The sequence below is a fragment of the Pararge aegeria genome, chromosome 15, assembly GCF_905163445.1.
Source record: "Pararge aegeria chromosome 15, ilParAegt1.1, whole genome shotgun sequence".
Taxonomy (NCBI): domain Eukaryota; kingdom Metazoa; phylum Arthropoda; class Insecta; order Lepidoptera; family Nymphalidae; genus Pararge; species Pararge aegeria.
Genome location: NC_053194.1, coordinates 5,694,098 through 6,116,370, shown reverse-complemented (window position 1 = coordinate 6,116,370; position 422,273 = coordinate 5,694,098). Strand labels below are relative to the sequence as shown.

Genomic DNA, 422,273 nt, shown 5'->3' with positions numbered 1-422,273 from the left:
AAGCAACGATGGTTCATTGTAGCTAATGGACAAACTAACGTAAATAATAATTCAAAATGTGCAACTATGAAAGCGTATCTGCCGTCGGTGTTGGTAACCTAGTTCGCAACAAACAAGGATCTGTAGTAAGCTACAGGATGTGCCTGCATTCGCAACTCGCAGGAACTGCTAACAATGTTTGTCGCAATGTTGTTTGTCGGACAGTTATTGACTTGCTAGAATATACACAGATCTTCATTTACTAGCTATATTTTGATATTTTCTTTAAGAATGAATTTCGGTTGCGTTGATACGGATTCTGTTAATTTTATCAGATTCTTATTAGGTGTTCGATTTGGTATTGCTTAAGTTTTTATTCTAAACTATACTTGGAGGAAATGGAGTTAGTAATATAATGGAAACAATTATTTAACTAAGTTATTTATTTTCCACTCCACTTGTATATCATCTCCTCTTTGTTTAGTATTGCAGGTAATAGTTTTGTCGCTGAATTAGCTTTTATTTTATTTATGCCTGTCTGTAGCATCGCATTTCCCAAACGGATGACGGTTTGGAATATGAATTTGTGTTCGTTGCTATGTTTGGTGAAAATAAGATGGCCGCCGCCACAAAATGGCGGATTGAATATTTTTCAGAAGTTCCACAATATGAATATATATAAAAGCACTTGGCTAGATAAATATGAATAATGTGCTCTAGTGTCGGGTTTTTTTTAATGTTTTAATTACGAATGACTTGCCCGTTTCTATAAGGCTCAATCTCCTGTATTTATTCTTTGCTAAGACAATGAATAATAAAATTCTCTTTTATTTTGTTATCTGTTCAATGATCTAATACAAAAAGTATAAGTTCATCTAGGTACGTTTATACGATACAGATTTATTCTCCAAATAAAAATGTAAATCAAACAAACACGCAACTAATATCAAAACGCCCGCTGAAATTTCGTAAATGCGGACATGTTAATAAACGTTCAATATAGATACATTATATCAAATGTTTACGATTATTAACTTTACGTTCGACGTCGACTATGCTCTCTCTGATATGTGGCTATGCCGGCACATATATCGGTTCTGATGATAATTATGATAAATAAAAGTAATTCAGATGCGTGTCTCGCATATTTGGTTACGTGGTATTATATTAATTTTGATAATAATTTATATTATTATACGCATCTTCATCAATTTCGGAATTAGCCTAATTTTTTTTTTAAGTGTACTTCAAGTTAACTCTGTACTGTTATCTCATCTACTGGAAAGTGATGATGCAGTCTAAAATGGTAACGGGCTAACCTCTTAGGTATAAGGATGTTATATTAAACCCATGACTCTTATCGGTTTCTAAGCGACATCGTACCGAAACACTAAATCGCTAGCGGCACGTCTTTATCGGTAGGGTTGTAACTAGCTACGCCCGAAGCCGTCCCAGAGTACCATAGTATATTCAAAAATTGGAAATTATAAATTCCCAAGTTGCCCCTGCCTGGGATCGAACCAGCGAGCTCCCAATTATAACCACAGCGCTCATCGCTGCGCCAAGGAGATCGTCAAAACATTGTTAGATGTTCGAAGGTATTTAGGTGACCTGCAGATGTTTTATTCATGCTTGTATTAAAATGCCAAGGCCTGAAGTTCTCAGAGACACGAGTAATCTCAGAATAATTAAGTATAGACGACGTTTCAGACAATTTGCAAAAAACTCCTTAGTATTTTTATCGAACCTAGAAAGTACTTTTTTCTTTCATAAAACATACCTACAGAGATGTGTCTATGATTCTCGAAAATACGTTTCAAAAAGCTATATACACAATCACTACCTCGTTGATCTACCTCGTTGAGTTGTCATGTCCACTAACGGATCCCTAGGCCCTAGGTTTCATTCAATTCAATCAAGTTTTTCTGTGTAGAAATCTCAACATTGATGCTCATCCAGGTTGACCCTAAGTTGGAGGGTTCCACAGGTTGGAGGTTGGAGTGTCAACCATGATTTGTAGAGCTGGTTAAGACGTCAGTTCGAATCCCAGCACACACCACTAACTTTCCTAAGCTATGTGCGTTTTAAGCAATTAAAACAAGTAACTTCTTCATCTTCGCATGTGCAGCCAGGAGATTCTATTACAACTGACATTTATACAATTGAATTCATTCCCCAAGTTATAGAAAAAGCCCTAAAATCTTTAAAACCTAATAAATCAGCTGGCCCAGATGAAATTCCTGCCATTTTTCTGATTAGTTGTGCGCATAGTTTATCAGTTCCCCTTTCTATTCTTTTTCGGAGGTCTATATCTGAAGGATATATGCCTTCTCTTTGGAAATCTGCTTATATTACCCCTATTCATAAGAATGGCCCAAGAAATATGGTAGAGAATTATCGCCCAATCTCTAAACTTTGCCTTGTGGCCAAAGTTTTGGAACGTATTGTATATAATCAATGCTATAATGTCCTAAAGTCGCAATTTAGTCAGAACCAACATGGTTTCTTAAAGGGTAGATCTACGGTCACAAACTTGGCACTATTCTTAGATTTTCTTACTGATAAGTTAGATAGTCGTGACCAAGTTGATGCTGTATATACTGACTATAGCAAAGCTTTTGACAGGATTGACCACATCTTGCTTCTAAAAAAACTGGCCTCCCTTGGGATCAGAGGAGATTTGTTTCGCTGGTTTTCTTCTTATATTAATAACAGACTTCAAACAGTTGTGTTAAATGGTTTTAAATCAAATTGGATGGCAGTACCGTCGGGTGTGCCCCAAGGGTCCTTGTTGGGACCCTTTTTATTCACTATTTTTATTCATGATATCGATCTCTGCTTTATACATTCAAAATTTTTACTTTTTGCTGATGACTTGAAGGTATTTCGTACAGTCAATAATGTTAAAGATGCGGAACTTTTACAAGCTGACTTGTTTAGATTAGATGATTACTGCATTCAAAATAAACTTGATCTTAATGTCTTAAAGTGTAACTCTATATCTTTTACTAGGAAAAGGGAACCTTTTCTCTATGACTACATTTTAAAACATCAAAACCTTAACAGAACTGATATTATAAGAGATCTCGGGGTACTCCTCGACACTAAACTAATTTTTGATTATCATATAGATGCTATTGTGACCAAAGCATTTAAAGCTTTAGGTTTTATTATACGTGTTAGTAAACCATTCAAAAAAATGAAAACCATCAAAATCCTCTACTGTTCACTGGTCCGTAGTCAACTAGAGTATGCTTGCCAAATATGGAATCCTGCGTATCACATTTATATCAATAAATTAGAAAGTATTCAAAAGAAATTCATTAGATTCCTTAAGCACAAATTTCACCTTCCTAAAACTTCCTACGAAATATCATGTTCGGATTTACACCTTGTACCCCTTCATACACGTAGAAACATTGCCGACGTTTGTCTCTTACTTAACATTGTTAGAGGGTCAATAGATAGTCCGGAATTACTTACTAAGTTAGATTTATTTGTACCCTCGCGATTACCTAGGCATAAAAAGATTCTGCACGTACCCTTAACTAAAACTAAGAATAGATTTAATTACTTTTTAATCCGTGTCTCTCGCCTTCTTAATTCTGTTTACAATGACCCCGAAATTGACCTATTTTATGGTAATATGAATAGTGTACGTCGCAAATTAGTAGATAAACTGTTGCATGCTAGGTAAACTTAACACTTTGTTTTAGTTTGCTGCGTTTCTGCTGGGTTCTATCAGGTACCCTTGTTTATATAAGACTTATCTGTGGAAACCTGTTATTAGTTTTAAGTCAATCAATCTGTTAACTAGTTAGTATCTACAACTGTTGGTTTTCCAATTAAAGAAAAAATAAAATAAAATAAAATAAAATATCACTGGATTCAATTGTGAATGCCTCAGAGTAGTGGAGTCCACTAATCCGCACTGGGCCAGGATGGTGGACAACGGCCTAAATCCTTCTCATTGTGGGGATACTCGTGATCTTTAGTGGGCCGGTATTGGTTTTATATGATGTACGAATTGTAACATTGAGCTCTAACTAGTATGAGAACTGTGTATGCACTACGACCGCGATAGAGAGATGCGGATTCCAAACCCATCGGTAACACGATTTTAGGCTTATCAATAAAAATATCACTTGATTCAAAGGTAAAGGAAAACATCGTAAGGAAACCTGCATGCCTCCAAGTCCTCCATAATGTTCTCAAAGGTGTTTGGAATCCGCCAATCCGCACTGTGCTGGTACTGAGCTAGCGTGGTGGACTAACCTTAACCTCTTCTCGTTGTAGAAGAAGACCCGTGCCCTGTTATAGTGGGCCTTTAATGAGCAAATATGGTGATGATGATTATGATGAATTTCAACACAAATTTAGCAAAATACCAAACTATAAATTATCGCTGTAATACAAATAAACAGTTTTGTAATACAGTTCACAAGAGAAAAATTTCTTAAGACCCAAGTAACTGTATTTTTACGATATCCTAGATACCCACAAGTGTGCAGTTGTAGCGCGAATCATCACAAAAACCGCCTTCGTACGTTCGCAAACACGTTACGTACGTAGACACGCGTGTGTTCAATGGATAAATGATTATCTTGCTATCGGAGATCTTGCGAACATCTCACTCGTTGGGCAGCTTAGCTACCGTCTAAAGTAATAAACAGAAATCCGATACCGGCCTGCGACAGCCATTTAAACTCAGATCTCCGATAAGGGGATCGTTCGCTATATTATTTACAGCCTTACCGGCTTGCGCCAAAATCAAATGCATTTTTGGGGTTCCGTATGCAAATACCGAAGCTAAACATTTTTATTATAGCAAGTTTCATTATTACCTCGTTCGTCTAGTGGTTAGATAGTCTACTACGTATCTCGAAGTCGAATCGAGAATCGAGCGAAAAAAGCTCAGTGTTAACGCGGAGTTGGAGGATGATGTATTTTCCAGTTGTTGAATCCAGAGGGCGATTGGTAGCTATTTTGTCTAGAATAAAGTCTATTTGACTTTATTCTACTGTAGTAACCTATGTTAATAGCTTAGTAATATCGTAGGTCTAATTTTATTGCATACTAGTATATATTTTCCGCGTGTTCTTTATCCGTGCTTCACTACTAGTGCTACAAGTATAGCGTGAGAAAATGAAAATTCAATCAAACACACTTTCGCATATATATCTATTCTTTAAACAATCTATTCTTTAATGGCACATATTATATAAGAAAACAGTTGATAGATTTATAATTTAGGCAAAGAACAAGAACATGGATATTAATTATTACGTTCAAGCCCCAAGAATAACAAGCAATTTAGTTGTCAACCAAACTGCATTTTTATAACAAGTGTTTTTGTTTATATTTCGTTGATAAAATTTAAAATGCACTGAAATAAAATCTCCAAAATACTGCCCTGGGACTTAGTAATTGATTACTACGGGACCCTTAACGAAGCACCCTAACTTTACCATTTTTTTTTTATTAATAGTTTCTGATTGCGGGTTCGCTTTTGATGTCAACATAAATTCCTGATAAATTGTTACACTTGTTTCTTGACTTCAGATTAAATCGAAGTTTTTTAACTATATTTTTATGTCATTTTTTGCTTCTTATCCTTTAAGCTCACTGCTCCTACATTCTCATAGTTTGGTAGGCATAAGTAGAATTACAATTTAAGTTGTAGTAGGTGTTTGTTTCCCGTTGACAATATTTATATTCAACCTTGAAACAAAATTACTACCAAATATTGACCAGTTTCTTTGTCTGTCTGTCTGTCTGTCTGTTTGTCAACTTGAAGGTCTAATGAATACGTAAAATACAAATGAAGTTTTTGTGTTAAATACATAGATTTGACATTAAAGTATATTTCAAAGAAATATTTTCTTTAATTAGACAACAAGACCCGGACTGTTGTAGTCATGTTATTAATTTGGTTTAACATGTTACGTTTTCTTGAAAAACCAGTAAGTCGATTTTAACGTTGTTTTCGAGTTACATTGATGTAACTCAGAGCAGGTTTTTATTACACTTATTTTAACCAAATGGGGCATCATAAGATTTTGATAACACCATGGCTTAAATACTGCACGAAAAAGGGAACAAAGAGATAAGCACGCTTTCACATGTGTAATATTAGCAACTAATAAAGATGTAAATATTATATTCCCCTAGTCAGTATTAATTACTGACAAAAGAAAGATACTCGCTGGCGACAAATATTTGAACAAACATCCTCCAATCACCAATACCAAATGCCAATATGCCAGATGAAAGCACACAGCTGCAGATTTGCGAGTCCTTTATTAATTTATTCATTTACCCTTCACGCCCCAAATCCTCCGATAGTGAAGGGTAGAGCCGCGTGCGCTCGATCCATCATATCGCTGACGCAAAACAAATTGATTTGCGAACGCGCGTGATTTGTTGCTCCTGTGTAAAAACACCATTCGAAACGAATATAATAATTAATAAGCAAGATAATCAATTTTGACGACTTTCCGACCGCCCAGCGGTGCGCTTCTACCATAGGTCACTATTATTATTACCCAAAGTTCCTTTTGTGGTTTAGATTATGTAATAGTTAATTTCAGTATTGGTAATGTCAAAATATATGTTAAATGAAATGGTGGTATCGTAGTGGGTAAGATTTCCGCCTGTCTAGGTCTAAGGACAGGTCACTTCACTAGTGATGGGTATATAATTGATCATATTCCATTTTTTGTAACGTTATATACCTACAGTTCAATATCACTGGGGAAGGAAGACCTCACCAGCCAGAATAAAGGGAGCGTGGAAGGTCTTAGGTCTGTCTTACAGAAGCTTCGCCATATATTTAAAATATTTTTTTTTATTTAACTTTTTATACACAACTATGAAATTAGGAAAATAAAAAAAACAATAGAAATACAAAGACAGAAGTAGAATACAAAAGGCGGCCTTATCGCTAAGTAGCGATCTCTGCCAGGCAACCTTTGGATTAGGAAAAGATGAGCGAGAGCAGAAAGTTGGTTAAAATTTTATAAACCTACATTCAAATAGCCATATGCCAAATGCCATACAAATACATAAACAAAATTGCACAAATAACAAAAATATAATAAATAAATATAAAATTACAAACTAATATAAATAAAATAATTTTTAAATTACTCTTTATAAACAAAAAGCTGATATTAAAAATTGATTCACCAGAAACGGCCATAAATTAGTGCTTATAAAATAGGCTACTTGATATAGGTACCTGAATTTTGTTTTTTTTTAATTCTATCGTTATGTCCTATGAGAGAGGGGTATGTGTCCAGTGCAAAACATTGATGATGAATGGAAATCTTAGAATAATCACTAAGTTTCGGATTTAGGGTTTTTTTTAACTGGACTATTATTGTACTTACTGACAGTAACTAATATCAACTAAGCTAACAAATACTTAATATTGATTGAAATATATAGACGAAATACGCATTCCAATACAAACTTGATACTTCTAAATATACAATTGACGACATTAAATAGACAGATGCGTGATATTTTTTTTTTAAAGTTATAATAGAATGATAAATGTAGATGCGTAACATTATTTCAATGCCTATATTCAACCGTTTCACAAATTGGCATCACTATCGCCGCTAGGGTTGACGAGACACGCTTTTTATGTTTGGGTGTAAAGTTTTAACACAATATCATGTCAATCTTCAAAATATTTTAATCAACTTTTTGACCTTCTCGATGCCATTGGAATTGCTTAAAATATGTCATAAGTCAGTTCTTTTAATAAATAGTAATTTTACACCAAATATTTAACTTATTTGCAAATTACGCGTAAAATGTGGTGAATGCGGGATGTGCTCTCAAACAAAAAAAATCTTATTTATTTATCTTATTATTATTGGTAGGAGTCGTTCTGTAATGAAACCGAGTTAAAATTGTTAAATTATATTTATGGGTATTGTAACGTAGTTTCCAGAGATATTACGGTGTGGTTTTTCCTCTAACTAACCTTGTCATTGTAAACATACTCGTAGATAACTTGCCAAAGTATTCTTTCGTATAAACTGTCAACCCTAGGCGCGGCGCATCCGTACATTTTCATAGCATTTAATTTAGCATTATCAAGCTTCACCCGGGACCGAGGGTAAAATCGGAAGCGATACCAGGTTTTATATCGGTTTATTTCCTCCCTACATTGTTGTATCGATTCCCCACCGTCCGCGTCACCACAAAAGGGTGTTGCTTTATACTGATGTTTGATTGATGTTCTTTATCGTTTGTTAAAAGATTTATATCGTTAGATATGCCATCTCATTGATGTTACATTGGCGAAATATGTTCAACGTGGTATCAGTGAGCTCACTTATTTGAAATGTTTAAAGCTATATTTTTTTAAGGCTCAGCTTTTCTAAGAACGTAATCTAGTAGGGATCTTCAACGCATAAAAAACCGAGGACCACCTTAATATGCATAGACAAATTTTGTTCGTATAAGTCTTTGAAGTCTGATGAGTATTATAAAGACAGAATTAATAATCGCCTAACTATTAAAAAACGTGTACAAACCAAATTTATATAATTATTTTGAAATAATTAGCTTTTTGTCGATACATCAGGCAGACTTTTTATACTTTTATATTTTCGTATTAGTAGGTCTGTCACGAAAGTATACCTATACAGGTACAGATCGTCTGATGATGAGATGATGAGGTGACAAATAAGTTGATATTACTTTAGTAATTTTCTTAATTAATAAAGACAATTCCTCATCAGAACAAAACTGAACCTCAAAATCATATTTTTTAATGTCAGGGAATAGAGAGACAAATCTAACAATTCTCATGTTTTCGTTTGTTAACAAAACTGTCGTTTTGTTGAAATTAAATTTATAGACGCGCCTCTTACTGATTGCTAAAGCCCAACAGCTAAAATACTTTTATTATTACTACCTACCATAAACATTTAAGAGTTTTTGAATGTAGGAAATATTGTGTAACCTATTAATGTGATGTGGACATTAAAAAAATAATATCCCTTCACTATCTACGATATTATGTAAGCTTGGCTAGTTAATCCCAGAACCCTATTTTTTTTTAAGTATTTAAAATTTTAGATACACCTTAAATGCGCATTTAGCTCCTTATTACAGAAACTACTTTTTTTATGAATAGATGAACATGAACAAACCAGAGTTATTTAAAATAAACTTTGTGTAACATTTTTTAAATTTGGCATAAACACATCTAAGTAATAAAAACTATCATAACATCAACCCATTATCGGCCCACTACAGAACACGGGTCTCCTCCCACAATGAAAGAGGGGTTAAGGCCGCAGTCCACCACGCTGACCTAGTGCGGATTGGTGGACCCCACACACCTTTGACATTATGTAGAACTCTTAGGCATGCAGGTTTCCTCAAGTTTTTTTCCTTCACCATCGAAGCAAGTGTTAATTAATTAAAACGCACATAACTTAGAAAAACTAGAAGTGTGTGCTGGGATTCGAACTGGGTCCCCGGAAAGGGAAGTAGAGTTCCTGCCTAATGCCCTATCACAGCTTCTAAAACTATGCCTATTAAATATTATAAAAGCGAAAGTGTGTTTATTTGTTTGTCCTTGCAACCGATCGACTTGATTTATGGCATAGAAGTTAGTTGCAAGGACGTAGAGTAAAAAAGGCTACTCTTTATTCCAGAAAAGCTAACGTTTTCAAAACCCGTAATAACCGCGGACGAAGAATGCAGGCAATAGCTAGTATCATTATTCTGCTTCATCTAATTACACTAAGCAGATGAATCGGGACAAACAACTGTTATTTTAATTGAACGATAAGTAGTATAACCACCAAAACCCTTTACCGCCGCCCTAAGCCGGCGGCTCATAATCATTATACCAATGTTCCTATCTCGTGCACTGGTTTAGGTGTGCAGAAGCCCCCTCCATACACAAAGGTATACAATAGCTTTTATTTCAAATAGATTGAAAGATCCCATTCCTTGATCAAACTTCCCTACATAATTACTTTATTCGACAATAGAATCACAGATCTGAAACTGTTTGTTTAGATCTAATGCATATTTAAATCTTTATTGTAACGTACCCCAGCATACGAAATCCTTTAAAGCCAAAAATGCGCAAACAATTCCAGTCCCTACTCCGTTCTCATTAGGCTTTGAATGTTAAACACAATTAAGATATTTCAGCGCAATATCGTAGCACCCCATACCATTTGATAAAGACGTGAATGCAATGAGCTTGTGCCAAACCGGTCCGCTTCAATGTATCCGCGGCTTTACTACGCCATTGTTAACAATTTAATTGGCATCAGTAAAATTAACATAAGGCAGGGGTCACAACCATTTGAATAAACAGCTCCCTGAATTAAAAACTTGGATCGCAAGTAAGATAGCGCTTTTATATTTTTTAAAACTAGCATGAATTGCATGTGAACTATTATGGTCTCGTTGTGAAACAATTCACAATGTATACATGCGCCAAGGAATAATTGACACATAACTTTTTGATCAATTAATGATATATTATAAAATAATGTTAACTTTTACATATTTGAGTGTGATGTTATTTTCATTGCTATGAAGAAACCATTTATCGATTTAAGATTTAAGAATGTATGATTGCAAACCACTAAACCACCAACCGAGTATATCAAAAACCTCTTTCGTAAATTAGGTTGTTCTTACAATATATTGGTCAGTTCCACCGCATTCCAGTATCAGATTGTAGATAAAAAATTGTCAGAAAATCGTGCCAAAGAAAAGAAAAAGCCCAGTTTGTTTCGCTCTACAAAACACTTAAGATGCAGCTTGACACTCAATTGACCGGAATTCCAAAGCTTCTGGTTCCGAGATCTTTCGTATATCTGTATAATACAGTATACAGCACTAATAAATAAAATCGACCGTAAATCACGAATACGGTATTCACACATTCTTTTCAATTTTCCTCATTACCCATCTATACATTATGCAAAACACAATAAAAATGTAATAATTCTTTAATTTCATATTCAACCAAATCAAATTACGGATGGCCCAAAGAAATAAATTTCAACTTCAAAATCATAAAATGAATGAAATGGTGTATTAGTGAGCGAGCAATAAATTAAACATTTATAGTAATATTAAAGATCAGTAAAAACTCAATAAACGGGTGAGAATGTCGTGCTATAAAACCTTCAAACTTTCGGAGTATAAAACGCATTGTGCAATCGTACAAGAGTTCAAATTTGACAATGGTTACAATAGATAACAAAGCCTTTATTTGTTTAAAATTACCCGTGTGTATAATAAACAATTATTGTTTATTTCCGTTAAGTACTCGTATCTATGGGTACACATATAGATGGTAATAAGAAGATATTAGTTTGAGTAAAATTGGGACTAAATGCATATCTTATGCACTGTCTATAACATTTACATGCAAAACTTGTATTTAATTACCTTATGTTTTTTATGTTGATCGTTGACTCGCTAGATATAATTTATACGCCCTTTTCTCCCTCTAAAAAGGCCTAAAAGTTGCAGATGACTTTAGCTCAGCCTATGCGATTAATTTTTTCTGCTGACGGCTCTCCCATTATATCATTGGGTGAAAATTGCAGTTTTTGCGAGCATGCCGACTATGTGTAGTCAACTTAAACCAAATTTTTTCCTCTTGAACACTTTATAAAGTATCTCCGTGACTCTACCAAAAATTTGTAGAGTTCACGACACACTAAATGCCATTTTAATTTATGGAATTAAATTTTTTACTATAGTTTTGAAATTTATGAATGTATCGTTTTACAAACAAGTCCAAATTTTCTAAAACATTTACTGCGGATTGTTAAATATAGATACTAGCTGTTTCATGACATAATATATTAATATTTAATATCAATAAACGTTTCGGTATCAAATGTCTATGATACATTAATGTCATTAAAATATCAACATATGAAATATAACTAATACAAATTCACTTAATGAAATTAACGACTCAAGGGCAAGTAAAATTTTCTATTTAAAACAGTTTAGTTATAAAACTATTCTTTAGTAGTTTTCAAGGATAGTCTGTATTCTGTACCTACCCTTACTATAAGAGTTGTACGCTCGTAATCGTAAAGTCGCTATCGAGTATCGAAACACTAGCGTCATAGTAAAATGGACTTAATACATCTAGTTTTAAAGACATAAGCTCTAAACTACGGGTTTTGTTTACCAACTGTTCCGCTAGGTGCGCTGGTTACATTATCACAGACTTTACTACTTCAGTGAGCGTTCTCAGGAACTTCTCGACCTTCCGCCGATTCTTATTCAACATTATACCATAGAAAAGCGAAACGCCTTAAGCTGGCGGTATCCTTATGCTTGGTTAACATTCAATCAAGTTACACGGAACGTTTGTTTAACCACGTACAAACCACTAAGATTTGAAACAGCCTTCAGGCATGCATTTCCTATCAGGTACAACTTGAATTCCTTTCAGGCAAGAGAATTTCTAGGCTTGCACGCCCAATGTAAACCTCGTAACTGCTTTTTAGGAGGCACCATATTCGTAGAGCACAAACCTATCTCAGACTAAAAAGGGCTCCGTTGTTAGGATTTCTAATATGTACTTTCAAACATAAAACACCATGTTGCACCATAACACGCTCTCCCATATAATGGTAATATCAGAGCCTCTCGAACTTTCATACCAATAAAACAGTATAAAAACGTATTGACAATAATTTATTCAGTACAAGCTAGGGGCCGGTGTAACGCGGAGTCGGGACCGAGTGAACAAGGAGTTAACGCATTTATAAGATCATATTAAAATAATGTTAAGCTATTTAAATGGCGTCAGTTTGTTTATAAAATAAATTGATTTGACAAAGAACCAGTGTGGTAAATTTAACCTCTATAAACGGTGCCTTTATGTTGTACAAACTAGTTAATCTGTGTGTCTAAAAATAATTAAATAATTAGTCTGGTGTTTAAAAAGCCTCCTGTATCGAGTGTCAGCGGCACTGTGCGGCGGAGGTATAAATTAAATCAATTGAGATCGTACCATACAGCAGAAAAATTGCCACTTCAACTTCGCGACTCCTTGAGCTATTTTTGAGTTTGTAACTCTGGTTATTTTACTATTTAGCTAGTTATACAAACGAAAACGATACTTTAAAACATATAAATATCAACGTATCTAACAATTTCCACCCATACCAGATTGTGATAATTAGACAAAGTATCATGTCTGGCCAACACTGATTCGGATGCACAGTAACTTCATATAAAGATGCTACTTATGTCAATGAACATAAAGTATTATTGAAACTTTGAAAGTTGTTCGATTGCAGAAATGTTATTTTTGACCATATTTCTGACTCCATGGTTATACTACTGTTAAGTAAAATTTTGTAGGCTGCAACGAAAATATTGTTTTCTTAAGCTCAAATTTTGAGTATGATTATCTTAACTATGTTTTTATTATGTTTAACTATATGGAGAACTAAGCCTTTGAGAACTAGGTTTTCTCTCGATGTTCTCCTTCTCCGTTGAAGCAAGTAATATTACAATCGGTTATAACGCAAACATACCTAAGAAAAGTTAAAACTTGGCCCCCCGAAATAAAAACCTAAACTTTTACCACTAGGCTATTACCAGACATACAGAGTAACTAATCCTTATTTGTGAATATAGTTGACGATCCCTAGAAGGGTCGTAAAGAAAGTCTATATGTGACTTGGCTCTTTTAGACGATAACAATAAACGGAATAATAGAACTAGTCTTATTTTTTTATTAATATTATATAGCTGAGTAGGCTTTATGTTTGAACGCACGAATCACAGGAATTAATAGTGAGATTTAATCAATATTATTTGTGTTCGATAGCCCGTTTATTTACTCAAGCAAAGGCAAATGAACAGCTCATTAAAAATAAAAGATTGAAAAAATAAAACATATTACTAGCTCTACAAAAAGGTATTCATAAACATAACATGGAAGCTCATAATGAACGTAAACCATAATGATAGAAAGAAATCAACTTAAGAATAAACATGAAATTGAGAAAACAAACAAATAAAAATTTTATTTTAAATTGTCAATCTTAAAAAATACGTTGTTTGTACTTACACCGTTTTTTCTGCAATTTCTTTGCCAATTTGAGTGACGATTTATATGGTAACGCTCATAAATAGGTGCAACATTAAAATTTCGCTAATTATGATATTGAGTAGTTTTTTAACCCATCCGATCCATTAAATACCAAAACATTATTAACATAATTGTTAAAAAAAATGTAATAAGCACTAAGTCCAAGAATAATAATAACAATAATAACATTTTTTGTAACTAAAAATCTATGCACGTGCAAAGTCGCGGGTATAACCATCGAAGTTAAAACAAATTTAAAATTAATATATTCCATATTAGTAAGGGATCAATCAATGATCTCGCACCTTTTAATTTTAGTCGATATCTGGTCGATATCAAATGTAATCGACGCATTAGAAAGCATGCCACTTTCTAATCACACGCATTCCTTTATCATAATTTGGTGCTTTCCAAATAATAATAAAATTTTAATGTTACATTATTTCATACGTCTACGACAACTATGTACGCTGCATAGTATTGCCAGCTAGTGCTTCAGGAAATGAGACTTATTATCTATTTTCTAAACATTTGCTTGAAGGGAAAACTAGTAGTAGTAGAACTTTTGTGACATAGCTCGTCAGGGGAAGTACAAGCCAACAGCCATGCTTATATCTGACTGGCGTTTATTCCGTCGTAATTAAGGGGCACATGATGCTTAACACCTTCGTCTGAAGATGATGGACACTTGAAGGCACTTTGTAGGACATGTTGCCTACACGCCTTGCGAACCGTCGCTCTGTTTATATACGATGGTTTTCAACTTACAAACACATGCTTCGTCCTTGGTTGTTACTATAAAAAGTAACGAAAACTAGTACGTATAGAATCGGTCAAATTTCAACTGCTGAGTCACAATTACACAATCGTCAATAAGCGTTTTTAAAGTTATTATGTGCTTCATCGTAACCATTTTATCCAATATTTCTTATTTTATTTATTGAAAATTAGGTACTAAGATATCAACTTGTGTACAATGTCACCTACACGACATTTGCTTCTTTCTGGATGGAGCCCTAAAACTAAAACTCAAAGAAAAGGACGGTCCTACAAAAGTTAAATATTTGGATACAGTAACGTTTACAATCGAAAGCAATGGGATGTCGCGCGGGCGGAGATAATCTAGCGATTACAAGAGATTATCTCAGGAACCAAAAGAAGCGGGCATAATTTTTTATATAAATACCTAATTTACTCGAAACTTTATTCATACGTTTGTTTGTTCAACGCTTATCGCGTGAAATATTTGTATGTATCCGGAGAATAATCTCGCTTTATGCGCGGTTTTGTTAAGTGAGCTCGGATCTTGGGACTTATCTACAGATATCAATTACTTACATGCGTGTCGATGTCAACATTCATAAGACTTATTTTATGGTTACTTTTTTTTATTATTTATTGCATAAATATCGTAAATAATAAACATTATAATAAGTATACAGTTTTAAAAATTCCACGTCACTCGAGGTACCCTTCCTCACGGAAGCAAAATAGTACTAAATAATATATCAGGCGGATATTTCTAGAAGATTTTTACAATGCATGTGACACAAAACAAACTAATTAAACCAATATCCAACGCTCCTTTTTTATAGTTATCATTGATAGTAAGAGGAAGACAATAGTCTATAAACAAAGCAATTCTTCGCAGGGCATGCAAGGAATATGTCCTACAAAGTGCCGTATTTACATCTACGTGACGCGTATTTTTTACGTTGGATTAATTGATAGGTGGTTTTCAGTTAGTGCAATCATTTTTTTTTTGTGGCTATAATGAAAACGCGTGAAGGGTGAATGCTCTGAATCCCTCTCTCCTATGAGAGAGTAGTACAGTGCCCAAATGTGGGACCTTAGGAACGGGAATATTATGATGAAAAGAGCCTTAAATCCCTTGAAAAAGTAGGTATGTGACATTAAGTGTTTGCAATAATAAAAATACAGCCACGGCCACAATCGTATTTAAAGTGACATATGAGTACAATTTAAAATGACAAATAAACAAAACCAGCATTTCCACGTCCAGTTCAAGCCGGAGTGCGGCACCGAGTCATCGCTCCTTCAAGTGTTGACACTCGATTGTGTGCTCGCCTCGACAAACACGCACAACAGTTGCACAGACTAATTACATACAAATATAGGAACCCCAAAAAAACGATGATAGCCTAGTAGTCAGAGCTTCGGGGTGACCGAGTTCAATCCCCGACCAGCACCTATAATTTTTTTTAAGTTATGCTAGTTTAGAGATTTAAAATATCACTTATATAACGCTGAAAGAAAACATGCTTGCCTGAGAGTTCACAAAGGCGTGTGGAGTCTACCAGTATGGTGGCCAGTATGGTGGACTACAGCCCAAATCCTACTCTTTCTGCGAGGAAACTCTTGCCGTGCAGTGGACCGGTAATGGGTTGATAGGTATCCTATTTACATATTGCCAGCTAGAGTACGAAAAAGTATACAATCTAATGACTACTCGGCATTAAATCTCCTTAGATATTAACAATTGGTGTTTTTCCTTGTAGAAGGGCGTCTTCCGAATAATGGAAATCAAAGCTATTTAATATTTGCTTGACATTATTAAAAAACGAAGAATGCTCTAAAAATATTGTCGAACATTTCAGAACACAGAACAATAAAAGTTACTTAAAGTTACTGGGCCGTGGGGACTTCTAACATCTTAGAAATATTATTTGCAGACGAAACTAAACAGTATCAAAATATCTGGTCTATGGTTTTTAAGTCGGAATAGAGCTAATTAAATGATTTGATATAGTTTCTTGGTAATAATCAAAATCCATTTCAGCGCTTATACTCTTAATGAAGGAAAAAGCTTCTCGTCGGCAGCTACGACGCTTAAAAAAAGTACTTACCTAATTCACATTAACGTCTGGACTTTTTGACATCCTAAAAACGGGACTGTCCCGCTCAAAGCGTGACATATGGTTACGTTAGACATACTTGTAATCGTAGTAAATATCATTCGCAGTTGGTTCTTATTGGTGTTATTCGCACTATTTGTGTCAGTATCTATTTACCTAGAGTAAAATCTCTCAACTTTACGTCTGCCATTGATGGATTCCAGAAGCCATAACCCCTTCAGCCTTTAAAGGGTGTTGTTTCTTCCCTTGTGTCCAGCGCAGTCTGCCCACCTAATGAGGAAAATACCAACGCTACCTGTGCGGAAATTCAGCCCCTAGGAACTATGATATGTGGACTACCAAATGTCTCTCCAGTCGCCATGTCTGAATTTAGCAGTGTTTAAGCAAAATAGTATGAAATTGTAGAACAGGGCATGAGTCTCTGTACGGATTTTCTAAAGCGAGTTATAATTGACGGATTGAGAAGATTGTCCACGTGATGGTAAGTTGAAATCATTGAATCGCTTTCTGAGTCCAAGGCCGTGGGTTCGATTCCCACAACTGGAAAATGTTAGTGTGATGAACATAAATGTTTTTCAGTGTCTGGGTGTTTATATGTATATTCTAAGTATTTATGTATATTGTTCATAAAAATGTTCATCAGTCATCTTAGTACTCATAACACGAGTTACGCTTACTTTGGGGCTAGATGGTGATGTGTGTATTGTCGTAGTTTATTTATTTATTGCCTATAAATAAAGCAACAGTTCATAGGGCGTGCAACGGATAAGTCCTACAAAGTGCCGCCATGAGTCCATCAACTTGAAGCGTAGGTTTTAAGCCTCATGGGCCTGAAATACACACAAGCAACCACGCCCTTTAGACCAGAACACAGCAATGCTGCTTGGTGACAGAAATAAACTTGGCGTTAGTACTTGCGTTTGGGTTTCGGTGCCCTTGAAATCTACCAAGTTATTACCGCTTAGACGGAGGATGATATCTTCTAATTCTTATACTAGGTCTACTGCCAATGTAAATACGTCCAACTGAATGGCAATTAAGTCAACCTTTGTGATACAATAAACGGGGCTCGTTGTCAAATATGTTCAGTGCTGGCCCTAATTGTTAATGCAAACTTCCTTATTCTGCAATCGCAGTTGTTTGGTGATTAAAGGAGAGGACACACGAGGTTTACGTCAAACGTAACAAACATTTGCTTTAGCTTTTATACTTACTTGGTACAGTTTTTGGGACATACTAATTTATTTATTTATTTATTTAGGAAAACCAACCGCTAATACATTTTTTCTTGTCCAAGTTTTTACGTTGTGAGCTAAGTGAATGTTCAGCTTATTACAGGTTTTCACAACGTTTGAAAATAATTTCAAAATTAATTACATTTTATATATAACTGCATTACAAAATAAATGTCTAAAAATATTTTACTTATTAATAAGGTTATAATTAAATTTAAAATAAAATTTAAAAAAAAAAAATTTAACATCAATGTCCAAGTTTAAGCTTATTAATATTTATACATATTTTTGAATATTTGATAACATAAGAAGTCAAGTATTTATTTTATTTTTATTTTGAAATGTCAGATAGTACAATTAAAAGTGTCAATAATTTTACGCCTAAAGTCTGTGTATTTATTATGAAATAAGTCTATTTCTTTTTGTTTTTTTACGCAATCGTTAGAAATGTCGGATATTCTTGGTAAGGGAGAATACCCAACGTTCAATCGACTTTAATCGTAATACGCGTCAAAAACAAGTTCAAACTTAAAAGTAACAAAAACACCCGGTGGCTGTTGCCCTAAAACATAACATATTAAATCCTGGTCTAACTTAACCTAGCAGTTGCAGCCCAATTTTCTACTATACGCGATCACCAGAAGAAAATGCACGCTTCAAATTATAATTTCCTCAATCTTTATACGCTGCACCACTCTTAGGAATTGTTTATGATAAACTCAAAATTTCCTGAGGGATGCTACGACGTCGGAGCGAAACTTGCATAGAAAGTGCGTTTTGGTGCTGTTTGGTCTGGAGTATAAAAATTGAAGTTATTGTAAATTTCATCGTACAGATTTTCCTTCATTTTGCGTAATGTTCGTTGTATATCAGTTCTACAAAGTAGGCCTAACTTTGCGGAATTCTTCTATTTAATTTAATATTATTAGTTCCTCTTCCCTAAATGATGGCACACACCTTCAAAACTGTTGGTAAACACCAATAAGCACTATTTGCAGATCCGTTACAATTTTAAGTTCTATGTCAATATTACGAAGACCTGTTATCTTAATGTACGTTAATATAATACTCATACACGAGTGTGTCTTACGCTCAACACAGAGGCCATGGCCGACACGTAAAACAAGCAAACACGATATAAACATGTGCAGTCGTATGCGTTTAAGAAGGTAACGGCAACTCTGACTTTACTCGTATTGTGGAGACTCGTTTTTAAATAGGGTTTGGTAGCAATATGTCGTAACGTAAATTTCTTTCTTTCTAACGTTAGAAACACAATATAGAGTATACAATCTAGGTTATGGGTTAATTAAACTATGATACACAAAGGTAAGCGCGCTTAATTTGACTGCAACAAGTTACTTCTCATAAAATGAAAAAAATTACAAACACATTTTAGAAAATCTTGCAAACAAAGGCAGTTCAATCATTTTAACCCAAACAATAAATAAAAAGTCTTAGAATCATTTAATCAATAAAAACCGACTTCGGAAATAAATGTATAGAATTTAAAAAGTAAATAGATTTTCCTATAAAACTATAATAGACTACGTACTACGAGCTTCTAATCGCGAAAACAGGTGCAACTTCAACTTACTTTGAAAGAAAATGGGGGGGTCTACTGGCGTGATATGTTGTGTGATTGCGTATGTGTAAGTTTTTGAAGATTTCCGTTGTCTGTCTTCGAAACTCATCATCTTATCTTTATGAAATTTAGACAAAACTGTTTCGTAATAATACCCTTCCGAACCAAAAGATCATATTTCAAATCCATTTACAGACGATGACAAAGTCATACCAGCTAATACACAAAAAATTCATAATCTCCTCCTTTTTTAAATGGGTTAAAATTAACAATTTGCAAACAAACGTAGTTCCATCATTTTAAGAATAGAAATAAAAAAGTCTTGTAATCATACAAAGCGTAAGAGAAAAACAGTTTAATACGTATGTAACAGGCTCTACATACGAATAGATCAACAGGGAACAAATTTCCTCACAATCACTATCGGAAATGGCACACTGAAGTAGTTTCTCTGGAAAACCCTTATCTCTCGACAGAAGGAATGTCGAGTGTAGGTACAATCGCCGACATAGATGATTCTGCTAAAACTACATAACTACTTCCATCAGCTATTATATTAAGTGTTTTGACAGTAGATAAACGGTGAGTTATATGCTTGGTTTATTTTTAAGACAAATAACACAGATGTCTCTACCAAACTTTGTGTCAATTAAAACCGAAATATTACTTCACAGACTGTAGTGTGTTAACTGTTTCTGTGACGTCTGTAAAACCGAAACGCTAATAGTTTTTGAGAAAGCCACTATAGTTTTTATTGGATACAATCAGATATAGCCATCACATGCAAAATTCAAATCAAGTTGCTCCTGTCACTCTATCTATTATAAAGGTACACGTCGTAGCGTAGGTATTTGCGTGTTGATTTTTTACCTTCAATACTATTGTCATAATTAAACACTTAAAGTGATTTGAATTAGTTTGTATGGAAAAATAAATATTCTTCTTTTGATTTTATATGTGCGATACCTTATGAAACATACTTGTGCATCCTTCAACAGTATTTTATAAATCGGTTACACATTGTATACCTTCGTAGAAATAAAAATAATTAAAAATAAATTGTTGTGAAAAGTAATACGAAAGTGATATACGGGGAGTAATTTTTCCTAACGATATGGGTAAAGTTAGAAAGGGTAAAGTTATTTTGAAAAGGTATTAAACTAAAGTCTTCTGCGTAAAGAAATCGCCCAGGTTAAATTTATTAAAAATAAATAAATTAAAGATACCCCAGACTTTCAATAAAGTGTAAGTACTCTACTCGTTAAACCCTTTTATATTAAGTGTGGTGGTGGTGAATCAATTTTCATCAAACATAGCTAACAATATTCCCGCCTTATTCAACTTTCAAACAAAAAAACAAAATCAATATCTGACTGACACATACACAGACTCGTCAAACTCATGAACTTGACTTATTAAAAACGAGTTACCGGAATACAAAAGTACTTCTTATTTACTAGTCACTTCAGGCCGCTTCCAAGCTTGAAACAGAAACCTGTAATTTAATGGAAACTAAAATCTTCATCCATTTTAAGCTCCGATTTGCATGTTGGATAGGCTTACGACAGATTATAATCATGCCCTTTTAGAAGCAAAAATGAGGTCTAGGTTGGGGCACTCTTGCAGAAGATGCCTATTCAATTTTGCTTTGAAGGTACATAAATCGTACGAGGCAGGAAGGTTGTACGAGTTTCGTGCACGTTGATTGAACGTCAACTACATAAGGATGCCACAGTTCTTGGTATCTCACTTGTTTGCGGTAGAACGGTAAAGAAGAACATAAGTGAGCTCATTAACTTAAATGAGGTCTAGGTTAGGGCACCTTTGCCTAGAAGATCCTTATTCACTTTTGCTTTGAAGGTACACCAATCGTACGAGGCGGGATGGTAGTACGTGCGAGTTGATTTAACGTCAACCATATAAGGATGCCACAGTTAGTGATATCTCACTGTTTTGCTGTAGAATAGTGGAATAAACCAGACTAAGAACATTCACCGTAAAAGTTTATATTACGATATGTCTACACTCGGACTAAAATAAAAAAAACAGCGATATTATCAGCGATAGAAAATTTGGCTTAACACCTTGCTCATTTTTTAAGATTAATACAAAATTTCGCATGATTACGGTATGCATTACAATCATAGATATTTTGATAAAAATATACTCCACAAAATTTTTAATAATAGTATAGTAATATTATTGGAATGCGTCCAAGTAAAAATGGTTCACCTTTGTGTCAGGAACGCCAACTGTTCATCGCAGCGTAGTTAAAATTTATATTTTATATATTATATTAGGCATTTTTTATCATCGGATCTATCACGTACAAGTATTAAAAAAAAAGCTACTGACGTCAAAAGCTAAATACCTATAATTTAACAAAAATACTTTATTAGAACCATGAGTTCTTAAGTGTTCTCCGGATGTGATTCAACGTCACGTTGTTGAATAGAACCAAAGAGTAGAACAATCGGCAGCAAAGGCAAATAGTGTTGTATCTAAAAACAAGTTACGTCCATACAAGTGTGCTTCTGATTCGCAAGTCACGCCACTCGTAGAGCGCAGGACACGCTAAAGAGGTAAACTTACATTCGTACGACTTCGTCTGCGTAGTCATAAGCATGATTATCAACTGCATAAAAATAATATTCTTAATCAAAAGTCCATACAGCAAACTAAGTAGGTTTTAAAAAGTTGTAGAGCTTTTTGTGACAAAGCTCGTACAGGGAAGTACTACTGACGTGTTTTTTATTATCGTCAAGCATCATTGCTGTGTTTCGGTCTGAAAGGCTTGGTTTCCATATAAGGCTTAACACAGACACACACACAGGTTGACAGAAGGATGGCAATTTGTTGGACGTATTTTTCGCATGCCCTCCAGTGTTACACTGTTTATATAATTTTAATTATAATTGTTACTATAATAAATAAATAAATAAATAAATATACTACGACAATACAAACATCGCCACCTAGCCCCAAAGTAAGCGTAGCTTGTGTTATGGGTACTAAGATGACTGATGAATATTTTTCTGAATTATATATACATAAATACTTAGAAAATACATATAAACACCCAGACACTGAAAAACACTTAATGCTCATCACACAAATATTTTCCAGTTGTGGGAATCGAACCCACGGCCTTGGACTCAGAAAGCAGAGTCGCTGCCCACTGCGCCAGTCGGCCGTCTAAACTATAGAGTAAAGAAGGTTCAATTTGGCGGTCTTATTGAACAGCGGTTGTCTGCATGTGATCCCTTTATCGATACATGAAATTCGATAGCCTATAGCAGTCCACTGCCAACGGGAAGGTACCCTTATTCACCACGCTGGGTAGACGGGTTGGTGATCGCAGTAGATGATAGTAGTGGGTCAGATGACCCGTACTCCGCTATGTTCCCTCATACGTTTAGTCACCTCATACGTTTCCCGTGAGAAGAGATGGGGTTGTTAAAACTGTATTCTGATCCGCCGTCAACACAGAGCAAACGCGTAAATACATAAAAATACTAATACGATACGTAAGACTAGCTTAACTTCGTTTAAAAAAATAGGTTAGTATATTTGCTTTTATTCTTTAAATCATATTATCGGCCACTCGCTAGTATCAAATATTTTGTATGTAAAATAACATCTAATTAGATATAGATAAGTGCAATTCATTGACCCAAATATAATCTCTTTATATGGGTATTTCCCAGCGAAATTATTAAGTAATCTCCATATTATTATAATATTTTATCGTGATAAGATGTTATCAGTAATTGTATTAATATGACTGAAAGATGCATTGTTAAAAAAACCGACTTTAAAGCAAGAAATAAATATTTTCTACAACAATTTTAAGAAATTTCTGATTTTTTTTTTATATATATCTACCAGCGCTTGACTGCAATCACACCTGATGTGAACAGCTGAAGATGAGAACAGCTTAGTTATCAATGGCTGCAGAACTCCATGCATGACCTTTAGCTTGGTAAAGGGTTAGGAGCTGTTCCGGCGCGAAGTAGCGCTTAACTTTGTTGAGGATGCCAAGTTTTTTGCCAGCAGTTTTAGCCTTGGACTCGATGCACTGCCCGACGCTGAGATTGGACGAAATGCTTATATTACCAATTGCAGGGTGAAAAGTTTATATTACCTAACAAGCAAAGTACCAAGTTTCTATACAATTTACTTGGCACTGCACAGGATTAAAAACATATAAAATAGGTATATTAATTTTTTTGCCACAACTTTTTTTTTACAACTTTTTGTGAGTAGTTTCGCAACTATCCAAATAATAACAGCCAAATGTCAACTTCTTATAACCCTTTACATGATATTGCTTTTCCTGAGGCCGAGGCACTTCACCATCTTTTTTATAAGTCGACGTAAGAGTTAGCACACTTATTCAGAGTACATACATATAAATATATTATGCGTTTGTTAGGAAATAGGGAATTATAGCACTTAATCTATCACAAACCCGAGAATAAAGGCCATTATTCCACTTTCCAAGCACTATGAATATAAAAACTATGGTTTGTTGATATATTCAATATAATCAACGGGTTTATGACTATTTCCTTATTTCCAAATACGTTCATATTATTGCTCCAATACAGCAGCATGGCTGATTTATTAGTTAAGACACTTTTGAACGCAGTTTAACGTAACTAGATGCGTTTGTACACCTTCAGCAACTTTCACAGAACTTTTTTTTACTAAACAAAATTAAACGGAATCCATTAGTTAACAGCAATTAAGTTTACAAATATAATTTGCTTTGAAATACCGCCATGTTTGATTATATTTATGGAATTTTCTTACTTATCATAGAGTACCAATGAGGCCTGACTGTGGTATGAGGGGGCCTTTACATATTTGCGATTAACAAACACAATGAGATCGATATCTTTCAGCTATTCTCAACCACGCAAATTATCCTTATTTATCTAAGAACCTCAAGTGTATGTAACATATTATCTAGGCTATGCTGATTATGTAACATATTGTCTAGGCTATGCTGATTATCTTTGCATATCTGCACATATAATATATCCCAAAAATAATTGATAAATTGAATAACAATGTTCTTCGTTGATCGATTCGTGTTTATTAACGAATAATGATTAATTAAAAGGGTTCATATTGAATCGTTAACTATCAAACCAGCAGCGTCTTGGCAAAAGGCGTGATTAAGGCATTTTCTTTCTTGAGCAGTTTCCGAATCTCTCGTCTTCTTAACTAAAACTGACAATTAAGGTTCTACGCGTAAAGGCTGATTCGACGTTGAAAACGAATGCAAAAAAGAAACGTGGGATCGTGGGGTCCGGACCCCAAGAGCAAGAGCTTTTTTTAAAGAATTATCGAAAAGGGTTATCGAGTCTACCGGTGATCCTAGAGCGGGCAGTTACCTTGGCCAACGAATTAGTTTGGCCATCCAAAGGGACCATGCTGCCAGCATCTTAGGAACTGTGCCTCGCTGCGGTGGTTTCGAGGACGTTTTAGATTTTATTGAGTTTTAAATAGTTTATTAAAAAAAAGAAACTGTATTTGTATTGGGAATAATATCTGCTTCTAACTCCTATTCCACGCTAAGTTGAGTATGAAAAACCCGTCTTCTTCTCCCCATAATTTCTCTTAAAACCTACACCTCAGGTAGATGAACCCAGGGCGGCACTTTGTAGACCTGTGTTCTTTACATGCCCAGCGAAGAGTTGCTTTCGAGTACGTCAATAAGGAACACAAAAAAAAAACGATTTGCACAGCATAACTTTCAACAATGAAGGTAAATAAATCTCTTTCGTCAAATAGAATAAAATTACATTTATAATATGGCTGTTTTTTTACAAGAAATTGATTATTTATTTTGGCATGACACCTCAATAATTGCTTTTATCAATAGACGCAATGGTTTTCCTGTTTTTCATTATTCAATGCAATGTTTTCAGTTTATCCTTCTGAAAGACGTCACAAGAATAACAAGATTTGGGATTTTTGAGGGTTTTCATTCTGAGAAAATAATATTTATCTACGAAACATAAGTCTATTACTCATACAATGTGAAAAGTTATTTATAAAACAATCGAATTTATGTTGAACCCTTACGTTTAACGTAACGCTAAATCAGTATCGGCCGGTACGTCTTTGTCAGCAGATTGGTAATAAGCTACGGCCGAAGCCTCCTACTAAACCAGTAGGTATAGCATGCGCGCCATGAGAGAGTTACACATTATCTCGTCAATATTCACAGAAAATTACGAGTAACGAGTAGAGATAATTATCACGTGGTACGCATGCTATCCCTCTACAGACCATTGCAAATTTAGAAATTATAAATTCCAAATTTTCCATAGGAAATTTATAATTTGAAACCGTGCCTCCCACTGATGTATAAGGGAATTAACCACTATACCAGGCAGGTCCAATAAAATTAAATTAGCAAACCCACACAAAATACCTAAAAAAGAATGCTATAAACACATCGTATAGGTAACTGTACCTTCTCTAAATCTTAGAAACTCGTGTCGATAACTCATTTTAACTTACGTTTAAGCAAATACTTAAACGTGCTAAGTATTAAATGCTTATATTTCTATTAATAATACATAAGGCAGTATTTACACAATCAATAAATTGCTGCAGCGAAATAGAATCACAAATTCACTACAGAACTAGGAAGCTTTGTTAGTATAGACCGTACGCTTGAATTGTGGAAAATATAACACAAACCAACAGACCAATAAAAACCATAAGCGGACACGGTGTTTATCTGTTATGGCAAATATAATAGGCCAGGAGACAGTGGTCAAAAAATTAACAAACTATTCTAAGCGCTGTGGCGTGCACTTCGTACATGCACAAAAGCATTTCCTACCCTAAAATTTATGTATAACTCAAATAGGAGGAGGATTCATGGCATTTTATACAATCTTTCCACTGTATACATACCCTGGTAAGCAAACTCAGTGCATGCCACTGAATCGTTTTTTCTTATAAAGTAGCCCAAATATCTTTGAGAAAGATACCAAATAGTTGGATATGTTAATACCATGTATTTTATTTCATAATTATACTGAGTAGGTTCTTGTTAGGAGTCTTACTATTAATAAAATGTACCCGGCTAAGCATTACTATGGCTTAGTCAGAGAAAAACAAACTTAGCGATAACTAAGCGAACGAACTTTCGGACTGTTAAGATTTTGAACAAAAGAAAAGTAATAATATACATTTCATAAAATATCTGATTTAAATAAAACTTTTGATTACTGTAACTTGATATGTGATCAATTTTCAGTAATACAAGTACAAAATTAGTGTAACAAAATATTTGTCTTACATACATTATTCTACCTCCATATAATAAAACAAAACATTTTAATTCAGTAGAAAAAGTTACCGTAGTCCGTAGATATTATTTGGATGTAAAATATTTATGACTGTTCAATTTCATTTACTTTTCTTTTCTTCTTTAAGTTATCCCAGATATTATTACAAAATATTTATTTTACCTTGTGTACTTGAGTTATTTGTATTTAAAACCATAAAGACGATAAAAAAATAAACGAATAAGACACCTTTTTACTAGGTTAATTTTGAGACCGCTAGCTCTTGTAGTAAGTAATAAAGTGGTCTACATTTATAGGCGCCGGCCGATACAAATAAGTTTAAACTATATTATGCACTTATGATGTCGTATGAATTTACTACGAACGTCTGGCACAATAAGTTTAGCGCCTATTTGTACGCTGGAAATCTTGATAAGATGCTTTCAAGAAAATAATATTAACAACATTTTTCTCCTAATTGGTTGAAAGAACACGATCTACTATGATTTTACCTGTGGAATAATGATTTTTTATTTAATAAAATTTAATATAAACAATTAACGACATAACATTCTAACGAGTGGATTAGTAACGTTGGAATGAAATTAAATGAAAAGAAGCCATCATCGTTTTCTATTAAAATTATCAACCATCATCATATAGGGGTAGGATAGCACAGCAGTCTTTATCCAGCAATGGTATACTAAAAGCTTGTCATGACCCGATTTGATTTTAGAACGTTGCCAATTAAAACGGGACACAAAATGCCACGTAAAAGTCGCTCCGTGCACTTTTCTATTATCATTTTTTTTCAATTTTAAAAGTTGCATAACAACAGTTGAACACAAACAAAAATATCACTACAACAGTAATGTCTACAAATCTTGTCACATATTTTAATATTTATTTTATCCCAATTTTTTTTAAATAACTTAGAAATGTTTACTGCAAAACGTTAGAACAAATTTTGAATTTTTAAGTGTGCAGGAAAATGTGATTTAGTCAGAACTATGATCAAAAATATTTATTTTTCACTGCGTAAACTCCTATCGACTTACGACTATAGTAGTTATAATTTTTTTTTAAATACTCAGGATTTTAATAGGCTGAGAATACTAATGTATAGCAAATCCTATTATTCTTACTCGTAAACCACCAACAACCATATCTTATCAATAGTATATAGGGTGCAAATGAATACGTCTATACACAAATCAATAGCAAATCGATTTACCTACCCGATCGCTATTCATCACCCCCCTAACTGTGAACGGCGAAGTGACCATTACATCCTGAATAAAACGGAAGCGGATAAATTCACGTCCAAATTGCTCGATTTCCGAAAATAAACGACTCAATTCGCCACGGAATGAACGAATTGTCAGTCAATTGCACATAAATAATTTCCCGAAATTGCATTAAACTACATCCCCAAATTTATACTCATATTGAGTCAAAATAAATTCGGATTCAAAAGCGCAAAGGCGAGGTAAGATCACCCAAGTAATCTGACAGTTACAGACATTTATAACGGAGCTAAATACCAAAATATGAAGGGAGAGTGCGGTATTGTGAATGGACAATCTTATTATAACAAAAATCGGAATTCATAATAGCGAATAATTCGTAAACGCCGGCTCTCGCCATCTGCCATTCCTGTCCGTTCGGTCAAAGGAATATTTTTGCCACGTGTCCATCACCACAATGGCTATAAATTGTATCAGTTAATTATAGACACAAAAGGTGTCAAATGGACTATAACTCATACATTATTGAGGTGGTTTTATTTAAAAGTTTAATTGGTTTCAAACTAGTATATTATCAAATACAAAGATTTTTAAAATAGACACTGTTACGCTATACGTAATATTATTGACATCTGCAGGCTTACTGCCATCGCTTAATGCAATATTATTTGAATACTCCTGTTACAGAATAATTATAGCCCTCAATAGTGGCCCCTAAGTATACTATTTTAATATTGTTTTTCTAAAATCCCACAGTAACCGTTTAGTTTACGTTTAGTTTACTTGGGATATAGAGTACCTTACCTCAGTGTCCAGGATCTCTTCTCCATAAAAACTTTCGCCAACATCAGTTTATCTTTGAAGTCTTGCAAACGTAAAAAGGTTATATTGTGAAGAGCCCGAAAACCCCCTGGATATTTTCCGAGATAAAAGGTCCTCATCCTATAAAATACTAAACCCAAACACGAACACAGCAAAAGAAACAAACAAACTTTTGCACTTTCGCATTCACAATATTGGTATGGATTTAAGAGATGAAAAGGTATGTTTATTATTATCGTATAGAACTGTAATTTTAAATGATACTACTTTAAGCGACGATAGTAAGCCCCCAGTATATCTTTTAATTCATATTCCATAGAGCTAAACATTGCTAATGGTGACATGACTATTTACCGAAATTGTAAACGCTCTGTTTTATAACTTGGCGAGATGGAACGCCTGGTCTCGTCACATGCGAGAATCTATTATACACAATTTGGATCCTAGTGTCTATAGTTTCAGCACTATTTATTTATTATTTACTTTTAAATACATTTTTTAACAATTAACTAGCGTTTGTAATATTGTCTCTTCTTCATAGTAACGTAAACATTGTTTTTGCTGACGGGCGCAAATATAATATGTGGTCATTACAATCTTTAATAAAACAAACATTTAATTTTAAACCTGCTCAAGATTTACTCACAACATGCTACTGTTTGTGGTATTTATTGAAGGAATCGACTCGACGCCTACGCTAATAAAACACAATTATAAAATTAGCAATGCCATTAATAACATCATTGCCTGAAGAGCGAGCACCTAATGCTGACCTTCTACATTGTCCAATTTGATTCCTAGTTTCAGAGCATGTCGTAATTTTTTCTATACCTAATTTTAAAACACAAATTTAAGAAAGGATAAAAGTGCGTGTGCTTTTACACACGCACTTTGATCGTTTATTTCATTAAACGCTATTAATTTATTTCAATATAATATATAAATTAAAAAAGACTCAAAGATGTCTTTAAAAGCTTCAGAAATATCGGAGCTAAAAATTTGTTCAGACCGGGTTTATTTTATTAAAGTTTAGCCCTATTTATTTTAAACAAGACTGGATCTGGAATCCGGATTACATTTTTTTACACTGGTATATTCAGTTGTAAGTTGTAAGGACAACTATACTCGTATCTAACAAATTGTTAAAAAAAAAAAATACTATTTTATAGAAGTAGTTCGATCCCTTTACCAGTTTTACTTTCCGGAATTTTGTGGATCCGGATATTATCACTAAGAGGTGGTAATTACTAAGGCCCGCAAATTGGAGAACCGTGGGAAGCTGAAACTCTAGAATCCATTTCACTTATAAGAGGCGTCCCGTGGTCAGCAGTAGGATATTTAAATGGCTGATAATTACAATGAACGACATCTCTGGCACGCCGGTGAACGCTGTGATTTCACGTTGGAGATCCCGGGTTCAATTCCTGGCAAGGCAAAAGCAATTTGAGAATTTATAATTCCTGAATTTTCTTCTATCTGATCTGGTGGAAAGCTTCGGCCGCAACTTGTCACCACCCTACATAGACGTGCCGCTAAGCCATTCCGGTACGATGTATCGTATGGGTTATATATAACTGCGACACTCCCTTACATGTTAGCCCGGTACCATCTTCAGATCAGATCATCACTTTCTACTACGTGAGATTGCAGTCAAAGTCTAACTTGTAGTGGAATTAAAAAAAAATACGCATTACTATCAATGGTTTAGAAAACAACATGCAATGTTAGTAAATAAACTACTGTTAGTAAATAAATTAGTCTCAAAACCATTAAAAATAATAATAACTATCTCTTAGCGTATCTTATTGATATTGCTAATCACACGCTAGTGTCGTGACTTTGACTTTGATTTGTATTTTAACCGACTTACAAAAATTGGCGGAAGATATGTGCAGTGCGTCCTTTTCTTAAAAATTCGATATATTCTTAAAATGTTTTTTCCAGCCCAAAATCGACATTTCTTTTAAGTTTCTATAATTTTGTGAGAATAATCTCCACTACTAAACGCTTTTTTAGATAAAGTTCAAAATCTTTATTTCTAATTGGTTCAGCAATTCGGCGTTATTAAAGCTTTTACTAGACTTATCATCAACATGGCATTTACAGTCACACGTGATATTTATATATGAGGAAGACTTGTAATAGGTATATCTATTTGACGGTCGACTGGCGCAGTGGGCAGCGACACTCTTTTCTGAGTCCAAGGCCGTGGGTTCGTTTGAAATTGTTTGTGTGATGAACATGAATGTTTTTCAGTGTCTGGGTGTTTATCTGTATATTATAAGTATTTGTGTATATTATTCATCAGTCATCTAAGTACCCACCCCACACAAGCTACGCTTACTTTGGGGCTAGATGGTTATGTGTATATTGTCGTAGTATATTTATTTATTTATTTATCTTTACTTTTATTTATTAATGTTTTGTACTGCGGTGTAGGCCTAGTGGTTGGGGCTTCGGGTCCCTTTCGGGGGAACAAAGTTCGATCCTCGGCACGCACCTCTTACTTTTATAATTTAGACAATAAAAAATAACTTCCTTTAACGGCAGTGGCGTGCATAGAGGGTATGCAGATGATATAAAATGTAGAGTTATAAATACTTAAGGGTAGGCTTTTTATAACTCTTACAATGCCCATCCTTAAGTTTATTATAACTCGTACTGGAGATTTTCTTCATTTTAAATCATCTGCATATCCGGTGTATACCCTCTATGCACGCCACTGTTTAACGGTTAAGGGAAAACATCGTGAGGATAACTGTATTCTATTTTCTTCTTTGTGCTTCTACTCTCCTTATACTCTCCTTTTTATTTCCTTAACTTCAAGTGGTGTGCTAATAAATAGTATAAATAAATGAAGACGTAAATATAATATCTACTTATGACTTCGTCCATTTAGAATTTTAAATTATGATATTAAATGATAATTGCCGCGGTAGCTTCATCCGTTCTCCAGGAAGCGAGCTATGTCTAATGTTGGAGAACGTGTAGTTGCGATTCGAATAATATTCGTTTTCTCTTATTACATTTGATCAAAAATCAGGCAGAGTTTCCTCTTACAAATATTTGTTATAAATGAATATTCTACAATGCAATATTTCTATCTGTATACGTCTCATAGAACATTTACAATGTTGACAACGAAATAAACCAAAAATACTATTTTACGATATTATTTTCCGGTAAGTTATATCATAAACTAGATAGTAGATTATAGATAAATCTATTTCGAAAAACAACTGCTAACACTAATCACAAAATAAAAACATATAGACGAAAAGAATTTCATTCGCATAGTATTTTATCCCCTATTTTCGATCGATAAAAGTGATTGACGAATGAGTTAAGTAGATATTTCATATTTAAAGTTGTTGTTGATGTTAATGTCGATTTTAATACATCTTATTTTAAGACATAGGATTATCATACAGCCCCATTACATATTCTTAAGAGCATATTTTTGAAAACATTTTTAGCAAAATCGGGGGTATCGATTTATATTTGGACCTATTTTGAGTTTGAGTTTTCATTTAATTTCTTTAATCAGTATTTCGTACTTACATGATATATAGATGTGTTTAACCACGACTATAAAGAATACTCAAACTATTAAAATGTCATAATATGACGTTACGCAATTAGACTGTTTCAACGGTATATCATGCTTTGTTTGTATGACTGATAGCCCAATAAAAACTAAAGCTCATTGTGCTTCATGTATACCTAACAATAAACTATCCAGAAGACTGCTTGCCGCGTTCACATTTATATTATTAATACGTATATATATGCCGCCATATAAAAACAGACTATGTACTGTAGCAATTATATAAAACGAGCACTTCCATAACGTAAATTTTGTAAAATACAAACTTTTATACCTTACTAGCTGTTGCCCGCGTTCTTCGTTCGCATTTAGGTATTACGGTTTTTATGGCGTGCAGGCAGGTGGGTAGACAGGCGGCTAGACAGGCGGCCAGGCACGCGGATAGACAGGCTGGCAGGCAGGCGGGCAGGCGAGCAAACAGGCGTGCAGGCAGGTGGGTAGATAGGCGGGTAAACAGGCGGGTAGACAGGTGAGCAGGCAGGCGGGTAGACAGGCGGGCAGGCAGACGAGCAGGCAGGCGGTAGGGATTTGATTTTAACAACAAATTTAAAAGGCGTTCTTATCATTTAAGATACCTGAATTTCAACCTAGACAGGAACAATCATAGAGGGAACTCTGCTTATTTTGTAATAGATATCTTGTGCTTAAAATCTGACTTCAACCCGTTTGGTACGAAATGAGAGGCCATTGCATTCTGCGCTGGTTTTATTTCAATTTAAATTACTCTGACATCCAAACAAATTATAGTATTTAACTTAGTTGTAATTGCGACTTCACGTTATGAACATCTGGACAAATCAAGGTCTGGGAATTGAGGAAGTGTAATAAGACTACAAAAAACGAATAGACCAATATTTCGACATCATTAAAGATAGTCGTGTACAATTCAATTCTGGTAACGCAAAGCAAAAACAAACTCGCAAAAAATAACGAACCGCAAAACTAGATCATTGCCTTCTCAACTTTACAGTTATTTGTTATGACTGTTAGGTTCTGTAGGGACTGGACTCAGTATACTGTTAGGGAGTATGGTATTTATACCCCTAATCGGTTTCTATGCGACATTGCTCCGGAACACTAAATCGCTTCGCAATCTTCTAGATAAGAATATTTTGGTTCCGAGACAATCTCTCCTGGGTTGTCGGGTCGGGCAATTCCTCTTCCAATTGTAGTATACTGGTCCACCACGGTGGAGGTCGGTCGTCCTCTACCTCTCTTATTAGACCCCTTAGAGGCCCGACACTCTGGGCACAGTAGCCCAGCGTTTGACGGGTTAACGGCGGCACGGGCAGGAGATACAAATTATATCCCCCGATTTTATCCCCTTACAAGGGATATAATTAATGTGTCCACCTGCTAAAGCACGGAAACATGGAATAGGAGAAGTTTATCCCCTTTTATTATATATATATTTATTATTTGGATATTATTTCCACTTTGGCGCCAGTGCTCTGAGAGTTGGTAAAGCTGTGCGAGACGATACTTTTTATCCTTTCCCCGGGGAGATAATTGTCTCCTGCCCATGCTAGCCGTGCAGGAGGGTTACAACCTTGGCGTCAGGCCGCATTTGTTATATTGTTGTGCCTTTGTAGTTTTATGGCAGCTAGCCATAAAACTACATAGGCACAACAATATATTTTTTTTTTTAATTTGGTTTACCAACAGCTTTACATTTCAAAAAAACAATTTAAAGTAGCTTATACTGTATGAAGACAAAATGTAAATCTACTGACAGGTAAACACCGCATGCAATAAATAGCGTTAAACTAGCTTACAACTACACAAACAAGATGAAAGTGTATACAGTGTAGGAAGGAAAAAAAAAAGATTAAATTATTATACTTTGCTTAAAGCTAATTCCATTGATCTCCAGAATTCGGCCAGAGAACCACAATGTATATCTACAATATTAAACTTGTTATAAAGTTGACATAACATTCCTAACTCTAGTCTACTAAATCCAACTAAGGTTCAGATCTATAAAGTGTGCTTAGCCTTTAGCTCGTTGTTGTTATTTTTTTTCATAGACAGTAGCTGACCACCTTAAGCATTGTAACAGCGTCACCTTGGTAAGATGTCAAACCCTAAGGACGCCGATGTGAGGCTCGGACCTCAACTTAGAGTGGCGTTCGGATAGTTTGGGTTTTGACTAGGGTTCGTACACCCCGTTACTTTGTATAAGACTCACCTTCGAATGACTTTGGAAATCAAAACTAGCCTTAGCATAACTGCCTAGACTTTACTTTTAATATTGATGACGTCAGTGTTCAAGGTCAGCGTGTGCAAGGCACAACCTTAATTCACAAAAACAAAAACTTAGAATAATAACAACTTGCATGTAAAAAAATCGTACTGACCAGAACAAAATTAGATCACCCAGTCTTCATGCTAGCTGGCTTCTCTTCAGCTTGAGTGTATAGTCAAGAAAGAGCGCTATCAGAAAGATCGACTTCCATGGATACCCGCCATCAGACTTGGTGGTAGTCAGACTATGTCGCGAATACACATTATCATATCAACCCATTACAGAGCACGGGTCTCCCTTCAACAATGAGATGGCGTTAAAGCCGTAGTCCACCACGCTGGCCCAGTGCGGATTGGTGGACACCACATACCTTTGAGAAATGAAATATTTATTTTGCTAAATATTAGTTAGTTATTGGTGTTTAGGATATAAAGTTCCAACATATTCTGCTGATACATCAACATGCAAAATTTTAACATTATATTATATTATTAACAATCTTATTATTTTGAACTCTCAGGCATTCAGGTTTCCTCACAAACACATGTCCTTCACCATTGAGGCAAGTGATATTTTAATTATTTCAAACACAAATAACTTAAAAAAGTTAGAGGTGCGTGCTGCGATTCGAACTCGGCCCCTCGAAAGTGAAGTTGAGCCCCTACCCACTGCGCTATCACTGCTTCTCGAGAATACGTTTCCAAAAAAAAACAATTCAAAATTGTTCGAGTATCGACGGAGAAATTCGGTGAACAAACATAAAAAATATATATGAAGAACATACAACCGTTTTCATTTTTTTAAGTCGAGTTAATCAATAAGATGCTTCGGAAGATTTAAACCCAGAATTACTAAGAAAACATATATTTAATAAGTAGGTATGACATATAATGTTAATACTTAACCTATTAAAGTGACATCATTTCTACGTCCGGGCTCATAAAAAATATATATGAAAAACATACAATCATTTAATTTTTTTTAAGTCGGATAAAAAAATTAAATGCTTCGAGACGATTTATACTAAGAATAATTACAGTAAATATTATATACATACCTACGTATGTCATATTGTGTAAATACAATACTGTGTGTAGTATATATTAAAATGACAGCATTTCTATGTCCGGGACCATAAATACGTTGTAAATATTGTACTCATTATAAAGCCGGAGGTTATATTAATAAAGATAATTAGAGTTCAGCATATTTTTTTTAAACTAACAACGATATGTAAAAAACTGGTATTTTTGAGAAGGCGCTGGGGTATTTATTCGGTTAACTCAGTTAAGTAAATACAACTTAAATACTTAGTATATGTTTTTGGTTGTATATGGTGTTTTTTCTTCGTTTGCAAAGAAATAGATGAAGTAAGGGACATTTTTTTTACATTCCATTTTAAATATAATATTGCTAAATAATGTTTAATATCATTTTGCTCGTAACTTGCGACCAGGACTATGGATTTTGGTGCTACTACTTACAAAGAACCTATGTCCAGCAGTGGACGTCAATTGTTTAAGTGATGATGATAATAATTATGATTGCGAAAAAGAAGTACAGTGAGCTCCGCTTCCTTTATAACAATGCTTTTAGAGTATTGTTGGGGTTGCCACGATTCTGCAGCGCCTCAGGTATGTTCGTGGACACAGACGATTTTAACGCTACTGTGCGAAAGAGACGCGCGTCTTTGGTGCCAGGAGTAAGGTAAGAAGGTGATGGGCATTGTAATTAAAATTTAAAATTTAATTTTGACTTCGTTTTGTTTTTGTTTCATTTTATATTTTAAATGTATTTTTTAAATAATTGCTAATTAAATTTAAACAGCAAGTATAAGAAATAAAATAATGAAATAAAATAAGAAGAATGAAATATAACGTATGTTGCGATACAATATGTATTCCCTCAATGGCGAACCTAGTATTGTGTATGTAACCTTGTATAAGTGTGTCTAAACTGATTTTGACGAAAAATTGCATAATTAAAACTTATCTCCTGGAGATGGATACAGTATGCATCTTACCCCGGATTATGACCCAGGGACCGTTTGCGCGGGATTTCACAAATTTATGCTTTGGTACATGTTTTGATGTTACAAAACCAATCTTGTCAAAATGTTGCATACTTAGTTGCTTCCACCCTTAAGACTAGGAATATTCGAATTCAAATTCAAATCGTTTATTTGCAAAATGGTTTTAAATTGTTGGTAGATAAAGTATAGGGAAAAACAATCCGCCTTAGATGGCATGCAAATAATATATATGATCTTACACTAATTCCTACTTACTATAATAACACTATCTTAAATTAATCGAAATTATTAAAATAAGAATCAAATTTGATATCAAAATTACAAATATCTAATCTATTATTATTCATGTCAAATTACAATATGAACGGTTGCCATAGTAATTTTAGAAAATCGGACGAAATAGTGGTATCAATCAATAATTTTTATTCTTCTTATTGGTTCGAGATGTAAATTAATTTGCAAGTATATTTAAATACGAGCTCTGTGTGGTGATACGATTCTAACTTGACCAGTTTTATGTCATCCATTGGATTAGGTTCAATAATAGGCTATTGTGTACAAAAGATTACATACGTAATGTATTATTTATTGATAGTTGTATTAAAATTTATTAATATTATATACGTATAATGCGGTATATATATATATAAAATAACACTATCTTAGAATCGTTCAACCCCCTTTTATTTTTTAATAGATCTATAGATTGCTACGATTGACCTTAGGAAAGGAAGAACTATCGCCTGCTTTTCGAAGTTTACTCGGTTATTATTATAATATAGGACTTAATTCACGGCATTAATTATTAATCATATCCCATTAAATTAGTGATTCATCAGTAATCGTAAATGTGAGAAGCCAATAAAATGAAACGCGTCGAAACGTAACTAACCGCAGCGACTGCATGAGCTTCTACTGGCGCCATATCACGTTACCAGTAGGTACCTACTTCCCATTTTTATCATTATCATATCATTACATATACTCTTTTTTGTGTAACACTTTCTTTAACGTCGATATTTCACAACGTCGTCGCGCCGCGGATAAACATTGCTTTGTTAAAAAAAAAAAGTTAAAATACATCATTAACTGATTTCTACTAGATACAATTCGTCACTTATTTCCAAAATTTATAGACAAAACCCTCACAAGAAAAAGCCATTTATTTCAAGTAAGCTTACTCTAAAATCAATTTCAAAAATTCAAGTCTTTGACTCTACATGTCATGACTCTACCAACGGTTTTAAACATTCATTTTACTATCTCATGAGGGATGAAAGCAGAATCGGATGCTTTCAAGCAACTTTGTCATCAGGAAAACATTTTATAGTACCCCCTAACTTGAAACTTCTCGTAAAGTTACAGATTTGCAGATCTTACACATTGTTGATAGTAGTATGACCAATGTTACGATAGTTCGATCTGAAAATACGTTTTTTATAGAAAAAGTGGGCCGGTAATGGATTTAATGATGATGATGATGATTGTGGAATTGTTCTACAATATCGCCATTAGTATTTTGTTAAAAAGTATTCTCAGACAAAATAAAGCAAAAAATCAATCTTTGTAAACGTTTCGTTCTCAGCGTATTAATGTCCTACAGCATACTCACTAATAGGAGAAAAAGATTTATTAAAGTTATACCCTCCACGCCACGTGATGTTTGACGGGCTGTAGCCCTTAACGCTTCTTAAGCATATGTAGCGGAGAGTACCTGTTATTCAAAACAAGAGCACAGACTCTAATCTTATAATATGTTAGGACTTCATTTAGAATTTCTGAAAAACGCATCCAAAACCTAACGATTTTTGGACCGGCCCGGAATTTGGTACCAGGACAACATAATCTGCAGTCGATTATACTAACCACTATATCAACGACCAAAGATGTTAGGTTAGCGCATACCAGAACCAAACTTGCCATTGCTTTAAGAAATAAAATTGATTGATTGGTGACATCAAAATTTTAACGCGGCGACAGAAATGAACTGGTTCAACGGGTATTAAAAGCTGATCGTCTGATAATGTGACGGCACCACGGCCGGCACCTTTAGTATCACCTCTTACTAACATACATGATGGCTAATTTTTATGTGAAAGTCGATAAGAGACATGTCACCAGTATCTATCTATTTCGTAAGTTGTTTTAGGAGGTTTCTCTGCAATTATACGCCACATTATAAGTATCTTTCGATAGTGAAACATTTTGTTTCATTACTGCAATGGACTACTGTATGATCAAAACTATATATATGTGAATATTATTTCGACAGATAATATTGAAATTATCATGCCATGACAATAGTGGCGCAAACAAAACCATAGCAATGTTGGTGGTTTGTATAGTGAATTTGGCCTTTGTCAGATTAAAATTGTTAAAAATATTTTTTCTTTGGCCAAAGTTTCCAGAAGACTTTTGAAAATAATTATCATTTTTACTATTCTGTCTAGCAACGATTTAAGCAATAAGATTTAATAATATTAACAATAATATAATATGACAATACACGCATCGCCATCTAGCTCCAAAGTAAGCGTATTTTTATGTATAATATACATAAATCATAATAATATGCAGATAAGCACGTATAAACACATCAGGCACTGAAAACCAGTGAAAGAATACTGTAAGATCGATTGATTTAATACGTTACTATCGGTAAGAATAAAATCTTATCAACTTCAACTTATTCAAGTTTAGAAATTTTGCACCAAATGAAATTTTAATTCGACAAAGTACAAATAAATTTATCCAAATATGCCAAGCTACGACGTATAAATATGGTGTAAATATAAGGTAGTAAACATACAAATTAAATCACAAACATTTTAAAAATATTACTTTATTTCGCTTAACACGCGTGGCGTCGCATCCACTTGGGTGACATGTTGCATAATTCTTGTTAACGTTTTACTACGGCTTACCCAAAACAGTTTTATTATTTTGCCGCAACAAAAAAAAAAGAAATCCTAACTAATGATATGCATAATAATATGTATTTTTATCTAAACTATAAATAAATCCTTCAGAGAAGTAAAATATTCCATAAAACGTATAAAAAAAAAAAAAAAAACCTTAATAAAATGATCATTAATCTAATAATTATTTAAATAACAATGAATAATAATGAGACCCGATAAAAATGTAATAGATAATGCATTAATCTCATAGCTGACGGGAAAACTTTTCGATGAATATTTAAAAGGTATATTTACGCATTCCAGTTCATAGTTTGCCTTTGTTTTTTTCTTTCTTTACTCGTTATTTGTACACCACTCAAGCAAAGAAACAAGACAAAAAAAGAACAAACACATGAAGAATGAAGCAGGATACAAAAGGCGGCCTTATCGCTAAGTAGCGATCTCTGCCAGGCAACCTTAGGATTAGGAAAACTAAAAAGAAAACAAATAGGTGGGGTACACTATTTAGTACATACATACAAATATCTACATACTAATACATAAACCAGACTACACAAATAAAAAAAAAAATTAAAAATACTATTGATAAATATAAAAAAAAAAAAAAAAAAAATATACTAATACATATCCTAATATACCATAAATACTTAAATATGAGTTTGAGTAGATAAATAAATAATAATAAATAATAATAGTCGTCTTTACTGAGCGAGATAATGAGCCTTAACAGCATTTTTAAATATGCCCAATGACTATATTTCTATATTTCTATATTTTCTATCGACAAAGGCCAATTCTTATCGTGGTTCTCATCACTTAAGCCATAACTAGATGCATATAGAAACTGATAATGGTTAAACTAGATTCAATCCAATCGTTAACTAAAATTCTTTTTACCAGTTTTGTCTTTGACATAAGAAAAAAATTGCAAAACTTACGTTTAGAATATCCGACACTTCTCAGAAGGTGGTGAAATAGGCCCTAAAATTTATTATACATTTATACTTGATATTTCAGACGATGTAAACATCTACCGAGACATGGTGCCAATTCTGTTGCACCTACACATTTTTTTTATTTATACCAAAAACATACAAACACTCTTTATCAAATAATCTTATTATACCATGTACTGTATGTTTGTCCATTACAGGTGTTAATACATGAGACCAATACAAATATTCATTATACTGACTATGTAATAAATACAGGCAGAAAAAAAATGAGGAGTATAATCTGACATGTATACCTACATAAATAAAATACCTACTAAAATATCTAAACTAAAATAAATTAAAATATCTAAAATTCTTACAACCCTATATATTTATGCGTTTGCAATCGATTTTGTTTTCTAAAATATGATACGCCGTAAAGACAAACTCAAATCAGCGCGTGCACAGTCCTGCTTTCAACCAATCACAACAGTCGTTTTTTAAAACAGACGATGTTATTGGTCGTAAATTCAAACACTATCGCGACCGTTAACGATTTGGCGTGGCCTTAGCTTTAATAGTTACCCTTTCCTAGTTTCCGACGGGCCAATTAATAGCGCGTGTAATTTGATTTTGGAAATTTTTATCACTTTGTTTGTACCCGAACAACATTCTGTCTGAAATGTTTACTGCGCTCAGGAAGTGGAACGCGACGTAAACAGCCAAAGTGCGTCTACGGTATGCTACGGTATCAGTTTACGTAAATATATTTGCCGTCTCGCGTAGAACTTTGGCCATATTTTTATTTAATCACAACTAAAAATAAGTTCAGACATACTTACGTGGTTGTGAGTTTGTGTGTCAGGATTAAGTTTTAAATTCGCTATTTCGGTTACAAAACTTCCTTGAACGCATGACTAAGAACAAAATATATCTTCCTTTGTTATACGATTCTCAAAAATTAAAGTAAGTAATCAGACAAAGCCACTTAGTATGCCCAAAGCATCACTTTTTAGAGTACAATTTCATGAAGATGTTTTTTTGTAGTAATAAGTGGCGGACCGATATTAAGTAATATTGAAATGCTTGAAACGCACATAGCTCCGAAAAGTAAGCGGTATGTGTCGTTGATCTTACTCTGTCCCCCCGATGAGGCCTGAGTCTAGGAGGTTACGGGGCTAAATAATACAAATACGAGTAACAAAAAAAAAGTTTGTAAAAAAATTTAAGGCTACATATACATGCTGTGCAAAACATCTTTTAAGTTCAATATAATTAAGCATAAAAACTTTACAGGCAACAAAACGTTTTATTGAATTCAGCTTCATTCCGACGGCACAAATTGAATTCGCCGATGAGGCTGTACTGACCGCCTCATTTAGCAACTGGGTCTGCGCCTATCTGGATTGTACTGCACTTCATTAAATTTAAACAGCTTTTCGGAATTGGAAAATGTTTCAATGATTTTTACTTTCAAGTTCTATTTGGGTCATATGAAAAGCTCTTTGCTCTCGAAGATTAATTACAAACATAGATTTTTTACATTTTACAACAAACTAATAACTTATAAAATATAAGTGTTTCTATCTACACTGGGAGGAAATATCAATTTTGTAAATTATAAAATGCATATTAGAATTTCGAACCTGCGACCTGGCAAGCGCGGCTCGAGCCCTTTTTCCAACTTACAACTTTGTACAAGGCAATTTACATCACAAAGAGTATATTATAAATAGTATGTTCTTTGTAATCTTCTTAGAAGAATACACATGTATCATGATATGATTGGTCATGGAAGCAAAGATCCGAATGAAGTGGCGGTTGCTGAGAGAAAGATTACCACAGTATAAAAATAGCCAAAATGCCAACTTACTTATCGTAATATTCCGTATCGATCTTTTGGGCTATAGATATACACTGAACAAGAATTTATGAATGGATGACTGAGAATCTTGTGAGAGAGTAGGTACGACTGTCGTTTGGCTGCTTGCCATATCCAAAAACGTGGGTTGTGGGTACGATCTGTATAAATGCCAAGTAAAATCGATGATATAATAGACCGATCAACCTAGACCATGAAAAATTAAGGTAGGTATTCGCGGTTTGAAAATAGAATTTTGAGAACACAATATGAGGAATATATTCTTTTGATATACATTTTGCTATTAATGGAAGCAATCACACGCTATCAAGTAGGTAAATTACACACCTGGACATTATTTACCATAGTAATAATATAGTTTATATTTTTCGTTTTAGGTACTGTTACTCACCTACTGCAAGAAACAAATGAAATGAGAGCCATGTTACTCGCTATCTCGATTGATGAGATTCTAGCGGTGGTAGATTCATTACTAGCAGATAAACTTTTGACGACTCAAATGAACATGTAAGTTTTACTGCGCCCACGCCCTAACACGAGATAGGAGTTTGAAATTCTAAATTAATGACAAATAATAAACTCCATCTAGTTATGGTTCAGAACCCCTGCTCGAAATTGTGTACAAGTATGTTTATAATAAACTAGCGTACCCAGCCCGCTTCGCCGGGCTAGATTTTGCTTTATTTTATTTAAACAATAAGCTTACATCATTGAATTTTTAATTTAAGTCTCATAATAAATTAAATCATTTATTTCTCTACGTATTCATTCTCTTCTATTCTCTTCTCGATCGGGTGAAGATCATTATCTACACCCACGTACACCCAACAATAGAATATCATCATAGTAAATAAAAGCTGTATTTGACAGTTCAAAAATAGGAGTGCTCCGATCGTCACCAAACTTTACAGGATTACTCGCCAGGTAAATCCGGAGATTCCCTGAAAGTTTCATTGAAATCGGTCCAGCCGTTTCGGAGCCTATACCGAATATACCCACACACTTTCTCTTTTATATATATATATATATATATAGATAGATTATACACAAAGTTGCCCCAGATTAGAAAGTAATGCGTTTGATTCTCAAGTCGATCCAAAAATTTGTTTTTCTGACATAATATATAAATATGTATTACGTCAGAAAAATTATAAATTTCAGCATCAGCCCGGATTTAGTAGATAGCCGTTGTTTACCTCGTGCCAGAAAGAGCAGGTGTTCATGCATAGGTTAATAATCGTAAAAGCCCGCCCACCAACACTGGATTGGCTTGGACGATCATTGTAATCATCGCTCTCAAAATCCCTTGTTCTATGTGCCTAGTGAGACTGCAATGGAAACGAATTGGCAACCACGTGTCTAGAAATGCAGCATTGTACTGCCCCAAAAGTGGAGAGTCAATACGAGTCGTATTGCTAAAAAGACAGAGCAAACAATCATTCAGTGAAACTTATAAAAGTACTAGATCCAGCTGTGGACGTCCATCTTTGAAAACATGGACAAGAGCATATGATCGCTTAGGAAAACGTATGATGGATTAGAGAGATGGACATGAGGGTTTTAAAGGTGCGTGAGTTGAAAGGAAGCTGCTTCTGACCGCCTCCGGTGGAGTAATGTCTTGAGTATACCAAGGCCCACAAAGGGCTATAGAGCTTTGTGAATGATAAATCGATGGCCTAGGAAGCAGACAATACAATATAAATATTGCTGTAGTAGAAAACATGAATGAAGATCTGGGAGCTGGCGTTGATCCAAATGGCGGGACGGATCGTGGGCTTGTCTGTCTTGCAAAGGTTAGGGGTGATGAAAATAATGTAAGAAATCATACTATTGTGAAATATTATGCACAATCATGGTTACGTAATAAAACATGACCTTCATTTATTTTTCCGAATTGTGAAAGATGTGCGTGGGAAGAACAATTGTGTTTTTGAACGATATAAGTAATGATCATGAAGTTCACAAATTAATATCTATCTAGATACATTCGTAGCGTGTCAATTTATATAATTATGCTTATAATAAAAATTAAAACTATACACATTGTATCTTCCTTCTTTCTTAAGTAAAGAAATTAGTTTAGCGAGATGCGTCCTTGAAATATCTCACTCTCTTGGTGATCCGCTTATAGTCTCTCACTATTCCCATCATCTCATCATATTAATCAAATCGTTGCCCAATAATTTTTACTTCAATAAGTTTTTTGGATCAAAGGAAGGATCAGTGAAAAATCAGATCAAAGGATTTAGTGAATCAAAGGAAAAAAACCATAATTGCCACGCATGTCAATATTTTAACTTGACTTAAAACTATACATTAGGTATATGATGATTGTAATAAAATACGAATAAAGCTGACTGATGAGTTTCCAAACATTATTTCTGTGAAAATTTACACGTAATAAAAGATCCAAGACTACTTGCCGACCAAAATAAACTATCCCCTATCATCCACATTAAAATTTTAAAGTTATAATGATTGAAAATGCAAATACACTCTAATGACTTCATTAACAAGCGACGGCCTCCAAACATGCAAATCTTCGGAAATCTGTTAGTAATCAGCGTGCATACGTGTATTTTAATATTTTTAGTACTTTGACTTTTCGATTGTAAGTGATAAACGAGTAGGATCTTGTGTTTTTCCACAACTCAATGTGCGAAAATAGCATTTATTTTTATGTGACGTTTTAGCTTAAAAATTGCCATTTTGATTAATACCTACTGAATTCATTTAGAATTTTCTAAAGAAATCTCGCTACCTTCTTCATAGCATTCGGTGTTAAAAGTGACGGAAAGTTTTATATTTCAATGTAAAACTTTAATTAAACAAGACATGACACATTGTATTCTACTATCTAAAAAAAATATTGAAATTTCGCTTTTCGAATAGTTTTAGTAGTTTGCTAAATAGGGAAAAAAATTTTGGCTGTGCGGATATGGGCATTAAAATCCAGTTGATTCTGCTATTTTTAAATGCATTTAAAACCGTAAAGAGATTTCCTTTACATTTACGTTGTAAATTAAAAATAAATTAAGTTATTTCATGTAAATATACATTTAATATTGAGTCATTAATATCTTCAGATAAAGCAATGGATTCGTTTTGTCTGCATATCTTAGCTCATCTCTATTGCAAAAGGGTAAACTAGGAAAATTTATGGGCAAATAATACCTACGGCAGCAGGCTGCATCAATCTATGATTTCCAAAACATGAAATTATTAAAATACACAAAGGATTTTAAACGCATATTTTTTATTCGTTTTGTACCTTTAATTCCGATGATACATGAAGGTCAATTATCTGCATATTAGTAATTACTAAAGACACAAACTGTGATGGAAAAGCCATGTTTTAACCCACTCTGCTAAAATGAATATTATGATAAATCCAAATATTTTGAGGCAAAACAATAAATAAATTATATGAAACAATAAAACATGAATGCGTACATTTCATAAATAACAATGACGAATTTTATGATTCAGCGCAATAAAAATTTAATGAAAGATATTATGATATTACTTGGATACTATGAAAATAATTCTTATGTTTAGCTACAGAGCATTTTGATTGGTAGTAAATAAAATATATATCACTAGTAATAAAGTAAGTATCTAAACAAAACGAATCAAAATATGGCAATATAGGTCGAATAAACAATTTAAAAGAGTTTAGTCGCAGTTTACCTACAGTGAAATCCGCAAAGACCATTTTCTTTATACTGATAAATTCAACCAATGATTGAAAGTATTATTCAAGTATTTTTGCACCTGAGTCGAGGTGTCGAGGCTTTCTGAAAAGAAAGAGAAAGAACAATTCTCATAAAAAATAAACCAAGTGCGAATCTTGGATAGTTGCACGGATACTTTGCGGAAATCCATGATATATTAGGAAAATGAAGCTTAATTTGCTATAGTCCGCGAAAAGCAGGAGAATCTGTATGGTGTAATTTATAATTTCTTCAATCCTCATACTCTACCCCAAACAAATCTTCGGCAATGTACCCTCTACGCACGTTTCGCTCCGAATCGCATCCTCAGGAAATGTTGACTTTACAATGAATAATTGTTAAGTCAAATAATTATTAACTTAACCTCGCGTACCGAACAAGCATTTTTATTTTGTTTATAAATTTTTGTTAATTACTCAATGAATGTATTGACTTATAAAACAATTTGCAACGGAAACTTATACATACATACAACTACAGTTGAACTAGTTTAAAGTTAAGTAAAATAAAAAAAAAAAAAAATAGAAAACGAAAGCGTCTTATTGTGCATGTACAAAGAGTCACAATGAATGTTTATGATACTGTATTGGATTGGAATCATCACTCAATCCATTACCGGCCCACTACACCACAGAGGGTCTTCTCCCCAATGAGCGATGTTAAGGCCGTAGTTCACCAAGCTGGACCAGTGCGGATTGGTGGACTACACATCTTTGAGAATATTATGTAGAACTCTCATGCAGGTTTCCTCACGATGTTTTCCTTCGCCGTTGAAGCAAGTGAAATTTTAATTACTTAAAACGCACATAACTTGAAATATTGGAGGTGCGTGCTGGGATATGAATGCGCCCCCCTGAAAGTGGAGTCGAGCTCCTACCCAAAGCGGTGATAGCCCAATGGCTATCAGCGCTTTATTGGATTTGAATACTGTTTGAATTTTTATTGTACAAATAACTTTAAAAATTCTTATGAAATAAAGCTGTGTCTGATGGAAAATTTCGCACTTTAGTGATTCGTTTTAACCATGTTAGTACCCCTAATGAGGAGCAAGAATTTAGTTGGTAAAATATGACAAAATAATACTTAAGTGTTTCAAGGTCGCTCTCTGACGCCTTACCCGCCCTCGCAGTCTGTCCGAAACTATTAGAGTATTAGGTATAATAGCGCAAAAATACCCCAAACGCCTACGCATAGTACGTGGGCGTTTTATGGAAGAAAATATAGCTCAGCGTGTTTTGAATGTCAAAAGTTAATATCTTTTATTTGTGAAATGACTTGCTTACGTAAACAGGTCTTTAGTTTAATGGACTGCCAAATAGGCCAAATAATAGCGTTAGAACTAAAACTAAAGAGTGCGTGCAACTATTTATGTCATGAATTTTCTTTCCGTAGGGTTTGTTTATTTCTGCTATTAGTGGGTTGGTATCAGGTAGGAAGGGAAGGCAAATAAGAACCTAAGTATGTAGTTACTTAGGTCCTTTTTCGATAAAAGGTGACCCCCAGCGACTCGTTTGATATCGTCCGGCCACCTCGTAGGGGACCGCGTTTACCAGTGCCGAGTTGCCATATCAGCACCTTGGGACCCCAAAGTGAATCGGCTCTCCGAGCTATATGCCCCTCTTATTGCCACTTCAGCTTGGCACTCGCTGAGCTATGTCAGTAGCTATCGTTCTTCGACGGATGCTCTCATTTCTGGTTTGATACTTCTAGTATAGCTCTCTACATGTCCCGCTCAGTGAATAAGCCTTCTTATGAGGCCCATAGAAAGCGACTCCGTTTCAGAACCATTGAAGCCATTATATTATATATTAATAAATAAATCAAAACGTAAGGGACCGGTTGGATTTGATTGCAAGTCCACAATGCAAGTTCCACGATCCAAATTTTCCCCCAAACGCTCAAAGTATTTCCTACTTAATTTTCACATTAACAATTGTTCCATACATTGTGCCAACATGTATAAAAGAAACGTTTCGAATACCCTTCTCTCAGCCCAAAAATAGAATAAATAATCTTTATGAGTATCAATAAAGAAATATTAGGCAATTCTGTCCGCACCCACGTGGATGAATGAATGACGCACTCTTGACTTATTTTCATGACCTATTTTTCTGTATTACAACAGAATAACAAGTTTTTTTGTTTCTTAGAAAAAAAGAGAGCCATTAGTAAAATTGGGTATCTTTACGATACTCACGTACCTTTCTCTTTCCATACACGAATATAGATTGATACTGTTTGAATTTGTCGGTCTCCTAATTCTAGACTGTTTTTCTAGGGAACGCTATTTTCTTTTAAATATCTGCCTATATTGCCTATTGGCCGATTGGCGCAGGGGGCAGCGACCCTGTTGACTGACTCCAAGGCTGTGTGTTCGATTTCCACAACTGGAGAATGTTTGTGTGATGAACATGAATATTTTTCAGTGGCTGGTTATTAATCTGTATTTATGTAAATAATTTACAAAATATTTATCAGTCATCTTAGTACCCATAAAAAAAACTACGCTTACTTTGGAGCTTTATGGCTATGTGTGTATTTTCGTAGTTTATTATTTATTTGTATATCTTCATATTGGAGTATCATCTCCACACATACCTATGTGTTACTACAACAGAAGAAGCGAAAAGTTTTTTTTAATTTTGTGGGGAATTTACTCCCGCTTTACTTTTTTCTACTGCAAATCAGCATTGTTGCAATGATGTGTAATTACTGGCATATTGGGCCCTGACACATACGCCTCGGGCTAATGGATACAGGGTAACTCGTTGCAAGACATATTATTTTTATGCCCTGCAAAGTGTTGCTCTATTATTAGGGGCCCAATGCTTTGTCCGTCCATAATTACAATAAAAAAATTGGTTTCTTTAAAATATAATGTTTTGTTTTCATTTTTAATGAACATAAAGATACTCTATGCCAATGATTTAACATGTTACTATATTTGTAAGCTGATGACGATTTTACACGCTTTTTATTAGCTTCACTACTTCACTAAAAAATAGAAAATAAATTTAAATGAATAATGTTAAAAATTTCAATAAATGTAAATTAATAATAGTGTGAATAAAAAAATATATTTTATTTTAAAAAAAGCGTTGGGTGCTTTTTAAGATATTATCAAAATAATAATCACTCTACTCATATCTGTCAATAAAATATTTATAACTATTGACACCATGCACCCCACGCTTTTTTTACAATAAAATATATTTTTTTATTCACACTATTATTAATTTATATTTATTGAAATTTTTAACACTATTCATTTAAATTTATTAAAATTTATTTTCTATTTTTTAGTTCGGTTTTCTATAAAAAGTGTGTTTTTTTAACTATTATTTATTTTATACAGACAGATGTTTGAATTCGCGTTAGTTAATATTTTACTAAATTAATTTACACACACGCACACACTCGGAGTTTTGTTATTGGGAATAGAGAAGGCGAAGTGGCAAAACACATTTATCCTAGCTTTTTCGCTGTCTTCGTGACCAAATAATTTTATTTGTCCATGCCATCGCCAGTGTGGTCTGCATAAGAAATAGTAGTAATTTATTAAAAGGGTGGCTTATATCTGTAAACAGAGTCCTACTTATTTATGTACTTATTCTCGGTTCTCTTTTACGAGATTTATTGCTTATGATGATTGTATCTTATTTGAAAAATATTTCTTGCCATGAGTGGAATTTTGTATTTAGTGTTTTAGAGCTAACCCTTATGACCAAACTCCTGCGTATTCCCGTGTATTATTTTGAGTTGAACTATTATATGTGCTAGATATTATGAAATAGCTTTATGCTGCCTATTTATGGGTATTCTAATAGTTATAAGAGTGAGTGTGCTTTTGAACTACTTGTAATAGTCCTATCCTCACTTTTAATACAAGAGTGAAAAGTTTTTTCAATAACCAACGATACCTCTATGAACCGTTACTATTTGACGGCCGATTGGCGCAGTGGGCAGCTTTCTAAGTCCAAGGCCGTGGGTTCGATTCCCACAACTGGACAATGTTTGTTTAATGAACATGAATGTTTTTCAGCGTCTGGGTGTTTATCTATATATTATAATTATTTATGTATGCATAATAAGTATGAATGAATGAATGAATGAATGAATACACTTTTATTGTACACCAAAGAAAAAAAATAGTTACAGAGATATAAATATAATATAATATGAAAAGTAGTTATGTATATTCATGTATATCCATAAAATTATTCATCAGTTATCTTAGTACCCAAACGCTTACTTTGGGACTAGATGGCGATGTGTTTATTGTCGTAGTATATTTATTTTATTATATTCTATCATTAATTGTATTTAATTTTTTTTTAATTCTTAACAATGCTTACAAAAACAAAAAACACTATTAATAATTTATAAGAAAAAAATAAAAATACCCTCCGCTTGCGGGCTTTTGAATGCCCAAGCAACCGGCGGTCAGGGCTCCAGAGTGAGGAACCTCCTCACAATACGCGCCGTTTCAAGGACTACTGCCTTCTGCATACGACCCTTGATCCAACAACAAGCGAAAGCTTCTTAAGATGTTGGTCGAAGCTTAGTTTTATTATTATTATTATTTTTAACATCCCATGGACAAGTCCTACTGGTAGTCTGGATCCATCAACTGCGATCACCAACCCGTCTGCCCGTGTGATTATGGGCAAACGCTCCCGTTGGTAGATCCCATTAGCCCAGCAGTGGACTGTTATAGGTTATTGATGATTGACAAGATTGATTATTATAAGTGTGTAAATTTTATAGTTTTAGTGTATCTATGGGTACAGGAAGAGCAGCCAGGCCGATGTATGAAATCGAAGAAGCAGGGCTGTACTTTTTCAAAAATTGTACCTTACGAAACTGTTAAATATAATCATATAAAATAAGATAATGTAAGACAACTAAATTTATAAAATAAAACCGTGAACAGGAGTTATGTGCTACAATCAAGAGTGAATAGCCATCTCCTAAACAATCGGGCATTACTTACTGTGTTCGCAATGCAATTACCTAAGTACTTGCGTAAATTTTTTTGCTAACTGGCGTTGTATATTAAAAATATATGAAAGGATAAGATGAATGACTAACTTACTAGTCAATCAACGAACAGCTCAAACCTGGAGGACGGCTTAGGCTAAAATTTGGCATACAGCAGCTATCTGTATGTCTTTAACTTTTAACCGGTGTCATTAAATATAGGCTTGGACCAAAAATAAACTTCATGTAAAGCCGCAGGTAAAAGCCGAGTAAAATTTTCTCGTCCATTCATAGTTTCCGTTTAATTTAGTATAAAATGCTTTATTTTTTTCTTCTTACATTATCTCTCTGTAACATCGTTATCATGATTAACCAATTGCTGGCCCACTACATGGCACAAACTTCCTCTGAGAATGAGAAGAGTAGGCCATTGTCCACCACGGTAGCAAAGTGCGGATTGGTTAACTTGAGAACATTATGGAGAACAGGTAGGCAGATTTCCTCACGATTTTCTTTAACCGTTTAAGCAAGCGATATTTATAACAACATAGTATTTGTAAGACTACATATATACATATTTAAAATAATTGTTTTATAAATATAACCTAAAATAAACTTTTTAAAACTAAATAAGCGATATTTTAAATTTCTTAAATATAAACTTAACTCCGAAAATTTATAGGTGCGTGCCGGAACTCGTTTCGATCGACCCAAATGGGACGCCGAAGCTCTAGCCACTAGGCTATCATCGCTTTTAATCAAGGGTAAAGCTTCCGAAAGTTTCAGATACTAAGCCATAAATAACATTTCATACAAAAGTTACTCATACTGCAAAGGGCAGTTTAGTTACGACACTGTGTTCGCTGTCCCTCTAATTTATCGTTGAATATCTTTGTTAAACGTGAATACCGGAACTTGCGACAAAAAATGAATAATAACTGTTGTATTGTCACATAACTGTCACCGTTAGTACTTCGCAAACTGCCGCTTAGTGACGCTAAAGAGATTTGCACGTCGCGTTCCTTACCCCGGAGCTCCCTCGGCTTGCTTTGTTGTCAAGACGTGCTCTCCAGAGGATTAACGTCGGTGACAACGTCATTATCGCACGTTTAAACTGCATCGTAAAGACATGATTTTGCTCAGACCATAAATAGCTAAGTGACATTTTCAGTGCAATATGATGATATAGAACTACAAAATACCTTAATGTTTCATATGAAACATATTGAAGCACCTTGGTAGCAAGCCCAATTCCTATCCCACAATGGCAAATACTATGACAAGAAACATATAAGAAACTGATATATTCATTAATTTAGTAACAAAAATGTAATTTACTTTCTTTCTATTTTCAATTATAAGTTCTATAAAGTTCCAAGTTCCAAGTTCTGAAGCATCCATATATGCCAAAACACGCGTGAGTAAAGGTCAGTATTTTATTTATTTTGAACACCACTCACGATGGCTATTTAAAATTAAAAAAAAAAACCTAAAAAATTTAGATAATTGTAAAGTTACTCTATACTCTATTATCATTTATTTTACATAAAATGTTAGTTATTATTACGTTTAAAATGTAGTGATATGTCATCCTTTTTAATCGGGTTGTTAACCATGAAAAGCAAAGCATCCGTGCGACAAACTATAAACCGGCTACAGTTTTATGTGTCACAAAGCGCGAAAATTCGCACTGCTCAAAAGGTAAAAAAATATTATAGAAAAAGGGTTTAAGGTTTATGTTTTGCATGCCAAATTAAAAGCAGGGTGGTCAGTTGTAAGTCTTCAAGTTCTTTAGATGAGTCACGTGCGATATCGGAGGCTCAACTTTAGCTAATATCTTACAGTATTTTAATTCGGAATCGAATTCGGATTTAGATAATGGCATGTGCGATGATGTTTTTTATTCCGACGCTTTTGTTAATATCTCCTTCTTATAAAACGACACAGTGCATAATTTGAGTTACCCTAGCTTTCGAAAATGTTTTTGCTTGACTTAAAGCTCCAAGTTTCACGTGTGTGTTGCCAGCGTTCATCAGTTAATTAAGCTATGCCTAGTTATCGATGGTTATTATTTTGAGGTAATTTATATCTATTATAGGTATGTATCTCCAGAAGTAATCCATCTCAGTGCCTCATAGCAGAGCTAGATCAGTTTCAACAGATAGGCCAAACACAAGTAGATATACCTGGGAAGCGGTGATAGCCCAGTGGGTAGGACTTCGACTTCACTTTCGGGGGGTCGAGTTCGAACCACTGCACACACTAACTTCTCCAAGTTATGTGCATTTTGAGCAATTAAAATATCACTTGCTTCAACGTTGAAGGAAAACATCGTAAAAGAGTTCTCCGTAAAGTTCTCAAAGGTGTGTGGAGTTCACCAATCCGCACTGGGCCAGCGTGATGGACTACGGCCTTAACCTTTTTTATGGTGGGAGAAGACCCGTGCCCTGTCATGGGTTGATAAGATGAAATAGATATACCTAACTAACAAACAGACAAAAGTTTATGACACGTTCTGCAGCTTCTTTACAAACTAAATGAACTGAGCACCGAACCCTAGTTCATTGCTTATCTGATAATGCAGCATTCTCAATGAGAAGTTGTTATTTTGCTACTTATACAATAAATATTAACTCTTATTAAAGTAGCAACATAGTTCAGCGTCGAAAGATACAGATAATTCGTTTCCTCTACTCATTTCCTGGTTTCTGTAAACAGACTCATATTTCAACTTAACAACGTTTAGTACCATCCAAAAAGCAACACAGTCGACCTCTTTATAGGAATAATTTATAAAAAATGTATTTCTCCGTAAAAGTATCGGACCTGTAGGTCCCAAAATACACATATCAAAAATTGATACAACAGAAACATTTTGGGTGACCCTAGTTTGACCCAATTGGGTTTTATATATAATTATATTAAATACATAGCAGCCCCATTATGATACGAATTTTATATCTATTTATATATTATTTTTTTTATTTTGTGTGAAACCTGGATTAGGCATAAGGTTTTTCTTTAATAAAATGTTAGTTGTACTTTAGTCATGAATTACTTTGCATTTTAGTAACGTATAAAAGCGCTATAAGTAGCTTCTCTTAGGCTTTTTTTATGAGCTTCATCCCAAACTACCAATAATGATACCTGAAAGAAAGGTTTTAGTCTTTATAACATTCTCCATAAGGTTTCAAATATAATAACAATCCTAAAAGCCCACCATATGAGCGTCCGAGCGATCAGTAGAACAAACTATTGCCTTGTTTGTCTTTACAATTTCACATTCCCAGAAGACATTATTCGGCAGGTAGTACTTTTTTATCCAATGCCGCCTCGACCAGACCCGAGCCAAGGTGAGAAGTAACGATAAATAGGTAATGGAGCTTAAAAAAATCTTTAATAGTCTATTCTTAGGATCAGTGGCGTGCATAGAGGGTATGCACAGGGTATGCAGATGATTTAAAGTGAAGAAAATCTTGCGAGTTATAAAATTTTTAAGGATAGGCATTGTAAGAGTTATAGAAAGCCTACTCTTGAGTATTTATAACTCGTACTGGCGATTTTCTTCATTTCATATAATCTGCATACCCTGTGCACACCCTCTATGTACGCCATTGCTTAGGATACCGTACCTCAATATAGAGAAGACTTACCGAGAAGTTTACTCGCGCTTCTGTTTTACATATACTTTTTTTAATATTTCTTACAAAATGCTATATAAAGTTTCATGACTCAATATTTGTTAACGTATAGCGTAAATAATATTATTCTAATTTTGATTTATAATTAAACTAATAACGTTAAAAAACGTAATGTTTTTTACACATTTCGGGGAATGTTTTCCTGGAATAAAAAGTAGTCTATATTACTCTCCATACTTTCAACTGACTCTATGCCAAAAATCAAGTTGATTGGTTGCATAGTTAGGGCGTGAAGGAAGGACAAACAAACAATTTTATAATATTAGTAAGGATAATATAAAAAATTTAGTAAAATCATCGGGATTGCTTGCATTTTGAGATATACGAGTATAGTAGGTAATGTGCAATTTTACTTTTATCCTCCACAGCATCCTTCTTTTATGTTCTAGTTTAGATAAATAAAGACGCATTTTTCTTAACTTGGGATAAAGTGTAGATTAGAGTTGAATCCATTTTGATATAGGGGTGCAGAATATATTCTCATCACAGAAGATGTATAACGTTCTGATTCACTTTTATAGACAATATTAAAAATAATATGAAAAATGACTCTACACATACTCGATGTCTATATTATGGTCAATGCATATTATTATTTCTGATAATAACAGTAAGGGGCGCATGCACAGAGGCACCTCATTAATATAAATCCAGTTGGATGCATTCTTTTTGCATGTCTTTGAAACACGCAATACGACCAAAACTGACCCTTATTGCTTTAAGTTACGAGATACACACATACGTACAAGTTAGAATACTTAAAGTGATTGATTTAAACTGACAGTTATTGACTGACAGCTGACAGTGCGAAGGCCGACGGCCGACTGGCTGACAAGGCTTTAGGGCTGGACGTGTCAATCTCGTAAATATGGAGAGATATGGAGTTTTAGGGTGAAATCACACTTATCCGCATTGAATAACATCTGTTGAAAATAGCTATTTTTGACGTAAAAGATTCAGCTTTAAATTTTTTGTATAGGCATAAACCGCGCATAAATATAGCATTCGATTTATCAAAACAATTGCAAAGATTTCCGGGTGCGAATACATCAGAACTGTGTTAACTCTAAAAAGCAGTTTATGCAGTAAATGATCAATATTTTATTACTTCCTGTATTTAAAGATTACTTTTCTAATTTGAAACACTTTTGTAAAATGTACTTTTCAGGGGTACATTAGATTAAAAATTGCTCATCTTTAATTATCGCCATCGCACCGAACACTACATAGACGGTACGGACTTATCTAGCCACGGTCGTAGCCTCCAACCAGTCAAAGCCTTCCAGACAAGCGGACAAGCGAAATCTTTTAGCTGCCCTCATAGCCAAGTATGGCATCCTTTAATTCGTAACATAAAATTGTGTCCCAAACCACAAAGCGAATGGACGCTGACAAATATGGTTTTACACAAAAAATTTCAGCGTTATTCGGAATTTTTTTATCAACGATTAATAGGCATTAATTTCCCTTTATTGAAATTGTGGATCTTTTATAAAAGGAAAAATCTTTTTTTGGTCAGATGAAGATGTAATTATGTCTGACTGGACGTCTATAATGGCTGCGTTTTTGTTGTACAGTCGCCACTCTAGCACATTGCCTTAGATTTTTAACTCGTTAAGCTATTGCGATTATTCATCTCATACGTAATAGTGACATACAGTGTGGACGATAAGAAATCCACGTCATACTAGTTCGCTCACCAAGCTTCGTGTTGAAATGGCTCTGCCAAGTATCAGCTTGGATTCAGTGGATTGCCGTTCTAGAAGGGTCATCGGTGACCTAGCCAATAAAAAACTTCAGCCTTTGCCTGCCTATTGGTATTCTATAGGATATATTTGTGTGCTCAAGAACTGTTTGAACCGCCTTTTTCCGAACCGCAAGGCACCGTAAGGATCTGCATCCCTACGTGGTCGATATACAGCGGATGCGTACGAAGGGCTTCGAATCTTCGTTTCCGATCCGCACCGCTAAGATCTGGAATGCCCTTCCAGCTTTTTCCCCAGTACCTACAATATGAGTACCTTCAAATCAAGAGTGAATAGGCATCTTCTTGGCAAGCGCGCTCCACCTTAGGCTACATCATCGCTTACCGTCAGGTGTGATTGCAGTCAAGCGCTCGTCTATAAAAAAAAAATGAAATCTCCCATCACACTGTAGTGGGTTTTCGAGGCATGAATCATGTATGGCTAAATGTCCTCATACAAAACCTCGTCTTGGTGTGTCGAGGTCGGCGCGTATACCTGTATAAACTACAACAAATACCGTTTGGTAATTCTGAGTACTGCTTGCTACCCTGCTTGACACACTTTCGACTTTTACAATGCTGTTGATGAGAGACTTGTGGACTATGAATCCGACACTAACCTGATACTCATGTTCGCCCTCCCTGTGAACAAATTGTCAGATTCTAGGATTATCAAGTCCTCTCGCCGGAATTCAGACAATCGTATAACAATCCCAGCGCAACATGCTCCGCGCAATATGGAACAAAAAGCTGAATTGTTTATTGACATTAATCAATTTAAACTCATACAAAATGGCGCCATCTGATCCGGCACCCGTACTAATTGAGTAATCAATTACTTGCGCGCAAATGTGAAACGGTAGTTCCATATTGAAACTAGTTTTTGCCCGCGTCTTCGTTAGCTAAAAGCAACTTTTTCAAAAGCTGTAATAGATAAGTAATAACAAAAACCGTAGCTCTATCCCAGCCACACGACTGTTTTTAATGTAATTTATGTATTCGGTCATAAGTGCATGACACTTCATAATTACATTTATTTACTAATATGAATTTTTATTTTTGTCCGTCGCTCCGTATGACTGTTGGTTTACGCTCAGGTAAATAGCTATGTTCAGATAGGCTCAACCAATTTCAACGTCAGTATCACAGGTTCTACATTACTTTTACAAAATATAAGAGCATAAAAAGGAGTTTTAGAACAGGTCCTTTCTCTATTACATTTCCTTAGTAGCCTTGTACGAAACCCTCTGAATGAAAGTGGTGAAACCACTGTATTCTGATCCGCCGTCACCACACGGCGTAAAAATTCAAGAGTCGATGAAAATTCAGGAATTGTAAACTCCCAAATCCACACAACACTCACAACTGCGCCAGGGACGTCGCTTAAATCAGGATAATCGATTGACCGAATTTACATTGTTGTGTATATATATTAATATATACACAACAATGTAAATGCTAACTTAAGTTAGCAAATAAGCAATTCCGCTGGTTCATTCCGGCAGTATCACCGAACATTTTACTGTCCGAAATGCGCACACAAATTTTTTGCAGCGATAGCGTATCTTCGTTCTCCACATTAAATTTCCTGCGGACGGGAACTGAGAGAAAACACATAAAATTGCGGCGACATGGTTTACGGTCACAGTAGATCATAAGTTCGTGTCACATCAGAATTCGACTTAGCTCTAAAGCTGGATTCTATTTGTAGTTGCCCCATTTCTTCGATTGTTTATTGGTAAACTTAAACTGCCTCGTTGGTCTAGGGGTTGGCATGTTCAACTATGGATCACGTGGTTATGGGTTCGAATCCTGGGTCGGGCCGAAAATAGTTTTTTTTTGTATTTTCTGTTACAGAATTTTCAGTAAAAGACCGGAGTTGCGTAATTCTGTGTCGCCAACTCCCGTGCCTCACACAGTTCGCTAAGCTGTCAGTCCCGGTTAGTATCACTTACTGAAGTAATAGTCGTTAAAACCTATTAAGCCGCATTGGGTTGGATTGGAGATGGATATAACCTCGAATAACACGTAGGCTTTTATAAATGAGCATTTTATGAAAAACCAAAAAAAACGCGGATGAAGTGACCAATAGCTCGAACGAAATCGAGGGTAACTGCAGGTTAGATATTACGACGTTGGTATGATATAAGTCCTTACTAATATTATAAATGCGAAAGTATGTTTGTTTGTTTGTTTATCTTTACTTAAAGCCCCAACTTAGTAATCAATCGACTTGGTTTTTGGCATTGAGTTAGTTAAAAGGACGGAGTAACACAAGCTTTTCAAACTTACGGTTCCCACGGGATTTGTAACAACCCGCAATAAACGCGAACTACAAACGCGGGCATCAACCGATTGTCGTCCACAAAGTCTTTCGTAGGGACGCTCCTGGGCCGCTTGTTTCCAGCGACTCTCTTAAAATCGTCTGTCCACCTCGTTGGTCGGTCCTGCGCTGCGTTTACCGGTGCGGGGTCGCTATTTCTCCTTACGACCCCAACGTCCATCGGTACTCCGAGCTAAGTGCCCCGCGGGATAGTAATAAAAATATTCATAAATTTTGTGCTCGACTATACAGCCGGAGCGTTTTCGCTTTAAATTTGAAAACAATGCGGCGTTACATTCTTGAAGATGTATAATTTTAAACACTTGCTAATCGCGGTTTGTATGCGCCATCACGGAGTCAAAACTTGTGGCATTAACACCGCGCTTATATGCCCTAGCGATAATTATAACTGTAAATGGAGGACAAGCATATATTCCGTTAGCATCTATTATCAAAGTATTGACGTTAAAAGGGGGATTCCGATAATGGTCTTCGGAAGCCCGTGACTAATTCGTTGAAAATTCAAATTCAAAATGCATTTACTTTGTAGGTCTATTATAAGCACTTTTGAAATGTGAAGTCTGTCAGTTTGTAGTGACTCTACCACCGGTTCGGAAAGCAGATTCTACCATGAAGAAGCCGGTAAGAAACTGAGCAGTTGTTCTTTTTCAACATCATTATTTATACAAAAATGTATAATTGTCTTGCGAGAGATGGAAGCAATGTGCGAACAAGCAACCTTGTCATTAGGAAATTCATCAATTGTATTGTAACCTCGCTGAAATAACTATGTTTTGACACATTTAAACTATTTTTAACAACATACCAGTAACATTGATTAAGCCAATTTAAAGCGCACTTGGTGGTAAGTGATGATGCAGTCTAAGATGGTAGCGGGCTAACCTGTTAGGAAGTATGGTAACCTATATCGCTTAGCGGCACGTTTTTGTCGGTAGGGCGGTAACTAGCCGAGGCCAAAACCTCTCACCAGACCAGACCAGAGAAAATTCAGATATTATAAATTTCCAAATTTCTGCCCTGCCAGGAGTCAAATCTGGAACCTCCTATTTCATAGCGCTCACCTTTGCACCAGGGAGTTCGTCAGCTCCGCCACGGAGGTCGTCAGCTCCACCAAGGAGGTCGCCCGAATTTTTGAAAAGTCACATAAGATGAATCCGAAGAAAATCGCACACCGCGTCATTTGCATACATACGATTTCACAGTGCAGTAAATAACAAGCATAATAATTTAACGGCCATAATGCATTGTTGTTGCAAAATAAATATGACCTGTGCCATCGTGACTTAATGATCGAGTTTTATTTGTTCCTATGGCAAGCGGACTTGTATAGTTACCTACTAAACTAATACCTAATTGTCTTCAGCTTGACAAACATAGCTTTGGCCGTGGCTAGTTACCACCCCACAGACAAAGACGTGCCGCTAAGCGATTTAGTGTTCCGGTGCGATGTCGCGTAGAAACCGATCAGGGGTATGAGTATCATTCTCCCTAACAGCTTAGCCCGCTACCATCTTAGACTGCATCATCACTTACCACCAGGTGAGATTGCATCAAGGTCTAACTTGTAGAGGATTGAAAAAAAAAAAGGTCGGCCCCCAATGTGGTAGGCAAACTTTATCAAATGAGTCGCTGGGAGCCGCTGGAAACTAGCAGCCCAGGACTGTGGATCTTTGATCTCCAAAAGACCTATGTACAGCAGACCACATAGTTCCTGTCCTGTCATATACACTGTAAGATAAGAATATACGGGCGTGCCATTGGTAACGAGCGTACTACCAGAGCTGACTACCGCTGCACGTGATCTGAATAGACAGCATCATTAAATTAATTACTATACCACAACTCAATATTATAATTCTACCCTCAGCTTTTAACCGCGAATCATCATAAGGACCTGCACCAATACGTAGTTGATATATAGTTCTACACATACGTAGCACTTTTTTCCAATCTACAAATTTAAATCTTATCTTGCTTCCGTTTTCCCACCTAGTGACCTTTAAGGTTGTGGGATAAACGGATATATAATAGGTCCTTAACATTTTAAGTTTTTGGGTCTCTTTAGAAGGCCGGTGACGGGTTATAATATATTAAAAGATGGGAGATTTCAGCACAAACAGAGGTTTTAATAAAGCCTCTTTTTGTAGTTCTTTTAACTTATGCAAACATTTTGAATCAATTTTTATTGGATTGTTAGAAAATGTTCATTCAAATTCGTTTTCAAAATCTTGTTGAGCAACAAAATGTTGGTCTACTAAAATCGAACCTTGTTAATATCACATAATGCAAGATTAGCTGTCCGAGTAGGTAAACAGTGGAGCCTGAGCCAAACCGTCTCATTTCGTCAGCGAGCGCTAGCGGAAGATGGCAATTTTGGCACGGGATCGAACTGCAAACACATTGCACACACAGTCTGTATGTGCCGACGGAACCTCAAATTGCTTACCGAGACGGCGTTCATATTTCATGAGCCTTTCGTACTTTTCGGTAACTGTCATGTGTGTTGCAGTTGCTTTGCGATTGTAGGATTTTTTAATGATTACCCGAAACATAAACTTTTTTAATCACAGACTACATCAGGCATCTTTCTTCCGTCAAATATATGTCAACGACTAACGTAGGGATGACAACTGTAGGTACTACATGATAACGTTGGTTAATAGTATCATTAACATAGGGGCTTTACAAGTTACAATATGTCCATAATATTATTATGAAACACTAGCCTGAAAGATCTGTAAAAATATGCAGCTCTGGGGTTAAAATGTGGTTGCACGTACGAAGTCAAGTTTAAAACCTCTTTATCTCCAGACAGAAGTATAACACTTGCACGACTGTCTTATTAGACAGAAGTATAGCACGTGACGATGTGACTGACATGCTTACATACTCGCAATATTATAAAAGATTGGATGGATGTTAGTAACTTATTCACGCCAGAACAGCTTTCCGGATTCGTATGAAATTTGCCACAGAGATAGATTATAAGCACATAGATTACTTTATATCCCAGTAAAATCTACTTTTGAATAATTTTTTTCTTCCATACAGAGCACTGAGCACTGTTGTATTTTTGCATGTTTTTTACAGGGATCAAAGGACAACATACGCAAAGACATCAACAATTGCGTTTGTAGCCGCGAGCACCAAATACTTCTATAAAAAACCAACCGCATGAGGTTAGACAATAATTACAAAAGTGGAATGTTTGCATGAACTGCAACAATTTCACGCTCATTGTACTTGAGATGTAATTGCGACGTCTCTTGCATCCGCGGGCTTTATTGCCCATATCAACTTTGGTTTTGTGCGGATGCAGTTATAAAATTATTATTTGCCGCCGTATTAACTGTCAACTCGCATTTTTATTAGCCGTTGACTCATTGTTGTGTGTTTTAAGTAGGTGATTTAAAATTTTAGGATTGCTTTACATATTTTAATGGTACTGCGCGAGTAATTTTAAACAGATTGATGAAATGAGCCATTTATAATTTAATAACACGTAACCCGTATTGATAATTTAGCTTTTAAAATTTGATTTAAGAACTGGCACGAATATTTGTGCGTGCGATTTGCATCGAACTGCTTGCGTTTTCTAATTAATTTTATTAAGACTGCTTAAATATCACGTCACACTTCTGGTATAGCTGTCAAAATTGACGATTAAGATTTAAATTCAAATTCAAAATTTATTATTATTCATTGCTTATTTGGTTTGATACAGATGATTAAAAGAGAAACACTACCAATTCCGCCTAGCAGCATGCAACATTGTACCAATCTCTACAAAAATATTCAAAATGTTTAGTATTACTATTAAGTAATTAATCAATAAATTTCATTTATAATATTTGTTGTACTTAAAATTATAGTCGGTATAATAATTCATATAATTATTACAGATTGATGGTGATAAAGTTTTTTTTTATGTGTGACTGAAGCAGTCACTTACGGAGTAAAGCCTTTATCACGGCGTATAACAGTATGTAGATACGTATTCTCATTAATTCTATGGCTTTTCTATGGCTGTGATCCAAATGTGATGTAACAAGAGCACACGGCTAAACAGTCATTTGCTACACCATTGTGGCGAATATATCCGAATGCTCCGTTAAATTTGGACGGCTGGCTTGCACTGGAAATGTAGATAGACTTCATAGAAAGCTATCCACCCACTTTTTAGAATAGTAATTCTGAACAAATGCAGAATTTTTAAATTTAGATGATAGTTCGAATACACTAACAACAACATAAGTATGTTACAGAAATTTTATAAAGTGGGTAAATAATTGCACTTTTGATAACTATAAATTCATATTGGCCAGATATTTTATTAAATTGATAAGGATTTTGTGTGCCGGTCTAAAGGGTTTGGTTGCCTGTTTTATAGCACCCACGTTTTAGGTGGTAGAAAAGTAAATCTCAAAGAATCTTTACAGTTTTTTTTTTTAAACTTTAGGTACAAAAGGAATTGGACACTTCGCATACTTGAACATAAAGCACTCGCAGATGCCAGCGACTTCATCCAAGTAGATTAAGGTTATTGGCCAAACATTTTAGAGAAACTTATTGGTTTTCCACTATAATGTTTTTATAACGGTAAATCAAAAAGCTTCTCATAGATTTTTGTTTTATTTTTACTATGTCTGCGTTAAATTTGGTCAGGACCGAGGTAAGCGGTTGAGACCGGTATAAACAACGAAATTTAGTTGGCTGGACAAGCCATAAGCCAACGTCGGTAGGTTTAATGTCGTCTGCATCCGGATCGTTTAAGCCTGTGTTGGATATGGGCCGGACACTGGCTTGAGTTGAATATACAACATCATGTGAGTTAGGTGGTAAGATGGCAAAGTTTGAACCACATGAGTTGTCATCAACATCATCATAAATAGCCTATAACAGTCTACTGCTGGATTAAAGTAACCCGTAAGGCACGGGTGGGTTTTCAAATTATCAATTTTTTATTTCATTTTAGGGTTGGTTATCGCAGTAGATGGTACAGATGACGCCCTTTCTTCTTAATATTTCCTTAGTCACCTCGTACGACACCCGCGGGATGAGTGGTGACAACTTCTGATCTGACGTTACCGCATTGCACACTTGACTTGGAGTGCATATTCTCACATCTGTGCTTGTAGTGCAGCGTAACAGACTTTAAGTAATTTAATTTTAAAATACCACTCTTTTATTGGTACTAGACGAAGACCTTTTAACGGATTGACAATATAATGCTGTATTTGGAAGTAATCCAAACTTGAAAGAAAACGTTTAGAGAAATAGAAATAGAATAGAGAAGTTTCAATTTCTATTTTAAGGAATAAAATGGAAGTTTTAAAAATGTACTACTATGTATTTATACTGAGCTTCTGTCAGACTCTACAAAGTTGCTTCTATCAATAACTCACCTTAACAACTTGAGGATACGAAAAAACAACGTGAGCCTAAAACCCAGAATCTAACACCTCGAGCACCCACATAAATAGAAGGCCCCTATTCCTTATAATACAAACCAAGGTAAAATATTGTGCTAACCGGAGTCAGATTTAGACTAAAGTACTAGCAGTATACAGTATAAGCAGTCAGTCAGTCGATGGGAAAATTATTTCACACTTGGCGCGGCGGGCATTTGCGCTGTACGCCTGTTTGTATGTTCCGCCGGCCAATTCGCACTTAGATCGTAAACCTGCGGTTACCCAGTACCGTCGCGAGCAAAAGCTAATACAGATTTTTATAATTTTATAGTTACACACAGAGGAACACAATTATTACAAGTAACTCACCTCGTCTCAAACCACACAGGGTTTATGTGATGAAGTATAATGAATATTTGTCTTACTGACAAGGTTGCTTGGAAGCATCCCGCTCCGCTTCAATCTCTCAAAAGATAGCAAAATTAATACTAAAATGAAAAATTTAAATAGTTGAAAATTTGGAAAAGAGCAACTGCTGAGTTTCTTGCTGGCTTCTTCTCGTTAAATCTAACTTCCGAACCAGTGGTAGAGTCACTACAAACAGGCAGATTTGACGTTTCGCACTAGGTTTCCGAACCAGTGGCAGAGTCACTACAAACAGACAGATTTGACGTTTCGCACTAGGTTGTCGAAGATCTTATATTAGGCCTGCTTGAAATAAATGAATTTTGAATTTATTTATTATTGAATATTATTTTGAAATTATAACCAAAACCTTTTTTTTTTAATTTCTTTTTGTGATATTTTACAACAAGGCGACTGCAATCTCACCTGGTGGTAACCTAGCAGATTATTTGTACAATTTTCATAGATGGATAGAAGTATAACTATGCAACTATACATGGAAAGAAAATCCTTACCCCACGTATCAGACATGTATGTTTAAGTTATAGGCATAAGTAATGTACAAGCATTTTTAGTTCAGTTTATAACTTTTTCGTGCGACCGTATTGTCGTCGATCACTCTCTTCGATTCGAAAACACCGCAAGCTCTTTACAGCACGGGGCAATATCGCACCCACTAAAATGGAATTGATCACAAAATACACTCTATACTTCATATTGAGAGGCTGTAAAACTTCTAAATAAGATGCCGTCAAATATTGCAACTAACGGAGAGAGAAAGCGTGGGAGATTCGTTGACAAAAAACAATATTTTGCTTTCTAAAAACTGTTTTCCGCTAAGGAGCAAATAATAAGAAAATTCATTTCGGTAGATATACAACTGTGATTTCTTAGAAAGAAGAGACAAAATTATTATATATTAATAATGGTTAGACCTGTGGACCAGTGGGACCCGGGGGTCAACTCCCAGAATGAGAAAGGTTCAGGCTGTAGTCCACCACGCTAGTAGGCGATTGGTGGTCTTCACACGCCGTTGAGAACAATATGAGAATTCTCAGGAACGCTCACGGTGTCGTCTCGATGTTTTCTTTTACCATCAAAGCAAAAAATTTGTGGTCAGTGCCGGGGTTTGAACTCGGTCCCCTGAAAGTCGAAGCCTTAATTTAACCACAAGGCTATCAACGCTTTTTAATATATAAAGCCTCATGACAGCAAATCATAGCATACATACTTAGGTACATATTATGTTCTAGATTTCATACTGGTATTCTCTCCCCTTTTATGGTCGGGACGCTAACCGGCTCGTTGGTCTAGTGGTATGATTCTCGCTTCGGGTGTGAGAGGTCCCGGGTTCAAATCCCGGACGAGCCCTAGCTTTTGTTTAACTAACATTTTACTAAAAAATTAAGATCAAAAATTAAAGCGTGTATTAGGTATTAATGCAATTTTTAGGACGTTATCCGTAACTTTAAAACTACATGAAATTTTTTTTTGATAATAAATACATTAGGTTAGGTTAGTATGTATGTGCACACTAATTGTATATTCTTATTTTAGTATACTTGTTAAATAAATCAGGGACACGGCGATTTTGTTTAATCTCACTTCTGTAGTTAAAAAAAATAAAGCCATCTTTCACTGAAATTTTCTAATACCCATAAAGCGTTTTAGTTTTATCACAGTAAAAAAGGCCTTTTGCATCAATAACATGCTTCAAGTATATCTTGTGGTACCTTTATCAAGTCTGTCTGTTTTTAGTGACTCTATATGTAAGCAGTTATGACGGCTTTGAAGATAACCAAAAGGTGGACACCGTTAATTTCCTAATTTCGAGCTGGCACTTTTCGATTTTCATTTACAGAAAACATTACTAGCTTACAGTTTAAGGCCCAACTCCAGAATCCAATCGAGTCACTTGTGATCCGTAGTTAAACATGATAATATTTTTTTAACGGCTGATTGGCGCAATTTGTACCGATCCTGCTTTCTGAGTCCAAGACCGTGGGTTCGAATGCCACAACTGGAAAATGTTTGTGTGATGAACATGTTTTTCAGTGTCATAACACAAGCTACGCTTACTTTAGGGCTAGATGGCGATGTGTGTATTATATATCTTTATATATATAATTCTTGTGTGCGTGTGTATGTCACTGAACTCCTCCTAAACGGCTGGACCGATTTAAATGAATTTTTTGGTATGCCTTTGGGTGGCACCCTGGATGGTTTAGATTCACAAATCTACCCGACAGATGGCGCTGGGGTCCGCTTGTTTATTTATATTTTTATAGAGTGGTCTGGTACAATTCACTGGCAAAAACAGGATCCCATGATGGACGTCAAAACATTTGTCACAACCGAGTTATGAATTAAATTAGCAATTAACTAGATTGAATGGATCTAATATGTTTAATTCAGTCAAAATAATGCCACAATTTATAATAACTGCCATCGCGTCTCATTCATAACGAAATACGAGGCGCATGTTGCTGTAAATAAGAACGGTTGGGCCTAAGAACCGTAAGAAAGAGTAATGATCCATTAATGAGCCAAAGAAAACATGTATGCTCAATATATTACAGCTTAATTACCAATAGATTATACTTATCACGGACACTACGAGAAAGAAAAATGCTTTATTTGACCTGATGAAATGTATCCAACATTTACAAGTCTATTAATAAGATAATAGGATAAATGAAAAGCTTCCGTCACATATTAACGTTGGTCGAATAATGCTTTTCCTTTATAACAACCAACATTTTAATCATTCACCTGTTTAAACAAATTATTACCTTTCTATGTAATTGAGTATTATGTATGTTTATAATAGCATAAATATATATCATAAATATCTATTACAGTATATATAAATTTATATCGGTATTTTTGAAGTTAATATGTAAATGTAGTATGTATGTTCATGTAAGTTTATTTTATTTTTTTGTAACATACTTTTCATACTTTTGACGGCCGACTGGCGCAGTGGGCAGGGCCCTGCTTTCTGAGTCCAAGGCCGTGGGTTCGATTCCCACAACTGGAAAATGTTTGTTTGATGAGCATTAAGTGTTTTTCAGTATCTGGGTGTTTATATGTATTTTCTAAGTATTTATGTATATATCATTCATAAAAGTATTCATCAGTCATCTAAGTACCCATAACACAAGCTACGCTTACTTTGGGCCTAGATGGCGATGTGTGTATTGTCGTAATATATTTATTATTTATTTATTTATGTTTATATCCTACGCTGAGCAGTAGTGTTGCCCAAATTCAGTCTTGGTCTTGCAGTCTTGGTCTTGTTCTTGCGTTTTTGCAAGACCAAGACCAAGAACAAGACCGCGTATTTTTAGCAAGACCAAGACCAAGACTGACCGTGCAAGACTTGAGCAAGAACAAGACATAGCCTGCAAGACTCTTGCGTCTTGCAGCTAGGACTTAGCGCTATTTCACGGAGTAGTTAGGTGTAACAGTTCGGTGTATAGGTAGGTAGGTACGCTTAGGAATTCTATGAGACGCAAAAAACTATATCAAAGAATATGAAAAACTGGACCTATGCGCATTACGACTAATACCATAAACATAGCGAATAAAAAAATATCTATTAAAATCAAACTGAGTGCATGCATAGTTATGTTTTAACCATCGGCACTTTGATAATGCGGCAACAAAGGTTTTGTACTTACTTCTCAAAGAAATTTGCCGCTTTTCGGAAGTACATGGTTATGATACACGCGCCGGCGGCTTCTTTTGAAATCTAAAACAATCGTTGCCGCCGCGCCGAAATCATAACATTTGACACTATTCATGCAAAATAATTTCGAATTTTAAGAGTACCTACAGGTGTTCCAAAGAATAAATAAGTTTCAGATTGGTGATTTTAGATTGGTGGAGGACGCATGAGACAGAGTATCCGATTTTATCGAAAATGGCCCGTGATTTTCTCTCAATACCTGCAACTTCAGTACCTGCTGAGAGGTTATTTTCTAAAGCATCATTAGTAATTAGAAAACATAGAAATAGGTTAAGTGATGAGTCAGCCAGATGGTTACTTTGTATTAATTCTTGGTCAAAAGAATTGATATAAAGTATCATAACCTAATGATAAAGCTGTTGATTTGTGTTGTATTTTATTTTTTATTCAAATAAATGATAAATCGTAAAACTCTTTTATTAAATTTCTTATAAGTTGAGGGTTCAATCTCTTTCTAGACAGATAAGTATTGTTCTTTAAAATACAGTCAAGTTATTGTAATTAATTTGTTTTTTTACATGTTTTAGCAAATGTAAGCTTATAAATCATAAATGTTTATTAAGTAACTGTTACTTCCATGGAAAACGACATATAGGTCAGTTGATTTTTCGAATTTCTTATCAAATCTTCAGTTATTTATTAATCTGCTTGATCTTTACTATGGCTATGTTAATTCAAGCTCACAATGTTCCAATTCTAATACGTTTTTCTAAGATTTAAAGTAAACTTTAATAAATAGTAATAGACTAATAGGTAATTGCAAGACTTGCAAGACTCTTGCTGCATGACCAAGACCAAGACCAAGACTGGGAGCGCAAGACCAAGACCAAGACCAAGACCAGGTGTATTGGCGCAAGACCAAGACCAAGACTGGCTAAGTCTCGTCTTGTTCTTGCATTTGGGCAACACTACTGAGCAGTTGGTTCCTGAAGGGCGAAGTAATCGAGAAAGTATAGGTCTTAATTCTTATGTGCCTGTAACTACATACAGGCATCTGTGTTCAGGAACTTCACAATCTTGTTCCTCCTTCCCCGTTCTTCCACAGAACAGCGAGACACCGTGAGCGGTGGCATCCTTATGTGGTTGATATTCCATCAACACGCACGAAACGTTTTTTATCCACGTTTCTGATACGTGCCGCTAAGATGTGGAACGCCCTCCCGGCAACTGTGTTTCCTGCCACGTATAATTTGAGTACCTTCAAGGCTAGAGTGAATAGGCTATTTCTAGGTAAGCGTGCTCCAACCTAGACCTCATAATTGCTTTCTAACGGGCATGATTGTCGTCAAGCGTTGGCCTATCGTTAATAAAAATACAAGACCTATTTTAGGTATAACTGACAGTCCTCTCTGCAGAGCATGCATGGAGACGGAAGAAACACCGACACACGTAGTGCTCCAATGCAATGGAGTAGCAGAACAACGCACAGCACACCTTGGCTCCTCAGCAACACTCCATGAAGCACTGGCGACCTGGGCGGCCTGCTAAGCTTCTGGATTGAGCTCGGCTGGCTGGAGTGATCCAGCGGGGAGCCGCATCAGTGGCCATACGTACACCGGACGGTTCCAGCCCAACCAAGTGCGGAAAAGCCCAGGAACAGAAGAAGAAGAAGGCTCTAGACCGATCCCTCAAGTTGAGGGACACAGGGCGGCACGCTAAAGGACGTGTTCCTAACAAGCCCTGCGAAGTTTTGATTTATTTACAAGCGATGTTTTTCCACTTCAGGCGGGCCAGTAGCTTGGTCCGTCAATTATTACTATAAAACAACTGATCAGTTATGTCAGATGTTCGGATTTGGATGCAGTGAAATCAAAATGTACCAATATAAATTTCTTGCTTTTTAGTTGTTTTACAAAATCGATTCTTTTTTGTAAAAAACATTTTTCTTTAATATCAATAATAATTTTAGATTACGTATAAATTTATGTTTTGTTTAATTAATTAATTAATTACTAAACTTCTCGTCCAAGGCATTTTAATTGCTGTCGCAGATTATATCATATCAAGTTTTTTATTACCTTAATGTTTAAAAAATCGCTTGTCTTGGAGATCACATTGAGTGGCCTATGCTGGAAAGCAAGACAATGAAAAAGCGGTGTCTAATATAAAACTTAATTTGTTATCAAAACGGTATTTACTTTCGTAGTAGGTACCTACTAAGTAGAAATAAGATCAAATGTAGTTTATAAAATTGTTAATAAAGGTTATTATTATAAAAGTAATTATAATAAATACCCTATTAAACCCGGAACCTGGCACTCTTAAGACTTACCACCGCACCAGGTAGGCCAACAAAGTAACCAGTTTATAAGTTTCGTAATAACTAAAGGCTGACTTATTTTCCACATGACGCTAAATTTCAACACCATTATCAAGCGGCTCGTTGGTCTAGGGGTATGATTCTCGCTTTGGGTGCGAGAGGTCCCGGGTTCAAATCCCGGACGAGCCCACATTTTAAACGGTTTTTTTTTTATTTTATAACTATATTAGAAATACAACTTATATAAACGTGTTTAATTTTTTTTTAACCCTTTAAAAACAACACTTAAAGTATTATATATTATGCAGACTTGATTTATTGTGCACAATGATTGCACTTGTTTCTAACTATTCGGTGATGTCCATTGACAATTTCCACCCTTCATAAGGTTCTCAACCGACTTAAGAAAAAGGAGGTTCAGAAATAGACTGTGTTTTTTTTTGTATTGCAACGCAATACACGCTTGTTACGCAATTACTCCGCTTATAGTTAATAATACACCGATTTTGATTTTTTTTTTGGGTATATACCCTTAAACCCTTAGAGGTGGTCCCATTTTAATATGGTGAAGATCAATTGACAAAAAAGAACCGACTTTGTATAACAATATTAATTTCTTGCTTTTTAGTTGTTTTACAAAGTCGCAAATTCTTTTTTGTTAAAAACATTTTTCTTATATATAAATAATAATTTTATAATGTGTATAATTTTCTTATATATAATATATAAATTGGAGCACCTAGATCATATACTTAAAACACCAGAAATCTATTTCGATCTTAGCAAAATATTAAAATATTCTTTTTGTAATGTTACTTTACATGAACACATCGAACTGACAACCATTTCCTTTAAAAACTCGATTAGATATATTTATAAGCAAACTTGAAAAAGAATGCGTTATATATGGAAGGATTCAACGTACCTACCGCCTGCAAGGCTGACGCGATCACAATTGTAAAAATTACTGGCTCGTAGGACCGTCTTTGTACTCTAAATACAGTATGATCGTGTTACATTTTAGGAATATTACCTGAATTACTACACTACAAAAAGCACTCATACACATACAATAAATTTTCAACCGCCTGCGAAACCAAACCCGAAATTAATAGCTCTACTTGAAGTTTGAACTAAACACCAATACTTTGAAAAGATTTATAAGGTGACTTATCCACAGATGCGGTTCGACCGGTCCTTTATATATGTCAATGAGGAAAACAAACAGTATAAATAAATAAATAAAACATCAACGAGGATAACTACGATAAAAGTCAACAAAGCCTGTTATTTTTTAGACGCACCCCTATGATCAGGCGGTCAAATTTTAATAAATCACTTCCTGCTCCGGTATATCGATATTATTTCAAATCCAGATAAAGTTCCCCGTATTCAACGAAAAAATAGAACAAGTAATAGCCAAACCCTATTTATTTCTCATACAATCTTATCGAGTTATCGCCTCAAATTACGGTGGAGGTACCGTATTATGGAAATTCCTTCGATATGGGTAATATTTTGGAAATGCCAATTTACATATAAGTACGAACCCACGCCTTGTAATCAAATACAATTTTTTTTAGGTCAATAAATTAGGAAAGAAAATCTATCATTGAATATCGAAAGTCAGAAGACGGGGAATTTAGGAAATGTTAACAAGCAAACCGGTTTAAGTAACATTAATAATTCAGTTTAGACATTACAATAAATTGCTATAATAACGGATATATTTGTCAATTTTTTTGACTGCGCTTATTCAAACTCTTCTAATATGACATGTATAGAGGAAATGATTATGATGCATATCTTTATTATAATAGAAGTCAGTTAGCACCATTTCATTAGTGTTCCGTAGTCAAATAACAAAAACCTTATAATTCCATCTCAGCCAGCTGTGTTTCTTGTCGGTTTCTTCCTTGTAGAATTTATTATGCAAACCGGTGATAGAGTAAATTTAAACAGCCAAACTTGACATAACAAATTCGCTTAGATATTATGCATATTATGGCTTTGCGCACATTTCAGAGTACCTGTAAGACGTTTATTTTGTGAAGTATTATTGTTGATTTTTAGTATAAGAAACTATAAGCTATAGTTACAGACCTGAATTTATTTTTCCTATGAATATTTACTTAAACTGATGATGTTAAACTTAATATTCATAGAAAAAATAAAACCCTATTCATTGCGAATTATCACTAATACAGAGATTACGGGATATTTGCGGGTAATATTTGGCAAGCGGCATGTGGAAACCTTAAATGTGGAAACGTGGATTGTATACGACCATCAGTAAAGCTGATGCAGAAGTTTAATATGTGTAATTATTGTCTTAAAAAATGTGCACCTGTAGGTAAAAAGGTTTTTTTTTAACTTATAGGTGCACATTTACTTATAATTGACGGACCGAGAAGGTGGTCCACCTGATGAAGAGTGTGAACCTACTATACATTTTATCAGTATCACCACAATCAGTGGCGTGCATTGGGTTCCTTACCAGGGTATGCATACTGCAGGAAAATTGAATGTAACAGCTAAAATTCTCCTCGTATACAGGTTATATATCAATATTAGGGTATGCAGTGCTTTTGTGCATATATGAAGTGCACGCCACTGACCACAATGCCCAAATACCTAACCAAGCGTTAATTGGATTGCTTAATCCGCCAAAACTGTTTGATGTTTGCGAGAACAAAAAAAATGCTCCTAAGCAAAGTTTGACTTACGAAACACGTTAGTTACAGTACATTAAGTCATAAAACCTTTTTTACTGCACGCTAACAAGCTACGCAATTAATAATTACTATTTGCCATATTTACCGTAACAAGGTAGAACTAATTGATAAACATAATACTAATGAAGATACATCCGCATTCTTTCATTTCAGTATCCTTGGTAGGTATAGATTTGCACAATTGTATTCGAATCGTTACGGAATCGTTTTAAAATATCGAAACAATAACATCAGTTTCTAAAAACCTGTCAAGTGCGTGTGGAATCATGTGAAGTGTTGGGTTCCGTAGTTTATACTTTATAGTCACAATATAACATACTTACAAACTAACGATTAACTACATTTTTAAGTTTGTCTTAGTTAGCACTCTACTGTGACAGTTATCCTTTTAACTTCATTGTACATGCTATTATATCCAAAAACAACTCTTTAGATTCACAACATATAAAAAATAACTTATTTATTTATTTGTTCATCATCATAATCATTAATCATCAACCCATTACCAGGTAAAGGCCGTAGTCCACCACGCTGGCCCAGTGCGGATTGGTGGACTCCACCCACCTTTGAGAACATTATGTAGATCTCTCAGGCATAGATTTCCTCACGATGTTTTCCTTCACCATTGAAGCAAGTGATATTTTAATAACTTATAACCCACATAACTATGAAAAGTTAAGAGGGGCTGGGATTCGAACTCGGCCCCCCGAAAGCGAAGTCGAGCTCCTACCCAATGCGCTATCACCCCTTATTAGTAATAGTCTTTTATTTATGTAATCTAGTTTATTTATTTGTTTGTTTGTTTGAAGTCTTTATTGCACACACACATTTCATACAAATTAAACACAAATACAGAAGAAACTTGAAAATAAAGGTGGTCTTACCACTAAAGCGATTTCTTCCAGACAACCTTTGACTTTAGGAAAAACGAAGGAATTGTATGTAGTTATTCCTATGTAGTTTTTTAATTATACACTACCTGCAGTGTGTTTTCCTGATTGTAAAGTTGCATGGCAGATCGCTACTGAGCGATTAGGCCGCCTTCGTCGTCTTTATATTTTTGCATATCTTTCATTTACTCAACTTGTACTGGTGTGTAAATAAAGAGTACTAATACATAAACAATATATTGCACATACGTATTCGGAAACTCGGTTAGAAATGTACCATATAAGCTTCTTTTTTACACGTGCATGTTTTAGGTTGCTCGCAAAGTGCTTTCACTTCTAATTATATTCCAGCTCACAACGTCGCTAGTAGAAACATTGTAGAAGGCTACATGTCCGTCCGATTGTCACTTAGTTGCTTTGGGAAAGAAAAAAACCTTTTTGAATTCGTACGCGTGTTAGCTTATATTTTAGGCTAGCAGTTATCTAAGACAGGTTTTCTGCTATCCTGTTTTCCTTGGTGCAAAAAAACTCCCTGCATAGATCTTACCAAAACTGACAAAGTAGTCATGACATCTGTTCTGTCGGCTTAAAGTATTTCCTTGATCACTCCTTGCTAACTTTCCGAATATTTATTGCATTCCGAATACTTAACGGTCAAGCTGATAAACAAAAATGAAATAAAATATATGTATTAGGACTATTTTATGATTATATATATTATTTACTAGCTGTTATGCGCGACTTTGTCCGCGTTTGTTTTTGTTTTTAAAGCATCCTATAAAAGCAGTTCATTTGAGAGATGTCTGGCAGTAACAGCAGCAAGAAATTGTAGAATGTTCTGGGTAAGCTATAATAACTGGAGTCAGTAAATAGATAGTACCTACGTTGGAGTTTTGAAGGAGAATTCAATGTACTTCGGTTTTAGCTTTTATCACATAAAAAAGAGGTGAAGAAAAAGAAAAGGTGAAGTGCGTGCAGGAATTCGAACTCTCCCCCGAAAGTAAAGTTGAAGTTAACCCACAGGGCTCTCACCACATTCATGTAGTACATCATTTGTATCTATAGACAATTGTTTTCTTATGACATTTCGTTAATTCTTAAGTGTGGAGTTCGCTGCTGTCGCTGAGGAGTTATTTCCCGTACCAAAAGCAATATTGACCAGATCTTCACAAAATTAAACTTATAATACAGTAGGTATATCTGATAAAAGAGCTAGGTACCTATTGTGAAAATCGGTTAAGGTACGGCGGAGTTATGAAGTAAAATCTACAAAAACTTTAATCGCATTTCCCGAACGAGTCCTGTTTTTTTCCGTGATGTAAAGTTATTGTAGATGAACCAAATTGCATTAAAATCCGTTCAGTAGACAAACAGACAAAAATTCCAATAATTGATTTTTAAGTTCTATTGCTTATTTTCAGCGTCTCCCAGGTATCTATCTATCGGCAAAAATTTTTAATGTACAGACCCAGCTAGTCTACGATTTTATTATATGTATAGATATAGATATGAGCTGAATTATTGTCACAAGAAATATTGCGAATGATTTACAATTAAGTAATCCACCTTTAAGTAGATTTAAAATAAAGGGTAACCTTTATTTTAAAACTACTTAAAGTTGGCAAGGGCATACTAGCTGACCATATTTACGGGAATTAAAAAAAGTTGTTGTCCGATTCTCAGACATACCGAATATGCACACAAAATTTCATGAGAATCGATCAAGCTGTTTCGGAGGAGTTTAACTACAAACACCGCGACACGAGAATTTTATATATAAGATATAAACATAACGTGTAAATGAAAACCGGAATATTACTTCACGTGCTTTAGAGGTATAGTTATTATTTACTGTCTCTGAGACTTTTCTGTGAAAACGAAACGCTAATAGTTTTGGAGAAAGCCACTGCCAAAGTTTTTACTAGAAGAAATCGTATTCAACCCTAACATCACATGCAAAATTAAAATCAACTGACTCCTGTCAATTGAATAGGTACGCGTCGCGTAGCGTTAAGCGTAGGCACTATGGTCGTTTCGAAATTTTATCTTCAATAGGGTTGTCATAAGTAAACACTTAGAATGCTTTGAATAAATTTGTATGGAAAAATAGATATACTCCTTTTGATTTAATATTTTTACAGGGTGATTCCTTATGAAGTATACTCGTGCACCGTTCAACAGTCTTTCGTAATTTGGTTACATATAGTATATAGAAGAGAATTCTGTATACATGGTATATAATAGAGAGTTCTGTATGCTTATATATGCTTTCTATATGGAGAAATAAAAATTATTAAGAAAACTCGGAAAAACTAGGAACCGATGAATTCTAAGGTTACCACCCAACTCAAAGTTACTTAATTTATACCTTAGGTGGCTCAATCTTTCAACCGGTTCTATGTTTATTGCTAACAAAACGCTATCGCAAAGCGGCCAACTACGAAAAATCTTTTTTTAAGTGAAGATAAAAGTCGTAAAACTGTCTTAATTAATTGGTTAAATAATCAATACGACTGAACGACTACTTTATTAAATGACTAATGGTCGAAAACAACTTTATTGAGTAGTAAACTTTATGACGGGCTTTGATAACAATTCGTCTTGTTAGTATAAATATCTACAATGGAGTATATTTCGCTCGATGTTCCTTAAACATTACGTAGTTATGGCGAGGCCACCAAAAAGGAACAAGTCGTGTTAAATCTAATCTTACATGCAATTATAATAATTACCTGATAATAATAATGTCTAGATATCTTTTTCTCATTCTATACCTATGAAATACAACGAGATATGCATTGTAAAGAGGCTCACTAGGTAGGTACTATCGCCTAAAGCAGTAGGTATTATTTTAAAATTGTTGATATTTAGGGATCGGCATGTCATATTGTACTTTCATATTAAAAATAAGCCACTGATTTAATATGGTAGCCCTCAGACGTGTTGCGTTTGTCGATTCATAAAAACTACAAATTTCTCTTCGGTAGGCTTTACTTAATGTCACCATTGAGTCGACTGTAGAAATAAAAGGTGACGGTGACACCTACTTTTTTAAGTTCTGACTTACTGACTGACTGACAGACAAAATGAAACAGTCTCTTTATAACTAGAAAATAAATTACGATTTGCACAAGTCTATCCCTTAGGGCTGAAGTCTGTTGCATAACATTTAAACTACCGGAACGCAAAAAAGGAAGGCTATAAGTTTGTCTATGCTTTGTCATACTAGCCCTCAATCGGTGGAACCGATTTGAATGCGATTTTCCGTAATGCAATCGTATTAGTTCTGGGCAGTTGCTTCTATACTTTTTAAAACTTTAAAACTTCAAGGGGGCGCTACAATCATGTTTTTAATTTATTTATTTTTAATTTACATAAGAATAGCCAGAGGAAAAGGGGCATACCGATGGGGTAAAAGGTCAGTAGGTGCATGATAATGAAAACTATAAGCTACTGTTTTTGTTTGTTTCGCGATGTTTTTGCCCACTGCGATCGGCCGGCATAACAGTCCTACGACAGTGACATAAATACTTCAAAACCATTGAGTTTTTTTATATCTGATCTGCGGTTCCAGCATAAGATGGCGGGTATAAGTTTATCACGGGGCCTTCGGAAGTAGGTTTTCGCAATGCATTCAAAATTTTAGATAGATACAATGAAAACTGCAATTACTTACGACTTATAACTCCACTGCAGGATTCCTATCAATTAAAGTACCTACTAATATTACAGAGTTCAGAATTAATATAACTATCCGTATCCGATGCGGATAGAGTTTCTACTTTCATCCGAAACGGCCGATTTGCGCCTGGAACGACCCTGCTTTTTGAGTCTAAGGCCGAGGATTCGATTTCCGCAACTGGAAAATGTTTGGGTGGCGAACATGTTTATATTTCAGTGGCTGGTATATATATGGCTGGTATATATGGTTCTTATATGTTCTCTATGTGCTATTGGTGTTAAAGATCATGACACTGCAACTTCTGTAGGTAGTGCTACTACCGACTTTTTGCAAGATATAACTTTCGCTAAAACACAAAGAAAGAGCACTATAGAAGGTATAGGTAAGACATTCTTACCGTAATAACTAAATACAAACGGTAGTACAATTAAAAAAAGAAAAAAATCGAATGTATGTAACATATTCATGTTTATAATATAACCGGTTTAATTTCTATAGAGATGAATTTGTGAAGCAACATTTACACCGACTGATAGCTTTTTATTTTCTTAATATACTTATTTATTATCTTAACTTCTCATTTTTTCCAACCAGCCAAGCATCTTCATTCTTAAGGCAAACAACCTCAATATTATTAATCTTTGGGTTACCTGCCTCAACAGCGGCAGCGTTGCCTTCAGGCGATGAGAGCACTCCTTGAATTAAATTATTTATCGATTTGTTAATACGGATGTAAGAATTATAACCCTTAACATATCGCCCATGTTGCGTGGATTATATTCTTTATTGCCTTCTACAACCATAAAAAGTAAGTGAATTCAAGGTAGGTACCTGAAACTGATATTATATCAGTTCGAGATATTATGGTTTGTCTCTATCAATGCGTCATCTCTATTTTTAACTGTGCAATTTAAACAGTTACTTATATAAAATTAACTTTTTTTAAATTTAAACCTACTTATTATAAATAAATAAAACATTATTGTTTAAATCTCGATTACATTACGCTAACTTAATTATGGAACATTTTTGCGCTCGAGAGGGTCGCACTAGCTTATTAATTAATATTTAAAGTAAGGAAAAAAACAAAAGAAATATTTCTATAACGTTAATTAATGGAATTTGTAGGAATGGTCTCGAGGTTTTTGCACGTACCCTGAATGTAATAACGTTATAATAATGTTATATATTTACGATCCTTCGAGCCGGTATCGTGTAACTATTGAAACTTTACAAATCTATTTAAAAAAAAAACAGGACAGTTAACTTAATCTTCATCATCATCATATCAACCCATTACCGACCCACTACAGGGCACGAATCTCTCCCACATTGAGAAGAGGTTAAGGCCGTAGTCCAACACACTGGCCCAATCTGGATTGATGGCCTTCAGTTTACTGAATTAAAAAATAACTAATAACTATTCAGTCGGTTTGGTTGTGGTTTTTTCTTTACGCATGTATCAACTCAGAGCAAGTCCTTAATTAAGTTTCAAGGTTATGAGCTACGTAACAAGCTTTAAAGGTAGAAAACACTACAATTACGAATGGTATTGTGGTATTGAGTTAAAAAACAAAAACTGACCAAAATTCCGAAATGCTGCCCTTACCTACACATTGTTTTCCAATAAATCGATAACAATCGAAATGGCGCCCGAAGCGTCACCAACTGTCACCGGTGTAAACGAGCGCATTAAAACGGAACGACTTCAAAGTAATGGACATAAATTATACGGTCATCTATGTCACTCAAACCGAAGGACCTGAGGAAATATGCTTTGACGGAAGCCAGGTAGTTAAGATTTGTAACAAAAATATGAGATAACACCAGTTAAGATGTTAAATTTTATTAGGAACTAACAAAGTGGAAATAATTTACGCTCTTTCGAATATCGACCAGTAGATAACGACTTTAACGATGAATTTGTCTAGGAGGGCTCGTATAACATGAAAAACGACGTTTAAATTAAACATACTATATTGATAAAGGTACAGTACCACTTTATCTTTATTTGTTATTGTTATAATGTATTTCAGACCAACTTAAGATCTGTCGATTTCTCTTAATTTGCCCTTTTCAATGAACCCTTTTCATATGAATAAGCAGTGTCGAAGCATAGCAGTTTATGAAGATATAGTACCTAACTCCTACAGAGAATATAAACAAGCTAAATAGCAACAAGTACTTCACAAAAAGGCATTTATTTTTTGTTTCAAGCCAATTTCAAGCGACAAATATTAAATTGAAGGTTTGTAATTTCAAATTATAGCCCTCCTAGAACAAGAATATGGCAGTCCGTTACGACAGTGATGCCGTAACTTATACAAGTATACAATGCACGGTGGTTACAAGTAAATTACTCAAATCACTTGTAATCAGCGCCTAGGAAGCAAACAATAGAGCAATAAATGCGACTGGAGTCGACGACTCGTGAAAGCTACCAGTATCGACAACAAATAAATCAGGAACAACCTAGAGCGTTACCTTTGCACCAGAGAAAATATTGAACAAACAAACAGTTCATAAGTCAGTTTTCTGTAACATAAAACACGCTACGAGTCGTAGAAGTGGGACAGCGTTACGGACAATAACGATCGTATCTTCACAAGTTTTGAATGATTTGTTTGTAGAAACCAAGTTGTAACTTGTTACTAATTTGCGTAGGAAAATTCTGTAGTTTCTACAAGAAATCAGTTTTCTCATTGTTGTGTGGTAACACAAGCTTAAGGCTTTTTTCCACCAGAATATTTCGTTGGTGAGATGCGTGGCAAGGGATGTGTGAAACCCGCCAATAGAATCTCTTTTTGTTCTAACTTTGAGCCTATCTAAGCCCTGATTATCATACTGATCCTCAGCGTATTTATGCCTCTCTCATAAGAGAGAGACATTTAAAGTTTGCTACGTTGCTCCAATACAATATGAATAAAGTCTATCATCAATACCCTCTATAGGCTATTGAGGCTATAGGAGTCCGCTGCTGGACTAAAGACCTCTCCCAACGGGTTTGCACTTAATACCCACGTTGAGCAGACGGGTTGGTGATCGCGGTAGATAGTGATAAAAGCGCATAGGACGCTCAGTCGCCTGCCGCCCGTTAGACATCTGCGGGAAGAAGAGGGGTAGTGACAATTGTATTCTGATTTGCCGTCACCACACGGCATACTTAGAAGCTATAGATCTATCACCGGTAGGCTATAAATCAATACACGCCATGCGCGTGTGCAAGTGTTGTATCGTATGAAACTACTTCTGCCATCGCTATGCACGGAGCGGAGTTGGTGAAACAAGTTTCGCTATTATTATGTGTAAAAAACGATTTTTTTGATCAAATTAAGAAATTTAAATAATCAATTACTATTACAGTTTAAGAAGAAAAAGCTAATTTTAGATACACGTTTTCTTCTTTAATTAACTTTATTAAATAAAAAAAAACTTCAGTAGGTAACTGATTGCACAATAAGTTTTAAAGAAGGAAATTGAAGAACGCAGAAGCTCAATGCAAATACTCTTTCGAGCAGATTCCACTTTGAACGTTTCGCAGATTGCGCCCGTAGCCGTACGTCATAAAACCAATTATAAAAGGTTACAAGCTCAAAACTAAAAGTCAATTATCCTAAATATGTGCACCCGAATTCTTTCACGAGGCATTGCGTAAACGCAATCTAAAAGGCATCAGTGCAGGTAGAGAGAAAATCGCCCTCATTGCGCGCACCATTAACCGTCTGTTGTTTAATAAATAGCGTCGAGATGTTATCGATTTCTTCGTATTTTGAAACATTTTTAGCTTAATTATTTTATATGGTAGCTCTTCTACATTAACCTTTTATTTAACTACATCTTAGGTGCATTCAAAATATTCTTCTTGTCTATAATAATATCTAGTTTTAGATAATCATAAACTGCTAGCAGAGAAATGCTATGTTTATGATATATATGTCTTCTTGCAGTAGCAGCAGAGAGTAGACTTTAACGGTCCCAGGTGCTACCAAACACTAGCCAGTGACGAGCACAAATTATACATGCACAAAAGCTATGCCTACCCTAGTTTTTTTAGGAGAGCTGCTTAGGAGAAAGATTTTGCACTTAATACAATCTTCTTGTTTTACGCCGTCCTGGTCAAAAACCCTGTGCAGGCCACTGTTTCTAGCGATAAAATTGTGTCCTCCGAAAAAAGGGATTGAACAATGACAGTTTCTGCAATCCAAGCATCAACATAATATAATCTAAGTAAATGAGTTTAAGGTTTTTTTATCATCTTAATTATTAACACTATGCCGGCCCGCTACAAGGCACGGGCCTCATCTCAGAATGAGAAGGGTTTGGTAGTCCATCACGCTGGCCAAGTGCGGATTGGTAGACTTCACACATCTTTGAAAACGTTATGGAGAACTCTCAGGCATGCAGGTTTCCTCGCGACGTTTTGGGATTTTTAATAGCTTAAATACCTACTAATACTTATTTTAATATTCACCATGTCAGCAGTGTTATTCCTGTGTCTTCATCGCACCCAAGTCGCAGCATCTCGCAGCATCATGTATCCTAATCTACAAAACATCTTGATGCTATCAAGCACGTGCGGACTATCCACGTCACTATACGTGATCCCACAAATTTCACCATAATTAGACTTGTTCTCATGACTTACATTTTTTGTTTCTATCGTAATTTTTACTAAAAGTTTCCTATACAAAACTATTAGGTTGCAAATCTTCGTTCTTTTCTAAATCAAAATTTTAAAAAATTAACACTGCACACAGAAGTGCAAACAATGCAGGATTTATAGTTAGTGTATCCTTAAATGCCTCTTGCCTATATGTTCCTGCTGCACGTCGCACATCTAGCGCAAAACGTCTCATTAGAATTTCGCAAGTCGGTGAAGAGAACCCATAAAATTTGGAACTACCAAAAAACGCTCAGCACTTACAGAAGCACTTACACCAGCTTCTGTCTTGACTTTGAGCAATACATAACTTATCTCTTAGATATAGCCTGCATCCTTAACGCTTGCATTTATATTGATAAATAAAAGCTTTTACTGTAGGAGTATGCGTGCCAAATAATCAGTATTGTGGAAACCAGCTATGGAGAACAACTATTTCATTCTCATTAGAGAACGCTTAATGCCTTCAGGAGTTTATACATTTTTAAAAGTGCCGTTATATTTCGCTTATGTAAGATTAGTGTCGCAAAATAAACGACAGGAAAAAATTTTTTGTAAATATAAAAAAGCATCCCGCTTGCAAGAGCCTGTAGAACTTATAATTCTAACATTGATAATGTGTTGTACGTGGGAACGTTTGCGAATCTACAGTTTTGCTTAAGGACTGTATATCCACGCCTGTGATATAATTTATCTAATTTTAATTCAAGTCAAGTAAGGTTTCAATAATTAATTATATTGGATTATCTTTTTTGTTTAATAATAGATATTATTTGGTGTTTTTGTAGTGGGAGGAGTTAATTATTCTTACCCAATACTTGTTACCCGCGACTTCATTGGTTAAGGTTTCTTTACAAATCCCAAGTTTGCTGTTTATTTGTCTGATAAAAACGATATATTTGCAATTTATTTTTAGTTATGCATAATATATTTCAGCATCAGCATCAGTTTTGCAGCAAAACCTCACATAGATAACAAAGGCTGTTTATTACACACGTTCAGCCGTTCATAAAGAATTTGAATTTAGAACATTTATTCTATTCAAAATTGCTTTACTACTTGCGAGAATTTGGTTTCAAAAATCGTGTCATCGCTTGACGTGTCGCAATGGTCGTGGATCGCGGTAAAGACTTTTTGAGATAAAAAAAAAAAATAGTAACGATTGTATATTTTATTTTATTTTTAAAATTACTTCAAACAACAAATTAGTATTCTGGCAGTGATGCAGATTACTATATCTAAAATCTTGACTTCAAAACAATTGACAGTCAAACAAAATGCGGTAAGATGGTTTTCAATGAGAAAAAGAAACAATTTATAAAAAGAAATGAGTTCAATTACAAATATCAGCATACAATGTATCTTTCGTAAAAAAAACCCTACAAATAACAGTTATATAGTACCTTCTGAACGCTATTGTCACATATACGCATTGATTTAATATGTTACTATCATATATGTGACAAGCCAACATCGTGACCAGAACGCCAACGACTAAAATCTATGACAAAAAAATTAAATGAAATAAACACCATTTTTGTACATGTATATATATGTTGAAAATTGCTATCTTGTTCATATTTAATAGAATGAAACAAAAAAAGAATTAATCGGCTTAGTTTTAGAGATCCTAAGTTATTAGTATGTATTTGCGCTGAATCTGTGGCTTGACTTAGAGGGCATACAATGTATATTTCATCGCATCTGTGTTACTGCTCAAGATTTTAAAAGGTTATTAATGTTGTTATTTTTTTATATTATTATGTCACTGTAATAAAGCTCATAGATATTTACACAAAATGGTGCTACGGATAAAACAACTAAAATTTCACTATTATTAGTATACGGACAAAAGTGGAATAATTAAGTCACCAGTTTAATCAGTTAACAGTTCATCGCTAGTAATCATATTTATAATCATATTGATAGGACGACTTTTCGGGGGCTGAATCTCTTCGCTTTTTGTGTTTAGAGCTTTTGATACTTTTTTCATTCCTTTTATTAGTATTATCTCTACGTCTTTTAGGCGTCGATTGATTCCCGAATCTTCTTTTTTTAGATTCGTCGTTATTGCTATCTTCATCATTGTAATCATTTAAGGGTGAACAATATTCAACGGTTCTTTTATTAACTATTGGTTTTACAATAGTATCATTACCAACATCGGGCGGCGGTACTGTCTTGCCTAGAAGATCGGCGATGTAGTTGTCCCTTTCCATTTTATAGCCACGTGCTTCTTCAAATCCTTTAAATACAAAATTAATAAAAATAAAAAGCCCAATTAAAATATTTAAAATTACGTGAAGAGTTTCAATAAATAACATACTTTTGACAGCTTCGTTTGCAGGTATTCCAAGTCGATCCCGCATGTACCGGCAGACCATGTAGCCAGTTCGATTTAGCCCGTGAGTGCAGTGAACACCAACCAAAGAATCTGAAAATGAATTTTATGAGTATAGCTAAAAACAACACAAAAAAGAGAATACTAAAGATTATTATGGTCATACGACCAGAAATGGTTAATCATTCAATATAGATCCAGAGATATACAGCACCGAACGCTACAACGTAAATACTTTTAATATCAAAAGTAGTGTCTATTCCTAACTGTTGCGAAAAGTATCTCTATCCCACAAAACAACAATAAATATGACATTTCAAAGATACTATACGGATTTAACAAAGTTTTGCCAAGCGATTTAATAAACTTACAACAAACAACGAACAAACCACATTTTGAAACACTATCTTGAATTGAATTATAAAGACAACGCCCGATCAATAGCTAAAACGGTACGCGGGCAAATAATGGTGAGCTCATGTTTGTGTCTTCGAAATCGCACCGCAAACATTGGACCGAGGTCGTTGACTTTCACCCCTTACACCCCTTTAGAGGGGGTCGAATAAAGGGGTGGACCGGGTGAGCGGAAGCCGAGGCCGTGGTTTGACGCTTCCTCAGGAAGACCTTTGAAGTAGTAAGAAAGATTCACACTTAAATGTATAGTACTGGGAAATCGAGTTTATCGTATTCATATTGTATTTCTGCAGAACACCGTTTCACAACCTGTATGGCAAAACTCGGTTCGAATAAAAATTCAATTAAAGCACAATACAAAATCTATCCTTTAATCTCATTGAGAACATCACGCAAATAAACAGTTATCCTCGTAAACCGCTTCTTAGCACGAGACATAATCGAGATCCAAAAGCCTGCGTTGTAAATGCAGAATTCCCACGGCGAGCCAAGAGGTAATGCATTTGAGACATTACATATTCATGCCAAGTCGGTTCACAAGCAAAAATAAAACATTTCCATTTGCAACAATCCATCAAGAGAGGCTTTCGCCACAACTTAATTAAGACCGACTCTACTTTCAATTAAAGAAACAAACAGTTTAATTTCGAAGCGAACTTGATTGCCACTCAATATTGTCTGTACGATTAAAAGATATAATTTATATTATTTGGACATCCAAATATACGTTGTATTATAAAATTGTACGTAGCTACACAAAAAGGATATAACCTAGGTAGTTTTAATGCATTTAGGACCTTAAAAATAAATGTCAATGAGAAAAGGTGATAGCCCAGTGGCTAGGACTTCGACTTCACTTTCGGAGGGCCGAGTTCGAATCCCAGCACGCACCTCTAGCCTTTCTAAGTTATGTGCGTTTTAGGCAATTAAAATGTCACTTTCTTCAACGGTGACGGAAAACATCGTGAGGAAACTTCAAAGGTGTGTGGAGTCTACCAATTCGTACTGGGCCGGCGTTGTGGACTGCGGCCTAAACCCTTCTAATTGTGGGACGAGACCCATTTCCTGTAGTGAGCTGGTAATGGGTTGATATGATGATGATGATGATGATGATGAAAATGATGATGAGAGGGATAAGTGGATCAAAGTCAGCAGTTATCGTCACAATTTGTCGCTGTCGTTTTGTAAAACAATAAATCTATATCTATGTGTCATATGTAATTCCGACATCCGTGTTTCCTGCCACGTACAACTTGAGTACCTTTAGTGGAGGGAAATTTCCCGAACTTAATTTCGCAGTTGCTTTTCATTAGACAAGATAACCATCAAAGGCAAGCTTCGAATCTCGCATTAATATAAAACGTATTTAAGCAGATTTCATATCAGTGATGATCACAGACGGGTATGCGCTTCCTTCGGATCAATTGTCGACAATCAGTATCGGCATTGTGTGACAGCTCGCTATCGATACGGATAATGCAATGCGCCCACGCTACGACCCCCTTACATCGTAATCAGCTTATTAGGATTTTACCGCACGCATTCGTGATTATGAAGTCTCGCTTTACGAACAAATCCATATAAGAGACTCTTTATGAATCGATTGCGAAAACATGCGGTTTAAAGTTTAGCTTCACATATAATATGCAATTTTTTTATTTTTTTATTTTGCTTCAGTCCCTATGGTTACCGAAAATTATCAAACCGTGTCCTTGTAACAAAAAAGTGTCCTTGTAAACAAAAAATATAATATTTAATCAAACCGTAAAAAACAGATCGAATCGAAACACTAGTATTTTCGATCCACACATGGAGAATTTTGGTTATGCGTTAACGTTAAGTTACAAACTTTATCAGCCTTTTTTAAGGTGGTTTAGGATTTCTTTAAACACATTCAAGTCTTAAGATGCCGGTATGAAACTCCGATAAAAATAAGCATCCTATAGTTAGAAATAAGTTCCCAGATAAATTGCAAATGATAATATTCACAATCAGGGAACGCTGCAGATTTTTTTTTTTTTTTTTGACGATCTCCCTGGCGCAACGGTGAGTGCTGTGAACTTTAGAAGGAGGCCCGGGTTCGATTACCGGCAGGGGCAATTTGGAATTTATAATTTCTGAATTTGGTCTGGTCTGGTCTGGTGGGTGGGCTTTGGCCGTGGCTAGTTACCACCCTACCGACAAAGACGTGCCGCTAAGCGATTTAGCGTTCCGGTGCGATGTCACGTATCAACCGATTAGGGGTATGACCACCATACTCCCTAACAGGTTATCCCACTACCATCTTAGACTGCATCATCACTGACTGTCAAGGGCTAACTTGTAGTTGAATAAAAAAAAATGAAAATAATTTCGTAATGCGTTACACAGTAATCTAAAGTTGATGTAATAATAACAAAGTTCAAATAATTATAAGGTGTACCTACTCTATGCCGCGTTGCCCCATTCTCTTTGGCGCCACGCGTGGGCAGAGATGAGATGTTGACTGATTAGGTATTTAAAAGATAACCGTTTCACTACACGTTCGGTCACTCGGTATTTTTATGGTGCACCGGCGAGAAAATATTCGTATTACATAACCTTTATTTCAAAAATACTTCTCCGAATATAAAAATGCCTTAACAAATTATTACTGTGTTATCTATTTTTATTTTTATTGCCATATGTCAGAAATTTATATCTTTTAACGTACGTAATCACGTTCCCAATAACACTATCTCACCAACATTTGTCACTGGTGTCCCCCTTAGCAGGGAGTGCAACTTTGTCCACAACTATTTTATGTTTTTTACAAAATGCACTGCTTCCAATGCAACGATATTTTTAGATTTCGTAGTAACAAACTTAGAAACTTAGTTTCCAACAAACTAATCTATTAATGTATTGTTAAGAAGCAAAAGCTTTTTCGCCAGACATATGTTCAAATATAAAAACCTCGACCAGAATTTATGACCAAAATTTAAAGATGCTCATTTATCACTCATTGGTTTGATATCCTGTTTTAAGATTGACATGTATGTCATTAAATATTTAAATTTTTTACACCCGGATTAGTTTGTTGTGGGCTTCTTCTTAGACCAGGGCGCGTTTGGAACCCTCGCAGCTTTAGCTCTAAGTTTATGAATGTAGTTATCGCCATCATCTCACTACGGTGTACATATTTTTATTGACCGCCGATTGGCGCAGTCGGCAACGACCCTGCTTTCTTAGTCCAAGCTGTGGGTTCGATTACTACAACTGGAAAATATTTGTGTGATGAACATTAATGTTTTTCAGTGCTCGGGTGTTTATTTGTATGTTATAAGTATATTATTCATAAAAATATTCTATCAGCTATATCAGGACCCATAACACAAGCTACACTAACTTTGGGGCTAGATGGCGAAGTGTGCATTGTAATAGTATATTTATTTATTTTTACTTACGCAAAAGTCCACTCGATTTCCTTATTGGACTAAAGAAATATTTGACTATTTAGACCTTGTATCATTGGAGGCAGGAAAGGCTTAACAAATTTAAGTTGAGGTTTATTTGAAAATAAAAATGGTTGGTAAGTTTAAGAAATTCCCACCTGGGCAAGTATTGTTTAGACCACCCTTTGCGAACCGACGGTAGTCCGTGTAGGACATTCCGCGCACCGCTATATCGTGTAAATCAGAACGCGAATGTGATTCGCGTGTGATAGCGCATGAAATATGAATATCGTCGCATTTACCCGCCGGAGCGCCACCTCTTTCTCAATGCAAAATATATGACACCTTCTGCGAAACTCGTATGTATGAGAAAATACGAACATATTTAAGTGATTCAATGTAATATTTTGTCGAGCATCTATGTAACTTATTCGCTTGATTAAAAAATATTCATTTACCCATGCGGCTCGGACTAAAACTCGATACAAGTTAAAACGAGACCTAATAATGCATTTTTTTTTAAATGCCGATGGTCATTTATAAACCTTAATGAATCAAAACACCTAATCATTAAAGAGGTCATTCGGAATGCACATTCACCCAACTTTAAGGAAACTCTTATAGAGAATTTTTAATTTAAAATAATCATTTATTAATCAAAAATGCAATTTTAATATTTCAAAGTTATAATGCTTAGTGACGTTATAAAAAAAGGAATGGTTGCAGGCGCTTAAATACGAGGATAAATAAAAAAGGGAAAAGTAAAACTAGTACGCTAAATCCAACTTATCGTAAAAAATACCACCTTTTGAGCAACGGAATTTAAATATCGTTACATAAAAACAGAAAAACGTTAAGGAAACATTCATATAAGAAATTAACAATGCGTACAGGCGGCCTTATCGCTTAAAGCGATTTATCTCGACTGTTATAAAATTTAGGTATGCTTTTACCAACGCGATTTTTATATAGGAAATAAAGCATCCTTCTACTAAACTATAATATAATACTATTACTAACATAGAAAATAAGTAGAGATAATTTTATAGATAGATACTATACTCAGAAAACTCTCATTGATAAAATAAATTTAAACAACGTGCTACGTTACCCATATCTTAACACAAAATTTAATTACCTACAATAACAACAGTGGTATCTTTTTAATGAGACGAATGGATAAAGGCGCTCCAGTTAACCTAAACAATAAAAGGAAGTGTCGCTTACCTCTGGAAACCAGTCGAATACAATACAAATCTAACTAAATCTACTTAGCGACACCGATAACCAGCCATTACCAATGAAAACGCCGACAGATAATAGAATGCCCACAATTAATTGAAACTACCCACGTAATCTAATAAAAGCTAGTTTTAGTGATCAAGACAAACAAGGGCGCCCATTCGTAATTAGAACTTAATGAACATTCTGAATATTGAGTTCGGCACCGTGAGAAGTTCGACGATAACCACGATTTGTGTCAATGTAATTAAAAGTGTAGCTGCCGATTATCTCGGACGTGTGGACCGAACCTACTAGTTTTGATTGCTATGACTTATTGACAAACCAATCGAACGAGAGCCCTGTCGCAGCTTTCGTCACCCGTTGATCGAGGTGTCACCGAAGCTCTTCATTTAATAAACACGTTATACATTCCAAGTCGAAATCGAACCGATCTTTAATTGAAATCGTATGTTGTGTCTAGTATTACTGATAAGCTTTTAAATAACTTTGACGATCTCGTTACGTAAGATATTAACGCTACAAATGGAGAATATGATCAAATCAATCATTGTTTTCGCGTATATTTGATGATGAGACCAAAGATAAAATAAGTAGACATTGATATTTGGAGAAGTGATTTGACTATGTAAAGAAAATCAAATGATATGAAATTTATAGCGGAGATCATGATGTAAGACTTATTTACTTGAGAAGAGTTACTACAAAGAAAAACAATTAGTGACAATAAAGGTAGAGCTCAGCGACACTCTTTATGGTTGTCTCGTAAAGCAATACAATTAGGCAATGGGCATGCATTAACACCTCACCAAAACGTCTCTTCCCACGCAACACATTTCCCCTTGTGAATCGTACCTACATCAAAGTTTACAAAACCTACTTGCACGTTGCCATTCAGGAGATCGCCATCTTAGTATAAAACGATAAACATGATAAAAGGAAACAAATATGCACAATAATTCACAATCAAATCACGAAGCTCCTAAAAATTCCGACGATTTCAGGTCACATTACGTGTTAGTGCCTATAGCGCCACTTGGTTATACAAAAAATATATATGTCAGCTTAATAATTAGAATGATAACTTTTTGTACAGGTGGCATATAAGAATCACCAAATCAGACAATCAAATACATGGGCATAATTTTATGTGTGCGTTTTCTTAGAAATATCGCGTACCTGAATCTTCTCCTAGTAATACGTCAACCGTATTAAAAAATCTGAAAAAAAAGAAAATTTGTTTGTAAACATCGTCTTTCAAAACTCTAAATTCCATATTCAGCGCATAATTTAATGTAATGCTATTAAATTTATATTAAAGCTGTAAAAACATGACAAACTATAGACATGAACAAGCACCAATTATTGTTATTGGATAATGAAAAACAAAAGCTGTTTGCCGTGTAACTTTATTACATTCCGACACTCTATAACGCCTTGTTCCGAATAGTGAATCAATAAAACTTGGCGACGATGTAAAATGATATGTAACAAAGGCAAAAGCGTCGCATAACATTTAATTGAATTTCAAAAAAATGTTAAAACCTGCGCAGCTGTCAGAAATGAAACATTGTCATGTATCGATCACAGCGTGTCGCCATACTTTAATCGATTTTTTTACACCTAAAACCGCATGATCAGTGGGCGTCCGGGAATTACAAGGCGTTTCTGCCGACCGGCGGCCGATTGCATTTCTGCCTATTTGGTGAATTATGTTTGTTTTCACCATAACAAATGTGTTTTAATATAGAAAGAGGTGGCACCCAGAATTCTTGGGAATGTTTTCTGAAATACCTTGCAGGGGTGGTCTAAAACAGGTGACTGGTACAATGTCTAAAAAATATTTCGATGTGCACCATAAGTTTTAAATTTATTGTCTTAATATAAAGTTACGTCATTAAGTAGAAGAGCAGTCTTAAGGATATGCTTTTCGGTCAGTTATTAAACCCATAACCCCAAAAATTCTGCGCGGCATCGTATCGATATATCAAATAACTCGATAGCATGTCTTTACCCGAAAGATAGCCGCAGCAGCAACGTCCTACCATACTAGACATGAGCCAACTAAGATTATATAAATTAATAAGTTTATAAGAACCGGGAATCAAACTAAAAAGATCGGTGCATCATCATTATCATCCCATTCCCGGTCCTACATGGCAAGGGTCTCCGCTCAGAATTAGGCCATACTCCACCAAGCTTGCCAGTCGCGGAATGGTAGACTTCATGCGCATTTGAGAAAATTATCGAGAACTCTTCAGAATGCGAGTTTCCTTAACATGTCTTCCTTTACTGTTAAAGCAAATGAAGCTTTAATTATAACTCAGAAAAGTTAAGAGTTGCGTTTCGCGGATCGAACTCGTTCTCCCCGAGCGGGAAGAAGGTCCAAGCTCTAACCACTAGGATGTCTCCGCTTACTGATACCCTAATTAATAATCGATGCACATTAAATGAAGGTAACCAGCCAGAGTTCCAGCAAAAGATCATTAACAAACAATTCTCAAGAACAGTACTCCAATAAGATATACAAAACGAAACTATACTCGAAGTGTGGCGCCAAAGAGTAAACAATTTAATTATGCATAAAGTCACGATTCAAGAAATTCATAGGAAACAAGTTTGCGTCTTGCGTGAATTTTATGTTCAAAGTTAATATGATCCGATCTTCCGCTCAATTATATTATTTGAAGACGAATCAATATTGAACAAGTTATTAAGAAATTCTAGTTACAAACAATTTGAAACTTGTTCGTTTAATTTCTACGTAAATGTGCGTCCTTATTATATTAATCATGGATCAATTTTTGGGTGCCACATTAAAATTACACTTTGTCACGCACTTTGGTCAATATAATTACTTATTGATCCTTTATCGGTGTAAACCCAAATAAAATAGCATCGAAAGTGAAAATTTTTATTTTCATTATAGAGATCTAAATCGAGATAAGACGGTTTTGAAGCCAAAGTTTGTATTAACTTTCTAAGCATTTCCTGGCCCAGCTATACGGACGTCATTATTTAAAAACTGTCAGAATTGTGTATTTTATTGCTCGGCCGGGCAGATCGAACCAACGTGAATTACATGCTTTCTTATTTAATATTAGTTGCGTCTTACGTTTGTGAGATAATTTATATCTAGCGGCGTTATCTGTTCGGTAGATCGCTCCCGAGTTATAATCCCGGCATTTTTCATGCGGCAAGGACCGGCGTGCCTCTGCGCGGCGTTACTGGAAAATTTATGTAAGTGCGAGGACTGTGGCTGCAATTATTATAACTACATTCTTCTACCCGGAGCCCGAAGCCCTGAGTTAGGAAGTTGTTTACGTCTACTACCGTACCTCGCTATAGACCATGGCCTAATAATCACACAATATAATTATCGTTACAGTTCTCCAAACCCCATTGGAGTTGAGCGCAAAGATCTAGCTCTCTCTCATGAGAGAGGCCTCAGCAGTGCTGCCCTGCTAATGAAAGTGCACAGCTACTTTTTGACATTATGTTACAAGCCAGTTTTAGTCTTGTCCTGTATCGGCAAGAGCCACCGTGGTACCAAGCTCTTTTCGAAGGTGCAGGACCAGCCTGGAACTTAGTTTTAGCAAAAACACAAAAAGTCGCCTTTTATTAGCACGTAGAATAATATAAGTACATTTTACTTCTTTATGTGCTTCTTCTAGCGCAAGTTAGCGATTAATCAACCAATCTCAACTTTGGCCACAATACATTTTAATAATGACTGGACTTTTTTATTCTACCACTTCCGCAGGTTTTGCGCCCTTATTGCATTTTATATCGTATGCCGGATAAACATTCACATAAGGTCATGCTTTAAAGCACGATGAATATGACCCGGATACTCTTTAACTTTTAACTTCTGTATTCTTATCTCCAGCAGATCCATCCGGATTATAACCCTTAACAATCCTACGTACTCATGGCCACCTCTACGATCAAGTTTGCGTGTCAAAAGGTTTACATGAGATATCACATTGCGATATTTAATGTGATCAGGCTATCTGCGTGCGATCTCCAATCGGTAATCCAAGATGTACAATCAGTCAATACTGTGTGCGGGCTTTTTATAAAAAAGGCACCGACTTCGGATCAACTAAGTAAATTCTTGTATTTTCTTTTTCAATATTCCGTAACAAAAAGTGTTAATTTTATAAATATTCTAGTTCAGATAGTTACGTCGAAGGATGTTTTCATTTTCAATGCCTTGTGGGCAAAAATAATAATACTTACCTACACAAAATGATACTACTTGCTAAGAAATTTATGCTTAGTACTTTTTGAATTATGTTTAATCGACTAGCCGGCTAAATTTATTTTAAAAAGTCCTTTTTTTATTTTACTACTTATCCCTTGACTGCAATCTCACCTGATGGTAAATGGTGATGCTGTTTACGATGGTAGCGGGTTAACCTGTTGGTAGGGTAATGGCAGTTATATGCTACACCCCTAATCGGTTTCTACGCGACTAAGCTTTTGTGGCATATTTATTTACTCTAAAACTTTTTTATTTCAGTTACTTTCTTTATTTATGCGATAAGGGCAAGAAGAAGAAAATTTATTTTGCTGAGTGCTTTTTTTTCCACTAGTTATCCCTGGACTGCAATCTCTCCTGGGTAGTGATGATGCAGTCTAAAATGGAAGCGGCTAACCTGTTACGGTTATAGCAGTTACATTAAACCCATATCCCTGTACGATTTCTACGCAGCGTCATACCGGAACGCTTACTCGCTTGGCGGTACGTCTTTGTCAGTAAATGGCCATGGCCGAAGCATCCCACCAGACCAGAGAACATTCTGAAATTACAAATGACCAACATGCCCCCACCGGATCGCCATCGACTCCGGGACTTCCCGGTTCTCACCAATTCATCAGGTAGCTTAATCGACTAACCTTAAGTTTTACAAAGACTGAACTTATTGAGTAGTCATGCATCACGTACACTATAATAATATGTAGGAAATAACTTCCCTAAGAAAGATATCAGATTATTGTAGATAGAAGCATTCTCCCACAGATAACAAAGTATGCGACCTCACATACGTGATACTACCGCATCCATCATGGTAGGAGCGTACAGCGTACACGATGATGCCGTACAAGCAACGAAAGTGGTCGAAACTGAGATAATAGGCGACATCTCGATACAACGCCAGATAAGGACGCACGTGGTTCCCATGCAATCCAGAACGTCCTTAATAGCGGAAACTTGTATCGTTGCTGTCCATAACCCCCTTGGGCCATAGGTTAACGAAAGTTTTAAGGAACTGGCGACAATAAAAACAATCTCCGATTTGTTATTGTAATGCTATTTAACCACTCACAATATTTTATACTAGCTCTGGCTGTTCCCTCTACCCGCGTAAACTACGAGTCGTATCGATGGAACATACCTTCCTACCTGCTTTACTTATAGACGTAATCTCCCCTCTCGAACCGGCGGTTTTAGGATAATTTAACATTTGCTAAACTATGCGGTGCCCAAATAACATGCTATACAGGGCAAAGTTTATCTTAATAAGATTGTCTTGATAATAAAAAATTATATTTGTTTTGCAACGAAGACGAATAAAAGTAGCCTATTAATTTTTAAATTAATTTTTAGTAAATCTTTTCTATCTCAGTTCTGAAACCGTCTCTCTTATGTAAAATAGACCAAGGTCTGTGTATTTGTGCGTGTATGTGATAGTTATTATTATTATTATTATTATTATAACTCTTTTTTTGTACACCACATGAAGAATTATTCAAGAAAAAAGAAACATAAAAATAGAAGAAGAATACAAAAGGCGGCCATATAGCTTAGTAGCTATCTCTGCCAGGCAACCTTAGAATTAGGAAAAAAAAGAGGAGAACTAACTGCAGGTGATACAAAATATAAAATAAATACATACGAATAACTAAATACTTATACATAAACTAATATACGCAAATGCATATAACATATAATAAATATTTAAAAACAAACTAATAATAAACTATATACCATATAATAAATACTTAGATGAAAGTAAATAAATACTATTTAACATCGCCTTCAGTTGGACAAATAATAACACTTAACGGCTTTTAATAATTTTTGCACAGTAAGACTAGGATAAAGGATACGGGACGAACGAGTTAGTTCGGTCTTTCCTTAATATAACTAAGAGGCCTCAATTAAACAGCTTCATTCAGACCACCCAGTAATAAGTTACACAATTCACAACTTAAAATATTCCCACAAATTATGATTCATAAGACGGCATAAACGTTACGCGTTCGCCACCATAACCCCGTAAGCTCATCTCAGTTACACGACATGAATCACTGACTAGTGGCTGCGGATGACAATTGGTGTTCCGAGAATAAGTTGCATTTGCGGTTTACTTGATTTCCATATATGGACCTAAAACATGCCGCTAGAGTAAAAACATAACAAATACCGATTAGACATTAACCACAACCTAAAAGTATTAACTCGTTCGTTGGTCTAGTGGGCAGCATGGTCGCCTACGGTACCCGAGGCAGGTTCGTTTTCCAGCTAGAGTAAAAAAAAGTTGGCCAACGCCGAACGCCCGGCAGTTGTGAAACATCAATGTTTATAGTAGAATTTTTTTCTAAACTTATACTCCTCGTACTGTAATATTAATAAAGAAATGTTTATTTGTATATTTTTATGTTATGGATAAACTCAAAAACAACTAAATTATGCACAATTTTTGCGAGTAGATAGGTAGTTAGGTAGGTATAAGAATAGTGCACGTATGCTTTTATCTATACTCATATTTGAAATGAAATGAAAAATATGTTTATTTTATTTTTATCTATCAAGTCTTGCACAAACTCGACGATTGCAGAGACGTTAATGAATTTTGCTACTTAATAAAGCCTGCACCCCGGACTATTATCCCGGAAAACATCCTGTGATGTCTCGGAGGTTTAAAGAATAGCCTTCGTAGATTCTTTATATTTCTTTCTTCTAAATTATGTATTATATATATTATATATATGATGTATATTTATATATTACGTATATTTATTTAAATTATATATAGTATTTGTATCTTTATATTTTGGTATTTAGGAATGTCTATCAACACTCTTGACACTATCCCGTTCTTTTGCTGTAAGTCCTATCTACAAAGGTTGCCTGTAAGAGATTGCTTGCAGCAATAAGGCCGCCTTTGCATGTCTACATTGTGTACGATTTCTCCTTACTGTATCTTTTCCTGTATGTTATAGTGCAATAAAGTGTTTCTTCTTCTTCTTCGTTACCTATTTCCCACACTGAAGCAGATAATGGCGAAATTTAGCACAAGCTTGCACCCTGGAGACTTATAAATAAAAACGCAGTCTGAGTAGCGGGCAACAGTCAGCTTTTAAAAAAATCCTAATATTACTAATAAATTAATATTATAAAAGCGAAAGTGTGTTTGTTTGTTTTATCTTCCTTCACGCCGTAACCAAGCAATCCTATATACCGAAAATCAAGTTGATTATATATTTTTGGTATATAGTTGTAAGGAAGTAGAGGAACATAGGCTATTTTTTATCCTACGAAAACATACAGTCCATGCATGATTTGAAAAACACCGTAATGATCGCTGACGAAGAACGTGGGCATAAATATAAAACCTAAGTAGTGTTATATATTTTAGTTATTATTTCTGTTTTGTTTAGAAGTAGTTATTATTTTGTCTTGTTAAAATTCGATGGGCTCTAAGGCTTATTCTAATAGTAATAGGCCGTTAAATGGTCGTTCTTGCTTCAAAGAGCCGTCATTCTCAATAATTATTATATCAAATGCATTTGATAATCATTTGAACTTGAATAGACAATCATTGATGTCTTATGTGCTACTTGGTTACACTTAACGGGTTCCAGAGTTACGATCGCAGCCGCTCTGAATAGAAACTAGTGGTCCGTCAAATCCGGATTAGAATAATAATCAGTTTATGAAAGGTTACATACAGAGAAATTCCTAAAAGTGGCGTCGGCTTGCACGATGTTTTACATCCACGTTGATGCGAATTGCTATGGCGTCCTTTCAAAGTCAAGGTCTAATATTTCTTTATTACTCTCCTGCAGGAGCCCTTTAGTTTTCCGGCCTATAATAATATAATCCTATGGCCATCCGCAGGATGCAAAAAAAACTTTCCTTCTTTTACAAACTTCACCAAGATAAGTTATGCGGTCAATCCTTGCATCGGTATCAATTACTATTCGTTTAAATGGATAACTTTTATAAGCATTTCTTCGGGATGAATATTATGAAATTACATGATCACACTATATGTCTGCCCAATTTAATCAATAGTGATCCAAAGGTAGAGCCGAACATAGATAACAAACCAAAAAAGTATGGGTTTTTAACTGCCTTACCCCTAACATATTAGCACGTTATCATCGCACGTTAGCATAGACTGTATCATCACTTACCCTGGGAAAAGGACGAAATCATGGGTGCACGGGTGTAATTAATATACTTATAAACGGGGGTTAAGGTATCCTTTTCCCGTCTGCTGTCTTTTGGCAGGTGAACAAGTAATTTTTATCCCTCGTCAGTATGTAGGGTATTTAAAAAAATTTCTATTATCCATGCTAACCGTGCAGATGAGATTGCAGTAAAGGGCTAACTCGAAGTGGTATAAAAAATATGTTGCGCAAAAAAACACTGCATCATAAGCAAAAGTTACTAAATCTGGCTTCAAGAAGGAACAGATAAAAGGCTATGTTAATAATGACAAGACGAAGAAATACATCAGGAAACTTTGGGCAAAAATAAAGCATTACACACAACGGACCTTCGCCAGCTAATAAACATGTAGGACGTGCTAATTAATTAGCAGCAATCGCTGGCGCCATTGGCGGTGATACATAAACCACGGCATTTCGATGTATTGAGATGAAAAACTTTTATGAGCTGTGAATCATTATTATAATTTATTCCATATATTTGTGTCACAGATCGTACCACTTTATGTTATTATTTAATAAATAATTTATATATTAATATTCAGTACCGTGACCACAAAATGTTTAAAGTGGGTATATATATACTCTCGCAGACCTTTCTGGCGTAGGGGTCGCTAGGGGGCGCTGCCACATATATGGGCGAGGGTCCGCATTCGAATCCCGGCAGAAGCAATTTGGGAATTTATTCATTTCAAAATTTTCTGTTTTGGTCTGGTTGGAGGCTTCAGTCTCCTACCCTACTGGCAAATATGTGCTGCCAATCGATTGAGCGTTCCGGTACGATGCCGCGCAGAAATTGATTAGTGGTATGCATCATACATAACTAGCATCACATAACTTTAAGTCCGCTACCATCATTTATTGCAGCATCACTTAGCATCCTGGAATCTCACATTGCATTCAAGGGCTAACTTGAAGTCGAAAAAAAAACTCAAGCGTGAATTCTTGAATGGTGGTAACTTTATAGAACTGTAGTTATAGCGCTAATATTTTTGTACGCACTCGAGAGTTGTTACCGGAACAAGTCTTCTAGTTGATAGGTCAGTATATAACTTTGTTTTTTAGGGAAATATCCTAGAGAAGTCCGTCACATCTATTGGCTACATGGTTTTTTTTGTTTTATTGGTTTGTTGTTTTTTGTTTATTTTATGTCATGATCTGTTTTTAGTGTTAAATAAATAAGTAAAATGAAAAAAAATCATCCAGTCTCAATGAAGGCGAAATCTAAACACGGCCTAAATATATTTCATTCTTGCCTATATTTCAAACTAAACAGTTATACGCTGATTTTTTTTTAGTTTAGTTTAGGACATAGGTCCGTTAACGAAAATTGGCACGAGGGTTTACTATTACTATTTATTAAAATTTTAAGATATTATAAAAAAAAAATAATATGCAGGGTTTACTGATCATTTTATTTACGTTTAATTTTATTTTAAAAAGTGGAATCGGTTCTTTACAACGTTCTGCTATCGGATTCGGTCATGTCAACGGAGTCAGTCATGTCAACGGTGTCGGGAGTCAGGACGTACAGTAATTGACAAGATACACGTTGGTCCGTTTCCGTTTTCTAGTAGCAAAAGTCGTAACGTTGCAACCCATTTTTATTATAAACGCGAAAATCGAACGGCAAAAGTTACTTATCACAAACTGGCAGGCTAACGGTCGATGTTTTGATTTAGTTTGCCCTTTCACAGATTAAGTACAACCTTTCAAATAATAAAGTTAATTTATTTGCTCTACAAGCGTAAGTATGTTAATTCGATTATATTAAATTTTGAAACACAACCAGAATAATAATGAACTGCATTAAAACAAGATTATGCCCTAATCAATACATGAACACGTTTCATAACCTCAATTTAATTAATTCCCAGGTATCAGAAATTTCGTAAGTTTCTGTCAAGTTGAACTATGCAGCTACAATTTTAAGACATGCTACTTTAATAATACCTATTTGTCTTACGACTCCAATGTCTCAATTATTGCCTGTGTGGTCTACAAATGATTATATGGCAGCAATGTAATGGTTGGAAACTATAACATTGTCGATATTTAGATCGGTTATTACTTGAAACGAAACGTGGTATCCGCTGATAATAGGCACGTTAGCATTAATAATATAATGTGGAGCCATGATAGGGAAGGAACAATTTGTTTGTTTGATGGGGCTGCTATTTTTTTAATTTAACAGAACATGTATTTCTATTTAACAATTTTTTTCGAAATTTAACAAAAATTTATCAAACTCGTTTTGGAAGGTTGTCTGCACATAACATAATTTCATTATTGATATGATAATTTTATGATTAGAAAAAAAGTCTCAGAATCTTTCCATTAGTAATAAGCCCTAGAAGTCAGAAATAGTAAAGCGAAATACCTCCTTTATTCCCCTAGGGAATAAGCTTAACTCATATGATTTGTATAGCACGTTTATAAAGTCATAGAATGCATTTAAACGAAGACACCTAGTGCACAGATACTTTGCTGATGTTTCTAAAGCAACAAAAGTAAAAAAACAATTCAAGCTGAAACCTTCTTTAAAATTTGAATTCTGATGATGCGACGAAAACAGATGACAATAATAGTTAAACGTCATTTATCTATACTTATAATAAAACTATAACTGGTCAAATTCTGTACATTGAAGATATTTAAAAAATGGTTTTAGGAGGGCACTCTCTAACCGGTACTGAACTCAAGACGTATTTTTTTTGTGTCTGTGTGTCTTTCTGTCTGTCTAACGCCGTCAAATGTTAATCGATTTAAATAATTATTTTTGTATTGGATAGGTTGTAGTTTAATTTTGCCCAAATTTCGTGCAGATATGAGGAATATGATTGAAGATGGAGGAAATAACTCCTCAGCAGCAAACCCCTCACTTAAGGCCTAACGATACTGAATACATGAAGTGTTGCCACATCTATGAGGACTTTCTTGGACTAAATAAAAAATGTTGGAAATTTTCTCGGTTAACCTTTAGCAGACAAAGTAACTAACGATGCGATTTCGTATCTTCCTTTAACGATTACTTTCTCTGTTAGTGATAGGAGCTAAGACTCATTGATATCAAATTAAATTTAAAATTTCCAAAGATGGGCACACATCCGTTTACTAACTTGGGTAACGTAGCATACCCAGTGCTATCGACATACATGTAGTGCTGCTGTTATGCCACACATTATTTGAAGTCATTTTTTATAAAGAACTAAAGGTAGTCATATTAAAAAGGTAAAACAGGAATAGGTTCGCGTTCAGGTTTACCTTTCATTTGCGTCTGTAATTGAATGTTGAAATAGCTGGTGAACACATACATCTCCAAGGGCAAGAAAAAGTATATTATTCCCCCCAAAATCGCTTCTTCAAATACGTTGAAATACTATATGTACTTAATGTCCTAGGTTTGTACAGTATTTGATTTATTTAGGCATAAGTATAAGTAGATACTTATACCCAAATTATGATTAGGCCAATAAAAACAAAGGTGTATGAGACAACTGTTAAGTTTGACGTCAATAGCAGTTTCTAGTAGCAATTAGGCCGTAACTCTCGCACAAAACAACTTTTTCGGTTTTCCCATCGCAAAATTGACTGAACCACCCAAAAATAGTGAATGACTTAATAGGTGTCTACTATGTGAAACCATCGTGAGATAACTTAAACTTCTGCTAATCGAATCGCAAATAATACCATTTGATAAAAACAGTTTAAATGCGGATTTGGCGTGTGGCTGGTGACACGGCATCTAATATACTAATATTAAATGAATCGATAACTTTAACTCTTAGATTTATCGTCACGTTCGAAAATATCAATGATCCTTATATCCGGCATCACATTTAAGTGTGAATGGATATGCATAAAATGTTCAATATTAATAAGCGTTCATTAGCGGCACGACAATAAATCCTCGGAAATCCCTTTCGTCTTGAACCATAAAAATCTATTAATCTGACAATCGTACTTCAACGGTGGTCACAATTTATAGTCGGCATGATTGTTGGTACACAGGCTGGTTTGTAATGACGACATGATTGTGAACAGTCAACATGGAAAACAAGTAAAAATATAGCCGTGATAAATGAACAAACGGTTGAGGCACGCGAGCGTCATTACGATCAGGCGCCTGATCTTCGTCTTATACAGTGAAAGGTCAGAACGAAGGCTTGACCGCGATACTTGCATTCAGCACATAATGAAGGACTATATTACAAATATTGATCCTATTTCAACATTTTAAAACGTGGATTTATACGATCCTTACAAATATGTATTATAAATGCGAGTGGGTGTTAGTTTCTTTTATTGTTTGTCTTTGATTTACGGCCTAACTAGAAGCCAATCGACTTGATATTCAGTTGATAGGACAGAGAATAGCATGGGCTACTTTCGATCTTGGAAAAACAGCAAATTCCTAAGGGTTTACAGGAACATTCGCACTTTTACTCCAAATATCGTCATTCGTTCGCGTCCTAACAAAGCAACCAAACGGTCGCTGGGAGCAGCTAGTATTATATATTTACAAAAGACATAAGCCTTTCATTTGTTTTGAATGTGTGCATATTTTTTAAATACCTATCACTCAACTAGAAGTCGCTTTACGGGTGGCGCATTTGTCTATCCGTAACTGACAAACGGATGCGAGGCTCACAGGCGCGATAACAGGGACGAAGTATCTGAGAAATGCCGATGGTTATTTATGGCGAAGCCGATCGACGATGTCGCGCAGCATCTAACAAAAGACTAAACAAATGACCGAGATAATCTTTAAGTTAAAGCTCTTAGTTTGGACAGATGATAATAAATCTGATTAATATGATAACCGTTTGTGGACTACCCTTGTTTATTCATAATTAAGTGGAAGCTTTGAGATCTAATAACGTCAGAGTAAAAGTGTTAATAATATATTATTTGTTCTTTAATTCATTGGGACATCTGTTGCACGTAAGGCGAGACGCACTGGGGCAGCGACAAATGCCTTTCAAATTCCTAAAGCCCTCGGATCACGCGTGGGAGGCAGACGCCGCCGATGAACACAAGCGCTAGATGCGACCGGCTTCAATTGAATCCGAAGAGGTACCAGTGGTACTTCACTAGCTCAGAGTCTGCGGCCCTCAGTCGCGCCGTCAACACCTACGCACGCGTGGAGATTTATAACATTACCCATATTCGGCCTACGAGTGGCGCCAATTCGACGCTTCAAATTAAAATCCGCGGCAAATGCAAAAACATAGAGCACGTCGTTGTTTTGATCGATAAATGTGCCATTTCTGATTTAATTTAAAAAACTTAAAGTTTAGTTTACGTTTCAATATCAACAGATAAAATTGAATTCAGTGACTACCTGGTGGGATCTTATTTGTTTGAAGTCGATATTACTTCATGATAGTTATGTTTTCATAACTATCATGAAGTAATAACATAAAACAAAAACAATGCTTCAAAAATTTACAGAGCGGACCTAAATTCAGCGTTTTTCTGACATACACATATTAGTTAGGGTGTAATGTAATTAGATAAAAATAAAAATCCTTACTGTGTCACTTTGCTCTCCGGTGGTATCACTCGCCCTGGCATTAAAAGTTTTCTATGCACAATGCCTGCTGATTTAAACTCCTGCAATAGAACAATTAAAAATAATATCGTACTAACAAATAAAATAATTCATAGTTCTTTTTTTTTATATTAATAGCAGGCAAACGAGCGAGTGGGTAACCTGATTTTAAGTGATCACCGCCGCCCGTAAATATCTGCAGCACCAGAGGAGCCACCGATGCGTTGCCGGCTTTTCAGATGGGAGATTGTTCCATAATGTGCAAGTGCGCGGTAGAAATGATCTGGTATTTCGAACAGTAGAAGAATACCAGGCATCCAGATGATGAGGGTGGAATTTTTCTCTACGGCGTGAGGTGCGGTTAGAGAACAGGGTAGGAAATATCAACGCAAACAACTCTTCAGAACACTCTCCATTATGGAGTCGATAGAACACACAAAGGGAGCTAACATCTCTTCGTTGCCCCAGGGACTCCAAACTTCAAGTCAATTTGGGATTGTCTACAAGTCGAACTGCCCGCATCTCAAATACTGCACTGAATATTGCTACAGAAAAGTAAGGGAAGGAATATTTTCTTTCGATTAGTGCATTTTATTGTCTTCACTTATTATCAAAAGACATCGTCATCATGCTCAAACCTGTTACCAAAATGTAATAAATAATGACTAATACTCTCAAGGCCCTAATTAAAATTTTGTAGTAGAAATTTGACAAAGCATAAGAAATCTTTATTCGACATTGACTCGACGACAACGTTTAGATCGATATCCACACATATGGATTCGTAAACGACAGTAATTAGATTAACTCCACCATTTGTACAGACAGATGTCAATGTAACAAGAGTTGACAGCAAGCGTGGCGCCTCCATCGGTACAAGGGACGGGCAAGTTTCAAACACTTTCAAAATCTGAAGCGATGAAATGTCGGCTTGTTAATCCAACCTACATTGACAGGTAGACGTAACAGAGTACTCGTTAAAGGTCATGATGACCTAATAGTAAAGGCATTTTTTAAAAATAACAAGAATACTAAACCATAAAATGATTGATGTAACCTAGGCCGATATTTCGATGCCTATAAAGATGAACTTATTTAAAATCGAAGTATGTGACAATATGCAAGCGCTGGAAATAATGCGGTAGTCAAACTTATAAAGTAACAACCCTGACGTAACAGCGACTTTTAAAAAATGATTCCGCCAGCGATCTCTACGTCGTGAACTAACAGAAACTACGCAGAAACTACTTATTAGGATATAGTATTTATTATGAAATTTGCATTGTACAAACCTTTGGATCGTAGTACCGCGCCGTATTAGTTAAATCTATGACTGCGCGTAACTTAGGAATAGCTTTTAGAAGTGCTTTGATATCCCATCTGAAAAAAGGATTATTTCGGTCAGTATTCAATGTCCATGAACTAATAATAAGAAGACTATGCTTAGTATTTAACACTACTCCTTTGAGCTTCGCATGATGATATTGTAAATTACGAAATTCTTTCCGGTTAGGAGCTATACATTCCCTTACTTAACTTCTCCCTTCTTATTTCTATCAGACCATTCGAAGCCTGTGTGTTCATTTTTTTAATTTGATCGTCTTTAAACACTTTAATATTGCTTTAAGGTTTACTATTAGCGTGGATATTGTATGGAATAAGTAGCAAGTACTTTTTCTATATTTATGATGAATACTTACATATCCTTGGAAGCAACGACTTTCGCTTGAACTATCTGAAACAAACAAACGTAAGGTTAATCCTAGTGGTAATCAAGGTTTATCTTAAAACGATAACAACTAATTACTACATGCATATTACACTCTTTATACATTTTGGTGCCATTAGAACATACCATTGTGGCTATAGACAATAGTACTTTGAAAATGCCGCACGTAGGCGACACTGCACTGATAAGAGACCTGATCAATCATCGGCTGGCCCTACCTCACCGGTGTCGTTGACCTGTCTGAGGCCCACCTGATGGGATCAAGTTTTATGAAATATCCAAATTTATAAATTAGTTGACTCGTACAGTATAAAACTTCAACCTGTAAATACATATTATACAAACCAAATATCCTTCAAAGAATCACTTAAGTTTTCGTTTAAATGAGCATAAAGTAAAATAAACGTTAGAATTTTTATAAACCATAACAATTTTCCGAAAACGGTGAACATAAATCCCATAACCCATCACTGCTTCACCGCAGGCAAAAATATTCAGTTAAAAATTTCAATTTTGCCCAAAATCACCTTAAATAAAATGTCAGGTGCCTAATAATAGGTTGTTATGGTAGCAATAATTTATCGACAGTGTTGACAAGATTGAAAAAAATTATGGCCAAAAGAATTGACCGCCAGGAGGCGTGTGTAAAAGGGGGTAAATTTTCAATTTGAATTTGGTGTAGCCGTTGTTTAAAAATCATTTATATTACGTATACATGAATAAATATTGTGTATTGATGTTACATTTGGATGAACACTGTAAGTTTTTTAAATTTTAGATTTGTTTATATGAATATCCGTCCGTTGTTTATATGATTACGTACAAATCAGTCAATCATGTCGCCAAATAGAGGAAAAATTATGCAAAGAATAATTTGACATATCCCGTTAACGAAAATCGTTGTGAAATCAACAATGATCGTTAATAAATTTTTAATTACACGCTAACAAAAAGATACGATGAGTCCGCATTACATTCGTGTGTAGCATGCGGCGATACAAGTAAATTTGTCATTTTTACGACACACCAAGTTACAATTGCAAGTACGAAAGATAAGTACCACCTACAGGGATAATTACAGATATATTCAGATAAATTAATTAGGAACTGACAGAAATTTAATGTAAATTGTCGTTACTTTTAGCACATGCGAGAAACTGCAGAAAGCGATGATGTATTTTTTTATTCAAAATACACCATGATGTACTAAAATACTCTACATTTGAATGATGCTCAACTTTTGCTATAGCAAAATAGATAAAAAATAATTTATCGAGCATACAAAAGTAAAGTAATCTCATAGCAGACAGGCGACGCAAAGCAAGGAAGGCAAAAGTATATTGGACGGAAGTGTCCCAATGAAATTACGACGAGAAACTTATATCTTTGGCAAAGACAGTTTAAAGAATCGCAACTGTTTCTAAAATGGAGAAATATTTTAGGCGCCAAAATACAGGACTCATAAAATCCACAGACAAACGCAAAATCTGGTGAGTCAATTCAAACGACACTTAGCGAGTAGTATTATATTTCAATTGAACTGTTTCCAACATTTCAATTTCAATACAAATACAATTTGCATCACAAAAGGACTTGTAACTCAAGTATTTTACTTCAAGCACTACATTACCTACTTTCTCTATAAGCTATTGTTACTATTTATTCTTTCTTAATAAAATGGACGCAATGCTACGATTAGGTATATGCACTAAAATATTCGTACTCGAAATTCCGATTTTAATTGTCCCCCGTTACACCAATCATCCATTTCAATGGAAATTCGTCGACGTGGTTGTCTATAAATAATTTATAGCTTCCACGTTCAGTCAAGATGCAGTATCATTGATCAGGATATTAAGGAAGCTAAAATTTTATTCCTATGTCTACAAGATTCATTTTACGACCGAATTATTCAACGTATAGCATACACTGCAATACGTTCTCGTATTATTTTTAAGAATCATCAGATCCGTTACGTCGTTTATTCGAATGCTAATGATAGCATAATTGACAGAGGGCAACTATTGTTCCCATTGTGTTCTATTGATATTAAGGTTTTGTCGCCTTGTAACGGAGGAACTTTTGTTATTGTTTTGAAGATTGTTACTCACTCGTTCCCCTTTTGACACCAGTACAGTCGGTAAATTGAAAAAAGGTGGAGTAGTGTCATTCAAATATTAAACCTTTCACCGTCACGATTAACAATTTTGTTACATTATTGTAGACATGACATTTGGAATTGTACATAATATAGTTTTTGATATGACAAAAATATAAATACTCTATAATGAAATGCTCTAACAACTACGACGTTAATCCCCTCGTCATGGCCGTATATTACAAGTAAGTCATTAAGCTGAACACGTTGTATTGTATAATGACTTTCGTAATCCCTGGTGTCAGAGTAATTGATATGTGGCGAGCATTTCATGTATGCGGGCTTGTCAACAGCCCAAACTCTTAAATCATATATAACTCATTTTAAATCAATTACTAATTTGAGCAACATACGGGTCTCACCTAATGGAAATAAAGATAACTGGATAATACAAAAGTTCTTCGATAAAGGCCTACTAATAAGAACATAACTCGATATGAGTGCCAGTGAAGTTCTACATATACAAGTAAAAGAAATGGCCCGTTAAATGGGATTCCGTTTTCGTTTCGAGCGATTAATCGAATAAAAACCTAGTGGATCGGATGTCGGGGGCATTTATCGCGCCTAATTGCGACCACCGCGCCGAAAATCGGCTTCGAAACGAGTTGGGTGGTGTGATGGACTTCGATAATACCCTTTTTATAGGATCCATGCTTCTATTATTTTCGAGGAATATGTGGGACAGCCATTAAATCTAAAAGGAATTAAACAATTCCTAAGAATAACTTTCTTTCTTAGGCTATATTAAATTTAAAATTAATTTTACTAAGATAGTGCTGCAGCTTCTTGAGTCATAGCAGTAAATATACACCTTGGAATAACTAACACCACAAGATAATGTTGAAACCTCAGAAGTTAAATAAAATATAAAAACAAGTGTGCAAATCACTCTGTAACAGTATCGCAGTAAGCTTTTTTGACTGCTACTGAAGAGTCGCAACTCGTAACGTCATCTGGAAACAAATCAATCCTGTGTAACTTTACAAGATGTCGCTTTTCGGGGTTTAGTAAGTCTGAATTTTTATTTGAATATCTGTATTTTTATTATAAAACTAGCTGTAATGGTTTTTGAAACAGCTTAGGCTGCCCGCACACTGGCTTTATAATGGACAATATTCAGATCCCGCGCACCCGTTAATAATATTGACGTGTGCGCGAACGGCACGCGGGTAGCCTAAACCTACTCGGATTCTTTAGGTAAACGTGAACAACCTTGAGATATCTTTTTCTTGAAATATGATCGAAAATACTACTCAATGTTCACAAAACGTTCACATCATCATCATCATCATTATCATTATCATCATCACCATCAAATCAATTACTGATGGACGTCCACTGCTAGGCACAGGTGTTTTGTAGAGTACACCAAATTTAATGGTCTTATGCCACATTCAACCAACGACGTCCAGCGGCGCAGCCAGATCCCTGGCTCTTGCGACTCCTTTAATACCTACTAACGTTCACCGTTGCAGAGTCAGAGTTACTATTCTAGCACCTTCGGACCCCACCGTCCATCGGGTTTCCAAGAGAGATAACCTATCCATTGCCAATTCAGCTTTTTGTTTATTCTTACACGGATCTCCTCATTTGATCACCTAGAGTTACTCAGACCAAAGTTCTCTCCATCACGGGGCATATTGTTACATTTAGGTATATTTACCTAAATGTTATCTTCTAATGGTTCTCGGTCTTATTTAAACCACACTCATCTAATCCGATATATATTCGACAACTGTATAGTAATGCCTAGACGGCGCAACATGTTGTCGTTAGTGTTCATGTAAAATAGAATAAATAAATACTGAACAATCTTTCTATATGATACTGAGGTAAGATATCGTAACAAATAGTTATAGCCTGTATCGTAAGCGATGATATCCCACGCGCAAGTTATAAAGGATACCCCAAAAACATGTAAATGTAATCACGATTGGACACACTGGGCTTTTGACAGCACTCAGTTAATAACCTCCAAATATTGCACATGATAACTGGAAGACGTTTAAAAGAAATCACGTGGAACACCCACCTTTCATCGTTCTCATTACTTAAGCGGAAAAGAAATCCGAAACATAAAAATATATTCTTAAAATTTGGAAGTGTTATGCACGAATTTTTATCTTAACAGCAACGAAAATAAATAATGAAAACATATATAATTAATTATAAACAACACTGCAATCTAATTTCAGCCGGGTAAGTATTTCAAATTCCACACGAACTCTGTCTACTATGTAGATAGGTAATCGCTCTGTTCAGTTGTAGTAAACTATTAGACTTAAATACCTGATATAATTATATTAGGTATATGGTCATGTAAATTTTGTCCTTCGAATTGAGTTATATGACAAAAGATATTCTTATAATACTCTGCTTTCAAATTCGTAGAAATATTTTGGATCGTTTTAAAATTAGGGAACGAATTTTCGCATGTGCTTATTCATTCGGAGCATAATTCCATGGTTTGGTATCAAAACAAGACAGTCAAGAAAGCTGATTACACGGTGCTCCCACGATCTCATGCCCTGGCGGCTTGTAGTACGAAACTTAGCGCGTACGTGTCAAAAGATGTAATTATGAAGAAATCCAATCAGCGGCAGCGCGATCCGGCGCGAGCGTCGACGTTGATTGAGCGATAAATTTATTGAAGATAAATCGCCTTATCGCGACAAATCAGTAGCTGATATATCTGATATACCCTTTTTAATACCAGAGCGGAAAGAACAAGGGACGACATTTATGCTCATGACGCGTTTTCAGAATAATGTTATTTAAAAGGCTTTTACGTCTAATAAAAAATTCTTCTCAGGTACAAATTAGATGAATCCCTCAGTGAAAAATTTAAAGAAATAAATATACTTACGGTAGCCTCACAATATATTTATAACAATATAGTATTTGTTAGACAACATATTAGTCTTTATAAACAAAAAGTGGATATAAACAGTCGACTTACAAGAAATGGTCATAAATTAGTGACATCTGCATATCGTCTGCGAAAGGTGCAGAACTCATTTGTGGGACTGAGTATACGCTTTTATAATATGATTCCTAAGGTAATTTTGGACCTACCAATGCAAGTTTAAAGAATGTGTTAAAACACATTTATTACAGCGAGGTTATTATACAATTGATGAATTTCTTAATGACAAGGTTGCATCCGGCTCCGCTTTCATCTCTAACAAAAATGAATTTTGAAATGTAAAATGTAAATTGTTAATGTTGGAAAGAGCAACTGCTGAGTTTCTTGACGGCTACTTCTCGGTAGAATCTGCCTTCCGAACCGGTGGTAGAGTCACTACACACAGACAGACTTGACGTTTCAAAAGTGCTTATATTAGGCCTACTTGAAATAAATGAATTTTGAATTTGATTTTTTTTTAATTTTGATGAAACTTATGATTTACTTCGTTGTTAAATCAATGGCTTACATGAACAAATGTGCATTTATAAGACGTCTTTGGAATATCGAATTATAAAAGTCATATTTTAAAAAGAACTCTCTCTCGGAATTTGACATGTCTGACTGGAGATGCACAAAGGCCTGACTTCAAAATATTTAAGTAAAAGTTAAATTAAAGATACGATCATACAATTCAATAAAGAAAACGTCATAAGAGACATTATGGAAGAGAAAAGCCAACAGTTAAAACGAAAAAGCAACATTGAAATTTAAGATATCGCAAGCGTGAGCGATAAATTTAATAAAACTGTTTGATATGTCTCGTTGTCAGTAAAGACTACCTACTCAAAACAATCAGACAAAGAAATTTAATAGCAATGCAAAATATGAAAATAATCAGAATATGAATATTTCCAGACCGATGAATCTCAACACGACTTTTGAAATACAATGCCTCCATCGAACGGTCGTTTAATAATGTGAAAATATCATGTCCTTGTAGGCGTATTGATGGCGCCCTGAAAGCGCGATATAAATTCTTATACATCACATGAAAAATAAATACTTAATGCGATGTCTCGAGGCGGTACATGTGGGACATATATTATGGAAACGATAAAAACAAAAAATTCAAATGGTATCTAAAAAAACATATTTATCCTCAGTGCCTCGTACACCTCAACAAATCACATCGTTTTATATCGTACACCGTGATAAATGTGAGCCTGCGGCGAGTATAGCACTAAACAGGCTGACTAATTAGACGCACTAGGCAACAAAGGGCGGTCATATGATCTAAAGAATAACGCTGTTCATTTAATATTCGCGAATATAGACTTAATTCTTATCAGCATAAGGAAAACAACATTGGTATGAGGAGAGTGGCAAATGCATTCAGTGCGACGTGTGATGGCGCTGTATGATAGGCCGCCCACATCAGGCGCCGCGCGGCGAAATTCGTGAGAAGAAATGCTTCGGCGCCGCAACGGACCGAACGCCTGGAACTTGATATTAAACTACATAGACACTTGCTGAAATTCCTATTACTGAGGCATGTTAAACTTAACTTACTTCAACTTAGTGTACTGGCTATTGCCCGTGTTCATCGCCCGCGTTTATTACAATTGTTTTACAAATTACTTATATTCCTGGGATGAAAACTAGGCTTGGTTACTTTGTTACTCTCCGTCCTTTCAACTAAATCTATACCAATAATCAAGTTTATCGGTTGCTTACTTAGGGCCTAACAAAACAAACTTTTGCATTTATAATATTAGTAAGGATAAGTATAAATACGATATATGTGTCACTAGTCTTACGCAATACGTAACGGGCATGTCGAGGTTATCGCTGACGCAAACCCTTTTTTTCCCAGTTTTTCCCTACCAAAAATCCCTCAAAGCATATAAGAAGTTTTAACATCAGAAACCTCCAACAAATACCATAAATTATACTTAATATATCACTCCATCACTTTATCCGCTGGAATCATCTTAATTCATACAAATATTATTTTTATTTATTTGCTACCTATTTTCGGAATTCATAAAAAAGGAAGAGCTAATTGCATGTCCGAAATTATCACACTTATATCTTTGGAAGCTTTACGAAATACCACAAGTCAAATTAGATATCATAAAAAATATATAAGGTGAACAGCAAAAAACATAACTATTTAGCATCTTAACACATTGTAAAATAAAATAAAATTGGCACCGGGTATTACGACTATGACCAAAAAAATTTTCACAAAACAACGCAAATAACTATGATTAATTGAAATTATATAAAGCTTTAACGCTAGGCAAAGAACAATAAAGTTCATTTCAAAATCGGATTATCCACGCCTTCTAACATAAGGATGAGCTAAATTAAATCTAAGTTCTTAAGGTACGGACTCTCTGGATACCTTCATATTTTAATCTTCTTTACTCTTTTTTTCTTATTTATTTTGTCTTGTATTCCTGTGCATTAACCAAAGGTTCATTCTTGTTTTCGTACCAACCGCCGGGCCTTGTACACGGTTCGCGCCGGGAAATTTCAATAATATTATGATGGGGATCATTTGTATAGAAGGGGCTCCAGCAAGGCAAATACCTATTAATGATCGTATTTGTACTCAGTTAATCTTATTCAAAAAACTACCCCGTGACTTTGTCTTCGTTTTTTAGGGTTATTGAAAATTCCGCAGCAACAGAATGCTAACTATTTCTATGAATAGTTTCATCAGGATCAGTTAAGCGATGAAGCCATGCACAAGTGGCCATGTTAAATTTCGCGGACACCTTTGACGGGATAAATGTTATCATATGTCCATTTCAAGGAGGCAATCTACATCTGTGCCATTTATCAAAATAAGTTCAACGATCGAGCCGAAAATCAGTAACAAACAGATACACTTTCGAATTTATAATATTAATTTTGCGTTTTTAATTTAATCTGCTTTAGGTACTAATAAGAAACCCCACGCTGCAACTAGGCTCAGATAAGTAAAACAAGACTTTGTCAGCATGGTAATATTTATCCTTTACGAGAACTGAACTTAAATATCCGGAGTTCCGGACCTTAATTCTCTATTAAAAGGCAATTTCTCTGCAATGGGTCCCGCGCAGCATAAAATCAACATGAAACTGGTCGCAGAACATGCAGTCGACATTCGGGGCGTGGCGACACACCTCTCTATTAATGCTCAGCCTCTTGCAGGTGTTAGTCTTATAGTAACAGATAAATAGGCCTCCATTCGTATGTTATGCAAACCTAATAGACAAAAAATCTAATTTTTATTTTATAAATAAGCGCGCGTTATTTATTCTACAGTTTTCCAAGAACACTACATTTCATGAATATTCCATCATCTGCTACTATACTCGCAAATACTAATGTTAACTCTTTTTTCTCCAAATTTTTTTGGTCAAAGTAATCTGTTGGAAATATTGCTTCCCTGTCAGTATGATTTATTATTATAAAATTAGATTGTTTTTGTAGTTAACTCGAGCAAATAAGAAAACAGGTCACTTTTGATGATCGCCGTCCAATATCCCTTACAAAAAAAATCTTAACGGGCTTCTTAATACCTTGTTTGTTCAACTTTTAAACAACCTTTTTAAAGTGCTTTTGCTACACAAAAGTTCATACCAACGAAGAAAGATTGGGATACATTTTTGAAATCAAAATTGCTAAAGCGAGAGTGGGCGAAACTTAAATACACATATACTGTTATTGTCGGATATATCAACGGTGATGAGTAGGCCGATAACTAATAATTCAATGTTTCTAACTCAACACTGACATTATACACAGACGATTAGCCGTACAACAGTTTCTACGCCAAACAACCAATTATCAAATTTTCATTTCAAAACTAATGCTGGGGGAACATACATAATAAAGAAATTAAGATTGTTAAGAGATAAACTCTGAATTATCGGCGATAAATTAACTAATCAACAAGCGGTATACGCGTGTAAATTAAATTACAAGATAAGAATTAAAGCAAAAGCCTTCGCAGGAACGTTTAATATGGCTGTTTGACCCTAACTTTTATTCCGGGCGAAGCCCTTAGTAATAAAGATAACATTACAAGCCAAACTACAGCGTTAAATGCAAGTAAAACATATTACTGAACATAATAATATACAAAAGGGTATGCTAATGTGACATGAATAGTTTCCGGTGAAAACTTTTTTATATCTAAACTAATATTGTATGATATGGAGATAACTCATCCGTTGGAGAATGTGCAACAGTTCATTAGCCTTAACCACAATTCTTATAACTTAAGCGAAGTATTGATATAAATTAAATATCCATTTATTTCAGAACTTATTATAGTTAGTTTTCCTTACGTATATAATATCTATGTTAGGGTTGCTAGTTAAATCTCAAACTGCCATCCTTTAGATATAAAACCACAAGGTTATGACCACACATTATTCTATCGAGGTATCTCCCCAATAGCATTTAGAATGCAATGCGAAGCAGATTTTTTTGCACCTAATGGCATAACAATCATCTGTCCTCGCCTCCATAACCATACCACTTGCACTGCAGTTGGGTTTTAGCCCTAAAAACCTACTAAATGTACTGTTATAACGATCATCTTATTATAAACCTTTTGTCAATGTTTCACCCACAGACCACACCAGCGCAAGATATACAATGCGGTAGAGTACCTACAACCATTTCTTATATTTGTTAAATAAGCATACTCAAATGAAGTCATAAAAGATATTTTATATTCCATAATTAATTAATTGCGACGACTATGTGTTCCTCAATCAACACGAATATTAGGAAAAATATTTGACAAAGTAATCATGAATATGTATTATTAATAAATCACGTCGTAGCTGTATTGTCGAATACATAAGATTTTTACGACTCTACTTTTGATAAAACTTATGTAGTCAATAAATTATGGAGATAATAATATATTAAAGGAGCTATCCATTTTGATTACCCGCAAAACTTCACCTTGTTTGGATCGTAAACTGGGATTATAGCATCCGTATACACAGATAAACGACACGATTCTCATGGCATAACACAATAATTAAAAGTTTGAAATAATAAAAGGAATGTTGGTTTATATTTAAACTCACAGAATGCTTTACATTTACTAGCAATGGCCTGATTCAGTCCGCACTTTTGGTAAGAAATCATACATCAGAAGCAGCGGAACCCGATGTTGATATAATAAGTAGGTAGTCTTAAAGCTTTGTATTTATTTGTTGTACTCCCCTGTCTTTCGTAGTTAAATGGTTTAACCTCAGAACACATATATTGTAACTGGGTGTTATGGATAGTTAGACTGTATTTTTCCGCAATTGCGTAATGTACATTCATACGGTTTTAACACAGCCGAGTTGCGAGAAAGTTTTAACTTATATTGCTGATTCAATGACTATTGAACTGTTAGTACTATTGACCATTTTGTGGACTCAACAAACATACTAAAAAATTCAAACTTGATTTTGTTACTTATAGAGTACTACGTGGCTTACTCTATAAGCACTTTGAAACGTTAAGCAGTTCGTTTGTAGTGAGTCTACCACCGATTCGGAAGGCAGATTCTGCCGAGAAGAAACCGGCAAGAAACGCAGCGGCTGCTCTTATATCAACAAATAACATATATGTATTTCACATTTTAACATCCATTCATCTATTTCGAGATGGAAGTTGAGCCGGATGCTTTCAAGCAACCTTATCATTAAGAAATTCATCAATTGTATAGTAACCTCATATAGTAACCTTTTGACATTCGAGTCAGTCTATTTGTAGTGACTCTACCACCGGTTCGGAATGCAGATTCAACAAAGAAGAAGCCTGCAAGAAACTCAGCAGATTGCTCTTTTTCAATATCATTTTACAGTTCACAATCTTTAAAATCTTCTATCTTGTGAGGGAAGAGAGCGGAGCCTGCTTCCAAGCAGCCGTGTCTTTAATAAATGTGTTTTAACATATTCTTTAAACTTACAATGGTGTTAAATCCTAAATTTAATATAATAAATGCGAAAGTCTTTGTTTGTTTATTTGTTTGTCCTCCATAAACTTCACTTTTGGCATAAGAGTTTGTTAAAAGGACGAGGCGTAACATAGGCTACTTTTTGTTTTAAGTAAACAAACGGTTCCCACGGGATTTGTAAAAAACCGTAATATACGCGGACGAAGAACGGCTAGTAAATTAATATACGACAACCAAAAAGTTATAAGCAGTTATATGGTTATATAACGTAATATGGACAGCCTCGGAGATAAAATCTCATTCGTTAACTTCCTTGCCACTTTAAACCGTTGTAAATCAAAAGCGAATTCTCCCTGGATGTCTTCATTTGCATTGCCCGAAGCCAGCGAGTGACACTAACGACGCGCAAATGAAAACAACAAAATTAAACTATCAATTTCGGTGTCCCCAAAAGCGCCATTTAAAAATGATATCCCAAAGTTATTAATGGCATTTATTACGATTCTCAAACATTAATATTCAATCATATATAAATGTTTTCATTTTAATTTATTGGGTGAAGTACCGCTAAAGCCACTAAATATAGTCTTTCATACCTTTAATTAATTTTAAGTCTTTTGATTACTACTGGTGTCAAGTATAAATTTACTTTTACTCGCGTTTGAGAGATTTGACAAAGATCTTGCATACTTAAATTTTAAAAGTTACTTAAACTTCGATCTATGTCTCATATATAGAATTTCATTTGCTGAATCATTAATAATTACAATATTGCGCGCAATCTATACAAATAAATAAAAGTGCCCGTCTGTTCATGGCAGTTTTCATGGCAAATCACTGGTACGGCTGAATCGATTTTGACGTAACTTTTACAGGTTGATAGAGCCTTTGGAATAAATAATCTAGGCTACTTTTTAGTGCCGGAAAACCTGGACCGATTTAGACGGACCTTTTTAATTAGGTAGGAAAAGAGTTTGCATGGAGTGATCTAGGATGCAACAAACCGACACTTTCCGTGATCATATAGCTGCTAATGTATTATTAGACAAGTACTTACAATAAACAAAGTTAAATAACTGTAGCACAACTAATATTAGCAAAGATATCAACCGAACACCCAAAATAAAATATATGTAGGTAGTTACAAAGAAAACAAAGTGAGGCAGTATATTATTTTGTTGACAGGTTTTATAAAATCCGAGGCCATTCCACAAAGTTTGCTTAATCCACTCTGTTCATTTCGAAGTATGAAACTAAAGCCCCATTATAAACTATAAATGCCAGTGTTTATTGAATTGTTCTTATTTTTTCGTAGAAGCGTTATTTTTGATTGAAAGTAATTTATGGGTTAAATTTTTTTAAATGTAATGTAAATTTTATTCGCCTAAAATATACACGGTTTCCTTCGGAATAGATCTTCATAGCAATTCTTATTTTATTTTCTTTGTTTGACTTTCTGTATTTTTTACACATAAGAAAAATATATTGTAAGTTGCGAAACTTCATGCGTAAGAGGAATTTCTAGCGTATAAAGACTTTTCATATGTTATTTTAATATCATAAGTATCAGAATATTTTTTTATATTTTCAAAACGAATTCGAGTTGATTGTTTTTTACACACAATTATTTTCGCATTTATAACATAACTGCAGACAAAGCTGCGAGTGGAGCTAGTTTTTGGGTAAGTTTGGGATATTCAATTTGACCGGTGAAAAGAGAACATTAACCGGTTAAATGTTTCAATAAAGGCTGGAATGTTATAAAATAATCACGCCGTGCCGGTACTTAATCACCGGATGATATCTTATTTAAGGGGAGCTAATGAGAAGCGTAGATCACATTCGGTAATGGTGACACACGGTCATTTATCAACACTTTCGATCCACGACTTATGTACCACTATTAAGGTATTCGTGTTGACATAATGGCCGGGCAAACAGAGTTAAACGTTACTATTATTCATTTCCAGTTTAATTCTACGTAATAGAACCGACTGCATAGCGCACAAGATTCAGTATCGTGTATTGTAATTAATGTCCGATGTTCTGCTCGAACATATTGTTCGCTACATATCAGGTAAGTGGAGTGATTATATATCACTGTCATATTAAATAAAAACCGTTTTATACATACCTACAGAAACGCAAAAAGATAACTTTAAGAACAACTTATACATCATATTATCATCTATACTAATATACTAAATAGGAAAGATCTTTTTGTTTGTTTGATTGTACCCAACATGCCTTAAAAGTACTAGAACGATTCGCCGAAAGATAGCTAGACGATCACGGAGTAACATAGGCTATAATTTATTTTCAAAGAAATGAGAGATCCTTTTAAAATTTACAATAATGTAACCCGAAGTAACAAAATTTTGCTTATGAAATTTATTACTTGGCGTGTGCCGAGAAATGTAATGATAATACATAATGTATTCTATTTATTATATAAATTAAAAAAATAAATTATTTTTACAAGAATACACAACTTAAATATATCAGAACTACACCTAAATTGAATGCCCCGAACACGTCTCTCAAATAAACTATTCCTACGGGATTCTTTCAAAACAAAAACTAACGCGGTAAAAGCCGTTAAAAAAATAAAAGATATCTTCACATGTATCTTTTATTTTTTTAACGGCTGTATATTATTATTTTTAATTATAATGGATGACGAACGAGTCTTAATAACCAAATTATTTAAACAAAAGACTTTTTGTGTCAAAGATAAGTTCGCATTGCTGAGAAGACAAATTCAAATACAACGACCTGAAAATAGTTACAAAGATTAATATACCAAAGAGACTGAGATGTAATCGTATCCACTTTGGATTTCCATGCAAAAGACCACTGCACATTGTATGTTAAATGGTGTGCAATTAAAGAGAACGGCGCTTAATAAACACATTACAGCGCGATATTAGGCGCGCGCGCAGAACTGACGTGATTAAGCGGCTACAACGTGGGAACATAGTGAAAGGGAAGGAAACGCCGATACTAAACAATTATATTACACATATAGAATACTAATTGAATCTAATTAGTTACAAATACCAAGTGGCTAAAGCTAGTGTTCTAATCCATGATATGATTTTTCATAATAGAATACTTCCATTCCCACTTAGTGTCAATAATAACGCTTTAACGAAGTTGATGCGAAAATAAGACATGAAAATAGACCTAGAATTAAGAAATACTTGTAAAAGAAAAGAAAACTTCGCTCAAACAAAACGCCATTGATGAAGCTCAACTTAGTTTACTGCGCTATTAAGCGACGACGCGCTTGCAGACAAATTCAATTGGCAGGTGCCTCTTTCGCAGCCCGAAAGTGTTCACTCTTCTAGGCATCAATTCATTTACGCCGCCATTGAAGCAAAAATTTTATGTTGAGATTGCACAGGAACCTAAGGAGACAACAATTTAAATTTAGTTGGACAAATTTAAAACAAAATGAAATGATATCGCCTAAGTGCTTCTTCATAAAACACAATAAGAAATAATCGCCCAACGATAGAACATGCAAGTGTCCGCCTTACAAAATGATTCTTTAGTGTTGCGCTGAATGTTGTCACATAGGTGAGTTCCAAACTCGAACGAGCCAATACGTTTATGAGATGCGTCCTAGTGGCGTTATCACAAAATATGATAGATCGTCGCTTGGTGCACGACGCTCTCCCACGCGGGATCGTGATTAATTATAATTCGAATTTTATTCAAAGTGAACACCGGACAAACTATGATACTAATCAATAAACGGTTCCATACCGACGACGGTACAGACATGATACCACAATTTACTGTTGTCGATAGCGCAGATGAAGACGTCAAAGCTAAGAGAATAACACGCTTTGATAGAAAGCTCCAGAACAATAGTAGCAACATTTTCATTGTGATACGAATCCCTTATAACAATAGCATAATGCAGACAGACCTATCTCCATCTACTAACATGTTACACATTCGCGGCCCTTAAGACATTAAGCTTTCGAAACCGGCAGTGAATTATAGATATTACACCGATATATAGTGAACATTTAGACAATCGTTACCAAATACCAATCCTTAATAAGTATTTTCATGGTTAGGAAAGGCCAGCAATTATCTGTGTTAGCAAATAGATACAAATTATTATCTGAATACAAAAACAAAAAAATAACATTAAATTGAGGAAGCTGACCTTAGTTTTCTTGCTTAGCTAACAGTCTCATTATTCTATGAGGTTCACGATGTTGAGCCGTGTGACAGTAATCATGTCCTTATAACAGCATAAATCATAGAGACGGGCACACAAGCGCCACAAAGATAGAAACGACACGCATCCTCGTCTCACAGCATAATAAATAACATACAGTTCCTTTCAAAGAGCGACCGAGGAGCAATAAGTCGCAGACGGGTCAAAGGTGAAGTGAATAAAAAACGGCCGACAATTAAATGGCGTTCTTGAAGGTTAATGAGCACAATAAATATGTTGTCGGCACCGCAGCTGCGGACAAACAAATGCATAGCCGTCACACGTGAGGAGGGTTTAGTTAGACGTTCACGCCAGGGCTGACTAGCGACTTTATTGTGAACCAAAGACAATCTTGTCGTAATAATATGATACAAAATGTGAAAGGTATATTTGATAATTGCATAGATGATATTTTTATTATAATTACGATAAAGCATATTTATTATAAAGTATATTTAAACTACTCCTAAAACTTTAAAAGCTCTAAATCAAGGAAAGAGTCTAATTCCCAAAATAAAGAAAAGAAAAAGGAGAAGAGGAAAGATCACAAAATATTATCGTGGTATGTAGCCGTTGAAATCAAGGAAAGAGATTGTGATGTAAGTTTAAATTTTAAAATATTACACTTTTCTTTCTGTGTTTCTCAGGGTAATGTTTTTTAACCAGAGGATTTAACTAAAGATCGAAATAAAGCTAACCTCCATACAAAAATAAAAACAATATCATGACAGCCTTACTTTAGTTTATGCGTTCAAACATGCCTTCAGGTAATGTTAGACGCTGACATACTCAGACCCTAATTGAGCATCAATGACATAAAGAATCATCACGTCAAGGACGTTCTCGCCACTAGTATTAAATTGATGTTTAATATGATAGTACACTCCAATACCAACAAAAGTTTAATTTAATGGATACAAGGTATTATGAATATGAATATATGTTTATGGTGCGTTGTAAAAAAACGTTTCATTGTCACTTTGGTATTCGTTAAGTAGGTAATTTATTACAACCTGGACAAAGGTATAAACGGATATAAACCACCAATTTGTATGACAGCAAATGTCAAATAAAAAAAATCAATGTCGTCTTCTTCAGAGGTCGTTACTAGGTTTTACTTATTCGATGATTGTCATCGTTTCGATCATGATACACGTGGGAACTTCATACAAAGTTTGCACTAAACAAATCAAATAACTAACGATGAATGTAAATGTTTTCAGATCGCCTTGTGCTGGGCAATTCATTCGAATCTTCAACACTATTTTTATGTTTTTTATAGAGGATTCTTCTTCTTGATTCACACGCTTAGGTTTCAAGTTGCTTCCATTTGACACACCGATCACACGCAACTTTAAGTGAAAGATACAAGCAACATCTCTACGAACGCTACGTATTCCTTATTCCACCTTCCACACCCCTGTCATTGACACTAGCTTTTAACTGGCTCAAAGCTTATAGAATATGCATGTATACTGCAAACCTTCCTTTTGAATCATATTATCTATTGCTGAAAACTGCATTAAAATTCATCTTGCAGGTTAAAAGATATATAAATGTACAAACAGCGGGAGCTACTTTGTTTAATCCTATGTAAACACATGTAAAGGTCATACTAACAATATATCAAAAAATAACAAGTTAAATGGTTTTGTGGTTTGTACAACAAGTGTTCATGATCTTGATATTACGATGTCTTCCCATAAAAACTGTAACCGCCCCCAGCAAGCGTTCACCGAGTTTACACGTGACTGCGCTAGACGGAGTCCTGCATTTGATTTATAATGAGAAGGGGACAGAAACACTGCGGGTGTAAACTCATTTGGCAAATAATGTCTTAGGGCAATCTTAACCAATTTAAAAGACCTCTGACTTGCATTTGGGTAGATCAGCTCGAGATTCAACAAAATCATTCTAAAGGTCAGGTGATTCAAGCAATATTGGTCGAAGTAAGAATCACAGCGGGTAGCATTCACCACTGGCGCCTGTGTTGGCTACGGCGAACCTGCGTGAGCAAGGCCTATTATCACCAGACACTTTTACACATTTTTTTGCTGTAACCACTATAGAAAGAACGTGAATACACTTGTTAAGTATACCGCAGACAACTTAATACGTAATTCTGAATATTAAAACGTTTCTTTTATGTATTTGATAAAGAGCTCACAATTTAAAAAATTACCTAAAATACATCATGCGCATTGTGAACGAAAATATCCATAAGGCAATCTTAAAGAATAATGGGAAGCCGGCATTGATAATTTAATTAGCATGTGCGTTGCATCGAGTGTCTTTAAATAGAGGAAAAATGCTTTACCATGACCATCATTACATCTTTGTGGTGTTTCACAATGTTAAGCTAAATACGTACCTAGTGTGAAATAGGCATGGCTTACGAGCGTGCAAAGTTCAATGGTCTGAACATCACTAGTAACACTTTGATTTTAAAGGTTATTGTCGCTTTTCTCAACAGCAACATGAGTTGTTGGGAACACACAAAATCAATAGGGACGTATTAACTCGAACCGGAAGGTAGAGAGACGTGGGTGTTCCTAACCAGTACTTTTTCTGTGCACTAACAATTGGCGGCGTATTTGGTAATTGACAGAATGTTGATAGATCCACGCGTAAACGACTGGTTATGGCCCTTGCACAAAACGATCTTTTGTTTTAATGTATTACTATAAGTAGATATAGATGTAAAAATCTGGTGTCACGGTGTTCCTTTGAAACGAAATGATCCATTTTTATGATTTTTTTATTTAAATTTTGTATGTAGGTATGCCAATATATTATTTCAAATCAAAATTTGCAAATAAAATATTTGCAAATCGTTAACACAGGCGAAACTACATAGTCTCCAGCACCGACGCAATGTTCGGTGAGTGTGCTCAGGAACTTCACAATATATTTCCTCCTTCCCCGTTCTACCACAGAACAGCGAGGCACCGTGAGCAGTGGCATCCTTATGTGGTTGATATTCCATCAACACGCACGAAACGTTTTTTATCTACGTTTCTGATACGTGCCGCTAATGTGGAACGCCCTCCCGGCAACTGTGTTTCCTGCCACGTATAATTTGAGTACCTTCAAGGCTAGAGTGAATAGGCTTTTTCTAGGCAAGCGTGCTCCAACCTAGACCTCATCATTGCTTTATAACGGGCATGACTGTCGTCAAGCGTTGGCCTATCGTTAATAAAAATACAAGACCTATTTTAGGTATAACTGACAGTCCTCTCTGCAGAGCATGCATGGAGACGGAAGAAACACCGACACACGTAGTGCTCCAATGCAAGGGAGTAGCAGAACAACGCACAGCACACCTTGGCTCCTCAGCAACACTCCATGAAGCACTGGCGACCTGGGCGGCCTGCTAAGCTTCTGGAGTGAGCTCGGCTGGCTGGAGTGATCCAGTGTCGGATCAGGAAACGGGCATGATTGTCGTCAAGGGCTGGCCTATCGTTAATAAAAAAAAAATTACCGCTATGTTACTAAGGTATCCGAATCCAAAATTCATTTTTCGACTTTTTTTTCACAAAGAAATTTTGTCTGTTTATATTTTAGTCTGGAATTAAAAAAATAATCCACTGGTAAGTGCAGCTGTCCCTATGTTACCAAATTAAAATATCGGATTTAATATGACGCTGCTTTTCCACGGGCCCCACGCGCCTGCAATTACGCCTGCAGCCCTATAGACCAGATCACAGCATGGCAGTAGTGAATCCGGGCTCTGGCACAAAAAGCTCTATTTCTACTAAATGGTTATTCAACAGTTTTTATAAAGGTTTGGCAGAATCTTACTGTGCTGGCACATGTGAACATAGGTAAAGTAAAATATTCGCGCTATGTAACAAACCGGACACGTGAGAAAATAAAGAAACTTTTCCACTGCTTCCTTTTGAATGTAGCGAAACCCGTCTGTCGAGCTTATTTTTCGCGCCTACATGATGAGTGACTGTTTGTTTTAAGTGTTTATTCATCCCACGAAAAGCTCGCGCCTGGATTATACTTCTGTGCAATTATCACAACGGATGAAAATCTTTGTTACACAGCTACGCATTTAAAAGCACTTTATACGAGTATATCAGAAACAAACTAATATTACTTTTATTTAATAAGATACCGTTTGTTTTCCCGTGATAAAAGTCTTTCTCATCACAGTTAGGATGTGTATCGATGAAAAATCCTTTTTTTTACGCGGGACCTTGTGCTTTTTTTGGGGGGTAATCCTTTATCCATTTCCATAATTCGTGGAATACATGTTACAAATTTCGTCGATATCGGTGCAGTGGCCATGCCAATCATACTAACAAAAATAAACTTATAAACAAACACACTTTGCATTTAAAATATTAGTATGGATTAGTATCAACCGTTTACAAAAATTAAAGATTTGTAGCGGACCTCTCCCCAGTAATGCCGCTAAACTCGTTATACGTTATACAAAGTGGTTCAATGGTAGGCGATAAAAAGAACAAACTTGAATCCCCGGCACGTGGTCCCAATTGAGGAGTCCTTGTTTATAGAGACGCCCAGGACCACACAGTAGGATCATCTGGCTATCACCCCGCCTCACCTGTAATCACGCCATCATTACCTCTAATGACGTGTTAACGTTTCTTTATGGGAATGCCAAACATGACGTTCACATTTCGGTCATTTACATTTGTTTATCCACTATCTTCGGATTGTTTGCTTTCGTCTTCTAAAACAGAGGGCGGCGTTTCGGCTAGCCACCGGCGCTGGCTCTTAAGTGCAACTTCGTATTGTTTGGACTATGTTTTTGGGTTTCTGGTTACTTGAATTTTAACATTGATATGCATTTTTTAAATATCTAAACGATCACAATACTATATAATCCATGTGTTTTGTTCCTCTGCTGGGTTACTTGGTAGAGAACGATTTTTAGCTATAAGGCGGTCTTAATTGTACCTGTGTGTTATATATGTTATAATTTCGTTGTATTTAGTGAACAAGGAAGTTTTTTTCACGAAACGTTAAAAAAGTAAATTCACATATATTTATTATGTATCATCGCGAGCAAAAAAACCATCAATTTAAAAACCACAAATAACCTGCTAGCAGTACAAAAGCGTAACGAATTTCAATCAACTTAGTCGCCAGACAATTGATAAAATTGATTCCGCTCAAAGAATTTGCTCTTCAACAGTATGTCATTGTAGGGACTGTTTAAAACAATCAAGAAATTACCACATTGATTGAAGAGCAAAAAAGGGAGTAACTCATGTATAAATACTAATAAAGCTCTCGCGTCCCATATTTTAATTCTTGGTGGTCCCACAAAAGTAACAGACGTGACGATACAATAGAAAGAGGACGCCATTCGGTCTATTGTTACAAATAGTGCCAATAATATTTCGTAGAGTAATTGGTTAGCGCGTGCAACCAACGAGCATAACTGATTGAACGCCGCATAAACCACCCACGCGATGCGCCTGTCATTTGCACTGTTAGGGATATCTCTTATAAAAGAGGATGATATCTTTGATGCTGGCCCTTGATTACAATCTTGGGTTACGATATTACATTACATTGTTATTTATATGCAAATTTTACAATTCAACTTAGAAACCTAATAATACAGATCAGCCATTTTTAAACCCTGACATTATCAGAAATATTTGACCTCCATCATGAAGTTAATAAATCAATTTATAAAACTATGTCAATAATAATGGAGAACATGTATTCAACTCGGTCCGTAATTCAATAGTAAGACTCAATAAATTTTAATAAGAGTAATTGGACGATGACAGAAAGTTCTAACAATCCCAATAACAATAATGTAAATCATTTAATTATTATTGGTGGTTAATTTCCAAGTAACATAGGATTTGCTGAATAGACAAATAAATATATATAGTTACAATAATGTTAATTAATAAGAATAGTATGAAATAACGGTTCTTATACTTTGACAAAATATGAAACAAGCTGCAATATATAAATATTCTTTCTGTCACTACTTTTAATTTCCCAATCGACTATATATCACGGTGCAAATTGGCAATCAACTGGGATTGATTAGGCAGACTCGATCCAACGAGCAGTTGTCACGGCTGGAGTCCTTTAGATGCAATCTGAGCCTGGGTGACCATCGAGGTAGGCGCCAAATGGTTGGAATTATTAATTGTGGAGCCTTATAATCATATATTCATTTGCCACTGGCGGTTAAAGTCATCCCTACTTAAGACTGACTAATAATTATTATTAAAACCGCCAAACTAAATTGGCTCATATCCCTTAAATCAACGATGATATCATTGCAGTATGTCTAAAGGAGTAGAATATTTTCGTATTTATCACATCAACAATACTCGATGATCACTATCAAATTGAAAGTTGACGCAATCAATGATTCCGGTCTTCAACACGTCCGATTGTTGTTTAAGTAACAAATTATCACACCAAAAATGCATAAGCCATAAAAACAATGATTTTTCACAAAAGCTATTAAGATCAAAGTGCTCGCTAAATGGACATACAGTTAACACTGGCCACCTTTTTAGACGACAATAAATACGATGCTAATATTTAAATAGTGAACTTGATTGCAGCACATAACTACTAACCAGCAATCATCACGTTCGAAAATTACTTATTTTCAAATAATAGAATTCGAGATATATAAACTACAAATGAAAAATATAACTTTTTTTTTATTTCACTTCTTTACTCATTTCAACTCCATATCTGTAACATTTATTAAAGAAACGATTTTTTTATTATATTCCAATACTATCACACAATATTTTTATAAAAATCAAAATATTATTTTAGGTCAAACAAAAAAAAGCCATAGAGATTGCTAGTTTGATTGACCGTATAAGAAATCAAACCCTGCAAAAATGTAACAATGCAGGAGATCGAGTGAGGCGCAAAGCTACCGTGCTACATCCTGAGGTTCTAACAAAGACCTCAGTATTGAAGTATTAGAAAGTTTCTTTGCCAAGGATACTTTTTGTCAGTCTTTATTTACTTCAGACAGCGGGACATCTGGCGAACAAATGAAATGATTTACTACGACGCCTCGAATAATATAAATGTTTTTACGCTACTGTTGCGAACTAAACTATACCTAATATATTAAAGAATTCATTAAACAGTTCAAAACACAAAAATATATCGAGGGACCTGGACCGAACAATGATCAATCTGTCGTTGGAAAGACAGTGAGTTCGGTGTCTACGTCATTACTAACGCTTGATGAGTTTGTTTATTAATCACGGGTCCCTTTACACCCTGTTGAATATTCATATTGACTCAAAAGAGTACTAATGCGACCCTTAAAACCTATAAGATGGAATGAATGAAGTACTTTTTACTTTCGGGTTTTTATGATCATGTAACGTTATAATATAGCGATAAAAGATAAGTACGTACTTATAGGACTATCGTTGTTGGATACGGAGCCTTCGCTGTTGACCTAATAGTCAGAGCACATGATACTGGACGAACATTACTTGCTAGCCAGTGTTCCCAGGCTTGTCATGCAGTTTAATGACTTTTTTATTTGGTTTAACGGTCGGAGAAAGGGAACACCGATATCTTAGTCAGATTTCCACCGCCGATAGAACAAAAGTGGTCTATAATCCATTTAATAAAATAGAGTAACTGTTTTGGCTCATATAAACACCAAAAAAGTAGAGTAATTTTGAGATATAATCTACCTAGCTAGGAGGCACGTATCTCAGCTTTAGAATCTTAAGCATTTAGAATTGGAGGCACTATATGGCGTTTTTCCAAAATTTTATTATTCAGAATAATAACGAGTATCATAAATTAGCGATTAAGGAGAACGAAGCATAAGTTTGACGCTTTTAAAATTCTCAAATTATTCCTCTTTCATATTTTTGTAAAAAAAAAAGACATAATCTACAATTAAACCTTGTGTATTATTTTATATCACGTTCGAAGGACCACACCGTTTATGAAGAGGATATTGTTGCTGGATATTGATTTCAGCTGTGTCTATAGCAATCGATGGTGTAAAATTCCAAATTATAACTTACGATTTTTACTACTTAACTGACATGCATCGACAGTTTGACACTACGAGTTTAACGATTAAGAATCTAAGATCTTTTCACTCTGAATTATTGACGCGGTCAATATTAATAGACAATGCATTTTTTCTCATTTCTCATAGAATTATTTAAAATTGCTGGCTTAACGCTAGAGTTATTTCTGCCAGTCAACCTACGTTATATATATCTTTATAGCTAATAATCAATATAATTTTAATGTCTGTAATAATAGTAATATAATCCCTTCAGATATAACTTAGGAAGTTAAAAAACCTAAAAGACAAATAGGCCTAAAGAAAAATCGGCCTGTTGTGTCCCCAACTTACTCTTGAACGGGTTAAAAGTTAAAACAAATAAAAACTGAGAGGACAATAAGAAATAAGCGAGCTTTATAACTTTATAAGGCGTCTTCGTGTGCGTGCATAATGAGACCAGCAGATCAATGTCGTTGTACCAATTGCGGCCGGCGTTAGAGTGTCGTATCGTAAAGTACAATGCAAAAGAAAATATTATTATTGTCGTATATCAAAGGCATATTTAGCTGATTGACGCAAAGTGTCTGGCCTGGCTTGGTGTCTGCGCGATCGCTTTAGCTGATGAAAGTCAAAACACTCGTAAAAAATATTTATCGAGTGTGGTGCTTTGGCAGCGTAAATTAATTTTTTATCTCGCTCATAAAGCGCGCCTGTTACCACCTTAAAGTTATTGAACATTATATCAGCTGTATTAAGGAGGGTCGCCCACTTAACGTTGTGATAACAAATTGTTTTTTTTGTACGTGGCGACGAAGGGATAGAACGGAGATCGAGTAGCATTGTCCTGTGCTACTACTACCAACGACTGCGATTACCAATCCGTCGGTCAAGCGTGGTGATTATAAGCAACGCCTTCCTTTGGGAGAGGCCCTTAGTCCAAAAGTAAACTGTTATAGGGTATCGATGATAATAATTATATTTTATTTATTGTTAACGTTATAGATATGCTGAGTGCGAGATTTTTCATCTATTCGGTAGCTTGGGTGTAAAATTTTGGGTATTCTTTAATTTTTTAACTTTCCGAAAAGCCGACAGTCCCGGCCATTATTACTAGAGTACAAGGTAGACTAGCAAAAGAAAAATTTCTTCACGGCCTAATTAAGTAACCAATCGACTTGATTCTTGCTTAGTTGAGTTAGTCGAAAGGACGCAGAGTAACATCGGATGCTTTTATCCCTGCAGGAAAATAAACTGTTCCCACGGGATTTGTAATAAAAACCGTATTAAACGCGAACGAAGAACCCACGCAGAAGCTAGCAGTGATAACAATTAAATGCATTGTAATGTAAAAAAAATTAAACATTAAATTACAAAGGTTGGAGACTATATAATCAACATAATAAGCCTATTTATCTTCTACTGCTGGGCAAAGACCTCCTCTGTCATGTATTATGAAGCTTTCAGAGCATTGACCCACCAAGCTGCAACAATACGGGTATGCGGGTTTTTTTAACTATGAAAACCTAAATCGACGGCTAAACGCACCGCAAATTTTCTAACTCTTAGCGGGTACTGAAATATTTTTTAGAAAAAACTCAATATAAATCCGTGACCCCGCCCGGGAATCAATCGCAGGACCTTGTGATCCATATTTGAACGTGCTAACCACGAGACCAATGAGCCAGTTCGAGAAAGGCGACTATAATTTTTGACGAAATAAACTTATTGCTTTATACATTTTCTCAGGCAAATCGAAACCATTCATATCTATTTCAAATAATCCAAAAATAAAGAAATTCATTTCGAAATTACAAGAAACCTAATCTGGTAATAAATAACAATAAAAAAAACACATGCATAGCTGAGTTATATCAAATTACACCTACCGATTGCCATTACGGTAATATCCCTTTATAATTCAAACTAAACAAAACATCAAAATTTATGATCGGATCCCGTTGAATAAAGGAGCGGAATCAAAGCGCCACGGATACCAAATAAAGGTCTATTTCATTCGAAAAAAAATTCTAAAGATGTAGCGATAAAGAAACCAGTATTCATAGAGCACAGTATGAGGCACCCGCTTTATCAAACACTAGATTAGCCCTTTTTGAGTCGGTATCGTAGCTTTATGAGGCCCAAATATTTTGACACGCATCTGAGCAAATAGAGAATAGATTTGGTAACGGGATTAAGCTCAAACTTGAATCTTCTTTAATCTACTAGTCTCTAGGCGCGCACCCATGTGAAGTTTATCTGCTTATCTTACGGGATAAAACCCAGATTACCGATCTTATCAATATCTCAATTTGACGGAGGCATTTCAATCATCATAATCATCAACCCACCAATCTGAAATGTCCCAGCGTGGTGGACTACGGTCTTAACCCCGTTCTCATTGTGGGAGGAGACCCGTGCTCGGTATTGGGCCGGTAATGGGTCGATGAATCATCAACCCATTATCGGCATACTTTAAGCCACGGATCTCCTTTCAGTATGAGAAGGGCTTTAGGCGAGTACACCATAGTGCCAAGTGCGAGTTAGTAAACTTCACACTGCTTTTGAGAACATAATGGAGTACTCTGAGGCGTGCAGGATTCCTTACGATATATCACCGTTAAAGCAAGTGATATTTAATTGTATTAATTATAAACGCATGTAACTCTAAAAAGCTAGAGGTGCGTGCTGGGGATCGAACTGGGTTCCCCCGAAAGAGAACCGGAGCCCTAACCACTATGCTATCACCGCTTCAAACTGCTATCTTACGAAATAAAAAGGAACTAAAATCTCAAATATTTGCCCAGATTACCAGCCTTATCAACAATTCAATTTGACGGTGGCATTTGAATACTGAAATCTAAGCCTTTTAATCTGTATTATAATTGTCCCACATGCTCCGTTGTGTTGCTGGGGTGACATCAAAGGGTAAACCGCATTCTCGCATTCCACATATTATCTCTATAGTGAATATGAAACCCGCTTTTGGCAAGTTTTTTTTTCTTGTCGACGTGAATAGAACGCCTCGTCTCTAGTGGTTAGCATACGGCTACGGATTATGAGGTCCCGGATCCTATTCCAGTGCTGGGGCAAAAATTATAAGGTCTCGCTGAGCGCAGTGAAGTCACAGGTTCGCGACGAAAAGTTGCCATACCGGGAAGGAAGAAGTACCGTCCTATTGGAAAGGAGTCAATTTGGCAAGTGGTCGTATTGGGCGATGGTCATTACGAATATCCCTACTAATATAATAAATGTGAATGTAAGTTTGTTTGTTACGCTTTCATGCAAAAACTACTAAACCGATCATCAGGAAACTTTGTACACATATTCCTGAAGGTATTAGAATTAATATAGGATGCTTTTTATCCCGAAATTAAGCTCAGTTCTCTTGGGAGAGGGGACGAAAGTGTTTGAAGATTTTACACCAGGCTTAGATATCCTAAATACATAGAGTGCTGCCACATTTATGAAGCACATGTCTTTCGAAAAACAAAAAACAAAAGCGGATGAAGTTATTTTGTTAAGTTCTGAAATTATACATTGGTTTTTGTCAATCAATCAAATCATGCACCTCTAACATTTAATAATAGGGCCAATATTAAATAAATATATAAATAAAATATACTACGACAATACACATACCTGGCGGTAGCCCCAAAGTAAGCGTAGCTTGTGTTATGGGTACTAAGATGACTGATGAATATTTTTATGAATAATATACATATAAACACCCAGACACTGACAAACATTCATGCTCATCACACAAGCATTTTCCAGTTGTGGGAATCGAACCCACGGCCCTGGACTCAGAAAGCAGGGTTGCTGCAAACTGCGCCAATCGGCCGTCAATATTAAAAGTAGTATGACCCACACAACAACTTAGGTATCGCTATTCAATAACTAACGTAACTAAATAACCAATTGAACTAAATTGTGAAGGTAGATAATATTCTTACTTCCTTTTTTTTATTTTCTCCTAATCTTAACTACTCGTTGGTGGTTTAGCCTGTTCGATTACATAACACAAGGTCTTGGGTTTGATTCCCATGATTGAATCAAAAATTTTAGTTGCCTATGCTCTAGAATCCACACTCACAAGCCACGACCGAAGCCTCTCCAGACATCAATAGGCTGAGTATCAATATGAAAGTTGTCCGTGGAAAACTAATAGTATGGTGAGCTTTTGTGGAAAAGCTATGATATGCATGCGATGTATCGCCAGCGAGACGGAACCACAATCCGACCCAGAAATGTAGGGGCTTGACGACCGGCATTCACCAGCCGACGTGTCTGCTGTTATGAGGCACTAGATTGCGCAAGGAATGTGAAGCGATACGGAAAGGCTTGAACAGACTCTATGGGCATATTTTTAGATTATTAGTTGATCGAACATTGAAAACAATGTGTCATGTAGCATGAGTATATTACCTAAGCAGATTCTGAGGACCAACGCAGACCACACGTAATTCACACGTAAAAACATCCACAGGTAAAAATTCAGACGCAATGGCAGCTACACTGCCGCTACAGCGCCGTAAAGTTGACAAAATACTTATAGTGCTAGGAGAGCAAACGCCAAAAATTAACGCGGTGCGGCTTCGCAACACGTGAATAAAAACCCACTACGTCCCGAAGGATACAAGTGCGCCCTGCGTACGCGACTACTGCGTCGCAGGAGTGGCATACGAGCTTTACCTCATTAGTGCGTTAGGACGTCGCAACTTCAAAGCTTTTTCATATATTATTATAAATGGCGTTTGGCGGTTGGCTTTGCTACAATAAAACTAAGCGCAATAATGAGACATAGATGTATATTTCTATATACGAGTAGAACGCCGCAGCGGCCCCAACAAGTCATGTGGAACTGCCGTAAGTTCGATATTACAACCTGGCTAGTGACACCTAAGGATGCAATTGCTCTGCAAAAACAATTATCACCTCTTAGCGAAGACACGAAACTGTGATATGGTCAAGTGAACGCACAAGCTTTACAGTTAAGCAAACAAGTAAGTAGGTAGGAACATGTTATGGTGCGTACTCGGCGTGCCAATAATGCGTTTCATTGTCGGCTTGCCTTTGCTAATACAGGTGCAAATGCTTCTAATTCAGGCAACGACTCATCCCATTAACTAGATGATGATAAATTCTTGTTTTCACACAAAGTTTTCACTTGGCGTTATTTCGCAATTTCAATTTTCGACGAAATCAATAAATGAAAAAAATTAACTGATCAAAATGATCATATCGATATTATTAACGCAAAAGTATATTTGTAGGTTTATCCTGTTTGACAACAATGGACGGACGGAGCCGCTTCTTTACTGATAAAACACTGCCACGCGCACAAAGCTAGTTATTTATAAATCAGCTGCTATAAATGAAAGATATCGTTAGACCAAATAATTTAGATGTGAAACTAAACCAAACTAATTTACTTAAATTGTAACGAGTAGCGCCATCTAGTTTCGTGCGGAGAAACAACGTTTAGTAAATAAACATCTGAAATAATGCGACGCATTGACTACAGATGGTGTTTTTACCAAAAGATTTTAATAAACTCCAGTCTAATTCTTTTGTATAGTGGTTAGCATGTTCCAAGGATCACATGTTTCTGAATCTTTTAGATGATGGTTAGAAAAACTATCAAACATTTTTTTAACCAGCCCAGTTATTTAAGTATCAGTTAATCTATGCTTAACATTGAAACTTGAGAACCTCATAGCTGAATGTTGATTTACTTTATTCATAAGTAATTTAACAGTATTCACTTCAAAGTAAAATGGACTTTCAACATTAGATAGATTTTAATTATGAAAGACAGAGTAATGGAATTAAGAGACATGTTATGGAAAAACTATTTTTTTCTAAGATATGAGGGTTTTTGGAATCAAAATTTCACTTGTTGCAACAGTGAAGGAAAACGTCATGAGGAAAACTGCATGCCTGAGAGTTCTTCATAAATTCTTAAAGGAGTGTTAAGTCCACCAATCCACACTGCCTTCTCATTGTTTCCGAGTCCAAGGCAGTGGGTTTGATTCCCACATCTGGAAAATGTTTGTGTGATAAACATTAATGTTCTTCAATGTATGGGTGTTTATATGTATAAAGTATTTAGGTATATTTTTCAGTCATCTTAGTACCCATAACACAAGCAACGCTAACTCTAGGGCTAGATGGTGATGTGTGTATTGTTTGGGATGTGATTGTGATGTGTGGGAGGAGACCTGTGCCCTGTCGTGGGCAGGTAATGGGTTGATATTTTGTTAACGAAACACAGTGCTTCTATGATGTAACTATGTTGCAAATGCTGCAGACAAGTATAACTAACTATGCTCCTTGGACACAAGGGTGTCATTGGAGTTTAAACTTCACAAATTTGTATTCCGGTAGGTATAGATTTTAAAAGGGAACTTACCCTTCTTAGAGGAACCTTAAAACAAATTATCCTTGTCCCTTCTATAACATTGCCGCATGCTTTATATGGAATCCACCTAGAAATATAAGACAAATGTAGAAAACTTATTGGTAAACAAAAGGTAGGTACCATGTAGGTTAGAAATTAGGATACATAAGTATTTCTTACCTATCTGGAATTTTAGGTGCCATTTTGAGGGAGAGAACTCATTTATTTAAAATACATCAATATTTATTTGTCTTCTTTATTTGTTAGTTTTTGGCTAAACCGAAAAAATATGTTTATTCCTCTTCTTTTGATTGTTTCCAAACTTTAAAAGGGAATGTCAATTGTCAACGTCATTAAATTACTTGCTTTTTTTATTGATTGGCTCTGAGTTCTAGTCGTTTAAATACGCCAGCCATACACTAATACGCGGTAGTTACCTCTTTGAGCCTTAGCTCTTCTGATGTCACATCCACACGCTCGCCGAATGCAGGCAACCGGTGTGGAGTACGAGCGTGAAAACTACTTTTGATGATTTGTAATGAAATTAATTACTCATTCAACAATATAATAAGGTGGAGCTCAATGTAATGTAAGGGGATTATTGTGTTTTGAATGTAAAAGTAAACTAAACGTCTACTGCGAGCGTCCTGCCTATATAATAAAAATAACATATTTTTTTTTTCATGTTAAGAACATAGATTTTAATTGTTCGAGTTCCTTCAACCTAACCTAATTAATCAGCCAATCACCACTAACGTGTTACATGCATCATGTTTGATGGTTTATCCACACAACTACCTCTGGCTTCAGCGTTACTCGCTGAGTGGCTCGCACGAGTCGAGACCTAAACGTGAGCCTCGTGCGAGCGTGAAATGTTTGTATCGGAGAGCACGGCAGTGCCCCCACCAAGTCGAGCATTAGATATTTGACAGCTCTTATAACTAATCATTAGTCTGTGTTTTAGGTGCAATGGGTTTTCCAGAAAAAAGTTAGGTAGGGTAACTACACTCCAAGACTGCAACTGTAAACAAACATTGGGTTACAGATTCATTGTTACATTGAATTAATTGTTACCATAGTAACAAAATGAAAAGAAAAATAGATCCGATCGATACTAACGACCTTAGTGATAGTACCCTGTGTAAATTGTTCACACTGGCTAGTACATTAAAAGGAAATAATATTGACCCTCGTCTCTTCCAAAATATAATAGGACCTTCTACTGATTGTGCTAATGAACAAGCAACGATGTATAAAAACAGTATTTGGTACAAATCGCTACTTAACGCTGAGAAAACATGTTTGAAGGAAGATCAAATAAAAAAGATTCATTATAAATTTGACGATGGTAATGAAATGGTCGAAGAGTATAATGTAGACACAAGGGTATTGTTGAGGCGAGCATGGAATATGAAAGGGAAGCTTGGAGGTGAAGGTAAATGGTCAGTGGAGATAGGAGATCCAATTCCTGATGCTACTACAAATGCTGATACTTTGGACCTCATGGAGAGCAAAGATCAGGTATGATTACATTATATGTATCCTGTACATTACTGAATATATTGTATTGTAAGTAGTATGCAGTACATCAATAGCATGCTTCATTCTCCTTAGTTTAAGCATTGTATCACAGTGTAGGGCACAGAATTTTTCATGGGCGAGGGGAATTTTGGGGAAGCCCAAAAAACCCACACCAAGTTGTGTTTGTGTTAGGATTCCCAGGAGAGAGAAAGAAGAAAGAAAAATAAGTCATCAGGGAATTTTGAATTTACTTGCATCTGATTTGTTGGGACAGTTATTGTGATAAATTAATATAATGTATTCATTGTTCACAGCCTATTTTACTAAAAAGGAACACAAGAATAAATATTGAGTGGAGGATACGAAATCTCCCGTATCCAATAGAAACGTATTCTATTAAAGCTTACGATGAAGAGAAGCTTATTATTATTAGAACTTCTAATAAGAAGTACTTCAAAAAGTTAGCAGTACCTGAATTAACAAGGCTTTGTTTGCCTATAGAGCAGGCAAACCTACAGGCCACACACAAATTCAGTACTCTTATTATAACAGTAAGTATTTAAGACAACATATTAGTCTTTATAAACAAAAAGTGGATATAAACAGTTGACTTACAAGAAATGGTCGTAAATTAGTGACATCTGCATATTGTCTGCAAAAGGTGCAGAAGTCATTTGTGGAATTGAGTATACACTTTTATAATATGATTCCTAAGGTAATTTTGGACCTACCAATGCATAAGTTTAAAGAATGTGTTAAAACACATTTATTACAGCGAGGTTATTATACAATTGATGAGTTTCTTAATGACAAGGTTGCTTGGAAGGTTGCATCCGGCCCCGCTTTCGTCATTCAAAATGAATGTTAAAATGTAAAATGTAAATTTTTGATGTTGGAAAAGAGCAACTGCTGAGTTTCTTGCCGACTTCTTCTCGGTAGAATCTGCCTTCCGAACCGGTGGTAGAGTCACTACACACGGACAGACTTGACTTTCAAAAGTGCTTGTGGCCTACTTGAATTAAATGAATTTTGAATATTTAGAATATTTTTTTCCAACCAATACATATGATATAACCAAATTAACAATCTCAGTTTACTTTCTGCAACATTACACCCCTACCTACTGTGGGTGCTGATTTCGAAATAAATATTAAGATAATTATTTTACTGATATGCTTTTTTAATCCAGAAATTATGTTTATATTGTCATACTCCTGACTGTTGGTATAGCCCAACTGTCTAGCCCTAAAAGATAGATTACAACTATATTATAATTACTAGCTGTGCCTTGCGGCTTCGCCCGCGCTAATTACGGAACTCAACATGTTGCTAGTCTACAACCTTTCTCAATAAATCACATACCTAATGTAGTTTTGTTTAATTTTGGAGGTATACAAACCTACAATTTTAAGTAAAGTATATATAAAAGATAGCAATGCAACTTCTGTTTATTTAAACGCACAACTAAGGTCTGGGCGAATAATATATCTGTTCTTGTTCTTGATGCTTTAATCACCCATTTCTGAACCCTTCAATCAAGTTAAATTTACCAATTGCAAATGACCAAAATACTATTAATTCCCTGTAATAAGTACTGATAATAGGGACATTTCCCGAATTGTTTAGTTCTTGATTTTGGCAATAATATTCACTGTTTCAGCCTCTCAACAAAGCTGCATTACCCTTTACTATTTTCTTAGGCTTGCAATTGATGCAAATGTAAGTTGGCCGGCTTTAACATATTAGTGGTAATAACTGGGTTGAAGCTCCAATTTCCATTAGCAGGTTTTTCAAAAGGGTTACCATATTTTTGGATGGAGCTTGGCTCCTATTTAGAAAAGACAAGAAAATTGATGATGCTTGCAATGAGTAGGCAAGCCAATAAACTTGATGCTCTTTAATTTTCGAAATCCCGAATACTTACAATTTTTGACCTAATGTGGGATTCAAACTCAAACAATTTTAAAATAATTTGTTGTATTATATTAATCTTCTATATATAAAATTGTTTATTTCAGTATAGAAAACCACAAGCAATTCTTGACATGGAAAAGGAATGGTATGAAGAGGTCAATAAAATAAAACCAATGAAGGATATGCCAAATGACTGTAAAACTCAGTAGTTATTTAAACATTTATGTTAAATGTTTCTGTTTAATTTAATTCAACTGGTAACAAATAAAGTCTTATGTAATGCAGTTTTCTTATTTTAATCATACTAATAATTCATCATTATTATATTGAATACAAACTGTATTTACTTTACAACCCTTCTGGTTTGAACAAAATAAGTTTAATTATTACAATTAACAGGTCAGATGAGTTCCAATTTTCTGCAAGAAAAACATGAACAACCCAAAAGTTTTCTCCATAGAAAACACTGGTATTAGCCAAATTTGGTTCATAGAAATAGATGTTCTTCAAACAAACACTATTGTCTGCTTTATAATTTTTTTCTATTGTTATATTAATCACTATCGTCCATAGCTAAGGCTTTTGCTTGTTTTTTTAGTTCTTCCTCATCTTCTTCCTTATCTAATAAACCTCTAGCTTTAAGATACTCACCATACTGCTTAGGTATGCCCATAAACTTTTTTATTTTAGCCCTTAACTGCTTCCATGTTTCTTGATAGTAATTTTTTTTATCTTTTACCATAGCTTTATAGTCATGTCCATATTTATCTAATAAGTATGTTATAAACTCAACTTGTCCTTTTGGTAGCCTGAAACATTGATTTAATATGTTACTATCAATGCAATAAAACATATTTTTTTTTTATTTGCTACCATTTATTCCCATTTATTTTTGGGAACCATTTATTTTTCTTACTATACTAAATCAAGTGAATTTTCTGGTCTTACATCACACGGCCCTTTTGATTAAGGATACATTAAACTGGATTGACATAGGACGGTGCAAATAAGGTATTATAACAAGAGTTCTGAATTTAAACGGAGAGAGTGGTTAATTTTATTTTTATTGTATGTTGTTCTAATGTTTGTGTCATGTCATCATCTGTTTTGTATTAAATAAATAAATTTAAAAAAAACCAGCATAATTTGTTAACTTACATAAACCTCCGTTCTCTAGGTGCTTTGGCATCTTTTTCCAATTGCTCTGCTACTCTTCTCTTTGGGGCAGGTTTTTGAACTACCTTTTCTTCCTCAGAATCTGACTCTACATTATTTACAATTTGCAATGCCTTGTGCAACTTCTCTTGTTTGAAGTTGGGAATACTTATAACTTTATTTGGATCGTTTGCCAGTCCCATTTCACGAAGATTTCGACATGTGGTCTTTTTGGGGTTCCATGCCTCCTTTATAACTTTACTGTAAAAAGCATGGCGAATTATTTATCATCCTACAACTTTCTATCCTATAACCAAACAGCAGAAAACAGTTTTTTATAATTACATACCAACTGACTTCGCCGGTGTTTTTTAACTTTAAGTGCATTCTTTTCCTATTTAGCTTATGGAGGTACTTTTTCTTACGATGTTGCTTTTTAATTTTCATTTTGTTGATATATTTATTGTAAAACTATATAAATAATGAGTTTGTTTTTTCAAAAACGTGCAAACCACCTATAAAGAAAATGTGAGTTAAACAAGTTATCAAAATTGACAAATTGTAATTTTTTTGTCTTTGTTGTTTTTTTTTTTAATTTTTCCTCTTCAGGACAGGCAAAGATCATTGACCATACAGCCTATTCATTTCTTTTTTTTCTTTATTCTTTCGTAAGGTATGTCAAGCAAGTACAACCATATCTTATTTAATAATTAAAAATACTTTGTTGAGGTTTATCCTATTTATTGACATGTTACGTCGTAAATCGGTGTACACCGACGCGGCGTCAGGCTACGTGTACGAAAACGATTAACTCATTATCAGCGTGTATGCAAGAGAGTGAAACAAGTGACGGAGGTATTATCGTCCTTAAACAGTGTTTATACTTTACAGACCAATTTTTTACTGCACAGTTACAGTAAGTGGGAAATGGAAATTGTTGCGTTTTGTATTTGTTGCGTTATCAATATATATTATCTTATATCGATGTTTTGAAATAATAAGTATCGCTCAAAGATATCGATATATGAAACGCAAAATATCGATGTATCGATGATTTATAAGTAAATAAAAATAATGCTCTCGCAATCATGACCATTCCCCATACCATATTTCGGGGTTATGTTTTTGTAATACACAATAGTTAACTTCAGAATTATTAATTTAGTGAATAACTACTAATAAAATAAAGATGCATAAGACCGGCGCTACTAGGCACCAAAAATTCCAGAAAGCTGAAAAAGCAAAAACTAAACTAAAGGGTAAAAAAGATAAGGAATTACCTAAAGGAACTAATATTACGAAGACAAATTTTAAGGTCAAGAAAATAGTAATTAAAGAACAGCTAAAGAAACATGGTCAATCCGAAGCTTTGTCTACCAGGAAACTTAATATTAAGGAACTTTTATCGCGACTTAATCATTTTAATACAAATTCACGTACAGACGCTCTTGATGGTCTAAAAGAGCTCATAAATGCGCACCCTGATGTATTGGAGCAGAATTTAGGACAACTTATTAATGCCGTTACCACACTGATTCTAAATATAGAAAAAAAAGTAAGTTTATTTTTTAAATTATGATGGAGGTAACTTTCAACATCATCATCATTATCAAACCATTACTGGCCCACTACAGAGCTCAGGTCCCTCAGAATGACGAGGGTTTAGGAAGTAGTCCCACCATGGTGACCAAGTGCAGTTTGGTAAACTTCAGACAGCTTTGAGAATATTTATCATGGAGAACTCTTAGGCAAGTAGATTACCTCGTTATGTTCCTCTCCACTGTTATAGCAAGTTATATAATTAGCTCTGAAAAAGCAAACGTGAGATGCCTCTAAAGATCTCTAATTCTTTGAAGGCATCTCAGTTTTTAAGGATTTTGTGTGCTGTTAGTCACCCTGAAATGTAGGCTGAATCTCTAACTACGGGCAGCAGGGTCATGGGCTCAATTCTTTGGGTTGGGTGAGAAAATGATACGTGAGTATGGGCTTCTGTAATAAACAAAAATCATTATTTCTGGCCCTTAGCTCACAAATAAGTGATGCCAATCTCTGTGCCTCTTAAGAGCATGTTAAGCCTCATCACAGGTCATCAAAGGATTTAAAGCACAGGATCCACTATGCTAGTCCTATACTAAATGGCAGGCTGTACTGCTTTTCAATAACTTTATTTCATAGTTGTAAACCAGTTGCTTTTTGTTTACAGGTTAGGCAAGAAGCTCTTAAAGTACTTCATTTAATACTTTCAAATGTACCTCCAGAAAAAGTTGAGCCATTTTTTGATATTATGTCAACCTATTTGAGGAGTTCTATGACACACATTGATTCAAGAATTCAAGAAGATTCACTATTATTTCTTGATATCCTGCTATTGTGTGCTCCGTTAAGAGTTGCCCAAGATTTTCACAGAATTATACCAAATTTTTTGGATATGATATCAAAGTTAAGAGTTGATTCTAAGCCAGGTAGAACCTTAACTATCAATTTAAATAATCAAAATACAAGTGCTAAATGGAGAGTAAAAGTATTTCAAAGGTTACAAGAGTTTTTACAAAAATATGCTGCTTACAAAAATGTTGAGAATCTGGGTAAAATAAAAACTAGTGGTGTTACTGTGTTTGATGTGATTAAACCTAATTATTATTCTTTATTTGATCCAATTAACACATCAAACTGTACAGTCTCATGTTTTAGTGGCAAAAGTTCCGAAAATGAGCTTCAAATTGATGAAATAGAGAAGTTTCATGAGTACACTCACACTCTTGTGCCATTGCTCTTTGAAACATGGTTCGAGGCATGCCCCAGTAGTAAATCCGATAAAAATTTTGAAACAGTTATAAGTGAAGAGACAGGCCAGTTACTAAAACACATCATTCAAACTCTCACATTACTTAAGAATCTTTTAAAGTACTTTAATACAAAGTGCCCAAGCTCTCACGTAGAAAAGTTGCTGTTGCAAAAATATAAGTCAAAATTTAGCCAACATTTCATGACATCTTTTCCCTATGTTACAAAATATATGAGATCAAGGCAAGTGTCCAGAATGGATACCACTGGTGTTGACACCACAGATCCTAAGTTAATAGCAGTAAACTTAGAATTATGCCAACTTTACATTGCCTTCAATCCCTATGTAAATTTAAAGAACCAGAGTAATGAGATTAGTTTAGTTCTTGGGTATATAGAAAAGATTTTTAATCAAAGTAGTGACAGTACAATAAGTGCTATGGTTATTAACTTGTTAAACTCACTATTTTGTAATGAAATAACAGGATGGACAAGAACAATATCAGTCTTGGATGCTTTGTTTCGTAAAATTATCTGGATCTACTTTAACAAAAGTATGTGTGATACATTGAAACAAGATATTTTTGGATTATTGTGTAAAATAACACTGAATGAAAATCTATCACACTTCCACTCTAATGATGCTTTTGAAATGTGGCTTAAAAGTTTACCTGATATATTATTAAGTGAAAAATTAACAGTGCAAACAGTAAATATCATACACAAGTTTGCAGTAACTCGAAATGATGTTTTTAATTCAATCTTAAAGCCTAAATTGCTAGCAATTATTAAAAACTTTCCTAAACTTGCAATAATCAATTCAGATGTTGAGCCAGGCTGTTATCATAAACTGTTATCTATATTTTATTGGATAAAAGTTTGGGATAATGAGTCTTTGAATTTATTAGAGAAACAATTAATAGATAATGTCTATAAACCAGATCATATTAAGTATATATTTGATACTTTAAGGTTGAGAAGTGGAGGTATATTGTGAAGGGTAAAAAATAAAATGAATTTTAAAATACATTCTTTTAATTATTTCCATTAACCAAACACAAAACAGCATATTTGGGCACTGCATACATTCTTAATTAAACTCGTACCACATACACTATGAAATTTAAGGGACCGCGCTTTTTTTTCTTTTTGCGCGCTTAAATTTTATATTTCTGCAAATAAAAGCTAAATTAACATAAAATCGCTGTCATGTCTGCAAATATTCAAATTATAAATAGGCATGCAAATTAAAATAAAATCTTAGTCCTAATTAAAAAGGAACTGTTTGGTTAGACAAAACAAAAATAATATAGTTAAACTATGCGTATATTTACAATACTGTTTGAGATTTAGAGAGTACCCGGGCAATCTTCTACATATAATAACCAACTTGGCTTGGGCTACACCACCCTGACAGAGATAACATACGCATGAAGAGCTAAATATATTCATCATCATCATCATCATCACATCAACTCATTACCGGCCCATTACAGAGCACAGGTCTCATCTTACAATGAGAAGGGTTTAAGACTGCAGTCTACCATGCTGGCCCAGTGCAGATTGGTGGACTCCACACACCTCTGAGCACATTTTGTAGAACTCTCAGGCATGCTGGTTTCCTCACGATGTTTTCCTTCACAGCTGATACAGTGATATTTTCATGACTTAAAACGTTCATAACTTAGAAAAGTTAGAGGTACAAGCTGGGTACGAACTTTGTCCCTCGAAAGTGAAGTCGAGCTCCCACCCAATGCGCTATCACCGTTTTTACTTAATATATTTTCATAAATTAAATAAAAAAGAGGTCCACCACTTAAAATTTTATGTGGAAATCGCTTTTTGACACCAGCTTTATATTTATGGTACAAGATTAATAACAATAGTAACCACTTACTGGTTAACCAATAGGAAATAATAATCAGATATTCTATTCAAATAAACAACAATAAATAATGGATCGATCGATTATATAGCGTCTTTTTAATTTCTCATTTCTCGTCAGTTTTTATATTATATATGATATTAATATTATCCACAGGTTAAATAACGAATGAGGTCAATTCTGTTACAATACAAACGACAAATCTGTTTTATACAACTTTTACACAATGCAATGAGAATTCTATTCTGATTAAATCTCTGAACTAAATTGACATGTTTCAAAATAATGCCATTGTTTTCCAGAAGATAAACAATGTATGGGATACTATGAATTTTATACCAGGCCATTTAGTTTTAGTCAAGAGATTTGGTATCCACAACTGAATCGGCACCTTTAATATATTGACAAAGGATATTACTAATAGTAGAGCTTAGCTTGCACTATGTTAGTCGTTTAGTGTACTTAGTAGCTAAAATACCCGCTGCTGGCCAAAAATCGTTCGCACAGTATACGAGTGCAGTTTACAAGTAAGCAAGATGAACAGTCTATAATGCAATAGTCATTTCATAGCAACTAATGGACTATGTCGGCTGGTTTGGATGCATTTCTAGCGAACCGGAAGGCAAGGACGAGTGTTGGTGGATGCTACTCGCCCGAACAAAATATAATGAAATGGATTGACTCGAAACATCTTACTAAGCTATTCGACTAAATTTTTGGGGTTCAGACACGTTCAGCTACCAAATTACTCGCTACTAGACTAAACTACTAACATAGTGCGAAATAGCAATAGATCTGTCAGTTAGTTTAGCTGCACAGCAATTTCTATAATACAACTATTACAACTAACTCCAATATATATAACACAGTATATAACGTCTGTACTTTGTTACATATATTCAATTTGATTTTATCATAAAGTAACTTGATAAATGGTTTGCCGTACATGTTGAAATTATTACAAATATAACTATTATTATTCTACCACGAATCTTAATACATGATTCACGAACACTCAATAATTAGATTGCTATAACTAAGACTAGCCGTCTTTTTATTAATTACTAATAATATACTACATTTACAAAACAAACACTAATTTTTGAGTCATCCATAATTTGGCATTTTTGGCTAAAATGATATATTACCAATTATATAATATAATTTGAGAAATTACATAATTGTTATCAAAATACTGATGAATCGTGGCATACGATGGTATAAATTAAAATGGCATTCACTAGAACTTAACTAAGAGCGAAATTAAAACAAAGTAACAGTTTTTCTATTGTTTCTATCTTCTATTGCTGACTTTGTTATGATATTTGATACTTTTACAAAAGATATTGACTGAAGATAAACCATCTAATTGCGCCCTAATTAGTTTGATTTTTATATCCATAAATGTTTTTTTGTTTCTTCAATCTATAATATAGTATAACTTATCAAGAAAATTAAAATGTTTCACATTTTAACGCTAATCATAATTTTACATCAAGCCGTTTTTATGAGGATACAAATAATAAGGCATTTATGCATTATATGCTGTATTCATAATGTCACATAATATAACTGGTAACTTTTTATCAATGCTAATTATAGCGATATTGCACGTAAATTCATCTATTAGACTTTTTTAACCGCCTTATAAAAAATACAATATTTTTGTTGCTTTTTAATTAAGGTTTTTTATATATTAAAATAACATATAATGTATAATAACATAATACACAACCAAAATCTAATAATGAAGATTGGTAAAGTTATAATTTATAAGACAGGTTAAAAAAATGGAATATAAGTATTTGATGAATTATCAAGAACAAACATTATGACAGATATTATATTATTAACTAAACTTATCAATACGTTATAAAGCTTGTTCAAGGAGTATCAAGTCTAAAATATGTAATGGATAAGTGAAATCATGTGATTTATGTTGCGGCCTTTTTATAACTAGCAAAGTATAATAATTGTATGTCTGTGTGAGTATCTATTTAAAAGCTTCTCAATAAATATACATGATAAATGATATGTCATTAAACAAATAATTATTCATGCATTTATAAAATATTGTAAATTCTTGAAATCCATACAGACGATTATAGCATTGAAATTAATTATATTTATTAAGAATTGTGAAAATTTAAACTTTTTTTAATATACTGTAATAAATACAGGAGGTTTTTAATTCGATACGTTTTTTTTTAATAATTTATTGTATCGCTAAGTTGAATCGGTAATATGTTACAAGATAATATCTACACGATATTGACATGCAATATTTTATTGTGTTTTCCTTTTATTAGATTTTTTTGCGCGAGGTATTGTAGCAGAGGCCGACAGCATTGCCTGAAAATAAAAATAAATAAATTGAAAAATAATACAAAAAAGCGCTACTAGCTTTAAATTTAACAGTGACACGTAATTTGTTATTTAAATCTTTTATGTGTAGTTAACAATAAATTATGAGTCACTTGAAAACGGTTAGAAATGATATTACATAAATAAGATTATATACTTAGTTATACTGTGTAATAAAATTGTTAAATTTACTGATTTATCTATAAGTAATTAAAAAAAACATACGAAGTTATAAATAGGTTAATTTATATATAATGTTAATATAGGTACTACGTTATAACAAGTCTTTGTTAATTATTAAAAATAAATTTAAACAAACATACATTAACAACACAAAAAAGTGCCCAATTTAAAAAAATAACTTACAGATTAATTAAGCCAAGCTTATTTTTATTAATCGTAGTTAGAATTAAAAATAAACTAATTCAAATCATGCATATATAACACAAAAACCAACTTAAAATAAACATACTGTTTGATGCTGGACCTCTAAATAAATGGAGATGGGAATTTAGGATCAATTTAATTCAAACATCTGTACTTTTTGATGTTGTAGGTATTTCATCGTGTAAAGAAACGAATTTAAATTCAGGATGCATCTCTTCTAACTTTGCATCAATAACATTCTGCAATGCGTCACTTTTCAAGAAAATATCATTAGGTAAACTGTCCCCATTAAATTTAGTGTCTGTATCGAATACTTCAGTTGATTGGCTTAGACCTTCGTTAGTAGAAGTTGAAAGATTTAAATTAGAACAACTTTGAAAACTGTCTGCAATGTTTTCTCGTGATGATCTTCTACTGGAATCTAACAGATTTTCAGCTATTGATTTATCGTCAGTCTTATTCCAAAAAGCTAATTTACTTGGTAGTTGTAGTAGTTTTCCAAAAGTAGAAGAACCTTTAAAATTTCTCTCGGGAGATTTCGATTGCCGTGATATTTCCTTTACAGACAGTGGTATTAAACTATCTTGTTCTAAAGTAATTTCGGGCGTATCGTTAGCAACATTAACGAACTTTTCTTGTCCAAGGAAGTTATCAGTCTCGATATTAGTTTTCTGTGTGTCATTTTTACTAACATTTTGTATCCGATCCTCATTATTATTAGCTAAATTATGCGAAGGATCATTTATTTGTGTTTTACCTATATTTGGTTCTTGAATCACGGTTTCAATTACCTTCGGTGGTGGAGGAGCTTTATCTTTACCATACTTGCCCCTTATTTCTTTTCGCCAAATCTTAGGGGTAGACACAGGAGTTCCAAAAGAAAATTCATCATCGCTTACTGCAGAATCGTAGTCATTTGACTCTGACATATCATGTGTACAATCTGAGGTAGCATCAATTAATTTTTCCATTACATTATTATCACTAGATTTTCTTTTGAGATTATCGCTTACAATATTATAAGTACCGCTAGCTTCTGTATTAAAATCCCCAAGAGTAGTTTCGTGATTTAATTCTTCTGGAACACTCTTGTCAATGAACTGCTTGCTTTTTTGGTTGTTTATGTCTATGATTTCATATTTGTGATTTTCTTCTAAGCTTGAACCTATTTGGTTTGAGATTTCAGTTGTCTTAGATTCATAGACATGATTGTCATTCTTGCCTTCGCTCTGAATTTTATCAGGAATGTGAGTTATAATGTCTTCATCAGTTAAAGTTTCGTCAGATTTAGAATTATTAATATATATGTTTGTTATCGACGAGAGTTCCTCAGAGGCTTTATTTTGGTCCAGTTTATCTGAATTATCATTTTTACTATTGAATTCGTTGCTCAAGGGATTGTTACTTAATAATTTGATAATTTTAATCTGATCTCCTACGTACTGATAAATAAATGGTGGATCAGTGTTGGATAAGAGGAGAGGGGATGTAAAATTAACGAGAGGGGGCATGTTTGTATAATCAAAGCTATCGTCGTCGTGAGGCTCCTCGATGATAACGTGATCATCCTTTAAATAAAAATTACTTAAGTCTGAATCAAACATATAATAAACTAAACTTAACACAAAGATAAATGTACGAATAAATGCATCGACAGACTTTTCTTTTACTTAAGTGTATCCTAATAGGATCTAATGTTTAATATTAAGTATTATCAAATTCTAAATATGGTCTTAAAAACATCGAATTTATATATGAGGTATGTGTTTCATAAGGTTCATTATTGTTTGTATATATTGTGTGAAACCTTAAGCGAATTCTAAGAATACGATTAAAATTACACGATATATAAAATACTACAATTAAGTTTAATAATATTTGATATTTATGCAGTCATAAACTATGAATTAGGAACTAGCCAATTTTATTTTTATTAAATAACTTACCAATACAACCATAATACCAGCACCATGTCTACCCTGACTTAACAAACGATTTTATCTCCAATAAAAGTCAGTCAATTATTAATACATAATTTTCCTTCCAGACCATATCCAAAACCTCTCCCTAGTTTAATATAATAGCTAATGTTATGCTTTTTACAAGCGTGTACTTAAATAAAATAAAGGTAGGTTTAGACGCACTTAAAAAGTAAATAAATTACATAAAAGAACATTTCAGACGAAACAATGCCGAAAAATTACAGCTAGAAATAAATTGTTTACAAATTATGACCAAGAGTCTAACATACTAGCAGAGTATGTAATTTTATGCAAGTGAACCCTAGTAATTTGTATGACGGTAATAGGTTGACCGTATGGTTGCTATATTGAAGGCCATTTTTGTTAGTTCATTTATAACGATTGTAGATACTAATATTAAAGCTGCCTTGTTCAGGTATATTAAACTACGAATCACGGGATCTTAGGTTGGATTAATGCCTGCCTGAGAGAACACGTTTAGTCGAGTCGACTAAGATAGCATAGAGGGTTAAACCTCTCTATCACTCGTCTATACTAGAGAAGCTGTGGGACATCCGAAAGCGGCTGATGAGGATGGTTATAAGTACAAGTAAAGGCTTAGCCAAAATATTGTACACTGGAAACCACATACCATGTGTATCGTCCTCCAATACAGTGACGACCGACAATATAGGTATTATTTTTATTTATTTATTTAGGGGACGCCTGCCATTGCCACACAGGTGATTTGTCCTATATAAGGACCCTTCCACCCTATTTACCAACAATATAGGCACTAATACCTGCTATCGGTCAAAAGTATAGACGATGAAGGCTGAGTACTAAATGTATTGGAGCTCACAGGTGTATCCACCCTAACGAAATACTATGAAAGTGTAAAAAAAAAAAAATAATTCAAAGGTTATATGAGATTATCAAAACGATGATTAAATTAGTGTTTGTCATATCGCTAAAAGTGATGTATGGTACAGCCTTTAAGCAGTTTTTATTCGCACTATAACTTTATCGGAGTAAAAGTAAAAGATCATCAACCCACTACAGCACGGGTCTCCTGCCACAATGAGAAGAGTTTAGGGCGTAGTCCACCATGCTGGCCAGTGCGGATTGGTTGACTCCACAAGCCTTTGAGAATATTATAGAGAACTCTCAGGCATGCAGGTTTTCCCACGATGTTTTCCTTCACCGTTGAAGCAAGTGATATTTGAATTGCTTAAAACGCACATAACTTTGAAAAGTTAGATGCGTGGGGATACGAACGGCTCTCTATATAGCTAACAGTGTCACGAACAATGTAAAATCTCACAGAACTATTTAAGTGCGTCTACCCTACTTAACAAGTATGACAAGTTTTATGACAGTGACGAAATGTGTCGCCTTTTTTGTTCTTTACGTCGAAGCGATGATGGGATGGCAGTTTTCGTAATATCGCAAGGTTACCAGACCTCAGCGGCTTGCGGTCGCTTGATGGTGGTGACGGTGGTGCGCGTAGTGCGTGCGCGCGATCTCGAAGCGCCAACGGACGCCGTGCGTGTTAGCGAAGCTGAGTTCTCCGCGCTGGAGTAACCGGAGCTTATGTCTTCGGTTGACTTTATATGACTGAAAAAATTAAAGAATTTAATTATTACGATTGATGATAATGAGTGTTCGGTATTAAAGTGAATCAACTAAAAATGTGTCAATTTCCGTACCCGAATTATCCCCAGTGGCCGGAATTGGTAGAGTATATTTGCCTTGACTAACAGAAGACAGAACGGAGGCAGAAAGTGGAGACATCGTTACGACTAAAATTTTTTGGGACGTGCGGGACTGTGCAATATTTTTGAATACACGAAAATGTTAAATAAACAGAAAAAACATGGAATTTTATATCTATTTTTGGTTACGAGCATTGTTAAAAATTTATATAAAATACACGTTTTTTGTACTTTTCGTAAATCAAAGACATGGTCGTTATTTAAATGCAACTCAACATAGTTTTTAAATATTATGTAAGAAAACATAATTTGCATAGAAATTACATAGAACTTTTGGTCATTCTAGTGAACTAAAAGCGAATCCGATTACTGTATTAAGTCCATTTTTAATGTATGTAAAGCTTGTCCCCAAAATGGCCCGAACAAAAAAATGTGGTTCTAATGATGCTCTACTATTTATCTCCGTTCCTCGAAGTTTAAGTATAATCGATAGTTAAAACCGATCTTCGTTTAGAAGTGTACAAATATTATACTAAAGATAAAGTTTACAAAACAATCGACCAACGTTATCTACCTCACTTTCTTTCTAACGAAAAAACTACAGAAAACTCCCAATTTTCAATATTCTTGCGGAGATTTATTCCTCGTAGAGGAGAGAGGTATTCCTATTACTATTCTGTGATACAGCGTAACCCGAATTATATTTGGGTGGATTCAAATACAACATTCAAAAATATTCACCTGAAATCAGGTTCGTCCATGCGACTGCGCGTGTTACGTACGTCCACGTCCACTTCGGGAAAGTATATGGGCGAGCGGTTGTTTGACTCCGACGCACTCCTCCGAGTCGCATATCCGCTGTGCAACAACAAACATGTTATTAGCCTATACTTTTTTATTTATTTTCTAAATTTCAATAATTAATAACGTTTATTACGTTTATGTACATGAAATAAAGTTGAAGAAAACTACAGAGATAGTACCTTCTTTCCCGGACGAGCTCTCACACAATAAGCTTTACTACAACTAATAAATTAACTAAGTACAATTAAGAAGAAATGAAGTTGTGTATTATATTTGAGCTATACTCGAATGCTGCTATCCACAAAAGTCTTGTATGCAGGTTGCGTGTAGTTCTCACATCTCAAACTATTCCGAGTAATTGTGCATATTCGTACGAACTTTATAAAGGACGTTGCAAATCTTAACAGAATCCGCGAGCGTGTAATTCGGGTCAAGCTGTATATCGATTTGTACTCCTACGAAAGATTTGTAAAACGCATGACTATTATAATATAGAATAAGCTACGAGTATGTGAAATGGCCAACTGACTTCACTAATCAATATCCCGCTGGCTGGATCCTACTCGTTTAGTTACTTACCATAGGAAAGACGAAGAATTTTTCACAATTATTTCCTATCAATTGTTCACCTTCCACAATACAATACTCTTTTATTTGTTTCTTGTGTGCAATAAAGTATTTTTGATTTGATTTGTTTTTTTAATGACTGATAAATAATTTATAAATAATATATATAAATACTACAGCTGTGGGAATCGAACCTACAGCCTTGGACTCAGTAAATAGAATCGCTGCCCACTGCGCTAATCGGCGGTCCAATTCACTCTTTCAATTGCTGAAAATGGTTCTAAGCGTACAAAACAGCGGGAGCGACTTAGTTTTAAACAATGTAAATTATTAAAATAATAAGAAAAATACTATATTCTAAGGGAAACTCCATTTTTCTGTTTAGTTTAATTCAATGTTCCTTTTAATAATTGTAAATTCTACTTTAATCTTGATTTGCGGGAACTGGGGGTATGTAACACAGTTTTGGCGCATCCATTATCCAAGGAAGCCGGAAAACTTTATGACGTATATAAAGTGTCCATTAAGCGTAAGTAGCTCCGATGAAATGGCATGTTCAGAATTGAAGAAACCCTCCATAAAAATTAAGAAAAAAAAAAAAGAGTTTGATTTATCACATTTGTCGCAGTGGCTTTTTTACTGTGTTAGGCACAAAGTAGGATATATACGAACTTTGAAAATATTTTTGGGTAGGCAGTGATTACGTGCACGCCACTGATCTGTAGACGGTTATAGCTGATACCTTTTAACAACTCGTCGAATGAGTCTCGGTTCGGCGAGTACGTCGTCTGCTTCATCTGCGCCGCGCTCTTCTCTCGGTTCGCACTCGCTCAGGTCGGAGAGGCTGTAGCTCTTACGTAGCTGCTGGACCAAGCCGCCGCCACCCTGCAAACGTACCTTTAGTTTTGCGTCTTGCAATATAAAACTGGCATTTGTAAACACATCTCATAGTTTAATACCTGTAGCTAAGAACGTGGGTTCGATTCCCACAACTGGATAATGTGTGTGTGATGAGCATGAATGTTTTTCAGTGTCTGGGTGTTTATATGTATATTCTAAGTATTTATGTACATTATTCATAAAAATGTTCATCAGTCATCTTAGTGCCCATAACACAAGCTACGCTTACTTTGGGGCTAGATGGCGATGTGTGTATCGTAGTATATTTATTATTTTTATCTAATGCCCGTTTTCACTAGGAATGTCTAATGATGAAAAAAAGTGATAAATATTGGTGAAGAGTCTCCTTAGATTAAGCGTCCTTACTAAGGTATTGCATTGTTCGGCGTTAGTGAAAACGGTCATAAGTGACTTTGATGGTTCTTATCTATGTATAAGTACAAAACAAAAAATCATCAAAATCAGTCTATGGCTAAGATTTCCCGTTTTGCCCGTTTTCACTAGGAATCGCCTTAATCGAATCCCTAATGATTTAGCCGATAGCTATAGATAAAAAAGTTATAAATAAAAACAGCTGTTGTTATGGGTGTCACTGCGTATTCTTTAAAGAAAACTTTGTACATTTATTTCTCCAAATGCATTGATCGGAGAAAAAACTTGTAAGGAGTTTTTCTATAAAAATGAATCCCCTAAATACCTCACGAGACTTATCTCGTGAGGTATTTAGGGGATTCATTTTTACACCGGATTATCATGTACATGAGGGTATAAGTACCCTCATGTACATGATAATCCGGTGTGTGTGTGCTTGTGTGATGGCAATTCATCTGCATCTGCCTAAACAGCTAGACATATTTTGATAACATGTTTTTTGTACTAAGATTTTGAAATCATTTTATTTAGTTTCCACTAAAATCCAATTAAAAAGTTAATAATAGGTGAATTCAAACATTATACACGGAGACTTCTTTATCGTCTTACATCGGCAGTTTCTTTAACCTATCCCTTGCTAAATATCAAAATACGTTCATTTTGCTGGTGGAAATAAATAACTACCATTTGACGTATAAACAGATGACCCTCCTGATGGTGAGTGTGGACCACTCGCCTTCACAGAGCTTGCAAGAAACCCAACCTACATAGTGCCGCCCATTGTGATATCAATCTGACGCGTAGGTGTCAAACCTCATCTGCTTATATAGAAGCGGCAACAACACTGTGTATGCATTAATGCTGCTTGGCGGCAGAAATAAGCATTGCGGTTGTTATATCGTAGCATCCTGTGCATAATAATATTAGGTAATACCTTCAATGCGTAGGGCTAATCGGGTAAAATCAGAACAATGGTTTTAAAGATAAGAAAGTGAACGATAAAAGGATTGGCACAAAAAGTGCAGCTTGACAGCCTAAAAAGCCTAAAATATTTTCCCCTTTTTTTTTAAATCACCGTATAGTAGATATATTTAATACATCGCCGTCGTAAGACGCAAAAAAGTCACCAGTGCATTTAAAATAGCGTGTGAGTAGCAAGCCAGTCTAATCATACGCATTAAAAGACGAATTAGCAAAAAAAAAAAAAAACATATACTTACTCGCAAGTGATGTTATGCACGCAGTTCATGCTTATGATTGTGATTTGTTTAACTTAATTACACATTAATTAAAGTCTCATTTACATAACTATACTTTATTTAGACGATACAAAAAATCAATTACACTAAATCAGTCATACGTAACAATAAAACTATGAACAAAACATACAAAAGCCGGTGTTGTCGTAAAAATAAACGTGCACAGTAATAAATCTAATTCGAATATATAGTAATTTCGCAACTTTGCTTCAACAGCCGTAGAAATAACCGTTGCAAATAAATAAAGCTAATATTTTTGGTAGATTTTTACATATTACATTTTACTAAAAGAATATTTTGGAAGAAAGAAACAGAATGAGACGTGTTTTGAAACTGTATAAGTAGTAAAGAAAAATTAAAGATTAAAAAGAAGATAAAAGAAAAGAACACATCCCAAATATAAAAGTTCGTTATGTTCAAAAATTAATAGTCCCGTTAAAAAGTGAAAATATTTTAAATAAGAATGCATTTACGTTTGTAAGTTACCTACTTGACGCCAAATAAACACATAATTCATCCAAAAATGCAGATGATGTCGCGTCGTCCACGCACATAAGATCCATTAAAGAGAAGGCACATTTTGTTAAAAATCGGTAAATACAGACTACTGCTAATTTGGTAGACATTGAAGTGGCATCATTAGAATTGCAAGTCAATGCAAAATTAGTTTGAAACAAAATTTAATTATAGTTGACACAAATGCATTAAAATTAGATCAGCGTACAGGCAGAGGGCGCGAACACGACTGAATTTCAAGTACAAAATTTGCGAGCGAGCAATCGAGGTATTTTTCGCATAACAAACTCTGTATCATCAAAGTAAAATAGACCTAATATCATTAGTTTTAGTCGCAAATGCCGTTCTTTGGATTTTTGTTTTACAAACGTTTTGTCAAAGTAGGAGTTTGAGGTTTAGAACAATGTAAATAAGATCCATTTTACTCCGATGTAGCTCAACGTCAACTACAATAAAACTGCATCCAAACTGCAATTTTTAATACACTTTGTTTCAACTGTGTATATACACCTTAAAGCCCATCCGCCCCACCAGTGGTTGCGTTAGAGTTTCGTCGTCTTTCGTTCGACCAATCCCAAGTCTGTTGCTCAAACAGGCGTGCAATGCCGCACGCACGACGCTAACATGCACGCTACTGGTAAGCTAAGTATAACCAACACGTCCGAAAATTTTGTGCAAGTTGCTTGACCAAAATTTTTTTTTTTTAATTATTATATACATACAAATAGTCGTAGAACATACTTTAATATATTATATTATATTGCATTTGTGACATCCGCAAATACAGTCCATAAAAAACAATTCCTCTAAGAAATAACCTGAACCGGCAGGAACTATGCGTGTGCGCAATTCATGACGCTTTTATTGAGATATGTACTTTATAATGTTACGTTATCTAACCATCGACTAAAATCACAGTTGATCAGCTTGATCGCATATTACGGACGCGCCGAATTCAACGCATTGTACAGTACCTACTGAAAACGCACGCAAATTATGAGCCTGTGCAACCCCATTTATCATGTCTCTTATTAGTATAAGACTTGCACGCTTTTAAACGCAGTCATTTTTCAGTTCAAGTATCGAAACACTATCCGTCAAAGTAAAATTTACCTCATGCAACAAGTTCTAAAGACGTAAATCCTGTGCTACGGAGTTTTATTTTTAACAGCACTCCGCCTCGAGCGTCAGCTTTAAAGTGAGTATGAATTTTGGCTCTATAACAATTATCATAATTAATTAATTATGTCAGTTTTACTATAACGTTTATGTTTCGATGCTAAAAAACGATCCGAATCTACCTAACTCGTCCGTACTGGGGAGATTATTTAAAATGCGTTGTTTGGTTTATTTGTAACATGCGATCTCTTATACGTTTCGCTCAAAGGTAGATCTATCAGTCAACCATCACTGCTGGTTTGTCTTTGTCCACAGCAGTTTGGCTCCTGGTGCGACGTCCCCTAGATCGGCTCCTGGGTCGTTTCTCCTTCACGGGTTTCCGTTTACGTACGACGTTACCGCGACTGCGGGCTGACGTGTTGTCTGGATCGTAATCGGGATCGTTGACATCTCCTTCGGCCATGCGCAAGTCTTGATTGTCATCGTGATCGAGTTCCACTATTTCCACGATACCAGGCAAATTGTCCGTGTTCTGGTATTCAATATCTTCATAGTCGGGATAATCGGTGACGTCACGACTCTGTATCGCCCGTCTACCCTCATCTTGCACGGGACTCGGTAGATTGAAGTTCTGAGTGGAGCAACGGATAGGAAAACGTGATAGAATGGGTGGGAGAGGGGGAAATTAAAAAAGCGTGTTAATAAAATAAAATAAAATATACAAAAATGGAATTAAAACAAGCCGCTATGTTGTAGCAGTGAAATTAATGCTCGTGGCGTGGACATGGTTGATGACGATAAGTTTCTTATACAGTGGCAAGGATTTTCACATTATCAATCATAATCATTCACCACCAATTCACACTGGGCCAGCGTGGTGTATTACGGCATTAACCCCTACTCATTGTGGGAGGAGACTCATTCCCTGTAGAGGGCCGGTAATAATTTCCGGGTTGATATTATGATGATGATGGTAAATCATAATAAAACGTAATGACATAAAAATTAAAGTTAGATTTCCACTAACAGTGATTTCCAAGTCACTTTTGTACAGCTTTGGGCACGATGGCTTCAATTATATGTCATCTTTATTTATTTAATTCTATAGTGATAATTGAGAGACCAAGCCCATATGGCCGTATTAAGTGGAAACCGATGCCTATAACTAAAAAAAAATGTTGCTCTTAAAAGCAACACTTCGTGGGGCATACACGGAAGCTGTGTCCATGAATCTAAGGCGTTGGGATTAATCCTTATGTGTACACAGCAATGCTGTCACAAGAACTTGTAAAACTTTTACTCTATTTGTTTTGATATATCGAAAGTATTTTTACTTTCTCTATTTTTAAAACCAACTTAACCCTAATAAAAACTGTAATGATTGTTCATATAATACGACAAATAAAGACAAAAAAAGGAGTTATGATGTATTGATTAATAATTTAAAAAATCCTTTCCAGTCAACAGGCGTCGATCAGAGTGAAATGTGTACTTTTAGCTGTGCTTAACTCCAAGTAAGTGCATTTAGGAGAGCTTCGTGATCAAGCATGCCACATAATGTCTAGTTTAAACACTTTACGTTACAAAAAAGGTTGTGAATATAAAAAAAAAACTGTCGAATTGATAGCACTAGTGAATTGGTTACGGGTTATAACACCGCACTCCATACAAAACAAATTGTGAACTCAAATAGGACCCATTACCAAAATATAATACCTACACTGTTAAAAATACTTTTGCGTGACATTACTAAGCAAATTTAGATTATAGCTACAATAAATTTGATAGTGAATCTTATTTGAGCTTATTTGAAGCATGCCATTATTAAAACTGTAATGAATAATAATTCTATAATTTCATACTCACTTTGATAGCAGTTTGCATAATAACAGTGGTGGCATAGTTGACGCCTTTGGTGCCCAAATTGAGCACCGTGTGGTAACCCTGGTCTTTGGCTTTCGCTATGTACTCATCGATCTCCTGTAAAATAAAGAGTAATGATAATGTTTAAAAACAAGTACGCAATTAAAATCAAGTTTGGACGTGACGGGAAAACCGGCAGATGTGAATACTTAAGTTAATATTGGAAATTACTTAATAAAAACTAATAAAAAAAAATTGAGTTTTATAATAAAAAAAATATTGTTTCTTTAATAAGATTAATATATTTGTAAAGAACTCTTTTCTCGAGTTCATATATCGAACCTAATCTTAAAGTCACTAATGTTTTTTACATTGATAAGTGACATTTAAAAAGGATATTTAAAAGTTTATTTTAAGAAGGAAAAAATTTGATTTTAAAAGACCTGGCTTTAAATGTTGTTCCTTGTATTTTACAGAAACGCAATGTCGTCTTTATTTCAACTACCCATTGAAGGGAGTATTTTAGAGCTTAGACCCTCAAAGCTTCTCTAATGAGGTTGGTGGGCTTGACCGATTATTATTAGAAAATTATTGGTTCCCGTGCCCTTTATATTGCTTGTGTATAATTTAAGTAAAACTTCTGATGAGTAATCCCTTACAAACTTTCATTCTACCTCGAACTACCTGACAGAGACAGAGTGCTAAACAAACACTGTGTTCGGCCATTCTGACTGTAAATTTATTTTTACTTCCTGGCAATCAGACATTGTAGAAAGTTCTAGTCGGCCACAAATGTCCTTGTAACACCATTACAATAGTTTAGCGATAAAAACTTGTTCGACAACGGTTATAAATGATTTCACTGACAACAGCGGCTTCAACAAATCGTTTAGTTGAAATAACTGTACAATTTTCACACCATTCATACAATAAATCAGTGTTACTAGGTTGCAACTAAGAAAGAATCGCGGCTGGAATATTTACCTGGGCTACTCTGATAAAAAAAGAACATATTAAACGTGGTGTTGCGTGCGATTTTATCCGCATTAATGTCTGATAAAAAAAATCCTTCGGGAATATTGTCCTATACTAAAATAGTTATTTATGCAACTGTTATATATATTAACACTCATGTTGGCAATAAGCGAATTGTTTCAGAATCTTTTATAGAGGATTTGAAGTATGGGAGTAGATAAAGTAAATATATATTTTGTCAGAAAGGCCAAACAGAGTGTTTGTTTAGCACTCTGTCTCTGTCAGGGAGTTCGAGGTAGAATGAAAGTTTGTAAGGGATTACTTCTCAGCTGTTTTACTTAAATTATACACAAACATAATAATATAAAGGGCACGGCAACCAATACTTTTCTAATAATAATCAGTCAAGCCCACCAACCCGCATTAGAGAAGAATTGAGGGTCTAAGCTCTAAACCTCTCTCTAATGAGAAAGGAGGAATGTGGGAAATTAATAGGCTAAAGAATTTAAAATAAAAGCGTAGATCGACCAGTGTTAATCGACATATTAACACGCTTTCCGGAATGAAGGAAATGCGATGGATAAATTTAGTTCTACAGGTCACCCATCCGGTTATATTAAACTAGCGAACTCCCGCGATTTCGTCCGCGTATGAGTCACCCTTAAAAGATATACATATTATGTTGCGAAATTAATGTTAAAACTTTTAAACGTGATAATAATTTGTTGTACGTTTAACCGTTTACGAATTGCACACATCAGAAGCAAAAGGGATTATTTTTTGCATTTTTTGCAACTTTTTTCATTAATATAGCGAATAACTCCTATTTAATCGTAGTTAAATATTATATAGCCAGCCTTTCTCGATAAATGGGCTGTCCCAACACAAAATGATTTTTCCAATTCTAACTAGTAATTCCTGCGATTAGCAAGTTGAACCAAAAAACCTCTTCAGCTTTAAAATGTTAAGTATAGAAGTATAAATTTGGTGGAAGTCAGTCACCGTGCATATTTGCTTATTACAAATTTATCAACAGAAGTCTGTAGAAATATAATATTATTTTTGAAGACTCCAAACACAATGAGAAATGAAATATAATCAACTTTTAACTATTTAGGGCACTGTTGATTCTAGCAAACCGTGATCCAACGAAACGAGTATTTTTTTCGTTTCTATTACTACAAGTTAGCCTGTGACTGCATTCTCAACTGATGGTATGATGCAGTCTAAGAAGGCAGCGGGGTAACATGTAAGAGTATGGCACCCAACTAGAGACCATTTGAAATTATGAATTCTAAATTTCCCACCACTGCGCCAGGAAGTTTATTAAAACCTCTCTTCAGCACTGTTGATTCTAGGAAGCCGCGATCGAATAAAATGTTATAAGAGTACCGTAGAATATGACATAAAACCTGTCAAGCGACCTTTACCTTTAAAATTAGAAAAGAAACCAAAGTTCTGAACAAGAGTAATAAAAGTTTTATCCATGCGACATATTAAGTATAGAGCACGATGCTCCATTTGGATATTGTATATACAATTTTATGGATCTTGTTTTTTCTACATAAAATTGGAAATCAATTTATCAATGAGAAATTTGCAAATAAACTGGTCTAATCAAGGTCAATTTGTTTTTTTATACTTATAATTGACGGATCAAGCAGACTAGTAGAGCTCGATCTACTAGTCTGCTTGATACCCAATAGTTAGCTCTTGACTGTAATCCTGGTTATAAGTGACAATCTAAGATGGTAGCGGGCTAACCATTTGGGGCCACGGAATTTATATTTAACCCTAACCTACAATCGGTTACTACGCGGCACGTCTTTGTCGGTAGTGTTGTAACTAGCTTCATCCGATGTTTCCCACAAGACAAGAGAAATTAAAGAATTATAAATTACCAAATCCTCCTTATTATTCAAGATAAAAGAAACTGCAGGTTCGATTAACTTCGACGGCGGATTAGCGCAGCGACACTGCTTTCTGAGTCCTAAGGTTTGAATTCGATTCCCACTACTAGAAAATGGTTGTGCTATGAACATGAATGTCGTTCAGTGTCTGGGTGTATATTATAAGTATTTATGTACATTATATTCATTAAAATAGTCATCAGCTATCTTAGTATCCAAAACACAAGCTACGCTAACTGTGAGGCTAGATGGCGATGTGTGTATCGTTTTAGTTTATTTATGTATATAAATAGCAGTAAACAAAAGTCATGATATCAACAGCAACAGGTAAAGAGAAAGGAGCAATCACCCCAACGCACGCGTGGACACAGGAAGCCGTCCGCTACAGTGGATTGTTACTAAAGTACCGCAACAGGTTCGAGATTAGAAACCTGTCCTTGAGAATTAATATTGTATGCTTTATTATTTAACAAGCGACGTTGTCTGCATATAACTTCTTTACTTTCGGTACACAGACAATTTTACTTATAAGCACAAAATGTTTTTCGCTACTGGACACATTACATCCCGACCTTCCGCGTCGGTTGTTTTATAAAGTTATACAATACTGATGGTTAAGTGTAAACGGTTTACACTAGTCTGACGAACTAACTGTGATCTTGAGTGGGAGGTCCCGGGTTCAATCCCCGGCAATGGCAAGTTGGGAATTTATAATTTCAGAAATTTCTCTCGTAACGCCTTTTAAAAGTTTAACGGTTCACTGATAAGCACGTAGAAACTGATTAGGGGTAAATAAGGGTTTGTTATAACAGGTATTTTAACTAGGGTAGGCAAAAGACAAGAGAATCCCTCTTCGTATTTAATAAAATAATTAGGGTATGCAGTGCTTTTGCGCATGTATGGAGTGCACGCCACGGCCACCTAGGTTAGCCCGTTACCATCTAAGACTTACGACCAAGTGAAATTGCAGTCAGGGGCTCTTAGCGGAATGAATAATTAAAAATCAGAACTACAGGATACTTTATTCCTCAAAGATCTTTATCACAGTATCACAAAGTAAGTTTTTCAAGTCAAGTGCAAGTTAGCCAAGGGCTAACTTGCACTTGCACTTGACTGTTATCTCCCCTGCTGGTAAGTTTTGATGCACTATATGATGGTAATTGGCTAGCCTGTTAGGGGTATAGCAGTTATATTAAAACCAAACCCCTAATCGGTTTATACGCGACATCGTACCGGAACGCTAAATCGCTTAGCTGCACACCTTTCTCGGTAGAGTGAAAACTAGCTACGACCGAAACCTCCCACCAGATGCGGAAAAGCCTTTAAAATGAATTAACAAATCAACGAAATCGGTTCAGATTTCACGGAGACTACCTTCTACTTTTTTCTTTTAATTCATGAGTTTCTTAATGGTTATCGCCTATAATGATGATTATTAGGTTAACGCTGTTAAGACAAACTGTCCATTTGTTGGCAAAAACAAATCGTATCATGTTTCCCTAACGACTACTACTTTGAATAACGATTTTTTAATGACGTAATTTTCATTCAATGGAAAACTCATTAGCATGTACTCACAGGAAATTCTACAAATAATACTTAACAATGAAAAAGTAATAAAAGAAGGCAATCGCTCTAGAAGAAAAAGACAAAAATGGCTACAACCCATTTGTTTTTTTTTTGTTTTGTTAGCCTCAATTCTGAGGTGGTTTAGATAAAATAAATTTCGGAAAACTCAAAGTAACGCACGTAAACTCAGCAACGCACTGAACAATAATTCAAATATAGTTTTATAATTGCTATACATATAAAACAAATAATAAATTCGAATGCGGTAAAGAATGAATCACAGTCGGTACCCATATATAAATATTCCCAATGGGTTCAGACTCTGAGTTATTCTTAACTAAAAGAGGATACTTTACCTGTTCTCGCCTGCATAGCGCGGGATGAACAAACTTTCTGTAGAGAATCGAGGAACCCTTCGTAGCTGGAGACAGCAGCCATAGCACGAGCACTATCTTCACCTCGTAGTAGAATGGGAACCACGAGAGGAAAACATCGGTGAAAGTCTCGGTGCATGTGAACAATGCGAAAACGATCCAGTACATCATCCATTTTACCTGAAAACATTTCGATGACCGATTTCAGTATATAGGAAGTTATACATATTAAGATAAACTTTAAAAAAAACGACTCTTATAACTCTCAAACTCAATTATCAGTTTTTAATTGACAATTATACTCCCTATTAATCTAAGTCGGTCCACAATTGTAGGAGAAATCGGTTAACAAATAAATTAGAAAAACATATGCGAAAGTTGCTTTTTTTATGAAGTGTTTTAAAAGTACCCGTAAAGTTCGAGACAACTTGTGCTCGGAGAGTTCGTGCACAAGCCCAACTAGGACGGTGAACCCTGTATCATAAATATAATACCTATATGTAAAAAATATATGCTATTTGGTTAGGAACATCGTTTTATTTCTTCTTTTAATATTAACTTCAATATTTATTTCGCTTCGCAAACTTCGGAGATAAGGGCGAGGAAATTGTTATGTTGAGATTTATAACACGGTTACTGTAAAACTGTCCGGCTTTTAAACAAAGGAAAAACGTACTTTACAACATGTAAATTAAGCCTATTCATATGTGACTCTATTTGACCTTGTAACCTTCCTTTAAAAATTCTACACTCCCTATTTCATGCAATATAATTAAAATGAACATAAGAGTACTGCCAAAAGCCCTAATTTCGTGCCCTGATTCATCATTGCAGGTCAAAAACTTAGAATAACACTATTTTTATTTAAAAAGTGATATTTTAAACAGAGATGCGATAAAATATCGGTGTAAATGTGCGGCATTGGTTCCAATTTAGGATCACAAAAGTATCATTACACCAATGATGCGGAATAATATCTCTAACAAGAAAGCCGAACTCACTGGAAGCCTAAGTCGTTTAGAGGAAATAACTTGCCAGTAATACATTAACTAGAAATGGTTGAAGCTACTAAATACCACCGTAGTTTAACCAACATAGTTTTTTTAAAATATAATGAACCAATCCGTCCAATTAAATTCAATGAACATATTATTAAGTTCACAAAACTATTCACTATGTACGATTGTATTATCGCTTATCTTAGATGACTAATAAAGGACGTGTGCTTGTGACCTAATTCAATCAACCTCAATAGTACGCAATATTAATAAACGATATGTATAAAACATGGAACAACAAAAGATTATAGATCAAGCACGCTACACTAATTGCACGTAAAGCAATAGGTAAAGGACACAGTAAGAACTGAAGCGAAACAGTTGCGCTCACGTCTGTGGCAAGGCCACCGGCTAATGTTTTGTAAGCAATTCACACTAGATCAACAAGTTATCATAGTATTTACGTTTATCTACTGATATAATCATCAGCCATCTGTTTATATTCCATTAATTTTTATTTAAATAATTCTGATTGTAAGATTCCAACATAATTTTACACTTTTTAGAAAAGAAAAAGATAAAATCTCTACTCACGTATTCTTTTAGGTTCTTCGTCCGCACAGCTTTATATGAAGCATACGCCGGGTAGAGAGTTCCAAATACCAATCTGCAAAACGGATACAGTACCAAATAAGATATCATCCTCGGGGCAAACAAGCCCGTAGTCACGGCGATGAAACCGAAATTCGCGAATGTAACACTAGGTATGCATTTGCTGAATGCCACTAAACAGTTGACAACGAATCTATTGAACACGTGCACTTTCGAATCGAAAGGGTAGTTATAGTAATCGTTGTCTTCATTGGCTTTGTATTTGACAATTTCGTTGCCAGTAGCGTTGGTTGCCACGGCACGAGCGTATTCAGCTTCGAGTTTGGTGACAATGTGCCGAACGCTGGTCAGTCCGGGGCTCAGAGTCGGTAAACTGGGGTTGTCGTCACGGTTACGCGCGCGACCTGCCTCCATGGATACGGGCTGCGCATCTAGTAAGGGTTTATTTACAGTGAGCTTATAATATGTCCGTGCGAGTGCGCTCGTATGATCAATATGGACGTTTTATTGAGACTGGAAACTGAAGATTGCTCTCGGCAAAACTGCGTGCAACAGCTTCAAATCAATATTTAGGTTGAGAATGGAACGCAGTGAGATGCAAAGATTACGGGTAAATGTAAACTATAAATAAAAATTTATGAATAGCTTTGTGAATTAAATTTTCTGTTTATGTTATTAGTTTTATGTGAGAGGAGAGTGTGATGATACAGAGAAACTTTAGTTATGTTAACCCAAGTTGAAAATGTGTGTTAGTATGAAGTAGTTGTTATAAATGCAGATAGAAGACTGAATAAGTTGTAGGAGAAACACCGATGATTAACCAGTTAAAGAATTTTACAATAAATATACAAGTACGTTAATACAATTTGCAAGTTAAGCATGAATTACTGATGAGTTGAAAGGCACTTGTAAATACTATTATTAGATGTACATACAAATTCACATTGAGTGAAGCAGGTACATTTTTAAAAGAGTTGTCATTGTCACAACATCATTACATCATCCGGTTGTTCTATTTCCGTTAAATCCCACATGTTAACGGTAAAAGCGAGAATTCATGGCTTTACCTTCACAAGTAAATATGAATGAACAGCTTTAAACAACGGCGATTTCAAATTGAAGTATGAAGTGACGAGATCTATATAAGGTATCTTTAATTGCAAACAGCGCTAAAAGTAGTTTATTAAAAATGTTTCTTGAGAAAAGGATAGTACAATTTAATTTGAATAGTTAGTTTTATACGTAGAAGAGTTATTTCAATTCAGTATTGTTTGCACGACAAGAGTATAAAGATGTATGATAGTGATAAGTTTTGACACTTAAAAACTACATTCTGAACCAAAAATACTCGTAGATAGAAAATCGATACGATATCCATCGCCAACCATCGCCGGTTAAAACAATTTTAAGCAATATCTATGACAAATCTAGTAGGTGCTAAGTCATGTATCGGATATTCTGTCAAGATGTAATGTTTTGTTTGCTTGTTTTTTTGTTGTTAATCAATCTTTAGCTGTTTTCAATCTTCAGATCGAGGTGAAATAGTTTTGATCACAATTGACAATAGATCATTGAGCTGATCTAATAATGAAGGTGATCACTCAATAGTTCAAGCTTATAGTAGGACAGTCGAGTTTGGGCTCATTTGTTTTTGACACGATCCCTTATCAATGAACAAGACGATGGAAGTCAAAAATAGCATGATTTTAAATTAAAATATAATAGCAATAGGTAAATATAGCAGGTATACTATAAATTGATACAACAATAAAATCTATCAAGCATACGACAGCTACACAAAAAGGAGGATACAAGTAATACGAGCGTACAATTCACCGAACATGATGTATAATAAACGACCGGACAGCAAAGCGTTTATGTCTTCTTCAATTTAAATTGCACTAACTGCTCAGAGCAAACCTACACTTGTCATTTGGCAAGATAAAGGTAGATACCAATACAAGCATATGAAATTATTTATTCCAAGTAGATTAACTTTACACTCTTGATGCATCGGGGATCACCTGACGCTACAAGAGTATGTTAAGACCAGACCAGAGACTTTTAGAAAGAGTCTTATAGCTTTTCTGTAGCCATACATCAGCCAACTATTTCGTTTAGAGTTTTCGATACATAAAGTGAAGGAAAAGTTTCACAAACTACAATGTATTCGAAATACATCAGAATCATAATATCTAAGCATATGACAATATTAAATTAACACACGAATAGTAAAGACGAAAGAACGAGTTTTAACTGTAATTTATGAATTGTTCACGTAATCTTTTATTCTTTCTTTCCCTCTAATGTTATAAATGCGTTATTACGATAAATTACAAAATCGATATCTCATTTTATAGTCTGGATTCAAAAGGTTATTTATTCGGTATATAGTGACCTGTATTATTATATATTAGCTTAGGTTAATATTTAACACCAAACTCCATCAAGATCACTTCAGCCAATTTAGAACGATTACATCTGTCCCACTTAAACAGTATATTTTTTTCAGTGTATAATATCCAGAAGCTATAACACTCACAAACAATCTACATCTATCTAGTGCTTCTTGCTAAAAAGACACACTAAATATATAAATAAATAAATATACTACGACAATACACACATCGCCACCTAGGCCCAAAGTAAGCTTAGCTTGTGTTATGGGTACTAAAGATAGCTGTTGAATATTTTTATAAATATAATACATATAAATACTTATAATATACAGATAAACACCTAGACACTGAAAACAATCATGTTCATCACACAAACATTTTCCAGTTGTGGGAATGGAACCCACGGCCTAGGACAAAGAAAGCAGGGTTGCTGCCCACTGCACCAGTCGGCCGTCTAAAAAACTAACAAACTCACAGTCACCTTTATAATATTAAAAGGGATCGCATTACAACTTGCAGAATAATTAGAACATAACATCCGGTAGGCTCTACATAATACGAATAGGACCAACGTCACAGTCAACAAAAGCAGCCTCTTCTTATGTGTGTTTTCAATCTGATAAAGATTGAAAAGTCACAGGTTTTCTCGTTAAAATGAGTAAGCGGCGTGTTTTTTCTAACATTCAAGACGTTCTCAGAAAAAGAAAAGTTCCGTCCTCCAACGAAAAAAAACCTATGAAATAAAAATGGTCTTTCTTATTTTTGAACCAATACAAATTCATGCGTGAACATCGACGAAATATACCACAGCTTCATAAATTAAACTTTAAGAGGCAAAGTATGTATATACGAGTCAAATTGAGAACCTTCACCTCTGGAGATGTGAGTTACAAAATATCAAAGCACTTTATGTAGCTTTTAACCTTGTCCTTAAGTTCTTAAGTATGCCTGAAGATGTTCTTAACTTAATCGACGGCTAACAATGTCTTCATCTTTTTCGTATATACATTTATATCGATGTCGTTAACAGCTTTTTCTATACTTTATTAATAGAGTGGTCTTCTTGCAGCTGACACGAGACATTTGCTACGTTGAAGGCCATGTGTGTTTTTATTAGTATGAACCAATATATTTTTTACACAACTCTCGTAAGACGGCAATGAGTGCATGCCCTAATAAACCAACTGCCCATGCCTTATACGTCTGGAGAGTTTTAAAAATAAACAAGACAATTGCACAGATGCACTAACAAGTTGTTATTCCTATAGATAGATATAACTACTGACAATCAGGTATTGTTCTGGGCGCAGCTCAGCGGACAATGCTGCGTTTATTTTCGTAACTAACTCTGCTCTTTGTGAAGGGGAATTAATGCAGCTGTTAATATCGTTCGTTTAGATTGCTAATTTGCATTAATGCGTGTAAGCAAGTGTTAAATGAAAACTAACACGCCCTATTCTGTATTTATAAACAATATTTATGTCCCTTGGCTAGACTACCTTGTGATTAGCAAGTTACGGGTAATCAAGTTGTCTTAGTTCTATTCCCAGACAGGGGCAAATCGCTTTGTTTCTTGAGTTTTTCAGACCGGAAATTATCAGTGCCAGACCGGAGTTAGTTAGAAATTGGCGGTGCCTATACTATAATCTTTATTGTTGGATTGGATGCTTGGTACTCAATCACTCCGGAATATATTTTTCTTTTTTGTGAAAAAATTTTGTAACAGTTATGAATACACAATACACAAAGGTACAATACATTAAGTCTATTCGATAAGTAGAATTAATATAAATCTCAATTATTTTGTGACTGAGAACCGAACACCAGTTGAGATATGAGCTGATAATAATCCTGAAAGGGCTATATAAAATATATTAATTAAACATGTTCTATAAACCGGGACATTGTATATCAGTGCGAGTTTTTATTATGTTTATTCTTATTGGTGGTAGAGACCTACTATCTACCATCCTATTCTGAGTTACATATAGAATAATCAATATTGCATTAGATTCGTAAACCGTGATGGTTAAGGATTGATTAAAGGGCAACAATCGACAAACATTAATATATTTTTTATCAAAACAATATGCCTTTATCTATCTACATATAAAACAGTTCCTTGACTCACTGATAAGAGACCGATAACGCAATTTTAATCACTAATGACATTAAACAGCATCTTCGGAGAACGAACAAAAAGACACCAATGGTATTGGACAAGCAAGGTAAAAGGTTGGCGTATCATATCGTAACAGTGAAGAGATCTTTACAATATTATTTTCCGGCGTTAATTTAGAAATACCACCCAGAACATAGTCAAATGGCAATAGTTACACATAAAACAGGATAGAATACTCCATTTTGCCCGTAAAAATTCACGCTTATAAAGTTGACGGAAATTTGTAAGCTTCATTAGTTGTAACGTCGAAAATAGAACACCTTAAAATATTAGATACAATCTTGTGGCGCATAGCATGTAGGTCAAGAACCTCTTCTGGTTATTCGGGAACCAAAAATGTAACTCTTGTTTTTTATTAGCCTTTGAACATCTATAACGAGAGTCTTCAACCCGAACAACCGGATCAGATAAGGTAAGTAGATAATTTTTTGTCTAAATTGATTTATACATAATATTTACTATTTTAAAAAATACTTTGGTATCAAATCCGTTTTAATATTAAAAATGCGAAAGTGTTTGAAAATTATTTGTTTTCATTTATGTTTAAACATAATAAAATTTAAATAACAATAAAAATATAAAGGCTAGCTTCAAGATCTAGTAGCATAAGCTTTTGCAGAGAAAAATACTTTAAATGATAACGAAGATAAGATATAGTATTTTTTTTAAATCTATCATCGCTAAGGTAACAGAGTTAAGAGTTTTCACGCACGATTTGATGATATCAGTATTTTTTTTTAATCCTTATTAAATTAAATGAGACATAGCTACATGTTAAAAAATTAGAAGAAAATATCTATTAATATTGACGCAGTTACAGAAATACAAAGGAACTGAGTAATAACATTGGTAAACGTTGAACTGCCGACCTCCATTTGCGCGTTTTACTGACTCATAATTCTGATATTAAAGCTGTAATGCTTTTGAAAACATTCTCTGAATCTTTAAATACCTAATGTTATTCTATACATTCTGATTAAACGCAAATGGAAAAGGATTTTGATTTAGGATTCCTCAGCATTTCATTTTCTACAGTAAGTTACTTTTTTATATTTTTCATTCCAGTACAAGTTAGCCCTTGACTGCAATCTCACCTGCTGGTATGTGATGATGCAATCTAAGGTAGTAAAGGGCTAACCTGTTAGTTATTAGGAGTATAGCTGTGGTAGCTAGCCACGTTTCTCAGCAGACCTGAGAATATGAAGAAATTTTAAATTCATCAATACTAGAGCTTCGCTCGCGATGTTTTTGACAGTTTTTTTTTTATATCCCATTTGTAAAATTAGTATGAATACATTTTATTACTGGGTCAATTTAGTTTTTTTTTAATACTTTTCTTTGGAGTTCTAAATTAGCACCAATGTCGTCAAAAATAAATCCTCCCGAATAGGAAAGATAGCTAGCGTATGGGTCAAACTCGTTCACCTTTATTTGTAAAATTCACGAAAACTGATCAATGATGGTAGACAACGGTAGAGTCTACTACAAAAGACTGTCTAGACGTTTCATAAGTGCTTATAATAAATTAGTACATACTCCTAAAATTGGTTAATTTCGGTTAATTATTAATGTAATTTATGATTACATTAGTTTCCATTAGTTGACACTGAATTGGATATAAAATTAAACGTACACACATAGTCAATCTTTGCCAAATTCAGAACAACGAAAACTGATCTATGATGTACTAAATAATTTGTACAAATTATCAGCAAGAAGATGTAAAGAAAAATAAAATGGATGTCCCTTTTATTAAATATACTATCACATACTATATGCCGGGACCACCAGTATTAAGTGCTGCGACATTCAAATTTGAACCTGCCTCGTCAACCCATCCAGGGCCAGACTTTGGAACTGGAAACGGCACTTAGACCATTGCTTATCCAATGCGATTGAAAAATGTCAGACAGGTCAGAAAGGTTAAAACTGTTTAATCTTGTATTAAATCTTTTTCTTTTAAAATAAATTTTGAATTTATATAATAAATATATGCTAACATAAACAGATTGATATAGCCGACTATTTAGTAAGACATCTTCCACCCTTCAGTGTCGGATAGTAAAGCGAAGTTTTATGATTTCGGATAGATTTTACTCGCAATTTCTATTATTATTGTAGACTTTTACTGACAGAGCTATAACAATAATTGCTTTTGGGCTCTTAATTTACACCTCGACTCTGATTACCGGTTTTACGAACCTGTATTCTGGTTTCTTTTAGCCGTGTTGCTTCACAACCGGGTAAAGGCCAACCTTTAATCTTTTCACAGATTTGAATGTATCATCATCATCGTGTCAACCAATGGATGTCCACTGATGGACTTAGGTCTTCAGCAGGGTGTTCTCAATACCACGGTCTTCTGCCGCTCGTGAACAGTGGCTCCCTGAGACTCGTTAGATGTCGTCTGTCAACTTAGTTGGGGGTCTACCAATGCCATGTTTTCCAGTGCGAGGTCGCCATTCCAACAACTTTAACCCCTACATACATTAGTTCTCTGAACTAAGTGCCCCGCCCAGTGCCACCTCAGCTTCGGGACTCGTTGAGCTATTTAAGTAAATGTGATTGTTCTATGAATCTCCTAACTCTAGATTAGATCTCCAAGCATAGCTCAAACATAGCTCAGCACCCCTTGAGTAAATTTATCATGAAAAAAACAACTGAACTATTACAGTCGTCTGTGACGAAGGCGGAATTACGGGCATAGTTCATAATAAACGGCATCTCTGCCTTATTGGCTAGCTTCACTAATAAGGCGTGCATGCCCGCTGGTTTCCTATCCATATCCTCACGGGTGCGTACGCAACAACCAGCGATGCGTGCCTGAATACAAAATGCATCCGTTTCATTTATACACTTTGTTCCTATATTGCCTATTGTTAACGTCATACATTTTGTATATTATTAGTTATATTTCATTTGTACGACCATTTGTCTGCGAATTTGTTTTATGAGTACATTCGATGGTATTAGGTAGGTGCTCCTAAGAATGGACTTTTTTTAATTTCTTAATCTTACGGCATATCAGCAATTCGACGCAGGCAAAGTTGCGGGTATATCCAATAGCCAGCCAATAAATGTGCTGTCCTGCTGGGGACAGGCCTACCTCTCTCTAGTAGGTCCTCTCTAGTTCTCTGCTTTTTATTTCGCATGAAATTGGATTAACTAGGTATTTCATAAGCATTACACATATACAAATAGATGTTAGACATGTTAATCCAGTTAGAATTACTGCAAGTTTTAGGTCAGCTCAGATAAGAAGACCTAAAATTATTAAGTTAAAACTAACATTTTAAATCGCTATGCAATAATCTTCAAAAACCTTATATTTATTTTACCGAAGGGACGATTCCATCGCAGACCGTTGTTTCCATTGCTCTATTTTTATATAAATTAGGTAGTTCAAATAGTTTCTAAGGTCAAATACTCCGTAACTTTGAATCGTGTAAACAGTTTTTTAATTAAGTATTCGAGAATCAATAATAAATGATTATATCTACATTAATAAATGCACCAAGTGAATGGTTATATCCGGTGGTAAACTAAAATTGGTTACATAGTTACCAATTTGTTGTAGAGTCTACTACTTTGAAAATATTGATATTTACTGTTTATGTATGACTAATGCAATTTATATACAGAAATGACTATAGGAAATATTTTATTCGTATCAAAAGTAATAAATAATATTGGCATTTGGTGTTAGTCAAAATAAAATATGTAACATCGTAAATCTGGTATTGACGGTTTAACGTTCGTTGTACATTTTTAACGATATTTTCATGACCAATAGGTAACAACGTAGTGTTCTAGTTAGCGAACTATAAATAGCTGTACAACATAATGCTTACTGGCGGTTAAAGAAAACAACTAATTCAACAAAAGGGTGTAATACAAAAAGTGGTTACATTCTACTTATATATAAATCACAACCACATGGTCGTCGTAATAGATCGTTATTCGGATATCGAGTTTCGTTCGCGATGACATTATCAACAATGTTACGGGGTACGTCAGCGCAAAAGTGGGTAAAGGAGTCGACGAGGCTAAGCCTAAAAAGGCAAGACAAGAACATATAATATGTCGAAGTCAAGGTGTACGACCGGCGGACGGGGCAAATAAATTGAGCGCACTCGGATCAGACACTAATAATTACGGAAAGCACTAAGCAACCATTTGTCAATATGATTCACACAACAGTTAAGTGTCAACGCACTTCACTTCACTCGTATTGTGGAGGCACGGCGCGAGCGCAACCGATCGTCACGGACTAAAGCTTCGGCTGCACCCCAGAGACGAACGCCCAGAGTCAGCCTCACCCAAAATAGCACCCGGTAGTGCACTGGGGCACCCTAATGACGATATCTGGAACGGCAACTCACTCCTTTGTCTTTAGCTAGCACTGTTGATCCTTTGATATAGCCATGGCAGCAGTGAAGACGTAAAAAATGTACAAATATTACAGAAAATGCAGTAAAAGAAATACTGGATTTCAGCTTTAAATGTTTTGAAACGTAGACATGTTTTACAAAATAAACACTGTTTTATGAAGAAAGAGCAAAACGACTGAAGGTGAAAATAAGATTTAAAAGGTTTAAGCATGCTACTGTGCTGCCAAATTTCAGGATGGCTAGTTGTTTCGTCAAACATACTTGGCATTGTGCCAATATTAGTTTAAACTGCGGCTACTTGGGAACATGTGTGGCTGTGTAAATTATTGCTATTTTATCAAATGATTTTGATTAAATGAGAATGACAGAGATGTTGATAGATTCATAGCAGTTGCTTTATAGCCATGCTTTGAACCATGACATTTTTTGTAATGATAGTTCTAGGAAAAATTTAATTGTTTGTAAGAGTTAAATAAAAAAAACCCCAATAAGAAACCAGTCATTGAACAATAATTACAAATAATTTTTGAGACTTTAAATACTATGAGAACACTTAGTTAAAATAACTCATACATCATAGGCAGATTATTTTTCAAAAACAATCAAAGCGGACCTTGGTCTACCTTAAACTTAGTCTAGTGGTCAGCAAGTTTTACTATAGATCACAAGATTTTCAGTTTGTTTCTGTAAAAAAAAACAATATGAGCATGCAGTTAAAAAGTTCTCAGTTTCAGTTATTATCACAAATATATGATAATATTCAGTAAAGCACCTCCAACCCACATTGGACCAGCATGGTGGTTCTATGCTCTAAAACCCTCACATTAGCTAAGAAAGTTTTAGAGCCACATACACTGTAATGCTATTAATGTTCCAAACAACATAATAAACTGAGTAGGAGTTAAGCCAAATATTGCGTATCGGCCATAAAATGACACTATGGCACAGGGTTCATGTTATTCAGAACAGGCATAGTATGGTAAATGGGAGTAGGTGTGGTAAGTAGCCACAGCCTAATTGCTGGGCAGCATGTTTCGTGGACTAATTTCAATAAGATCAAACAAGTAAAAGGAAAATAATTATTCAGTCTTAAATCTCTTTACACCAAGTCACTAAAACAACACAAGGAAAAGAGCTCATTTAGTTTCCAACAACCATTGCTACTAATAATTACTAAAGAGTATGAGACATACATGCATGAAATTTATAGAAGAACTCTTTCTTTTTTTTAATATTATTATGTTTAATATTATGTAAAATTGCAAGAAAGGATTACAATTGTTAGAGCTATTTCTGGAATGTTCTTAGCAAAAATGTTTTACCAAAGTGAATGAGAGCTACATCAACCATTATCTTTGGTTCACTCTGAATATGTTACTCATATAAGTTAATAATAGAATAGAATACTGTTTATTGACTAAAATAACACAAAGATATACATACAGATTTAACCAAAATGTACTTAACAAGTGTTTTAAGTGCTTATGTGCAAGTTAAGTCATGTTCTTAAAAATTACATAAGTAATTAAAATCAAAAAGAAAGAAAATAAATGTTGTTAGAAAACATAACATAACTGAATTTAATACTGAAATCAATTGGGTTAGAATCTTTATTTTTAAACTGCTTAGGTGTAGGTTTAGGTGTATTTTGAAGTACATATTTTTAGGTGAAATTTTAAATGAAAATATTACTTCAACTCTTCATGAAGTGGCAAATCTAATAAACGTAACCTAAGGTTGTCAGCTGTATTCACTGAGTGGAGATACATATTTAAAGGGTCAAGTAGCTAACTTTATTAGCTTCTTTAAACTAACTCATTTTGTCTTGGATTTAATATTAAACTTGGTTATTTCATGCGCAATTCCGTCCATTTATTATGCAATTAATTAATAACAACAAAACTGTATACTACCCACATTTATGGCATACCACATGTTGTGAATAACATGAGTAGCTACATAAAATTATTAGAATTAATTTGTAATATATTACTGCACTCTCTAGTAGAAAATTGGTATATATGTAAACGATGCATAATTTTTTTTACCCAAATAATAAACATTATTTTACAGGAAAAAGAAACTAAGTATTATGGCATGGCTTAAAATTCAGATGTTTCTAGTTTTGATGTGTAAATAAAAATTGATGTGTATTAAACCAGTCTAAAATGAATGAATAAATAATAAACCCAATTGCTGCACATAAAGAACTATTCAAACAAAGAACGATTAGATGCTAAAAATACTGTTTAGCTTGGGGTAATCGAAAAAATATAAAACATCAGTATTACTTACATTACGAGGCGGGAAATGATCGAAGATATCATATTAATATTTACATAAGAAAATTCCACTAAAAATTATCACTGTTATAAACATGACAAAACACAGCCGTTCAGCAAGAAGACCAAACCGCCATATTGAAAAGTTTTGTGTTTTGATCACGTGATCCCAACAATCAATATGACATTACGTTCAAAAACGGCATCTTTTAAAAGAAGTTGCCTTTAATTCTTTTTAATGAAGTTGCTTGTATATTCTATTTAATATCATTATATTTTGAAATACAATTGTCCGATAGTCTTTATTTGGTTCTCAAGATTTACTTTTTCAATTACAGCGCCATCTGTTGACTACTTTATACCGTTAATAGACTGCCATCTGTTATAGAGTAGCTGCACTACGTTGTAACGATAAAGTTTGGCATTGTAAGCCAGAAAAATTCAAACGTAGTTATGTCAATACATTTATCACAGAAGAGACGTACAACCTATTTTAATCGGCATATACTTTAACCAGTAAATTTCTGTAGGCTATACCACTGGTAAAAGATGTATGCTTTTGAGGTACACTATTCAAATAAGTCGCGTAAAATTTTGTATGATTGCTGCGGCTAAAAAGATTTCTATAGACGGAACGTAGTTTCTCCTCGCTCAACGTACAGTGTAGTGTGTTATGTGTTTGAGCGTTTTATTTCTTGACGTTCGTGTAGTTTTTACTGTGAATAATGTGATTGTGTACCTAGTTCGTTATGGCATTTAGATACCGTGAAGATTTAGTCGGCAAACGATTTCTCTCTGTGAGTGGTGTTTCAAAGATAAACGTGAATAAAGTTTCTGAATGGGGATGGAAAGCTGGTGTTATCAGAGCAGCTTCTCTTAAAGATAACAAGAATAAGGAACTGCAGGTAAAGTTTTTGTTATTGGACAGAGTCATTCTAACAATTATAATAGTAGTTTAAGTCATAGTTTGTAAATTATCTACAGTAAAAGTTAGAATTCTAACATTCCTATTTACGCGTGTTCTACGGATTCTGCTCTATTCCATACAATATTTAAATACTTTTAAAAGTATGCTGTTAATAATTGTATTTCTCATCACATCCTCGAAAATGGTGACTTAGAAACTCAGAATTATATGCAATGCAAAAGACAAAAGACAATTTAATTGAACAATAAGAAAGTTACGAGCTTTTAAAGTTTTTGGAGGGACAAATTCTGTCTCTTTCTCGCGAAAGGGAAATGTTTATGGAGAATTATATTGTAGGTACCAGATTATGTACTATAGCGTTACTGGCATCTAATTATTACATCACAAGCATAGTATAGTAATGCTATCTCTGTCTAATCAGCAATAACTATACTGCTGTATCACTTTATACACAGTTTTCACTGTTCTTAAGAAAATTGTTTATGTACATAATTATTATTATGAAGACAAATGCATTTTTTAACAGAACTCGTCCTACTACTTCGCCTACTAAAATGATTTATCCGCCTTTCCTTTCTTTTTAAAATCTGCGAAGAATGCCAACCTACTAGCTAGGATGCCAAATGCCTCTGTATATGCGTCGTCAAGCACTTTTTTATCGAGACGGTAATTAATTAGGAAACCTAATTAAAATACCTAATTAGTAAATTGTAGTCGTCTCACTTAAAGAAGTAGGTACCCCTAGTCAGGTTCAGTTGACTAATTGGAATAAGATAACACTTCTCGTATAAATCGATCGCATTCACTGGAAATGCGAATGTCGTCAGCAGCATAATTCGACCGCATCGGACGCACTAAAAATTGTGGATGACCTTGCGATCAACAACAAAACCTACACTCGGGAACAAATAAATCAAGTCAATTCAAAGTTTTAAAAGTTTGATAGCTGTCTTCATCTGTGTTTGAGTAGGTATTTAACTAATGTGATAGAATGGACGACTGAAATGGACACTGGTCAACGCTGGCCAATTTATAGCGGTACCTATAGGGATAGCATGCGCACCAAAAGAAAATAATTTCTACCCATAATCCCTATATAATAAGATAATCCCTATAGATATAAGTCAAGATACGGGTATCGTTAATTTTCTCGTGGCGAGCATGCTAGCTCTATTGGAGGCAGGGCAAAACTAATGTGAAATCACTCGCAGATTTGCGGCACAAACAGTAATTTAAAGTTACTGGGAACCATTCACTGGATTAATCGGGAACAGGTAGGCCTAAGGCCGAAGGCAACTTCAGAACTAGACAACAGGTTCATTGGACCCACCACTAATTCGTTACTTATATGTGGTCTCAGTGATATCCTACATACATATAGGAGCATCGCAGTCATGTAGACAATAAGTCGAAGACTGGAGAATGAAATAAGACGTCACACAAACCTGCAACTTGCCAAAAATTAACAGGAGCCCATCCCCTAATTCTGGCTTTGAAGAAAACTTTAAAGTTTATGCTTGACAATGCGAAACCTTGAGTACCTACATGTGGATGGTTGAAATACAGTAAAATACAAATAGGCTGCAGGTACCTGGACTAAATCCTTTGTTTCATCACCTATGGGCTGAGCTTAAAAGGAGCTTATGAGCAAGAATTTTCGCTGTTTCGTCTAATGCTTATATTAGCTCAGTCACTGCAGATAAAGTTGCGGAATATACAGAACAGCTATCACAACGCTGATCCGACAGCACATCATGGCAATGATGATCAATGTCCATATCATCTGAAAGACCGTCGGCAATCGACGATTTATTTTACACCTTAAGGAGTGGCTTGATTTACTTGATCAAAAGTGTATTATTAAGCCTATATATGCTACTTCAAGGGTTATTTGAATTCCAAGTCTGAGGGGACATTGAAACGAACAAAAATCCAACGACATTTATGATTTAGACCGATAGCTAATCTTTAGAATAATAGAAGAATAGAAACCGGAACGCGGCTAATTGGATACGCGAAACAATACTTAATTCGTTCCAATTTAAAGTTTTAAATTCACAATTATAGAGTTCCTAAAAAATGAAGACCGTGCAAAAATCTCTAAACAAAACTAAAAAATAAAGTAAACTGGTTATCTATTTTCACAAAGATACTACAGAAGAAATAACATTACTTGCCAATTTAGTTTCTAAACAGAATTAACGGAATTATTGACAACTTTGCCGGAAGGTTTGCACCATGAAAATCCAACAATCCTTAATTAAACTTTTAAAAGAAGTAATACAAATCTACCTACCTAATAAGAAATTGAATTAAACATCATATATGATTAACTAACCCATTTTAAAGATAAGATTTTAATAGTAGCAATATCTCGATTTTGTTCTAATCTTGTTTAAAATATCGTTGATATAATAATTTCCCGATCTTCTAGGAATTCACTATTAAAATGTCGTGAAGATTGTGTAACAGAGTTACGACACAAATTGGCACCTGTCTTGTACCAGTACCAAGTTATCTGTTACCTACGTATATCGGGATTAGATAGGTATAAGCGTACAAAACCGAATGCACATGACTGCCCGGTTCAATGACCCAACTCTCACCGCGTTCGATGCACCGGCCGCCTGTGTACGCACCGTTTGATCCGACTTGCCGGACCTGATCAAAGTCCCACACAAAAAAACAACGAACCCCCGACGGTACTAAATAAATCGGCTAATACTAAAGTTCATTTGGTTTTGAAACTTCGAAATGGATTTCTTATTTTTAAGTGAAGAACAGTGTTCTTACTCCTTTTAAAATTTATTACACTGCAGGAAACGCGATAACTGCTCGCCGATGTGATTTCACACTTTCATTTATCAGGAACCTTTACGTATTTTCTTAGTGTGAATACTTCTTTAAGATTTTTCTTAATTGGAAGAAATCCAGCTTTACTGTCTCGTAAATAGTATGATTTTCGTAAATTCACATACTCAAGGATACGACTTTGTAGTAAACCCAGAAAGGAAAATAATTAAAAAACGGTCATTTTTATGATTTTACAAGGCAAGTTCGTTTTCAAAAATAACCCACTTCCAAGCAAATCTGTACAGGATAATACAATTAAATGTGCTAATGATTACCACAATGAACATTCCTTACGTTATTGTAGGCGCAAGAAAGTCAATCTACATGTCCCATCGCCATCCAAGAATAACGAATTCCAAATCGAGAGTTGCGACAACGGCTCTACAGCGATGCGCTCGCTGCTATGTTCCATTTATAAATAGACGACATCTTTGTACCATAGCATCGCTCTCCCGCTGCGGGAAACGCGAGTAACTCCAAACCAACGCACAAATACACCAATGCAAGTACTCGAATATTTGTTTAATTTACCTATTGCATGAAATACCGGTTCTGGGACTGTAGCGTCTATAACTGGCTATTTGGCCAATTCTCGCTCAACATACATAGTTATTTGAGATCATCTATAGAGAATATAACGTTATTGTATTCCGAAAATAGTCAATACACCATTTCATCGTTTTTCAGTAATGGAACTTTATACAATCGGAGGGACACAAGCAAGGCCTCCGTATCAAGGGATTATAATATTGCGACAAGTAGACAATTTGAATGGACTGCCAAAGATCGCCGTCATCAAATTTTCGCTGCACTACCGTGCATCTGAACGCATGTGTTTTTATAGTTTAGTAGTTTTCTGGATTTCACCTGCCCGACCATTAACTTTTAACTGCCCGTTTTTTTAATCGCGGTTGTTTCTGTTATCAAAAAACCTCGTAGCAATAGTGCGTTTTCCTGGGCTAAAATAAAAGATACACTATGTCCATCTACCTTCATGCACTGTCAGACTCTTTTCACTGACAGAAAGATAAGTAAACCATTGTCATCATCAGTTAAATATTATTATGAGGTTATAATCGGGATGGATGGCTGCAGATGAGGCACATTCAAACCTCCAAAGTAGAATCCAAGTAGGTCATAGCACCCGTACCACGGACCACATTTTTTTTGTAAATACGTTTGGAATAAAATTAATTAAAGAGACCTACATAAGTTATTTTTAAACGTATGCTAATGTGTAGTCCACATATCTTCTTGTATTAATTAGGTATATGGATACTGGGTAGTAACTTGGTCGGTGAGTTTTATATTTTAATTACGTAACAAAAGTAGCAATGAATGAATACAAAGGTCAAGCAATAAAATATCCATTAGAAGAAGGCCTTCAAGACTTGATAATTGTGAGAATAAAGGACAGCAGGTAGGTAGGTATAACAAGAGAACAATGCTAAGAGAAACTCTATTTCGTCACAAAGAAAATTTCAATATTAGTCCAGTCCGTCTAGCTTTACGGATGAGATGTTCGAACGAGATCTGAGGAAATATCGTTTAAAATTAAATCTGAAGGAAGGTCGCAATTGTGGCCATGCGCGAACTTTCTACAGACTTTTTTTTAATTGATTAGAATGAAACGACGGTAAAGAAGGTGAATAAGGTATTAAACAATTTACGACCCGAAATTACAAAACATCAAACATCTGACACTGTTCCAGTATTGAAAGAACCAAAAGCCCCCCAAAACGTTGCTTACCTGACTGATGTCACAAGTCACAACCGCCTACGGTCTGTTATGCTACATTTTTATTATTTGTATACTATTATTTAGTCTTTGCTCGCTAATTACAATATCTTTTCAACTTTGTAGCCAAAGTTTGCATATGCAATCATATTACATAAAGATGCAATCGGAGGACATCTCTTTTATCTTAATTAGTACAATAGGCTTTGCTACTGCCGCACGGCTATCACTATTATGCCTGAGTACCTAATTCTATATAAAAACGAAGAAATAAACATTGTCTAATTTGCAGAGGAATAAATATTTATTTAGAAAAATCCAGTACGATCAAATCTATATGATGAGTCTATGTAATAAAGCCAAATCGACATAATCATCCAGCTGATAGGTACGAAGCAAGTTGTGCAAGTAGCGATGGCGAGTGAGCACAAAGATCGGTAGGGCGCGGGCGGGAACTAGGTCGGAGGGGTCCGGGGTGTGAGGTAGCCCTTTAGGCCACTTATCAAGCGGGGCCGTGGCTAGGGAAAGCGTGTCTTTGAAGTTTTGGTGGATACTGACTGTTTGTTTGACTTCGGAGCAATTGGAATATCACAATTTATGGCAGTAAACTTGGCAAAGTTTTGCGACTGTCCAACCGTTTCGTCTACTGATTAAATATTTTTGGTTTTATTAAAAATATATTTTATATTTTTGGTTTTGTAGTTAGTAGAGTAAATAAGCCTTCTTTCATGTTGAGAATATCCTTACCTTTACAGTAAGATTTTTGGTTCACAGCAGAACACTTCGAATTTATTTTTAGTTCGCGACTCAAGACGTACATTAGTTTAGCCTGAAAGTTTGATTTTCGGAAGATCACGAATTTTACTATTGTTAACAATTTTTTTTTTATTAACGTGGATCTTATAACGTTATAGATTACGGCCTATGGTCCAATTGAGACATCATAAATGCAATCTTGCAACCACTGCTTCTTACATAAACATTCAAAATATTATGTTACTGCAAAAATAAACACTCAAGGACATTTTTGCTGTGCATGTATGTATTGCAGACATTGATTACAAAGAACCTTCGTGACAAAATATAACAAATTAAATGAACGAACGAGTGTTTATACAATTACAGTTAACATGCTCAATTGCAAAACACAAGACTTTTTTCCGGTGACACTTATATTACATTAGACATTTTAATTTTTTGAAGGCACTAAAACAACGCACTTTCTACATTGCATTATCACTTTCTATAGGGTGCAAGATTGTGCGCAAGGGTTGAGAGTTATGTGATTTTAAAATCCGCTTGTAATAAGTTTCTGCTTAAAATATTCCTGGATTAGCTTCAGAACTTGTTATTTATTTTTGGGCATTTTCACATTTATGATTGACTATAGAGAAAAAGAGACAGGTACATAGATCACCTTAAAACGTAGCACGGGCATATCAGGAATTATTTATTTTCGGCTTTTGGCAATTTTGACAACTTTTTTGGTAATTCTTGTACATTACCGAAAAGTTTTGAACCCAATCAAGTTTTATTTATATGTTATAAATATCTAAACTGATGTTTAGTTTACTATTAACTATTTCGGGTTCATGTAACTTTGAATCATGCAATATTTTAAAGAGTGAATTGTTGAATCGAATCTAAATAAGGTCAGATTGGTCATTATACGAGTAGCAAAAATCAAAGTTCATAATGATTATACCATTTGTTTTGCAATCCATTTGAACTAAATTATCGATGGCAGGTACTTACATTGTTCCAATCATTGTGAGTTGTGACAATATTGACGACTGACAGTGTGCGACAAAGTAGCGACCTCGATCGAGCCCTTTGCAACCTGTGCGGCCTCATCGGCTAAAATAATTCGTGAAACACGTTTTTGTTACTCGATAATATTTCTTATTGAAAAAAGAAGAATGAATACAATTAATTATCTAGACGTGAATCTACATCATTTTTGCACTACTACGGGCTTTGATTTTGACGATTTTTGTAAGCTGTCGGGTGACCACATCATGACTTTGGTATTTTCTTCTAAAGACCTACGTGATAATTTGTATTTTTTATTTGGAATATCCGAATATTTTCAATAATAATATTTGCTAAAAAACATGAAATAACCGTTACATTTATCTTGTGTTGATTTCTCTGAAACCCTTAACTTTGGTGTTCTTAGTCATTTGAATATTGATTTGCATTACTAAATAGTCAACTTAGTTGAAATGGTTTTCTCAAAACTATATAGGCTGATTTTATGATTTGATTTTAGCGAATATCTGAAACAAGAAAATTATTTATCAATGCTAATAAAAGTTACTTAGCTTCTATAAAAACAATTAGTTACAAAATAACGTTATTAAATAAGGTGTTTATAACACGTATAGGAACTTACTTAAATTCTTTGAATTTTCTATTGCATAAGTACAACACGAGATTTTTTATCCAGTACTCACCAAGCTCGGCTGGTTGGACTGGACAAGTTTCTTGTTTGTGTGTATTCGCCGCAACTTGTCTTGATGAACAAAGCATTCACTGTATTTGTCGTGTTTCTTTGTTAAAAATAATACGCGTATAGATTATACAGGTACGTGTAATACCTTATTTTATACATGGTCATAAAAGGTTATTTTTAACCGTTTCTAATGTTTTTCCGCTGATAATGCTACGATGTTTATATATTCGAATATGTAAATATATCAATTATATTGAAAGTAAAATATCCCCTGAGACCACACTAGACCTTGATAACGACTTTACTTAAAGTTTGTGTATGAACGCAAACTGTAAAAGTTGGTCGATATGCTTTTCTTGTCGCAAAAACTAACGAAAATTCCTAGCGTTAACACATTTCTAAAGAGTCGCCAACTGAATAACATGAGGCTTCAGTTACAAACTAGGTAATAGCACGTTTTACTTTCATGGATGAAATAAATGACACATTATATAGGGATTTATTAACGTATTTAATTTTGAGAAGCCAATTCCCTTTCGAAATCAGTTGCACGGGGAACATTGGAAATAGCTCGAACCAACACGAAGGCGACGCGACCTAAATTCTTCAGTCCGCACATTTCAGTATCTCCACAAGCGATATACATTGTATAACTATGTATGAAAATATTTTATATGGACGTCATGATTATTAATGGTCCACGTTTCAATTATTTATTAAGAGTTCTAAGCATGATTCAATTTCATTCCTCTGATGACCTTGAGATTAAGACTATTGCTTTGTAGATTAAATTTTAAACATTAAATACCTTAAACAGTTTTCTTCGACCTTGTACTAAGTATTTATAGGAACTAACTGCCTGCTACATAGTATGTCTAAGTGTTTACTTTAATTCATTAACAAAACTGTATTACATATTCAAGCTAATCCATAAGGATTACTTAAGGATTACTTAAGAATTATTATTTAAGAATAATAGTAGTCATCAAATATTGTTAGCGTATGGTCTTAGAATCGAATATCGATTCTCTTGAAAAGGTGTAGAGCAAGGAAAGAGATAACAATGTTGGTCACGCACCGCTATTTTTTCCGGTCGTAACTCTCTTGCTCCGCGTTCTCAGTTCCTACTATAAATTCTTGGCACAACTCTTCCGATTCCTCTAGCCATTTTATAAAGCTGTGTAGATCATAAATGATATAATTTTCGTTGGATAGTGAATTCGTTTTATACTCTAGAGCCCTAACATTTGTTGATTCTGTCGATTCCTTTTAACTGTCGTGTCCTATTAAGTCATGTATTTTGATTAGGTAGATGTAGGTAGGAACATAACGTTCATGTTCATTAAAATATGTTTTTCCACCTTAATACACGGACGGCCGACCTCACAACTGTTTTGTTATATGAATTCTATTCTATTCCAGTGGTGGTTTTAATTATATGAATTCTAGTTTTAAGATGTTACCTTCAATTTCAGGGTTAGTTTTTTATGCATGAGCATTGAAAAGACTATCGTTGCTGGTCGCGTGCTTCGTTTTCTCCCGTTTATGTCTCACTTGTTCTGGTAGATGCCATTTCTATGAAAGCTTTTCTGAATTATATTTTTAAATGCTGTTCACTACAGTAATAAAATACAATAGGTACTCAATCTACTACTTTATATGACTCTTTTTGAAAGTTAAAGGTCTATAGGTTCCCATAAGATCTTATTCCTACGACATTGTTAAAGAACCTAACACAAAATTTGGTTCCAGCTTTTAGGTTTCGCTCTACCCGTTTTGATATTCCTTTTCCACAATCTCAGTTCAAATCTTACAGTGGGGCTATTTTGCAGCGTATTAGTATTTTGGTACGATTGTGTGTTACTAAAATATATTAGAGACTACAGTAAAAGCAAGCCCGAGTGCCTTAAACATATTTAAAGGACGTTGAACTAGTACTTATAAATCTGGTTTTCTCGTCAGCTCTATTAATTGTTTACTATTTGGAACACTTGAATGCACATGTTATTTTTGTAGAAGTGTATTTATTAACGTTATTTCCGTTATTAATTATTTACTATTTGCCGTGAAAATTAGACTTTGCTATTTGAAATCCCTGTAGTTATGCAGCAGTACCAAAAATTTTCTAAATAAATAAAATTTTGTTATGGGCCATCAGCAATAAGAGTTGATTTCATACAAGTACGTAGATGACTTCTCCTCATTGCATGCCGGTGTGAAATAAGGACTAAGACAATTCAATAGACAGAGATAAATCACAAAATAATCCAGTAAAATTCATACTGAAATCACAGCAGACCTTCACAGAACATATATTCTGTTGCAACGAAGCAGGAAGCGTCGGGCACGCGACGCGAGCTAACGGAGCGTGCCACGAGAAATTAACTGTTAACTATTTATACGCACTGCGATGTCTCGTTTGAGTAACCTGTTACAACATAATGAATACCCACGAAATGTAATACAAATAATATAATTATCTGAAGGCACTTCATAGAAAAATCCGCTGTTTATATTTTATGCACTATAATATAAAAACAAACGGGGTGGTTCGCTTCCAAGATTCTTCGATATTTGAAAATAGAGGTCGTCTGAAATGCCAACGGTTGGACGATAATAGTGGGTAGATTCAGTTTAAACCTATAAAATTGATTAAATTATATATTCTCAGGTAATTCTAAATAATACGATTATTTGGAGTCACCTCATTCAATTCGCACACACGATTGCTAACTTTTATAGAAGAATTCGACTATAACTCTGCGTAATAATAGCGTAATAACTATAATGAACCTTATTGGCTACTCATGATATTTAATCAAAAGTAATTAAAATGATATAATACAATAAAAATCTAACTTCTGACGTACTAATATATTTGTTAGTGTATACTGTATACAAACATCAATTCAAAAAAACAACCGGCTAAGTTTGTTGTGGGCTTCTTCATAGACCAGGGCGCGTTTAGAATTATGTACGTAGCTTTAGTTTTAAGTTGAAGAATTGAGTTACTCACTTCTATGTCGTATTTTACATGCAATTTACGCATCAAAAGTGCCATCGATGTGCATATTAGAATAAATAAATATTTGACTTTGACTGTGACTGAGTTATTATCATTATAAAAAAAAAATTCAGTACATAAATATGTCTATTCAAATAAGACTTAAGCAGACTATGTAAGTATTTAATCTAATGGTTTTCATGAAATAGTAATGTCGACGTCTAAGAGATGTTAACTTATTTAAAATGTAGTTTTGTTTAATTTCACATAATTACAATAATAATACATTGGAGTTTTCGAAAATTATTTGTATGAACCACTAGTGACTTCGTCCATCCGTTTGATTCGTTTCTCATAGAATCGCGTTGGAACAGTTTATTTATCCAGGCTTAAATTATGTAATGTCTATCTCCAGGATGCAAGAATTAGGTAGCTTAGAGATTTTTTTTAAAGATCGGTCTTGCTAGTAAGCCGTTTAAAAATAACACTTTTTTATCATCGGGAAACCGGAAATTTGGGATACAAAGTGTTCTATGTCCTTCTTCTATCTTTGTACCAAATTTCATCAAGATCGGCGAAGGTTAAACCAAACAGACATACAAAAAAATTTGGAGGCTTGAAAGAGAACGTCGGTTTCATCTTCTATCACTGAAGACAAATAGTTCGGTTGAGCTTCTTTTTTACTTTTGATTGTTAAATTAAGATTCTAAATCATATTCTTAGTTGACTTGTACGCAGAAGGATAAAAATGTATCTTCCTTCACAGCTTTATCAACTCAGAGCATCGGCGCACAAGTCGAAATCATATCCAAATAATAAACGGGTGTACACTTCTCCTATTCCATGTTCCAGGCTGTTCGGTGATTATCAGTCAGTCAGGACTTTGAATTTTATTTATATAGATGAACATTGACCATCCGTGACCATCGACCTGCACGCAGCAGGTTTTATTTCGATATCAGCGTTCGTGGCTTATGAATTTGATGTTCCTCTTTTAATTACAGTCATTTCAAACAATAAATATGCTGTCTAACTTGTGTTTTACCTAATTAAACGCAAGCTAGACAAGCATAGTTTTCTAATTTGTTAAAACAGATATGTAAGTGTAACAATATAGAGGCACCATAAAAACGGCTGAACGGATTTAGATGAAATTTGTCATGCATGTAGCCTTTGAAACGGAAAAGAACAAAGGCTTCTTTTTATCCAGATTCCTTAAGTAGATCCCAAGGGAAAATCGAAAATGGTAAGCCGCGGGCAGACAGCTATAAAATTTGGTATGCATGTCACCTATGCTATGAAAAAAGGGCATGTACTTTCTATTCCGATCTCTTATAGTTCCCGTGGTGAGATAAAAAATTGTTAACGAGCTCGCGGGAATTAAAACCTCAATCCACGCGAACGATGTCGCTGGTATTAGGCTAGTCTATAATAATATTATAAAATTATAAAATAGGAAAGGTTTTTTATTTGTTTGTACCTAATAGGCTCTGAAAGTACTAGACCGATTTTAACCATTTATTCACCAAAAGAAAGCTAAACTATCACGGAGTAACATAGGCTATTATGTAATTTAAAAAAATTAGAGATCCTTAAGATAATTGCAATAATGTAAGCCAACGTAGCAAAATTTTTCCTAAAAAAAATAAATTTAGAGGCGTGAATTTGTATCCGGATCTGCAGACTTCCTCGTGGAAACCGGGAAAACCAACCGCCTTATCTGAAGAAAAGAGATATCTGCAATTGCATACCAAAATGTACGAATCAAAAATAAACCCGTCTTGAGTGGATACATTAATATTCAAGCGTAGTGCGAAGTGTTTTGAATTTATAATTAAAACCTTATACTTTTTAAGGTGGGTGCTAATTTATTGAGCTAATTCCTTTGTTAGTTTTTTGTTACCAATTCATTACAATAAATATAACCACATGGCCATTTTCATTAACTTCTCCATCGTAATTTTTTTTTTCTAAAGTACGCTAAAATGTTATTTTAATATATTATACTCTCTTTATACACTGTATTATGTAAGAGAGAAACCTTAATAACAAGGGCCGACGCCGTAGTATGGCACCGCGTGTCGCTGACGATTATAATAATTACGTCACGGACCGACCTGTGCCAGTAATATAACAACCTGCTAATTCAAATTTTTTATATTAACTTTCGTTATTTAAGTGTTGGTTTTTCTGAAATCAGCTACTTTCGTGATGCATGTGCATACAGTGTTAACTGTAGAAGTAAAAATAGGTACTGGCAGACACTAACTTTATAAGTCCTATTATAAAGGACTATTTAATCGATAAAAAACCCTTGGGTGTAGATAATTGCTCCAACCAGGTTGCTCTACTGATAATTGAAAACATTTTAAATGAAAATTTGAGATGGAGATAACAAAAAAGAACACCCGGCTAAGTTTGTTGCGGGCTTCTTCTTAAGCCCGGAAGCGTTTGGAACCCTCGTAGCCATCATCTTACTACCGTGTAAACATTTCTCATGTAGTCCATCCAGTAAGGCCATCTATGGGCCTACCTAAATAAAGATATTTTTGACTTTGAGTAACTGTCTTAAGTAGAGTCTAGAGAGTTGAGAAACTAAATTTAACTTTGTTATGATCTGGTATGATCTGGTATCATAATTTAATTAAGGAGTGAAATATAATTGAATACTTTGAACCACGTTAATCTTGAAATTAATATCTTTAAAATAAATAAACATTTATTTCGAGCGTAACTTTATCACTACCCCTAAACTTCAGGTTGCCTAGCTACAAAATAAATATCTTTAATTCTGTGCATCAGGAGTCAATAACTCAATAGATTATTGGGTACAATCACTTTGTTTGAACAGCATAATCAACAAAACTGAAGACCGCTGTTGAGATAATTCGCCACGATGTCTGAAGTTCTCTTGTTTATGTCTTATTGTTGTCAGTGATAACGACCGCCTACTGTGTTATCACGCAACTATTTATAGTTATCACGAGGACGACTACAGAGGTGATGCCACAACTCTATGTAGTTAATGATCATTCCTCGTATTTGAAAATTTTCCATTGCATTTGTTAATTGATACAAAACAGAAAACACGATATTCAGTGCCCGTGTCCTTTGGTTATTAATCCATTTCTTCTGCCATTATTGAATTCTATTATTTCATTAATTCAATAGGTACTTTTCATCATTCACTCAGAAAAATAGTAAAGTAACTTTAAAAAAATGATTGTTATTATTCATTATAAATTTTTGACCCGGTCTTTATTACCTTGTTTGTTACCAACTTTACAAAAGGTTCTAGGAGGTATGTATTCTCATGCGGACGTAATCTGTATACCAATTTTGATAAGATTCATTATAAATTTTTGACCCGGTCTAGATTACTTAGTTTGTAACCGACTTTATACAAGGTTTTAGGAGCTATGTGTTCACATGCGGACGTAAACTGTGTACCGATTTTGATAATTCTTAAATTGTTTGACCTGGTATATTCGGGAGAACATCTCAAGATCCCAATTAAATCTATAAACATTGTTTGAGTTTTTAAGCTTGTTTACATATAATAACGGAATGAATTACCTGTTTGCATGGTAGATATACTTTCGTATTTCAAGCAATTTACTTTGTACCTATCACTATCTATATAAGTGTCTCAGATCTCGTTATTCAGGTTATACAATTAATTTGTTTATGATAATGAAGTAGACTTGATTTTTGAGACAGATCAAGTTGTTTCATTTATTATATCTCATCTGCTTTCCAGTGTTGTTAAATAAAAATATTTCATACGTTCTATTTAATGATAATTATAATTTGTACGATCTTTACAGTTCCAAATAAATAAATAATAATAAATATATATACTACGACAGTGCACACCTCGCCATCTAGTCCCAAAGTAAGCGTAGCTTGTGTTATGGGTACTAAGGTGTCTGTTGAATATTTTTATGAATAATATACATAAATAATTGTAATTATTATATACAGATAAACACCCAGACACTGAAAAGCATTTATGTTCATCACACAAACATTTTCCTAATGTGGGAATCGAACCCACGGACTTGGACTCAGAAAGCAGGGTCGCTGCCGACTGCGCCGATCGGCCGTCATAATGATAATAAATGACCAATTTGTTTAAAATTAAATGCGATTTCTTTTTGTCTGGCTTTGATTGCAATATTCCTTGGAAGAAATATTAAGGATAAGGACCAAAGTTTTCAGTGGTACTATTACTGTTCTACGTATATCTCTGCACCTTACTAAATAGGTACAGGTTGAAAGGAAGTGCTATTCTTATTACAATGTTATTTGTTAACCTGTTTATTTATTAAGTATGAAAGTTAAGACAGTTTTTCCTACGGCATAGTTTTTCACACATAAAATCAAGAACAGATGTGTATATATTTCCGTCTGTTACGAAATTCCCACTATAAACTTACGTAAGCGCGTGAGCGTAAAAGGTACCTGCGCTATAAGCTACAACTACTCGTTCTTGTTTAGATAGGAGGAAAGTCGCTCTATTTTATTGTAACACTTAATCTGTCTAACTGCCACTGGCTTATCTCGTTAGTTTATCATAGGTATATAATTTAAGAGTCTTGCTAAATGTATACTCTGGAGGATACATTTGTTTATATTTATGGTATAGGTTCTTAAACAGTGTTAGGTATTAATTATAATATATCAAATTTAAGAAAAAACATTTAGTTCTAGTACGTCTATGTTTTTTAGTTCTCGAGTGTCTGACTAAAACATCTCCTTAAAGCTTTTCTAGGGTGTTAACCCTATATTTCTTAAGCGCAATCTACAGTCTAGATTTTAATAAATAAGATTGTAATACATCAGATGGCATTGGGTTGGTGATGCCACAAAAAACGCAATATGGCGGGCATTAGCCACCAACCAAGAACAACTTTACCTTTAGCCCGTTCATAGTCTTAAACAGGTTGATAGATATTAATAAAGGAGGCGTAGTTAGATTTTTGTATAGTTGTGGTAGTCGAGATCCTTGATTTTAAAACAAGGTCATGAGAAGCATGTTTGACATTCCACCATACGTGACTAACAAAGATATGCAAAAAGTTGCAAAGACCAAAACATTCAAGGTGCAATAAACACATTCAAAGTGCAAAGTGTGAGATTTTCAACCTACGTTTACTTGTTCAATCGCCTTTTAATTAACAACGATTTCTATGGTATTGCAGAAGTGCCATCTAGTTGCAATATTGGGAAACCGTACTGTCACTAGATAGCGCTCTTTCGATACCATATAATCGTAGTTTCACTTTCACACGATCAAATAGGTAAATGTAGGTAGAAAATCTCAAAATTGGCACATAGTATGACAGGCCTGAGAAGGTGGTGTGCCGTGTAGTGCTCTCTGGATGATTTGGCAGCAATCAGGCCATTGACGATGGGATCCGCCATGCATTGGGAGGTCAAAACCTTGGCGAGAGTGCGGTGAATACGCAAGTGAATCCCGTGCTCTCACTTATAGGTCTATCGAGGGACACACAGAGTTTTTAGTGGGTGTAAGTCCTACATAACTAATCCCTTTTCCCTCAACGGACTGGTACACGTCAGGCATTTTCTATGTATAAAAAAAAGAAGCGACTGGCGGCACATGCCAACGACCTGGCAAACTAAAAAACAGGAGACCGCAGTCCTGCTCTCTAGATTGATAGAAACAGAACTCCGAATTCAATTAATACATTTAACAGCAACTAGTATAATTCGTCAATGGATGATACCATGGGACAAATAAATAAAAACCTGAGCCCCACTGGTGATGGTAAGTTGTTTAAAAAGGAAAAGTGCAAATCAAAAGTGAAGTGACAAAAATAACTTGATAAAAATTAATGAAAACTTTTAATAGAATAAAAATACTTATCCAATAACAACGAAACGACTAAATTATACCTAAGCCTTTAAATCAAATAGAGGTATACTTTACTTAAGTGAACACTTGTTTCATTTCATAGTAATACCGATGTACCATTCAAAAGATTTAGTAGTTATAAGTATTGCAGACTTCTGCTCAGACTTATTTCTATATCCTTGTTTTTTAACTTGCGCGAGTGGTTTTATTGTTTCATAGCTACGAGTATAAGAAGAAATAACCTTGTTATATTTCTTTATTTTTAATAGAAGGAAAAGAAAATGGACTAGTATATTATAGTAGACTAAAAGTGCTCATAGCCTCGCACGCGATTATTACGGATTTTTAAAAATCTTGCGCAAACTGATATTTTGTCTTGGAAAAAAAGGATCCTGTCTCAATCTAGAACGCAAACTATAACAGTAAAAGGGTCGATAAGATCGGTTCAGTTTCTAGCTTCAGGTTTAGTTCTTTATCAGCATTTACACAGGAGATAAAAAACTATAACAACAACTTTAACAGGATTTACGGATTTTCAAAAACAGTTAACAAATAAATGAATAAAAAGGCAGTTTTGTATTTTACAACAATAAATGTATGGAAAGGTACTCCTTCGTAAACGATACTGTATTTTTCTTTATGATGAAATCTGTAGTCAAAATAGCGACGGCCTTGCTAACTCTTATTACAACATCTAAATTCAACACTGACAGACTCGGATGCGGTCGTTGACCTCCGGTTTGACTAGCTGTCTTTGTGTCTGCGACTTTCTTGTGCTGAATAGTAAATAGCTTTTTTTTAATAGAGTTGCGCAGGAGCCCGCATATTTTTCTTTAGTCAATTTGTTTTCTTCTGCTACAGTAGCTCTTACATCTCAGGTTATCTTAATAGGTGGCTTTTAGGAAATCTCGTTGGAACTCTTAGATTTTCCGGGATAAAGAGTATCCCATTCCCGTCTCCAGTATGCAAGCGAGCACTGGTAAATTATCATATTGTATAATGAATAAATCTAATAATAATTGTCATATTATATTTTCGAGAAGAAGAAATTGACGGCAGAGTCGTGTCGTCTTCACACTTCCCTATTTATGATACTAGTTTAGATTTTAGGACACTTCCTAACCTTGTCACCTTTTATGAATAATACTGATGATTTTGAACTAATTGTATGGGAAGCGTACGAAAAGCTTCGTGACATCTTTACCTCCTTAATTCCTTAGTACTCCGAAAGATGGGCGTAAACTAAGAGCCTATAAAGAAGGCTCAGAGTCAGCCAACAGGTGATGGAGAGACCTATGTTTTTAGTATGTCAACGTGTTAGCAGAAAGTACATTATATAGCTTTAGCGACAATTTTTTGTTCAGTATTTTAATACAATATGTAACAGTGCCAATAATAACCTGAAATAATAACCTAATAATAACTCAAGAGGTTGTTTTTTTGGTTTTTTATCCACTAAAATAGAATTTGAAAAATTTGCATTTGATAGCCCGATTCTTATTGAAGACTTACCCCTAAGGGATAAAACAGGGACAGAAAGTTTGTATGAATGTCAAAGTACAAATATATAAAATTGTATGAGGGGATTATTTAACATCACACAACCGCTGTAGTAATAGCGTAAGCGAGCGATGAGACGTAGTGGTGGGGAACCGCAAGTCAATAATTAAATAGATTTTGCCATCCGAACGAGGCGACTTCATTATACTCCAGTGACACTAATGATCCTACGTAGCCAACGACAGCTCATCCATAAAAATCTGTCAAGACTCGAACATTCCAGGCTGTGGAATAATTGTTAATGTTCAGCCCATAGACATTATATATTAAGAACTGATCAGTCACGTTTAAATCTTGTTTATCTTCACATAGTATAATACATAGTCGCCCCCACCTGTTTGAACTCTTGTATTTTTTAAATTTAGCAACAGATTTTATTGCAGTTTTTAGAAATAGACAGTGATTCAAAAGGAAAGTTGATATGTAGTAGACATGCATACTATACAAGTAAAAATCAAAGAAATTTTATTTTTATGCGCTTGCATTGCACACGCTGCTTTAACCTTACGAGATAGGTAGCTGAAAATAATGTACTGCGGAATTGTATTATAAATCACTAAAAATTGCCACCAATAAGTATCGACACTGCCCCCGTTCGAAGCTGGGGTGAGTCGCTATTGCTTATAAAATAATAATTGTCACATCGAGTGTCGTCGGAGCTGTCGTGATTATTCATTATTCAAAAACGCATTTTATTTGTTTGGCATTATTCGATATGTAATGCCAAACGAATACAAATTAGAGTAATTCGAATAAATGTCGCTAGCTTGTTTATACGGTGGCGAATGCGTCGGCCAAACGTTTGGAGTGCCATATCTTGACATAAATATGAGGAGACAGAATAAAACTACATGAATGCGAAAAATATTACCGCTGCACTTAATTTCTTGAGAGTGACCTAAATAGATATTGTATATACCTACACTTCATAGCCGTGATGCTTTCGGCTGGTATTTTGGCGCGTATTGTGAGTTGAGATTCACGAGGCATAATCTTCAAATAAATATGGCTACATACATTGCATCGTATCACCAGATACCAGGCACAGCAGATTATTTAGGGAGCAATGTTATAGATAGACGGGTTCTACCTATTTTTATTCGATATGCCATGCTTTCTTTTTTATTTTAAGTAAGTATTTATGAAATAATAAAACTGAACGTGAATAAATCATTAATAATCACATTAGTAGTCTATTTATGCCCAATACTGGGCATACTCTCTTGGCTTGCATTTGACAGGCGGTTTTAGAACTATAATCTTCCACGATAGCTTTAACAAAGAAAGTCTAAGGAGGCAACCAGCCCAAGACCTGGAACTTTTGAACTCCCTACAAAAGACTATAGTCCAGCAGTGGACTTCAATAAGTTGATATCATGATGATGATACATTTAATGATTGTTATCACTAACATGTGATAATGATTGTTAAAGCTCACCACGAACTAGGTTCAGCGTAGTGGGTATACACTCTTAAACCCTCTTTCTTCTCTATGAGAGTGGTCTGAGACCTGCATTGGGACAGTAAATTGCTAGTGATGAACTCTTAACTGAGCCTAGCTCAAACATCCCAAAAGTTTATTACTTTCTGAATGGTTTTACTTAAACTGTTTGTATATCTTATACCTACCTATAAACATCGAGCGCACTGAAATCCCGAGAATTTGAGGGCAAGGCATGTTGATATGCAACCCCAATTCCAGCCCCACTGTACTAAATGAGCGGTTCTTAAAAGTAGGTCAGAACGCTGAGGGCTAAAATTGGGTCGTTCTTGTACCCAAGGGGAGAACGAATAGGTACCGGATACAGGGTTCACCTAAAACATTTTCTAAACTTTGATTATGTTCGGTTTAAACACGTATCATTCGATTTGATAAAAAATTGATTTTAACCTAATGCAATACTGTCGCTAGTAAAAACCAAAATATAGTTCACGAGATATCTGTATAATCACGAGATTCTGGGTTTCATTCCCTAGTTAATGTCAGTGGACTCTTATTACTATAAGAATTTCGAAATTTTAGGCGAGCTCAATAAAAAATATATCCTATCTATAACTTTCGTATTTTCACACTGAAAGTCCCACTCGCTGACTGCCTTGATCAAAACCTAGAGAGAATATCCGATAACCAATCTTGAAATTTGACACGAAGCGAGAAAATGTTGAATTATTGTCAGGAATGGAGGTCGATATTTTTAAGTAAGTTTACTAGGTCAAGTGGGATCTCATAATATATTATAGGAGCACTACCTCCTGCAATACGTTTTTCGCATGCTTTTCACATTTATAATTTAAAAGGCCAATAGCATATATTTTTCGAATTAAGCCTTATAAATTTAATTAAATAAGTTATTAAAATGTACGTTTCCTTGTAATTAATGGGACCTTTTTTTTAATCATGTGGGATTAGCTGTTATTTTTAATCTACTATATATAACTAACTTATAGGTAATAAGTTAGTTATGACTACAATCTCACCTGGCGGAAAATGATGATGCTGTCTAAGATGGTAGCGGGGTAACCTGTTACATATTAAACCCATATCCCTAATCCTTTCCTACGCGGCATCGTACTGGAACGCTTAATAGCTTAGTGGCACGACTTTACCGGAATCTACCCACGGCCGAAGCCCTCCAAAATTTTTCCGCGCCCGAGCATCGAGCCCGGGATCTCCGACTTATAAGAGACAACAGCGCTACCCACTGCGCCAGGAGACCGTCAAATTGTTAGTATTAATATCATGATATGGTATGTATGTTTGTGAAATCAGGTTTGCGTGTCTACACAGCAAGTGCACATTGTTTGAGCACTTTTAATCGATTCGACATGAAAATGAATTCTCGAACTCGCCTTGGTGTACTGATATTGACACCAATAAAGTCATTATACCAATTGCGAACCTCGGCGTATATTAAAACATACAATAGCGTTACGAATGTTTCGTTTGAAAAAAAAATTACAACCGGTTTCGGCGGTTGCTCAAATATTGATGATAAAAACATAACAATGTTTTTAGTCTAGTTATTTCGCATTACCAAATTATTATTTGCTGTTTCAAAAAAAGTGTATTAATTTGTATAGCGATCATTCGTTCATGAAATTTCGATATCCATTCAATTTCCAATTCAATGGCTTCAGCACGGTTCAAAGGTTCCTTTATCCTTAATCCTATTTCGAAAAGACATCATTATTATCAACCGTTACCGGCCCACTACAGGGCACGGGACTCCTCTCACAATGAGAAAGGGTAAAGGTCGTTGTCCACCATGCTGGCCCAATGCGGATTGGTGGACTCCACACACCTTTGAGTACATTATTGAGAACTCTCAGGCATGCATGTTTCCTCACGATATTTTCCTTTACCGTTGATGGAAGTGATATTTTAATTGCTTAAAACGCACACATGCTGGGATTCGAACTCGGGCTCCGGAACATGAAGTCACCTCGACTTTTTTTTTTTCGAAATGTGCTACTAGGAAATTGTTTCCTTTATCTTCTGAGCAATCACGAACGGAAAATAAAAGCGTTTATCACTAGCAATATATTGTTATTGACTACTGGAATCTAAAATATCTAACTAGTTGGTGCATTTTGATCCACATTTGTGTATGTTATTCTCTATGTCTGACCCTTGAACTACCAACGTGCAACAAACATGACGATGTGTTGGTGTTTGGGAAACGATTATATATCGGTAATAAACAGTATATATATTCAAGCAGGAAACTACGACCAAACATTCGCAACCGCACACTAAGCAAACTCGTTTTTTTTATTGTAATAATTGACGGACCAAGCTGATAGCCCACCTGATTGTATGTAGAAAGCCATCGCCTATACACAGAGCAATAGGGCGTACAAGGAGCATCTCCTGCAACATGCCGCCCTGTGTCCATCAATTTAAGGCGTAGGTTCCCACGGCATTGCAACAATGCTGCTTAGCGGCAGAAATAAGCATGGCGATAGTACTTCCCCGGACGAGCTCTGTCATTAAAAGCTGTTCTTCGACTAAATTAACACGTACTTCTTTATTTTCTAACGCAAGCCAATTTTCGTGGGTATAACTTGAAAAATGTCTTGAAAAATGACGGAATTCCATCCTACAACTTAATTCCATATTTCACTTTAGTTGTGAAATTTAAGAAAAACCTATGATAACACTAGATCTATCTTAGATGTCTAAAGCATATAAAACTACATTCAGCCGTTTCGGCTGTTCTCCTGGTTCTCCGTTAGACAGTAAGAACAAAGCAGAAGGCCTTAAGAAGGCCAGAAGGTTAATTAATATAAAGGAGAATCTATTCAAATGAAATTAACATAAAATCTCGCCCATTTATATACCTCAGCCAATACAGTATAATTTTATTGTATCAACGTCTGCAACCGATAAGACCCGGTTGCAGATAACAGGACGTTAGTACATGCACATACTCTCTTAGAGTATGTACTAACGAATCACGCACCAACAACCAATTAAAATTGCTACGCAATTATTATTGTAACCTCTACCATACAGTTAAGGAATTAATGCGAACGTAATTAAAAACCAAGGGCTTTAGTGTTAAGGCCAGCGTGTATCAAAAGAATGCGGTTTTACGATAAATTACCATGTAGGGCATTTCGTTTAATAAATCTTGACGAAATACAAAGTTAAGAGTGAACTGTAATGTTATGTGATGCATTCTTCCTACTTTATATTTCAAAGAAACATGAAGCTTGGGCTGGGTGGATCAATATCATCGTCACCATCGTCACCATCCTCAGCATATAAATGTACTATTGCTGGGCACAGGTCTCTCTCATATGAGAGAATATGAAGTGCCGAGATCCTCAATTCTTTATTTAATACTGGTTAGCGGGTTTTACTACTAATATCATTTATAACATACTAGCGTACCCAGCCCACTTCGCCAGGCTAGATTTTGCTTTATTTTATTAAAACATTAAATTTTTTATTTAAGTCTCATAATATATTGAATTATTTATTTCTCTCCGTATTCATTCTCTTCTATTCTCTTCTCGAGCGGGTGAAGATCAATATCTACACCCATATACACCCAACAATAGAATATCATCATTACTATAAAAGCTGTATTTGACCGTCACCAAACATTACAGAATTACTCCCCAGGTCAATCCGAATTCCCTGAAAGTTTCATTGAAATCAGTTCAGCCGTTTCGGAGCCCATACAGAATATACCCACACACTTTCTCTTTTATATATATATATATATATATATATAGATAGATTATTGGTGACAAAACTAGGTACGTTCCCTTAACTTCCTCGGCTAGGTACGGGGACTCCATGCTGATACAGAGATGTTTTTGAGTAAAAACAGATACATATATTCTGCCTCGTAATTCAGCCCACTGACAGACAGACTGACGGACAGACAGATAGACAGACGGAAAGCTTAGAAAGATAAGGTCCCGTAGGTTCGGTTAGGGGTACCTAAAAAAAGAGATAAATGGATAAGGTTAAGATGAATGAACATCTTATTCTTTTGCATTCTTGATTTGTTCCTGAGGATGGTGCAGCCCGCTCGATTGCGCTCAATAAGCAACGATAACCCAAGATAGGTTATCGACTATGACCCAAGTCGTTAACTTGATAGGTAACCGACCTCTAAGATTTAAACTTGGCCTTAAATTCGCAGGGCACATTAAGATGTTGGTTCCGGTCACTTACACTTTTGCAATACCAGACTTGAAGCTCGAGCTCATGGCTCGGAACTATTTTTCAATTTAATGGTACTTAATATTTTGTTAATAACCGTTTAGAAAATTTAACCTACGAGTAGTCCATTATTAAACCGGTTAACCGAAACCTTTACAATGATGATTCACAAACCATAGTCAAAGACCGAAAGAATTTTATTCATTTTTCGTCCCAAGCCCTGGATAGTAGGTATAAGTTACCATCTAGGATGTTACTTAAGAATGATAACTCTTATTTTAGGGGAGGCAAATGCTCTTCTCTAGGAAAGTCATATATGATTTAACTGCGATCTTAAAAATTGATCGATTAGGTATATCCTGAAGTCTTCACTTCTGATGTCGTTTTATGTTTTTTTTGTTGAATTTAACTTCTCTTCCGTCCCGCGTCGTTGTCTCTAACGATGGACTCTCTCTTAGGAGTTTTTAGACTTCCTGTAACTCTCTTTATGTAGACTGTCTGTGTAGTGAAGGGTCAATGACTCAACTCTAAGTTTGTGGTCCCGGTATTCCGGCACCTTGGGACCTTACCGTCAATCAGTCTGGCTATGCCCTGCTCATTGAATATTTAGTTTCTCAACGCGATGATGTACGTCTAGTTCTATTATAGATCTCCTCATTTCTGATACCGTGATATCCCATGATCGTTATCGGCGTCCTTTTCAGGTTCATCATATATTAAACGATCATGTGCCGAAGACTTGGATTTTCAGTCAGTAGTACTGAATAAAAATATTTTTGACAGAATTTGATACTCTATTCTAATAGCCAAGTTAAGTTTTTTTTTAGGTAAATTTTAGATTCGTGTTTATTCATTTCATACGTTGTTCAAACCATATACTTAGCACACGCGTAGATCAGAAAAATATGACAGTACTTTCGTATTCTGTTTGTTTTTCAATTCGAGCATGCGAGTTGAATTATTCATTAATACTGAGCCACTTGACGTAATACTTGTTTTAGGTTTGTAGGTATTTCACATGGTCAAAGGCTATAAATTCTAGTGAAATTCTCATAGTAAAGTCTATTGTGTGTGAGTAGGGTTAAATAATTAAATGACATTCTGAAATAATATTGTAGGTTTATGGTATTTTGCTACAATAGCAGTTACGTCATATATACTCGTAGTATCCACTTCAAATTTCGTTTGCAAGAGATTGGGCTTAATAAAATAAAATAAAAAGTATCCTTTGCATTTCTGGAATAATTAGAAACTGCATATCATTAAAATCCATTCGTTTGCTGGTTTATTACCCTGACATCCAAACAAAACGCCTTTACTGTCGTTTAGAAGGAATATTTTAAAAATATTTCCAAGCTAAGTAAAAATAATAGACCGCCTGATCGGACCGAATGATCGAAGGATGACAATTCGGGAGTCCCAATACAGGCGATGTACTAATCTTTCTTCTTAGTTAGCATGTCTTACTTTCATCGTTTAACATCTAGAGCGTAGGTAGGTAACTTCATTATACTTACTTAAGTAGAATTGTTTTTATAATAAGCTTCATATTTGCAAAATCGATTTTGTTAAATAGGTAGATTAACTAAGTGTCGCTGTCAAAAAACAATTGGCGATTAAAATTCAAGACATGCTATTGTCCGTTGCTTTATTACGGACGCAGTTCGAATCCAAAGTCTACTAAATATCAACGCCAATGGAATGGCATTATATTTATAATCTTACAAAACAATGTGAGGGTTGCCAATTTTAAAGGAATGACCAAAATTATTTTAAATACATATATTTTGAGTGGGATGATGATATTTATTATTATTTATTATTATTTGTTATAAAGGTCATTGCTATTTATGCTCTTACCGTTTGCAAGGTTTTCTTTATATGAGTCACGGAAAAGTAAAAAAAATTACTCTGTGGACTTCGCTTCAACCTAGTTAGTAAAAACCAATGCATTTTCGTTATTGGCTGAAAGTAAATGTACCTGTAGCATTACATTTTTAGTGTCGTTTTCAAATAAAAAACGTTGTAATACCCGAGTAAAATGAAACCTATTTATCTTATTAAAATGTTTAAATTGGCACACACTACTACAGCTGACGCTGTTAACGAATCTTTTTTTAAGTCAATAAACATTAGGGTAGGTATAGCAACATTTTAAAACATAGACTTACGCAATGTATCGTCAATACTTATCCGATAAAAGGAATGACAACCCTGTGTATAGGTACCACAGGGAAATATGTATAATATACGTATAAATATAATGGAGCCAAGAGCGGAACCGGGCCGGGTGGCGGGTGCTCGCTGCGTTGCGTGCGTTGACCGCAAAGAATGCAGCGCGCGCGCATCCCCACAGGCCACAGCTGTTTCTGTACACCGGCGTTGACGTTCGTCGACCGAATGATTCGAGATGGAAGGATTCCTTATTTATATTCTTTACTCTCATTTTTTTCAAGTTTTAAAATCAGGAATAGATTTTATTTTTTTTGTAATTCATAATATTCATAACGTTATTTACTACCAATATATTCAGTCAATTAAAATTTGAATGCACTAAATATAATTAATTGGTTACTTTTAGGAATTTTAGTATACCTTCGTACCTACGTACCCGCCCTTTTATTTTAATTTTTTTACATTTTAATTACTAACCATGATTATGCCATGTTTATTGTTTGCATGCATTGTTTCCTATTTATTTATTTATTAGTAATCCAACAGCGTTACAAACAATTTTTGTTAAGGGTTTATCTTATTAGTAAAATAAGGCCAAATCTAGATTACATATATAAAGCAATAGGTACAAGTACAAAATATACAAAATAATCAGTTACGATATTCACAACAGCATGAATGAGTGTGAGTGGGTGTGAGTGATTTTATATAGATAATAATTTGTTATCAACTAATTTAGAGTCTTCATCTTAGCTATTTAAATGAAACTGTACAGTAAAAAACATAGTTGAAATCTTATATAAAGGCTTTAAAATAACATATACTATCGTTATACGTCGTCAAACATACTAACCACTACTAGTTAGACTAGTTTTATTAAACATCAATTAACGTTGTAGGTATTATCACTCAACAATAGACGAAGAGAATACAATGCCTTTCACTTCGCCGGCATCAACACCTCTGGCACTCACACATGTATGTTATGTGCTATCATATATAAATACTTACACATAATACTTATATGGTAATTTATTGCGAACTTTACTTGACAATACCTGTCAAATACCTTTTTTTTTGTAATACACGTGCGACTTTTTAACGTCTAATATCGCAGCTCCTTTCAATTTACCGAATCTACAGTATCTGTAGGTAATATTCAAAATGTATTTAATTTTCATTAACATTCACAGGCTATAATAATATCACAGTTGCACGACTAGCATAGCCAGGAGATAAAAATTATATTAAAAGATAAGGAACTAAATTTACGTGTCCACCTGCCAAAGCACTGTAACAGGGAATTGGAGAAGTTTATGTCCGTTATTATTATTTAGATATTATTTCCACACGTGCGCCAATGCTCGAAGAGTTGATAAAGTGCGAATGAAGTGTGTGAGTGAAGATAAAATGTTGCCCTTTTAAGGGGGAAAAATTTCTTCTGGCCATGCTACTCGCGTTGGGTAAAGGTATCATTGGTGAACAAAGAAAACTCTTTAAATAAATTCACTAATTTATTCCTTGTCCTAGTCTGTATTACAGACAGATTTCTCAGAATACTACCACACATTAATAAGAGAGGGATAAAACACAGTACGTACTACATAAGTAAACACCTTAAAATTATATAATATTTGTAACATTTGAACCTTTGGTGCTCTTAAAACTGTAACGCGAGCTGTCCCCTCACATTTGACTCAAAAACCCCTTATTATTTAAGCACCTTTTTTCTACTTAATAGACGTTTCAAGAACCGTACCTATGTGTAATTTTTTACCAAATTATAACTTACTCTCTCTTTATGTCTGTAATCTTGCGAGTTTAATTTTATAACCCACTTTTCGGTTTTTCAATCGGATGGCAAAGCAACTGTACAACTATGATCTGGAACACATCTGACGATGGAGCCGGTGGTAAAAGTATAGATATCCGGTACTTGCGTACGAGGGTGGGAGTGGGAGGGGGAGGGGGGAGGTAGGGGAAGCCCCCCCCACCTTTCCCCTTTGTCGGAAAAGTATAGTTTTCGAGTAATGATTTTTTTTATAAATCATAACCTCACTTCTTTTACATAGGAATATTGACCTATATATTAAATACCCTATGTTAAATATACCTTTTTAGTGTCAGATTCTAGGGGACGTCTCGCTCCGCTCTGCTTCGCTCGGCTCTCAATGGTCTTTTATGTTCTAACCTAACCTAACCTAGCTTCTTAAAATGGATTTTGACCTATGTATTAAATATCCAATGTTAAATATACCTTTTTAGTGTCAGATTCTAGGGGACGCCTCGCTCCGCTCCGCTTCGCTCGGCTCTCAATGGACTTTTATGTTCTAACCTAACCTAACCTAGCTTCTTAAAATAGATTTTGACCTATGTATTAAATATCCTTTTGTTGTAACTATTCATAAACTATACCAAATACATATCTAGCTGCATTTCGTTATACGCAATTTTTAGTGAAATTTATTTTTATCGCAATTAATTCAAAATGCATTTCCGAAATCCAAAAACAGTGTATATGGACCAAGTTTAACCCAGACAAAGCTCCTAAGCAAAAAACATATGTAAAATCAAGTACCGGATATCTATACCCAACCCGAAGGTGGGAACTCAGTGATAAACCCACACAAGCCCATCGAGTTTGGATTCGTTTCATTCGTTTTGTCAACATCTCCGGCCTTAGGGCCTGATGAGTTAGTTGGTTGGTAAATATACATATCTTTAATATACATAAAAAAAAACTGTTTAACATTTTCCGTTTTATTAGGTTAAAGAAAAACCGAAATAAGTTTTTAGTGTTCTTGCTTTTCTCGTTTTTACTTGCTGCATATTTTTATCTCGTTATTGTCGGCCATTTTATCTTCGTATCCGATGCCTGTCATTTGAGTGTATCTGCAATATACATATCTTTAATATACATAAAAAAAAACTGTTTAACATTTTCCGTTTTATTAGGTTAAAGAAAAACCGAAATAAGTTTTTAGTGTTCTTGCTTTTCTCGTTTTTACTTGCTGCATATTTTTATCTCGTTATTGTCGGCCATTTTATCTTCGTATCCGATGCCTGTCATTTGAGTGTATCTGCAACGAACCGTGAAAGCGTTGGTAGGTAGGCACATTTTTTTACCGACCTTGCTTGAGTAACCATTATGTCAACCATTCAGGCGGCTCTGATGATCAAAGGATCAAAGCAGTAATAATATATTTATACTTAACTATTATTATAGAGGTGAGTAATATATCAATGTAGAAATTGATAATTGATAACATTTACATGATTATAATAGTTATAACACTTGGAATAGGTAAGCATAAAACATATAGAGACAAGACAACTAACTGACCCTCTATTCCTATTTTACAGAAAATGTATACAAACGATCTAATATAATATCTTGTTGATGTATTGAAACTCAACGCTGATATTGAACAAATTGCTCGCTGGCCGGTTCGGGCAAAACAAACCAAAATAGTTCTTATTGATATACACCCCTCATTCATTAGTTCATCAATAGCCTATAGCAGTCCATTACTGGACTTAAAGCCTCCCAACGGATCTATAATCACCTAGCTGGACAGACCCGTTCTCCGTTACATTCCCTTAGTCGCCTCGTACGAAAAGGAAGGATCGTGACCACTGTATCCTGATCTGCCGTCACCACGCGGCATTCTTACAGTCAGTTAATTAATAAGGATGCTGTCTGTCGACAGAAATTCGTAAGTTTCGAACTGCTGGGCATAGGTATTTTTTAAGGATTTATACGTTCCACAGTCTTGTGCTGCCTGACTAGCACCGAAGAAGGGTCCACCAACACTGCGCTTTCCAGTGCGGGGTCGCTACTCCAGCACCTCAGTATCCCAGAGTCCAACAGTCTTCCGTCCTAAGTGTCGTCTCCGCACCCATGGCACTTCAGCTTCACAACGCGTTCAGATATTTTTGTAAATGTCAATCTATTACGGATGCATTCTTTTCTGATTAATCATGGAGAAATAGGAGCTAAGCTCTCTCAATTGCCCGCTATGTGACTGAGCCGTTATATGAGGCGTTAGTGACTAAATATCGGAGCCATAGGTACTTCAGCCAACACTCACTGCTCATAGATTTTAGTCTTTGCGAACACAGCTGATAGCTATTGTGTTGACGTCAATTACGGTTATAGGATTCTTAAATTAACCGATCCAACATTAGCAGATCTACTAAGATAATGGATACGCGACGAAATCTGAGTACATCCGGTTATATTATGAAAATACCCAGCAAACGAAAGTCTGAATTCTTTGCATAATAACTTAAAAGTGATAGTAACGTAACTAAAACATCGACTCAATTTGATTCGGTAACTGGTATTCTATCGCGATACCAACGACTAAAATCATTATACAAAATCGATAATTCATTTTACTGTCATAAGGAAACAATTAAAGGTTATGTTTAATGAGTTTCTAAACGATTGTCTATTCTTAGTATCATACGTAGTTACCATCTTTATAATTGGTATCGTGTTACGAAGTCTGCGTACATCCGTAGCAATTGATGCGTTGATGCTTGTCTGACCCTGACCTCGTAACAAGTTACATCTAATCAATGGCTTTAGATATTAGTTACAGGGTTTCATTCGTTACTATGGTGATTTATCCACGACTATTTATTTTTATTGCTCTATAATTTAATATATGATTGCTGTCTCACGTATTTGATTATACAGCCTAAGATGGTAACGGGCTAAGCATGTAAAGCAGTTTTTTATCTATACCCTTACCCCTAATAATAGCACCGGAACACTTAATCGCTTGGCGACTCGTCTAAAATTCTCCATAGTTCTTAATTTTGGCGACCTAATTTACTTTTTCATCGTTGTTCTCATATGCACCTAGTTTGCATAATCAACGGTATAAGTCTCCAGAGTGCAAATTGTTGTCTCCGTGCCAATTTGGTCGACATCGGTCTCGTGATTCAGCCTTTTATAAGTGATCGCAGGATTCAGCTTATATACCCTATAAACAAATAATTTGTAAAACTAGGAGTTTTGAAAAGCCCCAAGGGGTTTTTTTTGTAAAACATGCAAAGAGGCTCGCTGCGTATTTATCCAGTACGTTATTTGTTCACAGGGGTATTTTTTTAAATACTGTTTTCAAACGTACGAAACTTTGTCATTCCTAAAACTTGCCTGTAGTATAGTACATGTCGATCGTTAAGATAATCGACGTAATTAGATCTTAAAGCAAGGTTTGTTTTAACTTCAAGGCTCCACCTCGACACACATAATAATGGAATGTGTACATCATACACTCAATGTAATCAATTTATGATATATTATGAAAATCAAGCTTAATTTGCTATATTTCGCGAAAAGCAGGAGAATCTGTACGGTGTAATTTATAATTTCTTCAATCCTTATTCTCCACACCATACAGATCTTCGGCAATGTATCCTCTTAGCAAGTTTCGCTCCGAAACCGGAGCATCCACAGGAGATGTTGACTTTACAATGAATAATTTTGGTGAAGTGAAGAATCGGTTTGTGGAGTATATAGCAAATTATGCTTAATTTTCATAATGTATCATGGATTTCCGCAAAGTCACGCCTGCTTCTATCCAATATTAATTTATGAATTTAGTTAAAAATAAATCCTCATAAAGCCCACTGCTGGTAAAAGATCTCCTCTCTCATAGGAGCAACGAACGTCCTCGTCGTTCAAGTAGTTTGTATTGGGTTTTTTTGTCATAAAACCCTTAGTAGGTAAAAGAGAAATTGATGTTATTCACCCTCTTGTCTAGGAAAGCAAGTTAAGCCATCGTTAGCTCGGCTGGACGGTTGCAGTTCTCTATTTGATATTAATTTAATAGTTTTCTTTTATTCCACTACAAGTTAGCCCTTGACTGCAATCTCAACTGGTGGTGGTAAGTTACGATGCAGGATAAGATGATAGCGGTCTTAAGCGTTAAGCTTCCATTAAAAAGTTATCTTAGATGTTCATAACTCGGGAGACACTGATTGACTTTAGTAGTTCTTCTAATCTTATAATTGTGTAGTGTTTACAGCTAGTTGCCGTAAATATGTTTCTTATTATAAAAGTTCTAGAGCTCTGACTTCTGTCATACACACAGACAGTGGCGTCAATTCAGTTTCAGTCATGAGTTACAAATAGTTAAAGGTAGGCTTTTTATAACTCTTACAATGCCTATCCTTTAGTTTTTATAACTCGTACATTCTCGATTTTCTTCATTCTATATCATCTGCATACCCTCTATGCATGCCACCTCACACAGATGGTCAAAGTGCAATTTCACCCAAGTAAACTCTGAGACCTCTGTTCGCCGGGTCAATAAGATAATGAAGCCTTTGTCATGTATAGTAATCCAGTACCTATTCGGCATTGTTATTCCTAAGGGTCATTACAATTTATTTAAATAAGTTTCAACGCAATAACAATTATTTATTAAAATTGCTAATTTAAAGAGTGTGTATTGAAACGTCTTTACGTTTATTCAAACTGAATGACAATTTAGATAAAAACTTTCCTGTTTTTCGGCTTGCATCTTAGTGTCGCCACATTAGTGTTTTCGAACTGCATACCGTCTGAAATTTTGCAGTTTTGAAGCAGTTTTTGAATGGTTGGCATAACTGCATCGAAACTACTAAACCACTGTCACTAACAGCACTCAACTGCATTCTTAGTTACTGCACTCTTCGATAACCACAAATGTTCAGCAACTGTGTAGTTTCGACTGCACAAGTCGGCCTTTCTAATTAACTTTTTAGATACATATATTTGTTGATTATTTAATTAAACAATGACTTATCACTTTTGTCATTTGGCATTCAAAAAAGAAGCCATAACATTTCGTAACGTAGGAGGTTAGAGTGCCGCTATCAATCAAGCGTAGTAAATTATCGTGGAAAGGATAGAATAGAATAAGGAAAACAGTAATAGTACTTAGTGCTAGGGTACAAAGGCGGCCTTATCACTAAAAGTGATTTTATTTTAAAGGCAATCTGAGCGTGAAGAAAAGTTTGTACTTGTTGACTTAATAGTTTTTCTTTAAATTATTCATTAAACCCTTACGTTTTGTATGGAATGTGCGGAAGTAAATTACTTGGTAAATATTAGACATTATGTTGCTTGATTACTTGTTATCATCTAGGTATTTTATGGAATATTTTACACGATGCTTGTTTATCTACTTGAGTAAGTAAATAAGTAGGTAATTAAAGGTAATACTTTGTAGAGCTATAATTTAAATACTATTTAGGTTCATATAAAAAATATCCATTAGGTGCTGAGAAGTTTTAGAAAGGGTAGAAATGCTACGTAATCCGATCGCTCCCCCAAGAAGTCTTGAATTTCAATAGGAGTTTCCTAGGAGATTTAATTGTATAGAGATTCCAACATAATTGATAAAGTGCTTTGAATATTTAGGCGTACCAAACTGTACGCAATTTTCTTCTAAAGAACTGCCACACAAACTATAGTTCTGTATCAATACAACAAGGTTAAAAACAATTTTGTTATAGAAAATAGAAAAAGCTAATACATACCTACTATTTGTAAGTCCTACCCAGGGATCGGAATCCACTATACCTATATCAAACACACAATAAACTGACCAAGTTAGTACATAGTGTGTATCATATTATTCATTCAATGATACCTAGATACAGATAAAATTTACCTACTACATGCGGTCTCATAGTACATAGTAAATACCTACCTAATACCTATATATACCTACTCTGTAGTGTGCTTATAACTTAGTAAGAAATAACAACGCAGAAGCTTATACTGACTAGATGCCAAGACACTAAGGTAATAAAGTCTCACGATGTAAAATACTCGGTTCCTATATTTACAATTGTGAGATGAGGGTTTCTTATATGTAACATGCATTAGATAATGTTCCAGGACAAATCAGAAAAAGTTTGCTAGAGATTTCCTATGTATAAGCTTGCATTCTCTTCCCTTCTTCGTCGTTTACTTCATTACTGAAGGTCGTGTCCGGATTCGAGCTCCTTCGTAGCGATTTTTACTACAGCCTTCCATCCTGTTGTCCAAGCTTGCATTAGTTTATAGCAAAAGGCTTTTACGACTCTACCATCTCACCGAACCTTAGCGCCACTCTCAACAGGAGAAGGCCCAAACATGATCCTTCACTATCCTGACGATCAGATTACTACTGATTTTGGGACACACAACCTCTTCGCTGGCGAATATGAGGTCCCAGACTTCTGTTTCTTCTGTTTGACCTCTGTTTTGTGAACCGTTTTTTGGTTGTGCAATAGAATAAATAAATAAAAACATAATTATATTAGCTTGGTATTGACAAAATAACCTGTATGCCGCTTATAGTAAAATGATATCCGATTTATGTAAAAAAATTCTAAATTACGTTTTTTTACCAGTTAGGTAAGGAGGTACCAAAATCTATGCCAACTATATAAACGTAGGAGTATTAAAGCAAAGCAAATTTTAAATTAATTTAAATAGTTTCATAGTCATACAATTAAGTAAAAGTCTGTGTTAGGTATACCTACCAAGCAAGGCGCAAGGTTGGTCGGCATTCGACATGTTTTGCAACAAATCGGGCGACAGGTCTGAGTCTCTCGCGTTCATTGACCCACTGAACCCGACGGGAAATGTGTGGGGTGCGCTTATTTGGAGTTGTCATTCGGAAATATAGCGACTCTGCGCGGGAAAAATGTCTACTTTTTAGGGATTAGGGAAATCGTCGTCGATAATCCAATCATCAACATCATTTTCCTCAGCTTTTTTTATCTATTTTTGTATAAAATGAGGAGGTTGTCGATTCGTTTGTTACCTCAGAACTGTTTTATTTTTAAATCGATTTAGTTTTTCTTATTCCAAAAAGCTTAGCTATACTTTCATATTGGTCCCATAGAAACTTCATCAAATTCGGTTCATTAGTTAGTTTCGGTTCAGTAGGTAATATCGGTTTAGTAGGTTTCTTTATCGAAATAACGAGGATAAATATTTTTTTATGTTTTTATGTGTAGATAAAAAAGATTGCATTACTTGAAATAAGTCGGTTTTACATTTTTTCGAAATCCTATTTTTTATTGAAAAGAAACGATTTACGAAGGTTTATACCTACTTAAGATATAATAATCCTTTTATTAAAATCAAAATTGGTAGCTTGCCAACCTACCTTATGGGCTTAGAATAATAAACAGATTATTCTAGGTAAAACACCAAGGCTAAGCTGGGAAGACTTGAAGGTTAGCCTAGCTTTAAAGATGTAAAATGTCATTCTTACATATAAATGTATCTTACATAGGTAAGAGTCTTACAGTCTAGACTGAAAATAAAAATGAGGTCGGCTACCAATTTAATCTTGCATTAGCAGAAAATGTCAGTAAGTGCTAAATAAGTAGGTGTAGATATAATTTAATTATTTTCAGTCAATTTATATCGCTCGACTGCCTCGATGGTCTAGTGGTCAGCGTCTTTAGTTAGGGATCATCATTTAGGTCCTGGATTCCAATCCCAGTTCGGGCCAAAAATTGAGGTGTTGTGTTTTATCTATTAAAGAATTTTCATTACCAGCCCGGAGTTACGAAATTCGAGGGGGGTTCGAAGGGGTGTCAACCCCTGTTACTCAGAGAGCACGTTGCCGTTGGTCCCAGTTATTAACACTAAATTGTGACAATAGTCGTTAAAGCTCACCAACACGCATTGGAGCAGCGTGGTGAGTCTATGCTCTAAAATCGTGTTCTTTGAGACAGGAGGCATGTGCCCAGCAAGTGGGACTTTTATGGGCTGCGGATGGTGACGATGATGAATTCCTATCCCACTGCTCACGCTCCAATGTACTATGGCGAACTTGTTACTGAAACCGACTGCGTTCACGGATCAGTAATAATATTTTTACATAAAACGGGGCCAGCGAGCCAAGATAAAGAATTAAATGAATTGTTTTATGATTTTGAGAGTAAATGTGCCACCATCATTTGTTTTTTCATTTTTTATCTCGTGTTGTTGGTCTTACCTTACAGCCTATATTTTATTGTTTATACAGTATCGAATAGTAGAGGAAGACGAAGAAAAGTAGAGTGAAAGAGGGGAGATGATGACGACTGAGACTCGCTCTTGTGGGACAAATATAACGAAAGGTTGGGGTGGTAACTTATAAAGAGGTGATAAGAGAGGTCCTTAGAAAAGGTTGGAAAAGGCTACACCAGCAAGACCTTAGCTCTTAAGCTACACCATACAATTTTAAAATAAGCTTTCTCTTATTTGACAACTTACTCAACTTCTAAAGCATTTAATTTAATATCATGGTGATTTTTACACCTTACATGTTCAAAATTAATACTTGGTTAATAATTTACTATTTTACCAGTGATATTGTTATGGTACTAGCACAGGCGGGATACAAAAATTAATATCCACCGATTATATTCCCTGACAAGATATAATTAACGTGCTGAATCACGGGAACATGGAATGGGAGAAGTTTACCTCTGTTTATTATATACACATATATTATTATAGATTTATTTATTAAATTAAAAAAATACATAACTATAACCTAAAATAAACTATTTAAAAACTAAATAAAATCTAAAACGTCCTCGAAACCACCGCAGCGAGGCACAGTTCCTAAGATGCTGGCAGCATTTCCCCTCTGGATGGCCAAACTAATTCGTTGGCCAAGGTAACTGCCCGCTCTAGGATCACCGGTAGACTCGATAACCCTTTTCGATAATTCTTTGAAAAGGGCTCTTGCCTCCGGACCCCACGGTCCCAAAGTCTCTACACCAAAAGGCACAAAAATGAAGCTGCTATCCAGGTTTTCATATTTACGCCTCTTGGCCTGCTCGGCACTGGAAGCAGCCGCACCTACCATTGACGAAGTGGCCTTCATATATTATTTGAATATTATTTCATGTGCGCCAGTGCTCTGAGAGTTGATAAAGCTGTTGGAGAAGATACATTTTTGTCCTTTCCTCGGGGATATTATTGTCACCTGCCCATCCTAGCTAGGAGACGCCATTCGTCAAGTGTTAAAAAATCGATCCCACCAATTGATTACAAAGTCGTTGAACCCGACTGAAGTCTGCGGTCGTTAGTGAAAGTGCAAGAAGTCCCTGCAGGCAGGCAGAACTGTGGTGATTTTTTCAAACGTGTGACTGGGTGACAAATATGAATATAAGCTTAAATAACAATGCAGTGATTTTATAATTACAAAAGCCTCTCCGTTTCTATTATTATTTGTATCATGAATATTTTCGCAATTAAACGAATTAATGACGTTTCTTTTAACTGCAAATTAAGTCAACCAAAAATTATTCTCAATAGATTTAGTTTATTAAAACTTTCCAGACAGTTTTAACGATTGCTGTGGGAAATTGCGGACGCTAAGAGATGATAACTTTTCACTAAAATTTACAGATTCTTAATTCTTACTACCAAAAGCAAAACCAGCGGGACAAGATAGAGAATTACACGAAATGTTTTGATAATTACGCACGGATTTGTTTAGACATGTTAAGTTTGTTTACATTCTCTACCGCGTGTTGTTGACCTTACTTTACAGTCTAACCTTTTTTGTTCGGTTGAAGACAGCTACAAATCTGTAGTTCAGCTTTCTCTCATTTGACACAGTTGGTTATACTATCACTATCTATAACTATTCCACTTTCCACTTTCTCTATATAATTACATTGTGTGTCAGACATTATTGCATAACACAACATCAATTATTCTTTGTTGATTAATTGTAAATGTTTTAAAGTACTGAATTCCGTCCCTCAAAAGCAAAGTGCTTCTGCAATCACTAGATACAAATAAAAACTAGGCAGACTACATCGCCTTTTCTATCTATACTAATATTATAAAAATGCAGGATTTGTTACTTTGTTTTATATCGCAAACTTTTGAACTTCTAAAACCGGTTCAGTGGTTTTAGGAATTCTTTTGCCATTAGAAAGCTATTTTGTCCGGAAGAACATAGTCTATATGTATTTAATTTCAGTAAGAATATCACGATTTGATTTATACGGGTGCGCTGTCTAAATGGCCAGTCATACAAAAATACTGGTCTTTCCATATACATACCTGTCTTTTACAAAAAAGCCACAATAACGATTTGTACGTCGAAAAATAAATATTTGATTTTCAATCGTGATTTTAAGGATTTAAATATTTATCCTTACAATAAAGTCATTTTATAAGCAAGAAAATCTTATATAGATACCTAAGTAAGAAAATGAAATATGAACCTTGTCCTTTGCAGCATGTTATTTGTTTGCAAAGTTCAGAAGATAATGAAAAATTAATATTTCGGGACGTACGAGAGGAGATTACGTCTTACAAATACAGAGAACAACAATTGGTTATGCTTTAAAGCTTTTTTATTAGGTACATAGATTATGAGATCAAGCCCGCTACGTTGCGTCAATGCGAGACATGAATCTTTCTATAGCTAAATTGTTACTAAAAAGTCAAACTCTACAATGCCTTTTATAAAAGAAGACAACAATTGTTATATAAGTATACCTTCGCACGTTAAAGGTACAGTAAGATAGAATGATGTCTAGCGAAGTTGTCTTACAATTTTCTTGGTGGCCTAGTTTCGCAACCTTGACTAAGTACTTACTGTTTCTATTCTTAGAACGAGTTTCCCGCGCACCGGCAAAGAAGTTGCCAGTGGCAGTGGCTGAACAAATAAATAACGGTATACGGACTCTATACATTGTGTAATGTTATTGAGAATTTGCATCTGGTTCGGATTTTAGGTGTTATTAGGTGCTCTCGATATAGCGATAGAGCGTAAATTTCAAGCAGATCAATTTTAGTCGACCTTATTAGCGCAATGGTGAGTATTGTGGTCTTATATATGGCGGAGGTCCCGGGTTCAACCCACGTTAGGGCAATTTTTAATTTATTATTTCTGCATTTTCTCTGGTCTAGCTAGTTATCATCCTGCTGACAAAGGGGTATCGCCAAGCGATTTAGCGTTCCATAGCCTTCGTAGAAACCGATGGGTTTAATATAAAAGGTTAGCCCGCTACCATATTAGGACTGCATTGTCACTTACGTTGTGCCCGGCGAGATTGCAGCCAATTGCTAACTCATTAGTCGTATTTATTCATATTTGCTCTTTAAAATAATTGTTTTATAAATATAACCTAAAATAAACTATTTATACTAAATAAAATCTAAATTAATTCTAATTCGTTGGCCAAGGTAACTGCCCGTTCTAGGATCACTGGTAGACTCGATAACACTGAAAACATTGCTAACTCTTAGTAGAATGAACTTGAAAGCTGCCGATGTAATAATTCGTATCCTAATTCTGTCTTCTTTTTACTTCTAAACTATGTTGCATAGAAAGGAAAACAAAATTAACTTTGATTTTCTGATCATATATTTAGTTTGCGTCAATCAAGTACTGAGTTTCTTGCCGGCTTCATCTGGGTAGAATCTGTCTTCTGAAAAAAGAAGAAAGTTTTTTTTTTGTGCGGATGACTATTCACTCGTCTTTATGACTTCCCTCCAGCGTCTCCCGTTGCGAGGTAAATGGAGGGATAGAATTTTATTTGATGTTGATTTATATAAAACTAACTATTTTTATCAAAATTTCGAAATTGGCGAGAATTGAACCTACCGTTACTCTCTGGGTCTGGGGCTTAGAGCGATTAGTCCTATAGATAAATTGGTAATATGCATTTTTTTTACCACTCAACGAACTAAGACCAGGGTTTGATCGGTTCTGCAATGTAGATATGTGTTTAAAAATATATTCAAGTCAGTACGTGTTACAAAAAGGTCAACGTGCAATGCCACGAGGTTTAATATGCATACTCTGAATATGGGCTCTGGAGACCTTCATGCGAGAGTAGGTAATAGCAGGTCGTATCTTTAAAATTGTCTCATTGGCGGTATTTATTTTTATGCTAATTGTTGAACATGTTGTGAACCGGTCCATTAGGACCAGTCTTGTCCTTACTGGTATTATGTATTGGAAAATGTGTTTGTTTGTGCTTCAGGCTCATGAGGCTCCACGCCTCAGGTTGGTCGACTTTTTATGACGTGCTCCTTGCATGCCCTGATTATAGGCTGTGGTTTTCCTCTTATTATCAGGCCATCTGCTTTGTCCGCCAAATTCCGATTGTGTTTATATATCGTTATGAATAAAGCAAACTAAAAATCTGTGATGGTTGTCTATGCATTTTTTTTAAGTTCCACTAGAAGTTGGCACTCAACTGCAATCTTATCTGGTGGTAATAAAAAGATATCAATTTCATTTATTTGTATATTATATATATGTTTACATATATAATATACAAATAAATGATCCGAACTGAAAATTACCCCGGGAAGACGGTCGGGGGGCGAAAGGTAGGCCAATATCATTATATCCTTAAAGTACCAGATATAATATGGAATTTTTTTAGGGCATACATAAGCGTGGAACGAAAATAGAAATGAATTCAGAGGTGTTCAGAAGGCGAGATATACATTCAAGTGCACCGGTGCGGTGCCCACGCGGCGTTGGCGCTGTTGCCAAACCCTTGACTAGCCAAACAACGTTTATAAACAGACTGAATGCAATCCGCACGCTTTCAAACTTTATATAAGAAGCTAGCGTTTTCATCGGCTTTAAATTAGAAAAAGTATTAAAAATAATGCGTAGAACCTGTCCTACGTAGAACATACAATATATTAAGACGACCAGTCAGCCAGCCCAGTCGCTATATAGTCAGCCAGCCCAGTCGCTACATAATAGTAATTTTTTAAAACTCTATGTATTGTCCTACGTAGAACATAAAATATATAAAGAGTCGCTTCTTTGTGCCGGTTTTAAGATAGCCCTACTAATACCTACTTACTACGCACACTTTTATAATTCAACTAATGTTAGTTACAAATGTTGTTATCAGCTGTGTATTTAATTAATGGTGTAGGATATCCTTAAAATCCCATAAGGACAGGTTTGTCATGAAGCCCTTGACTATAAAAACCATGTTTATCATAAATAGGAAGGTACTGGATGCAATACGAATGCTTTAAGCTTTTACTTTTATTTTTACGTTCTAATTTAATTTATAATAACACTGGAAACCAATTTGGACAAGTTTGATAAGTCCCTTGACCATCAAAATTATAGACACGAAAAATTAAATCCACATGCTTTCAAAATATAAACAATATTTACAACATTCTTAAAATTTTTAAATATCACCTGTTTTACCGAAAAAAGAAACTTATTCGCAATCTCATAAATATGTAACTAACCGACAGAACCTCATTAATATGTATGCTTATCTCGAGCCAAGTCGCGTGTGCGATTCTCATTTTGTTTTGATTTACCGATATCACTTGTAGATAAAAGATAATGTAAAAGTTACATTGAAAATATGAAACACTGATGAACGCAATTTAATTCGACGATTTTATGAATAGGTTTCATGATGGTTGCAGAGTATACAATTTTTAATAAACTTTTAAGCACTGATTACGTGTCAAAATAATATATGTACGTAATTCTTGCTTCAAAATAAATAGAATTCAATTTAAAAAAAAAATTCTACTGCGATCAATATTTTACATAAAACATTCAATTCGGTAGGTAGACTTCCGGAACAAATACGTCTAGAACAGATGAAAATACCGGACAGACTGAATAATATATCAACCGATGGATATCCACTGCAAGACATGGATCTTCTGTAGGGAGTTTTAAGTTCTACGGTTTGGTACCGCTCTCGTCCAGCGACCTCCTGCGAAACGCTTTAACTATCAGGTACTTTGAAAGCCCCCAAATCTTCAAGTAGGGTTAGCTAGAAGCAGAAAAAGTTAGAGGCGTCTGGAAGTAAAGAAGAACGTGACATCGAAGAAACGCGTGAAAATGTGTGATATTACTAAACCAGGATGTGAAAATAAATTTCCAAATCATTTCAATCATTCACAATCACCAAAATCGTTCAAGTGAAATAATTTAAAATCATCTTGGTTGTTGGACGCTTGAGTCTTTTTGCGAGACTCAAAGGCTTACGATCAAGCCAGATCCGACCTTACACAATGAAAAGCTTAACATCAGTGGAGTAAACTACCTTTTTAGACACATAGTCACGTATTGGCTGCGGGGGTAGCTACCGCCGTATCAATGATACGGGGCCCTCGGGCTACATAGGCCCCTAACGTGTGTAAGCAAAAATTGGTAAAATTTTATCGTTACAAAAATGAGTAAGTGACTTTATTCCCTTAATCTAGTGATTCCCACGAACAAAAAATAAAAAACTACTTTGTTAATTTCATACCACTAAAAAGCAAGAAATAAATATTTTCTGCGAAAGCATCAAATTATAAGATGCATTGATAAATTACTAGCTTTACATAGTAAAACTCAATGTAAATTCGTTATGTGTGCCTTTCCTTACTGTGGCACATTTAGTTCAAAGCAGAATGAACATATTTATAATTTAAATTTATTAATTTATAACCTGACATGCCGTCATAGTGACGCAGTTTTTTATTTTGACATCAATAAATCCATGTCATCCCTATTGTCTAGAGATAGTTTAATTTTATCTAAGAAAAGTAAGCATCACTTGGCATCTTTACTAGCTTACAACTTAAATGATACTGTTACAAGTATTGTAACTAAGTCTATTGACACCTCTACATATTGTACTTCAAGTACCACCAATATTTCTAATATTGACCCTAGTACTTGTTCTAGTACTATAATAAATAGATATTTAAACTAGACAGTGAGACAACGGGGAAGCTCTGTAATATGAACATTGTACATCAAAACATACAGAGCTTCACCGGCAAAGAATTAGAAATAGAACTGTTTGTTGAAAAATTCAATATACACATATTGTGTATAACTGAGCATTGGCTCACTGGAGCACAAATAGCAGTTAACATCAATAACTTCAAAATGTCAAGTGTGTTCTTTAGAAAGACTGCTATTCATGGTGGATCCTTAATTTTTGTACGCAATAATATAACATGTAAGGAGCGAAAAGATATAGTTAGTCTTTCTGTGGAGCGCATAATTGAACTGTCTTGTGTGGAGCTGGAGCGTTTTATAATAGTGTGTGTGTACCATCCCCCCTCAGGTGATTTCAACCAATTCGAGGATGTAATGGAAGATGTCCTTAAGCGATTGTGTATGTCTACTAAAAATGTAATAGTATGCGGGGATTTCAATGTTGATATCTTATTACATAATACTACTACGACTAGGTTGTTAAACTTATTTAAATGCTTTAATTTGAATAATGCTTTCGATGAACCTACTAGAATCACAGCAACTTCAGCATCTTGTTTAGATAATATTTTTTTTAACTGTGATATCTTAGGTAAATCGATATTAAACAATTTAAGGTCAGATCATTGTGGCCAACAAATTACTGTTGTTGGTACAAATAGAAATAAACATATTGTTAAGTACAGGCCGATAACTCAGAGTAAACTGACGCGATTTGAAGGTGAAATATCAGCCAAAATTCCTGCTCTCTTTTTTGAAAACTGTCATCCCGACAATCTTTATCGTACGCTTTTCAATGAAATAGAAAGTGCATTTAATAAAGTATTTACTTTTAAATACATAGATTCTAATAAAAAAATGAGGTTTAGTGATTGGGCGACAATAGGCATTTACAAAAGCAGGGATAAGTTGTATGAGCTATATGATGAAAAACAATACAATCAGACTCCAACTTTCCTTGAATATGTAAAAAGTTACTCCAAAACATTTAAAAATGTTTGTAGACAAGCTAAGTCGCTATACATTAAAGATCGGATAGTAAAATCTGAAAACAAAATACAAACAACCTGGAAAATTGTTAATAATGAATCTGGGAAAACTAAATCTCGAGACGGAAATTTTGAATTAATTATTAATAATAATATTATGGTAACTACTGATACAGAAGTTGCTAGTACTTTTGAAAACTTTTTTCAGAATGTTCCTATTTTGTTAACAGATTCACTAAATTCCTCACCTACTGCAGCTCAGAATTTATTAAGAGGCAACATTAATGAGTGCAAAGTTTTATTTCATTTCAAACATATAGATGCATCGGATATCAGTAAAAACTTCAAGTTGTTAAAATTAAAGAAAACAGGTGATATATGGGGAATGTCGGTAAAGGTAATATCTCAAATTATTGACGTCATTGCTCCTCTTTTAGCCATAATTTTCAATGAATGTGTTGATTTAGGTACTTTCCCGAACCTAATGAAACATAGTAAACTCATTCCTCTATTTAAATCTGGTAATAAAAATGATATAAACAATTACAGACCTATCTCAATCTTACCAGCTCTTAGTAAGATATTTGAAAAAATTATATTAAATCAACTCTTATATCATTTTAATGTAAATAACTTACTACACCCTGAGCAGTATGGCTTCACTAAAGGTCGTAGCACAACGGACGCAGGCGCTAAACTTATAAAACATGTTTATGATGCCTGGGAATGTTCACAGAACGCCATGGGTGTTTTTTGTGATCTATCTAAAGCTTTCGATTGTGTTGATCATAAAACCTTGCTTCTTAAGCTAAGCCACTATGGTATCCAAAACGTTGCACTAAATTTGGTTGCCTCTTATCTCAGCAATAGAACCCAAAGAGTTTGCATAAATGATGCAAAGTCTCAGGGTTCAAATACCTCAATGGGTGTCCCACAAGGCTCGATTTTGGGTCCTTTTCTATTTTTAGTGTATATAAATGATCTACCGTACCATGTCAGTGGAACATGCGACATTGTATTGTTTGCAGATGATACATCTCTAATTTTTAAGACTGATAGGAGTAAAGATAACTCTGACGAAGTAAACCGTGTTATGTCGCATGTGTCGCACTGGTTTACAGTTAACAACTTATTTTTAAATGCAAAAAAATCAAAGTGTGTCGAATTTATCTTACCAAATGTAAAGAAAATTGATAAAAATATAATGATAAATGGTGAATCACTAAAAATAGAGACTTCCACAGTTTTTCTGGGCGTGACCTTGGATAATAAGCTACAGTGGGGTGCCCATATAGATTCACTAGCGGGTAAACTAAGCTCGGCTGCCTACGTAGTCAGAAAAATTAGACAGATTACTGACGTTGAAATAGCTAGGCTAGTTTATTTTGCGTACTTTCATAGTGTTATGTCCTATGGAATCTTGTTATGGGGTAAAGCAGCTGATATCGAAACTATATTTATATTGCAGAAAAGAGCTGTACGGTCAATATATAAACTTAAATCACGCGAATCCCTCCGTGAGAAGTTTAAAGAAATAGGCATACTTACTGTAGCTTCACAATATATTTATAACAATATAGTATTTGTAAGACAACATATTAGTCTTTATAAACAAAAAGTGGACATAAACAGTCGACTTACAAGAAATGGTCATAAATTAGTGTCATCTGCATATCGTCTGCGTAAGGTACAGGGATCATTTGTGGGATTGAGTATACGCTTTTATAATATGATTCCTAAGGTGATTTTGGACCTGCCAATGCACAAGTTTAAAGAATTTGTTAAAACACATTTATTAGAGCGAGGTTACTATACAATTGATGAATTTTTTAATGATAAGGTTGCTTGGAAGCATCCGGCTCCGCTTTCAGCTCTCACAAGATAGAAAAATGAATGTTAAAATACAAAATGTAAATTGTTGATGTTGGAAAAGAGCAACTGCTGAGTTTCTTGCCGGCTTCTTCTCGGTAGAATCTGCTTTCCGAACCGGTGGTAGAATCACTACAAACAGACAGACTTGACGTTTCAAAAGTGCTTATATTAGGCCTACTTGAAATAAATGAATTTTGAATTTGAATTTGAATTTGACATTTTTAACGTCAATGCCAAGTAAAATTTTAAAATTACTATTATAAAGATATTTAAGGTATTTTCAACGATAAATAATTATTTTAATTCAATACAAGCATTTTTGTATCTTTTGTGAGAAATCCTTACGCCTTACTTAATTTAGGGCCCCCCAAGGCACGCTACGCCCGTATCTCTTCGTATTGGTAATTTCATACAAATATTATTAATACGAAAATATAGAGAAAGTATATTTGTGTGTTTGTTATAAAATAGTTTATTGGTTGTCTACCGCACAGGACAAGGGATAGTTTTTGTGGGAACGCACCCGGTGGCTGTAATTCTACGGGGTTAAGATAAAACTGTGTAACGTATGTACAACACCGATCTTGACACAATTTTAAATTTAATTAGCTATCATATCATTTACTTAGAATATTTAAATAGCCCGGGAAAATATTCTTGAACTAGCGGATAATATACTAAAATGCAGTTGATGTCAAATTAAATACAGTTTACATTCTTATAAATTAACAGAACAAATTTCTCTCTTTTCATAAAAAGTAAAGGAAAAGTAATCAAATCAGACACAATATGTTCAGTTTCAGTACGAACCATATTATTTACGGTATTTATGGTACCTACTCTCATCTTGTAGGTTTAGAATATTTTGTTGGCAAGATTTTATGTAACCTTCATGAATAGCGACAAAAGTGAATTCACTTGATCTTTTTAAAGCAATTTATGAGAACGGCCTTGATTGTCTATAAACAAAAGAACTATGAACATGAAGGTAACTATTTATACGTAACGTGTTATATTTTCCTTTATTTACCTTCGCCTTGTTTATATGGTCATTCTTATATGTAAAACACGACAAGATTACCTTCCTTATTAGGAGGTATAACCGTAATCTCGACGAACGTCAGTCCTTCGACCAAATGGCTAGTTTATATTGTTCAGCACGCGAGAGATACATTATATAAAATTTGCTATGCACTCGCTTTATCCCGTGTCGTGTACCAACTACAGTTGTTACCCGCTTACTTAGACTTTTAAAACACAGTCTTAAATGTGTATAATAACTATGTTCATCTCCAGAAGGGCTAGCATTCGCGCCGCGAGATAATTATCTTCACTCGTTTATCTTATGTATATATAGTTTTTCTATAGCGGTAAACGGAAAAGTGGGTAGACATGGGTACAGGATGTAAGCTATCTCTATTTAAAATTTCGCCAAGATCGGTGTAGTTATGAAGTCGTGTATAGGCGTATTTTTACATCCCCCAGAATAGTCCAGAACTTGGTGAATTTCTAGGATGAATAATGTTCATTGTCCATCTCCAGGATGTAAACTTTTTATGTTCCAACTTTTGGAATATAGGTACAATGGTAGATACGAACATAGCTAGCAAACAAATAAACAGTCACGTCCGTTCGTATTTATAAAATAGTAGGATTTTTGAGATGAAAAGCATTGTGCATTGCGCTAAGATGTAATTATGCTTCTACTATATTAGTAGAAGCATAATTTTACATACATTAAGCATTGATCTATGGAAAAGGAAAATAAGGTTATATATCTGTGCTACTACTACAATTTACTGAGATCACTAACCCGTCTGCCCAGCGCGGCGTAGTGGCTATGGACAAATCTTCCCCATAGAGGAGGCCTATATATGCTTTTTTTTTATGACGTCAACTGACCGGCCGCCCTGTATGCTATTGCTTGTTATATATGCTATTGAAGATTGTATACGTTTATAAGGTATCATTCATTATGTCATTATATTTTGTACCTTTGTTTATAAAACCCCGCTTTATAAAAAAAATCTCATATCTTAGGGTGGCTGAGAGATCTGTTATAGCGATGATAATATTTCGTGATGTTTTTTATACAAATTATAAACAAATAAAAAGGTACCTCACGCTATACATGTCTGAGGACATGAGTAAATAATCGGTTAGATACGAGTAGATAAGTATTATTATTAGATAACATATACAGTGACAAGGTCGCCAAGTAGGTAGGGCTTCGTGTGACGTGATGTCATTTAAATATCCAATGATCTATATAAATATTGGTTATTCTTGAAATCGGGATCGCCCGATATATTTTTTTAAATTATTTCAGATTTTTAAATTTATTAGCAATAATAATTTATATTATTAATATACATAAAAACAATAGACTCTGAAATTTTTCTTGAGTTCTTTTAATCCAAAAAATATATAGCTGGCCTGCGGTTGGATAAAGTTTTCTAGTTCTCCAAGAAAAGTATGTTTGGAATCAGACTGTAATGAATTGAAAATAATTTTATTTCATAGCAAAGGGGGTAAAAATTAGGACTTCGAAATATTAAAGTGGGTTGACTAGGTCAATTAGGATATCATGAAAGGTCTTGCGGTCTTGCACACATAATTTAGTTTTTTATACGTTTAAAATAAAGGGAATAATAAAACCATTTCTCTAGCTGCCGTTGTGCAAAATATATAGAGACAAGAAAACAACGGGGTGTTATAAATTTTACGTGTCTCTTTTTGTGTGTGTGTATGCGTGCGTGTGTGTGATAGTGTGCGCGCGCGCGTTTGCGTTTGTATATGATTTTGTTTTTTTTTTGGTTAAAAGGTGATAAGTCGTTTGTGTTCTTACCATTCGCCATTTAATGCTACTGACGATTTATATTTTTATCCCCAACCCCTTCAAAATGGATATTAAAGGAAGGGCTCCGCAAGTGACAACGGTTTTTACATTTTTAATTTAATTTCAATTTACGATTATGATTTTTTCTTACATACTTTGGTAGGTATAAGCCTATTTTTCTCACTCATTTGCTTTAGTTAATATTTAAAAGCGTTAGGTTGAAAAAAATCTGTACAGTGGGTTTGAGCATGTGGCATTGACTCCACATATTAGGTATCAAGGATTTTGCTCGAAATACATATAAGAATGTCATCGCTCTTAAGGGCATGTATTAAAATTGGGACATAACGAATTGCCGCATAATGTTTATAAATAAACAAATTACTGCGACGACTGGCTGATGAGTCAACATACCTACCTACACTTGATACGTGTTACAATAATTGGATAACTAAGTATACGTAATATTTATCTCATGTTCTATTTACTCTAAATAACTCTTATAATGAGTACCTACTTACTTAGTCGGTACCTACATATTGTATTGATGTCAATTGGTACTGTGTAGTATCAAGGTCAGAAGGCTTGACAAGGTTTTATAGTTTGAAACTAGTGCTAAAGGTTTGATCCACGGAATCTTTACGACATTAGAACTTCACAGTACCGATTTTTTTTAAAATTAAATTTCTACTTTTATTATTAAGTGATAATGCAGTCTTGGATGGTAATGGGCGAACCTGTCAGGGAGTATGGCATCCATACCCCTCTAACCAATCGGTTTCTACGCGACATCGTACCGGAACGCTAAATCGCTTAGCGACATAACTTTGTCGGTAGCCACGGCCGAAGCTTCCCACCAGATGAGACCAGAGTACTTTCAAAGACAAAACATGAACATCAACCTATCCAAACGAGCTATTCTTGCATTAATTATGTAAATACGATTCGTGTATCTCGGAAGCAGCTCAAATGGTTATTTTACAGGATCCTGAAAAAACGTGATTTAACTTGAACTTTATTAAAAACAACATTTTTAATAAAGTTATCTCGGAAAATTCTGAGGTTCTAGCATACTAACGAGGTTTATTAGATAGACTTACCGAATTTATCATAATTTAATGGGATGGAAAAATTATCAGGTTAATTATTATTTATTAGCACTACAGCTTAAACACTTCACTTTTATTATTCTTAGAACTACAGACTAAGCTTAGTATTCATTCTTAACATGGACTACGGAAAAGTTCTGCTAAAACTTACGCTTGCTTCTATCCAACATTTGCTGTAATTGCAATGTAGGCAGATTTGCTTCGATCAATAACATAATTATTAAATAGTAAAAAACCGGCCAAGTGCGAGTCGGACTCGCGTACGAAGGGAGCGTATCATGCAAAGTGTAAACGAATTACGAAATAATATTAACGATGCAGAAGTGTATTTCGTAAGGAACACTCTGTCAAAATATTAAGTCGAAACAAAGTATATTTATTTTTCCATAAAAACGTATTCAAAACATTCTAATTGTTTACTTATGACAACCCTATTGAAGTTAAATACCGACACGTGCATAGTACGGACGCTTCGCGACGTGTAACTAATAAAGTAAATCGAGTCACTTGATTTTAATTTTGCATGTGATGATAGGGCTGTATATGATTTCTTTCAGTAAAAACTATGAAAGTGGTTTACTAAAGAACTATTAGCGTGTAGGTTTTACCGATAAGTCTCAGAGATAGAACATAACGTACCTATAAAGCATGTTAAGTAATATTTTGGTTTTCATTTTTACGTCGTACCTATATGTATATAAAGCGGCAAAAGAAAAGCATGTCTGTTGTAACATGGGAGCCCCCATAAATAATATTATTTTTTTATATTTTTTTTTTAGTATTTGCTGCTACATAAATACATCAAGTGTCACGGTTTATGAGATACAGCCTGGTGATAGACGGACAGAGGAGTCTTAGTAATATTCTATTTTCCCTCGTGTCTTCTGGCTTTTACCTGAACCTTAAAATGATAGTAAAAGCCAGAAGACACGAGGGAAAATAGAATTACATTACTAAACAAATTATGTGCGTTTGGAATGTTACCAAGAATGCGTTTCCGCGTTAAATTGCCAAGCAACAACAATCCAGCCTGGAATCACTGAGGAAACAATCAAGGGTGATTTTAAGTCACTTATTTTTTTAGTTCTAAGCATTCTATGGTGCATTCCATAGAATGCTTAGAACTAAAAACAAGTCTTTACTTCAATGTCCAGTATATCCCTGTTTTGGCCCCATACAAATATAAAATCACTTTGCAGTAAACAGTTTCATTTATACATCAAGGTTTTTATCATCATCATCATGCACGTATTGCCGGCCCACTACAGAACAAGGGTCTCCTATCAGAATGGGAAGGGCTTGGCCGTAGTACACAACGCTGGTCCAGTGTGGATCGGTATACTTCACCCGCCCTTGGAAATATGATGGAGAACTCTCGATGTTTCACGATGTTTTCCTACACCGTTAGAGCATGTGATATTTCATTGCTTAAATTAATATAAAGCTCTCTCCTTTTATTTAAGGTTTTTACTATTGATAATGAAAGCTGACGGTAACGCTTTGATCTCTCAAAATATATTTAGAATAATGATTGTAATAATATTGTAAAATGTTTGGAAAAGATCAAGTGCTGCAGAATTTTTAGACACTACAAACAATCATTCTTGAACTTTCAAAATTTGTTATAGTAGTTAGTCCCTAGGTAGGAAATATTCAATTTTGAATTTTAATTTAGTATTGTAAATTTGAAAATGCCGTGTGGTGGTGGCAGATCAGAATACAGTCGTACGAGCCTACGTGGCGACTTACGGAATATAACAGAACTGGCAGTAGAGTCCTCAGTGATACTAGTACCACCTTACAGCTGCAATCACCTACTGGTGGTGATTATGGACAAATCCTCTAGGTGAGAGAGGCCTTTAGTTCAGCAGTGGACTGCTATAGGCTGTTGATAATGATGGTGAAGATGATTGTAAATGCATAGCTATTTCTTGGTAAGTCCTTCTTTCACGCAGTAACGTAGGCACGAATTAACCTGCTAATATTTGGAAAAAATTGCCGAAATAGATTTTGAATGTACGTGGATAAAGTTGCGGACAAAGTTACGCTTGTCGTACATAAGTACGTACGCCTATCACACGAAACATACGAAATCGTGATGAGCATTTAAACGCAGTGTTTATCGTTTACATTTCATAATATTTACAACGTTATTTTAGCACCAATAAATAGGTACTAGCATTGATTTACGTGTATCATCAGTACATAATATACCTCGTCGGTCTAGTGGTAAGCATGCTCAACTAGACAAGGCGATTGTTAATGTACAAACCTCGCAATTTCGAAACAGCTGACCAGTTCTCTGTATTGTCTATCTTTATTTATCTTGTTTATCTAATTTTATTCTAATAATCAAACCTCTGGTACTGAATCTAAAAACCTCTTTTGCATTTGATAGTTATGTTTTTGAGAACGTTTATATATAGAGTAGACCTATAGAACTATAGACCTATAACATTTACTTTTAAACTTTCACCGCTACTGGAGTTAAATTAAGGGATGAAAGTTTATTGGTCGAAACACGTTTGACTCATAAGATACTAAGTCCGACAAAAAAATTTTTGCATTTGGTAGCCCAATGCTTGAAGAAGGCATTGGGGTATAGCGGATACAGAACTACTGATTTCGCTATCCTACATAATATATATACGCGGGCAAAATCGCCGACGATCGCCAGTGTATAAATAACTATATAGTTATTATGTATACTCTATGGTTGCGACGCATCGTCTGTATAAGGCTCTTTAATTCAGTTACAAAGCATTTACAGATAAGCCGCAGTAGTTTTACTTACCTACTCAGTTACAATGTTGAAATTAAGATATACAAACTACCTATGTGATTATTTTCCATCCACGTACTTATACCTACCTGCTTGTACTATTTATTTATGTGTTTACTTCGTTCTGGCATTGAGACCGTTAGCTTCATCCGCGTTGAGGTCACCGAAGTGATCATTAAACGTTACCTGTGTGGTTCAAATGACTTCTATTGTCTTGGTAGCTGAATAGATACCTAGCTAACTGAGCTTTCGTGGTTTAAAATAGAGGAAATGGATCTAATAAAATATATGAAAGCTTTATATAAAGGTAATAAAATAAAGGTAAATTCTTTTCCCAATAAACTTTGTGCTCTCAATGTCAATAAATATATATCGCTTGTTTGCTTTGATAGTGTCCTATTTTATCGCTATAGACTAAAACAACTTCCTTAACACAATCTACTCTGTGGACTTTCGAAAACCTCTGATGAAGACAGCCAGAGGGCGAATTCCCTAAAAACCTCTAATGCCATTGTTTAGAAAATATTGGGTGCGTGTTTACACTCTGAGCTCAGTCTCTGGGGCTATTAAGACTATATAGTTTTATCATAAAGACTACTACTAGTCTTATATAATATATGCTGTATATATATATATTATGGATACCCTTTTCATTTCTTTGCAGTGTAAAGTATTTTTTTTTAATAATAAAAAATCTCTTTTTAATCTTATTTGTTTTTTTAAATTTTAACTTGTTTTATCTAAAACTAAAGAAAAGATTGTTTACATAATAAGATAAGTAAGAAAAAATAGCGTATGTTAAAATAATAATATATTACTCCCTTTGTTTCATTTCTGTCTAAAACATTTTTTTTATTATTTTATCAAATACCTAAGTAGTAAATAAACGTTTCCGTACTCGCACTTGCCTGTTTTTTTTTAATGATTAGTCCAATGGTCGTAAACCTGTTTGTCGTGGTCGAGAAGCGGCTTATTTAGTCTATTATCTTAATTATATTTTTGATATCAAATTGAAAACTCTATAGTGATTTATATTAGGTACCTACCCCCTGCCATACGAATGGGCTCGAGATTATAATTTTATTTTTATTTGGAAGTTATTTACATATTTGGTATTCACGTATTAGTTCTTTCGATTTATATAACTTCGCATTAAAGTTTTTTCCTTTTTTGAGAGCGGCGCTCATTTCTGACAATCATTTATTGCAAGGTTAAAGTTTTAAAATTGGGCGGGGTTTTGAGATGTGTTCATTTTGTGACTTATAGCGCGACCTAGTGGCGAATGGCAAAATCATTTGCAAAACTGACGGCTCTAAGAGATATTGCTACTTAGCGACAGATGGCGCTGTACTAAAGATTTTGTAATTGAAGTTGTTGGGAATTTGTATAAATTTTTTCGTTAATTTTTAAATGTTTTTGTATTATTTGTTGTCAATTTTACTACAACATAATTTACATTATATCGTTCATCAATTTTAATATTTATTTTGTTTGTTTCAGGTGTTGGTGGAATATGATGGTGTTGATTGGCAACGCCGTGAATGGGTGCCAGTGTATTCGCGTAGAACGTTTCGTGTGTTTTTAGTTGAAAGAACATTAGTTTGGGCACCTAGAAAGTTAGAAAAAGAAGAAGTCAAATGGCCCGCTTTGGTAAGCACCTTAAATAATATTTTAGTTATTAAATTTCCCAAGTTGACGCTAGATGGCGCTGTTGTAAAAATAATAATTACCAACGCGCTTTATAGATGGCACTGCAATCCGCATTTGATTTTTTGATGTTGTCATTCATAGAGGGCAAGAGTTTGTTGTATTTGGTTTGTACCCAGGGACTCAAATAAATAATTGTTTTTTTTTTTAATGTGGCTGTGTGTGACTTAGCGCAGAAGCCTTAGAAACGTATTCAATTAAGTAGTGTTGGATAGATTAAATATGTTACAGGTTGGTGTTATAATATTATTATTTTGCAAGGTGTTTTATATTTGAAACTTGTTTGAACTTTGAAGCAAATGCTTTTTAATTCAGTTAATTAGCTTTACGATTTACCTACTTAAAACTCAGCCAAAACTAAACAGTGGTACCATTACTGACTTCCTTTTTTCACTACAGTGGTTCCTATTACCCCACTTGTTTTAAATTTCCAGAACTGAATCCGACAAAAGAAAAAAATTTAGAATTTTAAAGTAATGTAGGTAGGTAGGTTGTACTGAATGAAAGATTAAATTTAGCACTGGCAGGTAAATAGGTAAAAATGGACTTAAATTTAAAATAAGAATGCCTGCTTTAGTGGAAAACCCGCCTTTGCACGCTCTATTTTATTGTCTAAGTTTTGTTTAATCTGTGTAATGTGTGTGTGCAATAAAGATTTCAAACAAACATGTAGTAACGTACACATGTTATGTATTCAAATATATTATAGACGTTGATGGTAACAAACACCTCAGTGTTGCATAACTACATACCTACCTACTTAAGAATAAGATTCATAAGAATTGAGAACTTGAACTCTTGAAGTCTATTATTAGTAATATTTAAAGACAGGTAAGAAATAAAAATAGTGTAAAGTATTTTTAAAAATTAATTACATAAAACATACGCTCATAAATCAAAAAAAACTTCTTTGAAATTATTAATTTTCTCATTACATTTAAGTACCAATATATAACAATTTCTTTTTATTTATTTCTATGCATTTGTTTCATTTTCTATTTTCAAAACATGCGCAAAGTTTGCTCGCAATTTATTTAATCCCTATTGTTTGGAAGCCCGCATATTGTAATCAAATTGCTATTGACTTAACAATCGTCACTAATGTGTGCAAATATTTTGTAATGGGAGCGATCGCAAATGGTGCTAATGTAATTCAGTTCTCACGTGTCCGGGCGACCTCCCTGTGTAGTATAGCCTTATAGATACGAGTAGGTAGGTACTACATTTTCTATGGGTTCAATAAAAGTCCTTTTACGTTTGCACGTGTGTACATTTTATTACATATAGGTACGACCGTTCATAAACGATCGTCGATGTCTTGCATCGCATAATTAACATTACTGAATACGCGATAGTACGACTTTGCTAATTAACGCCTCGTATATTTTCCTTTGGACTTGCAAATACCAAGCCAATCGTCTTGCAAGGATACTATTTAAAACATCGATGTAGGTATTACTAGTAGTGTAGTATTATGATGTGTATGTGATATTATGTGTGTCCACCAAACCACATTGAGGCGGCACGGCGTAGTGAGTACGCCTTCCCTGAAAATCAAGCCTGTACTGAACAGTGGGACAATTTAATTTAATTTCATACGAGACATTAACAATGTGATATAAAATATAAATTCCAGCTCTTACGAATCGTTTGTTGAAACTAAGTTCAACAGTTAGTTCTAAAATCATCAGCTTTGTTACGTAGACTAGCGGTACCCCGTGACATCGTCCAAGTACAACTTCCGATTAGAAAAGTCGCATTCATTCTGCAACCTAACGTCTGTTGCTCGAATTATTAAGTTCGTAACGTAATGATAAATAGCCTCCAACCTACCTCAAATATTAAGCTATCAATAGCAATAGTTCCAAAGGTAAATAAATATACCCTTCGGTTTAATTATTAGTAGGTATAGATAGAAAGATTATTATTTTCTTCTAATATGTACCTACAAGAGTACTTTTAGTAGCAGTAGTACTTTTTCTGTTTCATAGCTCGTCCGGGTACGTACTATCGCCATGCTTATATTTGCCGTGTTCCGATCTGGGCGTGGTTGACGGTGTCATTACCGGCACGTTAGGCTTAATTAATACCTACGCCTCAATGAGAGCAAAGCACGGCATGTTGCAGGACGTGCTCCTTGCATGCCCTTTAAAGTGTAGTCCTGTTTATATACGATGGTCTTCAACCGAACATTATAATAATAAATAATAAAAGCCCCGCAAGCGGAGGGTGGAAGTTTTTTTTTTTTTTTATAAATTTTTAATAGTGTTTTTTAATTTATTCTTAAGCATTGTTAATAATTAAAAAAAAAAAAAAAGAAAAATAATAAATGATAGATAAATAATAAATATTCATACTACGACAATACACACATCGCCATTTAGCGCCAAAGTAAGCGTAGCTTGTGTTATGGGTGCTGAGATAGCTGATGAATATTTTTTTATGAATATAATACACATAAATACTTATAATATACAGATAAACACCCAGACACTGAAAAACATTCATGTTCATCACACAAACATTTTCCAGTTGTGGGAATCGAACCCACGACCTTGGACTCAGAAAGCAGGGTCGCTGCCCACTGCGCCACTCGGCCGTCAAAACATTAGGTAGGCCAAGTGCTTGGTCCGTCAATGATAAATATAAAAAAAAACTTATTTCTGGGCAAACATAAGATACATAATCAGTTGTACTCTCGGACACTATTTCAAAACTCAAAGAGATTTTAATTGGTGTCACCTTTCTTGTAAAACTTGTTTTCAAAGAACAAGCAATAACTCCGTGATGTTTTCCAAGTTCCAACCACTTTAATCTCGTCTAACGTACATAGCGGAGTGTGTTGAATATTGAAGGTGATTTTATAGTTGTTATTCAAGTCGAACCGCGCAGAATACTGATTTCATTGATCGGTTACGTGCTACCATCGAGAACTTTTCGTTTCGCATTTTAAATTTTTTTTGTGAATGCTTTTGGAATAACACATTGTCACGGAAAGTTTTCGCTTATATATTTACTATCATCCTCAGTTATGCTGGGCACATACCTGCCCTGCATATGCTTTTGTATAGCAGAGAAGGATAAGAGCCTTAAAAGTGCCTTCACGCTGCCCTAACGATCTCCCTACCACAAGAAACAAACATCCTGTCTCACCAAACCACAATAAATTAGTTTGACCTGCACGTATCTTAGTATGGGGTCATCGTGTTCGAATAATTATGCTTTACTTCGAATAAGAACTTTGTAATTAAGTAATATGTAAGTTCTATCTATATTGTACTTATATTAAAAATGCGTACGTTTGGATGTATGCTTTTTACTCAAACACACCACAATTGCAAAGTGGATTTGGTAGAGCTCAAACATAGATTTTAGTCTGGAAAAGCAGATACCTAGTATATTTCCTAGTACTATTTAAAGCGCTAGTGGTAAGGAATTCGGCTTCCCTTTCGGGGAGACCGAGTTCTGAAAAGTTACTCTATCTTTTCGGTGTTATATCAACGGTAAAGGAAAACCTCGTGAGGAAACCTGTACGCCTAGGAGAAGTTCCCCATAATGTTCTCAAAGTCATGTGAAATCTACCTATTAGCAATTGGCCAACGTGGTGGACGATGGCCTAACCTCTTCTCACACTGAGAAGAGACCCGTGCCCTGTAGTGGGCCGGTAATAGGTTGAAATGATGATGATACCTACGTTTATCTCAAAACGAACGATTCCCGTGATACACATAATATACACACATACCTACACTAACACTTATCCCGAACCAGGAATCGAACGTAGGACCTCGTAAAACATGCTTACTTCTAGTTATAAGTTGTCAACAACGCCTATCTATCTATCTATCTATCTATATATATAAAAGAGAAAGTGTGTGGGTATGTTCCGTATAGGCTCCGAAACGGTTGGACCGATTTCAATAATCCTGTAAAGTTTGGTGACGATCGGAGAACTCCTATTTTTGAACTGTCAAACTGTCAAATACAGCTTTTATTTACTATGACGATATTCTATTGTTGGGTGTACATGGGTGTAGATAATGACCGCTCGAGAAGAGAATAGAAGAGAATGAATACGGAGAGAAATAAATGATTTAATATACTTATAATGAGACTTAAATTAAAAATTTAATGATGTAAGTTTATTGTTTAAATAAAATAAAGCAAAATCTAGCCCGGCGAAGCAGGCTGGGTACGCTAGCTAGTTAAATTAAAGATTAGAACTTCGATGTGATATGTAGTTGTTACACGATGTATGTCATCACAAACTTTGAATCTAAATGGCTCATGCTCGGTACATAGGAAACCCATTAACCTGAATATCATATTAATTATTGATAGCGTAGATATACATATGTATCTATATTGTCTTTTAATGACTTAAAACATTTGGGATTTACTATAATGCCTCATCGGCATGGTGATTATTTTGTTATCGCGTCTGGATCACGAAGTTCTCGGTTCGATTCCCGGTTTCGACCAAAAATTGTTTGATCCTGGGTGGGTAGTATGCGGTCGGAGTTAGGCATAGGAATTGTTCAACCTCTTCTAAGCAGGAGCCTAGAAGAGCCTTCGGTCTCATGACTCTTCTTCTTCGTTCTCGGTACCGTGCAATGTTTGCACTATTCTTGCAACCAATCACAAGACTTGCTTAAAGCGAGGGAACCCTGTGATTGGACGAAAATTTGCACACAACGGCGGTCGCGAGTTTGACGCGTTTGTTTAGCCTTAACTTAAACTGTTACCAACCCTGAACACGTAATTTTGATAGTGATTCTAAAGCGGATAATAGCATGCACAACCTATTACGTTTAATAATGGTTCCAACTGACTAAACTAAATTGACAGGTCGCAAAGTAGTTGGTTTTACATAATGTTGCCTGTAGTCATGGATATTTTTTATTTTTTTTTTATTTGGTTTACCAACAGCTTTACATTTCAAAAAAACTATATTTTTTAATATTTAGAGTTTTCAGTCTGATTTAGAGGTTTATGTATAACAGAATGTCTTGTTTGTCGTTCCTCAGACGTTCACGCCGCTGTCAGCTGACGTGACGCTGCAGGCGGACGCACAACCCGTCGAGTTCCTCCACGATAGGCTACTGCAGTTTATGGACTACGCCAGCCTTCAGCCTTACCAGGTATTAAGATATATTACACATACAAGTTCATTTTTTAGTTCCCTTTGTGCCAGGGAGGTCGTCAAACATAAGTCTCATTCAGATGAGACTTATGTTTGACGACCTCCCTCCTCCCCCCTCCCATGATTAGGTACTTTATTTTAAATGCGTTTACACGATATTATCAAATGTACGTGAAAAAGTACTTCTGCTTTCGGTCTTGATTATAAGTTCTCACCCACGAATTGGTAACGTTAGGCCGGTTAAGAGAAAGCTAATGCTCAGAATTCTCACTATACTGCACTGTGTTTTAATAGTTTAAAACGGGCAGTCTTACATAAATTAAGTTTATTTTTGCTGGGCAAATCCTCAATCCTAAATCCATGGATGGCATCGCGCCTCGGGGAGAGGGTGCATTGGTTACTTTGGACTGTTATCAACGAAACCCTAAGATGTTCCAGCTTTTAAGACCTGTGACTGGAAGCCTTGGCTGCGTCAGGTAGAGGGCTTGCCCCATTGTAGCTTGTGGCTCAGCCCATTTGGGGCAATCTGCCAGTGTATGTTGCGCCATATTCGAGGCAATGCCACACGTGTAGCTCTCCTCATTGAGCTATCTACCAAACACCCTGCACATGTACCTACTTTCCGAAGGGTTTTAAGATGCCCTGTTCTAAGATAAACCAACTGAGACATCTATACAACGTGTAACCAGTGGCGTGCGCTTGGTTTCTTACCAGGATATGCATACAACAGGAAAATTGCATAAAACGGCAAAGATTCTCCCCCTATACCAGTTATATATAAATTTTAGGGTATGCAGTGCTTTCGCGCATGTATGAACTGCACGCCACTGCGTGTAACCGAATAACGAAATTACGAAATACTGTTGAAGGGTGCATGAGTATATTTCATTAGGAATCACTCTGTAAAAATATTAAATCCAAAGCATTTTCCATACAAACGAATTTAAAACATTTTAAGTGATTACTTATGAAAACCCTATTTAAGATAAAAGGCCGACACACGCACTGTACCTACAATACGCGACGCGTACCTAATTGAGTGACAGGAGACATTCAATTTTAAACTTGCATAAATTGTTAGTGCTGAATCTAATTTCTTTTTCTATCTGTTTTCTTATCTATTTAGTAAATAAAATAAAACTAAAAATATTAGGTTTTTGGTTTCACAGATATGTCTCAGAGACAGTACATAATGTACTTGGCCTGTGAAGTACTATTTCGGTTTTCATTTACACGTATATACATTCTTAAATAAATATGTAGGCATTTAACAGTAAGTAGAATTTCTCTTCAAAAACAACCACTATACAATGATACAAGGTTTAAAATAGGCTTGAATTGAATAATCTAATGTAAACTTGCTTAATCTACTTTAAAAGCAATTTAATGCAGCAGATGAACAAAGTCCTTCAGTCCATGATGGAAAAAAACCATGACCCTGTTTTCTCAATAAGAATAGCTGGCCTTTTAGCTTTATATTGAAATTTATTCATATTTGTGTTAACTTTTAGAATAATTCAGAGGCTATTACAGTTTATTAGAAACTTAACTGTAGACGAAGCGTGCCTACGGTAAATGGATCTTGATATTTGTTTTTTGTTGTTAACTATCAATTACAGTAAATTAATAAACATAATGCTCTGAAAACCGACAAATCTTTACGTAATAATGTACTCGTATTATGTACTTAATTTTTTATTCGCAATTGCAAAATACTTTTCGCGTTGTTGAAAAATTAAAAACATCAGTCATACAAAAATTTAACCTCATTTTCTGCATTATTTAATTATGAAGCAGCTGATTAAATAAAGCGAAGGTATTAATTTAATTTACCATTTGTTTATTTCAAAGAATAGTAGACGTTGCAGGACAGTATAAACCATTAATACACATAAATTAAATATGCTACTGTTCTCATATGTCGCTTTGAAAGTAGCCCTCGAGGCTTTCCTACTTACATCGTATTATTTTATAATGTAAGAATTTCTTATTTTTGTCCTTAAAAATAATTTATTTAATTCTGAAACAGTGATGGTTGTTTGGGGGCTGTGTTATAAACGTATCTTTTAAACGCAAAAAACCTTTCCAATGCTTTTAATGATTTCCATATCCAAATCTATATAGTAAGTATTAAACTAATTCACAAATAAATTACATTATTTAATTACGACAGTAAATGCAACTCGCAACACAATAGTTTAAAGCATCACTGACCCCAAAACTTGAATCTGAGTCATAGTTATGAATGCCTGTTTTCTATTCCATTATACAGGGGTTCTCAAAGTGAAGTCTATGTATGCGCAGCAAAGGGTCGCAGGGTAATTCTTGTCAGTTGGGTAACTGACAAAAAAAACAAAAACAATAGAGATACAAATATCAGAATAATGTGAAAATAAAAACTTGATAGGTACCTACTAAGTTAGAATTAAGATGGAAACTGACGAAATCGTAATTTGTGTTAATAATTATTATGCAACGATTTTGGATATACCAGTTATATTCTTTGTGTTTTGTTATTCATCATGTCTCGGAGGAGGGATATAGAGCTTTGTCTTGCTAATATTTTATTTATTAATAGTTAAATCAGGAGTTAGTTATATTGACTGAGACCGATGTTTCAGTTGATTAGCTGCCTCATATTTTATATAAAGGCCGAACAAAAGAGTACAGCTAACCTACATGGTGGTACGACGATTACGAGAACGACCAATCATGGCATGTTCAAAAGGGCGCGTCATGCAATTGGTTGCAAGTTATTTGTATATTCCCCGCCATTGTGGACGCAGGTAATTATTAGTTTGTACACTTTGTTTGGGCCTTATCTATACATCATCATCATCAACTAGTGAACTATCGTCCCACAGCTGGGCAAAGGCCTCCACTTATAGGAGAGACGGTTTCAGCGTATACCAACCACGCTGCATCCAATACGGGTTGGCAATTATTTTTATATTAGTGATAATGACCTAAAGTGCTTTCGGAGGCACAAGGGGTGTACATATAACTAACTTCAGGTTGGTTGGTAGATACTGAGTTTTTTAAACCATTATAAATTTTTGCCTAACTCGGAAATCGAATACAATACTCCGTGAACCGCAGTTGAACATATTAGACCAAAGAGGCAGTTCTTGTTAGCTCAACATTGCTTGGCCGGCGCAATCAAATTATTCACTCGAAACAACACTTCCCTCTATTTTCCTGTCATAAAGGGGTTGCGCATTGGTCTGGAAGACGTGAGCCTATACGTTTGAGAAACACTGCCATAAGTATTGAGTCATTGCTAAGCTTAGTATTATTGGGTCGAAACCGTCCAAGGGAAGTAAATCCAAATAAACTATGACTGCTTGGCGCTGGCTTCATTTTTATTCTTTGCATATTTAATCCGTTGAACGTTAAGTCTGCATACCATGAATACATTATACGGTATCTATCTGCGAAAAATTATAACACTTTCATTTCGTAAGGCTATTTCTTACGTAGGTATCTATCGAATATTTTATTGAGTTTGCGATTATTTGAGAACTTTATACAATACATACCTGTAAGTGTTATATAATACTCATCTTTAATATATAACTAAAAATAATAAATGCAGAACTGTGAAAGTTTGTCCTTCTTATACGCTGAGGGAAAGTCTAGAATCAAATGGTTTTTTTTGCAACAGATAATCAAAGAGTCCAAGCGTGGTTGAGGCTACTTCTATTATATATCTTATAAAGTGAATCCTGGAACCATATCAAATCACGGGCTATTACACATACAAAACAGTTATTAAAACAAAAGTACGTTTCCGTCCATAGGTAGGTACGACATAATAGTATCCAAATCTATCTATAGTCTATTCTTTAACACAAACAAAAATATATACATTTTTTAATACGCTTATGGCTCATATTTATCTTGCCTTTAACTAGTAATAATTATATAATATACAAATATACAATATACAAACAAATATTTAAAGTTTTTTTTATTAAGTATGTTTGTATTATTTTTTATACTTTGTTTTTTCTCTATTTAAGAAATAGTTTCCACTTAAAGTTGTGAAAATTTCATAGAAAAACCAGTCCTAAAAACAGTTGCTGTGAATACGCAAATGTATCCCGTACTCTCACTTATAGGTCTGTTGAGGGACCTACAGAGTTTGTAGTGGGTGCAAGTCCCACATATCTACTCCGTTTCCCCCAAAGGACTGGTATGCGTCAGGCACCTCTCTGTATGTAAAGACAGTCATAAAGTACAGAGCATTCATGATGCACCTACCCATAAAGAAGGCCATGTAGTATGAATCAACCATAAAGCCTCAATAGATTATCGGATAAGGGTTCGGACCTAAATCCGAGCGGTGGCTCGTTAGTCCTATAGTATTTATTGTACTGATTCCTAGTAAAAATTACACAATTGGAACATTCATCGTAAGCCTTATTAGAGTCAGAATAAAGATTGAGAGTGACAAAATCGACCAATAAACATGCTCATTGTCTCTTTATAAATAACCAACGTAATAATCCATATCTACACTGTGTTTATTTAGTTGGCGATAGCCGACTAGATACTATGTTAGACTCGGGAACCGGATAGAACCGGGAATCGAATACATGACCTCGTGATCTATACAGGCAGCATAGATATTTTTTTTATAGTTATTCTCCGATCAAGCCGAGCTGCCCGATGGTAATTGCAAAACCAATGCCTATACGTTTGAGAACGAAATACAGCATTTCTCGCCGGACGAGCTCTGTCACATAAAGCTCTACTAATGCCAGTGGCGTGTACTGGGTTTCTTACCAGGGTATGCATAAGGCAGTAAAATGACATAGAATGGCAAAAATCCTCCTCCTATACGAGTTATATATCAATTTTAGGGTAAGCAGTGCTTTTGCGGTGTATGAAGTGCACGCCACTGACTACTGCTAATACTAGATTATTTACTACTCTTATTAAAAAGGCATCAGTTTACAAAAAACAATAGAAGATCCGATTTCCAATAACACGCAATATTGGAAATCCGACAGGTAGGAAATGTTAAATAAATTAAGTCAATATTAATTCGTTTAACACGTTTCGTTTGCCAATTTCTGAGCATTTTACTTTCTTCCTTCCCTTCCCACGTTATCCAGTCGGAACAATATATTTTCTTCAAACTAAAGACTTGTTGTTTTTACAAGTATTACTCTGAAGAATATTCTAAGAAATCTAAAATGTTAAAAATGCCACACCAATTTCAGTTTTAAAGAAAGCTGAAATGTTCGTTATAAGTGTATTATGGAAATTCGCGAATTACCTAATGCTTCTATCAAATATTTAACAGTAATATGTATGGCTCTTTAGAAAAAGTTATTTGTGTTACGTGTCATATATAGACGTTGTTTCAATAGTTAATTATTGCTCGCCATGCAAAAAGATAAAATTGAAAACAAATTTGAAATAACTAGGTAGATTATAAACATTAAGTGAGTAATGGGTGGTACTCGTAAATGCGAAACGCATAACCGACCCAATTTTCTAGTGAGAGAATACGAGTGTTTATCCAAATTTGAACGCCCGGACGAAGTGGGTAGATCAAGGACGGTGTCTGCCAAACAAGTGGGGGTGTTCCCCGGGCGACGGGAGGCTTTGTGGGAGAAACGGGAGAAACGGTGGAAAGGGTATGTTTTGATGCTCGCCGCCCGCTTTATTGATTTTCCGCGCCCGTTTCACCCACGCCTCCCCTTTATTATATACATATTCGAGCCAGGTGGTGGTTATGCCAGTGCCGCTATTTTCGGTTAGCCCGGCCGCCTCCCGGTAAAGCTGTGATTGATTGGCTGTCTCCCGCAAAATCTACTTTTGTCAGCAAATGCAACTTTCAGCGCTTTTTCTCTATTCTCATTAAGTATATCTCCTAATTTTTATTGCGTGAATTACCAACTTCTAAGTTCTGCTTTGAAATAAATTGAGGTTTTAATATGAATAATAAGTAGGTAAAATATAAAAGGTTACTTGCTGGTCAAGTAGTTAACGTGCTTGACTTTCACGAAAAATAATTTTAACACTATCCACTTAACCTAATATAACGTCACACGTTTCACTCAAATTAAAGTGCATTCTAGAAAAAGACATGAATCATTCAACCATTGATTTAATATGTCATTTGAACCTTTAGTTTAATACCCTTGTTATCTATGCTCGGTTTGACCGCTAAAGCTTCTGACTAAACATGGCACACATACTAAAAAATTAACATTCGTAGTCCGGGGAAAAATCGGTTCCAGCGGGATTTATAAAAACAAAACTTCGCAACGTAGCACTAAGTAGGTACTGTTTGTGTTTTAGTGTTTTGTTTCTTTGTGTTATGTTCCAATAAACTTTTTCTATTTATGTATTAATCTATCTAAATATTTTGGGCAGTGACGATGTTGTTTTGCGAGTTCTTTTTAATAGGAATAGTCTGGTGATTCCTACATAATTTATTGGGATCGACATAAATAATTTAACAGTTGTATAACCAGTTTTCTACCACGTCTCGCCTAGTCTGTGGATTCGGTCGATCTTGTTGAGAGCAATAATCTAATAAGAATTCTATAAATATGTAAATATTTAAATCATTTTTGCGAAGAGTATTGTTTTGTATGAATAATGAAACAAGCGTGTTTGACGCCTGTGAAAGTTTTGGAATATTCTAGAGAATATTTCACTATTTTAAACGAATACCTACTACACTATTACCGCCGTAATCAACCAAGTCGATTCCGATAAATCTTCTATTTTTAAGGGTTCAAATGTGTACCAGATACATTTTATAAAATTTGGAAATAGAGTATTAAACGGTGAAAACTAGAATAATCACGAATAAGTTAGTATAGTACCTAGTAACAGATGACTTCCTGAGTTGGAGTTCAGGGTCGAGTTCGACACAAAATTATCTGAGACGAAATTTCCATCACAGTCCGGGGTTAGGGAATCGAAATTAGGAATACCACAATCTTATATATTATATATAACAATGCATACTTTGCTGAATTCCATGATATATAATGAACATTAGCGGCATCATCATCATATGAACCTATTACAGGTCCACTACAGGGCACGGGTCTCCTACTACAAGTAGAATAAATAAATAAATAAATATACTACGACAAGACACACATCGCTATATAGCCCCAAAGTAAGAGTAGCTTGTGTTATGGGCACTAAGATAGCTGATGAATATTTTTATGAATATAATACACATTAATACTTATAATATACATATAAACACCCAGACACTGAAAAACATTCATGTTCATCACACAAACATTTTTTCCAGTTGTGGTAATCGAACCCACGGCCTTGGACGCGGAAAGCAGGGTCACTGCCCACTGCGCCACTCGGCTGCCTATAGTATAAGGGTTTAGGCCGTAGTTCGATAAGCTGGCCCAATGCGAATCAGTGGACTTCACACTTCTTTGAAACGAGCTTGTGTGTCGGGATTTGAACTCGGACCCCTAAAAGTGAAGCCGAAATTTTAATCACTAGGCTATAACCGCTTCTTTAAACAATAGTTTAATTTTCTCTAATCCCTGAAAACCAGGAAAATCTTTACTAAGTTATTGGGACATATTCATTGTCAAGTTAACATCTTAGGATTCTCCGGTGCTGGAGCAAAACGTGCGTAGGGAGAACATTTTGGAAGATGTGTTTGGTGTGAAGTATAAAGCTTGAAGAAATTATAAATTGCACGGTACAGATTTCCGCGGATTATAGCAAATTAAGCTTTATGTTCACTGTATGCCTACTTGTTCAAAGTAATAACACCCCCATCATATATTACATTGTCGGATATTAAAAGCGTTGCACCCTTTCATACAAAAGATTAAAGGAAACGACGAAGACAATCTCTCACACCCTCGCGCTGCGTCGCAAGAATTTTTATAAGATTAAAACGCTTCGTTCCAAACTCTAACAATCTAAGTTAAAAACTCAGTTATCATTAAAAAACTCAATCAAGCTATACTGAAAGTTTGCAAGTTGAGGCCGTCATGCACGCAAGCAAGAGAAATTGTTGCCGCAAATTTTAAACGAGTAAAGTTTGCCTACGTCAGCAATTACAGACTAACCGACTTAAGACGATAGCCTATTTTTTTGTGCGTTTCATGCTATTGATTAAGTGACTGACGTTAGTATTATGAAGAAGCTATAGGTCTTTTAATAAGTTACTTGACATCTACTGATAATGATGTTTTTGAAATAAAACGTTTAACATTTCACAAACACATATATCATTGAGTTACATCGATGAAATATGTGCTTTGCTTACTCGTAGCTTTAATGAGAGACATTATAAAATGAATTATTTTCCAACTAGTGGTGGCCCGCGTTAATTACGGTTTTTAAAAATCGTGCTGTGTAACTCTGCGTTCTTTCAACTCTATGCCAAATATAAAGTTGATTGGTTGCTCTGTTAGCGTGGAGAAAGGACAAACAAACAAACTTTTGCATTTATATTATTAGTGGGGATGCAGCAGTTTTGTTTGCAGTGTAATGCTTTTTGATTTGATTTGAACTTAAGTGACATCATAGTTCCTTTCTTTGCCTCACGTTTCCTTTGTTTTCTGGCTTTTTACATATTGTACATGCAAAAAACACGGAGATCCGTTACTCTGTTACTTAAGAAGGACAAGCTCATTATTAACTAGGTTGAAACAACTTGTTGGCACGTGTAGATGTTTTTAAACGAGTAATGTTTGCTTCAGTTAGCTTACTCTACTGCCCGCCCCCCCCCCTTGGGGAGGTGGTCCGCGATGGGGGGAGGATTTCCCTGACATTGATGTAGGCATGTAAGATGAAACGAAACTCGTCTGGTTTATGTATTATAGCATCCATCCTTTGGTCTCTTTGTTATTATAACGTGCTTTTGTTCTATTAAATACTGTTATAATGAGGCTTTAGTCTAGTGGTTAGTATGCTTGACTACTGATAACGAGATGCTGGATTATATTATATATTTGTAAGATATTTTTAGGAAATTCTGCAAGGAAATTCCGTTGCCCAACCCTTCTCGTGGGTTTACACTCCAAATCTCTGTCCTATTCAGGTATATGCTCTGAATTAGAAGTGCTACTGAACTGAAATCTGACTGGCCAACGGGTACGAGTATATCAACATCCTTACTATTAATTTTTCAATGGGTACAGACTTCCTGCCCTAGTGGGTTGATGGATATTTACGATTGTTAATAACATGTTAGTGACGGGTTAAAGTGCTTCCCGAACTGGAAATATCGTGACAGAGTACCCAATTTTTACCAGAATCTGAAATCAAAAATTGAACCTCGTGATCCGTAGGTGACAATACAGTGCATGAAAATTTGTTAAAGTAAGCCTCAATTTATCGTGAAGTGTATCGCAGTTTGTGAAATAAGGCTGCAATTAACGTCAAATTCATTAAAGTTTGTCAATTCATTTTAGCGACCAGAAATTTAGAATTTGTGAAGTCTCATTTCAGCTTCCAGTGAATTCGCCAAGGGCAGCCTGATCTTAGCTTCAAGTGCAAACAGATTTGTAAAGTACGCCTCATTTTAGCATTATTAATAGCCTCTATCGAATTCCATGCAGATTCCGTAGTCGATAAAGCGTAACATTCACGGTTAATCATGCACGGTTGAAAGGCAGGCGGGCGAGCGTAACATCGCATTTACATTTCCATTGTAACTTGTAACACCAATACGAACCGGTTTGGTCTATTATTGCGGTCTGATAACGAGAAATCACGACCAGGTAACAAAAAATAATGTAGGTATACAAATAAATACAATTTAATTGACTGTCTGCGATTTAGAAATAACTGTCTCATTAGGCTTTTGCAAGTATTTGAACTAAAAACGTTTTTAAATTATTTGTATGTCTCGGTTCCTCTGTATTTCTTTTTGGGATAGGTGAACCGATGATTGGAGGACTTTCATTAACAGTAAAAGACTTTGCAAGGTGAAATTTAGAGAAAGACTAAACCAATTTTGATGGAAAGTTTTCTGCAAGAGAGAATGCGGACTTTGCAAGAGTACTATAGAATACGTACTGAGGACATGGGTAAATAAAAAATCTGGGCGGAGGCAATCGTTTACTTCTAACCTACTTTTATTATGAACATTACTCAGCAAACCAGTTTAAGTCAGTATCTCTTTTGAAAATCCACCTTGAAATATATAATTACAAAATGTGATATGCTGTGTTCCAGACAAAAGACGATACAATTAAAGTTAAGACCTTTTATTATTGCTGTAAGCGTTTGCTTTTGGTAAACAAAGTAAGTTTTCATTCAATTTCTGTAGTCATAACAAAGCCCCTCGAATGGCAAAGTCAAAAGCATACTTAACAGATTGTTTTAATTTCGGAATTAACACTTTCAAAAAAGTATGTAAGTACGTGTTATTTGTACGACCACTTATTTTCGGTATTTTTGAAGTGGAGCGGAATTTAATAAGCTTAATAACAATGAGTCAATCATTAAAATATTTATGTAACAAATCGATAAAAAAACAATGAAATTCTCGATAGCATTGTGTATAGATTAATCACGATAATAAAAATATTTTTAATGGGTAAAGTAATTATAGTATGTTTTCTTTGTGGCTCAATACAAAAATAATACGTATTGTAGTTTGATTGAACGACTATCTCTTTACGAAATGTTGTCTTTCTAAAATTCTATTGAGGTCTAGAGGATGCAAAATCTCTGTGCCAATTTTCGTCAATATTGGTGTAGTGATTTGGCCTAACATAAATAACGAACAAACAGAACGGGTTAATACACACTACTACACTATAGGGAACGAGTCCGCTCTCAGAATGTGAAGAAATTACAGGTGGACTTCACAAGTTTTGAGAACATCAAACTCACGATGTTTTAAATAATAAATAGCTTAAAACGCAATAACTTCTAAGTTAAAGGTGCGTGCCACGTGCGGCTTTGTACTTGGCCCCTTCGAAAGTGAAACCGAAGTCCAATCCACCAGGTTACCAACGCTTCGCATTTATAATATTACTATAGATAATTAATTATTATTATTATAATGGTTCTATTGATGAATTGCAGTATTCGAATTCTCTAAGATAAAACGTACGTGTTTTTCCTGCTTCGATATCATATCTGCAATTTTAAATTGTAACTAGGTTTAATCTTATGTAGACTGTTAACTTTATCAAGTAATAACCTATCTTATCTTATCAAATGATGTGCCGATAACTGATTGAAATATACAGTTTTATATACAGTATCAGACCATGTTTATATCTCATAAATATTGCGAACGCCATTGCATTTAAATTCCAAGAAGAACATAATATCTTGTTGTTGCGTGAACTTAGGAATAAATGAAATGTCTTTTGAAGGCTCTTGCAAAGACTAGCTACGGTGTTGCTTACGGTTTGAGTGAAAAAATAACTTTATAGTCAATATTAACGACTTTAGTCGTATTCTGACAACTTATGGTATAAATTGCGAGAACGATGTTTTATAGTTGGCAAATATCGTTATGAAATCCGCTATCTGTTATTTTCCCATCGCTGGGCTATGCCTCCTTATACATAGATTTACGTAGAGATGTAGGTTATATTATTCCCTCGACGCTGGGTGGACTCATTATCATTATTAATTATGCAACATGTTATTACCCTTAGCGGAAAATAATGTTTTGGTTTTAATGATTGACCGATCTACCAAACGTTCATCAGTAAGAGTGAGTGAGAAACAGTAAACGTTTTTCAGGTGAAGGTTATTGAATAAATAAATAAAGCTATCTTCATCATTAAGAACCCATTAACGGCCCCACTACAGGTTACAAGTCTTCTCTCAGAATGAGAAGGTTTTTGGCCGGTTTCCACCACGCTGGTCCATTGCGAATGGGTTGGAATTCATACTCCTTTGAGAAAATATGGGGAACTCTCAGGCACGTACGTTTCTTCACGATGGTTAATTGCTTCAATTGACAACGCACATTACCCTGAAAAGTTAGAGGTTACGTACCAGGATTCGAATTCTGTTCCCCCGAATGGGAGAATGAAGTGTTAATCAGTAGGCAATCGCTATTTACTAGCCTATGAGGAGAAAATCCTCCTTTTCTTGACTGCTAAGTGTCATAGCGTGATGATAAATAGGCTACCCTTCTCAAAAATCATATGTTCAACTAGACTGGTGGTTACCGAGATTAGAGAGTTCAAACAAACAAACGAAAATTTTGTTATTATTAGTGTTTATAAAGTAGGTAAATAATCTGAGCTCAGACGAGCGTGAAGGTAATGTGTGTGTGTGTTAACTGAATATACATAATTGTAATTATAATTACCATACTCGTACATAATGTACTTAATTTTACTTGGTTAACTAAATAGATTAATTAAGGATTAGGTACGTCATATCTTCAGTATCTCTAATGTTGCTGTAATTATTTCATTACCTAAAGTATGTTTGAGTATCCTTATCTTATCAAATTATATTTGTATCCTATCCGCGAGAATTTTCATTAATATTAATAATAGGAATGATATATGAAGTATTAAAGAAACGGTGGGAATTATTTATAATGGATTCCTTTCATATGCATATTAGATAGGTATGAAATATATAAAGATAGACAGCTCAACATATCATATATGACAACGAGTTAAGGAAGTTGAACTACGTATATCTTATGCCAAGCGAAGGAAACTATTCATCATGGGAATATGCACTGGAAGACAATGGAACTTATGTATCGCAGTTATTTATGTGTCCACTCAATGCTTTACGTGACATTTCTAATATAAAAATCATGGGCATTTGCAGAGTTGCGTACCAAAATGGTGCGATGGTATAGCTACGAATCACGGGTCGATTCTCAGTTCGGACATTCCTCGGACACGCCTAAAATTCCAGCGAGCAACTTCGTCTGCGTAGAACTTCTGATATCGAGAATGCCCCGTTCCCCGAATATATAAACCTTGAAAAATTAAGGACTTTATACAAACTTTCAACCTCTATTTCAACCGTATGTTGAATTATTGTTTATATAAAAACCCTAATACGAAGTTTTATAATGACAGACTTTCATTAAAACTTTCTTTCGTTCCTCTTGACTATACTACTTACTCTACTTTACTTACTCTTCAGTAAACCGCCATGGATCTCGATGCTCAAGTATATCTCAAAATTAAAAAAAAAATATATTCAGGCTTTCTCGGCTGTGGGTTGTCAGTCAGTCGGTTAGAACAAAGTCCTTTTAACCAACGTCATAAGTAGATATCTGCGATCAGATTACAAGAAGCCAATAACTGTCTCATGCTATTTAATCATTATAATTACAACATTACAATTCGTACAAATCAATACTAATATTATAAAAGCTGATGTGTCTGTTACCTATGTTCGGCTCAACCGTCGAACCGATGTTGTTGAAATTTGGTAGATTGCATCCTGGAGATGGGCATTGGGTAATAATTATCCCGGAAAAACAGCTGGCAAAAGTTACCCGCTTGCTTTAAAAAAAAAGTCATGTCTTTAACGAAGTAGAACGAATCAAAGGAAAATAAATAGTTTGTATCCTGCGGACGGCCATAGGATACACTTTATCCAAGAAAATAAATTGGGGTTTATTGAAAAACTTAAATTTTTAACGTGGCGGGAAACCTCTAGTTATATAATAAAAATAAAGTATAATGATATTATTACCTTGTAGCTTCAGCTTGCATCTTAAAACTAATACGTTATCTCCATCGCATACACCTGTGCTGTATAAGCGTTCGAGCAAGGTTAAATGAATCATTATATTAATTATTTATTTATTACCAGTCAGTAAAACTCTTTTTGTAAATTGTAATGTTTGATAATTTGTATTATATATTAACTTAATTTCCTCCTTGAAGCTTCTACAAACTTATGAACGAGTATATATGTGGTACAAATTATATAAGCTCTTTCGTTTCAAAATTTATACTTTTGCTTTTTCTATAGTTTCGTAGGTTGCATTAGTCCTCGATTGATTGAATGTGAGTGCCTTTTTATGCACATAATATGCCAAAGACAGTGATGATGATGATAGAAACGGAACGTTTTCCTGGATCTCCCCTAGTGGCATGACTTTGATTGATTCAGATTAGGGTAATTATTATGTAAATGGTAGTAGTAGAATCCGGCAGTTCACTTCGTATAGCGCTATAATATAGTAAATTAATTATATTTTTTTTTTAATAGTTAAAGTAATTAAGTAATGAATTTCATCACGACTGTAAAAAAAACAAACCATTAATTTTGATTGTATAACGATCATTGTTTACAGTAATCTTTTTAAATTAAGGTGTTAACCTACATAAATAAAAAAATCACATCTTATGATAAATTTATAATTAACCTTTTTTTTACTTTTGGAAGTACCTAATGTTAGTTAATCTGCTTTTGTGTGTACGTTTGGTTAAAGAAAAAAGATATCTTCGTGCAGACCGATCAAAATTATGCATAACCTGTTGATATAAGTTGAAGTAGAAATCCAAAATGACAGGAACCCAGGTCAAAAAGAAAGGTCATATAAGATGGCGGGAAAAGAGGTACAGAAGAGAACCGAAATAAGTGTCAAGGGAAGATTGAAGAAGTGATCTCTCTAGAGATAGTTAATAATGTGCTTTAAGTTTAAATAGATTGATGTTTGCGTTTATAATGCCATCATTATCATATTTACTCGTTTACTGACCCAGGGCACAGGTTTCCTCTCACAATGAGAAGGGGTTAAGGCCGCAGTCAACTACGCTGGCCTAGTGCGGATTGGTGGACTCCAAATACCTTTGAGAACATTGTGTAGAACTCTTAGGCATGCAGGTTTCCTCACGATGTTTTCCTTCACCGTCGAATCAAGTGATATTTTTAATTACATAAAACGCATAAAACTAGAGGTGCGTGCTAGAATTCGAACTTGGGCACCCCGACAGTAAAGTTGAGCTCCTACCCACTGCGCTATCACCACTTCGTTTATAATGTGTTATGCTGTAATTAGAGATACGTACTAAAACAACTACACGCTGTAAGTTATGAATTTGGAGTTTCTTTTAATACTAAATGTTTTTTTTTAGTTTTAGAGAAAAGCAAACTGGCAAATAGATTTTACTATTTTACTATTATATCGTTAAAAATGATAGGTCTATAATATAATCGTAATCCAATAGCCGGTGTGTTTGAGGTCAATTACGTAAATATACGGTCATTTTCATAAAACAGCATCATTTTCATCATTTGAAACGACGTATTTGCTACGGACGCAATCGTACTCGTTTCTTTCATAGTAAATAATCACATGTTATTAGTGCCGTTCTTTCTCCGTACAACCTTAATTGTATGTTTGCAACAATACCGGTAGCACTTACAATATCTTTTATGGCGTTCTACAGAGAACATTACCACTGCAGTGAGAACAAAAGCCCAATTTATGCTCTCCTGTGTCTGGTTTAAACATGGCCGCTATTCCCGTTTGTCTCTAGACATTTTGTTATTAGCCAGAAATAGCAAAGGGTTTTGTTCTGTGTTTTAAGTAACATATGGTAGTACAAATTCCTTTTTTTCATTTTATAATTGATTCCATGATTACTACAACGAATAAAAAACTAAAATAAATTTGGATAACAACAGTTTGAAATTTTTCCAGCTATTTCATTGTTTCTTTAGGGTGGGGGAAATGTCCAATTCGAAATTTCTTTTCTTTTCTACAGGAAAAGTTAACTTCCATCTTATACAGTAATCATTATCATCATATCAACCCATTACCAGGCACGGGTCGCCTCCCGAAATGAGAATGGGTTAAAGACGAAGTCCACCACACTGGCCCAGTGCTGGTGGACACTCACTATTGTTCAGTTAATAGCATTAAATAGTTAGTGACATAAAATAATGAAACGCATTCGATATTCACGAGTAGGTATGTAATTAAACAAGTGAATTTGTGTAGTCTCTAAATCTCATTAATGGCGTTGTTATTAAGCTACATTTTTATTAGAGATCGAAGTTATAAATAAAGTAAATAAATGTGCTTTTTTTAAGGTTAAAATTACTCCATTGTCTAAACGAACTGAGAACCACCGCTTATCACAATATGCCCACCCATGACAATATGGCGGCCATCTTGTTTTAAAATCTCTTTCTGATACAACATCTGATAAATAGAAGGATGAGTGCAATGTCTGGCTGCGAAATCTTTTCCATTACTCGCCAGCTAAGTAAGTCTATATATAAAGTCAGTAAAAGTTTATTTTAGGACTTAATTTTATAACTTCAAAAGGCTTTGTTTTAAGTTTCTTGACCAAGAATTTGTTCCAGAATTTAATGCTAAAGTTTTAGAGGATTAGTGCGGAATTTATTCTTTGAACTTTCGGAATGAACTTGAAAGTTGGCGCTTTAAGTTTTATCTCGGGCATTATATGCTATATCCAGCTATTAGTTAAGTTAATGGTTACTTCGTGTTAAGTTTTCTCCAAAATACTGAATTTAAACGAAAATAGAGTAGAAAACGTAACGTTTGTACCAGACTGTACGGGGTTTATTTATGTTTTAACGGAATAATACCCCAATGGGGCTTTGTGCAGGTAGGTACTCACCACTTTGTATTGTTTTGAGGAACAGTTAGTGGTCCCCTGAGGCGGCCGTCCGTAATACAATACGTGCATAGTTTGAGCAACTTACTTTGTATGCTTGGGGTGTCTTGGAATGTAGTACTCATTCTTCATATTTAGTATGGATTTCTTAATGGAGTACGGGTATTAATGTCTGTCTAGTTAGAACAATACCTATACATATAAGTAGAAAGGAAACTAGCCGCTGGATAACTTGACATCAAGTTATTGTTTTTAGAAGTAGTAGACCTTTTTGTGACAGAGCTCGTCCGGAGAAGTGCTATCACTGATGGACGTGGTTGCCGGAGTACTTACTCATGAGGCTCATGAGACTTAACCATCAACTTGAGGCAGACATATGCCTGATGAAAACAGGGCTACTTATTGCCAGTTGTGTCTCTTATGCCCAGCTTAGTGTTTAAGGAGCTCTCTATAGCAGTTGGTCTGCTTGATCCGTAAATTATAACTATTAATAAACCGTCGCCAATTGGCATTTGTAGAACCAGAAAAGCCACTGACGTGTTCCCCGCTCATAAACCATTAGTTTATCTACGCTTTACTTTGACTCTGATAGAACACTGTAGATCGGAATTGTCGGATCAACATTCTATTATAATTCTGCAAAGCATCAGCAAAAAGCAGCGCAAACTAATAAGTTACATTATCAACTAATCACACACATTGTAGTGAGTCAATTAAATAAATAAATAAATATACTACGAAAATACACATATCGCCATCTAGCCCCAAAATAAGCGTGTTAATATACATAAATACTTATAATATACAAATAAACACCCAGGCACTGAAAAACATTTATATTCATCACACAAACATTTTCCAGTTAAACTCAGAAGGAAAATACGAAGGATGTGGTTCAGAAAACTCTAATTTTATTTTTACTTCTAGCTATTCTATTACCCCGCGTTCTTTGTCCTCGTTTATTATCGTTTTTTTTAACAAATCCGTGGGAACCGTTTGTTTACCGCGGATCAAAATAAGCCGGTCGTCTATGTTACTCTGCGTCCTTTCATCTGACTATACCCAATTGATTATATATTGATTATACAATAGCTTAGTTATGGCGCAAAGAAGAAGAACAAACCAACACACTTCCACATTTATAGGAATTTATAAGCGTAGCAATTATTTTACCTCTAATGTTCTAATAAACTTTTAACATAGAATAGGGAAAATGATAAAAACCTTGGAAGCTAGCAACATGCCGTAGATTGATGTATTCCTAGAACTTGACTAGAGCAATAGAATTCAAAGCACTAATATACATATACTAACATAATAATTGAAGTAAAATAATATGATCACACGTAACTATAAAAATACTTTACAAGATCAAAATCATATGTCGGCAGTTACATTATAACATATTGGATCTGTTATCAATAATAATCATATCGGGTGAGGACAGAGGGAGCCGCCGAGGCTGTGACAGGAAATTGAATGAGCGTGTACAGTACGTACCTACAGGAGTGAATGTGTGTCAGATATGATTGCTTCCTGGTTGCGTAATAAATATATGGCTATATGTAACGAAAACATTTTATTATTAGTTGTTACTTCGTCCTTGTAAAATTATTCAAAACATTACCATACAAACTTTCATACTTTATTCTTCAAAATATACCCCTGAATGGTAGATTTTTTTATAAATTCCAAATCGTATTGATAAATGAAAAAATGTGAATTCATAAAAACTTTAACTAAGGGTTAAAATATAGAAATGTTTTTAGCATATGAAATGAAAAAAAAATGTAAAACTTTTGTAACTTTAACGAATGTATGTGGAAGCCATTAAAGCCAAAACATTGAACCAGAAATACGTTTAAATTCGATACCTATGTTTACCTACAATGTAAGTATTATATCTAGTTTTAGTTAATTCTCATTAAAATATCTCGCTACTGGTATTTAAAGTAGCAAAACTTTGTCTGTTACCGACGATGCTCTTTCGGTAAAAATGAAGTAAGGCAGGGCAAGGCACTAAAAAATCTTAGCAGACAAAGCCGCGTGCATAATAGAATACACCACCTAGTAGCCTCTTACTATTTTATTAATAAATCTCGTGTTGATTTCCTTTTATTACTTTATCGTGAAATGAATAAGTCATGAAAATTTCTATTAGGTATTTACGATAGCCGTAAAGAAAAATAGCTTCATGATACGACTCATCAATCTCTGATTGGATTCCATTACAAAACAATGAGAGCTCAAAGCTTTGGCATTGCACGAAACTCTAGACATTATTCAATCACTTTAATGATGTTAAATCATTCCTAGACACAATTAACGGTTTACTTTATATAAATCAGTAGATATTTGGGTTCAATGGCAGGACCATTTACCTATAACACTATGAAATACTATCAAAATAATAACACTGTCAAATAATTTATTATACTATTAATAAATACATATATCCAAAGCATTTCTGAGCATATCGAACATATACCATGTTCGATATGCTCTATATAAATAAAATGGATTTTAAAATGCTAATTTTAGAATTTAGTTATTGCTCATCTTTCTTCTTGCTGACCTTTAAATTAGAGTTATTGGTTGACCTCTATCTTAACCTTAAAATAATTTCAGGCGTGTGCCCACAAACCCGCATTGCAGCATCGTGGTTGGTGTATGCTTCAATAACTGTGCCCAGCGATGGGACGTTATTATGCTGATGATGATTGTTTGACGATATTTAATTTGATATACCTTAAATATCGGAGTATTCCTTTACCACGGAGGTGTTCACTTAAACCACACCACACTCGCTGGAGTTTAGTGGGTATTGTGTCTCGCCATTAAGTTTCACATCATCATCATATCGACCCATTACCGGCCCACGGGTCACCTCTCACAATGACCTTCTCAGTTTACGCCGTAGTCCACATCGCTGGCCCAGTGCAGATTGATGGAGTTAATGAATGTTTCCTTTTCCTTTATGTTTGTTTTACTTATCGTACATTTCCTGGAATACATTAGCCATCATGTTAAACGTATATTAAGTAGCTGTATGGGTAGGTACAGCAGCAGACATAATAAAAAGAGAATCCACTCCACAAAAACATTCCCAGAACACAAACGTTCCCTAGGCATTTAGGTATGTATAACTCGTGCTCTACAACCTCATATTAATCACGAGGTAATCTCACCAAATAGAATAACCGAGCAAAATAAACAGTAAAAGCCTCGGGCGTTGCGTAACGTTGCTGACTCACAGAGACCGAGTCGTGCTATGCCTAGGGTTGCCAGGCGACGAGAAGTTGAATAACAAGTTTGCAATTTTGGGCTAAGGTAAGGTTTTCTTACTCACTCCTTCAATTTTGGGCATATTATTTGAGGAAGCTTAATTTTTTTTCCTAACGAGACAGTTTTGACTTGTTTGTTTAGTTACTATTTTATTATAAATTTTAACAAGCATAGTGATATTTCAAAAATTGTGTAAGCAACTTTTGTTCTTCCACTATTCTCAGTTGATACTCGTTTGGTATTTTGACTTAGTTTGGTAGATATAAGAAAATATAATGGTCGCCAAGAAATTTATAACACTTTTTGGCGTTTCGTGTTACTTATAACCGTCAAAGTTTGTTTATAAATTGATTCGAACTAATATACTTCGGTCACGACAATTTATCAAACCGACAATATCGCATTATGTTGTCTATGTAAAATAATCTTATTTAAATTAATATTAAAATAAACTAATTATTAATATTAAAATAATAAATAATATCAAAATAATAAATTTAAATTGATAGTAAAATAATCTTATTGAAATTAATATTAAAATAATTATATTATTTTTATAACATTTTATGAAACGCTTTAATTCTAATCAGAATCAATCATAACTTTCGTTTGTTTTAAAAATCCTTACAAAATGTCTAGAGTTATTATAAAACAGATTTTCAAACTTTAATCTGGTAACCCTAGCTTTGCCCATCAGAGCATATCTGTTACACAAAATACAGACGAACGAACTAGCGATTACGATGGCGTAATCTTTCGGATTACCCGGTGAAAATAATTTGACCGTGAAAAATTGTGTTTAAGGGCATGAACACGTTTTTGTTTTATATTGGTTTTTTGTTCGCTGACAAAGTCTTTATAATCGGTAAAGTTGGTATTACGACAAACTAAAAAAAATAGCTTTTAAAGGATTGTTATATAGGGTGTCTTACTTTCAAATTCATGCGCGATTAGTAGTGAATAGTTACTTACAGATATTTTAAGATATCCGTACGTACGTGGAAAATACGAAAAAGTATATCTTAAGTACTATACTAGAAATAATACTCTTAACTGTCACTTAACTTTGATTACGACGGCAAATAAAACTGTAATTAACAGCCCTAGTAAGCATACCAGAGTTTTTTAGAACCCGATAACATATATACTACTGAGAAGTATCTTACTTTTAAATTCAAATATCGATTATATGGTTTAAAAAATAAACATTTAAACGAATTTTTCTCTAATTATTAAATGAATAATACAAGTATTGTAATGTAATACGACATTAATGTGAAAGCGACATGATATAATAACGAAATTCCTCACGTAACTGAATTACTTTAGACATCTCTGCTCTGGAAATAATAAAGGATTCACAGAATCCTCTAACGTCTAACCTGAAATGTAACTTTGATTTTAACGAAGAAAACTGCATGTGGCTGTAATTATTCTAGAGTTTGCATAAACTTAATAACATAGAACTTACGTTACGTTACGAAAATATGTTTTAAATTCATATATCGATCATTAAAATAAATATTATAAAGATATTAGGTAAAAAAATAATAAAGAAATACGACGCCTATGAGCAAGCGACATGATATAATAGCGCAATTCCTTACGTAACTAAATTACTGAAGACATCTCATCTTGCCCATTATCATTATGTCATTCGCTGATACTTAGTATCTGCACAGACGTCTGCATATTTAACACTTGGTCCATTTTCATTTGTTAATAGCAATTTTGTGACTTTAATAGTTATGTTTTCATTGCAATGATTGCATCAATGTGTCACATCAGACAACTAACAAATGTTTAGGTATTCGTTACCAAATATCTTCATCGATTATTAACGAGATACTAATTGGCAGGCATAAACAACGTTCTCTCAACCGTTCATCATATCAACCCATTGCCGGCCCTCAACTAGGCAATGAGAAGGCCTAGGTTCGTAGTCCAGCACGCTTGCCAAGTGCAGATTGGACTTCACACCCCTTTGAGAATGGAGAACATTCAGGCATTAAATTTCCTCACGATATTGTTTAAAAAATGTTAAAAAGAAGCGCAGAATAATTTACGAGTACAATGGTTTTACGGCGTCTATCTGGCTTTTACGTAAATCATTTCCGTGTCGCCTAACCACATCCAATAGCTGCGGAGCTACGGTACAGTCAGTACCGTAGCTGGCTTAGGGTTGCCACATTATGGGCAATAAGAATAAATTTAAAAAACATTAGAATCCAGGCTATGCTAATATTATAAAGAGGAAAAATTTGATTGTTTGTTGGTTTGCTTCAAAATTACTGAACGGATTTGAAAAACCCTTTCACTGTTGGAAAGCTACACTATCCCCGGGTGACATAGGCTATATACTCGTATATAATTAGAATCTCGGAATCGGCTCCAACGATTTTCATGAAATGTAGTTACAGAGGGTTTCGGGGACGATAAATTGATAAAGCTAGGATTCATTTATATTTAAATCTCGGAATCATTTATATCGGATATACGACTATTTTTTAAGTCGACTCATTCGCGGAAGAAGTCGCGCAAGTCCGCTAGTCAGATATAAAGTAAAAATTTAAGTAACAATTTTATAGTTAAGCTTTCCGTGGCAGCTGCAATGCTTATTTCTGTCGCCAAGTTTGCTGTGCTCTGGTCTGGCGCCAATTATTAAAACGTGTTTTCCGCTAACGTTTAGTCCGTCCATTATTACTTAAAAAAAAAAAACTTCTTATCTCGGAAGGAACACAAAGTTTACAATCAGAAACAGTCTTCTCAGCTAAACAGATCTTGCCAAAATAAAGTATACCTTGCATTTGGAGACGGTCATAGGAAACTGTTTATCGGAAATACCAAAAAACGGGAAAAAAAAGTCGCGCTTAAAGTGTCTACGAGTCTCAAAATAATCATCAAAATAATACTGCATTTAGCGATAGTAGTACAGCCCCAGTACATCATATCTATTGTTATATATTTTCTTTCTAAAATTTAAGATTGTATCTAATATATTATTTCTGTTATATATTTTTTTTTAAATATCTCTTACGACATACTAGTATTTAGTATAATTCTAACACTTCCTATTTGCTATCCCTAGATATAGGGCAGGGGAGAGCGGAGCTAGGTCAACGTACCGGATACGTCTGGCACACACACACACAGGTGTAGACGTGTGCTGTAACATTGACATAAATGCAAGTCGTCTGTACGTTACTATGTAATACTCCTCTTAATACGTACTGTGACGTTACCTTTTGTACGTGGGGTTAGGTTATTGCTTCCTTTGTATGGTGTCATAAAGGAAGTCTTACCTACATAGCTGAGTCGGCCATCCACTTTGTAAGGTATTTCGCGGGATTAGAATTATTATTCTCCAACAACGTGAAAATGAGATTGAGAGATAGAGAATGAGAGAATTTACCTATTACCTTTATCTGACCACCTCTTTCGGATTTAGTATTATTTTTCTCTAGCTCATGGTTGGTTAGTCTTCGATTGACGATTTATTTGTGATGATATAGATAAATTAATAAATATACTACGACAATACATACATGGCCATCTAGACCCAAAGTAAGAGTAGCTTGTGTTATGGGTACTAAGATAACTGATAATATACATAAATACTTATTATATAAAGATAAACACCCAAGCACTGAAAAACATTCATGTTCATTACACAAACATGTTCCAGTTGTGGGAATCGATCCCACGGCCATGGGCCCAGAAAGCAGGGTCGTTGCCCACCGCGCCAGTCATTGTGTTCTTGTGATAGTGTTCAGTTCATGTAATTTTATAGTTTCTGGATTACATATTGGAAGAAATGTCAGCTCAATTGAGTCAGATCTGAGGAGTGCTAGATAAATTACACATCTATTTTGGTTAGGTTAGAACTTTCTATATAAAGCTAATGAGTACCGGAAAACCACAAAAACATTTAGGTTTAATAATGCGAAGAATAGGCAAGTAACGTGTATATAATGTGGGTCATAACATTTAGGTTAACCATGTATGCAGATATATGAAGACGGTCTTTTTTCCGTCAAAATTATAACGCATCTTAAGGGTTTCCGTGTGTATCAATATTTGCCCTGCATCCCGTGATGGTTCGTACAGCTTTATTAATAGTCTTTTTATTTGATTTGAATTTTTAAATTTTTAAATTTGCAATGAAGCAAATCTCAGTGAGAAATTACGTGCATCGATTTATTCGAATCGAGCCGAATTTCGCATAGAAGTCTGGAAGCATAATGGCCGGTAAATCGAGAAAGGTCCCGCAATGTTGCGTCAGGGCTCGTGTCCAGTAAGATCACAGCTCTTGGTTGTCGATTTATAGGTAAGCGAACAGTCAATGTTTAAAGTCAACTTTTACGTCTTCTTGAACTTAGATTTCAATTTATAGGTATAAAACTTAAATAGTGTCAAAATATTGTATGCAATATTAATCAAAGGTCGATCTTTAAATTTACACGATAATCTACACGTGGAATTTGTACATAATAACAAAGTCGTAATAAAACAGCGTTTGTTTGTTTATATATTTAACTCGTGGAAAGATACAATTCTAAATACATTCTAAGATTTAATATTGTTCCATGAAATTCTTGTACGGTAGTGGTACAGTTGGATACCCTGGTAATGATAATGTTTACGTGCACACGAGGTCATAGCGTACATAACTAACAATCTAGTGTAATTGCACTATTTATGGGCATTGCATTCTTGTACAGAATAATGTTATGTTTGCGAGAACCGATAAATCTACGCGTGTATTCATAATAGTTGTTTCTCTACTTTGCAGAACATACATTTAAGATGGCTTACATCGCAATAAATAAAGATGAATTACCTTTAATGGTACATTATAATGAGGAATGTAATCAAATTCTTTAAGTTATTTATTAGAAGATATCGAAATCTGTATAACAAGTTTTACTAAATATTCAACGCATATCGCATAAATTGCGTCAATGTCTAGTATTCGTACGAGTCGTAATTTTTTGTTTACATTTTTGGCATTACTATTCTCTAAAGTAACTGATGGGAAACTATTTTAAATTCAACTTGGGGTAACATGAAATTTAAATTATTAAGCAAAGGTCAATGCTGAATATTTATTTACATTTTAGTCAGAAACAGACATGTTCAAGTTAAAAAGCTTGTGCTCAGGGTTCTTCCTACCGCAAGAAAGGCAATGGCGAACTGATAAATGAAATTCGATCCGTTTAAGTTAAATGCTAATTAATAATTATTTTTATTTACAGGAGTGGGATCCGTGTCTTGCGGGGTCAGAGGCAGGAGTAGACTCACCAACGCTATCAGCACTGACTGCAGAGGCTGCGGAATGGCGGACCATCCAGGATGGCCAGCGCATCCTAACCACCACACCGTCTGTCCTTGGCGGATGCCGTGCACAAGTATATAGAGTCGCTGGCGCTACTCAGTGGTACACGGCTGTCATTGTTGGTGTCAATGAGCATACTGGTGTAAGTTTGTACATATTTTCCACGCATATTCTGTCATTTTAGTTCAACCGCCCAGACGTCATGCCTTAACCAAAACAACATCTGTATTCTAAGTATAAAGAAGATATGTATTTCTCCTTCCCTCTCCATTTCTCTTTTTGCCTAGGGTCATTTGCAGAGATTTCATATAGAAAATGAACACTTCTTTTGGTATAAAATAATTGAATAAAAATACATATTATGTTACATCTGTGCACATAACGAAATATAAGGTCAAAAAGTAGGAGACGAAGCAGGTCACAAAACAATAAAAATATCTGCATTAATATCCTGTTACGTTATTTTACGTAGACAATCCGCAGCTGTTTGAATGACAGTCTCATAAACAACTAACAGTGCCAGGAATCTGGTTAAATTTCCGGTTACGCGATTAGATCTTTTTGACAACCTTTTTTACACAGCGTGCATCGTTGCGAAAGCTTACTGAAGATCTTCTAAAGATTATTCAGACCAATGATTCGAAATGAGAAGTTAATTCCTCATCACAAAATCTAATTCATGCTGTCAGTTTTAATAAAAAACGCAATTTCTGGTTCGTTTCATATTCTGAATCTACATAGTTTATCATTTCCCAAAGAAATAGTCTAACGCTAATTAAAGCCAGTGTAACATGAATCATGATACATAAGTAAGATAATATTTGCAATTAATTCCTAGCCATATCGTTAAGGAAGCTGTGCGAAAAGGGCTGACGGCTACTAAAGGCTTAAAGCACGCTCGGCTAACTGTATGGACATTCTACAAGATAATGCCGAAGCGGGAAGTTCTGGGCGAAACAGGTTTAGTATATTGAACGCGACGGCATCCAGTAACGATGGCGGGATTTATAAGGGCATCTACCTACTTATACCATCTGTAAAATGCCATAAGAAAGTTGTTAACAAGTACAACTGTATACAAACGAACAAGAATGCAGCTTTCCACTTGCCCGTGTTTTTTTTATTAATATCTCGTGTTGACTTAATCGACTCATTTATATTGAATTTATTTATGAATATGAAAACCAGTTTTTGTGTCGTAATGTAGTCGTTCGCGGTTTAATTAAATAGGCGTGGTTCTTGAATGTAACGGATGATTATGGTTGGAGCGTTTTTGTTGATGTAAAAAAATTATATATGATTCAACGTTTTCGATTGTGTCAGTTGATTTTACAAATTAAAGTTGGTAATGTTGTTAACGTGCCCTGTATGAAAAAATGTTGTAAACCTATTGTAAAGTTTGCTAAATGATTTGTCATTAAAATCATACTTAATAAGTTTAGATATTTAATGCATAGCTTTTATTTAGATAAAAGCAATGCATTAAATGTCTTAACTTAGAGATGGGCTAAACTAAAAAAACCACAGCACCGTACATCTCGTATTGTGCTATTCCAAACTATAATAATAAAAATTTGTATCACTGCTAAATTTCACCGAGATCTGTTTAGCCGTCTCGTGTGATTATAACACACATCCATACAAACTTTGGCATTTATTATATTATTATATTGTATTAATATAATATAATATAATAATAATAATATACAAATAATAATCCATCACTAATAAATAGTGATCGATGTAATTATCGTATAATTATGATTACCAAGAAACTTGTTTATATGTCGATGTGAATGAAAGTCACGATAATAACGATAATATATATTCTTCCTTCCCCTTCAGGTAGGAGTCTCCCTCGTCCAGTGTTCACCCCTTCGCCTAACATCGCAGAAGAAACTTTGTTGTTTTGCGTTATTGAAACAGTTTATTGTTTTTCTTTCATCGGCTCTGTTAGGGACGGGCAAAAGTTATTCGTATCTATATTGAAGCACATTACAAAGTGGAATAGATGGTCATTATAGTTTGTCCATATTATTTATTTCCTATAAAGTTGAACGTAACACTTGAAGATTCCTTGTGAAAAATAGCTAAGTTACGCTGATGCTAATAACTTAATAACTGTTCAGAATGTAACATTATTCCATCATTAATCCAAGCGTTATAATTTGTATTAGGGACAAATTTGCATGATCTAATTTAAATTGCTTGTTTATGATACTATAAACTACTTGATTGGTTACGTGTATCTAAGAAAATTAATCTACGCTTTAACTAGCTAGACTAATCCAATTTGATTCGCACTTAGGATTACAAATCAATCTTTAGTTACAACAATTCGAGGACATAATGAACGGTTTCAATTGTCCATCAAGCTATCGGATAGTTGTCAGAATCACGAAGTACTTCAATCCGTTCTGAACTTTGCCATGTAATTACAGTTAAAAAGTTGAGACGTTAAACAAATTTATACTGCGAATTAGCGAGCAGCGAACTTGGTTCGTCCACGACGTCAAAGTTTTGAGTAACCTCCACGTTCCCCCTTTCTTGGTTACCCAAGTAACTTTCTTAAAGCTCCCGCTTTGTTTCAAACAAGTTTGCGTTCAACTTGGTCTTTTGGCTCGAAGACATGTTTATCGACAACCTTGTACCACAGAATAGTATTATTATTTTGCTGCTTTCAATTGGAATTGAAATACTGACTTCTTCTGTTACTCTTATTATATTTATAAAACTATTTTATAAATTATTTAATTGATGTATATTCTTACATGCATATACATCAACGAAACATAGATAATATGTTTTGTGCATATTCTTTCATTACTTATGCAATAAGTTATAGGTATTACTGCTTTATGTACTCTAATAATGCCTAAAGAAATACGAAATTGTAGAGAATACTATCGACTGAGGTACTCCATCGCCATCATCATGCAATCATTTGTAATACGTACTCATTAAATTTTAAGTTAATAATTGACATAAATGTTAATATAACAATGTCGTAATTTTTCAATAATCTTTTAATTTTATGTAGTTTATGTAGTTGGTACAATAAAACATGAAAATAACTTCAGAGTCGCCAAAAAAAATTAAAAGTTCATCCAAATAAAGATTTTAAATGAACTTGTTCTAGTTACCAATATTTTTATTACAACGTTTATCGACATCCGCATATACAAGACTGGTTAAACAAGTCGTTAATTAATATACGAAAACATAAACGTATTTAAATTAGCTTATTTCGAGTTCATTTCAATTGAGGCAACATGTATCTCCTATAAATTATATTTTTAATGCTATCTGCATTAACTATACGATAACGATCCTTCTTTGAATTGAAAAAGGAAACTTATTTAATTGGTACATTCGTTTGAGCGCTTAGAACGATTTGAATGCGACGTTTTCTACTAGAGAAGTTCTCAGACATTTTACGACTCAAGGCTAAGGCGCATAAATCATGGTTCGATATAAGGTCCTTTTTCTGAAACACTTCATGATCATCGCAAGGTCCATCTGTATTCTACAAGCTATATTTCCGAGAGTGTGCTCAAGAACTATTTATGTAGTACAATTTTTTTACTACACTCACTTCTTTACCATCGAACTGCGAGGCATCGTAAAGATCTGTATCTCTACGTAGATAAAATCCTTTGGAAAATTTAAGACGTGCTTTGCTTCCATCCGGGCAGATCTGAAATTCTCTTCCGGCTTCCTTTTCTCACCACAGTAAAATACATTACATGCCTTCAAATCATGTGAGAACAGATATCTTTTAGGCAAGTTCGAGCAGGCTTCATCAGAACTTTATATCAGTGATAGCAGCCAAGAAATAATCCAGCTATTTCAAAAAAAGTTTTACGGCTGATTGGTTGACAGTGGGTCAATCAGCTGTCAAATATTTTTTTTATTTATTATTATTTATTTAACCCATCCTTCATCTTCTTCAAAATTTCAATGGGATAAAGGCGGGGCTTTATGCTCGCCCCCTACACAGGGCCTTTTGCCACGCGTGTTCGCGTTTTCTTTAAAATTCCAGTTTTATAACTTGTTTTACAGCAAGGGTTCAAATTAAGCGCGTCAAAGACAATGGTTACTGCTAATGGCAAAGATTTTGAATATAAATAAAATTTGTTATAACTCTCTTATACATAATATCTGATGCTAATGGGAGTTACCGGAGTGTCTGTCCGAGGGTTGAAAACATCTTATTATTCTCAATCAATAAAGTTATTTAGTATTTGTTTGTGTAAATTGAGTTTTAGACTGAGAAACAACACAAACCAGGCACGCTTTTGTATTTATATTTCGCAGCAGTGTGGGCGTGAGAAAGTTATTATAGGAATTCAGAACTTGTTTACGTACAAACACACAACACCTACTTTAGTTGCCTTTTCATTAACGTGAAGTTGGTTTCTTTGTGTTGTTTGTGTGGTGTTGATGTATTTTTGTTATTGTCAAAACATGATTAATAAAACTGCCAACACTACGGTTTTCTTTACTTTTCTTTTATTGTTTTCAACGTTTCAAATTCAAAGTCAAAATAAGGCTTATTACAGTCGTTTAAAATGGCAATATTTCAAAATATACAGTTTTATACTAAACATGCGTTGCCGTCTCTAAAAACAAAATACTTTTGAAAACAAGATTGTCGACAATATAAAAAACTGTAAAGCGATGGTAGTAACGTCCACCGACCACGCTAGTCACAGGCTAGCGTGTTTGGTGGACGACTGGCTACACACATTTCATTCTGGGGGGAGACTCGTGCTTTGTCGTGGGCCAATAGCAGCAAATTACCAATGATATTGATAAAAACAAGACTAGTCTACGTGACATTAGTATATTTGGTTTACGTTCCTTGAAATATAAACTCATATATTCTTGACATTTCATTACTGATTTTTTATTTTTTATTTCCTTCGTCAGGAGCTAACAGTGACTGATGACACGGTTTTAGAAGAACACAGCGAAGATCCGTCGCTGGTTCAGATGAGGCTACTTGGTGATGGAGGTAAATTAATTTATTTCGATTATAAAACTTCTAATTATAACGCTGGTGAGACCGAACCCAACCATTTATCCTTGACTCTCATTTATCAAAATTTCGATAGCGTGATATTATATATTGTTATAGTTTTGTTAAAGCCATTAAGAAATGAGCGGAGTGTACTTTTATTTTATTAAGACAAATCTTGAGCCAATAGTAGTAAAATATTTTATCTTTACCTGTCACGTGTATGTTTAGTTGCGTCACGAGTCAAGCAGTGTTGTAACATATTCATACATAATGCATGCATGGTTGTCTGTTTACCTATGTAATTGTCAATATTGTGTTACATTATATTATCGCGAACGGAACAATGCATACTGCACAGTATATGTACAACGGTTTATACGTTGCTATGACAATATGATAGCATCTCGCAAATATCGATGCTTTTCGAATATAGATGAAGTAGTACTGTTTCAGTGATAACCTGAGAAGTCGGAGTACAAGTTACAATTCCAAAGTATTATTTATATTATAAGTAGTATTTTTAATAGGTTAGTTGAATCTCCTGAGGATGCTCCGGTTTCGGAGCGAAACGTGCGTAGAGGGTAAATCATAAGAAATTATAAATAACACCATACAGATTCTCCTGCTTTTCGCGGACAATAGCAAATTAAGCTTAATGTTCATATTATATCATGGATTTCCGCAAAGTAACGCCTGCTTCTATCCAAGGACTTACTTTCTAAACACATGTTGGTATCCGCGATAAGGAATCACTAAACAGTGATTACACTTTAATTCCCACGATCTCACTTGTTGTCGTAAAACAGAGCTTCTAACTTGAAATAAAATGACATGACGTCTCCCGATTTTCATCAATGCGTTTGTGCATCCGTTTCTGAATATGGATATCGATAATCACTAAACCGAATCTTGTCACCTTATGTTGGTAGTGCTTAACATTGTGCTGCTCTTTTTCATTTCAGAATTCAGATAATCCTTCATTTAAGTATTCATAAAATCAAAAGTATTTCAGTTAGTTATGACGTAACGTTACTATGAATAAATATTTAGTTATCGCGTAGTGTGGCATAAGCGTAAACATTTCGAATGTTTACTTATCGTGCAATTCGTTATTATCACGTTACAGGAATTGCTTACGATAGGAAATAATAATAAGTTTTGAAACCCAAAAATGTTATTCATGTAGTTTCAATTTTATTTCGTATCCGGTGTTATGTACTAAATACAAATTAAATGGTGACGTTGAAAAATTAAATATCAAGCTGATTTTAGCAATAAAATAACTTTGATAAACTTTCAGTTTTAGTTCACCATAACATTTCCCTAACAAACTTATAAAGGGCGCGGGTCTCTTCTCAGAAGGTATGAGCAGGGTATTTGCCTCAGTCCACAAGGCTGGCCAAGTGCGGACTGGTACAATTCACACGCTTGAGAACGTTATGGATAATTCGCAGGCGTGCAGTTTCCTCACGAAATTTTCCTTCACTGTTGAAGCAAGTTATATTTTTATTACTTAAATTAAAAAAGAACAGAACTCCCAAAAGAGGTGTGTGCCCGGGATCGAACATAGTCTCCCCCAAAGGGAGGCTAACGCGCTAACTAGTAGTCTATAACCGCTTCTGTTTAATTTAACAGTTAATAGTAATGTTTAGTTTAACATTTAACAATAAATCTTTGACTGCTGGACACATTTTATCTCATACGTGAGACGGTGCATAGATCTTAGACTTAACAATTTGCGATAGCGGCTATATAGCCTTGAATCAAAAAAAATACTTCTGCGGTATAAAAGTGCATTTCTGCATGAAAATTAAATTATATTAATTAACATAAGAAAAGCTTGCGGGCAAGTACGTAACTCTTCTCTGAAAAATTTCTACGATATAAGATTCCTTTGTTTCATTACATTTAAACTGATGGCGTACTTTATAGCTAATTATGAAGAATATACCTAGTTACTGAGTGTAAGATTTTTTAGACAATTTATATACATTAATTTATAAAAGACTATTTAGGGAAGTTCCTTATTTTATGATAGTCCGTTGACTTGACAGCTCAACGTTTTATTTTTATTCCAAAATGGCAGTCTCGATTATTGTTATATAAATAATGACTAACGTGATTGAAATTATATTGCATTATTTTTACATCCCTACATAATAACTGATATAGAGATGCGTTAATTAAATCGTCTTTATTTCTCGCAGAAACAAAACTACTGATCTGGTTTTGTATAGGAGAAGAATTGATCTGTGTTTTCCCGGGATCAAAAGTAGCATGCTACTCGGAAAAGCAAAGATCAAGTCGCAAGCAAAACACTTAGGAACCGATTACTGCCCTATGTGTTCCAAAGTAGAGCAATAAGTATTGCATCTGCATTCCGAGTAAGAAATATGAAACAGCTACAGTGTCAGTTCGCCTTAAGCCAAATAAATGGAACAAACACATATGTACTGTGTTATGTATATTCGCATCGTGTCAATGTGTGCGTTGCTGTAACGCTAGCTCGACAAAGGATTTGCGAACATCGCAGACTAGCGTTGCAAGTGCCGCAGTAAGGCTTCGCGCATCCAATTATGCACACACAGAAGTTAATACAACCGGCTCCCGTTACCGTAATGAGATGTTCCCATGTTACGTACTTACTGGTGAAAGGCCAGTGTGTCACGCATGTTCAACAAAATGTGCATGTGTCATGCATCAGACATTCACCCTCAACATAGAGAGGCTATTTTCCAGAGTTGATAACATTATTAGTTAACTTGGTACCACTATTTAGTTTAACCTTCCACCAAATAACGGAATTTTGGAAACAGATTCTTGTTAAAACCCGTAACATACGTCGCATTGTTTTTGTTTGCCCCTAATGTTTAAACATTATTTTTCCTCCTTTGATTCAGTATCTGCGGCATCATCTAACTACTAACATATGAGTGTAGTAGTCTACATTCATGTGTTAGTAGTTAGTTCGCCGATGATGTCTTATGATCAATCCTGTCATTTCGAATATTGACTATAGAATAATTCGTTAAATTTGACAGATTATTTCTAACTCTGGTGTTACGATCGTTAACTTCAAAACACAGAATAGGTAGGCCAGATTAGAAACGTTTTTTATATTGTATTTAAAAAAAAAAAAAGGTGCTGACCCTATCAATAATAGATTTTCTACCGGCCATTATTTTGCACTCAACAACTATTATAATAATAGTATAAAAATTACATTTGACGCTTCAACTTATTATCCTATCTGTCACGAATTAAAAGTTAATAGTGAATATCTAAGTCACCACATCTATACTGTCATCATTTAAGTGATTAATTGTGTATACTGAGGACAAAGAACTCAACTTAGTCAATACTCCTGTAAGTAGTTTAATTACTATACACAATGTATCGAAAATTTTGCAAGGTTGTTTATAATTTAAAATACCCAATATGGAAACGAATTCCGCTAAGCACCCTGGTGGCCTTTTTTAGCAATCTTAAAACATATCCGTGAACCTTTTTCCGGAAAAAAAAACATCAACGGCACGCTTGTAGTTTAAAGGGAACGAAGATCGCAACGCACCGTTGTGGCATAAGCCATTAAATATTTGAGAACCTCCAAGGCAGTGGGGAAGTATGCACTGCTTTGAAGGTACAGTGAAAGCAGGCTAACCTGTTAAAGGTATGGCAGTTATAATAAACAATCACTTCCAGGCATCGTACTAGGACGCTAAATCGCTTGGAGGGATTATTCTTAAATTCCTAACTTGCCCGTTCTTAAATTCTCAAGTTTTCGTTAGCAAAATTGATAAAGATTTTATTTATTTTTATTTTTCATCAAAAAATAAAATATTACATTTAAAAGTTGTAAAACATAAACTCTTAACAGTTTTACCGTTACACCCTGCGCCGTCGACAATCATTGGTCGTGAATACAACAAGCTAAATTCTACAATTACATTTATGCTAAACTAAACTAACTAATGATCATTAGCTTATGACAAATGGCGATAAGTAAAACGATGGATAACATACTTTTTTATATTTATTTTATCTTGTGTAGTAGTAATCATTACATTTAACCATGCAAAGTTTCATTTAAAAATATTTACGATCATAATAAAGTTCAATTCAATTCCTTTATCAATAAAAAGGGAGGTTATCAAAAGTTTAATGTAGGTACTTAAGAAAAGGACTGGCCTTTATTAAAAAAAAAACTTTTAATTTAAACTTTTTTATGCTTAAAGTTTGGAGGCCAAATTGATTTTAACGGACAGAAAAAGTTCCACGGATTAAAATAATATTTTCTTTTACAGTTATTGAATCTATAATGCGCGGCGAAGTCGTGGGCGTTATGCCGAGAAGATCACGCTCCAATCTACAAGTAAGTTGTAATTTTATTAATTCCATATACATTTATTCAAGATATAAGTATAAACTAGTGCAACTACCGCTTATTTTATGTTTACTAAGCTTTAGCCTTTTTTGGTTTGGGCACGATTTCTTACCTAACTATTCATTCAAATAACAATTCAAATACCAAAGTATAGTGGTTGTATTTGGTTGTACCTATATAGTTGTTGTTTTGAGACTCTTTGAAAAAAAACATTGTATTCTGTAGGTTTCATAGAGCACCGGTATTTTTACAAAATCCCCTGTCTACATGTTTGACTATCCACACTCTTTACTAAATTCGTGACAATCGCTAATCCCAATGATGGTCTTGATAGTCTAATGCCTAGCATGTCCTGTCCTGGGTTCGTTTCCGGGGTTGGGCAAAAATTATTAGTTATTAGATTTTCCTATTAGAAACCCTCGTTACCAGCCAGGAGTTAGAAAGTTGGCCGAAGAAATCAAGCCCGTACTTTGAAGATGTGGTTCCGGTGTGTGTGTCGATCAAATCACATATTAACCAACAGAAATAAGTCGAAATATTAAATAAATGGAATTTCAGAAATTCCGCTTATAAATATTTTTAGATCTTATCTACATATTATCCTTATTTGTAACCTACCTTCTAGATATAAATCGATGATAAAAGTAGATAATTTATTTAAATATCGTATGGTTATTATATTATGGCTTAGAAACCAGTTATTGTTTTGAGTCTGGTGCTCCCATTGATACATGTTATAATGCGTAAGGACCGGACGGACATCACGTGATTTAGAAATCTATTTTTTTAGTGGTGCTATTTTTCCAATAGAGTAATATTTTCGTAGCGCCGCCGTAGCTTCTTTGAGTTGCTTTATTTATTAACTTAAGTAACATGATCCATAACCGTTAGAAACAAACAGTGGGATTTGTTAAAAAGGCATTATATGGTTTGAAACCGGCTAGTTCACCAGCTGAAAAGTTCCAAAAACATTGTTTTGTGGAATTCCTGTAGATAAACATTGCAAAATTGCATTTACTCATATTACTTACGCCACTATTAATCAATGTCTTTACAATTAATTGCTCCTTATATGCCTCACATAAATATTTATTCGATTCATCAATGTATTTTTTTTTTCTCGGTGTTTGTTAAACAACGAGTTGGTTTATCCTTTACAATCGGGCTGTGTAAGATACTACAAAAAGTGAACAGCCTTGGCGTGGGTGTTGACTTGTGTTACAAAAAATATAGGAATTTTAAAGATAAAGGAACGCGGTCAGAATGACTTAGCATTGATTTAACGTCTCCCCAAGGTGACTCTCCGTTGCTTTGATATCGGATTTAATTGCTATTTTTTGTAGGCATTTATTTGACCTTTCGTGTTTCATAGAAATCTAATTTTAACCATAAATAGGTATATATATATATATATATATATATATATATGTTTTATCATTTCATCGTGCTTTACAAAAAGCGATGGCAATAATCAATTCAAAGTTTTTTATTCAATATGGTATCTAATGCTATTAAGCCAGGTTAATTCTGAAAGTAGCTTATATTTCTGGTGTTATTATTCTACTGTAATATTATGTGTAATTCTTACTTCTTGTTGTCCGATGGCTCTTTGATTTGTCTTGTCAAGATACCAAAAATGGCAGCACAAAAAAATTGGCAGAAATAGCGAAGTCACATCAATGGCAACTAACGTTTATTCACCATTCCGTCACTTTATTCCTAACACGACGAATATCAAAATTAGAAACTTTACAAGGGATAATTTGATTTTTAAAAATATCAAGTTTTGCTTTGTGTATAGGAACTTAAAACTAAATGTACTTATTATTATTGATAGCAAAAGTATTATTTCATAAAAAATTATTAACTCGACTTTTTTACTTGCTTGCCTATTCAAAATACCCAATATGACTTACGTGGTAAGATCAACGCTAAGCGACGATTATAGATCAACAACAAAAAGTTAGACTTTACGCTATATATATTAACTTATTTTAACCTTCACGTTAGTACACGGTTTCCTGCGCATTATTTACCCAACGGGGACCGCTTGCATAAAACATTTTTGGCATACATATTTTAACAATACCCCACCTACACTCATTCATTGAATATATTTTGAATTACTCAGCAATCACAAAACATCTATTACATTTTGTGAAACTAATGTGGTTGGTAAGGTAGCAGTGAATGATTTATGAATGTGCTCATCTGTTCCTATTCAAATGCGAGCAGCATCGTCGCTAGTAAAGGCAGGTCGATGGCGCCCAGTGACGCATCCTCCAATTTTAACCTGACCGCCTCTGCGCTATATTCGCTAAACATGGACGAAATGACTAATGAGATATTCTAGTTTCGTCCAACTGCATAATAAATCCAGTGACGCCACATAACTACGTCTCTATTAATTCGCAGTAAATTTAAAGGTCTTTGAAATTAGATAACGTTGTGTGAGATACATAATATGAAAATTCATATGCTTTCAGATCATTAAAGACATTAATGAGAGAGTTGTAGACTAATATGTCGATTTAAAAGTCATTATTTTTTGTTATTACAATTCCCACCGCCATTCTCGTGTCTGCCGCCAAGCAACGTAGTTTCAATGCCGTGAGGGCATGGTTGCCGGTGTGGTTGAATGCAGCAGAAAAATTGCATAAAACGGCAGAAATCTTCCTTTACGAATTATATACCATTTTTAGGGTAGGCGCACTGCCTAAAATGGTATAATGGTTTAATGGTATAATGGTTTTGTGCATGTATGAAGTGCACGCCACTGGTTTGGTGGACTGACACAGGGATCGATTTATGGACACAGTGTGGTAGTTTTGCAACCTGCAAAATGTTGCTCTATATATAGATGATTGTTTTCTACTTACAATCATGTAGACAGACCATCAGCTTGGTATAAAAAAAAAAATATGTAGATACACTGGTTGACAAATTATATACACTGTTTACTTAAGTACTGAAATATAGAGTACTTTGCTACTAACCGTGGGGAAGTGTCGTTCTGTATATAAGTACGAAGATTTTCATCCGATCCTCGTTATATTAAAATGTGAATTAGATAGTGAATGCAAAAATATTTATCATCTTCAGATTTACTCTTTAACATAATATTAATTAAGTATTCAAAAAAATGATTTTTTCCGATACGTACGCAGTAAATCCTTATTTATTACACTTCAAAATTTAGTTGTGTAATTTTGAGTTACTGTCACATATGGAGCGTGTACTAAACGATTGAGTTTCCGCACCACTGAACTCATTTGAATATTGAACTAGAAACAACCGGGAACTTAGTTTAGTTGCTCGGGCATTGTTCTGAACTAATGTTAATCGTGGGGCGTTTGAGTTGGACGCAAGCGGAATACTAGCTTGAATACTTGGCTCCAAACTTCTGTGAAAATCTAATTTAGATCGGCTACTGGGAGAACACAAGTACAGATAATTAACTTTCAGTATTAGCTCATAAACATGTCTGTCTAGCCGCGGTATTTTTGGACTGACGCCGTTCGCTTTGAGGCTTATTTTCTTTTTTCCTGCTATGATGCAAGATGAAAATAATGATGCTTTATTATTCATATTCACGGAAACTCCTTTTCATTCTAATGAATCATCTAACGGGTTGCCCGTGACTTCAGCGATGATTTTTGTGGTTAGGATTTCGGCCTCCCATTCGGGCGATCCAGTTCGATCCCCAGCACAGACTTCTAACAATTCGAAGTGATGTTTTGAAGTGAGTGTTCTTAATTTAAGAAATATAACTTGCTTTAACAGTGAAGGATAATATCCAGTTTTAGATAACGTTCTCAAAGACGTGTGAAGTATTCCAATCCGCACTTGTTTAGCGTGGTGGACTACAGCCTAACCATTCTCATTCTGAGAGAAGACTTGTACCCTGTTGTGGGCCGGTTTTGGATCGCTGAGGATGATGATGATGATAACCGGTTACCCGTACTACCGTCGGTGTACACTTTCTAATACGTAATTATTCGTTCACACTAACCATCTACACTTCCCATTTATATTAAAAATTTCAAATTACTTGCTGCTGACATCGAGATGAGGACGTAGTAGGTAACCATTTTATATTCGTAACACTCAAGGATTCGAGGCAAGGTCCTAACCTTCAGCAAGGACGGTTGGGATCAAGTCCGAATGAATTTTAAACGTTACTGAATATCTACTCACACTATCATAAAACTTAAATGTAATTTTTTATTTATTGTACTAAGGAATTTGTACGTATTTAAAAACTCGATTGACGAAACCTTTACTAACTCAAACAAAGCCGCGGGCAAGAGTTAAAAAAGTAAAAACAACGTCTGCGTGTATACTGGGTATATTAAAAAAAAACATTCTATTCGTATAGATTCCACACAAAATACATATTATATAGTAAACCTCTAGTAGGGTACTGGAGACTAAGCCAATTACGAGAGGCTATTATCCGGTCCTGAATTTAATAGCGATACCGGATGAAAATTATCCGGAGTACAGTTTTGTTGTTTGTACTTGTAGCTAGTTATAAACATAATAATAGGAGAGAAATTAGATCACCCGTCAGCATGTGAATGTGTACGAGTATATTATACTAAAGCAAAAGAAGCTAAGACAAAAGACTGGCAATTAACTACGCAGCGATCCATAACGACCTTGGATTTATTATCCCCTTACTTACTATATATATTATATACATTATAGAATATTAGCTTTTTTATACTTTTACTGTTAATGACATTTTAGCTGTAGATAATATCCTATATGTAAGTCACGTACATCGTTCGATTGATTCTCTTTGTCTGCATTTATTTAACACGTGTATACAACAGAAATGTATAGTGGCAATGTTGTCAATTATTGATCTACGTATTGGGTCACGCTAGGTTTTCTGCGATTTATTTTCTTTTATTATAATCAAATAAGCATGAAACGAAACATATCTAATGTTTTATGTATACTTATTGAAACATGTGATGTATCACTAAGCAATTAAATTGAATTGGGTTTTACTTTTGTCCCCTATACCTTAAAAAACAACTATACTATAACAACACGAATTGCACGATAAGGTGCAGTATATACAAATAAAGTGTGCCAAATGAATGATTTTTTTAATGATTTAATCAGACACTTTAATTCACCATAAATCATCAATATAATACGATTATCCGAACGTTGTGTAACTAGAGGGGACACGTTCTCAACAATTTTCCCGGTTCAGCGACCCTTTTTGTAGCGAAGTCCCCCGAGTTAAGATTCTATAAACAATTCAACTTGCGCAATCCACGAGGAGGTAGGATAACGGAAGCATTATAATGTTGTAGACTATCGATTCGCAAAGTACACCCAAACTAATCATCGCCACTTTTCCCTACAGCTGTGCCGTAATAGCTTCATCTCTTTCGCTTGTGCGCAGAATGTTAAGCTTTAATCCTAACTCAGCTCACGATCTGCGGAAGAGTAAATGGGACTTTAGTAATTGCCTTTTAGAATAGTTTTTAGATTGCATTGGCGAGCACCTGCAACTAAGGTGTTCCTATTGATCATGTTTTATATCAATGAAACTAAAACATCGGGGGTTCGTTCTTTGTGAATCACTTTTATGATTATGTTTATGGTTTTTTTTAAATGATTTGGATAAATCAATGATGACAAAATTTTTATTAAAAAAAATATGTAAATTAAAAAAAATTGTCTTCCTAAGCCTTGGTGAATGAAAAATTTATTTTGTGTTCTTAGCAACAATTTCAAAGAAATACCGACTTCCATTGAACTTTTGCCAAAACTTCTTTCCACCTTGTAGCCAAATCTGTGCCCTTTAACGTGTTTTTTTAGTATTTGAATTTCTGTGTGAATAGATTAATTGAGACATTAACTAACAGAAAATCGAAGCTACAATACTGACTATGATTTAACGTTCTGACAAACAGAAAAATTTGAATAAAATACGTAAGCTTGCCCGTATTCTATCCGTAAAACATTGACATCTTATTCAATCCATAATTATTTTATGTTAAAACAAAGATTTTATTAAAATGCGAACTCTTAAATTTTTTTTTTCTAGAAACAGTTTATAGAATTTCAATGCCATCCAAGTAGATAATATCGACATACTAAACGTTCGAATTGCGCAACGCGATCCGTATACATTAGAATGCAGCAAGTTTCTCATAGTCGATTGGTACCGTGAGAGTCGCCGACTCACCGCTTGAATCGATTCAAACTTTTCCTATTACTGCAGAATTGGCTTCGGGCGCTTGTTTGTGTTAATGTATTTCGCTTTGATTGTGTCTTCGCTCTATTAAGTTCGAGTGTGTAACACATTGCTGTTGTGAAAAGTAATAAGTTATCCATTTGCATAATATAACTCGTGCACTTTGCCTGTTTACAGAAACAGCTATGACTCATCTATTATTTGTTTACTTTTTGTTTTGACTTGCAAATTAATTTACTTAGAAACATCACGATAATTAAGATACAAGAAATTACTATCGTCATCATCATCATCATTATCCTGATCATCATTGTGACGTTAACTCCTGAGCATAGGTCTTTTGTAGGGATCATTATTATAAATATGAAAAACTAAACATCTACTTATGTACCCATAACATATGTCATACAAAAGATAATTGTCAATCCCTGTGTGACCTTAAAAAATTGATGCCGAAACTATAGTTATAATTAGATGACAAATGGGAGATGTTTGTAATATCATTCAATGTCTCATAATTTAGTTGTCAACATTCTTTAAATTAGGATTGCTAAAATATTCATTTTACATAATACATATTACATAACACAGCAATTAAGTCCAGTCTTAAATATTTATAAAGGTTATTGATATTAAAGCTGAATGTAATCATGCCAATTTACGTAGTATTTTGGTCGTTAAATTAAGTTATTAACTAGTCAAATTAATAGGCTAGATCTTAATGGGTAATAAATCAGGCACGTTTATTTTCTATACTCGGTTTATGCTAGACAACAATAAAAACAGTTAATCAACGCGTACTACTACAGCGAGTGTGGTAATGAGCCACAATAGGTTTCGTTAATGCGATGTTGTTAATATCGTTGCGTGAGTTGTTGATTTATTTACTACGAAGTGGGAGGAGGGTTTGCTCGGCGTAATCGGTAAAGTTTGCAACAACATCGACCGACTTTCCGTCTCTATCAGAGTTAGTTAATGCGAGTTCCCGTGCAGCGGATACGGATATCGATCGCGACAAGTGCGGGACGCCGGGATTCGTCTGGCTCCGGCGCTCTATCCCCCGACTCAACCCCCGGGGACTCGGAAGGGTCTGTGTAACGTGCCACTCACTACTTTGTTCTTGTTTTGTTTGAAGGTTAATATTAGTTTTGACCTGCACGACAGACGGTTTCAAGTTTTTCGACAGTCACGTTCTATTGTTTAGCGTCTTTTTGCATCTTATTATGTTCGTATTGTCTATTATGTGTTTATTGCCATTAACTTTCTACTACGTACATATTCTACATATTTAATTCGTAAATTTTGAATATCATCTGATGATCATTGCAAATTTTGTCAAAATATTTAAATAGTATTCCTTCATATCAGAATTAATAAAATCTTTTGTTTTGTGTTGTTTTAGTAATGAATTATTACACGAAGCAAATTCTTAAAAAAACTGCTCTTAATATTTCTCATGCTATACTAACGTTACTTACCGAAAATTCTTTAAAATTAAAATAAGGTTGTTTGTATTGCTACAAAAACCAGTCTATAGAGATTTATAGAGGTGACTAAGAGCTCAAAATAGCATTTTACGATTTATTTGTTATTTCAACGGGACAGGTCTACGGAATATGGTGACTGATAATTAAATTTTCCAATAATTTCCAGTTTTCTTTGCAACGCCTTCTTTTAAAAAGTGGTTTATTTTATTCTTTATTTGGGTGCGTAGACAGGTTCTTCGTTTTTGAAGATTTTTCCAGTGGGTAGTAATTAATTAGCCTCTGGTGACTTAAAGATTTTAACTTTATCTCAATCGGTATATTAATAAAAATATGGTATAGCATTAATGCATTTAAACTGAGAATAACGAGGTTTCAACGAGGCCGCAACTTTTTGAGTATTTATTGAGTTCTGCTAAGAAAATGTCTGTATACCTAACAGATATTATTAGAGGATGAGAATGATCATGATGAAAGTATGTGAATAAGTTTGTTTGTTATCCATGTTCCGCTCAACCATAGTACTGATCTTGGTCAGATTAGGCATTCCTATACAGTATAACTTGCATCGTAGAGGTGGACATAATATACCTTTATACCGGAAAAGCATACGGTATCATTCTCGGGGTATTAGAAAAATACCCTTGTTATCTTTGCACGACTTCACAGCAAGCATTTGCGTAGTTATAACTTGCATACTGGAGATAGACATGGATACTTCTTATCCCGGGAATACTAACGATTCCGATGAGTTAGAAAAACATCGAAAAAACGCAGAACGCTGAACTCGTGTGCACGAACAGGTAGTAGGCAATTAGTAGACTTATAACTCTTAGTGTTATTACACGAAGCTGGAATTAGATATATTACGATAATAACCACCAAAATAGCCATAAGACAAAGCAATAAATGCTAAAAGAGGTCACTTTCCTAAAATCGATGATTTATCGGTCTGTAGTTACAAAAACGATGACCTTGCGTGCGCGGAAGGTGCAATGCATGAGTGGAAGTGTGAAGTCTGATTAATTATGCAAGCCTGTGTCTGGTGGCCGGGCGAGGACGTGCGGGGGGGTGAGCGAGGGCGGTGCGGGGCTCTCCCTCCCCGCGGTGCCAGTTTGCGCCATTCTCCCGCGCCGACACGACACCACCACGCTCGGCTACTCGCTAGCTCGGAACGGTTTACGGAACGCATCTTACCTTTCACCGCACTAGCTTCACATGTTTTTGAATGTTACGCTCTCAGTTGTGAAGTGATTTTTTGGTGATTTGTGGCCATTGTGCTGAAAAGGCGACGCAACGGCATGCAGCGGCGCCCGTCTCACATGAGTCACCGTTGAACACCGGTTAGCTTTGGTCATTGACATTAACGATGTAGTGCACCTGCGATATTTCCAGTAGAGCTAGCTTACACATTATACGATTTAGACTATTTTATAATTTGTTTCCTTATATGTAACCCACGCTTATTGACTTCCATATTTGACGAGAATAAAAACCCTAGTAGAGCTAACTCTGGTATTTTTAATTTCTCTAGAGATCACATCATAACTATTTATGTCTATGTTTATTTTCAACACGGTATAAGTTTCGGAAAGCTAATTAGCATATAATAGCATGAGCACGACTGCCTAATATAAACACGGATACATAAACATTTTCACATATACATATGCGCTCGCGTGCAACTATGTAGGTACTTGCAGTGAATAAAAAGTAGCTACTGATAGCCACACCCCGATAAGAGCACTATCTCTTTCCCACTCCAGCTCAATTTGTTTAACCGTCTCTTTCCAGATGCAGATCAGTAGACCGTTAATTCGGGCAGTAATTAAGACAAAGCTGAATAAATTCATGCGTGTTCGCGAGTATCGACTTTGATCAATTGCGCGCATCATTTATCGAACACGCACGCTCTAGTCGCCATATTGTTATTGTTATTACGTCGCCTTGGAAGGAAACAGCCTGTTTGACTCGCTTCGATGTTTGCTTTTGTTCTTTTCTAACTTCTTTGTTAGTCGTTATTGTTCCTTTGTTCGGGATTATAAAGCGACCGCAGTCGGGTAGACGCTATTTATAAACATTCGCCCGTTGATTGGAATCCTTTGTGCCAACGGTGCTATTTTCTTAGGGCTAGCCAAATTAAAAGGCATGTGTCGCCTTTTCTTTGGACGGCGTCGCTCAGTAAACAAAGTTGCAGCAGTTTGTAGATCTTGAATATAGATTTAGGTCAACTGGTAATGCTGTTGCTTTTCACGGTATTGTTAAGTTTTGAAAAACTGATTCCGTGAAAGGCAGCGAGTGTCGTTCCAAATACGGGTTTAAATGGTCCAGACGCAACATTGCAGAGGCGGCGTGGCCGAGCTCGTATCGTCTACGTCCCACGTCCGCCCACCCGGCGCATGTTACAACTACGAGCATAAATCTCACCTGACAACAGACCACCACTACATGGGCATACAAAAGCATTTACTTTGCCTTTGCAAATATCACGCAACGCGAACAATGCTATCCAACAACTTTAGCATGGGGATGTTAATACTGAAGCATAGAAATGGTTAATTGACAATGCCTTAAGTACAGAATGTACATAGCTATTGTACGGAGGCACTTTGAATTGAAACAGTTTACTTTGAACGAATTGACTATATTAATAAAGGTTTCTGTTGCGTAATTTGTTTGTAAATAAAAATGTTAAAATTAAGAGTGGCAACAAAATTTTGTATTGGTAACATTTTCGAAAGTTGTATGATATATAACATATTGAAGGATAATTTTCTCCTTTATCGTGCGTTCCACTTTTGCTCTGTGTCCACGAAGATTAATTATACGTTTCCCCTTCTCATAATAGTCGGGAATACGACGTTAATAAAATATATTAGGGATATTAGGTAGGGATCCTAGTTTACTACCGTGTATAAGTGATGTAAGATGCTTTTTTTTTACTATTCAATGTATCTTGTCTTACTTTTGGCATCATAGTGTGATGTAATTGTATTTACTCATATTTCAGTGACATGCTTTCCCACCATATTCGTAATACAAACTCTTTCGCTTGCATATTTTGTACCTTCGGAGAAGCAGAACGATATATAATTACCAATTTAGTTTTAAATATCTCACTAATCTAATTTGGCACGTGCAATTAAATGTACTTAAATAAACTCATGTATATATGAAATATCATCTAGGCCTTATCTTTATGGGCAAATGAAAGCACCTAAATGAATCTCTTCAATAAATTTACAGGACCGACATAATCACCAATTATTGATAAGCGCATTCTCAAAACAAAAATTATAAAAACTTTGTTATATTACTGCATATTACTATAATGATCAGAACGTGATCGTGTTGCAGATATTTGTTTCAAATAAGATTAAAGTTAACTTTAAGATTTAAGCGATTTATGATTTAGTGCGCATGGTAGTGCTACACAAACCGGTGCCACTAATCGGTAGCCAATGGCCATATTAAGGTTGTAATCTACTTAGAGAGGGCAGGCTAAGCTTGGGAGCGGACTAGGAATACCGGTTAGTACGGTGAGGTGGGAGGGGAGGGCGGTCGGACGAGTCGTGTTGCACTCTTGCCCTCCGGCGTTCTATACCAGATTGAGATAAACGTACAGGGAACACGGTATGAACGTAGCGTGGTACAAATACAGCCCCGAGCGAGGTGGTATACTTAGAACATTTATGTACATCTAACATCAGTTCATACCTACTCAGTTTCACTGACTTTTAGTTCAAAGTGGAGAAAGTTTAGCTTATTGAACTCTTTTGACCCATGCATCTAACGAACACTACCGCAACGTTCGATAAAGTCCAAAGTAGTGCGAAGTATTTCATCGTTGATGGTACACCATTACTAAAACAGTATAATTCATCTATAGTCACGTTTAGTTTCAGAACTATAATCCTTAATGCCTAAAACTGACATTTTATCAAAAAAACTGCTTTAAATAAGCCCCGGTCTAAGATCTGCTTAGTATAATGATTTGATTAAACTACCATTACCTCTATTACAAGTTGTCTTATACAGCATCTTCAGTTAAGTACCATCAGTTGAGTTCGAGAGCTAAACTGGTTATTGATTAAAAAGTACGGTATTATTACTATGAAATGGAGTGTCGTGCGCAAGTCGCCCGGTCGTTGTATCGTAATGCCTTTCGGAAGTTTTTATGCAATTGTTATGCACGAGGGTCCTTTGTCGTGTCGCAGACTGGTTTGATGACTGAGTCCCATTATGTCATCGTTATTTTCTACTTCCTCATATAGTATTTTGAAGTCTTTACAGTCTCTTCCCACGTTTTTGCTTATTGTAATAAAACATCGGGTTAAATCGGACCGCGACTAGATTTAGAACTATTCTTTCATCACCATAGTCCTTACTAAATCATACATAGCTTTTTTTCATATCGGCTTTTTGCTCATGTGAAGCTTCTATTCGGTTTGCTGTGGAAGAACTAACAACACTGCGCTGTCTAGTGCAGGGTTACGATTAAAGCTAAAAAGGTCCTAGGATCTTATCAGTCGAACTTAAAACCTCGCCCTCAAATTATCATGCTGTGACGCAATTATATTACTATGCTTCAATTATACATAACAGAGCAGGGTTACACTCTTTCTCTCTTTCAAATAAACATATTCCCAGATTTGTTTTAAAAAAGCTAAGTTTCATTCTTCATCTGCTTAAAGCAGCACTTTCAATTAAAATAATACCTACTGGAAATGCTGAATTGAAAGTAAAAAAAAAATACAAAGTTTTCGAAAGCGTCAACGCTCAACCAAACATGAAATTTCCTTTATAAAACCGGAAGAGTTATTCCAATAATACAGGTAAGTTGTTAGAAGAGGTGCTTAGTAACGAGTGTAGAGTGTACACTTCCCTCTGTAAGTACAGTTATTGTCGGGGTCAACCGGAGCGTGCAGTTATTACGTAACACATCAACTTGTACGTTAATCACTATGAATTATGTAACTTTTACAGCTGCCTCGTTATCAGTTATGTTCGTTAATTTTGTGAACGGATACAGTTATAATTATAATGAAATTACTGATAAAACCATTTCCGATGTCTGATATAATATGAATTTTGAAATTATGTTACCTCGTCTGCATTATAGCAGATTGCCGGCGCAGTGGGCAGCGTCCCTGCTTTCTGAGTCCATGGCCAGGGTTGATTCCCACAACTGGAACATGTTTGGGTGCACATGAATGTTTATCAGAGTCTGGGTGTTTATATGTATGTTATAATTATTAATGTTGTAATTCATGAAAATATTCATCAGTCATCTTTATTTATGTGTTTAATAATTACCTACTTAAAGTGTGTAACTGAAATGAAATGTTTTTTTTTTAATATGCCTTGAATGAAGAAGGTTTTCAAAACCTGTGTCTCAAAGTTCTCGCTTTCCTCCGTAAATACCCATAAATTATTAAAACAAAATAAAAACTAACATGCAAATTGTATATTATGTTAAATGAAGAGTCTGTTTGTGTATAGGATTTTATGTTATATATGTAAAACCTTGGATAATGTGCATGAATGACGTGGTACCACTTACACGAAAATATCTTAAAAAAGATAAATAGACATAATGTTACTAGTTAACCATACGAATGCACTGTATAGATAGATCGAACTTTCTTTTTTTTTTGAATCTAAAAGGGGCAATGAAACGTTTATTTGACTATTAATTTCAACGCGAATTTGACTATTAATTTTAAACAATGCAGGGGAATTAAATTGTTAATTGCAACATCGGAAATCTTAATAAGTGTTTCATATAAACTTTTTAGCGTATAAAATTCGGAACTATATCAGTTCTTGCCTTGTTCTGCCTTCAGAAAATAATATTTAAGTAGATTAGGGATATCATAAAAAGTAGCCTTTTAAGAACAGGTTGGTAAAGTGATTGTATATGCAATGTCGTATTAAATTCAGTGGTTTCATATAATTAGCTGTATTAAAATAAATAAGTAATGTTCTTAAAAGATCTGTACCTGAGTTGTAACACTTAATTTATTTCTCATTACTCCGGACTAACTTCTCGGTAAGCTTATAATAGTTTCCTAAGGAAAGAGGTTATATTAAAAAGAATCGTTACAAGGGACTTTGCTCGAGTAGTTAATTAAGATACTGTATATTGAATGCTTAGATCTTTATTAGATTATAGGTAGGTATAAGCTTATATTGCCAATTAAATCAGCACGTGATACTTGCTTAAGTATAGGTAGTATACAAGGGTCTTTATCCCTAACGAGAATAAATCACCTGGCGATATTCAATAGGCCGTTCACCCGCTATCGAACTTCCTGTGAGCGTTCAGCTTTACTTCCGATTGATTTATGTTTTCGTTTGAAAAGATTATTTACGGTCGATCGTTTGAGTTATATTAAATTTAAGATTGCTTGACATAATGAGGTTACTTTTTGCTTTGGCCTTATAAGTGCCCTTTTAAAAGCACGTTTAAGTTTTGTATTAACAAGATATCAAGTAAAAATAAAATAAAATACTCAAGGCCGTAAACCTAAAAAACTTTTAAGTCATCGCAATCAAAAGATACTAACATATTAATGCTTTATATAGTTAAATATATGTCTTTGTCTGGTGGGAGACATTGGCCGTGGCTAGTTACCACCTTACCGACAAAGACCTGCCGCTCAGCGATTTAGTGTTCCTGTGCGATGTGGCGTAAAAAACCGATTAGGGGTATGGCCACCATACTCACTACAATCTCAGTCTGCATCATCATTCACCAACAGGTGAGATTGCAGTCAAGGGCTAACTTGTAGTGGAATTTAAAAAAATGTCTTTATTCAAGTAGGTCCCATAGATGGCACTTTTGATGCGTATAGTGAGATGATGGCGATAACTGCCTACGTGAACTGAAAACTAAAGCTACGAGGGTTACAAACTAATACGTTATTATACGAAGTTTTAAACTATATTCTCCACTCGAAATGAAAACAAGGGTTAGTTCCTTTTTCCTATCAAATCATAGAAAGAATTTATTCCTTAATCTTTAAATCTAAAAGTAGTCAAAAGTCGAAGTCAAATATTTCTATATTCAAATAGGTCCACAGACGGCGCTTTTGATACGTACGATACATAAAACGTGTCTACATGGTAGTGAGCTGATGGCATCGCCATCGCCAAATGTTGTTATCGAACAACATTTGTAAACTTAAAACTTAAAAGTACGAAAATCACGCTCGATGCGCGAGTTTCACTCACACTTGCCCGGTTTTTTTTGTTTAACGTAAAGTGAAATACTTCTGTATTTCTGTACTTCTGTATTTCACTTTGCTATCTCAACTACTATACAAATGTCTCGTAACATCTTTCTTACACTTAAGACCTATTTGCTCAAACCTGTACCGGCACTAAGAGCCATACAGTTGTGCAAACTCGTAAAGGCACTAAGAATGCGGACGTTTCCTGTTACTTCTATTTGCTCGTTAAAATAAAATGCTGAGGTGATTTTTTGGAATATAAAAACCTAACCTTTTTATATAAAACGTGAAAGTTAACTCGATCTAGTTTCGCGTTATATTTATTTGCCACCGTGTTTTAAAACTTTCGAAAGGTTTTTGATAACTGTGTTGGTAGCTAGGTATATATATGTTGCGGCGCTTTGAGAACTTTTGTGGTTTTTTGCTAATCCAAGAGATATATAGGTACAAAAGTTAATTCAGAAATATAAAATTTAAATCTTCTCCCACATACAAAACTCGAGATCAATAAAAAAATCTTGAAAGAATCTAATTTTAATTAAAATTTTGTTACAATATCCCCTTTGTCTTTAAGTTTATTTAGTTATAGGACACATTTTATCACCTTTATAACGTTACACACATTACAGTTTACTTTATACGTACAATGGTAAACTTTTAGAAATCATTAATAAAATGTGTAATCTACCTACTTTGAAAAGTAGGTAGACAAGACACTCAAATGCTTGATATTTATTCTAAAAACAATTTTTATCTGTGACAATTAATGCACTACATTTTGGTTTTACGCCTAACGGTATACACCTACGTAATCGTACAAACTTTACTTACTAAACTTATGTATATCTATTAGTGTTGCCTACTGCACTCGGATTCCTATGAGTAAAGAAACTTCTGAAGTCAAATTGGACATTTAATCGTAATATAGTTTATGATAAAATAGTTATCTAACTTCGCTATTTACAATTTGTATTATAACAAGTTAAAGTTTCGGATTGCTCAATCATGTTAATTGAGTTTTCATGGATGATATGAGATTTTAGCTAATAAAAAACATCATAGTTTTTAACGAATAACAGGATACATATTAATTACTTTTTGTATTTCGCTGGTTTAGTCGTTTCTCTTAGGAGCTCAATTTTTTATCTTAATTCTGGGCTACCATTCTAGCTAATCCAATGATAACCCTGTTATTGTTAAAGTTAGGTACACTTTTGAATCCATATAATAAAACTTAAGATTTGAATAATGTCAAAGTGAGAAAATAATAACATGCTGCTTTTTAGAATATATTTTACATACTCGTAGTAGATTTATTAAAAGATAGCTGTTACTTAGTTATTAGATTAATGACTTAGAAATTTATAGTGGTTTACTTAAATCTTGCTTACGTAACTAATAACCATTCCAGTAGCGGTCGTTTTATTGGTAAAGTGAGATTACTTTTAATTGCCATAAACTGGCAAGTTTCATAACAACGGTGTAACTTTTTAATGTTATTTCCTAGAAAGCCTTGGTAGCCTAGTGGTAAGAGAAAGTGGATCCATAATAAGTAGTTGCGGCCTGAATTCCTGGGTTAAGACAATAATAATAGAAAATTTAATAAATAAACACGTAATAATAAGGTCGCTCGTCGTTGGGTAAAATTTTCATGATTGCTCATTGGTGGCGGGGTAACTACCACTACAATATTCATTCAAATTTACGAACTCTTGTGTAAAGTTTATGATTTTATATCCGTTGCTTATAGTTAAATCGCTGGTTTACAATGGAGATTCGATCCTGACTAGAATTGATTACGTTAGTCTTTTAAAAACATTAGATTTCGTCCACCGTTACATTATTGATGACACCTTCAAATATGATACTGCGTAGGTGAATATTAAGGCATAGAAAATAAACAATCTCTTAAGGCGATTACAGCCCACACAGATTAATCATCATGACGTTAAACTACAGTAATAGTCAATAGATATAATAATAGTCGGTACAGTTATACTTGGTAATTTTTGCTCTCTCGTTTGTGTCTGTCGTACTCCCTCTTGAGTATTCTTAAAGTTAGTAATGTGTTTAATATGTTAGTTATTTCATTCAATCGCGAGCAATAGGTTGATAACAATGAGAATTATAGGAGAATTAACGGTATCTCGGATTGTGTGTTGTAATTGTATAAAAAGTATTTATACCTTCTTCATCTTGCTCTATTCCTTCACTACAGTCTACCCTTTGTCTTTGTCTGCTTTCTAAACTCTGAATTATCACGCAAAAACTCACGCCAAGAAGTATTATATTCTGCTTTTATTTAAAAGGATAAATCAACAACAATTTTGGATGTATAATATTAAGAACGGATGTCTGTTCTCTCTTCTGCACGGCTAACATAGGCAGGGGAAAGGATAAAATTGTATCTTCTCCTACAGCTTTATTTATTCTCAGAGCATCGGCGCACGAGTGGAAATAATATCCAAATAAAATATGTGTAATAATAAACGGGGGTGAACTTCTATCATTCCATGTTCCTGTGCTTTAGCAGGTGGACACGTTAATTTAATCCCTACTCAGGGGATATTATTGAGGGATATAATTTTTGTCTCCTGCCTGTGATAGCCCTGCTGGGGCACACAATCTGTATTCCCGCTAGGTTATTCGTAGGCGTTAGACGATTTCAGGAATTATCCTTTAAGAAATTTCAAAATAAAGGCCACATTGTATCAGTGTGGGTGGGCTATCCCTTTCTCCAGGGCATTAAATGGATCGCTCGCTTTTATATCGCCCTACGGAATCATGTGCCTACATATAACATAATGCCTGAGTATATAAACATTAAACAGTTTATATATGTATATAATTCCACATTTATATTACATTATAATACAGAAATTTTCCTGTTATATTATATAGCAGAGCCAGAGTAGTAGTAAAACTTTTTGAGCTCATCCCGGGAAGAACTATCGCCATGCTTAGTTCTGCCGCTAAGCAGCATTGTTCCAATGCTGTGTTCCGGTCTGGATGGCATGGTTGCCGGTGTAATTACAGGCACATAAGATTTAACACCTACGTCTCAAATAGAAAAAATGCTCACAATATTAGAATAAATATAACATACCATAAACACACAAAGAGACACACGCATGCACACACAAACATAGTCATACACACACATCAACACAATCATACACACGCACACACATTACACACACTAGAGAACAATTTTTTGTCATTCTTGCTCCAACAGAATTTGTATGCCAAGCTGTTTTTTTTATGTTTTTGTTTTTTTTTTGTTTTATTATTAAGTTAGTTAGATAGTTTATTGTATTCAACCTGGAAGGAGTGATTTCCACGACACAGGGAATCCTATTGTGGAAATCACAGACTTTATCTGTATGTATCTTTGGATTACTGCTTTCTGAGTCCAAGGCCGTGGGTTCGATTCCCACAACTGGAAAATGTTTGTGTGAAGAACATAAATGTTGTTCAGTGTCTGGGTGTAATATGTTATATTATAAGTATTTATGTATATTATTCATAAAAATATTCAACAGTTATCTTAGTTCCCATAACACAAGCTACGCTTACTTTGGGACTAGATGGCGGTGTGTATATTGTCGTAGTATATTTATTTATTTATTTATTACTTTTTATGTGTTTGTTTGAAATAAATAAATAAATAATAGATGGTCACAGTGCAATTATTACCTTACCTTAGCTTACTATAAAAAAAAGCATGTACGCTTGGGGCATTTCATGATATTAATATAATCATAAGCATTGCCATCTTCAGCGTGTTAGGGTTTCACTGCTGGGCATAGGTCTCTACTTCTATAGGGAGATGGATTTTGGGTTTGACCCACCACGCTGCTCCAATGCGAGTAGGCGGGGTATTATAATCGTGATCGACGGCTTTATGTGGTCTCCGATGGTCTCTATGGTGACTAACATCTTAATCACAAGGTTGCTTGGAAGCATCCGGCTCCGCTTTCATCTCTCATTAGATAGAAAAATGAATTTTAAATATAAAATGTAAATTGATGATATTGGAAAAGAGCAACTGCTGACTTTCTTGCCGGCTTCTTCTCGGTAGAGTCTGCCTTCCGAACCGATGGTAGAGTCACTACACACAGACAGACTGGACGATTCAAAAGTGCTTATATTACTCCTACTTGAAATAAATGAATTTTGAATTTTGAATTTTTAACAACGCCAATAAACGTACGGCTTGACATAAAACTGTAACTTGACAAATGGAATCAAGATATCTTTATAAATTAATCTCAAGAAGTAGTGAAACTAATATATAATATTTTAAAGGTGCGAAAGAAACCTTACCCCTATTTAAGTAAATAAAACACAAGTCTTTTTTTAATTTCTTATAATAGTTAAAATTGACAGTGTCAAGTCAAGTTCAAGTGTTTTATAAAAGAAATTGTGAGCACCTGCAATTGAATGAGGGCCCTAGACAAAAGGTTCGTAACCTTTTGAGAGTAGTACGCGTGTCAGAATAGAGAAGGGTTGAATCTGAACAATACTGATACCGCAATTTCACCTTTTTAATTGATCCTTATAAGAACATCTGCTTATTGAAATAAAGAAAAATACTGAAATTTGTTATTATACCTTGTTTTATATATACCCAATGTGTAAGTAAATATCTTATTAAGTTGCTTCAATGACGCAAAAAGTATCTATTTTTGAAATATAACTGATAATAACTCCTGGGATTAACATACTAAGCCTTTATCTTTGTACATGCAGTGATAATTATCCCATTCAGAATTACTGCGCTATCCTACAAATATACCCCGACACACCGCATCAACTTTCCCGCCTGCCATTCTTGAAAGTTGGCTATCAAATATATATATATCACAATAACAAATATTTATTAAGTCAGACAGATAGCTCCTGAGTAATCTCAGCACGTTCTCGTAAAAATGTCATACCCATTTATCTCTTAGCGGGTGAAATTTTTATAAATCCTGAAACGAATAAGTATATTACTATTTTAGTGGTCAATTTAAATACAGGTACAGGTATAGTGAAAAACTGCCTTAATTGATAAGTTGAAGAATTATGCTATTCGCGGTTCTTGAGCAAGCAACCATGGCCCACTTCAGTCGCATTGCGTAGGTCAGTCATACGACGTGCACACTTTCACTGCAATGCACTTTCACTTCGCTATCTTCCGCCTTTATTTGACACTAAAAAAATGAGACCCTACAACCGATCCATCATTTTGCCCCTTGAAAGACTTGATTGATGACCGTAAGTGGAGGGACCTTACTATGTATGATGTAGAGTTATCATATATTTCATGTTATGCTGACAACCTTATAAATCGCTTGTCAAACATATTTTATAGTTGGTAGTTGTCAATTTAAAACAGCACTAACAGATTATTCATTCATTAATAGCTTACTAGCTGTCGCCCGCGACTTCGTCTGCGTTTGATTTTGTCTTTGATATGGCATTCAATTTAGTAGTAATTCTAAAAAAAATTAAAGTATTCAGTATCGCTAAGCCTTAAATGGGGGTTTTTTTGCTGTCCGCTGAGGAGTTCTGTCCTCTATCTCCAACCACATTCATCACATCTACACAAAGTTTGGGCAAAAAGAAATACATGTTATAACCTCTATAGTACAAATTAAACACTATTTAAATCGGTTATAGTTTGTCGGATTTATGGTGAAAAATCGTCAAACACTTTCATCCCCTCTCCCAGAGGAAACGAGCTTAATGTCTGGATAAAAAGTATCCTATATTACTTCCAACACTTCCAAAAATATGTGTACAAAGTTTCATGAGGATCGGTTAAGTAGTTTTTGCGTGAAAGCGTAACAAAAATATATAATCACGTTGGTAATCGCAGTAGATGGTAGTGATCTACCAACCTGTGCGCCCAACGTGGTGTTTATGGGCATAGAGGATGATGCCAGTTCTCCGTTATATTCTCTTAGTCGCCTCTCACGACACCCGCGGTAAGAAGAGAGTTTGTGCCAAATGTATTCTGATCTGCCGTCACCACGCAATTCTGTGGGTTGTTATAGCAGTCAACATCATTATCAGACTATTCACGTTAGATGAGGAGATCTGTGCCCAGTAGTAGGACTGGGCACAGATCTCCTCCTGGGGAGAGTAATTTAGAGCTCAAGAAGTCCATGATAGTTCAATATGAGTTGGCGGGTTATAACGACTATTATTACCACAAGTTAGTGATAACGAACGGATGCATTAATGGGATCTCCGAGGTACGGGGGTGGATAATACCAATTCCTAAGACTAGGTTGTCACTACTTGATACTAAGAACATCTTGGCAGTAAAACCAATACCTAACGATATTTAACACAACTTGCATTCGAATGAAGGACCTAGTACCTAGAGCGATAGACCTAGGCGAACATGCTCTCAACTGACTCAACCAACGATTCAGTGAGTTAGTTATATATAAGTTATATTACTGTATGAATACATAATACATTAACATTGCCATTATCCTAGGTAGTATTTTTCAGCAAGAAATCCCACAAATAAATAATAAACAATATTTAAAACTAAGTTTACTATTTATTTATTTTTTTATTTATTTATACACTTTATTTGTAAACTACAAATAGTAAAAAAAAAAAACAATGCACACAACAAAAATAAACTTAAAAAGTAGGATACAAAGGGCGGCCTTATCGCTTAGTAGCGATCTCTTCCAGGCAACCTTAGGATTAGGAAAACCAAGGGAAACCGATTGGTGGGGTGTATTATTATTATATACATACTTACTTACTATAACTAGGTAATTAAAGTTATTTATATATTTAAATGTGAAGGACTTGAAATGAATAATATTTTTCAGTAAATTACAAAACCTTAATATTTTTGGCTATCGTCTGTTTAATTCAGCTCAAGCAATGTCCCCACATTATAACTGTAGGTATAACAAACAGCTCGTACGTGACATTTATTTATTTATTTATTTATAATGGTCAAGCAACAGTAGATACATTAAAACTAACTTTTTTTTTGGAACGAGTCACATAGTAAATGTTTAACTATTTACAGGTTATCGCATTAAAATGTAAAAAGTCATTCTTATAAATTATTTACAATTAATTATTAGTCAGTTAATATAAACCTTTAAAAGTATAAATATTTAAAGCTAAATTACAATAAAAAAATTAACTTAATCAATTATTAGGAGACAAAACAAAACAAAAATGAATTAAATCGGATTAAAATAATTAATATTAAACTTAACTAACTAAAATGTGAGTCAGGTTAATTAGTAGAGTGACATATATATACCTATAAAGCAAATAAGTTATCCGGAGAAATAAACAAATCATTCATACTAGATGGCCCGAACTGAAATTGCGAAATTATGACAGAGATTTCGCATAGTAATTTATGGGCTACGTTAAAAGGAAAAAGCAGTTTGTATGCCCGATATTATATATGCCCTCAAACAGTGTAGTATCCGTTGTTGTCAATTTCCCGATGACGCAGCTCTCTGTCACGGCATAATGTTCGCCGGTGCACATAAACATTCCAACCCACCCTATCCTCCCCTCGATTACCTCCCTCAGACCACCGCATGCCCCATTTTTCACGATAGTTGGCATGGCGTGCCGTTACTCGTAAAACCCCCTCCATTTTCTTTCATGTTGTTAGAGCTTTGTGTTACGTCAACAATGGTCAGCTGTTCTAATAATTTTGCGCTGATACATCCAAATAACTTTACGGCTTTCGTAATCCGAATGTTTTTAACGATTCGCATGTTATGTACTCCAATTATTTCCTAACAAAAAAGTTTTTCGTCTTAGTAAGATAACTTTATTATCGCTGTTTCAGTTTCTCTATCTTAATACTTTTAATTGTCTTAAGTAACTAGTTTCCTTATTTGTGTTCACGATTCACAGCCATTCACATATCACTAGGCACTGTCGTGGGATTTCTATCCATGATTGATGTCATTTCAATAATGAAATTGAACTAAGGGCTCCCAATCAATTAATAGAGCTTATCGTGTATCAATCAGCATTAGTGCAGTGCATTGATACATTCTGGCAAGTCAGCGTAATATGCGGCACGGTGCGTTGCTGAGTCGGCGGATCAGAGCTGAGCATTGAGCCGTGACTCAGCGAGCCAGAACAATGACTCAGCATGGTTCGGACCCAGGAACCGCCAGGCGTAATAAGTGGATTACGCCTGCACGACACAGCGGTCCCATACAAAAAAGCTTTTCTCCGCTGCCATATTTGAAGATTGCTGAAATTTTTGCCCGGAATTTCTACTCTCGCATATGTTTACAAGTGTTTGAATAACGGTAAGGCGGCGCTGTTTTAGTGGCTACGTTTTACTACCTACAAGAGATTAGATTGTGACCTAAATTGGATTTTAATGAGACCGCAGAACGCTCTGGTAATCACAAGTGGGGTAAATAACATTTAAACTGAAACGTCGCGTTGGGCTTTTTCAAAGCAAATGGGATCAAATTATAACGTTATTATTATAGTACAAATTCTTGTTAACTAGACACCTTCGTTGATATAACATATTACTTAATTTTTTTGGTTTATCTTAGCTCGGAAATCGTCTTGAAAAGTTTGGCATTATCAAGTCTGTATTGTGACCCAGCATAGGCAACCTACGAGTGTAATTAATGTTTATTGTAATTCTTTTTATTACAGAGGGTTGAACGAGAATCCACTAAGAGTCCTGCCACAACAAATACTAGAAAGAAGACTGGTGTTAAAAACAACGGACAGATCACTACTGTAGAGCCGCCGCCACAACCTGCAGGTAATTTGCCATTGGTTTTTTAAAGGATGGACACGATTAATACAAATGAATAATTAAATTGCGCCTGTCTCAATAATAATAAACTAATTAACCTACTTATTGAATTAAAATACTGCCGCCAACATAATCGAAGACTATAATAAAATAGAGCCATTTAAAAATAAAACTTTGGAAATCTCGAAGCTGCCAGTAGCATAAAATGGTTTTAAAGGCGTACGCTTGAATTCATTGTATAACAAGCGTACCTACGTATTAACCAGAATAGTTAAAGACAATCTCAAAGGGAATAGTATACGGCAATGCGGCTTAGAGGATTCGAGGCTTTCAGGTGCACTGACTACGTCTGTGATCCTAGATTGGACCCATTCAATTTGATGGTCAAACGGCAGTAAGAGCTGAACACTGAATAGCTATGCGTAGAATGATACATACGTGGAAAATTGGGAGTTCCTATTGAGTTAAAGTGTATATTATAAATAAATAATAAATAACACTCGTGAATCTATAACGCTACATAAAAGTAAAAAAAAAAACACTGACTGCAATAAAAAAAAAACTCATGATGCAAAAAAAAGTAGCGTTTACTACGAATATTTTCGGCCTATAGATCGGCCGAAAATATTCGTTCGGATCGGATGTTCGTCCTTCTCGACAAATTTATGCCCGCCCAACTTCAGTAATCGAATAAAGTCGTTTATGTTTAAGGCGTTTTAGTGCTACCTGCTAATTCACATACATTTTCTGTCAAATATTTATAGCGATTATAGATAGATATGTATCTTAAGCTTACTGATAGGGCTAATCGTATTTGCAAGAAGACCATTTTGAAAAGATTTTTTAGATAACTAAATTCTTACTTGAGTTCGATATAGATGTGTTTCGTGTTGCTTTAACCACAGAGCAGAGTGGGGAAAGGATAACACTACTAAATTAAATTTGTCATTTTATAATTATTAATTTTCAGACTTGAATAATTTATAATTGCCAATATATAAACCATCTAATATCATAATTTAGAATGGTATCCAAACAATGGGCACTCTGCTGGTCGTGTGGGAGAACAATAAATCGGCATTGTCGTCCCCCATACTTTCACTAAAGTTCGCGCTTTGGCGATTGCGCTGAAGATGAATAGGGGCCATTTGCAATCGACGGCAATGCTGTCTAATAAATATCTCATTAACTGTGAATTTAGTACCGTTTAAAGGTATCTATTGTATTAGAAATAATTAATTGGCCACTAACGGTAATGGTTAGAATGCATGAATAATTACGTGTTCTTAATTTGAATGGCAAGTATAATATAATTAGAAATTTTTAAATGATTATTATAGATGAAGTTCGCCCTAAACATAATGCTCTTCCCAAAATACAATAAATTTATGTAACGATTGTATAGAATCTAGAATTGCTTCCAATTTAAAAGGTAGCCTTTGTAAAAACAGTGACAATTGAGCAATTGAAAATTCTGCACGCTAAACCACTGACTGATGTTTCCGCAAATAAAACTGATAAAACGCGTTTTCATTCCGAGATTTCTGTTCATGACATACTACAGCCGAGGCTCACGAAGTATAGAAAGGGGGTGAAATAGATTTGCGTGATGAAAAAGAAGTTGATTTACGCGGTTCTGTAACATGAAAGTGATTAATTTACAGTCTTGTATAAATATTGAAATGAAAAAGCATGCCTCTGCAATGTGGTGTTAAATATTGGTAAACGCAAACTTAATGATGATAATAACACGATAAATTATAGAATAAAAAAACACAAAGCGTCGACCGCAATCAGCAAAGTCAACGTACTAGCTGTGACAATTGTGAAATTGAAAATTCTCCACGCCAAACCACCGCTGTGTCCGCAAATAAAGCTGATAAAAAGTGCTTTCATTTCACGATGGCTGCCTGTGACAGTTGTGACGTCACGGAATTGGACCGATTTATTTATGTCATGTAAATTAAGGTGAATGGTATTTTGATGTTATTCTCTAAAATTAGCATTTAGTCTAAAAAGTTCATTAAATCCGTTGTCGAGAAATTAGCATAATAGTTTATCAGGTCGTCGTTATTCATTCGCTACAGATCCATTGAAGAGTTTCTTGATGTGCAACGAACTAAAATAATTCGTCCTCGTTTGAAAGTCTCTTTTTAATGTATTAATATTATGGAAAATATTTTTTATACATGAGACAACACTTTCGTCACTGGCCCGTGCCAGTGACGAAAGTGCTAGACTCATTACTAAAATACATTGTAGTGATAAGAGCAAATAAGAGTAAACTTATGCGAGCGAGCGTGTCCAGGCGACTGCCATTCGCATTCGTTTCAAACTAGTTTGGTTACTTCGGCTTTAACTTTGTTCATACTTGTGTTACTCGCTCAGTCGCTGCAATAAAACTTTTTCTTGTTAAAACTATTCAGCGTATAAAGTTACGTAGTTTCACTATTAGTAATTTATAGTTTTACATCAAAGATATACCTACCTATATCAACTTAAGTAAATGTAATTTATGTTTATATTACTTTAAAGTTCAACGTTAGTATAAGCTTCCGAATTCATAAAATAATAGTGTATTCATAGATAAGTAAACTCTATATTACTTGGAAAGTTGTGAACGGTAGGTCCGGAGCAAATATCGCCGGGATCGTTTCAACTTTCCGTGTTGTTCATCGAAGTTCAATCACTTTCGTTGGAAACCAACCCACCTCGTCGGGAACGAGTTTTGAATGTGAAACTAGTCAAGTTTCCAAGGTTGGTCAGTCACTTTGACCGGTGTTCGGGTAAACAATGCTATTAATTATAAAAATAAATTAAATTGCTTTTATATTATAATCCAGTTATTTACGTCAAAGGTTGTCTGAAGGAGAACTTTTTGAGTGATAAGACTATCTTCTAGTGGTACCGAATGATAGTATTGCTGTTTTGTACTATTAATCGACATAATGGCAATTGATAAGATACATTTTATTAACAATATCTATTATTAAACCCTTTATCAGTTACGACATTAGTGATTATTTTAATTTTTCATGCAGTTGTAACCATGCAAAACCACACTTTGTAGTTACCAAAACCGTTATATTTACGCGAGTCAGGTTTTCTATGGCTTAATGCCTTGGGTTTTAGTCCTACCTATTAAACCTTTACTGTAATTAGAACCCTTGTGCACACATCAAAGCTTAATTTACCTTGTATTATTATATATAGAACTCGGTCCAGAACATTATTGTTAAGTACATAGCGATAAGCGGCTAGGCGGAATTCGGATATTGAATCAGCTTCCGCGGCCGCCGGGCCTACAGCAGTTGCGCATAGCTTGTTTACCGAACAAATTGCTTTTAATTGCTTTCACTGCTCTGTACTATTGTAGACCTTTGAATTCATTTATCTACAGCTTATTAGAAACAGTCTGTAATCAGTGCAATACTGATTGCAACTAGGATTAACGAGACCTTTATTGATACCAGATGAATTATAAAATGATTAAATCCAATCAACACTCATTAGTAACTTACTTTGTATAGTAGTGTATTTAGTTTTTATCACTTACTGTAAGTCATAGATATGCGGAATATTAATCATTCTAACCGATTGCAAAGTATTTTGTACTTCTGTTTTGTAGCATAATATTGGGTAATTGTAAAATTACTTAAAACATCTGCTGCCCAACAAGTCACCTATGTCGCCATGACCTGTCGTGTGGATCGATCATAAAATAAACGATTCAAATTCAAATTCAAAATTTCTTTATTCACTTAGGCCTATCACAGGCACTTATGAAGCGTTCATACATAATTGTTTACATAATTGTAACGGGAAGGTGATAACTTCGTTCGCCAACTTAAATCTAAAGCTACGAGGGTTCCAAACGCGCCCTGGTCTAAGAAGAGCCCACAACAAACTTAGCCGGGTAAATTTATTTTTTTGTTATCACCATCTTCCAGTAAATTTAAATTAAGCTATGAAGCTAGAGCAATTCACACCCAAGCTTTTTTATCGTTTAAATAATCCTTAATGTTATAATAGGATTTTTCTGTAAGCTTACATTTTATATAAACTTTGAACTTATTGAGAGACATCTCAAAGATTTCTCATCTCATTTGGTAATTTGTTATCAAATAGCAGCAGCATTTCGCAGCTATGTTAGCTACATGTGCCCGTAATTACACTGACAACCACGCCCTTACTTGGCAGAATGGAACACAACGATTATGCTTGGCGTCAGAAATAAGCATGATTCATTCGTTTATACTTTTCAGCGTAATAAATTATGGCTTCACACCGTAAAAAGCGTTTAAATGGAATAAAATGATATTTATACTCAAATTACGTTTTGTAATAAACTTGAGACCCCGACAAGTTGACGATTAAGATCTTGAACAAGTCTTCTGCTCTTTGTTTTGATGTTCGACGAATACGAATTAAAGTTCTGTTGAATCACTACCGTGCGTGTTTATATTTATGATCAGGTATTGAGCAGGCGATTGAGGTCAGCATTAACATAACTTAAGGTTAAATTTACTAATATGTTAAAAAAACAGGTTTACAAACTGTTTAGTATCAATAGCTTTAATTATCAACTGTAATATATAAACGAGGAAGCAGTTGAATATTTTCGTAACAATTTGACCCTTAATAAATCTTTAATAGCATGCTACGTTGATGTCAATAACAAAGTATCGTATAATTCTTCGAATAATATTACTTGATATTTATGAAGGATATAACGAAGTTTCAATCGATAGTTAAGCACTTCACTATCTAAATTAATTTCTATTATAAATTTAGTGATAAAACAACTAAGACACCGGGAGGTATCTTTGCATCGTTCGAGTCCATGTAGGACTGAATTGTATAGAAAATGCACCCGTATTTATATCAAAATACCCACAAACTCAATGTCATGAACATAAGTTTAATTATTTACCCACTTTATAAAATTACCGTAACATTCCGAGTTTACCGTCTCTTTACAGTGCCGAACTAGGTTTTAATGAATTGTTATTGTTCTCGTTTTGGCAAGCCCATTTAAAACAAATTGAACTAGATTATTCAGTATAAAACTCGTTTGTTGTTCACCAACAAATGTAAACAACATCAGCATTACCTCTTTAAAGATCTTCTTCTTATTCTCTCGCTCTTCAATTACTCCTAAAAAGTCCTTTCTTTGATTCCTAAGATATTAATTACTACATGGTTTACTGGTACATAAATTATTTTCACTCACATCGTTTTGGCAAAGGTGTCTTTAATACCTTTCTATAGCGACATTTCTAAAGCAATAGTAAACAACTTCAGCAAACGTATTCAAAGACCTCTTGTAGACAAAAGATGATATTGCACGTTTCTAAATGTATTATATTGCATGTTTCTTTTGTTCATAGCGTTTAATTGAGAAGATGCGGTTGTATCGCCCACGTTAACGAGGCAATCTGCATTCGGGTTGCTACGGCGAATTTTGCGTGCATGCCTGCCTCCTCGTTTGCATAACTTTACATACATACCGTTATGCGCTGGCGTGTCGCCTCTCAGCGTTTAATGTATACAGATATGTTAATAGCTTAGTTGCGCAACTATCCAGTCTAGGTAATCTTTGCTAAATGGAAATCTTAATAGCTTCCTACCTAAGTATTAATGATGACTTCAAAGCGCGAGTGCTTTTAAGCTGAATACCTGTCCATTAAATGCTATATTGATCCTCCAACGGTTTCAGTGGATCCAAAATCCAAAAACAATAAAAGTCCATTAATATTGTCGAAAAATCTATTTGTAAGTAAGATCTAAATGTCGTTGGTCTTAGCTAGAATAACGTCAAATCTATTAGAAATTCGATAATGGATTTGACTTAGCTTTCTCTACATTATGCTTTTTCTTCTAAAAGTCGTCTATATGATTCCTCAAAATAATTTTTATTATACTTACTTCGCTCAATCTTTCTCTGATTAGTATACCTACTCTTTATAACCCCTTCACTGATCCGAAACATTGTTTACAATGCATCATTGCTTTAGCGTTATCGTAAAGTTTTACGAACTCGTTTTTTTAATGCCGTATTTTTGTATTACCGTTTCCGTTAGCTTTTATTTTTAACAGTAACATGATGCTGTATTTTTAAATTGGAAAGTTTAATTTCGGTTCAATTCGGAGCAAAACGTAGTTAAGGTCCTAATGCGAGCGGACAGTTTCCATTTAAACATTAAAACCGCTTTCATACTGTTCCCACTGCCCTTGTGTCTGTATAAAAGTTACAATATTAAATTTGCATACCGAACCGGGTGAGGGAGCATCTCTCCGGGGCTTAAATGGGAGGCCGGGACACGGGGGGTGGCGGTGACACGGCGAGCGCACGTTTTGTAGGGTGGGTGGCATTCGTGCAGGAATGCGTTCACAATTTTAAGCTGACTCTTAATGAACTGAAGCTGAAACAGGATTTTTTTATCATATTTAACAATTTTCATTATTTAATAACTGCCTCGTTTTTCTTGACTATTGGTAAGCATGTTTGAATACGTATAACCATGTCCTAGGTTCGATAAATTGGGCTTATTATTTAGGAAATTAGCGTTATCCTACCGCAAGACTACCGAAAATGTTAAGCTATCTCGAATATTAACCGTAACATGTGATAATAATAATAAGTCCGCCAACCCACATTAGGGTTGCATGCTTGGTTTTCCCGGCTGCAAGAGAGGACTCTTGTTTAAAACTGTGGAACATTAATACGCTGAGGATTATGACACAGAAGGGATAAAGTATTGAAACAGAAATTATTTTTCAAACATTGAAAAATACTTGTTAGAATGAAAATTATTCGTAATTAGATGGCAATAGATAAATATCAAGCACGAAATAGTTGTTAGTATGGAGTTCATTTCAATCTAGTAACATGGATTGTGGTCATGACTAGACGTTAGTTACAGGTATCAAGTTGAACTATTTTTAATAATATGTAAATCGCTATACTTTTTATAATTCAGTAGCTAATTACTGTTTTTTCTCTTTCTTTGGATAAAAAGTTATGAAAATCGAATAAAAGGAAATTAAACATAACAAAAAACAGAACTTTTTATTTTGATAATTTAATTTGCCCGCGTACCTAGATGTATGCCTATTTCCTTATTATCTATTAATGTAATAAATGCAAAGGTTAAGAACAACAAACTAACAAAGATACTTTCGCTTTTATAATAAGTATTAGTGTGTGTAGATCTCTAAGTCTATAGACTTAATTAAAAAAATAGCAAAATCAGCTAAGCATGCAGAGGAATAAAAAAGGATCTCACTTAAGAACTATTCCATAGGAATCTTGCATTTTCGGAGATCAGCAGTTGATGTTGGTGTGTGGGCAAAAGATTAATACTCCTTACAAAAATAATCCTAGAACCGGTCTGCGCGTTGATAGCACCAATTAACCAAATAACACAGTTTTGCAATAACAATATTAGTATGGATTAAATTGTTAACAAATTACGGACCGACTCAATTTATGTTGGTTACTTTTGTTTGGGTGCGCTGTGTGAATCGGAACGTGGCATGATTAAGTGTATGGCTGTTTGACAGGCGAGCATCCGGCCGGTATTACGTGAAGGTCAGTGACACACGGCCAAGCGTGAATCACTCGTCTTAATTATAAAGAAAAGCGTTCGTGGGGGCATCACGCCAAGCAAGTATTCAATTAAATGTTTACTGGAGTAAAATAATGTTACAGTTAATAACAATAAACGTGGCATAACGTCGAAATACAAAATATGCAGACTTTTATGGCCGTACTTCAACTGACTTCCAAATGTCTAGAGTGTCAAACAACAGTGCAAACCTATTTAGACGTAATGCCACGTTTGTTTTTTAAAGCCCTAACGCCGCCACCTTAGATAAACGATTGGTCAGAGTGTTTTCTACACAAGACTACGCTAAATCTCAGATGCCATATAATCAGATCAGGTATAATGAAATATTTACACGAACGAATAAGTAAACGTAGGTAAAAAATCTCACACTGGGCACCCAGACTTATATACACTGGTTTAGGGATGTCTAGGTATTTACAAATAATTAAGAACATACGGAAATCGTGTACACCACTAATATTGAAGTTATAAAAACCACTCCACTGTAGTAGTGTTTCTCGAAAAGGTTAGTCACTTCATTCCATTGAACAGTTGACAGTAATTATTTTACCACTAATGTGGTAAACGTTACCTATAGAATTGGGAAAATGGTAAAAGATTGTGAGCTTGTAACTTTCTGCGGGTGTGAAGTGAGGATAAGCATGCAATAATGGTTGAATGAGGATTCTGTATGTTCGGAATTCTGTGAGTATTTTTAAATTATATTTAAAAATACTCACAGTATTTTTAAATTATATTTAAAAATTAAAATAACACTCCAACTAGGAAGCTCCAACTAGATAGATAGCGCTCCACACAAGAAAAATAAACAGCTCGTTAATTGCTGCAACTCAGTTTCGCAGTTTGCATTGGTTATTTGAAACTATATAACTTTGGCTCGATAAAACTTTTACCAGATTAATATCGAAATTTATTTTATACAGTGTAGTAGTTAAGCTAATGTTTTAAATGTAGCTTACAAAACATGAATACGTAAAATACTGTGTCTAGTAGGTAAGCCGGCGTAATATTTATTGCCGCATTTTACTAATAGGTATGCTAGCGGTATCCAGTAGCACTGCCTCGTTGGTCTAGTGGTTAGCATATGTAGCTGTAGAACATGAGTCATGGATACGATTCCCGAGGTCGGAGCAAATATTATTAGGTGTTGGGATTTCTGTTAAAAAATAATTAATATATTCGCGGTAGCCACGCTCTGTGCCTCGTAGAGCACTTTGATCGATTAAATCCCTCTCACCTGCATTGGAGCTGCGTGGTGGGTCTAGGCCTGAGCCCAGGAGAGCCCAGAGCCTGTGCCCAGCTGTGGGACGTTGATAGGCTACGGTGTGTGATGATGGTGATTTGATTGATGCTTTAAGAGCACAACCATATTAACTTATAAAAAGTTATTTAAAAACGTGTGTTCTCAACCAACGTTGTTATTTAATTATGTACGCTTTATGCCTTAACACTGATTGCTTTATTGACTTTTCGCTTATACGAGCTCCCGCAACGGATATTTAACGTTGCTTTGACGGTTCTGTTTGACTTTGGTGAATTGTAAGTCATCCTTTACTCCATTGTTTGATGTTGTTACAGTGAGATTTGCAGATTCTCCGAACCGACGCAATAGGTATTTTAAAATAAGCATTCTTTATTTTCCTTCACGTCCATAGACAGACAATGCTCTGTTTTGATAAATGGATCGTTGTAAATGATTTATAACTGCAATACAGCTCTTTGTTTTGTATAAAACGGTTAATCTTTTTCCCTATACCTGTTAATTCTATACAGTAATGAATGAACGATAATTATACTTTCTTGTACAATAATAATCATTTTTTTATTCTGATTATAGCGTGGCCTAATTGCGACAGCGGAAATTAAGCGATTGCGCTGTTTCAGCGTTGGTTAAAGACAGTATACTGATGTATGATCAATTGTGGCATTTACTTTTCCTGCTCTTTCCAGCAGCACGTCAACACACCGATCACAGTCATTATCACCTGATTCCCAAATTCCACAAACCCAATATTACAGCTACTCTTTGTACAATATTACGTTATTAATATAAAAACACAATGTAGTGCCCAGTCACTTGGGCCGGTATGAGTTTATATGATGATGAGTAGAAAAACTGGAATGTTTTTAAAACTTTAAAACTTTTTGTATTTTGCTTCCAAATATGAGCAATATTTGTTAGCCGAATACCAAAAGTTACACAGAAATACCATTACGTTTTGATAATTCATGATGATGTAAATCCTCAGCAAACGACGATATTGTCATTGTTTTCATACTTTTAAATAAACAATGTTCTTTGCTTTGTTGGTATTTTATATAAAGGAACGTAAGCATATTACTGGACTTTAATCCAAAATTGTAACATTAAACTACTAACAACATCGGATAAAATTACGTCCGGGCTAATGAATTAGTAATTTGAATAAAACAAAAAACAACGATAAAAGGTAACGTGTAAGCAAAAATAAGTACCGTTGAGCAAAAATTTAATTACAATGGGAATTAAATATATGCATAGATTAGCTTCAAGATTACTAAAACAATAGTCAGGGAAATCGACACCGTGGAACGCGAACGAGGCGAGGCGTAAGCATAATAAATGAGTTGAATCGCTCGCGTCACGTATTCGTTACGTAAAGAACAATGGCGCGGGAACGCGGCCGTGAACGCGCCGCGAATCTTACCTATACGTGTACAAAAAGTACCTGTAAGTATAATAAATAAAGTGGTTTTGTACGAAATTCCTTAACTTCCTTAAGAAAGAGGTAACAATCATCACATTACCCACGGGTGTTATGGGCATAACATCCATGCGATTCAATACCTACTTTAATCTAATACTTTTGAGTTTATACTTTTTGTCAGTTTAGAAATCTTGGTTAAAATTAGATATTATTTACATTAAAGTCGGTCTACAGTACCGCATAAGCCTAGTTACTCAAAATGTAGCCGAGGCTTTCTATCTCAAGGCATATCCTGAATCCATTTTTTAGGGCACAAACTATCTAGCTACTTCATCGTTCCACACACACCTTTTCATATCCCTTCACGTTGGCTTTTCTTCTTTTAGCCTCTGGGAACTCCTATTCATCATTCTATAATATAGGATCGTCCTGTTTAATATGCAAATATATGCCTGCCCACTTCGAAAGCATTATTCCAAATTATATTCCATAGGTTGGTGATCTTCCCAATCTTTTTATAGTATTAAACCGGGAGTGCTTCGTACTTTCAACGTATTCTTTCTTGCCTATATAGAGTTTTAATTTATTTATCATTCAGCATTTTATGGGCACCAAGATGACTGATGAATATTTTTATGAATAATATACATTACAACTTATAATATACAGATACACACCCACCCACTGAAAAACAATCATGTTTATCACACAAACGTGCTTCCAGCTGTGGAAATCGAACCCACAACCTTGGACTCAGAAAGCAGGGCCGCTGCCCACTGCGCCAATCGGCCGATAAAAAATTGCATTTGGGTGTCGGTACCGTTTCCGCCATTGGCTGTTTGAATAAAGAAAATCCTTTGTCACATCAATTCATTACAGAGCATAGCAGTGTGGCCATCAGATGTACAAAAAGTTTAAATATTATACGTGGTGTCAAAGATAATGATTGTGTTAAAGGATCGTTTTTGCTCTTTACTGAATCATTCCGTTATACCAACTTTACTTGTGCCAATATTCTTCATCGAAAGTTGAAATTTGTCAAAAAACAAGTTTATATACAGTTTTTATCGTATCGTTTCAACAATTGTTTTTAATTATACCTGTTTTGCTAGTTTCATAGTCTAAAATAAGTACGCAACTTAACAAAATTACATACCACGATAAGTAATGAACATAACTTTGAATTGAACCTTGAAATTAAACAATTACTTCCTCCTTTTGAATTCACATTAAATGTGATTGATTTATCGCAAGAATATGTACATTGTACATAATTAACTGAATTTAACAAAGAAGATTGTTAATATTATAACTCAATTTATTCGGCACATAGTTTAAGCATAGAAATAGGACGTAACATTGGATAAAAGTAGGCGTTACTTTTTGGAATTCCCGGATATATTATGAAAATTAAGCTATACTCTGCGAAAAGCAGGAAACATCTTCTTTGATACTCCGTGAAGGATAACAAATTAAGCTTAATTTTCATAATTAGGCGAAACGTTAAAGCTTTTTTTTACTCGTATGGCATTATGTTTGCTGCATGAGGCTGTATGTGTACTTTCACCCCGGTTTACCGTTACGTGAGTTACTAGGTATCTTCCATTTCAGTCACACATCGCTGACTCGATCTCTATTACCTCAGCCGTCCATAATAGCCGCTGGTGTATCTCTTATCTTGCCCCTCTTTTGAAATTTATTGAACGGGCACTGACGGCCCGATTTATTAGCTTATTGAGAATGGAATTCTTTTACTTTGAATAATCTAATAGAACAAAGAACACTCGGTGAGAGCGTAGGTATCTCTAGACAAAAGAGCCATCCAAAATATTACGGGTGATTGATGGAGAGTCATTAGGTTTATTAACCTTTATTTCAACTCAAGAGTTAAGACCGCGAACGAATATTCGTTTGAGTACCTTCAGTATTGCGATTTTTTTTTGCCAAATAACGTAGATCTCATGAAAAGTCAATACATTCACAGCTGGTATACGAAATCAAATCTGGGACTGTTTTGACGCTGAATTTGTAATTTAGGCTCATTATACTCATTTAACGTCTGCTGGTTTATTCAAATCGCGTTTACAGATGTAAAGAATTCTCGACAGGGCGACGCGAATGAATAATTCACACAATTATTGCGCTGGTTACTCTCGCTCCGTTATGACTTTTATTTGTCCTTTACGCCACATGTCCGGCAAACCGGCTCTGAAACCCGCTCTAAACATGGGGCGAGCTATGCAGACGTATCTGGATAATCTCACGATACATTCATCTCTTTCTAATCGCCCTAAACGCCAAGATTCATGATCCCCTTAAAGGGAATTCTACCGACGTATCCTACGCGCTTCCAAGAAGAATTTATCACAACCCTTTCTTTAGAACGGGTTCTAGGTTTTTTTGTTGTTGTACAGACAGCATAGAACGTTACTATGACTAATATATTATTATAATTCGAAGTCTAGTTTGAATAAGTCAAATGATTTAATTTGTTCTAGTGATGAAAAATGCTAAGATACTGTATACTGACCGATTTCTTACATACAGATTACTGGATCATCATCGTTGACATCCTCATCATCGTTATCAACCCATTCCGGGCAAGGTTCCCCTCCCATAGTTTGGGCCGTGGTCCACCAACGCGCTGTCCAAGTGTGGATTGGTAGAGTTAGTTAGATACCTTTGAGAAAATAATGGAGAACTCTTAGGCATCCAGGTTTCCTTAGGCATTATGTTTTCCTTCACCGTTATAGCAATATGATTTATGAATACTATGTTTGTTATACTCGTATTTCTTTTGAAAAACACCAAGGTTATATATACACAACGGATTTCGGTATATACTAAGTAGATTCCGGTCCGGAATCGCAGCTCTATCACCTGAGGCCACCCTACGTCCGGGGACCATTTCCACTTTAGCTTCGCAATAATTTGACCTGTATCGAGTATTCGGGTTCTTCTGCAGATCTCCTCAATTCTGATTTTATGCTTCGAGCACTGTCCTCACCATTCCTTAAGTCATCACAGCACAGCAGCCAGCACTGTTTGAAGTAAGGCTACCACCGAAAATGTTCGGTAATTAATATATATAAAGGTGAAATTTTCGTTATCGATCAAGATTCAAAAATCACTTTCCAGTATCACCCGTCATGATGGCGCCATTTAAGTACGTAAGCGACCGGTACAAGTCCACAAACTCCGTCTCGATTGATTGACATTTATTACTATCCACAACAGCAATATTATAAGTGACACATATAGGTAGTATTGCTGTACATGTAAAAAAGTATTTACCGTTTCTTTTTTGTGGTCATCTTGAATTTGAAATTATTCATAATGTATAGTTTTATTACTAGTCAAGCCCTTGCATTTGACACGCATTTTAGTGATTTCTGAAAAAAAATTTAATCTAGCCTTTTGTGGCGGGCGGCCATCTTAACCGAGTTTCATCTAACATAGCTAAGGACACTCTTGTATAATACAACTTTCAAACTGCGAAAAGCTACGATGCCACAGACAGACACCCACCCAATTTTTTTTATTTGGATATTTTCTAAATTTTATTTTTTATTGGAGTGGAACAGTAATGGACAAGTATTATATGCACCGACTAACTTACTGATCTCTCTTAATACTATAAGTACACGCAATATAAAAACTCAATAATTGCGAATATATTTTATGCAAATATTAAATTCAATAAATTAATAGCTTTGCTTTAATTCCGGTCCGTTCGTTAATTTTAATATCAAAAGGAAATTACTTTGCACGATTAAACTCAAAGGCCTAATTAATTTGTATTTCCATTCATATTTGTGTTAAAAGCGGTAATCATAAACAAATCGTGCCTGTGTTGTACAGGTAGGTAATTATTTCAGCGCAGTCACGTAGGAAACATGCATATTAGTATATAATATGTTGATCGTGCATTTGCTTCATAAATAAATAATCTAATCAATGACGGGGTCAAGTGGGAAACTCGAGGATCCTTCTGCTTTTCGAATAACCATTAACTACGTATAAAAACGTCATCGAGTTACTGATAAATAATGATACTGATGTTGAATACCCGGCTGAGTTTGTTGCTCGCTCGAAACTCGGGAATGGAAAACTTGTGAGTACGCATAAAAAAAGTATTTTAGATCAATTAAGAGCTCTATTTTAGTAGAGGAACTTTTGATTTAAAAGCTTAGTGGAATTAGTCCCAAAATAAAGTCCGTTATCAAAATAGCTTTTAGAATTTAAAATTGTATGATAGACACTTAAATATAATAAATCCATTATAATTATGACTCCCGACAAAGTGTACACACTTTAAAATAGTCGCAATACATCAAGCATCATTAACAGGACAATAGCCTCGGAAACTAGGCTTTGAGAATTCAAATTACAATTTTCCATTACGATGAGCAATAAACGAGTATCTTGGATGTTATGAACACGCAATAGCATAATCACGAGATCACTTCCACTCATCTTCGTGTATAAATCGACTGGAAATTACTTTACAACACGAAATTAACATTTAATCATTGGAAAATTCATTATTCATACTTAATTCGATGTAATGCTGATAAATTCAATTAAGTTGCATTGCATTTCATTACCTCCCTCATTGCCAATTGTCAGTTTATTCTTACTTCGAATTATCGTTTATCTGTGTTTTCACTTATCAATGCCGAATTATAATTTGTTTATACAGTTAAATCCTTGTGGATTGAGCTTTTTTTATGGACTACCTATAATTAATAAATAAACCAAAATCAAAGTATTTATGTTCTCAATTTAAAAAGAATGGTTTTTGTATTTAACGAAAGCAGTAAAATTTCTCACGGTTTCTCTAAAACCCGAAAGTAATTTGTTTTATATATTTATATTAAAACTACATACTTATAATTCATTTTGATCGAAACGGATATACCCGTAAAACGGAGTCTTAGATTAACTATCGTCAAGACATATCCGGTTTTAATCAAATGATAAATATCATACATTCCGTAAATGTTGTTTGACATGATATTTTAGGTAACACACGTTGAAACACGCATATGTGTTCATAAAGGCATACATGGCTTTGTATAAAATTAATAAAATAAGGATGTTCAGACCACAGACCACCTGCTACGAATGAAACCATGTGCACTATCTCTTTCATACCTCCTCATTCATCAAAAGATTCATAAGCCTCGGACGGAGGGTCTGAATAAAAGGGCGAAATATTCGAGCTAACAAAACCGGGTATCAATGCCGTCCGGGCATTATACGGGAAACCTTTTTTTACAAGTAATATATTGAATGCGGAAGGTAACATATAATATGTACATATGGACTTATGAAATAATACAAACAATTTGTTATGATTGACATCTACTTGATTATATCATGTGCTCACATCCTTGTCACTGCACGAAAAGAGAATCTGGAGTTTAAAGTGCTATCTAGGTTAATTCGGCAAAGTAGAAATTATCATAACGATGCATCATCAGATTATCTCTAACCCTGATCTCTAATTTGCAGAAAATTAATCAGAAATTATAAATTCCCAACCGAACCCGGGACCTACCTCCTGTTTTATCAATTTAAAACAAAACATTCCAAGTAACAAGTATTCCAGAATGCGTTCTATAGTAAAGAGTATTATTATATTTTAAGTGATATGTACGTATCTTCAGACGTTTGTAACAACTTTTATCTGTCCAGTAGTGGTTATAATAAGTCATAAAGTAAAAAATAGCTTCAACTTCATTCGAGAACACAGCTCAGCCATAGCGTCGCGCTGTTACATATGCGAGTTTATTTTAATTGCTACAATTGCAATCAGATCCTACATTTATGAAACGTACCTACTCGTGATTCCTGTACAATGCTCTTACGTAATACGTCATTAATAATCCTGCTGTTGCGTGAGTATTTGTCTCGCTCGCTATTAATAATATCATTTGACTTGTCAAGTTTATTTCAATATTATTCCTTTTGTATTGTCCAATATATTTCAATCATGGGACATCTATATCAAAGTAAATGTATGACGAATAATAACACATTTCGATACAAGCAGGCTTTACCTTGCGAAAGCTGATGTTATACAATGAACGCGAAGTTCAATTTGCTGTAATCCGCGACAAAAGCGAACAAATTGTCGCAGATTATAGCATTATAAGCTGCGTATAATTAATAACTTCAATAAAGTGTATAAAAGTGTGTATGAGAGAGATATCTACTGAACTGAACTTTACAACAAATACAAAAAGAAACTTGACATTACACTTTATAACTGCTTAAACTAATTATTTTGTATCCTGTAAAATGAGAGAATGAAGAGTAGTGAAATGATTAAAGTTGAATGTACTAAGAAATTCAAGATCAATCTTCAGAACTTCATTATTTAAAGCCCATTTGGTGGCACGGGTCTCCTCCCAGAGTGAGAAGGCTTTAGGCCGTATTCCACCACGCTGGCCAAATGTAGATTGGTGGACTTCGCACGCCTTTTAGAACATTATAGAGAACTATCAGGCATGCAAGTCTCCTACGACGTTTTCTGTCATCGTTAAAGCAAGTGATATTTTTGTAACTTTAAAAAGATAGAGGTGCGTGCCGGAGTTCGAACGCGGCCCCAAAAGCAAAGCAAAGGCCCTAACCACTAGGCTATCGCTGCTGAAATACTATATAAAGTCAAAGTCAAAAATATCTTTATTCAACATATATAGGTGGCACTTTTGATGCGTACATAAGAATTACACGGTAGTGAGATGATGGCGATAACCACATTCGTAAACTTAAAACTAAAGCTACGAGGGTTTCCAAACGCGTCCTGGTCTAAGAAGAAGCCCACAACAAACTTAGCCGGGTGTTTTTTTTTATCACCATCTCACAATCTCATTTTAAAATATTAGAAGAGCAACCTGGTTAGAGCAATAATTTACACCCAAGCTTTTTTATCGATTACGTAGTCCTTTATACTATAATAGTATTCCCTTAGTGTCAACTAACGTTAATGTGAAAATGGTTGGTGCAAACTGCGCAAAATGGCGGCGGTGCGCTCGGTAATGGCTGCCGGCCTTGGGTTGTGTTCGCAATCAACTTATTATTCAATCTCATGTCGCGAATTGGTCCGAGGTCCGTCGGTCGTTGACTCTAGAACCATTCCATTCGTTCACGTCCGTAGGCTGATAGATTAAATTACATAACCTTAATGATGCTCGAAAAGTCTTTTGTTTTTATTCTCCGTTTCATTTGGTTTTTTATTACTTGTCTGACCATGATATATTATTATACGTGTGTTAACTAAGCATGTTTTATTATATTTCAATGTTAAATAAGTTAAAAACCTGTTAATCAAAATCCAACTAGCCAATTCGAAATAAGAGATAGAGCATATAGGTAGTGATATAAGTACTAATCTAAAGAGTAAATTGTGGTGGAGACATATTAATTAAAATATAAACGGCTAGACTTATATGGATATTTAGTAAAGTGGGAACGCTTAACATTTTGCTATGAAAATGTCTAAACTTCAGAATGGCATAAAGTACTACGAGCTGAACATTGGATTTATAATCTCAATAAAAAACCCTTTTGTTATGTCGTGAGATTTATTGAAACAAGGATGTGGCTTTGTTTAAAACGGATATGGAAGGCTGTACCGCCCAACATTCCAAAGGTCGTCGGTCGAGAAGCGTTGACGTAAATCCGACACGGTCCGTTATGTCCTCTCAGAGAACAATGCTCAGTTCGCGCTACTCGGCTAATGAGAAATGTTTGTTTTTCAGCTTCACACAATAGATGCTCTCATTGCTGCTTTCATTATTACCTCCAGTAATGTTCCCGACTTAAGAAGTGTTAATAAACGCTAGTCTCTTTTTTAAAGATAATTTATTACCTAAGACCAACGATTTTAGTCTGGCAAAACAAAGTGCCGACTGCTTTACAACGCACAGCCCGCCTGTCAAGAATAATGCACCAGTTTCATTTCAAGAAGACAATATGAATGAAACATTGCCAAATATCTTAATGCGTCCTGGCATGTATACATTTTCAAGAAATTGCGATGTTTAGTCTACCTCAGACATGTAACAGAAAGATAACCAAGACCAACCAAAAACTTTATGATATCCACATCTTATCAAATAGCAGATGAAATAAAAATAAAATGGATTCTTATTTACGGACATGCACGTCGACCTTGATTGAAGTCTCATTAGCTTGCGAACCCGAGACCACGAAGAACCGGTCGTGGTCGTGAGTCCGCATGATTTATGTCTTTGGATTTACAAAGAGCTTTTTTTCACTAGACCGGTTTCCCCGCTCGGTGGTTTTGTTGCGCTACCTGGATGTTGGAAAAAATAGTGTCAGCTTTTTTTCAGACGTAGTAATAATACTGAACATTCCTTTTGTGGCACATGCGGACATGGCTCACGTCTAGAAACGTGATGTGCTGGCGCTGTGGCTTCATTATATTAATGGACTCGACCGGATGAATATAAAGATGGGTCCTTTAAACTTTATTGCAAGTAGAATACGTGTACCACGCATACGTGGCGTGAGATTGGATTTATGAATATGATAGTGAATTGCAAAATCCTTTTCAACCTTGTATATACAAACATTTTGCAGCCAAAACTTTATTCTAAAAGCTTGTTTCTACTTCCAAATACCTTTTCTTTGTACCCCTTAATAATGTTCTTTATGTAATTTATATCCACAAAACTACTTCCTTCTTGACTAATGTAACGTGTTGGCCTAACCGCTTCTATTGCTAAACAGTAGAAATGACCCGGTTTCCTGAACATAATGAAGTAACTTTATGCTGATTAATTCATTGGTTAATATTAATTCTAGTCGTCATTTAAATATTTCTTTGTCTATTTTATCGTATTCATAGCAGTTGTAGATGTTCGTTCGACCTTTAGTTGACATTGACGGGCCTGTCCTCGTCTCAACCAGTTTTTGTTGCACTTTTTGTTGAATTTATTTATCTGCCAACTTATATACCACCTGCCGCGGTCGTTACCCGCTTAGAAAAACTCCCCTCTTGCCAACAAAAGAGATCCCCAAAGTTATTCTTGCTTATAATTACGGCTTACAAAGCATTTTGGGAATAAAGATTTTTTTTTTGTTCGGTTGCAAAAAGTTGCCCTTAGTTCTTAACAAAAGGGCATTCTTAAGGTTTCTCAAACATCATGTGTACCTGCTTTTTGTTGGTCCAAAAAAATGTAAACAATTCGTTCCGTTTGGGAGGAAAGTTCAATGTCGTTGCCTACATAAACGACATTATTATTACTTACCATTTTTTTTTCTTAATTTGTTAATATTAAAAACGTGCAGTGCCAAAGTCCTGCTTCATGTATAATCTCGATTTCCTATGAGATTAAATTCGCTTAAGATAATTCAGTGATACGCAACGCTTTCTATCCTGTACCCGGTTAATTCTCCATTCAATTTCATGCAAACCTTGACCATATAATTACGTAAACTTGATAAATAAGTTGATGAATCGGTCGCACAGAATCTGATCTGTGAGCAATGGAGAGCAAAATACCGGCAATCGTTGGCATGAACATAGTATATTGCACTGTTGTTATAATGCATTTGTATATTACAGTAATATAAAACAAATAACAACAACAACTTGGACGTCTTGAACTACCAAAAACACGCGAAAACTCTTTTTTCTATTATTTTGAGACGCAACCCAACGTTGTGTTATTATTCCCTAAGCTACGTTTAACGGCTGAACTGAACTTAATTACCTATTGATTATGACTAAATCATCATTCTAATATATACATATTACACAGTCAAATATATTCGTGGTTCGTATAATTTAAATGTAGTTGTTATTTTATACTTAGAAATCTTATCTCAGCACCATTTAGATGTAAGATGTTTAAAAATGTAATATGTACGTCACGTACAACGTTTAAGTTTATTACGAATGCTTAATATAGTTACATAGTGTTATTTACATTAACTTATCTATGTACTGTTTGATTCCAGTTATCTCTAAATTTTTGACCTTGTGTCGTAATCAGTCATTTAAATTCACACTGTTGGATTATTCTTTAACGTTATCAATAATGTGTTATTTATCAATGCTGATAAAATTCATTTCTGAGTTTATTTCATATGTTCATATCATATAATTACAATATTAATCGTTTATGTATGTTAAGTTTATTAACACCGATGAAATTAGTTAATACAATTTTGTCATTTAGGCTCAGAAAATTTTCAAATGTTGACTAAACAAATGTAATTGGGATTTTATTTTTATTTATACTTTCCCAAAGGGAAAAGCCCAAGGTATGTCACTGTACTGCCATGTTTTCAGTATTTAATAATCATGTCTTATTTGATTATAAGCCCAAGCCTTTAGTGTTCAAATGTCATTGAAATTCAAATACTTATCTCATCAAAAGTATAATAAAATGGTAAGTAAGTAGGTTTCATACTTTTAATAAGGAAATTTAAAATGTTTAGCATTTTAATTAACGTATTTCATTGTCGCTAGATGATTGTCGGTTGAATTGGCCTTGGAAACACTATTATAGGTACAAAGTGCTATCTTGTATTGCTCAACCACAACAGCGCCATTTGCAAATTAATTTAAACGCTTAAGAATAATAATCTATTGCAAAATTATTTTATAAGGTATTTTGTGCTGTATTTTATGTATTCGTATGTATATATTTAACACGTTAGCACTGTTAAATCAATTTTATAGACTGATATATTAACTTGCAATATTTTGCAATTCTATATAAAATGCTAATTTAACCCCCGTTTTATAAAAAACGAGCTGTAGTAGAACTGATTTCCAATGCAACTAAAACATAATTTCCTGAAAATCTACCTGCTGAATTCTATCAAGATCAATTTGTAACCCCCATTTAAACCTTAAGTTTTAATTTTTATCATTTAGACTAAGCCAAGTCATATTAGAGAGGGATTAGAGCTCGGATAACCTTATAACATGCTTTTAAGTACGAAACTGACAGGATCTCCATAATATAAACTCATGCCACGTTTTACCGTGTAAGAAATAAAATTTGGTCGAATCGTTCCATACTCACACCTAAACTTTATCGTTGTCTTCATGTCCTGTTTCTATCGTATAGACATTAAGACTTGGCTTTGTCTGACAGTCAATTAAAAAGTTTAAACGGTATAAAATGATAAACAATAAGACTTTAAAATATACCTCAGTGCAATTTGTGTATTTGGGGAACCAAAAAAAATATTAACAGATAAGTTTAATTAAACATTTCTGTCTTGCATTTTTGTGACATTGAATTTCATAGATGTTTATAGTATGATCGTAGATTATATACGAGTACAATTACTTTTGGGATTTCTAGTTTTTTATTGACAAACTCTACAAATAAATCAATTATATAAATATTTCGTCATAGTAATGAAATAATGATGTACACTTTCATGTGGCTAAAATGTCTGCGTTATCTATTCCACTTATTTCTGTACGAAATGGAATGACAGCTATGATTGATGTAAAAGTACCCGAGCAAGTGATAATAAAACTTGTTTTCGTAACATAAGCAGTGTCTGATGACCGACTTTTACTAAATAGCTGTTGAAAGATAAGCCCTGTTGTGTTTTGACTCAATGCGTGGCCTTTGATTTGTTAAGAATACGTTATTCGACACATTTGACTTGCGCATTATATTTAATTATTATTTCTATTCAATTATTTCAACCAGTTGGATTAACGTCGAGGTCTCTACTCCCAATATTGTTTGTTTGACCTTTATAGAACTTTTCGGCGATTAGCCTCGTAAAAGATCCATCATTAATTATATATTTGTAACGACTGATTCTTGTGGATCTTCTACATGTTTGGCCATCATAGTATATTCACGTAAACCACATTTATAACCATCACATGAAATTTAAATAGCAGCATGTGATGTCTAGTGCTTAGTATGTTCGACTGTGTATCACGAGGACCTGGGCTCTATTCACGGATGGGGCCAATATGTTGTGCTCATAGTTATTGGATTTGTATGACAAAATTTGTCTCAGTGCCAACTCAAAGCTTACTGCAGGCTGGTGCTGAGCTACTTTTCTTACAAATTGACGGTGGCTGCCCCCTTGTCTGAGATAATCGGTTCTGGCTATTATTTATAACATTTGCCAATAATCACCAAGTCCACTACAGCCGCACTGAATTGTGTAGAGACTTAGCTAGAAATCCCTCTCTCCTACAGATGAAACTTAAACTAGTTGTGATGCAAGTGGTTTAAAATCAACTATAATGATTACTGTATTTGGTATCAAAGATATCATAAAACACATTTAACTGACGTAGAAATACAATATTTTTACTATCAATAACATACCTCGTGCAATCGTTTCATGTCCTACTTTAATTAAGTCTGTAAAGTAAAAATTCATTAAAATAATAATCGACACGGTAATTCTGTTTAAAAGCGTGGACCGGTGACACAATGAATGGCTCAAACTTTCGCCAATTTGAATATTTGATAGCGCTTCAATCGAGCGCAGAGCCAGCGGTTAATGAGAGTCGGCCACTCCCTTCGGGCGCTCCGCCCGGTTGCTCGACCGGTCGTCGTCATCCGTAATTTATTACATGTCGGATATGATAATCGATTTTAGTGCCACTGGCCGAAATGGAATGTAGTTAAATTCTAGACTAGGTAAATTTATATTTGTATTCAATATAATACGTCTGCTGAGTCCCCTCTTTAAAATGTTCGGATTTAGTTACATTCGGATTATTATTCGGAATATTTTGGATTATATAAGGGGAATCAATACTAATCTATCACGGTGTAGTATCATATCATCATTGGTAAGGTATCATTATTCCTTGTCAGCACTATGGGTGATGTATCTTTATAAATAGCCAAACCTCCGTGGCTAGTAACTACTCTACCGACAGAGTTCGTTCGTTTCTACGCGGAATCGTACGATTTCTAGAAATCGTACGATTTCGCGTAACTACAAATTTGGAATATGGATAAAACTGCCATGCCCCTAAAAGGCTGCTACCATCTTAGGCTGCATTAATACTTGAGATATTAGTCAAGAGCTTGTAGAGGAATTAAAAAAAAACCTTACCTTAGAGACAGCTTGACACTTTTCATTTCTTGGAAGCATAATGATAAAAGCAAGAAAAATATGTCTATTATGTAAAATATTAATTTGTTACCTTTCCTCTAAATGAAAACGTATTTTATTATAACCGTGCTTGTAGAGCCAATTAAGCTGAATCTGAATTAATTACTCGCTCACACATTCTGTGAAATTCGCATGAACATTTTATATCTCTATAAAAAAATTCCTCTCCGCATTTTATTTAAGAATTTATTTAAATTAAATTTGAATGTATTTTATTTAAATGTGCAACGCTTTGACTCAGACAGATTTATTTCATGTTTATTCTGACAATTACTAGAGGCCGACTATTACAAATATTACGTGGAAAAAAGAGATCAAGAGAAATGGTTCAAGAATTCGTGCCGTTTACTAAAGCTTCAAAAAGTGTGTAACTGAAGCAACTTTTTAAAAATTTTATAAAAAAAAATTGCAGGCTTATCACTCTTTACCATATGATACACATATATATAAATACCGTTAAAATACCGTTAAAATGTATTATATATATATATATATCGAACCTACTAATATAAAACCTACTAATGCAAAAGTATAACTTAGGGTCCAGTACCGTAGATGGCGGTGTGTATTGTTGTAGTATATTTATAAATATACTACAACAATACACACCGCCATCTAGCCCTAAAGTAGTAGTATTATATATATATATATATCGAACCTACTAATATAAAACCTACTAATGCAAAAGTATAACTTAGGGTCCAGTACCATTTTCATAACTTCTTATAAGGATTGGGGTAAACTATAGTTTTGGTGTTGGCTGAAAAATTTTATGGTTAAATAGTCGAATCTATTATACAAAATCGTATTGTTGAGAGACATAATACTTTCCTCTAACGGAAAAAGAAAGCCCTTTTTACTAAACTTGTTTTTTTTTATAAATATACTACAACAATACACACCGCCATCTAGCCCCAAAGTAAACGTAACTTGTGTTATGGGTACAAAGATGAGTGATAAATATTTTTTATGAATAATATACATAAATACTTATAATATATAGATAAACACCCAGACACTGAAAAACATTCATGTTCATCAAACAAATATTGTCCAGTTGTGGGAATCGAACCCACGCCCTTGGACTCAGAAAGCAGGGTCGCTGCCCACTGCGCCAATCGACCGTGTTTCTACCCTAGCCCTAGCCGTTGGAAACAAGCGGCCCAGAATCGTGGAGATTAGAACGCCCTACAATAGACCTATGTCCTACAGTGGACGGCTATCGGTTGAAATGATGACGATTATGATTATAACCACGTATACTAATAGTACTTACCTAAACAATTATGATAAACAAACTATTACGTAGGTGTTTTGTGGTTAAATAAACGCATCATATAGGAGGAAAAGCGTAGCATATACTGTATTAAAAGCATGAGCGATGCAATAGGTTGATACCTATTGCATCGCTCATGCTCATTTTAATACAGTAAATGCTACGCTTGTCCTCCTATATGATGCTATTAAATACCTAATGTGTTTATCATCGTCGTCGAGTCTGATAGGAGAGGTTACGAGCATAGATCTTAGGCTTGAACATATTAGTGAAAATAACCGGTACAGAGGGCATAACGGTAACGGTGGTGGACAACTAATGTAATCATCATCAGCCTTGAGTCTTTAAGCCGAGAGTTGAGGATCATAATTTATCCTAGGCTTTAACATATTAGTGATAATAGACGGGACAGAGGGCATTCACTTTCCAAGGTATAACGGTAACGTGGTGGACACCTAATGTGTTCATGAGTTTGAGTTCAGCTTTGAGTCTCATGGGAGAACATCCTAAGCTTTAAAATATAAGTACAGCCGGGACCCGAGGGTCATTCACTTTCCGGCGCTGAGCAATATGAGTTTCCTAAATCCAAGCATATCCTGGTAAAAAATTCTTGTGTACCTTCGCTTTTTTTGGCAACTCAGTAATAGATCCCAGTATTATATGATTCATAGTCAAACTCGCAAACTACAAGTCAAACGAGGCCGATATGTTACGTAAACTGAACGCGTGTTTATTATATTGCACGTAATGTATTATATAGTACCTACTCATTAGAACAGCGATATCTAGGTTGATATAAAGCGGCTTGTAAAGTAACAGATAAAGAGAAAGAGCTGATAGCGATGCACTTTATAGATAAACCACGTAAAACAATAAGAATAATGGTGCCTTGAAATGCTATCTTCGTATTTATATCTTTAAAATAAAACGTCTGTAATGATCGCCTGATTTATAAATACACAATGATTTTAAATTTTTATTTTATTAAAGTTCACTTTTGATTTTATTAAGACTATTTTGTAACAATAGTAATTATAACTGAGTTCTGGCAGTATTAGCCCACAAACCGGGATTGGATAAGAGAGGTGGGTCTATGCTCCCGCTATAAACCTATTTCAAGTCGGGAAGGCCTGTCCGTAGATTGCATGTCAATAGGCTGATAACGATGATAACTAGATACCTCTTTATGATTTGAACTTAACTTAAAATGACTTGAGTGGATAATATTAATTAAAAATTGTTCTAAATAGACTAACATTTTTAAGCGGGACAAATATAAATATTAATATGATACCGTTATCATCGATACAGAAACCTATATTAATAATACTGATTGAACTTACGCGAGTTTATCATACTTTAATTTCCTAATAAATGAATGTCTGGACGGAGTAAGTACCTAAATGCCTTACTTACGAGTACGTTCAAACTTCAAACGTAGCTCTGTGCAAGATAAAGATAACCTTTAACCTTTTATTATAACCTAAGCGATAAACTGTATGTACGTCTAACTAAATAGGTTTATTTAATTAATACTGCACATTATACATGCGTAGGAACTTTTTGGTGGGAGGTTTTGGCCGGTTGCTATGCGACATCGTACCGATTGGTAAGAATACATACGAGAGCGTTAATCAGGCCTCGTTGGTCTAGCGGTTAGCAAGTTTGAGACCATAAAATAAATAAAACTAACCTAACTTAACGCAGAAACAGTGTAAGGTTAGAACCCGTGTGATATGCCATGCGTGTTTTTATGCCCTGCAAACCTATATGTGGCTGTCTGTACGGTTAAGTTGTAATTAAAACTGTCTACCTACTTACAGCACCCTAACTTAGGCCACAACTAAAGATAATGAGCACTGGCACAGCATTATATGGAAACATTTGTGTATAACCTAGGGCCATTGCAAAGGATCGGATAATTGTAAACTAAGACAGATTTATTGGGATTGAGAAAATCTGTCTTAAACCCGTTTTCACTAACGACGGATAAGGCAATGCTAAAGTAAGTAACGCCTAAACAAAGAATATTCCTAGGCTCGATTTTCACTAGGTAACTCATATAATGTAACTTGCCACTAGGTGTGGTATTTTGTGTTTGTATTATCTTATTATATAGTTGTCGAATAACGAACGCCCTTAGATATCACATAAGAGTTCATCGTTTAATCACTAGGCATCCGATTGAGGCAATTCCTAGGTTATTTAAAACGGGCATTAGTGTCTAAATATTCGAGCTAGGTATAGATATTTAATATGAATGAATTACCTAATAAAACGTTAATGATCTCAATTTATTTGTTCAATTATTATCCTGCGACATATTATAATATATCCATTTCCATTTAATCAAAATTTTGTATTCGTTTCAATAATCGCTTAGCTTCAATTCTTGAGATCGAGTACCGCCACCTGATTAATGACGATAAACATAATATTGGCACTGCACTTGTTGTATTAAGTTAACATTGTTTATATACAGTTAACCTACATTATAAACAAAGCATTGGATGACTTACCGATAAGTTATCTATAATAATCATAGCCAAGTTTTCCTAAAGACACTTGTCACGATTGCCGATACAGTCAATCGACGGGAAAGTAGGTCGAGATATCTTGAGCAACAATTACGTCCGGCTAATTACCTAGTAACGAGCAATTGTTTACGAATTTCCTGATATAAACTAGTTAAGGCCATAACAACGTGGCCTTATAACTAGTTAATTTATGTACAGGTTCCGCTTGACAACAATCTAATGTTCAGCCGGGTATCACGATCATCAGCCCAATAAATGCCTGCTGGGCACCGGTAGCCTCTTTAAGGAAACGGGAAGACATAGGAAAGTTAGGAACTCGTATATCGATACTAGATGCATAATACTTGAGTAACTTAGCCGAAGTAAGTCGTGAACACGTAGGGCAATTTTATACATAACAGTAGGATTAGAAGACTTTTTTAGGACACAGCTCATCCGGGTACTTCTGTCATACTTATAACTGCCGCTAAGCATATATTGCTGTATTGCAGTCTTAAAAGCTAGTCTGCCGGTTTAATTACCTCAATTTCTCAAGTTGATGGACACAGGGCGGCACTTTATAGCACGTGTTCATTGCAAGTAGTATTAGTAGAACTGTTTTGGGACATAGCTCATCCGGGTACTTCTGCCATGCTTATAACTGCCGCTAAGCATATATTGCTGTATTGCAGTCTTAAGAGCTAGGCTGCCGGTTTAATAACCTCAATTTCTCAAGGTGATGGACACAGGGCGGCACTTTATAGCACGTGTTGATTGTATGCGCTGCGAAGTGTTGCCCTGTTTATAGGTTTCGGTTTTCAACTAACTATCAGGTGGGCCGTCTGCTTGCAATTGCTGCTACCGCAAATTTTACCAATAAAAAAAACGTTCAGAGCAAATCACCTATCCCGTTTCCCTGACAAATTTTGGCCACGGTGGTCGATTTCCAGAGAGATTTTAAAACTACGCGGAGATATTATAGCGCACAAGTTTGTGCGCAAACAAAGGTGCAATCTCTATTCCCTCAGTCTCATAGTCCGATGTGACGGCAGCTCCGACGCGACCAAAAAGAGATCTTGCGCAGGACAGACAGCAAAATGTGCTCTGATAGCAAAACTAGCTCACTGGCAATTTTCAAACTCAGGGCTGGTAGGTTACTAAGAATGTCATGATACAAAAACAATCATTAGGGGACACCCGGGGATCGAAACCAGGACCTCGTGATTTGCTGTGTTTATCACATAATAATATACAATGAAACATCATTACACACTTACATAAAGATAATGAGACATAGGTATAATAATAGTATAGTCATTGTTTAGAAGCCTAATCAGCATTATGTAAAGTGCATGCTTGCCTTACGATAAGCGATAACGTGTTATTAATACTTTGGAATCCTAATCTCTATAATCCTCTACGTTATCTGTGTTGTGTGATGATAAAATTATATATTTCTATAACAACATGTTTGTTATTTGTTACAGGTATGTACAGAGAATTATCTGCTTAAGTTATAAAAGTAGGTAAAGGCTGTCATAACTAATTATATTCTTGAAAAGGTTGAGTTCGGTAATAATTTCGAAGCTAAATGTAGGACAATTGTATACACACATTCGGGTTCTATTTCCGGGTCTGAAAATCATACCGCTTTTTATGTCAACAATTCTCAGTAAAAATTGCGTTGCCTAAGAAAGCACATTAAGCCGTCGGTGATGCTTATTATAACAAGAATGAAGAGTCTTTCCGAAGAGTCTTTCCATAACGTGAAATGATGGGCATATACATTAGATGGTCGGCGATTCTACATTCATGTACCGACATCCGCATTTTTCTGCAAAGGTAAGTTAAACTAGCACATAAACATATTGCTGGAAAACGTTCATAAAATTCATTATTTAACAATTTCTAAGAACTCAAAAATACCAACGAAACTTTTAACTTCTTTAATATTGCGTGTTGAAAATTTCACGTGAAACACTGTTGAGTAGGTATTTCTCATTTGTTAATACATTGTAACTTTTTCTCCTTGCGCACGTACGTAGTAGGTACAGCTAACTTGTAACTTTTAATAAAGCTAACCTTCACCCCGAGGTATAGAACACTGATAAGCATTATTACTGCATTGCAGTCTTGTGCAATATGTATTTCGAAACGTTACCGTACTTTCCCTCGAGAACGTTACTTAAAGCTTACTTCGGTAGCTTTTATATTCGCAACTTTGTCCAGGTGCATTTTACTTGCTGTTTGTTATCAGATTTCCGAGGATATGTCATGACTACAATTTAATGTTGGCTTTTAGTTCCGGGGGCGAAGTTTTCGTTAAATTCAACAGAATTAAAATAAGACAAAGTTTAAAATGTTTATCAATGAACATTCTGTAACCAAACACATAATTTGCTCTAAATATAGTCTATTGTCACCACGTCTCCCCTTCCGCGGGTGTTGTACTACTACGCGAATATAAAGGTGAACGGGTAGCAGCATCATCTATGCTACTACTACCATCGAACGCGTCAGTGCAGGTGGACTGAGCATGGAGAGGGTAGACTGTTTACGAGTCTCATCTGATTGAGGCCGCCAACTTAAACCAGCTTGGACCTTGGTAACTGGCTTCCCTCTAACTGCAGGACCCTGCTACCATCTACTGCGAGCACAAACCCGACTGCCCGGCGTGGTGTATGGGCAAACCTTCCCTCTTGGAGAGACTTAAATCCAGCAGTGGCCTGCTTTAGGCTACCGATTAATTGATTTGATGCTCTAAGCTACTAGGCAATCAGAATTCAAAGAAGAAGTATATTTTGCCATCGTGTGACGTGGTGCATGCGTCTGGTAACCCAAGAGTTTTTTTCTTATTCAGTTGAAACTAAATGTCCCGAAATGCAATAGCGATAACCGTCTACTACATGTGCTGTTGGGTACTTTTAGGTAATCCAAATGGTCCCCTGTTTTGCAGTGAACTGCTATAGGCTTTCGATTGATTGATTTGATGCTCAAAGCTTCTAGGTAAGCGGAATTGAAAACAGAAGTATAGCATCATGTGCCGTGTTACATACGTTGAGTGACACAAAAGCTTTTGCTTATTCAGTTGAAACGATATGCCTTTTGGTCCGGAAATGCAATGCAATTGCCTGAATGTCAAGGTCTCTACATTTAGTATTTGGTACTAATAGCTGCTTTTTTCCCGTAGATTTGTTTTTAAAGGATCTAAAATACTTTAAAAATCGAATAAAATAACTTTACATTCAGGTAGAACGCTGCAAGTTGTTGATATTTTATAAAATATATGAAAAGTAATTTTATCCTATCATTAAGTTGATTGCGTGCTCGATCTTCATGATTTATCGAAGGCAGCACACCCTGGTATTTACGGCGAGGTCATCCACATCCACACAAGCTGCGCGTTGAGAATTAATTTCCCATGAGGCTCGTTTCATACGTAATGCCAAGTCGCTGACCTGGTTACTGTTTGCAGTGCTATTATCTGTGCCAACTTTACGTGACTTTGCGTATAATCTGACGACTTGAGATTTCGCGCCTTTTAAAAGATTCTTGACTCTCTCGTTATATTTGTTATTTTGCAAGAAAACACGTTTTTTTATAGAAATGTTTGCTTTAACGATTGGGTCGTTCTTTAAGACAATTTAACGAAGTCGCTGACCTGCTTGTTGTTAATACAGATCTTTTACCAGTAAACATGGCCAATTATACCTAGAATAGATTTTTCCATCCCAAAAAGTACCTATTGTTCGTTTTTCCTGGTTATAATTTTAAAAACAATGAACACCTTTATCAAAGATGAACTATTTACATTATATTTTTCTGGTCTCATCAATAAGAAATGGAAATATCTTTTATATTGTATTTAGCTCAAAGGAAAAATATTTGTACGAGGATAATGGCTGCTTGGACGTTAGCAACGCTAAACTAATAAGGTAAATAGAGTAAAACAAATACAATCCAGGATGTTATTACAAATATAAATACTTAGAACGTGTATTTAAAAGCTATAATAGTAGTCAAAGCACGTCATAGGTTTCTGCATTTATAACTACATGACATTTCATGAAAACGCTATCAAAAAATATTGATATAAACCAAGTAAAATGCATACGCATAATATACGACCGTAGAACGTGCATACGAATAAATCATAAGTACGCAAAGATAGGGTAATGTGTATCCATACAAATATTATAAATGTAAAATACACACACTATTCACTATAACTTGACCCATATATGATAGGACTCTATAAGTCTGTTAGTTTACTGTGCAACAGCTATAAATAAATCCTTTGTAAATAGCTGGTATATAGCATATAGCATAAAGCATTCCTGAAACCAATTCTTTACTGTGGATGAAATTACATTAAACTAGCTGTTACTCGCGTTCTTAGCCAGTGCTTATTTCGGGTTTTCTGTTATTATCGGGTTTACAAATCCTGTGGGGAACACTTAGTTTTCATGAGATAGAAAGGATGCCTATGTTACTCTCCGTCCTTTCAAGTAACTATGCCAAAAATCAAGTAGATTGGCTGCATAGTTAGGGCGTAAAGTAAGTACAAACAAAAACATTTTTGCATTTAAATTATTAAGTGTAGATTTACAGAAGGTACAATTTTTTAACGTCATCGTTATTCGTTATTTATTACGTTCTATTAATATTAGTTAAGTGCAATCATTTAGCATCAACCAATTTACCTACTGATTATAAATCTACTGTAATAGATTTGTTTTTATGAATAGAAATTACTGTTAATATCGAAGTCTAGAAGCTATTTATTCAGTTGAAACAAAATGGCAGCCAGTAATGCCATTAAGTATTTGAGACATTTTCTCTTGAAAAGGTGAACAGGGTGAATCTTTGACCGGGTAAAGTCGAACAGCGCTGTTTCATTTTATATCTCTGCTTTATATTCGCCGACATTTGAAGTTCTGTAGCTAACTGAGGGCGTTCTCTCACAAGATTCGTAATATTAGTTTATGTTTATCATATTAGTTATGCAGTCGTCAAGACATTATTTCCTTTTGCCAAGGCTTTTATGTGGTCATGTACAGTGATCTGACCTTATACATACAACGCCAAGATGTTACATGATAGAATTGAGGGTGGATTTATTTAAGTGAAAGTAAGATTTTTTCTAAGATAGAAAACTTATTTTCCTTAAACGGATTAAAAAACTTTCCTTGCTACGTATTTATTTGAATACCGGTGTAGGCAAATTTATAAAAGTTCTATAATTATACATATATGTTATCGACTGAAGTCTAATGTGTGTGATCTGTTTTATTAAAGCTTACTTTTAATAATAAAATAGGGATATCAGTACTTTAGGAAAAGTACCTATTATTAACTTAAACAATATCTCTATTAAGTCTATTGGAATACTTCTTTAAAAGTCTTTCAGATACATCTATGAAGGAAATCCTTACGTAACTAGAAAAAGTTAAGTAAGTTTTTAACAAGAAACTCTATTTTCACGACAGCTATAAATTGATATTTTTATCAGTCAAAAACTTTTTAACGACAACTTTAAATTGATTTGTTTATCAGTGAACTTTTAGTTACAATTAATATTTACGTAAAAATAAAGAACAAGTACTTTAATCAATGGTTAAATGTAATAGAACGACAAAAAAGAAAAGTAACATCGTTATCACAAGGAATTACATTGAAATTAAATTTGGTTTGATAAAATGTTTGGGTTGAATATTTGCGAGATAATTTCAGAGTGATAAGAGATATCATAAACCCTCTTTATCGCATATAACGTGGCTTATCACACACTATCGCACAATTCAAAAATTGGGTCACTGATAATAATATTCTTAGTCGGCCTTAGCAACGTAAACAGGAAATTACACAAGTATTATTAACTAACACAAGTATTAAAACTTTGTCCGCTTACAATTAATATCATACGTTCATATTCCTAGGATGAAAACATCGGCATTGGCAATATTCAAAACAGCTACCAACTGGATTTAAAAATTGCAACGTAGATAACATGACTTCTTGTCTTTCATCAATCCATCTCAAATTATTTGCTGTATCAATGCTGCCATACCTGGAGATGTCACAAAACATACCGATAGTTATAACTATTTATAACAGATTGTTTTTTGTTATTCGTAGTTTATTTTTATACGAAAGAATCGCGCGAAACCGTGGCTGATCGATCGGTTGTGCTGTTTAACAAAAGTAGGATGGAAAATTACAACGCCTAAGGAAGGAATCCGCTGTGGGAAAGGAACCAGATGTTGCTACGAACGGACTTCTCGTTATTTATTATTTATAAATTTGTTCTAAATAGCCTATAACCTATGCTGTGTGGAGCATGCATGACTAATGGCAATCAACGCATACCTATTTAGCAATATAACTAGATAATTATGCAATTGCTGTGACATAAACGTTTATTTAGCGGATGTATAGCGAGTGTTATCTCACATGTAGGATGGCTAGTATATTTATTGTGCATAATTTGGCAATTCGCATGCACACAAGACGGACCGGACATCTCGCATGTCTCGAACTTGGTCAAGGAGACGCTCGTCGACGCGACGAGGCTGTCGACCGTGGCGGCACGCCAGTACCGTGCCTTCGGTAATGGCATCCATTTGTCATATTTTTTAAATCGAAAACAATGAGCCAAAGAATATATTTATGGCGCTGGAACCATAAACTGAACCGATACTTACCTGATTATGCCGTCAGTGAAACGACGCGTCTCGGTATACGAAGCTTAATTTCATACAAAATTAATATTTATGAGAGCTACTTTTTGTGGCTCGCGACGTCAGTAAATCGTTTCGTTTGGAATCCAACACCTTTGTGGTCTCTATATCATTATTGTTGTAAAATATATCTATATCAGTAGTATTTTGAATTAGAGGTTTTCCAAGTTCTAAGAAACGTAAAAAAAGCATGTTGTTTTATTGAGTAGCTACCAATTAGAAGGTATGTTAGTAGTTACATTTAACAGTCATCTTAATAACTTTGCTGACAATATTTTACGTATTGATAAAAAAGTTGAATAAGGAAATCTGTGCGGCATAGCAGCGAGTTGGCTCCTCTCCAATCGAGATATTATGCACACCACAGCCCACAATCTCAAGGGCACTAAAAATTTACGAGCGTTTAATGTAAATGTTTATATTAGCTTATCAAAATATTCGTGTCGAACAAAAATTTATACCGCGGGCTATTTTTGGTAAGTTTTTATTATTAATACTAAGTAGTTTATTAATGCGGCATCTTTTGAAAAATAAACTAAATCCTATCAAATGTATTAACGATTTAGATATTATGTTTCTTATAATTGTTGAGATTACTGTTAAGTCGAATTTCAATAACATTTAGAAGTCACACTACTATGATAGATCATTGGCCAAGCGAATTTAGTATAAGACAATACAGCCAAGTTTGTGTCGACAATCTTGATTATTAGGTGCCAATATTATTCCTGGGTCCCAATATATTCCGCTATAGTGTTGCGGCGCTAATGGGCAATGCATAAATGGCTGAATGTGTCAAAACAAAAAAGGTTGAAGGCTTGGAATTTTTTGGAAAAGGAAAAGGAATCCTTCCAGAATGGAAAATAAGTACAAGCAACTTGTTCATAAAATAAATACAAGAATTTTACCAGCTGGCAGCTAACGAGAATATTTTATAAATTAGTAACTTATAAGGCTTGCTTAGATTAAACTAGTGATAGTGATTGCAGATTTTTGCTTCTATTGATATTTGACATAGTCACAAAGTAACCAAACGTAAAGGTTAAAAAAGTACTTCTTAAAATGAACTTCAATCTAATATGATGATTATAAATACCATAATCCGCATCTTTGATTAATTGTACGGCCCCGACGGTCGAAGAGTTGTTATAATAAAACATCTAAGCATGCATCATGCATCACCGACGACCGATTGGCGCAGTGGGTAGCGACCCTGCTTTCTGGGTCAAAGGCCGTGGGTTCGATTCCCACTACTGGAAAATGTATGTATTTTATAAGTATTTATCTATATTTATTCATAATAAAAATATTCATCAGTCATCTTAGCACCCATAACACAAGCTACGCTTACTTTGGGACTAGATGGCGGTATGTGTATTGTCGTGTGTATATTTATTTATTATTATTTATTATCAAAAGTTTAATGAGAATAATAATGTAATTGTTAATTAGTTTAAGTGGATTGGCCCTACTAGTTAATAAATAAGAAATAAAATCAAACACAAAAATTGACCTCGAATCGTGGGTAATCCGAAAAGGCTGATAGTATAAAAACAAGCATAAAAAAGATATCGTCTAACGGAGGGAAACTAATGCCGAACTAAAAGATGGCCGCCGGAGTGGTTGAAAAAATTAATGGGTTAGAATACAAAATTACACAGGGTTCCGTAAACACTAACTACGTAGTTTATCATTTTTATTTTTTAAATATTACTCACTAATATTACCGTTAGTATTTCTGCATCAATGCTACTTATTTATATTATGCGGGTTTCGTTATTTAGGAAAGTGACAATGATAAGAATAAATGTACTGGTTTTGGTAGAAACAAAAATGAAGAATGTTGAATTTAAGTTAATTTATAAGGTTAAAAACTTTGCAAAAGTGCTGAATATTATTAACCTACTCAGTGTTACAGACATTGGTATGTTTTGTGATATTTTCCTAAATAGAATTTTGCGAACCAAATGAAAATAAAGCATTATAACGCGAGGTCACCTTCTCAGTATATCAAATTTAAAAAATCCACCATTCGGGATACGAAAGACTATAGTTGTAACACAATTTATATATTTTTTTTAGTACTCGCTGTATAAAAAGTCCTGTTAACTTTAGTTGATAAACCAATAATTCAAATACTAACTATACCCTCTGAAATATTTTCGGCAAAAAAACTTCATTACGTGATTATATATGTTTTATTTAATAATTATTTTTACCTTTAGGTAAGTCATTACTTTCATAAGGCTTCGCAATGTTGTAATACTGAAGTCCATTACTCCAATGTGATTTAAATTCAGAAATATCCCGGATCCGCCGAAAAAGTGTTTGTCCCAATGTTGCTATTCTTACTACGATGAAGGACGGCATATTTTTAATTTTGATAAATCGATGATTGAGACTCAGAATAACGTAGAAAAAAATTATCTCTTATTGAAATTAAATACGCAGGGAGAAAAATATACTATTTAACGCAGGTATTGCTGTCGTCGATGTGAATGCCCCTACATCCCTTGCTACACTCAGAATTGTAGATGCAGCATCCTCGCTTGGGAAATGATAAAATAATGAAGAATGCAATGACGTGTGTGTTAACACAAGTAGTTCACGAGCATTTACCAACGGGTCTTTTATATTAGCAGGTGAACAATATAGATCAAAGGACAAAAAAACTTCAAAGGTTCCGTTGCTGTCATTAGCTGCGGAATCCTAAAAACAGACGAAAAAAAGCAAAATAACGTCAGGGAATTTGAAAGTCATTAAAAATTATCCGTTCCTGTTACCTATTCTTATTCATTTCACGACAGTGTCTGCGGTGGTTCTTATAATAGAATTGGAAATGCGCCAGAGTCAATTTGTGGTAATCGTGTTTCAAGTGGCTGTATCAACTAAATGTTGATTGATGGTTTCCCTTCTCGGTAAACGTTCGAGTGACCTTTGCTTGTGAAGTTTGGGCATCATAGGAATCAAAGTTATGTAATTTAGAAATTGTCTTGATTAAGATAATTTTAATAAACTCCAAAAACATTTTTGTCGCTATTATTTGCTTACGTGTACCCAGAATATATCCTATCTTAAGGATGTAGCGCAAGGCAATTTCCCTGACATCGATTTTGCACATTTTGACAAGAAATCATGACAAAAAGATCGGGAGTTAATCAGCCAGGGCCCATAATCGCAAGCCACGGAATTCCCTTGATTCGAATAAAACTATAACTCGTAAAATCAGTTATTGTTGTAAATTTCAATCTAAATTCGCTGCCAATTTCCTATACGAACATTGCGAAAATTAAGTCCCAAGTTTCTAGCTTTATCGTAATGAACGCTAACTTTCCTTTTGAATATATTAATGTATTCGTAGCTAACAGTTATTTAAACAATGCGGGCTGTGTGAATTGTTACAATCATGTTAAACTTCTGATATTTAAAATATAAAACAGAATGCTTTCTTACACCACAAATAGCTTTGTTTACCAGAAAGCCCTTGAACTTGACCTTGGAATTTGTTCAAAACAAATGTGTCGCTCGACTAGTCAACACGCCAGTCTTAACTGCCACCTGAGCGTACCCTACTTCGTTTTTTGTTGGGAAGAATTAGCATTGAGATCGGCGATTCTCACTAGCGGGCATTGGAATTTTGTCTTTTGTTTATTTATCGAATATCAATCTTATGTTTTATGGTTAGTACAATAATATCGTCCTAGACAATCTCGAATCATAAGTTAATGTTGTTATTGTATCTATATTGGTATGAAATACGATATAGATACAACAACAACAGTAAAGAATATATTTGAATATATTATTATATTATAAGTATTTTTGAATCAGGCAGAAATAAGAATAATTAATTGGCAGGCAACGAGTTCAAATACTAACTATACCCTCTGAAATATTTCGGCAAAAAACTTCATTACGTGATTATATATGTTTTATTTAATAATTATTGTTCCATTAGAAAGCTATTTTATCGTGAAGTTAAGGCAATAGTATAAATGCAGTAATAATAATAATGTCATCCTGAAATAATAGAATTTTCAACCAAGCCTGGAGCAAATCGCTATCTGTTTCGCTAAATAGCCAGTAATCATTAATACTATGTTCTGCAAAAAAAACTGACTACGCAAGACAAGAAGCCGTTATCGACTAGTGGTAAGACAAGTGAAGCCGTTAAAGCCCAGCCTTCGGTTTCACTTTTGCGGGGCCGAGTTCGAATCCTAGCACGCGCGTCTAACTTTGCTAAGTTATGTGCATTTTAAGCAATTAAAATATCACTTGCTTCAACGGTGAAGGAAACCTGCATACCTGAGAGAGAGATACCCATAATGTTCTCAAAAGCGTGTGAAGTCCACCAATTCGTACTTGGCCAGCGTGGTGAACTACGGCCTAAACCCTTCTCATTCTGAGATGAGACCCGTGCCGTATAGTGGCCGGCGATGGGTTGATGATGATGATAATGATGTTTGCAATGGGAGCTATATATACATATATAGCTGTTATTAGCTTTTATTATATACACAAAAATATCCCCATCGGGCTTCATTATCCTTTAAATATTATTCGATTAATAATTTACAACATTTGGCATGTGATATTTTAATCATCCAGTCTGAATAGCCTAATTCTGGTTTAAGTAGTGAAATTTCATATGCCAATTACTTCAATTAATATTCTACGTTTTCGGTGTACATATGTTGACCTCAATCAATTCTATGTACCCGAATCCTATTAGTCAATGACAACTACAAGGTAATTCGAGCAACTAATGAAATAACTATTTCAAATTCGGAGTTCCAATTTAAGTTCGATTACATAAACGCGATTAACATACATCCACCTTAGTGCAATATTTGTTCGCTCTCAATCGAAGAGTCCATTTCGAGTATGGAAATACTTCAACATCAGAGTAAAATGGATCTTATAAGAACTAGGATAAAGTTCAAATTTGCCTGCAATTCTCCAGAACGGGCTTTTGATGGAACGTTTGTAAAACAAAGAGTCAGAAGTACTGGATATGCGACTTTTAAACGAATTACATTAGATCATTTTACTTAGACGGTATTGAGTTTGATATGCAAAAATTACACCTCAACTGCGAGTTAGCAAATCTTGTACTAAGGTGAATGTATGTTAAGGCTACAAGCACTCCCCAAAGTCCCCAGGCTTTAACGAGTTTCGAGTTTATTATACAGTTATTGTTTCGCCGTTATGCTCGTGGATTTTGAACATACAGAATACTGGGAATGCCAACAACTTTAAGCGGTCACAGAGAAACTGATTTTTGAGTAAAACAAGTCTATTTGTTTTGAGTATTGTTTGATTCAAGATCAGTTATGTCATCTACAAGCCTAAAGAAAATGAATAAATGTTGTTTAAAAGGAACACTTATACACATAAAACCTATTTAATTGGTGATTCAGTTGGTATATTGACCACATTTGACTGCTGTTCAGTTAATAATTGTTCTTATATGTCTTTATAAAACCTAGTAGTTGTTATAGAAATAAAGATACAATAAACTAAAGTTGCTTTAATTAAAGACTTGTTCATCCATAGTAACTTTTAATTAATTTCAATTTTTAAAGAATTATCGGTTGATCCATAAGAAATATTTAAGTTGTCCACGTCGGTAGAATCGAAAATAGCGCTTTACATTTTACCTATATGTGAAATGTGTCTATTAAAAGCCTTTAAATTAAAATACACAGCCGTTTAATACAACTTGTGTTTTGTTCGACTTCTTGTATATGCACTATGCTACCCAAACTGCGGTTAAGCAGCATAAAAAATCACATATCAATATTCATACAATTATTATTTAATTCTGGATTAGGTAGAAAACAAGTCCAAAGTCATAAGATTTACTTATGCTGACTATTTATTGTTTGTTTACCGATAAGCGCTTCAAATCACAGTATTTTTCTATAATTGGGCCAATTATCTACGCTGCATTTTATAAACGTTTGTATCGGTGCTATTAATTAATTAATACCTACACACTTTTACGCATTTTACTCACATTGTTTATTTGAACTACCATACCAACCTGATACCAGGAAACAAGAAGTTTCGAGTGTTTGATTAAGTTATCGACATAAATGACTTGTTTTGTATCCATCAAGCATTAATTAGCTACAATACGAATTCAGAAAGCGAAGCTACACTAATAAATAAGTGATAATTTCTGTGATAAGAAAATTTATTTTTTCATTTACAACATAATTAATATTTCGGTAGAATTTCTATATTGCTTTGGTATCCATAAAGGCTTGGCATCACTGGCTTGTAGTTTCGCGTTACGTACGAAGCCTCAGCTAATTGACTTGGTTGTTTTCGATAAGATATAATACCTTTTCTAACGTAGCGTCTCTATTTTCTGTGAATAGGTACGTAACTATGTTTTCATAGAACTTCTAAATGAAGTTATGAAGTTGTCTATGTAAAGTAATACCTAATAATTTATCTAATAAACTACAGTTTAATGTTATTTAAATATAATAATAACAATATACTTTTTTTTACCTCCCTGGTAGTGTACATGTGTATGTGTGAGGTTTCAGGTTTGTGTCCCTTTAGGGGTAATTTGAGAATTCATGCTGATTGCTACTATCCATGCTACCATCTTAGAATGCATCATCACTAAGTGGTAACTACCAGGTAAGATTACAGCGAAGGGCTAGCTTGTATTGGAATAAAACAAACGTATGAAAATGTAAGTGCACGTTGATGTTTTTTTTATCTGAACTTATCTAAGCTTCAGTAGGACTTTCCCACTGAGCGGAGGTAGTGTAGGAATACACCAATCAGATTATTGAGAAATTACTACGCAATAAATTTAATAAGAATACGTTTAATAATAAAATTCATTTAGTTATTATTACTAGCTATATTAGGATCGTTCACCAATCGATACAGTTCCATTACGTAGTTAATTGAATGAATTAATCTATTTTTAAAAATCCATCGTTAAAAAGAACATTGAAAGTTTAATTATAAATAAAAATGTCACAAACTACGTAACAATCAAACAATTTAGAAAGAAAACAATGGGTCCCGAAAGCGATTCTAAATTGGGAACGATAAATGAAACCTGAAAATATCAAAGTAAAAGTCTAAAAATACGGTTCCCCAGTGGGCTTCTTTCTTTCTTTTCAAAAAAATCGTTTTGACGTCACACAACAAAACCATACAATTGAATTACCGTTCGCAAAGCGAAAGGCTATATTTGAAGCTTATTACAAGATCTGAAAGGTTTGAAGTTTGCTTATTGCGATTCTTTTGTTTTGTTAAGAATTGCCCAAAGTATTTTGGTAAAGGTACATTCTACTTCCAGTTGCTAACTTGCAGTAACTTTGACATTTACAATGCCGCTGAAAACTTTTCTTTTAAACTGACTTAAAAAGAATGTCTTTCCACAAGTTTTTGTTTGCTGGTAGAACAATATTTTGGACGAAAGGAAATGTAAATCTTCGTCAATCCTAAACTGATTTCGTAAGATAAATCCGTACACCGTACACCATCTTTCATTAGTAATGGCTCACAGCAGAGAGTTTATTTTATTCTTCCTAATCCTTTATTAGGAAATTATATTATCAACAGGTAAGTAGGTATGTCTAAATTAAATCGGTTTCAGTAACTCGAAGAGATAATAATTGATAAAGCAAACAATTTCAAGGATCTTAAAGTTCGTCAAGTTTAGCGCACGGGGCCAAACTTAAGCAGCTCAGGCATTTCAGTTTTGGAGGTGCTAAGTTTCTTCAACTTCAAAACTTGACAACTTCTTGCAAGTAGCCGACTTCAAACTTCTAGCCAGATCCTCTATGCTTGTCATTATGTATTTATTTGGAACAGCTTTTGACTTAACTGTTAACTTAACTTACTATCCGTACTACAGGTTATTTATTGAAGTTGAGCTTATTTAGTATGTTAATGCTTATTTCTACTTCGAATAAAAGAACAGAGTTTTTTTGCTGGTTATAATTTCCAACGATCGATTGAATTTGAATGTGACTAGTGAAATACCCATACAATTATTTTCAGATGTGCGATATTCAGATTTTTTTAATATGTCTTCATATAAAAAAAGCTTAATTTTAATCTTAATAATTTCTCTATCTGTTGCCGCTGATCTGTCGAATTCATCCGTGCTCCTCCTACTCGGTGCCGCCCCAATGCTGAAAATAAGATTAATACTTTTACTTGAAAAATAAAACTTACTAATTTTAACAAGTCTGATGTAATTAAAAATTTAAAAAGTTAAACAGTCCTCAAGATGCCGAAATAATCTGATAGAACTTGGGGCACTAGTAGAACTTTGTCAATTTCACTCCCCGCGGCGAACTCTGCTCCGCTGTTTGGAAGGGGTGAGAGATGGGAGTCTAAAAGGGAGTTCTATACTCCTTGCCTCCTCTTTGCTGTTCGTGAATACCCCTTAAAGTTCTTGTCGTAATTGCTGTCTGGCTACGAATAAACTTTGTATTACATTACGCGAGTTAATTTATAGTGTCTTCTTATTCATTGCCTCAAGTTTTGTTTTCGAAACGACTAGAGTTATTACTACAGGCAAAGTTTAAGAAGTTATTATGTTAGTAGGTACGTTACGATCTACTTTTTATTGCACCTTTTAACAAAGAGAAAGGTATTATATCTTATTATTATGTTTGATAATAAATAATAATCATCGGTCATTGTCGCCTGCCATATCAATATTATTAAACATAAACTTCTATCATGTGATGAGTACGATAATTACTTGCACAATGGGTGATAAGATATTGAAACACGAAAGCGATAACTTGCGTTGTTTCGTATTATTTGAAGTCGTTACTTTAACAAAGAACAAGTTAAGTCACGACCGGCTGAACGTGATCGCTAACATATTTTGTTTCTTGTTGGCTCGTGCTAGCGACGACCTTGACTTGTCTACAATAATTCATGATATTGTTCTAGGAATGAGTGTTGGCATTTTTATAAATTTCATAGTGAGAGCTGTGGTGGCACGTTGGAGGTTACGAAACATCTCATTTAAAGTGTTGCATATGTTTGAAATATTGTAGCAAGAATATTTTTTTCTATGGCTAAATAAATTTAGAATAGTGGCGTCCTCAATAATCAACAAGCTGACCTTGAGTTATTTTCAGTCAATCCGTGATAATGTTTTGGGCAATTTAAAGCGTTATTTCCTTCATGAAATTGTTGGATATACAATACATTTCTTTACTCTTATTTTGAATCAAAGGCTTTTGTGACGCCTTTGTTTCAGATTTCTTTGACTTTAGTTTTAATAATTTAGGTAAAGTTTAAAGGTCTTAATTATAAATAATAAAACTATTTGACTCTAAGCTACGATAAAAGATAATAACAATTAATTAGTACCTACTCTTTAACTAAGTCTGTTAAACCATAAGATGGTTAGTTGTCTTATTTTTTGTCTCCATAAAGTATATTACTTTCCAGTCATTACTCCCTCCCATCCTTTTCGAATGTACCTAAGTAGGATATGCAGCAGTAGCAGTAAAACGTTACTTTATTAGAGTTCTAATGTATGTAGCCAATTGTGTTCGTTTACAGCTGTCAAAGGTTCAAAACTATTGGCTTGCTAATTGACTACGAGTTTTGCCATTAACGAGGTTAAGTGGGACGTAGAGTTTGGGGCAATAAGTTCTAACTAGGGTATTGTTGTGTCTGCTATTGCGGAATGTTATGAAACCCCTTTAGTTCTAATTTAGTTTGTTTTCAACTTTGAATATATATCTTCCAGCATTCCCGATCCGTCCGTACATTAACTCTGCATTTAACAAAAAGTTTAAGCGCGTGTTTATAAAATGATCATGTAAAAAGAGAAAGTGTAGTTGTCTGATTAGGTGTATTTTTATATAAAAATAAAATATACATCATACGTTATGTATTAGAAAATTATTAAATAATCGTAATTTGATAAAGTACTCGTTTATGGAATATGTAAATTAGTCGTCGAGTATTTTGATAAGCTCTTTTCACAAATTGTATGATAAAATCGAGAACAATAATTAATTTTGTATTTTTAGTAATAAAATTTACAAAAATCGCATATATAATAATAATATTTAATAAACAAAGTTTAATAATTAATCAAACAGCTGCCTCGGCACCTCACAAGTAACAATAATAAGATGATGATCCTACTTGAAGGTTATCTAAGTTATTGCAAAGCTACTTTTGTTTGTTCAAGCGAATTCATTTATTATTAGAATCGTTTGATAACGATAAACCAACGAGGTCAAATGAGAGCGCACAAAAAATAGAAACGCTCGCGCCGCGCTGTTCCGCCGCGCGTGACTAAAGAGTTGCGATGCAAGCAAGATGGTGCGCTCCACTATCTCACTCTTTCAATACATGTTCTGATCTCTCTGTTCCTTTCCCTCCAGACTCGTTTTCCGTTATTTTTTTATTACCTGCCTACATTTTTTTCGCATATTTTTTACACCAAATTTCACAAATTGCACGACCGCAACGAGTGATTTTCGAGAAACTCGTTTATATTGTGATAAATTTTAAATTATGGTCATCGAAATTACATATGAAGAGTTATAAAGATGCAAAATAAGTAAGTAGGTATTTGTTACTATTGAAAATATACAAAGAGTAACTACAACTCTGACAAACAATAAGATACAACCAAATCGGAATCAGATAAAATCAATTAACGGATCGACTGGCATGATGTCTCGGAGTTTTTCTTCAAATGCCGGGACAGATAGGTAATTATATTCGTCCAGGAACGCATGTTTTATTAGTGCATCAACCATATTTTAACGCAAGCATGCTCAGTGAGCTCGAAGGATGACGCGATACAAAGTAATTGATATAAGGTATGCGGTTAGTAATTTTTAAAAAACTAACTATAGGTAATTAAGAATAAAAATTAAGTTTATAGAGTTATAACAATCTGACTCGGAAGCTGTTCTAATGAGGAGTAGCATTTGACGATTATACGAAATACGAAACTTGAAATAAAATCCATCCAAGCCATCCTGTGTATAAGAAAGCAGGTAAAATGGGATACAAAGAACACGGGATAGAACAAGACATAAAAAACATTGTAGACACATTGTAGAGCTGGCAACAGCGCTTTAACGTAATAATAACAAAACAATATAAAGTTTGTGAGTCACGCATAGCGTGATGGGACGTGGAGGAAACGTTTGTCACGAAAAACATTAATATACTATAGAAAGTATACCTACACGCGACAAAGTAATATACCACTTACGACCCAAAATCAAATCACTTTGTCCCATTAAGAATGATTCTCTAAGTCTCAGATCTTCTTAAGTCTATTGGACCAGTTTTTATCCGGTAGACAAAGCTATAACTGAAAACAGGCAAATCAACATTATTATAATCGCTCTATCATCTGAATAGGTATAGTGACCTAAATAAAAGAGATACGTTTTTGTCGTATTAAGAGCACGTTTTTCTGAATGTTTATCAAGTGTCAAAGTTAATAAAAATAGCAGAAACGCCATTTATACCAGAACAGCATCACGTTGAAACAAATGTCATTATTTTATCTTTAGCCCAAAGGGGTGAGAACCAATCAATAGTAAATATGCGAGTGAGAGGAATGTTGCACAAACAAAAAAAGCACGTGGCGCGCATGAATTGTTACGCTCCGTTTAGCGTTTGTACTCGGTTGCTAGGCGGACGCGTGGACACGTGATGTTTTCCGAACGAACCCACTCCAAGATGGCCGCCAATGCCGCCATTCGCTTTCCCACGTCGCGCACCACCACTCCGCATGCTTCATTCTCGTTTCTTTTCTATTGTGCATCGCAATTCGCAATTTGCGATTTTTCCCCCTAATCATTTAGCGGATCACAGATCTTGCAGACTGTTTGTTAGTCCTATTTTTCTTGGATATGAAGCTATACTTCGACGTTGATCAGCGCTGTTGGTTAACGACAACTATTTTTTAAAGAAAAAAAATAAATGTAAACTTTGAAATTGGAAATAGCCTGCCGATTAATTAGTTATTCGACCTATATATACGACGTATAAAGTATTTACATTTTGACAATTAATTATAATTGTTGTTTAGTAAAAATAACTTTTAGGTGAGTCTAGTTTTATTACACGCGTTGAAAATGTCGAATGTCAGTTTCGGGTCATTAGGTAACACATGTTAACATTTAAGAGGGAACTCTACACATGTGGCATTTTTTAGTGAGTGCTTCTTTTGTTTTAGAAGTAACACTTTTGACATAAACGAATTTGTGTGTTTGATCTATGTTCACAATTGTTCACACATCGTTATCACGCTTGAAGTTTATTTAGGAAGTCTTTTTAAATCTATTATATTTACTTAATCTTGCCAACCAAAATTTACAAATTAGAAATAGGATGTAATTTAGCAGAAACGACTCAATCCATAAAACTGACAAAAATGAGATGTAAATATACATAATATAATTACTATTTTATGACTGGAAAAGCAACCAAATATAATACAGGTATTTTCTTCCTGATACAAACATCAACAACTGAAAAGCAACTTTAAGTGGCTTGAATCCTATCTGCTAAACTACGTGCAATGGTATTGGTATTAAATACTTATGCTACTGGAATATACGATATATAATGATGTACCTAGTTGTAAAGAAAATTAATTTAGATGTTATTACCGGGGATGTGTGTCACGGCTAAGTAACGTGTGCTGTGTTCAAGTGCTTGCTCATGCATATGTAAAAGGTGCTGGACGCCGATAGCAGCCCGTCATTGGCCCGCGAAACTCTCTGCATACTAAGCGGATACCTTTGCAAGATCTGCATAGAAATTGTCTTCAAATTTAGTTTCCTGTACCCCGATTGCAGACCTCGCAGCAGGAAACTAACGAGACGTAGCCGTTTCGTACGTTTGTGATTATTAATCTTTGATATATATATTGTTACATCATCTCTTGATACATAATATGAACACATGCCGCATTTTAATGTTCGTGTATTAGTTTGACCTACTTGTCGTGGATAACTGTTATCTGGGTGTCATAATTGTTAGTTGTGCGATTCTGTTATCAACAAGTAAATTGATAAGAATATCTGTTCAATTAAAAACTTCGTCAACATCCCTCTTGTAAATAATATTTTGTGGCAAAATATCAACTGAACCATACTAAAAAAGTAGAGTATGGAATTTACAAGAAGTTTCAAGAATCCATTCATAAATTATATATTCATAAATTACAAAGCACACTGCGTGATATACTAGCTATTTAAATTAAGAGGAAAATAATAATTGCCATTTCCCTATATTTTTCTGGTTTTAGATATATTGTTATTTATTTATTGTGAGTTGTTATCAAAAATTTTAAATTCATTAGTACCGTACCTGTTCGGTCAGATATAAAGATAAATACTACGGTCGGTTGGTCAAGGTGCCCTTCATTGCCACTCAGTTACATCGCAATTCGCAACTTTAACGGCTCGCTATTGAATGTAAATTCTACAAGACCTTGTTAGCGACTTGCAACTGTAAACGGTCTTCAAACTTGCATGCAACTAATACAAAAGCGGTATCGAAGTTTAAATTTGAATAGTCTCATAAAACTATTCACAGCATTCATATTATGCACCGACTTCAGTTCCTCTAAATAACTAAAGAAAAGGAACACGTGCTGTGCGCGCGGCCATTTTGCAATATAAATAGCAAGATGGCGTCGACCGTTTGGTTGGCGAAAGTACTCGGTAATTATAAGCGGCGCGGCGGGAAGGCGTACAGAAACGAAACTTGAGGATCTATGGCCGGCCAGTGCACGCAATGCTTAGTTTGATTTATTTCGCTCTGCGTTGCCACTCCACCGATTGTTCTTCATTTTAAGTGCTCAGGGCTCTCAAATGTTGTTATTGTTTCCGAAGGCCATGGGAATTTTGCTCCCAGTGAAATTAAATTAATTTCATTACTTCTAAAAAGCATTGATAAGTAGGTATGTTTACATTGTTCAAATTAATGTACCCACACCCATATTGCACCATAATTACTTTGTAGCTTATTATCTACTTTAATAATTGTGAGTTTACACTAGATGATGAGATAAGCGATTTTTGTATAGGTTCATATTTCAAATTATCACTTGTTTAGTTTCGTTATGTAACTTTTTTAGATAAAAACTATTATCCGAAAACTTTCCGATTATCACTTTAAACGCTATTAAGCACTTGTCTCGGGCTACATTGAAATTATAATGTCAGATTGACGCAAATGATTTAAATTCAGTCAACAACCATTCGTTGATTTCTTCCACCTTGATCTGTTTAGATTTCATCGACATCGATAGATAGGAATTATAGCTACGGCAAATAGAGATTTATATTTACTGGAAATACTCATATGCCCCTTTTTCTTATATGCATACTTCCTGTTAGCTGTTAGCAATAAGCATGTCGCTTTTGTAATATTGCTACGGACAGGATTTTCAAACTCGAAACTTTTTTTCGATATTTAATGTCTTCTTCTTATATTAGGAGAATGGCTTTATACGTGCACTTAAACTTTGATTTTATTAAACTTAATTAATTTCCCAAAAACTTTTGCAAAGGGGCTAAAAACAAGAGACAATAAATATTACATATAAGTAAGACAAATGCAGTTGAGGGACAGAATATCATGCATAGATATGAGAAGCTTTGGACAGTTAAAAAATATGATCCGCTGAACCTTAATCGAGACCACATTCACAGAGAGAGCTGTCCCTGACCCTTAGTTTATTATATTTTATTTATATTTATTATTATTTGTTTGACTTTAGTAGCATTTTTGACTTTTCGCTATAAAAAATTACGACGTAAAGTCAACTTTATTACTATGTCTTGGACACTATAAATTGATGAACTATTTTTCCCTTATTAATACAATTATTATGATAAATAAAACTATGAAAGATAATAATAAATGTTTTGTCAGGATTTTTTGCCTTATATAGTCTTAATTAAACAGGATAATGTTTTTGCAATTTTGTTATCCAAATATAGCTCTCATAATAATCTTTTTTTTGATTTTATATATCTACATCTACACGTTCAATAATAAGTCAGCACTCATGTGTTTACTATGCGAGCAAACACTATAACGATATTATGAGTTAATAGAGTTGAATATCAGTCTTGATTTTACGATTTTGAAATCTTTTCTTTAGTGTTTGACTCCCTCTTTGAACTTATATTTATTGGCGTTGTTATATTCCGGCAGTACGAACGAATGCCAACTCGTTTGACCTCATTCCCGCGAACGCTAGCTCTGCGTAAACTCATATTGGGTTTATGAAAACATTGCTATTTTTAGTCCGTATTAAGCCGCAGCAGACCTCTCTAAATTATTATTTGTCTGTTTTACAACACGAACGTTTGCCAAGTGCGGGCTCGGTTTCAATACCTACTCATCATCCGGTAAATTTACGATAAACAGAATCCGATGAGTGAGATATTAATGTGTATAAACTGTAATGTAAATTACATTTCGCTCACCGGCATTTTTAATTCTATGGACGCACTCTCTTCCTGTATTCAACTATTGATCATACCCTTCAGAGTATGATATTTATCCCTTTGCAAAGCTAATGTTTTCGAGAAAGCGACAGATTCAATGTTATCCAGTTCACTCGAGTATAATTAGTTCAGCATATCACCGAAGGGGTATATCGGGCAACGTACGCTCCGAGCTGCCCATTTCTCACGTTCAAACCAGTTGTGCCAGTGGTCCGACCGCATACCGATCAAGAAAGGCGCCCGCGGTACCTTTAAGGGAAAATAGCGTGGTTTTTTTGGCCTCCCTCAAGTATGCTGACGGTTATTAACCAGCACCAGTAAATTATGGCCTGTAACAGGAAACCTTTAGGATAATATTTTACAAACAAGACTATCATTTATCGAGGTTCATAACCAGTTACCAAGATCGGCATGATACCTACCAACAAAATAAATTGCTTAATACTAATAAAAGTATTTATTGAGGGGATTAATATTTGCTAAACTCGAATTGGGTCTGTTTTGGGTGTAATGCAATTTTTTTCCACAAAAAACGACGACGACTGAATTAAAATGACATTAGTTATTTTAATAATCCACCTGTGTTTTTAGCTTCTTCAAGAAAATCAAGAATTAGTCTCGGGCAATGATAGAATTCGCGACGAGTTATTTTTTATGAAAGATACCTACAGAATGATATTTTTTATGGCTGGTATTAATTATTAATTCATTTCATAACCAGCATTAGTTATAAGCTAAATATAAAATACGAACTTCTTCGCAAGAAATTCTTTAAACACAATATTGTTTATTTTTAAATCTCTATTGAGAATCTATATCGCCTCCTTTTAGATATCGGTGAAAACCAATGCATATGTTAATTATTGCAACCCATTTCAAATGTATTGACAGGTGATTGTACTAAGCAGCCCGCAGCCGTGGCATATCATTAAGCGTGTGTTTTCAATTGCATAACTTATAAACTGGTTTCTATGAAATGTCAAGTAAGTCATGCGAGCAATAAATAGCCAGCTGTTTCACGATTTACGCCTACACTTCAATTATGGCTATCTGGTTTTTCGAGAAATTAATTGCCTGTCTCCCATGTCTGATGTTTGCTTTTTCTTGCTTTTTCGGAAGGACACTTGCCGATAACCTCCTAAGGGGTTGCTACGGCGTCACCGGGGGAGTGGGGCGAGCGCGAAAGCTCGCCATGAGAAGAGCCCCAGGGCTCGACGACATCGGGGGGAGTATGGGAGACGTCGACCCGAGGGTGCCTCCTGCGAGGACTCGGACCTCGGCTCGGTTCAACGTTAATCTGACTGTTGGTGGATTTTTGGACTAATCATTGTTTAGTCCGAACGCCCCCGTGACCGTGGTAAGGATCCACGTCCGGATGACGTCAGAAATCGGGGCCCTCCTCTTCGCCGGCGAAGACGCTGTGAATGTTGCGTGTGTGTGTGTTGTTGGGACACGTTGTCGGTAGTTATTTTGTCGTCAGGGTCGTCAAGGACATGCTTCGGACGTCGCCGCTTTGGTTCGACGTCGGGGACGGGGGTATAAGTGGACGCCTCGACCACTAGGGGGTTGGGGTGTCGGACTGCATTTTCAAAGTAGGTCTTTGATAATGTTTTCATGTACTGGGCTATGGTGGGAAGATCGAGGTCTCGGTGGAGATCTACGTTGCGCATGTACCACGGACTGTCCGTGGTCATACGCATAAATTTGTTCTGCAGGACTTGAAAGCTCCTGTAGGAGCTGTGAGGGCGATGGGCGAATACGACGCTGGCGTATGTCATAATGGGACGTATGCACGTTTTATACAAGGTTACCTTGTGACGGAGGGATAATTTGCTTTTGCGGCAAATCATCGGATAGAGACGACCCATCACATACGCAGCCTTGTTGCGGGCCTTGCGAATGTGTGCGGTGAAGCTCATTCTATGATCGAACGTTACTCCCAGGTATTTGGCCTTGTCTTGCCAGGGTATGGGACGCCCGTAGAGGGTGACCTCTGCGGGGTTTACCGTGAACATGTCTGATGTCGAATTTGGTCACCATTTATACGGTGAGCCAGAAATAAAGTTAATTGTTATAAAAAAAACACAACTAGTAGCGTTGACTGTTATGGTCATATAACAAAAATAATTATGCATAAGGCTGGAGAAACTTATAAGCATTAAAAAACAGTACGAACAGAACATCAAGTTTTTATCTAAATCTAGTTTCGTTAATAGTGTACCGCCAACTTTTTGATGAATCTGGAGATTATGTGGTATCTTCGTATATGGACGACTAAACCTCTTTCCGGACAGCATAAAATCACACGTAAACAGTGCATGACTTGATGTGATAATATACATAACAATTTATAATAGGTGTTTAAGTATAAATTCAACAAATTCATTGTGATTTGATGAAATATATCCGTTTTATACTCGCATTTTTATCTTTTCAACCGCCACTTCAATAGAGGTTTATCTGAAGTGTGATTCGGCATAGATGGATTAGTGTAGGTAATGCGTGAAGTTTCATATGTGTGTGTTGAATTCGGGATAGTGAAATTATACTTAATACAACTTTAGGGGAATTTACTTCAGTTAATGCCCGTGTACAAACACTGTGAGAATACTTTGTTCAAACTTCGTTCTTTCGGCACAGCTTTGCCAAAAAATTCATGAGGTTGAGCAGTTATAAACGTTGAGATTATAACTATCGGTTAGATACATATATGGTATACTTAACATGTGTTTTCTTATCAAATCATGTAAATAATGACAAAGTATCAATAGGGTAATGCATACTCGTAAAACGGATAGATAGGGTTTACCTGAAAATTGTAGCGCACTTTAACGCTAAACTATTTCTTATTTTATATGCGAGCACCTCGACTTTGCCAGCTGCAAAGTGGTTGACAAGCGATGCGGGAAACAGAAATAGATATTAATGTAGTTGTGTAGCTACTCTGGCCACCTGCTTAATGTTACGACCCTTAGCAATATACCTCGAAGTAGTTATAACATTCTGAAACAAGTTTTTATCGTCAACATATCCAGCATAATAATAATTGCTTCAATATTTTTAGATTGTCCATACATGGCGTCTCTTGATTCAAGCAAAATGCTAATATAGAGCTGATATAGACGGTTGTATTGACCTTATTAAAATTTAAACTTGTATAACTGCTTCGATCTGAAAAAGGAGAACTAAATGACCACAAAATGCAAGCTAAAGTGAACATACAACATGATTAAATAAAAAGAGGTTGTTTATTTCACATACCATTTACTTACCGAAACAGGTTACCGTAACTGGTCCGAGCCCGTCATTCTTGGCAACTTATAAATATGCCTTGAATAAATATTTAACCTCTGCTTTTAAGAAACGTTTCAGTAACGTATGTTTATTTAGATACCTGAATATTTTCTTTCTCCTTTCGCGTTCTCTTGGGGATTTATCTGCGTCCTTATTCGTTTGCAAATCTTTTATATAACTATTTTTTTTATAAGACTAACAGTAATTTTTTTATTTCAGGTTCATCACCGGAACGGGAACCCATTGAGATTAATAAAAAAGGTAAACTTTTAATAAATTCCTCATTGCCATCAAGGGAAAAATAATACAAGTTGCATATATTAGGAATGTTATATGTTCAAAAGATTTTAATACCAAAGTGAACTACCCGTCACCGCAACGCAAAGCTTCATGTATTTTAATGTCACGTTGTTCCTAAGGGTGCGCCTACTACTGCGATTCGGGAATTCTGGGATGACAATCAACTAAATGTATTTCGAGCACGTAGTAGTTAATGTTTCATTAATGAAGGTCAGAGCGGCTTTATTGACGGCAGGAAATTCAATGCAAATATTTGCAATAAAGATAATGAAGTTATAAATATTAACTAAGAGCAAGCATGTAGATCTTGAGTTATTATTATCTGATAACAATAGATATCTGAAGTACTTGCAATTCTATTATTTAAAGTTGTATTAAATTAACAAAATTGTTTTAAATACTAAACTAAATTCTAATAGCGATGGTACTCTCGTTAATCAATCAAGGTACTGTTATATCAAGTTATATCAAGGCTTGTCTTTCCATAAATTTTATATTTAATGAAATCATTTCTGAACTAAAATCACAAGTTTTAAAATAAAATCTACTATTGTGGACAACGCTTCTTGGAAGCGTCTTGAAACGTGTTTTTGTTTAAAAATCGAGATCAGCGTCCCTAATTTCACATTCAAATCAGCAGCTTTGTTTGTCCAAGCGACATCTGCGTATGTATGGGGCCACTTATACTTCACGCTCGACAAACTCAAAAATCGGAGGTCAGAGCGGACGACAAACACATTTGTTATTATTATTTCCTTATCTAAATTTCAATTAGACGTCCAAGTAACGGGGTCACATCGTTTTCGATAAGCGTTTCTTTACATAAATCTTTATTCCGTTTCATTTATTCCTGACTGAGCTCACTGCGGTACTTTCATACTGTTATCTTTTTTTGTATGTTATATATTGTAGCGGTTTCAAGAATATACTTCAACTCTTATTTCAAATTCTCAACTGATTACGGTTGTTAAACAGTCGTTTCCTTTTCATCTTATCGGTATCTTAACTTTACCTACTTTATTATCTCAGAAAACGCCAAACGGTCTAAGCAGTTTTAAAGTGATATTACCTAATTCTTAATGATAAAACTTTTTAGTTACCAGTAGGTAAAGGCCAATTAACGATACATATCACGAGCGATGTACTTCCGATGCGAATGCTAATATAAAATATTCAATAGCTCAATGTCTATCGTATTCTTCGCATTCCGCGAATCGGTATGACTAGTGCCTATTGATCCTCGGATCTAAAAATAACGTCGAGAAAAAGGTTGAATTCACCGAAGCGATAACAGTCTTCGCTTAGGATGCGTCATCACGAATCTTATGTTCGTGTATGTAGATGTATAACTAAATGAATATTCATCGCACGAAACGCCCCGAAACCATTTTATGGCGAGGAGAACCGGTCTCTCGATTTTTTTTTTGTTCATGTTGTTCAAGTTGACGTGGGATCGTGCGTCGAAGCAATTACGCTGGTTATGGCCGCAACTTTACGATAGAATGTATTTATGTTTATGAACACCTGCTTATTTATGCGTGAGCGCAGTCTGGACGGATATGATTAATCTAAAACAAGTATTTATTACCGCGAGCACGTTCGTTCAATATGACTGGATAGTTTTATCGATGTACCATGGAAATAGAGATGGAAATACGACACGACGGCTTTAATTTATACTGAATAATGGCTAAGAACTATACTAGACGTCAATCAGATGGCGTAACAATGGAGTGGCTGCCGTGGTTACTGATTAACCGAACTACTTCAGACTATGCTTCCGTGTATTGTAATCAAAATTCCTGCAAATTTAATAATATTAATGGCTATTTCACGGTAACTGAAAGGAGTTGTCCTTACCAGCCTATCACGTTTTACTATATTCTAAAAACTGCAGATAAAATTCTAAAGGAAATAGGTACCTAGATACTTAGATATTATAACCATTGCTGTAAACATTGTGTTAAATTATACTTAGGTACCTATTTCAAATAATTGATGTTTATATACTACTACTTCTTGGCTGGCTACTTTCTTATAGGCTGAGATGAAGTTTATCTTAGATCGACCAGCAAAAGCTAACATATCCTTCTCTTTTACCGAAAGGAGCGCAAAGTTATCTGCCTGAATTAGCTCTATGAACTTTCTATTGCAACATTGACATTGAGGTATTTTGAATTTATGACACGCTCTGTTGTCGAGCTAACAAAAGAGCTCGTGTACAATACCAATTGGAACATGACTGAGGTCAGATAAACGAGTCGGACCAGTATTTTGTAGCTTATCGCGCTCAAGAAAGTTGCGGTGAAAGTACGGCGCCATGCCTAATTCGCTCGACCAATACTTTCGTGACATAACACTCAACCAGACCGGTTCTATAGTGCGTTATACAATCTCTTTTATATTACAATTAAAGTGAGTTTCTCAATAATTATAGCTGACATAACTACGTGTGAGATTTAAGAAATTTACCTGGTTCTTTTGTGTTCCTTTATTGGGGCAGGGTCGACGCTCAGTGACTTTTTGTTGTGATGTTGAATTGTAGCACCTCGGCCAACGTATCGGCCTTTCGATGGGATACTGTTATTATTTTTACCTGATCGTCTGACGATGCATTTTTTGTCGACAGTTTTTTTTGTCTGTAAATGGGCTTAATCTTTAATGGATGATTGCTGATGCCTTTACGAAAATTTTAATCTCTTTGTAGTCGATAATATCGATGTAATTTATAAATATTCTGCTTACGTTGGTACGGAGCTATACTACTACCTACTAGGGCAGTTAACTTTTTATAAAGCTAGTTGAGCCAAGGTAACTTGAAGCGGCGATTATACCGTTATAATAGTCAGGCTCCCGCACGGCAGCGCTCAGGCTCCGACGGTTGTCTTTATTGCATTAATGAGCCCGCATATCGTTGGGTCATCGCCCTCTAGCCGGATTGAAAAACAAACATAAGTACGCAATTAATAAGCAATATCAATTTCATTCATATTACATAAATAAGTTAATGATGATATCATCTACCTATCGTACCTATTACGAAAGAAATAGTAGGTACTTGTATGAACGCCACCTTCCAATAAAGTCAAGTTTTTACGAAAAAAATCCACCTTCACGAGTCTGTAGGGCATCAGGTAGAATGGACGCAATAAAAATAATAAATTTTTCTCATAAATAAGGTTGAATGCGTCTGCGTCATTGAAATGATAAAATCATAGGTAGGTACCATAGAAATCTGAATAACAGTGTTTTGTTATTGAGATTTTTAAGGTACGCACACACCTACCTACTGGCTAAATGTTTTCAGTCATTCACAATGCATTTAGATTTAAATAGTTACTAAATGCTATTCTTTTGTATGATAATAAATTGCTTTCAGCCGGTATGACCCCCCACCGCGTTATTTTTCACATCAAAAATCTGTGTCGACTGAGATAACTACACTGAATTCTTTATTATTCATATCTGATAATCATTATTCCAATTATTTGTACACACCTATGACGCCAATCACGAACTCGTCACTAGACTTGTTGGGTACAACGTGATATTGATATGAATTTTCCATTAATTGCTCCATCAAACCGTCTTATCGGGATTCCCGTAGATAATTACCATTTACCTTGTACTAACGCATTGCGATGTATGCAATTTACATATATTCTGGGTTAATGTTGCTATTATCTACTCCACGGTATTGCATGGTATTATCTACGTCAAGTCCCAAGAACAAACAAGACATTGTTTATGACAATGTCATGTGAGCAATCATTCTCAATAACGAATAAAGTATTTTCGAATTGCATTGGTTATCAGCATGAGTTTTACTACTCAATGTTTGAAAGGAACCACTCTGGTAGTCTGAATTACAATTTTCGCCAAAATTCTGCTAATCAAGACGAACTCATGGGATATACTTAGCTTATTAAATTTGCTTTTAGAGTTTAAATATTCGTAGGTACCAGAAAACTTGCTCTAAAATCTATTTTTCCTTTCAATACAAACAATATCTATCGCACGGTAAATATTTAAAGAACTAAAGTTGTAAAGATTTCAACTCAACATTTTTATTAAAAAGTTGATCACAATCTTGTTTTTGTGCAAAATGAATTTCCCACTACGTAATATCAAATGGCGGCTAACGCAACGGCGGAATTTGGTCGGCAATTTAAATTTATATTACCAGTGGTCCCAAGGGTTCTAATGGTTCGATTTTGAACAGTAATCATTTTGACTAACCCGTGAGTTCAGCATGTAACTAAACATAATGTGGAATAGTAAACGAAGTATTTTTTAATTAATGATTTAATTGTTGGGAATTTTTCTTTATGGTTAGATGTTGTTATAAACATGTCACACAAGAAAAAGGCTAAAAACGTGAAAGCTGGTGCTTATTGAACCCAACGTCAAAATTTTTCTGCAGTTCAAGGAGGCCACAGCGCCAGCATTTTGGCTATCCATGCCCTTATATGCTCAGTCGGAAGGCAAATTATATTATTCATATCATAGTAGTAGATAATTTTTGGTGGTACATATTTTGTTTTTGATTGGACTAAAATAGTTGAATGTTAACGATACATATACGCCAGTATTTACTGCACTCTAATACCATTCGTGGCCCGTGGGTACCTTTTAGCGTGGTTCAGGGTCAGCATAGCGCAGTGTCATTTAGGAACGCCCGCGCACCTGCGAAGTCGACCGGTGGAACCAGTTCTGCGGTGTGGTTGTGGGGTTATGAAACATTATTTTATCGTCAGCGTAATTTTATTTTACCGCTTGCGCAAGAATTGTTTGTGATTCTCGAACTCTACCGTGACTGCGGCGCTCACTATTATGCTCGTCGCTCGTTTAACTTTAATTAAGGTTGCTGTATCAGTAGTTGCGACTTTTTATGTCACGTTAATTTACTCAAGCACTTACTCGTGTTTCAATTCAAGAAAACTTTCTGAAATTAAATCTTGCGTCACCAATTAATTACAGATATTACATTTAAGTCATTGTCAAAAAGTTACTTTGCTTCGTAATCCGAAATCGAATACGAAGAATTCTTTCAGGCCATCTCTTTACTGATTTCGGGTGCCATGTTCTTAAAATCTCTACTTTCCTAGGTATAGTTTTATTGTTTTCCTAAAGCTTACGTTTCTCACAGAAAAAGAAATCAACAATAATACACGGAGACACGTACCTACTTAGTTTTCTATAGTAACGATTTTAAAAATGTTGTAATTCTCGCCTCGTTTTCTTTGTGATTTTGTTAATTAGACTCTCAAGTCGTATTCCAATGACTTTGAGTCGAGCTCAATTAAATTTATTTAATTAAAACGGTAGCGTGCCGTTACTATTACTTAATACTTCTTTAGAGTAACTACTTAGTGGAAAAAATACTTTTTATCGATTCATTTCTCAACATTGTCGCGAAATGAATAAGTGTTGCCAGTTCATACAGCGTTGCAACACAATACATGTGATTGACGTTCTTTTTGTGCCGTCCATGACTTGACGTATGCGACGTGAATTTTTAAGATTTCGCCTGGAGAGAAAGTTATTTCATAATCGATTATATACTGTGCATTAAAATATATGAAAGTCACACATCCTTGTTAAAAAAAAGTCGATAATTATACAACAAAATGGTTAATCAACGTCTGCTGATGTTCTAGTATGAATCTTTCGTGTATTGGTTTTTTTCACTTCCAAATTTGATACAATAGAGTCGATCCGTATGATGCTAAGATGGCGGCAGTCGGTCGGTCGAGTCGTCACGATCTGCGCCGGAGTGTAGGCGGCTACTTTCTCCTAACGGGACCTGATTTCCCCTCCCACCCCGCACAGCCGCTCGCCCACAATTCATCCGCGGAATCACCGTCATTATCCGATTATATCTTGTGAAGTAATAATACCTACTTCTTTATTTTAAACGCTTAATTTGTTTCAATACCTGTTTTGATAACTGTAACATTGAATTATGGGTAGTGGTTTTATGTAAAATAAAAGTTTAAATATATATTTCAACGTTGGACTTGATTCAACTGTATGAAAGACGACAATAGATAACCATACTCTTCATTGTCAGTAAATTTCCTTTTAAGAAATACCTCGAAAGCATGTTACAGGAACCGAATGTAATATTTACCCATTACGCTTTGTGTAAAATAAGGTAGGTACCTCAAGGGAAAGGCAATAGAAGGCATTTGTTAGCTCCGGCGAGATCATCTCGCCCCGGGGGACTCACGAATCAAAGGTCGAGCCACGATCTTTATTCCTCTTACTTCGTCGACACGAACTCGAACGAAGCGGTCATAAATATAATAGAATTGATAACTAAATTGTGCCATTTATAAACTAATGTTCTTCTTATAATTAACAATGACATTAATTAAAGATTGTTCCGAGATTCCATTAATTTCTCTTTAGATATACCTAGGGTTATTCGGACCCCATCAGTGCGAAAGCGCTAAGCCGAGGATTCTATTGAGATTGCTGAAAACCTACTCTATGAAGTTTGCGCAGACTGCAACTTCTTTTCACAATTTCGTTTAGTAGTTTCTTTTCATTACATTAAATTAAAAGCATATTAAAGCTACAGATTGCACTGGATTTCTATGGTGCCATGAAAACGTTTATCCTTTACTTCAATGTGCTTACGGCAGCGTTTTTTGTAAGCACTTATATATAACTAATGTTTCCACTGCTTTGTTGTGATCAATTGTATCTGTGTCGTGGTAAAAACATTTAAAGCAATATAAATTGATGGTATAGTATCGCATAACTGAGATATTTTGGTAGATATTTTACTTCTCTCAGTAAGTTTAAAAAAACTAAAGATTTTGAACTAAGAATTTCGTGGTTAATCTACAGCTTAATGGAACGATCCAAGTAACTGGGTCGGAATATTGACAGATCCCAAAATATTATCGTGGTATGTACCCGTTAATCTATATTTTAGAAATGTAATAAATTTAGTTTATCCTTTATTTCAGTACTTAAACGCCGGCAAAAAGATCAAATCCGAGAACTAGAGAGAGAGAGTTTTCAACTTCTGCATAGATATTATTCTTAACTGACGTAAGTAACTGTGATTTACACAACGCAATAGTTATCCCGACTGTATATTCACATGAAATATGAGCGCCACTTTTCTACGACCTCTACGTCTCTGTGAAGAAAGTGTTTGGCGTCGATCCAATTTCGCTGCGATGTTCTCGGAACTGCATAGACTTGCAATATCTATAAAAGAAACCGAGCCAACAGTTCTGCTATGTAACGTTTATTAAATTCCATATTTACGCGGATTAGAACTATTTCTCTTCTGTCACTCCTGCCATCAGATAATAGCAAACGAAGCTCATTAGAGTGAGATCATCAATCAGTTTCATTTGCTCTTTTACGTCACAAACGTATTGATTTCCTTTCGTTATAAAAAACGTTATTGTCGATCGAAAGCATGATCACAAAGCGTGAAGACAACAAAAAGCTACTGCACAAAAAGAGCCCGCCACAATGGTCGGTGGTTTGTGCTCACGACTTGCATTTCACTGTATGAAACGGAACGCACATGTGCGGCAGATGGTTGGGGTTCTTTTTTGAAATGTGTTATTATGGCCCCTCCACTCCTACCCCGCCCGGCGCCGTCGCCACCCCGTTGAGCAGTCAGTGACCTCTTTTTGTCGATTCAGGAGGCACTTTGCTTATGTTTTTGACCTGTTTCGTTAGTTGGGTAGTTCACAGTTTTATTCGATAAAATGGCTTAACTTTAACAAACTATACACAACAACCATTAACTCTTTTCATTCTAAGAATGTGGACCACTTATTAAATCAACGCGATGGTTTCAACTGAACTATAAATACTTCTTTGCGTGAGCAAACATGTGTATCGCCTCGTGGCTCTTAAAGAGGGTTGATTATTATCCGACCGAGCGAGACAGGTTCTTCGGTTTTCAAGGTTAATTCTCAACAGCTGTTGTTAAGTTTACTAATGAACATGTATAACGATTTATTACACGTTCATTTTGTAGGGATTTTCAAATAATGTACATTACCCACCTGTAAATAATCATAGATCTATTCAATACTTAAGCAAATGATGATAAGCATCTTACACCCTTTTGCGTAGAGCATAGGCGATCTTCTTGTTTTTATTGCAGAAATTGTACTCTATGTAGCTTACATGTTTTTATGAAAAGTCGGGACTTCGTTAGTGAAGAATCCGACATAAAGCTCAATAGTGACTTATTATTTCAATATTGTTTTATGGGTAAATGCGAAGTCATCTTCTTATATGCATCTTCATCATTATTAACCCACGGGTGTTAACTAAATCCTATAAATGATTTATTTTTGATATTATGCCTTTTAAGACTGATCTTGATTTTTTAAACGAATGTATAATAACTAAAAGTTGTTCAAAGTTATTGTCATCCAGCCTTAAGAATAGTTAAAGCAACAAGTTCAACAGTCGCCAGTCACTCAAGGGATTCGCACAAGAAGCAAAATAACAACTCGCCCACAGCAAAAATTTCGAAATATTTACGACATTCATAATCATTTTGTTCTTATGTATTTAAAAGCCGCATCGTGCAGGAAATAGTCAGACAAACTTGGTCTCTAGATGTTTTGTTTACATTCCATTTTAGCCTGCCTTTGCCGATCGTTATTCCCAATAGCCGGCGATGTAGACGCGAATTTTGTCGAATGAAATCGTGCGTTTCTTTGCGAGCGCGTTCGCTAAAGCAATAAAGAAACTAGTAAAAGTTGTATAATGGTTTCCATTTCCTTTTTGCTTCATTTTACCGTCTCTGATCGACTATTAACACGAATTTACAAATGATAGCTTTGGCATTATTATATTTATGTTGTTCTTACGTTAGAGAATGAATTTTAAAATTCCATTACCTGAAATCACTTTTATCTTCTACAAGCAAATGTAACGTTGAAATGTCTATGTGTGGAGCGGGTAATATATACAAAGTCTTTGGTAAGGAATTTTATTACAAATCGAGACGAACGGGAATGTTTCTTCGAGTACAAAGCAACCTTTTGAGCAGGTTGCCGTTACTGCCGTTAGTTAACGTAGGTTTTAACGTCTTCTCTTGTTTGTTTGCAATATAAACTTCACAGAATGTTTATTCATTTAAATACACATTTACAAAATAAAAATAAAATCTGTCGGCTGATGTAAATATGTACTTCGTTTTTAATCAGGTTTATCGATATGGGAGGTGAGAGCCATCTCGTTTCGTTTCTTCCGCTACGACAAGACGGGGGGCGATTCATCAATTATTTATACTCGCTTGACTTTTAAAAGAGGTTGTTGTGCTTAGCACGGAGTTGCCGTTTTACATTATAACATTGATGCGAAAATATTGCTCAAACTTTCTAAAATACTGCTCCTATTTCATTTAAAATCAAATTGCTGTCGTTATAGCAGTCCAGACTAATATTTCTTATTATTTACTAGGTATATGTTACTAATGATTTTAATCGTGACTGCTTATGAACAATCTTTAATTTTCAAAAGAACTGTTTATAAACCCATCTTATAGCAGGGGAATTACTGTCTGATTCTTTATATAGTCTGTTTTTTAGTAATACGATCTTATATATATTGCAACAATAGGATATTATACTTGGTACTCCTTTAAACGAGGAAGTCCTCAACTTTAATGCTCAAGTTATTACAGAAAAAGTTTAATTTTACAAACCAATATACGGATGGGAAGATAATGCAGTTTAGGGCGCTCCAAAATTTTTGTAATGGCATTAGTTCAGGCTTGGAAATACCATTGCGTATATCGAGAGGCAATCTCTTTTGACATTGTGTTTACAAATTCTGTGGAATTGAATCGAGTGCGCGCTAGTATTTGTAAACAGGCAGTAAGCGCACCGGGACGGCGTGCGTGGCTCCTAAAATACTTCAAACAGGAATTGAATCCACGCCAACTGGTGTGCGTAGACGGCGGCTCGCACGCCCCTCGTAAACTTTTCACTATACGACATATCGTTTTATATTCGGTAAATTTATAACTCCGACGGACTCGCGGCAGTGACGCGGACTTGTATGATTTGAATTCTTTCAATGTTTTCTTGCCAATTACACTTTGACGCGCTTTTTATGTTTTGTGTGTTTATCATCACTTCCTTCATGATAATAAAACGTAATTAAAATGATAGCACATTTTATTTCTCAAGTACTTTATTAACTAACAGCGTTCGAGTATTTACATCTTTCTCGAAACAAATAATTATCTGGCCATGAAATCTGATCGAGTAAAGTGGTTTGATATTGTACTTATCTTTATCGGAATAGGATGACGTTTTTATATCTGACATTGAACGATGCCCTCCATTCAAAATAAATGCATAATTTTAATCGAATATTATTTATGGAAGATATTTTTATTGTTGGCAATCTCCACGGCGTTCAATATGCAACGTCTGTATTCTATTAACCTTGCCAGCATCGACGTCGACTATCGCCAATAAACTTCACGATTGATTACGCAACGCTATTTGTACAATTGCCGTTAAAACGGTAGGTGCAAGACAAACACAATTGTATTTCACAATGTTTTCTTAACAAACATATATCTACGTATTTGGTCAACTATCCGAATATAACTTAAGTAACGTGTCTCTTTTTAATACTATACCGAAGGTGCCGCTTTTCAATAATTAATTCAATCAGTCTTACTACTCCTAATAATTATAACATATAGTGCAGTCGTAATGCAAAGAACTCAATCTTACTCCTATTGCCTGCCATAGTAAACCGTGACTTCTGTAAACACGACTGTCGTAATGGTTGTCACTGCGTATTTTTCTATCAAAACTTCATTCTATTGATTTGATTTGATTTGGACAGGGTTAAAATTTTGTGCGTAGAGAAGGTGAAGAGAGTTTGTACCTATCGTACTTTAATACCCCATCAGCATAGTAATCCTTGCCAATTATACCGTATTTTGTATTCTGTAAGGCAGTCTTTGATTAGTCTTAAATCGTTGAATTTATTGGATAGTTGGCAATTATTTTTCTTCCAATCTCGTTCACAATTTATTAATAGTGAAATTTATTGTGAAAAGCCGTGTGAGTGGTAGCCGTTGGAATGTTTTGTTATTGGCGTATAGTCTGGCAATCGTTATACGCGGATGTGAAGCGATCTGCATCGGGCTTGAACGCATCGCCTGTATTTATCGCCCTCCCGGGTGACCTATTTTAATCCCGGGCCTATTTGAACTGTTGCGGTGCACTCATCGACTAATTGATGTCTCTAAACATTTCCCCGGTCAGTGATAAATGATACATTGAAATAATATATTGCAACATTTTTAAACATTTCATTTCTCACTATCGATAATGCGTTTCACTTGTATATACAACATTTGTGTTAACTTTTTCTGTTATTATGAGCCTTCTGCTTAAAAGTTACACGTTTTTAGGCGCAAGGCGAGGGAATGAATGCTAAAAACTATGCCTGCAGTTTTTCCCGCAGTTTTTATAGTTCGGTGATTTAAAGAATACACAAGAAACACTTATAATTGTAATACCTAGTTATTTTAGGTTAAGAGGTATCCTATATTGTTTCGAGCCTTGCAGATGCCTTCACCTTCATACCAAATTTTACCAGTCATATTAAAGGTAAATCGAGCATTTCCTACGTTTAAAATCTTTCCGAGGATGAAAAGTAGACTAAATCCGGCCAATAAACTACGTTACTATACGAAAAAAATCACGTCAAACTATTGTAATATTGGTAAGTGAAAGAAGGATAAACCAACAAACTCATTTCGCATTTACAATATTAGTAGGGATTCGTTTCTCGGCTATGCCATGTAACCGGTCCCCAGGTAGTCACGCACATGGCTTCGGGGAACGAACAGTTGATTCGATTGGTATTCTTCGCACGCTATCGTTCGCCCGTCTCCGTCTCGAAGTGAACCGACGACCGACAAAGCGATGCCATCTCGGAGCTCTAGGTGCGTGCAGCTTTATCGATATCGACCACCGTTAGTGAAAACAGTTCGTTAATTGCTATCGGCGCCGATCTTTAATGTTGCGCTTCTGCATTTATGTGTAAATTACTTTGCCTTGTGCCAGTTTTACAATGTTGCACTTTTATTAACAAAAACTTGCTTGCGCAAAACCTGTATAGGTAACATATAAAAGTAGAAAATTATCAATTGAAGTAAATAATCTTAACTTCTTAAGTGCCGACAGGGTATTTCAGGTCCAACCGGAGATAGCCCCTACAAAAGTAAAACTTTTCATTGTTAAACATATCCTGCCTGCAACACCCACATCAGTTGAATTTGTCGTTATTCTTGAAATTTTAAACTTACATATTTAAAAATTGTGCAGACCTTGTTTAACTTGCTTCATTCGTATCTCTATCTATTCTGTTGAAATTTCTAATGCAAGCACTTTGCCGATTGAGGTAAAAGGCAAACCCAGGCTTCAGTAAAAATATGGTGTAGTAAAATTTCGTTATAGAATCCCCGAACAATGAATTATTATATAATAGTCATGTTGAAAGCGTGATATTCATTTTAATTACAAAAAAATCTTTGTATTATGTGAAACTCCTTAGAATCAGACGATCCTTTATTTTCTTAATCACCATTACTCAAAGCTATGCACTCCAATTAAAATATATTTTGTAGTGATCAAAGAACTACGCTATCCACTATCAGTAACATTCCAAATCAATGGCAGATTCATTACCAATAGACAAGCCTTTGATGATACAAACGAGCTTGCAGATAAAGTCTCATTTAATGTGTTTATTTTGAATTTCAATTTGACATCAGTTTATAATAAAGGATCGTGGTATAAAATGCCAAGCTGCTCCAACGAACTCCAAAATATTGCACATACTGGGCACAAGTCAACGTAAAATTTGAGTTTCGCCAGTCAGGTAATATGGCTTCACATGCATGTAGCCAAGGTCCCTTTATAGAAAATTTGCAACATCGTTTTCATCATCATCATGAACCCATTACCGAAGAACTACAGAGCTCAGGCATCCTCTCGGAATAAGAAGGGTTTAGCCCACCAAGCTGGCCAAGTGCGGATTGGTAAAGTTCGACGGACGCTCAGGCACACAAGTTTTCCGTCGCCATCCCTCCAGCAGCGACCTCTTCTCAGTTCAAAGTATAGTCGTTCGGATGTCTCAGAACTTCTACCGTACGTACCATGTTAAGAGTTTTAAGATATCAAAGTGAGATTATTCAAATACTACACTTTACATCCGAACGTGTAGAATAAGGATTGCTTAAAGACTCCCGCAGGCATTAATCAACGTTGGCAGTAACCGTAACCGTCTCTGGGGGACTAGCCGCCGAGATATTCCATTCTCTTCGTAATTAATTGCTTTTGGCAAATAAATGCCAGCGCGGGCGGACGCAAATAGCTTTCCTAATGATGTTATGACGGATTTTTGTAATTATTGTGTACTATGTATGACTTGCTATCTACACGATGATATACGCGTGGAGTGTTGACGTTGAAACACTTTTATTTGGAACGAGCTTGGAACTATGTTCAAGGCAAGTGCTTTCCATCTTAGGCAGAGATCTAACTGCGTAGCGAGCTGGGACTTAGAATTTACTTTATGTTAAAACTTGCTACTCAGAACTATTGTCTCTACTGGAGTGGAACACGTTTTATGCTAACAACCAAGTATGATTGGTTTATCAGAAACACCTCATTCCTATGGATCCATAACCCAGCATCTATAGTCGAACACGTTACTTGAACAACGAGGCAGTTGTACAACAAAGATACTTTGTCATAAAATTAATTTAATTTTCAACAACATGTTTGTTTTGACTGAAATCCTCGTCAAGTAGCTAAAAGACGTGGAGTTGAGAACCTCGACATTTAATTACGTTTGAGTTATGAACGCCCACCACCGCGTCCGAGGCAATGACTTCTGGCTTTTTGATTAATTAGCGTACACTTATGCTTTATGATAGCTTAGTGGTAAAACGAAATATAAAAACACTTGAAATTACACGTTAAAATTACAAGTACTTAGGACTTAATGGAGTTGCACTTCAAGGTGAAGGTTCCACTTAACGATAAAAATAAAGACATTGTTCTAGCAATTAACGTGTTATTTATTATCTTTAAAACTCTTGGAAGATTCCATATTATTATTCATAAGTCATAACGTAATACATACACTTTGATTATAAACCTTTGAAACTGCTGATACACTGCCAAGTCTGAAAATGTCAAAAAGATAAAACATTGTGATAATTAATCTTACATTTCCAATCTTTTTCCGGAACTTACTACTCGTATCAGGGAAGATACAGATATCTTCCCTGATACGGGTAGTAAGTTTACCTCTAATTGTCTTCGTGGCATCGTAACATAATCGGATTACCCTTGGGAGAGCCATCTTCTCAGAAAAACTGCACGTGAGCCAATTTATAAATGTCATCCCCTTATCTTATACCTATGCTACTGTTTAGATAGGAAGTAAATGTTTCCTCTAGGATGGCTTATACACCTTCAACTTTAAATCCCATTGAGCGGGCCGCTTCCAAGCAGCCTTGTCGTCAAGAAACTCATCAATCGTAACTTCGATTTATGAATTTATTTAATTTGTTTTAATACATTGTTTAAACTAAGCCAAAGATACATCTAATATTACCATCGCTATCAAGTTATAAAATCATATACCCATCCCCACAATGGATTTCTGTACTTTTCTCACACTAAAACTACAGCTTCACTAAACCTAGGAAACGCTAAAACGGATGTCTAATGAAATATGTGATTCGGAAATAAACGTTTCACCAATTCTTATATAATCACTAACGACGTTAGGCGCCACCTTAATTTACGACTACGATTCGGCGATGCGTAATGTTTAAATAGGTTATATGAGTTGAATTGATTGTGAAAGCTAAATATAAGACTAGGAATCTGCTTCGATTACGCTTTACTTACTTAGGCATTGCCTTGTTTCTTGTTAATGAAAACGGGCATACGAGTTATGAACAGCGCTATTTATATTTTAGAAGTACGAAAAATAAAGGGCCGTTAGCCGTTATGGTAAATTAAAAAAAAAAATTTAGTTCTTCCCACATGCGCATGATGACGTGAGGCACAAAACTCGAAAGTAAATTAACATTGATTCCACGGAACGGTAGTGAACGATATCGGACCAATCTTGATTTAATTCGCCGGATGAACGTTAATTAAGCATGCCCGCGATGTTGTGAGCTGGAACAGTTTCCTCTCTCAGATCTTGAAGATGATATCGTAAATTAACACGCTAATTATATGTATTTGGCGCATTCGGGACCTGTTACAACATTCTATTCGCAATCGGACTAGTAGCCGTCGGTATTAACGCTTAGAAATTTGTGAATCGTTTTAAACCATTCTCACGATCCTAGGATTTTAATGATTCCGGTTTAAATATAAATTTACGATCGTTTTCCTGTGGGTGTTCGAATAAATGTTTACTAATGTACATTTTAGCAAACTAACGGTGTTTATCCACTTGTTTATTATCATTTTCAATACATTATTGTCATAAAGAGGAAAGAGGTGGCAGTTTCCTGTGCACATCGGTGTAAGGGATTATTTGATGTTATGTTACGGATTTTGGAAATTAAAGATTATTTATTTAAAGTATTTAGGTATCCGCAATGGTTGTAAAACCTTACGCAGTGGTTTCTAAAAAAATGCTAAATAAATTTTATTTGTTTACTTGAAAAGCTATTAAAAACCAGTGCTTAGCGTAACCAAATCAATGTAGACATATTAAAACTGCGTAAACCTTCCCGTAAATGCAGTTTAAAATATACCTACCTGTCATATAAGACTAACTATTGCCCGCTTTCTTAGCCTTATTACGGTTTTTTACAAATCCCGTGGGAACCGTTTGTTTCCCTTGGACAAAAAGGAGCTTATGTTACATTCCTTCCTTTCAATAACTCTATGCTAAAACAAAGTGTTTACTCATCTAGGGCGTATAGTAAGGACAAACAAGCAAGCTTTCGCATTTATAATATGAGTATGAGTTATTTGAGAAATTATTATAATCTCAAGTTGCATTCCATGTTTTGGTTTCGTCTATAGAGGTAACCTTTAAGTTATAAGTTACACATTTGCAAAATAACTTCGTTAAAATTTAATTCTAAAATAGGTACAAATTTAATAATAATATCTAGATAATTTGGTATTAAATAATAGCCATTTGTTTCAAGTAATGCCAATGAGTCAGTCATTAAACGTATTTGCAAGTGTAATGTTATTTCGTATTCGATAAAACCGGATTATTTAAATATCAATTTTCCTTGTGCAGTACTTAAAATAAACACTATTCAGTACAAGGTATGTGGTGTGGAACGAGGTATGTTTGTTTTTTTTTAATTAATACTAAAGCTAAATGATTGTATTTTGTTAGCAAGCGCGTTAGTCTCTTGAACTACCAGTTAAATTTTAATAATCTTTTTTGCATTTTATGTCCCAATTCTTGAAGAAGAAGGTTTAAGGCTATATAACATCACGTTAAGACATTGAGGTGCCGAGAAACCAGAAAAAAGAACGCTGAGTGATACCGAAGTAATTGCTCGGAAGGGTTATGCGACGCAGGGAACCGCTATTTAGGCAATGCCAGGCACAAAGTTACTGCAATGCGTCATAATTAAAAACAGAGAGATATTTTTATTTATTCCTATATGAATAAAGTTTCGTCTAGATTCGCGAAGCATTAGTTCGCCATATTGTTATTTTCGCTTATCTTCCCCATTTATTAAAACCTATAGCCGCGTTTAAGCCTTTAAAATATAGGGTACGAAATCCCTAAAAAATCAATATTCTATTTGTCACTCATGTCATTGTTAACCAATCATAGATAGATAGCGCCTCTACAACTATAGAGGTGTGAATTATGACTATTTTTGGATACGCTGAATAGCGCTGAGTCATTCACCTACTAATGATAAGTATTACCTATTAAGATTGAATAATGATAAACTTTCAAGCATAATTATGTCCGGATTTATCAATTATTATAAACAAGAGTATATTGTCTCAAGATTGTATCTATTGTAGGTATTGCGTATAATTGGCCATAGGTACGTCCATTTCTGTATTATTCGAGGTAGGTGTTTCAAGCCAATTTAATTAGCATTCAACTAACCATGCTAGTTGAATTAGTTTTACTAATACGAAAGTAATTACCACTTGCTGTAATGTTCATAGATTTGTTTATAGCTCCTTTTCAAGAAAATCTTTTCTCATCCCATTTTTGAGAGATTGTGTAACGTAATTAATTTGAAAGCGTTCTGAAAATTTCTCAAATAGAAATAAATTTGACAAGCTGCCTTCTTATCACTTAACGAAAATGCCAACTGAACTCATTGCAGTTAGCTTTGCTTGCTTTGTGACACCAATTATAGACCCAACTGGTTTACATTCTCTGAAAAGGACAAGTTATATCAAAACGGATATAAAACCAGAATTAAACCGATCGTCATCACCATGTTGATATGGATAGCACTGGGTACTGATTTGCATTGTGTCAAGGCTCTGGAATTACCTAATGTGATAATCTTTGCTGTACGTTATGTATTACAATAATTTTGCCGTTTATGCTTAATACCTTATCGTTATGTTGTTGATTTACTAGTAAGTATTCAAGGACAGACTGTTTTTTATATTAAAATGAATTGAATAACGCCAGTTGTTTAAAAGCAGTCTTTATTACCGTCCAACTATCTAGTAGTTGTTATGATAACGTAGAATTTATGTTGTTTATTACTCAATAGTGAAACTGAAAAGAAGGGTGACAAATAATGCGCCGAATTTCTATTCTAACCTCTTGCATATTTTAGATGAGACGGAGTTAATGTAGGTTGAGAAAGTGAAGGCATAAACAACACCGTCTGCTGAATACGAAGTTGGTTAGCCATGTGGCTGTTCCGTTGATTGCGCAACTTATCTATGGTTAAGTAGAGTGCGGACATAATGCCCGTCACGCGCTACTATTCAATCCGAATAAAAAACACGACAACGTTACCAAGACCTCTCCCCGCGCCTCAATTAACTGGCAACAAAGAGGCGACCTATTGAACCATTAGAGATCTCTTACAATTGGTCACGGAGAAGCCATTACAGAATAAAAATGTTCGAAATGTGCGAGTGTATTCATTGGGACGTGAAAACGAAACTATCACGATCGTAAATCGCGCTACTGTAAATGTAAAGGAATGTTACCTTACAACAGTCGCGCTGGCCTACATAAAACTTGTCGATTTTCGCATGATAGCGTTGGCCTTGCTGTTTTAACCGAACTGGCATTTAAATTTAATGTATCGCGATCGAATTTAACCGGCGCAATTTAGTAACCGGTTCGTATTGAATTTAATCCGGCGTTGCAGTCGCTAGGCGAGACGGTTAATGACTCATTACCAGTGATACACGCCTCATGTTACATTTCTCGTGTCCGGCGATGAGTGTCATATGTAGGACAGACAATAAAGATCATATGCTTAAGTTCCCAATACCACCTGTCATAGCTACGTGTTACCTTTACTGTACAGGTTTAACCTATAGGACTGGAAAGTTATTCATTATTACCCAATCACTGCTTCATTTGTCTAGTGGTTAGCATGTATAACAACGGATCATGAGTTAAATTTCCAGGTCTATTTTCCGGGCACCAGACTGGAGTTAGGAAATTTTTGGGAGCACGTTACTCGGTCTGTCCCCATAACATGTGTTCGTTAAGCCTAGTAATCCGCATTGGAGCTTTATGAGTTTTAGAGCATAATTGTAATACAAATAGTGAATGTATGCTCTGCAACAACTCTCTGTCGTATGAGAGAGAAGGCGTGTTCCAGCTGTGGGGTATTAATAGGCTAATGATGATGACTATACCCGTCAAACAATGTATACAGCCTTCAGGGATGCGCGGCTCAAGACCGTTTATTGTGTAAACCTCTACAGCACTTGTCCAGTATTGAACGTCCATCGGTTGTGAATACGACTATAGTCATACAAGTGTCATAAAAATATCTTAATCTATGAATTCGCAGTAATCGCTCTCATAATAGGTGTAATAGCGGTCATTTGTAAACTATGTTTGTAATGTTGTAATGTTGTAGGTTTGCTATCAGAAACATAAGTCTTACAAAAAGGCAACATGCAATATTCATGCCCCCATAAAGGAATTAAATTATCGGCAGTCAGTCCCACGTAAAATTTTATCGATGCAATTATCCCCAAAGTAACCGTTAATTCACACACACAAAAAAACGGTGTGCGTAAATGATTTCATGGAAAAATCCGGCGATAGCTCGTTTCGTCGCTTGTGTGTATTGAAACTTGATATGCATGTAGATTGTAGGTCGATACACGATAATGGCGTTGATAGGTACCTATAGCATGACTGTAGCAAAACGTAACATAATCCAAGTAACCATGAATAACATAACTCGAATCGAAGGTTTATATCTTGAAATTTATAGCCGAGGCACTATATTTTTAACATGGCACCGCCGCGCTTTAATAAAATCCTTCAACCAGAGTTATATTATGTGCTTAAACTTCGTTAAAAAGTAGGTTAGTCCTAATAGGTATTTATAACCAACTACGAACATTGATTTACAACACGTACCTATCCAAGAAATCAACAAAAAAATATATGAGCATCACTAGTTGTTTCCCGACTTCGTTCGTACGGAAATTTTTATTTGAAGGTATGCCTATATTATTCTCTGACCCTGAACTATAAGTATGCAAAACATGTCGATCTCTTTCTCAGTGAAAAATAAATCAATCAAAGATACTTTGTTTTCCGTAATAAATATCAAGACTAAAATCTATCTCTGTGCAGTCTGTGCTTAATTTCATCTAGATACGTTCAGCCGTTCTGGTTTGATGGAGTAACAAATATCCATTCAAACTTCAAAATAATAGTATTTGTCTTTTTTTTGTAGTCTCCGAAAAAAAGGGCAGACATGGATGGTCCAACCTTGAAAAAAACCTTTTCAGTACAGAGCGACACTCATATACGTCAATTCATTCTTATAATCAATATTATATATTTATATTTCATTTTCCCCCCTTCACATTTATTATTACGAACGTGATATTATTTCTTCAATTTAAAAACAATAAAAAGTTTTTTTTCTGAGAAAATAAATTCAAATAACCACAACCCCTTGTATCTAACATCAATATTTTCCTTTTATACCTACGTGAATAAAAATGAAGTGGGCGAAAGGGTTGGCAAACATACTCTGTAGTCTGTGGACCCTCTCCGCAAGGGAGGGGTTGACATGGCATATCTACCCACACAGCCGAACCATGTTATGTCACCTGTTTCAGTGAAGCAAAGCAGAAGAGCCTTTATTCATATTTAATAGAGAATATTATCGCATACCACAACTTCATATTATATATATTTAGTAACATCTGGTGCCTCCGTTCGTCACATTTAGCACACTTGTACGGTTGGCAGTCTTAATTCTGTTTTAATTGATATCTGACTCTTGTTAAACATGCCTATAACTGAGCTCACAATTTCTGTTTGACTTGCTCTTTATAGTGTTATAAAACGAAGAATGAAGCGTCAGCTAACCCATTGTGACATGCAAGCATTGAAAACCAAATATTATTATATCCAACTAGCAACGGTTGCAATTTGCATTTATAAAACACTGATTTGCAATCGCGTTCTCGGAACGTGTCACACTAAACCAGAGTTTTTTTTTAATGAAAATCAATTAGCCACGGTCCCGTTAAGATAAAAACCACTTCTTGCCCCAAACTGCCATTGAAATAGTTTTTATGAAACTCAAAAACATTGTTCAAGAGTACATTTTTACGCGAAACTAAAATTTCACTACATTAAAGCTATTGTGTTTTATTAGTACACATTAACGTGGGATGTGAAAAATTCGCTCAATATTTTTTGTAATGCGAACACGTGAAAATAAACGGAATTATTCGCTATCAAAGGAATCAGCTGCTCGAAGGGTGGCCTCCACAGCGAATAAATAAAGTGGGTAAGGGATGTTTAGGTCGGCGCGGCTGGCGCGGGATCTTATCGTTTCCATGGCAATAGGCTGGGAGCGGAAGCCCGGACCGTTATTAAATTAAACATCCAAGACTGCGAAGATCAAAGAAGTCTTATTTTAATAAAAGATAAGAACTTTCCTTTTTATTATCGACATATATTATGATATTGATAATGTATCCAATTCAATCTGCTTATATGTTGAAACACTGTTATATCTGGCACAAACCACGGCAAATATTTCCTTTTGTTGATAAAAAGCTTTGTTGCTTAGCTAACAAATAAAGTGCTAAAAGAAGTAACAAATCCAAAATTGTATACTTTTTGTTAAATTTGTATTTATAATTTTACTATATGTTTATGTGATGTACAATAAAAGTGTATTCATTCATTCATTCAAATCGATGGAAACTATACCCCGGATGGAATACTATCCGAATAAATGGAATCTTGTCGTCATAAATAAAAGAATAACTAATCAAAGTTTGGCCCTGGGATTTACCTCGGTTCATGGGTGACGACGTAAACAGGAGTTGAGGGAGAGTTTTGCTTCCTCCCCGCAGTTCCCGGGGCACCTATATTGTGAGTTGTGATGTTGTCTATCCACGCCCTTTTGAAGTTTAATATTCCCTGTATAATAGGAAATTCGAAATAAAAAACTAAGATACTTATTAATTATTGCGAAGAATTGGATACGTTTATTTTGTGATTACAAAGCTTTGAATGACTATTTGAAAGAGAAAATAATATATACGTATTTTGATATCGATCGTTAATTTCGGTAACTAGGTATTATATATATATATATATGTATATTATAAGTATTTATGTATTATATTCATAAAAATATTCAACAGCTATCTTAGTACCCATAACACAAGCTACGCTTACTTTGGGGCTAGGTGGCGATGTGTGTATTGTCGTAGTATATTTATTTGTAGTATATTTATTATGTTTTTAACTTGTTTATGATTGCTGGGAAACACCCGGCTGCGCTTTTTTATTTTAAGTATTCTTCTGTCAACCTGTCTCACTTCCTAATTTCAGTGGAATTGATCGTAGTGATAAGTGTTTCCTTGTTCATACTTTTCTTGTTTATTCTTTATCAATTATTTTGGTTCTAAATATATTTATATTCTTTTCGCTAACAAGGTTAGTTTGATAACACAGTTTCAACATTGCATTGTTCGTGCAGCAGTTTGGCACGGTCGAGACTGCGCCACTCGGTAATTCGTATTTTAAAACGGTTACATGCACATTTCGCCAGATATCCGATAAGGGAGAGCGTAACGTGTCGAATCACTTGGCACGGATCCAAATTACAGACATGTGAGTTCGCTGCATTTTCTAAGAAAACCCCCTTGATAACCTGCAGTTAGGTGTTATGGCTGTTAATGGCAAGGGCTTAATGCGGCTGTTTTGAATAAGCTAGGGTGGTTGCCTCCTCTCTCCCTCTTTATGGGGGATTTGGGCAAACCACGAGCCGTGATGTATGGTTGTGTCGAGACTCGGCCATTACGTTTCGCTTGATATTGATGTATTGTTGTCGGAGTTTTTTGGGCTATTGAATGTACTTATTGCAAATTCGAGATCGTCCGAAATAAAATGTAATAAAAATAATTGAATTTTTAAATTTGTCGTTATTTGCCAAAAGATGATTTTTTTTTAATGATATTAAATCCATACGAAAAACGAAAAATATGATAGTACAAACACAAAATACCACAGATTGCGGCAAAACCACAGATCAGTTAGGTTATATGAGTTGCTTAGTAGAAATCGATTGGTGAAAGGCGTTTTTTACTTAGGCATTGCCTTGTCTGTCGTTAGTGAAAACGGGCATTAGTTCCATGATTTTATTATTAAATCTCGTAGGAACTATTTGTTTAACGGGATATCAAAATATCCGAAGACCATTATTAGTCTTTATATAAGTGCCGATTTTCGTAAAGATTGCTTCATTAATTGAGTTGTACATTGGCTATTAAAAAAAAAACAGACGAACTCTCACATTTACAATATGAATAAAGTTATTTATTAGTATGGAAGTGTGGATGCATTTAAACGTATTTTGCTGTAAGCATACGAATGCATTGAGGAAATTGATAAGCAATATTAATTAAGTTAATGCACAATAAATTGAATTCGAATCCTAAATTATCATGACTCTTACCTCACTGGTTTTCCGCAACAATAATATTTGTCCTCAATTACAATCTATTGTTATTATTTATTGACTTAGCTAAGACGGATAAAATAAGCTTAGCTATAAATAAAATTATCCACGATGTAATGACAGTAGAGATTTCATCATTGGAAAAATTATCATTTACCCAAAATGATAATTTTTCCAATGATGAAATCTATATGGACCTTGCTTCTATGAAAATATGAAAATATTTATTACTCTTTTTGGTTACATTATCAAGTCTTATGACTAAAATATTACAAAAATAGTCTGAAGACTTTAATTATATAAAAATGTGACCTTATGTATTAAGTGAGATTAAAATAAACTTCTGCAAACCTATTTATCAAATAAAACAGGTACCAATTCTCACTGGGGCTGAGGCAATTTACATGTGAAACCAGTTTTAGAATATAATTTTTGTATGTAGGCGAAAATAAAAATACAAACTGAAAGCGCCATAAACTCGCATTTAAATGAGACTAGAATATGCATTAGCGTATAATTATGTTAATTTTTGCAAATTGTTTCTACGTAACTATATTATAATAATATGTGGATGCTTAAAGAATAATAAGTAGCGTACAGAAGCTAAAACATAGTAGGGAGATACAAAAGACATTATCGCTAGATTATGTTCTGCTTCACAAGATGATGAAATTTAGTAAAATGCAAAGTTCATCGTTGGCAAGAGTGCCTATTCATTGACTTTCGATTCCCACACGTAAGTAAATAACAGGTTATCACACACATAAAAACTGCATGCGCGACTACTTTTATAAAATGCGAACGCACACGCTATTCTCGATAAGTCGGCAAAAAACGAGCAAATTATAACAATGGGTCGCTCGACGCCAGGAAATGCGGCTGCATAGCTCAGCTGTCTTGGAACGAAAAACGTCAATGAATAAATCGGCAATTCATGAACACAGATGGTTTTAATATCTTTAAAAAAATGTATTATCTTTGTGAATCAGGTACATTATATAGTTAACATTATGTTAACATTTTGAACTCTGAATCAATATCACTAACAATTTGTAGTGAAATGCTGGTGCTTTTGCACGTATATCAAACAGAGCGGAGATAAAAGTTGTGTTCTTTCCCCGGTGAGAAAAACATCTCACATTAATTGTATTATCTCGAACACCTATTTAAAGTATCGTCCCACCGTCCGTTACCAAAATAACGTCTTTTTTATATCTAACGTTGATATAGATCGCACAGTTGGCTACAATAGATACGTAGTTCATGGTTACGCATTGTAAGTACATGCGAGCGGTGAACTCGGCTTGCGAGTTGCGGTCGCAGCAGACGAACGGACGCGGTGTTTCATTTCATATTATTTTACTCCCCCGCCTCCGCCAGGGTAGGCGGCAGACTTTCATCATAATGAGCACTTCGCCGTAGGCCTCGACCACAACGTATCAGCGTAAAATCGAGCCGGCAGACACCTCTATGATACGCTCTGTTCTTATGATGGCTATGATTACTTTGTGCGAGTCCCTTTTTTTCCCTTTTCGCGTGCAAAAATTACATGGGAAAATAATATTCCATCTCGTGTATATGGTAATGGGAGTCGGGATTATTACGGGAAGAGGCTCTTAAACAAAGTTTAGTTTAGTTAGATTAGGAATTGCACTAGGAAGCCATTTCTTTAATAAGGCAATGGAAGCCAATCTTTTGAGAATATTTAAGTAGTAGTATAGCTTCTTTGAAGCTCGTCCGGCAAAGTAATACCTCCATACTCATTTCTGCCGCCAAGGAGCATCGCTTTGTCGCGGTCTGAAGGTCGCGGTTTGTGGACCTCAGTAGCATTTTGTAGGACGTGTTTCCTGCAAATTGTTGTTCTGTTTCTAGGCGCTGGTTTTCCACTTGCTACCTACTTGGTTCCTCAATTATTCGTATTTGTTCGTTCGCAGAAATCGCATTGTTGATCTGTCCCGACTATAAAGACGTTGTCTAAGAAGCTTCAATAAAAATGTTATCTAAGGTTAAAGTGTTCTTTGTTGCTAACTAGTATGAAGAATGACGAGTCTCTCGTCGCTAAAGAAAATACTTTTGATTACAATTGCGGCGCACAATAGGCTGTGCGTGAGAGTTCCCGCGTACCTATTGTGCTATTAAATTTATTATGTTATTGCTCTGCCTCATGCTCTATTTACTCACTCGGTACAATAGAAACTAATAATGATCATTTGTTAGTAATTGCACGCAACGGCATTGCATTGAAGCATATTGAGTAGTGATTAGCAACATTTATGTAAAATTTACGATTATGTGCAGAGGATATGAAAAGCGATACGCCTCCGGAAAATACATACTTTTGATATTAAAGTAGTACACATTAAGATTAAGTGAAGTACCTAACAGATTCAACGATTGATAAACGACCCATCTTCCAAACTTTTTTAAGTTCTCTCGACCATAGACCGATCTTTAAATTAATAGTCTATTCGGGTCGCAATCGTGTCTGCGGGGACGATTAAATAATTTAAAAGTTCGTTATAAATTATAGGTAATGCCGAGGCAATGTAGGTGTACCTATCTACATCATACAATAGTTTTTGGGTTTCTAAGAAAACGTATTTTTAACCCCCGACGCAATAAATGATGGGGGGGAATGTTATTAGTTTGACGTGTCTGCGTGTGTGTGTGTGTTTGTGTGAGCCTCTAAAGCATCGTATCCCCCGACCAGTTGAACTTATTTTGACTCGGTTTTTTTTAATTTGAAATTTAAATTAGTCGGGAAGGTTCTTAGCTGTTTAATAAAAATTGGTCGAAGATGGCTTCCATATTTTTCCACAACTTGCTCAATATGGGCACCAATGGATAGGGTTTGACCTGTAAAATACAAAAATGATACCTAATGTCCCTTACATTATTCTTCCAGAAAATAAAATTAAAAATGTAAATATCTTAACTTTTTAATTTAACTATATTCGATAAAAGATACAGTGCCTTTATTTGTTTCTGACTAAATGAGTTTCCTACAGTGCTTAACATGATTTTCGACAGAGGCGCCTTAATATTCTGGGTGCCTGGTGCACGACCGGGGCATATTACAGGCTCCACAAAATGGCTGCCCGGAGGCGCGGGTTCAGGCGAGTCCGCGTCGTGACCGCCTGGAATCCACGCGTTCGCTTCGAACCCTCATCAATTATGCATGAATGCGAGCGAACGCCAATGTTTACTCGCCATGAGACAACAATTTATTACGTCGTGCGGTTTTTGACATTCGATCGTCCACCGGCATAGTAGGACTACCCTTGCGAAATAAAATTTACGAATTAGTTACAAGTTATGACAACTCAATGGCGACTTTTCTATTTATTGAAGTACTGTATGAAAACTATACCAACTCAACTGGTTTTAGATTTAACACTATGTAGTTTGATCTTCTTTATACTTTCACTTTTTTATTTCCTGATGTCATACCTAATTAACCAGGCATAAAGTTTTTAAATAGAGTTATTCCCTTATTACTTTCGTAACATCCGTAACCGGTAAACGGTTTATAATATTGTTTCCCTTCATAAAGAGTAGGCATATTTTACTTATAAGCTTAAAGAAATGGTTTATTATTTTGGATTGGTGGATAAGCCTCGAAGGTGAAAATGTCACGTGTTGTTTCTTAAAACAACTCTCTCCGGCGTGAAGGTGAATGTTGTTAGGTATTTATATGCGTAATAATTGTTCTTAATTTAAGGAATATTAAGCCAAGACAGAGAGAATGCTGAGCAAATATTCTTGCGGTACGCAGGAACTTTAACTCTTTTTGTTTCGTTAGGTTACAGTAATAGCATAAAAGTAGAAGAGTTTAATGATCCATGTTGCCGAGTTTGAAGTTTTACAAATATGAACGTCTTAAAAAATAGATAGAAGTGAACACTGAATCTACGAGTATGTACGTATACATATATAAAACCTACAGTTCGTGGCGATGACGCGAGTTTCACGCTTTTTAATCATCCAAAAAGTACACAAAGATACACAGTGCCTACCTATTCTTAAAGCTAATGGAAAGTGTTCGGTGACGATGACGCAAGTTCCTAGATTTATTGATTTTGTTCCACCAAAAAGTGCCCAACGCGCCTAAAAAAGTTTTCACTTCAAAAATATTTTAATGTGATAACTTAGTTATACAAACAAAAGGCCTAGGAATCGGAAATACGCTCAACATCAAGTGAAGTTTATCGTTTTGTTTATTATTATCATATCGCGCGAGCCAGCGGAACGTCCATAACATGTCATCATTATTCATTGTTATTGCATCACGCAGTGGGTCGTCAAATTAATTCAATCGTAATATCGCTTGCGTCTACGCCTCCGTCCGCAGCTGTGTAAGCTATCGATAACGTTAAATAACACATTGTTCCAGCTACGGAGCAATTTCGCAGACATTTTTCTATCAATTGAACATGAACATTAAGCTTGATTTGCTATAATCCGTGTAAGGCAAGCAAATCTGCACGATGCAGATTTATAATTTTTTGAATCTTTTAACACCACACTACACAGATCATCAAAACTGCGTTCTCCACGCACGTTTCGCTCCGACACCAGACCATTCTCGTGAGATCTTTACTTTTGCATCATTTCAAAAGTAACCTAATTTGAAAAGATTTTATTTTTTTTATATGTTCATATATCAAACGCCACATGACAGCTTACTAGTACCTACAAGACATAGTCGCGGATGGACAGATGGACTTAGCGAAAGTTTAAGGTTGTCCTGATGACTAAACGGAAGCTTAAAAATTTCGAAAGATCTGGCCTTACGATCTCGTTTACTTCTCTCAATGTGCTTATCGCTGCGAACGACGATCTAATAGTATATCGAAATTGCTACCAGCTTCCACCACCACCAATTGAACCAGCTTCGTAGCTAGGCTATTATAACTAGTAGCTATATCTTTCCCGTTTGTAAACCTTTTCTGAGCGTGGAATTTTATTGTGTGATATGCTGTAAATTCTCCCACGCAAATGCGTTGTCGGGAAATTGCGACGCCTGTGTAATGTGTTTATGTAGCTAAGCTATAGTCCTTTTCACTATGTAATCCTCGGCGAAACGTTTTGGATTATCATCAAATAACTGACATAGCTTAAAACACAAGGGACTTAACTTCATAATGTTGGATATATTATTAAGATTATCATTTCATTTTAGGTTACATTATAGTTGTCTACAATTAGTTGATGTACCACTTTTACCACTGTTGTACGGAGCACAAAAAAAGTATAAAAAGTAATATCGCCTATCACCTATAACTTTTTTGCGATTGATACAAAAGATTGGCGTTTTCATTCGCTGCAGTTGGTCATAAATAAATTGATAATAACTGGGTTTGAATTAAATTATCTTAATCGCATTTTGTTGTTCACCTTATTAATTATTAATTAGTGATAAAGATAATGTTGCGGCTGTCCTTGTAATTGTTCGTGGAACAAATAAAACAGCCATATAAATATTTCGTTCACGCTCATTGTCCCTATCTGAGTTATTAGCATTATTTAGATATGGCTTGTACAAACAGGGCATAGAGTGGGTTTGTTATCAGTACACTGCAACCAGGTTATCGACTGCCGTGTTTGCGTTTCCTATCTTCAAATTCTTGTTGGTGTGAGTTATCTTAAACTATCTAAGTACGAAAACACATTGCGCTATGTAGATATACTTACTAAATTATAGTATATGCAAAGGTTCGATTTGAGCAATCCACGAGTGTTTAAATGTTAAATACTCGATACATTTGATCAAGATTAGCATTTCGAGTATCATGCAATAACTTATCGTGCAGATATTTGACAAAATATTGCATAGTGCTGTAAATGCAAAGATAAAAAAAAAAAATTCAGACGTTTCGTATCAAATGAAAGGCCATGTAGTATTCTGAAAACATAATTAAATTATACCGCCGAAATTATTATTTCCAATTGAAGGTCGATTAATTTTGAAGACTCTTTTAAGGTAGCCCGTTTATTGAGGAAGGCTATAATACAATTCTTATAAAAGGAGTTTCTACCTGAAATTATTTTTCAATAGTTATTTAAGGTAACTCAGGTAAAACCACAATTACACGTAATTGTTATTTTATGTAATAATAATAATATGAACCGTTTCCCCTAGGTAGGATTTTGAAAGAGTACTTTTATTTTATCAAGTGCTACGTTTTATCATTGTAAAGACCTTTAAAGTCACCTTAGATTTGTATCTCAAAGGTCGCATGTTATTAACATGCCAGCGCGGCTTTTCTTCTCCTAATTTCGAAGCTGTTATCTCAATTGCTTTATTGTATCCATTTCAAGCGAAACCAAATAAACGAGTAATTAAAGCAACGTGAGTCACATTACCAGCCTCCGTTTAGTTAATGCTTGCAACCTGCGACATATTAAGTCGTAGTAGAATAGCTTTATTCCTTTTCCAGTATCAGGGAAGAGAACGAATCGTGGGAGATACATTCTTACTAGTTAGGTATTTCTTTGATATATCAATAAAAGAAAACACTGCGAAAATTATGATCAACGTCTTCAATAATAATTCAATTAGATTTATATCGACGAGTAATGCTAATATAACAATATTTTCCTAATGTTTTTGTTAAGTAAAGATAAAGGTATAATCAAAACCATTAACGTTTTCTTTAGACTTTTGTTGACCTTCTAGTTGAACTTATTAATAACAAAAGTTTCATTAATTTACCATTTCAAGTAGATTCAATTGAAAAGGCGTTTTCAGATGCATTGCACGTGCAAATTACATAGCATTAGTTATTCGCGTGCTACCGCTAACACGATTAGCACAAGGTCAAAACAGACACACGACCTCTTTGCATGATTTTACGAAAAAAAAACATGTCGCGATCAAGTTTGTGGGTCGATTTGCGTGCCCGCGAGCCCGTATGGTGTATTCGGGCGAGTCATACAAACTTTCAATACAAATACCAACGCGACGGTTGGTGAAACAAAAAACGTTAATGTGGTTTTCTATTTTAATCCCTTGAGCAATAAATAAAAGATCCTGAGTGTTACATGAAGATATTTTAATCACACAGATTGTAAATAAAATAAACAAGTGATACTTTTAGTATCGATCTATAAATTTGCTACTAAGATTATTTGCTACTTTTTAGTCACCGTCACGAAAAATCATACATGGGTAAATAAATATTTTGATAATGTCAATGTTAACCTAAATACCTACATAAAAACCAGCCACATGTAAAATATTATCGAAACAAAAAGAAACGTTTAGTTAAAAACCCTACCGACTTTTGTTTATCGTAAATTTAATATCGTATCGTATCGTAATTGGTAGTGTTTTGCCAATTTACTTCTTGTTTTCATAAGAAAAGGATTTTTTGTTACGTTTAAGCCGCCCATTGACAAAAACGTAATAAGTAAGTTACCAGTTTACCTAATCAATTTGTAAGAAAAACGTTTTTGCTAACTCCTATTTAGCTGTTTTGCAGGCAATAATCACTTGTTCTGTAGGAAACGAATTCCATCGTATTACTAGGTAGAAAAGCGGACGTCAGATTAGCTATATTGCATTGAGTCGTAAAACTAAAGGCAATCTACACGACAGTGTCACGGAATAGTTGGGACTTTGCCAAATTGTTGGCAAGTTGTTAAATACGCCAGGCATTTTGGGCAGCGATCGATAATTTGTTTATTTTGTTGAAATACAAATATATTTTCATTCAATGTGTACCCAGTGTACTTTAAAGCCGCTCTTTCGAAAATTACCCTGCATTGTTTGTTAAGACAATCATTGGTTTGGAATGAAGATATTACTGAGGAGAAGGCAGCAAGAACTAGTTAATGAATTGATTCTACAGTTAAACAGTACACATACAGTTTCTACAGTAAACATAAAGCGGTTATTAGGTACTAATATTTTAAATGTTTGTATCCTTAAGAATAATGTATTATTTTATCTCTGTTATCTCATATAACCTTTAAGAGCCCGTTATATCCGAACAAATATCAGATTCAACGAATCGATAAATAATTTATTCGTAATTCGTAGGTAGGTTTTTTGTTGCCGACAAAAAATATGCTTTGCACGTTGTTGGGTAGGTAGGTATTTCCTCGTAAACAATTTATCACTTTTATTGTTTACTGAATACCTACGATCACCTACCTGATAATGCATGACTGGAAGTTATAGAGTCGAAGAAAAATTATTATTATTTACGCTATAAATTATTGACAAATGAAGTTAGCACATAGCATTAGCCATTATTACTTAATACCTATCTAAAAAATACCTACAACCCTAGCCGTAGTAACTTAATGGGGGAATGGCAATTGTCATCAAACTTTAATGATAAATTTCAGTTACGCTTTATGCATGCCCGATGGTCGTACGCATGCCGCATGCAATGCGTTCGATCAACTTTTTATCGCGAGTTATCTGCAATGACTCGCGTTGCATGCTACAATGACTAGCTTACACCGCATATCATGATTATCGACATCTGCCCTTCCTGTTATGCTTATCATCGGCTGTTGTTGAACTTCGATAGTGGATGTACCCAGTTGTATAGGACGGGTGTCGGGTGCTGCATGCATTGCCGTCAGGTGCGCGCTCTTTGTATGCGCGGGGCGAGGCTCCCCATTTCCATCCCTCGTCTCCTGCCTCACACCCGCACTGCCGTTCACTTGTTGCTACGTTGTGCTACGTCGACGTCGTGAGACTGGCGCGGTCTGCCCCCCGGCCCCCGTTCCTCAGTCCACTACTTCCCCGCGTTTCAGTTCTTTGTGCGCTATCGTGGCAATCGCACGTCTGTGCTGCAACGAATCATTCTAGCGTATACGTGATCTTTGTTCAATTATATTATAGTTATATATGCTACAGAGCGTAGCCGACTTGAGTGCTATTGGTGTGTGTGCAGGTGAACGCCTGACTGCTTCGATTTCCTGACCGCTTTCAAGGACGCAACTAAGTGGATTGCTTTTAATTTTCAACGGTCGCAGCTCTCTGGAGGATCCTATAATAGCCTGGATATTTTTGTGATTGTGACATTAAACATTCGTGATCGTTCGCTGATGATAAAAAATAATATTGTGAGAGATAATATTAAGTGATTGATTGATAGTGCCGCTGTAAACATTTATCATTACGGAAGATATTTAAGTGTTTTTTACCCACTTTCCACCAGTGAGTATTCTATTTGCATACCTATTTACCACACCGACTTAAATTAATTTAACAATGCAGTACCAATAAGTGAATGTCAGGCCAAATTTAAGGACATAACGAGTAAGAACAGAATAACGTTTTTACTCATATTAAAACAAGTAGGTTCTTTACGTAGAAGTAGCTGTCTGCCTGCAACTTTTTATTTGTGCCTAAGTTATGCTTTTGCGATCTCAATTTTGATCGACAGAAAGTGTAAGAGTTGAAAAGAAATTACTTATATTTATATTTTTGCTCATTAGGCATCTTGATAGGTATCAAAACGTTGAAACCATTTTCTTTTTGACTAGGCAAGAAAAACAAGAGATAATTTGATGTTCTGAATTTTAACTCTGTTATTAAATAATATAGTTTCAATATAATAATAATTCTCAAAGGTTTATTAAAAAAGTTTAAGGCTCGCATTTAGCTCACGTCGCGCGTGGTGAATATTCGTGTATCGACCTATGGCAGTGTTATCGCAGTGTTCTAGAACTCAATGTATTCTGAACGTGCCAAGGATGGCTTCCTAGTATTTCATTCTACTGCTTGGCTATTTTTTCGGGTTAAACGCGACAGCGGTACGTCTTTGTCGGTAAAGTGGTAACTAGCCACGGCCAAAGCCTCAGACTTGACCAGACTAGAGAAAATTAACAACTAAAAAAATTCCATATTGCCTGGAACTTCGTCTGCACCGAGGAGCTTTTATAAACTCGTGGTTTTGATCTTATTTTTAATCATCAATAGTTTATCTCTTGTCTCCTAGGTATCAGCTAAGTGATAGGTACCCTAATATCGTTATCTTATTTCCGCCGCGAAGAAGTCTTTGATCCTATAGATAAAATCTTAGTTCCTAGAACTTTAACCTAACTCTTGCCTTACCTATATAATACTAAAAAGGTAGGTCGTGAAAATTATTACCACAAGGAATAGGCATTGTATGGGCCTCAATACCAATAAAACCATTAATCATGGTAACTCTGCCATTTAATATCTGTATTACAAAAACTGTTTCATTAACAACACTGTAATCTAAAATTATGTAAACTTTATAAACCTGTATGCAATTTGTGATTGCATTGCACAATTACGCGGTGCGGTTGTAACTACTCGCATCGAGCGTAGTTAGTCGTGATGCAACTATGAAACCATAATATGTACAATACCTTCAAGTTAGTGCATTACCAATAACGATATCCGATCCGTTGGCCGATCACGATCACTTTTTTATGGAGTTGAATAACACGCCTACGAGGAAAATTATACTATACGGAAGTAAGCAAACGGAATTATCAATTTTGATCGAAGTAAATTTACTCTTAAAATGTTAAGCGGAACTTCATCAAGTTTCAGAAACGTCTAGCAGTTTATTTTAGTCTTGAGTTTAGTTAGAAATTTTGATTCTTCAGAACTTGTTCTTAAGATTTCAGTTAGGTTGGTTTAGTAAAAATAAATAATCATCAATAATATTTTATAGCATCGTGAGTGGCAGAATTAATGGGTAAACGCTATGTTAATTAATGATACATATGATACATCAACTAGGTATTATAGGTACAGTTTTGTCTCTAAGCTCAGCGGCAGTATCGCGTTAGCGCTATGTTAAATAATAATTATTTGCTGAAGATCAAATTAATTAATAACAATTAGGTAATAAGTAATTCCCGCTAGGTAGGTGTTTAAACAATAATATCGTATTGTTTATGACTTGCGGTTTTGCGGTAATCTCCAACGTTCTTTATTCATACAGCAATTTAAAATGAGAGTCAAGTAGGTATTACGTAATCAAGTAATGTCAAGATAATTGCTTTTTGGTTACAGAGAAAGCTTTGTCGCTAATAAATAAACCTACTATTTAGTAGCGGTTATTGTCCGACTGGAAGTGTTCATTACACGCTAGGCGAGTCTGTACGCTCTAATGATTTTAACGATCTCTACTTCAGTCAACAAAGAGTGCTCCAATATCATACCGCAATCATTAATGCCAATACGACGTCACTTGTAAATCTACTAATTATGTATTTTTTTAGTTTCCATACTGCTGTTTAACAATTTCGTGACTAAGCACATTTGAATTGATGAAGTTAGTTCGGCTAATATGAACTAGGTTGGTATGTTATTTATTTACAAAGGTTAGGTTTCATTGGTCGTTCCAGGTCATGCACAAGATCAATTAGTACTGTCTATATTATTCGATAGGTACCTATTGTTCATATTTATCTTTACATGAAAATAGGTTGATAGTTTTGACCTTTTTGCCTAACGTTTCCTTTGAAATAAAACTTAAGTTAGGTATAGTACCTACCTAACTAAAGTTTTACCTACTCTAACATGTCATCGCGTCCTCGTTTTATTGGCCACTTTACCACTGACGCGGCAATTTATTCTCGGAAGGCGTGATTGTGGTCATGGAAAATGTTCCCAAGATGAGTTAATTTATTTAAATTTCAACTCGATCCAACCAGTTAGCGAGCGGGTGACGTAAGTTAATGTTTAAGTAATCATTTTCAGTCTTATTCCAAATAAGTTCACGCAACCTAAATAACGACTTGGCGTGTTTTATTAACATTGCCATTTTAGTGGTGGTTGTTCGTGTATTGGTGCAATAGTTGCGTCTACAAACCGTCCGTATTCATGAATAATTCAATATGGATCGGAATTCACGTCGTCCGCTGCCTTCTCGGAACGCCTGTCTGTATCAACTTTTTGCCTCTCCTTTCTACCTATCTAATGAAATGTTCTCTCACCGGCTCCGCCTCACCGTTTGTCTTGTCAATCAGCTGCTGTCACGCAGTGCACGTTGCCGCACTTCCCCCTACGAGTTATTTGTTACCCTATTGTCCCCGACCGCTGATCAGTGTCGCATTGTCTCCGCGCTATTGTTTACAGTCACTCAATAGTTTGTTTTCTCAGATATTCTCTCATTGTAACCACTCATCTGCTTACTTAAGAATTGTCTAATTTTCAATTGTCTACCAAGTTATTATCGGATGGAAATGTATTAAAATCTCTGGCAACAAAAAGGTTTCATAAGAATTTACCTTTTTTTTTCTTCATTATTAACTCTAATGATGATGACCTACTTTATCGGATTTATAAAATTTGTAATGTTTACGATAATATATTATGTCGTGGAAAATTATTGAGAATCATATTTTGTTATTTATGTCCGTCCACTTAAATAGAAGGAAAACAATGTCATCGTCATGCAAGTTACGATGACGCGGTTTCGCGTCGACCGGTTTTCTGATAAGCAATCATAGAAGCTATTAAAGATGACCGACTTCCCGACGAAACATTACGATTGTATCATAAACAATTGTTATCATTATACAGACGAGCTGAGATGAAATCTATTATTACACGCACGCCTGAATACATAAACCGTTCGAAGTACACGAATGGACGTTTTCTTCTGTATTTATGTTTGTTATGAATAATTAATTATTTATGCGATTATGTAAATGCTCCTCGCCGTTAACAGCTTCTCATTAAAATTCCATTGTGGCTCGCATGACACGCAGGCTTGTTCTTTTGTGTAGATTTCTTGTCGAATTTTATATTGCAAACGGACATTTTAATTTATTCAGCTATGATATAATCCAAAACTAACGTTTCTTTTTATTGTCCTTTTTTATTTCATGAATAGCTATATTAATAGGAATAACTGATTTGTAATGCAAATTCAAGTCGTTTTACATGCAAATGTAACCCCGAACATCCTCTTACTTAGTGCACGTATTATCTTTGCTTTAAATAAGTATGGTCAGTTTCTCATAGTTAAATTTGCATTGAATATGGATAGAGCGTAATTTATTTTTTATAGATAATTATATTACTATTACGTCGTTTGATTCTTATAAAACTAACGTGGAAGTAGCAATGTTATCTTAATCATGATAGCCTCGTATTCTGCTGTATAGATGTTTGTTACTCAGGAATTAGCTTATTTTTATACTTACTTTCTTATTCACTGCGTGGTGCAGGTTTAAAAATCGTATTTCATTTTCTAAAACAGCAAAGAAGTTAGCATACCATGCTCATCAGCGTTAAATTCAGTTTTGCACAAATCTCGCGTTTATAATAATAGTGAAGTGTTCAGTAAACGGATGTCACTAAATATTTGAGCCACAGTGCCCTCGATCGGCAACGCCGGCAAACATCGCGCCATGTTGCTTGCTTATTTGGCGGGTGGCCAGTCACTCACGTGTCCATCGGTACTCGGTCCCACACACACAATTTTAGCGTCTGTGCCAACAAAGAGCATTCTAAAATGTCTCCCGAATCTTCCTGTTCCGGTATTCATAGCCCGAACGTGATATCAATTAGGTATTAATTTATTTCCACAGCGAAGTGAAAGTGGCAAAACATTAATAATTCCATACATCAAAAAATGTAATACCTTGTCACGTTACGTTCCTTTAATCCATCTTTTATAGTTACATATTAAATCGGCTTATGTAAACCACATACTACGAACGCTTTAAATGTTATTAGTTTAATATTCTTAACGTATTAATAACTTAGTAGTAATAACTTAACGTTTTGTTTTAGATTACTTATTTGAGATATCAAGGTTTGTCAAATAAACTGTAACTTGGACATGATACTGTTTTAAACGAAGGTGGAAAGGCCCCAGATATGTTTAGTGTGCGCTCATAAATTTAATTTGATATGTTAAAAGTGGCTGTGTCATAGCGACACATTTTTGCGAGTGTGTAGGCGTCGTGTGAATGAGCTGATATTGGCTACCCTCCAAACATGTTTGGATCGGCATACTGAATTACTGACGTAAACCATTTGTCAGACGATCTGCTGATACTTGTATCAACATTTATTAGTCCTTCATTTAGTTTTACTCTCTATATAAATTCAAACCATACTTCCTTGGTTCTGTAAGTTTCATTTAAATATGTGTTTGAGCTACTTTCGCATGGGAAATTAAGCACCTACCTATGTATTTTCTCCGTTACGTTATTATCTCCTCTATATTTTCGGAAAAGTGCTTCTTTTCGAAGGCAAAAATACACAAAAGAACTTTCTCCGCTCCGTTTACCAGCCAGCTTATTCAGTATTTCAGTGACACGAAATGAATAAGGATATTCTGAAAATTCCCATCAAATTATAGGGTAATAATTCTTAACCTTAATTCTCAACATGACGCAATTCCTATCCTCAGCCAGCCCATATAAAGTCATATGGGCTGGCTGAGGATACAATATTTGAAATGATGGTTTGATAGTAATTCGTTTCTAACGTTATTTTGTATCGGTACACCGAAATAATGGATCGCAATTCCAGCGCCCTTAAACCCCAAAGTCCGTCGGTTCTCAGAGCTATTCTTGGAGATGGTAGATAATAAACTGTATCTTAAGATGTAAATAATTAAGAGTACGTTTCCTTTGTTGCAGGTGTCGCAGAAAGTGTAAGTGCGAGTGGTGATGTGGTGGCAGTTAGTGAGGAAAACAAGTGCGTAAAGGAGGAAACGAAGGCTGAGGTGTGCTCAAAGAGTGTTGTTGAAGTGCACAGTGCTGTGAGTGCGGGCGCGGATGGTGTTGGCAGCGCCGTGGCCTCCGAGGAGGACGACTGTGTGATAGTGTGCGCGCGCGATGCGGACGATCGGTCCGACTCGGGCGTGAGCGGCGTGCGTTCGGGCGGGTCAGCCAGCTCGGTGGAGGAGTGGCGCGGGATGGCGCACGGCTACGGCGGCGGCCCGCCCCCGCCGTTGCTGCATCTGCCGCCGCCGCCGCCGCCAACGCTCTACCCCAGCGAGCTCCTGTGGAAGCAGCGCTACCAGCCGCCCATTCACCCGCAGCTGCATCACGCCATTGGCGACGAGTACATCGCGGCTGCCACCTTCGACAGAGAGAGACATGAAAGACTGCTACGGTTAGTTGCTTCAACTTTATACTTACTAACGTCCCCCAGTGGCACATACAGGGTACTAAGCGGGCAGATGATATAAGACGGCCGACTGGCGCAGTGGGCAGCGACCCTGCTTTCTGAGTCCAAGGCCGTGGGTTCGATTCCCACAACTGGAAAATGTTTGTGTGATGAGCATAAGTGTTTTTCAGTGTCTGGGTGTTTATATGTATTTTCTAAGTATTTATGTATATATAATTCATTAAAATATTCATCAGTCATCTTTAGTACCCATAACACAAGCTACGCTTACTTTGGGGCTAGGTGGCGATGTGTGTATTGTCGTAGTATATTTATTAATAAAAAAAAAAAAAAGGGAGAAAATCTCCAGTTATAAGAACTTCATGACTCCTACAATGTTTAGTTTTTTATAACTCGCATATTTTTCCATTTTATGTCATCTGCCCGCTATGTTCATTACCTGTATGCACGGCACTCGTGTCACCGCCCCTCGTCTTCTCGTGGATGTCGTACGAAGCGATTAAAGGAATATAACGGAGAACGGGCATTAACGTCCTCTGTGCTACTACTACCATCTACTGTGATCAGCCCGTATGCCTACGTCTGCCCTGAAGGGCTTCGTTGATGCGCCAGTTATAGGCGATGGTTTTCCACCCTATCTAATCAGATGGACCATTGGCAATTATTTAAAAAAAAACTAGCAGAGAACAGTTCGGAGTACAGAGCGATCGTCATAAAACAACAAAACGTGGTGATCCTATAGACAATTTGCGTCATATTTTATTCAACGAAAAATAAACAGAATAGGCACGTTGCTGCTACGTTTAAAATGAAAGGAAACTAGCTTTATTAAAATGTTTTCTTATATTATTCTTCATACGTGCAGTATTCAAACAAACGCAAAACGATTTATTGTAACGCATTTTGGAATAACCCAAAGAAATCTATATATAGAGATGATTAATGATAATAAGTGATAAATTTAAAGCTCTAGAGAATATACTTAAATAGAATTCATATTTAAGTATATTCTTAACAACAATTCTTTTAAAATGCGTATTTATAAAACGTTACAGCATTATCCACATACTTCATTTTTATTACAATATTATACCCATTGTGTTTGAATTGTTCTCGTCAATAAGTCGCAATGTATTTTCCTTGTTTCATACTGCCAACATCGCAACATTGAAAACGTAGTGACTTTCAAGAGCTCTCGAGGTTGGTAACACAATTAATATTTAACTATTTGTTTATTTAATAACGTTAATATTTCAATAATTGTGATGTGTTAATCAAACTTAATTTTTCTTTCTTTAATTTTACTTGCTCGTATATTTGCCCTTGTACAGAACTTTCCTGTTGATTTTTTTTTGTTATTTATGTGATAGGCACCAAAGATGTATTGCTATTAACAACAATAATTTTTTTATGAAAAAATATTTAAAAGATATTTAAGCTCGTGCAATTTTAACATTTCTGACCATTTGCACGGTCATGCAGTAGATAAAATTGCTAGTAAATTAAATAACTTGTAATTTACCTAATTATTTAAATGACATCAAAATTCTATTTCTCTTCTAGACTATAATTAATTCGACGGTAATTAAACTTTCTCACAATCACAATCGTAATGAGTCGAGACATCTTAAACGATTATAAATGAAGGGCGTCTGTCAAAACTTAGTTACTTAACTTTGATTAAGGCAGGCGGTAGTTTGAGAACATTAGGTAGTTAGTTGCAGATACTAAGTTTTCGTGTTAACATAACTCGGCAGTTTTGTTTGCATTCATCTGTCAACCTACTGTGTATAAAGCAGTATTGTAAATCGAAAGCTAATGCTGCTGATATATTCCCATAGTATAGATTATATACGTAAAATTTCCAATTACAAAATGTCACTTAAATCCACTTCATCGGAACCTATATCGTGTATTGGGTAATTTGGCAAAATAATAGTACATATATACCGATCTGGAAACCACCGGTTTTCCGATATACCTGAGATCCGGTGATACGTTATAAGACCGAATATATTAACAGACTTTTAAGATTACATTTCGTATTGGTTCCTGATAACTTGATAGGAAGGGTCACTTCCGTGGGCAACAGTCATGGTCACTGATCAATTCAAATAAATTGTAAATTTACATACAATAGATAAAATATCCGAGCTTCGTTTCGCAATATCCTTTATACTGCTAATGTTTTAAATTAGCTACTGATGTATGTGTGAATATGAATGATTTTTTAATTAAACCTGCTAATAAAGACTTTCCTGTCGTCTTTGGTTATCCATTACATTACATCCATCGATTTAATTAATATTCATTTAATGCACTGGATACATCACCACACATATTACAACTATGGAACAAACACTTGTTAAATATCTCGGATAGTTTCTCAGTTATGGAATTTACCTAAACGGTATAAGCTTAGTACCCCTATTTCTATGGCTTACGAGTGCAAATGTGTGTAAAATCATACTGGACGAGTGACTAAGGCAATAACCAATGTTGTTTAATATTGTAAACAAATCAAAATATTACAAGTGCATTTTTACATGGAGGCTCCAATATGACGGAGCTTCAAATGTTAATATATAGTTGTTTGACGTTTGCAATTTGCTTACCACAAGGATAACAATAAATTCTCAGTAAATCTGTGGTTAAAGTTAACGCGGCAAAACCTGTAATTTATTAAATGATTTGTTAATAAATTAACATTAATAAACACAGTTTCTAGGATTTATTATTAAATGGAATGTTACTAGGCTATTAGGATTATCCTATAGTTATATTAGTATTTCATTCACATTCGGTTCTAATTTTATGTTGAATATTCAGGAATTATCTAAAACTAACTACCTTTAAATATAAGTCCCGAATTTAAATGGTATCGCACTTGCAACTGCAATTTGTGAGGTGTTTTTTGGAACGGTGGCCTTTATGATTGGCCAAAATAAATTTATTTTGCTAGTGCATTGTCTCTTTTTACATTCGAGGAAAGGAGAACGTAAAAAGGCTAGGTGACCGACGACGATAGTATGTGACGACGTAACTTGGCATAACGCTCATTGCTTTAGTTCTTGCTAATGGTTCCCTTATGTTCTCCTAGTCAAGCTTTAGGTTTAAAGTTGGCGAGTCCTTTTCTTTTAAAAGTTCTATTGTATTTTGAACAATTGGCAATGTTGTTGTGTATTGTATTCCTGGTATTGTAAAAGACTAAGGTTTTATTCAGGTTGAAGTGTACTCTGTAAAATTTTCTTGCAAAAAAAAAGCAATTTCCTTTTTAGCGTCTACCAAGCGTTTATCTTTTGTAGTGTTGAAGAATTTGATCATCGGCGCAGGTTGTAAGCTTGAAAATAAATTAAATTTAAAAGGGCGGTTACGTAACTTCTTATTTTAAAAACTGCGCATTTTTTAAATTTCGTGAGTTCTTCGTTTTTTCTTAGGCAATATTTTGGTATAATTTTTATTCGGTCGTCGAAAATCTCGCTTTTGACACTAAATTTATTAACTGCAATAACTAACAGAGCATGGAAGTAATATTTTAGTTAAAAAGGGAAATAAATACAAAGTTGTGGTTTTTAAAAGTCTGGTTTACTAATATAATTTTTGTTTTAACCTATATTCGCGTGATACAGTTGTAAATTATATACTAAGCAGGTGAGAACGATTAATTAAATGTGAATACTAATTGTTAGGTTTAGATCAATCATCATAATATGTTAATTGCAGAAACCAGATGAATTCGAAATTAATTTAGTTACGGAAAGCTTTTACCAGTGTGTGTTTCTATCAAGCTTTGAGTTTTATCTTATTTAGGTACATAATTAATTTCTCAGGGCAGAAGCTTGTTTTTTCGCATAGGGGAAACTGCTAAAGAGGTATTCTGGCATATCGTATCTGGTTCGATGTTTGTAAGCGGGCTTGGATAGCAATTATTATCAGGAGTTATATGTGTAGAACAGAATTATTACCGTTTTTAGCGGTTCCACTAAGAGTGTACGTAAAACGTAGCGCCAGGATGATGTTTAGTATGTGGCCTTTCAAACCCCGAGGAAAGTTCTGAAGTTCGTGCTAATCAAACTGAAGCAGAGTTGAGTGAAAATTGGGACTTGCAAAATCTAGGAGCTTAACCAATCCAATTGAATGATTTGCGTTGGTTGAAAACCGGATAAAAAACTAAAATAGTGGTGCTGTGACTAGCAAGAAAACTATACCTACAGTTACCTATTTAAAGAATGTATATTCAATGTAGTATAACAAATGATTCTGGTTCGTTGATGTAATCGCAATTTGAAGGTTATACTTATTTAACTTGTGAGAGTGATTCATCGACTAATTACACCTAGGTACCACAGTTTGCTTCCGTTTCTACGCGCCTATCAATTGACGATAATCTATATCTTTAGCGGAATTCATCTATCAGTTGAATTGCAAAGCTGATATAAATAGAACCTTTCATTTTAGAGATAAGAGATTTTTATCCGTCTGAATGTTAAAAATAAGTTAATGGAAGCTCAGCCGTTAGTTAATTTGTTGTTTATGGGAGTTTCGAGTATCAAATTTAAAATTTTGTTAATTTTGTTGAAGGGTCTGGTTTTAATTTTTATTTTTTGTACTATTGCTCAAAAATATGTAGGTATGTATTATTTGTTACCTAATGTAAAATATTTACTAACTTTCGGCGCTTTAACCCTTTGTTAGTTTTGATTGCCACTACTATCTAATATATTATATACGCTTATTTTGGTTCAAGTGGAACGTCTGAAATACCTGCGCATACCTGTTTGATATCCTAGTGAGATATCTTGTAACGTGAGACTGATAACGATCTCTGCGGTTAAACCTAAGCGCAATATGAGCGGCTTATGAGATCAAAGTGCCGTTTTTATTATATAAATAAAAAAGATTAAACGAAATACAACAATATAATTTAAACAGCCTTGAAATTAAGACGAAGGTAAATTTTAAAGGAAAAAACGAAGCAGAAAATCGTTTAACTCGTTATTTACGATTAAATATAGACGTGAATTAATTCCGAGGTTGATTACGTCAATACTGGAAAGTTGTTTGTGGTTCAAGGTCAACGACACCGACGTGCTTTTGTCAATGTCAGCTGATAGGATGTTGTATGAATAGATAAGTTGTATGTAACAAAATTATTGTTAACATTGATTGCGGGGCATATTAATTGGGAATTTTGGCTTTTTTATTTTTGTGATAAGTGTATGCTATAAAATTCATATTCTATGTATTTCACTGCATAGTAACGCAAATACAAGCTAGGATCTACTATCAATCTCCAAACAAGCGATTCATTGTTGACGCCCCCAAGGTTCTTGGTTCTAAGGCGGCCATTTATGTCTGCAATCTGCAGTCCCATATCGACTCATATTCCTGAGTCTCCAACGGTCAGATAGAGATTTAGTAAACACTATTAACTACTCCTAAGCCTCAAATGTATTATTTGAGTATTACCTTTTACATATTATAAACTCTAGCGTAAAGCCCGCGAAAGATTATTATGATTTTATACGATAAATTGTTATGTTGAAACGTTGATGTTTTGTTGGAATGGTTCAGGAGGTAGACTCAGTTCAGTTGAAATAGATCTATCCTCGGATCCCTATATTAAAAACAAAATTGGAAAACAAAAGTTAATATCAAAGACATTTGCGTTTCTGATGATTCAGGCGCTTAGTTTCAAAAAGTACACAGTTTATTTTTTGCCTCAATATCGGTAATTCTTGATGATACATTAGTTCAAGCCCACGTTTAACAATTCAGATTTATGGACATTACTAACATGGCTAATCCTCAAACACACCAAGGTCTCAAGGGTCATGAACGTGACCTCTTTGACTTTGCTCACTATCCATAGTGTTGGAATAATTACATTCGTAAAAGAATAATTATTGGATATTATGATACGTTAATAATAGAGAACTGTTAAATAGTTTTTGCGATTTAGAAGTGGAATTTAGTGCTGTCCTTTTCACAATGTTTGACGTAGAAATTAATTATGTACATCAGAACTAGCACCATTTCTCTATCTTTAGGCTGACCCTATAACCTTTGGTCTCGGGCTCTTGGTATTTCTGTCCTCTCGAATTTACTAGGCCTATACGTAATTGCTAATCCATTTTAATTATGATGTTTGGTTCTACAGACAGACTAGTCAGTTGAACTACGAAAGAAATTGAGTTATCAAAGTTACGTTCGTAGTTTACTCATTTATAATATTAACTTACACTGCCAATAGGAAGCTTATCTTTCAGACGTCATAGTTATCGTAACTGGTTGTTGTGCCAAACAAATTCCCAGTAGTAGTTAAGAAATGTGTAGTTTTCTTACGACTCGTTCCAAATATTTTTTTATTGTTTTTTCTTGCCAAATAATAATACAAGCTATGGCTTTCTGCATCTCTATGGAACGAATAACACTGCTGTGTAATGTGTTCGTTACTACGTGAAATAATCTATTTACCTTTTTTAAAACTACATAATGTCAACAGGATATTTTTTTACTTCATTGTTATTTGTATCAAATTCAAATTCAAAATTTCTTTATTTTTAAGTGAGATAATTACATTTAAAGTTGTATTCCTCATACAAAATGTACTATGTTACACACGTTATTTACTATAATAGTTTAGAAACGAAAGAAATTGAATTTTATATTACTACACGTACAACAAATAATAAATAATTTGTTATTATAACCGAACTCAGGAAAGTACCTACACTATTTACTGAGCATGTAATAATATTAATTTGCACGTTTCTATGATTCTACGCAAACTAGCCAGGCCAGGAAATGAATCATCGAATATCGTTAGTAAAAGAATATATTTATGTATCTTGAGTCATAATACCGGCTTTACCCCGTGGTAATTTTTGTTGTATCATGATTAAACCATTTATTTACTTACTATAAAAGGTGTAGGTGGCTTATTTATAAAAAGTAGAAGACTGTTCTGTCGGTCTAGCGGCTTAATTCTATCGCTGTAGCAGTAATATATCTAAATGACTTATTATTTATGAGTTTATTTTACATAGCCTGGACACCAAAATGGGGATTATAACTAAAAAAACATGCACAGTATTAAAATAATACTGCTGCGATAATAGTTGGTAAAGGGGCCGCTATCTAAAACTAAATCGCTGCAATAAAAAAATATTTAGAACGCTAAATAGCTTGGCGGTATAATATTACCATTACCATCTATGTCATCTATGTAGTATGTCTATTTTCATTTAAACTGAAGGGCCTAGGCACAGCTAGAGCCTCCACCCCAGGCAAGACCAGAGAGTATCCAGAAATAATTGATCCGGGACTTCCCATTTTTAATTAAAAACCACAACGCTTACCATTGCGCCAGGAAGGTTCTTAAAGAAAAAAGCTTGTTATTACTTTACAGCCAATTTTATCGATGTTTAATAAACAGTTATTAGTTAAGATATTCATCGTAATCGTAGTTGTATATTATACCGCAGGATTTTCACTATGCTAATTCATGATCATATCATTTAATTAATTTAATTATCGTTAATTACAGAACAGGTTTCTGAAAAGACGATTCTTTAACATAAAACTAGTGAATTTAATCATTAAAGTGTTTTTTAATCGCCGGTTTTTGCCAGCAATATGCGGTAATAATGTTATTGCAACATTGCTGTTATCGAATTAGGCTTTATAAAATGTGGGTTACCATGTCACGTATCCTACCAAAAATACTCCTCCTAGACCATAGAGAGAGGGGCTTTAGAGCGTAAACTATACGCTGTTTAAAGGTTTTTTATTAATTTGTATAACAACCCGGACAGACGTCTTAACGTGCTCTCCGAGTCACGAGGTTGATCGTCGCCAACGTCCTTTCTCCGGTGTGCTACTGAAAGTTTTTTACAGAGAAACTATACGGAACAATTTTAATTCTGACCGGGCATTGAAGCCGTCGTGAGCCGAAGTCGCTCCTAAACGCTAACCATGTTCAAAGGCATTCAATATGTTAAATATTGATTCGCTTTATTTGTATTCGTGACCCAGAAGTCTGACGTCTTGCTTAACAGCTCGCAGACAACATGTAGGTTAAAATCTTTGTGTGAAGTCAAGCAGAGAAATGCTTATTTAAGAAAATAGAATCATAATGGTTTGCTATTTTCTCTTGGACCACTTTTAAGACAAAGAAATTATCTGTTCTATGTGAAAGTGATTCGAAGTCTCTACCTAAGAAAAGCAAAGAACATGCATCGGTTTATATAGTGATTATTAGTTCAACGTTAAAAAAAATGCTAGGTCATAAAATGCTTTACATATCTAATTACTAGTCCTAATTTTCTTAGTACCGGGCGCATTTGATACCCTCGTAGCGTAATATGTATTAAGTTAATGAATGTAGTTAACACCTTTATGTCACAATAGACACGACCGCGACTAACTTGGGTTTACTTAGTACTTGTAGTTATTACGCGCCGCAACGTTTAATTTCTGTTTTTTCTTTTCGTGTTAATTGTATTATACTTTTTTTTTTTGGTTGGCACTTGACACCGGAATCAAATATTTTAATGAACATCGTATCGATTTTCATATACCCATTTGATGACATCTTTCATGGAGGTGAAAAACTCATTTTAGACAATAGGGCCACAGAATATGTTCACACAATAAACTTGACAATAACTTGTAACTAGATTGTCATCAATTGTAGATAGGTTATAAAAACTTCGATTAAGAAATAAATCAAATACAAAATTTACTATAGCACTACGTTATAAAGCAGTTTAAGTCCAATAATAATAGTAGCCGAAGAGAAGAATTCACAAAACACGTAAATTATTCATATATTTGTGTTTTTACTTTCAAAAATGGTTATTTTTTTATTTTTGCTTAGTGTGTTGGTTGATTATGTTATTTTTAATGGTTTACTTTAATATTTACATTTTTTTTACTATTTTATATTTTACTAACATAAAATATAAATTTTCGCTTTAAAGCTAGCCCAAAAGGGGGTTGTCTGGATATTGCAAATACTTATTATATTAAAAATTAATATTCTTAATATTTTTGCTTAAATTGAAAAGTACCGGATATTTTTATAGCATACAGATTGTGAAAAGTAAAAATATGTAGGCAACATACAATGTTTTTTTATTGGCCTTCTGCGTGACCTTGACCTACTTTAGCGCATTCCAATGTCTTGATGCATTGACATCTTAATCCAAATGAATCTTACTGTAGGTGATTGTGTTAAGATCAATCTACTGAGATGTTACAACCCCTATAGTCTGCATTGCCAGTGCAAGATGATTTAACCAGTTATTTATAAGTTTACTAAATGTATATCATTGTCTTACATACTGTTATTTTTTTTACAGGGAAAGAAGGGAACAGGAGCAACGGGAGATGCTGGAAAAGCAGCAGAAGGAAAAAGAAAGAGAACGGATGGAAAGAGAAAGGGAGCGGGAACGAGAAAAGCAAGATAGGGAAGAAAAAGAAAGGAGAGAACAAGAAAATGCTGCCTCAAAACTAGTATCGAGGCATTTCGAAGAATCTTTTAGGCTAGCTAATCAGAAGGTTATTATTAATGGTGTTCTTTAATTTAAATTAAAACTTTGAATAATTATTTACTGTCACTGTACTTATTGATTTAGTATTTTTAATAATATGTAGTAATTGGTAAAATATTATTAAATATCTAGATAATCTGTTTTATTTTTTGTAGCGGGAACGGAGTATATCGTGGTCACTTCTGAATAGTCTCGCACCAAATCGGGGTGCGGCGGCGCCGGAGCACGATCGGTTGCGGACGCCCGATCGGACGTACTACGCGTCCGACCGTCTGCCGCAGCCTGACTACGCCACGCACGTGGCCCTGGCGCCGCACCCGCAGCACGCGCCACGCCACTCGCTCGTCAAGAATGATAAAGCGCCCCAGCTCCCCGTCCTCCCCAAGGGTGAACCGAACTTTGCACCCTACAATTATCCACCTTACCGATACGAAAAACTCAAAGAGCAGCACCTTCCCGCTCCACCTCCCTTAGTGACCGAAAAATCTGTGATAGTTAAACACGACGCCAAACAAATACATTTGGAACAGAAGCATCAATATCCCAGCAAGCCTAGAAGCGAGCCGTCCCAGCACTACCTTCCCTCGCGGCCATACCGGACCGGCCTGTCGCCGCACGCGCCTCCCCACCCGCACCCGGCGCTGCAGACACCGACGCACGCAGCACTGCCGGCGCAGGACAAGAGCCGGCGGGTGTACCAAACCCCGCCGCAGAGGTCGCCTGCGGCCTACTACCAGACACCGCCGGTCAAACCGAAGGTGTCGAGTCCGGCGCCCCCACACATCTACGGCAAGCCAAGCAGCAACTCGCCTGGCCCAACCCTGCATTACACGATGGCGGTCGAGCCGCCGGCGTCGATGCAACTCACTAAGGCGGATAGACCGCCCGTGCCCTACCCGCCGCCGTCCGCGTACTCCCCTGCGACGAGAACGCGGCCGCCGCCTGTGGCGCACTCACGGACCCCCGAGCCCCGGCCGCCGCCCAGAGCCCATGGCGATCTCGCGAACGCGTCATCACCTTGCCAGACTCAACCCCTCGATCTCGGCGTCGCACGAGAGGACCCCGAACGGCTATCGCCTAGAAGACGATGTGCCTTCGAACTCGACTCAACTGACGCCAAGCGACGGCGACTCGACAGTCCTGCGCCGGAACCGTTGATCGCTACGGCCGCTAGCGTCGGTTCTAGGCTCTCAGCACTAGGCTCCGAGCCTGCCCCTCAAGCTCCTGGTCCACCCTGTGACGTGCGCGTCCCTTCGGCGGATGGCAGCATAGAAACGCCCGAAAAGGCTGCTGGTGCTTCCCCCGCCCCTTATATAACCCCCTCGGCGAGTCCCGCGCCCCCAACGCCCGTTCCTCCTGTTGCCTCGACGCCGCCCATATCGTGCACACCTCCGACCACGTCGTCGCCGCCTGCGCCACCCGTCACGCCGCCTGCGTTGATGGTTGCCGATTCCGAAACTCCGGCGAAGATCTCCTCACCTAGCCCACGCGATGGTTCGGCGCCAACGGTTCGACATTTAGGCAAAAAGGCGTGGCTCCAGAGGCATGAAACTGCGCCGATCGGCGAGGGAGACTGTTCGGGAGGCGGCGGAACCTGCATCACCCTGCCGATGACGATCACGCGAGTGTCGGAGCCGGACGATTCCAGTTCCAACATTGTAGTGCCCGTCGCGGCGAAATCCATCCAGCGCGGAGCGCGGAAAACGTCCAAACCGAGAAAACCAAAGGAAGTCAACGGTCGCGTCGACGACGCAGAGGAGGACAGTTCGAGTTCGGAGCGGGAGACAACGTCGCCGCCTAAGCGGAAACCGCCGAAGGCTAAACGGAAAAAAGGGACTGTAAAAAAAGTAGGTGATGAGCCAAAAAAGAAGAAAGCATCCGAAAGTGGTAGTGAAAGTGATAAAGAAAGTGACGATAAAGACTCTGACTCTGGTGGCAGTGGTAGTGGTAGTGGTAGCACGTCAAGCAAGCGCGGTGGCGGGCGAGCGCGCGGGCGCCGCGCTCGTGGCGGTGGTCGCGGTGGCGGCGGCCGGCGGCGCGAGGATCCGCCCCGCCGGGCTCCGTCGGCAGCAAGCGCCAAGCCCACAGCCGAGTCGTTCCTACAGAACGGGCCGTGCTTCGAGGTGGCTCCGCGCTTGGCCAAGTGCCGCGAGTGCCGCTGGTCGCCTGCGCAGCGCGACAAGGACATGCCGAATATATTTTGCCGATTTTACGCTTTCCGAAGACTGAAGTATGCCAAGAATAGGCAATTAGCTATAGCCGGATTTTCGGATCCTTACAAGGACGCTGAAGAGGTGAATATCTTGTAAATTAAAGAAATTATCTTTTCGAAAATTATTGGGTTATACAATATAGAACCAAAATGTATAAAATGTGTATGTGTTCAGCTGTTGGTATTTACAATTGATATTAGAATAATAATTCCAACACTTGAGTGCACAACATATAATTTATATAATTAATTCTATACAAAAAGTTCTCCGTATTTCAGTACAAATTACATAATCGAAAACAAAATACGTTGTTGAAACGGTAGTCGCGCAATGAGAGCTGATGTGAAAAACTGATAAATGTTATTCTCACGGTTGTGCAACAATTGAATGTTCCATTTATTACAGTTGATTAACCATTTTCTTCCCAGTGAAAGCCCTATATCTTATTATATATGGAGCACCATTTTGTCATTGCAAGAACTTCTGGCCTTTTCCTTGGCTATGACAATTATTACTTTTCGCAGTATTGATTGCACTATTCATTAAGAAGTTCCGTCAGTCATCTTTCGCTAAAACCAGCTTTGTCCTTAAACATATATTAACTATTCATTAAGAAGTTCCGTCAGTCATCTTTCGCTAAAACCAGCTTTGTCCTTAAACATATATTATCACGGCCAGGTATTATATTCAATATCGGTATAGGTTCAATTTTGTATCAGGATTTCCTAATACCCAAAGCAAGATCATATAAAAACTTTATTTTAAATGGAACTTATTTCTGTAACAGGATGATAAGAAATTATGGCTGTCATCGTCGGCAGGCGCGGCCGAGTTAGACATAGAAATGAGCTGTTTCCTATTGCGCGAGATCGGAGACCAGTTCTGTGAATTATTACAACAAGAGAAAGAAGCGGAGTCCCACCATCTGAACGAAGGTAGTTTGATTTTTTCAAAGCAATTTTCCTGTAGTTTTTATAAAAAAAATTAGGTTAAGTAATGTAGAGATAGAAATTAAATAATGTATTATTATTTGTTAATAGCGGTCCTTCGCGACTGTATTGCAACCTTTAAAGATAGACCGTTAACCGACGGACGGAAAATTGCGGGCTTTTTTGTAACTTTTTAAGGGGAACAATTTTTTGACACATGATTGTATCGAAACTAACTGTTCACGCAGCGCACGGATCTGAAGCTCTCAAAAGGAAAAAACACCATTCTTCGTTGTTGCTATGCTCCTATTGGTCTTAGCTAGATGATATATAGCCTTCTCGATAAATGGACTATCCAAAACAAAAAAAATATTTCAAATCTGATCATCGCATTCAAGTAAACTAAAAAACTCTTCAGCTTAATATATTTGTATAAGATAACAAGAAAACAAAGCTAAGGCTCGTCATGGGAACAAAGGCAGTCTGTTTTATGATCAGGAAACTTCCTGTAGTGTTAATAAATCGAGTGTATGTAGAGATGGAAATTAAATAATGAATTATTACAAGAGATAAAAGCGAAGAAGTCCTATCATTGAAATTAAAGTAGCTTGTTTTTATGAAAGCAATTTTCCTGTAGATTATCACCAGAAATTGAAATAATATGGAGAGGGAAAAATCAAACAATGTTTTATTAAACAAAGCAAAGTAGCTACGTCGCACTATTATCACAACAACTGTAGTCTAAATGTTTATAGTAATTTTCCTAGTTTGTAGTAGTAGTGACTAAAGTGTACACAATAGTCTCTTGTCATGCAAATTATTGTAATCTCTTTTTTTTATTTCTACATAATTCATTATTGAATATCTACGAAATTACAACAAAGATTGAAAGACACTGACACTTATTATTTGTATAAAACAATTTTTCTTTACTTACTTTAATGGTGCCAAAAACTATTTTGTTCACACAAATCTCGTCGTCTCGTCTAGAGATTTATGTAAAACAGATTTGTTTATAAAAATCATGTTCATCATGTTTGACCTTAGAAATTTTGTATGACCCGAATTACATAACTGTAGAATGAACACAACAAGTTCCAATCTACTAATTACTTTAAAACGTTAGATAGTTAATTACCCTACAATTATTATTGTTGAATCTTTACAAGCCACTAAATATTTTCATTGCTTGTCGTACTTTTTGTATTACAATATCTACCTAATACTATTTTAATACCGATTTTATTGACTCGGGGGTTTGTGCCTTTGAGTATTAAGGTGCATTCAAAGGTCTATCCGTTTGTAAATCAATCGCCCTTATTAAAGTACATTCAATTGTAATTGCGAGGTATTCACTCTTTTATTTATAGAATACTAACTCTTGTCTGCGTTCTTCGGCCGTGTTTATTACGTTGTTTCCCGTGTGAAAAAAAAGTTCTGTAAACGGCTTTGGTTGTCTTAATAAATTATTTTCATGAAAATTTGATATACAGAATCTGAAGTCTAAAACCAATAAATAAAATCTAACTGTGAAAACATCTTCATCCTAATGAAGAACCTTTAAATGGTTCTATTGATAAAACTAAAGTAAATTAAATTGTTCATAAACAGAAGGTAAAAAAGTACTTAGCTATTTTGTCTTTTATTTTAATTAATGTGTACATAAATAAATGAACTAAACGGCACTGCGTGTGCATGAGAGGAATCAAAGTTTACACACAAATCTTTCCCCACTGCGATATCGTTCGAAAGATAAAGAGTTCCGTCGAGGATGTCGAGTGTCTCTTGAGGCAGGTAGCTTACGTAAATGTACCGCTACTGTGTACCGCTACTATTTACACGGTGCTGTGTAAGCACGTCTGAACACTCGTTGCCAGATGAACAAATAATGCACTAACAAAAGCTAAGTACATAGTCGTATATTCAACAGAAAAATACTTATTATCATTGCTATAGCAACGATTCCAATAAAAATACAACTAAGCTTTTTTATTTCCTGAATTTATAAAAATCTTGCGTGAACCATTAGTTTTAGGGATTAAAACTTTTCTATCTCTGTCTCCAGTATGCAAGCCATTTCGGCTGTGTCAATTTTTTTTCATGATAGGTTTACCTGTGAATCCAAACAATGGTCAAAAGCATTATATTTAATCCCCTGCGAACGTTGTATAGATAGTTTTCGAGGATAAAAAGTAACCTATGTCTGTCTCTAGGATGCAAGTTATGTATATGTCAAATTTTATCGATGAAATCGATGGTTGAGCCGAAAAAAACAAGCACACTTTCGCATTTATAATATTAGTACCAAAACTTTTACATAACCACTGAGTTCGTTCCTTCGTTCCTAACTTCTTAGTTATAACAACTTTTATAAAATTGTTAAAACTAAGAAGTGTTCTACTATGTAGTTTTTTAAATTAGTTTAATGAGATAAATAAAAGAATTTTCTACTGTATGTTATTATATCATCAAAATTAGGCTTTTTTTCTGGTTATTATTTTTAGCCTTGGTCAATCAGTTTCAGTTTCCTTCTACCAACTAACTACCAGTATAATCAGTACAAAAGTTATATTTTCATGTTCTCTTGCCAACAGACAAAACCGTAGCGTGGAAACGAGTAGTGCAAGGCGTACGGGAAATGTGCGACGTGTGCGAAACGACGCTGTTCAACTTCCACTGGACGTGTGGAAAGTGCGGTTTTGTCGTGTGCCTCGATTGTTATAAGGTTTGTATCTCTTTTACATTATGTCCCACATCTGTATTATATAAACATTTTATTGCACATGACAGGCAGTTATAAGAGAAAATAATAGACTAGAATAAAACAATAATATTTGAGAGTGTTCAACAAACACACTGTGCATTATAAAGTTGGAAGATTTCTCTCGACTTGCCTCTTATTTTGACTTCGTGACAATGTGATCACCTCCAGAGAATGAACTTTCGTTCAACAAAAGCATTAAAAAAAATCTGATATAGTTATTCTTAAAAGACATTCCTTATTGACTTGTGTAGTTGTTGCCCGAGCAAGCGAGCGATGTGGCTCTGCTTCAAGTCTGGTAAAATTTTCTATCAGTTTGTAGATACTCTACAAATAGTAATCTACAACCGATAATGATGGTATACGATTGGTGTTACGACTTAGATTTTTGACCTTTCCTCATTAAATGGCAAAAAGGGGGCTGCTGGATATCTTCGCCATATGAGATTACGATGATTATTTTGTAGTAACTGAGTTGATCTTTTAAAGATAACTTAGAGACGACTGTTCAAGATCTTCGGCGTAACATGACTGAATAGCTGGCGGTGTATTAATTGTTACAAAAAAGTTTGTGCTTCCTAGCCTTACTGTACGCAGATCCTACTAGTGTTATTCAAGTTAATTATTAATTAGAATAATTTTATTTGTTTTAGTCAAGGACGTCCGGTGAATCTGGCAACACTCCCAGCGAAACGAGTAATTCCACCAGCGCCACTCCCAACGGCGAAAGAGATTCCTTTGGGTGAGTTTTGTTATATTTCAAAGTTAAATTGTTATAGTATATGTCAGATGATATGATACAAAGTATATGGTTTATTTGAGAAACGTAAAGCACGGTCAGCGTCATACTAAGCAAATTCAAATTCAAATTTCATTTATTTCAAGTAGGTCTACTTTATAAGCACTTTTGAAACGTCAAGTATGTATATTTGTATTGACTCTACCACCGGTTCGGAAAGCAGATTCTACCGTGAAGAGCCGGCAAGAAATGTGGATGTTGCTAGTTGCTCTTTTCCAACATCCACATTTACAATCATTTTTCCATCTTGCGGTAGATTAGAGCGAGGCTGGCTGCTTCGAATCTACCTTGTCAAGGAATTCATCAAATGTATAGTGAGCTTTAAGTAAAATAAGCTTTAATAATGTTCATAACGGAATTAATCAAAAAAAACTATTTGTGAATTTACTTAAGAAATAAACTTTAAATGTCGCTTCTTTGTAGTTACAGAGCAACACATTTAAGTTGTTTCAGTTGACGGAATTACAAGAATTAAACTATAAACTTATTATATCTCTATTGTGTATCGTAGAAATCCGCAAACTATTGCCTGCTTCTATCCAATAATAAACTTGACTAAAATCTATATTAATCTGTTCTTCCACAGTTGGTTAACGTGTACCACGGGCGGCGCACACCCCGCGCGGCGGTTGTTGCTCACGCAGATAGCGGCGGGAGGTGCGCTAGCGGCGGCGGCGGCGCGTGCGCATCGCGTGCGAGCCGCCTTTGCGCTTCCGCCCTGCGCTTGCGGGCAGTCTTGTGAACCGGCCGCTCCAGTCCGCGCTGCCGCTAGACTACTATTGCAGAGAGCGCTGCAAAAGGTAATTTAACCATTAAATCTACTAACCTTTTTTTTTTTTTTTAATTCCTCATTCTAAGATGATAGCAGGTTCACCTTTTAGGGATTACAGTAGGTATATTAAACCAATATCCGTAATCGGTTACTGCGCATCGTAGCGTAAACCGTGCCGGAATGCTAAATCGCTTAGCAGCATTTCTTTATCGGTACTAGCTTCTCACTAGAAAAACCCTACCTAGCAGTAGGAAAGCTTTTCGTGATAGAGCTCGTACGAGGGAGTATTACCGCAATGCTTATTTCTGCCGCCATACAGCATGGTTGCAATGCTGTGTTCCGGTCTGAATGGTTGCCCGTGTAATACCAGCAACATGAAGCTTAATACGCCTTAGGTTTATGGATGCCCTGCGAAGTGTTGCTTTGTTGCTGGGCCATCCATGGCTACCCGCATTAGTGAATCTGGATGCAATTAATTTTAAATTAGAGTACTGAAATTTCTATCATTATCGTAATAAACTCATTACCAGCCCACGAGTCTCCGTACAATATGGGTTTAGGCCGTTGTTAGGCCTTAATAATATTATATAAGTACTCTCAGAAGTAAGTACAGATTTCTTTACGTTTTCTATCATTAACGGTGAAGTGATATATTATTGCTTAAAATGGACACATAACTTCGTAAAGTGGCAGTGGCCCGCGAAAAAAAGGCTCCAAGTTGCTGGAGTGATGACCTAGTACTGGAAGAGCCGTGACAGGCCCCGCACTAAGCGAGCAAGTAACATCAGGCGAGTTGAAGGTGCTGATTATGCTGACAATATAATTAATTCCGTTGCGTATAAGTTCACATATGAATAAAAGTACTTCATACAAGTATAATAGCACCTTAAAAAGTTTATTAAGCGTAACACACGGTCAGCGTCAAACTTTAGTGTCCACTAGAGATAAAAACTTGAAATGACAGACAAGAGATAGACCATTGAATATTTTAATATTTGTTCTGTTTACGGCATAAAATTAATTAAATATTTTTGTTCGCAGAATATCAAAAAGGAAGAAGTCAAAGAAGAATCCGCACCAACAAACGGTTCTTCTCCAGTGAAATCGGAGAATGGCAAGACTGGTTCCTCGATAGTGAGCTGGCTTTCCGACATGCCGATGAAGACGGAAACGAAAGAGGAGAAATCCGATTCCAGTTCGTCAGACTCCGAGGAAGGCGGCAACTTCTCAACTCTCCGGGAATTGTTAATACGACCAGCGCCTGAAGGTGGTGACACCCAGCCAAAGAAAAAACAGAAGAAAAACAAAAGTGATATTTTAGATGAGGTGATCTCAAGCATCATCGAAGAGAAAAAAGACGATGACGGAGAAGTGAAGCCCTTCGCGCTATCAAACGTGGTGAAGCGATACGAGAGGAGCGGGAGGGGAAGGGAAGAACTGCCTGTTCGGATTATGACGCTGACAGAGTCCAAAATATTATATCCGGACGTGCCGCACTCGTGGCTCTGCGATGGCAAGCTGCTACATTTAACGGACCCCATGAATCCCGGAAATTATAAACCTTTCCAGGTAAATAGTTGCAAACTTTCTGTATGATCAATTTAGTATTTAAATGTTACTTAGCTAAAATCGAATGGAACACAAATATTCCTATTCTAAGAAAACTATGTAGTTCTAACGAAACTCATTACAAGTGCGAGTTCACATGTTTAAATTGCTAATTATGGTTATTATTGTAACAAACACAACAAAAGCGAATGTTAAATTTAAACAAAACCGAACTGTACGAGGCAATGATCATATAGTGCACCAATATATTGCTAACAAATGTTTACGTATTGTTGCAGGATCAATGGAAGCGTGGCCAACCGGTGATCGTGTCTGATGTATCGAGCCTACTGGATAAAGATCTCTGGTCACCGGAGAGTTTCTCGCGCGATTTCGGCGACACGCGGGTCGACATCGTGAACTGCGCGTCCGGCCTGGTGGTGCCCAACCAGCCGGCGCGCAAGTTCTGGGACGGCTTCGAGCTGGCCGCCAAGCGCTTGCGTGACGAGCGCGGCGCGCCCATGGTGCTCAAGCTGAAGGACTGGCCGCCGGGCGAGGACTTCGCCGAGCTGCTGCCCGCGCGCTTCGACGACCTCATGCGCGCACTGCCGCTGGCCGAGTACACGGCGCGCTCCGGCAAGCTCAACCTGGCCGCGCGCCTGCCCGAGTGCTTCGTGCGCCCCGACCTGGGGCCCAAGATGTACACGGCGTACGGCGGCGCGGGCGGCACCACCAACCTGCACCTCGACGTGAGCGACGCCGTCAACGTGATGGTGCACGCCAGCGCGCCCGCCGACGCGCCCGAGCGCGCTCGCGAGGCGGCGCGTGCGGCCGAGGAGGCGGGCGTGGACGTGCTGTCGAGGCGGCGCGCGCGCGTCAAGCCGCCGGCCGCGCTGTGGCACATCTACGCGGCGCGCGACGCCGACAAGATCCGCGACCTGCTCGTGCGCGCGGAGCTGGAGAGCGGGGCGCGGCCGCGCGCGCAGCACGACCCCGTGCACGACCAGACGTGGTACCTGGACGCGGCGCTGCGCGAGCGCCTGTACCGCGAGTATGGCGTGGAGGGCTACGCGATCCTGCAGTGCCCGGGCGACGCCGTGTTCGTGCCGGCGGGCGCGCCGCACCAGGTGCGCAACCTACTGGACTGCGTCAAGGTGGCGGAGGACTTCGTGTCGCCCGAGAACGTGTCGCGCTGCTTCGAGCTGGCGCAGCAGTTCCGGCGGCTGTCGCGCCAGCACGCCAACAAGGAGGACAAGCTGCAGATCAAGAACATCGTGTACCACGCGGTGAAGGACTCGCTGTGCTGCCTCGAGGAGGCGCTGGCCGTGCAGTGAGCTCGGCGGCGCCTCGCATTTGATCTCAATTCGAACGTAACATTATCGCTAAGTTCCGCATTTAGGTGAGAGTGGAGCGCGAGCGAGTGCTTGCGCGCTGTGCGTCGTCTGAGTGGCGTGTGAATGTGCCGGAACTGGGCGCGATTCGGTCCGACGGTCGCGGTCGGAGCATGTGCAATGTATAAATTAGTCTGATTACGGTGATATCGTCGAGATGTGGATGTTTTATGTTCCTTAATCGAAATACAAATAAACTCTTCAGGTTATCCTAACGGCTTAATTGTAGTTATAGTGATATGTATGTAATGTGTAAATTTTTAATTCGTATTCCATCGAGTATATAGTAAGAAGTCTATACTTTTAAGTTATTGTATTGAAGTAAAACGTATTCGCTCGAAGCATTGTACATTAAAACACGGCGTGTAGATAAGTTTATCCTACATTAGATTTCTCAATTTTGTTTGTATGTTACGAAATGAATAGTTAACGAGATGTGACAATTTTCTTTTGTCCTTATTGCTGAACTAGGCGAAACAAGTTTTTTTTGTACTGTGTATATTATGTATGGTTATAAGTTGGAATAAAAAAGATGTTTATATTATGAGTTGTTTCAATTGTTGTGCTGTATTAGTGCTAATATGTAAAGCAATTGTATTTCTAAATAGTATCGACTGCTTAAGATACCAATTTATATCTAAACAAAATGGATACCCTAAGGATTGTATTTACTAAATTAGCACTCAAACAAGCAAAAACAAATACACTTCAATGTGTGCCAATAATATATGTACCAGAATCTTCCAAGAACTACATTGAGTATGCCAGTAAAAGAGAATATTAAAGTTGTTCAGTTGAAAAAACGTATTTATTCAAACACTTAAAAGTCCTGGAACGCTTAATATTAGCGGCACGTCTGCATCTGTAGGATGGTACCTAGCCACGTACACCCGCCTTGCCTCCCAAACCAGTTCTTCAAATCTTTGGCAAAACTGACTTCATTATAAGTGGTATGTTTCCATTTAAAGATTTTTTTATAAACAGTGATTGTAACAGATTTACAAAACAAAACAACGATGTTGGGGTATCTTTTTGAGTTAGTAGTATATTATGTATGATTTATCTATGTATATAGTACTTAGGTCCACCAATCCGCACTGGGCCAGCGTGGTGAACCTAAACCTTTCTCATTCTGAGAGGAGACCCATGTCCTGTAGTGGGCGGCAATAGGTTTATAATGATGATAACAATCGTAGTACTTATGACCCGAGTGGCACGAGTCGTACGGTCGACCCAACAAGACGGTGGCTTATATAAATATACGTCAATACGTAAAAGTCTATGACTGCTGGATTAAACTGCTGATTTTAAAAGTAAGTATTCCAATTTTCACTAAGTTTCCAAAAAAGTTCTCAGAGAACAATATGTAAAAGCAAAAGTAATGAGTCAAGTAGTTGTTTGTCTTTGGCAAAACTAAATTCTCTGGTTTTCATTATGGAGGGTAGAGGTAAGGAGAGTCATCTGTGTATATGAAAAAGTGTCGTCAAAATGTATTAAATTAGGATGGCGCCACATTTGCATCAGGGTAACTCTTAAAAGAAGCGCCAAATATAAATATTGTTAGAGTAGGCTTGAAAAATAAACAAGGAAGTATGGAGATACAAGGAAGTAAGGTTATATTTACCACAATATTTTGTACAACGAAAGTTGTTGAAATTCTCAATAATTAACTACTTTAGTCGATAATGACATTAAATTTTTTAACTCGGCATACTTCAATTCATCTACGATTGCTACATTCATACCATAGCCTGTGCATCCACCAGCGCCACTTTTTCAACTTTTCTCCCATATAAGATGACTCTCCTTACCTCTACCCTCCATAGTTTTCATTCGTCCGACGTATGGAGGGTAGAGGTAAGGAGAGTCATCTTATATGGGAGAAAAGTTGAAAAAGTGTCCAGTTGTATGCGCTAAATAGCAGTTCAAAAATCCTTCACAATGGCGCTGGTGGATGCACAGAGTATGGTATGAATTTAGCAATCGTAGATGAATTGAAGTATGCCGAGTTAAAAAATTTAATGTCATTATCGACTAAAGTAGTTAATTATTGAGAATTTCAACAACTTACGTTGTACAAAATATTGTGGTAAATAAAACCTTACTTCCTTGTTTATTTTTCAAGCCTACTATAACAATATTTATATTTGGCGCTTCTTTTAAGAGTTACCTTGATGCAAATGTGGCGCCATCCTAATTTAATACATTTTGACGACACTTTTTCATATACACAGATGATCCTCCTTACCTCTACCCTCCATAGTCCGCCATTTTGCAAATGGCAGACATTTGCAATAATAAAGTTTTAGATGGGCTCTAGAATGAGCGCCATCTATACTGCTCACACATCATGTGAAAGGAACGTTCGTCTTTTTGGAAGACTGTGACAGTTTAAAAATAAAACTGAATTTATGGTTCCTCACTGTCAATGACAAAGAGGTTTTGCTATTCGACGCGAGATGTCGCTATTACCCTGTTTTGTTTATCTTTATTCGATGTTATTAAACGCTAAGGTCGGTACGATGAAATTTGACTACTTATTTAGACAAGTTCCTTATGTATTTATTTGAAGATTAGATACCTTATTGGCACGGTAGTTCTCTAATTCGCTAACTCACTCTTTGTGAGTTTACTGCCCTACCACTTACTTGCCCTGCCCATTTGCCTCGCTGACCTATGTCGGTAAATCTAGTTCTTCTACGAGTCTCCTCATTTCTGATTTGATTACGTAGACATTCTCCTAGAATAGCTCTCTCCATCGCCCGCTGTGTCTCTGAACGTTCTTAAAACAATTATAAACTACCTTCTTAAAAAACGGAGAAGGTTATATTACATCGACTATTGTTTGAGATGTTTAATTATATTTTAAACATCTGGCTACCCTACTAGGTCTATGGAAGATTGGCGGCCCCTTTTCCGGGACTGAAGCACGAAATTAAAGTAAAAAAATCTGCAATTCACACACGGCAGACTAAAACTTCTGCAAAATAGCCTTAATAAGATTGCGATGGCTAAGCATGGAGTAAAAGGATAAAAGTAAGTTTTATTATTTTTTACTAAAAATTTTTTAATATTGTTATGTAAAATATTAATAAAAAAACACAATATAGGTAAATACCAATACTGTGTTTTTTTATCTTTACGCATTTTCGTTTACTATAGTTTCAAATCAGAAGTTTTACTTCAAAAAGTTGCCCTTACAAAACGAAACATAGGTACAGCAAACATAAGAGGGAGTCGACAGCGGATGGCGTAGAGGAGGTATGACGGCATCCGTTTCGTCGAGCCGTTTGTTGTGACGCCGCGCCGGTCGAATTAAATCCCAAGGCGCGCCAATAGACGTTTTACGATCGATAAAATTATCTCGGTCAGTTGCATGTCATTTTTATTTGTTAGTAAGGGACAATAAGGAATTATTCACAGGATCGTCTTTGTTGGCCTTTGGGCAGCGAAGCTGTTTGTCGGATCATTACAATGAGGATATGTGATTCCATGCAATATAATGCAAAATCATTTTTAAAAGAACTTGGTGTTTTAACCTAACACACTAGATCAAAGGAATTATAATAAGTATTCTAGGTATTTGTTATCTGTGGCTTAGCAGCCATTTCTTGGTTAATGGCTACTCGAATATACTTCAGTTCACCGTTATCGAAAAATAACACGTCTAGATTCGTGTAGGTGTAGGTACGTAGACCTCTGAATCTCAAATAGATTAATTCCAGTACCACTCGACATCAACATCTGACCTTAGATAAAATAACGAGATAAATCCATTTTGTTTTCCATTGCCGCTTACTCTAATGCTGTAATAATAAGCACTTCAATAAAGCCGGTAGTGTATTCCAGAATTTGTAGACGATTGCACAAACATGGAGGTCGTGAACGCATATAGTAGGCACAAGGTATAAAGCGTAACAGGCTTACTTCATGACCAGTTGACGTTGAACAAGCGACCTGTGTAGATTTGTGAAAATAAAAATGAGAGCCGCAACACTCATTGTTTTTGGTAAGCAAATACTTTCATCAGCCTTTTTTCAACTTCGAAAACTATATAGTAATGGCCAAAAAGTAGGTAGGTACTTAGTATTTACCTAGATGCTAAAAGCCTACCTCTATTAACAAATAGCGTTGTGGTTCCCTTACAACTTCTGATAAATAATTTTTCGTCGTTCAGTAGATAAATAGTTTATTAACTTCCTTAAGTACTAGGTAATAAGGTATGTAATGCAAAAAAATATTTCTTAAATATACCTAGTTCAATTAATTAACCACGAAAATCTTAGTTTAAAAAAATATTTTTTACGGGTTTATACATTCAAACACAAACAAAAAAACGAAAACTTGTGTTTTATTTTAAACATAAAGATAGAAAGACTATGGCCACAATGTACCGAGTTAGGTATATACAAACTATATTTATTTATTTGTTTTCCGTTTCAGTTGATTATCATTTCTCTTCTCTGTATTACCTACAATTGGAAGAATTTCTTGCTGTTAGGTATTATACCTAACTATAATTGTAATTGCCGTGGTAATTTTTAGATGGTTATACCTAATTTCCTTTGTTAATTTTTTATTTTTGTTATTTCATGTTGCTTTGAGCTTAGTTACCAATTTTTTTTGAAAGATAAACCAAATTGCAGTTTCGAACATATTTTCAAACAAATTGAAGCGCAACATTTACTTACAAATTGAAATAAAAACACGCTCGTATCCATTTGTTGGAGCGCATGTAGGTAATATTGTATATTTATAATTAGTAGATAGGTATTTCCACTGATTGCCTACCTGTGGCAGTCTTAGGTATAAATTATTCAAGAAGCGGCACTACTTAGGTGCATATTCCTCTCTTAAATGTTTTCTGATATTTACCTACTTGGTTTTAAACTAAATATTTATTATACTAATTTACATGTATTTTCTGATTTGCAAGTGCCAATATTCGAGTAAAATTTTATCAATATTTGTATAGTCGTAATCGTATGCTGCGTTGTGATTTAGAAGAAACCTTAGCAGTGGGAAATAATCTTTTTTTTTCTATACCTCCATATGTTCTTTAAAAGTCTGCAATCGATGTTCGGAACCCTTAAAACCCCGAAGTGAATTTAAGGACTTTTGTAGTGTGCTGAACATCAGGTTTGTTAGACGCTTATTAGGTATATGGTGATATGCATCTGGGTAGGTCTATATTGTCTAGGTATACCTACAACTGCTACCACTTCCTAGATGGGATTACCACTTAAAAAGGATAGGTATCGGCGTAGACAAACGCTATCATAAAACCTCATTTAGTCGTGACTTCATAACAAGTACCTAAGTAGTCGGCACTCCGAAATGGTGTTGCTTCCTGCGATTATCTGATAAACATTTTATGACCATAATGGTCCTTGTTAAGGTCGACGACGCATAACTACGCATGAAGGTCTAGCCTACTTTAGGTAAGTATAAAGATTCTGAACAGTCGAGAAAACATAATGCTGGATGTTTTTTTTGCACGCCTCATAAGCGAAGCGTTGAGGTGGGTATTACTGTCAGTTTACGCACACCGAGCGATTCTCCAACATAAAATGTCACCTTTTTTATTCTTTATTGCTCTTATAAGTGAGACAAGTGTTGAGAAAAAACACTATTTTAAAATCTCTTTTCATTATTTAAACTAATTAAAAAATTGTTAAAAAAAGTTATGTCTTGGATTTTAATAATATGTTTTACAATATTTTACCTTAAAAAACTTGATTAGTAAGTAGTTTATAAAAACTTTAAAATACCCTTTATTAGTAAACCATAGTTACCAAAGTTTAAAACTAATAAAGCAAAGATTTGACCTATAAAAATTACCTATGCTGTAGTACTTCCCCGCACGAGCTCTGACACAAAACTGTAGGTACTACTACTAAGCAATAATTATAATATAGAATAAATTATAATATAGAATAAATTATAATATAGAATTTCCATAATATCCAGCCGTGATGCTGGTGGCGGTAACCTGCCGACCAGACAAGCCTGACCTGAAGCAGTTGAAGGCGGAGGGGGCGCGCAAGAAGGCTTGCATGCACGACTGCACGTCTGCCAAACTGGACCCAGTCTGCGCTGGCAAACAAGGAGAAAAACCAAAGTCCTTTGGCAGTGAATGCGTCATGAATAACTACAACTGCGAGCATAAAGAAAGTAAGTTTGTTTAGTTGTAAGTCCTCTGCTTGAACTTTTATCAAAAGTTCTTATCAAAAGAATCTTAATTTCATAAAAATGTTTGCCTAGTGAGACGCTTTTGACGTTACCATCCTACCGACAAAAACGTACCGTTAAGCGAATTAGCGTTCCAGTACGGTGACACGTAGAAAACGATTAGGGTATGGGTTTAATATAACTGCCATACTCCTAACAGGTAAGCACGTTACCATCTTAGACTGTATCATCACTTACCATCAGGTGAGTTTGTAGTCGTGGGCTAATTTTTAGTAACAAAAATGTGACCTAAATATAACATTCCACTGTTGCACGGCTACCATAGGCAGGCTTCAGGACACATAAATTTTATCCCCCGATTATATCCCCTCACAAGAGACAAATTTACTACGCCACCTGCCAAATCACAGAACCAGGCATAGGCAGATTTTTCTTCATTATCATCAATAGCCTATAACAGCCTACTGCTGGATTAAAGGTCTCTCCCAACGGGTAATATTACTCGAATATTATTTGGATAATATTTCCACCCGTGCGCCCATGTGGGAGAACATGATCAATTTTTCCTTTCCTAATGGAGAAAATTTTTGAAACTTCCAACAGAAGGATTCGCTCATAATAAACCTTTAATATATTTTGGTAATGTAAAACCAAATATACTTACATCAAAAACAGAAACATGAAGGAAGAATATAAAATGCGGCCTAAAGGATTAAGAAAAACATGTGGAATAAAATACATATAATAAAGCAAATTAATAGACTACATAGATCAAACAGAATGAATAAATAACACATACTTATAAAATAAATGAACCAAAACATAGATTCTGACTTTAACATCGATGTAAATATACCCAAATAGTGTTAAAAATTTCTTCCGCTTGGCAATTTTTTAAGAGATTTTAACATTCCTGAAAAGGAACCTCCGTGACAAAAATCAGTCAACTAATTGCAATCAATATTGTATTGATTCGCGCTGAGTCAACTATAGTTTCGATGAAAAATAGGTAGGTACTGTACTACAAATGGCTTTGTTTGGTAAACAAGCAAACAATAGATACTAAGAGCGTAAGCACACGGCGTATTTTTAACGCGCAGACGACGCGCGTATTAGGAACGCGCGTCTTCAGCGCCGTAGACGCTGATTGTTGCGTTTACATTATACAATATCCTAGTAATCAATCAGCGTCAAGAAATGAATCTGGCAGTTCACTCCTAAATGGGGATAGCAATGAATCGGTTACAAATGACTCCGATATCATATCTGACATGTATGATGATATTGAATAAATAAATCTTATTCTCTTATTAATAATCAAAGTGCACTTGTCTTTTTAAGATTGATTTAGAACTGTAACTGGTCAATAAATAAATAGGTACATAATAAATAAATAAATACTGGTTGTTTTCTTACCTCAATGTGATGAGTTACCGTTCTTCTGCCGATATACATGATCTCATTACTGTATTTTGGCGAGTTAACTCCGGTTTAAGATACAAAAAAAGTTCTTGGAATGACGGATATGACATTCGATAACACTGAATTCGAGGAGTTTCTGATCAAAACGCAAAAGCTACGAGCGACTACAGCGCGTATACGCGCAGTAGAGGCGCGTTTCACGATCGCCCCGTGTGCTTAAGGTTAGAAGGTTGCGTTCAAATCTCGTATGAAGCGCGTATACGCGCGTCATCTGTGCGTCGCCTGCGCGTATAAAATACGCCGTGTGCTATGGCTCTTAGATAGACAGTTCGTTTATAAGTGGGAACCAAACCAAATAACCAGATAATGCAATCATGCGTAAATAAATATAGTAGTAAAGCAGAATTTGAACATTAAACTTTGTAGGTACTTTTTTTTTAAGGATGCGTGTGATGCGTCCACGCACTTTTGTAAGACTTGTGTAGGGTTTTTAATTTAACTTTGTCGAGGCCGTTTTCTTTTCAGCTTAGACAACGTATAACAGAATTACGAAATAATGTGAAGGGTTGCATCAGTATATTTAATAAAGAGTCACCCTGTAAAAATATTAAATCAAAACAAGCATATTTATTTTTCCATACAAACTAATTCAAAACATTGTGTTTACTTATCACAACCCTATTGAAGATAAAAGACCGACCGACCGACCGAGTTATTCAAAAACTGATAGCATTCGGTTTTACATTATTTCTCTGAGACAGTAAATAATGTAACTCCGGCCCTGAAGTATTAGGTATTTCGGTTTTCATTTACACGTTGTATATGTTAGAAAAGTGATTCTTTGATTGTAAAATGTTAATGTTAGAAAATGTTTTGCCGACCTGGCCTGGCGCAACAGTGAGATTTTTAATAGGTCCCGGTTTCGATGCCTGGCAGGGGCTATTTGGGAATGTATAATTTTTGAATTTTCGCCCGTGGCTACTACCCTACCGACAAAGACGTGCCGCCAATCGAATTAGCGTTCGAAGGCCTAACTTATAGTGGAAAAAAAAAGAAGAAAATATCGATTCTCTTTGGTTTACATTCGGTAGAGTGTGCCTTACGAACCGCTGGTAGAGTCGCTGCAGACGGACAGATTTTACGTTGATACTTTTATTCAAAAGTTGCAATAAATTAATTACAAATTAAAATAATAATAGTTATATTTTAAAATGTTAGTGCCGAGAATGAGCAACAGCTGAATTTCTTTCGTGCTTTGCTTGTTTGGTTCTGCCTCCTAAACCGCTGCGTAGAATTAACGCTTTTGCTTAGCATTTCAGACCTTCAAAATGATTACATATGATAATGGTATCCAAAACACTGGTGCTATTACGTACACGTACGCCAATAAATGAAATGTGTTAAATAAACTAAGCACGGATAGGTGTATCATTCATAGGTCATTTTCATAATTCCAGTAATTATGTGATTTCCCTATACACGGCGAACAATAGCGTTAAACTTCCATGTAGTATGTACCTACTAATCCCCGGCACCTGCGCGTTGGAGTGTGACGTGACGTAAGCGCAAATCCAGAACCAAGCTTTTGTTGCGCCTGCGCAGCGAGCTCGACCGGTTTGTGACTCATTGTGTTTGTGCTGATTTCATCACCCTATTATAATACCTGTATGAAGGCTTCATATATTTATTATGAACTAGTTTTAAGCGCGACTTCGCGTGAATTTTGACTTATAAACATTTTTTTTATTTTTCTACAAGTTTGACTGCATTCTTAACTAGTGTTAAGTAATGATCCAGCGGACTTACCAGCTAGTGGTATCACCGAATCAGTATATACGTGTCATCGTATCGAAACTTTAAATCGCTTGGCGGCAGTTTTTTGTTGGTTGGGTGGTAACTGGCCACGGTCTTAGGCTCCCTTCAGGAGAATCCTTCGTGCATCGTTGAATTTCGTGGAGTAAAATTATTATATTCTTTATTGCAAAATCTGTGTGCCAGAATCATTTAGCCGATACCTCAAACTATTACTGAGTTTAGTAACGCAACGATTTTAAAATCTACGCCTTTTTGGTCAGTACATATTTTTGCGTTTTTTTGAGAGTCGCTAAACAATCGTGCTGGTCAAGGTTCCATGTATTTTTTGTGGGTTTTTCTGCACAATGACATAAAATTTGACGGTGTGATTTCATAGGACAATGCAAATTGTCTATTTTGATTAGATCATTGCCTAAATTACGTATTATTTTTATTTACTTTTGTAGTGGTTATTATATTACAAGTATGTATCAACCACAAATATATAATTATAATGATAGGATAGTCCCATAGATTATGATATCTTAACCCTATTTGTATATAGGCTTCTGAACAATTATACCTTATCCTAATATAACAACTTTTATTTATTCATTCATCTTGTAACTAGGTGGAATTACATAATTTTTGGATAACTTTATTATCAAAGGTATTATATATCAATATAGTGTTTTATAGTGGTACTCTGCAAATATTGAAATAAAGGTCATTCTATATCTCAGAGAACCTCAACAATTCACAGAACAATGCTTTCCACCCGTCATGGGACAGATTTAATTGCGCATTGCCGTCCGAGAACGCGTAAAACGACAACAATAAACGCGGTATGGGTGCCATGCTTCGTACAGCAGTGTTACAAAAAGGGACCACAAACAATTAGTTTTTTCGTGAACGAAGGTTATTATCTTTTGGGGCACGGTATACAACATAGGTGGTAATGAAGATCGGGAGTATCGACATCTCCTCGTAAGATTTAACACATTATTTTTAGTTGGTCGCAAGTCGGTCTGACCTCTAGGGAGTTAAATCCTAAGCTACTACAAAAAAATTTCTTTAGGTACTTATATGAAGGGGTAATATTCATATCAGCGCTTGAACAAATATCTCAGATGGGGCTTCTGCACTTTTTCTTAAATTACCTAGTTCTTATTTTTTTTTGTATGGGTGCCTAACACACTTACTTGTTTCTAGTTTGCTCCGGACTAGAGCATAATAAAGTAACTAATTTATGGGATGACAGTTAATTATACTGAAGTTCTACCCATTCGATTGATACACGGGGACACTACTCGCCCCGTGTAGGAGACCTGGTGGTCTATCAAGTAGCATTGGTAGAAGCTCCGAACAGCTCCCGAGACTAGGTCTCTTAGATCTGGCGCCCTTTGACGAACGTCAATTCTTTATTGCTCGGTCTACCCTTACTCCCTCGCCAAAAATAGGTGTTTATAAAGCGGCTTTACTTACCGTTTCTGACGCATATAGATTAAGTAGATAGTTTCATTTGGTTAATTTTGAATTTTACACGCTTTATACAATACGTCTTGTGATTGGTCGTACGGTTGCACGCTATCGAGGATGCGGGTTTGACGCCTTTATTTGGCTTAAACTTTAAGATTTTTCTGCTGTAGGAAGTTTCCAAAGTTCACAGTTGGTTATTATTACTTAAAAAATTGCCATCTACATTCTTCATAAAAAATACAGAATTTGGCATCGACCGTTACATATTCATCACAAATAGCGAATTATATACAACACTTGATGGCCACTGGTGGCGCGCTGAATAAGTTTAATTGACCTTGCGGATTGCTTGGCCTTGAGGATGGTAAATCCGCCTGAATTAAGCTCTATATGCCTTTTCACATAATAAGAAAAAGCCCTGTGTCCACCAGTGAGGAATAATTAGAATAATATTAAATGCTTTTAATTCAGGCCAAATACCAATATGACAAAAATGTCAAAAGATAAGCAAATATGTACAGACTACGATCTTAAATCAATAGTAACTAAAATAAAAATTGCAAATAATACAAAAAAATATGTAGTTGAAAAGATACTTTACTTAATACTATTTTCTCTTTTTTCCAGCTTTGCAGAAAATAAGCAAGGGCGAGTGTCCCGGGTCCGATGGAATTCGTCTTTCTTAAAAGCCTAAGCGAAAGAACAAGCACGAGTTTAAGTATCTATTTACTATCGCATACTCAAATTAATTCAATATAATTATTAAGATTGTTTATGAATGCTTTATTTAATTAACATCGCATCAGCGTTTCTGTGATTATTTGCTTACGTTTTAAAAATATTTTGTCTAATACAAGTGTTTTAATTACATCCGAAAATTTGTTTCTAAATTATATTAAATGGCAATGGAAAGTAGGACCCCTAGAACCATCCTATTTTATCGACATAAGAAAGTTAATTTCTTTTGGAAATAGAAACATCGCAAAACAGGACAATATCTGATATCACTGTTGTGGCCGCCACTATGTTTGTTACGTAGCTATCATTATCTAGCCGACATATTGACATATAGCTACGTAATTTACCTGACTTTACTACGTACAAGTAGCTGTCAGTATGGACTAGAAAATATCGGATCGGATCAGTTGGAGCTCCTTCTGATCTGCCTCCGATCTCGTCGGAGCTGCCGACCCATCGGACTATGAGAGTGAGGGAATAAAAAGTACCTCTGTCTTTGCGTAAACCCTTATGCACTAGAAAACCTCTTGATAGGCACAAATATATTTTCAAGGTACGTTTATAAAGTAGATTCTAGTTGCTTTGATAAGTTTTTTTTTAATGGATGTTGAATAATAGAAAATTTATCTCACATACTTTATTTATTAAACTTTTTGTTGACAAGATTAGTTGCAAACGTAGATAAGTTGAAACTCGTACTTTGTACAATAAATAGAAATAAGCTTACTCTACATTATACTTTAATACTAAGCACAAGACGATTACCCATATTGTACGATTTAGTTTAAATTTTGAAAAAAATCTAATCCTAAAATTGATTATATTCATTACGACATTGAGGAACTTCAAACGTTTCCATATTTAATTGCCAAAAGTTTATAACTACTACAAAAAACGTGATACTGCATCGTATATTATAGAATATTGATAGAGTAACTAAAAATTCGGCACTTAAAAATATAAAAAGACTTCATTTAATATTTTTTTCCGCGTGTGGTCAACATTCCCCAAGGCTCGTGATGGCATAATCTGAAAAAAAAAAGATACACATTTTAATAACAATTGCTTTACTCACTTTTTTGAAACTCACTACCACAGAATAGGTTTTTAGATATGCTCTAAGGTTATATATATCACACTATTGCTTCACTATTCAAAATTTATAAAAATATTAAATTAACACGATACGACGCGTGTAAATTATATGGACAGTTATTTATAATGTTGTAAAGTTTGTTGTTTGTTATACGTGTCGCAAATCACAGCACGACTAATTTAGGCTTGGCACGTAGCATAGGTATAGATAGCAGTAGAACTAAAATTGTAACTAATACTACGACCGATAGGGCATCAAGGGTTGCTGAGGTTCCTAATCGATAAACAAGTAAAAAAAATGTAGCTCTCGTAGAAACCACTAGGTAGTCAAACATCAACAACAGAGTTGTTCACTCGCGCTGGACATTAAGCTGCTCAAGAATCAAGACCTTTGTGGGTGGAAATTTCTACAAGAGACCTATTGCCCGAAGTCGACGTACCTACATCGGTTGAGACGACGACCGGGCGACGCTGATTAGACGTGGGTGGCCCACATCCCCTCCTGGCAACTTGATTAAAAAGACCGTATTTCTGGACCGTATGCAATCAATAAGGATATTAATTTAATTTTATCAATAGGGCATTGCAATAACTTATTCACTCCTCCTTTATTATTTAAATACTCGTATAAATCTGCTTAAAATAACGCTTCTAATAATATCATGCAAATAAATCGTAATGTGCTATTTAAGGATGCTGATAATGTAATTGATTTGTATAGGAAATACACTAATGCTATTATTGGACGAGATTGATTGTGTAATGTATTTCACTGTCGGTTTGATTTCTTAGTATATCTGAATATAGTTTTGTTTGACTGATAACGCTCAATGGATTCATATTACTTTCAATTGGAATGTTAAAGGAATTGTCAGATAGACTATTATAAGTTCTTTAATGGAATAGTAGAATTTACTGAATGAAAAAGTCAACCAGCCCTAGGTGGTTGGCGGCTCTCGAAATGCCCTGCCTTCTGCCGGCAATCTTACAGCAATTGTGTTGATGATATAGATTGTATGTAGCGGTAATAACTTAGTGGTTAGAGTTTCGGCCTTCCTTTCTTTTTGGCATTTAAGCAATGAAAATAACAGTTGCTTTAAAAGTCATGAAAATCATCTCGAGGAAATTTGCTTGCCTGACATTTTTAATTACGTTCTCAAAAGCTTTCGAAGTCTACCATTCCACACTTAGCCAGCGATGTTTAAGACTAAGTCCTTCTCATCCTGGGAAGAGACCCGTGCTTTGTAGTGGCCAGGTATTGGTTTGATAATGATGATGATGAACACTTGTGAAGGCCTGAAAGGCGTCGTTATCGGTATAATTAGATGCACAATGAGGCTTAACACCTACGCCTCAGGATATACACAGGGCGGCACAAGAAGGCTCCAGAGTCACTCAGCGGGCGATGGAAAGAGCTATGTTAGGAGAATCTCTACGTGAATCAAATCAGAAATGAGGAGATCCGTTAAAGAGCTAGATTTACCGACAGCTCAACGAGCCGCAAAGCTGATGTAGCAGTTTACTTGTACGAGCGTTGACCACAGCGTTAGCGAAATAACCGCAGCGTTGGTAAACCCTTTACGTTGAAGACGACATCAAACGAGTCGCTTAGAGCTGCTAGAAACAAGCTGCTCAGAATCGTGGATTTCGGAACGCCCTACAAAAGACATACGCCCAATTGTGAATGTCAATCGGTTCAAGTGATAAAGATGATGATCAGCTGATGACTGATCATCATCATGTGCCAATATGACTAGGTATAGCAAAGTAGGAAAAGAAAAGGGAAATACTTACACGTGCTTTCCCGGCACGATACGGCTTCCAGTTCGCAGAGCGTGGCAAAAGTTCTAGCAGTCCCCGCCGCATCAAACGCGCACACGGGCCCAGCGGGGGGAGCCGCGCATCTACCAGCGCATAGCGGAGGAGGCACCCCTTCTCTCACCCGGCCAAAGTTTATTCCTCTTATCCCCGTTCCGCCTTCTACTACCCCATTTGCATCACCGATGTGGGCTGGCCGAATGAACGGCAGGCTCGCCGACTTTGCTTCGTGAAATGCTGAAAGGTTTATAAATAAAGTTAGCTATCAATATAACTTTGGGTTGGTAAATTTTGGTTAATTAATAATTAATTTAATCAAAAAAATAGCACGGATAGCATGGGTAGGAGACGATTATCTCTCCGGGGAAAGGATACAAATTTTCTTCTCCCGCGACTTTATCAACTCTCAGAGCACTGGGGCACGATTGGAAATATATTCCAAACAATATATGTGTAATAACAAAAGGAAGTAAACTACTCTTATTCCATGTTACCGTGATTTTGCAGGTGGACGCGGTAATTATATAAATTTTAAGAAGATATAATTTTTGTCTCCTGCCTATGCTAGCTCTGCTGAACTCCTCTTTGGAACGGGAGGGTTTGCCCACAATCACCACGGTTGGCAGACGTGTTTGTGATCGCAGTCGTTAGTAGTAGCACAGAGAATGCTGCTGCCCGTTCAATGTTATATTTTCTTAGTCGCCTCGTACGACACCCGCGGGAAGGGTGGTGACAATAATTGTATTCTGATATTCTGATCTACCGTCACCACACTGCACGGTAAATTTAAAGCTTATAAAATAGTATGAATTAAAAAATAAAACTATATTTGAAATCACAAGACAAATATTTAAAGATTCATCTAAAACATTAGTGTTTTTATCACATTTTCGATTAAAAATTACGTTTTTTTAAAACCTTAGCTTTGGTCCTTATTGAACTTAGATAGTATAAGAAAGACCATTACTTATTACAGTATTTAAAATACTAACGTTAATTCTCATTGGGCCTTCTAGCTTGTTATGTCTTACATTATTATTTTGGCATTAAATAACAATGTAGCTACCACAAATAATGAGAATAAAACCATTGTGGTCCTTAAAAAACGTATGTAACCATCTTTTATCAATAAAAAAGTTTTCCAAAGAAATATCCAGAAAAATTGTATATTTTAGAATAAAGAATTCTTTACTCTTTCACAACTAGGGACAGGAAATAAGAATAAAAAAAAAATAGTGGCCCTACGACATATGAAGTATATAATAACGATATAAAACTTTCATTAAGTGTTTGGTAGCATATGATAGCTTAAATTTTAGTCACTAATCACGACACCATTTACGGCAGAGTGGGCATTGACGTATATCTTCACAACGTTCTGTATCATATGCGTGGCAGTACCTTATGTAATAATAATCTATTTATTTTGGTTTCTTGCCTGAAGTTTCCTTCCGAGTCCGAGTTAGAGTCTGTCTTTTGTATTTTGTGTTCTTTTTCAGTTCCTTAAGATTTGTTTTATGTTATTTTCCTTTTGGTTTGGATTTATTTATTCTTTCCTTCTCTTTAGGTAAATCTTTTGAAAACATAACAAAGAAATAATCCAATTATATGCACTAAGTACGTAAAAATATCTATGTAGATTCGTAAGTCTAATAAGGGCCGGCCAGCGGCCTCTATTGCCCGCCTGGAATGTGGCTATTGATAAACTCCTTAGGCTTGTTTTATAAAATTTATTAAAAAATGTACATAAAAAGTAAATTAATGGTGAACTTTCCTTGATTTGTCCGTAATAATGATTTTCTTGAAGTCC

The 422,273-nt window shown here is 35.2% G+C and overlaps 8 protein-coding genes and 2 non-coding genes across 18 annotated transcripts in view; 6 read left to right on the top strand and 4 right to left on the bottom strand.

The window, feature by feature from the left end:
* Window positions 1-66,428: 66,428 nt before the first annotated feature.
* On the top strand, window positions 66,429-66,500 carry Trnap-cgg. Its single transcript has one exon. It is a non-coding gene; the product is annotated as a tRNA-Pro (tRNA).
* A 4,757-nt stretch (window positions 66,501-71,257) lies between these two features.
* Window positions 71,258-71,329, top strand: Trnap-ugg. Its single transcript has one exon. It is a non-coding gene; the product is annotated as a tRNA-Pro (tRNA).
* Window positions 71,330-84,263: 12,934 nt separating this feature from the next.
* Window positions 84,264-136,341, bottom strand: LOC120630086 (RNA/RNP complex-1-interacting phosphatase homolog). Its single transcript, XM_039899230.1, has 8 exons — window positions 136,135-136,341; window positions 135,967-136,042; window positions 106,238-106,272; window positions 105,830-105,917; window positions 104,520-104,599; window positions 91,697-91,737; window positions 85,434-85,541; window positions 84,264-85,352 (listed from the first exon to the last, which is right to left on the bottom strand). The coding sequence occupies exons 1-8, from the start codon at window positions 136,155-136,157 to the stop codon at window positions 85,006-85,008; spliced, it is 798 nt and encodes a 265-aa protein (XP_039755164.1). The 5' UTR covers window positions 136,158-136,341; the 3' UTR covers window positions 84,264-85,005.
* A 472-nt stretch (window positions 136,342-136,813) lies between these two features.
* On the top strand, window positions 136,814-139,673 carry LOC120630023 (protein DPCD). 2 transcript variants are annotated; one of them, XM_039899144.1, is made up of 4 exons: window positions 136,814-136,828; window positions 136,919-137,475; window positions 137,790-138,026; window positions 139,494-139,673. In XM_039899144.1, the coding sequence occupies exons 2-4, from the start codon at window positions 137,041-137,043 to the stop codon at window positions 139,596-139,598; spliced, it is 777 nt and encodes a 258-aa protein (XP_039755078.1). In that variant the 5' UTR covers window positions 136,814-136,828; window positions 136,919-137,040; the 3' UTR covers window positions 139,599-139,673. The 2 variants fall into 2 exon arrangements, with proteins under 2 accessions (XP_039755078.1, XP_039755077.1); XM_039899143.1 differs by lacking the exon at window positions 136,814-136,828 and having other exon boundaries at window positions 136,871-137,475.
* On the bottom strand, window positions 139,599-141,086 carry LOC120630024 (nucleolar protein 16). The gene is made up of 3 exons (XM_039899145.1): window positions 140,894-141,086; window positions 140,548-140,805; window positions 139,599-140,198 (listed from the first exon to the last, which is right to left on the bottom strand). The coding sequence occupies exons 1-3, from the start codon at window positions 140,989-140,991 to the stop codon at window positions 139,943-139,945; spliced, it is 612 nt and encodes a 203-aa protein (XP_039755079.1). The 5' UTR covers window positions 140,992-141,086; the 3' UTR covers window positions 139,599-139,942.
* Window positions 141,087-141,411: 325 nt separating this feature from the next.
* Window positions 141,412-144,355, top strand: LOC120629833 (testis-expressed protein 10 homolog). The gene is made up of 2 exons (XM_039898890.1): window positions 141,412-142,099; window positions 142,748-144,355. Exons 1-2 carry the CDS (start codon window positions 141,734-141,736, stop codon window positions 144,323-144,325), a joined length of 1,944 nt encoding a protein of 647 aa, XP_039754824.1. The 5' UTR covers window positions 141,412-141,733; the 3' UTR covers window positions 144,326-144,355.
* Window positions 144,356-147,499: 3,144 nt separating this feature from the next.
* Window positions 147,500-176,867, bottom strand: LOC120629754. Of its 3 annotated transcripts, none has more exons than XM_039898776.1 (9): window positions 176,746-176,867; window positions 165,461-165,533; window positions 163,851-164,048; window positions 159,044-159,157; window positions 153,754-153,896; window positions 152,382-152,498; window positions 151,389-151,542; window positions 148,050-149,532; window positions 147,500-147,565 (listed from the first exon to the last, which is right to left on the bottom strand). In XM_039898776.1, the coding sequence occupies exons 1-8, from the start codon at window positions 176,775-176,777 to the stop codon at window positions 148,105-148,107; spliced, it is 2,259 nt and encodes a 752-aa protein (XP_039754710.1). In that variant the 5' UTR covers window positions 176,778-176,867; the 3' UTR covers window positions 147,500-147,565; window positions 148,050-148,104. The 3 variants fall into 3 exon arrangements, with proteins under 3 accessions (XP_039754710.1, XP_039754712.1, XP_039754711.1); XM_039898778.1 differs by lacking the exon at window positions 176,746-176,867 and adding an exon at window positions 157,464-157,808 and having other exon boundaries at window positions 165,461-165,909; XM_039898777.1 differs by lacking the exon at window positions 147,500-147,565 and having other exon boundaries at window positions 148,024-149,532.
* A 527-nt stretch (window positions 176,868-177,394) lies between these two features.
* On the top strand, window positions 177,395-406,469 carry LOC120630092 (lysine-specific demethylase 3A). Of its 4 annotated transcripts, XM_039899236.1 has the most exons (18): window positions 177,395-177,637; window positions 230,840-230,989; window positions 236,074-236,187; window positions 261,298-261,519; window positions 266,310-266,394; window positions 270,705-270,772; window positions 294,406-294,517; window positions 347,554-347,595; window positions 385,463-385,940; window positions 387,135-387,155; window positions 395,321-395,519; window positions 395,668-397,806; window positions 398,513-398,660; window positions 401,249-401,379; window positions 402,069-402,157; window positions 402,801-403,014; window positions 404,028-404,555; window positions 404,834-406,469. In XM_039899236.1, exons 1-18 carry the CDS (start codon window positions 177,482-177,484, stop codon window positions 405,866-405,868), a joined length of 5,931 nt encoding a protein of 1,976 aa, XP_039755170.1. In that variant the 5' UTR covers window positions 177,395-177,481; the 3' UTR covers window positions 405,869-406,469. The 4 variants fall into 4 exon arrangements, with proteins under 4 accessions (XP_039755170.1, XP_039755171.1, XP_039755173.1 ...); XM_039899237.1 differs by lacking the exon at window positions 387,135-387,155; XM_039899239.1 differs by lacking the exons at window positions 177,395-177,637; window positions 230,840-230,989 and adding an exon at window positions 231,141-231,153.
* A 2,252-nt stretch (window positions 406,470-408,721) lies between these two features.
* Window positions 408,722-417,663, top strand: LOC120630022. Of its 3 annotated transcripts, none has more exons than XM_039899142.1 (3): window positions 408,722-408,961; window positions 411,896-412,099; window positions 417,440-417,663. In XM_039899142.1, the coding sequence occupies exons 2-3, from the start codon at window positions 411,901-411,903 to the stop codon at window positions 417,496-417,498; spliced, it is 258 nt and encodes an 85-aa protein (XP_039755076.1). In that variant the 5' UTR covers window positions 408,722-408,961; window positions 411,896-411,900; the 3' UTR covers window positions 417,499-417,663. The 3 variants fall into 3 exon arrangements, with proteins under 3 accessions (XP_039755076.1, XP_039755074.1, XP_039755073.1); XM_039899140.1 differs by lacking the exon at window positions 408,722-408,961 and adding an exon at window positions 409,559-409,612; XM_039899139.1 differs by lacking the exon at window positions 408,722-408,961 and adding an exon at window positions 409,629-409,934.
* A 509-nt stretch (window positions 417,664-418,172) lies between these two features.
* The window catches only part of LOC120630021, a 10,528-nt gene continuing 6,427 nt past the window's right edge, over window positions 418,173-422,273 (bottom strand). The window contains exons 2-3 of the mRNA XM_039899138.1: window positions 420,440-420,700; window positions 418,173-418,579 (exon numbers count right to left, since the gene is read on the bottom strand). Coding sequence (XP_039755072.1) covers window positions 418,548-418,579; window positions 420,440-420,700 — 293 coding nt within the window. The 3' untranslated portion in view covers window positions 418,173-418,547. The remainder of the gene's footprint in view (window positions 418,580-420,439; window positions 420,701-422,273) is intronic.

Bases quoted from the DNA above. Each gene is read 5' to 3' on its own strand.
- LOC120630086 (XM_039899230.1), bottom strand. From the start codon at position 136,157: ATGGCACCTAAAATTCCAGATAG. The intron at 104,600-105,829 runs GTTTGTACAATG...GTTCTATTGCAG, and splicing joins CGCGGTACTACGATCCAAAG to GAGTTTAAATCAGCAGGCAT. The intron at 85,542-91,696 runs GTACGCGATATT...ATTCATTTTCAG, and splicing joins ATTACTAGGAGAAGATTCAG to ATTCTTTGGTTGGTGTTCAC.
- LOC120630023 (XM_039899144.1), top strand. From the start codon at position 137,041: ATGAAAAGAAAAATAGATCCGATCGATACTAACGACCTTAGTGATAGT. The intron at 137,476-137,789 runs GTATGATTACAT...CATTGTTCACAG, and splicing joins TCATGGAGAGCAAAGATCAG to CCTATTTTACTAAAAAGGAA. The intron at 138,027-139,493 runs GTAAGTATTTAA...TGTTTATTTCAG, and splicing joins TCAGTACTCTTATTATAACA to TATAGAAAACCACAAGCAAT.
- LOC120630024 (XM_039899145.1), bottom strand. From the start codon at position 140,991: ATGAAAATTAAAAAGCAACATCGTAAGAAAAAGTACCTCCATAAGCTA. The intron at 140,806-140,893 runs GTATGTAATTAT...TGCTTTTTACAG, and splicing joins AACACCGGCGAAGTCAGTTG to TAAAGTTATAAAGGAGGCAT. The intron at 140,199-140,547 runs GTAAGTTAACAA...TCAATGTTTCAG, and splicing joins CCTAGAGAACGGAGGTTTAT to GCTACCAAAAGGACAAGTTG.
- LOC120629833 (XM_039898890.1), top strand. From the start codon at position 141,734: ATGCATAAGACCGGCGCTACTAGGCACCAAAAATTCCAGAAAGCTGAA. The intron at 142,100-142,747 runs GTAAGTTTATTT...TTTTGTTTACAG, and splicing joins TTCTAAATATAGAAAAAAAA to GTTAGGCAAGAAGCTCTTAA.
- LOC120629754 (XM_039898778.1), bottom strand. From the start codon at position 165,892: ATGGAGGCAGGTCGCGCGCGTAACCGTGACGACAACCCCAGTTTACCG. The intron at 159,158-163,850 runs GTAAAGTATCCT...TTTATTTTACAG, and splicing joins CGCTATGCAGGCGAGAACAG to GAGATCGATGAGTACATAGC. The intron at 157,809-159,043 runs GTGAGTATGAAA...TGCTCCACTCAG, and splicing joins TTATGCAAACTGCTATCAAA to AACTTCAATCTACCGAGTCC.
- LOC120630092 (XM_039899236.1), top strand. From the start codon at position 177,482: ATGGCATTTAGATACCGTGAAGATTTAGTCGGCAAACGATTTCTCTCT. The intron at 395,520-395,667 runs GTTATTATTAAT...TATTTTTTGTAG, and splicing joins TTAGGCTAGCTAATCAGAAG to CGGGAACGGAGTATATCGTG. The intron at 404,556-404,833 runs GTAAATAGTTGC...GTATTGTTGCAG, and splicing joins GAAATTATAAACCTTTCCAG to GATCAATGGAAGCGTGGCCA.
- LOC120630022 (XM_039899139.1), top strand. From the start codon at position 409,907: ATGAGAGCCGCAACACTCATTGTTTTTG. The intron at 409,935-411,895 runs GTAAGCAAATAC...CATAATATCCAG, and splicing joins CGCAACACTCATTGTTTTTG to CCGTGATGCTGGTGGCGGTA. The intron at 412,100-417,439 runs GTAAGTTTGTTT...TCTTTTTTCCAG, and splicing joins CAACTGCGAGCATAAAGAAA to CTTTGCAGAAAATAAGCAAG.